Source organism: Lissotriton vulgaris, chromosome 2_1 (genome assembly GCF_964263255.1).
Source record: "Lissotriton vulgaris chromosome 2_1, aLisVul1.2, whole genome shotgun sequence".
Classification (NCBI taxonomy): Eukaryota; Metazoa; Chordata; class Amphibia; order Caudata; family Salamandridae; genus Lissotriton; species Lissotriton vulgaris.
In genome coordinates this window covers 765,051,616-765,529,236 of record NC_141687.1, presented here as the reverse complement: position 1 = coordinate 765,529,236, position 477,621 = coordinate 765,051,616, and the positions used below count along the sequence as shown (strand labels likewise).

The window sequence follows — 477,621 nt, the reverse complement described above, 5'->3', positions numbered from 1 at the left end:
TTCTAGTATCATCTTGGGCTCCTCGCCCCCTCCTGCACAAGACAACGAGAAGACAGGCTCTCTGTCCAAAATGCCATCCCCCACTGTGATGTACAGTACTTACAGGAGATACTCTAAGAGAACTGATTGAACTGATTGTGCTCCATACTTTGTTAATCAGTGTGGGTGCGATTGTGCCATTTCTTAATTTTATTACATTCTACACTGCATGTTTGAAGAACTGAGGTTTGCTTACAATTTAGTGACAGTAATTACGCTCTGTGAAGAGAACCACGTGCTGCCTCGGTGTAATCAGGGGTGTAATCTGGCCGAGTCTAGGATGTTTGGGGCCCTGGGTAGAAATGGAATGTGTGAGCCCCCCTCTAAATAGCAGAGACATTACACATTCAGGGCTGTTTGCATGTGAATAGATGTCGCTGTTCCTGAAGTTGCAGCCCCTCCCTCTTAGTCACCTTCGAAGCACCTCTTAACAGGTCATCAAGGGCTGGAGGTGTGAGGGTTGCCCCCCCTCCCTCTCAGTCACCTTGGAAGCACCTCTTAACAGCCGGTCAACGAGGGCTGAAGGTGTGAGGGTTGCCACCCCGCTGTGCAATGTTGGCTGCAGTCTGATAAATTAGTTGTTTAACTATTATTTCTTATGCTGTGAAGCTAGCAGCTAACGTAAACTCTCTCTTTACTCAAATGATTGTTATTTCTGATATTTATGATTCCCTCTTCTTCACTGCTTTATTTTGTCCGCGAGCAAGTGTCACTCATAGTCGTTGAAATGTCACACATAATTTCAGTGAAATTATCAAAATCCTGGTCACAGTGCACACTCACACATACTAATCTGAAACCTTGGCAGCTATGAGTCAGTCACGTCCACACTGCCACCAGGGCCTGGTGGTCACGTGACGTAGCGCTGGAGAAGCAAGCAGTGCTGCCTGCTTCTTTACTTTCAAGTTTCTCGGGGGGGCCAGGGCCGGGCAGAAATTAAAACTGACTGACTCACTCACCTCGGCGCCGGCAGCCTGCTGTCCAGTGTCTGCTGACTGCTGTTGGTGGTGGGGTCGGTCAGTGTCGGGTCACGGACGGTGGCACAGGCACTGTGGCAGAGGGGGGTCGGGCTAGGCCTAGGCGGCGGCGCTAGTAGCCAGTCCACTGCCAGAAGCCAGCCATTAGAATAAAATTAATTTCTGGGCCTGGCGGGACTCTCCAACTCCGTGCGCGACGGCAGACACCTCACATCAGTCACGCGCAGGCCTGCCAATGCGCATGCGGGAAGGAGGAGAATTACACCAGCCGCACCTAGAGAGGCGCGGCAGAGAGGGGGCAGGCATAATTCTGCACGCTGCGCAAAGGCACCTCCCCCCTCATCCTCCATTTGTTTATTGTTAGGTAATGGCCCGGTTTGCATTCACATACTGAGGCTTGCAGTTGCAGCGCTTGCTTGGGGGGGTTGGGGGGGTTGGGGGGGTTGGGGGGGTAGTGACAGTGTTCATGCACGGTGCAGACGGTGACCTGCATGCATAGAGTGAGTCAGACACAGGATGATGTGCGAGTGCGGCCGTGAACAAAGTGAGTGTCGTGACGCACGCTGCCTGGGGCAAAATCGGCCCCCAGACACAAAACCGGCCCCCTTTTCGGAAACCGGCCCCCAAAACCCTCCAGCCGACCGGGGGATTGCCCGGTGCCCGGACTCACCAGTCCGGGCCTGATGTCTGGAAGGCCAACAACTGTGTCTCATCTCCGTTCCAAATAAATAGAATATCATCTATGTACCGGACCCATAAACCAAGATGGTCGTGGTAGGGGTTCCGGTCATTCAAGGTGATATCCTCTTCGAAGGCTGCCATGAATAATATGGTCAGATCGGGGGCAAATGTGGCCCCCATCGTCACACCTTTTGTTTGCAAATAAAAATGGTCTTGGAACATACATTTTTTCATCATAGTCAACCTCAGAAGAGATATAATAAATTCGGTGGGTACTGGGGTCGGAGCAGTTCTCTGGTCCAAGAAACGTGCCATGACAATCAAGGCCTCCTCCTGCGGGATTCTAGTATACAATGAGGTGATATCACAAGTGACCAAGATTTGTTTGGCAGCATCAAAAGGTAAGCCATCTACAATGTTTATGGTGTGCATTGTGTCACTGAGATATGATGAAGTAGATTCTGCTAAAGGTTTAAGAAAAAAAGTCCATATAGCGGCCCAAGGGTTCCAGCATTGACCCACATCCTGACACAATTGGTCGTCCCGGTGGTTCTTCCAGATTTTTGTGAATCTTCGGGAGTGTGTATATTGTTGGTAATCTCTGGGTTTGCTGGTTAAGGTAACTGAATTCTTGCTCTGTGAGAAAACCTTCATCGAGTCGGACCCGCATATCTTTTCATTCTTAAATCACTGCCACTGCCTTATTCATTATTCTAAGTGACCATTGTATTATATCTGTTGGTCATTTTGGATAATTTGGGAGGTGGCTTCATTTGAAGGTAATGCCCTTTGTTCCTCCTGCAGTCCTCTAAATTTGATGATTTCTATCACATGAGTATCCTCACATTACCTTGGTCTCAACTCCTGTGTCTCCTTGATAATGTCTCCCTCTTCGACCAACAATATTGTATTTTAAAGAGTAAACGGATCATCTTGACCGCAACTAAAATCATTTTTTTTTGTGCAGATCCATTGCCCCTCCTACATTCCTGTCCTGATGAAGACCCTCTAGCAAGGCCCCATTCTACGCCTGCATTAAACTGGGTTGAAACGTCGACATTTTCTTTATTCTCAGCCTTTTCCCCCATATACCATTTGTGGATTTGCTTTTTTAGGCATGAGTTTGCTATATTAAATTATTAATTCTCTGTCCATTAGCCTTTGTTAATTTATTGTCATTAATTTTACATTGAGGTTTAATAGACCATTGCTCTTTTCCCACACTTTCCACATCACTACCCCTTCCCTTCCCTTCTGTTAGGGGCACTATTTATGTTCTAATATTGATATTTCTTATGAAAGGCTTTTTTATTGAATATGTGTACACGTTGTGATTAAAAACAATGTGATATTTTCTTTGTATTTATTTGAGATATTATTGAATTTAAGTTTATCTGGTTTTGTATCTGGGAGCACCCCAAATTAATCAGCAGCATTATTGTACGGCATGCCCCAATCTGCAATCTGCGCTCAGCCCACCTTCAGCTACTGACTACCCCTGCCTTTAAGCTCAAACACCAGGGAGGATGCAGGTTCTCCTATCTTGCCTCTAAATTCTGGAATTCCCAACCACTAGCCATCCCGATGTGTGACAACTTGTGGGAGGGTTCAGAAAGGCGCTTAAGACCCGGCTGTTTAAGCAAACCCATGCGTAATCCGCTTCCGTCTTGACACTGCCCAAGATCAGCGCCATGAAGCCTTCTGGAGACCGTGAGCTTAAGAAATTTTTGCTAACATAACATAACATGGGACCCATATGCGCTCATATTTCTGCGGGACCCCTCGTGCGTTGTAGACCAGCCGCTCAATTGCTGCACAATGGTCCATACCCCTGACCCATTCTTACAAAGGCAGCGCCCGCTTGTCCCTCCAATGCCGTGTTAAATCTCTCTTGGTCACCAAATATGATTTAACTAGAAGTGCACGTGGGGCGTGGCCAAGCAGCATGGCAGACAGGACGTGAGCTCTGCCAGGTCCCGTCCGTCAGATCCCGTAATCCTGTAAGAAGATCCTGCCCAGGCATCTAAGGGATCGAGAAGTGGGTCAGGCGATCCCCTCAGTCTGCAGGGTCGATCAGCGGCTTGGAAAAGTACGGCGCCAGTGGAACCGCCAGCTGTGAAGCCCGGACAGCACTGCCCCGCCCGGCTACGCGAGGCCGGGGAACGGGGCCTGGTCGCTCCTGAGCGCGGACCCTGGTGAGGAGCTCCTGCCGGTGGCCCGCAGGAGCCTCGACGTCAGCGAGGTCCCTTGGCGACGGTCTCCCCGGCTGACGGACTCCAGCTGCTTGGTGGTAAGGAGGGGGGCCGGTGGCGGCTGCTTGTGTGATTGCTGAGCCACGGTCCGGGCCGGAGCTCTACCTGGGCCCCCCCCCCCTGCGCACATGGACATTAAAATTGAGGCGCTGCCCAGCGGAGGCCCCATCTGATCACCGCGGTGGCCTGGTGACCCGGAGCGACCCCCGGCCGAGGTGATTGACGGCGGCTGCCTGCCGCGTGGAGCTTTGATCTACGGCCTGCATCGGTCTGGTGCGGAGGGCTCGGCCTTTGTCGTGGGCGGTCCCCGCACTCCCTGGGACACATCGGCGGCCTGCTCGTGGGCCTGGAGTTTCCGGAGCCCTAGGGGAGAGTTATCCTTGCTCCTGTGGGTCCCCTGGCCCGGAACTTGACGGTGCCGGCTGTGGTTGCCGGGGAGGCTACCCAGACTCTGCCTGCCGCGCTCGGGCCCTGCTCTGCCCGAAGCCCGTGGAACCTACTGTGGGGCGGTCCTGAGGAGACCAATACCGCCTGTGGCGTGTCCCCGGGATTGGCATTGAGGGGCCCTGCAGTGTGGTGTTGACCCCCTCGTTCTGCTGGAGGGTAAACAGTATTGGAAGGAGCCCTGGGAGCGATCGCCTTGGGCGTAATCCATTGCGGGGAGGGCCTGCAGCATAGCAGAGCCACCGCTATTATAGTCCCTCCGGACACTGTATGAGCCTACGTGAGTCCTGAATTCCTTACTGGGCCCTCGTTGGGATTCGGCATTGGAGCTTGCGCCTGGGGCCGTGGGGAGCTGTGGATCTCGCACCTCGCAGCCGCCCTTGGTGGAGTACAAGTGTATGCGGGGACTGAGCCCTGGCCCTTACCGCCCACGGAATTCTGATTGGAGGGGTGCGATTTGGGCTGAACAGTGGAGTGGGGTGCACGACTATTGTGTGATTGCGGGACGTTGGGCCCCAGCTCGGCAAACCTGTTGGCGAGCTCCATTGTGCTGTGGGGACTTTGGCCATGCGTAAAGACAGAAGGTCTTGCTCTACCCAGCCCAACACCATAACGCAATACACCACCCAGAGGCTGCCGTCACAGCGGATCGCTCGCCAATCTGGCCAGGAAGACAGGGCGGAGGCCCCCGGTGAGCCCTCCCGGGCGGAGCTCCTGAAGGCAATTCAGGGCTCCCACGCGGCGCTGGAGAGGCAGATTGAAACTGTGTCCATTGATGTCAACCTATTGCGCACAGACCTCGGGAAGGTGGCGGACAAGGTCTCGGATGCTGAAGGCAACATAGCACAGTCGCAGGGCGAGGTGGCCTCCCTCAAGAAGACGGTGACCCAGCTCACGGCCACCATGGATGCCCTAGAGCGAAGGGCTGAGGACGCGGAGGGACGGGCTTGTCGGAGTAACATCAGGGTCCTTGGCGTGCCGGAGCAGACGGAGGCGGGGAATGCTGAGCGTTTCCTTGAAAACTGGATTCGTACGCAGCTGTGCCCCCACGGCCTGTCTGATGTTTTTTTGATCGAGCAGGCTCATCTGGTGTTGGTTCCACCGCCGCGCCCCGGCGCTCCGCCGCGTGCCATTATCCAAAACATATTGAATTATCGAGACAGGGACTGCATCCTGCGGGCGGCGAGGGAGTCAGCGAATCTTACCATCGAAAATAGCAAGATCTCCATATACCCGGATTATACCCAGCAGGTCCAGGAGCAGCGGAAGTCCTTTCAGGGGGTCAAGCAGAAGCTATGCGAAATGCAACGGCAGTACATGCTACTATATCCGGCTCGGCTCAAGGTGATTGCCAAGGGGAAGGCGCATTTCTTTGACTCCCCAGGGGAGGCCTGGGAGTGGCAGGAGATCCGAGGAGATGACCTCCTGCCAGGTGAACGTGGTGGCCCCCAGAAGAAGTGGGGGACCCGCCCTCCAAGGAAGCGCCACAACAGGCGGCAGTGCCGCTCAGAGACCTCCGGGTATGAAGAGCATCATAGAGTCATGGTGGGAGCCGATGGGGCTCTGCTCTTAGCGCAGTCGGATGCTGAAGACGGCTCGGGGGCCTCAAAACCCCACGGGTCGGACGATATCCTGGTACCAGACACACTGCAGACTACGGCACGGGACGTGGATCTCACCGCTCCGGTGATCCCGGAGACTGGGGGGACTGAGCTGCCTGCAGAGTTGGTACCACCTTGAGGGGACTTTCTGGATGGCATGTGATGTACATTGATCGTTTGGGGCCTTTGGTACTGGGTTAGTGTTACATGATTCAGTAATGCACTTAACACTAGTTCACTCGAGGGGGTGGGGACGGGTAGTCCTTCAATTCCCACTGGGAGCGTTTGTGTGAGGGGAGCGGGGTTGTGTAGATGGCGATAGGCTTCTGTGGAACTTCACCTCTTAGTTCAGCCTGGTGCGTTGTGTTAGGATTGTGGGTCGTGATGGGGGCCCCGGGGGTGAGGGGGGGGGGGGGGAGTTCATTCTATTGCCTGTTTTTGGTGGGTGATTGAAGTGTGGGGTGGGTGGAGTGGATGGAGAGGCTGAGTACCTCCTGGCACCAGCAGGAGGAGGGCAGATTGGCGTGTTTGGTTGTTGCCGATATCATGCTCGTGGGTGGAGGAATATTGCTCGTAGGAGGGGGGGAAGGGGTGTCGTTGGGGGGGGTTTGTTACAGGCATCAAATGTATAACAGTGCGGGCACGAAATGGGAGGACAACAGGATGTGATGATGGGGCCCTAGTGAGGCGTGGCGACTGGGCATGGGTTATAAGTTTTTAACGTGGAATGTGAGGGGGCTGGGCACGTGCGTTAAACGGCATAGAGTCCTTTCATTGCTCCGTAGACACGGAGTCTCCATTGCATGCCTTCAGGAGACTCACTTAGATGATGAGGGTGCCCGTAAATTGGGGAGAAAGTGGCGAGGCCAATTGTTTCACTCTTCCTTCTCTTCCTATGCCAGGGGGGTACTTATTTGGCTAACGCCCGGGGTCCCCTTTGCCATACAGTACATGGAGGCGGATATTCAGGGCAGATACTTTCTGTTGAGGGCGAAACTTGATGGGAGAGACCTCATGCTTTTGAATTCCTTTGCTCCTAACATAGATGACCCTGGTTTCTTCCTAACACTCCAGGAGGTGCAGGTCTCAGATCTGGAGACCCCTCTCTTTTGGGTGGGGGATTTTAACTGCGTCCTGGATCCCATATTGGATCGTCGCCCTCCCCGCGCATGACGAAGCAGCTCAGCGAGGTAATGGGGAACCTAGGGGTGAGGGATATATGGCACCAGCAACACCCGGCCCTGAAGCTTTATACAATTTTCTCTCCCACTCATAACACACACAGCAGGCTGGACAGGATTTTAGTCGCCAATGTTGACGCTTCTATCTCGCTGGCAATCACTCATCAGGCTCGCTTTCTGTCTGACTACTCCCCAGTGACGTGCACAGTGACGTGGGAGGGGGCGGCCCGCCCGCCCTCGAACCTGGCGGATGCCGGGGGATCTCTTACAGGATCCGTTAGCGAGGGTCTCGGTCCAAAATGCACTCAACAGTTACCTAGAGTTGAACTGGCAGGAGGCGTCCATTGCCTATTCCACCAAGTGGGATGCCCTGAAGGCGGTCATATGGGGTGAGTGTATGGGCCTCAATTACATGTTCAGGAAGCAGCTTCTCCGGGAACTGCGGGACGCTGAGGGTGACTTGTTGCACCAGCAAACGTTGCTGGACCCGGATGAGGCACAGCAGGAGGCGGAACGAGCGGCCTGAGCCTGTGTACATGATATCCTAGATCGGCTCGTTAAGTACACCTTAGGCCAATTTAGACAGCGGCTTCATAAGGAGGGCGATAAGGCAGGTCGGATGCTGGCCTGGGTTCTACGGCGGGAATTTGCCCCAGAGAGGATAGTGGCGCTGAGGGATGTAGCATGGTGCACTCTGAAGGGGCCATACTCCGGGTCCTCCAGTCCCATTTGCGAACGGTGTATGCGGCTGACCCCGATGTTTCTGAAAACTCATACCTGCCGTACTTGCAGGATTTAGACTTGCAGTCCCTGCCTAGGGACGCAGTGGAGGACTTAGATGCAGCATTGACATTGGGGGAGGTGCGGGTGGCTATAGCCGGTCTCCCGAGAGCCAATGCTCCGTGGAGTGATGGTTTTCCCCCGGAATTTTATCAAGCGTACGCTTACACCGTTGACCCTAGCCTGTTGCAGGTGTATGTCGAGGCGTTTGAAAGTGGTGTTCTACCGCCCACCATGAACCAGGGCGAGATCTGTATGATTTTAAAACCGGAGGGTGACAAATGTGACCCAGCAGCATACAGACCCATTACTATGATTAATACGGACGTCAAGATTTTGACAAGACTTTTGGCGGCCTGTTTAGCGCCGCACATGGCGCATTTGATACATTCGGATCAATGTGGCTTTATTCCGGAAAGCAATACCGCCATGAACTTGCGGCGGTTGAATCATATCCTGCATGAAGTTCGAGATCGGGAGGAACCATTGGTTATAGTGTCTATCGATATAGCCAAGGCGTTCGATACGGTTGATTGGGGCTACCTACTGGAGGACCTCCGAGCGGTGGGCATGGGCCCCAATTTTTGTTGCTGGGTCCGCCTGATGTATACAGCTCCCTGTGCCAGAGTGCGGCTGGGCGCGGGGCGTTCTGCGGGATTGCGGCTAGGTCAGGGGACGCGGCAGGGGTGTCCCCTCTCGCCGCTCCTCTTTGCGCAGGCTATAGAGTCTTTGGCGGTCAAGGTCCGCGCGGTGATGGCATAATGGGGTATCCTGGTGGGGGACAAGTGTAATGTGGTCTCTTTGTATGCGGATGATGCCCTTTTCTATTTGAGGGCGCCAGAGGAATCGCTACCCGTACTGTTGCACCATCTCAACCGCTTTGGGGAGGCCTCGGGTTTGCGGATCAATCGTAACAAGTCCTTGATATTTCCTCTGGCGGGTTACGGGGATGGACCGGCGGCGGGCGTCCCAGACCTTGGACTGCGCTGGGAACAGGAGGCCTTTCGGTATTTGGGGATTCAGGTGGCCCAGACGGACTCGCAGGCTCTGGCTCGAAACATCGGTTGGATACTTACATCCTTACAGAGTTCGGTGACCTTCTGGAATACATTGCCGCTCTCCCTTATGGGACGGCTCGCTGTCGCAAAGATGGTAATGCTTCCCAGGACACTATATGTCCTCCAGAATTCGCTCTGCCTTATTCCACCGCGAATATTTCGCACCCTTAATACCTTGCTAACGTCTCTGCTTTGGGCGGGACGACGTAGCCGGGTTGCGCCTCACACCCTGGTCCGGAGCTGGGAGGAAGGTGGACTGGAGGCTCCGAGGTTTGATTTATATTATTATGCAGCGCAACTGTTACCTGCAGCGAGGTGATTCGCGGATGCGGACGGGTGGGAGATGCAGCTTTAGGCTGGGAGTGCCACCGAACGGATGTTGCAGGTGGCATTGATGAGGGGAGGGGGGCGGATGCGACCCTACCATATGTGGTGCGCCACACGGCGGCAATCTGGCAGAGGTGTGTGGAACGAGTACTGCGTCGAGCCCCCTTTCATAGGGAGTTGCCGGTTTCGATCTTAGCGCCCATTGTGGCTACGGAGGAGCACATGTCCTTTAGGGACTGGAGAGCAGGAGGCTGCGATACCTTGGCTGACCTCTATTCGGGTGATTCGTTTGTCTCTTACGAGGAGGCTGCGGAGGCGTTTGGGTTGGGGGGGACAATATTTACATTACCGCGGCATTCAGGAGGTAGCGAGGGAGTCGTGGCCCCAATTCCCGGAGGCGCCTCAGACTTCTCATACATTGAACATCATTCTCTCCTGTGGTAGGGGCCGTAGGTTGATTTCCTTGCTTTACTCCGCACTGCGTCAGGACTCGGAACCGCCGGTCCAGCCTGCGTGGAGCGCCTGGGAAACGGATCTGGGGGAGACCCTGGAGGCCGGGCAGTGCAAGCGTATAGGGGGTCTTACACGTAAAGTATAATGTAATGCACGATTTAAGCTCACACACTTTAATTTTATGCACCGCACTTCTATGACACCGGTCTCCTTGCAGCGCTTCTCACCAGACAGGGAGGACACTTGTCCCAGGTGCGGAGCTGAGAGGGTGGGGTTCCTACATCTGGCCTGGGATTGCGCATTGGTGCGAAGTTTCTGGACGGAGGTGGTGGGACGTATAGCTGCCGCTACCGGCCTTAACATAGACTTGGCACCGCTCCATTGTCTACTGGCTCTGGTTCCCCGGCCTAGGAAAAGGAAAATCTCCTATAAACTATTACAGCTTATCTTGGCTCTGGCGCGGCGTAGGGTGGCCATTACCTGGATGGGGAGGAAGGCCCCAGAGATTTCCGCATGGCTGAGGGATGTTCAGGAGTGGTCTCTGGCGGAGGAGACTCATATGCAATGCAGGCGCAGGGATGAAAGGCTGCAGGAAGACCTATTGGCATGCGGAGTAATGTGTACTGCTGGTCTGTCCCTGAGTGATTTTGAGGGTACTAGTGCAGAACTGTTCACACCTGAGGGGTCGGGAACTGACGGGGAGGGTAATGGGGACGGTTAGATCTGGGTTGTCGTTTGCACTCGGCTGCTACCTCATGTTCACTGTTGCTAGGTCCCGATTGTAATGTATGGTTTTTCTTATAGTCCCAATGTCCGATTTTTGCCCAGTGATACTTGTGTCCCTAATGTGCCTTAATGAGGTCCTCGTTCTGTATGCAACAGTTCTTGTATGATGCCGCAATTGGGGGGGAATGTTTAGGTTTCTTTGCATAACTAAAAATAACGTGTTTTTTTTAAAACTAGAAGTGTACGTGTGGCACGAGGCTTTCCCAGAGGGTCCATAATATCCAGCAGTATAACCTTTGGGTCCATGGCCAATGGCCATCCAACCATCCTCCTCAAGTTGGTGACCTTGCAACAGTAACACTGAGCCCCCAGGCAAGCCCAAAGCACATGGTAAAGAGCCCAGGGAGCGGCAACACCGAAGCCACTCAGGCTCTGAAACCTGGCCCATCCACCAGAGCCTCTCCAGGGAGTAATAGAACCAGTGCTGATACTTGAACTGGATCAAGCTAAAACGCATGGAGATAGCCATCAGTCAGGGGGCCATTTTCACCTCTATCCATTCATCATTATCCAGGGGTCCCACATCGTTCTCCCATCTCATCTTGGGTCTAGGGTGTTAACAACCAGGGACTAACAGAGACGCAAGACACTCCCACTACCAAAGTCTTCCATCACCAACTTACATTCCAAAGGATTGAATTCTGTGAGGGTTCCCAGCCGGCTCCTGTGGCCCTCCAAAGCATGGCGCAACCAAAGATACCTAAAGAACTGCAAGGAGAGTAGCTGAAAGACCACTGTATGCGCCCCTCCCTCCAGATGTCTCCAAGTGTAGATATTCCTAAGAGGTCCAAGCCTGAAATCATATTAGGCCTCTGTCTCAGACAAACCCCTCCCTCACTAGAGAGTGGTTGCTCTTGTTAGCTTGCCATACCACTTGGTATAGCTTAAAGTCGCATATCACCACTGAATGGGGAACTCAGAAACGGGGGCAGTGGTCGGGGTAGTTCTACTATAGAGCACAAAAAGTATGCCATGAGGGTGTAATAGATCTATCTCCAATCGTTGTGCCCGGTCACCCAGTCTGTCCTTAGCCAATTGTTGATGCTCACTAGCTGCGAGGCCCAGTAGTACAGTTTAGGTCTACCCAGCCCAGTCCCACGTCGAACCTGGAAAATCAGCACTTTATAAAGGACACCCTAGGTGTTTTACCCTGTAATAGGAAACAAGCAATTTGGAAATACAGTTCGGAGGAAGAACTGTGAGGCAATTGATAGGGCTAATGCCGCAGTATGTACAGGAAGTGGGGAGGGACACCATTTTAAAAAGCACTCCCTGACCTCGACAGTGGCAAGCTAGACCCCATGTCCAGACACACCCTGCCCAGTAGCGGAAGTATGTGGAGTTCCCAGTACCGTTGCTCGGTGAGAGCCACTGTCATGCAGGCAGGCCCAACACTTCAGCCAAGAGCAAAGACATGTAGAACAGATGAACCTCGGGCAGACGTTGTGTCCACCACCGGATCAATGACTGCATTGAAGTCCCTTGAAAGTAATGTGAACCCTGGTGTGGCGTCTACCAGATGTTGGGCCACTGCCTCAAGAATTCTTACTAGGAGCTGCGGTGGAGTGTACACACTACTCAGCGTCCATGTCAAACCATTGAGCATACCATGCAGGATCACAAATCGCCCCAAGGTGTCCGTGATCATCTCACACACCACCAGCTGTAACGTCTTCCGGAGCAATATGGCCACCCCCAGACCTCCTTGTATAGCCAGAATGATATACTCTGGAATACCCATGACGCCCCAAAAATAAACAATTAGTGCCCAGCAAGTGCATTTCTTGAAGTTGAAGAGCGCAGGGTGGTACCACCAGACGCAAGCCAAAATCGCCATATATTTTATCTCATCATTGAGACCATCTACGTTCCAGGTCACTATTGTGTGTTCCTCTGCAGGACCTATGACTACGTCTGTGCCCATCTCAACCTTTAATACCAGTTAGAAATCTCTAATAGACCGAGAGGGGGCCCTGCGCCTCAAACACCCTGAAACACAACACTGCAACAAACCTAAACAACAACCCACTTCGGGCCCCGCAACTGGCAGGAGCCATATGTCCCTCTAACCCACCACCCTACAATTCCCCCTATGAAGAATCCATCATCCAATTATAAAAGTGGCAGGGAGCACAATGATGCTACTACACCACCCCCTCACCCTCCTGCCCAGGGGAGCCCTCTGCAGACCTTCCTCTCAGCTGCTTCGGGAGCAATAGCGTCACCTCCTCTGATCGATGCCATCTGTTCCTTCTGGTATGGCAAGGTAGCTGCCGCCATGACGGTGCAGCAGGGTCAACATGCAGAGTTGTGGGCTCACCTGAACCCCCCAACCGGAGGTTCAAGCGCTCCACCACCCAGGACCAGGCGCTCTTTGGAGTGTCAAAAAACAAGGTGTGGGCATTAAAGATAATCTTAACGACAAGGGTATGCAGTTCCTTCCAGAAAAAAGGAGAGCGAGAATAGGCGGTCAGTCAGAAACTAGGGGAACAAAAGGGGCCCTCACACACCCAAATGGGTGTCATGCTTCATCATAGGGAGTGCTCCTCGTTGGCGGGCACTGCAATGCCAAACAGGCACCCACAAGGGGGTTCTTTATCAGAGATCTTTTGTCCCAATGTCTTATGTGAAATATGGGTGTTGGGTCTCGTGTAGATTGGTGTGTGGGAGTGACTATGTGTATAAAAAAGTGGCTATTAAAATGGACTAATTAGTCCTCTAAATGGGATTTTAATAGAGGAGTCTATTTGAGGGGTTAAAAACGTGGTGACTATCACCAGACGCAATGATCTTTGATAGCTTTAAAAAGTTCAACATGTTTGTCATTTGTGAGTCAATGATGGTCAGTTGTCAATTCGTCATGACCAATTTAACCCTACTCTCAACAATGTTTGGAAACTGGGGTCATATCAAAGAATATACAATCACAATGACATAGATGTGGTAAGTTTTGATACCTTGGTATTGTTTCCTTTTGAAAGGCGAAGCCAACAAAATTAGGGTAGCAATTCTGCCTCCTTGAGTGGGAGCAGAGAGTGCGCAGATTCAGTATCAAAGTCGTAGTGAAGAATCCACCGGACAAACTACCCAACAACCTCTGCTGCCATTGTGCACGTTAACCAACTTATTTTTGAAAAGTGAAGAGGGCCTCCACTACACTGCTGCTGGAGAAACTCTTCCATTGTTTTAGTGAATATCGGGCATAAATGGTTTTATTACAAAATAACTGCACACTAGGAATGCGCACAGCAATACATTCTAGACTGGTAGGATATTTAAGGCTTGGGTTATCTTGAAAATTTGACAATGCCCACAAACTTGTGAGTTTGCTGCCATTACCAAATTCTTAACTGACCTCTTCTCATTCTGGAAACGACTGGAGAGTTACTCCAGCAAAGGGCAGGAGTGAGTAAATCTTCTTCCATGGCAGTAAATGAAACAACACATTCCCAAACTTGGGGGGAGGGGGGGGTGGTGTTTCTTCAACAGGACAATTGTTTCCTGTGGAAAAAATAATTTGCATTTGCTCATCAAGCAAGACAGACAATCCCATAGAAAAAAAAGGTTACACAGTGGTCTAGTGAGGAAACAATATTAACAAAATATTGGTTCATAGCGTCATCATTCCACTGCTGCCCAATGTTTGCGACGGTTGGCACAATGCTCTGGTTGCGCCGACCTGTGCGAGTCCTCTTCGAGGCATCATGTTAACAGTCTGTGGATAGAATGGTGAATTTGTTCATTTTATTTATAGAGTTTTATATAGCGCCAACGTGACCCAAGGGTATCAGAGAGCTTCACAGTTACATGTGTTACAGTTACAGTACAACGGTATACTAGTGTTAATATATATTAGATTCCGGTATATGTCTTACTTAGCAGTTTCAACAACAAAACATTTAGGATCCGTTTAGTGTACAAAGGTGTACTCTAATCCTCTCCAAATGGTCCGATGTGAATTTCCATTAAGTTCTACATCAAGGTCCCTGAGAAGTACTGAGGAAAGTTAAGAGAGGAATTTGTTCATTAGGAAGATCTTCGCTTCCCTCTTGGATGTTGCCGTGTTTGGAATTTTTCTAATGTTTGGAGGAAGTGAGTTCCAGATTCTGGGGGCTGCTCCGGAGAATGCTCCGTCATATGTTTTCTTCTTCCGAAAGATGGGTGGTTTCAGCAACATCTCCTTGGCACTTCTGGCTGGTCTGCTTCCCCCGATATCTCAATTTTCTGGACGAAGTACCATGGTGTTTTGTAGTGGAGCCCTTTGTGGGTAATACATGCAATCTTAAATTGGATTCTGGCTTCGTATGGTAGCCAGTTTAATGCTTTCAAGTGTGGGGAGATATGGTCATATTTTCTAGACCCAGTAACGAGTCTTGCGGCCGCATTGAGACAGGCTTTTAGTGGTGCTGTAGAACTTTTTGGTAGACGTGCTAGTGTTGTACATCCATATTCAATCCTTGAAATAACTAAGGACTGAACTGCCAGTTTGAAGTCCGTCGGAGTGATGAGATGTTTGATTTTTCTGATATAGTTCAGGTGAAACCATGCACTTTTTGCCATTGATTTGATGTGGGCTTTCATGTCTAGGTTATTATCCAGTGTTATACCCAGTGATTTAGCTGAGTCAACTAGGGTAAGGGTGCAGTTTAGCGCTGTGATCAGTTTGGTCCATTCCTTCACATTTGTGGGGTTCTTCGGAGGGGATATCAAAAGGAATTCTGTTTTTTGTGCATTTAGCTTCAGATGATTGCTAGTTAACCATTGCAGTGACACTTTTAAGGCATCATTCATTGTCTTGATGTCTTCCAGTGATGCGATCTTGATGTAGATCTGAGTGTCATCCGTGTACATGTGATGTGATATGTTTGAATCTCTGAGAATTTCTGTAGGGGGTTCAACATATAGGTTGAATAGTGACGGAGATAGTGTTGATCCTTGAGGGACTCCAATCGAATTCGGGCATGAAGGGGACAGCGTCTGGTTGACCAGTAACTTTTGTGTTCTGTTCTGGAGGAAGGATTCAAACCATTTCAGAACATTTCCAGATATGCCCATCCTGCCTTGAAGCCGGGCAAGCAATTTTACATGATTTACCGTGTCAAATGCTGACGACAGGTCAAGAAGGACTAATGTTTGATTGTGATCTAGGGCCTGTAGCCCATCATCCACTATAAGTAAGATTGCGGTTTCCGTACTGTGGCCAGGTCTGAATCCCGATTGGCAGTCGTCCAGTAGGTTGAAATTGGCAATGTGGTCGCTCAGTTGATTTTGCACACATTTCTCAGTAAGTTTTGCAAGGAATGGAATATTGGTTACTGGGCGAAAGCTATTTGGATCTGCTGTAGGTTTTTTGATGATGGGGAAGACTTGACCTGTTTTTAGGCATTCTGGTAGGATCCCTTGAGATAGTGATGCATTGATATTTTTAGTCCATATAGGGACGACGACATGGTTGATTCTTTTTAGGCATTTTGAGGGGAGGGGGTCATTGTAGTGGTTATTTGGTTTGATCTCAGATATAGTTTTGGCAATGGTATTTTGGTCATATAGTTTGAAGGTTGCCCATTGCGCATTGTTTTTCGAACTCTCGAGATAGTTTTTCGTGTTAGCATCGTCCAGCTGTGGTATTTGGCTAGCAAGGTTGTCGGCTGCCATCCTGAGCTCTCTTTCTAGAGTGATGGCCTTGTCCGTGAAGAATGTTGCAAATTCCTCACAGCTCAGTTGCGTTTTAGCCCTCTTTTGGGCGGATTTGGCCAGCTTATTGGATTGTTACTTTAACAACTCAAATAGTTTCCTAGGTCTGTTTTTGGCGTCATCCAGTTGTGATCTAAAAAAATCCTTTTTGGAGTGGAGAACACTTTTGTTGTACTTGTTTCTGATTTTTCTGAGAGTTTTCAGCTGGGGGGATGATGGATGCTGTCTCGATTTGATTTCTGCCAGTCTAAGTTTCCGCCTGTCTTCATTCAGTGTCCCATTGACCCATGGATTGTTATCTTTCTCTGAGATTCTTTTCAGTTTTAGAGGCATGGTGGAGTTACTATATTCGTCATTGACGTAGTGTAGTGATCAGTGAGTTCGTTGACGTTTAGCAAGTTGCTAGGTGGACTTCGGTCCTCCTCACATCTTTCTACTAGTAGCTCAATACTAGGGTCTTTGGTGTCTCAAGTCCATTTTTTAAGTTTGACCTGTTGTGTAGTCCTGATCTTTTTTATGGTGGGTATCCAGAAGGTTATGGTATGATGATCTGACCAATCACACAAAATAAATCGAATGGATTGCGACATCCTTGTTTCTCGAGATTACCCAGTCTAAGGTTGCCCCTTTTGAATGTGTTGGTTGTGTGCAGGCTTGAGTAAGGTTTAGATCTCTTAAAAAATCTTTAAGTGCATTGACCTGTTTGTCATTATTGTCGTCCCAGTGTAAATTAAAGTCTCCTAGGAATATGTTGTTCGTGTGACTGTTACAGTTGGCCGTGATAATCTCCATTAACTGGTCTGTAAAGGTGGCATTATCGCCTGGTGGATGGTAGAGCGCATGCAAGTTACTCCTTTGATTATCTGCAGTTCTTATACCGATACAGAGGTATTCACAGGATTCAAGAGGGTCCGATTGTATTTGGCTAACCTCAATGTCAGATCGGTGTATGCAGGCTATACCGCCTCCAGTCTTTTTTAGTCTGTCTAATCTCACAATGTTACAGTGAGGGGGCACCAGTAGATCCATGACTGGGGAAGAAGCTTCCGTAAGCCATGTTTCTGTTAAGATGGTCACGTCAATTTCCTGGTTAATGACGAGGGCAGCGATGTCTGAGGCACGTTTTGCTGCGGACCGGCAGTTGAGCAGTAGGCATAGCAGTGGTTTCCCTGAGGTACTAGGGTTTATCTCCTGAGTATTTGAGGTTATCTGGACTTGTTTTAGGTTGTTGTTTGGTTTCCTGTTCTTTGGCCAAGACTTTCTATTTGCATTGATCGGGACTGAATTAATTTCCTCACCTCTGTTGTTGGCTTTAGACTCGTATGACTGGAGCAGGGTTTTGGTTTCAACCTCTGATAAATATTTAAGATTTCTGTAGGGTCAATTATGTCTGTTTGATAATGGCATGGTTGTCAATTTACCCTTTCCTAGAGTATCATGCACTGATTTTTGAATGAGCTTGACTTTGGAGTGAGTTCTTGAGGTGATTTCTAGTATTTTTTCCATAACTTGCAGTGCTCTTAGAATGTCCTGTGCCATATTGTTCGCTTGAATTTGAAGAGCTTCGATTTCTTTCTGAGTATGATATTATATATTAGAAGAACGCATCTGCTTATTTTGAGGTTTGTTTGTGTCCCAGTGCTCTAGATCTGTGACTTTTTCAGTGTTCCTTTTTTTGTCATTGATTCGGGTGTCTGCACTTCCTCCATGAGTGATGCGAGATGTGCGCCCTATGTTCTATGTTCTTAGTACCAAGCTAGAGGGATATGATTTTCGTAGGTACGCAGGTGTACTTTGTACTGTTGTAGAGGGGGGTATGGAAGGTATGTTGGCTTCCATATCTTTCATTGTTAGATGGAGGTTTCCATTGAATGCCCTACGTGTGTGAGTAAATAAATCCTGAGGGGGAGGCGCTGATTTTTCCAGATGTACAGGCATCGGGCGGTGTTAGCGTAAATGATAGATTCTTCTCCTATCTCTGCAGCACTCCCGTCCACTGTGCCTTCTGTCAAAGTTGAGTCTCCTGACTGCATTGTAGGTTGTGGTTTTTGAGGGTCTCTATGTATAATGATGTCTGTGTTGGCAATGCTGTTGGTGGCTAGGGTGGTAGCGTGTGTGGTCTGATGATGTTGAGACCTTGTGTTATCTACAACCTTCCTTTAAGGTTAAAAACAGGTTGTCGAACTTTCCTAACTCGTCGTTGGTTGCTTGTATAGGCACAATACCATTCTTGTAGATGGTGATGCATCGTACTGCTCTTAGTCTTGGTGATGGAATAATCAATAGTTTGGTACCATGAGGGATATTGCTTGTATTTTTTATGTTGAGCATTTTCGTAATGACAGTGCGCCATGTAGCCGTTTTTCTGGTGAAAAATTTCAAGTCATTTACAATAGTGCCTTTGGTTAGATCAAAGAATGGGTCAGATATCAGTGTGTCAGGGTTTTTTCTAATTAGACTGTGTTTGAATTTTTTGGCTGCGTTCTTGGATAGGTTAGTTGGGTACTCTATGACGTAAGAGTTGAGGCCTGTTGATTTTAAATTGATTCTTGTCATATTTACTGATGGTGGTAAATAATAAATAATTCACCTGGGAGTTCCTGCAGGTGTGACCTCACTCTGATGTGTCCTCTATACCACTACCAGTCTCACTTTGATTTATCCTCTAGACCACTAGCAGTCTCTGGATGTTTACAGGCTTGCTGTTTTTCATGTTTTTCCTCTTTCTATTGCCTTTCCCAGATTGCTACCCTTTTGGAGATGTTTTGGGAACTTGAGAAGGAGCAATCCCTGTTTAAACTGGATAGGGCAATAAGATCAGAAAGGAAGCAGCACTTGTGCACAATGAAGGGAAATGGAGAAGCAGGTTTGTTGTAGGAGATGCAAGTTTGCTGTACACTGTCTGCATAGGCTAGGTCAGATAGTCGGCGGCGGCCGCCATTTTAAGGTCAGGCAGGCTGCAATTAAACTCTAATTCTACAATTATCTTCATATCCTCACAACACGAGAACCTGGCGAGTTATCCCTCTCATCAGGATTCCTGCGTTGGTGCAGAAATGCCGCCACTTCCCGGACCAGGGTCCCGCTGTGGCATCGTCGTCTCCGGGGACCCACAATGCACTCGTGGGACGACATGGGTCTCTTGGGTGCGGTGGGATCATGGCGAGTCGACCGACAGTGCGGTCAAGAGGGTAGGCCGGCAGAGTCTGTGTGCCGTAGCAATCTGTAGGCTTTGGGAGTGCCTAAAACCCAGTAGGATACAAGTCTATATTGTTTTATGAGTATCTGGCTACTGAGGATAGTCTGTCTCAAGTAACCACACCATACGACGAAAGGTAAGAAAGCAGCAATTTATCTTCTTCAATTTATTAAATGCGCTGGTCTGCTTTGAAGATCATCTCAGATAGCTGCTACAAAACATAGGCCTGAACCACTTCCTGTAGAACAATTCTCCAAATTGTTTACGAGGCTGAAGGAATTGTTTTTCATGAACGGATTTATCTTTAAAACTAGTTCAGTGTTTCTATAATTTCAGAGCCTAATAGCGGAGTATATAATCAAAGGGCGGGTCACTAATCAGAATTTGATGGGAGTGGTATGAGTGAATTGTCACAAACAGGACCTTTACGGGTTCGCCCACGAACCAGCATATGGCTTTTAAAGAAGATTCAGTTTAGTAAGTGTATGAGTACAAGCCCGCTGCATCAATACACATGTTGAAGGCATACAAAGGTCTCAAGTCTAAATCCTGCAGTAGCTATTTTAGGATATGCCTTTTTTTATCATTCTTTCCTTCGTGATGTATTTGCCCCAGAATGTACGTCAAAATATATGCCCATGTTGGACGGCAATGAGGAGAGTTGCCTAAGTCCAGAGCTCCGCTACACCCAGGATAAACACTGAGCCCTAAACACGATTCCAGCTAACCAAACGAAACTCCAAGCAATCCAAGGGAAATCGGAAACCCTGGTGAGCAGGAAAATACCAAACATACTGGGCGATAACTACGGCACAACTTACTAAAATCGGTTGCAAGCAGGAGATCTCCGGCACAGAAAGAAAATAAAGAAAATGGCGGCATCGGAGTAACAGAGAAAAACAATCGGAAGCGCATCCGAGGCGCTGGCACAAGGAGCCTACATCTAAGAACACCCAACAAGAGGTCAGTGCTCATACCCCTCCCTCGCCCCCAGCAAAATACCTTACTGGCCAGATCCCGGCAAGAACCGAACTGCGATCGCCATCAGCGCGCAGAAAGCGAAACGAAACCAAAGGACGCAGCCATATTGGGAGGGAAAAAAAAGAGACACTCCCAAGGGGGGACACAACGCTAACCAGCGGCCCAGCAGACCCCCAACAGAGGCCCAGATAGCATTATTAGACAGATCCTCTGTAGGGAAGAAAGTAAAACAACTACACACAGCGGTGTAGCCCAACCCACAACAGCGGGGGCGAAACCGAAACGATCTAGGGGTGCCGCCATCTTGATTGGTGCGTGAGCAGACAAAAACAAAAGCCTACAATCAAAGCCCAACAAGTCAGCAGTTGAGCTCGGCCACAAAAAACAACCACCTCAGCGACAAAATCAGCCCAATACCAGGGAGGGGGTAGACAAGAGCAAGAAGCAGCAGAACCAACAGCGATCACCCCAGGCGAAACGAAGGGTGAACAACATCGACGAGGTAGCAGACAAAACAAGCAGACAAAACAAAACAAATGCCTACAAAAAACGCCAAATAAGACATCATACAGTCCTGGGCATTGGAAGGCGATATCGAAACCAGCGAGGGACAATGCCACCCTGCCATCTTGTGCAGCCCTAGCCCATGCAGTCGGAGAAAGGGGAATTCCAGAATCAACAAAAGAGGCTGCAGTCGGGATCAGACACGCCCTAGGCGAAACAGAACCAGTACGGCTGCAACAACAAGAGGCCGCAGTCGAGATCAGACTTGCTGCAGGTGATATAGAACCAGCACGCAACAACCATCATGGGGGTGCCAGTAGAATAGCGTAAACCACCCACGGCAATAAAGTACACCCTAAACCGGCTATACCAACACCGGTAGTGAGCGGCTGAGTTAAGACCAAGAGAGAACGACCCAACAGGCGCTAAAGCGCACGAGAAAACCACCACAGGCCATCACTAAGCAACAAGGAGACAATCACAACCAGAATACGCAAAGAAAAGGCCATGACCCACAAAACAAACGGCCTTTTTTGAGCAAGACACAGAGCGCCAAGCAAAAACCACGGAACCTCCGGAAAACGCAGCAGGCAGTGCACACAACAAGATCAAAAAGGCAGGAAATCAAGTGCCAAGAATACCAAAGCGGCTCCCACAACAACAAAACGACCACACAGATAGGAGCAAGCAAACAAGAAGGCAGCGACTCACATAGAGGCAAGAGATTTGACTGCCTACTAACAAAAATAAGCTATAAGTAGGGGGGTTATACCCAGATAAAGTTACGGGGACCTGGGTTATCAAATGAAGTATAGGAAGGGGTCCCAGTAAGCATGAAATAATAACAAGGAATGTGTAAACAATCAAAAAGACAAATCTTAAAGACACATTGTTTAATTCACAATGTGCTAGTATCTTGCATATACTTCACTTTTGAACATTCATTAATCAGTGACTATTTTACAGTGCCCCAAAAGTTGGGAAAAGGGGAGGGGGTGTGATACGTGTGGGTAATAGGTGAAGGAAAAGGGTTTGCAGTGACAGTAAAATCGGCGAATAAGACAAATTGAATGGAGTTACATGTTCATGTACCCAGAACCAGACCAATAGGTTCATACAAATTATTTTACAGAAATCATACTCCAAATGTACAGCAAATGAGAACAATGGGGTGTGGAGTTGACAGCAAAGAACAATGTGTTGTCGACGTTTCGACCCTCGTTTGCAGATATGCGTATTGATCTTGCCGTGGGGTCTTCCTCAGGACTGGGGAGTTGGGGACACGTGACCTAGTTAATGTACAAATATACATGTATTATCTTAAAGGGACAAAAATTCACCGTAAATTACTCGAGCGTAACATGGCACACCAACCATTTAATGATGATGGCTGACAGTTAACAGAGAGTTTCCCGCCGGGTGGGATAGACATAATGCAACAAGTGTGTCGCCCAAAGCGCGACTAATGCAACCAATTAATGTGTTTCTGTAAAATAATTTGTATGAACCTATTGGTCTGAAGTGAAGTATATGCAAGATACTAGCACATTGTGAATTAAACAATGTGTCTTTAAGATTTGTCTTTTTGATTGTTTACACATTCCTTGTTATTATTTCATGCTTACTGGGACCCCTTCCTATACTAACAAAAATAGGCATAGCCAAAATGGCGGGTAACGAGGGGAAACAACTGCCGAAGAAGACGAAACCAGAAGGAGTCCATGAATCGCCAATAAAACAAAAATTAGACATAAGCAGTACTCTGGACAGCATCCTAAAAAAACTTGCGGAGGTACACGACCTAGCAAAGACTACAAAAAGAACACGGACGCGATCCAGCTTGAACTGGCAGCTGTTAGAGCGGACATTCACACAGCTAACAGCAGGCTTTCCTAAGTAGAACAGCGAATCAGTGACATGGAAGACAGAACACAGCTCACTGGAAAGGCAATCGGCAACATAGCCAAAGCTACCACAGACCTTCGGAAGCAAGCAGCAGAGATCGAGGACAGAAGTAGAAAAGGCAACATAAGAATTCTGGGAATACCAGAAGGCGAGGAAGACAAGGCGGGCTCGTGTGTGTCACTCCTGCAAAACCTCATCCCCAAGCTAACTAACCTCAGGTTCGAGAATCCATTCAAACTAGACAAGGCATACAGAGTACCAGCCATAAAACAATCAAACAGAACAGGACCGAGACCAATCATTTGTAAACCGCTACGATCACACCAAACTGAAGCGATCTTTGGAGTTGCAAGAAAGAACCACAACCTGCTGTGGAACGGAAACAAAATCATCATCACACAGGATTACTCAAAAACCACAGTCAAAATACGGGTGGGGTCCCCCACCTCCAGCGGTTTGTAACGGCCATGGGACTGACAGACATCTGGAGACATCTACACCCTGGTACGAAACAATACACTTTTCACTCAGCTGTGCATGGCAGTCTCTCGCATTGACCACTTCCTGACGCTGGGAGAAGGTCTCCAACATGTAGACACAATGGCAATTCACCCTCGAGGGATCTCGGACCACTCGCCACTCACACTAACACTCTCCTCACAGGCACGAGCACGTTAACGCATTTACCCCATTCACGCTACCTACTTTAAGGTTCCCCAGGTTCGCAAGGCTCTTAAGAAAACAACGACGCAGTACTTTCAAGAAAACGTACACTCCGTGCGTTCCCCCGAGACACTCTGGGAAGCTTATAAAACGGTCTTGAGGGGACAAGCCATTAACTCCATCACGGGTCATAAAAGACAGCTGTCCCAGGAGCTAGTTAATCTGGAGGTGGCTTTACAGGAACAGACCGCAGCTCATGAACAACACCCATCTCCATCAACCCTACACGCACTTACCATTCAACAACAACTATACAACGATCACCTGCGCATCCAAGTAAAAGTGTACATAAAATAGAATCTACGAGGTGGGTGAAAAGGCTGGGAGGATGTTGGCATGGCTTGACAAACGAGAGGGTAATTCCAGGGGGGTCCAACGCTTGAAGGACGACCAAGGGGCGGTACACACAGACCCAGGACATATCACTGAACTACTCGCGACCTACTTTGAACGGGTGTACACCCCAGGACGTGTGATCACACCTGAGATGGCCAGAGACATCCTAGCCCCGATCGAGGTCCAAACATTATCACCGGAAGCATCGAATGAGCTGGAAGCGGACATCACAGCCTATGAGATCCAGCTGGCGATTCAGGCACTAAACCCGGGTAAAGCAATGGGACCCAACGGTATACCCATTGAGTGGTATCAAGCAGTGCCTGGAACCCTCAGTGAACATCTACTGGGAATGTTTAAAGAATGTCTAGAGAAAGGTTCCCTTCCACCGGACCAGCGAGTGGCGACCATAGTAACTATTCCTAAACCAGGCAAACCATCTGATGAGTGTTCTTCTTATCGCCCCATATCCTTGCTGAATGCTGAAGTTAAAATTTTGGCGAAACTCCTAGCAACCAGAATCCTGCCCCATCTACCGTCAATTATACACCCGGATCAGTCCGGATTTATGCCACACAGAAATACAGCGTTGAACCTGCGAAGGCTGCACGGCGTGCTGGCTAGAGCAGACTATCGATGCGCAAGCGGTGATATTAGCTCTTGACGCTAAGATGGCATTTGACCTAGTGGAATGGGCGTATCTTTTTGAGGCACTGAAGCGCTTGGGATTCGGGCCCCGCTTTATTATGTGGGTTAAACTATTATACACTGACCCGGTGGCACACGTGGTAGCCAACGGACATATCTCGCGCACGTTCCCGCTGGGGAGGGGCAAGAGGCAGGGTTGTCCCTTATCACCCCTACTGTTCGCTATTTCCTTGGAACCCCTCGCAACTCGCATACGGACCTCGCCTCTCCTCAAGGGCATATCCTGGAGTGAGGGATGGGAGGACCGGCTGTCTCTGTATGCAGACGATATGTTGATTTATCTGACAAACCCCGAAAGCGGGGTTCCAGCTTTATTACATATCTGCGACACGCACGGCAGCATTTCCGGCTATACGTTGAATTGGAATATGTCGGAGCTGTATGTTTTGCAGGGCCAGACCCCGAACCTTGGTGCGGCGTGCCCACTAGCGATAGCAGGCTCGTCGTTTAAATATCTAGGCATTCAGGTCACTAGGGATCCAACGGAGTTTATGGATAAGAACCTGAAGCCTCACCTGGATAGACGTAAACAAGATGTTACGTTCTGGTCGGGTCTTCCATTAACTCTCCTGGGGAGAGCTGCACTTTACAAAATGATGGCGTTGCCACGTTTTCTATAGGTCCTCGAAAATACACCCTACCCGGTGGCCCCTAGGTTTTTCCAGAAAGTGGCAGCGCTGGTTTCTAACCTTTTATGGGGAAACCTCCCTGCACGCATAGCGCAATCCAAGCTGCACAGAGGCTGGAACGACGGTGGTATCACTTTACCTAACTTGAGGTTGTACTACTGGGCAGCACACCTTAAGCCCATCAACCAGTGGATTCATGCACCGCAAACCGAACCAGCGTTCCAGTCCGACAGGGCGCAACTGGGCACGAACAGCCTGCTGAGTCCATTATATGACCACAGTAAAGTTCGTGCCTTGCTGGGGCCCACTAGACTGACGGTAAAGATGTGGCATACGGCAACAGCGGCGCTGGGTTGGAAGGGGAGGATCACCAAGATGACCCCGCTATGGGACTCTCGAATGTTGGGCAATATGAGAAAGAGTAAGGGATTTACACACTGGGACACTATAGGGATTTCCACGGTGGGCGATCTTTGGGAGAGGAACGGGGTGATGCCCTTTGAACGACTAAAAGAACTATATGACCTTGGTGACAGGGAACTTTACAGGTACATCCAGATACAACATGCACTGCTCGCGGCCCTACCCCCAGATAGAGAACTGCCAGAGTCCTCGCCGTTAGAAGACCGCCTCCTTACTGATTTTATGATGGAACGGGTAACATCACTCACATACCGGAAACTGCTCAATAACATCCCAGATCCGACACTCTTATTAAAGGCGAAATGGGAGGGAGACACTAGTGAAATGGACGAACATGAATGGAATGAGGCACTTGGGTCCCCTAAGGAAGTAGGCATCTCGGCCCGACTAGGGCTAGTACAACTGAAGATACTACACAGGGTTTACTACACTAGGACCATGCTACACCGCATCCACAGGATACCACATCCTTATTGCCTTCGTGGGTGTGGGGAGGAAGGCACATTTTTCCACACCGTATGGGAATGCCCCAAGATTCGGGAATACTGGAAACAGATACTCCGCACCATCTCGCAAGCACTAGACCTGTCACTATTGCCCGACCCAAAGAGGTGCGTGTTAAACGTATGGGAGCCGACTGACCTCTCTAGATATGAACAGCTCTGGGTCACAGTAGGATTGATGGTGGCAAAACGAGACATCGCACAGCGCTGGGGTGCGGCAGAACTGCCGACAAAGTCACAATGGTGTCTAAACATGGACAGGGTGATGGTAACGGAAAGGGCAGTATATTCCAACCGGGCCTGCCCGGGGAAATGGAATAAGATATGGATGAAATGGAATGTGTACAGGGGGGAAATTTGTGACCCCTTGCCGGAGGATGACCAAGATGACTCCAACGAGGAAGAGGAAGTGAAATGATGCTATGTTAGAATTGTTGAGCGAGGGAAAGCCGAGGTTATTGTATGGGATTTCCTATTTGAATTGCTAAAGTGCGGAGGCAGGGGATGGATGACGTGGTAAGATTGGTTGGGAGCGATCGAGTAAATGGGTGGGACTAGAGTAGGCCTCCCGCAAGAGGTACTTGTAACTCAGACTGTATTGATTCACGCATGCTCGTAATACTATTCCTAACGTTTGAAGTTGGAGTGTTGTTGTTTTCAAAAAAGTAAAATCAAAAACCTCAACCAGTAAAGATACAGAAATATGTGATGCACCTTACTTTCGCAGCGGCCTTTTCTTGATTTATACAGAGACTGATTGTTCAATGAAGATTTTGAACTGCTACATTTCGAATCACAAACTGTGTTAGCGGCCGGCCCACAGGGTTGTAGGCATTCCGCTGTGTATTATAAAGGTGCAATAAAGGTTTTTAAAAAAATATTTAAAAAATTTTAAAAACCACAGTCAATATCAGAAGGTTTCTTAACCCAAAGAGAGAGACTAAGGAAAGAGAACATCACCTTTCCATTCGCCGGCCCGTCAAAATTCAAAATAACTAACAAAGGAATAACACTGACCTTTGATGATCCCATGGAACTAACCCGCTACCTAGAAGGCCCAAAGACCTAGGTTATGGAGATGTCAACACCAACCAGCAAGAAAAGTGCCTCTCCTAACCTCCCCACTGACTAAGCAGAACCAAAAAATGCAACTTGCCAGTTTCGCAATGTTTAAAGAAGCGCATGTTAGGAACACTTGACTTTTACCAAAAATTTACCTGACTTTTACCAAAAATTTACCTGAAGAGAACACCAGAATCCCGTGCACAGAAGAAACTACCTCACAGACGTGCGATAAGACTTCTTGACCTCAACAGATATCTACCTCATGAAAACACCAAAAACTTTTGCAAAAGCAAATCTACCTCAGGGAATGCTAGAAGCAGGTACAGAATGCGTGAACCTACATACCGAAGCACAAGAAGCGCGACTGAACTTTGGAAAGACGATATCCTTTCACTTGCACGCGGGGGGCTATTGAGGCGGCAAACAATGCCAATTGGTCAGCTACAACAGTCAGGCCTACCCCCAGATGTCGTACGGCCATCTCTGACTAGCCTGGGAAGTAGTAGGTGGGAGGGACCTTGCTGTCGCACGTCTACAGTACGGCAAAGCTGCAGGGTGGGGGAGGGGGGAGTAGGGATGGGGGAGGGAGGGAGAGAAGGGGTTTTTCGATGTATATAGTGTCTGTCCGATATGTATCGTCTTTTTGTCCAGTCTTGTCCTTGTCCTTGTCACCTACAATTGCTCAGTTAGTTCACACCCCCTAACAGACCAACCACACCAAACCACTAATACACACACCAACTTACGCCAAGGCCCCACTAAACAGGACACCAAATAACAACAACGCGCTGCAAACAGACCTGAAGATAGTCTCCCTCAATGTCACAGGCCTAAACCACCTGATCAAGAAGGAAGAAAGTTCTAGACTACCTAGCTAAGACCAAAGGGGACATCATCCTCTTACAAGAGACGAAACTAGCCAGAGAAGATGCAAGCAAGCTCAGAGCGAGATGGATATGTCAGGTAGCCTGCTCCCCAGCGGTAGGGGAAAAAAGAGGGGTCATCACCCTGATAAACAGTAGATCCAAGATAACTATTGAAAAGGAACAGTGTGACGACCAGGGGAGACTACTGATCACCCAACTGAAAAGAGGAGAGGAAACTATACGGATAACCAACACCTACGCTCCTAACACAGACGACACTAGTTACTGGGAAGAGGTAGCGAGGCAAGTAGAAGCCCATCAGCCATGCGATATGAACGTGCTGGCTGGCGACTTCAACCTTGCCCTGGACCACACCCTAGACAGACAATCAAGATCACAAACCCGACCCCCTACGTCCCTCAACAATCTAAAAAAACCTATGCATCAAATTCAACCTAGAGGACCCACGGCGACTTCAGCACCCTGATACCAGAGACTACACCTTTTACTCCAACACACACAACTCATACAGCAGAATAGACTATATCCTGATCTCAGCCTCACACACACACCTGATTGAACACACAGACATTGCGGCCAGAACGATCTCAAATCACTCATGCATCAGCCTACAACTCACGGGCAGTCACAACGAGCACATCACGCGCAGATGGAGGTTTAACAGCATAACCATGGCAATAAAAGAGGACAAAGACAGAATATAGAAAGCCATAGGGGACTACATCGCAGAAAATGATATCCCGGACACAGATCCAAAATGCCTATGGGATGCCCTTAAGGCAAGCATCAGGGGGACGCTGATAGAAATCATAGCCAGGAGAGACAGAAAAACAAAAGCGCAACTAAACCAACTAGAACATGACATCAAAGAACTGGAGAGGAAACACATTAACGATACCTCAAACGCAACCGCACTTGTAGAACTAACAGGGAAAAAATACGAATTCAACAGGATTCTGAGTGAACGGGCAGGTCTGTGGATCAGGAAATACAAACAAATCAACCTATGCGAGGCTAACAAAGCGGGCAAATCGCTTGCATCATACCTCAAATACAAGCAAAGAAAGCAAAGTATTTAAACAATCACAGATACAAACAACAGGCCACACCAGGAATAAGGACATCATACAAACATTCATGGAATTCTACAAAGAACTCTACAAAAAAAGATGACAACCTAGAACAGGGGGGATGCTTGACCTGTCTAGACAGACTCAATCTACCCAAAGTGACAGAAGAAGAGGAAAAGGTGTTAGGTCAGGACATAAAAACCAGCGAGATCACTGCAGCCATCAGGGCTCTAAAAGAAGGCAAAGCCCCGGTACCGGACAGATACACCTCACCCTTTTACAAAACCTTCCAAGACCAACTAAGCCCAGTGCTAGGTAAAGTCTAATCACTGTGGGGAAGTGGGGGCAGTCACAGAATCCATGTCACAAGCCAAGGTAATAGTCCTACCAAAGGAAAACAAAGCCCCACAATGGCCCAAAAACTACCGCCCTATATCGCTCATAAACCTAGACTGCAGGCTATACGCCAAAATCCTGGCAACAAGATTAAATAAAGTGCTCCCACAGCTAATCGGTAATTCACAGGTAGGCTATCTAAAGAAGCGCATGTCCCACGATAACACGAGACTCCTCTGCCAAGTCATAGAACACTCCTCCAAAACAGTCAACCCTACGGTAGCCATCACGTTAGATGCAGAAAAAGCCTTCGACAGGGTATCCTGGCATTTCTTAGAGAAAACCATGCAAGCCCACAACCTGGGTGAGAGCTTCATGCGGAAAGTCATGGCTCTGCACAAATCCACCAAAGTCAAGATAGCAATCAACTGAGCGACCTCAGCCCCCTTTAACCTAGAAAGGGGAACGAGACAGGGATGTCCTCTATCTCCTCTGCTGTTCCTTCTCGCCCTCGAACCCCTGATCAGAGACATCACAGACAACAACAGGATAGTGGGGGTAAACATAAACAACACTACAGCCAAACTAGCTTCATACGCAGACGACCTGCTCATAATAACGGTGGAGCCCGCTCACTCTATACCTGCACTCATGCACACTATCGATCTTTACGCAAAACACTCAGGCTACAAACTCAACAGAGACAAATCAGAATGCATGCCCCTCAATATACACACATCCAGAGAAGTTTTAGGCTTCTCAGGACTAGCTTGGGGACCCAGTTCTTTCAAATACATAGGCATCCACTTCTGTAGGACGCTAAGATCAACCCTGGAACAGAACGAGAAAACCACTCGAGAAAAGATAAAAGGCCTGCTGGATACCTGGTCGTCCAAGTTCATCACCTGGTGGGGCAGAATAGACACTGAAGATGATGATCACCCCCGTAGTTAACTATCTAGCTGGAATGCTCCCCCTGGCTTTCACAAAGGACTAACACAAAAAAATCGACTGGATGCTAAACAAGTTCATATGGCGCGACAAAAAACCTAGAATTCGCCTCCAGAAACTCAGACTAGATAAAAAGCTAGGGGGCCTTAACGTGGCGGACCTGAGAACCTTCCAGACAGCCTTTTATAGCCAGACAAGGAATGCACTGGGTTCTGCCCAAGCAGCCCTACACAACCTGGCTCTCTATAGAGAAAGCCATTTTAAACAATACAAACCCCCTAACTCTCCTCACAGCCTACAAGCAAGCATACAAGAGCAACCCGATCTTCAAGATCACTAGGCAGGCGCTGCTCAAAGTAGACAGGAAACTCGAAGTCAGCATCAGAAACTCACCCTGAGAATCACTCTGGGATAATCCCAAGATCAAATACAGAGGAAAGACCCTTGATATGCACCCATGGAAAAAAGTAGGTCTCTCATACCCAGCCCAGCTGGAAGAGGAAGGATCGCCCCAAACCTTCAACAGTCTGAGAAGTAGAACTTTACAACTTCTTAGTCATCAAGACAGCCCTAACAAAATCTAAACTAACCAAACATAAACCCTCAATCTTCAGATACATGGAGAACATAAATAAGACAGGCGACCAGGTCTCGCACTTACTTATACAAGCTCCTCCGCCCAGATACCTCCAAGCTAAACACAAAAAACAACACTTACTGGATAACGCAACTTGGCTTCAATCTCACAGAACAAGAACTAAAAACATTCTGGGAGGCCCCATCAAAAAACATGATATCCCCAGTACTAGCACAGAGCAAATTCTGGCTTTTACACCAAGCATTCTGGACAACAGCTCGCCTAGCATCATTAGGCCTGAAAGACAACGACGGCTGCTGGAACTGCGATGCTGTAGGAGGACACCTCGCACACCTCATCTTCCAATGTAAGAAGGTTAGCAAATTCTGGGAGAAGGTGCTGGGCTTCATCAGCGAAGCCCTAGGTTGCACTCTACAACACACATTTGCCACAACAACCACCGCTCACATCACAACAGAGCCACACAGCAAGACAGGTACCTACTAGACTTCCTCCTGATGACAGCAGTCAAAACAGTACTAGCCAAGTGGAAAGACACCACCAAAGCCACATTCAAGGGGTGGCTGAATTGGGTCACATTCCTGAGAGGGGCAGACATCACGGCACTAAGACAAACACCCTGGAAAAACCCCGACCGTTTAATGTGGTCAACACTAGACAAATACCTCAGCTCTTACAAGCCCCCATAAATCAACCGTACACGCCGACTAACTGCTAATAACCCAGCGTAGGGAGTGTAATCCAACACTAAACAGCCGCCAAACACATTATGTTTTGTCTTTAAATACGCAGCACGTGTACAAACGCAATTACCTTTACGTTCAATGTTAAATGTTTTAAGGCTGAGTGAAGAAATGTTAGGCAGACTCAAATGTAAACCATGTATCCCTTCTCGCTCGCCCGTATAACTGCCTATTCGTTATATGTCACATCGTTTTATATTTTTGTAATGTGAAAATACCAATAATTTTTTTTTATTATTAAATAAAAAAAATATATATATGCCTATAATTAGTCTTTTTCTTTACATGTCTGGGCGATGACAAATTTAGTGGGGTAAGGGCTAGCGCATTACAACGCCCCATCAGGGGTAATAAGCGCTATATAAATGCAATTACCATGAAAATGTGTTTGCTGCATAGGCGGTAGGTGGGAAGGCTTCACTGTAAAATAAAAGGGGCAGCAGGTCTAGTCAGGACTACAAACAAATATACTTTTCAACCTGTTGCTGGCCTCTCATCTAAATGCTTTTTTGAGCAGCCAGTAATGCGAAGCATTCACCAAAGCAAAAACGATATCCACCCAGGTCTATGTATTAGACCACAGAACTGGTTTCTCGAGTAAAATGGCTGCAAAGGTCTTTGAAAACTCAAAGTAAAAACTATGGATGATCTCTGCTTGCTTATTGTGTTAAAGAAAGTCCAGAAAGTTGGTCCCAGAATAAGCACACTATTTTGAAGTACTTGACCAATACAACATAAGTTTTGCAACATCTCTATTTATATATACTATTTTTTAAAACTTTCACTAACAGATTACTTTTGAAGACAGTAGTATTATGGCGTGAAATGTAAGCAAGTCTCATCTTTGTGCCAAGGAAGTAAAACACAAGTAGATCGGACCAGCACAGCAACCTGTGGAAATAAATATAAACACAATGTTTTTCGAAAGACAATCAATTAATGTAGGTATCAACTCTGCCTGAACCAGAAAACATCTGAGCTGATACCTGCCGCTCTCTTAACGGTCACAAAGCACATGGCAAGAAGCAACGTTGCAAAGATTCAGCGTTTGAGTTTCAGAGCTATATATAGCATCCTGTGTGCTGTCATGCACTTTATTTAAGGCAAAAGAGTCCGCTCAAACAAGCATGGGTTACAGTGTTTTGCTCAACAAACAATTTCTAACAGACACTGGCCTTTTCTGAAATAGCTTGTAGGCCACTATGATCCATTGCCAACAGGGAAATAGACTCCAGTAGCAAACCACATGCATTTCTAAGAACTACCCACAAACAATATCACTTTTCCTGTCCAGCTCTGTGAACCAGCGGGAGCCTAATAACAGGTCTAAAATGCACTCAAGTGCATGATGCTGGCGGTTCATCAGGACAAATATCTACATTTATATTGCTGCTCATCAAAAGTAAACACAACAGTGTCGGTCAGCTAAAAAAGTGCCTCAAAAATCAAAGTTATGTAGAGATGCACACAATGATGTACAGAAAAAGTTTGCTAAAATATATATCTTGAATGAAGGGGTGCGTGCCAAGGAAAGAGGAGGGTCTGCTTAATAGGACTCTAAGGGTGGAGAGTAGCTGAGTGGGCAAGCATTCAAGCAACTACACAGAAAAATGTAGCCGAAATACTTAGGAGAACCAGGCACAACAGTAGGTAAGATCTAGACACGGCACAGAATCAAACGAACTAAGAAGAACAAATGAGGCTTCCCACCCGAGGTAAAACTGTCAGCAAATTCACAGGCTGAGCAGAGGCATTTGACCAGACTCTTAGAGCCGAAATGAGAGCAAAGATTTTTAATTGTCATTTAAATTTCATACTAAATTATTTGCATAACTGCATTGATTGACACTTATTTAAATTAGAAATTTCGTAACAAAAATTCAAGAACGAACACAACTTCCCTTAATGTCCAGATGAAATAAACATGCTAGATCTAAAAACAAATATAAGTGTGATGTGTACTTTAAAATGGCCAGCATTATCATATATAGAGCAAATGCATGTTATTTCAAATGATATACAAAAGGAGGATTGTGTGTCTGTATTTGTTCACATTCTATATAGAATTACCGTATGCTTTTAAATTTGCATTCTAGGAAAATGAGGCTTAAAGAAACAAAGCAATTTTCCTAAGGCCATGCAACGTGTGCAAGGGAGAGTGAGGATTTATAGTCACTAAGGGCCAGATGTAGGTAGGCGTTTACCGGGTGGTAACGGCCGAATTCGGCCGTTACCGACCGGTAAGAGCAATTTGACATGTAGGTCACTGTATTTTACAGACTCGGTAAATTTACCGATAAGTAAATTTACCGAGTATGTAAAATACCGAGTCGGTATCATTACGGATTCCGGTAAATTGGTATGTAGGTGGGACTCTTCTGAGTCCCACAAGCAGTACAAAATCGGTATTTTACCATCAAATACTACTTGATGGTAAAATACCGTTTCTGGTGTGCATGCACATGTGTGCATGCACACCTATGCCATATGACAGGCAGACCTGCCCTTAGGGCAGGTATGCCTGCCACATGGCACCCGAGCCTCTTTTGGGGGTGCCAGAGGGTGTCAAAGTGACACCCCCTGCACCCTTGTGACAGTCGGTATTTTCCGATGTGGTAAATACCGACCGGTAAATGCCCAATCAATCCTATGGGCTTCAAAGCCCATAGGAATAAATGGGCATTAACTGGTCGGTATTTCCCGCATCGGAAAATACCGACTGTTTCCGATTCGGTAATTGCACATCTGCATTTACCTACATCTCGGTACTTTTATTTTCCGACCTCTGAAATACCGAGTCGGTATGACTCGGTATTTAAGAGGTCGGAAAATAAAATTTACCTACATCTGGCCCTAAGTCTGCAACAATCGCAATGGACAATACCCCTTCTTTTCTCCAACTTTACACAAATGAGCCACGCTTTGAGCTTAGTTTCACTCTAAGATCTATAATATTAGTCTACAGTGTTACAAAATATACATATTACATTCTAACTCAATCTGACTATATATTTTTTTTAATCCAGATACAAGCTAGGTAAACCATCTACGATACAGTCTTTCATAGGACAAGACCTCAAAACAGATTGTATATTGTACTGTATAAACTGATCCACCAAACCGTACTAATTTCAAATGCACCTGAGCAGCTTTCCAGAATATAAATGTAATTAAAAGCAAGACAGAGCACTCAAGTTATACCGTAATTAAATAAGTGTCTCCCTGTCACTGAAAGAAAACTATTTCAGAAGAACAAAACTATGCCATACGGTTCCAAGCTTTCAATGGTAGAGATCTGCAAAAATAATCTATAGTCTGGAGATCTACCTACACTTGCTTGCGTATATTTAAGTGCAACTTGATGTGAGAAATTAATGGAAAAGCACTCCACTCCGATTGTATTTATACCCACTTGCAATATACAGGTTAGCCAGCCATCCTTTAACCTGATCTCATATTTTCGCTAAACAATATTAAGCAGCAGAGAACATGGGCAGTACCCAAGATATTGGGCTCAACTCTGAAATTCCTCAGCAGACCCCGAGACATTTGGCGCAAGCCACACAGGAGCTTTTGTGGGTTCATGTACCTACAGTTTTAAAAGAAAAGGTACAACAGGGGAAAAGGTGCAGTTTCCATGTAATGTGCGCCAATGATCCAGTAACTTCACCTTAGCTTAAAGATCAGCAGGGGAAACGCCAGTTGGTCTAGCACAGATGGAAGTTGCCTGACATGCTGCTTCACACGCAGGCTGGCTGACACACAACAGTGATCCGTACATAATGCGGGGGTAGACGGACAGAAACTGGCATGCAGGGAGGCAGGAAGAGAAACAGGCTGGCATGCAATGGCAACGAATACCAAGAATCTAATATAGAAGTTTAGTATTGCAAGGAGAAGAAGATGCCATTCAGAGTGAGAGGTGATGGTACATATTAAAGACGCTTGATTTAGGCTAGCACGGAGTGATACTGGACCACCAATGATGTGGGGTTTTGGTTAAGCCCTGTCTGACCTTTCCCCTGCCATATCAGATCTTTGCTAGGTGCCTTGTTCCCCACAGAGGTGACAGACTATGAAAAGACCATAATGAGCTCATGAAGAATAGCACTTCATCCCTAATGATATGCATGCAAAAACATGCAAAGTAGTCGGGAGACTTTGACCTTAAAATTATTTTTTAACTTTGACCCTTTTTCCTTCATTCTCAAGAAAAGCTAACAGAAAATAAAATTGAAATGCATCTCTTCAAAACTAACCCCTAGGTATTCAAAATATCTGCTGAATATACAATGGAGTCTGTAATGTAAGTGGTCATGCTTCTCCATGTCTACATCACAACGTTACACCACAAAAATAACACAAAACACCAACTCGCTCTCAAACACAGTCTCCACCACCTACGCACCCAGACCCATCAAAATGCCTGCTTAGCCTACTGGACAAAGAACATGATAGAGAAAAGCTACACGATTGCTATCCTCATATACCTAATATCAACACTAAGGACACACCAGCTACAAGCCCACAAAATACTGCTCACTCCTCTTCAAAAAAGTCACACTATCTCGAAAGCAAATTTTCTAAACTGTCTACTAATAAATGCTTGATCGCTCTCCAAGAACAAACATCACTTCCACGACCTTCTCACCAACGCAAAAACTGACATACTATTCATTACTGAATCATGGTTGGGAGATGATATGGCTCCAGTCCTGCATGAAGCCGTTCCTCTAGGCTATCAAACGATCACCCAGAATCGTATAGGCAAAAAAGGAGGTGGCCTAGCTGTTGTGTTCAAGCAAACATTACATATCACTTAAGTTGACGACGTCTCCATAGAAAATGGTGAGGCCCTCTTCACCAGATGCAATCCTACACAGTCTTTCTCCTGTAGCTTTCTGCTCTTTTACAGACCTCCAACCAACAAGGCAACTTTCTCAGATGCACTTCTAGACACAGTTTCAAACCTGCTGACACTACACTCCAACCTATGCTTTCTGGGTGACCTCAATATTTGGTTTGACAAACCTGGTCGGAGAGTACTTGAGTGGTTCCCGAACCAGCCCTTTAATTGTGACCGGGTTTACATTGTCAGCAGGCCCTCCTTGTCCCACAGCTGTGAGAAGTATTGATAAGGTAAATGCACAAGCAGCTTTAGTTTCAGGAACTAAGAACTCCCATCCCCGGGGTCTGAAAACTGACAATAAGATATTAGTTAGTGAGGATATTACAAAATTCTTATCCTGGAATGTAGCAGGAATTAATAGTAAGTTAGATGACCTGAAGTGGAGATCATTTTTTGCAGAACATGATAAATGTATGCTACAGGAAACATGGGCAAGAGGAGAAGTCACTATGCAGAGGTTTGCCTCCTTCAATACTCCGGCAATCTCCGCTGGTGTAGGAAGACCGTCGGGGGGATTAATCGTATGGGTAGGCGTCCACCTAGGCTGCACGGCAGTTCAACTAGATACATCCTCTAGAGATATACTATGTGTACAACTGCAGTTTCCTCTCCTTAGTCCCATCATATTAATGTATATTCAAGACCTACACTTAGAGGAAAGGAGTCTACTACTCTCAAGGAGCTTGATACAGTTTTATCTAGCACTCCTGCAAACTACATGGTTATAATAGGAGTGGATTTCAACTGCCAGTTCGAACCCCTTGGGGCTTGTATTGCGATAGTACTCCCGAGGAGGATCTTCTTCTCGAAATCCCAGAATCTAGTTGCTCATCAGTGACCAAATGGACACCTTTGGTAATACAGATGAATTGCCTTACCCTAAACCATTCTCTTAGAGCGTGCAACGGCAGATCGCCTTCCGAAACATCATGTGCCTTCACGTTCCATAGCAAGGATCGAGGGTTTCTACTGGACTATATCCTCCTAAATACTAATTACTGGGATAGGATGCCTTATTTTAGAATTCTTCCCCGTATTGATAGCGATCATGATGCATTAGTAGTCTACCTCCATACTGTATCCCCTAAGGTATCGCATTGTGTCGATTCCCCTGACGATCATGGGATAACTGTTTCAAATTGTAGGAGGCGAGTACGATGGGTTAATTTTATTCAATCGCAGGAAAACATGAGCACCCTTTATGATGCTCTATTACCGGTGTTTTTAGAAGCTTCTACCCTATATAATTCAAACAGGGATTTTATGGATAAAGAGGCGATCGGGCAAAACCTTGAAAAATTAAAAGAAATTTTACTAGATTATTTTTTCCCCAAGCAAACCAAAAAAACCTGGTAGGTCCGGGCCCCACCCGTGGTACAACACACACAGTCAGAAAGCAAAAAGTGCACTGGTGACCTCAATTAAATCAAAGGATCGCCCCCAAATTAAAAGCCTTAGAAGGGCTTATAAGGAAGCTGTCCAGGGAGCTAAACACAGGTGGGAATTGGAAAACTGGGACCTACTTAAAACTTCTCTTGGGGATAGGGACATGAGAACTTTCTGGGGAGTGGTAAACTCAGGCTCGACGGTACCAAGAAGAGCGTTAGAACCGACTTTAGGAGAAGAGGTCTGGCAGGGATCATTTTGAATCTCTGTATAAGGAAAAGGAGAACTCTGAGATGCCCCCATGCGACCACCATTTTGTTGACACCACAGGACCAACCATAACCCTACACGAAGTAAAGGCTGCAATAGATAAAATAGCCCCAGGCAAAGCCGCTGGTCTGGACAAGATCTCTGGGGATCTTTTTAGGAGTGAGCCAGCCATTTGGGCCCCGTACCTCTGGGTCCTCTTTAATGCAATTTTGAAGGGTATGAAGATCCCTACGAGTTGGGCTGGCGCAGAGATAATTCCAATTTTTAAAAAGGGTTCCCTTTTACTACCAAGTAACTATAGGCCAATCAGTCTAATAGACATCCCACAAAAATGTTTTGCACGAGTCTTATTACTCAGACTTCAATCCTGGATGGTTGAAGAGAGTATTCTTTCTCCGCTCCAGGCAGTGTTTAGGGAGAAACTGTCAACCCTGGATCAAGTATTAAGATTACAACTACTCCACTGGAAGACGGTTTGTCTGGAGGGGGCAGTTTGTACCTAATATTTGTAGATCTAAGGTAAGCCTTCGACTTGGTGCCCAGGGAAAAATTATGGTCCGTCTTACTTGAGCTAGGGGCCCCGGTGTATCTTATACATCTCATCAGATGTCTGCATGATAACAATTTTGCACAAATTAGATTTGGCAGCGATGGTAAATTGTCATCACCCATATCAATCAAATGTGGTGTACGTCAGGGCTGCGTATTCGCTCCTACACTGTTCAGCCTCTCTATTAACGGTCTAATTAACGCTTTGTCGCAAGAAAGAGATCTTGATGCCCCCAAATTAGCTTCACAAAGGATCTCAGCCATGATGTTTGCCGATGACACACTCCTGGTGTCTAAATATCCCATGGGGATACAAAGGGTGTTGGACAGATTTCAGCTGTTCTGTGAAGAAGGAGGGCTTGAGATCAATCTTCAGAAAACAAAATTTATGGTTTTCAACAAACCTAAGAGTACTCGCCCAAACCCCTTACTTAATGGTGACCCCTTGGAAAGAGTAACATCGTTTACGTATCTCGGCATCACAATCACTGAGTCCATGGACTGGGGGACACACATAGCGAAGTCAACCTTAAAATTAGCCCAGTCAACAGGGGGAATTGTAAATGTCTTTAATAAATCAGACATGAGCGCTGTTAGCCTGGCGCTGGAAATCTATAAGGTACAGGCATGTGGGGGTGCATTGTATGGTGCAGAACTCTGGGGCCAATGTAAGCCTAAATCCTTATTGCAGATTGAGAATCAGTATATTAGAAATCTTTTTAGACTGCCACGTAGTACTCCTCTAGTTCCACTCCGTTTAGACCTGGGACTGATGGAATTGTAGGTAGTGTTATGCTTTAGACCCCTTTTATACTGGCGCCGACTATGGCCGATACCTGAACTCCTTTCATACAGAGAGGAATTGTCCGAAGTTTTGGAAATTCGGGGTGCTGCTAGACTTCCCTGGTTTTCCCATATTAAACATCTGTTAATTGACGTGGGTCTGGGGGAATGTTGGTTTGATCCAGAGGTAGCCTGCCCCCAAATTTCCAAAAAACACATGAAGGCCAAATATGAAAACTATAGAATGGCCCTGTTACATTCTAACTCCAATACAGGTAAATTAACCTTAACTTTTTTGGAAATTGAAGACAACTCTGCTTTTAAAAGGGTTCTCGACCTTATTAAACCCCTGGCAGCCAGAAAACTTTATCTGCTATTCAGATTTGGGGTTTTATCCCCTTCGCTGTTTTACATCAAAATGGAAAACGCAAAACGAGGATAGGTGCCCTGCTTGCAACTATCCCGAGGAATCGGAGCTTCTTGTCTTTTTTGGATGCTTGGGTTACAGCAAAATGAGAAAATGATTGTTCGTACAGATCTGCAGGAACCTGGGAAGTAGATGTTGCATTGAAGTGTTTAGGATATTGAAATATGATCTCAACATCCCAATTGTCTATTCGGTTGCGGGGTTTTTGTTTTCCATGTGGTGTGCAAGAAGGGTCTTTCTTAAAACACTAAATGAGCCACCAATTCAGAACTAGTATTGACAGGTCTAAACTAATTGACAAAATCACCCCTTACAATGTAACATATTATTCAATTGAAGGGTTTTTGCTCCCTCACTGTACCTACGTCTTAGCCAGATCTGTTTAATTTTAAAAAGTACTATGGACTTTAAATGAATTCTTCTATGGATTTGTGACATGCCCTTATTGTATACTAGCCACCCACTATTTAAAAAAAAAAAAAAAAAAAAATCTTGATTTTAGCTATTTATACATTGCTTTTTTAAAAGTCCTTTTAATTCTCATAAATGTTGAGAGTTTTTACATAAATGTCTCTGATGTATCTTCGTAAATGAATGCTGTAAATTCTGTACTTTCTAGGCCATGTTGGCCGAAATAAAGTTACTTTGACTTGTTTTGACAAACCAAATATGCTCCATCCAAAAACAATCATCGCTGGCCTGGAAGCAATGAACCTGCACCAGATCGTCCATGAACTCACACACATCGCTGGACACATCCTAGGTATCATTTTTGCTAATACAGAACTAGTTACCTTTCAAATGATGACTCCAGTCACAGGGTCAGACCATCATTTCCTTGCCTTTCAACATAAAACAACACTAAGCGACGCACCTAAAACTACCTTACGCTCATCCACTTAGAAACACAACTAACATCCAGCAGAGATCTAGAAGCAATAAATTCAGTCCAAAAACGATATTAGAGGCTAAAGGAAGCTTTTGATATCATGATACCACTAAAAACTACACAACAGAACAAAAGAAAACAAGCACCTTGGAGAAATACAGAGTTCAAAGAGATAAAACAACAAATTAGAAAACAACAACATGCCTGACTCAAAACAAACGCCAACCAAGACAAACTTCATCTACAGAACATTTACAGCTTGTTCATGTCAGCTATCAAAAAAGCAAAGAAAAAATACTATTCAGACAGAATTCAAAATGCTAAATGTGCAAATAAAGAATTCTATAAAATTCTCAATTTGTAACCCAAATTGACTAGAAGCAGCTCATCCCATTAGTCAAGAGTACACAGGCAAACTGGCAAATCATTACATGGACAAAGCAGACACATTGGACTCATACTTAAAACAAAGAAAGCATCAGCACTAACCCTTTTACAAAGCTACAATCCAAGAATACTCTAGACCAGCCTTTCCATTCCTTCCAACACATTTCATACGATGGATTTATGGACCTGGTCAAAGCAAGCAAGCCTGCTGACAGCTCTTCTGACACGTGTTCATCGCAAACCTTCAAGGCAATTCTTCTAACAACCTCTGCTGCCACTCCAGTAAGGCAACAACTCCCTAACTATCGGAATATTTCCAGAAGAACTCAAAACATAATATATATATATGCCCATTACTGAAGAAAACAAACTTGGACCAGCTGAACCCTGACAACTACACACCGATTTCAAATGGACCCTTCCCGGGCAAACTGATAGAGCAGCATTCACCAACATGTCACAATTCATTGAAGAGAGTGCCATAATTTCAGACTTCCAAACAGGATTACATCCAGTAAGAGGCACATAATCTGCCCTCCTTGCCTGCTATCCCTTCACTATCATTTTCAATCTATAGAACAGACTAACATGTCTACCACTAAAATTAATTTCATATTTCACTATACTAATTCACCACTAATCCTTATGGGTTCCGGAGTAGCGTGCTTCTCGACGAAAAAGCACTTCAACACCTAATCAGGGGTAGCAAGTGCTAAACAAATGCAAACCTTTTTACCTTTTCTACCCTTTCTCCATCCTTCTCAATCCAAATAACTGACTAACATAGCCACCACTCAAATTACTTTCATATTTTTACTATACTAATTCCCCACTAATCCTTTATGGGTTCCGAAGTAGCGTGCTACTCACCAAAAAAGTGCTTCAACACCCATCACAGGTAGCAAGTGATACATAAATTCAAACCATTTTTCCCTCTTCTATCCCTCCACAATCCTTCTCAATCCAAATAACTGACTAACATATCCACCACTCAAATTACTTCCATATTTTGGCTAAACTAATTCACCACTAATCCTTTATGGGTTCTGGAGTAGCGCGCTACTTGCCGAAAAAGCACTTCAACGCCTCGTCAGGGGTAGTAAGCGCTATATAAATACAATACAATAGATAACTTTAATACATGGAAGGAGATTGAAGAGAGAGCTCCAACACAGCAGCTTCAACACGCACACTCACATACTACTGTTTTCTTATTTTTTTTACTTTTTAGCCAGATAACACTAAACAGTATTTGTGCAGTACTGGGCACCTCCCCTTCAGCGCCATAATTTTCAAGAGATCGTCATTTAAAGGGCTTATCTTCATTGTCTGTTATACGCAGTGGTCATACTTGTGCAGCCTTTTCTATTTACTTGCACTGGCCAGATCAGACTGTATGAAAGAGTCCTCAAAACGACTTTGACAAATTAAAACCTGTGTACATTGGTCAACACTGTGGGTGATGTTAGTTCTGCATAGTGTTGTAGTCCGGCATTATATGATCTAAGCACTGTGGGATATTTGTCGTTGGTAGTATAGTAAATTAATTTTGTCCATTGTTGTGAAATGGACAAGCACTGCGCCATACTAGGTCTGCAACGGGTGAGTGAAGCAGAGGAGATGCAGTGATGAGTGTGACCTGTGTTAGTTCATGGTTTGTAAGAGTGATGGAAACCAGTCAATGAAAAATGTTTTTAAATTTTTAAGGGCGATAACAAACATCTCAAATATCCCTCTTTATGAAATCTGTACCTGCCTGCCCAGAAGTGGTGCAGTCAGACACAAAGGCAGATGTGTAGCCATATCTCCCATCCCACCTGGTCTTCTTACATCCTCCTTAGTTGGAATCACCATAAATGTCTTTTTACCTGATCTTGGTTCTGCCTCAAGATGACACCACATTCTTTGAACAGTATTACTAGTCATGCATTCCTGCAGCCACACTATAGATTACATACCATCTACCACTTTCTTCTTGAACCCACCGACCTTCTAGGGTCATGGTTTTAGGTATACTACATAACACATGGAAATATGTTTGAGATCTATCTCAAATAACCAATACTGACTGAGTTGTGCTGTCTCATGCCATGGAAGGAATCTCAGCATACAGCCCACAAAATGCATTTTTTTCAGGTTAATTATTTAACAGGGGTGTGTTGTCCAGAGATCGGACAGCCTAAGAAAAAAACGTATTGGATACAACGGACAGCATCTGCATTCCTCTATCACCTTAACTCAAGACAACAGAAAACAATAATAGCAGCAAGAAATGTCACAGATCTGTCCTTCTTTAGCTCCTTCCTGAAAATGAACCCCAGCTAACCCCTTTTCATTTTTAGGCCTGGTCAGAGACAACTTTAGCTATCTCATGAGCCTTAAGGAATCAAATTACATGTATAAATGAAAATACATACATATGTAGAGGGGCTATTACTCAACCCTCTTCATCCACAGGTCTATTCAACCATCATTCACATTCTGCTTCCACTCACCACAACATAAAGCATTGGTAAAGGGTCAGCTCATGAAAGTCAGTGGTCTATTAGCACTTTGAGAGAGAGCATTTTTTCTGATTACATGGGCAAATTGGCCTTAAAAGTGCACTTCAATGTCAGGCTGGTGGGCCAATACTTTACTCTGGCAATGCTTTTTTTCTTTCCACTTTTTATCAATTTTTTTCCATTTATTGCGCGTGCTTAAAATAGGGCTTCAGGTCACAGTACTGAAGGGTCAATAATAGCTTTTCTTTGTACTAATAAAAATCATACTTATGTGCAGTGTATTAAATATGAAAATTGAGCCTAAAGCAATTCTAAGTCACCTGACTGATAGAGAGCACAGCGACTGTTAAGTTATATGCAAAAGGTAAACCCGTTTTTGTATTTGAAATGTATTATTGCTAGCTTATGATAACCACATATTGGAGGCATGTATCCTTTTTGGTCATATGATTACAATATTCTTTTTTAAATTAACGGTTGCACCAGCTTAGCGAAGGACACACCTAATGGCTTCGCCAATACTTGTTTAATTAGTGCAGCTTCTTGATTCCAAGCTGTTATTTATTTGCATTGGGTGCAATACTCATATTCTCGCATGTCACACACCCATAGAAGTACTAGCACACATGCACCTACAAAGCAACCCACACACTTCCCTCAAAATACCCTATACAAGTTTCCAGATTCTTTCTCTTTCTTATACACACACAAACGCACACAAAAGCAGTTAAACACCCACGAGCAGTCAAACACTCACGCAAAAGGCTCACTCAGGGTAAAATACATTTTAATTAACTCCTTATTTTCCGTGGCGTCCTTAATTCCAGCTGTCAGCGGGTTGCCTTGATTCCAGTGTGTGCACAAAGGCACAGATAGTATAATGTGATTGACAAAGCAGGGCCTGAATGGGAATTGCTCTCTCAAACTCAGCGTGAAGGTGGTATTCTCAACACCTGCATGTCCAAGACATAACGCAAATGAGCTGCTGAATGGTTTAGCAGGCGCTCCGCAAAGGGCTTTAAGGGAGCTTTGGCTGTATGAGTGTCCTGGAGACAGTCTCCACTCCGACAGCCCCAGCAGCAGTAGCAATAATGATACCAGTCATGAGTACCGGTACTCTCCTTGGAGCTGGTGAAGTGCTTGTACTTATAGGCACTAAAATAAGATGAGCAGTACCTGTGAGTAGTGGCTCATTTAAAGCACTGGGTTGAGTGGTATAACGAAGCTAGCCTGGCATGCTGGGTTTGGGTGTCACTGGGTGCAGGGGTGTGGTATTCCCAACTCCTGACCCCCAGGACACATTGTTTGGGGTCAAGGTCACATGTTCACATTTATTTTGTCCACTGGATAACTAGGCCCAACCCATTGCTGTTGGTTTATAGTACCACAGTGTGATCTGCGTAGAGGAATGCAACTGGTGCTCATGTAAAGCGCTCCGATACCTTTGGGTTTAGTTCAAGCTATAGAAAACTCCCCCCCCCAAAAAAAATGCCTGCCACTAAGGGGAGTTGTGTATCCATATGCATAAATTGTTCTAACCTGTATATATGAATCATAAACACAAAACTAACTCAAGGAGATTATGGACGGAGCGCTGAAACTTTTCAGACACGCATCTCGTCACATATCTGGGTTGATTCCATCATCAATCGTTAGCTCACTTTGCCACCCCAGTTCAGACCCAGCTATATGCAAATCAGTCTTGACCCTGTTCTTTATGGGAACAGTCCAGCTCGAAATGCCAAGCCAGGTCTTCCCTGGACCGGAAACAAGCATCCTGGGACCGGTTTTGGGGTAACACCCCTCATCAGTCAGGCTAGCTTGAATCCAGTGGCAAAGTGAGCAAGGGACCCACGTCTGGGCATACACTGCCAACTGGGGGAAAAGAGTCTGAAAAGTTTCAGCGCATCGTCCATCATCTCTTTGTGTTGGCTTTGTTCGCACTAAGTCGGCAGGACTGATTCAGTGCTCACTCCATCTCATTGTGTTTGCTTCATTAATACAACAGCCATTACTATTAAGGTTAGCATTCCAAGGAATTGCGATGATCTCATCTTGCCAGTGGTTCTTGTGCAAAAACATGTATAAATGTTAACAAATTTAACAATTGAAATCTATTTATACGTATAGATTACGCACGGATTATATAAAAAATATGTGCAGAAGCGTGAAAACAAGAACGAGCATTGTTTTGAAGATAAAGTGTTCACAAAATTGCAACTTGAAAAACATGTTTTGCTAAACTACTGTGCAACTTTACCATTTCTCTGGGTCATCATTTAGTAAAACATGTCTGATACGCGAATTTTTTTTTCCAAGCCTTTTAAAAAGCCACTTAAGTATATGTCCTGGCATTAGTGCATATTTAAAACTCAAGAATTCACAAGAGTTTATATACATATATGTAGGCCGAGCAAACGTTTTTGAGAAACATTTTAACATAAGCAAATATGTGCACTTATATCTTCTCATGCGAAACTCTGGTGAGCAATTGCAAACGTACTTTTCTTAACCCCGGATTTTCTAACATGAATAAGTTTAGAAGTAGAATTTCAACCATTTCCATTGTGGAAAGAAATTAGAGAGGAGTTGGTGAGTACCCGTTCACATGTAAGTTTGAGGGTTTGCATACACTCACAAGGCATTCCAACCTTGGAACAACCACTCCCTGCTCCCCTACACACTTGAGATTAAGAGTCGGCACAGATCTAATGTGGTGGTAAATCTGCACCCTTAAAAACCAGAACCAAGTATAACACCCCATCGGTACTGTGCAATTACCTGTTTATCCCTATGGAATGGAGACTAAACCTGCAGGCTTGGTTTTACCTTAATTCATATTCCCTTCTCTTTCAGTGTTATCGTTAACATGTATCCCCTGCTCTAGGTAGTTCATAAACATGGGGGGCTGCAGTGTGGCAAGGAGGAGGACGGCAGGGTTGACAGGAGAGACTGTAGTCAGGCAGGGGGCAGCATTACATGCTTTCAGTTTCACATTTCTGAGGGTTTGGTAGGGCAGGAATAAGGATCCACGTTGTAAAGCAGCCGGTTCCCAAACTGAGTTTACCAGCTGGGTCGTTTTGTCCGGTAAAAATGTATCCGTTATTCTCACACGCAGTATATCTAGGTCTGTGAACAAAGGCTCACTCATGATCGAACAGAACAGAATGCCATATGGGAATTACATTCTGCTCAGCTCATGACCGAGATCTAAACAGATTTGAAGAGAGGTGGCAAAATTAGAACCTTGCTGGAAACCAACCCCTAATAGTACATGAGCCAATAAGAGACGCAGTTACCAAAACTCCTATATAATGGGAATGCTGCCCAAATGTGTCTTCTCTCTGCACGACGGCAAAAGTGGATTTTTTTGTTAACGGGATAAGTAGATTTCGGAAGCAATTAAGTATATATTTCATAAAATTCCACAACCCCTGCGGCAGGAAGCTTGTGGAGTGCAGGTAGATACTATATAGAAGATTATACAAACGCACAGAAAGCAAAGGAATGAAGAACGGGGCACAGGCATGGCAGGCAGTAGCAGGAGGACTGGTGGGTCGTATGGCCGATTGAGTGTTGTCACGATGAGAGAGTAGGCGCACAAGTGTAGGGTGTGCTGGCACTCCCCAGCAGGGAGTTGAGGCGCAGCGGCTGGAATACGGAGAAAGGGGACTATAGGCACGTAGGGATGGCATAGCATTGTAAGAGGTCACTGACAAAAAGGGAGGCTGTCACTAAAGGATATAGGATTGCCAAATAAAGGCAGAAGGTGGTAGTGCAGGTGTGTGTGGAGGACGTGTTGGCCGGCAAGTGAGAAGACTCTAGGCTATTCTGCACAATGCTAGACTGTAGACACTCACCCACTCTCCCGCATGACGTTGCTGTCTCCGCAGTCACAGGCGCCTCCTGCCTGGCTGCGGAACATGTTGAAGTCGTGTCCGGCATGCTCGCCCTGGTGGAAGCACTCCGCGCACAGGGACATGCAGGGAGAGATGCCGCAAGTTCGGCAGCGGTACGCCACAAAGTTGGCGGTCCAGACCAGGCCGCAGAGCGCAGCACTGTCGTAGGCTCTCACGCTCTGGCAGAACACCTCAAAACTATCTCCGCCAGCTAGAAGGCAGCGGCACCACTCCAGCACGTCCTCCTGTCCCGCAGCCGGCGGCCGCCCAGCGCCCAGCAGAGAGTCCAGTAGCTCCCGAAGCCGCCGCGCAGCGGAGCCCGAATCGCCCCGTGTGAGCTCTGCTTTGAGCTGGGCGGCAGTGGCTCTCTTGTCCCCAGGGAGCAGAGCCGCCATGGCAGCGGCGGCTCTGGGGGTCCTGTCCGACCCCTCACTTTCTGCTGTTGCTCCTCTGCTACCAGCTGCCTCTCGCGTCTTCTCGCGATACAGGCACCTGTCACTGGCTGAGGAGGCGGTCTTGAGAAGAGGCGTGGTCAAATGTCGGAGTGACGTCCATGTTAGGATCAGGCAAAATAAGTGTCTCTGAATCGGAACCATATAGGGTAGTTTACCCCAGGGACGGGATTGCCTGACTGTGGTTTGAACGTCACTCAGCAGACGGCCCCGCCCACGCGCAGTCTTCAGGAATAAAATGTTTTGGATACAGGAGCGTCTTACGTAAGAGATGTATTTGTACCAGTTATGTTTTGAGAAAGTTGCGACTTGAACGGGGCAAAAAAAAGTCTAGAATTTTAATATTTTAAGTAGAAAAAAGGGAGCCTCGATTTTGCTTTGATTTTAACATTTCCGCCTACAGAAGCGTGTTCTAATTTGTGGAAACCTTTAGAAATTATGCTGAAGATAGTTTTTCATGGAAATGCAACGCCTTCGCTTTCGTTCCTTAATAGGACTAAATATCTAAGAAAGGTCACGTAAAAAGTTTTTTTAAATGTTCGTAGTATAATGTTGTAATATCTGTTCAAATCTCATTTAAAGTTAACATTTTCATAGCCAACAAATTCAAAATTAGAATTTTATTAAGGACAAGGAGTTAAGTTTTATATGTAATACTCTTTTACGTGATAACTCTCGGTAGCAACCATTATGAAGGAATGCAGTGTGATGTCAGAGTTACAAGGATTCAGTTTCCCTAGATACGGTCAATTGTGTGCTCTCAGGGGGAGAGAACGCTAACGTGTAATCAACAAAACGAAATACAGAAACAAAAACGTTGTAACTATTGACTCACTGGGTAAGGCGATTAATCAATTCAACTAGATGAGTGTTTTCCGAATTGTGTCTCGCGACTCCATTTTTGGAGGATCGAGAAAGTCCAAACAATAAATAAAGATACCTTTAAATTATGTATTTATCTTGTCACATTTGTTGCGCTTCAAGACAGAGGTCAAATGTCAGTGGACATTCGCCGACACCTTGTGCACTAAAACATTCTATCGTGCAGTACCACAGATCAAAATTAGATTGGATCTGAACATTGATTCACTACAGGCTAGATAGAGTACTTCTCAAGGAATACTGGAAAAACAATGAAAAATTCTGAATTTTAAAATACGTTGTGCCAAGAAAACTGGAGAATATTGAAATTATGTAAAGACTGGTCTGCAAGATTGCTGTATGAACTCCCCTGTAAATTCTTTGGAACATTAGGGACAAATGGTACTTTTTAGGATACAATAGACCAATAACATTGGTGCAAGCGTTTTGGGATTGAAATACATGAATGAATACATTTTTATTGTGAGGTTGCAAGTAACTATTGTAATACCCAGGAAAAATATAATAACACATTTTTGGCAATTAAATAAGGAGGCTTAGAGCACTTAACTACTATGAACCTTTTAGACATTTCGAGATAATTCATAAATGTAAAGACTATTATGACAACGACTCCTCACATGGTGGGGGCTGGATTGTGGCCAGACTCGCTGCTGCGCTGTGCTGGGGTGGGACTCGGTCCCCCAGCGTACGCCTCTGCTCAGTGGCGGCTGGTGACATTTGAAATTGGTGAGGCGTAAAATTGGCGGTGGAGAAAAAGTCCATACAGGAACAAACACCAGAGGCTATTAGAATGTTAGAGAAAAGTTGGCCGGTGATTTCATAATATGCACCACACAAGATAACAGTCCTGCAGATTTCCCACACACTCACACATGGAAAAGACAGCACATAATGAGTATGTATGATTATATGAGCGCCTGTGCATGGATATGTGCGCTTATGTATGTGTGTAAATCTTTGTCCATGAGTTGGCGTGTCTGCATGTATTTATGGCTGTGTACGTCTGCGAATGTCCGTATGCCTTTATACTCCAGAGTACATTTATTATACCTTAGTCTGTCTGAAAGTGTTTGTGTGCATTTTAGTATGTTTGTCTGCATCCGTGCGTGTGTGCTTTCATGCATTTGTCTCAGCTTGTATGCGTGCTTATGGCTGAATGTGTGTTTTTAGTGTGCCTGTTTGAGTCTAGGTGTCATTCTGTGAATGTGTGGATATGTGATTGTGCATAAGTCTGTGCGTTGTGTACATCTCTATTACAGTTACACAAGACCTGTGATCCTTTGTGTGTTTGAGTGTCTATCTGTAGGCATACGAGGAGTGCGAGCATGTTGTGTGTCTCTTGGTGCCTTCATATCTTTGTAGTTGTTTTTATAACTTACACAGTAACCTAATGGTTCGGTACACCTTCGAGTGTATCTGTCTGTAAGTGCACTCGAACGCCTGTCGTGTGAGCGTTAGACGCCTGTACAGGCCCACTGTCTACCCCGTGCACACTGTGCGGGTCTGGTGCAGCTTAGCCTGACCCGTGTGTGTACCTCAGGAGGCACGTCATCGACGGTCCATAAATGTTATGTTTCCAGCACACACTTGGCTGGGTTATTTTTAAATACCACTAAAGTTAGTTTATAAGATCACGCATTTCTTTAAACACTGCAACAGCAGATTATAAATCGCCTGCATTCTGTGTATGAGTCTGTCAGCGGGGTACAACATCCCGGCGAGGTCAGCCGTCTTCACGCCGCTGTGTGACGGCTCTACACAGCGAAAGAAGCACTTTAAGTTACTCCTGTAAACTATCAGATTACATTTGAACAATACTCGTTATTAGCAGGGGTACAAGCTTAACAGACTCAGCATAAAGACTGCAGTTGAAACGCCCCTCAGCCATATGATACACATCGCTAAGCACAGAGGTCCTAAGAGAATAATAAAATAAATATGAAAAACTTACCTTGGCTTCCCGCGCTGACTCCTGACTCGAGTCCCGAGACTGCAGACTCCACACATCCTGGATTTTGAATGCCGCCACTGCGTCTGACGTGGTGTGGGCTCTCGTCACTGAAGGCTGCAGGCAGCCTCCCTCCCCTCCATGGCAGCCGGCGCTGATTGGTTCGGCCAGCTGCCCTAACCGCGTCATTTCTCCTAGTCTGCATCCTGCAGAACGGAGAGTGGGGGTGGCTTGGGGGAGCGGCTTGCCCACTGTTGCTAATACTGTCTGTTTGGACAGCCTCTCAGGCTGTCTAAACAGACAGTATTAACAACAGTGGGCAAGCCACTCCCCCAAGCCACTCCCCCCTGCCCTGAGGCTCGAGTAACCAGGAAGTTCTGCTGACTGCTTTCTCGCCGTGCGAGAAGGGCAGGCAGAAACAAATGGTAGTTATAAATAAATAACTACCATTTGTTTCTGCCTTCTTCTCGCACGGCGAGAAAGCAGGGGGGGCGGCGCCCAAACGCCCCCCTGGAAGGACCACCACTGCCTCTGCTTATTGGAGGGTGTAGGAGCCTCCGGGCTGGCGGGACGCACAAAGGTGTTAGCTGATTCCCGCGGGACGCGCACGGGCAAAGCCCGGGCCAAGGGAGGGTCTATTCCCGGCCGCTTGAGGCTGGGCTGGGCATACTCTCTGAGGACCCCGTCATCATGCCTTAATGCCACCAATTTGATTTTGAAGTCGCTAAAGTCACTACTCCTCTGCTTGGAAGTTGAGTCATCAACAATTGAGAGGAACTGTTTCCTGAATATAATTTATATTTTTTAAATAGTGGCCTCCTCCCTGCCTCAGGTCCTCAGTTTATGTAGGCTTGCTGCTGCCTTCTCAGTCTTTGAGCATAAAGGTTACCTGCCAGGATCATGGGCAAAAGAACGCAACTGTGGTATAGTTTCATCTCCACTAGCAAAGCCTGCCGCAATTTATTGGATGATTGAACAAGATGTTAGTGCCATCAGCAATTAAACCGCTCAAACTGAATAGAGGCTCTCCATACATTCGGATGGGATTACTGGGGAACTACTTGGTTTGTCCCCTCGCCCCCCTTCGGACATGCACATGGTTTTACCCCAAAAGAGTGCTGATCCTTTTTCTACCCATGGAACTACAACAAATAGTGTGACCACTCCTCCCTCAGCCACTTTCTCCATTGTTTCTAATGCTGCAAACAATAAATCCCTACTCACTATATTACCAAAGAGATCTAAACGCGGCAAGGCACACAAACAGGCAGCCAGCCCTATTTTATCCTCCCCAAGACCTTACAAGCATCTGAGTCTGATCCTACAACTGGTTTATTACCAAGCCCAGGAGCCACTAGTTTCAGCCTTACTCTCACAGGAAGACAAGTCTTACATCATTAATTCCATCAACGATCTTCTGGCTACTCATCTAAATACTTTTTCAGATAAACTGTGTTCAATAATTAACACTGTACTTTCTTCTCTGGTTTCTCGATTGGATACCATTTAGTTCAGTTTGGCTGCACTTGGTACCGGACTCTCAGGCCCCTCCAAAGGAACTATAATTACCACTCCTACCACTCTTAGTAAAATAACGCCTTTCCTACCTCCTGAAGATATACAGTCAGCAGTCTAATCCCTAGTTATCTCACGATTAGAATATGGTTCGGTGACCCTTTTGCCGGAGATCAGAGTCAACCCCTTGACTGCTTAAAAAAAAAACCCAGCTCAAATGGCTACTCTTGAATGAACTTCATCAGCAATAACCTCTGTGACATTTGCTAGTCACTTCCTTCTCTTGCTTGACAATCATTTTACACTGTGTTTCGAAATGTATTTTGTTGTCATTTTGACATAGTGCTCTGCTAAAACTTCCCGGTGCCTACTAGTAGGGCTGTTACCTGTTGTTCACTTGCTACTTCGTCTTCCCCTTGCACCCCCATTTACTTTTTTTGTACCTCTTATGTCTCCTTATTGTATTGTACTCATGCTGTTTCCTCATGTCAACGTTAGTTATTTTGTACAGCGCTCTGATACCCGTCTGGGTCTTGTTTGCGCTTTATAAAACTTTTCAAATAAATACATTTACTAATCCGATTGCTTGCGGCCTGCTCCGGGCCTGCCATGCAATGAACCTCCCAGAATAATTACTCTCTTCATATACATTTTGCCTACGGTTACTATTAAAAGATTCACATTTAACATATTATTCTTTGCTAAGATCCCGTCTGGCCTGCTCAAGTTTTCGTTGGTTGGGGGCTGAAGGGCTACTAAGAAAGGTATCATAACACCTTTGCACCTTCTATTCTAGGTTTCAAATTTTTTCTTTCTCTTTTCTAGAACTTTCAGCATCTTTCCCTTTAGCTAGTCCTATAGCTAGTGGTTTCTCCCGAGAAATTCCTTTATCTCTGTTTTGCAGAGTAGCACCCAGCTTTCTTCCAATAGATATTGCCTATTTAAAGTCCATCTTTTAGAATGAGCCGAGATTTTACCTGGCTCAAGTTCTAAGATGATCATACCATGATCTGAAAATCCATTCAGAAGGATTTTCTGCAGACTAAAAATCAGGGTCTTAGATATAAGAAAGAAATCAATTTGTGAGGAGGTGCAAAATCTGCCAGAAAAACAAGTAAATGCAATCTTAGTCTGGAATACTGCTCTAGAGGGGTCGATTATATCCAGAGTTTTCCTATAATTTTGAATAATTCTAAAAGTTTTAGGTTTTAATAGTTTTTTAGAAATGATTGAGGAATCAATTTTTGGGTTTGCTAGAAAATTTAAATCTCCCCCTATAATCACTTCACCGGGAATTTGTATTTGGGATTAGAAAAACTCCTCGTATGGTACAGGATTATCCTCTACTGGGGCATAAATACTAGCAAAGGTTAGAAATCTGTTCCCCAGGTTACAGGTCGCCCAACACCACCTTCCTCTCTGATCACTCACAAATTAACCACCTCAGCTTGAAGTTTTTTGCCCAAGAAGATCGCTGTGTCAGGATGTGATGCGGAGGAGGAGGAGTAGCCCCTGTATGCTGACCAGGACCTAAACATGGAAATATCTTCTAGCTTCCCCTCCGATAAATGGTTCTCTTGCATTAAAATGACAGCTGGACTATCTGTCATGTTTTAACCACTTCCAGGCTGATGACGAGCTGGGCTCGTCATGGTGTAGCCTCCTCGCACGCTGATGACGAGCCCAGCTCGTCATGTAACACTGGTATTTGCGTTTTTTCAGCACAGGAGGGGAAAACCATTAGCAGCCATGAGGTTAATGGCCAGCATTTTCTTTTTATTGTTAAGACCGTTGACATTAAAAGAGACTACCTTTAGAATATCCTTTTTATCCATTTGCACACTGCATGGTATAATCCTAAACGGGTTACGAAGTAGGCTAAAGTATGCTGGAGGGACAAAGAATCTATCATTAATCCCCCATACTGTAAGAGGGTATGGATTTGTAAGTAGAATTTGGCTGAATCTAGATTTTACAAATGGATCTCTTTTTTCCCTCTTGCTTCCCATTTCACCCCGTGCCTCCCCCTCCCTGAAATCTGTGGTGAGCAGTCCACTGTCCCTGCTCACGTCTGACATGCCTGCCTAACTCCCCAAAACTGGCACCTTGAATTTGTGCCAGGTGCTACCTGCCAACATACACCCCCTCCCCCCCCACAAGATGAGAAGAAAACACAAGCATTTGCATTGCAATAAGTCTCGCATTTACGCAAGTTTAAGTTATTGCCATTGTAAATGACAATGCCTTTTATTTATGTTTTAAAAACGAAAACAAAAATAAAAGGTATTGTTATTTACAATGTCAATAGCTGAAACTTGCGTAAATGCGAGACCTATTGCATCACAACTGCTTGTTGAAGTAAAGCCGCTAGTTGCACACTGTTTCACTGACTGCTATTGCTGAAAGTTGTCGGGTTCTCAATTTCTAGCCCACAGAACTTCCCTGAGTCTGTCAGCCTTGAGGTTCTCTGCCTCGCTATCATGGGGGTCAAGGTCTTAAAGGGGTAAATGCACTAGGTCGTGCAAAATGGTGTCAGTCGTGCAAAATGGTGGTGGTAAAATGACACATTTTAGGAAGGGCTTCAAGTCCGATCTCACTTGCTTCAGGCCTGCAAAATAATTTTGAGGATAGATGAATCATAACTGAGAAGCAGACTCCTTATAGAATAGACATGTTTCTGATTGCTCTTGGTGTTACTCACATCAAACTCTTAGATAAACATGCATAAGTGAGTAGGATGATTTTATCAGTCTTTCCTGGATATAAATCTAATGAATGAAAACTTGAATAATCTAAGCAGGTTACGGACCTCTCTAGCTAAAAACACAATTCCCTTGCCTAGCTAAAACACAATATCCTTGCACTCAATAGTGGTTTTGTTGGTCTGTGCTCTCTATACAAGGAATTCTTAGAAACAATATGCGGGCTGATGTTAAACAATTCTTACAGGAGGGAGGGGTGGCTGCACCCCAATTTGGGGGCAGCAAGGTCTAACCCCTCTAAAATGTTTAGAATCATTTTAATGATTTGTGCTGTAAATACTCCCTAATCTTTCTGCTGGTCAGTTTGGGTGATTTTTGTATGACAAATAGTTTGGAGGTGAATATCTCAGAAATGTATATCATGGTAGTTGTAAACAGCCAAATCCTTGCATTTAGTATTTTTCTTTATTCGGGGGAGGCTCTTTAGAATTAATTATAGTATTTAATTATCTGCAATAATGTCTTGGCTTTAATCTAGACAGGCCAGGATAGAGACTTGATGAGGGCAACAATTAGGCACTTCGCCTTGTGTATACGGACACGTGTTTGTACAGCCAGTTTAGGACTAAGAAAGCAGTGAACCAAGAATATAGAGCAAATGCAAGGCTATGGTCATGTGTGCGGCAAAAGCCTGAGGTTATAACAACATGTAACAAATGACAATGATTGAGATGTGCTTCTTGATAAAGATTACAGGTGTGGCAGGTTACATTTAGGATCGGCCTTACTTGATAAGGACAATCAAGGACAAACCGGCCCATTGCACACAAAAAATATTCTTTCTGGCATTAAGTGGCAGGGATTTCTGTATCAAGTACGAGGAGAAGTTTTGTTTGCCGTTTCGAGCATTGTATTGCAACACGCGGGATGCTTTTCACTATTGAACCAAACGGGAAGGCACGCAGTTAGAATCTCGTGTTATCGATGATTCCCGTACCCTGGGACTGTATAAATACTATTAATTGATTTTTGTATCTACAAACTGTGTATGTCCATGACCACACTATTACCGCGTGTTTCACTCACATCATCCCTAAACTTTTATTACAGCTATTACTTATGAAGCCATGAAACGGTCTCACGTTCTCTAAAAGTCATTATAGCGAGACGTTTCTGTTTTTATATGCTGAGAAGATAGTTCGCTGGACGAATATCTCCTGCAAGCGAGAAGGAGGCAGAGCACCCTTTTTTTTATATACTGAGTGATATGTATCTGTTGAGAACCATTGGGAAACATTTATTACAATTGTCCTGATGAAGGCGGTCAGATACTAAGTATACCGCCGAAACGCGTCGATGCTTTAAGGAGCGAAACTGGAATAAGAAATTAAGGAAAATTCAAAATAACTGTTTTGTCTGAATTTAGTCCTTTTTCCCATAGCTCTCTTTTTTATTGGAATGTTAAATTTAATTTTTATATAGTGTTTCGTCCTGTATGTGTTTCCCCTTTTTTTAACGAAATATAATGTATGTTAATAAATTGTCTAAGATCTACCTTTATTAGAGTGTTTTCACTCATATTAATATTTTTAAATTGTTTCTATTGCTTCCTTGTTATTATTTGATATTGGTGAGTCTATGTGTTTGTCTGTAAGAACCTATGTGTCTACGATAATTCGCCCACAGGGAATTATATTTTGACTTGTGTCAAGTACGAGGAGATCCATAAAGCATAGATATTTCCAGACATAGTGTTTCAATCTTACTTGGGAGAGATCATGCCCCCTCAAGCTAGCTACCCACATACTAAGTTTAGGATGTATCAATTGCCTCTTAAAATATCAGATGTCCTATTGCATAAAAAGTAACAAATTAATTGCTTATTGCTTGTGCTATTGTGGTCAAGGCGCAGGATTGTCATTGTCCTTTGGAAGGCTGGCTGAGTGTGGGCACTGGTCACAACATTTTAGGTGGCCTTCTTCTGTGGTGCTTGAACAGTGGATTGAGAGGTCTGGTAAGGCCAGAGGAGAGCAGCACAGGATGGTGGTATTACCCGGTCACGTCCTCTTTGAGCAAGGCATTGGCGGAGGCCTGTGCTTCCAGGTGCCTTGCCACATGGAATTCTGGGACTCAAGAAGAGTAGTGAGCCTCGTGCAGTGAGTTTTCTGTTGGGTTGCTGGCATGGGGTCACAGTGGGTGGACAGCCTTAATCCAAGCTTCTTATTTGGGTCGCAATAAGTAAAAGAGCTGAGAATGCTAGGCTGTACTTTATGCTTTGCGCTATGTTTATTTTTCAATGTATGATTGGCTAAAATGCTAACAAAGGAAATGCGATGAGTAAGTGCGACGCAAACATAAAGGGTTGTAAGGTGTTGTCTTTCCTGATTGGCCCATTTGTGCTTCCTGAATTGGTGCTTCTCTACACGGATGGGTTGCATGTTCTAATAGAGGGGACAAGGTCTGCCAAGAGGCAGCGTTTCTCAACTGAGTCGTCTGATATTTTTGACAGAAGGGGTAGGAGTGTGTCTAGGCACTCTTCTTCAGTGGATATCTCCAGCATCCTATCTGCTTCAGATATTCAGAGGATGACTGATGAAGCTATGTCTAAAGCTCTGTCTTCTCAGAAAGAGATAAGGAGTAGGCTCAGTCATAGCTGAGTGTATGGGGTTCAAGAGGTCAGTGATTTCTCTTCTACCTCTTCAATTCCTAAGCCTAGTGCCTCTTCTGGGAATTGTGCCAGGGCAAAAGAGGTCACCCAGGTCTTCGATCATATCATAGACAACCTGGGGTCTCCAGAGCAGTCTGCAGAGGATGATTCTCATGGATTGTTTTCGCAGTATGACAGGCCAACCAAGCAAGCTCTACTACATGACAAAATTAAGAGGTTGATCCTGAGAGAATGGGAGCAATTGGATCATCCGAACGTTTCTGGTCTCCTTCAAAGGATGTGTGTGTTGAAAGAGGCAGCGGAGAAATTACTACATGGTTTCAAAAGATTGAGCCTATACTAGCTATGCCTATTGGCCGTACTGCAGTGAGCCCAGAGTATTGTTCATCATTTGACACAAATATCAAGAAGATTGCATGCACTTAAAAAATATCCAATACCAGCATCACTGGCAATAAAGACTGATACCCATGCAGCTTACACAGAGCATTCACTGCTCACAGATTTTTTAATTTCTAGATGGAGCTACGCAGGAAGGGGAGGACTGTTCAGAAATACTCATTCAGATGGACCAGCAGGCAAGTTTATAGACAGATATCTCATGTAAAGGTATAATAACCTCTGATTTGTCCTTGTGGGTTGGGGTCAGCAATTCTAGTAAAGCCAGACATGCAGATGAGACACTGGGAAGCTGACTCTGCAGCAAAGTTCACACTGCTGAATATTTAATTTTTAGGCACGAAGCCATTTGGGGACCTTTTTGATGCTATAGCTACCAAGGAATTTAAGGACAGAAAACATGCTCTTCTATAAAAGGGAAAGACCATGATGTTTAAAAAATGTTTAAAGTAGGATTCCTACAGACGTTATTCACATTTATTCTTCTGCCACAGACATTTTCAACAAAGAAAGAGAACAACGCAGACCCTACTTCCCAGTTATTGGGGCCTTAACATTTATCATGGGATTAGTTAGCGACTGGATGATGTTTAAAAAATGTATGCAGGTCTGACAGAAACTGACATACCGATATCTTAGATCAGTGGAAGCTGAATAACGTTTAGCACGGCTCTGTAATAGACTTTGTCTGCATACTTCCAGACACAGGTCTTATTTGTACTCCTATTCCATGAAACATGTTGAAAGCAAATGCTCTGTGGGAAACAAATCTGCCTTGTTGATGTAAGGGTGATTATCCCTGTCCCTGCAGAAGATAAGGGGAGGGCACTACTTCCATTGTTTCGGGTCTAGAAAGCAGAGGAGGGCACTACTTCCATTGTTTCGGGTCTAGAAAGCAGAGGAGGGCACTACTTCCATTGTTTCGGGTCTAGAAAGCAGAGGAGGGCACTACTTCCATTGTTTCGGGTCTAGAAAGCAGAGGAGGGCACTACTTCCATTGTTTCGGGTCTAGACAGCATCAAGTGAGTTCTGTCCAGTCTTGGATTTAAAGTATGTGATCTCCTGTGACTGCACATCACTAGATCTCCCGTTTTGGTGATACCATGCTTTGTTAAAGTAGGATCAACAGCATCCATCAGGACCCTGAGTCAGCTGTGTAAGTCAAGGGTCGCGCTCACGTTTGCGGATCTTCACAAGACATATGCCCTCTCGCTGGGACAATTCTTACTACAAGCTGAGCCTGCAGGGCAATAGGCAGTACCTGGGGTGACCGTAATGCTGAACTTGTCACAGACACCGCACTGCACACATTGTTGATGTGGATCTCCAAACAGCACAGAATCAATAACTTATTCCCTGCAGGCCAGCTGGAGTCAGGACTTCCAGATTAAACTTTCTAATACAGATTGGTCCACAATCTTGGGCCCCATCCCTACGAAGTCCAGAAACACAAGCCTAAAGCTACTATAGTTTAATTATGTTCACTGTACCTACCTGACCCCAATTAGGTAGCATCGGGTGTTCGGTACTGCCTCTCATAAATGCCCCAGATACAACTAAGTGTACGCAGATTAAAAAAATATTACATGGCAATACTGTGCTTTGACCCTTTTGGAGCGAGATATGTGAACTCCTTACGCAAGTGACAGGTAGGCGACACGTCAACACAAGCATTGGAAATGCAATAGGGCTCGCATTAGGAAAGTTTGAGCTATTGGTCTTATAAATGACATTTTTTAATGTATGTGTTATTTTTTAAAATAGCTAAATTAATAGCTTTGTCATTTACAATACCAATAGTTATAACTTTTGCAAATGTGACAGCTATAGCATTTGTAATGCAACATGTTTTGTATGTACATGACTTAGATGTATTGATATTACAAATAACAATGGCTTTAAATTTTTTTTAAATTATTAATACTTAAATAATTTATTTAATTTGTAATGGCAATAGCTTAAACTTTTGTAAATAACTTTGTGAAGATTATGTTCAGTATTTTTTATTGTGACGAAAATCCAAGAACAGAAGTGAAATATTAACATCTTTTTTGTGATTTGTAATAAAGCGTGAACGCTTCAAAACAGCTTGAAACACTGAAAGAACATATTTGAACCAGTGATGCTGTGGTTGCGCTGAGTGATGCTGTGGTTGCGCTGAGTGGTGTGTGCATCGGTGGAGCTTAGTGGGTGCATTGGTGGAGCTGTGTGGTGGGTGCATTGGTGGAGCTTAGTTGGAGCATCGGTGGAGCTGTGTGGTGGGTGCATCGGTGGAGCTGTGTGGTGGGTGCCTCCGCAGAGCTGTGTGGTGGGTGCATCGGTGGAGCTGTGTGGTGGGTGCATCGGTGGAGCTGTGTGGTGGGTGCATCGGTGGAGCTGTGTGGTGGGTGCATCGGTGGAGCTGTGTGGTGGGTGCCTCGTGGAGCTGTGTGGTGGGTGCCTCGGTGGAGCTGTGTGGTGGGTGCATCGGTGGAGCTGTGTGGTGGGTGCCTTGGTGGAGCTGTATGGTGGGTGCCTCTGTGGAGCTGTGTGGTGGGTGCATCGGTGGAGCTGTGTGGTGGGTCCATCGGTGGAGCTGTGTCGGTGGAGCTGTGTGGTGGGTGAATCAGTGGAGCTGGGTGGTGGGTGCATCGGTGGAGCTGTGTGTTTGGTGCCTCGGTGGAGCTGTGTGGTGGGTGCATCGGTGGAGCTGTGTGGTGGGTGCATCGGTGGAGCTGTGTGGTGGGTGCATCGGTGGAGCTGTGTGGTGGGTGCATCGGTGGAGCTGTGTGATGGGTGCATCGGTGGAGCTGTGTGGTGGGTGCATCGGTGGAGCTGTGTAGGTGGAGCTGTGTGGTGGGTGCATCGGTGGAGCTGTGTGGTGGGTGCATCAGTGGAGCTGTGTGGTGGGTGCATCGGTGGAGCTGTGTCGGTGGAGCTGTGTGGTGGGTGCATCGGTGGAGCTGTGTGGTGGGTGCATCAGTGGAGCTGTGTGGTGGGTGCATCGGTGGAGCTGTGTGGTGGGTGACTCGGTGGAGCTCTGTGGTGGGTGCATCGGTGAAGCTGTGTGGTGGGTGCATTGGTGGAGCTTAGTTGGAGAATCGGTGGAGCTGTGTGGTGTGTGGTGGGTGCATCGGTGGAGCTTTAAAAATTGTGAGTCTCATGCATGAATTGTGTGTTCGCACGTATGCTCCCCGTGTGCTGCTTGTTCATTTTTTAAACTATTTTTTAACTGCCTGCTTGGGCCTAGCAGCTGCCATTTGCTGCTGTGACACTCCTTTATTAGAACGTACTTTTTCACACCTTATGTTTATGGTTTTTTTCCGGTTTACATCTCCAAGGGTGTTTGCCATTTTGTGGGGGGGTAAATTAAGACAACCAAAATGTCTGCACTAGCACATGCTTATTGAGGCATGCGTAGTGTAAATCAATGCACTTTTATTTATTCATTCGTTTTATTCCCCAATGCTGTTTAACATTGGCAATAACTATTTCCCCCAGAAACAAGTGGCAAAGCTAAAAAGCAAGATCAATTGACTTTAGCAAAGCTTGTAAATTCTTTTGAAAGAGCATCTTGAAAAAGTCTATGAGCAGCTGTGTGCCACTAAGTGGAAACCCTGTGATGCGCAGCCTGGTAATGAGCTGCACACACTCACCCACAAAGAGGTTTGTTAGCAGAGGGTACTTTACATAATGTTCCATGCATTTGATCAAGATCCAGCGAACTAAGTCCTATCCCCCCACCAATAACCAATTACACTCTCAGTCATCCAATGGCAGAAGAAATAGTTCATACACTCACCTCACCCACATGGTTGGGCGGAGTCACACGTGAAATGTATCTGAGCGCAGATCAGTCTTATTTAGATTTCCTGCACGATGGCTGCATAGTGTTTTTGTACTTTCTTATTTTATTTGCAAGAAACCAACATTGAAAGTATGCAAGATGAGAGCCATAGCGTAAAGCAGCCTGGTATGAGAATGTAATTGGCAGAATATTGTCTGAAATAAAAAATTCCATCCTGAATATTGTCTACAAAGATATCGGCGATAGCAGATAATAGAAAATCCAGACCCAGTGCAACACCAGGACAATATGTATAACAGATCATGTATTTCTATACGATATTCTGACATGTGATGGGGAAGATGAGGAGAGATGGGGGAAATGGTGGGAAACAACTTTGGCTGCTGCACAACATGGCTTTCAAACTGCGGGCTGCAGTCCCTAAGGAGCCATGGAGCTATTTAAGGGGGAGTGTGGCGCAAACAGAAAGTAAAATTAATAATAATGAGACAATGAGGATACAGCCACCATCTCCTCCCTCCTGAGGGCCTGCTTCCTGCCCTAAAGCACAGCACACATTAGGGAAGCATAATGCAGAATTCTCTGTCCTGCACTTAAACCATGTTATGTATGTTATGTCATGTCATGTTATGTTGTTGGTGGGGAGGGGGGGGGCGGGGAGAGGCTAGAAGGGAAGAATAGGGGAGAGTAAGGGTGACTAGAGACGCACGGGGAGCAGCAGCCTTTGATGTGCCGGCCGGCCGTGGGCAGTGACTAATTAGGGGAGGAGAAATGCCAGATCGCACGCTGGGGTCAGCTTGTAGGGGGAGGCTGGTGGCTTTGATGCTGTGCACGCGCTTTTTCACGGGCACAGCATCAAATCGCCGGTTTAGTTAAGCTCGGATAAGTCCCCAATATGTTCGACATCTGCAATGCTTGCGCATTGGCAGAGGTCGAGCCCTAATAACAAAAACATGCCCACTAGGCTTGATGCCCTGCCTTATTGTGCACAAGGCCAGGAGTAAATTCATTGACTTGGGGAGATTAATTGATTTGCCAGAATCACAAGATGTGGAGTGTCCCTGTCGAGACTCAAACCCGGTTCCCCAGCTCTGAGGTTGGCTGCTCTAGCCGTTAGGCCACATCCTCTCCCCTTTATTGCATGTCTACTCCGATCATGAATGGGATTTCCCACTGCTGCATCACAGAATATCTACTGTAACATGGAATTTTAAGTTTACATTATGCTACATGCATATACCTAGTCTAGAACCAACTCTATTGGCTTATTTGCAATGGTTATGTTTGTTAAGATTACACATTACCGAATGCTGTTGCTTAGTTTGTGTTTTTTGACTATGGAGATCATTTCAATAAAGAGAAATCAAAAGAAAAGAGATGTGAACTCCTGAGTTAGGACCTTTTACTTCAAAATGGGTTGCATGCAAAAAGTCATAATGATAATTCTTCCATGGGAATCCCTAATCAGACTGGATCGCCAGGATTATCCGCATATCCCTATCCGAGCAAGTCATTGCAGGTTTCTAAGATTTGCTGAAGAGAATTAACATTTTCAATTCGCTGTTCTCACTTTCAACCTTAAGTTAGCTTCCAGGTTTTTCACAAAGGTGATGGCTCTGCTGATGGGAGTATTGCCCAGGAAAGGTACCATGTTCTATCCTTATCTAGAAGACTAAATAATCCATTCTTTATACAAAGCCACGTTTCTTCATAAGGACATTGTGCTGAATCTTTTGTTCCAGGATCATTGGTTTTTGATAAACTGAACAGCACAGAATGTAGCGCATATAGGAGTCCTACATCAGAAAGAAGAATTGAAAGGATTAGAGCCCACATCATCGCATTTTTGAGCAAGAGAACGCCATCTTTAAGATCTCACTTATAGATCCAGGGAGATGTGGCTGCATCCATAATAGTAGTGCCCTGGTCAAGGTTTTATCTGGGGAATATTGTCAGCTTGTAGTCTGCTATCCCTCAATTTCGACCAGAAGTTGGTAGTTCTTCAAACCCTCAGGAAGGAGTTGTCATCTATATACATAAAAACGAATGTATGTCTCTCTGTTTGTCTTTTATGCATTACTACATCATTTATCCGATCGGCATGAAACTTTGGGAAGTTGTTGAGTACACTCCCGCGAGGATTTCTGGCAACAAAAAAAAAATTGTTAAAAGTTGTTGAGTACACTCCCGCGAAGGTTTCTGACAAAAATAAAAATTGTTAAAAGTTGTTGAGTACACTCCCGCGAAGGTTTCTGGCAAAAAAATGGTTAAATATCGGCCCCCTGGACCCTCAGGGCCCTCATAATCTTTCCAATACTGAAGGTTTACAGTTTCCGCTGCGACTCGCTTTTGCAATGACCATCAACAAAGCACAAGGACAATCACTGCAAGTGTGTGGACTAGATTTGGAGAATCCGTGCTTCTCACATGGATAACTGTATGTGACCAGCTCACGCGTCAGAAAACCTGATTTATTTGTGTACGCACCAGACGGAAAAAAAAATACTGTGTATCCACAAGCACTCAAATAAATAAACAGAATTAAAACAACACTTTAAAATGTTTTCCATATTAAAATGAATAAGTTTCAATAAAAATAACACAATGTAAGTTGAATGTTATCATAACAAGTTTCCTTAAATTTCCTTTCTTATGAGATCGCAGCAACGCGCGACGGGTAAGCTAGTTTGACAAAAAGTAGTGTTATTTCTCCGCCAGCCTGAACAATTACAACTACAGATGCCACTATGCTAGGTTGGGGTGCATGGATGATGGACTAGACTTGAGGGCATGTAGTCATCTCTGGCACGCGTTGGAGGCAATTTACCTAGTTTTACTGGTGTTTGCTCCAGCTCTTAAAAGTAAGTCAGTCCTCATAAAAACAGAAAATCTGAATGTCAAATGTCATTTAAAGAGATGGGGCACATCCCCCTCTCTATGCAGGATTGTGAGTCAGATTTTGCAGTTGGCAGAGAGGCCCCTAGTGTGTCCTTTCACTATTCACATTCAGGTGTAAAGTATACATTCTAAGGTCTTTGCAACAGGCTATTAGAAGTGGATTTCTTTAAAGATGGATCTCTTCGCAACCAGGAAAAACGCTGTGCTTACTCTTTTCTGTTTCTGTGAGGATTTGGCTTGTGGAACGAGCGCTCTTTCTTGCTCGTGGCCTCAAGAGCTTCTTTATGCATTGCACCCCCCCTCGCCAATCTGCCTATCTCCTATGGTCTTTTCAAGTCTTTATTATCTGGATACTTTAACCAGCTTACACTCAGTAGCTTAGAACTTGAATAGTTCGGTCTTCCGAGGAAAGCGTTATCCTGAGAGCTTGCGATGGCAGTGAAAGCCTGAAGAAGGCACTCTACCATTACTCAACCTTTACAACACTCTGCCATTGGAATTCATGCAGCCATTGTGTCACTATCTCGCTTTCAGTTGGGCCTGAAGGTAGTTATACTCAGGAGTCAGTTGGTTCATGCTAAGTGTATGCTGTATTTTCATGTGTCTCTGTTGGTTTGGGTATGGCCTAAAATAAGGAAGTAGGAGAATGTGGTAATGTTTAAATTACTTACTAGTAATTTCAAAACTGAGTTGCCCTTCGTATTTTAGTCCTCATTTCTCCCCCTCTCCTCGTTTTAGTCTTCGATTCTCTCTCTCCCTGGAGTTGATCAGTCGGGCTGCCTTGGGCAAGAGATGTAAGAGGGAAATGTTTTTTGATGTTCACTTTTTATTTTCAGGAAGAAGGAGCTTTTTGAGGCCTGCCACAGGACGGATGTGCAATGCATTCTTTAACCAGTTTGGAGTGAAGCTTTTGGGGGCGTGCCCTGTTTGGCTAGGCAGGTCGCTTCACTATGTAAGGAGTAGAAAGAGGAAGAAGGGCACAGAGTAGTGGAATTACTTGCAAGTAATTTGAGCATTCATATTCGTTTTCCTAAAATGCTTGTGGTGACGCAAAGACACCCTCGTTTATTTTGCTTAATAATATGATAACATGTAACATGTTTAACCAGTGCATATATATGTACAAACATTATTTTACACTTTACAGAAACAAATGACTTACTTGATCTTGTTTTATTGCAGTCAGGATGTCTATTTTAAAGTTGGCATGAGCGAGCCTAGATGTACACTCGATTTTGAAATAAATGCTTTATTTTTGCTTGTTGTGCATAATCCGTATTTTGTTTTTAGTCACAAGAGTCAACATGGTCTCATTTCGAAATGTAATATTTTGTTGGCTTACATTTTGAAAGTCGTAGCATAGCATAACTCGTTTGGACGATGATGCTCGGCACCTGCAGGTTGGGAGGAGAGGAGCTGAATACTCTTAAATGAGATATTGCGAAAGTCGCAACAATGGAAGAAGCCGGCGTTGTATTATACGTGAGAAGGAGGCCGAACCTCAATGCAGAAGGAACACTAAGGGGCCCATTAAAGTCCGCCCGCCACCATATCCGGAAACGTGATCGCCCGCCATTGTTGCGACGGTCCCGCAAATGGCATTAAGATGCGCCCGAACTCGCATTTTAAACATTGCGGCGGGCGGCCGCAATGTGTAAAATGCATGTTGTGCATTTGAATGCACAACATGATAGACACCGTGCGGTGCCTGCCACCTTGTGCATGCAAATGCAGGGGGGTACCATAGGTACCCCCCACCCCCACGAACACTCTGGGAGCCCGCAACGGGCCCCAAAGACAAAACCGCATGCCTTTCCATGGCAGAGTCTCTGCCATGGAAAGGCATTTCACCGCCATGATGATAATATGGATGGCGGGGCCTGCAAGGCGGATTGCCTACCGGCAGAAAACCGGCGATGGTCGTCCTGTCCGCCGAAGTCTCCCCGCCATCGTAATGTGGTGGGGGAAAAAGTCATGCGGGCAGTAGATTTTGGTGGGCAGAACACCACCGCCATACGGGCGGTGGCAATCCACCCGCTATCATAATGACCCCCTAAGTTCTGATTGGCATTGTTCGATGGGAACCCAGGGATGTATCAATTGGATATAACTTCATGTTTTAGCTATGCAACATTTGTTAGCTAGCTAGATCTCTTGCCCATGTCCAGCTTTGAAGGTGGACGTCCTTTCTCCTCTCCTGACACGAATGCTCCTTATGTTTCTGCTCAGCGATACTCTCAAGAGCATGGCATTTCTTCTCATTCTAATAGGAACTTTTATCTTGTTCTTCTTTCGACTCTACACTGGCTAACACCTGCTGCTTCTGAATTTCCCTGACTTGCCCACAACCTTAGCTCAGAATTACGAGTTTCCTTCATGTAAACGAGACTTTGCTTTTATTTGCATATGCTATCTTTTAGAATGCAATATCTGAAATACAAATTGAACTGCTTAGATACTATTTATTTATGCTGTATGCAGGTTATTATTGGCTTTATCTAATTGATTTGATTCGAGATTGTAGCTTTTCTAATCTATTAACGAACCTTGATGGTTTTGCAATTCACTCCTCTCTGTTACTGTGAGGCAAAATCTGCTTCACTGTCATTCCAATGTTAATGAATTTGTGATTTCTGCCTCAGTTTGATGAATAGATCCCTGTGGGTGAACTTAGCGGAGTGCTGAGTTTGCACAAAGTTAGTGTGGTGCAAATACCATCTTTTTCTGCTATCACATGTCACAGGGTGTTTTTTGTAGAGATTGAATTTAAAAGTAGCTAACTTTACGAGAGGCCAAAAGTCAGTCTGTAGCGGTGTCAAAAGTCCCGCTGTACCATTAACATACTCACCATAGGTTTTGAGATCCAATTGGAGCAACCAAGCGGGGGATGGGAAGTGACAAAAACGGAGCCAATTTAAAAGAAGGCACTTATGGGTAGCGGGTGGCCTTTTCATTTTCAGCAGACTTCACGTACTGGTTTACTGACATGGCTGTCTGATGCGCATTTGGTTTAAGGTACGTCTGTGGGCTTAGTGAATAAATTAATTCTTATGCCAATATCTGAAACAGGTAGGAACAATTCTATTAGCCCACTTCCCACTTGTTCACTTAATGAAAGAGAACTATCTGTACATTATGCAAGTTACATTGAACAACAAGAAAGTAGATGCTGGCATCTGGGGTTTGGAACTAATGTGTACTGGGAAATAACTTGGTAATAATACCTGGAGGGATTATAGGACTTGTCACAGGTGTTTGCCTAAATGTTAAGAAATCTCATTCAAATGCAGTGACTACTTTTTACATGTCAACCGAAAATGTGTCTTGTTGATATCACATGGAACTTGTAAGCAAATAAAAGGAAAGGCACTTCATAGAAGAAAACTGCGTTCCTCAAAGAATGAGTAAGCAAAGCAAATAAATAAAGCAGAAAAAAATCGAGAAGGTTGGAATTAATAACTTCTGAATGTTGTGCTACCAATGCGATCTGCTTCACGGATTCTATTACAGGACCGGAGGCTTCAGATTATGCTTCTCAATCTTTACTGCATAAAACACAGCAGCCAATGAAAATGTATATTTTCACAAAAAACAGTAAATAAACTTCATTTCCCATGAACACACATGAACATAGGCACGCCCCCATAGTCCATAAGAACCCCTTGTGTGCTCCCATCATCCTCTTTCTTTGCTGCTCACAAGTCAGAGTTAAGTGCACCTCCCCTCGGGTCCCCTCAACCTGCTTGTGGTTTGGGATACTGTTTGGGGTTTATATTGCTGTGATTTGATGTTATTGCGGGATTCCCCGCTTATACTTGGAGTCTTATTGCATTATATTTGTTATTTTTATTAATGCCTTTTGTCCGAAATTATTGCACTCTCTGACTTTAGTTCCTTTATAATCTCGCTTTGGGCCTTTCAGCTTCAGCTGTTATTATTTCCGCTGTGGAGCGTTCGCTTCAAGCATTTATTCAGACGGTCTTTGACCGGCAAGGGGCCGTCGCACTTTTAAGTGGAGCCCGGTACCGGCTGCCTGAGGGCGCGCATGGGCTCCCCTGATACGCCCTGATGTTTAGACCGGGTGGCTCTCGGTCTACGCACGCGTCCGAATCGCGGACCAAATTGGGCTGCTTTTGGTAGGTATTTGTTCACTTTTGGGCTGCGCGCCTCGACGCGATACCCTGGCTTACAGGAACCCGTGCTCACACGTTCCACACACCAACGTGCTCCTTGTTAGATCGCCAAAGATTTGGTTGGAAAATAGTGGTGGCCCAGGGTGTGCACACGCTCAGGAGATCTAAGGGCCGGGGTCACTGACCTACTTGACTACAGCTTTGCTGAGGGGGTTTGGGTAACGTTGCCGGATTGTTTATTTGTCTAGTGTGCTTCGGGCTGACCCCCCCCCATTACCCCCCAAGTGTGAGACATTACAGAGTGTTCTCCCTCGTACCGCAAGGTGTATTCCTGCACCATGGAAGATTGGGTACAGTACCCGGACGAAGTAAACGCCGATGGGGAGGAGAATGTTGAAGGACAGCAGGAAGCTGTCTTGGAGGACAATATTGTGGAAGCGTTGGATGCCTTGGTCCAAGCTTCCATGAACCAAGCCATGGAGACGAAAGTCCCTCAGACAGTGCAACAGGCACTGGCGGTGGTCCTACGCCCTCTACGGAAACAACTAGACTAGAGGGTTTTGAGAAACGCCACGGTTACACCAAAAAGAGAAAAGGGAAGCAGGCAGCCTCTTCTTCTGCCGCCGCAGGTTCGGCCAACCATCAATGGCCGCATACGCAGTCTTTGGCTTCCCTGCCGGCGAAGGGGGCATCGGACCAGCCCCGCGCAAGGGGTAAGGCGAGAACCAAAAGATCGGCACCAATGGACACCGATACCACCACCACTAATACCGATACTGATACAGACACCGACACCTCGATGGAGCAACCTCCCCCTCCTAAAAAGGCTAAGGTTGTACCTAAAACTGTGGAGGACAAAACCTTCAACTTTGACCCTTCGGATATAGTACATCCGCGGTCTTCGGACTGGGTTCCGCCGCAGGAAGTTTCCGAATATCTTCATGAGAACCTCAGGAAAAGCTTTGACAGGGAAGTCCGTAATAGGTTGAGGTCGGAGTGCCCACGCCCTGATATCCCGGATGGTGTGGCTGACACTCCGGAGATAGATGCCAGCATGCTAACTTTCTTGAGGAAATTCTCGAAGGATCCCAAACGGGGATTGGACCGGGCTTGGCGAGGATGCCAAGATAAGATGCTCGATGTGGTGGGGCCTCTGGCAAAAATCTTGGAAATGGCCCTGATGGCCAAGGAAGGGGCGACTCCTGTGGATCTGGACATATTGGCTGGCTGGGCTCAGCTCGCTATTGGCTTGGTGGGCAATGCGAACTGCGCGATCTCTTCCGAGAGGCGCAAGTCCTTGTTACTAAGGATGGAGAGTAATCTGACTGACCTCGCCGAAGCTGAGCTAGGCCCTCTGGCAGGGGGTTTTTTGTTTGGAGACCGCTTTGTCAAGGACGTCACTAAGTACGTAGGGACCTTCACCACCTTGGACAAGGCACAAAGTGGAAATAAGCGAGCCCTAAATCAAGGGGTTTTCAACATGGCCGGGCGAGGCGGGGGTCGCTCGTCAGGCCGTGGTTTCCAACAAGGCTCCCAAAGAGGAGACTTTGGTCGTGGCCGTGGAGAATGGGACTCCACCCGCGGTGGCCCCTTCTACCCATCCAGAAGGAGGTTCAACAAAGGACGTTTCCAGTCGGGAAACAACAGAGCGAGCTTCAAGTCAAGACTAAATACCGGTGAGTGTAACAGATGTCTCTCTCCTTCCATTGGGGGGGGCCCACGCAGCACTGTCTGCCACAGTGGCAAGCCTTGACTCACGACGCTTGGGTGCTGCAGGCCAATCAGGGGTTTCAACTGGAGTTCTACTCTCACCCAGCGCAAGCGTTCCCCTCTCCACCTCTCCATTTTTCCCAACTAGATCACAATTTCATAGACGAAGAGGTGGCAGACTTGCTGAAGAAAGGCGCGATTGCTCGATGTCAGAGAGGCCCTCGCGGTTTCTCCAGCAATGTCTTTATTGTTCAGAAGAAAGAAGGTGGCAACAGGTTAGTGCTCAACCTCAAAGAGTTCAACCAGTACCTGACGTACAACCATTTCAAAATGGAGGGTATTCATTTGTTAGCAGATTTATTACAAGAAAACGATTGGTTGGTCCGTCTGGACCCCAAAGATGCATATCTTTCTACACCGAATTTTCCTCCACACCGCAAGTTCCTGCAGTTTCTCTGGAACGGCCATTGCTACGAATACTTGGCCCTTCCTTTCGGTCTCTCATCGGCTCCCTGGTGCTTCACCAAAGTGATGAAACCGGTGGTAGCCTATCTCCGAGAAAGGGGAGTGCGACTGATCATTTACCTGGACGACATTCTGATCATGGCGCAGGATCAGTTCGTCCTACAGCAGCAGTTGATATTGACTACTTCGCTGCTCCAGGACTTAGGGTTCGTGATAAATCTAAAGAAGTCGGTGATTGTCCCGACACACGTGATAGAATTCCTGGGATTCGCGATCAACTCTCAGACAGCGCAACTGTGTCTGCCCCAAGCAAAATTGAGGGATTTGAAGAAGGAGATTGTGAAACTACTGGACAAGCAAATGGTCACGCTCAGGGAGCTTGCCAGAGTAGTGGGGATATTGGCATCATCTATTCAGGCGATATTCCCGGGCCCCCTGCATTACAGGGCCCTCCAGCATCTGAAGATCAAGCATCTTCAGAGGGGACTCTCATACACGGACTCGATTCCCCTTTCGGAGGAGGTCCGTAACGAACTTCAGTGGTGGCTGGATCGCAACCAGAAGTGGTGATAGAGTCAGACGCCAGCAGGTGGGGCTGGGGCGCGCGTTGTGGAGAGGTTTCCACAGGCGGCAGATGGTCGACGCAAGAGCTCGAACTTCACATAAATTGTTTAGAGTTACTAGCGGGGTCGTTCGCGATTCGCACGTTATCCCCGAGGCAGACATCGTGTTGCATTCTCCTCCGCCTGGACAACGTGTCAGCAGTGAGATATATCAACAAGTTGGGCGGCACGAGATTGTCTCTTCTAGTCCAAATAGCCAAAGACTTTTGGCACTATTGCCTCCAGAATCAAATCTCGGTAATAGCAGAATACATACCAGGTCAAGCCAACCAGGTGGCGGACTGGAATTCCAGACATTTGCGGGATTACAGCGATTGGAAACTGCTTCCCCAGGTCTTTCACTGGCTGCAGGCGATTTGGGGTCCTTTTCAGACGGACCTGTTTGCCTCCAGATTGACTTATCAGATTCCCCGGTTCTTCAGCTGGAGACCGGACCCTTATGGCGGCAGCGACCGATGCCTTTCTGCAGGATTGGTCTCAAGGGATTCATTATGCCTTTCCCCCTTGATTCCCAGAGTGATGACTCAAGTGATCAGACAACGGGCGTAAATAGTAATGGTGACTCCGTGGTGGACGTCGCAGGCATGGTTTCCCATGTTGTTACAGTGGAGTCGCGATTGTCCACGGTTACTACCGGACTCGAAGTGGTTGTTACAGGGCCCTCGTCAGGAGCAACATCCGTTGTTGTTGGAGGGCAGGCTGTCGTTGATGGCATGGAGGCTTTCCGGGAGCAGTGGCAGTTGCCGGGAGTTTCGAGCAAAACTGCAGAGTTCATCAGGCAGGCATGGGCACCTTCCACCAGGAAATGTTATTCCGCAGCCTGGAAGAACTGGGTGGATTGGTGCGTGGGACGACATCTGGATCCCGTGGGGGCAGAGTTGCCCCAAGTTTTGAATTTTCTGTCGGAGAAAGCTGCCGACGGTTTAGCTTACCGTTTGGTCAATAATTTTCGTTCCGCTACATCGGCGGGCATGCTCAGGTAGACGGGAAACCGGTAGGCATGCACCCGGTGATTTGCAAGTTATTGAAAGGAATCATGGTGGCTAATCCTCCCAAACCCAAGTATACCGGGTTATGGGACGTTTCTTTAGTGATCTCGTTATTTAACAGTTGGCCGATCAATGCTCTTCTGTCTAGAAAACAATTGTCGGCGAAATTGGCCATGTTGCTTTGCTTATCGTCTTGCAGAAGGTCTTCAGATGTGAGAACACTCGACGTAACAGGTAGAGTGTTTACCCCGGAAGGGGTTTCTTTCCATATTACAGGTCGTACTAAAACATTGTCACGACATATTTCTTACAATTCTTTCCCTGATAATGAAAAACTATGTGTGGTCCAATGTTTAAAGGTTTACGAGGAATGTACCAAGGCCTTGCGGCCTCAGGGCTGTACTCAGTTGTTGATTGCGATCTAAAAGCCCTTTAAACCGGTGGCATCGGCCACTATTGCCAGATGGCTTCGCTTCATTATGAAGGAAGCCGGTGTTGATACACAGATCTTTGGTGCTCATTCAGTGAGAAGCGCTATGGCGTCAAAATCATATGGTTTGGGTTCTACTATCCAAGATATAATGCGTTGTGCAGATTGGTCTTCTGAATCAACGTTTAAAACGTTTTATTATAAGCCGGTGGGAGATATTACTTCAGTGGTATTTAATCAGCGTTAAACTAGCCTAATCTGAAGCCTCCGGTCCTGTAATAGAATCAAAAATTTGCTAGCATTCCCAACAAGAATTTTCAATTCTATTAAGGACACGGAGGTGAGGATTATCCCACCCGGCTTAATGTACAGTATGTAATAAGCTTACCCACCCTATTATCCAGTGATTACGGTGGTGTTGTTCCTTTCTTTCAGGATCTGATAGGAAGTCGGATTGAATGACGTCGGATGTCAGGATGTTAACCTGCAGATGTTTCTTCCACGTTGGCGTAGTTGTACCTGTTCAAGTTTCGTTGGACTTGTTTCGCCTCAAAGAAAGAGGATGATGGGAGCACGCAAGGGGTTCTTATGGACTATGGGGGCGTACCTATGCTCATGTGTGTTCATGGGAAATGAAGTTTATTTACTGTTTTTTGTGAAAATAAACATTTTCATTGGCTGCTGTGTTTTATGCAGTAAAGATTGAGAAGCATAATCCTTGCCTAGAATTGAAAATTCTTGTTGCGAATGCTAGCAAATTTTTGATTCAGATTTATTTACACTGGGAAACCGCACAGGGTGAGACAAAAACATTATTTTATCGCCACGAATCTCGATTTCCATTTTAAATGTGAAATATTCTCATTTCACAGCAACTGCTAAAACAAGCATTTGCAAAGCAATAGGTCTCGCCTTTGCGAGAGTTTGAGCTCTGACATTTTAAATGACAATGCCTTTTATTTTTGTGTTTTGGAAATCTGCAAGAGGTGCGTAAATATGCAATTTGTAAGTATAGCCATTGCTTATGAGAAGCAAGGCTAGAAGTAACTGCGCCTCTTTTACTGCCCGCCATGCTTCTCGTAAGTAAGGACTATATGTACAAAGTGGGTGTTTACGCACCGCTTGCAGGATTTCAAAACATAAATAAAAGGCATTGTCATTTACAATGCCAATTGCTGAAACTCTCAGACCTATTGCATTGCAAATGCTTGAATAATAAACTTATTGAGCAAAGGCTGACTGGTGGATGCATTACGCTGTGGGTATCAGTTCCTGCTGTCCTTTGTGCAATCAAGACAGTGGCATCCTGACTTTTGATTTTAATACTGTAACTTACTGTTATATGCTGGGTACACAGTATGGATTGTCTATTGTAACTTCAGCACTGGACTATATGAGACAGTTACGAAAATGCTGGCCTCGTCAGTATGGACAGCAGAAAGTAGTTTGGTGATAACGATTTAAGATGTTCTCAAGATGCAAGAACACCTTCATTTTATATTTTTATAGTTACCATGAAAGAGCATCACTTGAACTGGTCTTCATTCGACTCAAAAGCAGTACAAGTGATACTCTTAGGTGCTAACTATTACCATATTTCTTCCAGGTTACTTTTTCACTGGTTAACAAACTTAATCCAAACATTCAAATCCACTCTTCACAGTGCATCATTCACAAGTAAACATACAGATCATCCTCACCAGGAAAAAGAATCACTTCCTCTATTGAGCTGGACAATAGGCCAAGTAGGTTTCACAGAATTAGTATATGGCTGCAAGCAAAGTGTCTGTGAGAACATACACGAATAAGAAGATCACGAAGACACGGGAGCAGAGCACCTCGAAACTCCTCTAAAGAAAGAGCTTTTCTTTTTTAAACATTCAACTATTTTTGTTTTACTTTTCTACAGATTATTATCAGGGCATTGGCAGCAGCTGAGCCACCTACGAAGTCACAAGGGCTCCCATTTTGAGGTTATGTCAAACAAGGGTGTCTGGAGCAAAGTAGCAGCTCCTGAGCGACAGTGACAGTATATGCAGTAGCACCTTTTGTATTGTACCAATGATGCTCTTTGGCTACATAACATTACTAGATAAATGCATATGGTGTAATAAGAGCAACCCAACACCTAGAAGGGGTCACGAGCCAGAAGTCTCTTGATCATCGCCCATCATCACTCTGCCAACTCTCGCCCGCACTAGATAGGCTGACACTGGTGCTTAGTTGTGTAAAGAGGGATCCAATGATGACGCATGCCACCTAAGGGTGGGTAAGGGTTTTCATCCTAAGAACATTAGATTTTCTAATCAAGGGACTCCTGACTTCTGAGCCCCTCTAGGTTTAGGGTTTCTCATATTAGATCCTATGCATGTTTCTGGTATTTTCGGATTGTATTGGGAGTAATGCATCACGGGTCCCTAAATACTCCCTTGTGGCCCTCTATGTGATAGTAATATAAAATTACTACCAAGTGTGCAAAATAAATGGTAAAATGCATATTCCAAAGAGGTCAAAGCAATTAAACTGACGAGCAAATATAAAATGCCTGGTGAAAGAAAAATCAGGGTGAGTTATGCTTCTAACTTTAGAATTGTTGGAATAAAGGAGTTGCACATTACGCATTCTCTAAAAATGTATTTATTTCTATGAACCGCAAGATCTTTAGTCTAATTAGATATGCCGATATGAGTGAAAACTGCTATATGCAGATGTAGTGCACTACAAGGAGCGGAGGCTGAAATGCAGATAAGGTTATCAGATAATGGCACATTCCTAAATAGCAAATGTGCACCTCTGTTCATGGTCCTCCATTAGGAATAACAATGTTGAATTTGTCTCTGATGTTCACAAGGGGAACTACAAAAGGGACTCGGGAGAGATCCATTCACTGCATAAACAGCTGGAGACACTCAGGGTCATTGAATAGGAGGAGGAGACGCCTGCTGTTCGCCTAGCCCCTCTCTTCCTAATAGATGTGCAATTCCTGTGCTCCCCAAGTTGAGTACATAATTACTCCTATGTAATTTTTTGGGGTTGATGCGTGATCACAATATCACTCCGCAAAGAGCCACCAGGCCCCAGCGGTGCAAGAATTTTCCCCACTGAAGACCATATGAAATTCTGGCGATTCCACCCATTCCCACAGATAGAAAAAAGTGCTGTTTTGCTGCTACTAGCTGCAATCTGGCATCTCTTGCTACCTCTGGTTGTGACACCTTATGGGCAGACAAGGCATTCACCAAGACTACTCTACTGTGAGCAGAGTGCAAGGAGATGAAAAGCAGGAAGGTGTGTCAAGATGAAGTGCACAGCTTTCAATCAGAGACCACTAAGAATAATTAGGTAGTGTGAATACTTATGGCTGGGTGCATAATTGTATGATGTACACAAACCTTAACTGTTAATTGTGCCCAACCAAGTATACAACCATTCTGCAAAAAATATATATTACGTTATTGACTGTTTTGCAAGAGCTGATAAGGACTGATGAAAAAGTAACTTAATTACTTTGCTCAAAAACTATACACAGCAAAACCAAAGGGGATGATGGCCAGAGTGTTGATCATTGCAAGCACTCACCCCCAGTCAACTGATCTGGGTTAAATCCATCATCATTCTTTAGCTCACTCCGCCACCCCAGGTCAGACATGGCCATATGCAAATCAGTCTGACCCTGTGCCTCATGGGAACAGTCCTGCCCGACCTGCCAAGCCATGTCTTCCCTGGAGCGGAAACAAGCATCCTGGGACCCGTTTCTGGCTAATCAGCCGTCATCAGCCAGGCTAGCTTGAATTCAGATGCTCACTTTGCCACTGGAATCAAGCTAGCCTGCTTTTTAGCTGTGGAGGCAGACATGTCAGGGAAAATACGACATAGTGGGAAGTCCAAGGAGGTGAACTGTCACTGCTTTATGGCCTTAGACAGTCTGTGTTCCTTAATCTTGTAATCCCCAAAATGAACAAGGATTGTCCACAGGAATTTGGTTTGAAAGTCAAATCTCCATTATATTCCAGGAGGCCATTTTTTTAAATGAAAGAGTCGACCCATTGTAATGTTTGCTGCCCCTCTGGGCCTTCCGAAATACCAAGGATATGAAGAGTACAGCGTCTAGAGTGATTCTCCAATTCCTCCAGTTTGTACTTCAGTGCAGATTTTTGGCTCTGAAAAGCAGCGACTTTTTCATTCATGATTGAAACTTGATCCTCCAATGGTGAGATCATATTCTCCCCCTCATGAAGTTATGACGGGACCCGAGCCATGTTATCTTCGATTTTAGTGAGGCGGGAATGGATGGCAGCAATTCCCGTAGAGGGAGAGACTTTGAGCTCTTTAATTCTAATCCAAGATTAAGCTGGGCAGGCTCTTAGCATCCCATTGCAAAGTGAAGTATCTTTTGAGAATAGGTATAACCTGCACACCTGTTTAGTGAGTAACTAAGATGTAGTAATCAGATTAAGCTATTTTTATCAATGAGTGCTACCTTGTTGTCCTGATCTGCTCCTGTCAGGTTATATTATCCAAAAGTCAATGTGTACAGATCCTGTCACATGTAGCAAGGTGCACCACTCAATCCTTTACCGTGCTATTAATTGAAGAATACTTCTCTTATTTGAACAAAAATGTCCGACTGATTATAATATTTTCAGCATGATCTATACATGCATAAAACTACAGTTTAGATAGCTAATCAACCACAAAATAATCAATGAGCCTACATAAATGCATTGACCTACCCAGTACTAGGTCAACGTGGACCATCAATGCGGGAAAAATTACTGCAAATATAAAATATGTGTGTTACCGTTGTGTGATCTATAACCAAAGTTCTGACTCTGTAATATACAGGTCACACCCACTGAATCACTTATTGATATTGTAATCCCGTAAGCGAATGGCCCATGTTAAAATACCTCTCCCTCCTATTCTTTCACCCGCTCAATCCTTACAAGAAGCTCCATATGACTTACTTAGAGACGCTGCCAACTTTCCGTGCTGCTCTTCTTTGTCCACCAACATTCAAAGTCCTTCCAGACGCGCTACTCGTTATACGTGTGATCTGCGTAATGCATGTTCCCGACGCGCTACCATTACAAGAGAAAATAGACTTCTCGATCACGAGCTATCGAACTTGTGACTATGGTATTTGAGCTTAAATGCAAAAACTCCTCAAACTCATCACAATGCTGTGGTAAAATATCTGCCCATTTTTTACAAACAAAATCGTTAAAATACCAATACCTTTTTTTTTGTTAAATATTTTTATTGGGATTTATCAGTGCATTACAGAGAAACATTAAATTCATTTAATCCGGACATTATAACAAATCTGGGGAATCAGGCACAATAAATACATACAATCAATGGTAAATACATAAATAGGAATTAGGGAAGATTCAGATCATCTTAATCATCAATTCATAATATAAAAAAAACACGTTGTTAGATAAAGAAGCAGATAAAAGCAGCATAGCAGATCAGGCGATTGCAGCTTGGCCTCCCTCCATTTTGTAATCGGAGCCCAGATCCCTCTTTCAAACTCCCGAGTTGTCACAACCTTTTGTTTATAAAGACAGGACTCAATATTATGTGTTCCGAGAAATCTGGAAAGCCACATTTGAAAGGACGGGGCCACAATATCTTTCCACCCCGCAGAAATTAAAATCCTGAGCACAGCCACAGAAATAAAAACCAGGGCTTTCTCTTCTTTAGCCAGCTTAAAGTTTGAATCTGTGCCTAGTATCATCAGGGTAGGGAATAGATCGATCTTGTGACCTAGCAACCCCTCCCAGAATTTCTCTATCTCCATCCTAACTGGGATCAGCAGGCTACAGTTAAAAAACATATGCAGTAGATCTGCTTGCCCAGCCCTACATCTGGGACATCTGTCATCTTCCCTGACCCCCCAGGCAAATAATTTAGCCGGCGTGTAATACAGATTAAAAACCATTTTATAGTGCTGGGCCCGCAGGTTTGAGGCCCGGAAGATCTTTTTATTCAAGAGCAGGGCCAGGTCGACATCCGCATCAGGATTTCCCAATTTCCTAGCCCAGGCTACTTCTGTCTTATCCAAATCATCTGGAATTCCCACAAGAAAAATATTATATATAGTGTTGATCTTCTTGCAGCCCCTGGTCAATACATCCAGCAGGGGGAAATTTACTGGAGGTGGCAGTTGAGGTCTTAATGCCTTCAGGGACCGTATAATTTGGCCATACACAAACCAATGATTAGCTGGAATTCCAAACCTACTTTGCAGGACATCGAAGCTCACTGCCCCTTCTCCCTCCATAATATCCCAGAATGTCTTAATACCCATCCCCCTCCAAACCTTCAAGGTCCTATCTACCCACATCTGTGAGAAGAGGCTAGAGTTGCATATATGTAGATAAAAATTGACCTTGGGTATGTTAAAGGCCTTTACACTAGCATTCCAGACACGCCAAGCCCCGTCCAAAATCTTAAATCTGGCCTTCTTATAAAATCTCTGGTCAACTTTGCACAGCATTAGCTCCAGAGCCTTCCTTCCTAACAACAACTGAAAGATAGATGGAGGCGACTGGACTTCAATGCTTGCTTCACCGGGGCTCGTCTCTGACTGGAAGAGCACCGACATTTGTGTCAAAAGACAAGTCCAATGATATAGTCTTAAATTTGGTAAGGCAAGTCCACCCTTTTCCCTTGGAAGAGACATCAAATTAGTAGAACGCCTGACCTTCCCAAATTGCCAGATAAATCTAATGAAAACAGATTCCAGATTTTTTATTATTTTCTCCTCCAGAAAGAGTGGTATGGCCCGAAAGAGGTACAGCACCTTTGGAAACATTGTCATAAAATACCAATACCTATGGTTCTGTACCCTGCTTTAATATAATGCGTCAAAGTAACAGTAATCACTCGATCTGCACTGTCACTGATCCCAAAACATAAAGTTAGTACCCAAATATGTTATAGTGATTTCCTCCACTACAATATCTAGAAAAGTATATCAAAGATAACGACAAATGAGTCATTGGGTGTTTAAAATAAGGAAAGGGCTCCTACATCCCTAGGGTGCTAAAAATTACATTACAAAAGGAAGAATAACTAAAAATTGGGTAATCAAATAGCAAACCAGCTACTTGTCTTCTGTGGGATATGTGTTTCTACACAGCTTTGGACAGACGCAACTGCTTTTACAGCACGATTGACGTACTGTTTTCTTTTAGAGAAATGGGCAACAATGGGTTTGGTGTATTAGATGAGGGATATGCACTAGTTGTTAGTTACTTGTATACTTAAAGGCAGCATTACCTTACGAGCAACAGCATGACCATATTATGTGTTTTGGAACGAGGGTCTAGTCCTTAAAAGATCTGAAATTTGACTTTGCAATCGAATTATATTTTGAATTCGAATTTTACAATATTTGTACTTGTAGTGTTCCCCTGATGAAGCAGCTCCCGAAATGCATTGGGAACAACAGCACAGAACATGATTTGTGGAATATGATGTAAAAATGAATTATACAATATATGCTACATCAACTAAAATTTGATTTAAAAAGAAGCACTGTTAATCTTGTTATGTAGGCTCATTGTTTATTTTGTGGTTAATTAGCTATCTAAAAGGTAGTTTTATGCATGTATAGATTATGCTGAAAGTATTATAATCAGTGGGACATTTTTGTTCAAACAAGAGAAGTATTCTTCAATTAATAGCACCGTAAGGGCTTGAGTAGTGCACCTTGCTACATGTGACAGGATATGTACACATTGACTTTTAAAGCGAAGAATCTATCATCCTTAGAGGAGCTTTCCTGAATCAATTCAGGCCCAGATTTAGATTGTTCTGCAGATGCTACAGAGGATACAGTGTTATCAGGTACTGCCGGCACAACGTCTTCAGGAGCAGGTAATCCAGATAAGCTCCGTCCGGGAGATGGTAAAGGGTGCACTAGAGGTTGTGAAAGTGCACTACTGCCACCACAGAGAGAGAACCCCTTAATGGAGTCAGGAGGCTGTTCAGCTGTTGATGGAACATTCTCCACCCCTCTGCGCTGGATAATAATCCAGATTTAGCTTTGTAGAATAAAGGGTATTTTTTAAGTGTTTTAAGTTCCTTGGATTTCTCAGCCTCAGCGTCGCCCCCGGGAGTTATCGTCTCTGGATCCATTAAAATGTGTGCAGTTGAGGGCCCTGCCCTAGGAGAAACAACAGAGACGAGGCTAGTACTCGTATCCAGATCAGCAGAGCCCCCCCCGAATAATCTTGCTTGGAGAGCTCTGTGGTGGCCATCTCAGAATTTTCTGTGGGCAGTCCCAGATCTTTCCTCAAGGCTGCAGCGCGAGTTGCCCAGGCTGCTGCTTGTCCTACGCATTTTTTAACCCACTGAACTAGCACTAGGGAATAAAGATGGGTTTCAGCAGTATTTCTGGAGAAATTTCACATATTGCAAGCTCCAAGGCATTTCTTTTGCTGTTCTCATGATAGATTACCAGTAGTTACAAAGAGTGGAAAAAGAAGGCTTTTGCGCATAGAACTTCCCCGGTGACCCTCAACCAAGTAGTACAAAAAGCCCCATGCACAGACTGGCAGCAGAGCTCATGCACTTACCCCTTTGGCGAGAAACCTGGTGGTCCCTGATGATACGGCAAAAGTGAGTCTCAGAAAGTAGCAAACCTTCTCGTATTCTGGGAGGTAGAGCTGCCTGAGCTTAACATTTCTTAATACGTCCTTGGTGTCCTCAGTATTTATTCCAGAGCAGCTCCGATGGGAACAAAGAGCCAGGAACTTGGTTAGTATTAAGCTCCCACAGCTATACTGTGACTTTGGTGACTATAGTCTGTGGAGTTGTGAAAGCGCTGAGGGCTTGTCCCGTCTTGTCTAATCTTTTCAGCTGTATCTTTATGGGGCTAGGACTTCCAACCAGCTTTTCTTCCATCTTCTTGAAATCAAGCATCAGCGGCAGCCTGCCGGCCAGGAAAGTACAATAGAAAATTCCCCCCACAGTGATGCTCTGAGTTGCTGATAAGCCAACTTAAAGCGTAATTTCGGGCATATGACCAATTTTAATCATAGAGATCTGCAGGACGGGTTGTATCGAGCGCCAGAACCTCACCAGCTCCTGCTTGTGAAATCCACCGCAGCCATTCCATAGCATTTCTGCTGCGTCTCTGCGGGCGTCCGGAAGTGGAGGGGGTGTGTGGTTTACGGCGCGTTCAGCCGGTAGCCTGAATCGTCAAGAGCCAGCCTTGGAAAAATTATTTTTATCATTTGTTTACTAAATAAGCTTTCCACTGACTCAATCATCCTTCCAAAGTTTATGCTTGTCTTTTGTCTCCCTTTTATTGCCAAGAGTACTGTTAGGTTAATCAAAGACATGCATTCTCATTATATTGAATTTAAGGGTGTGCTTGATCCTAGAGTGACTGATTTTTGTTTTTCTCATGGAGTAGAGTCTGTTTTAGTGACAGTAACAGGTGATCTTAGGTTGTGCCAAGATGAAGGAGATGCAGCAGCTTTCATTTTACTCATTTGGCAAGTAATGTTTCAATACAGACATTTTTGCCACTTCGGTTGATCTTTCTCAAATAGATCAACATTTTCTTGTGTCATAACACTCTATAGTAACCTAAAAATCATTGGGCTTGTTGTGTTAGTATTACTTAGGCTTCTGGAAGAACCACCTGTATAATAAAATCTTTACAATGTGTTGATGTCATTGAAGCGTGTATGTGACCATTGAAATGCCTTTGTATTCTAAGTCTGTGGGAGAGCTCTGCCAGTCATCTGTTAGTTTCCATGGTGGCTTGTACATCATAATAAATTGATGCTTCTTCTTCACAGACTTATAGCTTGTCATTAAACGTTTTGTTGGCAGCGAGAAATTCAAAGATAAACCACCACTCCACAGAACTAATCCACTGTGCTACTGCTTCATTTCTCCTGGGCAGCCTTGCATATATCACCAGATGACTTACTGTACTGCCCTGTGTGACTGAGCTCGTTGCCAGTGCCGGTTTTCGGCCGATTTTGTTACAGGGCCGATTTTGCAGCTATGCTGCAAAGACGGCCCTGTAACAAAAACGTCCCCCAGGGGCCCCACACCGGCTCCCACCCATGGGGCGCACCAGGGGATTGCCCGGTGCCCGCAACGGCCAGTCCGGGCCGTTTATGGAGAATGGAGAATGGAGATTATGACCGTTCTAAGACGTGGATACCCAACGCGCTGGCTACAGGACGCGTTCCGGACATGACTCCAATTTACTAGAAGGCAAACACCGAAATACAGTACACCGCACTGCCTGAACACAAAGGACCTTTCTCCACCACTGGATTTCATCACGACGTACTGGAACTGTAATAATCTCCATTCTTGATCCAGCCACTGAGGATTTAGTTCATACCACAGTTTTATTGCCCTGAAGAAGCCCATGTTTGGGTGAAACGCGTTGGCTGGTTCTATCAATCGCATATCAAGCACATCTGGAAATAAAAGACCAGAAACAACTCTCTGCTGACGTTTTTATTGATGTGCTTTTCTGTACCAACTGTTTGTGTTTATATATTGCCTCTCATCCAACCAGTTCACATATTAATTTTATGATCTACAAGCGGGAGATCATTTGAGGTGGGTAATATCATCTTCACTTAGTGACTAGTCCAGGTGGTGCAGTCTTTTATGACCCAGTTGCTTTCCTTGTTGTCTTTCCATGAATTACAAGTCATCCTGGCATCAGGTGCTACCACCAGCACATGGAGTCACAGGGTGACACAGTTTGTTAGAGCAAGTGGTTAGATCTATGTTGTGGTCGTACTGCACCACGTCCCACTCTGTAATTAATATGTCACCTTTTGAGTTGTTGAGTCTTTTTTCCAAGTTGTGTATGACAGGAGTAAAAAGGTGGTCTGAGCTGGAAGAGCTGGATGTGCAGATCAGAAGGAAGGTTAAAGCCACTCAATCCAAGCAAAAGGGCAGAATTGACTCCAGGAAAGAGGCGAAAGGGATGATGTTTAGGGTGGGAGTTCTGGTTTGTGTTAAAACTTGTTTTTTACATAAAGGAAGAGTGCACGTTTGGTGAGCCTGGGGTTGTTGAGTAAATTATTGGCAAGTCTGTAAGCGTGTTGAGGCGGCATTGGTGTAATGCTGCTAGAGCGGTTAAGGTTTGTCATGGTGCTGACTTTTTCACCTGAAAGACTAGTCAAGTAGTGAGGAAGTCATTTGGTTGGAGAATTTCTGCTGGATTGCGACGGAGTGCCCGAATACATAGGCTACAGATAAACTGTTAAATGTTTTTGTTTAGTTTAGAATTGCTAAGGTGGATGTAATGTAGTAACCTATAAGTTATTGGGGCTTGTTTTGTCAGTATTCCCTAATCTTTTGGAACAAAAACATGTAATATAGACTCTGACGTAATGTAAGGATGTTGATGACCTTTGAATCTCCAGGGGATTCTGATTAAGTTAATGCTCTGCCAGTCACCTGCTTCTTTCCGTGGTGGCTTGTACATGCTTACCGTAATAAACTTTTGCTCAGTCCTAAGATGCTGTGAGCACCATTAAGGGAAAATAGAGGTTTTACTGTGAACCTTGATATTGCGGATCCAGATTGCCTACTACAGTACTGGCAGGGGATTGGTACAGGGTTTCTTTTAATCATAGAAATTCAGCTTAAGAAACCATAATTACTACATTCAAGCATCCAGCACTGGCAGTCTACAAAATGCTTTTATATTACTCAAGCTCAGTGTTTAAGGGTGCTTGGTGGAGATTGATTAATTTGTTGATTAACTATTTTATTATGTGCTCACTAACCAAAGGTCTCTTGGAACATGTCTTTATGAATGCCTGAAAAAGATTTGTCTGAAGGACTTTGGTTTAAGAAGTTTGAGTGATAAACACTGTTGGATGGCGGAGGAAAGGGACTTCTAAAAATTTGGAAATAGATGGGATAATGCCTTTCCCACTTTAGGTTTGAGTTTAATCCTGGGTATAATCAGTAACAATTGGTTACTGCTCCTTAATGTTCTCTTTGGCTGGTTCTGTGGTTTAAGTAAGATAATAACATTTTATGGATGCATTTAGACATTAAGTAATGCATTTAAAGGGAAGCTAGTGAAGATGTCGCCTGACTTGTGAGACGTGGTTGTTTGCATTTAGTTCCTATACTGACTGGAACATTTTAAGCATGTTGAAGGAAAACTGCTTAGTAAACTGAAATACCTGCACATAGATCTTCTTTCATCTTGTAGAACTGACTGCCACCTCAACCACTAAGGCCCTGGCTTCCTGAGGAAACAACAGCAATAATTGCCAGAGAAATTGGAATTAATGATAGCCATTCCTTATCATGGCGCTGACCTGTTTTTTTAGCTAACAATCATCTGTAATGGTCAGCCTAGATAAGTCAAGTCAAGTCAGAGAATTTATATAGCGCACTACATACCCAGAGGGTCTCAAGGCGCTTAGGGAGGGGAGGAGGATTACTTGTCAAATATCCACGTTTTAAGTTGCTTTCTAAATGCTAGGTGGTTCTGGGTAAGGCGAAGGTAGGTGGGGAGTGAGTTCCATGTTTTAGCTGCCAGGTATGAGAAGGATCTGCCTCCCATGGTGGTCTTGTTGATGCGGGGTACAGTGGCGAGGGCTTGGCTGGAAGAGCGTAGTTGGCGGGAAGGGGTGTAGAAGGACAGTCGTGAGTTGAGGCATTCTGGTCCGATGTCGTAGAGTGATTTGTGTGCGTGGGTTAGCAGTCGGAAAGTGATCCTCTTATTGACGGGTAGCCAGTGGAGGTCTTTCAGGTGGCCAGAGATGTGTTCGTTACGCGGGATGTCTAATATGATCCTGGCTGAGGCGTTTTGGATTCGTTGGAGTTTCTTCTGGAGTTTAGCGGTAGTACCTGCGTGGAGGGTATTTCCGTAGTCCAGTCGGCTCGTGACCAGAGCATGGGTGACTGTTTTTCTGGTTTCGGTGGGGATCCAGCGAAATGTTTTTTTGAGCATGCGAAGAATGTTGAAGCAGGATGAGGATACGGCGTTGACTTGTCTGTTCATTGAGAGTGAAGAATCCAGGATAACGCCTAGGTTCCATGCGTGGTCTGTCGGGATGGGTGCTTTTCCAAGGGCTTCCGGCCACCAGGAGTTGTCCCATGCAGAGGGGGATGTACCTAAGATGAGGACTTCTGTTTTATCTGAGTTCAGTTTCAGACGGCTTTGTTTCATCCATTCGGCAACTTCTTTCATTCCTTCGTGTAGGTTGGTTTTGGCGGTGCTGGGGTCATTGGTGAGGGAAAGGATCAGTTGAGTGTCATCCGCGACGGAGATGATGTTGAGGTTGTGTTGGCGAGCGATGGTCGCAAGGGGGCTCATGTATACGTTGAAGAGGGTGGGACTGAGTGAGGATCCTTGTGGTACGCCACAGATGACTTCAGTGGCCTCGGACTTGAATGGTGGAAGGCGGACTCTCTGGGTTCTTCCGGTGAGGAACGAGGTGATCCATTCAAGTGCTTTTCCTTGTATTCCGATGTTTCTGAGGCGTTGTAAAAGGGTGCTGTGGCAGACTGTGTCGAAGGCTGCAGAGAGGTCGAGGAGGATGAGGGCGACTGTGTCTCCATTGTCCAGTAGAGTTCGAATGTCGTCTGTTGCAGCGATGAGGGCGGTCTCAGTGCTGTGTTTTGCTCGGAAGCCAGATTGTGAGGAGTCGAGGGATTTGTTGGCTTCGAGGAAAGCGGAGAGTTGGTTGTTGACAGCTTTCTCGATGACTTTGGCTGGGAAAGGAAGGAGCGATATGGGGCGATAATTTTTGAGTTCGGTGGGGTCCGCTGTGGGTTTTTTCAGAAGGGCGGTGAGTTCAGCGTGTTTCCAGCTTTCCGGGAAGGTGGCGGAATTGAAGGAGCAGTTGATGACGTCTCGGAGGTGCGGTGCTATGACGGAGTCTGCTTTGTTGAAGATGTGGTGAGGACATGGGTCTGTGGGGGATCCTGAGTGGATGGAGTTCATCAGGCGGATGGTGTCCTCAGTGGAGATTGGGTTCCAGTCGTTAAGGGTGTTCAAGGGGGGAGAGTGTTCGGCATATGGTCGGGTGGGTTGGTCTCCGGGTTGGTTGTCGAAGCTGTTGTAGATGTCTGCAATTTTGTTGTGGAAGAATAAAGCCAGGGAGTCGCAGAGGGCTTGAGAAGGGGTGATGTCGTTGGAGTTGGCCGAGGGGTTGGTAAATTCCTTGACGATGTTGAAAAGTTCCTTGCTGTTGTGGGCGTTGTTGTCTAGTCGATCCTTGAATGCTGTTTTTTTGGCCTTACGGATTACTTGGTGGTGTGTGCGGGTGGCGATTTTGAAGGCGTCCTTGGTGCTAGTGGTTGGGTCTTTTTTCCAGGCCTTTTCAAGGGAGCGGCAGAGTTTCTTGGACTTCTTAAGATCATCGTTGTACCATGAGGCCTTCTTGCTGCCAAGTTTGCGTTGACGTTTTTTCAGTGGTGCTAGGATGTCGGCGGTGTTGGATAACCATAGGGTGAAGTTGGCGGCGGCTTGGTCTGGGTTAGAAGAGTGGGCTGGGGTGTTTAGAAGGAGCAATGAGGAGATCTGGTCGATGGTGATTTTGTTCCAGTTTCTTTGCAGAGTTGGTTGGAGCTGGTTGGTGGGTTTCGGCTTGTTGTAGGTGAAGTGAACGCAGCTGTGGTCAGTCCAGAGGAGATCCGTAGTGTGGCTGAAGGAGACATGATTGCTGGAGGTGAAGATGGGGTCGAGTGTGTGACCTGCGATGTGGGTGGGGGAAGTGACCAGTTGTTTAAGTCCGAGGTTGGCGAGGTTGTCCAAGAGGGTGGTGGTGTTGCGGTCGTTGTTCTTTTCAAGGTGAAAGTTGAGGTCTCCCAGAAGGATGTAATCTTTGGAGGGGAGCGCGTGTGGAGTGATGAAGTCCGTGATGTCTTCACTGAATTTTGAGCGGGGTCCTGGTGGTCTGTAGAGGAGGGTGCCTCTGAGTGTGGTCTTGGGGTCGATGTGGATCTGGAGTGAAGGTGTTCAGAGTTGGCGAGGTTGACGTCAGAGCTGGTTGAGATGTGGATTGATTTTTTATGGACGATAGCGATTCCTCCTCCTGTGTGGCCGGTACGGTCCTTGCGTGTGATCTTATAGTCTTCAGGGATGGCAATGGTGATGTCTGGGGCGGAGGAAGCGTTCATCCATGTTTCTGTAAGGAAGGCGACGTCCGGAGAGATGGTGTCTAGTAGATTCCATAGGTCAATGGCGTGTCTGTGGACCGATCGGGTGTTGAGAAGGATGCATTGTAGGTGGTTGGGGTCGGGAATCTGTGGTGTGGTTGTAGCGGAGATGTTGTCGGTGCCGATAAATTTGCAGGAGTAGCAAGAGAAAGGTCCATGGGTGTGTCCAGGAGCGGCTTGGACGCAGTTGGGGGCGCGACCGGGGTTAAGGGCTAGGAGGGTGGCGGCATCGTAAGTAATGCGGGAGGGGTGGGCATGACGGGGACCAGGGGCTCTGGCGCTGGGCGCGGTCCAGGCGCGGACGGGCGTAGACGGGCTTACCTTTGGCGCACCTTCGGCGCGGATTGGGCGCGGTCGCTGCGCGTGGACGCTGCACGCATGGGCTACTGTCATATATGGATGGTGGGGAGGGGGAGGGGCGAGGGCGGCTCAGCTGGGAGGCGGGGCGGGCTCACGAGCACAACAACAACACCCAAAATGGCAGCGGAGGGGAGGGCAGAGAACAGCGCCGGGAGTTATCGCGCTAAATGTGTAACGTTGTGCGCAGGTAGAGAGGAGCAGCGAGCAGGGTAGCACAGGCTAAAGACTTACTGGCCAATGAAAGTTAAAGTAGAAGCGGGGCAGCGAGCAAGGCAGCGCAAGGATAATAGGCAAATAACAGCAATTGATCAAAGCGGAGCAGCGAGCAGGGCAGCACAAGGATAATAGGTTAATAACAACAATTAATCAGAGCGGAGCAGCGAGCAGGGCAGCACAAGGATAATAGGCAAATAACAATAATTAATCAAAGCGGAGCAGCGAGCAGGGCAGCACAAGGATAATAAGCTAATAACAATTAATCAAACCTTCTGCGCTACTGAAAAGATTTGATTAATAATCAGCTTTGTGCCATAATATGTTGATAGAACGATGATTTTGTTGTTTATATTTCTGCATACAGCTATTGGAACTGCCTAAGGTTACTAGCCAGAGTATTAGCCAAATTGAATAAAAGGTTAATATGGATGAAAAGGTCCATAGTGTTAAACACTGCTGAGACGTCAACTGTTAGCAGCATCCAACCTGTCCTTTCATTTGCAAACACAAGGGCATTGGCCGAAAAGGCGAATATAGCTTGCTGTTGATCTAAACCCAGATTGTAATAGGGATAGACAATTGCAATACTCCAAATCGGTGAGCAGTTGTGCCATTATGCTCTTTTCCAGTAATTTTGCTAAGTAGACCTGTATTGTTGTAATAGGCAGGTAAGGATGGGTCTAAGCACATTGGTTCAGGGCTTTGGGAACATCCCCTCCCAACATAAAGCACTGCCCCCAAAATAAGCTGTAAAAAAGTAGCTCATGTTAATGAATCATGACATACCAATGATTATGTGAGACTACAAGAGAGAATAGTGGATATCCGATCACGCCCATGAGCTGGCTTGAGTTTCCTCACAATTGTGATTAGCCATATTTCACTCGAAATAAGGACTACATAGTATTCCTAAAATCAGAACCGACTTTGTAGTTTTAATTCATAAATCGCCAATAGTTGCGGGAATTGATTATTATTATTTCATGAATATCTGGTTATGATGAAGGTAATTTCTCATTGAAACTCTAAGCTTTTATTTTTCATTTCCCTGATTGGGCTAATTTAGCATTTAAGGAGGCTTACAGAAAAAGTGTGTATTTAAAAAAAATAATGCGAGTAACATGTGGGTTGGAAATACCAGTCAAGGCTCCTTTATAGTGAACAGTTGCTTAGCTGGCATAGAGAAATGTAGATATAAACGGGTGACAGGTAAAATCAAAACTACTTTCATAGAAATCTCTAAAAAGCAATATATCACATTGGGAGGCAATGGTTTTCAAGCTTTTAGCCACCTATTTTCCTAGATACTACTTCTTGATCGTATGTCCTCAGGATATAAGAAGTGGTAATATGAGGACAACAGACAATTTCCAGAAACAAAACATGGGAACAACATATCCAGAGGCGAGAAATGACAATTGCAGCCCAATAAAAAAGAACAACAACTCTATGACGGAAGACAACGAACCATAGCAATGGCATACAGCATATGAAGAACTAGACAGAGACCTCCATAAAGCCATGAAAGTATCACAAAGGGTGAAGGGGTATTAGAGACACCTTCCCTGCGTGCCAAGTAAGAAAATTGACAATAGCTCAATGCATTCGGTAACAAACAAGGATCATGCATAGGACAAACAGTAGGTTTTGCCTTTCACATCTGCCAGGTTGAGGGCTTTAGGCAATCTGCAGCATAGATGGATTTTAAAAAGGTGGCTATGAGTAAGGGTAATTGGGGTTGTACTAACAACTCATAGACAATGGATGCTCAGCAAATTAAACCAGATCTTAATCCATCTACTATGTGTTCACGTGGCAAGAAGAAGCCAGATCTCCGTTACTGATTATGCCTTCAACCTCTTCATCCGGAAAGAGGACAAAGAAATAACTTGAGGAGGATACCTGTCTCATTACATGGACAGGGCTGGTTCCTTACTCACAGTACAGAAGGAGAAGCCTCAACAGTGGAAAACAAATAATTTAGGTGACCTCCACAACATGAGTGCTGATCCAAGTCCTCTCTGAAAGGTGGTTTGCTATCATACATAGCAATCTCAAGGTGGAGTCCAAGCTACGGGTAGAATTGGCCACAGTCTCCAACACCTGCTCCCTTGAAATATGGGACAATGGTCTAAAATGGGAGAGGATATTCAAGGAGAGCTTACTCAGTAGTGGTTTCACAGTTGGACATGGCAAGACATAGAACACCCTTTACCGCCCAATTTATTTTAAAGACTAAGGGGTATATTCACTAAAGATGTTGCGCCATGTTTGGGTCACAAAAGTGACGCAAATCGATGCAAAATCTTTTTTTCACCAATATACTTTCCAGAACAAAACGTATTTTTCACTTGAAAGTAACACAAAGCAGAGCATATAGCTGTTTCATATTACTTAGTGCCAAGGGTCATTCCATGGGTGGTGCTTGGTAGTTCCCAATGCAACCACTCAGGGGTTTTGATGCAAAACCCTGTTTACTAGAAATAGAAGATAGGAATTTGTGACAAAAAACTATGCCCTTTTCAAATAGACGCTATCACAGAAAAAATGCTTTTATTTCTCCTTTCTTTTCCGACTTTGCATTTGTGTTTCACTGTACAACACACATACAAAGTGTGGAAAGTTTTAAAGTTAGTTTAAGCATAGTATGCATGAGTCTAGCATTAGTTTTGTACTGTAAAGATACCCTTCCAATACAACCCCCATGATAGACTCACGCAGACTCCCTTACACTATGGGGCAAAGATGTTTGTGTGTGTGGTGCTGGCTCTTAGGAGGGGGGAGAAGAGTGCCATATTTATGTAGATATTGTGCTCTCCGGCTCTCTCCGTCACACGTTACGCAGCACGGCATTTTTGGCTGCTGCGCTGCAGAGTGTAGGAGTTTTGTAAATCTGGGCCTAAGCATCATGAAGGTGACGGATGGTCCAAGATCGACTCCTATTAGCGAACTTGACATTACCTCCTAAACTCTGTTTGGAGACTCTCAATTCACCTCAATCAAACACATTTTGTGATGAATCTAAATGAATCCTACTTAAAGTATCCCCATTACCTTCGTTTTCTTTTCATATTGCAATGCAGTGGTTGGTAAGAGAATAAATGTCCAAGGAAAGGAAGACTAGAGTGCACAAACAAGGAGCACACATCCGAAAAGAGCACAGTCACACAGGTAGAAAAAGAATTTAGCAGGGTGGGGCACGAGTAGAACAAAAACCCTCACCCAGCATGGCCACATATGTGTGAAAATTCATGCACACACAAGTCAGGTTGCCAAGAGTTGGAAGTGGGTTTGGTTTCAACCGTCAGGCACCAAAGAACCCACGGGAGAAGTGGAAGATAAAAACAGCAAAGAGAACAGTGAAACTAATAGCCCCGATGAATCTGTTAAGAAAAGCTGGCTTCACTCAAAACATAACAGGGATGAAATGTAATGGAACTAAGAAACGGGTGACTTTGAGATTCCAAAAAGAAACAGAGTACTCAGAAAGGGAATAAGTGCCCCAAAGATCTTAAGTCTTATATCAAAACCGAGAGTGAAAAACCTAGAGAGGCAATATTACACCTGTAGGAATAGAGAAAAGCAAAGCAATGCCAGTTATTCCACAGGGATGGTCCCTTTTTTTCTGTCAATAGCAGCAATCAACAAGCATTTGCAATGCAATAGGTCTCGCATTATTAAAGTTAAAGCTATTGGCATTGTAAATGGCAATGCCTTTTATTTATGTTTTTGCTTTTAAAACATAAATAAAAGGCATTGTCATTTACAATACTAATAGCTTAAACTTTCGCAAAAGTGAGACCTATTGCATTGCATTCCCATGAAACGGGCAGGTAAGTTGTCGAGACTGGACGCATCCTTCGGATGCTAACTCCAGCTCGACCTAAAAATGGTTACAACCCACAGGTAATTGGTTTTCTAGAGGCACACTCACTTATTTTAATTAGAGTTTTATAAAGTTACTTTTAGACTGTGAAACCATTTTATGTTTGCTCCTCGCAATAGAAGTTTAAACTTTCCTGAGACTCAGCCGACACAAAAGTGCATGTTTCTATAAACACATGCTTGGAGGCGAGCCATGTGCTTCTTTCACTCACCGCAAAGGGGAAGGTATGTCTGACCCTTGCGATGAACTAAGTGTAGAACATCAAGGTTACTAGTCTCTGGGGGGGGGGGGCGTGGCTGACAGGTCTTTTAGACAGGCTCCGGACCTGAGCCAGTAAAATTCTGTATTACACTTGCACACTGCCGGTAAGCGGCCACCAAATGTGTGTGTGAACTGCGGTGACAAGCGAGGAGGCTCGTTACCGTCTGGGTGTCGCAGACAGCGAATCCGACGGAGATCAGGACGCCGGAGGTTTACAGACGCACTGTCCCGTGATGTGAGAAAGGCTGTGGTGAGACCGGAATCTGCGCTCTGGGGAGTACCCTTGCCGATATGGAGGTAGAAACGGCTCTTTACAGCCTGGTCCCCCGGCTGCCCCATTGCCGTCTGAAATTATGCGAAGTGGAGGCGGCAGGCACTAAAGCGCGGAGCGACGCGGGGAGTGTGGCAGCAAGCTGGGCTGGAATCTACGCGACCTCGGGGATGTGCGGCAGCCTGCTCCCTGACTGCGTAGTGAGACACAGTATGTTGGGTTCTCGTGCGGTGCCCTTACTGGGATATTGTAATTAAAGAGCTGCAACCCGGGGAATACTCTGTGGAGGAGAGAGCGGCGTTGCGGAGGCTGGATAGTGGTGCGGTGCTGGGACGGAACCACCGCTTGCGAGCACCCTAAGTAAGGCCTCTGGGAGGGCGGCGCCTAAAGACGTTGAACAACTGGCATTGCGCCTGCGGAGACAGTGTGGTGGAATTGCCTGAACACTCCTGAGAGAGAAAGAGCTAAAATGTTGTCAGTACCTCGATGGAAGTGGTATTGGGCAGTGTGAGATGGTAATGCTGGCCCCATCTGCTATATCGTTGCAATACTTGAAGTGAGGGCCGTATAGAGAGTCTCCTGGCTCACGTGTCGCATTACACGGGCCTCGGTAACCACAGTGGATAAGATACACACAAACGGTGCTGCTGCTCTGACACTAGTGTGGATGTGCTAATTATCAACACGCAACGGAACCAGACAAGTTGGGGCACATCAAGACCGGTAAACTGCGCAGTGGACTAAAGGTGTGGAGCAGGCGGTTGGATGGAGAGACGCGGTCCGGTGTGGGCCTTGTGTGTGAATCCGGGTACTGTGGTGGGCTACTGGGAAAGATGCTGCAGAGGAGCCTGAGAATACGCGGGAAGCACGCTGCGATCCCACGGTCGCTGTACCCACGCTGACCGCTGCTGAGGAGAGGTACAAGATGGGACGCAAAGGGGTGCGACAATTGGACCACGGCGGGCAAGACTGCGTCCCGGACACGGCAGACCCTGCAAATACTAAGGCTGGACCTGAGAACGCTCGGCCGACTGCAGCGCCTGCATTAGAGGACAAGTTGGATCTCATCCTACAAGAAGTGCGTGAATCCAGAAAAGCGGTTGAATCCCGAATAGGAACCCAGTCTACTGGAGGGAGCCTATCCTTCGTGTGTCCCCCCGCATTGCCGCCGCAGCCTGGTACAAACCGTACATCGCTGCCGGCCTGCGACCAGGAAGTCAGGCAGGCCGGGCGGGACAACCGGAAACCGGAAGTAGGAGGGCGGGAGCCTACCCTGCCTCCCACGGAAGAGCCGCGGCTGTTTTGTGCACCGGAGCAGGGGAGTGAGGGAGAGCCCGTGGTAACCGGCATAGAGGAGCCCTGCAGCTGCCGATGAGAGGAGAGCCGCACCAAGGAAGCCGGTGAGTGGGGCTTCGCCTTGTTGCTGAGCTGCGAGGGCGGAGGGGCATGTGTGTGTGCGCGTGCGGCGGGGGGCTTTGTATGTGTGTGAGCGTGCGTGTGTGTATGTGTTTTGGAGTCTGTGTGTATGCGTGTGTGTTTGCATGTGTGTGTGTTTAAAAGAGGCCGATGACTGTGGTGGGGGGGGGGTGTGAGCGAGTGTCTGTCTGGCTGTGTGTGTATATGCGCGCGCATGTGTGGCAACTTGAAGAAATCGGAGGGTGTGCACTGCACGGCGCGGGACGGAACGTGCGCGTTCGCGCACCCAAATCCTGGAGAAAAGCTTGTAACACCCTCTTGTCCCTCATTCCCCCGAGACAGGCAGCTATAAGTCTCTGCCTGGACGCATCCTTCGGATGCTTATTCCAGGCGAGACCTAAAAACAAGCCAAGGGTAGGGGCCAGACAGCAATGGTAAAGCAGGTGGGGAAATATACATGCCCTTAAGCACCGAGATTAAGGGGTGAGTAATGGAGGAGATGGTGGTTAGGCAGAAAACACAAAAATGGGATAGGGAATAGGTGAGATGCAGCGCAGGAGCTTGGTGTTGTAGGGGATGAAAAAATGTGTTTTTAAACTGAACTGAAAGGGGTGGGGAAGCCACAGATGAGCGGAGAGGTAGAGAGTGCGCAACACGCAAAGGACAGGAATAGTGATCGGAGGAAGAGAAACAGCACATAAGGTACAGAGGAAGCAAAATAAGCAAGCACTAGCACAGTCAGTAGGTCAGGCCTTGGCAAACTGTTGTAATGGTTATTTTTTTGCTTTCATTTCAAGCATCCACCTTATAAATAATAAGAATTAAAAAAAAAACATGCTGCCATATAAGTGTGGCTCCAATGTTCTTTCGATAAATATTTACATTAAACAAAAAACACTGGTGTGGCTCTTTTACTAAACATGTTTTTTAAATAACAAGGTTTTTATCTGTGTTATGCGTTATTTTTAATGGAGAATCAATAATAAATAACCTTCTAGCCAAACAATCAACTTGCAGACAGCTGCAATGTTACTATGTCATTAAAACACTTTATAACTTTGCCTTTAAAAAGGAGGCGGAAAATAAATCACCATCTAACCAGGCACCAAATTTGCAGACAAAGCAAACAACGGGTATTTTAACTTACTTTAAAAAATAACTCAAATTTAAAATGCTCACTTTCGACCACTTTTGTCACTGAAGAGAAAGTAACTATTTTTAGGCACATGTGAACAATGTGCTCAGGCTTTGTTGAGTCACTCGAAATGAGCACAGCCAATGGCAAAAGTGTGCTTACCCATTGTATGGTGTAGCAGATGGAAGCAAAGCGTTGACGACAATTTAGCAGACCAATCGAGGAAGCCCAATTACCAAAATTCTATCTTTTTAATAGTTTTACCCGGCACAGTAAGACCATCTATTTTATTTACATATTTGAGACCTCTTTCACTTCTATTCCACTATTATTATGGCTTCATAGTTTCTAAATAAATTATTTTGTCATCTGCATATATGTTCCACATTTAATCTGGCCCCCTTTATATATTTTCTAACGTACATCTATTTATCTGCTTATGTATCTATTTCTTGACTAATGAGTATGTGTTTATAGAAAAGGAAAGCTGCTTAATGGGAGCTGGAAGGCTGCAGTACCACTATTATTGGTCTTTATGTCCACATAATGATAAATTACAAACAAAAATGCTGTATTTCCATTTTCAAAAGCAAAAAGAACAGATGATAGACGGAATACGAAACAGTGCAAACATTCACCCCCAGTCCACAGATTTGGGATTAATCCTACATTTTTTCCCCACCACGTCACCTCAATCTGGCCCAACCGTATGCAAATCAGTCTTGATTCTGCTCATTGTGGAAACAGTCCAGCCTGAACTGCCATGCCAGTTCCTCCCTGGACCGGAAACAAGAATCCTGGGACCAGCCACCCTAGCTTGAATCCAGTGGCGCAGTGAGCACAGTACCCACATCTGGGCCTACTCTTCCCACTTTGGTCGACAAAAGAATAAAGAACAGATGATGGACGGAATGCTGAACAATGCAATCATTTACCCCCAGTCAAAAGATATGGGTTTAATCTATTGTTATTTTTCCCACCACACCTCCCTTAATTTGGATCCATCCATATGAAAATCAGTCTTTAAGCTGCTCCTCATGGGAACAGTCCAGCCTGAGCTACCAAGACAGCTCCTCCCTAGACCAGAAACAAGCATCCTGGGCCCAGTTTCAGGGTATCAACCTTCATCAGCCAAGCTAGCTTGAACCCAGGGCACAGTCAGCACGGGACCAACATCTGGGCATACTCTTACCACATTGGGCAACAAAAACAGAAATAACAGATGATGGACAGAATGATGAATAATGCAAACATTCACTCCCAATCAACATATTTAGGTTTAATCCATCGTTTGTTTGCCCACCCCGGCACCCCAGTTTGGACCAGGCCATATGCAAGTGAGTCTTGATCCTGGTTCTCATGGGAACAGTCTAGCCCAAACTGCCAAGCCGGGTCCTCCCTGGACCGGAAACAAGCATCCTGTTTTGGGGTAACACCCCTCATCAACCAATCTAGCTTAAATCCAGTGGCACAGTGAGCCTGGGACCCACATCTGGGCATACCTTACTGACTTAGGGTGACAAAAAAAAAGAACAGATGATGGAGGGAATGCTGAACAATGCAAACTTTTAACCCCAATCAACTGATTTGGGTTCAATCCATTGTTTTTTTGCCTAACAGGCCACCCTAATCCATAAATTTTGTTGCTGCAGCACTTTTCGCCCAACGTGGGATGGGTATGCCCAGATGTGGGTCCCTTGCTCACTGCGCCTCTTTATTCAAGTTAGCCTGTCCCAGGATGCTTGTTTCTGGTCCAGGGTAGGCCCGGCTTGGCTTTGCTTGGCTTTTCTGGCTAGACTGTTCCCATGAGGAGCAGGGTGAAGATTCATTTGCATAAGGCTGGGTCCAAACTGGGGTGGTGTAGTGAGCAAAAGAACGATGGATTAAACCCAGATCTCTTGTCTCGGGGGTGAATGTTTGATTCTTTCAGCCTTCCGTCTATCATTTGTTGCTGCAACACTTTTAGCTCTAAGTGGGATGGGTACGCAGACCTGGATCCCTTGCTCACGGTGTAACTGCATTCAAGCTAGCCTGGCTGATGAGGGGTGTCACACCAAAATTGGTCCCAGGATGCTTGTTTCCTATCTAAGGAGGACCCAGTCTGGCAGTTTCGGCTGGACTGTTCCCACGAGGAGCAGAGTCAAGACTGATTTGTATATGGCTGGGTCTGAACTGGGGTGGTGTAGTGAGCAAAAGAACGATGGATTTAACCCAGATCTCTTGGCTGGGGGTGAATGTTTGAGTCTTTCAGCATTCGTCCATCATTTGTTGCCACAGCACTTTTTGCCCTAAGTGGGATGAGTATGATCAGATGTGGGTCCTTATCTTGCTGTGCTGCTGGATTCAAGTTAGCCTGGCTGATGAGGGGTGTTAACCTGAAACTGATCCCAGGATGCTTGTTTCCTGTCCAGGGAAGACCTGGCTTGGTAGTTCGAGCTGGACCGTTCCCATGAGGAGCAGGATCAAAACTGATTTGCACATGGCTGGGTTCAAACTGGGGTTTGTGTAGTGAGCAAAAGAATGATGGATTTAACCAAGATCTCTTGTCTGGGGGTGAATGTTTGATTATTCTGTCCATAATTTGTTGACGCAGCACATTTCATTCGTCAGCAAACAGATCTGGATTACAGCAATAATTTTTTACTTCAAAGATGTCCCTGATGATGTCAATGGTGGTGTGATATGTAATGTTACCAGCGATGTCACTGATGATTTAAAGTTGGAGTGCCTTCTGCGTATATAAATAATGAAGGCAGCTGCAACTCCACACTCAAGCAATACATTATATATTGATTGTATTTGGAAAGCCCAGAAAATGATTTCCACATCTCTTTGCAGGGATTGTAAAACATCTATTTGAGGCAAGGGATCCTACAGTATTCCAACTTTTCCAACTGTTATTAGCAACCTTTACTAGTATAGATTCAGTTGTTATGACACCTGGCATTATAAATGTAATCAATATGTATATATGCAGAGCTCACACTTCTATGACAGAAACCTGGCCATTATACCATGTCATTTAATGTGGGTTATTTCTGATGAGAAAGCAATTGTGCAGAGAAAGCGATGAAAATGGATAAAAAGCAGAAATTGAATGTGGAATATACAGCTACCCAAAAGTTAACAACCAAATGAGCACATACATCTCTGATGCCAATATCCTATCCAAAATGCCCTTCAAAACCTGCAAAAAAAGAATTTTTCACTGGGATTGTGATTTAGTTTTGAAAGTAAGCAAGAAAAAGACCAGTAACAAATGAGTAATAGCAATATGCATATATACCACGATTTTACCACAGTAGCTAGATAGGAATTTAATGTTGTCAAGGCTGCCTTGAATCTGAGGCACATGAAATATGCATTTCTGCACCCTCCTAATTTAAACAGTATCACAACTAATAAAGCAAACGTCTTTACAGGGCCAGGGCTTCTCTTGACTACATTGAAAGAGAGATTCCTGTATTTTGAAAAAAAGCATGAATATCTTCAAATAAATTACAAAAGCGCTTTTGTAACTGTTAAAATACAGATTATGCAGATTACACACTGGGGCTAATTGACAGAGGTATAAACATTTATGCTGGGTACAAAGCTCACCAGACATGCCAGCCCAGAGCCTAAGTTGTAATGATTCAAGCAGAAACTATCATGTAAAGTTATTTTCTACACTGTGTATAACAACTAGGTACCAAGAACTAAAACAAACTCATCTAACACATAATTTACAAAGACGAAATAAGAGGTTACTTCTGGAACCGAAGAGGAGGTCCTGCTTCTATTATGCACATTTAGGGAGTTACAAACAATAATCTCCTTTTAACAATTTACTGTACTCACATAATCTGAAGGATACAACCCTTTAATTACAAATAAAAAACACATCTATTAAAATGTCATTTTGTTATCCTTGGCATAACACAGCATGTAAGCCATTGCCCAAATTTGCATGACTTGCTTAATACGCTTATTTCACTCCCTTGTACAGGAACCCATAACAGTCTCTCTCACCTTCTGTATAGTACTGCTTCACCTTCCAAACTAAGTTGTACTCACCTCGTCCCACAAAGCTCACTCCCAGCCTATATAATAAAACAATGTAATAGGACAACTAAACACTAGAATAAGACATTTTTCCTTGATCCCCTTCAATCACAGACACACAATTAAGAATGAGGATGACAGGGAGGAGGAGCTACGCCGCGAACCAAGATGGCCGCATAAACTCCCGGCTCCGCCATCCTCCGCTGGCGGCTCGTCTATCCTGTTGTTTATCCTCTACCCACGCCCTACGCCTGGATGTATGAAGGTTACCTGATGCCAACGGTGCCATCCCGGACTCTCTACCTTCTTCGGCGACGGAGTTCTGTCGTGTCCCATTTTTGGCCTACTCCTGGGCTGCCGCCGGGACCTCGATTTCTGCACTGTCCATGTGGGAACTGATCAACATCGGCTGTGGGACCGAGATTGTGACCGGTCTTCCGGATTTGGATCATTCCTTTCGCTTTCGACTTGTGACTTCATTGATGGATGGTGCCGAGGGACAAACATCGTGACGTACTGCGATCCTCCTGCACCGTGGCTGGGGGCTGTGTGCCTGACCCTCGTTTCCTGGCCCGGGGGCTGACGGGCTGCACCCACGGCCGGTGACTGTGCTGAGCGTGCCAGTTCGGGGCGCCCCTGTTGTTGAGATCGCTTAAACGTGTGTCCGGAGCCCGGCGACTTGGGCTGGAGATTGTGTTCCCCTCCGTCCCTTTGGGCCCCGGGATGGAGGGGATAGATAGCGCACACTCATTGCGTTCCGTAATGGCAGCGATTGGGGCGCTCCGCTCACAACTTGCCGTCACATGTGTCTCCCTGGCGGCAAAGCTGGATGATGTCTGCTCGCGACCGGCCATTGACGCTGCAACACCTGAACAGCAGTTTGAGGTCCAGCCAAGCGATTTGCTTCGCCATCTTGAGGTTCCCGAGCGGCGGCCCGACCTCGCTCCTTCGGGAGTCGGCCTCACTTCTCCTTTACCCGCTACAGTGCCTGATCTTACATTCACGTTTCCTAGTCGATGGAGTATCGTCGCTGGAGGTTCTGTTCGTCAACGCCGAGTCTCAGGTCCTGTCGAAGGGGACTACCTTTTTTCCTTTTCCCGACCCCCCTGTATAACGGAGGCCGCCATCTTGTGTCCGGACTTTGTTCCATCTTCAGTGCCTCAGACTGCCATGGACGCTTTGTCCGCTTCTGGTCGGCTGTGGCTTGGTTGGCGCATGCTCCGGAACGGATTCGCACTGCACAGGGCTGATTTCGACTTTGAGCTGTTCTGGCTCCTTGCCACTGCTTTGGACCACCTGAGACGTTCCCTTTTACTACGTTTGTTGTGACTTTGGCGATCGATCTCCCTGTGATGCTTATAGGGTTGACTTCTACTTTCCTGGTATAGCTCAGTTCACTTTTGCCGGGACTGCACCGAATATCTCACCGGGCCTGAGGCGGGGTGGGGGGGTTTATTATTGGTGAATGTCCTCCCCGTGATAATGCCGAATGTTTGCTTTGATTACTGATGATTGTGCCTTGGGGAGGTCACTGCCGGCGGGGGGCACCGGGTGTCCGGGAGTGGGTCTGTTTCTCTCCTCCTCCACTTCTTATACTTTTTCCCTACTGTGGGGCAGTTCCGGGGCGACAGGCACGCTGTTAGTGGGTTAGGCCGTAGCCATTACAGGGGTGCAGGGTGGCGGGTGCGGGGGGGGGGGGGGGTTTGTTATTTTAGTTTGTTTTGTTCTATGGTCCCTATCGCTCTTTTCCGGCTTTGGGAGGGTTCTTTCCTCTTTAGTAGGGTTGGCTGTCTCTGGGTCTTGCACCTTTTTTCTTTTCTGGCATCTCAACAAGCCTCTGTTTCTCTGTTCTTGGGGGTGGGCTCTCTGGGGTGATACTTGGGAATGCTGCGTTCTGTAATACTGCTTATTGTCCAGTCTTACCGCTGCGGCTGCTTAGATTATATCGTTGCTGTAGTCATAGCCTATCTCCGATTGTAAATGGGGTACGTCCCCCTTGTTTCTTTTGTGTCCTTTTATGTAAGGTGTGAAGTCCTTGGTGTTGCAGCCCCCTCTCTTCTTCTAAAATTTAAAAATGAAAACCTCATATCCTGTGTTGCGCACCCCACAGTCACGTCTGGTGTACTTTGAAATATCCTGATTGTAGATTGGCCTACGGTTCTCCTGTTTCTATTGATTGTCTTTGCGGCCGGCCATGATGGTTGTGGGCTTGCGCATGTATCTCCTTATTTTTTGAATAAAGGTTTTCAAAAAAAAAAAAAGAATGAGGATTACAGTCTCTTACAAGAACTTTAAGCTCCACTCTAAGCTCTGCTCGACATGCATGTCTCTTTTGACCAGCTTTGTCATTTGTCTTTTTCTGATGAGTAGGCGCTGTTGGTCATCCGCGGCAGACGAATGCTTAAAACAGATGGAGAGAAATGGTATTAGTCACTGTATCTTAACACTACAATAAAATGTAGAGTGTTCAATACCCTCTCAGAAAAGAGTCTATTGACCATTCTCTTTTTTGAATTGTTCAATGTTTGCATGAACGTCACTGCTTTACCATTGGCCAGTGCGTAGTTGGGCATGACTCCAGGGCACGCCCTAACCAATGAGGTAAAGGTTCTCAGGGCCAACGCTACCCACTTTTGGCATTTCCAAGATGACAAAAGTCTTCAGCTCCCCTCAGCTTGGGATCTAAGGGTTGAGGTATGTGTGGAGGAGTGTACTATGGTAACCCTTGTGTCCTTCCACATCCTTTTTTTAAACATATTTCTTTATCGACTTTTTTACGCATCATAAGTATATATGCCATTTGCAATAATGAAACAAATGGCTACACTGCTGTATTCTGAGTGCACTTGTGCGTATCGTACATGTTAACTACAACATCACTCAACTCCTTGTTGGGACATGAAAAAAACGCACTATCCTACCAGTCAAATATAGCTGAACGTAGTTATGGCAGCAGATCAAACTTATGAACGTAGCTGTCAGTCGTCTCAGCATCTTGAGCCCAGAAGGCACAATACACCTTGGAGGTCACTTGTAACAAAAAGGGTGACATGTAATGGTGAGGAGCGGGGGTTCAATGGAGGACCATGGGGACAAAATGCATTAGAGTGCATTGTGACTACAATATAATCACTTTCCAAATATGTTAGCCCACACCTAGCCATCATGGCAGACTGATGCCAATGAGTTAGCTGTAGTGAAGTGTGCCCTGCCCTCACAGTGGCTTTTTTGCCAGATTTTGCTTCGAGAGCTTCTACATAACCATCCCATTGTGTATATCTCTTCTTTCTGCCCCTCATGAGTGCTGGATTATCAAGCATGTCTATTTCCGCATGTACCCATATGGTCATATCCTGCAGCCAGTCTCCTATGCGTGGTGTGGCAGGGGACTTTCAAGCCATAGCCCCCCCTTCACACATGAGTGCAAAGGCCAGGTCTAGGAATGGCCTCCTCTGTTTGCCTTCTTCGAGTGTGGGGCCACACCCAGCAGACACCGGAGAGTTACCTTGGCAGTCAGCTTCCCAACCACCTTGGCTGTACATGACAACACTTATAACAAGCATTTACAATGCAATGGTTTTGCCTTTGTTAAAGTTAGAGCTATTGGCATTGCTCTTGACATTATTTTTATTTATGTTTTTTTAACATAAATAAATGGCATTGTCATTTACAATGCCAATAGCTTAATGTGTCGCAAATGCCACACACAAACACCCACAGAGAGCCCCCCCACACACACACAGAGCCCCCCACACACACCCACACAGAGCCCTCCACACATACACTCCACACAGAGCTCCCCCCACACACACACCCACACAGAGCCCCCCCCCCCCCCACAGAGCCCCCCACACACACCCACACAGAGACGAAGTATGCTACATTTAATGCGAGTCACAGGGCTTTCTACAACATCGTTGATGAGCAATGAGACAGTAGTGACATTATAACACTCTGGCTTTAGATCTTTAGATCTCATCCACAGAGGATACCAGACCCTTCTGGTGTGCCTCAGGGTGAGAGGATAGGGCACTCCTCTCAGGGCTCTCGGTGTGAGGGGCTTGGAAGCCTCAGGGTGAGAGGGGATAGGGCACTCCACGCAGGGCTCTTGGTGTGAGGGGCTCAGAAGCCTCAGGATGAGAGGGGATAGGGTACTCGACTCAGGGCTCTCGTGTGAGGGGCTTGGAAGCCTCAGGGTGAGAGGGGATAGGGCACTCCACGCAGGGCTCTCGGTGTGAGGGGCCCGGAAGCCTCAGGGTGAGAGTGGACAGGGCACTCCACTCAGGGCTCTCGTGTGAGGGGCTTGGAAGCCTCAGGGTGAGAGGGGATAGTGCACTCCACTCAGGGCTCTCATGTGAGGGGCTTGGAAGTCTCAGGGTGAGAGAGGATAGGGCACTCCACTCAGGGCTCTCTGTGTGAGGGGGTCGGATGCCTCAGGGTGGGAGAGGATAGGGCACTCCACGCAGGGCTCTTGTGTGAGGGGCTTGGAAGCCTCAGGGTGAGAGTGGACAGGGCACTCCACGCAGGGCTCTCAGTGTGAGGGGCTTGGAAGCCACAGGATGAGAGGGGATAGGGCCCTCCACGCAGGGCTCTCGGTGTGAGGGGCTTGGAAGCCACGGGGTGAGAGGGGATAGGGCACTCGACGCAGGGCTCTCAGTGTGAGGGTCTTGGAAGCCTCAGGGTGAGAGAGGATAGGGCACTCCACTCAGGGCTCTCAGTGTGAAAGGTTTGGAAGCCACAGCGTGAGAGGGGATAGGGCACTCCACACAGGGCTCTCGGTGTGAGGGGCTTGGAAGCCACAGGGTGAGAGGGGATAGGGCCCTCCACCCAGGGCTCTAAGGGAAAGGGCACTCCACGCAGGGCTCTCGGTGTGAGGGGCTTGGAAGCCACAGGGTGAGAGGGGATAGGGCCCTCCACGCAGGGCTCTAATGGATAAGGCGTTCCACGCAGGGCTCTCGGTGTGAGGGGTTTGGAAGCCTCAGGGTGAGAGGGGATAGGGCCCTCCACGCAGGGCTCTAAGGGATAGGGCACTCCACGCAGGGTTCTCGGTGTGAGGGGTTTGGAAGCCTCAGGGTGAGAGGGGATAGGGCACTCCTCGCAGGGCTCTCGGTGTGAGGGGTTGGATGCCTCAAGGTGAGAGGGGATAGGGCACTCCACTCAGGGCTCTCAGTGTGAGGGTCTTGGAAGCCTCAGGGTGAGAGGGGATAGGGCACTCCACTCAGGGCTCTCGTGTGAGGGGCTTGGAAGCCTCAGGGTGAGAGGGGATAGGGCACTCCACTCAGGGCTCTCAGTGTGAGGGTCTTGGAAGCCTCAGGGTGAGAGGGGATAGGGCACTCCACTCAGGGCTCTCGTGTGAGGGGCTTGGAAGCCTCAGGGTGAGAGGGGATAGGGCACTCCACGCAGGGCTCTCGGTGTGAGGGGCTTGGAAGCCTCAGGGTGAGAGGGGATAGGGCACTCCACTCAGGTCTCTCTGTGTGAGGGGGTTGGATGCCTCAGGGTGAGAGGGGATAGGGCACTCCACTCAGGGCTCTCAGTGTGAGGGTCTTGGAAGCCTCAGGGTGAGCGGGGATAGGGCACTCCACTCAGGGCTCTCGTGTGAGGGGCTTGGAAGCCTCAGGGTGAGAGGGGATGGGGCACTCCACTCAGGGCTCTCAGTGTGAGGGTCCTGGAAGCCTCAGGGTGAGAGGGGATAGGGCACTCCACTCAGGGCTCTCAGTGTGAAAGGTTTGGAAGCTACATACAAAGGCTCGGGGTGAGAGGATAGGGCACTGCACTTCGGTATTTAGTGTGAGGGGGTTGGAAGCCTCAGGGTGAGAGAGAATAGGTCACGCTTCTCAGGGCCGGTAGTGTGAGGGGGAGAAGAAAAAAGTCTTTATTGTACAGTGTGAGGGGTTTGGAAGCCCCAGACACGCCTCCTGGTGAGAGGGGATGGGACACCCTAAGTAGGGCTCTCAGTGTGAGAGGTTTGGTCACCCCGGCAGCGACCATGGGCTTGGGACTCAGGGACTAAGCGCCCCAACACCAACTAGCCATTGGCGCCTCCTGGAGGCAATGGTGTAAACAAATGCACAGACGGCCAGCGTGCGAGGAGGTGTCGGCTGTTACTCCGGTTATGCCACGGGGCTCTAACGTGTCATTCTTAGCCTGAAGGCGGCGTCACATTTTAGGGACCCAGCCAGCGCTGCCCACAACCACGCAGCAACAGGAGCGAGAAAACCTTTGCAATCAGCAGGCGTATTTAAATGCCACAATGAAATAAAAATGGGATTTAAAGAAAAGCCACTGCTGGCGCGCGACCCCCCGCCAGCCCACTATTCCACTCCCTTGCGCAAGTCGCGACTGCCGCAGTGGCCCACCCGAATGCACTCTTGGCCCACCCAAATAAAAATTCCTGGAGCCGGGCCTGGGTGGGGGGTATGGCAACTCTACCCGGGCCTCCCATTCAACCGAAGACCAATGACTATTTGTGAGATAGGGGAGAGTAACCAGTAGCCAGTGTGTCGTGGCCCCACTGCAAGGAAGGAAATGCCCCCGCGCTGCTCTTCGAGTTGTAAAAGACATCACTAAGCATGGTACGGAGCCCGGCTTTTACACAACCCATCACAAACATGACTAACGCTCCCCGCCGTAAGGGGGCGAGTTTTGTTGCACATGAACGAGACTCGAAGGCCAGTCTCCTTACCTGCACGGAGTCTCCCGAGGCCGCCTCCAGGGTTGAGGCGGACACTGGCGAGGGGAGAGAAAACGGAGCCCAAACCAAACGAAAACAAGAGAAAGCTTCCCGCAGGCAGGTGACTCCGTGCACTATCAAGACAGACCACCAGTCAATCCTGGAGCCAAAGGAGAGACGAGGCTAGCGCTGGGAACCGGGAGGCACTGAAAGGCACTGAAAGTTTGATTATACAAAGGTTTCTGAGCCCAAAAGTGTGTCCGGACCTCAGGTGAAACGCAGGTCGCTGACCCCTAACAGCGCAATAGGGAAGGGCTGGCTACGCACACCCACCAATGGTTCGACGGACCTTGTAGTCCACCGCCCCCTTTAGAACTATATATCCCAGCAGGCCTTGTGCTGATGGCTCAAAACTAGTACTGGCTGAAGGCCCCCCCACTCTTCACAATGGAATTGAGCAGTTCATCTGTATGCAGGAGCAGGAAGGCGGGTGCCCTCAATCCCGGACCATATTTGGGGGCGTTGACGAGAAGAGGCTTTCGGCTGACGTAGCCAAAAGCCAAAAATTCTCGGGAACGCCTCCGAATCTGGTCCGAGATTGACGGACAGAGCCCTCTCCCAATGGCTAGCCTCCATTTATGGAGCGAGCCAATGGGAGGAGGGGGCTGTTACCCGACTCCACACACAGATCATAAGATTTTTCCTAGCGCATGCGTACTTCGTACGCATGCATTTGCTAGTCAAAACCTAAAAAACAAGAGAAGGGAGGTAGAGGAAGAAAGACAAAGGGACTCATGCTCCTATCAATTGTACTGTAAAAAAAAGGGCCCATCTGTCGCTTGAGACTTTCTTTCCCCTCTGGATGTATTGGACAACGGAAGGTTTTCCTTAGACAACCCTCCCCCACTAGGGTTTCCCCTTGGTGGCATGCTTCATCAATGAGTTCTTTCCATTCCACTGCAGAATGGGGTGTGCTGCGACCTACAAGTTACATGGGAGCACTTTGGTGATAGTTTATATGGTAAATGAAGGAAAAATAGGAGGGGGGGATTGTTGGGTTGAAAATTAAAAATACCTGGCTAGTAGGATTTTTTTAAATTTTATTTGTACCTAAACAAATTAGTCAAATTGGAAACTCCATGGACTTCATGTTCCTGAGTCTCTAGCCCTACCCCAAACCTATTCATTAGGACCAAGGGTTACAACTCCCTGATACCACTCCTGTTATCACTCATTTGAAATGCCACTGCATGCTGAAAACAAAAGAAAATATATATACACATAGCACCTACTGGTGTTCAAAACAGAAAATTACGTAAATTGCCTCCATTAGGCTTCATGAGTCCATAGAGGGAGAAGGGACGCCTTTAATAACACTTAAGCCAAACCTACTCCCTCACTTGAAGAGAATACCATGATCAAAAATGCCTGCATGATTAGTGGCATGGATCTGTCCTCATTCACATTGGGGACATACTTAAAGTCCTCGTTCCAAACACGTGGTGCCTTTTTGTTTTAAAAAAACAAGGTTACTGTAAGAGCAAGCAGAAACCCAGCTTGATTGACATTAATGATGTATTTAAGGCCAGGTTCAATGGTTGCCCCTTCTCTACACACCTCAAATCTACCGTTGGCATCCACCTTGTTATGAGTCAGCATAAAATAGACCACAGGAGCCACCCAGATAAGGACCCTCCTTGCAAACCCTGAATGCGTAGTTCCAACAAATGAGCCCCACCAGCAAATGCAAAGCCTGAACATTTCTCCACGAGTGAGGTGAGTCTTCTGTAAACAAAGTGGATATGTTGTTGTTTTCGATATGCATGGATACGGTACCTCTTAACATGGTTAGCCAACCCTCAACATTCTAAGTAATGATGTTATATGTAGACAATACAGCTTCTTTACCTCCTGCCATTTGGTAATACCAGTGAGGTCGCCCACACATCGACATCTCCCTTGCTACATCAGCCCTGGCATTACATGGCTAGATTGATAGCAAACCAACACAAGCCAATAACATTTAGAGCCATTGCCAACCAAAACCCCAACTCCCTTTTGCGGGCCAACGTGCTGAACTGCACACGGTTAGTGAATTCTAAACACACTTGAATACAACTTCATTGTTCTTTTCAGACAATGGGAAATTGGGGGGTATAATAACCCCACAATGGCAACTAGTGTAACCCTCTTGATATGACAGTCCAACCCACACGCCTTAAAAGTAGTTTCAAATAATTTGTGCACCTAGTCCCACATATCAATTTAGACAGTGGTGAGTAGCACTATTGCCACTGTGTTAAGTAATACCACACACAAAAGAAAAAATGGATACCCTTGTACTCACTGTCAAATATTTAGGTCTGCAGTTATCGGAGTCAGATCCGGGCCCAGTTGAAGTCAACCCACAAGGTCATTGGTCTCTGAAACATCCAAGTTTCCAACTGCCCAATCTCAGCTAGCACTGGAAGTGACGTTGATCCTGTCATCTGATCAAACTCCACTGCAAACTCCACTGCAGCCTGCAGTCTTTATTTAGCTGCCTGTTCCTTTGAAGGCTTATGCTCACATGCATAATTGAGAATTGCATTCGCAAACGGTGCAAATCGCAATTTTCGGCCGTTTGCGAATGCAATTCTCAAATTTTGGATGCATCATGCTTTTCGCAATTTTAGGAATCGCAACCATGTAGAGATTTCTAAAATTGCGATTGCATTTAAGAAATCGCAATTCGAGATTTTTTAAATGCAATGCATGAACATTTTTAATTTGTGAATTCGCAAATAGGAAGGGGTAAATTAGCATGAAGTTGATTGCTAATTTACGAAAACTTTCAAAAACGCATAAAAATGCATTTTTGAAAGTTTCATGTTACACACACACATGTCCTTGGGACATGTGTGTGTGAAACTTGCACTTAAAGTTACATTTCAGGGGTGCAGGGGGGGTCCTTTGGGCCCCCCTCTGCACCCTTGAAAATGCATTCACAAATTACGATTCGCAAAATGCTAATCGCAATTTGTGAATGCCTTCCCATTCATTCCTATGGGCCTCTTGGCCCATAGGAATCAATTGGAAGGGATTCCTTAATTACGATTCACAAATTGTGAATCGCAATTAAGGAATTTTTAGAAATCGCAAATAAAAATGCGATCTTTTGATGCATAGCAATTTGCGCTTTCTTAATTGCGATTCCTTAATTTTCGCAATTAAGAAATCGCAAATGCTAACTTTAATGCATGTGGCCGTTAGTCTCAAATTCCGGTTAGGGCACCATCTGCGCTGATACGTTCGGCAATATAGTTTCATTGTTTAGAGGCGTGGTTTCTCCTCTTGATTACAGAATTCTCAGCTTAGTTCAGAACACTGTATTTCCTTCAGACATGATTTTCAGTTTAGCGTAGACTGAGAGTGCATAGCAGATATTAGGGTTTCTCAGGTAAGAGTTTACCTCAAGAAACTAGGTCCATTTCTGCAGTATAATCTGACAATCCTTGATAATGTTGTTTTCTAAGTGCCAGGATCCTTTCATTTGTGCTATATGAAGGATATGATTCATGTTTCAATTGCTGAGGAGTCTCCCCACTACCGGTCTGGGAGGTGACCCTTAAGGGTGCAATGCTGTTATGCCCCTTATCAGCCTGCTCCAGGGAAAAAGGTGGACTTCTTACCCTCTAGTACTGTGTTTAACAGTCAGTCTTCAAGGAAATGTTTCATACTCTGGCCTTCAATACGTTCAGGAAGACCTAGTACTCTGATATTGTTTCAACAGGAGCGTCCCTCAGCATCGTTCACTTTAAATTTGATTTAACGCATCTCTTCCTGTAAAGTTTTAATTTGGCAGTGGGCTTCCTTCAGTGAGGGCTGGGCCATTGCTAGCATTCATTCAGTCTCATCCGCTCCCTCTTTCAGCTTTGTGTGATCGTCCCTTAGTAGCCTGACCTCCGTCATTAAGACGTCTAGATTGGGTTCTAAGGATGATTTGCTGTCCAGGATCGCTTTCAGTACTTCATCAAATTTAGTTATGTGTTCCCTCAGCGTTCTCTCCATGGTGCCATGAGCAACCACAGCAGCAGGTTCTGCGATGTTACAAACCCACAGCTGCTGGCTTGCAGGCCCTTTGTATGCTCATTTCAGCACAGGTGGCTTTTCTTTGTGTCCAGTCATGGGAGAACTCAACCTAATTATAGGCAAGAGCATGGTGTGGGTACTGCTAGTGTCGGTAGTTCTTAGGTTGTCGACTCGCATCAAAGGGAAGTGAGTGGCTCCAAGTTAGCCATATGGAGCTGCAAGCTGTATTAGGATGTGCTATAAAGTCTCAGCATATGTCCCTATGGCTGTGGCGGCAACAATGTGCTCAATATGTATCTCAAGCAGGGTATCAAGGAGGCCCCCTGAACTTCTTCTCCACCCACAAGGGGGGACTCGCCCACAGGTGAGATCACCTGCTCTGGCAAATAGGATACATGCAGTGGTGTCAACAAGGGTGGGATACACCTGACAGCCTGTGTGCAAAACCATGGATAAGTAAGTCACTCAGTCAAGGACAGGCAATGCACAGGGTGGGCCCAAATCTGCCCTCCTTGAGTATGACCCTTAATCGGGCTTCCATGTAAGGGGGGCTCACTCCCTCTTGCAAGTACACCCATCGGATGTCTTGACCAGCTTTTTGTTGCCACTGGTGACCCAGGCACTTCACTGGGGCCACAGGAGTCCTGAGTTACTCATTCTGCATGGGACAACAGCTCAGTCACCCTCCATAGGCCAGACCTCAGTGCAGCTGCCATGCAAGGCCTCCAGCATTCGATGTGCAGCATACTTTCTTCACTTGGAGGGTCTCCTATGTATCTGCGGGCATGCTTCATGGCACAGTGGGCAAAACCTACATTTGTTCCACTGCGGCTGTCATGTTGGTGTGGAGAGGTAAGCTGTTTGCTCAGGGCAGTCGTGCGTTCAACCCTCCTACTGCCCTCATTGTCTCTCTCTTGCTAAATATGATATGGCCTGAAGACAGGGTTTTGATGGAGGAACATCATCGGCACGCCTCTGGGTGCCTCAATTAAACATTCTGACTTCACCATTAAATTGGATTACTAGTAACTACTACAAAATAACTGTTTATTTTCTTCTAGCAAGTCCTGTTCTCAAGATACAGCATTAGGATTTTAATCGTTACTCTCTCACTGCATAGGACAGCTACAACTGGCACAGTGAAAAATTGCTGGTCACTGTAAAGACATGTTAAAGTTTAAATTTCTACATGTCCTTTTAAAAATCATGCACTCTACCTTGTGGACTCCAAGGCCAATATATGGGTTACTTATTAATATTTAAAAGGGAGGTTTTGACCTGTTAAAAGGGTTTATTTTGACAGGTTAAATTGCAGTGTTTACGATTCCACAGTCGGGCTACAATGGTAGGCCTGAGGCTATGTTTTACACTGTCACTGTAGCGGATGGCACAATAGGTGCTGCACTTGCAGTAGTAACATTTAACTTATTGGAGTTGGGTGCATTTTGTATTGTATTCTTGTGGAATTATATGTAAGTTGAATGCACCAATTAGGAATATGCTAATTAGACTATGTTTAAAGTGGGAGCACAGGCTCTTCATTACCGGTTCGCAGGGGTAAAGTACACAGAGTTCTAAAACCTGTTCCAGCAAGAGGCGAAAAATACAGGGTGATCACACAGAAAAGGCAGATTTCCTACAACGCTCATAAATGTCACATGTCCTAAATGTCACATGATGTTGCCAGTAGACTATCTGGAGACCTGAAACCTGTTACTGACACAGCTTTTCAAGCCTACTACTATCAATGCTTGTGAATTCCAAAATCTGTAAATCTGCACTGATTAACAGGAGTACATCTAAGGGTGCAGATTTAGTAATTTATTTTGTAAATCAATCCATATATATCTGTAAGGACTCAGATCAAAAAATGTACAAATGTAAACATCTTCTCTAAGTGAAATGAAGAAGGGTGCCCATTTAAATATGAAATGCATCTTTGCATCATATCAGAATAAAAACCAACAGAGACACAGCAGGCCCGCCTCAGGGCCCCAAGACCCAACTACCAAGCCAGTAATGCAATTATGTTTTGTAGTGTCACACCCCAAACCCTCCATCCCCAAAGCAATACCCCTGCAGAAGTTGAGAAATGTATTATGCCATTTCCTTGCGTTGGCATAGAGAGTTTTAAATGGTCTTGCCATATATCGACATTAACATTGATGTTCCACAGCAAATGGTATTAACTGTGCATTAGTCACATTTAGATTTACTATAGCTAATGTAGCACAATCAAAAAATGGGGGGAGGTAGAGGTTAAGGTTAGGTTCACCCTTCTTACTGAATGCAGTTTCACAACAACCGGAATACTGGAATTAGACACTTAACCATAGGAGGAACAGGGATTCCTCTGAACATGTGTGAAAAACCCTCTTTCCAGAATGAAAAATCCTTTTCTACAGTCCACTCACCCACAAGGGTTACCCCTAGGTGGCATGCTTCATCATTGGGGTTCTCTCAATCCGCCGCAGATTGAGGAATGCTGCGACTTGCGAAAAACGTAGGAGCACTTAGTTCTTGGAAAATACGTGTGGTGCAGTGATGTGGAGTGGGAATAATAGGTTAAAAATACCTAGCTAGTGAGCTAATATTTTACTCCTGCTCCTAGTCGGTATGTTTTAAAATCAGGGGTTAATACTAGGAAAATACCTAACTGTTACTGTGTACAACCGCATGTATTAAATATCAGGTGAACACACATTCGGTGTGCATCCCATTGTTTCCTATTCACAGGATTCTTTAGGAGAGTGGGGTGCTCTCTTTGTGGGAGAACTGATTTACTTTACTGTTCCTTTGAGGTGACTTTATGATATTTTTCCCTCCTAGTTATATGACTTTGATTGCCTGGACCCCTCGCAGAATGGTTTCCGACTGCGCCTTAGCACTGAATCTGCCCTACTGGCAGTCACTGAACATCTTCAGAGCTCCCTGGATGAGGGTTTCACTTCAGCTCTGATTCTTCTTGATCTGAGCGCTGCATTTGACACTGTGCCTCATCAGATCCTTCTGCAGCGCCTACAAGATATTGGTATCAGAGAAGCGGACTTGAATTGGCTCTCATCCTTCCTAGCTGAGAGATCCTTCCAAGTGATCCCACCCCCCTTCAGCTCTCGGACATTCTGTGCTTCAAGGTGTGCCACAGGGTTCCGCTTTGAGCCCCACCTTATTCAATATCTACATTCAACCTTTAGCAGCTGTGGTAAAACATAGGGGCCATAACTGTGGTCTCCTATGCTGACGACACGCAGCTTGTGATCGCGGTATCCAATTGCTCCAGCCAATATGTGGCCAAGTTTCAAACAACTTGATGGCCATTGCAGATCGGATTACAACCAACTGCCTAAAACTGTATTCTAATAAATCAGAGCTTTTTCTCTTAGGTAGAAACACACACCTTTGGAGTAAATGCTGGTGGCCTGCCACTCTAGAGGCCCCTCCCTTGCCCAAACAGATTGTAAAAAATCTGGGTGTTTGGGTTGATTCTGTCCTGACTTACCAGGTACAGACAAAGTAAATACCAAGCCGGTGTTTGTGTTAGACTCTTATTATGTGGACTCAAGCCACTGCTTGGATTCTTCAACGCCAACACCTGCCAGGTCATCATCCAGTCCACCATACTTTCGAGACTGGACTATTCCAGTTCTCTGTATCTGGGCACCAATAAAGCAGGGATTCATTGCCTTCGAAGGGCACAAAACGCCGCTGCTCAGATGCTCTTCGGCCTGCCCAAATCTTGTTCAGCTTCCAATCTCCTATGAAGGCTCCATTGGATCCCGGTGGAGAAGAGAATCGATTTCAAAGTTCTGTGTATCTATCACAGAATCCTGAATGCCCAAGCCCTGGACATACTAGCCAATCTCCTCACTCCCTTCATACTGAACCACCTGCTGCGCTCCTCCAACCAACACCTAGCACGTGTACCTCCTGTCAGAAGTGGGTGGGCCGGAGGACGTTCTTTTTGTGCCCTCGCTACCAGAATCTGGAACGCCCTTCCGGCCAACATCAGAAGTATCCAAGATCATGGGTCTTTTCAGAAAGCTATAAAGACATATCTCTTTCCAAGTTAACTTCTTTCCCAAGCCTGCAGCCTTTTGGTCTCTGTTGGTCTTGGGTTCAGCTCTGGGACTCCCCGTTGCTGGGGCAGCCATGCGCTCTACAAATCTCGTAACATAACATAACATAACATAACATAACATTGATGTGAACTTCATACTTACTAATCCATTTAGCATTGATTGACACTCATAAGATGTTTTTGAATCAGCACACATTTTGTAAAAAAAAATGTAATACTTTCTTTTCCCAATTTTTGGATACAGGAATACAAAAAGATCAATACATTGCATCGTAGAATATCAGCAATGGCAAAAAAGAAGCAAACCTGGTCAGAACCGGACACTCCTCCCACTCCTCGCTGTGACTGATTACCTTTTGCCAACATCGCAATTCGATCTGCCTGGACTGCCTGCTTGGTATCGTACCCCTGCATCTGTGCCCAGAGTAGCATTGCATTGTTTAGATTTAATTTGGTATAAGTGTTAATTCCATCCGCCTGTTTCCGCACCCCTGCATCTGCGCTTCGATTTTTATTTGCTGGTATTAATGTTAGTGACCTCCTGACTGTGCCCCGATCTCAGCTGCATTATTGTTGTGCCATTTGTTGTGCCTCTCAGCCCGTCCCTGCCGCTGCTCCCCCGCGGACCAACCCCCGTCCCCTACCGCATCTCCAACTCAATCCCTTCCCCACTCGCCACCCCGCTCCCGCCTCCCAGCTGCTCCTCCCTCCCACTGGTATCCCAAGGTAAGGATCGCGAGAGGAGTTGTGGCCGACCTGACCTGGTCAGAAGCGGACACTCCTCTGCTCCCCCCACTCCCCACCCTGCTCCCGCCTCCCAGCTGCTCCTCCCTCGCTCCGCCCCCCCTCCGCTCTCCACTTATGTCAGATGCACCTACGCGCAGCGGACGCGCCCAATGCGCGCCGAAGGTGCGCCAAAGGTAAGCTCGTCTACGCCCGTCCGCGCCCGGACCGCGCCCAACGCCAAACCCCCTGGCCCCCACAAAAACCTCTCCACCCGCCTAACGTACGATGCCGCAACCCTCTCTGCACTCAACACCGGCCGACTCCCCGACTGCCACCAAGCCGCCCCAGGACGTACCCATGGACCCTTCACCTGCCAATCCTGCAAGTTCTGCTGCATCAGAACCAACACTACAACCACAAACGCCAAACTGAGCTCAAACAACAACCACCTGAAGTGCATCCTGCTCAACACCCGGTCGGTCCACAGACACGCCATTGAACTATGGAACATACTCGACGCCATAGCACCGGACGTCGCCTTTCTTACAGAAACCTGGATGAATGCCTCATCAGCACCCGACATCGCCATAGCCATCCCGGACGGTTACAAGATCATCCGAAAAGATCGCATCAACCAAACTGGAGGAGGCATCGCCATCGTCCACAAGAACACCATCCGCATCTCGACAAGCTTCGACGACACCCTCAAGGCAGCCGAACACCTTCACTTCCAGATACACACCGACCACAAGACCACACTTAGAGGCACCCTCATTTACAGACCCCCAGGACCCGCACACAATTCAGTGAAGACATCACTGACTTTATCAGCCCACACGCCCTCCCCTCTGAGGACTACATTCTCCTAGGAGACCTCAACTTCCACCTGGAAATGGACAACGATAGCAACACCACCACCCTTCTGGACAACCTCGCCAATCTCGGACTCAAACAACTGGTAAACACCCCCACCCACTACGCCGGACACACGCTCGACGCAATCTTCTCCTTTAGCAAGCACGTCTCCTTCAATCACGCCACAGAACTCCACTGGACGGACCACAGCTGCGTCCACTTCAACTTCAGAAAGACCACGACCCACCACCACCCACAACAAGTCTCCCGCAGAAACTGGAACAAAATCACCACCGACCAGCTCACCACACCGCTAAACCAAAATCCTCCCGCCAGATCATCGGACCCAAATCAAGCAGCCATCGATCTCGCACAATGGATCACATACTGCGCTGACGAACTAGCACCCTTTAAAAACCATCACAACAAGCCAGGAAGCAAAAAAGCCCCCTGGTTAAACGACAACCTCAAGAACTCCAAAAAGAACTGCTGATCCCTCGAGAAAGCCTGGCGAAGAAACCCAACCACAGACAACATGACCGCCCTCAAGGACGCCACCCGCAAACACCACCAGCTAATCCGATCCACCAAGAAATCCGCATTCAAGGAGCGACTCGACAACAACGCCCACAACAGCAAGGAACTCTTCAACATCGTCAAAGAGTTTACCAATCCCAGCGCCGGCACCAACGACATCACTCCCTCTCAAGACCTCTGCGACTCTCTAGCATCGTTCTTCCACAGCAAAATCACTGAAATACATAACAGCTTCGGCGACCAGCCCACTCCCCTTACCTCCGAACTGAAGCCCCCCACCACCACCCTCAACGCCTGGAACCCGATCAACACCGAAGACACAGTCCGCTTGATGAACTCCATCCACTCCGGATCGCCAGCCGACCCATGCCCCCACCACATCTTCAACAAGGCCGACTCCATCATCGCACCCCAACTCCGAGATATCATCAACTGCTCCCTAGACACCGCTACCTTCCCGGAAAGCTGGAAACATGCCGAACTCAGCGCCCTCCTGAAAAAACCTACAGCAGACCCCACTGAACTTAAGAACTACCGCCCCATCTCGCTCCTCCCTTTCCCTGCCAAAGTCATAGAGAAAACCGTCAACAGTCAGCTCGCCGCCTTCCTCGAATCTAACGGCTCCCTCGACCCCTCACAGTCCGGCTTCCGAGCCAAACACAGCACCGAGACCGCCCTCATCGCAGCAACAGACGACATCCGAACACTACTCGACAACAGCTACCCATATCCTCCTGGACCTCTCCGCAGCGTTTGACATGGTCTGTCATAGCACCCTTGTACAACGCATCAGCAACGTCGGGATACAAGGAAAAGCATTGGATTGGATCATCTCGTTCCTCGCCGGAAGAACCCAGAGAGTCTGCTTCCCCCCTTTCAGATCAGAGGCCACCGAAGTCATCTGCGGCGTACCACAAGGATCATCACTCAGCCCCACCCTCTTCAACGTCTACATGAGCCCCCTCGCGGACATCGCACGCCAACACAACCTCAACATCATCTCAACATCATCTCATACGCTGATGACACACAGCTGATCCTCTCCCTCACCAAAGACCTAAACACCGCCAAAACCAACTTACACAAAGGGATGAAAGACATAGCCGAGAGGATGAAGAACAGCCGTTTAAAACTGAATTCAGACAAGACGGAAGTCCTCATCCTAGGATCATCTCCCTCTGCATGGGACGACTCATGGTGGCCGCCGGCCCTGGGCAGCGCACCCAAACCAACGGACCATGCTCGCAACCTAGGATTCATCCTAGATTCCTCCCTCTCGATGACCAGACAAGCCAACACCATCTCATCATCATGCTTTAACATCTTACGCATGCTCCGAAAGATCTTCCGATGGATCCCCACCGAAACAAGAAAGACGGTCACCCATGCCCTCGTCACAAGCCGACTGGACTACGGAAACACCCTCTACGCCGGAACCACAGCCAAATTACAGAAAAAACTCCAACGCATTCAAAACGCCTCCGCCCGAATCATCCTAGACATACCCCGCCACAATCACATATCCGGTCACCTGAGAGACCTTCACTGGCTCCCCATCAACAAGAGAATAACGTTCCGTCTCCTCACCCACGCACACAAGGCCCTCTATGACCTAGGACCCAGATACCTCAACACGCGCCTGACCTTTTACACCCCAACCCGCCAACTACGATCGTCCAATCAAGCCCTCGCCGCGATTCCACGCATCCAAAAAGCCACCATGGGAGGAAGATCATTCTCCTACTTAGCGGAAAAGACCTGGAATTCGCTCCCCACCCACCTCCGCCTCACACAGAACCACCTCTCCTTCAGAAAACAACTCAAAACTTGGCTATTTGATAAGTAGCGAACCCCCTCCCTCAAGCGCCTTGAGACCCTCTGGGTGAGTAGTGCGCTATATAAATTTTGACTTGACTTGACTACATTCAGAAGAGCAGGCAAAGAGGTACATGAAGGATGTATAGCAGACAATACTCCATAATGAATCCAACATATGTCAAACACAAATCAGCAATAATTAAATGCCGTATTTCTCGGAGGAGCCCATACTGTGCATTAACCACCGCTACACCAGTGGTGAGCGTCTAAGGATGGACACAAAACCAGAGAATAAAATCAGCACACATTTTAACCTTTAAAGAAACCTTTATGGTTTGAAAATGTACCATTCTCTGTCTTCTGTGTGGAGTCTAATGTGCTACACGTTATTTAAATGTATTAATTTGATGAATAGCCTCAGTTATGGATTTTGATTAATATTTAAGCTTTATGGGCCCCAGATTTGAACAAAGAAAATTGTTAACAGTGTGGATAATGTTTTAAGAGGGAAAACCGGCAAAATATTTTCACTTTTGGTTTAAAAATGGGAGTCACTCGTCCATGGCAGCAGAACTGGCAGCAGTGGTGAGGCAATAGAGTCAAGGACCCAAATGCAAACTAATGAGTCCCTCTTTTCCCAGTTTGGGATTAAAAAGACTGCCATGGTACAGTTGCAGAGGGCCCCTCACCGCCTTGGCCCAGTGCCACTGCACTGCCATATTGATATATATGCCCTTGCCTGGCGCACACATTCATTTTACAGCAACTGTGCCATAGTGTTTGCCATCTTCGAGGTTATCCAGTATAGTTGCCCAAATACGTTCAATTAGGATCTGGCAAGCTTAGCTGCATCTTTTGCTGTGCCTGTTCAGCGTGTGCGCCACATACCTGCCAATAGACCCTATTCAGGCAAGAGACTTCTGTTTTTGTAAGCCAAAATGGCTTTATTTTTGGTGTCCTACTCCTAAATCTCCTCTCTGTAAGTGAATGGTGAACATAAATTCCCCCTCAGTGGTGAAAATAAATTCCCCCAATTTTGTTTTCACAATCTCCCTCTTTCCAGGCTCAAAATGTTGGCATGCACGTCACCAAGGACACAGCGCTCACGCCCTGGACTGTTTTTTAAAATTATCATCATTTTTAGTTGTGTTACTTCAATTGGATCACATGAGGTAAATCAAGGCTACTGATCCCAGAACTTCATAAGTTGACATGAAGTCATCTAATAGTCTTGTAAGACAAGCTTGCACCTATTGCTGCTTTTTAGGTCTCGCCTGTCGATGCGCATGCGCATCGAGCAAGGCGAGAGTATTGGCACTTATCCGCTCTTTATCCACACTGCAAGGAATCGTGGCGATTCCTTGCAGTGCACGATAAATTTAAGCTCAATGCGCATGCGCATTGAGCTTAAATGCGCGTGCACATGCCCCCAGCCGCCTACTCTCTCTCTCAGCCTTCCCACAACTCCGCCCCCTCGATACTTGATTGCACGGCCGCTAGGCCGTGCCCCCCCTACTCTCCTCCCCCCTCCTCCTCTCCTCCCATGCCTGCCTGCCTGCCTCAACTCTCCGCCTCCCGATCTTTTTTAATGTTTTTTTGTAGGTACACATGACACGTGTACATAAGGAACTTCCTCTTAGCCCTACCGACACAGTGCCCGAAGACAGCCACCAGGACTGGTCAGTTTTATAATGCATTGAGCATTGCGGAAAAAATGAATGCGTTTCTGACACGGATCATTAAAAAAAACAAGCTTTTTCCTACATTACCGAGCTGCTACTAATTAAATAGCACACACACAAGTATCTCGGCAAGGGGTCTCTTTAACACTTCCTCCTGCAGACAGGACTGATTTAATGTTTCTTGTTTTAAGCCACTGAGTGGACGGCTACTTACCAATTAACATACCTTCTCCTTTCTCAGCGACATGAGATGCCCTGCAACTGATAGGCACAACTACAAGGGTGGGCTACCTTCAGGGGAGACTTTGCAAACATTTGCATTTGAATGTCTGCACAACGGCAGCTCCTTCCAGGGGTAATCAGTGTGTCCCAGTATCAATGTCTGCTCAGGAAGGGCCAAGCGGAGCCCTTCAGGACATGCACGCAGGGGCATCTCCGCATTCAGCCTGCCTGTTCCCATCCCATCAATCACCGCTGTCTGCGTGCTTGCAGTCTGCTGGGTAAACTCGCAAGCCCCGCCCCTCGGTCGAACTAATCCCCGACACTCAAACTGCTGTTCCTGATAAAGACGACATGGCAGCTCTGAAGTAAGCTGGCACGTCACGCGGCTATGTAAATTTACATTGTCAATCTTTTGAAGCACAAAACGCCACGGGTCTCTCTGTGACAAACAATGGAACAGATGAATCAGTCATGGCGCAGATACTAAATCAGCATGAACAACCCCCAGCCGTTAGGTAAACCCCGTTTATCCTCACAATTTACTAGCAGTTTTAAAACCTGGCGCCCAAAGTATTCGAGATGATGTTTTTATATACATTGTTGACTTTGTGCAAGGAAGCCCACTGGGCTTTATCAATTTATTGGGTGGGCGCATCATTAAAGGTTATGGTGGTTTCCCCATTACAGTGTTCACAATCACAACATGAATACTGCGGAATGTGCATATGTGAGCATGTTGAAATGCAGCTACCATGTCATTTCAAACGGAGGAATTTGATTCTAGCATAGGCCACTTTGTAATCGTCAACACCCAACGTGACATTGAAGAGCGGCTAAAATGGTCGCAAACGCTCCTTCTTAAGTACCAAGAGTTGTGCATATTTGGACACTGCTGTACTAAACTATAGTGGCTCTTCTCTACAGGTTTGCTGTGATGCCTCACTCACCCTCACTCACCTCACTCACCCTCACACTCACCCACCCTCACTCACCCTCACCCACCTTCACCCTCACCCACACTCACCCTCACTCACCCTCACTCGCCCTCACTCACCCTCAACCCCTCACCCTCACTCACCCTCAACCCCTCACCCACCCTCAACCCCTCACCCTCACTCACCCTCAACCCCTCACTCACCCTCACTCTCACTCACCCTCACTCACCCTCAACCCCTCAGCCTCACCCTCAACCCCTCACCCTCACTCACCCTCACTCACCCTCAACGCCTCACCCTCAACACCTCACCCTCAACGCCTCACCCTCACTCACCCTCAACACCTCACCCTCACTCACCCTCACCCTCACTCACCCTCAACACCTCACCCTCACTCACCCTCAACACCTCACCCTCACTCACCCTCAACCCCTCACCCTCACTCACCCTCAACCCCTCACCCCCTCACTCACCCTCACCCTCTCACCCCCTCACCCACCCTCACTCACTCACTCACCCTCACTCACTCACCCTCACTCACTCACCCTCACTCACTCACCCTCACTCACTCACTCACCCTCACTCACCCTCACTCACCCTCACTCACTCACACTCACCCTCACCCTCACTCACCCTCACCCTCACTCACCCTCACTCACCCTCACTCACCCTCACTCACCCTCACTCACCCTCACTCAGCGCAACCACAGCATCTTCACTAAATATATTTAATAAACTTTAAGCTATTGGCAATATAAAATAAAATCCATTTTATTTACGTATTAATTATTAATTGTTTTTTAAAGCCATTGATTTTTTTAATATCAATACATATAAGTCACATATAAGTCCCGTTAATACAAAACATGTTGCTTTACAAATGCTAGAGGTGTCACATTTACAAAAATTATAACTATTGGCTTTGTAAAGAAGAAAGCTATTAATTTAGCTATTTAGAAAAAACAACACATAAATAAAAAACAAAAAAATAAATAACACCTATAGCTCAAACTTTCCTACTGCGAGACCTATTGCATTTCCAATGCAATAGGTCTCGGAGAATTTGAGTTAGAGCTTTTAGAAATGTTTATGGCTTTTTTTTTTTAATTCTTTAGCATTGGCTACAGGAAACAAAAATGCTAAAGATTTACAAAAAACCCATAAACAATTCTAAAAGCACTAACTCTAATGCTGCGAGACCTATTGCATTTCTAATGCTTGTTGCTGTACTGTTTATTTGTTTTGGGAAGCTTGCATTCACTGGCAGCCCTTGTGGGGCAGCATCTGCAGCACATGCTGTACCATTTCAGGGCAGGTCAGAGGCAAACACTCGTTAAGAAGGATACCAGCACATTGTTTTTCCTTTCTTAGTGTCTCTGCTGTTCGCATTGTTCTGGCAAACAATGAATGTTTAGCATGCATTTTTTTCCTCCCATGGAGTGTTAATATTAGTCCATTAGCAATTAGATGTTTCTGTTTACATTCGAAAGGCTATACCTGTCCACTCACTAGCTGGGCTGTTTAAGCCTCCAGAAAAAAGGCAAAAGCAAGGAATTACATTTTATTTGGTATGTCAGTTGTCTGTATTCACTACGACATATCAGACATTCATCACTTTTCAGCCAACAGCATATTGCATTGGTGGGCTTATATTTTTGCCTTTACACTTTCAGACCCCCACAATACAAAGTGACGCTGACTAAAATGACAGAACTTTCCAAAGGTGTTTTACATGACAAGAAGCCACTTGTCAGGTATGGTTTATGAATCAGTTTTGTTTTATTAGCTTTATGAAGGAAGGAAACGAAAAAGCAACACACCCTTCACTGTCCTTTTTAGGTCCCATCACTATCAGTGACACCCATGCTGTCGGGCCAGTAGATCGCTCAATAATATCATGATTTAGGTAAGTCTTAATTTCAACAGCTTCTTATAGATGAAAGGCAATTTAACTATGTCATTGAGCAACAGGACGAATGTCCTCAGTAATATGGAGCAGCACTTTCATTGTCTTAAGTTTTGCCGATTCATTTAACAAGGACGGAAACTGATTCACTATTTTTTTATGAGCATTGATATTATAATATACAGAAAATATTCCCATGTCAGCAGCAGTGCTGATGCTGAGTAGACAGTGTAGGAAAGTAGGGTCTGCTTTTATAGTTATCCCCGACTTTTTGCCTGGTGCTATGCTATTTCTGACTAGTCTGACTGAGATCCTGCTAATCAGGACCTCAGTCTCTGTGCTTTCTCCCCTAAATTGGTATGGTAAGTACTTAGGTACATCCCAGTTTCTACACTGCTGTACCCTAATCAGTCCCTAGTATATGATACTGAGTTACCGAGGGCCTAAAGCATGCATTATGATACACATGGGGGACCACTCAAACTGTAACTATTGGCCTGCCATTGCAGATTGTGTAAGCTGGTACCAGTACCACTTACAAAAGATATAGATTTCCCTATATCTAAGATTACAGCACTTAAAACCTATAAGTCACCCCTAAAGCAGGCCTTTCAATCCTGAAGTCAGGGTGCTCGGTTCTAAGTGTGAGGGCGCCCCTGCATGAGCAGGACTCTCCGACAGCCTTGGGAGTCCATTCTCCTGGGCTGTAAGTGCATCAGCCATTACAGTACATAGAGTGGCCATGATCGTTAAGCGATGACCATCTCTAAGCTGGCTGTAACGAACCCTGTCATGTTTGGTATCAAACATGTTGGAATCATACCTTACACACCGTAAACGGTGTGGGAGGTATGATTCCATACACTGTAAATCTCCTCCGGGAGGCCCTCAGGGCTCCCGGTACCAGTCTTTTACCCAGACAGCACAACATTGCTGCTGCCGACCAGAGACACAATTCTGCCCTCCTGCTGCTGAGCCAAGCTTGAGCAGGGGAAGGCAGAACAATAGGTATCCTGTCACAGGGCGATGTGACCACCTCCAAGACAGGGTTTAGTGTATTGGGTCAGAGTGGGAGAGCTTGCCAGGCCACTCAGTCTGCTTGAAGGGCACATCTGGTGCCCTCCTTGCATAGTCCAGTTCAAACCAGCTCAGGGAGCCATTGGCTCCTGCTCTGGCGCAAAACTAGACAATGTACTTGGGAGTATCCTCCCCACTGCCCGAAGCCTCCCCTGGGAGGGAACCCTGAATTGTCCCAACCCTTTCCTTAGGGTACTTAAAGGCTTACCTGAGGGTGGGTCCCTAGATTTGTAGTGGGACAAGATTCATTTCAAGACACCGCTTCTTCTTCTACCGTCTGGGTAATCTGGACTTCGCTGGACTTGGCTCTGGGCATCAAGGCTGCAACTGGGACGACTTCTGCTGCTCCTGATCTCATCGCCCTGCTTTTCTGCTACAACATCTGTGCCTGTGCTCCATACAGGAACCTTCCAAGGCCTGTAGGCATCCACGACACCTGAAAGAATCTTCCTTGAAGGGAAGGAGTCACTTTGCTGAATCTGCAGGCACCACAACTAAGCTGACTGGGCTGCTGATTCTGTGCCCCCACAGACTCCAAAAGGCTCAGCAACACAGGTGGTAGTTCTTCACATCTCTCGAGGCCTGCCCTGTCCTCTCAGCAAGTTCGATACCAGTATCCCTCATCGGAACTGCAGGAACTGAACCCCTGTGCACTGCATCGACTTGCAGTTGCAAAAGCTTGTTGGCTTCCTTTCACCAAGATCTTCGGGCTCCAAGTAGCCCCCACTTCACGCATCTCGTGTAACCAAGATCTTGTCTTCACCTAATCACTTGCTTCATGGGCCTGCATCTTTGGTGAGCTGCTCGAGGTCCTCTTGCGACTCCAGTGCCTCTAGCCTGTGGGTCCTCCTGAGGGTCTCCATTGATTTATGTGGGCTCCCTCGATTGGTTAGGGCCTGCCCTGACTCCCCTGCTTGTGGTTAGTCACCTGGACCTTGCTATTCCCGACGCTGTACCTTCCTTACTTTCCACGTTGGTTGCAAAGGGTTGTTGGTGCTTCCGACGGACACCGACCCCTCAACCCTCGACATCTAACGTGGGACAGCTTGTGCATGGCTCCTGATCTTCCACAGTGTTACCTGGTCTACACAGCTGCAGTTTCAAGGTCACCGTCAGCTCTCCTGCAACACTCGACTTCGGTGGGCATTCGTCTTCTCGGCCTCCTGGTCACTTCCAAGTGGCAATGACTTCTCATCCTAAATCCAACAGAAACTTTCACCTTCTCCAGCAGCAGCATCTTCCTGAAGTCCTCTATTGAGTTTGACTGCGATTTCCGACTCACTTCACACCTATGCACCCGGCTTCCCTGGTGTAGGTATCCTGGTTCCTAGGGTATCCACTAGTGGGGTGGCTCTCCAACCTTCTGTCTTCCACTGGGTTTCTTCAGGGTACACTGGGAAAGGTCCTTCTTCTTTAAAATTGCAACTGCGACTCACTTATTGACTTGTATTGAGCCGACTGTCGTGTTTCCACTCTGCAAACGGTCTCTGTGGGGTGCCTGGTTACTTACTTTGGGTGGTTCCTTGTGTACCCAGCACTTCTATGACTTCTGGGATTAGTCTTGACTTGATTTGTGGTTCGCATACCACTATTTTAGTATATGGTTTGGTCTCCCCTGTAGACCACTGTGTATTTGTGCTACTTACCTGTTTCAATTGCAAAGTATTATATGCTTTGTGTATTTCTCTGGCTGGGAGATATCTGTATGTGTTAGTGAGTGTCTTATAATAAATACACATTTTTATAAATATAATCAATTAGTATGTACTAATAGGATTATGCTCTGGTAAAACAAGCCGTTTTACACTCCTTCTGGACTAAGCCTGAAGACTGCTCTCCACAACTACCACTTAGAGAGCTTTCTAAGGTTGTCTAAGACCACTAAAATCACCACAAGGGTCTTCTTGATTGGCGCAGGGTGCACATTTACATAAGTATGCACCATATACTGATGTAAATAATTAATTTACTCTCTTAATTTCTATGCAGGTAAGTACTTAATCAATAATAACTCAATCGAAATGAAGGAAAACAGAGTCCGTGGTGTAAGAGTTTCTAAGGGTTTTATTCCTCATAAAGGAATCAGGATATCATGTTCTGACCACCACACAGGGTGTCAGAAGGGATAGATGAGCGCGCTGACGTTTATTGACAATACATAGCTTATATACTTGATTTACATCATAATGTTCAATGTAAGAGGCGTAACAGCTGAGAGAAGACAAGATAACAGTATACACGTGGTGCTAGTACATCATCAAGAGGCGTAAACTAGGCGTGAACTAGGGCGTGTGCTAGAAACGTCACTGATAGGTGACGCAAGTGGGTGGCACCAAGGGGTGGTGCTAACAGAATGTTGCAATGTCAGCAGAAATCGGAAGCTTGGATGCGCGCGCAGCTGCATGACGTGTGATAGACGGGGTGCAGGGGACTTGACATTTACACTGACGGGGAGAGACAGAAGTCTGGCATGTCAGATCAACTTGTGCTTCTATCATATCTGATATCTGGTGTTTAGGAACTAAGCTATCTGGGCAGAAAGGTCTCTAGAGCAGAAGCTATTCTATACTTGCTGTGAGTGCGTGTATAAGCGCCTGAGTGTCTGTATGAGAAGCGTGGGGGCATGGGGCCTTCCATGGAAGCATGGCAACAGAGGCTATGAATTACTTACATAAAGACAGGTCGGCCCTTTAGCCCTGTAGCTGAGGAAGGATGTTTACTGAAGCTAGTAGGCTGGAATGTATCTTCGGGGAGGAAAACAGATAACTCGAAGGTTATAGTCAATCTTGGCAGGCAGCAGGCTGAGCTGAGCACGGAGGACCGCGCTAGAAGTAAGTCAGAGTTCACGGGTACGGGGGCTGCTTGGGCAGAGGCCCTCGCAGTCAGAAGCCAGAAAAGAGGCTCGATGGCAGAGATTCAGGGCCTACTCTCAGCCAGGCTGAAAAACGTAGGAGTACACTTCAAAAAGACGTTGGCATAGCATACTTAGGAACGGACCATCAAACCCATTCATGGTGGGTCTGAAAGAGGACAAGTTAACGTTGGACGCAAATGTATTTGCGTCTTCATAGCTGATACAGGAGGGAAGTTACATGCACTTTTAACTCGTACATGGAGTCGGTGGGGTACTCGCTAGGGAACACAACATGACCATAAAATTTATATTACCTCATTCCCTCCTTGTTCCCTACGGACCCTTCATGATATATCGATCCTCATAAATCGATCGGTTTGTTCTTGTAACATTATATGTTCGTCTTTCTTTCTTTGACTGTTTGAGAGGCAACTGGAATGCTCGATGCAGGATGTGGCACACAGTCCACATATCGCTGGCCCACACTGCAGGCATAGGCAACAACTGAATACTATAACAAGACCAATGCCTAGGAAGGATAAGATCTTCCATCCCCAAGCCGTTAACGTAGTCCAGAACCAACCGGACCAAGTCCAGGTGCCTGGATTCTGATGTATCTGATTTGCAATTTTATGTAAACGGGTGATAGCTTGATAGACAGATGGTGCATTTTGTGGAATGAAAACACAGCAACTTGACCCGATGACCTTACAGGCTCCACCTCTATCTGCCAAGATGACGTCAATCACAAGACGATTTTGAAGGACAACAGTCCGTATAGCAGACTGCTCCTCTGTTAGGTTACCTAGAGCGGAGGCAGTTTCGTTCACTACTGCTTCAAGTGTTCTCGTTAATCTGCGTATTAATTTACTGTTTTGGACAGGTCCTAGGAAGAAAAAGAATCCTTTATTGAAATCAGTGTACTGTTCCCATGCCGTTTCTGTGTAGTCGACAAGGGGAATATCTCTTTTGGGTCTATTCGGTGCTAGATTCGTGTTTCTATGGTAATCAGGAGGAGCTAGGAAAACAGGTGGCAGAAGGAATGCAATGTAACAGGTACCGTCCCAATCTGGAGGCAAACGTATGTATGCGGTATGACCACAAACAAAATAGGAATGACTGGTAGCTTTAAAAGACGATTTACCATGGTCACTGAACTCGACCACAGTAGTGCATTTACTATGACCTAAGTGTACTGAACCTTTCTTGCTAACACATAATTCACCTGTGACTGGTAATACTAACATATGGGGCAAAACTGGAGCAGTTTCAGATTCAACAGTGAGGATCATAAGGCTAATTGTGTAATTACCTAATCCATATACTTCATTTTCTAGATCAGTTCCTATTCGAGTGGGAAGTCCCTCTTTATCAGGATAACAGACGTTGAGCAGGACTAAGTTCAAGTTTCCCCAAACCCAGCCCCCTTCGGAAACAGCGATATCAGGATCTAAAGAGTTAATTATTTTAAACCATGCTCCACAAGAGCCATTGTGAGTGAATGGGTACGGAAAGAGAGGCAGAGCTCCCTTGTAATTCTGGTAGGGAGGGAGTCGGCCACATATCCAACAGTCTGTAGCATTACTTGTCTGATGGGAATGGTGTAACATACTAATGAATGTATTGTTGCGCAGCGCAAGTCTGTAAGAGAGTTCATGTGCAGGAAGTTCACTAAAAGTGTGTTCAGCAGAGGCATTGTAAGCAGATTGTTTACGCCTGAAAATAGGCCAGTACATAGGAAGCAGAATGCTGGCAATAATAATTAGAATACTCAGAATAAACATGATTATTAGTGTCACTATGCAGTGACTACGGAGTGATTTGCAATATGTTCTTCTCTTTTCCTCTCTCTCTCTAACTCGATCTAGGGGATACATGTCAGAAACTATTTAACCGATTCACCTAGGGGAGGACTTAAACAATTAAACTGTCTGACTTGCTAGATCGAAGCTTCATACGGTAAAGTTCTTGAGGAGTCTTTTCTCTTTTAGGCACAGTAACGTCTTGTGCTTCGACACAGTCTTTGGTGGGGGTGGACGAGTCAGAGTCCTGTTTCAGTCCGTTTTTTAGTTCATTGCATAGCTTGATGTGACTCGTGTGGACCCACCCCTTTCTCCCCTCGATTTTCACGGCGGTCCTCGTGGTAAGCAGAACGGTCTTTGGAGACTTCCAGCGGGGCTCCAGCGGACTTTTCCGGTCGAAGTTCCTGACGAGTACCAGGTCCCCTGGACGGACCTCATGCGCCTTTACATCGGTGTTGTCAGGGAAGGCTGCGGCAACCTGTGAACGACATGATTGGAGTGCAGACATCAAGGAGGCAAGGTAATCTGTCAACATGTTACAATCAACATCAGTGATCTTTTTCGGAACGGGCGTCCCCCACATATTTGGTGGTCTGCCAAAGACCACTTCGTACGGGGATAGCCCTGATCTTGAGTGGGCGACCATTCTCATGTAGAATAGTGCCACGGGCAGGGCGACTATCCAGTCGACCCCTTTTTCCTGACAGATCTTGGCAAGACGGATTTTTAGTGTCTGATTATGCCTTTCTACAAGGCCAGCTGCTTCGGGATGTCGGACACAGTGGAACCTCCACTGATATCCTAGCAAGAGGGAAACTTGTTTCATCAACTCGGACGAGAACGGCTGTCCGTTATCTGAGTACACGACACGGGGCAAACCGTACCGTGGGAAGAATTCACGAACCAACTGTCTGGCTGTGGTCGGAGCAGTGTAGTCTGGGACTGGGTATGCTTCGGTCCAGCGGGACAGAGCACAAACGATAACAAGAACATACTTAAATCCTCTACAGCTATTCATCTGGATATAATCCATCTGGAGGACTTCAAAAGGGTGATCGGGAGGATGGAATCCACCTTGCTCAACAGGGACGCTTTTACCTGGATTGAACTGACAACAGATCATGCAAGTACGCACTTTCTGTTTTGCTGCTGCTCGTAAGTGTTTGTTGTACCAGAGATTCTGTAAACTGTCTAACATGGCTTTCTCTCCAAGATGGGCAGGACTATGTGCTGTATTTATCATGACTTGAACCATTGAGTCGGGGAGAAACCATATAGATTTTCCCTTCGTCACCCAACCTTGGTCTGTCTGAATCCCTCCTAGTTCAGTCCATTTCTTTATCTCCTCTGGAGTAGCATGTGTCTGGATGTCAATTACGTCTAGGGCGGGATCTCTAACTGTCATACACTGTGTTTGTACTATTGTCTTTGTCACATCAGTAGTCTGGGTGTGAGTCAATGCTGTATGTTTTGCTGTCTGGTCTGCCAGGTCGTTACCCTGGGAAACAGAATCTGTGACTTTGGTATGTGCCTTACACTTCATGACTGATATGCCCGAGGGCAAATGTATTGCTTCTAACAGTGCTTGAATGAGGGGGCCATGTTGTATCTTGGCCCCATGAGAAGTCAGAAAACCTCGTTCTTGCCAGAGGACTCCGAAGTCGTGTACAACTCCGAAGGCATAGCGGGAATCTGTGTATATGTTAACATTTCTGTTCTTGGCTAGAATACAAGCTCGGGTCAGAGCGATGAGCTCTGCTGCTTGAGCAGACAGGGTGTCAATACGATGTGTTTCTTTAATTTCAGTTTCAGTGGTCACGGCGTACGCGGCCACTAATTCTCCTGTACTTGTTCTCATGCATGAACCATCCACATAAAGTGTCAGGTCTGGATTTGTCAATGGGACATCTGTTAAGTCTCGTCTAGGCTTAGTTACTGCATTAATTATTTCTATACAATCATGCGGAGCTGGATCTGTCGTAACTGTAGGTAACAGTGTTGCTGGGTTCAGGATGCTGCAACGTCTGATTTCTATGTGTGGCTGGAATAGTGTTAATTCATAACCTGTCAGTCGTGCTATAGTTAAGTGTTGAGTCTGGGTTCTGTTTAACAAAACCTCTACAGAATGTGGTACTTGAACTGTTAACTGATGACCTAAAACAATTGAATCACTTTGTCTTATTGCTAACGCTGTTGCTGCTACTGACTTTAAGCACGCAGGGAGTGCTTGAGCTACTGAATCCAATGTACTAGAAAAATAAGCACAAGGCTTATGTGAACCTGCTTGGTCTTGAGTGAGGACAGACAACGCTGTACCATCACGTTCTGTAACAAAAAGTGTAAACGGTTTGTTGTAACATGGTGTCGCTAAAACTGGTGCTTGGCATAAAACTTTCTTTAATTCTTCAAAAGCTTGTGTGTGTTCCTGAGTCCAAGGGAGGACAGTCGAAGTTGCTGCCTCCTGTGTCGTTAACTGGATGAGTGGTTTAGCTAAAAATGCATACTGGGGAATCCATTGTCTGCAGTACGAGGTGAGGCCTATGAAGGCCCGCACTTCCTTTTGTGTCTTGGGTTGCGGCATGTTCACAATTAACTGAATGCGATCGGGAGTGAGCTGTCTCCCCACTTTGGACAGTAAGTGACCCAAGTACACAACTTGCTGAGCACAGAATTGTAGCTTCGAAGGAGACACCTTGTGTCCCTTGTCAGCCAGGAAATGTAAAACTGTCACTGATGCTTTTTCACATTCGGGCTCACTTCGTGCGGTGATCAGCAGATCATCGACGTATTGTAGTAAAGCGGTGTTAACTGGCATTTGAATACAATCTAGTTGTCTTTTCAGTGCTTGACTATAGATGCTGGGGCTTTCTGTAAATCCTTGAGGTGCGCGCGAAAATTTGAAACTGCGTCCATTTAAACAGAATCCGAAGAGATATTGGCTCTCGGGATCAATAGGCACGCTGAAGAAGGCGTTCTTGAGATCAATTACAGTAAAGAACGTTGCTTCTGAATCAATAGCAGTCAATAGAGATGATATATCGGGGACCACAGGATACTGTGGGATAATGCATTTATTCAATTCTCGAAGATCAATCACCAGCCGATATACTGGCGGTGCATTGGGATCAGTACGTTTAAGAATCGGAATTATGGGTGAATTACAGATATTGGAGTCGGTTTCGACGACCACTCCTTGGGCAATGAGCTCTTCAATGATTTTCAGTAAAGCCGCTACAGCATCGGGTGGTAACTTGTATTGTCTGATTCTGGGTAATACAACACCTGCCTTGAGGGTAACGCGGTATGGTGTAATGTGCATACATCCTACATCAGTTGGGCCTTTTGCCCACAAGTAATCAGGTACATTTTTCAATCTGACGTCAAACTCACGAAGAACGTAATGACCCTTGAAATCCCGTAGAAAGAGTCTAACCCCCTCCGGGGAGCAACATATTATAGCTCCTAGAGCCTTCAGTGTTTTAATTCCTAACAGATTTTCCGGACATGATTTTGTTAGTAATAAGTCTGTAACGCGTGATAACGGACCCACAGCCAGGGGAACTGGTTCTGATACTTCATTTACAATAGGCTGTCCTGAAAACCCAAGGGAAACATTTTGTGAGCCTGAGAGGGGTGCCCCTGGAACTTCGTCATGACTTATTGTAGTGCGACTTGCCCCTGTGTCAATTAAAAACTTTCTATCTTTCCCCAATACTTGACTGTGTACATAAGGACCTTCTTGATCTACAGGAATCTCGATAAGAGGCAAGCCACCTTCCCTCTCTAGGCTGTTTCATGTATATCGGGAATATTCGGGGTAAGCAGACTGGGCATACTGGTACATCTGTTGTGAGACTTGCTGAGTTGCAGCAATGGGCTGTGGCTGTGGTACTGCTACGGTTTGTGATGTCTGTGCAGATGCATGCATGGGCTGTGTATTCTGTGTAGACTGATGCTGGTTATGGTCTTGTCTAGGAGGATGCGGTCTCTCTTTAGTTTTTCCTGTCGCTATGTTATGTTTCAGAACTGCGCATTCGTGTACGTAGTGACCTGGCTGCTTGCAATAATTGCATGTCCCTTTCACAGGAGCTGCAGTGTGACTTGTCTGGGTCGTACCTTTTCTGTGACTGTCGGATGGAACCGTCTGGGCTACTAACATTTTCATTTTCGTGTCTTTCATGCGCTTCTGTTCCTGGTCTTGTTCTTCCCTAATTCTATTCTGGTGATATTGTAACATTTGTAACATCTGGGATGGCGTATTTGCTTGCCATGTACTCTCGACTTTATACACTCTATTTTTAACTAACGGTAGGGAATTCTCGACTAACTTTGATACGAAAAGATGTGGGTACGACTCGCTACTTGGCTGGAGGCCACTATTGATAATAAAACATTTCTCGAATCTAGAATAAAAGTCGCTAGTATCTTCATCATGTTTCTGTTTACAGGACGAGATTGCGTCCCAATCCTCCTTTCTAGTTGTCAATAATCTGGGCAGGACCTGTACTATTAAACCTGGTAATGCTTTAGTTTTGTCCCCAAGGCCTAACCCTGGAACCCGTTTCTTTTCTTCATCCTCTATTTCTGCCCAGGCAATCTTTGCGTCTCCCACCTCCCAGTCCTTTTCCTTTAATTTCTCGAATATACCCGTAGGCAATAATACTTTCAACATTTTCATGATATCATCATATGTGTAGTCCCCCATCAGTAACATGTCTTTGAGCTCTCTATGAAAACCTGCAGGGTCTTTATCATGGCACGGTACTAATTTCTTCATTTCTAACAGTTCTAACTTAGTCAGAGGCGTGTGTACATACACGCGTTTCAAAATTTTATCCTCACCCATAACAGGGTGCACTTCTCGCAAGGGGTTCTGACTTTCTATACCACTCCCGCACTGCATATGGTACATTTTCCTTTCTGGGGGTGGGGCGGGAACATATTCAGGACTTACAAAGGTATCATATCTGCGTCGTTGTTCTAGAATTATTTGAACTAATTTAGTGCTTAGGCCTCTCCATCTATCCATCAGTAGTGCTTCTAGTGTCTCATGTAAGGGACCTGGATCGGAATAATGTTTTCTGTATTTGATGAGAAGGTGTTGAATCATATATACCCCTGCTAATTTCTGTTCGTCGGGGGAGAGGTTCAGAAATGTCTGTGCTACAGTGTCATCATTATATATGTTTGCATTTTCGGCCCATGATACCGCTGATCGGGCTAGTTCTTGTTCATCCATAGAATTGAGTACATGGTACCCAACTCGATCTCGAAGCCGTTTATCAGTTTCCTGGAACTGATGCTCAGCAGAATTCGGATTCGTTAAGGCAGAGAAGAAAACTCTCTTGCTTTCTGGACGGATACCCTTCCTAAGATAAGTTCCCTTACCTACATAGGCTATAGTGCTTGTAGTTGGTTCTAGTTCTTCAGATTCTTCTTCCTCCTCGGAGGGAGCCTTTTCTTTCTCTTTGTCGTGTACTGCTATCACTGCCTTCTTAATCTTTTTATACATGGCCTCTATGCAATTTTGTCTGTCATGTTTTCCATCAGCTATATTTTGACCCCACTTACTCAATGCATCTAATTCACTCTGATCTGTTCCGGGCCTGTCTCGTTCTCTTATTAGACAATTTATGAAAAATCGGAGTATCAGTGCTTGCATGTTAACTTTCTGTTTCTCCAGGGCATCCCTAATACTGTCGGGGTCCTTTCCCGTTTGAACGAACTCATATATTCTATCTAGGCGCTCCTTCATTCCTGCATAACATAACAAACTATCAGTAGCAGATCTTAACCGTAATGACGCTAATATCATTAAGTCGTCCTGTCCAGGTTCTGGATCATATCTACAAACTGACATATTTTCTTTTAGTGCTTCAAGGCGGGATGAATTAGAAGAACGGGGGGATCTGTTCGTAAGAGGACTCTGCATACCTCTGAGATTTAATCTGTGAGTCGGTGGCGGGGTCTGGAGACCCGCGATCGCACCTCCTGAAGCGGAAGCTTGGGCATTATCTCTGTGTGTAGTCAGTATCTGAATTTGTCTTTTAGTAGGATCTGATTGAAGTGGTTTCGGCAAATCAGTTTTAGGTGAGGGAAGTGGCGGGGCTGGCGGAACGGAACTAGTCTTTTTCGGTGTCGGCTGAGCGTGATCTTGGGGAGCAGTACCACCCCCGGCCCTGTCAGTAGGCAGGGCACGAACAGGCAGATTGGTGTAAGCTGGCGCTACATCTTCGAGGTATGAATTTAGGAATATGTCTTTAGTAGTCTTATGCATTACTTTAGTTGGAACTAATGGTGACGGCAAATTTTTCGGTATTTCTGAAATGGCGTCAGGGGTACCATCGGCCAAAAGATACATGTTGTTCACTTTGCCATTTTGAATACGATCTATTTGTTCTACTTTTACTCGAATTCCCTCAGTAACTAATTCGTTTTCTTGGGCCTTTTCTGATTCTTTAAGCCTGTCTTCTCTACGGAGTGCTCTATCAGCTCGCTTACGTGATTCCTTACGCCAAAATTCTATGGCGTCTTTCTGAGATTGTCTAGCTTTCTTTTTCCGTAATATTTCTTCTACCTTTATGATGCACTCGGCATCCCATGTTCCGTTAACTGGCCATCGGTATCTTTCCTCTAAGTGCTTGGTATAATCGGTCCATAACTCTAGATACAGGATGGCGTCTATGCCATGTTTATTATACATAAAATTACCTGGAGTGTCCCTAGGGGGGATTGGAATCTCTTCCTCTAACATCCCTTTCCTAGTTCCTATCTGCTTTAATTTGTTGAAAAACGGCATTGTGCCTACTTGATACTGGAATGCTTGATCCTTGATACTTAATGTCAACTGTAACTATTTATACAAAAACACAATAATGCACAAAAACAATCACATTCATACCACGACATTAATCACATGAAACATTTAAAGACATAGTTAACTTCCCCCTACTCTGAATGTACCGCTCAACGATACAGATACACTGCTGTAACAGTGCAGAAATTCGGAATACTTTATATACTGCTAAACAGTACAGATACACTGCCTAAAAACAGTGCAGACCGGACTTGCGTACCCAAACCCGTCTAGATACGACCCAGCAATGGTACTCACCGGGAAGCACGGAAAACAGAAGGCCTCGGAAAACTCGACTGGACTCGACTCGGAACTTCGGAAAACTTCGGAAAACTTCGGAAAACTTCGGAAAACTTCGGAAAACTGGTGGGCCTCTTCACACCTCGGACCTTGCTTCCTTCGGCTGGGCTCTGGTCGGGATCCTCCGCACTCCTCACCGCCTCGTCTGGGCACTGATCGCAGTCTTCGTCACCTCCGTGTGTCAGAGGGGGATGCAGGAAATCCTGCCAGTACACATGTTGTCCGTCTAACTGATGGCAGGGGACACGGATTGCAACGCACCTTCCGGCGCGTGAGGTGGGGGAGGGGTCCCTGTTCGGGCGCCAAAATGATGTAAATAATTAATTTACTCTCTTAATTTCTATGCAGGTAAGTACTTAATCAATAATAACTCAATCGAAATGAAGGAAAACAGAGTCCGTGGTGTAAGAGTTTCTAAGGGTTTTATTCCTCATAAAGGAATCAGGATATCATGTTCTGACCACCACACAGGGTGTCAGAAGGGATAGATGAGCGCGCTGACGTTTATTGACAATACATAGCTTATATACTTGATTTACATCATAATGTTCAATGTAAGAGGCGTAACAGCTGAGAGAAGACAAGATAACAGTATACACGTGGTGCTAGTACATCATCAAGAGGCGTAAACTAGGCGTGAACTAGGGCGTGTGCTAGAAACGTCACTGATAGGTGACGCAAGTGGGTGGCACCAAGGGGTGGTGCTAACAGAATGTTGCAATGTCAGCAGAAATCGGAAGCTTGGATGCGCGCGCAGCTGCATGACGTGTGATAGACGGGGTGCAGGGGACTTGACATTTACACTGACGGGGAGAGACAGAAGTCTGGCATGTCAGATCAACTTGTGCTTCTATCATATCTGATATCTGGTGTTTAGGAACTAAGCTATCTGGGCAGAAAGGTCTCTAGAGCAGAAGCTATTCTATACTTGCTGTGAGTGCGTGTATAAGCGCCTGAGTGTCTGTATGAGAAGCGTGGGGGCATGGGGCCTTCCATGGAAGCATGGCAACAGAGGCTATGAATTACTTACATAAAGACAGGTCGGCCCTTTAGCCCTGTAGCTGAGGAAGGATGTTTACTGAAGCTAGTAGGCTGGAATGTATCTTCGGGGAGGAAAACAGATAACTCGAAGGTTATAGTCAATCTTGGCAGGCAGCAGGCTGAGCTGAGCACGGAGGACCGCGCTAGAAGTAAGTCAGAGTTCACGGGTACGGGGGCTGCTTGGGCAGAGGCCCTCGCAGTCAGAAGCCAGAAAAGAGGCTCGATGGCAGAGATTCAGGGCCTACTCTCAGCCAGGCTGAAAAACGTAGGAGTACACTTCAAAAAGACGTTGGCATAGCATACTTAGGAACGGACCATCAAACCCATTCATGGTGGGTCTGAAAGAGGACAAGTTAACGTTGGACGCAAATGTATTTGCGTCTTCATAGCTGATACAGGAGGGAAGTTACATGCACTTTTAACTCGTACATGGAGTCGGTGGGGTACTCGCTAGGGAACACAACATGACCATAAAATTTATATTACCTCAATACCAAGCCAGCTTCTCACAACCAGTACCTTGACAAAGTGCCCTGAAGGAAATGGATTGGGGTTTGTACCCTTGTCTTTTTATGTTTCATAGTCACCATGAATGAACCTTGGCTTTGTAATGTTGTCTAACTGCCCATGTGTATACTGTGGTTTTCGATGGTGCAAGACAGTTCATGGTACTTTTCGACTGGCATGATGTTTATTGATCCACCACTGTCTATGACAAATAGTATATAGCAACCTTTAACCTTCAGTTTTATTTTGGGACGATGGCCAAATGAATTTTGTGATTTCAATTGTTGATTCTTTTTTGAGTTGTATTGTTCCTTGCAGGAAGCCAAATCTACATGCACACATCAAGTCAAGTCAAGTCAATTAATTTATATAGCGCGCTACATACCCAGAGGGTCTCAAGGCGCTTGAAGAAGGGTGGGGAATTACTTGTCGAATATCCAGGTTTTAAGTTGCTTTCTGAATGCTAGGTGGTTCTGAGTGAGGCGAAGGTGAGTGGGAAGTGCGTTCCAGGTTTTAGCCGCCAGGTAGGAGAAGGATCTTCCTCCCATGGTGGTTTTGTTGATGCGAGGTACAGCAGCAAGGGCTTGGTTGGAAGAGCGGGAGGGGGTGTAGAAGGAAAGTCGTGTGTTGAGGCATTCGGGTCCAAGTTCGTAAAGTGCTTTGTGTGCGTGGGTTAGGAGGCGGAATGTTATCCTCTTATTGACGGGGAGCCAGTGGAGGTCTTTCAGGTGACCAGAAATGTGGTCTTTACGTGGGATGTCTAGTATGAGTCTAGCTGATGCGTTCTGGATGCGTTGGAGTTTTTTCTGAAGTTTTGCGGTGGTACCGGCGTATAGGGTGTTTCCGTAGTCCAGGCGGCTTGTAACCAGTGCGTGGGTGACCGTTTTTCTAGTTTCGGGGGGGATCCAGCAAAATGTTTTTTTGAGCATGCGAAGAATGTTGAAGCAAGATGATGAAACGGCGTTGACTTGTCTGGTCATCGAGAGTGAGGAGTCCAGGATGACGCCCAGGTTCCGTGCGTGGTCCGTCGGGATGGGTGCTTTTTCAAGGGCCTCTGGCCACCAAGAGTCGTCCCAGGCGGAGGGGGAGGTACCTAAGATAAGGACTTCTGTTTTGTCTGAATTCAGTTTCAGACGGCTGTGCTTCATCCACTCGGCAACTTCTTTCATTCCTTCATGTAGATTGGTTTTGGCGGTGTTAGGGTCTTTGGTGAGTGAGAGGATCAGTTGAGTGTCATCAGCGTAGGAGATGATGTTGAGGTTGTGTTGGCGTGCGATGGCCGCGAGGGGGCTCATGTATACGTTGAAGAGGGTGGTGCTGAGTGAAGATCCTTGTGGCACGCCGCAAATGACTTCAGTGGCCTCTGACTTGAATGGTGGGAGGCGGACTCTCTGAGTTCTTCCGGCAAGGAACGAGGTGATCCATTCCAGTGCTTTTCCTTGGATTCCGATGTTTCTGAGGCGTTGTAACAGGGTGCTATGACAGACTGTGTCGAAGGCTGCGGAGAGGTCGAGGAGGATGAGGGCGACTGTGTCTCCATTGTCCAGTAGAGTTCGAATGTCGTCTGTTGCTGTGATGAGTGCGGTCTCAGTGCTGTGTTTGGCTCGGAAGCCGGACTGTGAGAAGTCGAGGGATTTGTTGGTTTCGAGGAAGGCGGCGAGCTGGTTGTTGACAGCTTTCTCGATGACTTTGGCCGGGAATGGAAGGAGCGAGATGGGGCGGTAGTTTTTGAGTTTGGTGGGGTCAGCTGTGGGTTTTTTCAGAAGGGTGCTGAGTTTGGCGTGTTTCCAGCTTTCCGGGAAGGTGGCGGAGTTGAGGGAGCAGTTGATGACGTCTCGGAGGTGTGGTGCTATGATGGAATCTGCTTTGTTGAAGATGTGGTGAGGGCATGGGTCTGTGGGGGATCCTGAGTGGATGGAGTCCATCAGGCGGATGGTGTCCTCAGTGGAGATTAGGTTCCAGTCATTAAGGATGTTCAAGGGGGGTAAAGGTTCGGCAGAAGGTTGGGTGGGTTGGTCTCCGGGTTGGTTGTCGAAGCTGTTGTGGATGTCTGCGATTTTGTCGTGGAAGAACAAAGCTAGGGAGTCGCAAAGGGTTTGAGAGGGAGTGATGTCGTTGGAGTTGGCAGTGGGGTTGGTAAACTCTTTGACGATGTTGAATAATTCCTTGCTGTTGTGGGCGTTGTTGTCTAGTCGGTCTTTGAATGAGGCTTTCTTGGCAGTCCGGATCAGTTGGTGGTGTATGCGGGTGGCGTTTTTGAAGGCGTCCCTGGTGCTGGTGTTTGGGTCTTTTTTCCAGGCCTTCTCAAGGGAGCGACAGAGTTTCTTGGATTTCTTAAGATCATCGTTGAACCAGGGGGCGTTTTTGCTGCCTAGTTTGATTTGACGTTTTTTCAAAGGTGCTAGGTTGTCGGCGCTGTTGGTTAGCCATTGAGTGAGGTTGATGGCTGCTTGGTTGGGGTTCGAAGAGTGGGCAGGGGGGTTTTGAAGAAGCGATGAGGAGATCTGGTCGATGGTGATTTTGTTCCAGTTTCTTCGCAGAGTGGGTTGAGGATGGTTGTGGGTTGTGGTCTTTTTGTAGATAAAGTGAACGCAGCTGTGGTCCGTCCAATGGAGAACTGTGGTGTGACTGAAGGAGATATGTTTGCTGGAGGTGAAGATAGGGTCGAGTGTGTGACCTGCGTAGTGAGTGGGGGTATTAACAAGTTGTTTGAGTCCGAGGTTGGCGAGATTGTCCAGAAGGATGGTGGCGTTGCTGTCGTTGCTCTTTTCCAGGTGAAAATTGAGGTCTCCCAGTAGAATGTAGTCCTCGGAGGGGAGGGCGTGTGGGGTGATAAAGTCAGTGATATCTTCACTGAATTGTGCACGGGGTCCTGGTGGCCTGTAGAGGAGGGTGCCTCTGAGTGTGGTCTCCTTCATTAGTCAGCATTGACATCGCAAACCCATCTTCTGCACTGTCACTCAACAGTGATGTTGAAGAACCTCTCAACAAGGAATTAGATGACAATCAGTCTTTGGGTGTGATGGAACTTTCTGGCTGCCAATTTGTCTTAACAACGTGATGCACTGGCTTTTTGTCTTCACGACAGTGTCGTGGATTGGCCGCAGCGCAAGCATACAAAACGCCACTAACCTTTGCTCAAGATGTCCGGCAGAAACTATGACTGAAGCTATGTTCCCCAGTCCCCACCAGCTACGAATCAGGGGCGTAACGGACACCCCCGCAGACCCTGCAGTGCGGGGGGGCCCCACTCTTCCATATATGAATGGGGGGCCCCTCAGCTTGTTCCTCCAGGGTGTGTGTCACTGTCAGACACAGTGTCTCCTGTAGAGCAGATGGCATTTTCAGCCTGCTTTGAGCTGCTCTGCGCTGCGGGCTGACTCAGAAGTGAAGAGAAAAAAACATAACTTTGTTTCTCTTTCACTCTGAGCGAGCCTGCCAGGCCCCTTACAAGAGCAGATCCCCCCTCCCACTCCTCCTCACAGAAAGCGTCTTCCACTGCTAGTCTGAGAGGGGAAGACAGGGGCGTAACACAGGCCCCCGCAGCCCCAGGGTGGGGGTGGAGGGCGGGGGGCCCTCATGCTGCAGGGGACATGGGAGGCCCCTCACTTCAGCGGAAAGGTGTGCATGCCCGCACGCCCAGCCTCCTCGCCTTGGTAAAATATATTTAATTTATACCAGTGCTGCAAGTGCGTGGAGCACAGAATAAAAAGTCACCCCGTTCATTTTAAAACTCTACCTCCGCAGTCAACAACTTTTCCAGTAATCTAGACTCTAGTCTAGAGACAACTGTAAACAGGAGCAGCTCGGTGCACAAAACCAGCCTGGAGAAACGCGTGACATCACTGCCTTGTGCCTTCGAGCGCTGCTGAAGGGGTCCCGTCCAGAAGAATGTAAGAAACAAACTTTATTGCAATTTGTAAAAGCGGCTGCTGGTAGGCGTAGGTCATGATTTCAGAGTGACGTGATCTGCTGTTAATGGGGTTAAGGGTGCTCCTCAGTGCCTGCCAGCCACAGAACTCGTTCGGATTATTGCCTGTGCCCCTCTCAGTCACACAGTATGTCTGCTTTGTTTTACTGTTGCGTTACTGCTCAGGTCCCTGGCAGCAGTTGAGTGAGACTGCGAGTCACAGCTGAGTATAATAACATGTTGAACCTCTTGGAAGCTGCTTTTCTCATTTCTGCATTTTTAGCTAGAGTCTGATAAATGAAAGTCTTTTATATTTCTTACGTTTTGCAGCAGTTAACTTAGTTTATCGTTCCTCAAATGTGTGCAATTTCTGATATTGTTTCCCTCCTCTTCATTGCTTAATTTTGCTCGTGAGACAGTGTCACTCATAGTCATTGAAATATCACTCATAATTACTCTAAAATTATTAAAATGTCACACATAGCAATCTGAAACCTTAGTAACTATGAGAGAGCTGTTATTATTTGTTTAAATTATGTAGTTGAATGGGGTCAGTCCGCTGCTCCATGTATGCAGCTGCTGGTTTCCAACTGCTGCACTCTGCAATGGCTAATACTTCACGCTGGTTTTCGTCCTTCGGTTGTGGCCTGGGACCCATGTGTGACAGAGAGGCCCTGGAATCTACACTAATTCTCTGCATGCTGACTTGCTTTATTGATTGCCGGTAGTAAGGAGGACCAGTGTGGGCGAGGCTGCTAGGGCATCTGTGTTTTAGCAGTTAAGCTAACTTGCTATGGATGCTCTTGATAAAGAACATTGAAGTTTCAATCAATCTGAGTTACCTTCGCCCCTGTCCTGTGGTGTACTGGGTCTGAAAACTTTGTAGTCATGCAGCCTGACACTGCTCTGGTCAGTTTTCAGCTGCCTGCCATTACTACACTTACTTTCTCGTTGCTCAAATGGGTATAATTTCTGATATTATTTGTATGTCTAAATTGCTTATTACTCTTGTGAAAAAGTGTCACTCATAGTCGTTAAAATGTCACTCATAACTACACTAAAATTGTGAAAATGTCACACTTAGCAATCTGAAACCTTGGCAGCTATGTCTGAGGCTCCTTATTAATTATGATGCACAGTGTGTCCCCTCGTCTGCGCGTGACGTCTTCAGGGTGGGGCATAGGGTGGGGCTGGTGACCAATCCCATACATTCATGCGCATTGCGCAGCAGCGTAATTAAAAGTGCGCATGAGCATGACAAGTGAGATGAGGCATCCCAGGACCCAGCCAGACTACTGAGAAAGACGGTCACCCTATTACTAGCCCCTGCGTGGCTAGCCTTGCCCTTGCCCTCTTTAGCTGCCCGCTCGCGCCTGCCACTGAAGCTGCAAGCCAGTCCTCAGGTGAGTATGTTCGAGCCGAGGCAGGAGTGGTCCGTGGTGGCGAGGAGTCTCAGTGGGTGATCAGACGGTGACTGACGCTGACTTTGAGCTGGGTTAGGTGTCACTACGAACAGTGGATGACCTGTGAGACCGTACTCTGTAAAATTGTTAACTCTGATCCCTAATCTGGCGAGTGAGTCTTGAACACGTTGAAGTGGAGTGTGTGGTGAGAGTAGGGCAACAAGCTGTAGAATTCGGATGAGTATTAAGGCACCGACCTAGGAAATACTCTAGAAAGTTGGACCTAGGAAAATTGGTTCTGACTGCCGAATGTGGCTAGTAAATCATACCCCTTGGGATGGGAATAATAGAGGCAGTGAGTTTGACTGGAGGCAATACTGGAAGGGGGTTGGGGTTGTTAGACATCTGACTGGACATCTGCCTGGAGAGAGGAAGGGGGATCCAAAATGGAGCTTCGGTGTGATACCTGATACATGGGTGGGTCAGATCTCATGGCTTGCTTTGGCGTGTAAATCCTGACACCCTCCTATAATGTAGATGAGCAGAATTATGACCTAGCAGTGACGCTTAATACCACTTTCATATGGATGGTGACTCTAGTGTCAGCATCTGGCAGTCAGCAGAGACAGATAGTGGAGCTAGTTAGGAGGTGACTCCTGATGTCCACCACCAATTTAAGGGGCAGTATCATCAGGCCAGGAGTGCCTCGTAGCGCCACTCTCGAAGGAAGGTTTATCCTAACTGCTCGACTCTTATTGCAGCTCTCGGCAACCATTTACTATGTCAGGGTCCCTGGCCCCTGGTGGGCTTCATGCCATCTATTCTTTGAGGTTTCTCTCAACTTCTTTGCTGCCATGAAGTACAACACTTGCCGCATTTCCATAGATGTGATGGTTGACAAACCTCTTTCATAGATGGTGGCTCGGATACATGACTCGGGGTAGTCTTGGGGGAGTGGATAGATTGAGTGACTTCTTGACTTTGTGAAGAGGATCAGATTGTGGGACACTCTAATCATTAATTCTCTCTGTGTGAAGGGGGAGTGGCAAATTTGGCAACAGAGGGGACACGGAAACATACTTTGTGCTTGTCTTTTCCCCGATCTTTAACTAAAGTATGAGCATAATTGGACTAGTACCCTCCTTCCAAAAGTAGAACATTTCTGGGGTAATGGCCAATACTGCGGACAGCAGGACGTCTGATCTATTTAACATTCCTCGCTGGCTCACTGCCAGCTTCTAGATCTGCCTTTGTTACTTTCTCCTCTAGCTGTGCTTGAGGGGCCATCACAGGTTTTGCCATGAACTAACACTGCAGCAAGTCTGGTATCGATTTTTCAAGTTTTGACCCCAAGTCATAAAATGACTGCAGTTACCGGTGAGAATCTATGGAGCACCTGTCGCATTGTAGTGCTCCGATTGGGTGAATATTTTTCCTGTCAAATCTACAGATAGAAAAGTAATCTACATAAAATACAGGCATTGTTACTCTGCCTGTGGACTCTGGCACAACCTTGTCAGCTGCTCCTTGGGTAATATTATGACAACTAACAGGTTCAACATTCCATGGAATAAGTTAACTAACGTCCTCTAGCCTTTCAAGGTTCTTCATCAAGAGTATTTGATCAAATAAAATATAGTTGCATAAACAAGAGGCTAGTATGATGGTCTTTTAAAACATTAACTCGTGTTCCATATTTGGAATATGGTCTTACAGTGCACTCCCAGCTAAAATGAATATACATGGTTTTGGTGCAATGGATTGGTAAATTGGGTAAGGTTATCTTGGAGCCAGTAGGGATAGAGGTATGGCTCTACCTTTCAGCTTTTGGGTTATATGTATAGACATCAATATCAAAGGTTTCTGTATCTTACTAGTTCTCAGTAGCAAATTCATTGGGTCTTGGAGATTTGTTTGGTGCTCACCATGGAGGATGCATTTTGTGCTTTGTGGGGGGTGGGAGGGCGGGGTTGGTTGTTTAGGAATTCAATGAATCTGAGAAGAGAAAGGTAGCTTATTAGTGGGCCCATTGGAGCCAGGTGGTTTCTGTCTGAAAAGTTTTTGAGATGGGCGTTGTGGCTTTGTTTTGGATACGATGGGTTGAATCTGAAGCTCTGTGTCAGGGTTGACATTTGGTCTAGAGTTTTCAGTGTAGTTCAAGTGGTATGTTGGTTTCCATGATAGACCTAATTTTGTTTGGATATGACCATTGCTGTCAGAGATGGTCTTGTGACTGTGGCTCTACGAAAGCAATTTTTGAGTCTTGCCTCTTTTTCAGAGCTAGAGTTGATGTCTGGGGCTCAGTCTGGAGCTAGTGACTATTGCTCGTCTTTGCAGCCCTTGTTCAGTTTAAGAGTCATGTTTGTGGATCTCCCTTCTGCAGATTTTATAGCCAATTCCCAAAGTCAAGTACGAGTGAGGGAGAAGACACAGGTCTGCTTCAGCCACGTACTCATCACATTCCTCCATCCCAGATAATTGTCACTGAGGTGAATATTCACAGGCAGCGATTTCTGGAAGGAGACTGTAAAGATCCAAAAGTATTCGCCAACCCTGCTAACTTTCTGACTTCTGGGATCTCAGATCACGCCTTTGATGTCCTAACGGGGTGAGGCTGATGTTGGTATTTCTTTTTTGCCAGAAGATCCTCACTCAGTAAGACCGCCCTGGACTATGTGCAATGTTTCATATCTATATGTAGCACCAGCTGATTAGAAAAATATTGTTTGTGATTTTTGCACCACAGAAGTCAACCTTATAGAAACACTTTGTTCACCATTAACATTGCTAATATGCCGCAACATTAGGCCATGTGCTGAGAAATCCTGACCGTGTATTACAGCCTAAAGGTGCACAGGGTTTGACAGTTTGGGTGTCCGTTCTTGTGCCCATTGGCCATGTCCGGAGAACCTCTCAAATAATGTGATGTCATCTGAAAGCTTTTACCTTACCTTTTAGATAGCAGCCTTCTTCATACACTTATGTAAGATTACTCCACATTTCTACTCTTGATTACCAGCACTTTGAATTCAAGGTTGTATCTGCTGACCCTTTCTAGAACAAACAAAAAAAAATATATATATTTTTTTTATTTGATTAAACTACTAAACTTTCTGATAGCAACATGTCTAAATCAGTGGTTCTTCAACTTTTGACTTCTTTGGAACCCCACTGGGCCTGTGTACGCCGCTGTTTGAATGTCTATGTCTGACGACCAGTAGAGAACACAGCAACAGCTGTCCCTGCAGACATTGGGAGCTCTTCAGTGTAGCCAGCCCTGCCTGTATCCATATATACAGACAGAGCAGTTTATATGTATAAGTGTGTCACTGTGTTTCCATGTGTTTGTGTGTCATTGTATGTGTGTATCTGCCGCTGCGTGCAGTGCTTAATTTGTGAAAAGATAAGGGTCCAAAGTTTTTATTAGGAGCCCGATGCTTCTGAATGCTCGGGTTTCCAAATACCAAGGCAGTCTCATCTTGATTCCACATCGTGCTTCTTTCTTTCATCACCCTACACTACCTCTCTCTTTGTGTCACTCTTACAGGTTTTCCTCCTTCCTCTTGGTTGTAGGGAGGCTTTGCTTTCTCCTTTTGTCAGTGTACCTCCATTTTCTCCATTTTCTGCGTTACTTTCTCTGTTTTTGTTCAAAATCTATTAGTCAATAACAAATCACGCTACCCAAAAATGAACGCTAGTGTCGACTAGGGGCCCACATTAAGTAATGCCTGTTTGAATGAATGAATTTAATGCATAATTACTTAAAATCATTGCAAAACTGCGATACTGTATCAAAGTTAATATTTAAAAACATTTCTCACAGGATACTGAGTTATATCTTGTGTACTTCTCATGTATATTGTCAGTCGAGTATTTATGGAACTGCATGTTTGGGGTTGTCTTTCAAGGTTTCAAGTTATTGTCCATAATGTCAATTCTAATTCAGTTCCTTCATAGTTCTTTGTTCTTCCACCAGAGGCAGTTCCTGAGACAATAGGATCGCTCCTTGGCATTGTTCTGATTGCTGCCTCAGTTAAATAATCTGCTTTTGACAGTATTGTTACAAATTGCGTAGCTTATATGTTAAGGGTGTTTCCCACTTTCTCATTAGAACATAGAGAGACAATATAGAGGCATTTCATTTAAATGTTGGCGGTTTCAAATCAAAATATACTAGATTTCTGGGTCGTATCCCAAAGTGGTAGGTGGTGAGCCGGATCGCGGGGCCCCCTCCATGTGCTTTGCAGGGGGGCCCCCTCAAGTTTTGTTACGCCACTGCTACGAATCCCACAGCGAAAGGATCACTCACTGTGTGAGAACGTACCCAGTCGGGAAAGGGTAAGTGGATAAAATAAAAAACAGGCAGTGATGATTCTTTGGGGTCCCTCTGGGTCTGGTCAATATAGGATAGGAAAGAGAATCCCACCTGGGTTGAGGAAGAGTAAAGAATATGGTTACAATCACCCTTGTACAGCTTATCATAAATATTCCAAAAACCCCTATTATACCACTCACCAGAATCACACACCACCCAGGCCGGTAAGGAACAGGCAAAGGAACTCTTGCAGGCCAGACAGCACTATAAATGAACACGGTTTTTTGGCAGCGGGCGAATGGCTGAAGTCCACTCGACACAAGAGTTCCTGGCCGGTGAGTACAGCGGTAAAAGAACAAAAACTGTAGTGGCTGTTAATACACAAGCCTCACACTACCACTGTTCGAGTAATCCTGGGTTTGGATCAAACAAGGAAGTAGAAACAAATGAGTCTCTGTCTCTTTCAGGTTCGCAATCCAGTCAGGGATCACAATGAAAAACAACGTATCCCAGAACGCCTCTCTGGTGAGATGCGTACGGAGTGTCTGCAAACACACGTCTTAAACAGCAGACGCTTTCGCTCACAGGTACCTCCTTTGACAAAACAAAGTCCAAAGAATGTCAATAGCAATTGTACCAATAAATCCCTATCTAACTATGGTACGAACAATAAACACACGACTTTCGCAACGGAGGCGAGCCCGCTCTCCAATTGCCACAGTACTTATCAAAAGTCGTCAGGATTCAGGAGACAGGATTCAAAACGAGTTCCACTCTTCGGCAAGCTTCTTTCTTCCAGCTGAAATCCGGCGGGGATCACCATCCGCCTTTCCAACAACCTCCGGATTGATTGACAAGCACCTTCCTAGTAGGAGGGAGGTGCTTATATGAGATACGCCCTGTGACTCCGCTAGACAGTCCCTTGGCATGCTGGTTAATGTAGTTCTTTCTGCCTGCCCTGCATATACTCCCAGGCACACACAATCGACGGGGCTCTCTAAGATGACAAGGTTCTCGCTTCCTGATCCATGAAATCACTACAGACAGGCCCCACTAATTTTTTCTCTCGCTTTCCAAACCGTTACAAAATCATTATCTTTCCCGCATCCTTTACAGATCTGTCCAAAAGCATAACATTCACGTGGAAAGGAAAATCCACATCGACAACACAACTTCTTCTTCTTCAGAGGCATCACTTCACGGCACGCATAAGCAATTTGCTTGACCTTTTTAAACTCTCTGGGATAGCACTCTTGAATCTTCGGGTTGTGAGGTTTACACATCCCCATCTTTTTACCAGTTGTAGAGTCCTCCCAAGCCCAGAAACATGTAAATGAATTGCACCACACAGACCTCGGTATTACATGTATTTATTTCTTTGTCATTAATTTATTTACCATACTCAATCATTTACGTCACTGTGAACTTGTTTCCCGTTTTTTTATCAAAATCTCCCACTGTTCTAAAAAGTTGGAATGTATGATGCATGTTAATATACATGCCAATAGACCTGATTCAGTCAGGAGAATATGTGGTGACGGTCTAGTGTGCCGGGTAGGCGGAGACCGGAACCGGAAGGGCGGCCATTTTAGGTTAGCGGCCGGACCCCGAGATAGCAGGAGCGTTTCCCCGGCGCTCCGAGGAATAAACAGAATCTGAACAAATACCAAGGCTGTGAGTGCATTAATTAAGGTGTAAGGGCATCTGTACAAATGGCGACGAGGATGGGATACCGGAAAGTAACGAAGACTCACGGACAGCACACAGCCTAGCGGAAAAATTAAGCCAAACTATCGAACGTTGACCTCGTAGCACGGCAGAGGGCGAGAATCAGACAGGGTCACAGGACAGCACGGAGGACCTGAACAGATACTGCACTGCGGCGAAACACCGAGCTGGGCACAAACGGAGCCGGTGAGTGAAAAACAAAAGGCGAGATAATCGGCCCGAGCAGGGAGCACGTGCAGAACGCAAAGGCGGCACAGGTGGCAAGGAATCGCTGCACAAAGCCTAACCCCACGCAGGACGTCCAGAGGGCTAGGAGCACACAGGAATAACGCTATCTTAACGGGACAGGCTTGAGGGCTTAGAGAGTAGACCTCTCAAAAGGGAGAGGACACCTCAGCCCAGGAAAGGAAAAGCAGAGAGCAAAACTGGAACCCAGAGGGGCAGCAGGAGACGACGACGGTGGCCAGAACTAGGGGAGGAGCATGGAAGTAAGGCAAGCACCTGGCAGCCCGCCCAGTGGCAACGGTCAAGCCCAGGCTAATCCAAGGGGCAACGAAAGGATGGCGACACCCTCCACATCGCTCACCAGCATGGTGCCCCTTCTACCAAAAAGAGGAGAACCCACAATGCTGTGGGAGGACTGGAAGAGGTACTTCCTCAATTATTTGTCGGCACTGGAGGAAGAAGGCGACGCAGAATACTCCAGTCCAAGGAGAATACTCCAGTCCAAGGAGGAAGAAGATACTCCTGCACAATCTAGGGCCGGGAGGTATTAGAGTGTACGACAACATAGTGAAGAAAGCAAGGCAAGCGACGGACACTGACGTGTTCCAACACGCGATAGAAGATCTGGACACGCACTATAGACCAGTTGTGTGTGTAGCCATAGATCGGTGCAATTTCTTTCAGAGGAAGCAGGAGAGCGGAGAGACCATAGACAAATTAGTCGCAGCGCTACAAAAATTAGCCTTAACATGCAAGTTCGGTGACCTACATGACGAACTAGTGAGAGATCAAATCATCATGCATACGTCAAACACTACAGTACAAGAAAAGCTGTGGGTAAATGGAAATGCGCCCCTCAAGGAGGTATGAGCCTTGGTGAAAAAAGCTGAGTTGTCCAAAAGGTGTGCGGAAGCAGCTAGGAAGGACACAGGGAGCAAACAGACAGTATGCAGAGTGATGGTGAATAACAAAGGGGACAAATCCAAACAAACAGGACCACCCAGAAACCAATATGGAAAAAGAAACCAACAGAATGTGGGAGCGCTGTAGAAGACCAGTGGGGAAAAGAGGACAAGTTGTTACAGGTGTGGTAGCACATCACACGTGGGCAATGACAAAGTGTGTCCAGCGTTCAGAGCGAAGTGTGTCTTCTGCGGCATATTCGGCCATTACAAAAAAGTTTGTAGACGGAAACCCAGAGGAGCAGCTGTCAAGTACATCGACCAAGGGGGCCCCGACGAAGAAGAGGAGCAAGGAGGTGTGGAGTACCTTGAAGAAGTTCTCTATATAGCGGACCAAGTTCTGGACGTGGACTGCAAAGGGTCCAGCAAATCAGTACTGAATATGAACATAGGAGGAGTAATGATCGACATAGTGGCAGACTCAGGATCTCCCATCACGATTGTGCAGAGAAAGGTATGGGAAGAAGAATTCCTAGAGGTACTAAGGAAGGAGTTACACGCCATGGATTTGAGACCAGTCACCTACACAGGACAGAGAATACCTATGCTGGGCTTTTGTCCTTTAATGTTTGAATTCAAGGGACGACAAGCCTACTGCAAGCTATATGGGTCGGAAAAGGGGCCTTCGGTGCTCGGATGGAAAGATCAAGGTGCCCTGGGCATTCAACTCAATCCAGGAGGAGTGGAGAAGGTGATGCTTACGGACACGGAGCAAGGATACGAGGGAGAGGCATGGAAGAGAGCATATCCTGTAGTGTTCAGCGGGCAGATAGGAAAATTAACAAAATTCACACACATGATACACTTGAAGGTGGGAGAAAAACCCGTGAGCCACAAGGCCCGAAACATACCGTTCCGATGCAGAGAAGCAGTACAAGCAGAACTAGAAAGGTTGGAGAAAGGAGGCATAATAAAGGCCATAGAAAGTGCGGAATGGCTGTCTCCCTTGGTGGTTGCACAAAAACCTAATGGGAAAGTGAGATTGTGCATGGACCCCAGAGAGCTAAACAAGAACATACTGGTTGACAAATTCCCCTTGCCACGCATTAACGAGATGCTCATGAAAACAAAAGGAATAAAGTGGTTTTCCACGGTGGACTTATCATCGGCATACCATCAAGTAGCGTTGCACCCCGCATGCAGCCACCTCACATCCTTCATAACACCGTTTGATTGTTACAAATTCGTGAGGATGCCGTTTGGACTAGCGTCAGCGGCGGCAGTCTTTCAAAAACTGATGCATAAGATGTTCCAAAAGGTGGAGGGAGTACAGTACTTCCAGGACGATATACTCGTAATGGGAAAGTCTAAACCTGAACACAATGACAAGTTACATGCAGTACTCGGGATACTAAAGAACAACGGACTCACGGCGGAGTGGGGAAAATGCAAGTTTGGAGTACCATCTGTGACATACCTGGGACATGAAATCAGTGAGAAAGGTATCGAGCCCAAGAAGGCCAATGTGGCGGCGATAAAAGACGCACCAGCCCCATCAAGAAAGGAAGATGTGAGGTCGTTCCTAGGCATGGCCGAATTCTACAGCAAGTTCATTCCACACTTTGCTACAAAAACACATCATCTACGACAACTACTGAAGGAGAGAAATGGGTTCAAATGGGACACGGAAGAACAAGAAGAGTTTGAGGCATTGAAAAAGGAGATGAGTGAGGCCATACCGCTAAAAGGCTTTGATCAGTCAGCTGCATCCATACTAACCACAGACGCCAGTGCCCGAGGTCTGGGGGCGGTGCTGATGCAAAAATCTAGCACAGGAGAAGTCTCAACGGTCTGCTTCGCATCCAGATCCCTAGCCGCAAATGAAGAAAAGTTCAGTGTAATCGAAAAAGAGATGTTGGCAGTAGTGTGGGCGATGGAACGCTTCAGGCAATTCCTATGGGGAGCTAAGTTCCTGGTACGCACGGACCACAAACCTCTGATAAAGATACTAACCTCGAATGGACACGCACATGCTACACCGCGGATAGCGAAGATGACACTGAGGCTGCTGGACTATGTGTACGAGGTGGAGTACATACCAGGCCCCAGGAATAGAGTCGCTAACTTCTTAAGCCGAGCAGCATCTAAGGAGGGAGCGGACGAACAGGAACCCCCCGGATGGGAAGGGTACATGGTGGCGACCATGCAGGACCTGGAACAAGTCATCAGTGAACAAGAATGGGCAGAAGCATACAGACAAGACAAAACCCTGGAGGCGATCAAAGGTTATGTGATCCATGGATGGCCGGAAAAGAGACATCTAGACAGCCAGATGAGGAAGTACTGGGAGGTGAGAGAAGAACTGTTGATAGGGGAGAATCCCACGTTCTTGCTAAGGGGGGACAAAGTCATTCCGCCTCAGCAGTTGGTGGAACACCTGTTGGCGATTCTGCATGAAGGACACCAAGGTATCACAAAGACCAAGGCGTTGGCGAGGCAGGCATACTGGTGGCCTGCGATTGATACCCAAGTGGAGAAATATGTGAGGATGTGCGATTCATGTTCCAGCAGTTGGGTAAATTTCCGGTACCTAACAGCCCATGGGAAATGGTATCCATTGACATCATAGGGCCTATCCTTAACATTGAGGGAGTACAGAGATACGCCATTGTGATGGTAGACAGGTACTCAAAGTGGCCGGAGGTAGAAGTAACTGAGACGGTGGACACGGAAGCGGTGTTGTCATTCCTGACTGCGATATTTGTGAAGGAAGGGATCCCCAAGGTGATAACCTGCGACAATGGCCCGCAGTTCGTGTCAAACAAATGGGAGGCGTTTATGGCCCGAAACGGAATAGAGGTGAAACACACCCCCATCTACCACCCGGCAGGAAACGGACTGGCCGAGCGGTTTAACAGAGTGATAATGGGAACCATCCAAGCAGCAATCAGTGCAGGTCAAGATTGGGAAAAGGAACTACCCAAAATGCTATGGGCATACCGCATCACTTCGGGAACCATGGGGTACAGTCCGTTCAAAGTGTTGAAGGGAAGAGAACCATTCACTAAGGACAACCTAGCGTGGAAGCACATGGTAGTGCAAAGCAAATGGTCCCCTGCCGTGGTAAAAAGAAACTTGGAGAGAGCACAGGAAGTATACACAGAAGATTACAACAAAAGACGCAATGTACAAGGAGTGACATTAGAGAAAGGAGACTGGGTGAGGGTGAAAGTGGCGACGTTGAAAAAGAAGGGAGAAAGTAAGTTCACGCCACCACTCAAGGTCATTGACCCATACGCCCGATCGGCACTGCTAAGTGATGGCAAGGTATGGTCACAAGATCGGATGGCTAAATGTAACAAGATCCTGAAATGGGAAACGGCTTCAGAAGGAGCACCGGACCAGGGAGAAGATGTGCAAGGACACGGAAGTGAAAGGAGAGAAGAAGAGCAGAGGGAAGAGAGTGAGAATGGCAACATCTGGGACAGAGAAGACAAAGGGACAGGAAAAGAGACTACTCCGAGGGAAAGCAGGAAGGAGACGGACAAGGGTAGTAGTGAATCGGAGCAAGGAAGCAATGGCGAGAGAGAGGTGCTGAACGCCGCCATGAGAATTAATGGTGGTGCGAGAGAGATGGAAGTGGTGAGAACCAGAGCCGGCAGAGTTGTAAGGGTTCCGAAGAAGTTTGAGGACTTTACTATGAGCATCAAGTAAGACTGTTCAGTTGTATTGTTTCTAACTGTTGAGGGTACTAAAGGGGGGAGATATGTGGTGACGGTTTAGTGTGCCGGGTAGGCGGAGACCGGAACTGGAAGGGCGGCCATTTTAGGTTAGTGGCCGGACCCCGAGATAGCAGGAGCGTTGCCCCGGCGCTCCGAGGAATAAACAGAATCTGAACAAATACCAAGGCTGTGAGTGCATTAATTAAGGTGATCTCTACAGACTACCGATTATTTTAGCTGTCTCCCACCTGAAATTGCATTTCTACTATAGAAGTCAATGGGGAATTTTCAGTCTCCCGATATTCTTATTTTATATCTCCCATGTCACTGTCCTAAAATGTTGGCATTTATGACGTTAGTGATACTAAGCAAAATATTTTCACTATGCAAAAGCCAAAAACCTATAGGTTTTGTCAATGTTCGATAATTCTTTACCACAATTATGGTTTGGTTTCTCCACGACAAATTGAGCAAACTATAACTTGAACGGAAAAAATATATATCCACTGAAAGCGGATCCTCGCGAACCCATTCGCTGACATCAGCCTCATCCATTTGAACTCAGCAGCTCTGCGTGCTGCTGCTTCAGCCTGCGGATCCTGCGGTAACTCCGAGTCAACAAGGCTCAAACTGTGATGTCGGACCCGGATACAACACTGTGATGAGCCGATGCTGAGATGAACATGATCAATTGTGCACAGAGATGGTGAAGTTAAAAGATAACATGGGGGAACGCAATGCACAAACAAATGCCATATTATGTTAAGTCATTTGCACAGGTTAAAATTTATATTTTGTAACCCGGTCTTTTTGTTATGTGGGGTGTGTTTTGTTTCTCACCTTTTTTTTGCTAAATAGTGCACTTGTATTTTGGACGTCTTTCTAATGGCATGCTTGTATTTTATGTTTACTACAGTACTGGCAGAACTGACAAAAGGAGAGGTGATGATCCTTGACTTCCCGGAAGGTAAGTCTCGTTGATTTAATAAGCACTCGGGATACACGAGTTTCGTTCGTGGGCTCGTACACGGCAGTACTGTAATTACAGGAGGTTCGGTTGGAGTGTTTTACCATGCTCGTTTTTCCCTGCGTTCGCTTTATTCCCGTTCTTAAGTTTTCTGTTCTATCTCAGTTGCTATTGTATATCCTATTATGCTCGCATACATTTTTTCCTTTTTATTCTAATTATCCCCCACAACCCTCCATATCACCTTCATTTCCATTACTATTCTGTTATTAGTTAATCGACCCTGGGCTTCTTTCTCACCTCTTCCTTTTTGATTATTCTTTAGCTTTCTTTCTTATCTAATCCCTTCTTGTTCGCTTTTAGCCTTTCGATTTGCAAGAGTTCTCAAGTCTGCAATATCCGTGCATAAGTAGCTCATTCAGTCCAAGCTATTTATTGGCATTTATGGAAATACAGTCTTGAATTACCTTCAAAGTCCACAAAATACCTTCGGATCGAGTTCGCGGTATATAACTCTGCATGTAAAAAAAAAAATGCAGAATGGAATGGAATGGAATGGAATGAGGATTTGTAGAGCGCGTTGGCTACCCAGGGGCGTCCCAGCGCTGTAGAGAGCTTGAACTGGTTCAGAGAGGTGGGAGGAGAGAGGCGGAGTGAGGTTTTAAGCCGAAGTTTTGCTGAATAGCCAGGTTTTGAGAGTTTTCCGGAAAGTGAGGAGGTTAGGTTCGGATCTGATGTGGAGAGGGATGGAGTTCCAGATCCTGGCTAGATTGTAGGAGAGCGCTCGACCACCACATCTGGCCTTCCTGATGCGTGGTACTGAGGCGAGGTGGGAGGTCGCAGATCTGAGAGAACGGGTGGGCTGATAGGCTTTCACCAGGGGGGAATTGATTAGGGGGCCTGTAGGAGCGATGTGCAATGCACATGCTCTTAAATTCGATTCTGGCTCTCACCGGGAGCCAGTGAAGGTCTCTCAGCCTGGCTCTTACTGAGGTTCGGCGGGGAACGTTCAGGAGGATTCTTGCCGCACAGTTTTGAATAACCTGGAGTCGGTTGAGTGTGGATTGGGGTGCTCCGAGGTATAGGGCATTTCCACAATCGAGGCGGGAGAGGATCAGTCCTTGAACCATAATTCGTCTCGAATGGAATGGGAGGAGAGGGATAATTTTGCAAAGCAGTCTCATCAACCCAAAGCAAGTGGCAGCTAGCTTGGTAGCCTGATGGTTGAAATAGAGTGTGTTGTCCAGCCAGATGCCTAGGCTCTTGATTTGCTCCTTGGGTTGCGGGGGATTACCTAAACAGAGAGGCCAGATGGAGTCAATGGTTTTTGCGATGTTATTTCCAAGGAGCATTATCTCTGTTTTGTCCCTGTTAAGTTTGAGATAAGAGCCGGACATCCAGGTGGCGACTGCTTCCAGGCATTTGTGTAGGCTGTGATGAGAGTTTAGGGGGAGTCCAATGATACCACTAGCTGCGTGTCGTCCGCGTAAGAGACGATTTTCACACCAAATGAGCGTACGACATCAGCTAGGGGGCGCAGATAGACATTAAAAAGGGTGGGGCTCAGGGAGGAGCCCTGAGGAACTCCACAATTAAGAGGTCTACTGGCAGAGGAGAAGTCCTCAAAAAAAAGAATGTGGACTAGATGAACTGAGTGAAAACTATGAGCTGTGTTGCTATCTTTCTCTCATTCTATTATTCTGTTTCTACATATTGCTCCAAAGTACATTTCCAATATAATTAACTTCATTCAGTATTTCTCGCATTTTGGAATATTCCTCACTCGCGGCAGTGTGTTCGGCGGGGCTTTAGGTGGGCCGGGTTCCTCTGGGTTTAAGACCAGTTATTAACTTAAAACAGGCCTTTAATCTGGTCTCTACCGCGCCCTATCGTCCTTGACTTTTCTGATAAAAGCACTGATTGGTTTCTCAACAATGATCGTAAAACATGTGAAGTTAATCCATGTCATTGATTTAGTGCCTGTTTATATACACCTGGTTTACATTTTGTACATCCCACGACTATCCAGTCATTGACCTTTGTGCAGCTCACACAAAGCAGTGGTCGAGTTTGCCAGTTGCTATTGTGAATCTTTGCAAATGTGTGTGAAAGAGGTAAACGGTTGCCAAAAAATGGACAAGGTAGGGGTATAAGATAATACAGTGCTTATAGGTGAGTGGGTGCGCTTTTTTGGGGGGTAGTGAGCTGAAGGAGTTTCGAATAAGTGCATTCAGCAGAGTGGGAAGAAGGTGTTCAAGAGAAAAAAGTGTTGAGGTGTAAGATATGCAGATGGACGTGGTGTGGAGGACATAAAGGGGGTACACATCTAACATGACAGCAGTGATTGAGATACCCTGAAGAACGCTACTCCTTCAACAGGCGCAATAATGTTTAATTCACAGTCTCCCAATTTCAGAATTGAAACATTTCCAATGTTAATTATTTGCAGTAAAGTAATTGTTGTTACTTATTCGTTTGTCTTACAGAGTAACAACAATTGACAAAGCCAATAATAGTCCTGGCTGGTTTTAGGTGTATGTTAGTTGTTGTGTAATACATCTAGATGCAACAACAGAATGCTCAGACAGACACCAAAATAGTGGTTGGGTGTGATACCCTGGAAATCACAGAAATGTAGTTTTTGTTTAGGCCACGTACCTTGAAGATAACCTCCCTAACTTTTTCATCCCATTGAAAGGCCTGGCATCCAGTTCACAATCCATGCACCCTGGGCCCATGGCACCGCATGTCTAAAGACCTGCAATCCATTTAAAACTCTCTCAATAAATGGCTTATCCCCTCTGGAGGGGCCTTGCAGTTCAGGACGAATGGTTTCTAAGAGGAGCAGGGTCAGTACAGATTTGCATAAAGCGGCTATTGCCTGGAGAGGCATAGTGGGTGAAAAAACGTAGACTGGAATGCGGCCCGGGCAATTGCCAGTGGCTGAGAATAATGTGAGCATTCCATCCATCCTCTTGTTGTTGTATCACACCATGTGTTTACAGCATTCCAATTAGCACCTCAGATACATGTATTCATCTTTGTACAGAAAATATGACATATGGCTAACAGAACCTAACAAAAGATTACATCACCTTCTTGTTACAGTAGACTCACAGTCAGCAGTGGGGAAATCTAGCCTTGAAAATATCTAGGTGTGTAGAAATATGTGTGTTTGTGCGTGTCTGATTTATTTATTTATTTATAGATACTTATATAAATATATATATATATATATATATATATATATATATATATATATATATATATATATATATATATATATATATATATATATATATATATAGTTTATTTTTTACCACTCAAAAAACAAATGTTAAAATAACTTTATAGTTATGAGAAATGTTCAGAAACAACTTAATGTTTAAACTCTAAAGACACAGAAATTCACCGGTTATAGTTATGGTTATCTCAAATAAATATAACTTGTGTCCTTAGGTAACTATAACTCGTGCCCACACCATGGACAGTTTTCTCATCAATAATTTAATTGCAAATGTTGCAGTGATCTCATCAATGATGTCATTGAAGATATCATGAGTGATGCAATATGTTGGTTAATTAGTAGTGCATGGGCAGGACGTAAGTTAAAGTTGCCATAGAGCACAAGTTACAGTTACTTGAGAACTATAACTGGTGAATTTCTGTGGAAAGGATTTTAAAACGTTATGTTGTTGCTCAACATTTCATCGAACCAGAGTGCTACTTTAACCTTTTTTTCAGTGAATTTTTGTGAATTTTTAACGTAAAATATTATTTTATTACCATATGTAAATCAAACCCCCTGCCGCTCACAGCCAAAGGCTGTGCGCGTCAAGGAGTTGGCTTTAGAGCCTGGCATTTTCAAAGCTCCCGCCCTCTGGGAACAGACACAATGCCTGGGGAGGCCGTCACCACCAGGCCTATGTGGCGTCCCTACCAGGTATTCCTACCCTGCCCCTTATGGCTTTTTTGTGTGTGTATTTTTTTAGGACTCTAACTGAGTCCCGAGTCCTAAGATGACTGCCACCACTTCTTGTTGATGTGGTGGCAGCCAATCAGATCTCAGAAGAAGATCTGATCTGTCAGATCCACAGACTTTCCTTGTCTCTAGCTATACAAAGCTTTTGAGCATTAATTGGCCAAAATCTACTTTAAGGATTTACACAAAATTACAAAAAGCACTCTTTCTGGACCAAGATTTACATTTCTGCCGAATTTGGTGTAAATCTGCTCAGGGATTTGGGCTGTAGCGCTGTCTAAAGTTCCTATGGAAAAATGAATAGGGAAAATGTGTTTTGGGACCTCCCTTTTTGTCAGCCCCGGTTTGACGGATCACCCTAAAACTTTCCATTCTGGAACTAGTCAAAATGTTGCACTTCTTTAGAACGTTTTGTAGAAATTTGTCAAATGGGACCAAAGTTATAAGCAACACAAAAAATGCATGTTTTATCGAAGCCCAATATTAACTATAACTACCCAGTGGCAACTGCCACTGGTAAAATGAAAATTATATATATATATATATATATATATATATATATATATATATATATATATATGGAGCAAGGGCGGATGCCCGAAACGCGTCAGATTGCTTGGTTCAGCTTGTAAATAAAATCTGTGCTTTAAACTACTGGATCCGCGTAATTTCCTGGGTCGCTGTGGTCGGAGCCTGGGAGGTTGCACTTGTTCGATATATATATATATATATATATATATCTGAAAAAACCATACGTTTCACACACGTTATAGTTAAAAATTAGCATTTAAAAAACATTTGAAAATCACTGAAAAACCATAGGTTTCACCCATGTTATAGTTAGCTGGACATTTCACTCATACAAAACCATTGAAATTCCCCCGTTATAGTTAACTATAACTTGCGCGCCCGCAATGCACTGCTGATGACGTCACATATTATATCACTCATGACATGGTCAGTGACATCACTCATGACATCATACACACAGTCCCCCACACAGTTTTTTTAATTAAAAATAAAGCCCCGGGGGGTGGCGGGCTGCGGGGGCCGTGTGCCTCCCCGCTACCATAATAACATAATAACCATAATAACTTTGCCCCGGGGGTGGCGGTCCCGGGGCAGTGTTTGTGGGGGATTGTACGTACGCGTACCCCGCGATTTAAAAAAAAAAAACAAATCCAGGATACAGGTCCGATATTGTGGAGAGGCCTAGACGAGCGGCGTGTTTGACCATCCCTGACGACTGGCGAGGAGGAAAAGCAGGGTGATGAGCAATAGGCATAGTGAAAGCGGATAGCGTATCAAAGCCGGAAATCTAATGAATTCCGTCCCAGGCCCAGCACAAGGTTTTAACTGTGTCAATTTCCATGCGTTGGCGTTTCGCCGGGGCGAACAGTGAAGTTGTGAGCAGCCATGGGGCAGTGAGGTCGGGCTCCACCGCAAGATGGAGTTGGAACAGAGTAGGGTGGAGCCAGAAATGGAGAAAGCTGGCCTGAGCGCTAGGAGCATAGAGCCTTAAGTCCGGGGTTCCCAGTCCTCCCCGCGACATCGGAAGAGTCAGGATGTTGTAGGCGATCCTGGGATGCCGTCCGGCCCAAACCAGGGTAATAAGCAAAGAGCGAACCTTTTGAAAAAAATGAGCGGTGAGAGGAATAGGGATGTTAACAAAGAAATATAAGAACTTCGGGAGCACCACCATTTTGGCAATCGCTATGTGCCCGGCCAAAGAGAGCGGCAGCCTTTTCCAAAGAGGGATCTTGGACTCTAACCAATCTACTGCGCGGCCAAAGTTAGCTCTCCAGAGTTCATCCACGTCTCTGCTTAACCAGACACCCAGATACCTAGTGGGCTCCGAAGCCCACACAAAAGGGTAATCAGGATCAAAGGGAGTTGTGGCATCCGTGAGAGGAAATAATACTGATTTATTCCAATTGATCTGGATGCCAGAATAGCCAACAAAACGTATCACCTCACAGACAAGAGGACTGAGATTCTCCTGGGGGTGACGAACATAAAGAGTGATGTCATCCGCATACATGGAAACCAGTAGAGGCCGAGCCGCAAAACCAATGCCTCTCTGGGTATGATGATGCTGCTGGAGACGAGCTGCAAGAGGTTCCATAGCAACAGCGAAGAGCATGGGAGAGAGCGGGCAGCCCTGTCGAGTACCGCGCCTGATAGTAATGGGCTCGGAAATCTGTTGATACGGAGACGGGCGGTGGGAAGAGTATACAGAAGAACACCGTACGTATAAAGAACTGACTGAAGCCCAGGCGGGGAAGGAGATAAAACAAGAAGGGCCATTCCAAGGTGTTGAAAGCCTTGGTGGCATCGAGTAAAGCTGCACTGCCGGAAGCGATGGATTGATTTGATGAAGGACGGAGAAAATGGTCCGGAGGTTGTGAGAAGTGGCGGGACTGGGGATAAAACTGGACTGGTCTGGACGGGCTATGAGGGGCATGAGCGGAAGTAGACGGGAGGCAAGTAGCTTGGCAAAAATGTTGTTGTCCGTGTTGATGAGGGAAAGGGGGCGGGAGGAGTCTCTCTGCTCGGGGGCTTGTCCGCCTTGAGAAGTAGGGTTAAGAGTGCCTTATGCAGTGATGGGGCGAACTGGCCCGTTTTAAAGGACTCGTTGTACATGGAAAAGGCCGGAGACTATCATTGGCTAAAAAAAGAACCAGAACTTTCTGACCTGCAAGCATAGGGAAATTGTTATCTCGAGCCATCTTCCAGTCTAGTATCTGTAATTGGATACTGCTTCTTTTTCCGGCCCAAACCAGGGAGACCTCATCCTGTCCAGTTCTTTAAAGACTTCTTTCTTTATGGGACACATATCATTTAGCAATGTTTATAAAAATCGCAATAGGAGTACCTTTTTGGCTACTGCAATCTTCCTCAGAATCGACCGTGGTAGAGTGTTCTAGATGTGCAATGAATCTCCCAACATCGAAATGACTCTCCTCATGTTATAGATTAGTTGTTTTTTAGGTCTTGCCTGAGCCAGCGCATACGCTACCCTGCAAGACTTTTTAGTAAATGGGGTTTTCAAACTGCTACTCCACGCTTTTGCTGGCCTAGCGCTTGGGGTTACTTGCGCGTGCATGCGCCAGCTTTCACTGTCCGAGGCGCCATCAGGACCGCGATTAGTTTCAGTTCTGTAGCTGATCACTTGCGTGCGCCCATGCAACTCGCATTCGTGGCCGCAAGTCTTATTTAAACAAACTTTACCGGCTTGTTTGATATTCCAGGCTGGTTGCCTACAAACATTAACAATAGAATTCCTCTCCGTGCTTCCTTCAGCGTTTTAAAAAAATTTTTTTTTTTTTTACAAGCCCGCAAGTGAAACTGCCCATCACTATTTTCAAATCCAAAACGTTTTTCTTGTTTCTTGGTTGTCGAAGGGTTACAGCATTTTGATGGTCAAAATCAACCTGACCCAGAAGTGAAAACATACGTTGGATTTGATTTAACAACTTATGGCTGCGGAATCTAGCACTTCCAACCTGACGACCACACACCATGGCTTGATTTGGAATGCGATAGGACGAAAAATGTAAGTGTATCGACTATGGCCTTTTGCTGATGGCCTTTCAACCACTATCTTCAGCGTTAAAGGTTAGCTTTAAGTCAGCGATATCTCAGACTTCTAAAAAACAACGTTACTAATAGCACTCGCATTCGAATTAACTTGGGCAATGTCATTGTTTTTAGTAAGCGTAAACTGCTGTCTTTTGTTAACTAGTTCATCCGCGCTCTGCAGAGAGCGACTACTTCACAAAATGTATGTATGCCATGGGTGTTTCGGAGTTTGTAGCAGCAATTTGGTAAAACATCACTGACATTGTGTAATATCCTACTCTCCAGCGAATCCTTTAAATAGCCGCCACGCTGTTTCCTTTTCTTGAAATAACTTGCTTGATATTCATTATTACTATCACTTGGACAATAACATTTTATAAGTGTAGCTGATCGCTAACCAAAATGGGACCGCGTATGTAGATAATTCACCCAGACAGCTAAACGGCTTATAAGTATTCCTGATTGGCATCTAAATGTGCATTGCGCACGCATCAACTTATTCACATTGGAATAACAAGCACATTGGAGCATTGGGATAGCACGAGGTTCTATTTAAAAGGGTCTCTCCCCTTTTTTCTCTCCTCTAGATAAAGAAGAAAACTGGGACAAAGAAGAGGTGCTCATCCAGACTTTGGGCTTTTCCCCTAAAGTAAGTGTTGTTCTTCACAGAAAGGATTTCTTCTACCTCTATTCAAACTCTATCATACATTCCATTGACCCAAATCCTTTTTCTTTTTTTGACGTCACTTTATCGTAGATTGTGGGTATTGTCGGAAGCTTTATTTGATCTCTTCGATGGTTTTTGGCTGAAAATTGGTGCATCCTTTGCAGGTTAAGGACAGAGGTAACTATATTTGGACTTGGGACGTTGGAGTATGAGTAAATGAGTGTGTGTTGTATCCAGGACTGGGTTCAATTACAGCTCACCCTGTTTTTAATTTTGTTATTAAGAGCAAATAGATGTTAAAATATCGCAATTGTCCCTTTGGTGTTGCAAAGCCAACAGAGTTGGTTGCCTATTGGATTTGCAGAGCGTTCATGTTTCCTGTCGTGGAATTTCCATTTATTTAAAACTTGTTATGAGGTCATCTTGTCTTACTTGGTTCAACTGAAGCAAAGTGAGACTACAAATCCCAGGTATGGCAGGTTTAATAAAGTACAAAAATACAGTGTGCTGGTGTTTTTGTGTTGCTTGGGGTCACTTACCTTGGCACTGCAGCAAACCTTGATGGTTTTGGGAATTGCGTTTTTCTGGGATCCATGTTTTTGATCCTCTTGGATCCTCTGTGACTTTTTGTTGTTTTTTCCATTTATTCGAGACAATAGATTATTAATTAAAATATGTAGTTTGTATTGAAAGCTCTATGGTAAACTTGCTGAGCTGTTAGGATAATGAAACAAGCATTGGCGTAGCCAATAGGTCTCACCTTTGGGACCTTATAAGTGTTTAACCATGCATCCATGCAACAATTAATGTTGTTGCCCCTAGGATATTGTGCTGCATAACTAAATACTTATAAGGTCCCAAAAGAGAGACCTATTGTCTATGCCAATGCTTGTCTGGTGTGTGAGCTATCTGCCTGCCTAGGCATCTAAATTAGTCTAATTCCCAATGTAGGCCCAGGTCTAGGTACAGCTCCACTGGCATCCTTGGACAAACTGAAAAAAAAGGAACAGACTTGATTTTAACAACGGAGGCCGAAACAAATCATTCCAGTTCCTGAGGAAGTACTGGGCTAGAGTTTTGGGGTTGTCATAAGTAGACCAGTATATCGTTTGCGTACATTCATACAATGTGAGTGGTGGTGCCTACCATAATGCTCCAGTCTCTGAATGCTATCCACACTTGGACTCAGGCCTGAACCCCGTGGATGACCACCCCCCGCTTGGTGATCAGTAGGCGTTGCTGTGTTTCTTTTGATTGAAATGAGAAGTTCCTTCACATAAATCAACAGAGCTAGTAATGGCGAGGGCGGCATAGGCAGAGTTATCATGACATGAAGATGGCAAAAGAGGTGGCACCGATAGACTGCTATTATAGTGCAGGTCCACGCCAGGTGTGCAAAATCAGCTTCCGGATGGTGGCTGTGAGCTCATGTCGTGCCTGATCCAAGGACAAAAGAGATGGTATTAGTTTGTGAGCAGTGGTAGTACCATTGATCATCAGTCAAAGCACTTCTCAGATCCCTACTGCTCCTAGTCACCAGTGAGCTTGCCACAGCGTTGGAGATCTGGGATATCATTGCACTTTATATTTTGTTTTTTGTAAGCAAACTTTATTGGGGTTTATAGAATTTCCAAAAGATCATCACTACATCACATTTGGCATGTACTCGAATAAGAAGTTGCTGGGCTCTGATATGTACAGCTCCGCAGTACAACAACATGAAATAGATTCCGGTCCTTGCTGTGCTCATGAAACCTCCCTCAGTTATACAATGGTCAGGGTTCATTTGTGTTCAGTCCTTGGATTATTATATACATCGACACACCCAACTTCAAACTCCCACCCGTCAACTACCCCACCTCCCCTCCCTCCCCCTCGGCGTGTCACTTATATACAGATTGCACATTTGTGATAAGCTTCTGGGTCAGGCTGTGCTTTGCAATTGTCAGAGGTATCCCTTTAGGAACCTTCGGCCTATGAGGACGGCAGTTCACTATGATTGCTAACCACCGCTCCGGGGCTATTTGGTGGTCCGGGGCGTATTGGTCCAAATTCACCCCTACCGGTGGCTCTCCAATCGATTCTTCAGCATCGTCTGGGACCCGGAGTATTGCAACTAGAGTTTCGCATGCTCTTGCTGTTTCCAGCGCCTTCTCGCTTTTCGATCGTTTTGCAATTTGCATCCTAATTATCTCTCGACACTCTGCCCACTTAATAAGTTATTTCTTCCATCTGGTTATATTTGGACCTTGTTTTGCTTTCCAGTGCATGGTTATATCTCTTATGGCTAGTACTAAGCCAATATCTATGAATTTACTCGTGACTTTGTTTTTCGTTGTGTGTGGGAACCAGTGTAACAGGCAGTATCCCTGTGATGCCTCAATGTCCCTGTCAGTGATGTCTGCCAACAGCCTAGTTACCTCTTACCAGAAGCTATCCAGCTGTGGGCAATCCCAGAGCATATGGCTAAATCCAACTCCCACCCTATTGCATTGCGGGCAAGCCACCTCTTGAGAATCAAAATACTGATTGATCTTCTCCAGGGTAAGGTATACCCTGTGTAAGACATAAAAATAAAGCAATTGGAATCTGGCGTTTCTGGTGCTCTTCCAAGCCCTCTCTACTATCTTCCCCCCATGTTTTTTCATAAATAATCTCGCCGATGTTTGCTTCTCATTTTAATCGCAGCAGATCCGTTAAGGGCAGCAATGTTTCCCGGGTTATTCACCTTTCTATACATGTGGCCGCCTTAACCGGCCCTGCCACCTTTACCAGATACTGACATCCTAATGACGTCGGTGGCTCAGTGAGTCCCTCCCCCCAATGCTTTTGCATGGCCGCAGTGAGGGCAGAGTGTAATAGGAAGTCCCACCTTGGTAAGTCATAGCGATCTTGCAGATCGTTGAACGGGTTTATGGGGACATCCTCATATAGATCACCTAAAGTAGCTAGCCCTTGCTCGGACATCATTGCTCTTTGTTGTGGCCTGCTTGACTGGTGAGAATGCCTCAAGTCTTTTTGGTTTCATCAGGAAGTTAGATAATTTACTTTGCGTGGTATGCTGTAATCTAAAATATAGATAGATAGATGTCTAGTGGCAAGACCTCTTAATTTTCTGATCTGCTCTAGTGTCATAAAGGTGCAATTTGTTTGAGTGTCCCTTTAAGTTTGCCAGTCCAGTTTCAGTCAGTTGTGCCTGTGCCAGACCTTCCTATGCAGTGTGAATGAATAAATAGTTATTGTTGGTTACTAAAAACCATTACATAAAACCAGCAATACAAAAGTCATCACGTTACAAAAAGAAATTAAAATCAAGGACATTTCAAAAGTCAAGTTGTATAGTTAATCCAAAAATGCGAAGAAGCCGGAAAAAAGGTTCATCGGCCGGCTGAGGGCTCTGTGGTCTGGCCAGTAGCAGTCATCAGCATTGCCCGTGCTTTAAAGATAAACTTCCCAAAGGCAGCCATATGCATTACTCTGGACAGGGTATAAAGATGAAAAATCCCATCCTTTGCAGAGCTTGACCCAGAATGTCTGAGTAATGGCCTAAGATAAAGGCTGCGGGGCAACCGCAAGGCGGGGCAACAGAAAAGAAGATGTGCCAATGACTCCCGTTTATAGCTGCAGAGCCTGCATACCTGTGCATCTGGGCTCGCCTTGCCACATGGATAAAGTTCTTTTAGGGGCAATGGGTGTAGTCTGTAGGCCAGGATCTTGTGAAGGGCTGCACTTCCCACTGCCTGCGTGAGATGCTGTTTGGGGGAGTTCAGGATGTGCGGGAAACACAGGGTCTCATGCAGGTCTTTTCTTCGCCACAGGGACTCCAGATCCAGTTCCCGTGACCGCGCGCGCACTTGTTTTTTAATCGCGTTTTTGATTGTGGAGTATGTAACATATTCCGGATTCCAGGAATCCATGGCAATGTTAAGATAGGCCTTAGCCACTTCAAGGGAGGCCGACCAAGGATTCCCTGGCTCTCTGAAAATACATTTCAGGACTGCCTTCAGAGTATTCTCTTGTGCCGCCGTCGTTAAAAAGTAGTATTTGCTTAAGGCGGCCAGCTCTTCCAGATTTTGCTGGTTGAGGGAGAACTCCAAGCGAACAAGGGTGTTTCTGGTGCATCTTGGGAGGTGGAAAAGTTTCTTGTATGCCCTGCAATGAATTTTTTCCAGTTCATGGCTCAATTTACCCGGGAATGCCTGGAGGGCGTAGTTGAGTGCCGGCATGAGTTTGGCTTTAAGCACTCTGTTAATGGCCGTAGTAGACGGGCTGTGAAGGGAGGCTTGCAGCTTACAGATGGCATAGGTGATGGATTTACCTTTGGTCTTGATAGACTTGAGATGGGCACTTGGGAGCCCCAACTCCTGATAACAAATGCCCAGGTAATTGTATCGCTGTGTGCTTTCCAGCAAAAGGTCCCCTAGCCTCCATTTCAAAGATTTTTTCCTTGAATGATGCCCAAATATAATTACCTTTGATTTAGATCGATTGGCTACAAGCCTATTTTAGTCATTGTATGCGGCCAGTGCCGTCAACACCTTTTGCAGCCCCATTCTCGTATGATCCAAAAGGACCAGGTCATCGGCATATTGCATGAAGTATATTTTGTGTCTGCCGATCTTTGGAGTGGCCAGGGCTGCACCAGTCAAGGCCCTCTCCATGTCCGCCGTGTATAAGTTGAATAGTAATGGGGCTAGCACGCACCCTTGCTTTAAGCCTCTGTCAGTGTAGATCTTAGCAGAAGCATGGTCCCTTGAGAGTTTGATACGCACCCAAGTTTTTTTGATACAGGGACTGTATCGCTCTTAGCAGTCCCGGATTAATGTTCCATTGGACCAGCTTATGCCACAGGATTGCGCGGTCGACCCCATCAAATGCCGCCGAGTAGTCGATAAAGCAGGCGAAGAGTGGAAGGCTTTTGCCTGTCCGAGCGCGATGCGCCAGATAGGAGAGAGCGATGATGTTATCTACTGTGGCTGACCCAGGTCTAAATCCGGTTTGGCAGAATGGAAGGATGCCAGCTGCACTTGACCAGGCTGCGAGATCCCTCAAGATGGCGCTAGCGTAAGCTTTACCCTCAATATCCAACAAGGCAATCATGCGGTAATTGGCAGGTTCCGATTTTGGGCCTTTTATGTGGATAGGCTGTAAAAGCGAGCCTCTCCACGAATCTGGAACTTTCCCCCGGAGCCTACATTCGGAGTACAGATGGGTCAGGTTTTTGGTCCAAAAGTCGATATTTGCCTTGAATAAATGCCCGGGAAGCCCATTGGGACCTGGAGCGGCATTTTGCCTAATATTTTTTAAGATTTTAGAAACCAACGATTTTTCCGGTGGGACCGTCGTCTCGATGGTAGAATCAAGGTAGTCTTCCGGAATAGATGTTACATTTTGCATGTGTCCTGAACCATCATTGGTATATAATGCCTTAACATGGGCAACCCAGGTGGAGGCTTCGAGGGCATTTTCGCTATGATTTGGGCCTCTTCCCATGTTGCATATGTAGTTCCAAAACTCCTGTGATTTTCCCGGCCTCAGCAACTCAAATATAATTAGCCATTGTGAATCGCAGTGGGCTCGCCTTGCGGCCCATACCTTTTTTGCGTGACGTTTTGTGGCTTCTTGTAATTTCTTCTTATTTTGTTCAGTCCTGTTTTTGTGGAACCGTTTACGTTCCTTATTTAATGCTTTGGCACTTTTTTAAATTTCTATTTTATATCGGTATTTAGGGGGAGGACACCAGTGCGACACACTATTCTGATTCCCACGAAGAAGCACCGCCAGGGTATCTGATATGGCATTCCAGCTTTCTATTGCACCATTTTTCTGTGCACTTGATGGCCAGCCTGACCATTGATTTGCCCAACTAGTAAATCTGGTTATGGTGGTTTGTTCCCATTTGATCCTTCTGGGCAGCTTAATCAGTTCTTCACCATCAGCCGCTCCGATGTATACAAGTTTGTGGCGTTGGTCCGCTGTGAGATTCAAGGTGACATTTAAGGCAGTGTGATCGCTATCACTACGCGGCTGAACTGAAAAGCTTAACATCAATGATTGGAGTTTGCCATTCAATATTATGTAATCGACCGTGGTTTGGTTGTTAAATGTGGGGCCGACCATCTGCCCCGGTCTGTTCTTTAAGAGGACTGAGTGGGCCGTCGCCAGGTTGTAGGATTTTAATAGATCATTTAGGGCGTCAGTAGCCCCTGCCTGATGGCTGCGTTGGGTCAGAACCCCTATATTATGGGTGTTAAAATCGCCAAGAATTATACATTCAAGTACCGCGAATTGTAACAGTAAACACTCTATGTGATGTACCAACAGGCCCGGGTTTGATGATGGCCCATGCGGATTGTGGTAAAGATTAATTAACAATATTGAAAGGTTACTGTTTGCCAAGCGACAGCCTTTCAAAATGCCTGCCTGGAGGAAATCCGGAAGATTAGAGATTTCTGCAAATTCCAAGTTTAGTGCGTGTTTAATATAGACGCATATCCCTCCTGAGGGTCTACCAAAGATGTTAGTCTTTTTTGCTGGTTTTCCGTACTCAGCGTAACCTCTCAAGGAGAGCGGATGGGTTTGCCAAGACTCTTGTATACAGATTATATCTGCTTCCTCCATAAATGACAGCGCGTTTTGGTTGAGAAGCAACCGCCTAAGTCCAGCAACATTCCAAGACATGACTTTCAGTCTCACCGGGGACCATTCCTTCTCAGCGGGTTTTAAGTCTGTGTTTTTCATGCGTCGTGGAGAGTGGCCCCAGGCGTTAAGGCGCGAACCGTTAGGTCCTGGAGTTTAACGCAAGCGAGAGCCAGGACCAGTCTTTATTCGCGGGACCCAGTGTTGCGCATTTACGTGTCCTATGCAGTGTGTGGGTTGACCAGGCAGTGGTATCTATTAGGCATAACGCTGTTTAGGGCAACTGCTTGCTGCCAGTCGATGCCAAACCTAGACCAGCCATGCCACCGTGTTCACAAGGCCTTCACGTTTGGTCACTGAGCTAGCCAGTATAGTGGTGAGTCAGAGCGACACTAGTTCCACATAAGTTGCTACCCCAAAATAATGTTGGGAACCATCCTTTTCTGTACAGAAGTGTTGTATCCAAACTTAAGCATGGCTTTTTACCACCTCAAATCAGTTCAATTAGTTAGGTCCACACTGATTCAAAAAAAGGCCTGTCTAACTGGATTGTAATGTTCTTAAATAAATATAGAACTCTTTGAAGAACGAGCATGTTTATGAGAGCCTCCCACCCGGCCAATGATGGAGCTATCCATCTTTCTATTGTGTTCTGCTGTCCAACTATTGCTGGGCCATAATTCACTCTTTCAATAACCTCTTTAAACTTTGTGTACATTCATGATCATGTATTTAATTGACTCCTCTTGCCATTGTAGTGGGTAGTCTTAATTCTTGCAAGGTAAAGCCGCATATGGGAGTTTGATTTAGTCCAATGAATCTGCAGGCTAGTTAGAGAATGCCATAGTGTATACATTCTCTGATAACAGGTGAAAGATTATATTTGGGGTATCAAATGTATAGTAAGATTTCGGAAGCGTAAAGGGAGAGTATATATGTCTTTTATCACCTAGTCTGAGCCTGCTATTGCAGAGGTGTTCTCTCTGCATACAAGCAAGATGCTCCGATGATAAGACATATAATAGAGGGTATAACAAGCACTCTTGTTTGGTACCTCAAAATGTATTGATACACTGCACTAGTCATCTATTTATTTTTCTGTGGACTCAGGGCTTTCGAGACAGTGTGGTAAGTCACAATTCTCTCTCTCACTCCTGTTATTCTCAACTTTGTAAACTGGAAGGGCCACTGTAGTGATCTGAATGCCTTTTTTTTAACATACTTTATTGAATTTACAGAGAGCCACGTCGCACAGGGGCTTGGATTTAACTAATTCATAGACCGTGCAGCAGAGAACGAGTTAGAAGTGAGATCCCTATTCATATAAGGTACATTCAAAACCCAGGCTACTGCCTGTGCAAGACATTAGTATTTTGGCATCCTCAAGATATTATGGATCTATTATGGGTTGGTTGTTAGTCAATGTCCATCTGCTACATTAAAGTCATAAAACAGCCCCAAACAGCCCTCCCCCTCTCTGCTTTCTGGCTCACCCTGATTAAGTTATAGCAGGCCATAGGCTTGACTCATCACCAATTTATCCCTTGTCAGGGGTCTCATTCGGTAGGGCGCATTCCTTATTGCCAGGTCTTGCGACTAGTGGAGGGTGGGTGCTGACTACAGCTACTTTATAGAGGAAGGAGATGCGTGTGCTATACGCGTTGTGGGATAGAGGGTTCGATTGCTTTAAGTGCCTCCAGCATCAATCAATCAATCAATCATAACATTTGTATAGAGCGCTACTCACCCAGAGGGGTCTCAAGGCGCTGGGGGAGAGGAGTCCGTTACTGCTCGAAAAGCCAGGTCTTGAGTTGCTTCCTGAAGGAGAGATGGTCCTGGGTTAGCCGGAGGTGGATGGGGAGGGAGTTCCATGTCTTGGCTGCCAGGTAGGAGAAGGATCTTCCTCCGGTGGTGGCTCTGCGGATGCGTTGAACGGCGGCGAGAGCGAGGCTGGTCGATAGTAGCTGGCGGGTGAGAGTGTAGCAGGTCAGGTTGTTGTTGAGGTACTTGGGGCCAAGGTCATAGAGAGCCTTGTGTGCATGGGTGAGGAGTCTGAACGTGATCCTCTTGCTGACGGGGAGCCAGTGCAGGTCTCTCAGGTGGCCGGAGATGTGGCTGTGTCGGGGGATGTCCAGGACGAGTCGTGTGGAGGCGTTCTGGATGCGTTGGAGTCTTTTCTGAAGTTTGGCTGTGGTTCCGGCGTAGAGGGTGTTTCCGTAGTCCAGTCGGCTGGTGACGAGTGCCTGGGTGACCGTCTTACTGGTTTCGGTGGGGATCCACCAGAAGATCTTTCGGAGCATGCGCAGGGTGTTGAAGCACGATGATGGGATGGCGTTGACTTGTCTGGTCATCGAGAGGGAGGAGTCCAGGATGAAGCCTAGGTTACGTGCATGGTCCGTTGGCTTGGGAGTGGTGCCCAGGGCAGGGGGCCACCAGGAGTCGTCCCAGGAGAAGGGTGATGATCCCAGGATGAGGACTTCCGTCTTGTCTGAGTTCTGTTTCAGGCGGCTGTTCTTCATCCACTCTGCGACGTCTTTCATCCCTTCGTGTAGGCTGGTTCTGGCGGTGGCGGGGTCGTTGGTGAGGGAGAGGATCAGCTGGGTGTCGTCGGCGTAGGAGATGATGTTGAGGTTGTGTTGGCGTACGATGGCTGCGAGGGGGCTCATGTAGACGTTGAAGAGGGTGGGGCTGAGTGATGATCCTTGTGGTACGCCGCAGATGACTTCGGTAGCCTCGGATCTGAACGGGGGGAGGCGGACTCTCTGGGTTCTTCCGGTGAGGAACGAGATGATCCACTCCAGTGCCTTGTCTTGGATTCCGATGTTGCTGAGGCGCTGCACTAGGGTGCGGTGGCAGACCGTGTCGAACGCTGCGGAGAGGTCCAGGAGGATGAGGGCCGCTGTTTCCCCGTTGTCGAGCAGGGATCTGATGTCGTCAGTGGCTGTGATGAGGGCGGTCTCAGTGCTGTGGTTGGTTCGGAAACCGGACTGCGAGTGGTCGAGGGATCCGTTCGTTTCAAAGAAGGCGGCAAGCTGTCTATTGACTGTCTTCTCGATGACTTTTGCAGGAAAAGGGAGGAGCGAGATGGGGCACAAGTTCTTGAGGTCGGTGGGGTCCGCTGTTTGTTTCTTCAGGAGGGCGCTGAGCTCGGCGTGCTTCCAGCTCTCCGGGAAGGTGGCGGTGTTGAAGGAGGTGTTGATGATGTCCCGGAGTTGGGGTGCGATGATGGAGTCGGCCTGTTGAAGACGTGGTGGGGGCAGGGGTCGTTTGGTGATCCGGAGTGGATGGTGTTCATGGTGCGGGTGGTGTCTTTGGTGCTGACCGGGGTCCAGGCGCAGAGGGTGGTGGGGGGGGGGCGTTGGTTCGGAGGTTGGGTGCGTGGTTGGTGCGCCGAAGCTGTTGTGTATATCGGCGATCTTGCGGTGGAAGAACGAGGCGAGTGAGTCGCAGAGGTCTTGCGAGGGAGTGATGTCGTTGTTTCCGGCGCTGGGGTTGGAGAGCTCTTTGACGATGCTGAAGAGTTCCTTGCTGTTGTGGGCGTTGTTGTCCAGTCCTTCTTTGAATGCTGTCTTCTTGGTGGTGCGGATCAGCTGGTGGTGTTTGCGGGTGGCGTGCTTGAGGGCAGTCATGTTGTCTGTGGTCTGGTCGTTGCGCCAGGCTTTCTCGAGGGTGCGGCAGTTCTTCTTGGAGTTCTTAAGTTCGTCGGTGAACCAAGAGGCTTTCTTGCTGCCGGTTCTGCTGGGAGGGGTCTTCAGTGGTGCAAGGTCGTCTGCGCAGTTGGTGATACACTGTGTGAGTTTGCTGGCTGCTTCGTTGGGGTCCGTTGTGCGGGCGGGAGGGTTCTGGCTGAGGGAGGTGGTGATCTGGTCGGCGGTGATCTTGTTCCAGCTCCTGCGAGGAACCTGTTGCGGGTGTTGGTGAGTCGTGGTTCTTCTGAAGCTGAAGTGGACCAGCTGTGGTCAGTCCAATGAAGTCCGGTGGAGTGGCTGAAGGAGATGTATTTGCTGGAGGAGAAGACTGGGTCAAGCTTGTGGCCGGCGTAGTGGGTGGGGGTGTTCACCAGTTGCTTGAGTCCGAGGTTGGCGAGGTTGTCCAGCAGGGTGGTGGTGTTGCTGTCCTTGTTGGTCTCCAGGTGGAAGTTTAGGTCCCATAGGAGGATGTAGTCGGCGGAGGGGAGGGCGTGCGGGCTGATGAAGTCTGTGATGTCTTCGCTGAATTGTGTGCGTGGTCCCGGGGGTCTGTAGATGAGGGTGCCTCTGAGTGTGGTCTTGGGGTCGGTGTGTATCTGGAAGTGGAGGTGTTCGGCGGCAGTGAGGGTGTCATCGGAGTTGGTCGTGATGCGGATGGTGTTCTTGTGTACGATGGTGATGCCTCCTCCAGTCTGGTTGACGCGGTCCCTCCGGGTGATCTTGTATCCGTCCGGGATGGCGATGTCGGGCGCTGAGGAGGCGTTTCCGTGAGGAAGGCGACGTCTGGTGATGTTGTGTCGAGCAGGTTCCAGAGTTCCACAGCGTGTCTGTAGATGGAGAGGGTGTTAAGCAGGATGCACTTGAGGAGGTTGCTGCTGGTGATCGGCTTGGCGGGTGCAATGCAGGTCCGGAGGCAGGTGAATCGGCAGGCTTGGCAGGTGAAGGGTCCGTGGGTGCGTTTCGGGGTGGCTCGGTAGCAGGCGGGGGTTCAGCCGGCGTTGAGTGCGTGGAGGGTGGAGGCATCGTAGGTCCGGCGGGTGGGCTGACATCGGCGGGGGCCAGGGGTTCTGGCGCTGGGCGCGGACAGGCGCAGACTGGCTTGTCTTTGGCACGCCTTCGGCGCACAATCGGCGCGCCCGCAGCGCGTGATCGCTGCGCATACGCGCGGTCCCCGCCATATATGGCAAAGTGGGAGGGAGGAGCAACTGGGAGGCGGGAGCGGGGCGGCGAATGAGGGTCGGGGAAAAGGAAGGGGGCGGGGCCACAGGGGGCAGCGGCGGGGAAGAGGAGTGGCGGGAAGGAGAGGCGGGAAAAAACGGCGGTAACGGCGAGAGGGGAGGCCTGAGGGCAGAGTCCCTAGTAGGCAGCGGCTAACCACGGGCAGGAAGCAGTGGCAGGAGTAGGCAGCAGTGGTGACCTGGCACACGGGGGCCGTGCGGTAGGTGGAGCGACCTGGAGGGGTCACAGCTCACTGCCACGTGGTCCCCGCCATATATGGCCAAGTGGGAGGGAGGAACAGCTGGGAGGCGGGAGCGGGGCGGCAAATGAGGGTCCGGGAAAAGGAAGGGGGCGGTGCCGTGGCGGGGAAGAGGAGTGGCAGGAAGGAGAGGTGGAGAAAAACAGCGGTAGCGGCGAGGGGGGGAGGCCTGAGGGCAGAGTCCCTAGCAGGCAGCGGCTAACCACAGGCAGGAAGCAGTGGCAGGAGTAGGCAGCAGCGGTGACCTGGCACACGGGGGCCGTGCGGTAGGTGGAGCGACCTGGAGGGTTCACCTCCAGGTCGCATCAGATCCCATTCCATGGAGATCGGTAATTTCCGTAGGCCCCTATATTCTTCTCTCCTGATGGCTGAACTTTCTGCACTGCCCCTACAGACCGCCGCTCCGTGCCATGAAAATATTGTTGGGGGGAGGGAGGGGTGTGGGGAGGGCAGACTTCCACCTCATAGTCATTGAGCACTTTGCTATTAGTAGGGCCAGGTCAGCAAATCCTTTTTTTTTTTTTTTAAATATTTTTATTTGCATTTTATCAAAACTCAACAGTACAGTCGTAAAATCAGCAGTATACATTATTCTACTCCCACACCCACCCACCTCAGAGCCCCCATTTTCTGTCACAGTATATAACATCTCAGTTCAAAGTCCATGGATATACGGTACACTGTTCCCATCACATCCCTCCCTGAGCTCTCTTGTCGGCGCTCTTGCATCCAGATAATCAGATTGTCAATTTCCCACCCTTCACAACCCCCCATCCAATCCGTGATAATGTCGCCATTTGGACCAGACCCGTCGAAATTTATTCGGGCACCTCCTCGCTTTATATGTCACTCTCTCGGCCGACATGTAAAGGTCTAACCCGCTTCTCCATTCTTCTAATCCTAGCGGTTCCGGGGACCCCCAGTACTTTGCAATATCCCTTTTCGCTACCACAAGTGCAAGGACCATGAAGGTGAGGAGTGGGCATGGCAGTCTACCTCATTAGTCATGCCCAGTAGTGCCAGCTTGAGCTCCCGATGGAGCGGGACCCCCAAGACCTCCCCTAGTTCCGTGAATATGTGCATCCAGTAGCTTTGTATCGTGTCACAAGCCCAAATGGTGTGATAAAAGTCTCCGTCGTGCTGACTGCATCTAAGACAGCGTGAGTCGTCTAGTTTCCCCATTCTGTGGAGCCGCACTCTATCATAGTAGGTTCTATGTAGCACTTTAAACTGAATAAGGCGTAGTCGTGATTTAATTGCCACCTCCCGGGGATGCATTAACACAATATCCCAATTCAGATCTTCCATTCCTCCCACCTCCGCCTCCCACGTCTGTCGAAGCCTTGCCAGATCATCTAACATATTGTTAGTTAAGGTTTTGTATGTGAGGGAGACCGTTTTTCCTTGTATCTGTTCTTGGAGGAGCCGTCCCTCCAGTGGTGCATATTCTGGGACATCGTTTAGTTGTAGGTTCTGGGCCTGCCACGCATGTCGTAGTTGTGTGTACTTGAAGAGCTGTGAGTGGTGTAGCCCAAAGTCAGACTTTAGGGCCGTAAAGGATTTCAGCTCCCCTTTGGCGATCACGTCTCCTATAGTGGAGATACCGATGTCGTCCCACCTTCGGAAGACTCGTAATTTCTTGAGCTCCGTTAACCACTGGCAGTGCCATAGCGGCGTCTGCCGGGTGGGCTTCTTCTCCCATCCCATACGCCTCGTGGCCTTAGTCCACGCTGTTAGCGTAAGAGTCGTCGCTGGGAGGAGCGGTGCCCGGCGTGTACCCCCATATAGATAGTATAGTAAGTTCTGTGGCAATAACTTAAGCCTCTCTAGGGCATAGATGGGGTGGTCCGCAGAGGCATGAAGCCAATCGTTAATCGGTGCCATGTGTTCTGCCCAGTAGTAGGCCTCCAGGTTGGGGAGTGAGATCCCCCCACTATATTGGTGTCTTTGAAGCGTAGTCAGGGCCACTCTAGGTTGCTTACCAAGCCAAAGAAATGTCCTCAGGTCCGAGTGGATTTTGGCTATCAATTTCGTCGGAAGTGGGTAGTTCGTTCTGCAGGGCATACAGATATTTAGGTAAAATGATCATCTTGTACATGGCCGCTCGGCCTAGAAGCGTGAGAGGGAGCTGTCTCCAGCGATCCATCTCCTCCACAGAGTTCAGTATGATCCGTTCCAGGTTCTTTTGGAATGAGAGCACCTTATCGAGGGTGATGTATATCCCAAGATATTGGAAACCCTCTTTCGTCGTCAGCAGTTGTCCTGGCAGACTCCCCCAACACTCTCGTCCCCTAGGGTCGTATAAGATCGATTTGTGCCAGTTGATTGTGTATCCCGCTCTTTTACCATAGCGTTCCAATTCCCGGAAGAGCTCCGGGACCGTGGTCTCCGGTTTCGTAATATACAGAAGGACATCATCTGCATAGAGTGATATCTTTTCTTGCGCAGGGTCTGCCATATTTCTTTCAAAACCTGTGATACTCACATTTTGACGGATCTTGGCTGCAAGTACCTCAATGGTAAGGGCAAAGAGGAGGGGGGATAGGGGGCAGCCCTGACGGGTCCCTCTTTGGATCTGGAATTCACGTGATAGCCTACCGTTTACCCTCACTCTGGCCTTTGGTGTCGTGTAGAGGAGCCGAACCCACCTCTGAAACTTAGGGCCAAAACCAAATTTATGCAGCACAGCATAAAGGAATAGCCAGTGGACCGCGTCGTAGGCCTTCTCCGCGTCGAGGGAAAGAAACCAGTGTGGATCGTCCCTACCCTGTACTTCCTGCAGCCAATTATGGGTACGCCTAAGGTTCAATCTGGTGGCCCTGTCTGGCAGAAAGCCTGTTTGGTCCAGATGTATAATGTCTGGGATCACCGACCTCAGACGGAGCGCCAGAATAGTCGCTAGTAGTTTCACTTCCGTGTTCAGGAGGGAGATGGGGCGGTAGGACGCACAATCTTCCCGTGGTTTGCCCTCTTTATATATCGGGACGATCGTGGCCATGGAGAGGTCCGGGGGGAGCCCCCCCCCCCCCCCCTCCTGGTAAACCCCGGCAAAAAGTCCCTGTAAGTGGTGTGCCAATAGGTTTAAAAAACTCAGCTGGGTAACCATTCGGCCCAGGTGTTTTACCCGGTCTCAACCTGGCTACGGCTTCAGAGATGTCGTCCCGTGTGATGTCCGCTTCCAGCACCAACAGGGGGCAGTGCGGGCAGGTCTGTTTGTACCATATAGTGTAGAGCGTCCTCTCGTGTCCCCAAGTCCCTGGCGGCGTAGAAGTGTTTGTAATGTGTTGCGAATGTTTCAGCTATTTGTGCATCAGCACTGACAATCGTCTCGTCTGCATTCCGAACGTGATCTACCCATCTAGCCGCGCGCTCCTTTTTACTCAGCCACGCTAGCAGCTTGCCTGACTTATCCCCCACATCATATAGACGATGAAGGGTGGCCATGGATTGGGTTCTTGCCTCGTTAGTAGCTAGTTCTCTGTATTGCCTCTGGGCATCTAGAAGTCTCCTAAGGATCTCTGTGCGTTTAGAGCTCTGGTAGTCTCTTTCTAAACCCAGTATAGTCTGTTCCAGTGTTGTGACCTCTGCTTGAAGTTTTCGTCGTTCCTCGCCCAGTCTGCTCTGTATTCTATCTCTTAATACCGGCTTCAGGGCTTCCCAGAAGGTGACATTTGACTCTACTGTGCCCTCGTTTTCGGCCACATAGACCTTGATGTCTGCTCTCAGGCCTCGTAGGATAGTCACATTCTGAAGATCCCATGCTGCAAGGTGCCAAGTGGTCTCTGGAGTGCCCTGGGTGCGTCCTATTCTCACAAACAAAGGTGAGTGGTCAGAGAGGCCTCTAGCCTTATAGTCTGCTGTGCCGTCTACCTTCAAGTACTGACTGGACATAAATATATAATCTAGCCTCAAAAACACCTTATGGGCCCCTGAGTTGTAGGAGTTGGCTATCTGGGTAGGGTGCAGCCATCTCCAAATATCGGTAAGCCCTATACTGGCAATCTGCCGGGATAAAGCAGTCTGGCCTCCCTCTCTGCCTGCAGTCCCCGACCGGTCCTGACTCACATTCATCACGTCGTTAAAATCTCCTCCCATGATTTGGATAGTATTGGCAGTTTCTAGGAGGATATGCGCGAGAGCCTTGCGCGTGTGTGACTGCAACCTGGGCGGTGCGTAGACGGATATGACCGTGTAAGTACGCCTATTCCATGTTCCCTGGACCCCCTCATATGTCCCCAGTGGGTCTATCCAGATGCGTGCAGTACAGAATGGGATTGTTTTTTTAATAATGATCGCTACCCCTCTGGAATCGGTCGTATATCCTGCATGTGCCAGAACTTTGTGTCTGCCTCTGGCTATGAAAGCACAGTGTGTTCCTTTAACCCCTTCTGTGCGGCGCCGATTCCCCCCGGTGCTGAGCTCTAGTAAAAACGGGCGTGGGCATGACGGAACGGTTCCGTCATAAGCACAGCTCGACCGAAGCTCATGACGGAACCATTCCGTCATGAGCATAGAAGGGGTTAAGATGAGTTTCCTGCAGTAGGGTTATATCGGGATCTAGCCTCTTAAGGTAGGAGTTCACTAGACCTCTCTTTTAGAGCCCAATCCATTTACATTCCATGTCATGATACTGATCCCCCTCTCACCCACCTGCGATGCCGTCGTGTCAACTGCCATTTAAGACGAGTGTATCGTAAGGAAGGCGATCTCTGGTTTGGATGTATGGCGTGAAGCGCTGAGTTGCACCACTGCGGTTTCCGACTGTTACCCCCTTTCCCCAACTCTCCCTCCCCCAACTCTCCCTCCCCCTTCCCCAACTTAAATGAACTTGGAACTCCCCTACCCCCCCCCCACCCCACCTCCCTCCTCTTCCAGTCTCATCCCTTCACAAGACAGAACTGGTAGTAGGAGAAGGCCTGTCGCCCTCCCTTGTACCCCCCCTGAAGTCTGCTCTAACCACTGCCTCTCAAAACATGCAGCGCTACTTTCCCCAAACACTAGAAAAAATGGTTAGGGGTTCTGCCCACCTCACACTCCCGTACCTGAGCAGGAGACATCCAAAGATGAAAAAGTAGAAACAAATGGTACTGAAGGGATCAATCCACTTTTAATTATCAAACAAGAAACAATTAATTGTCTTTTGATTTGCGAATTATACGCAGCGTAAATATATATTAATTCATATACACATATATGAGCGAACAGCCAGAGAGGCACAATGTAAACAAATAACACAGTCTATATACAACACATCACATGTACATTATATACAAATACACAAAACACTTACACTTCTCTGTACCCTTGAGACAAAAGAAAATATATTTACATATGTACCTCCTCTAAATTTGGGGTGGAGTACAAAACAAAATGGTAGTCCCAAAAACAAAGCACCAGGGGGTTAACTTATCAACCCAGCCTACATTTGTGTTGGTGCACCTAGGAAAAAATCAAATCTTCCTTAAATTTTTACAGGGGACTCCGTTCAAAGCATAAGGTGTCGACGCGGTCGCGTTTCAGCCAGATGATATAGGCTTCATCAGGACATGGGTACTCTAGTAACAACAAATACATATATTATCCCCTTTCTACCTAAACAAGAAAACACATTACAGCTGCTAGAATTAAAACCTCTCCCCCACATGTGGAAATGCAGTGTCAATGGGTGATTCTATCATAGAGAGAAAAGGAATAACGGATAGTCAAGACCCAAACAAAGAAAAATCTAAGGACAAATAAAAATAAAATAAATATTGATAATAAAGGAAACTATCAAAAAGACCCCAACCACACCTCCAAAGGTGAACAAAACAAGCATGTGACAAAATTTAAAAACTAAAGACAATCAATCAAATCACCTTATAACCCAAAGTGTATTAGTGCATATACATGCCAAGTACTACAAAACACATCACGTGTCCAATATAAATACCTATTCATCACGGCCCTGGCTAAACCTCGGGCTGGTATCGCCGGCCCCCCACAACCACCTTAGTGGGTGGGGTAGGAACCACCGTCTCGGCTCTATTCCCGTAGACTCTACATGAAGTAAAAATATTTAAAGAGGCCAATCACTCACAGGGGAAGGTCTTACCGGGGGGAGGGAGCCACACAAAAGCCATCACTGACAACAGGATATCTAACACAGATCCCGGCGCACATACCTTTATATCTTCACAGTGTCCGCCCAGATAGAGAATAATATCTGAAGTGGCTCAAGTCTCGCAGTCTTCCTACAATCATGCCGGACCCCAGGAGAAAGAAGAAGAGAGGAACAACACACCGTCAGTCACTCTCTCCTCTCTCCTCATTCCCCTCCACCAGTGTCCAAACGACGCTAACTAAAGGTACACACATGCTGGATAACGGGGATCTATAACATAAACTACGTGCATACACCCACCTGTACTTACTCTCCAAGTCATTAACTTCACAACTGGTGGCAGAAGGCCGGTCATGTGCGGATTTAAATCAGAGTAAAGCAGGCAGCTCAAAGTACCCATAGTTCACGTGCCCGCCAAACACAGTGGGTTTCTCTCTCAAAGCTACATATCGGCCTAATTAAAACCCTGACAGAAACCCTCGAAGAATGAAAACAGTCGGGGCCATACCTGCTTATCACTCCACTATCGTACCCAACACTCCCCTCAACAATCTGCTCTAATCTAAAGTGACCTCACTGCCCGCGCTGCGCGCTCGCATAAATATGCGGCGAAGGGGGAAGAAATTACCTTCAACATCCAAACAAGGTCGGCGGCACGTTAACTCAGTGCTCGCTACAACGCTTCTCCAGCCAAACCACCAGAGAATCAGGCGTGGCCGACAACGCGCATTCCAAATAAGTGTGTCCTGCGTCAAACGGTGCGTCCATCCCGCAAACAACACTAAAAAAGGACTACACATCCCCAATGTTCCCTATAGCCTTTTACTCTAAACTAATGCACATCCGCCGGCGCTTAAAGGTCACAAGTGCTCAAAATATTCCAGATTAGTGGCGAATCTCACTCAACCACACAAAGAAGAACCAAAAACAATTGTTAATAAAAATAAATCATGAAGGAAAAATAAAAAACAAATAAACCAAAAAACCCATTGTGACATCACCAAATCATCAAGCACCCACTATCACTCCTGCATTTTCACTACTTGGTTCCCATTCTAAAAAAGGCAACATGACCTTACATCCCAAAAAGGAGTAAACCGTATCAAAAAGGATCAATGCCACTCATGCTAAATCTGTGGCAGAGCGCAATAAATAAACATTATACACATTATAATGCCAAATCAAGAAAAAATATATATGTATGGATATAAACAGCATATGTACACATACCTCAGTAATTAGTGCCATACCTTATCACAATCCATACTCACTAGATAAAATCGACAACAGAAATATACATAGTACAGTGATCAAGGAAAAGGATCAAGGGATTCAGATCAAAGCCCAAATTTCATCCCGCTCATTAAGTCCCTTTTCAGAGGTGTGATACCTCTCTATTAGTCTTGCTTCTGTACGGTTCAGCTTGGTCTCTAATTCTGTTTTGTTTTTAGCCGAGATGGTAACTAGAACTGCCCAAGTCAACTCCTCTTCATTATGGTCTGCCTCCATATAGTGCTGCACTAAAGGGGCCCCAATGTACTTACACCTTATGCGCAATTTATGCTGTCCAATACGCATTTTGACTGCTTGCGTGATTTGCCCAATATAGGACAAATCACAAGGACATGTCACTACATAGATAGCATTCTTGGTGTTGCAATTTCCCCAAACAGGCACTGCTATCAACAATCCAGGAAGTCATGTGGCTGAGAACAGAACCAGTGGGAACAGGAAGTATAAAACATAACATAAAGGGGCGTGTCAACTTGCGTGCTCCTCAGCGACGAGCTGCAGTAACCGTGGCCAGTTCCACCAATGTTCATGAGTGGGAGTCTTGAGTGTCAGTTTCAGGGACACTATTTCTCCCCGGCGTGTCATGTTCCAAATCCCGGATCGCCTCTACCAGCGGGTGAATTGAGCGCGACCCCCCCCTCATCTTCTTCACCTCCAGAAGTACGGCTCCCCACCTCGTCCTCATCATCTCCCTCCGAACGAGCATGGCTGCGGGGACAGCTGTACCTTGATCCCGTCGTGGCGCTTCCCTTTGGTGAGGCGATCGTCCATATCTGGTGCCTCCCGAGCCATGTCCTTGGTAAGGTGTAGCCGGGGTTTGTCTCTTCGTCCTTCGGGACTTCAGTCTCTGTGCTTTCGGCTGTTCCCACTGGGGTCTGTGTGACGGCGACCTGTCCATCGCCCTGCGGCCAACAGTCTTTCTGCTATTGAGTATAGGGTGTTGCTCCAGCCATTGCCAGGCGTCCTCCGGGTGGGTAAAGAAAATGTACTTGTCTTTGTATATGACATTTAGTTTCGCAGGAAAGAGGAGCATGTAGGAGATATGTAGGTCCCTCAGTTTCGCCTTGACTGCATCGAAGGAGCGGCGTTGCTTCTGCACCTCCTGGCTGTAATCTGGGAATATCATAATGTTCGTATTTTCCAGTCGGATCTCCCCCAGTTTTCTAGCTTCTCGTAGGATCAAGTCTCGGGCCGCAAAGTTGAGGAAGCGTGCAATAACCGGTCTGGGTCTCGCCCCTCCGGTGGCTTTGCTAGGAGGGCCCTGTGTGCCCTTTCGATGATGAAACAAGTGGAGAACTGCACCGTCAGGAAGGTTTTAGTAAGCCAGGAGTGGAGGAATGTTGCCATGTCCGCCCCTTCAATTCCCTCTCTAAAACCCACAAAGCGTAGATTGTTGCGTCTCGCCCTATTCTCGGCATCATCCACCTTCCACATTAGTTGGCGATGAGAGGCTTTAAGTTCTGCCATGTCTTTTCTCAAGGTGGAGATCGAATCTTCGGCTTCTCCTATCCGCGTCTCAGCTGTAGTAACCCTATCCGATAGTTTGCGGAAGTCTTGCCTTAGTAGTGTCACCTCCGATCCCACCTCGCCGATCTTGACTTCTAGGGCCGCCCTGGATTCCTAGATATCGGCCCGTGATGCCTGAATGGCTCCCATCAGCAGGTCAGTGTCCGAACGCGCACCAGAGACAGCTGGGAGGACGTCTGTTAACTGTCTAGGTGCTGCGAAGTTATCCATAGGCCCCTGTTTAGCAGGCTTAGGAGGTGGGTCTCTCTTCCCAATGGCTTGCGTTTCCGTGGCGTTTAGCCCTCAGGGCAACTTGTTGCACACCGCCTCGGGCTATCTGGCCGCCTTCGGGGACCAGTAATCTCCACAGTCTGTTGCAAGGTAGGGCAGTCCCGCCTCCCCTTGTCACGGTCGCCGTGGGCCACTTGCTTCGCTTTCCCACTCCACGGGGGTCCCGGCTCATATGCTCAGCAGTGTGCCGGACTCGGACAGCGTTCCTACGCCCGCCTCATCTCAGGAGTACACGCCGCGCTGGCTGTCTCACCCAGCGGCCAGGTGTGTTGCGGCGTCCGGGGTTCGTGAACCGCAGATTGTAGCACTTCCTTATCTTTCTCGACACCGACGTTTCCAACTGTCCCTCTCAGATAGGTAGAGGGCTCACCAGCGTGGCCCGGGCCGAAGGGACAACACTAGGAGACCCACTCGCAGGCGGGGGCGATGCAGGGGAGCCCTCTCCCTACCTGGGTGTCAGATTGCTGCTCCAGGCAAGCGGCTGTGGAGGGTGTAGTGGGCCGCAGGGCACAGGCACGGCGGTGAGCCAGGAGCAGGTCCGTAGTACTCTTAAGCCCCACTATACCTGTCGCAGTTCAGGAGCGCGTGTCGTTCCGGCTGGCTCATCCAACGACCATAGGAGCTATCCTCTCTCTGGGTCTGAGGGTCGCGGATTGTGGCACTCCCCTGCGTCTTCTCGACCCCCGATGCTTCTGAAGGTCCCTCCCAGGGAGGGGGAGGCTCCCCAGCAGGTTATGGGGCCTCAAGGACACCCCTAGCGGACCCCCACACCGTCAGGGGCAATGCAGGCCCGGGGGGGCTCGATTGCAGCTCCAGACCGGTGGCCGTGATGTGCCCGGGGGACTGCAGGGCATAGACACGGCGGGGGGGCCAGGAGCATGTTCGTGGTGCTCTCAGGCACTACTTCGCGGCCCCGGCTGCCATCTTGGTAAAGTGCCTGGCGGTTTAGGAGGTCCCTATGTCTCCTTAGGGGGGGGGGCCTTCCCCGCTATCTCCGAACCCCACGGGCCCTCCAAATGCTCCTCACCGCCACTCCTCCCGGTCGGCTGGTCCGCTGCGGGATGGTCTCCGGGGCAGTCTCAGCCACGCAGCACAGCTCCGGCCGCCATGTTTGGAAAGCGCGCTGGTCCCGACGGGGCTCCCAGACACCGCACCAGGGCCCCCAGTCAGCGTGGCACCTCACAGGGGCTCCTTCACTCGGGCTCGTCACCGCTGCCGACCACCAGCGGACCTGGCGGGGACCCGGCCACCCGACTTCAGCGCCGGTCCCGGTTCCCTGTCTCAGCAGCCGCCATCTTGTTGCCGTCGGATCTCCCGATGCTTGGGATCAAAGTCGGCGTTTTGGTGACTACAGTCGTGGAAACTGTGATAGAGTAGTCTCCCTGGGGTCCGGTTGCTCCGCTGCGACTCTTACGTTATTTTGGTGGTACTGGGCTAAGTATTTTGACGGGTTTCGATGCAGCACGCCGGGAGCTCCGGAGAGTCACGTCCTAGCCAGTCATGCTGCTGGCGACACCCCCCCCCAGGTCAGCAAATCTGAGCTGTACTTTCTGTGTCTTTGGGCAGCAGTAGAGGCCCAAAAAGCACTGCTCCGCTGTGTCCCAGTTCGCGATACCTGTTATGTTTCCTATCATATGTGCAATTTCGGACCAGAACCCACCTAGGCGTGGACACTTCCACAACATGTGCATTATGTCCGCATCTTCTGTCTGGCATCTTAGGCAGCAAACCTGGGCAGTGGGATGCATGCAGTTAAGACGGTGTGGAGTGCGGTAGGCCCTATGTAGGATCATGTATTGTATTACCTTGGATTTGGCATTAAGGAATACTCTTTTAGGGTACTCCAAAAGAGCGACCCAGCCTTTGTCCGATAGGTCCCTACTCAGGACCCTCGCCCATTTCTCCCTAAGTGTCGTGAGGGGGTTTCTACATGTGTCCATATACCCCTGTAAAGACATCTAATCAGGTGGCGTCCTTTACCCATAAGGTACACTGCATGTCCCAGCTCATGTGTTGGAGGCTATACACCAGATGGTGCCCAGTGCTTAACATTTCTGACTAGTGCTGCGTGCAACAGAAAGTCGGTACGTGGGACCCCTTGTTCTTGTGGTCCATCATCATCATCCCGTCTGCAAATAGTGCTCCCACCGTGGAGACCCCCTCCTGTATCCAATTGAGTATACTAAGCCTAGGCACCAAACCAGTGGGTGTAGGGATTGCCAACACGGGGGTTTAAGGGGCATAGGTGAGTGTTTGGTTTGTGAATTGTGGTGCCCGCTTCCAATAGGTGAGTGCTGTGAGCTGCAATAGGCTAGTCTAAGAGGGGATTTTACTCTGCGGCAATAATAAAGTTTGAAGAGTACTGTAGGGTAGGAGCCGTTGTGTGTAGCCCAGTTCATGTAGATTGAGCCCCACCAGCCAGTACGATAACCATTGCAGTTGACTGGCATAGCAATAGGCTCTAAAATCTGGCACCCCCAATCTTCCTTTGTCCGCCTCCAACTGTAATTTGGCCAGGCCCACCGTTCAGTGATCCCTCCCCCAAATGAGTTCGGTAAGCAGTGTGACCAATGTTTTAAAAAGGGAGGTAGAGATCAATACTGGTAAGTTTGTGAAAAAGTATAAGAGGCGCGGAAGCATGACCATTTTGGATATGGCTATTCTGCCCATAACCGAAAGGGGCAGTGAAACCCAAAAGGAAATCTGGGATCGAAGCTCAGTAATCGCCTTCATCAGGTCGCCCTCTAACCTGTGTTGTGGGGACCTATGTATTTGAATACCAAGACATTTGAAGGTGTTTGGTGCTACTGTAAGGGTTAGGTCATCTGAATGCCTTTTCTGCATCCAGAAACATTGCTACTGCCAGTAAGTCAGGGTCACATTGGTGCAGGATAGCGAAAAGAGTTCTTAAATTGTGAACCATGGATCGACCAGGTATGAACTTGGCATTTTCAGAAAGAATCATACCCTCAGATACAAAATGAGTCTTCTGGCTATAATTTTAGCCAAAATGCTTGTGTCTGTGTTCAGAATTGAAAGTGACCTGCATGATGAACATAAGGAGAATTGTTTCCCAGATGTTAGTAGCACCATTATGGCCCCCGTGTATAACATCAGGGAGAGGACCTCAGCTTTTTGTTCTTCTTCAGACAAATCAAGAAGGTGCAGGCCATAATGTCGGTGCATTCTTTGAAAAATTCTGCTTTTAGGCCATTACTCCCAGGAGCTTTGCGATCCGCTAAGGACTATATGTCCTTTTATATCTCTTGGCTCGATATGTGTTGCATATTCAACCTTACTAGTGCAATACCTCCTAAAGTACTGAGTGAGGCTCAGCTCAGAACCATAAAAGTGAGACTTAAACAGCTGTTTATAGAATTTAGTAAAAATGTTCAGCCATGTTTTTGTGTTCCTCTCATCTCCCCCCAAGCATTTCCTGTGCAGCTCTGTACTGTTTCAGTAGCTTGAGTGTCGATTCTGGATGGTAGTCTTTCCCCCATATTGTCTATCTGTGGAGTATTTATGCAGGTGTTTTAATCTCTTGATATTCTGCTTCTCTAAAATCTGATGCACACAAAGGCAACCTCAGTTTTGATAAGTCTCACTGAGTATTCATCCTCCAGTTCACTAAGGTACCTCGCTAGCTGTGTCAAAGTGCTTCTGATCAATGTCGACACCCCTGCTGCTTGCTGATACATACACCTCTGATAAAGGTTCATTCAGTAAAAATATTCTGTTACTGCTTGCATCACCTCATTGAATACTGGATCTAGAGCTTCTGATGGAAACCTTGAGGTTTTGCATCTGTTGAGTCTGTCAGGCAGATGAATCAAGAGTACCACAGGGGAAAGAATTGAATGAATAACCTTATTGTTCAGTTAATTAAAACGTACAATTAAAACACTTTAAAAGGAAGGAAGCACATAATCAATACATTGTTAAACAAACCACGATAAAAGTGACCATATTCCCTTCTACTTTTGTCTTGTGAGGCCGGGGCCCCACCAGCAGCATTTGCCTTAGGATTTCCTCATATTTGTTACATAAAAGTGCCTAGTGCATGTCTAGCAGAAGTAAAAGGATACAATTCAGGATAGGGAGCAACAACTAACCCGTGCCTAGCCCCCATCAACGTCATGTAACTTAAACACGGACTCACATTTGTTACATACACTTGCCCGATCTATGGACGAGCAACGGTAGAAAGACAAATGTGGGCGAGGAGTTAGCAACAAACAATGTGCTTTTACACTCACTGTATTCGAGGCTAACTAAATAAGTTACTAATTGCACATGCATACATTGAAAGGGATAGTTGAAGTAGATGCTGTCCGTATGGATGTGGTACGAAAAGGTGCTAATTTGTTATTGCAGTTTGCGAAGTAGATGGACGAAAATGTGAAAAGTGCTTTCAGTGCATTTGCTTAAAAAGGTTAAAGCCTGTCCCTATAGCAAAGTGCTATCAGTGCTTTGACTATAAAGTGCTAATTGTTTTCCCAAATTTCAAGAGAAATGACAAAAGTGAGCATGGGACAGGCAGTTCATTAGCAAAAGAAAGTATATATCCTGACACTGTAAGGCTTGCTTTGTCAGTATTCTTTATGCCATTGACATAAACCTCAGAGATTTCTTGCAGAGCACTAAGGGCCATATGTATCAAGATACCAATTAGCGATTCTGTAATAGCGATTTTTAAGAAATCGCTATTTCAGAATCGCTAATTGGTATGTATCAAGAAAATCGCAATTTTTTAGCGATTTCTTGATCTTCCTTAATTGCGAATTCGCAAATTGCGAATTCGCAATGAAGGAATACTTTCCCATTCATTTCTATGGGCCTCCTGGCCCATAGGAAGGAATGGAAATGTATTCACAATTTGCGATTCGCAATTTGCTAATCGCAAATTGAGAATAATTTCAAGGGTGCAGGGGTGTCCAAAGGACACCCTGTTGCACCCCTGACATAAGTATGGGTGCACATGTGGTGTACATACATGCCCTAAGGGCATGTATGTGCGTCACATGGCACTTTGAAAAATGCTGAAATGTGCATTTTTCAAGGAAATCGCAACTTACCACCAACTAGAAGTTGGTGGTAATTTGTGATTCCTTCAGGGTATTTTGGATTTTTTTTTGCTTAATACATTGCATTTAAGGAATCGCAAAATTTGCGATTCCTTAAATGCAATCGCAAAATAAGGAATAGCAAATTTTGCGATTCCTTATTTTGCACCCAAATTCTTTCATACATACCATTTTGAGAAAATGAGTTCTCAAACGCCGAAATTCGCAGAATTTTGGCGTTTGCGAACCCATTTGGCCTTGATACATATGGCCCTAAATCCTTTCCTTGTAAGCAGGCAATCCCTGCCAATAGATAAGTACGGATTCAGATCCTCAGAAAGTGTGGTTTCAGAAGTGTCTTTCGCTCTGCCATCAGTACTGAGCAGAGACCGACTATATGACAGATGTCTTCATTTGGATATTGGCATAATCAGCATGCGGTCTCTTCGTGGTTTGTCTCCGCCATGCAGGAGAGTAGCATAAGGTGGTAAAGCAGCCCAATCTTGTATAGGATCACCCAATACCTTTGTCCAAAAATCTATGTGACTGGCTTTGGTCTTGGGGCAGATGTCAAGCAGATGGGCGTAGAGAAAAGAGATAGAACTCTTCATTACTCCTGCACTTTGAGCACATTTTTCAATGTGGGAGAGTTCTCTGGTAGCTGCAAGGCGCATGTCTGGATGAAGGACCCGGTGTTTTAATTGAGTGTAATGCAGTGCTTAATTTATGCTGGTGGTTTCCAGTGTTTAGCACCAGCACTTAATCGCCAACACTCGTGCTTTTCATGAGCACTAGTTAAGGACACATTTATTTATGGGGAGATTAAGTGATTTGCCCAGAATCACAGGATGTTGAGCCGACACAGAGACTTGAACCTGATTCCCCAACTCCAAAGTTTGCAGCTCCGGCCATTACACCACTTCCTCTCCCCACTTTCATGGTTTGTAATTTGTTCTGTTTTAGGTTGTGCTAACAGGAGAAATGGGCTGGTGCAAGCTGCCTCCGCACAAGAGCCCCAGCACTTACTTTTTTTTTTTTTTTTTTACAAATTAACCACTGGTATAATGGTATCTCTTGGAGGCTGGTAAGCTAAAATCCTGCTGGCAGTGCTCCAAAAAAAGAATGTCCCACCCATGGGATCGGTCTGAAATGGGCAAGCATCCCGCTTCTCTCCACAGATCAAAGGGTCCTGGTGTAAGGGCCGGCGGAAAGGCACCTTTTAGGCCCATAGATTGCATTGCTTTTTAAGTGCTTTGGAGAAGCTGCCTGTGCCAGCTCTTTGTGTGTGAGTGCTATCCGCTTCTGGATCCCAAGTAAGGTCAAAGTCTCCCATTAATATAATTTCACCCTCTGCAAATTCCCCCAAAGAGAGTAAGGAAGAAGTGGATAAAGGTAGCTTGTGCAGTATTAGGGGCATAGATTGAGGCTATTGTGCACATCGTGCCCAGTAGTGTCCCCTTCCCCATTATTACCCTCCCTTCTTTGTCTGATTTGCCATCTAGTGGTTGGAACCTGAGAGAGTAGTGGAAGAGAAGGGCCACTCCATTGTGTTTGGTAGAAGCTGAAGATCAATAATTATCATGGTGCACTTTGTCATAGTCTGTGATATTCGCTGCCTTAGTTTGAGGTGGGTCTCCTGCCACACCATTATTGCATGTCTTCTATCTATTAGGTATTTACATTTTTTGAGGCTCTTAGATAGCAAATTGAGCTCTTTAATGTTCCATGTTAGTGTAGTTGACACCATAATAGCGTTGGATGGTCAATGGCAGTACTCTTCTTCCCTAGTTTCCCAGTATGTCCTCCCTAGGCACCCCATACATTGACTTGGACTCACTCATGGAATAAAAAGTAAATAACCGAACAAAAACATTTGGGAACACCGTTCCCCAACAGTTGTGTAACAATAAGGTAAATTATGTTTGTGTAAGCTTGTTAGTCATGAACCATTTTAAGCATTCACGATAAGATAACATTTGATGAGGGTAACAGCATGTAACTTAGAAGCTGAAACAAATCTCCCAATATCCCTGGGCGTAAAGAACCGTATAGGTTCCTCCAGTGGAGGCAGAATTTGGTGGAAACTGGTTAATAATTTCCCCCCATAGTGGGATATACTGTACAGATGCATAGCAGATAATGAGAAAGAAATCCTTTCCAGTATACAAGCGTTAGCCTCTGTGTCTGATTTGCCTAATAATCTGAAGCCAGAGTAGGCTTGTCAACTTGGGGCTCCACTCTTCCCCTGCTGTGATCGTCATTGTGAGAGCCATTGTGCTCCAGTATCAGTCGTGTTACTCATGGATTCTCTTTCTGTTTGATCTTCTGGGTGGTCCGGTTCAGATATTTTAATCTCGAGCAGAGCTGCTGCCTCCTGAAGGTCTGAGAAAAGGTATGACTTGTTCTGGTAGTTGAATGCGAGACCAAAAGGAGAAGTCCATCTGTATTTTGATCTTCTCATGCTGCAGTTTGTCAATAACTGGCTTGAGCTGTAGATATTGCGATAGAGTGATTGGGGCAATATCTTGGAACACGGAGCAGGATGCTCCTTGAAAGGATACCTCTTCAGCATTTCTTGCTGCTTGCAGAATTGCATCTTTCACTTTGAAAGATTGGTGCTTCACAAAGACTTCTATGGGACGCTTTCCCTCATGGTTGATCAAGACAAACCCGGTGGACCAGTTCAAGCTTAATATTTGGACCATTCTTCCCCAAGAGTTCATAGAACAGGCCAATCATGAAAGTCTCCAAGTCTGATCCCTCCTCACCCTCCTCTAGGTGTCGAAGTCTGATATTGTCACACCGTGAGCGATTTTCTGGTCTGCACATTTTGCTAGTGTAACCTTTAAGTGGGTTTTAAGGTGAGTGGAGGAGCTTTCTAGCTGGCTCACTAGTTGTTCTTGTAGTGTTCAGCTCAATAGTCCATGTTCCAATGGAGTCTGCATCTTGTTGAAGAGTGGATAACATCCAGTTGAGATTTGATCGAAGAGCTTCCAGTGAGGTAGCAAGGTCAGCACTAAGTTCTTCTCGCAGCTCTTTTTTAAAGTTCTGAAGGGAAGATAGGAGATCGTTCTTAGTTAGTGTCATTTTGCCATCAGGAGTTGCAGGTAGGTGTGAGTCTCTTGTTTTGGCTGGTTGAAATGAGCTCAACACCCTATTCGTTGGCGATTTCTTCTGAGGTATGCAGAGGTTGACTGCCTACGCGAGAAGAAGATTGGCTACTAAGCTTTTTTTAGGACTCCTTTAGGTGGGTCCATGAAAGCCCATCGCTATGTCTCAGCCCTCATTAGATAACTTGGACTATCTTTGGGGCTTCTGAGAAGGGACAATCTGAGAAGCTCTGTTTCAGTACTCCGATGTGGCAGAGTACTGTATTAATACCCGCCAATGGTGGAAGGGAGCTTGTCCAAGTCAGGGAAGTGAGTGCCTAACGCACTAGCGTTTCGCCACTGAGGTTTTTGATGCACCTTGTTCGGTCTGGCTCTGTCTGCTCTAGGGCCAAATGTAGGGTGTGTAGCATACTCAGGTGCTATTTGATGTAGCGCTGTGGGTCAACTTCTACCCTAACACTTGCTACAGGAATCAGTCAGGCCTTTAGGAAGGGAACCCCCAGTGCCCATTTCCTCATTTGTTATTACTTTGCCCCATTTCCTAATGGGGGGGGGGGGCTGGGTCTCGGGTCCTTGGCTCGTTGGGAGGCTCCAGATATGCAGTTCTGCCAAAGGAGTGGTGGACTTGGAGCAGCTGGGGCTACATTGACTGGCAGCAGCTTGGGACATCCAGGGCTGGCTTCTCCAATAATCTCCCCCCTCCCCGCTGTCGTACCTGGAGAGTTTTTTCTGTGATTGTGAGAGGAGTAGCAATGCAGCAAGATTGGCTTCGAATCATCTGCATCTGCCACACTATGACAGCGGGGTTAAACACTGGTGTGGCTGATCTCCTTGCAGCGCATCTGCCATTTTAAAGTCTGGCATTGTAGAATCTGGCCTCCCCCTGCGCCATGAGGCCGTCACCAAGTACAGTGCAGTTCTAACTCAAATGTAACCTCCGGTGTACCCGCAGCTCCGGCACATAGTGAAGTGTGGTTAGAGTAAAGTTGTCTCCTCCGGGGCCTCTGAGTCCTCTTAACTGGCATGGGGGCTGCTGTTTACATCGCCTCCTCTCGGTACTGCATTGCCGCCCTATCTTAACGGTGAGGTGATCTCATGGGGGCAGGATATTTGTCTATGTGCTCCTTGTTCGCTCCACCGTCAACAACTCAACGAGGGGCGATGTCGAGGTATCTGGTCATTTTGTGCTGGCAGCTGCTCCTCCCATGGTTCCAGCTGCTGTCTGCAGCCTCTGTCCGGAGAGACTGTGGGGAGTCTCTCGCCTGCGCTGTGGGGAAGGGGGGTGGGGGGGGTGTCAAACCCCATCTCGTTCTGCACCTCTCGTTCTCCACTGCTTCAGCGGCACAATGGTGGTTGATTAGTTCCTAATGGGTACTTGGAACCTTGAGTTTACTGGCAAATGCAGCGGAGCTCGCAAGGATCATGTCTGTACAACCATGATGGTTGGCTTACAACCCGGTGTAAACAATTTTAACATGAGGAGGGCACATGGACTGTGAGACTGAATTGCATTTTCAGTGTGGCTGTATACATAGACTACACATATCCTGTAATATCTGCAGAGGCTAGATCACTAAACGACTTTGCCAATTAGCCACAATAATTTGCTCTGCAATGCAATGGGTAGTGGAAAACACTATATTTACACAGAGATTACTTTTTAATTCTGATTATGTTTGTCAGCTGAGCATATTTTTTTCAATATCTGCATGTAACTAGGCCATAGGCATTGAGAGTATATGTTATCTTCTTGCTCATTAACATCTGTGATCCCACATAAGTATGCAAACTTAAAGCAACATATCGTTTTATTTTTCTTGTTTTTGCCTTTTTTAAAAATTTGTAATAGCCTTTGAAAATCTCCATGGCCTGTTTAGTCAGAGGAAAATCATGTGACTGCGTAATACACCCTCACTTGTCAACTTGGAGTCAGGTGATATAAATGCTTGTATCATTGACCTAAAAACAACTAACAAACATCAAGATCTTCGCATATTTTTCTTAGTGACCATGGAAGAGTGCTTTCTTTTGTTCGGCAGTATTCAGTACAGCTGAACACAGGGGTCTAGCCCAGCAGAGTAAAAGCACCTATGGCACAATGACTAACTTTCCCCCACACATCGGACAAATATCTGAGCCCACCTCTATCGAGCGCGGTACCAGGCAGGGGTGCCCACTGTCACCCATGCTTTTTGCCATCCCAATGGAACCTCTTGCAGCTAGACTTTGACAGCAACACACCCAGAGAGGCCTCGGCTTTGCGGCTAGCGCTCTTGTAGTCTCCATGTACACGGACAACGTTACTCTTTATGTCTGCAATCCTCAGAAGAACCTCAGCCCACTGCTTCGTGAGGTGATGCGGTTTGGGGGCTACTCCGGCATCCAGGTTAACTGGAATAAGTCTGTGCTTTTCCCTCTCACTGATGCCATGGTGCCTTTCACTCCGGATTACCCCTTCATGTGGGCCCACTAGAAAAGTAAGCATCTGGCTGAGTAGGGACGTGGACGAACTTTGGAGAGCTAACTTTGGCTGCGCAGTGGACTGGCGTGCGTCCAAGATTCCCCTCTGGAGCTGGTTGCCCTTGTCTCTGGCCGGACGCATGGCATTGCCAAGATGGTGTGCTGCCGAAGTTTTTACACTTATTCGTCAATATTTCCATCCCCCTCACTGCCCACTTTTTTCGCAAAGTCCGCTCTCTGCTCATTATCTGGTCTGGGTCGGTCGACAGCCCAGGATCGCATATAATATTCTCACCCTCCCTATGTCGTGTGGCGGCCTTGGTGCCCCCGATTTTAAACAGTATGCCCTTAGTGCCCAGGCCAGTTTTCTTCATTTCTGGCTCCACCCCACTCTTTTTCAGCTGCATGTCAAGGTGGAGGCTGACCTCGCTGCCCCGTGGCCACTCACGACCGCCTTGTTCGCGCTGACGAAACTTCCACGCACTGAGATTGATTCGGTGGAGACCTTGCGCTGGACCTGGGATGGGCTCTGTAAATTTTCCTGCTCCGATATGCTTTCTGCGAATACTATGCCTATTGCTTATCAACCGGCTTTCCATCCCCTTCAGACTTCTGGGATGGTTACACATGCCACTCGCTTAGGGCTATTCACAGTGTCTGACCTCTACCCTGGGGACACATTCTTCTTACTCGCTGCCCACTCCGGCCCCATGGACACTTTGCTTTACTATCAACTTAGGGCTATCTGCAGGGAGCTTCACTCCTCGTTCCCCCAGCCTCCTCACTCGATGGCCACTCTTGACTTCCTTTACCTGTCCCCCTCCCCCCGGAAACTAGCCACTGAAATTTACGCCCTCACACTGGCGGCATCTCCCATTTCCACCGACCGGGCGTGTGTGGAGTGGGGTGAGGACCTGTGTGCCGAAATCTCTCAAGTCGACTGGCTCTATTGTTGCAATCAAATTAAACGCCTATCCCCAATCTACCGTCTGCGCCTTATCCACTTCAAGTATTTACATAGGCTCTGGACTTCTGCCCAGTTGCATAAGATGGGACTCCTCCCCGATGATAGATTCCTGCGCTGCTCTGCTCCTGTGGCAGATTTATCCCATCTCAGCTAGCTGTGCCCTCAGGTCTTCGCATATTGGCACGAGGTCTGCGCCGCTATTTCTGAGATCACCTCTTCGCTGGTCCAGCCTGATCCCTTGCTCTACCTCTTAGGCTTTGTTAAATTTTGCCTAGATGCCTCCAGCCGCTTGACTGCCATGCTTCTTGTCCTCGCGCGGCGTAGGGTCTCCATGTGCTGGGGTCGCAGGCTTGCACCTAAGGTCGCTCTTTGGCTCGAGGATGCATCGCGCTGTCAGACACTCCTGTCTGAATTTTGGGACCTCATGTCAGCTAAATCCCGCCCAATTGTCATATGGGGTCCACTTGTGTCTTACTTCCTAAGTCTCAACTCTCAGCGCTCTGCGACCTCCCCCGCACTCCCCGCCAGTGATGGTCAGTGAGTAGCTTGCTCCCCGCTCACACTCCCTTCTGCTCCATTAGCCTCTCTCCCCTACACTGGATGCCTTTTTTCGAGGTTCACTTTAATACCCTTGTGCTCCCACGATAGATCTCCTCATTATTGATTCCATGTGTAACGTGTTCCATGTAACCTTTGCTCCAATATACTGTCTGCCTCTTTTGATGTCTTGATGCTGTGCAATTTTGTTCAATAAAGGTTTTAATTTTTTTCTAAAAATAAATAAATAAATAAACTTTCCCCCACACATAATTAGCAGTCTGGCTTACTCAACGGATATAGAACCTCTCTGCTACCAGTAAGAAGTAGGAAATAAGTTTAATAGAGTGTGGATGTGGCTGTGATAGAGAGTTACATATGCATAGAGATGGCATATGGTGGCATCTTTATTGTAGTTTGGTCTCTACCGGCATTCATCTTACATTAGGAACACACTGGCAAAGCCACTGTCTGCAGAACTTTGGGGCATACCTCTTTTCCAATGTCCACCCATAGCAGGCAGCAGGAAACTGGAGCCATCGCTGTGAAAGGTCAGGCAACTTTATGGTTCTCTTTCTGACAATGTAGTTCAGTGACACTACCATGACTGTACAGGTAAGGTGGGAGAAAGTGGGCTCAGAGACACATGGTAAAGTCTGGTTGGATGTAGGATAAACAGACCAGGGTTTAAAACTGATGCTCTTACGACCCTTATCAATTTTTCTTACGTTATGCAAGTTAATGACAAAGCTACCTGTACGTCCCAGCCCCTTCTAGTTGTGGAATATACTTGGGTTTTAGAGCGTTTTGCATGTTTCTATAACTTGTAAGCTGTGTGTAAACATAAATAGAGCTCCTTTTTTATTTTCTTCTTCCTTCTCTCTTTCCAGTCCAAAAGCATCCATGAAAAAGATGAAGCTAAAGGAGCTTGAAAGCCGACTGCAGCAAGTAGATGTATTTGACAATCCCAAAATCGTTCTGGAGCAGTATCCAACAAGGCCACACATTGCAGGTAAAGGGATAAATAGTACATTGGGAAATTAAATAAATGAAATCTGTATCATTCTGAACAGTAAAATGGAGGTGTGAGAGAAGTGCCTTTTGACTGCACAATAATGAATACTACATTCATGGGCAACATATCAAATGTATCTAGACTTTAGGGTTTTGCATTGTTTATGGGGTTACTTGTTTACTTTGGGCTGTGCAACACCGGGCATTCTTCTTTTGTTTGTAAATAGGTAGGGAGGGAACCCAGTAGAGTGTAAATCATGTTATTGCATAGCATACTCTTTCCACTGCTCCTCTGTTTCCTAGCCACTACGTGTGACAACAGCTTTACCTTTCCACTTGAAGACTGGTAAGCAGAACTGTGAGTGGCACAAGAACCTTGTCCATCTTGAGTATGAGCAGGTCACTTGATTTCAACTTTGATTTTGGCAGTGATTTATCTCACACTGCTCTTGTAAGCATGGCCCTAAGGTTGTATGCAATTGTGTCCATCTCCGGAATGGGTATGGTGTATTTTACCAGATTACAAAGGGTTGTCCATAGGGCCTTGCAGAAGGTATCTTTTCAGTGGCAAATGCATACCTGTCAACCTTTTGACTTAAAATTGCAGGTAATATCAAGTTTTTAAGAGACATTCCAATTAAGGTGAAAAGAAAACATGCCCAAGGACACTGCCAAATGCCTGGATGATGTAATCAGTGATTTTATATGAGATGTCAACAATGATGTTGTTTAACACGTCATAAGGGATGTGATATGTCAATGAGGTCATAAGTAGTAAATGGCGGGGCGAAAGTTATAGTTAGCGCAGTAAACTATAATTGGTGAATTTCATTTATTAGGTTTCGCCTGGCCGCGCGCAGGCGAAATCTTTTGATCTACAGTATGGGGCTTTAACCCGCCTCTCTCTTCCATTGGCTAGCTCCATAAATGGAGGCTAACCATTGGAAGAGATGGTTGTCAATCACTCTTTCCCCCGTCACAACGCGATTCGTGGGCGTTTCCGTGTCTTTTTGTAAGTCCCGCCTCTTTTGTCGTCATGCCTTTCTGGGCGTTTTTTGTTGCCGGATTGATTTTTTCTGTTTGTATCTTTTATGTAATCCTAAGTACTTATGTATCGCAACCGGTTATTTTGTAAAGCGCTCGGACACCTTCGGGTAATGTTCGCGCTATATAAAATCGCATTAAATAAATAAAATGAATATTCCATGATTTATTGAAGTTGGGCTAGATTTGGTAGAAGTTTAGGGCTAGTTTGGGCTTCTTTCATAGAGGCAAGTGCTCGTTTTCAAATTTGAGTTTAGAAACACAATTGGGGGGACACCTGTCCGTTTGCGGACGGAAATTCCACATATCCTCGCTAACTTAACTATTACTGGCGAGTGCAATAGTTTCCGAGGCAAGTATGCCCTTTCCTCCGATCCGATCCGCCTGGCAGCCAGTGTGGCTCTAGACACTGCCCAGAGCCACCCGGGCTATACCATGGTCGGACGACGTCACTTCCTGCGCCCAGCCTTCTGTTGCTTGCTGCTGCTGGCCTCAGCGTCTCCCCGCCAGGTCCTGTAGTCTCACCCCTCCCTAACGGTACCGGTAATGTGAGTGTTCTGTGCGGGGAGGGCGAACTCTGCCAGCCCCCGTTTCTTTGCCACAGGCCCCAGGTCACGCTTCATCTTGTGCCCGCGCTGCTGAAAGTGCTCCAGTGTGCATGGCCATCTCCCAGCTTGGCCAGACAATCACCACCTCTGGGCTGCCTGGAGCAGCGGTGAGTATTACTTTCGGTTATAGAATGGGTCTGCCCCTTCATCCCCGCATCTATCCCAGATAAGGGTGCGTGTGCCTGCTAGATGCATAGGATCGCTAAGGATCCAGGCGGCTATACCATGGTCGGGACGACGTCACTTCCACATGCATAGTGTTGTTTGCCTGTGGTTTAAATCGGGAACTAGTAGTTAAGCCTTGTTGCTGCTCCCTATAACTAGACCTGGAAATGAGTTAGAAGGCATCACGCAGGTGATAGAGCAGTCACCCGACTAACCGGATAAGCACACTCTGGCCCATAAACGTTTTGTCAATACATTAATCAGGTAACCTACACACTGCTACCAGCAGTTCAGTTTCCTTCTGTTTATTTCCGTGTACCTGACTTACCAATCCTTGTTCCAGGTACCTAAGATCACCATGGATCTAGGAGCCAGCTGTGGAGAAGGTAGACCACACAAAATACCATATACCATTTCACTTTCTTGGTACTATTTATAATAACCACAAACGCAAGAAGTTTCCAAAACCTTTATCTAATTATCGTTTTCTTCAGTTTCAATGAGCCACAGGTTAACACAAATCAAGCTATCTATCACTAAGATTAAGAAAATAGTATAACAATGAATTAAAGTAAGAAACATTTAGGTTTGTGAAAATAAAGGGCAAGGGAAAATAAGGAACATGCTAAATTTAGGTCAACAGACTTTCGTAACTTCACTAAAAGCGGGTAAGAAAAGGGAACATACTAGTCAAAACAGACTTACAGTTATCACTAACTGTCTACAAGAAACAAAACTTTATTTGGTTCGTCTTGACGTTTTAATCACTAACGGGAGGGAAAAAATGGAACAACTATATGCATATGATTTAGAAACTTTCTAAAGGTGGGGAGAGAATGGAACATGCTAATACACCAATTTGCACGGAAAACCTTAATTCTAGAGGAAACAAGGTTAGGGTCATAGGCAATTTGCTTTATTCAAGAGAAGTTTGGGAAAGACAGACACCCACGCAGATTATATTTACCTAGGACAGAATGAAGACCAACCCTGGCCACGGGTCGGTTGGAAAAGGCGGGAAAGGACCCTCAAGGACTTAGGCTGCTAGTAGACGAGCAGGCTCAGCTCATAGACAGTTAGGACAGGATAACCCCAGAATATGGCTCGGGACCGGGCTCACCAAAGGGAACGACCAACACCTGCAGCTTCGGATGCAACGCCTGCGCTACCCCCTCTCTGCAAGGAATCTGCCAATAACCCCAATTGGGTTTTTCGAATCTCCCAGCAAAGTGCTTTGCCAGCACTTAAGGTTTTCTCCACCCCAGACTGAGTTTATGGAATTTACGGACAGAGTGCTCCGCAGCTCTCTGTATTAATCACCTATAGATGTTCGTTGGGTCAGTGACAGGTCAGCTATTCGGACAAGTCGGACAATTTCTCTAGCTAAACCTAGGCCAATTATACTATTTTTGGGTCAGTGTACCTCCCACAAATGTTGCAAGTGTAAGGTTCCCTAATTTCTGATTGGTCCACAAGTAGGATAGGTTAACACACCAACCAGGACAAGACTCTCTAAAGCCCCAATTTACATCTTTTGGGACCGCCTATTGAATTTCGGGTTCCCATGACATGTTTTTAAAAAAAAAAATTTTTTTTAATTTTTTGAAAACCTTTATTGTGCACAAACAGAACAAATACGGGCCCACAACCATGCGGCTGGCCACGAACTCTCATGTAGCACTAGTGCATGCAATACGGCGACAAGGTAATACAGCATAACAATAGTTACTATGCGAAAAGCAGACTGGAAGGCGCCGCAGTACCTTGACACAGGAGCAATGCAGGTTAATTTTAAATTTTTGTGCGACTATTAGGATCAGGTCGTGTTGTTCCGTACTCATAAAGATAGGAAAGAAAACGAGGTCCATGTAGGTGGGACTTGACAAAAACTACCATTACCGATCAATTCGAATCGCAACAAGCAAGTCCCCACCAGAGGATGGCCACAAGATATGCATACCACAAGAAAGTAGTCTCAACAACCCATCCACGTCTTCGCTGCCACCCATCCCCCAGTATGCCTAGTCATGGGCCAAATAAAGAAGAAAAATTATAAAAGAAGCAAAAAAGGCACCATAGAAATGAACACGAACTAAAATATAACCCCCCACCCTACACACATGCAGAGGCTATGGCCTACCCCCCCCCCCCCCCCCCCCTAGCAGAGTGTCTGTCGCCCCATAAACCCGAAATACAGCAAGAGAAGAAAAGAAGGAAGGAGAAGAGAAAGAAAAAGTAAAAGAAGTATAATCCAGTGATATAGGGAGTAAGAACAGAATCTATCCTTGGACTCCCACAAAAGAAAGACCGGGAGGAGGGCCAGTTACACATATACGCGGACTCCGCCGGCCCAATAAACATTCTCCACCCCAATAGCAACATCGAGTAAAATCAGCAGCAATCTATCAATTAGGGAGAGTCAATGCACAGTCCGTGGTAAAACAGGCCAAATTCAAGGTCCACACACCCTCCACCCACCCGCCCGGCTTTTAAACAAAAGGAGATCTCCTAGCCCTGGCCCGATCTGGGGCTCGGCCTCTCACCCATTCTACTTGGTAGTCCAGTGCAGTCCAAGGGGACGAGAGAAAATGGCCGCCCGGAGGAGGGGGGAGGTGCATAAGCACAGAGAGAACGGCGTCTGGCCCCAAGAAATGAATCTCCCTCAGTCACAGGCTTCTCCGGCGTATCCAAGTCACAAAAGTCACAAAACAGGGCGATCAGAGTCCGTGAGAAGTAAGCTGATGAAGGAGCATGAGGGCAGGCAGCTGATATCCAAAGCTGTGACGCCATGAAGCGATGCACACAGTCAGGCATGGAGCAAGGGGGAAACAGTGTAGCAACGACTGAACTGGTAGTTGGCAACAAGTCGCTACCCGCCACAGCGATGGTTACTGTAGCATCCACTGTATCACTCCGAGGCAACGGTGTGGCGGTAGACTGTAGCAGCTCCAAGCCGAAATTTTGTTGGGAACGATTCCCCTGCTCCTGGCTGAGAGCGTGGGCGCATGCATCGAGTCTCACCCCCAGTACGCTGTAACTGTGTAGCATCGCCGATCTCAGCTCGCCCAGGGTCGCCAACACGTCTTTAATAGTACAATCAGGCTGTAGTTTCCCCAATTCTACACGTTCGGGGGAAGAGTGTGCTCCGGCCCCCTGCACGTAAGCGAGCCCGCTGCTTCGTGGAGAGGATGCGTAGTCGTCCTCACAGTGGCGAACCACAGGCATCGCCATCTTGTCCTCTATCCAACGAAGTACTGTGGGGGGGGAAGGGGGGTCGCAGGACGCGACCGGACAGCAGCTGGCGTTCCCCGGGCTAGCAATATTCCGCCCGATCTGCAGCGGAGCCTGAAAGCCGGCAGCTGTGTGGTGAGGCAGGCGGAACCAAGTGGGGCTCGCCGTTACCGGCCAGAGGGACAAGTAGGGATGAGCAGGAACATGGCGGCCAAGAACAAAGGACTCGCAGATCAGGCACTTCTCCCCTCCACCTCCGTGCAACCCAGCGCATGCACGATAGTCCCTGGCGGCAGGCGGTGCTCATTCCATGCGCTAAGGAGGGAGACTCCGTTCTGTCGCACCACCTCCGCAGCGGATCGGCTGAGTCAAGGGACGCGAGGTCCGCAGTGCGCAGCGGAGCAGGCAGGGTCCCGGGCCAGGGCGAGCCGGTCAATAGCTTCCGACTCCGGGCGGGTGGAGAGGTCGGAGGAACACCAGTAGCATCAGCTCCGCTTCCCGCACGTTCCAAGTCGAAAAGAATTCAGGAGAATACACAGGATTGCGGTGCGGGATTCCGGGGCCGGCGGAGCCGAAAGGCTGTACGTCCGCTCAGGTCGCCATCTTGGCTCCTCCCCTCCCATGACATGTTTGATTCATTACAATAGCGCATCTATTCAAGTTATACATTATGATACATTTAGCACATTTCAGCTTCTTCTGCTAGGCGAAGGTGCATCTTCCCAGGCACATCTTGGCTGGGACCCCTTGTTGGCACATGTTCAATGTCATGGAGCTCATCCTCTGGCAGAAGACTGTCATGCGCAGAAAGGTTTTCCAATATGGAGTATTCCCATCCCGCATGCCCAAGGATTACGATACATGAAAAGTAAAGGAAAACAATTTAGAACACAGAAATAAATGAGTACACTGTATGCCAGGAATCCCTATATGACTCCCCTTACTTTATACTAATTATAGCATTAATAGTTAAGCAGGACAAACGGCTTTGCCAAAGCAGCAGTGCAAGCACGGAGCATGTGAAAAACAAAGCGGCCATATTTAGCAATACTGCGCATGAGCGACAAGTTCCCTCCAGAACTGCGAGTGCGTCTCATCACGTGGGTATGACCGACACATGCGCAGACTGAATTCCCGCAAAGCAGCGACCATATTAGAAGCAAGCTTCATTACTTTTAGTAAACACATATGCAAGCATCGCTGGGACACCCTTGTGTAGTGTAAAAGTGCAATTATTAGTAAGACAAACATTTGAATTAGTTTCATTACTGTTATTCGAGGTTCTTGATGCAAGCAAGTCGCGTCACATGCGAATACTTGCTCCATCACAGGTGTTAACAAAAACCTGGCCAAAAACGTCAGTGTCACTATATACTTTATCATTACTAACCGTTATATACTATACCCTCTGGGGCCCGCTGCAATGACACTAAATAAAACCAAAAACAGGGAGAGGGAAAGAAATCGTTTTATTATTAAATGTTAATTTGTTCTTCTGTTTTTCTGGACAAGTTTTATACAATGTTATTTTAGCCTCCGCTTTGATGAATATCTATCTGTCTGTCTATCCTTGCCTACTCACTTCTTTTCCTCACTGTTTACCTCTTACCAACTGCTACCATTTATCCCTGCAACCATCCACCCACTCATCATCCATCCATTCATCCGTCCGTCCATGCAGTCATTCAGTCATCCGCACATCCATCTCTCTTTTGGTCGTTCTTTCCTGCCTACCTTCCTCTTTCCCTACACCCCTCATTGCATTCACATGTCCATCAATCAGTCCAATCACCCACCTATCATTATATTCGTCATAACTCCCACGCATGTTAAGCTACCATATTCATTCACTTTTAACTCACTTTTAATATCAGTATTCATTGAGGGCTCTATTCTTATCTACATTAAAATAAACTTGAAAATAACTTGTGGCTTCCGAGGGGACTAATCTTCATAAGCATGCTCGCCCCTTCCGAGTGCTGGATGCTGACTTGAAAAAGAATTACACACCAGGTGCTCGCCAATAGTGATTTCTCTAACAGAGCCTAGTTATGATGGTTGTTTTGAGATCTGGCCTTTCAGGCAGATTTAGCCGCATCACCAGTCTACTGTTTTTTTTGGCCTTTAAGACATTTGTTTTCTCTAAACACTTCCCTCATAATCTATCCACTTAGAGGGGCTTTGGTCAGAAAATCTTCTTCCGTAAATCTGTTAAAAAAAAAAAAAAACAGCCATCAAGTCCAGATCTATTGGTTTTGCCAAAGCTTGTTTGCTGGTGGTTGTCTAGTTTCTGTCTAGTGTTTGTCTGTCGAGCAGTCTTTTCTCCTCCGCCTTTATTCCCTCCCTTCCCCTTCAGTCTTCAGAGCTTGTTGCTTCCATTCCCTCTTGAAGCCGGCTTCTCTCCTTAACTCCTCGCTGCTGACATCAGCCATTCGTACCTCCGCTCTCGGCTCATGCTGTCTCTTCTCCTCTGCCCTTCTTCCCTCTCTCCCTTTCAGTCTTCAGAGCTTGTTGCTTCCATTTCCTCTTGAAGCCGGCTTCTCTCCTTAACCTCTCGCTGCTGTCATCAGCCTCTCATACCTCCACTCTCGTCTCATGCTGTCACTACAGCAGTCTCTACTCCTCCGCCCTTCTTACCTCTCTCCTCTTCAGTCTTCAGAGCTTGTTGCATCCATTCCCTCTTGAAGCCGGCTTCTCTCTTTAACTCTTTGCTGCTGATATCAGCCATTCGTACCTCCGCTCTCGTCTCATGCTATCACTCCAGCAGTCTCTTCTTCTCCGCCCTCCTTCCCTCTCTCAAAGCTGCCAACTTTATAGCTGAAGAAGCAGGTTCAAGTCTTGTTATTATAGTCCAATTTTCATTTTTTTTGAAGAATGCAGTTCTACCGCTTGTATTTGTCCATCGGCCTCCCATTTAGTTGTTCCCCAAATCCTTTTTGTCTCGAGAAAGTGAGGTCATGTGGTCGTGGTTAGAGACGTAGTACAGTGACAACTTGAAACCTGCGTTGAATGTGTGTGGGGTTCTGTCTGTGTGTGTGTGGGGTTCTGTCTGTGTGTGTGTGGGGTTCTGTCTGTGTGTGTGTGGGGTTCTGTCTGTGTGTGTGGGGTTCTGTCTGTGTGTGTGTGGGGTTCTGTCTGTGTGTGTGGGGTTCTGTCTGTGTGTGTGGGGTTCTGTCTGTGTGTGTGGGGTTCTGTCTCTGTGTGTGTGTGGGGGGGGGTTCTGTCTGTGTGTGTGTGGGGTTCTGTCTGTGTGTGTGGGGTTCTGTCTGTGTGTGTGGGGTTCTGTCTGTATGTGTGGGGTTCTGTCTGTATGTGTGTGTGGGGTTCTGTGTGTGTGTGGTTCTGTCTGAGTGTATGGTTCTGTCGGTGTGTATGGTTCTGTCTGTGTGTGTGGTTCTGTCTGTGTGTGTGGTTCTGTCTGTGTGTGTGGTTCTGTCTGTGTGTGTGGTTCTGTCTGTGTGTGGGTGCATGTGGCTCTGTGTGTTGCTCTGTGTGGGTGCAAATGCAATAGGTCTCGCATTTGCGAGAGATTAAGCTATTGGCATTGTAAATGACAATGCCATTTATTTATCTATTTTCAAAATCAACACATAATCTAACTTTTGCAAAGGCAAGGCTGTTGCATTGTAAATGCTTGTTTAAAATTCTTCGTAAGATTAGTGTTTGACTCATTTCAACATCTAACTATAATGTCACTTAGTTTTTTGCAGTGAATGTATCACCCAGCGTTTCCACCCATAAAAGAATACAAGGGTCTAATCAGGACTGAAAGGACCTGGGGTTGGCTGGTTATGTTATATTGATGAGAGCCTACCACAGCTGCTTTTCACATTTCAAGGAACTAATCGGGGGACGCCCCTTGCAGGTCCGCAGTAGAAGCTGCCCTTACCAACCAGGCACAATTACTGTTTGCAAATCTTGAGGGGATACCCATGATGCGGATCTGACTTTCTATATAACCAGCCAACACCAGGCCATTTTATCCTGAGACCCTTGTATTCTTTTAAGGGTCAAAACGCAGTCGACACATGTACAACAACAGACTGGTTTCTATAACTGTGATACAATGATTAATTCCTTGTGTTGTTGATTGTACTGAATATAAACTGCTGTCTTTTGATATAAAGAAACCAATATACTGTGGATGTTCACATTCTCCCTCACTGATGTTCCTTGATTTGTTTTTCCTTTACACCTAGCGTCTATTCATTCTTTTCTTTTTGAGAAACACTTACAAGTTGTTTTTTGATTTTTTTTAAATTTATTTTAATTTTTTTAATTTTTTGAAAACCTTTATTGTGCATAAAAAGGAGAACAAATACGGGCCTACAACCGTCAGGCCGGCCACGATACTTTAAGCACAGGTGCAAGCAATGCGGTTCCCCAGCGGCATCAGGCAAGATAGCAACAATTAGTAGCAGTTACACTGGATAGAGTCATGTTGCCAAGGAGAAGGAGCATTGAAGGTTAAATTTTTAAATTTTTTAAATTTTTGATCGAAATATAAATCAGTGAAGAATAGAAGCAAGGAGAACTGAGTCCGTACATTAGCTTCACAGCATGAGCAGGCAGCATAAATAAGAACAACAGTAGTGAGAACACCCCGTCAATATGGCAGTACAATGCAAAACAACAGGGGCTTCAGTCCACATTTACGTACCACCCACAGCGCCACCCACTCCCAACTAACCCCTATCTCAGACCCAGAACAGAAAACAGGACAAGAAAGCGCAGAAGTTTAGAAAAATAAGGCCCATAGAAACTAAATAAGGAAAACTAAATCTACCCCCCCACCCTACATCAATCCGGAGGCTACGGCCTATCCCCCCCGGCAAAGTGCCTGTCGCCCATTAAAGAACCCGAAATACAGACCAAGAATAGAAGAGAAAAGAAAGAAACGATAAAAAGAAAAAATTTTCACTCTTGAAATATCGGGAGGAAGAAAAGAACAAGCTATTCTACCACTCCCAAAAAAGAAAGGAGACGGGGAGGAGCCCTAACAATAACAGAACTCTCGGTCCCCCAGCCATGTGTAGCCCCTACACCGAGTGAAACAGTAATATCAAGAAGTACAATACCAGAAGGAGGATTGAATCAAGTGTACCCGGGTCCCCGAGTCAGTACTTGAATGACCACCCCGTCCATAAGGGTAAATAGCAGGATATGCACAGCCCCACCCCACGTGCGAAAGTACCAGGATAGACATCAGTAGCAGAACAAATGTGGGGAGCTACGACTACTACATTCGCCAGAGAGGCGGCACAATCCAAAATCGCACCAGCCAGTCCAACAAGAGTTAACCCCCGGAGACCTCCAGCTCAAATCAGGTCTCTAGCGACCACTACACCATGACGCCCAACAGAAGCCCGCCCCAGTCGGAACAAAGGAACAAGATGGCCGCCTTAAGGAGCACCTAGACAAAGGAGAGCAAAATGGACGCTACCCTAAACAAATAGTCCCCTTGTCACAATAAACTTCCATGACAAGCAGACAGGCACCAAAAAGAATGTGGCGGAGCCGATAGCTCACAATTTATCAGGATAGCCAGTATATGGTGCCGACTGTGCCACTGACAAAGGTCGCAATACACGAAGGATGCCTAGAATGTAAAGCAAAGCAATCACTAGCAATAACAGAGACAGACGGGGGAAAACAATCCACACTAAACATGTAATCCGTGCAGCCACTACATACAGCGTTCTAAACCCAATCCCCACCAGGCAAGAAAACAATACAACCATGAACCCGCCTAACCCTGTCCCGATCTCAGGCGCCCCCCTGATCCCAGCCCTCGATGAATGCCACCCCTCTCCTCAGCGGAGAAACAAAATGGGCGCAAGGAAGGAAGAGGAGATTCGTACATACAAAATGGTCGGTGCCAAATACCCAACAGTGCAGCAAACACAGCCAAAAGCGTCTCCAAGTTAAAAGATGGAGACTTCAACGAGAGAGTCTTGAAGGGAGCCTGAAGCCGCCGAGCCGGCAGCCTCATAGTCAATAGTAAAGGCGAATACAATGAATCAGTCCCCGAGTGCGGAGACAATGTAGCACTGGCAGAATCTGTAAGCGGTCTTCCACAGGCACCAGTCCAGGCATCACGGGTCTCTCCACCGCTGAAATCGCTCGGCAACACAGTAGCAGCCTCAGGCACCAGCAGGGGACAGTTCAACTGTTGCTGGGAGCAGTCTCTCCGCATCAGCTCCAGATCCAAGGCCACGTCGTCGAGTTTCTTGCTCAGCCTGTGGGAGTTGTGGAGCAGCTCTGATCTCAGTTCACCAAGGGCAGACAAGAGATCTCCGTAGGACAGGGCAGGCTGCGGTCCGTCTGCGGCTGGGACAGATGTGGGTGAAGTCAGTGCAGACCCCGGCCCGGCCACGGTGCCGCAGGCACGGGGCGAGGGTGGGCAGTCCTCTCCATCCCATGGAACAACGGGGACATCCAACGCTCCCCCAAGCCGATCGCCAGAACGTGGGGGGGTGCAACAGGAGTCAGCAGTTGCCCCTTCTTCCATTGCGACCAGTAGTAGCCCAGCGTCTCCAGCAAGGGGCCCCCGCCGGCCCGAACAGGCAGTCAGGGCAAACGGGCGGTCCACCGAATCAGGGGACATCCCGCAATGGAGTCCAGGCAGCCCTCACCCAGTACGTAACAAAGGAGCCGGTCGTGCAGTATCGTCCGCCTTCCAAGCCAACGCAGTCTCAGCGTCCAGCAGTTCTCAACAGGCGATGTACGCGGGCCGCGATCGAGAAGAAGCAGCTCCGCACAGACTGTGGGTGTCCTGCAGGCAGGCCGGCCGTCTCCGCTCCGTCTAAGTCCGGCATCCGGCGGCGATGCACGCCTGAGTCATGGCGTAGGGCCGGGCAACGGTCTATCTCCGCAATCCGACCGGGCTGAGGCGTCGGAGGAACACGGTCGAAGTCCGCGCGCAGTCCCCATTCCAGCAGCCGGTAAAGTGAGCAGGATGGCAGGCAGGATAAGAACAAAGGGCTCAAGGGCTGGCGGAGCCGGGAGCTCACACGTCTGCTCCGGTCGCCATCTTGGCTCCTCCCCTTGATTTTTTTTTTAAAATGCATAAATAATTTTCTAATAAAACTCTGTTCGGCTCAACCATAGTTTTTTTTTTTTTTTTTAAATTCAAAAGATCTTTATTGACAGCAAAGCCATTGACACCACCAATTGTAACACATGAACACAGTGTACCCCCGGATGCCATACCAATTTCTCGTAAACAGCCAATAGCAATTCGTACACAGCCTTTGTGCCGGCATCCCGGAGGCCCGGCGGCGAGGTAATGTATAAGCAGTACTACTGTGCCAATTTGGAGAACATATCGCAAGCAACATGCTGGTGTGGTGCGGCAACTGGCAATCAACTTGTGCAAGTGCAATACAGCGATCTAACGTCGAGGCGACAACAAGAAAATAAACAGTTCCCACCAAACTCCCCCCCCCACCCGCTAGTGTGTGTCTGTGTGTCCGCCTATCCTGTCCCAACTAACAAGTTCCCGAGTGTACCTACCCTGTGACCCGCGCCCATCCCCCCTTAAAGAACAGCCCTTCCTCAGTAGCCCCCCACCAAAGCATCCCCGGATTCTCACAGCCGCCCCCAGTTAACCAGGAACGTCCCCACTCCTTCCCTCCCCCGTGCCACAGTGAACAGTGTCAGCGTCGAGCTCCTCTATTCTATCCTGCAGTTCCACCGCCTCTGTGGTGTCAGAGCTGTCCTCCTCTCCCTTCTGTATATGCTCTTTGTAAAGATCCCAGAAGTTCTTGGGCCTACTTCTGGGCGGGAGCAGGTCGCTGTACAGCTCTGTCTGGGTGCAGCAGTACTGTAGATCCCTCAACCATTTGGCTTTCGTGGGGAGGGGTCCTCGCATCCAGCACGCCGCAACCACCCGCCTTGCCAAAAGTAGCGCCATGTCCACCAGGCGACGTAGTCCCGGGGCTAGTGGCTTTGAATAACCGAGAAGCGCCAGGGCAGGAGTGCGAGGTAGGGGTTCCCCTAGTATTTGATCGAGTTCCGCAAAGACTTCTCCCCAGAACGCCTGCACTCCAGGACACTGCCATGCCAAATGGAAAAAGTCTGCTACCATTGTCCGGCAGCGTTCGCAGTCAGCCGAGGTACGGAGACCATAGCGATGAAGGCGCTCAGGAGTATAGTACACTCGCTGTAAATATTTGAAATGCACCAAGCGGTGCCTGCCGTTCAGGGATATCTTACGCGTGCTGGAGCAGCAGTATCGCCACATCCCGTCATCTATGGGGGATTGGAGGTCTGCTTGCCAGGCCTCCCTGGCCTTTGACGGCTGCAGTCGCTGCTGCGTCACACCCAGCTTGCTAAGCTGTGAGATGAGCTTCGCCGAAGAGGTGGACTTGAGTATATAGGTCAATTCCGGGATCTCCTCAGGTTCCTCCAGGTCTGGGCCCAGTATTTCACGAAATGCCGAGCGGAGCCTGTGATATTGGAATTTTTGTAGCAGGGTGTGGTCTGCCTCAGCGACAGTCAACTGGTCCCATGATTTAAGTATGCCGCCCTCGAACAAGTCTTCCATTTTCACTATACCAAGAGAACGCAAGGCCTTAATCACTCCTTTCTCACCTAGTGGATCAAGCCAAAGGGCCCACTCCACAGGCAGCAGTGGGGAGTACAGCAATGTGCAGCCACGAGAGCGCACCAAGCAGTTCCAGGCATGATTGGTCGCCTTCAGCGAGTCCATCCGGCCAATCGCGCGGTCTGCGGGCAGGCAAACAGTTGCGGGGAGAGGAAGCGGGTCTGCAAACAACCGCTCCAATAGGAGGTGCGGGGTCCGAGTTTCACCGTGCACCCACGAGTGTAAATGCGACGCTTGAGCTACCCTATAATAGCGTTCTAGGTCTGGTGCTCCCAGTCCCCCCATCTCGCAAGGGAGTATCAGAGTCGTCCAACTGATTCTGGGCTGCTTGCCCCCCCAGGACAGTCTCACCAACACCGAGGTGAGCTGCCGAAAGAAGGCCCTCGATAACACCACAGGCAAATTCAGGAAGAGAAACAGGAAACGGGGGAGTACCACCATTTTCATTAGAGCGATTCGACCTGAAAGGGAGAGGGGGAGTCTGATCCACTTATCCACATCATCGACCAAGTTGCTATAAGCCACCCCGTAATTGTCTCGGACTAGGACCTCCGGGTCCGTATGAAGGCGGATGCCCAGGTAGCGAACCGAGTCGGTGGACCATTGCAATGGGTACTCATAGCGAACGGTCGTGTCACCGGGGTGAGCGGGAACGCAATCGATTTATCCCAGTTCACCTTCAGGCCCGACAACGAGCCGAAGCGGACCACCTCGCGGAGTACCGCGGGCAAGTTGGCTTCCGGGTCTCTAACGTACAGCAACGTATCATCTGCATAAGTCGATATCCCAATTTTATAAGTGGGGAAGCTAATACCCTCCAGGCTGTGGTACTCCCGCATGGCACACGCCAAGGGCTCCGCCACCAGTGCATAAAGCAACGGCGACAGGGGGCAGCCCTGTCGCGTGCCCCTTCCAATGCTTATCGGGTCCGTCACCCTATCACCCAGACGCAGCCTGGCAGAGGGTCGATGGTACAGTGCCCCAATCTGCTGCAGGAACTGTTCGCCCAGGCCCAGTTTACGCAACACGCGGACCATGAAGGGCCACTCGACCGAGTCGAACGCCATTTCCATGTCAAGGAAGATAGCCAGCGCGCTGTTCTCCTGCTTGACATGTTGCATCGCGCCTAACACTGTGCGGATATTGTAAGTTAGATTCCTGCACGGGACAAATCCAGATTGCTCCGGAGCGACCAACCCAGGAACCAATAGGGCCAGACGAGTGGCCAGAACCTTAGCGTAAATTTTGGCATCGACATTGAGCAGGCTGAGCGGCCTGTACGAGCCACAAAGATCGGGCGGTTTACCCGGTTTAGGTATAGTGATGAGCAGCGCCTCACGCATGGTAGTCGGCATTTCACCGTTCTCGCAGATGGCATCGAACAGGGTGACCAAGTGTGGCAACAGCAAGTCCTTAAAGGCCTTATAGAAACCAACCGTGAGGCCATCCGAGCCCGGCGCGCTTCCCGAGCGCATACCTGCCAGCGCCTCTAGTATTTCATCTTGGTGGAAGGGGGCCATCAAGAATTCCCTATCCGAGTTCTTGAGGAACGGCATGGCTATATGATCTAAGTAGTCATCCATCTCGCTCTCCACTCCCTGTGTTTTGGACTGGTATAAATCTGCGTAATATCTCCTGAACGTCTTTAGTATCTGTTCCTCGTCCGTCACTGTGTCTCCCTCCGGAGTCCTCAGCTCCTCAATGACTAGTGGGCGTCTTGTGTTGCGGACCATGCGTGCAAGCAACGCTCCAGGCCTTTCCCCCTCCCCATACTGTCTAGCTGTGGCGTATTTGCCCATATAGAGGACCTCCCTGTCCGCCAGCGCCTGAAACTCAGACAGAAGGTGGGAGATCTCCTGTCCCTCCGCATCGCCGCCCAGCTGCAGTCGCCTAGCCTCAAGCTCCGCTATCTTAGTCTCCAGAGTGGCGAGGTCCCGCCGAATGGATCTTAACACACTAGAATGTTTCGACATCGCCACCCCCCTGATGTAGACCTTAAACGCCTCCCAGACCGTAAAAAAGTCGTCCACAGTGCCTATGTTTGTCGCGAAATACTGTTCCACTTCTTCAGCAAGCTCCCCCCTGAAAGCCTCATCAAGCAACGCAAAAGGCGGGAACCGCCACGTGAAGGCTGGGATCCCCTTCCTGGTCGTAGCGAGGCAGAGAAGAATAGGGGAGTGGTCCGAAAGCGTGCGTGGGAGGACTGCGCATGCACTAATGTTGCTAAGTACCAGGGGAGGCGCCAACCAGTAGTCTATCCTAGTATGAACATCGTGAAATGCAGAGTAATGTGTAAACCCACCCTTCTTGGGATGTTTCTCCCTCCAGACATCTACTAAGTCAGATTTGACCATTTCAGCTGCCATGTACGAGGCCGAGGCACAGGTCGCCGATTAGGGCCCGCAGAGCGGTCCAGAGCTGGGTCGAACACAAAGTTAAAGTCCCCGCCCCACAACATCCAAGGCTGTGCATATGTTCTAGCAAGAGCGGACAGAGTCGCATAAAATTCAGGGTGATCATAGTTAGGGCCATAAACGTTCACTATCAGCAAGTCCATCCCCTTACCCACACATCTCGCTAGGACGTATCTACCTTCCGGGTCAGAGTGCACAGGAATGAGCCGCAGCTGTGACAATGGATTGGCCCAAATTAACACCCCACGGGCATGTGTAGTGAATCCCGCAGCAACTATGTTCCCGGCCAGACCCCTGGACTTTAGCATTCTGCTGGAGAGTGGCAGGTGTGTCTCCTGCAGCAGAGCTATGTCTACATGGTGTCTACTGAGATAGTTAAGGACCTTCCTCACTTTACGGAAGTCATTCAGGCCCCGTACATTCCAAGTCATTAGATTCAGTTCACTCAGGGCACGTGCATGCAAATTTGGCGTAGTATCAGCCATTACCAAGGTTCTTCAGAGCATAGTCATTGAGGATAGGTAAATCAGGACGCAGCAGGTCACATAATCTCAAAGTCGCCAGTCGGCGCTTCCGAGCAGGGACAGCATTACACTGCAGTTCACACACTTCGCAGTCGAACCCCACAAACAACCCCAAGCAATCACACTCCCCAACCGTCCAGATTCTAGTTCCCACCCCTAGGACAACAACCCACCCACAGCCGACCTCCCCCAACCTGGTCAGACAGACCCCACTCACCCCCCCCATGTACCCTCAACAGGTGTAGTGTTCAACAGTCCGACACTAACCCCTCAGAGAGTAAGACAACCAAAGGCACCAGGGCAGAGCGCACCAATATAGTACACCACGAACTGTACCGAGAGAATGTCTGTACAGCGCCCCCTCCAGCCCCATTCGAGTGTCAGTGCTCAAAGCATGTCAAGAGGTATGACCCTTTCCCACCCAAACTGGCCCCCCCCGGGCTTGCCCCGCTTGTCCAAGGTATTCTCCCCTGATGCTCTCATCACCTTACCAGCAGTGCACGAGTCCATTGTTCAACCAAGGTGTCCATCCCCAAACAATAAGGCAAACGCCTCTGCAAAGCTGGAGCGCACGTGTTGTCAGGGCCCATGAACCATCTGCAGTGTAGAGCGCCAATCCTCACCCCAACCGCCTTTAGTCCTGTTCCTCCAGGTTCGATGTCGAGCCGGCTTCGTCTTCTTGGCCACGTCGGGTCTCCTTCCGTTCCCGTGTCCAGGTCTTGAGGGACTTATGAAGTTCTTTCGGGTCCGTGAAATAATATGACTTCCCACCAGTATTGATCCGGAGTTTGGCGGGATACAGCATCGCATAGTCCAGGCCCAGAGTACGGAGTTGCTTCTTGTATGGCGCAAACTGTCGTCTTTCTTCCTGCACCCTGGCTGTAAAGTCCGGATAGAGGGAAATGTCCATGCCCTCATGCTGGAGTTTGCCCTTCTCCCTCGCCACTCTCAATGCAGTGTCCCTGTCGCGATAGTTGAGCAGTTTCGCGATTATGGGGCGAGGTGGTGCGCCAGGTTGAGGCTGTGGGCCCAATGTGCGGTGTGCGCGTTCCACAATGAACATGGGGGAAAAGACCTCTTCACCCAGTAGGAGTTTCAGCAGTTTCTCCACGTACAATTCCATCTTCCCCGTTTGCGTGGATTCCGCCACTCCTGTGATACGGAGGTTGGATCTGCGGGAACGCGCCTCCAAGTCCTCCGTTTTGTCCCTGATAACAGTCAGGAGTCTATCGAACTGCTTTCGTTCTTTGTCCCACTCCATTTGGGCTTCCTCAGCCTCAGTGAGCCGGCGCTCCGCCATGTCTAGGCGCTCCGCGTGCTTGTCCACTCGCTCCGCCATTCGATCCATGCGGTAGGACAGAGCGTCTATCTTGGTGCCCACCGCTGCAATGCTATCCTGAATGCCTTTCTCCATTGCGGCCAACATGTCCCGGATCTCCGTGGGCGCCGGGGTCGACGCCGCAGCAGCTCCCTTCGGCGACGTGTCTGGTGCTGTCACCTCCGATCCTTTCAGACGGCGCCGTTCAAAGGAGATCTTCCCCTGGGTTGCATCGTTCTTCCCCATTGTAGTCTCCGACGTGTGATAGTACCGAACAAGAAGGCTGACCGATCAGGCAGTGACAGGTTCTTCGCTGGCTCTCGATACACTGCTGCCAGTAGTCGAGTGTCTGATGCGCCGAAAATGGCGACAGCCATGGCGGACAGAACCCTTCCGTCCACAAGTCTCAAATCCTCCCAGTTCCAAAGGTGGCCAGGTCCACACTGCCTGCCCCAAGCAACCTAGCCCTCAACAGGATAGTTGCGGTCGGTAGAGCCGTATGGGGCCGCTGAGTAACGATCAGGCTGCGGCACCGAGCCAGTGACCGCCCCACCTCGTGGCGCAGGGCTCCGGAGTTGTTTGCTTCACCGCTCCGCCGTGTCTCCAGGCCCCTCTCTAACGGGGTCTATGTCGAATAGTAAGCAGAGGACGATTCGATCCGAGAGATGACCCAATTGCGAGACAGTTCGCACGTAGCCCGACAACTACCAGTGCTGAGGCCGCACGCCCAGTGACGTCGCCCGGCCTCTGTTCCAGGATAGTGCGCTGCTTTCGGCCTAGTCCGCCACTGCCGCGCCTCCGGGCACAATACCCCGAAATGATCGGGAAAGCTCGCCCGCAGTCGGCCAAAGAGGTCCTCAATCGCAGCCGGGGGTGCCAGCAGGTGTTCTGGAGCCAGCTACGGCTTTTTCGAGCACATCAAGGATAGGTAAGCAGGATAATTCTGGGGCTTTGCGAGGAGCCGAAGGCTCACGCGTCCGCCATCGACGCTGGCTAGCTCCGCCCCCCCCGGCTCAACCATAGTTATTTATAAATACTGGATATGAGCTTCAATATTTTCAACTATTCTTTACTAAATATCATTGTGGATTGGATTAAGAATATTGATTTAAAGATTGATTCTACACAGAAAGGTCTGTGCCACTTTAACTTTTTTTTCAGAAATGAGTTCTATGTGAACGCTGGTTCCAAAGATCACTTGATACCCATGTTCACTTGGACATAAGGGTTCCTCTTGTTCTTGTTTAAACTGGTTGCCATAAGACACATTTTTCTCTTGTGGCAGCCAGTTAAATTCTCTGCTCCGTGGTTCATCCTATCTGACTTCTTTGTTTTTTACATTTCTGAACTTGCGGAAGATCTGTATATCCTAAACGGCAGAGATATAAAAAAGTGTTAACCCTTGAAAGCTAGCTCTGCAACTTTTTAGAATGCTTTCATCTCCAAAACAAATCTTCAAATTTACACCAAACCAACAAAAGCATTTATTGCTTTCTGAGTAAGTTCTTGTTTAAACCCAAGGTACAGCATGTTTCTCCCAGCGTGTACTATAACTGGACACTCTTACGGTTTGACAGGAAAACAAAGCCTCTCCCTCATTCCTTATTGCCATTTTTCTAAGAACTGTACTTTTTAGGTTTTGCCTAGCCAATGCGTACGAAGTACGCATGCGCTAGGAAAAACTGATGATTTCTGTGTGTGGGGACTGGACCGTCCCCACTCTCTCATTGGCTAGCTCCATATATGGAGGCTAGCCATTGGGAGAAGGTTCTGTCCGTCAATCTCGGACTAGTTTCGGGGGCGTTCCCGAGAATTTTTGGCTTTTGGCTACGTCAGCTGAAACCAGTTCTCGGAAACGCCCCCGAGTATGTTCTGGCACCTGCCTTCCTGCTTGTGACGCGCTGCTCACTTATTCAGGTAAGTGCGACACGTTTTAGTTAGTTTTGAATGTATATATATTTTTTTTACGTTCCATGTTAATCACTCTTTTTTTCCAGCTGTCCTCTCTCTCCCCTGTGAGCCCGTTCTCGCCCCCCCCTCCCGCTGCCGAGCTCCGACCTAGGAGGGGTGGCAGCAGAAAGGAAGGAGGGCTGCAGGCAGAGCAGGAGAACAACCATGGCGGGCGCTCTGCCGGGCTCCCGTGAGCTGAGCGAGCCCGGCGGCATCAGAGGCGGGAGAGCCCTGCTGCACCATCCTTGGTGAGTGGTGCTTGCTGTCCTGTCTTCCCCCGCCCCCCCCCCCCTCTGTCCGTGTGCCCGTTCCCGACCGTCCCCCTCCAGCTGTCCTCTCTCTCCCCCTGTCTGTGAGCCCGTTCTCGCCCCCCCCCTCCCGCGCTCCGACCGAGCAGGGATGGCGGCAGAAAGGAAGGAGGGCTGCAGGCAGAGCAGGGGGAGGCGCCCTGCGCCGACAGGCTTTCGCGGTCCTTCCTTTTCACAGCCGCTTTCTTGGCCGTAGGCGCCGGCGACGGGCCCAACCAGCCCCTCAGACCCACGCCCAGTCAGAGCCGCTTCCAGGTGGACCCGGTGACGGAGGGGGGAGCCCCGAAGGCCCGAGACGACGAGGCCAAGGGCCGGTTTCATGTCCAGCGTCTGCACAGTCAAATGCTGCGGCTGCGCTGCCAAACTGGGTCTAACAAAGTTCTATGTAGCTGTCTTCGAGCAATGCCTGGCAATCGAGGTTAAAAAGAAAGTAATAGGCGGCGCCATGCATTTTTTAAAAAATGTATTTCCTCTGGCTTATTTGCCTCGCAGTTTGTTCCACTCCGTACTGCAGTTTTAGTTTCACTTTGAACTCGGCTCGGTGGGCGTCTTCCCAATGCCTGCTGCTGCCATACGAACACATTACTGCCTGGCTGCTCGCTTTAACCCTTTCCAAAGCGTTTGGTTGCTGTTGAGCACAGTGGTGCTTTGGTTGATTGAGCCGTGAACTCGCTCGGTCGCTTCCACTGTGCAGTGTGTCAGATGGTCGCTCTCCTCTCCGCACCTGCCTTTGTTGGCCTTTGTTTGCCTTTGTTCGGTGACTCCTGTGACAGGAATGATCACGCCCTCCGGAATGGCTTGAACTCGTCGGCTGCAGGAAGCTGCGGCCTCCGTGAAGTCTGGTTTTCCCTGCTGACTCTGGGCTGTCATCACACCTTCGGAAGCAGTCTTGTGAAACACACATTCCGCCTTGTGACCCTAGGTGTTTGCTTCCCTGCTCCCTGCAGCTCTGAATCTGGCGTGCTACTTTTTCCACAGTACATTTTGACTTTGTGAGTTTCAATTCTGCTTGAGGTGTGCGCTTTTTTTTCCCCAGCGAATTATACTAACTTTTTAGGTTTTGCCCTATATTCGGCCTGCTGCCTCTATTGTGGAGGGCTCTGTGTGTGTGTGGGAGGCTCTGTGTGGGTGTGTGGGGGGGGCTCTGTGTGGGTGTGTGGGGGGGGGCTCTGTGTGGGTGTGTGGGGGGGGCTCTGTGTGGGTGTGTGGGGGGCTCTGTGTGGGTGTGTGGGGGTGCTCTGTGTGGGTGTGTGGAGGGCTCTGTTTGGGTGTGTGGAGGGCTCTGTTTGGGTGTGTGGGGGGGCTCGCAGTGTGTGTGAGGGCTCTGTGTGGGTGTGTGGGGGGGGCTCTGTGTGGGTGTGTGTGTGTTCGGGTGGCTCTGTGTGTGTGTGTGCGGGGGGGCTCTGTGGGTGTTTGTGTGTGTCATTTGCGAGAGATAAAGCTAGTGGCATTGGAAATGACAATGCCATTTATTTATGTTAAAAAAAACCATAAATAAAAATAATGTCAAGAGCAATGCCAATAGCTCTAACTTTACCAAAGGCAAAACCATTGCATTGTAAATGCTTGTTTGATGGTTTTATGGGATAAGTACGTATAATGTACTTTCTTGCAAATCATTGATTATGTCTTGTTTCCTGTCCATACACCTGAAAATGAGGACCATGCAGAAATTCCTGCTTAATAATTATGACTTGTTTGGATTTCTATCTTTTGGATTTGTAGTAAATTTAGAATTGTCTAAAGATGTACAAAATGAAACCTGAAATTTGAATTTAGATAATGGGGAGCAAGGAGAATTTGTCAGAGTGGTCCAATATCTATGTATTAACTCATTTTCGACAGTATTCTGATCCAACTACCCACGTTTCTGTCTTTACCAAGCTTATAAGCTTAGATACGAGCGATCTGGCCCCACCGGATAACCTTTCACTGCCTACTATTTTTCATTCCGTCGATTAGAGCCTCTCTATTTTAGTCCACAGTAGGCACATCCTTTTTGCCAGTGTTCTGTAAACCCGTGGAAAGTGTGGGACAGTCACAATCTGCACTGTAGATGTAGAGACTATTTACTTCAATAGATGGCTGGAACATGAGTCCTGTTTTAAAAAAAAAAAAGATTTTAATTCATTTCCATACCATCAAAACAATAAAACAGTCTTATACATAGAAAGGCAGTGTAGCACAACACTTCATCACCGTAAATTCCGTCAATTATTACAAAGTCACAATTTTGCAAGCTTCCATCATTAGAAACCGGGTCCCATCTGCACACCCTCGGGTCTTCATAATTCATCCAAATCTGAGTCATCATCTTCTCGGTCCTGTGACAGATCACATATATCACCCCTATACTTATTCCATGCCCCCCAAATTTTACTCCACTTTTTAGGGCATCCCTTACTTCTGAATACCGTCCTCTCGGCTATCATGGCCGCATCTATGTCCCTTCCCCATGCTGCAATAGATGGCACCTCCATCCCTCTCCACTTTTGTGCGGCGTTCCTTTTGGCAATCATAATTCCTTGTGTTACCCAAGTCTGCCCAGAACACGTGAGGTCATTTGGCTCCCATATATTTAATAAAAATCGTCTGGGCTCCGGCAGAAGTGGCAGCACCTCTGATTGAGATATAGTTCTCATCACGTGTCCAGTATTCCATTATTCTAGGACAATCTCATATGGTGTGAAAAAGGTTCCCTCGTCCCCGCAACCACGCAGGCAGAAGGGGTGCGCTATCCTCCTTATCTTGTGTAGGGTGTGTCTGGTGTAGTATGACCGGTGTAGGATTCGGAGCTGCACTAGCCTGAGGCGTGAGGGTATGCCTACCTCCCTTGGGGAAGTCAACGCTTCCTGCCATTCCGAGTCATCAAAATCACCTATGTCTTGAGACCATTTACCTCTCAGGGGTCCCGTCGGGTCGGGCAGGTTATTAACTAATTTACGGTACGTAAGAGAGGTGACCTTCTTTGGCATGTAATGAGCCAGTAACCTATCCTTCATAGGAGATGCCTCCGGGACCTCGGAGCCGGGTGGCAGTGCTGTCATCAGGGCATGTCTTATCTGTGTGTACCGAAACAGTTCAGAGGGCGCCAATTTCTTATTGTTGTTGAAGACGCTCAAAGGAGACTATCTCGCCACCCTGCCACATATCACCCACAGTTGATATTCCAATATTATCCCATTTGTCAAAGCCCTTACTATTTCTAAATCTGCCTAGTCTTTTCGTGTCCCACAGTGGAGTAAGCTGGGTCAGCACCCCTTGCCATCCCAGTTTGGCCTAGCAGTATGCCATAGAACAAGTGTATGACGCAGTAGTCCAAACATTGCTAAGGTCAGTTTCTTGTCATAGAGGAGAGAAAGCATATCCCCCGTGCCAAGCTGTGTTCTGTTTGCCTTGAATGCCGGATCCGACTGTGGGACATGTAACCATTGATTAATCACCTTCAGTTGCGCCGCCCAGTAATAAAGTTGTATATTTGGGAGCGCTATTCCTCCGTCGTACCATCCGCGCACTAGCTTGGCTTGCGCAATGCGTGCTGGTTTGTTACCCCACAGGAGGCTGGAGACCTGTGCCGAGATAGCCTTAAAATAATTTGGCAACACTGGGTATGGCGTATTCTCTAAAAGCGGGGCAGGCCATCATTATGAAAAGCGCTGCCTTCCCTGATAATGTCAGTGGCAATGTCCCCCAGTGTCGTACATCTCTTTTGAGACGATCTAGCGGTGGCTGCAGATTCTTGTTGAAAAATTCCCCAGAGTCAGCGGTGACGTAGATACCCAAGTACTTAAATGCACTTCCCGCAATCTTAAGCAGGCAACTCTCAGGAAAAGGTGGCGGGGGGCCGTGCAGCACATACATTATTGATTTAGACCAATTTATGGTATACCCAGACGCCCTACCATAAATCGTACAGACATTTAGAAGGGTCAATATGGAGCGCTTAGGCGAGGTCAGATATAACAGGATATCGTCGGCGTACAGGGATACTGGTCTTCCCAACTATCTGTCCACTTGAGTCCCCGTATTATTGGCTCCCATCTTATCCACGCCGCCAGAGGCTCTAGTACCAGAGCGAAAAATAGCGGTGACAGTGGGCAGCCCTGGCGCGTGCCCCTCGCCAAAGAAAAATCATCAGAAATGTGACCATTAGCTGTGCCATGAGCCATTTGTTTGATGTATAAAAGTTCAACCCACGAACAGAAATTTGGTCCAAACCCCAGGTGATGGAGCACTGCAAAAAGAAAGGGCCATTTGATCATGTCAAATGCGCGTCCAGAGAGAGCACCACCGCCGGCTCCTGTACGTAAACCGTGCGAGCAAGCACTCCATGTAGTCTCCTCAGGTTGAGGGCCATGTTCCTGCCTGGCATGAAGCCTGATTGGTCTGGGTGTATGAGTGCTGTTAAGTGCGGTGTGAGCCGATTTGCCAACAGTTTTGCGAGGATTTTAGCCTCCGCATTTATCAAGGAGATAGGTCGGTACGAGGTACATTTATCCGCAGGCTTCCCTGGTTTCAGAATAGCCACTTTGGTGGCCGTGCGTTGGTCCGGCGGGAGTTCGCCCACCTTCAGACTATCAGTGAACATATTTAACAAGTGAGGTGCAATGGATTCTGTCGTCCTCCAATAGAGTTCGACAGGTATGCCGTTCGGTCCTACAGCTTTGCCCGACTGCAGCGCTCCAATGGCTGCCTGCAGCCTGTCCACTGTGAGATCAGCTTCCAGCTCCTGTGCTGCCTCCGGGGTTAGTTTGGGCATGGCAAGATCTTGTACGTAAGTCAGCGCCTCCTCTACTGACATCTCAGAGTCTGACGAATGGATTGTCTGAAAGTGTCCCACCCGTGTTCGTACTATTGTTCATGGGTTGGTTGTTGCCTGTCCCTCCTCAATGCAAAATTCTGCAATCCATCTATCACTTATGTCCCTTCTATCTAGCCACGCCAATAACTTCCCGGCCTTATCGCCGATGTCATATACTTTGTGTTGAGTGGCCTCCAGCTGCTGTCTGGTCAATTCTGTAAGGTGTTCTCTATGTTGCCGCTGTTTGAGGTGCAGGTTGTGGGATGTGTCAGAGGTTGGGTCATTGGCGTGTTGGGTCTTTGCTGTGTGTAATTCGGACTCTAGATTCTGCAGTTCCAGCCGCCCCTCCCGTTTATGTGCTGTGATGGAAGCTATGGCCTGCCCTCGATGACTGTTTTAAACGCTTCCCAGAGGATGATCGGAGAGGCAACCGATCCTGCATTGTCCTGAAAGTAGTGGCCCGTTACTTTTTTGAGCGCCCTCCTAGTCTTGGGAACTTGCAAATAACCAGGGCTTATCGGGTAGATACGGCGTCGCTTCTGGTGGTAGTAAGTGTATTTAAGCGGCAATGGGTAATGGTCAGAGATGCCCCGGGGCCTGACCTCTGTAGTACCTATATTTTTAAAGCTACCCACTGATCCCAGGAAATAATCTATTCTTGTTAGGCTATTATGGACACCCTAGTGGTAGGTGAATTGACGTTCTGTTGGATGGTGTCGTCTCATCACATCTGTAAGACCCAGTGAGTCCATAAAACTCCCCAGGCGCGACACTCCCGAGGTACCTGTCCTCAAAGGAAACCTATCCAGGGTTTCATTCATAATATCGTTAAAGTCCCCTCCAATAAGTAGCTCTCCCTCCGGTAGCCCAAGCAAGAACTCACTGAGATCCGGAAGGGCCACTGCGTGCAGCGCTGGGGGGATGTAAACGGCACTATATTTAGGGGCTGCCCCTCCCACTGCGTAACTATGGCTGCGAATCTCCCCGATCTATCAGATTTAACATCATGTATTATCAATGGGAACTGCTTCCTCACCAATATACCCACGCCCCTGGATCAGGATGTGAATTCTGAATGTGCCACCATTTTGTATCCCCATCTGTCCATCGCCTTGCTCGACGTGCCCGTAAGATGCGTCTCCTGCAATAACACCACCGCCGGGCCGCCCCTCTTGATGCATTGCAAAACCAGGCCATGTTTTATTTTATCTCCTAGGCCTCGCACATTCCATGTAACTAAGGAAAGAGGTGGCACCGGGGTTAGGGGGCCTTCGGCTGACTCAAGCTGTGCTGCGCCACCCATTTCCATGCCCTACGGGCCCGTTAAAGCATATGATTTTTTCCAGGATATAACTTGAGTGCTTCACAGTGTGCGCTATTACTGCATAACCAACTTTGTACATAAAGACGATATAACCATTATAAGAAAAACCTTGAAACGATCCCCATCCCCCCCCTCCCTGCCTCCCTGCCATGCGGACCCAAAACTGCCCGCCGACCCAACTCAGCAGAGTGCTTGGAACCCAGTCCCCTAAACATTACTTGCGTGCATGGGAGCGGGAAGTCAGAGGAAAACGGCATCTTCCCCCTGCCCCAGAGTCCTTATCCACTGATAAGCTCATTGCTGACATACTGCCGAGGAGGGCCTGAGCATATGTCAGCCCATACCTTCTCTAGGTGGTGGTGGGTCGCACAGTGTCTCACTCTCCGGAATCCTTACGCATTGTTCAAACTCTTCCTCTCCTTGTTCATGTTCCTCAAGCTCGTCCTCCCTCCCAAGACGCCGTCGCCTCCTGTTCGCCCGTACAGGTCTCTCCGCCTGCCGCCATCCCTCAAGCCAGTCGTGAGCCTCCTCCAGCGTCTCGAAAAATCAGGTCTTGCCATCTGCCACCACTCAGAGTTTCACCGGAAAGAGCATGGAGTATGGTAGCTCGCGGACCCTCCGCGCCTTTTTGACCTCCCAAAAACTCCTGCGGCGTGCCGAGATCGCCGCAGTGTAGTCCAGGAAAAAGGAGAGCACGGAGTTTTGCACTTGGATGGGCGGCGCCACCCGGGCCGTTTGCAGAATGGCATCTCTGTCCCGGAGGTTGAAGATACGAGTCAGTACCGGTCTTGGGAGGGTCCCAGGTTTAGATTAGCCACCTGGCACCCTATACGCTCGCTCTACTGAAAAGAAGGTGGAGAGACCCTTCGGCTGCAGTCTTGTCTTTATTAGTTCCTCAATGTAGAGGTCCATGGCGGGGCCCCCTTCTCTCTCGGGAATCCCCGTAATTCCAACATTATTGCAGCGGGAGCGCCCTTCCTGGTCAATCAGCTTCGTCGCCATACGTTTGTTTTCAGCCTCTAATTGCGCTACCTTCTTGATCAATATAGTAGTGTCTTTAGTGAGGGACGTTGTCGCTTGTTCCACCTCTGTGACTCTGGCCTACATTTTCGGAAAGTCCGCCCGTAGGAATGTGACATCCGCAGAAATGTAGCCTACCGTGATCTGCACATTGTGGAGGGCCGCCATGACGTCTTCTAGTGTCACTTTGGGGGTTCCCTCCTCCTCTGTTCCTCTGTTCCTTTATCTGCTTGTCCTTTACGTTTCGGCAATGGAGGAAAATCTTTAGTGTAGGCAAACTTGTCCAGCTTCCCCTGCTGGGTCGTACCCCGCCACTCATTGTCTGCTTCGCGGCTGCACCCTTTTACTGCCGCTCGCCTGTGCGGAGAGTGTGACTGTTCTTTAGGGGGCAACCAACAGGTATCGACTTAAAGGCCTTACACTTGACACATAGCTATGGTGTCTGTTATATCCTCGACATGCTTCACATCGGTACTGCCCCGGGGGGGGATCGTGGTTCAGTATCCGCAGTTTTTATCCGCTGCCTTCTCATTTCACACTGAACCAATGCCTCCGATCTGACGCGCAGGGCTCTGGCCCTCAACAGTCATACATTTCGAGCCATCAAACAGAGTCCTTGTAGTTTGTAGCTGGCATTATGTGCCCTTTAAGCCTGCCACTGGTACCAATGCCTCGTACCTGTCCCCCCCCCACTGCCTCCTGATACAGCATCTTGACTCTCAAATGTGTACCTCCAGTATCAGGGCCTCGGGCCCGGCCAGGCCAATTGTCTCAGTGTTCTTCCAGCGCACCACTGCAGGTGCGCCACGTGTGTCCAGGCCCGGTCCTCGGTATCCTTTCTCAGGCCTATGCTGCAATGCCAGATCGAGTCCCCGGTGTAAGCCTTCCTTTCTAGCACCCGACAGGCCTCCGCACCTGACTCAGGCCGCGGTCTTCTTCTCCCCGGGGGGCCTCCACTGCACTCCAGCTCTGGATTGGGTAGCAGCCGTCAGCGCCACTGCAGCCTCCGCTTGCGTCCGCCCTTACAGCATGTACGCGCCGTCACTTCTCCAGCCTCCGCAACAGGCCGCGCGTCAGGCGCTTGGGCTGTCTACCAAAATTTAGCCCCCGGCTTCAATCACTCATGTAGGCCTCGATCTGCCGTTCCCTGTATCCTACGTTGCAGGCAACGGAGAGACACCAATGTCAGATCGATCCGTTCCGCTCCACCTCGGCTACTCGAATTCGTTCTCTGGGTACAATTTACACTGCGGATAAGTGAACGGATTACATGGGAGACCGCCAAACCCCTGGTGCTCAGTTAGACTGCAGCCATCTTGCTCGGCAGCAAGCCCCCCCGTGAGTCTTTTTTTTAAATTAGGGTAACACTTGTGGCCCCTTGCGGTTACAGGCTGTTCCAGCAGAGCAGATCTAAAATGTGACATAAATCCCCAGTCCTCCTAGATTGGCAAATGAACTGCTTTCTTGCTATACTTTGTTTCTTATGCCTTTCCCAATCCTAACCACCTTTGTTTGAGAGTTGGGTGCATCTTGATGGATTGCCAATCTCAGAAAAAAATTTAACTAAATCTTCAGTTACAGAACATTTAGAATAGTATTTTCACTACAATGTTGCCATACCTCTGGCAAAACAGACCAAGTTTATGCATTAGATCTTAAATCTGCAGATATTGCGTCCGACAGAAGGTCTTGGAATAGGTTTTGGAAACCCAATTTATTGTTGTATTTTTTTAATGTTCTTTTTGCATAAACCCTTTAAGAACAGGGTGTTGTTTTTTGTTTATTTCTTAGTGCTGAACGCCTACAAAAGGTTAGCAGCAAGGCACTACATGTAATAATACACCACCCATACATAATTATAAATGGGCCACTGCAATTATGTCGCAGTACAGGACCAAATCATGAGGCATTTAAAGGCGTATATCAATGTAGGCAGGCACTTCAGCACCCGACATAGGGGTAGTAAGCACTCTGTAAATAGCGTAGTACTATACTATTTAAAATGTTATTTACCAACAATGACTGCACTTATGGAAATTCAGTGATGCCATATTATTAATTCTCTTCCATTTGTTCCTAAAGTGCAATTGCTTGTATAACACATAATCTGTTTTGTACTAGTCAGAACTCCAACCTACCTGTACATATCTTTTGTAGGAAAATGTGTACCTCTTTATTTCTGCATGTGCCAGCTGCGTTTTTAAAATAAGAAATGTGGCATCCAGAGCTTTATGATGTGTTTATTTCACATTCATCATGGTGTTGCTGCAAGTATGCCTTTTCAGCAACAAAAACTATTGTGCATTCCTTATTTATTATTTAAGTAACTCGCTAGACAGCACTTTAGGATTCACAATAGTAGTCCCTAAAAATAGAAGTTTCTAAATTCTGGGTGTCCTCTTGAAATAACTAACGTTTTTAGAACACTGAAGGGTGAACAATAAAACCAAATATTTTAATTATTTTCCTTCTGAAATATGTGAAAAGGATTGATTTTGTATAGCAGACTATTGGGGGAGGTGACCACTTTACTCTTGCAACGTGGTAGAAGATGCATTGCACTCTATATTGGAAGTTCTCTTTAACTTTCAGTCATTTTCAGGTTGAAACAACCATTTTGTTGAAATCTGAAGATTATACAGCATATAGTAGACTATGTGGACGATTCCTAATCATACAGAAAACATTGAAATTGCAGATTGGTGTGTTTCTAGTGACCCAGATTGTAATATGCAATATGAAAAAAACTGTTAAAAATACAAGTAAGAGACAGAGCAGAACACAATGCCTACCAGCACTAAATAATTGTTAACTTGGAAGAGATGAAACATTTTGAATTTAAGAAATGTTTTCAAATCCATGAATCCTTGAGGCAATTAATTTCTAAGATCAGGCCTCAGGATCTTGATTGATTATTTTACCCCAGCATTTCTTCTTGTGCTTGAACAACACAAATGTAAGCCTCAAGATGAAAATGTGTACCTCCATGGTTTGTAGAACTGTATCTGGTTTCTTATATAAACCAGTCCACTGGTCAAATTCCAGATCATTTAAAGTATTCTTAATGTATTTCCTTTATCTGGACTGCTGTATAAATGCTAGGTTGTACTTGTTCCACTCACATTGTTACACAAAGTACGCGATTGAGACCGCTGAAAAGACGCATGCACTCTCAAAGAGTGCTTAACCAAAAAGAAAGATTAGCGTCTGAAAGGGGAGCAGTGGAAGGGCTCAAATATTAGGTCTATGATTTAGTGACCAATGCCAAAAGAGGAATGAAAGCCCCCTGACGCTAACCAATAAGAATCAAGTAAATAAGTGACAATAAATCCAACCAATGGTAAGCAATGAGCAAGCTCTAAGCCCAGTGTAAGCTAAAATATATCTCCCATCAGTCAGAGCATGGGCTTTTTTAGTCAAACCTAAAAAGTCACGATGATTGTCCCACAAACTCCACAATTCTACTTCTTTATTCCTGCTTACTGGTACAACTTCATATACAGAGGCAGACAAATAAATCCCTAAAAGGTAGCATCCTCTAGAATTGACGGCCTTGCCTCCTCACTACAAGGACATTTTTCAAATTCACTTCAAATGGCTCTCCGTGCACTAACAGCAAAACTCATGATTCTGCCACATCAACTTACTATCAATGCGTTCCTTCTCCTGGTTCATACCCTTGAAAAGTTCCACATTTATCCTCACCTCATAAAATTATCAGTTTCAGTACTTATACTTTTGCTATTTAAGCTACCTATCGCCTGCAACTTTCAACTGTCACCAAATAGGGTGACTGGATGCCAACCATAGGGTGCAATGACAGTTCCTTTTTATAGTTTCAAAGCTTTTAATGGAATTAACCCACTCTGTCTATCAGGACGTCACCCACCATAACCCATCCTGCTCTCAACTACTGCCAACCTCCCCCGCCTGACTACCTAGTTGCCCCCTTTATGTCAGTCTTTAAAGTTTCTCACCCCCCCAAATACTGCTGTGTTTCAACTCTGAACTTTTCTATCTGCAGAGATTAAAATGAGGATTAAAAAAAAACTCCTTACTTTGGAAAACACAAACAAATGTCAAACTTATACTCCCTTGTTCAGAACTCCCCTCTTAATCATGCACTTGCCCTAACAGACACTGTACTGTAAATATGTATGTTCCGGTCTTTTTTCTGTTCATAAGGTGTTGGCAACAGACACCCCTTTTTATATTTGTCTATGTCACACAATTATATCACGCTACTTATTTGTAATGTTGTTCTCAAGTACTGACGTTGCTGTGTGCAGCACGTTTGTTAGAAGGGCCATGGACTCACTAAGTAACCTAGATAAACTCGATCCGTATGTAATGTGACAATTTGCACCTAGGTCATGCATGAGTGTTCGACTACCATTCTTTTTATGCTAGATATTTACATTACAAAGTCAATATGCTAGAATCTGCCTGCTGCCAACTTGTACGTTCTACAGCAGTGCCGCCTTTCAGAAGTGGCAGCGTATATGCGCTTCTATGTGTTATTTTCCTATATAACTATACATTGCCTGAAGCCTCTGTAAATTAGAAAAAAGGCATTTGAAAAAGTAGCTACAGACAAAGGGGTATTGTTGTAATTTTAGTTTTAAATTTATTTGCAGTTCTCCCGTTGTCTTGAATTTTCATTCATGTTTAACTTAAATATAATTTTATTCTGCTCTTTTTAGCCTGCATCTTAAATACAATTCATAATACATATGATGATATTGAAGACAAAGTGGTTGCTGATCTAGGCTGTGGCTGTGGTGTCCTCAGCATTGGAGCTGCAATGTTAGGTGCTGGGTAGGTGATTTTTCTCCTCGTTTTTTATTCTGATTCACAAAGCATGATGTTTGTTACTGCGCACACTCAGTCCTTGACAAAGGGTAAGAGGTGTTTTACTTCCATTTTGTGTTTTGTTCATTATTAAAGGGAAACACTAAATTCGTGCTATGCCACACCTGTGCTTTGTTAGTTGTGATAATAAGATGTTTATGCGAGTGCTAGCTATGCTGTAGCTGGTCTTTGCATTAATGGTTCTCTTGAATTATTGGCTCTATGAGTCTAGTAGTTGGTAGTAAATTAAAACATAGACATGGAATTCTCAAAATATTCATTGAGGGATACTTTTATACTGCAGTGTTAAGTTTTTCTCAATTGGTAATTTGTGGTTATGAAAATGTTGTAGGTTGCTACAGGGTCCTGATGTTTTTGTCAGTGAAGAATAAAGAGGTCTTATCATGACCCCCAATTGGGATAAACTCAGGCAGATGTGATGCAAATTTGTTAAAGCCCAGTAGTCGGTGGGTGCGCTCACGATTTGGGGAAGGCAACTAAAGAGAGCTGGCAACGATGGGTGGCAAGAGAGGAGATAAAATGACAAATGGTTGAGTACATTTGCAGACTTGAGGCCAGATATACAACCATTTTTGCATGCGCAAACGGGGTTGCGACCCATTTACGCATGCAAAAACAGCATGGGCCATGTACAAAGTCTATTTTGCGGGTTACAATTTTTTTGCGACTCTCAAAATAGTGTTTTGCGACTCACTATTAGGAAAGGGCATTCCCTTCCTAATAGCGAGCGCAACTCCGTGTATGAATGTTTTACCTCCGCAATTGCGGGTGCAAAACACTTGCAAATTACCACCCTCTTCAAGAGTGTGGTAATGCACTCGCAAAAAGGAAGGGGTCCCCATGAGACCCCTTTCTCTTTGCAAATGCAGGGGGCATTTTTTTACGAGCAGGCAGTGGTCCCAGGGACCACTACTTGCCCTTAAAAAATTAAACGAAAACGTTTCAAATTTGTTTTTTTAAATGCATCCTGTTTTCCTTTAAGGAAAATGGGAAGCATTAAAAAAAACTGCTTTATTTATTAGCACACCCAGACATGGTGGTCTGCTGAGCTCAGCATGCCACCATACCTGGGAGGTCCTGCCATTCCCAGTGGGGTCGCAAATTGTGAGAGGCTCATTAATATTCATGAGCCTCTCAATTTGCGACCCCATTTGGAATCATAAACAGTGTGAAATACACTGTTGTGCATAGGAAATAGCACCTCTCAAATTGTGAGTCGCAAAAAACTCGCAATTTGCGATGCGCTATTTTCTTTGTCATACATCTGGTCCTTAATATCATAAATAGAGATTGAATGAGTAGAGTCATTTTTCCCTGTGACAGATGATTAATCACACATAGACTCTCAAGTAATGTCTTAAGTGCAACAAGGACTAGATAGCAAATTTTGTTTGAATTATGACTTTTTTAGATGCACCTCTATGAGCAATATTAACCAGTAGAAATAGTTCCTATTATACTCATCAGAAATAAAGGTCTATGAAGGGGTGCTCAATTTTGGGCTGAGTTTACCAAACTAATAGAGAAAGCTGGAAGTTGTATCTTTACAGATCTATACATTTCCGAAATGACCTTCAAAAATTTCAAAGGAATGTTAACTTTTGAGACCTGAAACACACTAACTGTGCTTACTTATGTAATGGTCTGTTAATGCCTCATCTTGAGATCTTGCCTAGAGACACCTTTAGTTGCCTGCTGTTAAAAACCTATTGCCTGATTTTAGTGTTGGGAGAGGAGGAAACTCCATCGCAACAGTGACAAAGTTCACTTCCTACCAACATTATGGCTGGCCCGGCCTTCTTATTTGCAATCGGGCAGAACTTGGGTTTGACGACGTCTGAGACTAATCCATCTCCACCGTTGTTAACCCCCACTGGTTGAGTAAGGGGGCAGTTGAAGGTTTGGCTGTATGTCCACCCACTTAATTTAGATGGGTAGACATTCAGCTGATTTTCAGCGTCTGCTACAGCCAAGTGTTCAATGTCCTCCTCGCCGGTTCGGGATTTTCTTTTTGAAAATAAAAAAAATATTGTACGTTTGCTGTACAGCTCTGTCAAACTTACAATGCATTGACAGGAACCACCATGACCGTGGTTCCTGCCAATGCTGGAAGTGTCTGCTGGACTAGTAAACTTTTCTAGATTTGACAGGCGGCACCTCAGTCAGGGTGATAGTCGTTTACTTTGTCACCCAGGCGGAGAAACGGGCTGCCCTCCAAGAATTAAATTGGGACCCTAGTGTCTACAATATAATAAATGTAGAGTGGACTTGAGTTAGCCCCTTACCTATTACTTAATGACTTTGCTTTGTGCCCAGGTTTGTGCTCCTTGTTCCATGGCTTTCCCCTCTATCCTTGTGTTTGTTCTTTACATTGTTTGGGATTAGATGACTGACTTGTCAGACTTTTTCACATCCCAACTTTGTTCTTTATTTTATCTTAAATGTTCTTTTTTGTGAGGGCCCAAAGCGTTTCACTAATGCAAGGCTGCTCGCCTCTGGCCATATGTTCCTGCACCATCAAAATCATTCCAAGATTGCCACCGACGCATGTGCGTGCATGCACAGTAGACCATGTGCAATATTTTCTTATTTTAAAAATAAATCAAAGATGTCTGCCTGGGCCTCCACATGGATCTCCATGCATGGAGAAGCCATCTCAGAAATAATTTGGCATTGAACTTGGCAAAAACAAACAAGAAGCCCTCTCCCCTTATCACAGCTCCAGCTCATCTGCAGTATATTAGAGACTGTTCAGTGGCTAACAGTGAGACCTTTGGTGGGATCTCCCATCCTCTGAACTGAACAGCTCTAATTGTTGTTGAAGGGTACCATTGGCACATGGTGAGCTGGAACAGGTCCCTTCTTCCTACCTTTTCCCTGGTGACACAGTCATTCCATGTGTAGAGAATCCTTAGTTTTTATGGCTCCTGTTGTACCATACTCTAATTTGTGGGGGTACCAGGGAGGTCCTTAGCCTCAATATTTAAAATTCAGGAAAAGGACAACGTTTTCTGTTTCAGTTTATTCTTTTTATTGTTTCTCGAATGATCGCTTCTTCAGGGCCACACGTTTTATTAGACAAAACTTTGCTAACACATATAAATCGTAACAAATATCATCTTTTACATTGAAATATATATTGTAAAACTTCCCGCTCATTTATTACACACTTTTATATAGGAACGTTATAGTAGATCATCAGGACATGTTAGACATATAGCCAACATACATGTATCTCAGAATCCACACTTAAATCGCTTTACTTATCGATGTTCAATGTTTTAAATTAGTTTCTAATATTTCTCACAAATGTTTCCTTCTAGTGTAGTTACAGGTGATAAATAATGCCACCCGCCATCATTGAAGTAAAGAGAGTCAATAACATTGTTTTGATACACTTTCTACTTCATTTCTTAGTCCATAATTCTACCATCGTTTTACTGATATAGTTTCAATCACTTATTCCTCAAAAACGATTTCTTAAGCTTTATTACAAGTACATAAGTAACTATTCAATTTAATTCATTACATATTAATTCTTTTATTCACTTAGTTTGCAGTTAAACAATCCAATTTTTTTTATGCATACACCGACCCAAGTAGAAGTAGTAAAAGACTTTAAATACTTAGTTGTTCGAGATATAGACAGCACATTATCTAACAAGATGTCATCTTTTGTCTCAAGTGCGAGTGCTTATTTGTAGTTTGCATTCTTCAGCTGAGCAGTTACTCGTGCTTAATAGTTCAAAGGAGTGCTCAACTCTTTAACCATCTAAAGATTGTTTTTTTTGTGTCTTATAACTTCCCCATTTTTAGGTCTCGCTCAGCCAGCTCATGCGCTGCTTTGCGAGACATTTAGTAAGGGCTTCACAAAATGCTACCATGCCCGGCCTAGAGCTTGCGGTTAAGCACTCACGAGCAGAGGCTCCATATGGCTTTCCTCTTCATGCTCATTAAGCGCATAGCTCGCCGCGCGGGAACACTTTCACGGCCGCATTGCCAATGCTTGTTTGTCAGCATAAAATAAAATAATCAGGCTGCACAACCGGAAGTTGGTTGAAGCTTCTCAGCCGCTACCAATGGGAAATGCCATCGCTAGACAAGTTAGTTGAATTTAACGTGCAGGCTTTTAAAACCTCATATACAAGATAGAGGACAGACACTAAAAGGTACATATTTAAATAAGGAAAGCGCACTACAGCTGTGATGAGCAACGTGAATTTATAATAGTCACTTATCACTTTAACAACAACTTGGCAGTAAACGCAGCCCAACATCAAGGTAATGAGCGCACTGCTTTCCCCGACTACCCCCAGCAGGAATTTCCTATAGAGAATAAAATACAAGCCTTCATTTTTTCTCGCTCTTTAAATGCAAAGCACCTTGAAGAGATCTTGTTTACACAACCGCACATTCTGCAACCTTTCATTGGTAAATTCCTACAAGAAAGCAGCTGTCTACACAAAGCATTGCCCAAGACCTTATCAATGGAAGTGGATCGACATGCCCGTGAACTCTTTCTATTTCCCAGTCGGCTATCAGACCACAGAATCGATTTAATTTCCAACTCGTTCTTTAATCTTGAAAACCACGGTCCTATTATGTGCCCGTCTCCGCGTGTATAGGCGCATCAAGTGTATGTGTGTGTGTGTGCGCGCTTGCTTGCGCAATTCCTGTAGGCATTTGTCTGTGCTACACGTTTAGGTGCGTGTGCAAGGTTTATATTTACAGAAAAAAGTGTACCTGTGCATGTCCCTACACTGTGTGTATGTGCAGTGTGAGCTGCACGAGTATGCATGTCGGTGAAGCCTGTGCATTATGTGTGTGTCCCCTCCTCAATATTGTATGTGCAATTGATGTTCTAGGCATGTACACAATGCAAATGTGTTCCTGGTGAGATCTAAATTTCTTGGACAGTCTGCAGGGCAAGGTGTGTGGCTATGCGATGTATGTGCAGAGACACAAGTGCGCCCGATCTAGTGGCTGCACGTTGATGATTTATAAACGGCAGGACCTCGCCTCCTCCCCCACACTCAACACTCTCCCTTTCCCCGGTCTCTACCTCCATGGTCTTTCAGTAAGACCGTGTTGGCCGCTTCAAATTCACGGAAGGGGGTGGGGAGGCATCACAGGGCAGGCGATACAAAGTCAAGCAGGGGCAGAGTAACAACTTTCCTCAGCATACCACGACTTTTGTCTCTGGATACACCTATCAGCTTTGCGGGTTCTGTCTTGTAGTAAATATACTATAAAAAAATATATTAAATAAAATTACCAATTAGGCATGTGCCACTGGCGTTCCATTAAAGAGCTTACCCAGGCATGTGTCATAAAGTGAGCAAGAACGTGAGCAAAGCCCCACAAAGTCCCTCCTCTCCACATAGCAAACACTTCATGTTGACATGTGTCTATCTTGCCCCAACAATAATGCGTCAGGTGTAAGGTGCGTACTGCTTTCTTTCGGCCCCATTAACAGCGTTACTGTGACGTATATGAAGAGTAAACGTGAGTGGCACCTTCACAGGAGCTCCTCGTTACTTTTCTACAGTGCGATGCGGTAATACGGGATCAGAGATGGAGGATTTCCTCTTTACATTGTGGCCGGGTATTGAGAGCCCAGGGCTGGTGGGAACCAAACGGAAATACACAAAATATGATATGATGTTATTCCTCATTCATTAGCCCACACTTAAAAGGCAATGAGGTCAAAAAAGTCTGCAAATTTATAGATAAATATGCAGCTGGGTATTAACCGTACCGGCAACTATTGCCACAACATTTCGAAAATGTCTGGACATTTTAGGGAATAACTTGGTGGAAACCTTGTTTCTGGTGGATTTTACTGCAGGTTGCCCCTGGCAGTACAAGATTGTCAGAATTTGTTCAGATAAATTGAAAGGTGAGAGATATTAATTGGACACCTCCTGTTATTCGGTAGCTCCTGGCAATTCTCAGAAATTGTTTCAATGCTCTAATTTAAAGCGTTTTCAGAAACTGATTAGGGCAGAAATATCAATCTCCAGAGCATTACTTGGAAGCAGTACTGATACACGTTTTTATTCAAGTCAGTCACGTGCATCATTTATTCATAATTAGCATGTGACACTCATCCACATTCTCCCACCTTCATCTTAACTTGCCACTGGCGTATGGCCTCCAGCTAGCGGCAACTAACCCACACCAAACACTTCTAAAAATATATGTATATATACATTAAAAAAAAAATTGATTTGTGAATGCTTCCTACGCTTAATGCTAGCTCAGAAGTTCCAGAAATCTCTGAAATGTGTATTTGGATTGCTCCTAAATACTCCTATTTTTTATCAGATAAATACACTCATTCGTGCGCAGGGAATAGTGTCTTTCTAAGATCACATAATGTGATCTAGTGGAGAACCCAGGATTCAATTTCTTGTTACCTGGTTCTTGAGTGAGAAAGGCGTGTAATGAAACCTGAACACCCTCCTACACACCCAAGACTTATTTGGAGGGACCCCTTCACACCTGAACCCACTTTCAAGACAAAGATGACAGGTGACTTAGGGGTCTCAAGCATCAGGCACCCTTGGGTCTCCCTGCGGTCTCCCTGCACCGATCCACGTGGGGATTACACCCAGAGTCTACAAGGTAGACACTGCAGTGTATTTAGCAAAGTTTGACTAATCCAATAGGGGTCTTTTTAAAGGGGGTGCATTAACCCTTTGTATTTTTTCCTTGGGCCAAGTTTGGGAACTCATGAAGGTAATCACGAACATTGAGCTACCTCAATTGCCAGAAATAACACCTTTGGACCACCTGTCTTGAGCGGAGGGAAAATAAGTAGCTCCACTCTTACTAGCAGCCCATTTAGTGAGAAATGGCGGAACACTTTTTTTTTAACAACGATAAACCAGTGGTGGGTGAAGGTATGGACAATAAAGGCGGTAGAGCAACTCACAGCCAACCTGCGAGATTCATTGCCCAAACTCGACAAGATATGGGTCCCGTTCCAAAACTACATAAACAAGCATTGGCACAGCCAATAGGTCTCGCCTTTGGGACCTTATAAGTGTTTAGCCATGCAACAGTTCATGTTGTTGCATCAAGGATATTGTACTACCTAACTAAATACTTACAAGGTCCCAAAAGCGAGACCTATTGGCTATGCAAAAGCTTGTTCAATTAGTACTCCGATAAATTCAAATCCCAGCGGAGTGCTCAAACCGTTGTGGTTACCACCAAACAAAGACATCTTTATATAGTAGCATTATTTAGCAGTCCCTTCATGGAGATAAAGGAAACATTTCCTTTTTCATTTTTCTACCCATATTTCTATTAACTGTGACATCTGAGCCCTTGAATTAAATACCAGTGAGAACATTATAGGTCTGGATTTAGTACATGAGACTAAATGAGAACATAGGTTTTTATGTGTGCTTATATATCTGCACTGTTCATACTTGGCTGTATGTGAATGTGATAACTGTGCCTTGGCATTTGAAGTTGTGCGGTAGACCGGATGCTCCAATTTCTGTTTGAAAAGGTCTGTTACAACTGAATGTTTAGTGACCATTAGCTACCTGTAATTAGTTTTATTGAGATGTACGTACAGTTTAGACTCTCTCTTTATTATTGCAAACTTGAGGCATGTTAAAGTGTATTCATTTGGGCTCCAATACTTAAAATACACTTGATATAAATTCCATCCAACCTGCAGTGTGAATCACGTTTACCGAAGTCCTTCAGTGTTCTATTTTGAACACTTTGCGATTAGATCTGAGGAAAAAAAAATGAACTGAAGCTTAGCAATATTTTTTTTATTGGAGTATTTTGAGAGGTGTGAGAAGGTGGTGGTTCATTTACTAAGTGATCCAGTAGCCGGAGGAAAGAAAATCCTACCCCATTCTGAATAGTCCAACTCCTTGCACCGAATAAAGTGAAGCAGTTCAAGACCATCATTTGCACTGGCATCCTCGCTGATGGCAACATCAAGTGTTGTGAAGTCTGTGTCTGGTCGGAATGATGCTGACTCTTGATACTTACAGCCACAAAGTAGGAACGCCAATTGGTGGTGGTAAAGGTTGGTGGAAGGACGTCTGGGGATAACTTGCTTTAAAGGGTGTTGGAGACTGAATGAAAACTATTTGCTCTGCAAAGACGACCATGAGTATTTGCCCACCGAATCCTCCTGTATTTTGTCAATAAATTGCAACTTTACGAGTGTTCATTTTCGTACCTTTTTTCTCTGTCTTGCAGGCTGTGTCTGGGGATTGACATAGATGAAGACGCTTTGGAAATATTCAGAACAAATATTGATGAGTTTGAGCTGACAAATATTGACCTGGTGCAGTTAGATGTATGCTGTTTACCAACTGATAAAATGTTAAACGTGGTTGATACAGTCATCATGAACCCACCATTTGGAACGAAAAACAATAAAGGTATTTTGAATCTAATTGAAGATTTGGAAGGCATAAAGGGGTCAATGAGAACCTGATGGAAGTGTAACCCAATTGCTAATGCAACAATCGCATTATTTTATCATTTATTACAGTTGAAGCTTGTATAGTGACGCATTTATATGGTCACTCACCATACTGAGAGTGACAGAAGTTGTTGCCATGGTGTTTTTGCAGCAATCATTGCTTTTTCAGTATGGACAGGGACAAAGGGGTGTTTATTTGCTACAGCTGATCAGAAAGAGATGTCTTGTACAATTAAGCATTGAAAATGATGGTGATTACTGTTTTGTTTTTTTGGTCCACATTTACCGCCCATCTCACTTTGAGTGTGCATTCAGAACGTTCGTAACCACACTCCGCGAACTGAGAGGCATAGACGGCTAGGAATTTATCCTCGTCCACCTACCGGCACTAAGACTTGCTGATATGAGCACCCACAAGTCCACTGAGATAGCTCTATTTTGCAAGCTTCCAGAGCTAGATGACCTTGTCTTAGAAGCTCCCCGCTAATACTGGGAGTAGTTCCAACCTGGCATAGCGTCTTCAGGCAGCATAATCACTGGACCCAAGAGGGGAGAAAAAAACCTCTCTGGGTCTCATCGTGATTTCAAGATATTCCAGAAGCTTCTCTTCTTTTGTTTTGGCTGCCTGTTCTTGATAAGTCCAACTTGGAAGTCGCCAGGACCAAAGATTGCCATTCTAAAAAGGAAGGAGGGATAGGATCTGTCCTTTTTATGCAAATTTGCCTCCTAGCCTGGAGCACAGCGTAAAAGAGTAAGGATCTTGCTTGTCCTTTGACATTCTCCTGAAGGCCAAAGAAGACTAAGGAAAAATCAATAATAACTGGGATTCTAATTAAGTCCGACATAAATTTGCCAAAGCTGTCCCAAAAAGAGGCCAGAGCTGGGCATTCTTTAAACATATGCATGTCAGAAGCTAGGGCCTGACCACATTTCTTGCAACATACGGGCAGCTCTTTGTTAATTTTAGAGAGCTTTAGCGGGGTGAAATAGGCCCTGTGGATAGTATACAAATGATTCTTTTTTAGCCATGCAGGCTTTGCTATATAGTATAAAAGATTTCACAAAGCTTGCCACAGGGTATCGCACTCTTGGTCTGGCAAGACACTCCCCCATAGATCTTGGGCAAGTTTAAACTCTCCATCCACTGCCTCCAACACTGCCTGGTACTAGAAGGAGACTTCTTTCTTCCCTCATGGTCTGGACAGGAGATTAAGCTCTAAGTCGATGCCTACCCCCAATAAACCGCCTTTGGTAGTTTGTAGCTGAGCTTGAACCCAGCTAGCCAGCTGGAGGTATTTGAACCTAGATAGACCTGTCCCAACCCTCTCACTAAGTTGTTCCCATGTTAACAGTGTGCCTTCTAAGAACAGGTCCCCCCAGACTGCCAGGCCCGATTCCCTTAACGGGGCTGCCAAACTATCCCTCAAACATTCTGGACCCCCGGGTGAATCCTACAATGGGGCCTTGCTTGAAAAATAACCCAAAGAGACCGCCCTCCTTAAGTCTGCCCATGTTTTTGCAAAGCCCTGTAACACCTTAAGCCTGACTTGCTTGAAGAACTTAACATCCTCAAACTTAAACAAAAAACCCTCCACCAGTAAGTGCGCACCCTGGAGTATTGCTAAGATCATCCATCCTATCCCAGTATTAACCGGCATTTTTAAAAGCATACAGGCGTGAGAGAGTTGGAAGGCCCAAGCATAAAGTTTAATGTCAGGCAAAGCCAGGCCCCCCTACGGGCTCCCAGCTTTTTCCAGGCTAATTTCGTATATTTATACCACCAAACAAAGGAGTTAACCTCCCTCTGGATTTTATCAATTTGTATTTTATCAAAGTACAAAGGGATGCAGTTGAAAAGAAAAGAGATTTTAGGGAGTATCAACATTTTAGCCAAGTTGGCCCTACCGATGATTGAGAGAGGCTGCGAAGTCCAGGTCTTCATCAACTTCACACACTCTCTCGACACTGCCGCCAAATGTGTATCCGCATTCTTGGCTATGTCGTGAACTATTTTAACCCCCAAATATCATATAGTGGAACTTATTTGATACTGTGCTGACTTGCCACCTGGTTCCAAACCATTACCTCTGTTTTAGCCGCATTGATTTCGTACCCCAAAACCAAACCGAAATCTTGGGCTTGACTGATGACAGCTGGGAAGGCCCTGTCGAGGTCAGCCGTAAAAAATTAAAATATAGTCGGCATACAGGGCTACCTTCCTCTCCCACTCTCCATATCTAAAAGGCTGAATGTTAATATCCTCCCTTAACCGTTGAGCAAATGGCTCAATGTATAAATCGAAAAGGAGAGGGGGAGAGTGGGCAGCCCTGTCTAGTGCCCCTAGATATAATAAAGGGTGCCGTAAGACCACCGTTTACCAACAGCCTAGCCGAAGGGCTCCTGTAAATGGATTGTACGGTGCCACAGAACTAGAAGGGTCATCTTGGTTGGGGCCATAGTATCCGGTTAAGATTAACAGGGTATCCATAATTAAGGTTTTAACGATCACCCACCTGCCATTTGGATCTTTTATAAAAGAGCAGACAAGGGCCCTAGCTGACTTCTTAAAGATAATAGATACCCCTGTTTGCTGTTTGATTAGTGCCGACAATAGAGCCCACCCAAGTATGGGGCGTTAACAGGGCAGTCATTTCATTTTCCAATAGATGTGTTTCCTGGAAGACAATGACCTGTTCCGTGGAATCTCGTAAATATTGTAAAGTCTTGTCTCTCCTTGGCCTAGTGCGCAGGCCATTGACATTCCAGGAAAGAATCTGCAGAGAAGTCATGGTGGCTCTCCCTTCTCTACCCTAACCAACTGCAAAATGTTGGTTATTATCGCCCTCAGCACCTTGCCTACACCTTTTACTTTAATTCCAAGACTGGACATATCCAAAATAGCTGAAATTAGGATTCTATTAAAGATTTTAACCCTCCCTCCTCCTCCCTCCACCCCCTCTGCCCCCCGCCCCTGGAGAATCCAACCCCCAGTCCAGATAGTGCAACCTAAAATTTCCACCCAGTACCCCCACCATAAAGAAATGAAATAAGAAAGAACCCACCCAGGAGTGCAAAACAAGAAACCCCCACCTAGGAGAACCGGCCTACCCTCACCCATCTATAATGTGCCTCTTAATACCCTAACCCTTTAATACAAATATAGGTATAAGCCTATTATTCTCGAAGAGGGGGTGAAAATAGAACGAGAAATAGGTAAGCGGAAGGTAGGAAAGAGGAAGACCTGATCAATAACTATCTTGATCTCACTTCTCATCTCCCTCCCCCCATTTCCCCTGTTTTCTAAAGAAACCCTACCGATCCTCCCCCAACCCTTTCCTACATGAACAAGTACTTAATTATATGTAAATGTAAATCTGGGAGCAAATCTAAAAGCTGATATCGCAGACGGCTTGTGTATGTTTAACTCGACTGTAAATTTACAAGTAGGTCCTCCGCCTCCTGTACTGATCTTACATTGTACATCAAACATAATCCTCCGGGAGGCCGGAAATTTGAGTTTGGCCACTGCTCCCAGTTTTTTAAATTCTTCCAACTTCCTCCCCAATTCCCATTGTCGATCTAGAATGGCTCTAGCCAAATCTGATCGGATCTGAAAAGGAAAATCCTTACCCCTCAGCGATTTCAGTTTGAGAGAAAGATTAAAAATCTTTTCTTTTACTGAGTAGGTATGAAAATTAATAAGGATTTTCCTTGGCTTGGGATGGTTCGGGTTGCGTCTGAAGGGGTCCCAATGAATTCTTTGGATATCCCTATCCAACTCCTCAGCTGAAATCTCTAAATCCAATGATTCTTTTAGGAGGTTTATCATAAATGGTTTAAGATCACTCCCCTCGCTGCCCTCTGGGACATTCAATACCCGTAAGTTGTTCATGCAGGAGCTGTTTTCTATCATTTCCAGCCTGTCTCTTAGTGCTCTCTCCTCTTTCTTCAAGGCTGCAAAGTCCCCCTTCATGACATTCAGCTGACCAGTTAGTGCCCCCACTTCAGATTTTAAAGTTTATGTCCTTACATTCAAAAGATCCACTATTTTGTCTAATGACTCACAGAAGATTCTAATCTCCCCATGATTTGAAGCTGAAACCTCAAAGCCCTTCGTTATATCCACCGTCAGTGATGCCACGAGAAGTTCTAAAGAGAAGATGGGTGTACCTCTGTAGCAGGAGCAGGAGCTTGAACCAGGGCCAGAGCCGGAGCTGGAGTACAAACCTTTGAACTTTTGACCATTACTCCTCCATCTGAACATTCTCCCACAGCAGTAGCAACAGGACTGTGACCCTTCAGTATATCCTGAAGGTTTCCAAAGGTGACTTCATGAGGGATCTGACCTGTGGATTCCTCTCCCCCCTCCATCCTGCCACCGCTCACTGCTGGCCCAGAGCTGTCTATATCTACTATAGCACGATCTCCCACAGGCCTGTAGATCCCTGACTGAAGACCGACCTCTCCTATCATTCTACCAGCTTCCCCAGACACAGTACTTCTTCAAGACCTTAAAAGAAGACCTGAGGGAGGGTGTAATTTTAGGCTTAAAATCTGAGAAGGAACCCTTAGCCTTGGCTTTAGAAAGAAAGTTTGGGGTTCTTCTTTTTAACCTCCCCTGATAAGAAGGTAGAGATGCACTTTTTACCGACCTTCCCGCCTTTTCTGGTCTTAGCCTTCACCATCCAGCCAGCTCCATCTTTACCACCCCCCCTACCGCCACTGCCACTGCCCAGCTCGTCGCAGTCACTGCCACTCAAGATGTCCCCGGGGGTAAAATTGCTGGTATCTGGTCTGGTATCTGAGCCCCCCCCTCGACTTGCTCAACTGCAACTGGTCAGCTGCTTTTTTAACGGGCTTAGACCTGCGCTTCCTATCCCTCCCGTAGCTCTTGCTATTACTCAAAGGAGAGGCAGGAAAAAAGACAGGCAGGAGCAGGGACAAAATCGCTGCCCCCAGCTATGCCCATGACAGGAGCACGACCCACCTGGCTAGAGGGCTCCCTGCTGACCCCTTCAGCCTGCAAACCTTCATGAAACTGGGTGTCCTGGATGAGCTGAGCTTGAGTCTTCGCCGGCCCCGACTCCGCTTCATCAGAATTTTGTACATCCAGAAGCTTAGCCTCCTCGATCCGCTCCAGGATGACCGCTACCGCTGCTCCTTTAATGCCCCCCCTGAGGAGACCGCGGGCCACCACTCTGCGACGACTCCTCAGCTCCAGTCCGCTACCGCTGCTCCTTTAATGCCCCCCCTGAGGAGACCGCGGGCCACCACTCTGCGACGACTCCTCAGCTCCAGTCCGCTACCGCTGCTCCTTTAATGCCCCCTCTGAGGAGACCGCGGGCCACCACTCTGCAACGACTCCTCAGCTCCAGTGCTGCAGTCTCCCAGCGCGTGGAGCTGACAGAGTAGAAAGAAGTACAAGTCCCGGTATCCACGCTGGGGAAGCCGGGGAAGCTGACCTTGTCTCCCTCGTCCCCACACTCTCCGTCCCCTCCAATACACATCCGTATGAGGTGGCCTGGCTGGCTAAAAAAAAAAAGGGGAAAGGAGCCGGATCGGGTCCGGAGACCAGGACTGAGCCCAAGCAAAAATCCGGCCCGCAGGAGAGCACTGCCTCCGCCTCGACCACAGCTGCCACTCACGGCCGCAGCCACCGCCGCTCTGCCGCAGAGAAAAGGTCTCCGGTTTCCAGCACCAAAACCCCAAACTCCGAACTGGATTTTCGCGGACCGCACAGCCTCTGCAGCCCCACTGCTGTGCACGCCGCCCGCCGTACCATATACAAGGTAAAAGAGAGAAGGACAGACCCGGGAATGCACCGGGGAGCATCAACAGTAGGTGGGTTACCTCACGTTTTCTTTACCAAACATGGTACTCCATTAAGCGGTTAAATATGCGATGGAGGATCGGGTAGAAATCTCAGGTGGAGCGGCTGTTCAGCGTGCAGCCGCCATGTTCTCCGGAAGTACCACCTCTGAATCATGCTTACCACCAACACTAAATTTGTGGTAAATACTTGAATGTGGAGACTACAAAAACCGTTCATTTGACTATAAACATCAGAGATATGGCATTGTACATCTTACTCTCAGCAAACAGGATTAAGATTTTTTTTTGTTTTAAATTTATAAATGTTTTTAGTTTTAGGTCACGTGCAAGAAAGAAAACAGACTTGGAATGCACAAGTGATTCGGTGAATACAAAAATGAGTAAACATACTATATATACTTTTTTCAACAATGCCATTATTACATTGAACGTTTTGACTCAGTGAGGTGAGTCCTGCCATGAGGAACATGATATTACAATTTTGTGGTTATGGTTAAGATGGATAAAATGGTGTTTCCAAGAGGGTGTTATGAGTTATTTTTTACTCATCCATGGACCTAAAATCTCCCTATCCTTGTATACAGTTTTTTGAGGGTACAGCAGTGATCCACACCCGATCTCATTTCCTGTAAAGTGGGGGGTGCTTTGCTCACCACTTCTTGGCTATTACTCTTGTTTGACCATTGAACAACCAAGACCAACGAGTGTGTGGTATGCTAGGGTACCTCCTATTTCTTCCATAAGTCCTAGTAGGGCCACCTTGGGTGTAAGATCAGTGGGTTGTCCCCGTGCAAACCCAGCATTTTTTGGAATTTCCTCCAGTAAGGCTGGATGTTGGGGCAGTCCCAAGTCATTTGTATTAATGTACCTCTTAAAGGATTGACCACTTATAAAGGTCAGTGTGTTGGCAGCTTTCATCCTGTGCAGCTGCTCCACAGTGTAATGTATCCTGTGTAAATAATCTAATTGGACTAGTTTTAGTCTTAGACTGATATTGCAAACATATGGGAATCCATTTTGCCTTCCCTCCACTAATCCTGGTTCACTGCTTGGAGTCCACTTCTCCAGGCTTTAAGTAACTGGTTCATTGGATCTGGGGTATTTAAATTAGTGAACATTGGAGTTTGATATATTTCCTCTCCCGGGGCCTCTAGCATCAGTTTTGCCTCAAACGGGATGAACTCCGGTCGGTGCAGTAGCCTTAACTGTCTTAACTGGAGGAATCTGAAGTCTTGCAACTGTGTAGTTGGTACTTTTCTTGTAACTGTTCATAGGATTTGAGGTAGTCACCCTTAATACATCTCCTAGCCTGGACATCCTAGTAATGTCCTATCCCCTAACGTCCGATGCCCTGATACCAGACGGAAGCCAATTTCTTATTCAGAGTGGGGTTTCCTGCATGTGTCTGCTATCCCAGCCCATTACTTTTAAGGATCTATGTCAGGCAAATAATGTTGATGTCATGACTGCAGGAAGGTGGGTTGGGGTTTTGGTGTAGAGTGTGTAGAAGGCCTTTATTGTGGAAGAGGTACAACTTCAGCTAATATGCTGGTTCATCCCTATTCTTAATCAACTGGCTCTTAATGACTGCAAGTTGTGTAGCTTAATAGTAAAACTGGATGCCCATCCATCCTTTGTCCCCCCTGTATGTTGACTGCCTATATATGGCAATTGATACTAGTGGTTCTGTTGATAGATACGTCCTATGTTTAGTTTACATGGTGTCGAAAAAGGATTGTGGGATTATCTGTGAAAATTCTGCAGCGCATGTAAAATTTTAAGAAGTACAATCCTTTTTAGCAACGTATTCTTCCCATTATTGACAGAGGAAAGGGCATCTATTTGTGTTGGTGAGTGACTTTATTTGCATTGGTGAGTAGTAATTTTAGCCATAAGGGTTGGGAGGTTGACGGACCCCATGACAACTGTGGGGATCTGTATGTAGTCCCAAATATTTAAATTGAGTTGTCTGACTTTGCAATTTTGGTTGCCATGGTGCTTCTTTGGTGCCAGTGAGAGGTCGGATTTCCTCTATTTCACTAGGATTAAGATTGTTCGTAGTTGTGTGTAGTGAATTTTTCTGGTGAAAGACTTCTGTCAAAAATTCCCAGCCAGCCCACCCTCCTATACCTGCAACAGTCATGCTCATTGCTTTGAACTAAGCAAACAAATGATGGACAGAATGCTGAATAAATCATACATGTCCCCCCAGTCAAGAGATCTGGGTTAAATCCATTGTTCATTTGCTCACCATGCCACCCCGTTTAGACCCAGCCATATGCAAATCAGTCTTAAATCTGTTCCTTATGGGAACAGACAGCCCAAACTGCCAAGCCAGGTCCTCCCTGGACCGGAAATAAGCATCCTGGGACCGGTTTCGGAGAATTACCCCTCATCAGCCAGGCTAGCTTCAATCCAGTGACACAGTGAGCAAGGGACCCACGTCTGGGCATACCGATCCCATTTAGGACTAGTTACGTTTACTGGAACTTACACTGTTCATTGAGTGCTGCAGGCAGGGCACATAACAACATACTGCTGTGGTGTGCAAAGATTACTTTTATATTTCTGGTCTTTGACCACATATCACTATTTTTCTAATAGTGCCTGTGTTCATGTGAGCAGTAAAAAGAATACTTTGTATACCAGTGTCTGCTGCTGTGTGCCTTGTTTATAGGATGCAAAAACTACAGTTGATGGACAGAATGCATAACAATGTCATACATTCACCCCAGTAAAGAGATCTGGGCCTAAATCCATCGTTTTTTTGCTCACCATGCCATTCCAGTTTGAACCCAACCATATGCAAATCAGTCTTGACCCTGTGCTTCATGGGAACAGTCCAGCCCGAATTGCCAGGCCAGGTTCTCCCTGGACTGGAAACAAGCATTATAGGACCGGTTTCAGGATTTCAAGCCTCTTCAGCCAGGATAGCTTGATTAAAGTGGCATGGAGAGCACGGGACCCACGTCTGGGCATACCCGTCCCACTCGGGGTGACAAATGCAAAAATAGGCTTGGGTCCTGGGCTCACTGTGCCACTGGAATCAAGCTATCCTGAAGAGGGCTGGACTGTTCCCATGAAGCACAGGGTCAAGACTGATTTGCATATGGCCAGGTCTAAACTGGGGTGGCATGGTGAGCAAAAGAATGATGTATTTAACCCAGATCTCTTGACTGGGGGTGAATGTTGGATTTGTTCTGCATCCCGACCATCAATTGTGTGTCTTTTGCTTTCGTGCCCTAAGTGTGCCAGGTATGCCCAGACGTGGGTCCTGGGCTCACTGTGCCACTAGAATCAATTTATCCTGGCTGAAGAGGGGTGGAACCCCGAAACCGGTCCTAGGATGCTTGTTTCTGGTCCATAGAGGACCTTGCTTGGCAGTTCGGCTGGACTGTTCCCATGAGGCACAAGGTCAAGACTGATTTGAATATGGCCAGGTCTAAACTGAGGTGGCATGGTGAGGAAAAGAATGATGGATTTAACCCAGATCTCTTGACTGGGGGTGAATGTTATGATTTGTTCTGCATTCCGTCCATCAAATGTGTGTCTTGTTTATAGGATAGGCAGCCCTGGAAAATATTTGCATGGTTATTGTTCATGATGATGGTTACTCAAATGCTGTTTAGCTAATGGGATTTTCCCTCGTGATTGAGCTTCAGAATTGTTCAGTAGACCTGTATGACTTCCTTCAGTGCCACTTGATTGTCATAGAAAAATCTCATCATTGGTATAAACTCACCTTTTCTTATACCACTGTATGTATCCTTACTACTACCACCACTCAAATTACTTTCATATTTCACTATACTAATTCACTACTAATTCACCACTAATACTTTATGGGTTCCGGAGTAGCGTGCTATTCACCGAAAAGCCCCATCAGGGGTAACACGCGCCATATAAATGCAAACCTTTGTCCCTCTTCTATCCCTCTGCAACCATTCTCAATCTGTTCCTACACAAGTCTAAATATTTTTCTTTCATTTGTTCTTTGCCAGCTCCCACAATTCAGTAACAGAGCTACAACTCTGCCCACTGACTTGAATGTTGGCAAGAATAGTCATGGCAACTTTGAAGCTCTGGCCATTTCATTGACTGTGCAAAGTTGGCTTTGGTGTTTAGAAGTCCAGAAAAGAATATGGTGCCCGAACCAACTGGCATTTATTTTATTGCCAAAGTGATTACAGAGGGATCTTTGTGTAATGTTTTAATGTCCGATATTATTTTTACTAGTGTCTGAAGTACTTTAAACAAAACAAGAGAAACTCCTTTCCACTCTACCCTTACTGTGCCCGAAGATAATTGAAGATATTCACAAATGGCCAAAGCACATGATCTGGAAGCAGACCCAATATCCATCTGCCCATGGTAGGTGTACCCATACATTCAAACATCATGCTGAGCATATTAAATGTAATACTTGCATTTACAGGCAGCAATGTACCCATTCTACATCAATGCCTCTACATTGATGTAGCAAGTATAGAAACTGATACTAAACAGATAATAAATACACCGATTTAGATACGTAAAATAATATTTACTATAATGTAGTTAATGTAAGAATAAAAGTTAATTTCACATCAATAAAATAAAAATATTAAGGGCTGCTTTTATCATTTTAAAACTACTTTAATTAAGGGTTAAGGTTAATTTAATTTTGTTTATTTAAGGGTTAAGGTTAGTATTTGGGCTATGTATTGATAACTGGGATAGAGTATTGATACCCTACAAGGAAGAGATTTGCAACACCTTTAGGGTCTAGTAGCAAATGGTATGGCTAAGAAAGAGTCCATCAATCTGGCGCAAAATTGGTTGTGTGCGCTCAGTCAGGATAAAGTTTAGAAGACCTTGCTGGCGGTACATCAAGGGATGTCTATAAAAGGCATTTGTCTAGAGCATGGCGGCAACTTTGATCTTCAGGCACTCCACACGTTTTTCTGATGGGTACTTCCACCTGTGCATTCCTCACTGCTTTAATTTCTTCCATGTACCTTCTGCGCCATTCAACGTGGATCCAGAGTTGATCTCCACTGTGATTTTCTCTTCAAATTCTATTTACTTTTTTACTTTCAAATTATTTTTATTGGGTTTTCAAGGAAAAGAACATTATTAATGATAATAACAATAATGATAACAATTATACTGACAATTATAACGAAATAGAAAGCAAGGAAGAACTACAAAAGAACAAGAAAATGCCAATAGGTTACCAATTACGTGGCAGTAGGAATTGCGGTTATGTTAGAGATACAGGTTGATATATATATATTTATATATATATATATAATCACATTCTTCAGTCGGTGTATGATAAAGTTGCGTTGTAGGCGTACAATTGAGGACATAAAAGTTTGTATATGATGCACTATAAGGATATCATGTTAGAACATCAAATACAGTAGTATAGTAATCACATTCCCTTATCCTAAGTGCAAACCTAATGTCAAAAGATCAATTAACAAGAAACTCTCACATAACTGCCCAAGTCTAATCCGACTGTATGACATAAATACATAATGGGGTACCGTGAGGCAATTCCTATGTGGGGCGATCCTTATGTGGAGAGACAGGCAAGAGGACTCATGATCGTGGCCGAAATCCATAGTGATGGTGTTTGTGCAATGGTAGTCATCAAGAGGTTCTGGAGATTGTATGTGTTAGTTTGTTGGGACATAGAAGTTTCACGGAGGGTCATATTTAAAGGAAAAGGCATCAAGGGACCTCCATAACTTCCTATGTGGGGGGCGCTAGGGCGAAGAGTGTAGAGAGATATTATCAACCCCTCTGAGAAAGGACAACCATTCTTGCCACATTCTGAAAGAGACTTCTTTGGAGTTCTTCCATTTATTAAGTACTATTTTGCAGGCAAGTGTAAGCATTAGATCTAACAGATAGCGGTCATTCTATTCCGGAAGCCTTGGGTCTAGAAATCCCGGAAGGATACAGGAGAATTACCTGGGGGGGGGGGGTCGATATTGAATGTTTTGTTTATACACTTGTATATTTTGTCCCAATATGTTTGTAGGATGGGTCATTGGAAGAGCATGTGAGGTAGATCACCAACATGTGCATTACAATTCCAGCATATTGGGCTCTGGCTGAGGTTAAGATTAAAGATCCTTTCAGGGGTCCAATATGGTCTGTTTATTAGCATACGTTTCATTTGGGACAGTACTGGAGAGATTTTATTTGAGAAGGGAGTTTTATGTATCTTGTCCCAGTCGAAGGGGATGTTTCAAGTGTTAGATTCAGATCCCCATTTTATATCACTTTTCAAGTATGATAAGCGTCGTTTGGGGGATAAAAGCTTGTAGATTTTAGATACAGTGTGCCCTGACTTTTGTAGCTGGAGTATCCTTGGGAGGATCGACGGGTCGGCGAGTCTTATTGAATGTAGGGTGAGCTGTGCCTTTAGTTTCAGAAATTTATAAAAATCTAAGGAGTCTAAACCAAACCATGATTGTAGTTCGGAGAAAGGAGAAGGGCCTTTTCCTGTAAGGAGGACTTTGACTAGGTTTCTGACGTTTTTTGACCATTTTTCCCAGAATACCATTTCTCTATCCACCTTATGGTAAGGGTTGCGCCATTGAGAGGCTAAGTTGGATTTGTTGATTTTTACTGCTGACATTTGATCCAGGCGTAATAGGGTTCTTTTAGTATTTTGAATGATATATTTAGAATGAGGAATGGAAGAGATATCCATGGTTAGGAGAGCAGGTAAAGGGATTTCATTGAGTATTGACCTTTCTATGCCCACCCATACTGGGATGTAGTCAGGGTCAGTTAATAGACAGTTAGATCCTTGCTTGCAAAGATACGCAGTTTGATAGTTCCTAAAGTTTGGGAGGCCCAACCCCCCTTTTTCTTTGGATAGTTGCAATTTCTTTTTTTCCCTTATGTATTTGTTTTGTGATTCAAAATATACAATGTCTTTCATGAAAAATGTCAACAGCAAAACGTTTAGGATCTAAATGATCTCACTCCTACCACACTTGGAGATCAATTTCGGATCCCCATGATGTGTCTTATTGTAACATAAATCTTGCACATCTTTAAGCCTGACTGTAGATTAGCTTCATGGATCTGATGACTATCAAAGAATAGGAGAGGCTTTTTTAATGACTTAAGCCCATGAAGAGCAACAGAGTCGTCGCCTCTTCAGGTCCTACTCCCAATTCTGTTCTCAGGGAAGGCTGTGTCCCTGGGTAAATGCTCCTACTCCAAATATACAAAATACTGAAGAAATGACTCTTCTTCTTTGCAACATCCCTCCTGTTCGTGGAGTAGATTCAGCCCCTGTGGGAGCCTGTTCCCCTAACTCTGACCTTGGTGATTTCTTCGGATTAATTTCCTGTTCTGGAGTCCAGCTCTATTTTGTCTCTGCACCCGGTACTACTGGATCTACTTCTGGCTTTTTGGGCTTCGGTTGCCATTTCTGTTTAGTGTCCCCATTTAGCTAGGGTATGTGTACTATGTTCAGATCTCATTACCCTCATCCCTCTGATGCACCTTTGGGCTGTAGGGCATTTTTGGTATCTTCAACATCGCCCTGGCAGCTGCTTGGTTGTTGCTGCTAATGGCTTCATGCTCTGGCAGCCCCTATCTTGCTGGTATTTTGACAGTGGCATCAGTGTTGACATGATCCTTGGGCTATGACAAGTTTGGTGAAGACAGAGCACACAGTAAAGGGTAGCTTTTGATACCCTGCCGACTTCATGCAAGTGTCATAAAAGGGCTTTCATGGTGAATTGCACCCTTGTTCATACTCTGATGGATGTCTCAGTTTGGATCTCGAGAATTGCAGTGGCTTACATTGTTCTACAGAAGTTTATTTTTACTGCCCCTTGAGGCCCGTTCAGAGGACATTCTTTTAATGTGGACCTTCTAGATTAAGCTAAAGTAATTTCTCCTCACCAAAACCCTTGATACCTTTCAGTGAGTTCCTTCCCAGACATTTATTTTGTCCACTTGGAATAAGTTGGACTCCTTCCTGGCTGTCCATTTCCAGGTTGCTTACCGGCATCAGCCACTCCAGGCAGTCCAAATTTGTAATCCTCTCATCCTTTTTAAAAAAAAATGTTTTTATTTTATTTATTAATTTTCACAAAGAAACAATAGTATCCTTATCATCCACTGTCACATTTTACACATTGCAAAACAAATGTTCAAGGAAGTACAAGTATGTCATGGATATTGATATCAAAGAGTTTCGTCTGATAATGAAGTGCAATGACCCATAATCACATTCAACCCCACAATGTATGAGAACCCACCATCCACTCTGTAATCCTCTCATCCTTTGCCTGTGGATCTATTACGTCTAACAACTTCTTGCTTCAAGCTTAAACCCAGTTCTTTTCCCTTGTCTGGAATAGATAGTTAAATGGATTGAGAGTGTGAGAAAGAAAGTGTTCTCCTTAGGGAGCCTAGATTTTCTTCGTGGCGATGATGACTCACTTCTCCTATGCCATTTTGGGACACATCAAAGGTGGAGGTTCTGCTTTTACAGACTCCTTTAAGCATGCACTTCGCTGTAATGGTTTGTAATGAATTTGGGGCCTTTAAGCCAATTTGTAGATTCAGTCTTGACACCGTACATTCTGCGGCGAGACCTGTTGGTTCCTTTGTGACCATTCATAGAAGTGCTTGAACGTGTTTTAATGGTTTCTTTAGAGACCTACAGGCAAATTTGATGATTACTCCGTTTGACAACACCTTCCTCTTTGACAAGAAGGTCGATTTGATCTTGGACCAAATTAAACAAGGGAGTGAAACCGCACACTCTTAGGGCTTGGCTTCTGCTTGACCGTCCCAATAGGCAATATAAAAAATTCAAAGGATACTTGAAAGTTCAGCCTTCCTAGCAACACCGTCCTTCTTATCCCCACAGACAGATCGGTACATTTTACTGTGGCTATTGGGGGTGTTACGGCTTAAGAGGCACCTAGACCAGGAGTAGAAATTCTTTTGTTCTCTTCCCTGGCTTCACCTGCCAGGCTGTTTTAGTGTATCCTTGAATGTGTGCTTGCACCCTGTACGAACGAGGTAAATTCCTGTCTGCTGCTGAGGCATGGATTTGACATGGGGAAGCATCCTTCCTTCTCAGGACTCATTACCTGTATTTCCTATTTTTCTGCCCCCTCAGCAGCAATAACTTATTCTCTTGTAAGTAGGTCTTGCCTTCTCTGCAAAGTGCAATAGAGGGAGTGGGTTTCTAAGTATGACATTTTGCAGGGTTTTTACCATCAGTTTTCCTAGTTCCCAAATTGAATGATGTCCCCGTTCAGCCTGTTATTCATATGCTAAATCCCTGTTTCTGAAGGAGTTTCTTATGATGTTACTCCCGACACAATTTTTTGTTTCTGAAGTTTGGATACTGGATCACTAATTCTACATGATGCATGTACCTTATATTGGTCCAGTAGTCTCACAAATGTTTTGTGCACATAGAGGGTGTCACTTGTGTTCATCTTATAGTTTACCATTTGACATGGCATGCGCACCTCATATCCTCACCCAGGTCATTTTTGTGATTATGTTGCATTTTCACATATATAGAGATATGTGGATTTCCATGTTTCGATGACTAGATGCGGAGGGTGGGATTGCTGCAGTTCTGGTCAGTCCATCCCCAGAGCATGCTGTTAACGGTTTGTCTGGAGGTTTTTATCTTCACATATTCGTCATGCTTACCTTCAGCTTATCAAATACTTCGTAATAGTGGCAGAAAGACCACAAATGTCCTTGGGGCTTCTACCCTCCACCTCCGTACATTTAGGGCATGATGCCCATGTTTGAGGTGATGGTTCCAACAAGCAGGGTGATGTGGGTTAACGTTCCCAGTCCCTGGCTGTGGCGTTGGGCCAGGATTGTGACGTTTGTTGCCTGTCCATCTTGCCAATTAGTGACGCGAAGGCGGACAACTTCAATTGGCATCTTGCAAGTGAGGAATGGTGTATTCAGCTGGAGGTGGTTCAGTCTATCCTTGCCCACTGGAGTACCCTACTGAAGGTTTTCTTGCCACTTCATTCAACCGGTCGCACTGCTGTAGTGTCCCTTGTGTTCCCACTGATAGGAATACTGGCAAATGCATTCCTCTTGTAGTGGAATTTTAAGTTTCATTATGTGCTTTCTCTGTTCTCTTGATTTGTCGTGTTTTGAGGCAGTCTCGTAGGGACAGAGTGCAGATGGTTGTGATGGGGCTAGTTCATCAAGGGTTCAGGTTAGCATGCAGCACGACTATGAGTTTCTCTACGTCCTCATTAGACTGCTATCTCCTGCCTGGGTATGGCTGGAGGTAATCTGAGCTCCTTTGTTCTACCTCCTTGGACAGTGAAAGTGCTGCATTTCTGTAAAGATTGTGTATGGTAGTTACCAGATATGTTTTCTTGTTTGGTGTGCCAATGAGGAGGTGGTTCTTCTTCGGATAGGTTTTCCAGTTGTTATGCTTTGCGTTCTCTTTGACCTCATAAGGTTTTCTTAGTTTGCCTCCGTTATACCTGTTTTCTTTGAAAGGTCATGTTACGTGCTTGCTCTCTTCTTCGCTATTTATCATGCCCCAGTGGGACCTTATCTTGAAACTTACCTCCTCGAAGAGTTCAGTATTTAAGGCAATGCAGATGCCTTTGAAAGTGTTTTTCTTTATGAACGTATTTTTGCTGTTCATTGTGTCTGTTTGACACGTTTAAGAGCTGTGAAGTTGGCGATGCAGCTGCCCTGGATCATATTTTTCTGGCAAGTTAGTGTTCCTAATGTTTACCTCCTTTCTTACGGTACTGTTATCCACTCCTCATTTTATCATCTTTACATCCGTCTTTGGGTCCTGTCTAGGAGGGAGATGAGGCCTCACCACCTGAATCTTTATGGGTTTTCAGACTTTTACATTACTGAATATTGGTACTGTTCTGGCTGGCAGGACCATGTTCGATATCGTGATTGCAAAGAGGTCAGGGAGAACCATTAACTGACTGTTTTCCTGCTGCCTTGTTTTATGCATGAAGTTTTGGTATGGCAAAAAAGGGTCCCTGTGGTGCTGGGGTCATTTTACCAGGGGAGACAATATTTCTTTTGCACTGTCCATGGTTGTTCTGCCTGGGACATTGTTGGGCTGCAAAATGGTTTCCGTCCACACCTTTCCCAGGATTTTCTGCCTCGACCCAGGAGGAGGCAGAGGCAGAAACTTTCAGGAGTACTTATGGGAAGACTTCTTGGTGAAATCATCTCCCCAGACCCACATCCTAGGGAGTACTGCTTTTATATTGAATCGAGTGGAAAGAAATCTGCAGGGAGAAGAATCCATCTGAAGCATAAAATGTTTATCTTTTTAAAGTTTTTTTACTGGTGGGTACCTGCAGATTCCACACTGACCTGTCCATCTCCCTATCCTATGGAATAGCCTGGCATGTTTAGTAAACTTCCAAACTAGTTTTGCCACAACATCCTTTTTTAGGTCTCGCGACCTATCAATGCGCGCAAGCGCATTGAGCGGAGCGAGAATTCATGTCGGCAAAATCCTGTTCAAACCAAGGGCTTTCAGCCCCGCGGTTTTCTTGCAGTTCACGTGAATCACGTGAGCAAACATGCACGCGCATTCACGGCCAGGGCTTCTCCTCCCCTAGCAGCACTTCTCCCCCACCAGCAACTCCCCCCTCCCACACCAGCACCTCCCCTCTCTCTCCCCGCAAACACAGCCTTGCCGTAGCAGCACTCCTCCCACACCAGCACCTCCCCCCTCCCACACCAGCACCTCCCCTCTCTCTCCCCCCCTCTCTCCCCCCCCCCACACCAGCACCTCCCCTCTCTCTCCCCGCAAACACAGCCTTGCCGTAGCAGCACTCCTCGCACACCAGCACCTCCCCTCTCTCTCCCCGCAAACACAGCCTTTCCTTTCATTTCTCCTTCCCCTCCCCAGCCCGTAGCAGCACTCCTCCTTTTACCTTTTCCCATCACCTCACCTATTTTATTTAAAACGCTTCCACCTCAGTCTCGTGGTTTCTATGACGTTGTATGTTTATCTGTCTCTTGCCATGTTCCTCCTCAGCGTCTGTCTGTCTTTCACTGCCTCTGTTGCTTTGTCTCTGTCTATATGTCCACCCCTCACTGTCTCTGTTCGCTTATCTGTATAGCCTGTCTCGCTGCCCTTGTCTCGCTCTGTCTCTGTCTATCCCTGTCTATGCTTGCATACCTATCTATGCCTGTCCCTGTCTTACTGTCCGTGTCTCGCTCTCTCTGTCACTATACATGACTTTCTATGTCAATCACCCTCCCACGGGCTTCCCCAGCGCTGCACCGCCCCCTGCTTCACGGCCAGGCCATCTGTTCCCTGCCAGACACGCGCATCGGCAGCATTTCTCCAGCACAAGGGGCTGAAAAATAAAATATCTTTCACGGCAGCAAAGGCTTCAGGCCTCCCCAAAGACTGCAGTCTCCTGACAGACCTAGAAATATCACAATGGCGCTAACTGAAAATAATTAAAGGTTTTGTGAGCATTTAATGCAACAGCACGGGCAAAACGAAGCCTTACATAACTAAAAACGTACAGCAAACCAATGAACTAATAAAAACGAAGAAGTCAAATTTCGAATGCATCACTGAGAAAATTATTTTCTTTAGTGGCTCAGAAATGTATACTAGCATGAACACGAGTGAGGAACGTAACAATACCTATCAACAACAATGTAACAATATCGCATTAGTGAAATATTTAGAGATCATGAAACACATTAAAAACCATACCGAAAGGTTTTGTTGACGCCATAATAATTCTGACAACTACCTCATCTCATAGAGCCCTTTTTATCAATTAAATGCTAGGACAGGAAAATAAACATAATATCTACTTAGAGTTTGATGAAGAAATCTATGCCCACTGTATTGCTAGTCAGATCTCATTTTTAAATTAAATAGTGCTGGATCTTTTGTTGTCTTCTATTTTATACACAACAAAAAGATGTTTTTTAAGAGTGGGGCTTGATAAATCTTTAGTGCATTTAAAATGCTTTTTTAGACTCTACTTCAAATAGGCTGTGTGTTGGGTGTAAAAGGATAAGAAGCCGAAGAGTTTCTTGCCAAAAATGTGATGCTCCTACTAATAGCAATGCACTGCAAAGAAAGCACTCCCTCGCAGGTGGAGTTGTACACTAAACATCTAGTAATAGCATGAGGACGGGATCGAAATAAGCCCCTGAAACATTCTACAAGTAGTTACAAAAGGTGCACCAGGCAGCATTTCTACAGCACAAGGCTCGCAAAAGGCTCTCCTCCCTCCCCACATCGAATGCATCAATCACCCTCCCACAGGCTTCCCCAGCGCTGCCCCGCCCCCTGCTTCACGGCCAGGCCATCTGTTCCCTGCCAGACCTCTCACACCTCCGTCACAGCATGTCGCCTTCTCTTCTCTCTGCTCTCCCCTCAGGCGCCATGACATACTTCAAAGGCTTATCACTTCACACGGCCGCAGGCCGTGCAACCAGAGCACTTCAGTTGGTGTGCAGCCCCCCTCCCAGCACTCCCTAAACACTTTTTATTTATATTTAATTAGCAGCAGCAGCATTTCATATAATGTGTTTCCAGCCTGAGATATTCGTCGCAGCCGTGACTCCCTAAACACTTTTTATATTTAATTAGCAGCAGCAGCATTTCATATAATGTGTTTCCAGCATGAGATATTTGTCGCTTTTTGATCCTCGCGCCTTTTCCCTTTCAGTTTGAAGGCTCGAGGTCTCCTTCACGCTTCACTACTCACAGCGTATTTATTTTACATTAGAGACTCGTGCTGCTCTTCGTGCTGCCCTTCGCGCTCCACTGCACGCAGAATATTTACGTTTGGTTGGCTTAGCTGATGCACACACACGCAACACCACACACACGCAACACCACACACACGCAACACCACTCACCCACGCAACGCCACTCACCCAAGCAACACCACTCACACACGCAACGCAACTCACTCACGCAACGCCACTCATCCACGCAACGCCACTCATCCACGCAACGCCACTCATCCACGCAACGCCACTCATCCACGCAATGCCACTCATCCACGCAATGCCACTCATCCACGCAACGCCACTCACACATGCAACGCCACTCACACATGCAACGCCACTCACCCACGCAACACCACTCACACATGCAACGCCACTCACCCACGCAATGCCACTCACTCACGCAAAGCCACTCACACCCACGCAGTGCCACTTTCACCCACACAGCACCACTTTCAGACACGCAACGCCACTCACACCCACGCAACGCCACTCACACCCACGCAAGCCCACTATCACCCACGCAACGCCACACTCACCCACGCAACGCCACACTCACCCACGCAACGCCACACTCACCCACGCAACGCCACACTCACCCACGCAACGCCACTCACCCACGCAACGCCACTCATCCACGCAACACCACTCATCCACGCAACGCCACTCATCCATGCAACGCCACTCATCCATGCAACGCCACTCATCCATGCAACGCCACTCATCCATGCAACGCCACTCATCCATGCAACGCCACTCATCCATGCAACGCCACTCAACCACGCAACGCCACTCAACCACGCAACGTCACTCAACCACGCAACGTCACTCACCCACGCAACGTCACTCACCCACGCAACGTCACTCACCCACGCAACGTCACTCACCCACGCAACAACACTCACCCACGCAACAACACTCACACACGCAACGCCACTCACACATGCAACGCCACTCACCCACGCAACGCCACTCACCCACGCAACGCCACTCACCCACGCAACGCCACTCACCCACGCAACGCCACTCACCCACGCAACGCCACTCACCCACGCAACGCCACTCACCCCCAAGCAGTGCCACTTTTACCCACGCAGCGCCACTTTTACCCACGCAGCGCCACTTTTACCCACACAGCGCCACTTTTACCCACACAGCGCCACTTTCAGACACACAACGCCACTCACACCCACGCAAGCCCACTCTCACACACGCAACGCCACACTCACCCACGCAACGCCACTCACCCACGCAACGCCACTCACTCAAAGCCACTCACACCCAGGCAGTGCCACTTTCACCCACACTGTGCAGTGCACAATAGGTCTCGCAGTAGGAAAGTTGGAGCTATTGGTTTTGTAAATGACAAAGCCCTTTATGTTTTTAAAATGAAAACAAAAATAAAAGGCATTGTTATTTACAATTGTAATAGCTCCAACTTTCCTACTGCGAGACCTATTGGCAACGCCAGTGCTTGTTTTTAACAGATTTTATTTGTCAGAGTAGCACATACAATGTAGATCTCTGAGTCCCAGAGACAACTGCCGCATATAAGATACAAAAATTTGACTGACGATTTTACACATTTATGAACAGGAGAATATGAAAGGCAATACAAATAAAATCAATCCCTGCAAAACAACCAACACCCCCCTCCCTCGCCACTACATTCTTGACCGTTTTTTCAGTCACTCTTGTGGGGGGGGATTGTAACTGAAGTCAGGAATGCAAACCCAGGGATGGTGGTCAGCTCTTCCTTGCAGACTGCCATCCCTGTGTTTGTAACCAGTCATAGGGGGGTCTCAAATAGCAATTGACCTAATATTAATTAGGCAGGTTGTGCGACACCCTATAGAATGGACGTTTTGTGATGTAACCTGTTAGCATAAAGGTTGTATTGCAAAATCAGACTGGTATCAAAAGTCAGTGTGCAGTTTGCATCCTGTCTCTTAGTCTATCTGCATCTTGGTTGCTGTCGAAGTATTGATTCATCTGTGGTGTGCCCAGGGTGTAGTTACAAACAACCGCTGGCAAACAGTGGAAGGGATTAAACATAACGCCATTCCGTGCGATTCCATAAGACCAATGACGAATCCGCTAATGTTGTTCCCCACGTCTTGGAGACATATTACTGTATACCTTGGTAGACCTTCATATTTCAGTTTGCATAATAAAGTTAAGCATTGAGTAGTGCACCAACAGGGCAAATGCAATCTTTAATCACTCAATTTTTGCTTCTCCTGTTAGAAGTGTCTGCCTTTAAGTCCCAACATGCAAAGAGCTGTTCGTTAACAAGCCATATATGGACCTTTTTGCTGCCATGAGCCACCCGCAGTGCACTGGGTGAAGAGGAATCTGATTTTTGCATTGAACTGATATTTGAATGTTTCAGCAGATTCTGCGTAAGGGTATTTGCTGTTTGTGTGTTTGGTAAAGAGTGACAATTCATTCTTTAGGGGTATTTGGTTTACATGTCTATGGGTACAGAATGTGGGATATGCCATGCGCATACTAGATATGAAGTGTTTCAGTCCAAGTGTGTAGTAGTACACTATGCTACAGGAGCTACACTTACATGGTGACTGCTTCATTTGTGCTGTGGTTGACAGTTACTTTTTGATGAAGGCTACTGTTTTTAAGAATACTAGGTTTAAATACTTGGCTTGGGATGAATCGCAAATAGTTGATTTTCAGGTAGAGATTTTAAAGAGTGTACAGTCGTAAGATAGAAGATGCTCAGAAGTTTCAAATGTCCAGAATAAATTGCAGTACCCTTTAAGCAAATACAGCTCCTGCAAAATGTAGCAGACACATTGTAGAAAACACGTTGCATGCTATAAAAAGTACTTGGATTTGCTGCAGAAAGTTTTTTATTTTTTGTCACTTGATTTTCGACAGTATACAAAACGAATCCGTGCTCTACTTTACCATGACATACCACTGACTGCCACTTGTAATCTTACTGTTGTTTGTACTAATGCTGTGATCATTAATTTCAGAGACCCTGCTAATTACAGTGTTTAGCATATACTTGTCTTGTACACTTCTTGTCTCCTTTTCAATCTTCATAGTAGATTTGACTAAAAATTATGTGGCCAGTTAAAGATATGTTGGGAAATGCGTAGCAGAGAGAGTTTATGTTAATCATGATTGAATATACTTTTTGTCAGCCAGACACTAGCAGAGCAACAAGAAAACAAAAACGTATTAGATTGAGTCCCTTTGTGTATTATGCTGTGACTGTGCTCAGTAATCCCACCATTTAAATATTTGTATCATGTTATACTGCTTTATATCTCCTATTAAATATCTTTAAGATTTTCTAGTATTCATATTGTTGAAATCTTATTTTAAGAGAATTGTTTTCACTTTCTAGGTATGGATATAACGTTCCTCAAAAGTGCATTGCAGATAGCAAGGACAGCAGTATATTCTCTTCACAAAACCTCAACTCGAGATGTAAGTTTTGAGCTTGTAGCAACATTAGTCAAGACCTGTTGTTTTTATTTAAGCATTAGATTACTTTACTTGAATTTATGTTTTTATTCTAGTAACAAGTCTAGTTAAAAAGTAAAAAACAGAGGCAATACATCAGACACAATTAATTCCCATGCACCACACACAGGACACCATGCTAAAACTATTTGAAACCCATTAAAAGCGTATATTTTGGGTAGTTTGGATGGGATTCATTATGTTGGTGCCTGTTCTGGGGGGGAGGGAGATGTACCGAGTGGTATGGGGTTGTTTGGGGATGGACTTGGTTCTGTTAGGGGAAACTGGCTGCTGATGAACTTGTTCGAGAACATAGAACTGTCGAGTGTTGTGTGTTTGTGGGTCGATGCCGCCACCTTGCAATCGGAGGGTGGGGGTTGGTCTGAGTGGATCGTACTTTGTAGGCATGGGTCCATCACCTGACATGAAATGCATAACCTGGAATGTTCGGGGATTACACTCCATGCATCGTAGGTATAAAGTTCACTCCTATTTGGTCCGTAGGGGAGTGCATGTGGCTTTGTTGCAAGAGACACATTTGACTAGGGGCTGAGGGGCATGCGTTACAGCGCAGGTGGCGAGGGCAGCTTTATTACATCACTTACTCGGCATTTGCACTGGGAGTTTTGATCTGGATTAGGGCTGGGGTCCCCTTCCAAATGTTGGATCAACTGATTGACCCTGATGGCCGCTATGTTGCAGTTAGGGGACGCCTTTATGGGCATGAAGTGACCTTTTGTTCTGTTTATGCTCCCAATGTAGAGCAGGTGTCCTTCCTGGAGACTCTATCCTCTACTTTGGCGGACTATTTTACAACACCAGTGTTGATGGGGGGAGATTTTAACTCGGACAGATCCCATCCTCCACTGCCCACGGCCCCGATTAACAAATTGGCTAGAATTCGTGCCCATTGGCAAGACAATTGGGGATTCATTGATATTTGGCGCAAACATCACCGGACCGATAGGGATTACTCATATTACTCGGCTCTACGTGATTTACATGTTCAGCTGGATGCCGTTTTGTGTAGCGCTGGTCTAGCGTCATTAGCGGTCAGTAGTGAATACCTGACACGCACCATATCGGATCATAATCCATTATTAGTACATTTTTGCTGGGAGTTGGAACGCCCTAAGATCCCGCTTTGGAGGTTGCTTCCGGAGATGCTGGAGGATCAGGCCTTTTGTGCGGAACCGGAGGAAGGGGTAGAACACTACTTTGCCGAAAATGCCGGTTCTGCTACGACGGTGGCCCTAGAGTGGGACGCTATTAAAGTGGGGGTCCGCTGGATCTGTATCGCCAAGTGGGTGGGAGTTCGAAAGCTGCTAATACGGGACATTGAAGGGGACGAGCTAGCTCTTCGTGAGGCTGAAAGGGCGCATTCGGATGGCACTGGCACACGTGAGGAGGTGGTGACTCGGAGGGAGGCGGTGGGGGTGGAGCGCCTCAGATGCTTTGATCATAGAGCCTAATTGAATCGTGCGCATGCGGAGCGGGACAAGGTGGGCACATTGCTCGCTTGGCTGGCTGACCCCGTTCCTAGATGTATGCCCATTCTGGCGCTGGCCTCCCCTTCGGGACAGTTAATATATGAGCAAAAGTTCATAAACTACCAATTTTGTTCCTTCTATGCGGCTCTCTATACCAGCCAGTTGCGGTCTGGCGAGGAGGAAACTAGGGCGTTCCTGGAGGGGTTGGAGTTGACTGTACTGGAGGAGAGGAGGCCAAGGAACTTGGGCAGGATATTACTTTGGCTGAGATTCGCTTTGCCATTAGGCAATAGGCACGCAACAAAACACCGGGTAGCGATGGCTTGCCTATTGAATTCTATCTGACGTATATTGACCTCCTGGCCCCCAGATTATTGGTGATATACCAGGAGGCCAGACGGACGGGTTATTTGCCGGCTTCTACTAGAGAGGCCATCATTGTTCCGCTCCTCAAGTCGGGGAAGCAGTCGACTGACCCGGCCGCGTACAGGCCTCTCTCCATGCTCACTACGGATGACAAAATTCTTAGTCGAGTGCTAGCCACGAGACTCCTTCCTTTTATGACTCGATTGGTGCATCCAGATCAGGCGGGCTTTATCCCGACGCGTAATACCGCTAGTAGCGTACGTATATTAATTGGAATATTAGATGGAGGCCGTGACATGGAGAGACAGGCGCTTGTCCTTTCTGTTGACATCGCCAAAGCGTTTGACAGCCTAGAATGGCCCTATCTGTTTTCAGTTATGACGGCTTTTAGGCTTGGCGCTGTAGCATCGTGCTACCAATGATGACGCTACACAGAATTATATGTTCACGAGCTCTTTATTAGGCTTCCTCTAGGTTCCCCGTCCCTACTCTAACTGCCCTGAGTTCCTACCCCCAACTCCTCCTGTTCCGGTTCTTACCCCTAGCTCCACCCCAAACGCTAGACGGCATCACAATATTAGATCTCCCCCTTTAACAAAATAAGCTTAGCGTCCAACATGTTTATAGTTCCTCAATCAGCCACATGGGTCTGCTGGCCGCCTGTTTAAGCTATGGAGATGCATCTCCATTTCCTTTGTGTGGCTTTCTGTCGCTTTGACGAGAACAGCTTTTATTACAGGAGTGCATCTTTGAAATTGCGAGACGTCTCGTGTGGTCTTCTGGTGCTCAGGTTCGTGGTGGTTTCCAATCAGCTTCTGGGTGATCCACTCATCTTCAGTTTCTGAGGTGACTGTGAAAGGCTCAGCATGATGTCGGCAGTCTGTCTTCCTTTGTGGCTCTTGTTTGATTGACGCTCGATCTCCTTCATGAGGGGATGTTGTTCGGGTTCTCTTCCGAGCACCCGCATATGATTTTATTTCTTTTTGTCTTGTCCGGTCGAGGGCAACACTGCCCTCCTGTTCAAAGTCATGTATACCAGACGGTAAGGCGCTATCTGGAGAGACCATCTTGGTTTGGTTCGGGGACTCATTCACTGCCTCTGGTTGTCTCGCCCACTCCCACTCACGTTTGGGACTGATGAACCCTTTGACTGTCTGGGCATGTGCATTTTTCTCTCTCATCTGATGATGATCTGTCTCTGTTGACACGTCTGGCTTTCCTTGCAGAATGACTGGATGATCCTTTCCCATCCGGTGGGTAATGTCCACTATATCTATTTCTTCTGTAGGCCCTTTTTGGTCAGCCTCGCTGACCTCATCAGGGGTGAAGGTATATTATTTATGTCTTGATGTACCCGCAGCTGACATGACAGGTTGTCTTGTGGAGTGATTGAGTATTCAGAGACATTGGTGTGAGATATAGTGCTCTTGATGAGAAGAATGTCCTTTGGTTCTAGGGAGTGTTCAGGTGGTTGACGCCATGGCCGTCATCGGGACCATGACTCGGTCGACTCGAGGGATCGAACAGACGTGCTTTCTAAATCAGAGGAGTCTTTTGTCGATTTTTCTGTGATAACGTTCCTTTGAGTGTGTCTTGAATGGAGGATTTCTGGAATAGGTAGGCCGTGACGAGCTGCTCCTAGAGTCGGAGTTCTCTTTGGGATATTTCTCCGGGTACCTTTCTCGAAGTGACTCCGGTGTCATCTCACTGAAGCGGTTGTTTGATAGCCACATATTTATTTCTTATGTTTGATCCCAGGGTATTTTGTCTCTGCCTCTCACGTGTGATGATGATAGTCTCCTCTCAGTTTCTTCATTGTCTCGGATGTCGTAGATGCGTTTGTCTTCCCATTTCCGGTGTCTGAGTGGATCAGTCCGTCTTATGCGGTTTGCTTCTTCTTCCCGCTTCTCTTGTGCACTGACATATGTGTTACGGGTGTGATCGTGTACCGATTTACAGTGTTGACGTGACTGGTCCAGTCTTCTATAGTTTGCCTTTTTTGCACATTTGTTGGACAGGCTGTCATCTGGTCCATTGGTGCGATCTGTCCCACTTGACACTTCATCTGCTTCAGAGTCGTTTGCACCATATGTTGAATGACTCCTTGAGGTTGTATCAGTGAAGCTGTCGCAGTCCTGGATCATCCCGGTCTTTTGTGTTGTTGACTCAGAGTATTTCATGTCACTTTGTCTCTCCCGTTGTCTTATCTCTGATCTGTCTTCACCCTCCTTGTTTCTGGTTTTGTTTATTTATTGCGCTTTATTCACAGACATGAGAGATGTCTCTTTTCTGGTATCTTTGTGTCTTGCACTCAGGTACAATTATTTTGATATTTATCTTGCTTTGACCCGCTCTCCAACTTCGGCCTACCTGATAATTTCCTTTAGCGACCAATGCCCTCGAAGGATCTTGCGCTTTGTATTAGAACTTGAACAGCCTTCGATCACCCGGAGTCGAACTGCGTCCTCATTTGTAAATGTGTTGAAATGGCAGCATTGTACCAGACTTTGTAACCGGGTGATGAAGTTTGGCAATCATTCTCCTGGTTCCTGCCGTGCTGTGTTGAAGGTGATGCGTTCATGATCCACATCCTCCTTTGCGTTGAAATGGGCGCGTAGCGTTTCTTAAAGTCTTTCATAGGTCTCTGTGTCCTTTTCAGAAAATGTTCTGATTAAGCGTCGGCCCTCATGACCCACCAGCTGGAGGAGTAGTATCAGACATTTTCCATCTCTTCGGTCACCGGTGGCGTCAAGAAAATCATCCAGTGATTCCAGCCACCGGTTCCATTTAGGACCCAAACTCTGAATGTCAGTCTGTGTCACTGGGGGCGGCACTTCAATGCAGGGATTGGACCGTTGTGTTGCTTTTCCCACCGCCCTGATCTGATATGGTCACAGGACTGTTCACTTTGCTACCTGTCTTCTTTGCTGACTCTCTTCGGCCGAGATCCTTGATCTGGTCGTTTCCTTTGAGGTTGGTAAGCTTCGCAACTATCTCGGTATGCTTCTGTGAGTGAGACTTGGATTTCTTGAGTTCAGAATGGCCACCACTCAGCTACACTGTGCGTGACTCGTGGCTCAGCGAACTCCCGATTCCTTTAGAGTTGCATGCTAGCTGCAGGTGGTTTGTGGCTCTTCCGCGATGAGGCATGGCAAATTTGACATCATGTTCGTTCGTCTCTTTCTGGACTAGTGCAGGTTATCCAATCACTTCGTTGATGAGAGAAGGCTTCCGTGATATTCATTTACTCATGCTTCTGGATCATTTATTTACTTATCTTCTGTTACTTTTAATTGTTTATCTTCACATGGTGCTAAACCTTTCCTTTGGTACTTGCCTTTTGCTCGTGCTCGTTACATTCGGGATCTGTATTCGTCCGTGCTTGGTATGTTTGGGTTTGTATTGGTTCGTGCTTGTGGCGTCGTGGATTTGCATTTGCTTGAGTTTGTCGCATTCGAGATTTGTGCGGGGTTGTGCTTGCTTACGTCGAGGCTTGCATTCGCTCAGGCTTGCTTATACTTGAAGCGTGTGTTTGCTTGTGCTTGTTTTCAGTGTATCTCTTGCACTTGCCAGTGCTTGTTGTGTTTATTGACACTTTTGTTCCTTCTACTTCTTGTTGCTTGTATCAGTGCTTGTTTGTATTTGGGCACCTCTCGCATTTGCTCGTGCTTATTTGTGTCCACTTGTTACTTCTATCTACCTCTTGCATTTGTCTGTGCTTGTTTTCTTTTATACTTCTTGCATTTGCGAATGCTTGTTGTACTATTTCTCTTCTTGTCTTTACCAGTGCTTGTTTTTTCTCTTACATTTACCAATGTTTGTTTCATTTCAGGTGCCACTGCTTGTTTTTCACAGTTGCCAATGCTTGTTTATCAAACTGGAGGTTGCCTGACTCCAAAATGATTCAGAAAAGGGGGTGGTGATGAACAGAGTGTCTGAATTAAGCAGACCACTCTTACCCAGTCCAAAGATCAGGGCTTGATCCATCACCGTTATTTATCTCACTGCCCCATCCCAGCTCAGAACCTGGCTCTATGCAAATCAGTCTGTCCCTGGCCCAGTGCATCATGGGAACAGGGCAGACTAAACTACCAAGCCAATTCTTCACCAGAAAGGAGACAAGCTTCCGGGGACCGGTTTCTGGCATTTCAGCCGTCTTCGGCCCGGCTTGCTTGAATCCTGATGGAGCAGTGAGAAAGGGACTCATGTCTGAGTATACCCTGCCACACCTATAGTGGCCAAAATCGATTCAGAAAAGGGGGTGGTGATGAACAGAGTGTCTGAATTAAGCAGACCACTCTTACCCAGTCCAAAGATCAGGGCTTGATCCATCACCGTTATTTATCTCACTGCCCCATCCCAGCTCAGAACCTGGCTCTATGCAAATCAGTCTGTCCCTGGCCCAGTGCATCATGGGAACAGGGCAGACTAAACTACCAAGCCAATTCTTCACCAGAAAGGAGACAGGCTTCCGGGGACCGGTTTCTGGCATTTCAGCCGTCTTCGGCCCGGCTTGCTTGAATCCTGATGGAGCAGTGAGAAAGGGACTCATGTCTGAGTATACCCTGCCACACCTATAGTGGCCAAAAACGATTCAGAAAAGGGGGTGGTGATGAACAGAGTGTCTGAATTAAGCAGACCACTCTTACCCAGTCCAAAGATCAGGGCTTGATCCATCACCGTTATTTATCTCACTGCCCCATCCCAGCTCAGAACCTGGCTCTATGCAAATCAGTCTGTCCCTGGCCCAGTGCATCATGGGAACAGGGCAGACTAAACTACCAAGCCAATTCTTCACCAGAAAGGAGACAAGCTTCCGGGGACCGGTTTCTGGCATTTCAGCCGTCTTCGGCCCGGCTTGCTTGAATCCTGATGGAGCAGTGAGAAAGGGACTCATGTCTGAGTATACCCTGCCACACCTATAGTGGCCAAAAACGATTCAGAAAAGGGGGTGGTGATGAACAGAGTGTCTGAATTAAGCAGACCACTCTTACCCAGTCCAAAGATCAGGGCTTGATCCATCACCGTTATTTATCTCACTGCCCCATCCCAGCTCAGAACCTGGCTCTATGCAAATCAGTCTGTCCCTGGCCCAGTGCATCATGGGAACAGGGCAGACTAAACTACCAAGCCAATTCTTCACCAGAAAGGAGACAAGCTTCCGGGGACCGGTTTCTGGCATTTCAGCCGTCTTCGGCCCGGCTTGCTTGAATCCTGATGGAGCAGTGAGTCCCTTGCTCATTGCACCATCAGGATTCAAGCAAGCCGGGCCGAAGAGGCTGAAATGCCAGAAACCGGTCCCCGGTAGCTTGTTTCCTTCCCAGTGTAAGAATTGGCTTTTGTAGTTTGGTTTGCCCTGTTCCCATCATGCACTGGGACAGGAACAGACTAATTTGCATACAGCCAGGTTCTGAAACTGGGATGGCGCAGTGAGCTAAAAAACGGTGTTGGATCTAGCCCTGATCTCTTGACTGGGTGAGAGTATTCTGTTTAATTCAGAGACTCTGTCCCTCACCACCCCTTGTTGTAAATATTTTTGTCCACCCTAAGCGTGGAAGGGTATACTCAGATGTGAGTCCCTTGCTCATTGCACCATCAGGATTCAAGCAAGCCGGGCCGAAGAGGCTGAAATGCCAGAAACCGGTCCCCGGTAGCTTGTTTCCTTCCCAGTGTAAGAATTGGCTTTTGTAGTTTGGTTTGCCCTGTTCCCATCATGCACTGGGACAGGAACAGACTAATTTGCATACAGCCAGGTTCTGAAACTGGGATGGTGCAGTGAGCTAAAAAACGGTGTTGGATCTAGCCCTGATCTCTTGACTGGGTGAGAGTATTCTGTTTAATTCAGAGACTCTGTCCCTCACCACCCCTTGTTGTAAATATTTTTGTCCACCCTAAGCGTGGAAGGGTATACTCAGATGTGAGTCCCTTGCTCATTGCACCATCAGGATTCAAGCAAGCCGGGCCGAAGAGGCTGAAATGCCAGAAACCGGTCCCCGGTAGCTTGTTTCCTTCCCAGTGTAAGAATTGGCTTTTGTAGTTTGGTTTGCCCTGTTCCCATCATGCACTGGGACAGGAACAGACTAATTTGCATACAGCCAGGTTCTGAAACTGGGATGGTGCAGTGAGCTAAAAAACGGTGTTGGATCTAGCCCTGATCTCTTGACTGGGTGAGAGTATTCTGTTTAATTCAGAGACTCTGTCCCTCACCACCCCTTGTTGTAAATATTTTTGTCCACCCTAAGCGTGGAAGGGTATACTCAGATGTGAGTCCCTTGCTCATTGCACCATCAGGATTCAAGCAAGCCGGGCCGAAGAGGCTGAAATGCCAGAAACCGGTCCCCGGTAGCTTGTTTCCTTCCCAGTGTAAGAATTGGCTTTTGTAGTTTGGTTTGCCCTGTTCCCATCATGCACTGGGACAGGAACAGACTAATTTGCATACAGCCAGGTTCTGAAACTGGGATGGTGCAGTGAGCTAAAAAACGGTGTTGGATCTAGCCCTGATCTCTTGACTGGGTGAGAGTATTCTGTTTAATTCAGAGACTCTGTCCCTCACCACCCCTTGTTGTAAATATTTTTGTCCACCCTAAGCGTGGAAGGGTATACTCAGATGTGAGTCCCTTGCTCATTGCACCATCAGGATTCAAGCAAGCCGGGCCGAAGAGGCTGAAATGCCAGAAACCGGTCCCCGGTAGCTTGTTTCCTTCCCAGTGTAAGAATTGGCTTTTGTAGTTTGGTTTGCCCTGTTCCCATCATGCACTGGGACAGGAACAGACTAATTTGCATACAGCCAGGTTCTGAAACTGGGATGGTGCAGTGAGCTAAAAAACGGTGTTGGATCTAGCCCTGATCTCTTGACTGGGTGAGAGTATTCTGTTTAATTCAGAGACTCTGTCCCTCACCACCCCTTGTTGTAAATATTTTTGTCCACCCTAAGCGTGGAAGGGTATACTCAGATGTGAGTCCCTTGCTCATTGCACCATCAGGATTCAAGCAAGCCGGGCCGAAGAGGCTGAAATGCCAGAAACCGGTCCCCGGTAGCTTGTTTCCTTCCCAGTGTAAGAATTGGCTTTTGTAGTTTGGTTTGCCCTGTTCCCATCATGCACTGGGACAGGAACAGACTAATTTGCATACAGCCAGGTTCTGAAACTGGGATGGTGCAGTGAGCTAAAAAACGGTGTTGGATCTAGCCCTGATCTCTTGACTGGGTGAGAGTATTCTGTTTAATTCAGAGACTCTGTCCCTCACCACCCCTTGTTGTAAATAGTTTTGTCCACCCTAAGCGTGGAAGGGTATACTCAGATGTGAGTCCCTTGCTCATTGCACCATCAGGATTCAAGCAAGCCGGGCCGAAGAGGCTGAAATGCCAGAAACCGGTCCCCGGTAGCTTGTTTCCTTCCCAGTGTAAGAATTGGCTTTTGTAGTTTGGTTTGCCCTGTTCCCATCATGCACTGGGACAGGAACAGACTAATTTGCATACAGCCAGGTTCTGAAACTGGGATGGTGCAGTGAGCTAAAAAACGGTGTTGGATCTAGCCCTGATCTCTTGACTGGGTGAGAGTATTCTGTTTAATTCAGAGACTCTGTCCCTCACCACCCCTTGTTGTAAATATTTTTGTCCACCCTAAGCGTGGAAGGGTATACTCAGATGTGAGTCCCTTGCTCATTGCACCATCAGGATTCAAGCAAGCCGGGCCGAAGAGGCTGAAATGCCAGAAACCGGTCCCCGGTAGCTTGTTTCCTTCCCAGTGTAAGAATTGGCTTTTGTAGTTTGGTTTGCCCTGTTCCCATCATGCACTGGGACAGGAACAGACTAATTTGCATACAGCCAGGTTCTGAAACTGGGATGGTGCAGTGAGCTAAAAAACGGTGTTGGATCTAGCCCTGATCTCTTGACTGGGTGAGAATATTCTGTTTAATTCAGAGACTCTGTCCCTCACCACCCCTTGTTGTAAATATTTTTGTCCACCCTAAGCGCGGAAGGGTATACTCAGATGTGAGTCCCTTGCTCATTGCACCATCAGGATTCAAGCAAGCCGGGCCGAAGAGGCTGAAATGCCAGAAACCGGTCCCCGGTAGCTTGTTTCCTTCCCAGTGTAAGAATTGGCTTTTGTAGTTTGGTTTGCCCTGTTCCCATCATGCACTGGGACAGGAACAGACTAATTTGCATACAGCCAGGTTCTGAAACTGGGATGGTGCAGTGAGCTAAAAAACGGTGTTGGATCTAGCCCTGATCTCTTGACTGGGTGAGAGTATTCTGTTTAATTCAGAGACTCTGTCCCTCACCACCCCTTGTTGTAAATATTTTTGTCCACCCTAAGCGTGGAAGGGTATACTCAGATGTGAGTCCCTTGCTCATTGCACCATCAGGATTCAAGCAAGCCGGGCCGAAGAAGCTGAAATGCCAGAAACCGGTCCCCGGTAGCTTGTTTCCTTCCCAGTGTAAGAATTGGCTTTTGTAGTTTGGTTTGCCCTGTTCCCATCATGCACTGGGACAGGAACAGACTAATTTGCATACAGCCAGGTTCTGAAACTGGGATGGTGCAGTGAGCTAAAAAACGGTGTTGGATCTAGCCCTGATCTCTTGACTGGGTGAGAGTATTCTGTTTAATTCAGAGACTCTGTCCCTCACCACCCCTTGTTGTAAATATTTTTGACTCCAAAATGGCCGCTTCTAGGCCTCGATAGAGGATTGGTGGGGACAGCCTGACTCCAAAATGGCCGCCGTACTTGAAATCTCGTTTCCCACGAGATTTTGGCTCCCTCCACTGCACTTCAGTCATCGGCCGGTTCTAGACACTCACCGGGCAAATGACTCACGCGGGGTGCTGGGGCCTTCACTCTCCACCGCTTCCTTTCACGCAGGATCTCCTTCGCACCGGTAGGACCAGGGTGGGCTCCCGACGTCGCTACCTCTCCCGCAATTAGTCACGCATCTGGGGTGAGCACCCGATGCTGGCACTCTGCAGCGCTTCCTCCGCTGGATCACCTCAGCGCTCGACCGCGCTTCGCTTGCTGGGCTTTGACGACTGGCTGATTACGTTGCAAAATGTGGCGCTTTCACCTCACCGCTGGCCTCTTCCTTTTTGGTGGCGGTTTTCTTCCAGGCACACGTGTCGCGACTTCTTCAGTGTGCTGCTTGGTACAGGTACTTGTCTCCAGGGGTTCAGGGTGGCGGGCTTCACCATCCCACCCTCGTCGCCAGCTGTAGCATCGTGCTACCAATGATGACGCTACACAGAATTATATGTTCACGAGCTCTTTATTAGGCTTCCTCTAGGTTCCCCGTCCCTACTCCAACTGCTCTGAGTTCCTACCCCCAACTCCTCCCGTTCCGGTTCTTACCCCTAGCTCCACCCCAAACACTAGACTGCATCACAATATTACAGGCGCAGCTTATGTACATTGGACAGCAATACTGTATTCGTCGTCAGCGGCTAGAGTTCGAGTAGGTAAGGTTATATCTTCCTCCTATCTGGTTGGACGGGGCACCAGACAGGGCTGCCTGCTGTCCCCGTTGTTGTTTTCCCTCGCAATAGAGCCGTTGGAGGCACGTGCCAGAATGGGGAGGGAATATAGTGGTCTCCAGCTTCGAGGTCATAAACACTATATTTCGCTTTATGCGGATGACCTCCTGATGTTTTTGGGGGATGCAGAGGAGGCCCTGTTGGGGGCACGCTCCCTCTTAGCCCGCTTCGGGGATATATTGGGACTACGGGTTAACTGGGCTAAGATCTGCGTTTTCCCGGTGACTGCCACATGTAACCCGCCTATATTACCGCCTGATTTGGTGTGGAAACCGAGGTGCCTGCCCTATTTGGGTACACAGGTATATCATGGTCAGGGGGAACTTCTCGAGGGCAATATTGGCAGAGCGTTGAGGGGTCTGAGAGGCAGCATGAAGTTTTGGGCTACCTTACCATTGTCGGTGGCAGGTCGTGTGGTGCTTTTGAAGATGGTCGTGCTTCCCCGCTTATTATACTTCTTCTGAACTCTGCCGATACGGGTGCCAGTTGCTTTCTTTTGACGCCTTCGATCCGAGGTGAGCAGTTTCATTTGGGGTGCGGGATGGCGTAGGGTCGCGCTAGATACTCTGATGCGCCCGAGAGCTGAGGGTGGCCTTGCAGCCCCTGATTTTGAATTGTACTATTTGGCAGCGCAGTTTCAATTTCTTACTCAGGCGGTGGCACTGGAATTTCGAGGACCGGTACCGGGTGTGTCGAGGCATGTATTGTCTTTTGTGATCCTGCAGCAACGACTGAGGGTTGGTGATTTATCTATGGTGGAGAGCACTTTGAGGCATTGCTTGAAACGGCTCCACAAAAGAATCGGGGTGCAGCGTCCTTACGCGCCTGAGATCCCGCTGGGCATGTGTACAGCATTGCCACACAGCGGAGATTGGTCTGTTCTGGCGGAATGGGAGGACCTAGGTTTACAGATGGTGGGAGACCACTATGCGGATGGAATATTGTTGCCCTTTGGTACGTTGCAAGATATCTTTGGGCTCCCGCGTGGTCATTACCTGATGCATGCGGCGTTGATCGCGGCCATACAGAAGCATTTGGGTGCTGGCCTCTCTGAACCGTCGACGAGCGAAGCGTGTCAGTATGTGGTGATCGGGCTTGGTAAGTGCAATATCACTGTCATGTCCTCCTGCAAACCTTTGCATAGTTCCCTTAGACACCATATGTGCAACATTTTACTTTTCTAGCAGGACACAAATTTGTAAATGCTCAGCATTTCCGTGCCTATAAAACTTGGGCGCTTCTATATATGTCTTCATACACCTAGAAGTACTCCCTGCATTTTTCTGCTTCATGTTTGCTTTAATCTTTGCTACAGTCTCTGATTGATCTTTTACTTCTGTCCTCAATGCACTCGCACATATATTAGAAGTTTAAGTCTTGCGTACAATTGCCAGTATATCATCCAAACATGCATCCCCATTAATCCACAGCCATTCTTCAGTTGCAGGATTTGACACATGCATAACCAGCTGATCACAGATTAAATCCTCTAGCAATCCATTAAACGCATAGTCTATCGCTAACTTTCTTAATTCGCTCATGTAGTCATCAATGGACACAGACTTCAGTTGTTTCCTTTGGAAAAACGAGACCCTTGTTATCCCAATGCAAACTTTTGCAAATTACACAACACAACAATGAAAGCATTCCTATTCTCAACCCTCCCCTCGCAAGATTTGTTCATTCTGTAATACGTTTTTAGTATCTGTGATCATAAAGCATGTAACAAAACATATATTTTGTTTTTGCTCTAGAGACATTCTACCATCCAAATTTACAGTTTGAATATAAATCTGGAAATTCTCTTTCCATTTGCTCTATCTCAACCCTGGTTCCGATCCTGCCGTCTAAAACGCTTGTGGTGGACTTCATGAAAAGGTCTGCTGGTTCACTGTAGTAACATTCCAGTACACACAGTAAAATAAATGTATAGAATGTGGAAATGTTCAGTGTGAAGCAATATACAGAAACACACTATCCATTCTTCACCACAAATATTGATGTACCTTTCTACAGAGCCATGTGTGATCATCCAAGTAACGTGTAGGCTCAATGCACTTGAAAGCAGGAATAGTAAATTCAAACACTTCCTGAAAAAAAAAAACTGGCAGTGATGAAAACAATGTTTAATTATCCACAGTGTTTGCAACTTGTGTGAACCGATTTGACAACTAGCACCGTAAATGCCAAAATGCTGTACTGCTTCCTCCTTCAAGCCGATCTTCATATAGAAATAGAAACGCTAAACTGCTAACGTCCTTGAAAGGACAAAAACTTGTAAACTTTGTCCTCCAAAATGACCGCCAGGCACGTAACGACAGTATTGAGCTAACGTTGTTTGCCGCCAAATTTAAAATTGCCCTGCACAACGGGTGTGATTACATGCCCAGCCGCTCCTCACTGCTTCAGTCTTGCTCATGTGCTCCCCTGCATTTGAAACAGCAACGGATCATCCTTACTCCCCCCACTGGCTCAAAGCATAAGCCACGACACACGACCACAGCCTTAAGGTACCATATATAGTAAGAACAATAGTTACTTACCTGTAATCTGTGGTTCTCCAGTATTGGTGTCTTTCATAGATTCACATGCCTGAATCATTCCCCGTCGTCGGAGTGGGAGTCCACGGTACATAAAAAAGCAGTAAAATATACCATTTGTACATAACAAATAACAGTATACCCAACCAGGAAGTAAAGTAGCCCCAGCTACAGCATATAAAACTTCCACATTAGTGACTATCCAAGTCATTATGTATAGACCAAACTGCAGCCAATCAGGCCACAGCTCCCACTAGAATGCTCTCCCCAGAGACCCAGGCTCTCAGATTTTGTAGCACCGGAGTGTACCAGAGTAAAAGTATAGATATAAATAGCCTGAGTGAGACTCTGAGGGGAGGTGGGTGGGTGCATGTGAATCTATGAAAGACACCAATACTGGAGAACCACAGATTACAGGTAAGTAACTATTGTTCTTCTCCAGTATTAGGGGTGTCTTTCATAGATTCACATGCCTGAATCAGAGTAGTTAGCAGTAATACAATGCATAGCTCTTGGACACCAAGGTACACTGTTTCTATTCAAGAATATAAAGAAAAGCAATATCATAATAGGCGTCAAAAGAGCAAGAGGAGGTGGGAGAAAATAGCAGAGGCTCACCTTATTGAAAAAGATTACGCAGGACTGCTCTTCCCACCGAGGCATCGGTATCGCTTGAAGAATCCAGACAGTAATGCCTCGTGAATGTGTGCCTGCTGGACCATGTTGCAGCTCTGCAGATTTGCAGGAGAGGCACCCCAGCAAACAAAGCAGTTGAAGAAGAGACTGCTCTTGTAGAATGAGCTCTGGGCAAGGTCTGTAAGGGTTTACCTGCTTGTAGATGGCAGAGCCCTATCGCTGAAGAGACCCACCTAGCGATTGTCTGTTTTGTCACTGCACAGCCTTGTCTCGGTCTGCCATGCGCAACAAATAGCTGATCGGTTTTTCTGATGGCAGCTGTCCTTGAAAGATAAAACTTAAGACATCGTTTGACTAACGAATGTAAAGTCCGTTCAGCTGGAGTCTGCGGATTTGGAAAGAACGTCTTAAGTATTACTGGCTCATTCAAATGAAAATCCGATGGTACTTTGGGCATGTACTTCGGGTTGGTGCGCAGTATCACAGAGTCATTTGTAAATTGTAAGAAGGGTGGTTTAGAAGTGAACGCCTGCATGTCACTAACCCGTCTGGTTGATGTTAACGCCAGCAGTAATGCGACTTTCCAAGTAATGAACTTCAGATCAACTTTATGAATCGGCTCAAACGGATGGCGCATGAGTTGAGCTAGTACTATATTCAAATGCCAGGAAGGAGGTGGCCGACGTACTGGTGGAAACATACGAAATAAACCCTTAAAGAATTGCTGGATTATTCTTGAGGAGTATAGCGAATTTGTACCATCTTGACGGTATCGGGATATAGCCGCTAGAAACACCTTAAGTGTTGAGTGTGCCAATCCAGATTTAGCTAAGTGTAAAAAGAAGGGCAAAATCCTGTCCGGTTCAGCATACATGGGATGTAGATTCATAGTTTTGCACCAAGCACAAAAACGTTTCCATTTAAGCTTGTAAGTTCTGTTCGTTGAAGGTGCTCTAGCATTGGCCAGGACCTCTTGACAGTCTTGTGGAATGTTCAAGTGTGCAAACTCATGGTGTTGAGGAGCCAAGCTGATAATTTCAGAGAATGAGGGTCCGGATGATATATCCTGCCTTCTTGAAGTGTCAGAAGATCCGGAATTAGAGGCAGTTGAATTGGTTCGCATTCTGAGAGGAGTAGGAGCTGTGTGAACCAATACTGTCGGGGCCACCGTGGAGCGATTAAAATCAGTCGACACGGTTGCCTTCTCATTTTCTTGACGACCTTGGGAATTAGTGGAATTGGAGGGAAGGCGTAGGCAAATAGCCGTTCCCAGTTCATTGACAGAGCGTCCCCGCAAGATTCTCTTTGGGGACTCCAGCTCGCAAAATGAGCACATTTCTTGTTGTGGTAGGTCGCGAAAAGATCTAGATCGGGGTGACCCCATCTCTGGAAGATTCGATCCAGTGCTGGTTGATGCAGTACCCATTCGTGAGTGCTGCTCTTGGATCTGCTCAGGGAATCTGCTAGCACATTGGCTACTCCTGGAACATGTACTGCTGTTAAGTTGATGTTGTGATCCAGAGCCCAATTCCAGATCTCCTGAGCCTGCTGGGACAACCGGGCTGATCTTGTGCCCCCCTGTTTGTTCAGGTAATGCATGCTCGTCGTGTTGTCTGTGCGGATTAACACAGACGAGTTTTCCAGTGTCGTCTGAAAAGATTTGAGGGCGAGGAAAATGGCCCGTAATTCCAACAAATTGATGTGCCATTTCTTTTGCTGTCTGTCCCACTTGCCACTGATCGTCATCCCTTGAAGGTGAGCGCCCCAACCTTCTAGCGAGGCATCCGTGGTCACGATGTAACTGGGGACTTCTGCGAGGAAAGCACAGCCCATCTGCAGGTTGCGTTCTTGACTCCACCACAGGATTGCATTCTTCATTCGAGGCGTTAAGACGATGACATCCTCGAAAGAACCTGACACCTGCACCCATTGGTGACTGAGTTCCTCCTGTAAGGGCCTCATCCTCAGACGACAGTTCGGAGTGAGGAGGATGCACGATGAGATCATTCCTAGGAAAGATTTGAATCTCCGAACTGAAACGCACTCTCTTCTGAGGAGTGCAATTGCCATCTTCTGAATCTTCTGTTGCCTTTCGTTTGAAATGAAGACGTGAGCGAGCTTGGAATCCAGCGTTGCTCCTAGGAAAGACTTCCTTTGCGATGGTAACAGATCCGATTTTTTGTAGTTTATTGAGAAACCTAGACTTTGAAGTAGGCAAAGGCATTTTTGGACATGTTTGCTTGCCGTGGCGTAGGAATTGGCCTTGATAAGGCAGTCGCCCAGATATGGGTATATCTGAATACCCTGTAACCGTAAGTGGGCCGCTACAGGTGCCAACACTTTTGTGAATACCCTCGGGGCTGAGCGTAGCCCAAAGGGAAGGACCTTGAACTGGAAATCCCTGCCAGCCACTCTGAACCTTAGGAACTTCCTGTGCCTGGGGAAGATGGGTACGTGGAAGTAAGCATCCTGAAGGTCGAGTGTTGCCATGTGGTCCCCTTCCGTCAGAAACTGGAGGATCTCTTGGAGTGACAACATTCTGAACGTTAACTTTTCGATATATTTGTTGAGGGCACGCAAATCGAGGATGGGGCGCCATTCCCCCGATTTTTTGCGTATCAAGAAAAAACGAGAGTAAAATCCTTTTTCTCTCTGATGTTGAGGTACTTTCTCGATTGCCCCTTTTCGAATCATTGCATTGCTTTGGATGAACAGCTCTCTGAGATGTGCTGGGGGCGGTCCTTTTGGGGGTGAATTTGGAGGGGTTTTTATAAATTCCAAAATGTGGCCCTTGGAAACCACATCCAAGACCCATCTGTCTGTGGTAATTTTTGACCATTGTGAGCAATGTAGGGATATTCTTCCTCCAATTTGTTTCTGGCTGGGGCAAGGTGGTGGCAGGATGCGTTTCTCACTTCTTGTTAGCGTTGTCTCTGCCCCGATATGTTGTTTTTCCCCAGGGCTGTGAATAATTATTTCGTTTTTGGCCGTAAGGTTGTTGTTTATAAGGCTGGTACCTTTGGTTGCTTTGGTTGTTTGTATATGGGCGTTGCTGGTAATATCCTCCTCTATTTGAGAAGTTACCCCTTCCTTTAGCACCACGAAAGGAAGATTTACGGTACTGCAGAGTACCTAATGACCGTGCAGTTTCCGTATCTTTTTTAATGGCTTGCAAAGCTTCGTCCACATGTGAGCCAAAGAGAAACTCGCCATCATAAGCCATATTAAGTACCTTGGCTTGTACCTCTTGTCTAAGGATGTAGATTTCAACCACCCCTCTCTTCTAAGTACTGCAGCTCCCGCCAATTGCCTGAATCCTGTGGCAGCCACGTCCACTACCTCATCGATGATTTCCGACGAAGCACACTCCCCTTCTTGCAAAATTTTCGTGGCCTCGGAGCGGTCCGGTTCAGGCAGTTTCTGAATGTACGGCGATATGTCGGACCACATTTGCCTATCATACCTGCCGAGAATCGCCAAAGAATTAGCAGCTCTAACTGTGGTCGCTGCAATAGTAGATACCTTTTTGCCAATGGTATCGAGTCACCTCCCGTCCCTCTCCGTAGGAGTCGAGATCTGAGATGACGGGTTCCTTGCTCTCTTCTGAGCTGCTTGCCCAATAACTGAGTCCGTCTTTACCTGACCGATCAGGCAAGCAGGTGAAGAGGCGGGCGCCCTATATTTCTTATCTACTCGCGGTAATACCGCAGGCGAAGAATTTGGCGTGGCCATGATCTTGAGACCTTCTTTCCAAATAAAGTCTATAATAGGAATAGACCAACTTTGCCTCTGAGACAGACTCTTAAAATCGTACAGAAAACAATCATCCTGTTTAGCCTCCATGGAAATGAGAAACCTCTTAGTAGCCTTGTCCATAATCCTATGGAAATTCGCAATATCCACCGGTGGTGACTCAGCCTTTGGTTGTTCATCAGGGGAAGGTGTGTCCGCTTGATAATCTTCATACTCCGACGAGTCCGATTTATCCAATTCCCCTTCTTCATGAGTTTCCTCATCAGTATTGTCATCCTCCTGTTGGTGGTAGGAGACCGGTGTTGAAGGCCGGGTATGTTCTGCCCCTTCCGTCATCGTAGCTCATGAAGTTTGAGTTACCTGAAGCTGTGGAGAAGCGATTCGAGAGTCACCTGACTCCGAAGGCGGGAAACGGCGATAATAATTGCTCAACATATACTGCAAATTTTGGAAAAGTTCCGTTGGCATTTGCATCCCTGGCGCTGGTGTATTCACCAATGTAGGCGCTTGTATCTGCTGTTCCTCATCCTCCTGATCCTTTACCCGTATAAGTAAGTCAGATGGGCTCTCAGCTGCTTGAAATAGCTCATCACCAGATCCCTCTTCCTCAGAATCTAAGAGCCTGTCAGGCATTTTTAGTGGCGACATAGATGTGGACTGTGATGAACGTTTTTGCAATAGAGCCGCAGTTGTGGCTGGAGATGGAAGTGGTATGGCAGTGCTCCTTGCTGACCATACCTGAAGATCTGTGCAAGACGACAGCTTTGGTGTTGTTGGATTCTCTTGTTCTATGGTTAAATCCGAGTCTTGTGGTGTTTTCTTCGTCGTCGAGGATAATAGCTCCGTCGACGTCAGAGGCTGTTTGATTTTCGTCGACGTGGCAGATTTCGTCGTCGACGAGGGAACCGTCGACGGGGTTACCTTCCTCGTCGACGGGGCCGTCGACAAGACAATCTTCTTCGTCGACGAGGCCGTCGACGGGGTCTCCTTCGCCGTCGATGAGATCGTCGACGGCAGCTTCGTCGACGACGATGTCGACGTCGACAAGGTCTTCTCGTCGACGGTAAGGCTGCCGTCGAAGCCAGGGGTTTTGTCGACGCTGGTTTCATTTTCGTCGACGTCTGATCGTCGACGAGAGGTGTGACAATCTTCGTCGACGAGATGGGACGAATTTGGACATGAACATAAGTTGGAGACGAGGCTGAGGACATCACCATAGACGGTTTTGGTGAGTAGAAAGTCATAGTAGAAGTCATCGCAGAGGCTGCCTGACTGGAAATCGGCAGAGCAGTTGGTGCCTTAGTCACAGGTCTCTGAGGAGACACTAAAGACGCAGTCTTTTTAGAGTCTGTAGGCTTCACAGATTTCTCAGAGGATTTCTTACTTTTAGAAGTAGAAGGCTCACCAGCATCTGAAGCGAGCTGGGCCTGCTTCGCCACCTTAGCTTTAGGAGTAAGCACCTTACTCTCAGCCATCCTCTTTCTTGATCCCATAGAAGACCCTGAGGCAAAACTTCCTACCTCAGAAAGTGGCGCATCTTTATCCTTAATTCGCTGAAGCCACAGCAGCAGGCGAGCCTCTCTATCCCTGAGGGTCTTAGGAGGAAAAGTGCGACAGATCTTGCACTCCTTAGCCTGATGATCAGGGTACAAGCAGTAGATGCAGCGAGTATGCGGATCCTCCTTAAACAGCCTTGCTTTTCCGCAAGAGTCACAGGCCCTGAACAGGGACTTTGATTTAGACATGTTTAAAGCAAATCCTTCACAAGTAGAGAAAGAACTGAGCAGAGCTCAGAGGGACTCCCTATCACACGACGTGCGGTAAAAAATCTGAGAGCCTGGGTCTCTGGGGAGAGCATTCTGGTGGGAGCTGTGGCCTGATTGGCTGCAGTTTGGTCTATACATAATGACTTGGGTAGTCACTAATGTGGAAGTTTTATATGCTGTAGCTGGGGTTACTTTACTTCCTGGTTGGGTATACTGTTATTTGTTATGTACAAATGGTATATTTTACTGCTTTTTTATGTACCATGGACTCCCACTCCGACGGGGAATGATTCAGGCATGTGAATCTATGAAAGACACCCCTAATACTGGAGAAGTTACACTCACTGTTTCGCCTGCGGCACCTGAAATAAATGCTCAGTGTCGCTGCAAGACTTCTCTGCTGGCTCCCTTCCTCTGCAATGTTATCCCAACTCATCGCCGCCTTTGCTAAGAAAGATCCGACCAAACAGGTTGAAGTTATGCAGGTTTATTCATTATTAAGGAGCAAGCAGGTACAGACCGGTATGACCTTACGCAGGTCCCATTGCAACCGTCCCTGTACAATCCTCCCCACATCATCCCACAATCTATTCTGTTATAGAGTATTATAACCATGACATAATGACCTAACACGCCTTGTACTCCTCGGTTACAGAGTACCACCACTAGTCCTTCCGCACAAGAAAATGCTATGTGGGTGACTGAACGGACAACCTTTCAGAATTGCCCTCACTGCTATCCCCTGACCTCAATAAGACCTCCTGACCTTTGTGCCTCCCCTGCTGATCCTAGAAGACCCTCCGGTATCTAAGGGATTACCTCTGGTCACACAGGAAGGATGTATCAGCAGGACACCTTGCACATCTTCAGTGAAGAGTCCCTTGATGCAGAAGAGCAGGAGGAGGATAGCTCGTCTGGTCGCCAGACCACCCAACTGGCACACAGTCTGGAGCTATTGTGATCTAGTGAGTCTGAGCACCAGAAGATGGAGGACATTAAACTTGTGTTGTAGACTGGCCCACCTCTCATAAAGACCACGCGCAGGGGCCATGAGTACACCTGAGACCCATATCACCAAGGTCAGGCCCCACAAGAAGTCCCAAGATGAGGTAGAGCACTGCTTTCGTAGGGAGTCTGGCATCAAGCCCCAAGCACAAACATCGAGTACAGGCAAGGTAAGTGCCCAAGCTGCCTTCAGAATCTAGTCAGCAATGCCAAAAGTTTTCAGAGGCGGGCATGCATCCACCCAAAGTGCATTCTCCCCTATCCTGTTCCATTCAGAAAATCCAAATCCAACTCCAAAGGCTCCATTGACGCTAGTACACCAGACCCTGTTAATGCTGAAACCTTCCTTGATACCAAAACGGATGTATGTCGTTACAACGCATACTTTTACTCCGCGTACCATTACAACGCGGTTTTTACAACGCATACCGCTACAACGCATAGCGCTTTGGGGTGCTGGATAGTGGTAAGTATAATTTACTATTCTAACTCCAGTCCCCGTGGACCCTAGGGAAGGTGTTGGATAGTAAATTAAACTTACCTCTTATCCTAGAGCGCCCCCCAGCGCAATGCGTTGTAACGGTATGCGTTGTAATGCCCGCGTTGTAGTGGTAGTGCGGAGTAAAAAATGCGTTGTAACAGGTGAATACCTACCAAAACCCTCCTTGACTCCAAAGCAGACCTCAAGACATTTAGATGCCTTACAATGAGTACCTTCCACCCCCATCCTGGAGAGGCTTCAACAAAAACTGGGTGCCTGACAAAAGTGCCTGTTTATCACCCGGTCATAGAGGAAATCACAGCGAAATCGCCTCCACCACTGCTTCCTGAACCTCTTCCTTCAAAGAAGAGACTTTCCTTAGAGGGGGAAGCTTCTTTAAGGCTTTTCTTCAGAGCAGGCACCGAAGAAACACAAGGACAGAACCACTTGTCATCTTGCTCTGCCACACAGCCCACGTCCAACACAACTACAACTTCCTCTTCCCCTACCACCAGTCACCCGAACGGTCCCCTATTTTCTAATCAGACCCAGGTATCCCCTTGGGCCCTTTTAATCTTTATGACCAGCTGTCGGGACCAGACCCCATGGACGATCCCTGGATTGACTACAACGTGAAAGGTCTGTGTCCTGTCACAAGGCACTCCATTGTTGAAAATAAAAAAAATTCTTCTCCAAGTGACCCAACATATATCAAGGGGCAGGTTCCACCCAACTGCCTGGTGGTGCACGCCACCCTCAAGTGTGCCAATGTCCAGGCCACTGGCAATGCTTCTTCTCCAGACAAAAAGAGCAAGAAGTTAGACGCAGTGAGCGAGAGAGCTGGAGTGGTAGCTCATTGGTGGATAACCAATTTGTTGGCACTGCTGTCATGCTAAGATGGAGCACAGTGAGATAGCAGCAGGAAGGCTACTGCTAGCAAGCTGGGAGAGGGTACAGTAGAGCAGAAGTCTTCAAACTGGGAGGCGCACTCCCCTGTAGGTCCGTGGCAGCATTTCCAGGGGGGGGGCAAATGCCTCAGTAAGTGCTTGTAAAGGAAGATGGCCTGTAAGGGACTTTGTTTGGTTTTCCTTTTCCAGTCAGTTTTGAATTACCTGAAACTTGAAGTGCATAAAAAAGTAAGGGAACTGTGATCCTGAGCCCTGTGGGGGCAGGATCAAATACACAGCTAAAAACAACAAATTATTCTATAAGTATTTTGTTCTAGTTTCACCTTCACACAACTGCATTAAAAAAAATTCATACACCTTAAGTATAAAATAACTGCACCTTTCACCAACTTCAGTACCACCGACGGAGGGACATGTCTGTCTTGCAGCAGGAAGTATGGACCCTTAAGGCCAAAGGGACCATGGCGATGGTCCTGGCCTTGGAAGTAGGAACTGGGTGTCACTCCAGCTACTTCCATGTGCATAAGGACGGAGGCTTTGTCCTTATTTAGATCTTCGCTCTCTCAATCCGTTCCTGCGGACACACAAAATGTCATGTCTGTCCTAGATCCTGGACAGTGGATTTGGACCTACAGGGCGTGCATTTTTAGATCTGTCCTGAAGGCCCACAGGCACTACCTGCGGTTCACAGTGGGTCAGGAGCATTTTCATTTTGCAGTGCTCCCTTTTGACATCACCGGTGCCCTTCGGTTGTTCACAAAAGTGATGGTCGCAGCACACCTTTGGAGCTCTGAGGTAGCATTCTTCCCTTACCTCGATGACTACCTGTTGAATATGGGCTCGCCCCAGGCAGTTTTCCACCACCTCCAGTTAACGTCGAAATTACTCAGAACGTTTGGGTCCACCATCATTGTTCCAAAGTGACACCTGACTTCTTCGCAGATACTCCTGTTCATCTGAGCCATTCGGTTTACAGCACTTTCATGCGTTACCCTCGAAGTGGAAGTCCAGGACATTTGGGCTTTGATCCCAATGTTTCAAACTCTGTCCTAGATCTCAATGTGGATGACACTGATTCTTCTGAGTTAGTTGGCCTCCTGTATCCTGCTAGTCAAATATACCAGATGGCACATGCAGGCTCTGCAGTGGGACCTGAAATCACAGTGGGCATAGCATCAGGAGAAATTATGAGACTGCAAAAGATCTGAAGTGGTGGCTACTGAACTGCAATTGGGTTAGTGGCCGACCCCACTTCCTATCCCCCAGATTTGACAGTTGTGACATGCACAATTTTCTTTTCCATGTGACGAGTTTTATTCCACCGTTTTTTTCCAGTTTTTACTGTTCCTCCATTAAAAGCTCTGTTAAATCACTGTACAAGTTCTTGCTATTTTTTGATTGTTCCACTGCTCGCAGGTCAAGTCAAACTTAGTAGAGTTAAAGGGAAGAACTTTTAATGTGTCCCTTTTCACAAAAAAACAATTCATCTCAATGTATTTCCAGTCCAGCTTCTTATTAGCAGATCAATGGCATACTGCCTTGTCTGACTTCCGTGCTCTGACAAATCTATTCACTCTGGGGACTGCTCAGGATCTTAATGCGGTAGTAACTTATGCCAGATATCTGTCCTAATAGTGCACATTTAGAGCCTCTGACAGCTCGTATGTGCTAGATAGCCAATGAAAAGTGTGTATGTTCCCAGGGACCGTTATATAGACATGGTTAATTGCTTTATGTTCGTATACAGGTTGAATTCTGCTCTAGTATGCAAAAACCTTTACTAAATTTCTAATGCTACTTTTACGTTCTTCCACAGCTGTCTGTTAAGGTTTTGTGCCAAACTACAACCACTTTTTCAGAGTATAGCTTAGCCCATCATTAATGCTAGTACGAAAAATACTGAACTGCATACCTTCTGTTGTTAAATACATTTTTGTAAATTGCATCACCAATGTACTAGTTTGTCATTGGTCTGGTGAAATTTGATTTCCCATATGACTTTCAAATATAAGACGTTCATACTATGTTACTCTGCTTTATATAACCGCCTAATGGACAGGATGCCACTCTTGTACCTTTGCCACCTGACCCTCTGTGATAGCCCATGGTTACAAACTATTGTAAAAGTAGTGCCTTCTGGTAACAAGAAATACAAATCTGAATTCTGAGGGGGTGCTTACAAATGTATGTCCTTTCATGACAAAGGACCGAAGCCTAGACTTGAAGGAGCATTTCTGAGTTAAAGTAACTATAGTACAGCAAATCTTTTCCTCTGTAATTGTTCTAATTGCAACGAGCTACATACCTTTGCTAACTTTGAAGGTTATATTTTCTTTTTCAGTATGTTAAAAAGAAAGCAGAAGAGTGGAAAGTGAAGATGGAGGTAATAGCAGGTAAGAAATTGTATGTCTAAGTACATATTGATCTAAAATGTGAAAATTTACTGAAATGAAGCTGAACCTAAGAGACTGAGGGGGTCATTTAGAGTGAGGCGGAGCGGGAGCATCAATGCAAATTCAGCGATACTCCCACCCTGCAAGAAAACTTATGGTTCCCGTGACCCATTCCTGGAGGTGGTGGAAGGAAGGGAGCACAGTTTACTACAATGGAAACCTTTAACTTTGCACCTGCCCACCACAAGGCTGGCAGGTCACAGTGGTGGCCACCATGGAACCACAAGGCATGGCGGTTCCAGCAAGGTAAATTGCTTAGAGAGAAACATTTCTTGTGCTTTAATTCTATTGATTGCTTTGTTTCTTCAATAACTAAAAATGTTTTGCTGAGCAGGCAAAACAAAGGCCCAGTAGGCTACCTCTTCAGCATTCGGAGCAACCGCCACACCAGTGGTTGCTCTAATGGGTCAATAATCTAACAGAAATGCAGGGAATTCTAAATGCAGCCAGCGGGCCTCCACCAGGGGAACACCAAAATCTGGCGGGATCATGGGCCTCCCAATAGGGTATATATGACCATGAGAGTTTGCAAAGAAGCCATCATGTGAACTGCTAAAATCGATGCTTTGGTTGAATGGAAAAGGGCTATCTTGGTGGACTTGTAGATTGTCTTGTAACTCTCAGGACTATGCAATATTATTTTAAACTGTACACCAAACAGCTCATCAGAATACTACAAATCAACCCGAGCTCAGCAATTTCAAACTCCTGATAACCCCACTTTCAAGACGCTACGCCCGACCTTCCTGAACAGTCGTATCTCCTTCCACCAACATCCAGACGCCTCCGCTCTGCAGGACTTCTGATCACATACATCTCAGGGACACAGAGGCCACATCAGGAAGATGGGTGTCCTCTTACATCACTCCTGAAGTGTGAAATGACACTCCCACTTCACATCAGATCCTCTTTGTAAGAAATGGGGGTTACCCAAATCTCCAAGGGGTTAGCATGGCATCAAGCGGGCAGGCCAAACTTCGAGGACATGTGAAGCATTCACGCAGTACCCACAGACGACACACCAGGCACACTACAAAAGAGACGCAACTCCACCTTTGGTTGGAAAAGAAGAAATTTAGTGATATCTCCAACCTGTAAGTTAAAAGGAAAAATACACTGGTAATCACTTCAAGGCGCCAACTGGCACCCAAGCCAAGTATTTCAGTGGGGGATTATTTACATGGGACAAAAAGGGTTGAGTCCATAGCTGAAATATCAAAAGGTTAGCATTTGGCACGTAACATCAGTGACACCTATATAAGGGAAAAATGCACTTGGCGTATTCGCCCATTAAACATGCAACCAAACATTAGGGATAAGAACCCAAAATAGCTGGCATTGGCAACTCCTGCAAAAAGAATAGGAATCACCTGGCATTAACATTAGGCAGGAACACCTGTAATAAAACATCAGGTTTCTTCCCCCCTCCACCTAGGGAACTACGCATCAGGCAGGGCCTACTCAGGCCTTCATCCTTGGGAGGTTGGCTGAAATTGTAAATTGCATATTAGCGTAATTACACCTCGTGCGTGACAATGCCAACCCAACCCCTGTAAGGGGAAAAACATCATATAATAATAGACAGGAGCACCTGTAATGAAACACAGCAAGGTTTCCTCTATCATAAACCTAGGGGTACCAAAGCATACAAACTCCCAGCATGTATAAACAACAGAATACCTGGACCTCAATAACTTTAGTGTAGGCATAACATTAGCATCCTCACATTAGCAGGGTAATCAGCCTACAATACAACTAGGCACAGAAGTGCACCACACCTTTAGTATTTGCGAGTACCAGGCTTCGGGCAACCTTTCTTTAAACCAGGACATCCACTTCCTCATGACAGGATACACATTCCCCTAATCAAGAAGAACATGTCCTTGGGCACTAACTCATGGGTGGATAGAAGGTGAACCCGGGCGTATGACCACTAAGCCTAACTCAGAGCATCTAATCTGAAGACATGCCCATTCCGTCCCAGTTCAAAGGGGAGGGGGGGGGGCCAGTTCCTTCTCTCCAGGCCCTTACAGTTTCGCTTAGTCCCACCACAGGGTTAGTCCGGGCCACCACCATGGCGTCTGGGGCCAACGGGGCCCAACTACAACTGTCCAAACTAAGGGGAGGGGGGGCGAGCACCGACCCTGTGCCCCGTTGCCCTCTTCACCCCACTCCCACACAGTTTGCCCAAGGCCCCACTCACCGGGCTCCTGATGCCTCTCCGGCGTCAGTAGGGCTCTGGCTTCTCTTCCTCTGAGGCTCCTCTACGAAATGGCAGAGCTCCACCGGCACTCCAGGGCCCTGCAGCGTCACCTCCCCGCTCCCCTCCGGGCTTCGCCACACCATCCCCTGTCTCGTGTTCCTTGGGGGCTCACTACTTCAATGCCGGCCCCTCTTCTGAGGGGGGGGGGGCGATCAGGGGGAGGCCTGCGCAGCTCTGGCGCTCTTCTCGTGCCTCCCTGCTGTCCTCCCTCACTCACTCTGGTGTTGTGGGGCTCACTTCTCCTCCACGTCACCCGGGTCCCGCTCCCAGGGGTCCGGGGCTCCACTAGTCAGCAGGGCTGGTCGTCGCAAAGGGACGGGCACCGACAGCGTGCCTCAGTGCCCCTTCCTCACTCACAGCGGCCTCTGCGGGCTCTGACCGGCGCTTCCCTTGCTTCACCCGGGCCCCTCCTACCTCATGGGGACCCGGGGCTCCAAGATTGGCTGTAGGGCTCGCCTCCCAACGGGAGCCCTGCAGATGCGGGCAGCTCTCTAGGGGCCTCCGTACCTCGAGGCCCCTCCTCACCGGTTCTCCCGCGATGACCTCGATGGTTTCACCCGGGTTCCCTCTTCCTCACGGGAACCCGAGGCTTTGCGGCGGCTTCCGCAGGCTTTAGAGGCCTCTTCCTGCTGCCCGGTGGGGCAGCCAATCCGTGCGCGGCCCTTCAGGGGTGCGGCTGCGAGGGCCAATGGCTGCGCGACAAGGGCGGGGGCGCGACCAATGACGCGGTCGGGCGCCCCCGTCACGTGGGCAGGTCGAGGCTGGCTTCCCGGGCCTGGCGCGGCCCCTTCTTCACTTTGGCGACCCTCTCCTCACTCCGGGGGCCGCCGGCGCTATTCCCACAGCGGGGGTCTCCTCACCGGCTAGCGCGAAGCGGCGCTAGCACTCCCCAGGCTGCGGCGGTGATTTCGGCATTAACATGGGGTAGGCTCCCTCTTATTAATTAATTACTCACGCATAGGCGCGTCAACACGCGGCGCTATTCTCCTCAGAAAGAGGGTGCTTTTCACGGAGCACAGCTCCTCCTTCGGCCCCCTCAGCTTCCAGGGCCAACAGCACTCCGGGGGCCACACCAGCCCCAGCGCTTCTCCACACAGCGCTATGCAGGCAGTCCCTCACAGCGTCAGAGCTTCCACAGGGGGCCACAACTTCACAAGAGGGGGGGGAGACAGTCCCACTCCTCACCTCCTGGGCGCTTCTCCCGCGCAGCGCTGGCGTGGTTCCTGGGTCAAACAGCGTCAGTGACCTGGATAGGGACCCTCCTTTGTCAGGGGCCTGGGGGGGGGGGGACAGTAGAAGGGGGGAAGTTCTAGGGGTGCAGGGCCCAGCTCACAGGCCCATGTGGTGGTAGCACCTCGCAGCAGGTCCCCTCTCTTTCTTGTCCCCAGCGCTGACTGACTCTCTGGTGACACTTCTCCCTATTTATACCCTCCTCCCAGGCAGTGCCAGGACCTTCTAGAATGTTGGCACATCTAGCCTAAACTGGTTCTAGGGGAGGGGGTGAGCACCCTGGGTGCCAGGCTTTCCCTCCAAAAGCTAGGGGTAGCTGGGTAATATTAACTAGACCGCCAACCTAACGCAGTCAGGTGGCACTACCCAGGGCCATGGCATCCATTTTAAGTCTCAGTACATTTCAGTCAGGTGCAGTTTTAAAATGGGGATATTTTCTGTACACCATTTAACATCATGTAATTTTACATTTTCAACAAGGTGTCTCACACCACTCATGGCCTATACAGGTCTAATCCCATGGGGGAGACATCCTAGGTAAGGGGGTCAAAAGCGAAAAATTTTGGGGGAAAAAGGCCAAGTCCAACACTCTTCCTCTTCAATTCAGCAAAAAGCGAAAATATGGCTTTTCAATTACCCAACCTAACGTAGGGAGGGCTAGGCACACACACACCTGCCCAGCAACAGGATACTCTTGCGGATTTGTGCTTCACAAATTCAAGTAACATAATATAACCTAAGGACTCCAGGATTTGGCTATTCACATCGTAACTGGTGATTCCTTGGAGGAACTTACTACCATTTCCAGTGTCAGTTTGAGGGTAGATATTAACCCTTTCCAAGAAAAATCTGTTTCTTTTCCCACCCGTTGCTTCAAGTCCTAGTGAATTTTTTTGATTCGCTGAAGCAAATAATGCATATGTTTCTTACCATTGGCCCCGTCGGCACCACCTGCATACTCCTGGTGCTAACTTCCTGCTTCTTGCATACATTCATTGACTCAACCTCTGCGTACGTATTGGGCCAACTTCTGCCACTTCCTGCTGCTATTTTTTCAGCAAGCAGCTGCTGCACCATCAAGGCACTCTACTTCTGTTACTGCTTCTCTGCAGCCACCTGGTCTCTGCGTGTAAACATCTACCTTATGAGGCACAACAGGTTCCAGTGACATCAGTAATGATTATATCAACGCCAACCACTATAAGGGTAAAACATTGTCTGGCGATAAGCCATCATAGCACTTTTACATAGGTTGAGAAGATAACAAAATAAAGTTTAATGGTCTCTTTTTTAAAATTTCAAACTTTTGCTTTATTATTCAAGAGTAAAAGAAAATGAACAGAGAACAATTTGTGTATACAATTCTCATAACCGCTGTCTCATCTATCATAGTTCGGACAAGTATAGTTTGCCACAAGAGTTTTCAATAATATATAACCGTTTGCAAAAGGCAAACTTATCATTGTGAAATAATAAGTAAAGAAAGAGGGGAGTGGGGGAACGGAAAAGGCAAAGCAAATGGTGTAAGAAGCAGACAAGTGATTGAGTGGATACTGTTTAGCTGAGTCAGTATTGTTATTGAAGCTGGCGTATTACGTAGGAGTATGTAAGTGCTCTCATTAGGGGTGATGCTGTAGTGTGGGTGAACAGCGTACATTGTGTGTATATTTGATCTGATCGGTAGAATAGGTCCTACTTGTTTCAAAGACTTCAGTGTTTTTTTTATGCTTACAGTTGTTAGAAATTACATTGCCAGCAGTTCTTGTAAAACCTACTCAGACCCACCAAGTATGGAAATGGAGAGATTTTGTGGTCTTCAACTGTGACAAGAACGTTTTCAGATTCATTGCTAGCAGAAGGCCTTTGTAATTCACTTGAGTCAGTAAATGCACAGCAAAAAGAACAGAGCAGCCATTGAGAAGTTAAATGGTAGCTTAATGTGGAAGATCTTTTCAATGTAGATTTGGTATTCCTCCCAAGGGGTATTTGCAGATGTAGGTCCTATTTCAGAAATCTCCTAGCCCTTCCGCACAGTTCCTGCTTTGGTTTGAACTCAAACCTCAGTTTGTGCAGAGTCCAAAAAGCTTTATGTAGCAACCTGAATCTTCATTGAATCAAGGGCGGAATGATTGAGAGAAGTGGGGGCAGCTTCAAATGCTGCCTCGTACATCCCTATGAATCAGGGTTAGGTTAGAAGAAAAATGTAGCATATTCCATTTTTTTTATGACTAAGCTTTGAATTAGACCAGGAGAGAAGCTTGGAAATCATTGCAACTAATTGCCACCCATCCTTTGTTTCTAAGTAGATTGAGCTTAGGTGGTTTACATGGACTACCTAAATAAATATACTTATTGCAACTTGTAAACTTAAAAATGTAAAAGGTTTTAGGGTGAACTTGTTTCCTTCTTCATCCCTTTGTCCGCTTTCCTTTGACAATGGGATAAAGTACAAAACTCTTACATTATGATCTAGTGGGTATTAATCAATCTCCTTGATTATGTGGCTTTGATCGAACTGAATTTTCTCTATATATTAAACACATATGTTCTCATTCACGTTCATTCCAATCAGTTCCTCATCTGATGTCTGTCTGATCGGATGTACCGTTCCTAATTTCATATTGTACTTTGATTAAAGTTGCATAAAGTTATTCCACAGTCACTCTTTTTACATGTTTCAAAACTGGGTCCATTGCAATATAATCCTCGGATTTTGCAATCATTTTCAAGATTCATGTATAGATGTAATCTTATCTTCCGATTGCTCTTAGGTGTTCAGTTTTCCTTTTCTTCAAAGGACAGAACTACTAACATGCTTTAGGCCATATTGGTATTAGGAGTATATGTCACAAACATTTCACACAGGCTATTATCTATGCTAAACTCTGACTATAAAAGATATCGATATTAGCAAAGCAGTTTAAAATTTACTGCTAGGCTTAACACACACTGATCAAAATGTGTTAATACTAGGCCGTACTACTGCAATTCTTGTTTGGAGATTACGTAGAACACTAGATGAAACTCCCAGTGACTTTGATCTGTGGATCTCAAAAGAATCTTTGCTACATTAGAATGGTGCTACATTTGGGCAGCCCTAAACAAATGGGCTTAGGAGGCCACTTAATTACAGCTAAAGTCGTACCCCAGGCATTTAACATTCACAGGGTTATGCGCCCTAGCAATATAGCTTTTAGCAGCATCAGCGAATTAAACGATAAAAGGCAGATATGACACACAACATTTTGTTTTATGCAGACTATTATTTTTTGTCCAAATGGTAACATTTAGATTGTAAATATATCACACTAAAAATTACTCGAGAGAGCGCAACCTTGGAAAGTCAGTGGTCACATTTAGGTGATGTCTTGGATTTTGACTGTTATGGGATGGTAGCTATAGCCAGATCGGTCATGCTGCCCTACCTCATATATTACTGTAGTACCTTGCCAGTGTGGGTCCATCGGACATACTTTAGGTACTTTGACTTGCTTCTAACCATCTTAATGTTGAGACCTCATAGATATAGAGTGACACTAGCTCTTCCAAAAGATGGTGGAGTAGGGGCCCAAGATATCAATTTATACTACCTAGCTGCAGCGATACAATGGATAGCCAAATAGTTGACAGGCTTATGCACCACAGACACTGGGCTCACCAAGGCACGAATTAGGAATGGGAAGTTAACATACACACACTTGTGCAAACACCAGCCTGCCAAGGGGCCAACGTAGACTAGTATCCGTAACCATGATATGTTGGAAAAGGTGTGCCCAAGATAGATCCTATGCTACAACCAGGCATTTAAATGTTTGGACAAAAGCAGGACTAACTAAGACAGGGTTCTGCTATGAAGCAGGAACACTGAAAATCCTACAAACCTTAACAGAAAACAATGGCTTGCTGGGTGGTTGGTTCCTTATATATAGAACATATTCCACATGAAATGGAACAGGTAAGATGACAAACCTGAAAACCACAAGATATATATATATAAACGCATTTATGCTGCTATATTTTGTTTGTTGTAAATAGAATGTGATTAAATAACATACTTTGTTGTGCAATAGAAAATATGCTGACATAAGTCTAAGGACACCCTCAGAAAGCTACCAAGTGTTTGTTTTCTATCACTTTACACGAATAATCTATTTTCTATGTCTATGGTTAGAACACGTGGTGGTATCACGATAAGAAAAAAATTGAGTGGGTGCTCTATTTAAAGTATTTAAAGTGACCACAACTGCATTTCCGTTATGTGATCAAGGGCAGTCCCTGCCCGAAACGCGTCATGCCTGCTGAAACTGCGAGAAATGGATAATAAAAGCCCGTTTTAACACTCACGAAGTTGTATGGTGGTCCTTCCTGTCTGTGGTCTCAACCGACGAACAGATTTTGCTCTGCATATATATATATATATATATATATATATATATATATATATATATATATATATATATATATATATATAGTTATGGGATAAGATCAGTAACATGAATTTATAAAGGACTTGTAAACATGACAAACGCCAATTTAAATGACCCAATAACAAAATGGCAATTAGACCTCAACCAAAATATAGACGATACAGAAAAGGGATACATATTTATAGTATACACAATGTATCAAGAAATGCTTGACTTTCGTATACACAACTGAATAATCTGCCTTCCACCATTTAACACACCTAAAGCTGCACAACAGATCAGACTATTCTGTCAAATTACCCAAGGTGCTTACAAGAACAATCTTGATTCTACGATCCAGTATGGCGCTGCCTGAAACTTTAGGACTACTGAGAAGGCATAACGAGTTCACAAATGGAAGAAATAAATTGGGAATGTCTAAAGAATGCTAACTGGCACGCTTTGCACACCCAGCAGGCATCAGAATCAAAGGTGTATTTGTTAAACTAGCCAAAGGATCCCCATAGCCGTCACGCTGATGCAGTGGCGACAATGGGTAGAAGTAGAAAGCATGATACTGCACAGAGAAGAAGCCCGAGCGCTAAGGAAAAAAACAACAAGAACGTGGATGAATGGCAACTGAATTTTTAATCATTAGTGAACTCCTTTGCCGTGCCACCAGACAGTGAATTAGATTAAAAAAGAAAGGAATCACCGAGCTGGTAGAATTAAACACACTAGCAACACATATAGCCTTTCATTCAGTTAACAGGCAAGTGGTACAATCACTGGAGAAACCAAACTTGAACTGCCCTGGGGTGTATGAGTTAGAACCCTCCTTAAAGTGCAAATAATTACTGGAGAGAATAGCCCTCTGAAAAGTTTCCTGTATTTTTTGGTTCCGGCTGTAGTTTGTCTTTAAATACAAAGTTGATCGATTTCATTCTTTACTTTAGAACATGTCGGCCCAGTGGACAGTGTGACTTGTAGTTTACTGCTCAGCTTATTTTATTTATTTATTAAATTGCAAATTTTATATTGGAATAGTTAGCATCTTCAAACATACATTAATGTTTTTATTTTACAATGTTTCACCACTCATTTTTTTTTAAATATACTTAACACCATATATCTCCTTTCTCAAATGGAGATCTTTCAATCTCGGTCCTCCAGTGGGCTTGAAATAAAACCTCCTGTTCTCTTTTTTTTATATTATAGATACTCAACACCCTCCAGTGGGTTGGCAGCAATATTTTTCTCTCAGGATCTCGTTGTTTCTTATTTTCCCTTTATTATAAATCGAATCTGTGGTGGAAGCTTTATGTGCCATTTCTTTCTTCTTTATTCCAGTGTGCCTAAACTTGCAAATTTCTTATACAGGAAGTCCAAAGTAGTATATTCAGTTAGATCAAAATATACTTCTTAAACTGAGTTTCACAAGTATTTTTCAACATTATTCGCTTTCGTTTTTTTTTTCCAAACAAAACGGATACACTGGCCATACCGACCAATAATTTAGTCATCTATATATATATATATAGAGCTCTTCATCAGGGTTATGACCTAGCAGTAATTTAATTTTACTTTACTTAGACTCCAGTTCTCTTAATTTCCTTATCCTGTCACCTCTTCTTTCAGGTTTGTACCAATTTTACCTCCATGGTGTCTTCTCACAGAATAATTTTGATTCTTGTTGGTTATTGCTTGCGTGTTTCAATAGCAAACAAGTAATACTGCAAAAGCACTTTTGCATTTAGTTTAATTAATAATTCTGTAGGATTTATCTGTGTGGTATTCTTTCACTTTTTGTTTTCCCTAAACTTGAAAGCATTACACTTAATCAACTTCCACAAACCAGTTTGTGTCATACACGTCAAGTTCTGAATAATCCTCTTGGATAGCTTTTTCCGATTAGGGAAAGTTGTTTTTTCTCCTATGATTTTTCCAGTATCCGGTTCATCTCGCGCTATATTCCAATTTCTTCTGAAGATTTTCAAAATGTTTCGAATTTCCTTATTATATGTTGCCATTGTTTTCACTTTCTTCCCATTATCTTTAGCAAGAAGCTTGCGTTTATAAGGAGATATAGTGTTTCCGTTATTTTTTTTTTTATCCTTCCGTTTGATATCAAGTCTATGCTGGGTTGAAATTATTTTCGGTCTCAATTTAGGTTGAATAATTTATTTCTAGCATTTCCCATTTTTAGCTTTTATCATACCTCTGTGGGCAGAATATTGTTGGCAAGTTTCCTTTCTAAACAAAGTGGAGAAGTGTGGCTCACTGGTTAGAGAAGGCAGACCTGGAAGCAGAGGTCAGCCTGGGACCAGGGTTCAATTCCCGGCTCGGCGGGGTCTTGAGTCCTAAAATGTCCATGGACTTGACAATTCTCGCTCCGGTGCCTACTCGATTCACGGGTTCACACTCTGCGTCTCTGGGCAATAGTTGCTTAATCTCCACTACGGCCCCTCGCGGCGGGATGCCTGGCTTTCACCTTGCGGATACCCTGCTGGGGTTATCTCACAGGGGAATACCAGGACGGGTTCCCTAAGCAAGCGCTTAGAGACCGGTTGGTGATTTGCGCTATATAAATTCCTGTACATTTACATTTACAAAGATGATGTTATATTTCCATCTTCCGCATATATTTTTTTCTTCTAACTAAAAGATTTACTTTACTTTTACTTACAGTGCATGTTAGGCGGATGTTGTGTTTGTCTTTGTTCAGACTTTCAAAGTATTGCACACATTCTTTCTTTGTTCCATCCCAGATTAGAATTACAACAAAGCCAAGGAACTACTTTGTCCAAGAACAGATCTTGTAGCTCATCCTAAGCAAGCTCATTCTTCGATTTGCATGGCTGGGAGCAAAAAGGTTCACCATCCCAGGCCTCCAGATTTGTATGTATGGTTTATGCCAAGCTGTTTTTTCATGGGTGGTACCTATAAACAAGCTGGTTAACCATAACCAAAGCACAAGGAGTTAAATCTGTGCAGTAAGATATCACAGTAACTTGTCTTTTTAGATAAGGTCTCCTTATGGTCTGAAAAGTGATTCGAGAATGAAACTGAGGCATTAATGAATGTTTTCTGAAGTCAATTAGGTTTGTCTAGCTGGGAAGATTCTTGTCATAAGTCCCGATCATTCCATAATACTATTGTTTTCACAATCTTTTCTATTCTTATCTTATATTTTACCTATTGTTCATGCCTTTTTAGTTTTTTTCATAGCTGGCGTATTATAATTATTTGATCCTAACTCATGTTTTGACATTTGTTTCTTAATTGGAAAGTAATTTTCATTTTGAATTTCCTATGCTAATGTGCATTTTCATGCTTCGAACTAAATTCAAACGTATGTATTTAAAATATAGTTTTCACAATCTATTTTCTGTTTTTGTTTGCACCACGGTCATTATTGTCATCACACTATTCTTGTTGTGCCTTAATGTCTGTCAGATCACAACTGCTTGGGTGTAGTTTTGTTTCATTGCAATTTAAGTCTGTTAGGCTGTTGCCATAGCACCTATCATTCTAGCTGCTGGGAAAAAACTCAGGTGCTATATAATGGCTTCCAGGGTCACAGTCCACAAATTAAATTCTACAGATTACACAGTAAGCCCTATATCTTTAATGGAGGGGTTTACTGTTAGTGAGGTGAATTTGGAATGGAATGCCTAACCGGGAGCAGCTACAAATTATGCCTACCTTAGGTGTAGGGAGTATAATGCAGCCATTGGGAGATGATACGGTACGACAGATAAGTATGACGGGGAATGCAAGTGCCAGGTTCTGGATTCAAAAGGTAGGTGGGGGATGCCAATTGAATGTATTGACAGTTAATTACCCGTTTGAGGTAGGCGGTACCAGCCTCAGAGAGATGGGAGGGCAATATATGAGAAGTTGGTGATGACTGCTGCACAGAGGTGCTAAGAGAGAATACAAGTCTTAAGGAGGCACTGGTATTGTGTGGCAGTATCTGCTAGGTAGAAGTATATCTATCTCTTTGGGTCAAAAGGCAGTCCTGTCATACGGAGTACTGGGCGACTTACGCAATATCGGTCTGGGAGAAACTGTGGCGGGGAGGAACTACCTTCATTGAAGTGTTGAGGAAAAGATGGGTGATCCATGCTTGTAGGAAGCACTAAATGAGAGAGATGGAGTAGTTTCTGTCCTGTAACTCCAGTTCTGTAGTAGGGGTATCTCTGTTATAGTCATAATCTAGTGAATAGTCCCACCCATGTATGTGGACCCTGGCAATCAAAAATAATCTCTTAAGTTATCAAAAAATTGCAGAACTGCAAAGACACTTAAGAGAGAATTTAAAGACAAATAATGCAGCCTATATCCACAGGCTACAATGTCCAGTACTTCAACTAGAAATTCCAACGAAAACACCACACATACAACACAGCCTGCCCAGTTTCTTCACAGAGAAACTTGCCTCTACCAGTAAAAGACTCTGGAATGATAGAGAGGAAGGCCTGGACAGACAAGCCCCATAGGCTGTCATTATGTGGCTTAAACAGGATACTGTGCCTTTAAGATAACTTTCCAGAACTTCTCCCAGTATCCCAGAATGCACAGCAGGTCCCTTTTACTTTCAGTTCTTTTTGACGGCGTAACACGCCAGACCTGTAGCATTCCTTACATGAATAACTTTCTCCACCGGGGAGGCAGGAGGGCGCTTATGACTATAACAGAGATACCCCTACTACAGAACTGGAGTTACAGGACAGAAACTACTCCTTCTGTAGTAGGGGATCTTTGTGTATAGTCATAATCTAGTGAATAGAATGGCAAGCCCATCCCCACAACTAAGTGGCGGTGGAGAGAAGAAAATTAACACCACTACTGAGCGAACAGATTTCGCAGCGAAGCCTGCCCAACCTGAGCGTCTGTCCTGGCATCAGTGTCCAGACAGTAATGCTTAGCAAAGGTATGAACCGACTTCCAAGTGGCTGCCTTGCAGATTTCTGCAATCGGCACGTTACGGAGCAAGGCTGTCGTGGCACCTTTGCCCCTGGTGGAATGAGCCTTAGGCTTACCTCCTAAGGTCTTATTAGCTTTTTGGTAACACAACTGTATGCAGGACACAATCCACCTAGAAATGGACTGCTTAGAGGTAGCAAGACCCGTCCTGACCGATCCATAATTGATAAACAATTGGTCTGGCCTACGAATATCCTTGGTTTTATCCAGATAACATTTCAACACCCTCCTAACATCCAGGGAATGTAGAGCCCTTTTCGCTGGAGATGAAGGATTCTGAAAAAAAGTAGGAAAAGTTATGGTCTGGTTGACATGAAAATCAGAAATAACCTTGGGAAGAAATTTAGGGTGAGTACGCATAACAACCGTAGCAGCATGAAATACAGTATAAGGTTCTTGGCAACACAACGCCTGAATTTCACTCACCCTGCGGGCTGATGTAATGGCCACGAGGAACGCCGCCTTCCAGGACAGGTGCTGCAAAGAAGCCTTATGAATAGGTTCAAAAGGCTCCTTCATCATTCTGGACAGCACCACATTCAATTCCCATGAAGGCGAAGGAAGCCGTACAGGATGGAATACTTTCTTCAACTCTTCCAGAAAATCTTTGATCACAGGGATCTGGAAAAAGGAAGTCTGTGAAGGGCATTTCCTGTAGCCAGTCAATGCAGCGAGATGAACCTTAATGGAATGAACATTAAGTCCAGACTGCGCCAAATGCAGAAGGCAAGGAAGGATGACAACAGTTACAGAACCTCTTCCACTTGTAAGCATAGGAAGTCAGAGTGGAAAGCCTTTTAGACTCCTTCAGTATGTCCATGCAATCTTCAGGTAGATTCGAATGGCCATATTGCACTATCTCAGGAGCCATGCCGCCAAACTCAAAGACGAGAGGTTGGGGTGCAACATCTACCCCCCGAACTTCCTGAGACGGTCCGGCCAGCACGGCAACCATATGTGAGGCAGGAGAGACCGTTGAAGCAGGCCCGTGAACCTCCACTGCCTGGGCCATTCCGGGGCAATGAGTATCCTCCGCGCCATGGACCGGGCCAACTTGATGAGTACCGCCGGAATCAGGGGAATGGGTGGAAAAGCGTACAGAAAGCTGTTCGACCAGTGATCCACAGCGCATTCCCCAGCGTCCCCTGCTGGTAGTACCTGGAGGCGAAGTCTCTGCATTTGCTGTTTTCGGCGGTGGCGAACAGATCTACGTCTGGAGTCCCCCACCTTGCGAAGACTTCTCCTAGTACTTCGTCGTTTATGACCCATTCGTGGTTTTCCTGAATCGGTCTGCTCAGGGCGTCCGCCTGAACATTCTGCACACCTGGTAGATGGGTAGCCGTTATAGTCAGTCCTCTGGCCAAAAGCCAGTGCCAGATCGCCTGCGCCTCCTGCGACAGAGTGCGTGATCTCGAACCCCCCTGCTTGTTGAGGTAATACATCGTGGTCATATTGTCCGTCCGTACAAGCAGAGAGTTGGTCTGGAAGGACGGATGAAAGGCCTTCAGTGCCAAGTGAACAGCTCTGAGTTCCAGGAAATTGATGTGATACGTGGACTCCGTCGGGGACCACGTTCCTTGAATCTGTAAGTCCTCGGAGTGCGCCCCCCAGCCGTGGAGGGAAGCATCCGTCACGACGGTCTGCGTGGGAATGTCCTTGTGGAAGGGAACCCCTCTGAGGAGATTCTCCGCAGGAACACCACCACTTCAGAGACTGAAGAGCATGCAGAGACAGTCGTATCTCGTCGTCCCAAGATCATCTCCTCTGATCCCACTGGTCCTCCAGCACTCCTGCAGCGGTCTCATGTGCAGCCGTGCGTGTGGCGTTAGGAAGATACAAGAGGCCATCGATCTCAGTAGAGAAGACACAGTCCTCACTGTTGTAGATGGAGTGGTCATAAGAGCCTGAGCCTTCCGAAGGAGTGATAAGCGTCGCTCCTCCGAAGGAGACACGCTTGCTGACAGCGTATTGATGGAGGCTCCCAAGTACTGTATGCATTGGACCAGAGTTGGGACAGACTTGGACATGTTGATGTGCAACCTAGGCTTGTTCAAGAGAACGCACGTCTTCTGGAAGTGTGCTCGCGCTTCCGAGAAGGAGGAGGCCTTGATCAACCAATCGTCCAGGTACAGGTAGACAAACACCTTGTTCTTCCTCAGGTGTGCTGCTACCACCGCCATGCACTTCGAGAATGTTCTCGGCGCGGACTTCAGTCCGAATGGGAGTACTGTGTATTGATAATGATTGGCGCCGACTTGGAATCGCAGGAACTTCCAGTGTTTGTGTGCAATGGGCACATGGAAGTACGCATCCTGTAGGTCTATAGCACATAGCCAGTCTCCCTGTTGCAACTGAGGATAAATCTGATGCAACGCCAGCATGCAAAACCTTTTTCTGCGAATCCACTTGTTTGCCTGCCTTAAGTCTAGAATGAGCCTGAACGCGTTATTGTCCTTCTTGCGAACGAGGAAGAACCGGGAGTACAGACCTCTTCCTCTCTGAGACAGAGGAACGTCTTCTATCACCCTTTTCCTTAACAGGATATCCGCCTCCGCCTGAAGCTCGCGCAGTTGAAACTGCGATCTGACCGACGGAATTGCTGGAGGCGGGCTGGTGAACCGAAGACTGTATCCATTGCAAACAATATTCAGCACCCACTTGTCCCGAGTAATTTTTCTCCACTCTGCCAGAAAAAATTGAACGCTTCCCCCCACCGGAGTGGGTAACAGATGTAGGGGAAGTAAGCGCTCAGGGCCTAGACCCGGCCGGGCCTTTGGTCGCTGTTGCCGACTGTTGTCCTCCTCTGCCTTTCTGGAGCAGCCTTCGGAACTGCTGTTGTTGTTGTTGCTGCTGTCCCGAAGGTTGGCCACGCCCTCTGCCCTGTCCGCCGAACCGCCTCTGGAACAGTCGGTATGACTTCTTCGTCTCTTTGGGCTTCTCCAGGCCCACAGCCGTGAGCGTCTCAGCCTTCATGCGGGCCATTTCGTCATCCGCATGTTTCCCGAACAGAGTCTCGCCAGAGAATGGCAAATTGGCAACCCTCTGTTGGGCGTCAGGTTTTAGCGACGTGAGGCGGAGCCAAGCGTGTCGCCTCTGGTTAATCCCATGGCAGAAGCCATGTGCCGCCAGGAGGGAAGAATCGGCCGCAGCACTAATGACCTGATTCGCCACTAACATCCCCTCATTTAACACCTCCTGGAAATCTTCCCTTTTGTCGCAAGGCAGGAGTTCCACAAACTGCTGGAGGGATTCCCAGAGTGCGCGGTCGTAGCGCCCCAACAGGGCCGTAGCACTTGCCGTCTTCATAGACGTAGCAGACGTCCCACAAACCTTCCTCCCAGCAGAATCTATCCATTGGCTAATTTCTTTTACCAAAAAATAAACAAAATATACTCATCATTTGCAGCCCCCAACCCAGAGGAGGTTACACCACAACCCACAAACGCTATAGAATACCACGCGCAAGTCCATTTGAATGAATTTCCATTATTAGACCTGGAAGTACTCAAATCTCTCGCATCTCAGGTAAAATCTGGCTCCCCCCTTGACCCAGTACCCCCTAAAATAATGAACATAGCCGACCAGACCATCTTTCCCACCCTTTTGGACATTCTCAACTGCTCTATATCAACAGGAGTGGTCCCCCCGTATGGAAACAAGCAATGGTGAGAGCATTGTTAAAAAAAAACAGCCTCAACCCCTCAGACCCTAATAACTATCGCCCAATCTCCCTGTTACCATGGGCAAGTAAAATTTTGGAGAAGTATATTAACCTCCATCTTACTAAATATCTTGAGGAGAACCTTCTATTGGACGCAACCCAAACTGGGTTTCGCCCCAAACACGGCACAGAAACGGCGCTGTTAGCCGTTACGGAAGAGGCCAGGAGGATCTTGGATCGAGGGGGATCAGTGGCAGTGGTCCTTCTCGATCTAAGCGCAGCATTCGACACAGTATGCCATAAAACTCTGCTGTCCCGACTGCTCGATCTTGGCATCTCAGGAAACGCCCTCGGCTGGCTGAGTTCTTTTCTCAGCAAAAGAACCTTCCAGGTCTTTGACGGCGACTCGTATTCTGAAAGCCAACCCCTGAACTGCGGCGTGCCCCAGGGATCATCATTGAGCCCCACGCTGTTTAATGTGTACATGAGGCCGCTGGCTGAGGTTGTTCGAAAATACGGTATCAAAATCATATCGTATGCGGACGACACTCAGCTGGTGGTCTCTCTGGCACAAAAAAACAGCGAGCTCCCCCAATCCAACCTGGCAGCCTGCATGGAGGATGCCAGAAGTTGGATGACAATGTCATCCTTAAAACTCAACGGCGATAAGACCGAGATAATGACCCTCGGCCCCCCCCCCCTCCTTCACCTATGACCTGCCATGGCCCGCAAGTTTAGGGCCACCGCCAACTCCGAAGGAAGACATCAAAAGCCTAGGAGTATGGCTAGATAAGAAGCTCACCTTTAACACTCAGGCAACAAAAACAGCGGCAACCTGCTTTGGGATCATCCGAATGATGAAAAAAATCTTACCGATACTACCCTTTGAAGCCAAGCAGGTTGTCATACAGGGCCTCGTACAATCCAGGCTAGACTTTAATAACGCGCTATATCTAGGAGCCCCTGAGTATGTGCTGGAGAAACTACAACGAACACAGAACTGCGCTGCCCGCATTCTTCTCCAGATCCCGCGCAGACAGTCAGTCAAGGCAGGCATCAGATCTCTGCACTGGCTCCCTGTCAGACAGAGAATAAAATTCAAAACACTCTGCCTAGCGCACCAAGCATTCCACAGAGCGAGCCCCGAAATCAATCACTCACTTCTCTCCCCTTACTGTCCCGGCAAAACCCTTCGTTCCACTAATGCATTTCTCGCTGCAGTTCCACGAATCAAAAGGGCTAGAGCAGGAGGCAGGTCTTTCTCACTCAACGCTGCCAAGCTCTGGAACTCTCTGCCACTTTCATTAAGATCTAACCCTACCCTCCCGCTTTTCTGCAAAGAACTGAAAACATTCTTATTTCAAAATTAAATCTTCTTCTTATCCTCCCTCTTCCTTCCCCCCCCACTCCCCCCCCCCCCCCCTCTAAACCCCTTTTTCCTCTACCAGCGCTTGGACGCCTTCGGGCAGCAGTCGCGCTTTATAAAACTCCTTCACTTCACTTCACCTACATTCTTTATCTGGTGGGACCGTGGATGACGGAGTGGTGGCATGTTGTTTACAAGCCGCCGTCACTATCACTGAGTCTGGAGGGGGTTCCACACTTAGAAAGGCCGGATCCGAGTCGGTACTTTTTCTGTAGTCTCGAGGGGGCCGCCTTAGTCACCGCCAGGGTGAGGAAAAGGTCCATGGCCGGATCCTCCAGGCCCGGCACCAGTGGCAGTAATGGTCGAGACAGATGTTTTTGGTGCAGCGTCTCGAAAATTACTGACGTCTTGGGAGTGGGCACCGTCAACGAGATGCCCAACTTAGCTGCACCCCTTAACATGACGTCGTGAAAGGACACCAGATCATCCACCGGTGACACTCTTGTCTCTGGTGACTCCGACAGAGTCGGGGAGTAGTCCCTGGTCTCTGAGGACCTTGTCAGGGAACGAGACCTGTGCCTCCTGTGGCGTCGTCTCGATCTCGTGGATGACCTGTTGCGAGATCGTTCCCTCCTCCTGGAACGAGAACACGATCTCCCAGTCCGTGGACGTTCCGCAGGTTTCCGTGGAGGTGTTATCCGTGGCTTATCCTGAGGTTTCGGCGTCCCCTTAGGTGGTGTTGGAAGGGGAGGCAGTGACGCCGATCTTGGCTGAGGAACGGGGGTATCTCCGACCGAGGGACGGGCCCACGAGGCGGAAGTGGTGGTGGTTGTCCTGAGGGAGGGAGTGGTGGAAGTGGAGGGTTGATGGGAGGATCCTCCTTAGGAACAGGGGGAAGCGGGGCCTTTGGCCGAGGTGGTGTATAAAACACTGAGTACACCGAGCCCGGTGACTTCTTCGGGGGAGGGGACTGTGAACCAGCCCCTCCAGTAGGCGATCGCCGTCCCGGGCGCCTTCCACCAGAACCAGCGTGACGTCTAGCGCCAGAACTCCTTCTGCGCCGCTTAGGAGAGTTGGAACAACTCCTAGACACCGATCTCTTCCTCCTTGACGCCGAGCGTCGTGTCTCTGGCATGGAATGTCGTCTCGACTCCGGCGACTATCGCCGCCTCCGGCGCCGAACGCTTCTTCCTCGACGCCGAACGCCGCGTCGTCGAACGTTCAGTCCTAGACGACGAACGTCGGCTCTTCCTTGACGCCGACCGCTTCTTTGAGGACCTAGACATCGAGGATCCCTTCGACGCCGAACGGCGGTGTCGCCTCGACGGCGAGCACCGACGCCGGTCATACCTTCTTCGACGGCGATGGCTCAACGCTGACGTCGACAAAGCCGTCGAATGGATTTCGACGGAGGCCTATCCCGGCCCTTCGACGTCGATCTTTCGTCGTCTCGACCCGGAGCCCCGGGAAGATGGTGAACACACAGTCGTCATCCCTCTCGACGTCGTTGCAATCGACGTCGACGGAGACCGGGACCGTTTGCCTCTGCTGAGGCCTCTGGGGGGGCTCCCCAGAGGCAGGAAGAGCAGCAGAGAGTAAAAGGGACCTGCTGTGCATTCTGGGATAAGTTCTGGAAAGTTCTCTTAAAGGCACAGTATCCTATTTAAGCCACATAATGACAGCCTATGGGGCTTGTCTGTCCAGGCCTTCCTCTCTATCATTCCAGAGGCTTTTACTGGTAGAGGCAAGTTTCTCTGTGAAGAAACTGGGCAGGCTGTGTTGTATGTGTGGTGTTTTTGGTGGAATTTCTAGTTGAAGTACTGGACAGTGTAGCCTGTGGATACAGGCTGCATTATTTGTCTTTTAATTCTCTCTTGTCTTCGCAGTTTTGCAATTTTTTGACAACTTAAGAGATTATTTTTGATTGCCGGGGTCCACGCACATGGGTGGGACTATTCACTAGATTATGACTATACACAGAGATCCCCTACTACAGAAGCGAATTGCACCGGGAGGTGGTAACGTTGACACTATGGAAAGGAGAGTTACTTGCCAGGAGAGGGTGGAAATACCAGCTGGCTGCAGGATAATGGGTCGGATGAATATCTGCCAGGTGTTTGCTAGGCTAAGAAGGGAAGCACTACCTGCTGGGTGAAGAAGTGGCAGAGCAGAACAATACTTACCGTGTGTGGACTCTCAGAAAAAAGTACTGATTCGATGGAGGAGTGGGTGCAGGGATGAGTGACCTACTTAGCAGATTATGTGGAAAGCTCATTATAGGGCCATTTAAATCTGAGTAGAAGGTTTACCTTGTGCACTTAAGTTATTGTTATTCCACAAGGAGGCCTCTGCCTGCACTATATAATAACAATTCAAGGGACATTTCACTTGAAGGAGGGGGGGTTATCTGCGGGATTTGTATTTGTTTTACTGGTGAACATCAGATGCATGCCTTTATATAAGTTAAGACACCTGTGCTAGGTACCTAAAAAAAGTCAAATGTATTTCTGTGGGTGTGCACAAAGTAGTAATGTACTTGCTTCTATGGATGTCAAGTATGTTAATTAAAACTCTTTTACCCCAAAAATATGCAATTCTGAGATTTGTGCAGGGTGGATAGAGGAAGATGCAACATTTCTTTGTGTAACATGTGGCTGCAATAACACGGGCAAATACTGATCTGATGCGGTGCACAGCTTTTCAACAAGATTTTAAACTAAGCTTGGGTATGTCAAATATAAATTAACTTGAAATAACTTTTCATTACAGAACTCAGATATGATTTACCAGCTTCATACAAGTTTCACAGAAAGAAATCGGTAAGTCTATGAGCTAAACTATTTGCATCGCACATAATGCTCTTCCCTTGAATCAGTATTTTCTTCTGTCTCGGAGGATGCTATGCATAGGACGACTTTAATTGAGGGACAATTGCAAGGCCATGTGCAGGGTGAGGATTAGCAATATAAGAGCTCGAGTTACTACAGTAACTTCTCATTAAATTCACCTTTAATGATTACTAAGCCTATGATCTAAGATGGCTGGCAGCTACTGTAACCAGGAGTAATTCTGCCAAATATATTGTCAGCTGTCCTGATAAAATCAGGTTTTTGATATAGGGTGGACATGCATAGTAAAAGGCTTAAAAAACCTTTTATAGTATCTTAAATGCCTCCATATCAGGTCAGAAGAGATACCTTTGTAAAATAAATCAATAAAAAAAAAAATGATGCTGCCCGATTTGTACTTCAGAGGGTGTGGAACACAAAGGCTACATAGGATAATATTTTCAGACGAAACTAGGGCCGAGTTTAGAGACAACCTGATGTAAATGAATAACTCTTGGTGCTTTAGTTGAGAAAATCTAAAGCACATTCATTCTGCAAGTGTACATAAAAGTCTAACTTTCAGGCCAACCATTTAAAGTTACTGGAGTCTCTGGTTTGAAAGAGCTTGTAGGAGAAGTTACTTGTAAACCCAGATCTCCATCATGGGAATCTTTACTGAATTCATTCATACTGAATATCTTGGTCTATGGGCAAATTCTAAAACATTTATTAACAGACTTTTTCCTGCATGTCAATCTAATAACCTTCTCTTCTATTTTAAACTGCCAAACAAAAATGTACAGATAGCAGTTTAGAAACTATAAAAACATACACAGATGTAACAATTACTTAGCTTCAACCTTTTTTCCCCCCAGTGAAACATTTTAATACTTCTAAATTGTTTTAGGGATTTTTTTATGCTTTTTTTCTGGTGTGATCATCTCCCACTGCTGTAACAAACAAGCTTCATTGACGGGATTGTCTACATGCGATTGTTTGGACTTTCTAAGTAGTACAACGAAGGGTGAAGATTTGAATCCTGGATTGCAGGCACTTCTTTAAAGAGTCAATACTCTTGTCTTGTTATGCATTGTTACTCTACCAGAGCAGGGATGGGCAAGGAAGTAGTCGTTTAGTTGTCGCAGGGTGCTTCTCATCTGATGCTGGTGGTGGTCATCCATCATTCTCTACAATAGGTTTGAGTGTTCTGGTGCCGCATAAGGGTGTCAAATTTGCTGCTGGTGATGCTATCCACGTATAAAATGAAAGACAATGCATACAAATACCAAAGCATTAACAATAGACCACCTAGACAGATACTATTAGTCTTTCACTGAGCAGGTCCCTGAACTCTTGCCTTCGGTCCATGAGATGATCATCATTTACTGTCCTGACCCCCACAACAACTGAGCATATTTTCAAAAAGCATGGTGGAGCTAGCTATCGTGGAAGATGCATCCAAGTATTCCTTCTCACTATACATGATGGGTACCTTTTCCATACCCAAGACACCTTCCCTATATACACTTGGGATGGTTTATACCACAAGTTGCTGATTTTATTCGGGCCGAGTAAGGTATATTTCCATTTTGGCTTCCATTAAGACTAGAATGAAGGCAGCCGAGGTTTGGGCTAAGGTATCACCTTTGTAGCTTTCCTTGTCAACTCATTAAAAGTAGGGGTGTTCACTGCTGAAATTCTGCATTGGTATAATTTCAGAAAACCTGGGGAAATCAGATGTTTGTTTTCTGGGTAAGTTGTTATTTTAAGAGGAAAGCTATGCAGTGTAGACTTTGAAAGAATTTCATATGAGGCAAGCTTTTTTTGAATGGTATGGGAGGCAATTTCAGTAGGTGTCTGAAAGGAAGCAGACCAGTAGTGGTGATTTGGAGGACTTGTCTTTTCGAGGAACTCACTTCTACTGATAGTGTCTTGATGTTAAAAGATTCCTCATGTTGGAGTGCTTGAACACAGTAGTCTTTGATACCTGTTAAGTAGAGACCTGACATAATCCTAAACATTAACCTCAAATAGTGAGAACACTTTTCATGCCTCACATTTCCTATACCCTTGTGAGCGGAGCAGGCAGCAGCACCCCAGTTGTTGACAAGATTCCTCCTCAGCAGATTCTTTCTCAATCTTTAAAGAATAGAGTGTTTACCAGAAAAAGTCCAAGGAAACCTTTTAACGGGGGATGTAGCCTTACAGCTAGAGCAGTCAAACCAGGTTTGAGTCTCGACAACGACACTCAACATCCTGTAATTCTGGGCAAATCACTTCATCCCCCTGTGCCTAACAAATATGAATGTGTCCATCTATAACAAAACGTGTGCTCATGTAAAGCGCTCTGATATCTTCAGGTCTAGTTAGTGCTATATAAAACTTTTTCTTTTTTTTTTTAAATGACTGAGATTAAACAGTTTTAAGATTATTACAGTCCATGTAACTAATATTTAAAACAGTAAAGCCTTAAGTGAATCCGGTCAGGAACACTGAATCCTAAAATGCAAAGGTCAAAAGAAAATTCAAATTAGCATAACATTCTAAAACTGTTGAAATGTTTGCTCTTTGATCAGTGTCCTCTCACAGATGCCAACCTGACAGGTTTAAAGCAATAGGGATAGTAATCACGGAAAGGGTTTTTTGAAAAATTCAGGGGAAATACTGGGCACTCAGCTGGCTATTTTCGCAAGAGGTGTTATGGATGAGTATTTAGGCGAAGGTGCAATAGATGGCGAGGGGATAAGCCCTATAACCCCTCAATGTGTGAGTTGCAAAACAACCAAGAAAATGACAAACGGAACATGCCCTATGCACACTACAATATGTTTCCACTACCAGGAACACAATCGACCACCCGTCAAACTGCAGCACTGAGTAGACAGCAAGTACCGGCTACCCGGGCTTCCCAGGACATGGGAACACTCGTTTCACGTGTCTCACACAAAAAGAATCAGCCTGCTACAGATCCTTACGAAACCATAAAGGACCGCCGTGGAGTACCTATTTTATCCCTACCACATATCACAGGATCTTACTATTGTGGCGGATCGCTACCATAAGATTAAATATACACCAGGTCGTTACACCCGAAACTTACGGATCTCAGACGGGAACAGTCAACCTATACACCCAGGCCTGAGCGAAGCCGGGTCGGAATTATCACCGGCTTTGCAACCTTCAACGATACCCATCATATCCGAAAGCCCTGAAGAATCGCGGAAATCATTCAGTTTGCAACGACACAAGTGTAGGCTGTTGCACGAAGAACCATTAAACGAAGAGTTCTTCAATCTGCACGAACTGTATTTTCTTGGCAATTGTATTAAGAATGCACTGTGATCATATAGTACACAAACTCATGTTCTGACTCATATTGTAGTGTGCATAGGGCATGTTCCATTTGAGGTTTAAAGCAATAGTTAATAGTTCACAAATATTCGTGAGAAGACCATGATGGAGAACATTTGATAAAAAGTTAATGGAAGACTCAGAATTAAAGTAAGTGCAGGCACATAGTACAAAACCTTTAAACAAGTTTGGTCAGCAGGAGTGTGGGGAGGGGGGGGGGGGGGCAACTGTCGAGTTTCATCTAAGAATGTATGATGCGAAGTAGACTGGAGGAAATATGAGTATGTGCAGTAAGAGTTGATCCAATTAAGGAGTATACCCTGCATCCCAATAACTCAATATTTGGATTACTTGTTGATGAACAGTTTTGAAGACTGATCAGATTAAGGAGGAGGAAGGCAGGGACTCCATTGACTGAATTCTTCAGTGGGTCGCAGATATGAACCATTGGTGATATGGTCGGAATTTGATCTGTTTGTGAGAACCGGAATTGGTTTAAGAAGGGCAGATCAAAGTAGAACCTGCTTTTTACGGAGGAACGGTCTGTTGTATACAAGTTTGTAGTTTGCTTGGTCCCCTCCTTAATTTTTTATCTACTTGATGTTTCTAGATAGCTGGGGAAAATTTGGTGTAAATGAACGATTGCTCTGGCTGGTATAACATGAGAAGATGCAGAATTGAAGGGCCTGGGTGAATGCTTACAGAAATTTATAAACCATTTTAAGGAACAGAATTTTTACTGTGGTGGTTGGAACACATTGGAGAGAATGGCAAAGGGAAGCTGGCTGCTGCCTATTTTCAAGGAGTCAAGATTAGCTTTTTTCAATAAAATGTTCTAGCAAAGCTGGGCATAGCAGCTGGAGTAGGCCACGTGGGAGAGTAAAAAAAAAAACAATTCACTTTCCTGAATTGTTGCATCAGACTTACAGAGTGGGATCTTTCCTTTCTTTATGGCTGCTGTCTAGATTCAGGACAGTGATAGAACTGATTGCTCATTCTACCTGTGCCTTTTTCTCCAGGCTCTTTCAAGGCAGCTAGTTTCTCTCTTATTTTACAACTAGAAGTGAACCGGAGTGTTTCAATGATACTGCTGGCACCAAGAGGCTTGGAGGGGAATCACTAGATCAAAGACCTTGGTCAGCTATTGGCTTTAGAGAGAGCTATGGGTCAAAGAGAACAGTAAAAATATGTTTGGGCTGATGAGAGCCTTGGTCAAAATTAGAGTTTTCTTACTGCACTTCATTGGAGACAGTTGTTGACTGATTAGCAAAAGGCAAGTCCAGATTGTACTTTATAATGCGGCTTCCTTCAACTGAGAAGTCCAGCCATGATAAATATTGCATTGAGAGTGCCAGAAAGTAGGTTAAGTGACTAGCTAATAAAGTGCTTCATTGTGTGGCGGGATGAGGTCTTGTTAAACTCTCAAGATGAATAGGTGGCTGTCAGCACACCCGGAGAGGTGGATATCTCCCCAGTTGTATTGTAGGCACATTTATTAGCACTCAATAACCAACTGTGCAATAAAGTACATGTTCGAGGCATATGAGCTGCAGATCCTACATTTAGCAATAGATCACCACCTGGTGTTGGGCTCTGATGATTGCAGGTTGTTGTTGTCTTCTTGGAAGAAGTCTTTTGTAGTCCCGAGATAGGTGACTCCTCCCTTGGACAATCTTCTTGGAAGAAGTAGTTTGTAGTCCCGAGATCGGTGACTCCTCCCTTGGACAATACTGCGCATGGTCATAGACTCCATCCTCAGATAGTTTTTTCCACCACTGGGTACGGATGAAAGTTTTCCACTCCGGCTAGAAAAGGACTTTTTCTGCTTATTTGAAGCGATAAACTTCAAACAAACTGCTTTCGACATCAAACACGTTTAACATCACCAGCTACATTCCAGTGCGTCGACGCGAGCCGTTGGGGCCATCGGCGCCATACGGCCTACGCCTCATGGAAAGAACTCCATTCAAGAGATGCCCAGTATGTCGAGCAAAAGTCCCTCATAGCGACCATCACAAGGTTTGCAACCTCTGTCTCTCACCAGAACACGAGTCGACCTGCACAGCCTGTGCCTCCTTCCGATCGCAGAAAACAATTCAAAATTGGAAGGCCCGTCGACACGAAATGAGAAGATCAGCACCAGAGGCCATCTTTGAAGAGGAGATCGTCGAAGAAATCTCCGAGGACGAATATCCAAACGAAGATATCTCAGAGGACGAGGCTCGACTCGCCTGATCTCCAGATAATATCAGGGGCAGAGGATTCGGACGACTCGACAACCCGTGAGTACATCTGCCCCTATACAAAAGACATTACCAAAACAGAAGACAACGGTCAGCACTCCGCCCATGGGGCCCAGTCGAGACCGATATTTACCCTCTAACGCCCTGCCTTCGGGCCCGGCTCAGAAGAAAGACAATACGCCTTCCGGTGCCTCGGCACCAAAGAAACACAATGTGCCAGTTACACCTCCTCCATTGGCACCAAAACATCCTTCGACACCGAAGGATTCGTCGGCACCGAACATAAAAAACCCTTCGGCGCTCAAATACAAAGACAGTTCGGCGCTAAAGACAAAAACTGTACCAAACCCGAAAGCTTCGACTCTGAAACCTTCCGGTTCAAAAAACAAAGAGGGGAAGCCTGTTTCCAGCGCCACAGGCCCAGCAAAACCTGTCTCCAGGCCGAAAATTCTAATAACGGTACCAAAGACCCCAGATAAGGCTAAACATTCGGCACCGAAAACATTTCCAAAACACTCGACTACTCCTCATAAGGCAAAAAGTACTAAACCTCCATCGGCTCCGAAAAGATAGACACCGAAGAAGGTTATAGAATAGGAAGAACTGTTTAAACCAGATCCTTGACAGAAAACAGTCCATATTAATCTAAAAACTGGACATGTGGAAGCAATCCCTTATAAGAAGAGACCAGCAGAGACACCACTTACACCTGTGGTCCCTGCCAAAAAGGACTGTGCAACTTCTCCAATGCACCCTTCCTCTCCTTCACCTTCTTCCTCTCCGGTTACTCCATATGTAGAACCTACAACTTCTCCTATTCACTCTCCTGCATCATCACACCACACTGATGGAGTATGATTTGGGTGGAGGTGATGTTCCAGCAATACATACCCTTTAGATGAGGATGTATATAATTTTTCACCAAATAATGCACCAGACATCCCTGATCCTCAGTACTACCCAACAAAACCTTCCCCTACAGAGGATAGTATTGGTTTTAATCACTTGTTAAACAGAGCTGCACTTCACCATGGTATTCCCATGCACTCTGATGCCATTGAGGAGGATTTCTTGCTAGACACTTTCGAACAGTCACAAAGGTCTACTCCAATATTACCAATGATTAAGGGAGTCCTAAAACATGCTCCAGAAATTTTTAAAGATCCAGTAAGGTGTAGGGTGTTCAATCCTAGAATAGAGAAAAAGTATAGGCCAGCACCAGCTGATTCAGTATACATTAGGGTCATCTGCCACTAGACTCCTTGGTAGCGTCTAATGCGCGCAAAAAGGGCCAATTCTCAGACTTCTGGGGACACCCCCCCCCCCCCTGACAAAGAGTCCAAGATCATTGATGCGTCAGGAAAACTAATTGCTGCACAAGCAACAAACATATGGCACATAGCAAACACACAGGCTTTACTCTCACGCTACAACAGAGCTCATTACGATCAATTAGAAAAGTTAATGGAACACCTACCAGATCAACACAAGGATCTGGCAGCAGAACTTTTACAAGAAGGCAAATTAATTTCAAATGCCTCAATTAAATGTGCACTAGATGTAGCTGACACAGCATCCAGAGCAGTGAACACTAGTGTTATTCTCAGGCGTCACGCATCTCAGGTTTTAAACCAGAGGTACAAACTACCATCCTAAACCAGCCCTTTAACCAGAACTAATTGCTCGGGCCGGAAGTAGATAATACATTAGAAAAGATGAAGAAAGACACAGGCACCGCTAAGTCTATGGGGGCATTACAATACACCCAAGCTAGAGGTTCCTATCGCCGCTCTTCTTATAGAGGAGGCTCCAAGCAGACCGGCGCAGACACATCATCATCTTTTAAAACACTCACACGCAGACCTCCTCTAATAGAGGATTCTTTAGAGGAGGATATAGAGGCAATAACAACAGAGGTAGTAACACCAACCGCTCCTCTTCCGCTCCTAAACAATGACTTCCCTCTGCCTCCCCTACAGCACTCAAGTCCTGTGGGGGGCAGACTCAGTTTCTACCGGTCTGGAACTCCATCACAACAGACAGGTGGGTAAGATAAATTATCCAACAAGGCTACTGCCTAGAACTCACAGCAACCCCCCCAAAACATACCACCCAGGCAGCGTCCAATGTCTGCAGAACACAACTCTGATTCAACAGGAAGTTCTAGCACTCCTACAAAAAGATGCTATTCAAGTAGTTCCATTAGAAGGAAAAGGAGTCTACTCCCTGTACTTCCTAATTCCAAAGAAAGACGGGACATTAAGACCAATTCTCGATCTCAGGCCACTCAATCACTACATTCAATCAGATCATTTTCACATGATCACTTTACAACAGGTACTCCCATTACTACAACAGGGAGATTTTCTGTCCACACTAGACTTAAAGGACGCATATTTTCACATTCCAATACATCCTGCGGATAAGAAGTATTTAAGGTTTGTCATACAAGGACAACACTATCAGTTCAAAGTCCTTCCATTCGGGGTTACAACAGCACCACAAGTGTTTACCAAGTGCTTAGCAGTAGTGGCAGCACATCTCAGAAGACAACAAATACAAGTCTTCCCCTACCTAGACGACTGGCTCATAAAGGCAAGATCGTACAACCAGTGTGCACAACACACAAAGCAAACCATTCAAACACTGCACAACTTAGGGTTTACGATAAACTACACCAAGTCGCACCTAGAGCCTTCGCACGTTCAGCAAGATCTAGGAGCTACTATAAACACATCAGTAGCTCAAGCCAATCCCAGTCAAGCAAAGGATTCAAAATATTCAGAACTTAGTCTCCCTTTTTCAATGCCAGCACTCTCTACAAGCCAGAGTGTTCATGAAACTAATAGGGATGATGTCATCTTGCATCTTCATAGTTCCCCAAGCAAGACTGCAAATGCGTCCACTACAGGAATGTCTAGCACAACAGTGGAATCAGGCTCAAGGTCAGCTCACAGACCTGGTGTTGGTGGACAGCCATACATATCATTCTCTGCAATGGTGGAACACCAAAAATTTGACAAAAGGACAGCCGTTCCTAGAACCTGTTCCACGAGTAGTGCTCACGACAGACGCATCCCTCACAGGATGGGGAGCCCATCTCCTGCATTATACCACACAAGGTCAGTGGAATAATCAACAGAAATAGTTCCACATCAACCACTTAGAGCTGCTAGCAATATTTCTAGCACTCAAAACTTTAAGTACAAAAACAAAGCGGTCTTAGTCCGAACGGACAATATGACAGCCATGTACTACATACAAAAACAGAGGGGGACACACTCTCTGCAACTGTCCCAACTTGCACAGAACATTTGGAGATATGCCATTCCTCAAAACATACATCTGACAGTAGAACACCTTCCAGGTATCCACAACCAGATAGCGGATCTGTTAAGTCGTCAATCACAACAGATTCACGAACGGGAGTTGCACCCACAAGTACTTCAACCATTATTTCAAATGTGGGGGCATCCACAAATAGACCTGTTTGCCACCCACAAGAACTCAAAATGCCCAACCTTCGCCACCAGGTTTCCACACCCACGGTCAGAGGGGGAATGCAATATGGATGAATTGGTCAGGCAGATTTGCGTACGCTTTTCCGCCTCTCCTACTCATTCCGCTAGTAGTACGCAAGCGGAGACAACAGTCCCTCAAACTGATCCTAGTGGCCCCTACATGGGCATGTCACCCGTGGTTCACCACGCTACTAGATCTCTGTGGTTCCACATCAGAAATTACGGCTCAAGCCATCCCTGTTAACACAACCATGGAGAAATAAGACACCCAGAACCAAGCCAACTGAATTTGACGATCTGGCTCCTGAAGTCCTAGAGTTTGGTTACTTAAACCTACCACCAGACTGTATGGATATAAATAAAGAAGCTAGAAGACCCACTACCAGAGCATGCTATGCTGCTAAGTGGAAACGATTTGCAATATACTGTAACAATCACATTGATCCTTTGTAAATGTAGAAGGTAGCAAATGATATTTTGGATGGAAACGTCCAAAGACCCAATTTGGCTTACTCTTCCATACACTTGCACCTAGCAGCTATTGCAGCGTATTTACAAAATAGACATTATATATCTCTATTTAGAGTACCTGCAATAAAAGCATTTATGGAGGGATTAAAAAGAATAATCCCACCCAGGTTACCACCTGCTCCAGTATGGAACCTAAATGTGTTCCTTACAAGACTCATGGGACCCCCTTTTGAACCGTTACATAAATGTGAACTACAATTTCTAACATGGAAAACTGCTTTCCTTGTTGCCATTACCTCTCTTAGAAGAGCTAGTGAAATCCAAGCATTCACAACAGAAGAACCATTTTTCCAAATACACCCTAACAAAGTGGTTCTTCGACCCAATCCAAAATTCCTCCAAAAGTGATTACTCCTTTTCACCTAAACCAATCAGTAGAGTTACCAGTGTTTTTTCAAAAACCGGACTCTGTTGCAGAAAGAGCTTTACACACCCTAGATGTTAGAAGAGCTCTACTATATTACACAGACAGGACTAAATCATTCATAAAAACAAAACAACTATTTGTATCCTTCTGCCCCCCACACAAAGGCAATCCTATCTCTAAAGGAGGTATTGGTAGATGGTTTGTTAGGTGTATTCAAATATGCTATCACAAGGCTAAACGTACACCAACAGTTCCTCCTAGAGCACACTCCACTCGCAAACTAGGAGCCTCTATGGCTTTCTTAGGAAACATTCCATTAGAGGATATATGCAAGGCAGCAACATGGTCTACAATACACACATTCACTAAACACTATTGTGTTGATGTGCAAGCCAAGCAACAAGCTGCAGTAGGCCAAGCTGTCCTTAAAACACTCTTTCAGTATGCTGCAACGGATACAAGCGATCACCGCTTGGGGAGACACTGCTGCACAATAGTTGCTGCAGCTCATATGCCTCGAACGGAAAATGCTACTTACCAGTATGAATCTGTTCTTGGCATGTAGAGCTGCAGAATCCTACATGCCCTCCCGCCTCCCCGGGACTTGTATCCATTCCAGTACTCATCTTACTTAGATGCACACGCATGGACATCCTTTTCTCTATACTTCTACTAACTCCATAATTTCCCATCTTGGCGAAAAACAATCTGAGGATGAAGTCGATGACCATGCGCAGTATTGTCCAAGGGAAGAGTCACCTATCTCGTGACTACAAAAGACTTCTTCCAAGAAGACAACAACCTGCAATCATCAGAGCCCAACACCAGGTGGCGATCTTTTGCTAAATGTAGGATTCTGCAGCTCTACATGCCAAGAACAGATGCATACTGGTAAGTAGCATTTTCCTATTTAACAAGTAGCATGCTAATCCATGGTTGTGGTTCTTGATTGGAAAGAGGCTCTGCAATAGAGGTCTATGTGGAAAGTTGTGCTTATATTCCATTTTGGGTTGAAGTGCTTAATATGCTAAAGTACCGATGAGTGAGCTAGAGTAGGCACGGTTTACAATATTCAGCTGCCACGAGGTATTCTTCAGTCTCCCTTAGTATTTTTTTTTTGATTGCCCAGAATTTACCCCATGTCCTGGCTCAATACAGCAATTACAACATCCACTATGTAAATCTAAAGCGTCAGAGGGGGCACTTGTCTGCATTACTGTCATCCTAGGTACAGAGAAATCATTTAATATGCTTTAGAATGTTCTATCTTGGTGCAGTGGATAAAATCAGTACCTGCAGCAATATAGAATATTAATTCACCCAAGGTGCCAGCCGTTACTTGGAAGTTGTTTGTGCACTGGGTGCATATCCTCTTTGGTATGGAGTGGTTTGGTGTAGGCGAGCCAATGGTGGCTGCATGAAATGGTAGACTTGCTTTAATGTTTTGAGAGCAGACAGCCCGAGTATATTTGTTATGCAGATCCAAACCAGGCTAGGGAAACAAACACCAGTCTTTTGTAGTTCCAGGCAACAGGGATAGAATTTATCATCAGGACCACCAGAACTGACGATCACTGAGAGACAAGACTTTGAAAGGATGGGTTGAAGAGGCCCAAGAGTTTAAGGGGGTTAGATACATATGCTGCTGATTCATGTGTCAACCAAGTGATTAACATTGTCAGAGTCGAGGGTGGCTGCAAAAATGAGGGTCCTTCATAGGTAAAGAAGCAGTTAACCAGTTTGCTGATCACAATGGCAGTAGCAGTTTAGCAGGTATCTTGTGTGGAGAGAGGATTGGAGAGAGTTTTAAGTTGCTAGTGAGTGATCAGTAAGTCTGTAGGAGATAAATGGCAGGCAGGCCTAACAATTTTTAGAATTGCTGTGGCAGGGACTTTAGGATGCACAACAACAAAAAAACTGCATGTAAGGCATACGGATAGGTAAGAGGCTGGGTGGACTTTGACTGTCAGGGGCATAGGTAAGATGGTGGAGGGGAGTGTGGTACGAGTAAATTGCAGTGAGGGTAGGTATGAAGATAGATGGATGTGTGAAAGGGTGTGTTAGATGGAGAGGCAGAGAAATATTGACAGGGATATGGAACAGTTACAGAGTAGAGGGTACATTTGCTGTTGGGGAGTTAGAAGACCAAGAGTTCATTCAGGGAGGAGTTGAGTGAGAAGGGTGGTGGTATCAGTGGAACTAGGTGAGATATGATAGTGAGAAGAGGCCAATAGTAAAGCAGGAGGTGCATAGCAAGAGTAGTTCACTAACAGTCTTTATGGACTAACCCCAGGGTTGATTCGATAAAGCCTTTCACTTTAGTGGGTTGTTCTCTTACTGATCCTGGATGAAGATTAAGCATGCCAGTTAGTATATGTGGGTTCAAGGTTCTTCTGCTTTGGGCACATTGAAAATCCAAACCAGGATGTTGAAGAAACCTCAGTGTGAAGAACCCTCCGATCGGGAGAAGAACTGCAGAACCTACAATATTGGTGCTCTACTCACAAATAAACTAAATTCACTAATGTGCTGATTTACAATGCGCCTTGAAAGTCTCTTCTGCTTCAGACATCCAACATATCAAACACCTGATCAACCAGACCTGAATGTCCATTGCCTACCTGAAGCTCAACTAAACAGAACACTAGGGTTTTTTGCCCCCCCCACAAAAAAAAACAGTGCAAACTTGGCTCAACAACGTGAATTGTGGCTGCCTCAAACCTCTAATTCCATCAAATGTCAAGTCACTTAGATTAACCATGTACACCAACCTTACCGCATAAAAAGCCAAAACCTCTAATTCCATCAAATGTCAAGTCACTTAGATTAACCATGTACACCAACCTTACCGCATAAAAAGCCAAAACACTGCCTGGTACTAGGTCCCTTCTAAGGAAAGTAAAAACTACTTAAGAACTGCTGTTTAAGTCCACATACTCCCACCTGGATGGTGGTAGTGCCTTGCTCCATGGCCTTCCTAACTTCACACTGGCACCCTTTAAGGGCATCCTACACACTGCAGCAGGTCTCACCCCACGGCCTGAAAAAGATAGGACCACATACTCCTTTGGATGGCACACTATGGATTCCCCTTACCGGGCCACACAGTTTTCAAAACCAGCTGGACCATTTACAAGGCCATCACAAGATCCCTACCTATCTTTAAGACAAGCTCATCATGCCTGGTAGTTCTCTGCCCTCCTGCAGCCAGAAAACCATCAAACTGGGGTCTAAGAATTGTAAACAGAAAAAAGGGCAGGCCTTTCCAATCTGTGCACCCAGGAACAATATACCTGTATCCTGCAGGACCACTGCTTCAATTTAGGAACGAGTTGAAGAATTAGCTCTTTAAAGAACACTACATCACAATATATTAACTGTCCACAGCTACCTCTCCTATCACTTGCTGACCTTGCTAGTCTTTAACCCTGTGCAGTGCTATGCTGCCTTTTGGATCGGTTTAAGCTATAGAAACATCATATATATAGTGAGTCGATGCGCTACGGGCTATTTGATGGAATATGTTAGTGAGGATTAACTTTCATTTGGGTTTAGACGGGCTGGAGGAGGATCGTGTGTTTTGGAGGGGCTCTGGTTGTATGCTGTATCGTGTTCAAAAAGATAAGGTGCCACAGGAAGATACCCTTAACACCTCTGCCTAGGTAGGTGGGGGGGGGGGGGGGGGGGGAGGTCGAAGATGATCATGTGACTCTCCCCCACCCAAGCAGAAATGGTGTGCGTTAGCCCACAAGAAATAAATACCAAGGCCCTAGAACAGAGCCAAGACCTACATCAGTTATAAAAATAAAAACGTTCAATTGCTCTGAAAAGCAAAACCGTTACAAGTACCGTACGGAAATCTAGATCATTGGCATGCATCTGGGGACATTTACCCTTCATTTTATTCAACTGGAGGGATGGAGAGAGACGAGTCTTCTCTGTGCTAATGTCCAATGGAGGACGAGGAGAGGAAGTGGAATGCATACAGGTAAGGGTCCCGATAACATGTCCATGAGAACTAATAGTGACCTTCGGTTTGCAAACATTGGGGAGTGAGTTAGTGAGCCGGAGATGAACACTAATCAAATCACTTTTCCAGCCAGTCCTCACCCCATTTCACAGCAGTAACAAGCCAAAGTAGTTTCTCCAAACTTGGGATGAGGCAGTCAATCTGGCAGGTGCCGATAGGCGGTGTTAGATTCTACGCTGGTGTGCAGGCCTGCTCAGCATCTTTTTCAGTCTACACAGCAGAAATGTTTGGCTTCTGCAACGACCAAAGCAGTACACTGGTATAGGTAATCAACCTGGCTGGTCTAATGAGTGCAATTCATACTAGAGCGGGCTGCTTATTTTACTTTATTTAAATTAATTAAAATGTGTCTTTCAGAGGCAAAAAAAAAAAATCCCACGATCAAAAATAAGAGTGGGGTGGAGGTGGTGGTACAGCTCAATGCTTTGTGAGAAAGCAGAGGACAGATGAGGCCCAGTGGTTATGCAAGCAGTGCTCTAAATCTGGCTGCATGAATACTAAAGATTCCTTAGGGTCATACCAAATCATCATTGTCCTGGCTATTTGTATGACAGATTCATTAGTGTTTAATTAAGAAGCTCCCATGAAATGGAACATTTTATTATATTCGAAATGTGTTCATGATTTTGTCTGGTTCAGTGCTTGAGGGTCCTCTCCCAAAAAAACTGGAAGCTTAAAAACAACTCAAATGTTACAGTATAACTAAAATATAAAATGCCCTGATTGGTTATAAAAAGGGGACAGTGTGTCTACACGTTAAACAAAATTTTCTTTTCCTTATTTGCAGGTCGATATTGAAGTGGACTTCATCAGATTTTCTTTCAAATGATTTCCAAACAGGAATGGCCATAAAACACTTGAAAAAACAAAAACGATTAAAAAAAGTCCAGGAGTTTGATTTGGATACTACTGATCTCCGCCTCCATTCTCATTTTTGGGTTGTTTTGAAGCAGGTTCCTCAGAAGCATTAGACTCCTCCAGGCTCCTCTTTTTGGGGCTCGGTGGTTCGTTACCAGTTTTGACCATGGATACCTTTTCATCTGTATTCATTTCTTTCTTGGGACTAGGTGGACCTTTGAATTGAAAGGTAAACATAAATGAGACTACTACCGTTATAATAATGAACATGTCTATCAACTCCATGTAAAAACCGGTTTAATGTTAACAATTGCAAAGGGATAGGCCCATCCATTGATCATTTATGCCAAATCTTAGCAAGGAGTAAAAATGTAAAATGCATCCCATTTTTTAAGCTGCCATTATACAGTCATAAGCATTTTCTCAGGCACTCATCTTGCCTCTGTTCTGAGAGTGCTAATCAGCAGGTGTATTTTTTTTGTCTGTTTACTTTTTCCTAATAAAGTTATTTGCATTTGTTACCTTTTGAATCGCCATCATCATCTTCATCACCATCATCATCACTTTCAAACTTCGTTTTCTTGCCTTGAAACTGCACTTTCCTCTTTTGGGAGGAGCCTTGTGTACGTGTACCTTTACCACCACCTCCACCACCTCTGCCTTTACCTTTAAATTTCCGACCTAAGAACATAAAGTAAATTGCATTAGTAGTAGAAACCTCTTTATTGTTAACACATTACAACTCGAACATGTGTATTTGATATGTGCAAACAATCTTTGATATCATCTATACTTAATTGTGGAAATAGTTTTTGCAGTTCATGTGCAATATATACCTGCCAACTAGTGTAGTAAGAATTCACTGTTTACATCCCAAAAAACTCCAAGAAAGAAAGCAATATTTTGAACCTCCCCTTCTGGAGCTCATAGGCGAAAGTAGGGGGAGAGGAGGGGGTAAAGTAAGGGGGGGAAATATGGGGGGGGGGGGTGCGGGGGGAGGGGCATTGTCTGTCACAAATGTCAGTGAGGCGAAAAATTGAAAGTGTGCACATCCGGCCACATGTCATGCCGTAAATGTGGCTACAACAGTATTTAAATTATGTTATGTTAAAAATCATTTCTATAGCGCAACATACACCGGATAGGTTTCTTGGCGCTTAGAAACAGGGCGCTACACAGAAGTGAGTTATACGCTGACGTAAATAGCCAGGTTTTGAGCAGCTTCCTAAATTGAAGGTGGTTGTCAGTTAGTCGTAGGGAGATAGGGAGAGAGTTCCAGAACTGGGGAGCCATCGTTGAAAAGCACAGCCCGCCATGTTTATTTAGTTTGTATTTTGGGGTGCTCAGGAGGCAGTGGCAGGATGATCGAAGGGTGCGGGGGGGGGAGGAGACTATTTCTTGATCTTACTGGATATGAAAGCCGGGCCGGTGTCAGTCAAAGCTTTATGGACGATACAGCTTAATTTAAATGCACAACGTTGGCTCACAGGGAGCCAATGCAATTGTTGCAGCAGGGGTCTGACATGGTGGCGAGAGGAAAGTTGGAAGATAAGCCTAGCTGCATGGTTCTGTATCAGTTGTAAACGTTGCAGTTGATAGGCTGGAATGCCGGCATGCAGTGAGTTTGCGTAATCTTATCTGGAAATAATTAGCGCCTAGACTACCAAAGTGGCGGCTTCTTTCGAGAGGAATCTATCTTCTTTATTTTCCGCAGCATAAAGAAGCAAGCTGAAACCACTGAGTTGATTTGAGGGTACATAGATAGATCCTTGCCAATCGTGATCCCCAGGCTCTTCGGCGTTACTACCGGGGAGGACCCAAGTGGATAGGCCAAAAGTTGGAGTTCCAAGGGCTGTTGTTACCGCCAGTCAAGGTCAACTCAGTTTTGTTCAGGTTTAACTTATATTAGCAACTGGATGAACCTGAACCAACTTAAGTCATAGTATCCTGCAAGTGGGATTCCAATGAACTGGAGGAATGAAGATTAAAAATTAGTTGCAGATCATCTGCATAGTTGTAGACCAGCACGTTTCTCTCCCTCAAGGCAGTGATCAGAGGTTGCATATAGAGGTTAAACAGGGGAGATAAAGAAGAGCCCAGCGGGACTCCATAAGGGAGTCTGCCTATTGTGGAGGAGTAATGGCCCAAGCGGACAGATTGAAACCAGTCTGACAGAAACGATTGGAGTCATTTCAGTGCTTGACCTCCGACCCCTGCACTTCGGACACGGTCGACCAAGATGTTGGTCGACCGTGTCAAATGCTGCAGAGAGATCAAGAAGAATTAAGGCCTGTGAGATGTGTTGATCTGCTCCTCTGCGAAGATCATCCAGGATGACTGTTTCGGTCGAATGGGCGGGACGAAATCCGGCCTGGTTGGAATCTAGGAAAGAGGATGCTTCTACAAAGGAGCTCAGACAACCTACTACATGGGACTCTAAGATTTTGCCAAGGTAGGGTAAGAGGGAGATCGGGCAGTAGTTGCTCATGACCAGGTGGTTTGCACCCGGTTTCTTCAAGATGGCAATGATCTCTGCCACTTTAAAGGACTCCGGGACCTGTCCACTGCTAAGAGAAGAATTGAGGAGAGAAATAGGGGGTTCAGGGCAGGCCATGAAAGCTTCCCGCAAGATGTGAGGAGGGCCGCTGTCGAGAGGGGAGCCTGACTTGAATCATTAGTTCAGAAAAAGAATCAAAAGTAATAGGTGAAAACTGATTAAAAGCAACGGGGGTTGGCAGCTGGGAGTGGAGGGACTGTTAGAATGGGGAATACTTGATTTTATTGCAGTAAAATTATCAAAGGAATAATGGTTTAGTGAGTCACAGCTGCTGAAATTGCTCGGGCTGTGCCATTACTCTGGCCGGGCAAGTTAATTCCTCTACAATAGCGAAGATTTCCTTTGCCTTATTAGTTGAGTTCGCAATTTTTACGGAGAAATACTCCTTTTTGCACACAAGAACAGAGGATTTGTATGCTCGGAGGAGTAAATAAGTTTGTTTAAGCTCGGGGTTGTAGTGGCGTCTCCACTTCCGTTCAGCTTGAAGTTTTAATTTTGCTTCTTTAAGCTCAGGGGAAAACCACTTTTGGAAGTCATGGGGTTTCCGCGATTTATGCAAGGCCAGGGATCCCTAGTTGGAAAGCATTGTGTGCTTAAACATCACACCATAATCAGGGCAACTTTTAGAGAGGTGGGCATGACATTCGACTAGACTCTTGCCCGCAAATTTCCACTTGTGACTCAGAAGCTGGTATTATGGGTCAGTGACACACACATTGCGTGTGTTTGAGAGGCGACCACTTCTAATTTTACCAGCTCAGAGGTGAATGGCATAGGACCAGTACTACACTTCATGCCAATCAAGTCTACTCCCACCATACATACTTTGATAGTCTTAGAGCCTTTATCCAATGTCCACACAAATACAATGACAAGCCCAAAGGTGTCGAAGGTAATCTTTTAAAATTTGCGTGGCCAAGATGGCGACCTGAGCAGACGCAGGATCGCATGGATCCCCGGCCCGGATCCCCATTGTAGCCCATAATTCGCACATAAACCCCTGAACGCACGAGCACCCGCCTCTCTGAGCTGTAGAGACAATTGCCCAACCTTCGGCGACGAAGCAACTGCGGCGCAGACCCTCGAGGAAACTTCTGTCGCACTGTAGAGACCCAACTGCAACCGAGACAACATGGCGGCCTAAACCAGAGATCGGGGACCCAGGCAGCAGAAGCGGGAGAACCCCAGAGACTGGCAGCCCAGCAATAGTGGCGGAGACTGGGACCGGGCTACGGCGCCGGGAGGCCCAGCTTTTGCTGCGGTGAGTGCGGAGGACACCGCAGAGATCAATCCCCGCCTTGGCTGCATGCTCAAAAATTGAGGCCCAGGCCCTGGGGCCTACCCCGAGCGGCTGCGTCTTGACTCACCGGAGCTCCTGCGCAGTAGACGGGACAACACGAGGGCACCTTCCAGCACCCCCAGCCACAGGGTACTACAGACTACCACAGGTCCGCACCAGCGAAATACCTGTGAGGGCGGGCCCCAGAGGGGGAGAAGCACCAGGACCAGACGGTTGCCGCAACGAGGGAAACAGACATCGCGCCCCTGGTTGGGGGCCTCTACAGACCGCTTAGCACGCCTGGGAGAGAAGACCACGGTACGTCCCCTGGCACCGGCGGGGTGCGTCCACGCCGGGCCCAACTCCCCCCAGACGACAAAAAGTAAAGGCAGAGGCGGGAATTGACAGGGGTCCTGGGCCCCGGACATGGCTTCTCCCACTAGCGCGTGGCCCCGGGCATAAAGGGGCCCAACAGCCAAACTAGTGCCAGCACCGGAGCTGGACCGGTCTCCACTCAGCACCTCGGGCGACGAGTGCCCGTTACAGGAAGTGGACCGCACGATTGGAGGTAGCTGGGGCGCAGATCTTTGACCAGGGGCCTGCGTGAACGGGGCCAACGCGGTGCAGATGCAGGGCCTGCCTGCCTGACCCATAGAAGCGGAGGAGGACTGGAGCTGCACTGGGCCACGGGAAAACAAGGCACTTGAGGTGAGGGGCAGCAAGTCAGGCAAGCTGTGGGGTGTCGTCACTAAGGCAGCACGCAAGCAAGCCCCCGGCCTAGGGCCTAGAGCATCCCGCTTGACAGCGGCGGCGACCCTGGTGCGGAGCTGAAACACAGGACGGGAGTCCAGCACCACTATCTGCCCATTCAATCCCAAGCCAGGGCACACAGAGGGAGATGAGTGAGGCCGGGCTGGCGAAAAGAATACACAGCGAGCAGCGATCTACCACCAGCATCGCCTCAGGGGAGCGAGGGACACGATTCATGCCGCCAGGCTAGGGGATAGTGCAGCGGCAGACTTAAGACATAACACTCTACCCCTTAGCATACACAGGGTGACACGCACCGGGACCACCATCCACCAAATCGCCGTCTGGATCCGGGGGTGGGGGCCTGGTCCCCGACCAGTGTAGCTAGAATAACGTGCGAGGATTCTCCTGCCCGGAGGTCTTCTGCCCGGGTGGGCACCAAAAAACTGGCCGGTAGGCACGTCATGGCTAATACGAACAGAAGGGGCTGCCACACCATCACCGAAATGCTAGCCAAGGGTGCACCCAAGAGAAGAGCCCGTCTCACCCGGCAACAACAAAAGACCTGCCCAGGGCAGGATGATTGAGGGGCTCCCATCACTAAAGCCTTCTTGGAGTCTTTATTCAATTCCCTGAGGGAAGACTTTCAGACCCTCAAGCAAGACATGGCAGGGGAACACAGAATTAAGGCGTGATGTGGACGGCCCAGGGGAACGAGTAGCAGCTGTAGAGCAAGCGGACCAAGCGAGGAAGTGGAGCAACTGCAGCAGGAAGTGGTTCGCCTTCGTGAGCAGCAAGTAGACTTACAGGCACACGCGCAGGACCTCGAAAACCGCTCTCGGCGAAATAACTTTCAGGTTCGAGGAGTGCCATCCAAATTGGAGGGGACCAACGTAGCCGGCCTCCTACAGAGGCTGCTCCGCGAGATCTTGGGAGAACCCGAGTACTTAGAGACCCGCATTGACAGAGCGCACAGGGTGGGCCTGGCACGTCAGGCACCGGCTCCCCCGCCTGATATCCTAGCCTTCCTACCAGACTACTCTGAAAGAAAGAATCCTGCGAGAGGCCCGCCAGAAACAGCCCCTAGAGTTTCAAGGCCACTCGGTGGCATTATATCAGGACCTCTCCGAGATCACCCTGCAAAAACGGAAGGCTTTTAGGGTGGCAACGAAATTCCTATGGGATAACAGGACTCCCTACTCGTGGGGCACCCCTTTAGTCTCATCTTCAAATGGAAGGGAGCCCTGCACCAACTACGCTCCCTGCGGGACACGTGTGCTCTTCTGGGCATCGACCCAGAGGATAACACGCACACGGAGGGGGCTTCGCCACACCATCCCAGGACAAGTCCCCAAACACCTCCCGACAGGGATGGCAAAGTGTGGGTCACCAACGCTCACACAAAACTGCCCCGGGACCGGACCCAGCTACGATGGCTCTAGAACAAGCTGCGGCTGTCCAGGAAGTGTCTAAGGACACAACACCCCTGAACTGACGTAACACAGACAGAAGGGGGTTTCATCAACGCATTGCTTCTTAGCGGGCGCAATGGGAGACTGGCGGGGGGCCAGCCAGGTCGCCATTGACACACATTCCTCTACTTAACGGACAGTAACAACCCGAGAGACTACATTCCCGATCACCCCAGAGGGTGATGGACTATGGGCCACAGGTTCCCCCCCCCCCCCCCCCCCCCCCCCCCCCCCCAGAAGAGGAGTTTTGGGGGAGGGTTCGGGATGGGAGGGTTAAGTTGTCCAGTACTTATGTTCGCTCAAACCACATCTGCTACGCTTACACAGCTCAGTGCAGACCCCCAGCACCTTGCTCATGATCCTGCGTTTGCCCCGGCTTGCCGGGCTCCAGATACCAGCTTTTATCACTACACTGTAGGGGATGCTGCCCTCCACCCTTAAGATCCTGACCCTCAATGTCAAGGGTCTAAATAGTCCAGTTAAAAGAAGAAAGATCTTATCCTCTCTCGAAAATGCACAGGCGGACATATGTCTGTTACAAGAGACCTACCTGTTAGCCAGAGACTGCCACCAGCTACGCTCCCACAAATTTCCAACACAGCTCTTCTCTTCGAACACTACCAAGACTGCAGGGGTAGCAATACTTGTAGCCCGACATTTCAAAGGGGAGGTCCTCCAAAAAAGCGCAGAACTTAAGGGGAGGCTGCTAGCCTATCGCTTCTCCTTGAACGGTCTCAAATTCACTCTTGGGTCCATATACGACAAACAAGATCGCTTCATGCACTCTGCCCACACCGGACAGACATATTGTGGGGGGAGACTTAAACCTGGTCTTCGACAATGTCCTAGATAGGTCCACTCAAGGCACGCACCAGAAGGGGCCACTCACCACCAGTTGCTTAGACCGACTGAAAGAACTAGACCTGCATGATTTATGGCGCAGACATCACCCACAGGACAGGGAATATTCATACTACTCTAATGCCCATAACACATATGCCAGATTGGACCATCTCTTAGCCTCTGGCCGGGTGTGTACACAATCTACATCCTCCGAGATAGGGGTTCTCGCTTTCGGACCATGCACCGGTCATTGCCACACTCACCTTACCACCCACATCATATCCCCCTAGAGTTGGGCGCCTCAGAGATGCGTTATTACACAGGACAGACGTAGCGGAACATATTCAAACGACCAATCGAGATTACCTATCACAAAATGGCAACACCGACAACCCCAGCGATGCAGTGGGCCGCCCTGAAAGCGGTCATTCGGGGGGGAATTCATGGCACTCCTCAGCGGAAACCAAGGACAGAGTTAACACGACGAGCTTACGAAACACGTCCGGGAACTGGAACAAATCCACCAGCGAACCTGGGCCCCTAGTATCTGGAGGTAACTCGAGGCCGCACGAGCGCAGTTATCAGCCCTGGATCAAGATTGCACAGAATTCGCTGCACTGAGACTGCGCCATGCCGATTATACTGGTGGCGACAGATGTGGCCGCCTGTTAGCAAACAGGTTGCGAGCAGTATGCCAACAACAGAAGGTTAAGGAGATGGTGAGACCTTACGGGGTTTCCGTCTCAGACAACGCCGCGATAGCAGACGTTTTTTGCACTTTTTACGCCACTCTATATATACGGGCAGCTCCCCGAACATCCTAGACGCCGGAGTACCTGGAGTCGGTATCACTTCCTCCATCTCAGGCAGAATTTAGAGGGAGAGATCCACATTGAAGAGGTGATCAGTGCCATCGCCCGTCGTAAGCTAGGGAAAGCGCCAGGACCAGATGGCTCTTCAGCCATCTTCTCTAAGAAATTCTGCACTACGCTCGTCCCGATACTAACGCGGCTTTTCAACACATTTGCTGAACCCGGTGCAATACCGACTGATTTACTCAGAAGCCTCCATATCCGTTATACCCAAGCAGGGTATAGACAGAACTAAATGCAGAGCTTACAGACAGATATCTCTTAAACCTGGTCCTCAAACTATATACAGGGATTCTAGCAGCCCGACTAGCCCCTCCCTTAACTGGGCTTATAGACCCCGACCAGGCGGGCTTTATACCGGAGCGACAAACGGTGGACAATACCAAACGCATAGTCCACCTGATAGAAAAGGCCTCGCGACTGCCAGGAGAGAGCATGATGTTGGCCATCGACGCAGAAAAGGCGTTCAACCAGGCCCACTGGCCTTACCTGGAACTAGTGTTACCTAAAGCGGGGATTGGGGAGAAATTCCGCAACTTCATCTTTAACTGTTACAAATCCCCAACCGCAGTGGTACGGGTAAATGGTTATAACTCGGCCAGCTTTGACATAGAGCGGGGCACGAGACAAGGCTGTCCCCTCTCACCACTCTTATTTGCCTTGTACATGGAGCCACTGGCCCAGAGAATTTGTCAGAATACGTTAGCTACAGGGATCAAATTCGGAGGCTACACACGTCATCAGCCTTTACGCTGATGACGTACTGATCTCCTTAGATAACCCGTGCACTCTTCCAGCTTGTTTAGCTGAGCTGGACGCCTTTGCTAGAGTGGCTGGGTTCAAAATGAACACAGATCACTCCATTGCACTGGACTTGTCGCTCTCACCAGTTTCGAGAAGTTACCTGCAGAATCTTCTCCCCTTTCAATGGGCAACGGACACAGTTCCATACCTTGGAATTCGGCTAGCATCCACACTCCCCGCTATGGTGGATGCCAACTACAAGATACTGCGTGGGAAAGTCAGAGAAGGGCTTGGACGGTGGAGACACTTCCCGCTCTCCTGGCTGGGCAGGATTGCAGCGGTCAAAATGACCATCTTACCCCAGATTCTATACCCCTTTCGGGCCCTGCCACTGCGTCCACCTGCAGGCTGGATCCAACAAACCCAGACCGACATAGCCCACTTAATTTGGCAGGGCCGTAGACCCAGACTGCGGAGGGCACTGGCTGTGCTTCCCCCGGAATCCGGGGGTCTGGGAATGCCAGACTTGCACAAATACTACCAGGCGGCTCAGTTGCGTTACCTGGTGGAGTGGAGCAAATGGGAGTCAGAAACACTGGCTCCTTCAAGACCAGGCGGTAGCGGGTCGCCCGCTGCAGAAAATCCCTTTCCTCCGAAGGGGCCACAGACCGGCCAACCTATATGCTTCATACATCACCAGAATCCCCTGGGAGGTGTGGGACTCACTGGTCACCCGAGAATTCACCACTTTTCCATCCCCACTCATGCCGCTTGTGGACAATCCAGATTTCACGCCAGGAACAGAGAGGGGAGCCTTCTCCCACTGGCGATCAGCCGGTTGCCGCTTCCTAAGCCAAGTTTATGGTCCGGAAGGGGTCCTACCTTTCCCCCTTTTCAAGCAGGAATACAGCTTCTCCGAAACGTAGCGATTACAATATCTCCAAGTCAGGCACTGGGCACTTCAACCTCAATGCGGACGAGCGCAGATAGGCGACTCCTGCTGTATGAGCGCTGGCTCATAACACGATTTTCGGATGCCAAACTCATATCCGACCTGTATAAAATGCTGCAGACACACATCTATAATCCTGGTAGGGAACGTTGGGAAAGTGAATTAGGTAGATCCCTCAGCCATAAGGAATGGGACAAGATTTCATACAGAGCACGTCACTGCATACAACACTGGACTTACAGAGACACTAACAAAGATAACCACATACTGGTACTACACTCCGGAAAGAATACACGAAATGGATCTTAGCAAAGGGAATCTGTGTTGGAGGGGCTGTGGGCAGGTGGGCAACCGGACACATTTATTGTGGGACTGTGACCATCTCCGACCCTATTGGAATCAGGTCCTTGACTATGTTGATACGCACTTCCAAACGGAGCTTCTTCGATTACCGGCATACGTTATCTTGGGGCTCCCCAACGCACTTACATACCCCTTACGTTCCCGCAGAGAACGACAAATTGCTATTGCCTTGAGCTCAGCGCTCCAAAACATCCTAACCCATTGGCGCACCGCCACCACTCCCACGATTATTGGCTAGTTACACAGAATGTGGCACGTCCTGGGCATGGAAAAGTTGTCGCTCACCATGGCAGAGGAAGGGGAGAATTACGAAGAACTGTGGCAACCATTCCGATCACTGCTGGTCACTGAATTTAGAGAAATCACCTGCCCTGCTGAGACTCACACAGACAAAGGAGACTGACACTTAAGGCAGCCGCAGATTGGCAGATCATGAGGGCAGAGAGCTACGGAACACTGGGAGGGACCTGAGCACTGGAGGGAGGGGGTGGGGGGGGGGGGGGAGATTTGTATTCTTGTTTACAGTTGGGGGAGGGACCTTCATAAGGTTACATAATTGTCAGCCTTAAGGGGGTGAATAGTACTAGTTGTAATAGGTTCACATGGACCATGCTTATTTTGAGGGAGTTTTACGATAGAAAGGACAATCACCACATGTACAGTTGTAGCTATGTGCTGACTTTAATAAAAAAAGAGTTAAACTATAAATTAGCCAACCTCTCCCCCTAGTGTGTGCTGAACATGTGTTCTACAGAAAACCTTTTAAAACATGTATAATATGCATTAAATAGGGAAAAAAAATGTCCACTTTATAGGTTACATCCTAAAAGGAAAATATATGTATATTTTTTTATTTCGGTGTACCCTTGTGCGCAGGTTGCTGCCATAGATTAAAAAGTCAGACTGCAACGTGGCACATTAAAATCTGGCTGGCTGCCTGCCAAGAATTATTCACCATAAACGAAAGGAATCTGAGTGCAATTGAAACCATCATACACAACCTTCCAAAAGTCTGATGAGCCTCATTTATACACAGCCTGATTAAATGACATGGTCACAATGCCATCAACTATTGAGGATATAAATATAATATCAATACTTCATGGTTGGTCACCAAACCAGTTTGTTCTATTCAGATGTCACCATGCAAAGTGTTAGCACTTACCCTTGTTGCGAAACTTGTTTAAAGATTCTTGCTGGTTCTCCACAATTTTCTTCAAGGCTTCCTTCTCTGCTTCCCCTTCAAGAACTTCCCATTTGACATCTTTGTTGCGTAGCTGCAAATTTCCATCATTTGCTGCCTTTGCTTTCTCTAGTGCTTCCAATGCCTTCTCTTTGAACAAAATAATCCCCTGTATCGAAATAAATGTTCGTTTTTCAGCAGATTCAGCACCACACTACACAATGTGCTAAGTACGGGGGGAAATGCACCCAAAAGTAGTTTCTGCATTATTGCAGATGTACAGGTAAACCATGTGAAAAACCCACACAACGTTTAAACCTGATTTTTGCTTGTTTTACTATTCTCGTAAACCCGTTACAGGTTAATTACAAACAGGAATACATACATTTATTTACCGAAAGTATTAAGCATCCAAACACCATTCATAATGAAAATGTAAGCGGAGTCAGAAAAAAAAAATGGAAGTGGCAAACTAAAGACTGTTTAGTTAACCTGTCAGGTTACAAAATACCCACAAATTAATTATTTCCTAAACCACAGCTTTCTAGAGTGCCGGATGTTATTTGGACAGTTTCCATGACTGAATATGCAGGGGGCTTGAGGTCACCCAATGGGGTGGAAGAGTGGTGTTCTAGGAGCTAATGGCTACAAATGTGCACGTTTCCAGTGTGCAGGTAGCACCTCTGTAGTTGCATGCTGCCAGCTCTAACAATCTGTATTTCGCTGCAACCTTTGGTGCTTTCCTTCGGTCAGCAGCAGTTCAGCCTGCTGGGCTCAATCTGTCATAACGATGGGAAAAGAACACGGGGTGTCATGTGCTTTTGACAGCAGGCAGTCTTTAGGCGAACAATCTTTGAAGAAAATCCTTTAGAAAAGTGGGGACCAGGGTATTGCTTCTGAAAGCAAGTAATCTAAAGGAGTAATACAATCTCCCCAAATCATGGAGTAACAACTAAGGGATTTTGGGGGTACTTTACTTCTGCGAAGGGCTCGCTCTACAGTACAAAACAGGAATCCTGGCAAGAAAATACACAAACCCCAGCCAAAATTGGCAGACCTGAGAAGATCTAAAGCAATAGATGTAACACATGGACCCAGAGAAGACTGCAATGTCCTGCAGTCTTGAGCATGTGTTTTTTTTTTTTGGTTTTTTTTTTTTTTTTTTACTAGTGACCCTTGTGGATGCTCCCCCTCCCTGGTAATTTTTTCATTTCAGGTTTTACCCAATCCGGATGGGACTGGAAGGAGTAGGTTTCATTCATGCTCATAGACTTCCACACTGGTGTTCCTGCAGCTTTCTTGCCCTGCCCTTGCTACGTTCAGGGAAAGAGAACGCTCCTTTTTTTGGGCAAAAATAGGGACATAATGGCCCAAACCTCTGCTCTTCTGGCCTGTGAATGATACCACTGTTGGACCTCGGCAGTGACCGTTTCTAGTTTTTAGGGAAGTCTCTTTGAATGCATCTGAGCCTTTGTGTTTTTTCTTGGCTCTAGATGCCTCTCCTCCCCGGCACCCTGGGGTTCAGAGGCCTCTCCTGACCTTGATGGTACTCCATGCCCCAAAGTTTGACATAAGTGACCAGTACACTCTCCCACCACCTCACTGGAAGATTGTGGACTATAACTCACTTCAAAGTCAGATTAACTTTGTGACAACACCCCCCCCCCCCCCCAAAAAAAACCACAATACGGTGGCAAGACATTTTTCCTTATCTGTGTACTCCAAAAAGGATCTAGCCTTCTATAGCTCAAGGCTTCTAACATTATGCCAGTGGATTCTACAATGGACTCAAGAAGTACCTAATCACCTAACTTCAATCAATTTGGATATGCCAGGCTGATAAGAGCATATCAACTTCTGCCCTTGGGTCAGGGCATGGACTACCCACCACAATAAGAATCTTTCAAAGTTCTCTGCATTGCCCCACCAGACAATTCATCATACTGGTTCAATCTTTACAACATTTCCCCTTTTACATCCCAGATCTACTCTAACACACAAAGGAGTACCCTTAGCTTATAAATGACACTGCTCCCAATCATTCCTCCTTCAGAAGAACCCACTTAGGAGAGTGCTGCTTTTCTTTACAAATCTGAAAACCCTGTACCCAAGAAATGTTAAAGATTCTGCTATTCCCCAAACCACTAACTCCTAACCTACAAGAACACAGATCTGTATAGAATGGAATCCTATGCCCCAGCGTTGGTCATTTCACTCCTTGGTCGACTCCCTACAGACACCAGCGACTTAGCACGGCCTCCAGTGATCTGGGGCACCTACTCTCCTGGGTCAACTTAATTTAGTGCTTTTATATTTTCAAGTGGGTTAGGCTGCTCTGCCACCACTAGGCAGTCCCCGTATACTGGAGATTGTTGCCAGGGGCACTCCATATAATATACAACCTGTGGACCTAATCAATGCTCACTAATGGTGGTTTCTACATACAGTTCACACTAGATTTGACAAATACCTACATGTGAAGCTTGGTGTAGTCTAACAGTTAGTAATACCATTACAAATGAACAGTGAAATATGTACCAGTGCCTTTACACATTCAATCATCATGCATCTTACTCACCTATTCACGTAGCTATATACAGATCAAACTACAACCAACCCTGTGTTAACCATGCAGGTGGCAAGGAACTCAAATGTAAATTGTTGCACATCGCAACCTCGACAGGGGATGAATAATATGTAAATTATGTGTTACTTGGGTGTCAACCCAGAAAGCACTTGGGCCTCACAAGGAGGAAAGTGCTAATGAAACCGCCATGAAACATTACCATAAAAAGACTGGATTAATACAGTGCTCCTGTGATAAAGTACAATCACCTAGCCTGTTAGTCAAACAGAACATGGTTCAACATATTAAAAATTAAAAATCACTTCTAATCTTGGTTCTAATACATTGGACGTTCATTAAAATCCATAAAAGTGAATGGCTTCACCCATGTTTAGGCCAAGAGCATGCACAATAGTATTTAAATATATATTTTTTAAAGCCTCCAAAGATAGCAAAATGTAGCTGAAGACATTTGGTTTTCAAATGTCATATTAATACAAATTAAAGACAAAAAACAAACCTTGTGCTTGTGTTGCTGCCCAACCTTTTATTCAGGGGAGAAAATAAGCGGCATGCCTGTGGGAGCGTTTCATGCAAAGACATTTTTTTATTTTACTTGAGTTTTATATAGCTCTGGCTAGACCAGGAGGTATCAGAGCGCTTTACAAGAGTAACAGCGGTACAATAAATTATATAAAATTACACATGAAAAAGTCAGGGGGTAAGGAAATGAGAATACTAGAGGATGGGAAAAACGAAGACGCTGGGTGAGGTAACGAAAAGCAGTGGGATAGCTTTAAAAGCAGCGGGATAGCTTTAAAAGCAGCATATAGGAGACAAGAACAATCTGGGGCAGGGGAAGGAAGGGGGGGACAGAAAGGGAAAGGAAGGCAGATCAGGACCTACTACCATTTGCAATTGAAGAGCTATCACATTTGCAAGAGTTTAAGCTATTGGCATTGGTAAACAACAATGTCTTTTATGTATCGGTCTTGATAATTAACACAAATAAAATGCATGGTCATCTACAATGCTAATAGCTCAAACACTTGTAAATGCAAGACCTATTCAAAGAAACAACTGCCATTGTCCCAGGCTGCTTAGAAAGCGAAAGCGTACATGGCGCGCTGAATGTTGAAGGAAAGCATGCTGTGCCTGCAGTAGGAGAAACTATTTAAAGAAATTAGTGCTTACAGACTAAGAGAGACTCAGTGTAGCAATCTAAGTAAAAGGGCCAGTCCTCATGGGAGGTTATGGATGAAGACAAGGCGGGACTAACAAACCTATTAATGGACCAGTAGTCAGCATTTACGTCGAACAAGGACACAAGCCAATGACAAATAAGGGCAGAGAGTGGACGGGGCTTCTATTCTATACTCCAATACAGCATGGCTCGCGCTGCCCAGGTTGAACTTAAAACGTCACTGCAGCAAAGTAACAAACCACCTTCCTCCCACTCAAGAGTGCCAGTTTATATCTATTTTTTTGTGAAATGTGTTTCCGTTTTACATTCTTGCTGGTAGCAGCTTTTATGCACTTTATTAGAAAAGGTAAGTAACTGATTTGTTTGTCAGGGTGCCAAAAGCTGTCCGGCTGTCTCGCCACTTATTCTCCTGATAGAGACTTACAACCGCAGATTCCTCTATTTGTGAATGGATACCAAAGTAGTGCATCTCCGTCAGATGGCGGTTCTATGGAATGTCTCCAACCAGGAACTCCTGTTGGACTGATTGAGCAAATGTCCTGACATTCCAAGGACCACACTCTCCTTCCCAGTCTGGAGCCACTAGGATGATTTGGGCCTAATCTTTTTCAGTAATCAGAGCAGAAGAGGGAGGGGTGGAAAAGTGTAAAGGAGTCTCCACCCTACCTCCCCTACCCCCAAAAGCTGGCAGAAAGAATCTGAGAAAGGACTGCCTTGAGAACTCAGTCATGCAAAAGTATTGACACTGTGTTCTCTGCGGTGTCAAATAGATCAGTGCTGAAGAGGTCTATTGCCACCTCCAAGTGTAACTGCCGTTCGTGATCCACTAGGCAATGTTGTCGGAGTTAGTCGGGCCCGGCATTTAAAGTTCCTCCCCAGTGCTGGACAGTCAGATGCCTTTCAGCCACTTGTAGAGACGCAAGCCTTTCAGGTACAGAACCCACGCTACCCTGTTTGACAACATGACTGCATCCATACACCCCTTGATGAGAGTGAGAAAAGCATTCAGTGCCAAGTCACTCACAACTCCAACAACCTGATGTGGAGGAAGGTCTGGTAAGATCAGTAAGATCAGCCTGTTGTAGATGCCACCCCCCCCCCCCCCTTCCCCAAACCTTATATGAAGCGTCTGTTACAACTGTTCGCTCCAGCCGAAATAGGTAGAGGTCTGTCACTGGCCCAATCATTGTCGAGCAGCTACCACTGCTGCACGTCGTTTGGGGGGTGGCTTATGACTGAGGTAAGCCTGCCTTCAGCATCCAGTTGTCTAGGTATGGGAGAAATGATATTCCCATCCTCTGCAGATGGGCAGCAACCACCACCTTTGTGAACACCCATGGTGCACTAGTAACACCAATGGCGAGCATAGTGAACTTTTAAATGAATGGACAACGAAACTCTGGAGGTGAATGCAGGAATGGAGTCAGAATCTGTAGGAGCAGGCCTGTGCCACCTAGAGCAAGATCCTGGTTTTGACCAAGGCCCACCAGTACATCAATTAAAGCCTTGCTAAAGGGGAGAAGAGGGGTCTGTGCGATTTGTGAATGGTTAAGGACCTCCGTCAGTACAGTAGTATTGACTTGAACTAGTTTGCCAACATTAAGTGTCTCAGCAGCTCTCTGGATTACTATGGCGAAAGAGGCAAATTCTTCAGTAGCCATAGCAGGATTAGATGAGATGCTAATGTCTTGGGGAGGTGACACCACTGGTATCCTAGAGATCAAAAATATTGCCCTCATTGTAAATGTCATGAGTCTCTAACCTTTTCTGCAATAAGATCTACTTGTGTTCAGGGTCACTGGAATCATGTAACCGGAGAGAGCCAAAAATTGCGGTAGAGTGGAGTAAATTATGCAGCAAGAAAACACAAATTATGCGGCACATTTGCAATAGTAATATTTTGTCATGTTTAAACTTCGTAACACTATCTGGCCTTTGGTTGCACATTAGTATCAGTTCCCCACAATATATAGCAATAAGCTACAAAAAATGTGCAGTCCAACTTTGCAAAGGGTCTTTCACTGCGTTGCAAAACGTTGCTGCATTTTTAGTAACTTTTAAACCATTTGAGCAAGAAACAAAACGTCTTTTTGTTCAAATCTGCAGAGTATGTGGCAAATGCAGAAACTTTTTAACTGCGAAAATTGCTGCAGCTGCAAAATCGCATAATTCTAGTGGCCCTTCTAATGTTCAAGCAAAATGATACCGGGCTACTAATATAGGTGTGATAACAGTGCTCATATCAGGCAAGATAGGCACCCACTCCTGATACTCTTGCATGGATCACTTCAGAGAGGGTAGCCAGCATTCTCAAAAAGGCTTTGTCAATTTGAAAACCCTCAACAGTGCATAAACATAGCAGCCATTACTGCAATGCCTTGGTTACCAAGTTAATTATCATTGTAAAAAATTGCCCCAATTCCTTTTGATTTGTCACTATCAGTTTTTAAATAAGTTTTGGAAATTCAACAGTTGGCTTCCCAAATATCCGCTAGAGTTCTGAAAAAAACCATTTTGTCTCAAACGACAATTTTGGAATGCATACAACAATTCAACCCAGCAAAAGCTTCTACTTTAGGGTTGCACACAGGAAAGCTACCACTAGAGAGGCCTGGTATAGCTGATCATCATTAGAAGTGCTGACTTCATGTGTGGTGGGGAGCAGGGAGAAGAAGTGGCTCAGCGGTCTAAAAGTGCCAGTGGCATCGTACAACCTTGGGTGGCGGGACAAAGAAGACCCATGATTTGGAATTAGATTTTTTTTAATGCTTTTTTGGTACTTCCTTGACTTACTTAACCCTTCATAGAAGGCTATTCACTGGAGCAGCAGTGTGTTGTGTCCTTGACCAGGACCGTCGTAACTGACTTAGTGCATGCTTTTTCAACCGCATGAGTTGGCCTTGTGGTTGCAGATGGCCTTCTTGTTCATATTTGTGCAGCACGGACACAATGCAGAGTTGTGTTTTGAGGCAAGGCATCATTAACCAGCATTGTAGGTGCTTACGCCCTGTAGTTTTAACATCTGCACCATTAAAACTGAAAAATCTATTGGGATGTGACCGGATTCAAGAAATGCTGCATCCACATCGACAGACACGGAAAGAAAGGAACAGACGTAAGGACTGTGCTGTGGGGGGCAGATATAGTGTCCCAGATGTCATGCCGGGGGCAGTACAGACCAAACCCTGAGCTGCACGATGCCTCCTGTTGATGTGAGGAAATTGCTGCTAAGTTTTCGGATCCAGTCTGGCGCCTGCATAAATGCACATGGTGAGGAATCTGCAGTTTGAAGTTTCAGAATTATTTGCGTTAGGTTGTTTCTAAAATGCTACTTTACCTTCCTAAAGTACTGTGCATCAAGACCCTCACGAATGGCAGAAAAATGTTCAACTTTGAAAACAACTGTGCTTATAAGTTTCTACACTGGCTTTTTAGATTTTACAATTTTTTCCTCAGTTTTTATGTATGAAAAAAAAAATATATTCACAGAAGTTTAAAAAACCAAAAAAAAACCGCTTGTGGGTCAGGACAGTAGAGGGGCTATGCTTCCGTGCCAACCAATACTTTAATTGCCTCTGAGAATAATTTAGTCATCAATATATGCCCCTTAATGTAGAGTAGAGGTATATAGCAAGAATGAACTCCATGAGGAGCCCTACGAGAATGTCACGGATGACTCATCCTCAAATTATAGCAACCATAATCGGGCAGGGCAGATGGAGACAAGCAATGCTGCATGTAGCCAGGCCTTGATTCTATTTCTCAGTACTGGCTACGGAACGCGCAGTCAGGAGGTCCCTGCACATTCAACCATGCTACTGTCTGCTAAACACAAGTGTGCACCACATATTTACACACTACCTTGAACCAAAATACCACAGAATTAGACTGAAATACGCAACTGGCAGGCTTATAGGGTGGGTTTGATTAGGAGGCTCTGCAGCCAAGCCAGACCATCCTGTAGAAAAAAAGTCTCACTCACTGATTAAGTACTACATAGTAACTTCAAATCCAATATCTTGACCAATCGCCTTCAATCTGGTTCCCATGCACTCCACTCAAACCAATGTTGTATATAACCAACACTATCACTGCCACTTTTTCACACATGCTTCATTTGTCTTCAGCCTTTGAGTGGATAATAAGGGCAGTCTGATAAATGATGCCAATGGCCTTCGACATCACTGGTTCAGGGATCAATTGGTTCTCTTCCTACCCGAGATGTTTCATCTGGTACTCAAATCATTCCCCACCTACCCAATTACCAGTTGGAGTACCTCAATCCTCTATTAGACTGATGGGTACAATATACAAAGAGCAGAAGACGACCCATAACATTCTCTTGACACCCTGGACTTTATGATCCTCTGCCAGAAACTTTGGTGTTCTCTTAAGCAGATGTGTGACTGAATCTCTAAACCACTTTTGTTTATCACCACACACAGCCAAAACACTAACGCCCTAGGATTAGTGGATTGAACAACATTTTCCCAGTTGGCTTTCCATATTTCTCCCCACTGGTGAAATCCTTAACATTGCAATCATAACCCCATTCGGTCACCCTAGACATACACCTACATTTCACCATCAAGCCATCCTGGCTTGTTTCCTACCAAAAACTAGACTACATAACTTTGGTCTACAAAGTTAATGGTACACCCCAGGATACATACGATATCCAACAAAACACTTCCTACCTAGAACAAATCAGCAAATCAGACTGGACTTAATCGAAACGGCCATACACAGCTTCCTTCTAACTGTTATGGTAAGTGTTATGAACTCCCTATACTGACTTCCCATCTAATCATCAACGGAGCCAACGCCTATTTCCAACAGTCCAAGGGAACTTTGAAAAACATCTCCTGGCACTTGTAACAATGGTTAACACCACACCATTTAATACTAGTGTAACTGATACTTGTACTTCAAAATGTGTAGTATGTTGGTTTACTCTGTTACACAAATACACTTAGATGAACGTGGAGATTAAAAATGTAACAAATATGAACCTGGGGGATGAAAAAAATACATATGTAAACAATCATTCCATGGTCCTGAAAAGTGTTGTCTTGTACAACATTTCTGATCAAAATATTATGTGCTGCTACCAGAAGAGTCTGCATCACAGATGTTCCTGTTCTATTGATACAGCTCCTTCACTTTCATGCTTACAGCTCGTCCACTGCCTTTAAAATACTTTTTCAGTTTGCTTATTAAGATCCCATGGCACCGAAAGGTTAGGATGCTTTTGAGTAAACACAAGATATGGTCAATGAAAATCAGTAAACAAACCTCCCTCCTCCACAGTGGAGCCATAAGAAATAAGGCAGCAGTGTGAATGCAAGATCCCATGTTGTTCAGGACAGTTAAAATGAAGCTTGGGTCAAGCCCTCACCGTTCTGCATGATGGAAGTCTAGCCTTTCGGCAGCTCTAATGTCACAACGTTGTGTTTTCCCCATCTCTGGCTGCATAAGGAGGACACCAGTTCACTTTAGTTTTTACAGTTTACAGGGGATTGGACATAAAACGGATTTAGTAGCAATATACGCACCTAAGCCCATTACCACCCCCCCTTAAAAACGAAAAATCTTTCTATTAAAAAATTAAACTGAAGCCAAACTTATGAGTGAGAAAAGTGTCGAGTCTACAGTAGATTCCATTTGTAAATGACCTGATTGTGCTGCTGAGGAAACAGTGGGAGGCTGATGTTGGGAGAACGAATAGTTTACCTGTCGGTATATTTTCGCAGCTTGATGATCTTTCTGGATTCACTATGCTGTGCATTATTCTGCAGTCTTGTGGTTGGGTCCGGATTCGTAGTCTTATCTTTCTTTTTTTTGTAGCCCAGGTGGGCGTTGACGTCCCACCTTTGGTGTATTTCCGGTGACGTTGGCACGCTTCCCGCGGAAGCTCCCACTCCTGGGCGCCATCTTCAGATTCTTTTTCTCGGGTTAGTTTTGTTACCGAAGTTATGGCAATGTTCAACTAAAGTTTTCACCGCTTTAACCTTTAAGGCTTCTTTTCCAAGTATTGTCTCGGTTTCAACCACCTTATCTCTCCAGCCTCATCTTTCTGGCGGAGGTGGGTTCGCTAGAGAATCCAGAAAGATCATCAAGCTGCAAAACTACACAGACAGGTAAGAAACCATTCGTTTTGCAGCGTGAATCTTTCTGAATTCACTATGCTGTGCATAGACTTTGTAGCGGTTTCTCATGTTTGTGGCAAATGGGTGGAAGATGAGCGTTGGTTATTGAATATGTGTTGAAGCACCCTTTGCCCGACTTGTGCTTCCTTGTTCATCTGTATATCCACACAGTAGTGCTTCGTGAACATGTGCACTGAAGCCCATGTTGCCGCCAGGCATAGGTTCTGAATTGGTGCGTTAGCTGGGAAAGCTATTGTAGCTCCTTTCTTCCTGGTAGAGTGGGCACATGTCCCCTCTGTTAGTTCCTGCCCTGCCTGCTTGTGGCAGAACTGTATTGTTTGGGGGATCCATCGTACAATTGTTCCTTTAGTTACTGGTTTCCCCATGAAACTGTTAGCGAAGAACAAAAAAAGAACTGCTTTGTTTTCGTGTGTTCCTTCGTTTTCTCAATGTAGTGCAGGACTGCCCTTCTGGCGTCCAGAGTGTGCAGAGCCCTTTCAGCTCTTGTTGCCAGTTTTTGGAAGAAACTATCTGTATAGTCTGATTCAAGTGGAACCTTGACACCACCTTTGGCATGAAGTGTGGGTCCGTTCTCATCACCACCCTATCGCTGTGTATCTGTATGTAGGGTTCCTGTAGTGTTAGTGCCTGCAGTTCGCTCACTCAGTGAAGTGATTGCTACCAGGAAAGCTCTTTTCATGGTCAGCATTTCTAGGGAGGCCTTGTGAATGGGTTCGAAAGGTTCCTTCATGAGTTCTGTTAGGACTAGGTTAAGGTTCCATGCAGGTGGTGGCACCCTCTTTGGCGGTGCAATCCTCTTTGCTCCCTCCAGGAATCTCTTAACGACCTGTGATGTGCAGAAACTCTTGCACGTTTCTCCTCTCATGTAAGCGACTATCGCTGCCAAGTGAACCCTCAGTGAGGATGAGCTCAGATTTTTGTCGAGCAGGTGCGTGAGGTACTTCAGCACTGTGGAGTCCTTTTTCATCTTATGGTGTAGCTTTTCCCTCCTGCACCACAGTGCAAATCTTCCATTTCGCTACGTAGCACTTCCGTGTGCTGGGTCTTCGTGACTACCGAAGTACCCTTAGGGTGCTTTCTGGCAGTTTCAAATGCGCAAACTATGTCCTCAGGAGCCATGCTAGAAGGCTCAGGCTCTCTGGCTCCGGGTGCAGCACTTCTCCGTTTTGCATGGAGAGTAGGTCTTTTCTTCTCCCGAATCTGTGGGGTCCACTCTGTCATCTCCATGATCTGAGAGTACCAGGTCTGCCTGGCCCACTGTGGTGCGACCAGTATCAGGGTCATGTTGCTCGCTCTGCACTTGCTGAGTGCCTTGTGTATCAGCAGTATCGGGGGAAAAGCGTAAGCAAATGTCCTGGACCAGTCTATCCATAGGGCATTCCCCAGGGAGCCCTCTCCGGGCTGCCTGTATGCAAAGTTTTGGCATTCTGGCGTGTTGCAAATAAGTCTACAGACTGTGTTCCCCACCTGTCGAAGAGCCTTGACGTCTCTTGTGCATGGAGTTACCACTCGTGGGATGCCGATGTCTGTCTGCTGAGCCAGTCTGCTTCTACATTGTCCTTTCCTGGTAGATGTATGGCTAGCAGGTCTATCTTGAGTGGGATGGCCCATCTCCATATCTCCTGCGCTAGTTTAGAAAGCGGGGCTGATTGTGTCCAACCCCTGCTTGTTGATGTAAAGCATTGCTGTTGTGTTGTCTGGATCAACACTCTGGTTGTACATTTTTGTTTGGAAGGCCTTTATGGCTAGGAAAACTGTCTTCAACTCCAGGTAATTGATGTATCTGACCGCATCTGCTGGTGTCCACAGGCCCCTTACTTTGAGTTTCTCCATGTCCGCGCCCCCTCTGGGACGCGTCTGTGGTAATGGTCACTGTTGGCGCTGGTTACGTCAGAGGCTTCCCCCTTGTTATGTTCCCCATGTTCCACCATGCCATCTCTTTCTGCACTGCGTGCGTTACAACCACTAGATCCTCCCAACGACCTGTAGCTTGTGACCATTGCTCCTGTAGCCATTCTTGTAAAGGTATCATGTGGAGCAGTACGTTCAGCACTAGGTGTATGCATGCTGCAATCATGCCCATGATTTTGCTCGCTGTCCTCACTGTCAGAGCTTGCCCCTTCTGGTAGAGCTGCGTCTCCCTCACGAGCGCTACCATTCTCTTCTCGCAGGAATATTTTTATTTGTTCTGGTTCAAAGGAGGATTTTCCCCAGTGGATGGAGAATCCTAGGTTCATCAGTGTGCTGTTCATTCTGTGCGTGCTGCTTGCATGTTTCGTATGAGCTTGCTTTGATCAGCCAGTCGTCCAGGTAAGGGTACACGTGTATCCCTTCCTTCATAGGTGTGCTGAGACTGTTGCGAGGCACTTTGTGAAAACCCTTGGTGCCGATTTGCGATCCGAACGCCATGGTTGTGAACTGGTAGTGGTCTTCTCCGATGATGAATCTCAGGAGGCGCTTGTGGCCCCCGTTCATTGGGATGTGCAGGTAGGCATCTTTTAGGTCTATAGTGACCATGAAGTCCTCGTCTTGCAATTGAGGAAGTACCTCCTGTAGGGAGGTCATCTTGAACCTTTGCATTCTTACGAACTGGTTTAAGAATCTTAGGTCCAGGATGGGTCGCATAGTTTCGTCCACCTTTGGTACCAGGAAGTATGTGGAGTATACGCCCTTGTTCCTTTCCCTGTAAGGTACTGGTTCTATGGCTTGTTTTTGCAGGAGCTCCTTTGCTTCCTCCCAAAGGAGCTCTAGGTCTTTCCTTGCTAGTGGCCTTTTTGGTTTCCAGTCCGTTGGCTTTCCTTCCAACTCTATACAGTACCTGTACTGTATGATGTGGAGTACATATTTGTCTGATGTTCTACTCTTCCACTCCCTGAAGAAGTGTTTCAGTCTTCCTCCCACTGGTCTTACATGTACGGAGGTGTCTAGCTCGCGTAACTCCTGTCTGATGTGATTGTGCTACACCCTGGGAGTTTTTGCTCGGGTGGACACATGTAGTTTTATTGAGTCACTTAGAGACGGGCTGCTGTCTCCCTCTCTTATGTCCACGTCCATTCCCTCTCTCGCGAAAGGACTGGCCTCTTGGTTGGTACTGCCAGGACTGTTTTTGCTGCCCCTGCTGTGTCTGGGTGTCTGCTTGGTGGGCTTGATGGAACGCCTGGTGTGATGTTCCGGGCTGGTTTCCTCCCCTCCATTTAGGTCTTCGTGACGGGGTGCCTCTTTTAGTACCTCTGAACTGCAATGCCCCCATGGATCTTGCAGTCTAGTTATCCTTCTTCAGTTGGCTGAGTTTCTCATCAACTGGGGACCTGAACAGCGTTTCTCCGTTGAACGGTGTGTTGAGGATGCTGCGCTGCACTTCTGGCTTGAAGCCCGAAATTCTGAGCCAGGCTTGTCTTCTCTCCGTGATGCCCATCATCATGAGCCTGCTGGAGGTGTCTGCTCCGTCCAGGGCAGTCTATGAGGCAAGAATTGGCTACATTCTTCCCCTCTTCGACAAGGTTCAGCTCTTTGCTTGAATTCCTGTGGCATGTTCTTTACTAACTCCCCAGCTCTTCCAGGATCTGGTATTGGTGCCCGTTGAGCAGTGCATTGGATTTCGCCATGCGCCAGTGCATTGCGGCATTCCGTTCAATTCTTCTCCCTACCAGGTCCATCCTCTTGCTTTCTTTGTCTGGAGGTGGCCCAGAAGTGGTAGGCACATTGGCCCGCTTTCTTGCTGTGGCTGCGATGGAGTCTGCTGAGACCGATCCCTGAATGTAGTGTGGGTCCTTGGAGGAATGTTTATACTTTTTCTCCGTCCTGGGAGTGACGGCTTTGCATGTAGCTGGTTCTTTGAAAGCCTCTTTTCCCTGTGCCATGACACTGTCTAGCATGGGCAGGAACTGACTCCTTGTTTGTGTAGGGAGCAGTGTCTCGAGAAGGAAGTCTGCTTTCTGCTTTTGGTTGTAGAGTTTTACTTGAAAACGGCAGCTGCATTCCTGCTGACTGTTGTAGACCCCGATGTCATCTGGCGGCGAGTGCCTCGAGGGATACGTGTCGACGGCTTCCTCTGGGCTCTCTGTGTCGACGTCCTGCCAATCTATTTCCTGAGTCTGAGGATGCAGGCCCAAGGAGTGTCCTGCGGTCGTCGTCTCGTTCATCCTCGTAGTAGGAGGCCTCCTCCTCTTCTTGGTCGTCGAAGGTCTCGAAGCCCACAGACTGTCCTTCGACGTCGTAGTCCTCCTCCTCAGTTTCCTCCACCACCTGTAGCCTAGGTTTCGTCGGGTTGTGTATTTCTTCATCCTGGCGTCTGAATCTTTTTTCCGCTGCAGGATTTTTTCCATCTCGGCCATGAGGCGTCTTTTTCTTTTTCTCCATTTCGGCCGCGTGGTCCGAGTCTAATGGATCGGCCGCTCTTTTCAGCGCCGAGCCGACTTTCGTCGTCGAAGGTTTCGGTGCAGAGCTGGCTCTCGGGTCCTTCGTTGGCACGGAAGCGCCCTTCGGGTCCTTTTCCCTTGGCGTCGAACGCTCCTTTTCGGGGACGATTTTCGACGTCTTCTGCTGTTCTTCAGCTTTCAGCGCCTGGGAGTCCTTCTCAGAGGATCTGCCGGTGCCTTGGTGTAGCCGCGGACGCCGAAGTTTTCGGCGTCGGCACTGTCGAGGTTTTGCCCTCAATTTTTCGAGACTCGGGGTCTCTTGGTGCCGTAGAGTCTCCTACCTTCTTTGGAGTCTTCGGAATATCGGTCTCTACGACTGTGTAGCCGTCGTGTTCGGCGGTGGCGTTGTCCTCGTCTGATGATAGCCCCAGGTCTCGAAGGGACGGTGGCTGTCCCTTGCCCTGCATGGTGGCGTTGGCTATCCTCCGTCTCTCTCTCTCTCATTCTAAGAGTCTTCAGCGTGAAGGCGGAGCAGGTGTTGCAGTCCTCGCTCTCGTGGTCGACCGGTAGGCAAAGGTTGCAGACCGGTTACTGGTCCTTCTGCGCGTACTTGTGGTGGCAGTTACAGCAGAATTTGAAAGGAGTGTTGTCCATCTCATGCGTTCAGGGGGCCCACTGAGCTTGCATTCTCCGATGGACGTCGAAGTTCTTCTTCTCCTTCGTCTTCGATGATGTAGTCTCCTGTAGTCTTCTCAATCTCTTTTCTTGCAATAAGAGCGAATTTTTCTTCTTTCTCCAAAAATGTCTGGAGCCCTTTCGGGAACGATCCAGACCGAATCGCGGAAAAAAGAATCTGAAGATGGCTCCCAGGAGTCGGAGCTTCCGCGGGAAGCGTGCCGACGTCACTGGAAACACACCAAAGGTGGGACGTCGACGTCCACCTAGGCTACAAAAAAAAGAAAGACGACTACAAATCCAGACCCAACCACAAGACCGCGGAATAATGCACAGCATAGTGAATCCAGAAAGATTCACGCTGCAAAACTTGATGAGGAATGGGTGGAAGAAAAAATGGCAGCAAGAGTATCGATCTCGGCCAGATTGCAGGGTATCTAATTCAGATACTTCTAAAGGGTCCATATGTCACAGATCTCAGCTATCGAAGAGAATATGGCACATGGCTTCTTACAATTTGGAGTGTCCAATCATAGCTGCCTATTGGTCGAGGGTTTTTTACGCACTGGAAGATGTGTGGGTGTCCCGTTGGGGGCGAGACCCCACAATGGCTCTCCTGGAGATCTTTCCAGGGTGGGATGGGAATCTGGGCCATCACACATTGGCGGGTGTTGGCTTTGTACTAGTAAAACGGGACATAGCAAGACACTGGTTTTCAAGCGACCCTCCACCATTCAGACAGTGGCTCAGCAGGATGAATTACTTCTCAAAGTGCTCTATTACGGGGGTAGTGTCAGTGTGGCCAAACAGCCTTTGACTTAACACAATAGGAGTGTAAGACATTCATAAAATGCACACTATTGTCAAAAATTGATAACAAGACTCAAGATGAGTCAGGACCTTTTAGTTTTCTTCTCCAAGGGAGAGGAGTGACTTGTGCAGGTGTCTTTAGGTGTCTGGTTTTTCTTTAACAAAGCAGTCGCAGTAGAGGGGGGGGGGGCCTGCGTGCAGAGGCTGCAGGCAACACTGGGGAGTCCAGAAGGGATGAAACCACGATGGACTGTAGCTCCGGAGGGCTGGGAAACCTGGTTGGCCCATGTCAACTCGGGCCGGAGGAGTCTGGTGAAGTGGTTGCTTCAGGTGTCTGGTTTTGGCGGTTCAGGAGGCCTCAGTCTTTTGTTTGGAGTTACTTCAGAACAGGTCTGCTGTTCACAGGAGGTCTTGAGTCTTTCGAAGGCAGGCAGTCCTCCCAAGTTTCTGGACTTAACAGCTGCAGGAAATGTTGACTTCGGCAGAGATTGACCAGAGCTGGAGATGGGCCTAGGGCCAAGTCAGGTGCTCTCAGTCTTCTCTGCTTTTGCAGCTTTTTGGGGTCCTCTCTTCCTAGGTTGGCAGGATCTGCCACTCTGGTGCCAGGGGCTCCGCTAAATTCAGAATTTATGAGTGTTTGAGAGTGCCAGGAAGTAGCAAATGGGCTACTTACACTTGGGGTGACTACATCTTCATGACTAAGACTACTTCCATTGGGGAGCGGGCATAACCGTGACCCTGGATGACAAGCTTGAGGAATCTGAAGAGGAGTCCACATCACCTGCCCCCCACCCAAGGGGTGGTGCAGGCTGAATTTGGGCACCCCTTCTAATCCAACTAATTTTCCCACCTGCCCTCCTGCCAAGAGTGACGCAGGAGGGATGGATGGCTTCCTCTGGGAAAAACCAGAGAAGTCACATACCAAAGGCGGAGAGGCGGCTTTGAAGGTCCCCTGCTTGGACAGGCTAATCTGCAGGTTCTCATGGGAGGGAGTGGAAGACACCCCCTTTCAGAGATGGCCTGGTTTCTGCCCTCCCGAAAGTGAAGGTCCTCACCCTTCGGTGTCACAAAATTAGTCTCTGGTCTCAGGCTGGCTAAAACCAGTCCATCCACCAGCAGTTGGTAGTTTCAGGGGGCACCTGAGGAGCCCTTTGGGTGTACATATTGATAAATTTAACACTGGCATCAGTGTGGGTTCATCAATATGGAGGTGCGATACCAAACATCTCTATTTTCAACAAAGCCATCAAGTAGCTGGGGACCTAGTTTTTACCACTGTCCAGCAGGTTTTTAAATGGCTTCTCTGTTCAATTGCACTGGCGGTAATGAAACTGACCAGCACAGCAGCATAGCTGGTACTGCAGGTAGGCCCTCACATATAATATTAAGCACCCTGCCTTAGGGCAGTCATGCCTGCTGTGGGGTGCCTTGCAAATAACCTATGCAGTGGAAGGGAACCTGGCACACAGGGATGGAGGACATGTTGCGTTTTTACTTTAGTCTGCACCAAGACACTTAGCCTACAATGGCAGTCATGCATGTGCTTGGTGAGGGGTCTGTTAGGTTGGCACAATTTGTGCTGCAGCCTCAAGGACCCTCTTTAGCACATCAGCCCTTCGGTACCAGGGTACCCTTTACTAGGGACACAGAGGGTGCTAAAGTTTTTCCAATTGGGGGTACAACTGTACTGTTTTGAGAAAGCTCTGGCACTGGGGACCTGGTTAGCAGGAACACTGCCCGATCCCCCCTCCCTCCCCCTCCCCTCCTCAATGCTTCGATCTCCTCTGGCCTAGTACCAAAATCTTTCAAATCGGCCATAGTCTTCCCTATCCTAAAAAAGCCCGGCTTAGACCCCTCCCTCCCATCCAACTTTAGACCCATTTCCCTTCTTCCGTACCTCGGGAAGATCCTAGAGAGCTATATCACTACATGCGTCTCCACCTTCATTGAGGAAAACCATCTCTTGGCCTCACACCAAGCGGGATTCCGCCCGGCCCACTCCACTGAATCAGTGGTCCTGTCCGTTCTAGACGAACTTAAGAGCAAGGCTGACTCAAATCTACCCCAAGCCTTGGTACTCCTCGACCTGTCCGCTGCGTTTGACACGGTTGACCACTCCATTCTCCTTGACAGTGTCCACGCAGCGGGCGTTCGGTGAGAAAGGAGGCGAGCCAAGAGAGGGCAGTGCCCCGAACGGACTAAGGCGGTCCATCTTTCCGGTTTCTCTGCCCTCTCCCGTCCAGTCCCCTGCGGGGTCCCCCAAGGCTCTTCCTTGTCCCCCCTCTTCAATCTTTACATTCACCCCCTCATCCTCTCTCCTTGATGTGGGGGTCTCAGTATATAACTATGCGGACGACCTCCAGTTGGTTTTTTATCTTTCTTCTCCCTCAGACTCCCTTCCTAAATTCCACTCTACCCTAGCTTTCATCTCTGAGTGGATGAACTTCAACCAACTCAAACTTAATCTGGACAAGACGGAGCTGGTCCTGACTGGCCCTACCACCTCTCCTTGGTCTGCTGCCTTTTTGCCCTCCACCTTTGGCCCCCCCGCCCACGCCAGCGGCCTCTGCTAAGACCTTGGGCATTAAAGTCAGTCGGGACCTCTCAATGCTCGCCCAGATCAGTTCAGTTGTATCCTCTGGTTTCCTCTCCCTCCGGATCATTCGGAAAGTGTCCCGTTTCTTTTCCCCTGAGGCCCTTAAACTTATTATTTTGGCAATGATTCGGTCTCGTGTCCACTACGGGAACAGCCTCTACGTAGGCTGGAATCTTCAGTCTATTCAGAATCAGGCCGCCCGCCTTATCTTGCACCTTTCCAAGTCCCTCCACATCACTCCTGCTTTGAAATCCCTCCACTGGCTCCCCATCCGCCAGAGAGCTCTATTCAAGATGAGTTGTCTGGCCTTCATGGCCCGTGCCCGCACTGCCCCGGCTTTCATTAACTCCCTCATTAGCCCCTACACCCCCAACCACACCCTCCGCTCCTCCAATCAAGCCCTCCTCAGTGTTCCGCGTTTCCGCAGATCCAAGACTGGAGGCACTCTATTCTCTGTACTAGCCCCCTGTTTCTGGAACAGTCTCCCACTGTCCATCAGATCAATCCCAGTCTACCTTCAATTCCGCAAGGCCCTCAAGACCTTCCTGTTTTCTCAAGCGTACTCCTGCGGATTTCCTCTCAGTAGAATTCCACTCCTCTCAGCCTTCTACTTCAGCGCCAGGAAGCCGCTAGGTCGCAGTGCGCTCTATTAAGAAATTTTAACTTCAACTTCAGCCTACCCAGGGCACGGTCAGTCGAAATCACATGATGTACCAGAGCAGACCAGAATATAGGCACTTCATTCTATAATGCACCCACAATTTCCTTGTGGTGCTTTTTATCATGAATGTCTTCATGAGTTGTGGGTTGCGAATCAGCTAGGTGTATGCTGATTAAATTGTGGATATAAGCCTTAACCAGAATGTAGGGGTGAAGGGAGGGAACAATCCAAGGTGAATCTATGTCCTGGTGCACTGTGGGTTTCAGGGAGTTATCACGAATCTCCTGCAAACCTCTGCTTCAAAGAAAATAAGTTGCAAAGCCTGTTCCCAACAGTAGATGAAAAAATGTGTGCACAGCATGTGATGTACAACAGCAAATGCTACAAACCAACATTTTCAAAAGCTTATATTTAAGTAAACACCATTCTGGCACATCACTCACCAGGACCAATTTTGTACGTTCTGGCTTGTCTAGAGAAGGTAAAAAGCATTCCAACTAAACTACTTTACCTAGAACAATTACTGAGAGCAAATATGTTTTGTATGGTTAATTGAATACAACACGTTTCATTTGAACAAAAGGTAAGACCTGTTCGCTTACAAAAGCAGTTCTCTGAAGTAATTTAAAACCTATCTTCACAACCGATCCCAAAACGGTTTTAACTATTTAAGACATTAAAGAGGGCTTGTTGCACAGCTTTCATTTACTCATTTGAGTTACGATTCAACCACAGTAAACTGATATAGGTTATGTCTAAGAGGAAGCAGCTTGTAAACAAAAAAGTATTTAATATAAAATTGCCTTACCTCCTTTGCACCCCTGCTGAAGTCTATCCATTTAATCTCACCAAAAGTTGCAAAGACTGAATGAAGATCTTCTCTAGACGTTGTCTCATCCAGATCACCAGAAAAGGTTAGCAAACATCCAATCTTTTCATCTAAAGATTTCTTCAAACAAAACATTGACAATGTTTACAATTGTATGAAGGATTACGCAAAACTTATTGTGCTGTCAGAGTGACGGACCTTTTGGTTAGCATGGGTTTGACATCCCTTTCTAAACTGCATGTTGTAAAAATATTTTCCCTTTACATCCAGTCACAAAAGAAAGGCTACTGCATACTGTAATCCTCTTGCAAGTAAGCTTCATGAATAAAAGTTATACAAGAAGATTGTTGGTGTAATGCTCTGTACCGCATGGTTTCCAAATAACTTCCAACGGATCAGTGCTGTACTCTAAACATAGGTGTTCATATGAGGACGTTCTTACATGTTTAAGCAACTGCAATACAGTGGCCGGCTTGGGACCGCCCAGTCTACTATTCTTGAGGGAAGTCTCCAAGGGTACTGCATTAAGTTTGTATTGATCCCCATGGGTTCAGGCTACAACCACAAAAACTCCTATATTTTAAGAGAGTTGTATAAAGAATAAACTAATCAAATGCATATTGAAGCAAGCACAGGAAGGGGTAACAGATTTTAAAACCCAACTGTAAAGCTCCAGCAAAATGTAGCCAACTGGCCCCAGCAAAAAAATACAAACACAAAACTCGTTTTTCTTCACCCCACACTACTGCAAATGTTCAGGTCCATTCATGTGTTACACAGATCCTCTCCATAAACACAACACCATTGCTTTATTCACACTTAAGTAGGCTCCCAATCATAACATTGTGTTGGTTATGTTGCAAATGTTTTTTTTATCTGAAGGTCTTTAATTTGTCTCTAAAAATATGTACATTCTAGTGCAGATTCAGCTTCCAAAGCTCACGTTCTTAATCCATGATGCTTTAAAAGAATCCCTTGATGGTTTAGAAACGTCCAACATAGGTTATGAGCACCTGCTCTGTGGATAGTTATGATAAGTGGCCAGTGCATTTATGTACAGGGTGAAGTCTTTGTTTTTAAGACTATTCTAAAACTTTACAAACCATCCACTAAGTTGTGAACTGGATGGCCTTTGGATACCAGATGGAAAAGGAGCTTAGCTGCACTGAAAAAAAAATGCATGTTCCGCAATATGCTTTCTGGAAGAGTGAGTAATATACTTTCTAAGATGCACCATTTAAGGTTGGAATGCTTCTCAGTACGACATTTGAAAATGCTTGTGGTTTTAGTTATTGAACAAGACGGATTTCAACTCTTTCCCAGTAGTAAAAGGAATATTTGTTTGCAGGATCATACCCAATACATAGACCGGAACTGGGAGAAGTTTAACAGATGGCACCCAGGGAACAGATATTATGAAGGTACTTCATATGGAGACTGCTAATCCTGTTGAAAGGGTAGATGCGATGTAACAAAAAAAACACAGAAATAAAACACCTCTGATTGGATTTCCTGGAGAGTCAATCATTAGTCCTGTTCAGGGAAGCTTTGATGTATTTGACTGCTGGCGAACTGGTTTTGAAACACTTAAGAGTGCTAGCTCACCAGAAATCTTTGAGTTGTTCAACTCCAGAACAGAATGCAAACAAACTAGACAAATGTGGTAGCGCTCGACCACCATCATGCGACTCTTAAGCATCGTTCGGCGACCAGCTTCAGCCACAATCACATCAGCAGGTAACGTGGGTAGACAGAACTCCAAAGCAACTGCCAACGCAGTATCTTCCTTTTAGTCCTGTGGCATTTAACCAACTGTGAAGGGATAAGTGACAGATGTTGCCATCTGAATTTTTTTAAATTTAAGATATGACCGAGCCAGGCATAGTTCCACTTATCAGTGTGTCATCTTGGACCCCTACCACCTCCCATCCCCTTCATCAGGCATCCTCGATGCATAACCCACTTAAGAAACTATCGAAAAAGTCAACTTGGCTCAAGGCAGAATAGCTTTCCACTGCTGAAGTGTGTTGCCAAATCACGTTGATGTAATTACATTGGATGCAGGAGTCTCTCCATCTGGTCTAAACATGTGGTTTAGAGCACTCCCAAACAATTATCAGTTCTTTTAATGTGGAGACATCAGACCCCATTTTACTATTGGAGGACTCAGGCCGATTAAAAAGCACTTTGAGAAATGGGCTACATTGCAGCATGGACCAGTTTCCCAGCCCTTGCCTACTATAAAATATTTGTCGAAAAAATAAAAATACAGTGAGGGGGTGGGAACCCACAATGCTACCTTCTGCCATGCCACATCCTACCTTAACTTCCTTCGTCCACTCTTAACTTCTCCCCCCCCCCTCCCCACATCAGCCCAATACACACTAGCCACCTGCTTAGATTACGTGTGAATGCATTACCCTCTCCAGACTTTAGGAGGCTTTTTACTTAATTTATATTGGTTGTCCAGAACCAGGTTCCAATATAGTGGTGGAATGTAGCACAAGGTTGTATCCACTTACCGAGTGAGCTCAGAACTTAACTTCCATCCGATCTAGTAAGGCTTCCCTCAAAACACAAAATAAATCTGAACTCTTGTGCTGGCAGTGAATGCAGAGTACAGAAATAGCGAGTACTTTTATTCCAAAATTCTCCCAACCCATTCTTGTTTTACTGTAGGTCTTAGCAACTGGGAATTTTGCCCTACCTCAAAAGGACACGATCAGGAAGAGACCGAAGGGTTAGTTACATTTTCATCAATTGCTGTTTGTTACAATGTACCTACCATTTCATCCTCTTCTGCTTTTTTCTGTGTTTCTTCCTTTGCTCTGTAAAAGGATGCATACCGACTTCAGTAAGTATTCAAGATTAACAAAGGTGGTTACAAGTTATCAGTGATGCAATCTCTTACTGTTTCGACTTTGTTTTAGCTTCTGCTCGATGTTGCTTCCTTTCTTCATTCTTCTTAGTGAAGTAATTGTCCCTTAAAAGACAAAAAAAAGCACATTTGAAAAAGCACACGTGATAATTCAGCAGCGACAGGCCAAGAAAAGCATTTGTTTAAAACAAATTGAACATACTATGATCACCAGTCCTGCTGTCATATAAAGCTAACTTGTTTGAGGAAAGTAATCTCTCTCTAATTTATGTTGGACGGAGGACTGTACCTATTCAAATTGTTTTTAAGCTTACTGTTGCTTTTGACCTTTTTTCCTTGGTCCCTTCTGTTAGACCCAGATGCGCCAGGTCTCCTCTTCATGCTCCTGAAAGTTGAGCTTTGAGAAAATTCCTTTCCTTCAGATGGACTGGAGGAAGGCAGTAGTACATGCATTGACCACGTCCCGGCCAGACTATTCGAACAGTCTATATCTAAGACTACCAACCTATCTGGTTCACAGGCTGCAAATAATACAAAAACGCTGCAGCCAGATTAATTGGGAATGTGCCACTCCGCCATCACATCTCACCCCCCACTTGCAGAGCCTCCGTTGGCTGCCAGTCAATAGGAGGATAGAATTCAAGGCGCTCACTCTGGCCTACAAAGCCAACAGAGATTGGGACCCGGGCTATATGAGGCATAGATTGCAAAGTTACCATTAAGACTGGGACCTGAGATCAAACCATCTCAAACTGCTTAGGGTTCCTAGTTTCCTAAAGGCCTGGAAAGATAGCAGAGCATTCTCTGTGAGAGCTGCGAAACCCTGGAATGCTACGCCCCAACACCTCCACATGACAGAGCCAGAACTAGCCTTCAGGAGAGCACTGAATACTTGTTTCTTTAAACTTGTTGTTTCCGCACTGTGAATCTGCAACCCAGCACCGGGACACCTCTGTTGGAGGTAGCCAGGCACTTGACAAGCCACAAAAAAAACAAAACACATTTTTCTTCTACTTCCCTGTAAGCAGCACGGTTTCTCCACTCTGAGTAACTACATTACTATGCCAACATCCTTTCTAGAATTCCTTGGGCCTGTGTACCCCATTCACTAGTCTGAGCTCTGGGGCTACCTGCCAGTCAAGTTTCACTACAAACCCTTTCTCCATCTCTTCCGGAAGCCAAACCAGTCTCAGCTGCCTTAATGCAAATGGTCTATTTATTCTATATTCTCAGGTTTCACAAACTGCAACAGAACCAACCCATAACCCTGGATGCTACCAAATCCACCAGATGAGCTGCATTTAGGCCTGTAGATCTTTCTAACATCTGCAACCAGTTTTTTTTTTTAGTTGTAGCTCCACCTTTTGTATCCAATTTGTCAGGCCTTCCAACTGCCCTTACCACAGCTGCAGAGTTCTACGTTTATTGTAAAAATCTGCATGAATGGCATGAAGGGCTAAGAAATGTCTGCACCTGCACCATCTCGGACCCACTTGTCAAGCCACTCCAGTCTTAAAAATTACTCTGTCAATTGCTTTTTCGACTTGATGGTACACCACACCAGAATGGCCTTCACAACTCCGAGGAAGGGTCAGCTCAAGGTTCTTTACCGTGTTGGACAGCACACTGACCAATTTACCAACATCCCCATCCTTTCCATGCACCTCTTCCGACAGCGCTTTCCAGGTGAAATCAGTAAATGGTAATGCCACCTCTTGACATAGCTGGGCTCTGAACTCAAGGTATGCACTGGCTGTATGCTAGTGCAGTTGGGATGGGTTACTGATAGTTCATCTGTTAGTACCAGACCTCAACATCTACATCAGGTGCACCGCTGCTTTTCTCACCAGTAATGATGATTCAACAGGTCTGCTCCACAGGGCGTGCAGAGACCAGAGCGGATCATGGACCTAGACTGCTTCAAGTATTTGGCAAATAGTTTCGAAAAGTTATAATAACAAAGTCCAAAGAGTAAAAGGGTACAGCCCCAACTATCATTTTGTATACCGAAGTCCCCACTAAGATCATATGTCATAATGAGCTTATTAGGACCACATCTAACCACCTCTTTAGTATCCCCAAACTTAATTTTGTATAGGTTGGGTTCATATCAAGAAAGCTTAGAATAATCACGGAGATCCAAACTTACATTTACTTAAGAAGCACCGTGGACATATTTTTTCAAGACTTAAAGCAGCATATAAAATTGTGTTCATGCAGCTGTTTGCAAATGTCCCCATTTTAATTTGAGCAATAACAGTTACATTCCATGCAGTATCACTGCGATAACTAACTTACTTTGTTAATACGATCAGGTCCATATCTTTGTACTTCTGGTCTGGTGTTTCAACAAACGTTTTAGCTGCTTCATTAGAGTCAAACACAGCAAATACAGAACCCTAATTGGAATATAAAGATGTGGTCAGAAATGTCTGTTAATGCATAGCATGTTACATGATAAGTAATCAAGGAAAACCTACCTTAAACGCCCTCTGGATTGTTCTCCTCATTTGAATGTTTTCTACTTGACCTTTACCATCAAACCAGGTTTTGATTTCATCAAATGTTGCATCCGTCGGGAATCCTTTCTGCAAAGACACACATGTAAAGAGTAGGAATTCATCATCATCATCAAATAACTTTATTCGGATATTCAAGTATCCACAAAAGTATAAATACATAAAAACTGCGAAAATAAAAAACTATCATAAAATCTGAAAGTACATACAAAAATGGACCAAATTTACAGGTCAAGCATGGTCTGTCTTGCTCGAACAGCTATTCGCAGAAAAGTGCCAGTACGAAAGATAAGTTCAACATCATCCAGGGTTAATATCATTAGATAAGCAAAGTTAAAAACCATTTGATATATTTCATATAAAATTTGCAAAAGAATCAAAAATGCAGAACAGATTATCCACTCAGGCCATCATACGGGCAAGGCAAAAAATAAATTTCATTGTGGTGGCCGAGGGGAAAACAAAGTGCAAATTTAATTGTGCCTGCCCTTAGGCGGAATAAGCCCCGCTCCCATGGACTCATCGGAATTGTCAAATAGCGAAGCATGGGTAGGATCAAAAAATCGTGGGCCAAATAAATAGAGACAGTTGTCTTCAAGGATTCCCTGCATAATCTCTCGGCCGTACAGTGTGTATAAAGCATGTCGTTGATCATTTTTATGTGGGAGATCATTTGCAGTATGATTGGTAAAGACACTCCCTTGATTAATACTTCAAAGGCTAATACACACCAGAGAGCAAAGGGATATCCATACATGTATCACAATTCAAACAGTCCGTGATAATATCTCTTGTGAGTGATGCCACAGGGTTCTTCCAGATAGAAAGCCAGAAGAGAGCAGGGCGGGCACAGACAAAATCTTCAATAAAATTCACACCCAATTCCATCATGACAAACATCGTGGGATGGAAATAGGAACGCAGAGCATCTTCCTGAGAAATCTGTTTCCTTCAGATTGAATAGGTCGGCTCTGAGCGATACCCCAGACCTCCGCGCCATACGTGGCGATGGGAATGCATCGGGCTTTATACATTTTTAAAATTGACAATATGGTGCCAATATTTTTAGAACGGGGTAAGCTGAGGATTGAGTTGATGGCCTTAGAGAACCTATCCCTGGAGTGAGCAATATGCTCAGTCCAGGAGTTGTTCGCAGCAACGACCACCCCTAAATAGGGAAAATGTTAGTAGACCACAGCTCATCAGCGCCCACCGAGATACAACCTAGCTGTCGTTTCTTAGGGCCACAGGACATAATAAAAGATTCCTTAAAATTAGTTTTTAGGTCGAGGGACTTCATGTAATCAACAAACCCCTTGACCAAGGCAGGTAAAGCATTCGGAGTGTGGCCCATAAGGACCGCATCATCCGCGTAAAGTAGAACAGGGAGAGATTTGCCCATAATTTTGGGGACGTCATAGGAAAGAGGGGTTAGGTTTTTGTGCAGCCCATTAATATAAATAATAAAAAGGGGGGCTAACATGCACCCCTGTTTTACCCCTCTATGAACTTTTATAGCTTTGGTCACTTCGCCCCCTGACCGATCCGGACACAAGCATTAAGGTCCTTGTGCAATTAGGCCAAAAAATGCACAAGGGATTCATCCAGACCATAATTCAAAAGAGCAGTCCAAAGTTTCGATCTATTAACGCGATAGAAAGCAGAGGACACCTCCATAAAGGCAAGATAAACTGCTGATCTACGTGCAATATTATATTTACCTAGGATTAGGTTTAGATTGTGGCACTGCTCAATGGTTCCTACCTTATTGCGGAAACCTAGTTGGCAGTGCTCCAAAATACCATTGTCCTCGGTCCAGCTCAAAATCTTATTATATAAAATCCTGCCAAAGATTTTTAAAGTATTGTCAATAAGAGAGGGGCAAGGGTAAGATTTTTAAAAACATTTAAGAGGAGCGGTGCCCAGACTTCCAAGTTTGATTTAATAATATCGATGGGTAAGCAATCAGGGCCAGGTGCCTTATTCCCTGCGCTCTGAGTAATGCCATCTTCTACCTCAGATAAAGTTATGTCAACCCTCGGTGGGTGGCAGGACCGTGGAGCCGACCCCGAATGTGGTGCGGCATAAATGGTGGCAACATTTTTCACCCATGCTTCGCCTGAAATGGTACAGCTAATCGGGGTCAGGAACTGGTCTGAACATCGCAGGTCCTTAACAGCGGCCCAAAAGGCATCTCCCTTCCCTAGGTCAGCTGCTCTTGCTCATCCCAGCGGTCTTCAAGGATCTCGGTTTTCCTTTTGTTTATCGTCACTCTATACCTACGTCTAGCTTCTCTCACTTCAATAGGACAATTAGGTTTGGAAGACAATGCCCTGCGCAATTCCCTGTTTGCCGCTGAACACTCACGATTGAACCATCTGGGACCTGATTCAATTTCCCTGCGAGGTGCTGATAATAAAGATTTAGAGGCTGAACAAATCTTAACAAAGTCACAGACAGCCTTGGGATAAGGGACAGTCTCTGACAGACAGGAGTTAGACATAAATTCTCTTATTATCTCTAAGACACGGAACACTTCCTTAGTATTAATACCCCGCCATCTGAGTCTAAGTTTACCTGTCGTGGGGGACGAGTTCCTAGCACCACATTCCCTTTTAAAAATGGGCCATAATTCCAAACTCATGACAACCCTAATGGGGTTGTGGTCCCCTTGACTCATTGGGATGACAACACCCTCTGATAGACAGTCAGCGAGGCGAGGTGAAACAGAAATAAATCGATAGTTGAAGAACACCCCCTAACTCTAAAAGTTGGCACAAACTGGGCATTCGGTAAACAATTGATAGTAATATCCATGACATTTTGCAAATTGTGAGAGCTCAAAAAAGAACGCAATTCAGCACTCCTTTGGTAAGAAGTACCGTGCTCATTCGTCCTAATATGCGAAAGGGCATCGTTGAGCCTAGCATTAAAATAGCCGTCCAACAAGATGCCGCCAACTATATCGAAATCTTGCTTGGACTCTAAATTGGTAATAGGAATTTTTATTTGGAATCGTATTAAAATTATTATTATAAAAATTGATCAAAAAGAAAAACTTTCCTTTTAAATAAAAGAGCTTGGAAATGTAAATTATCAGTTGGTATATCCTTAACACTCCCACCGGCAACAATATTAATCCAGATAGAAAGGCCCCCAGATGGGCAGCCCAATTTGGGTTTGGCAGCTAAAATGTTAAGGCACTGAAACCCATTAAGATGCAGCTCCTTGGTGGCCCAAGTCTCCTGAAACATTACAATATCCTGCTGGTTTATTAAGCTAAGCCACTCAGGGTCTTCTAGCCTTGACTGAAGGCCTGCTATATTCCAGGACAAAACATTTAGATCATTGGCTGCCACTGTTCTGGTTGATCTGGGTGAGTTATCATAAACAGTGGAAGTGGATAAGGGAAGAGGATCTCTTACATTCTCTGACAATTGAGCATAACACATTCATAAGTGTGATCGTCAGTCAGGAATATCCAGAACTGACAAGAGAGAAGCGGTTTGCTAAAGGTAAAGCTACAGGTGCATTAGGGTAAGGGCGAGTGAGGGGGTTTATAAAAATAACCCAAGGGGAGAGCACAAATATCAGTACGTGGTGCAAGTGTTTGCTCTCGTGAGCATGAAACATTACGGACCATCTGAGACCTACGAAAGTTAATGACAATGCAGTCTCCCATGATGTTTTTTGGGGATTGGCCAACCCATCCCACTTTACGCACCATTAAAATTTCATGTAGGTTGGAGGGGTTGAAACCTTTATGTTTAAGCCAATCCACACACTTGCTCCGCAAATCAACCCACGACTCCCTCCCAGTGCCTGTTAAACAAGGAACACCCGCCAGGATTAAAACATAGGGACAAGAAGCTGGGGGAGATTCAAGACAGTGTTGGAATAATTACTAGGCAGCACCAGTTTTACATTAGCCAATCTATCCTTCTGCCCAGTAGCGTTGGGGAGATGGGTGCCCAGTTGCAAAAGCTTATGATGTCTAGGTGAGGGCTGCTCAGTGCAATCCCAAAGCCCAGGACCAGGGACAACAATAGGCTTTGGAGCAATAAGATCCTGAATTTTAGAACATGTTTGGCAGGGGTTAGCCACCATAGTGTGATCGGTGGTTAGGGGAGGAAAACAGCCTCCCAAGTCTCTGTGGCAGACTCAGATGTAACCAAGCGTTCCAATTGATCAAGTCTATCTTGCAGAGAACTAAAGTTCTTTCAGAGTGCCTTTGTGTAACTCATCATGGTTCTCATGCTGGACTCCAAGGCATCCATAGTGTTATTCATTCTAAATATAGATGGAACGTCATCTGAGTACCCGTGGAAAAAGTGGTCACTGCATGTATAGGGAGGTCCACGCTTCTTACAATTTTAGATGGGTTTTTGGGTTTTAATTTAGGGGGGGCAACCAGTTTCCGTTATGCTGCAGGCTCCAGTAGTTTATTTGGGGCCATGGTTTTAGAAGCAAGTGCCCGGGTTGCAATTCTGGGGCCATAAGGTGTGGCGATGGGGAGTATCCATTATCAGCAGCGTTGGCGATGAGGGCATTACTTCAGGTACTGTTTAAGTTCAGCGTTAGGGAAAGACGAGATCACCCTGGTTTAGCGCATCCAGGGATGTGAGTCTTTCGGCAGTTAGGAGATCCAGGGACAGGCTTCGTTTGGTAAGCTCAATTTCATGCGCGAGTAAACTTTCAGCCCCAACGATGAAGGCATCCAGAGTTCCCGCTGCTCCCTTGGACTTTGTCATGATAGATTAGTACTGGTTGCGCATCCCACAAATGACGACAATTATTGACAAATGCACTTAGTAGACGTTTTAAAATAAACACACCAAGTATGTGTCAACAGTACCTTCTAGACGATAGCCCCCAGCCCAAGCTCCTCGGGCTATGCCCGCGCGCGTCCCGTTCTCGGTAGTCCCCGTCGATTTTTAAATGACCGGGGTCACGTGTGGCAGCTCCTCTCTTCCTGCGAGACCGCGCTGCCCTCTGAGTCTTTAGGTCCGGGCAGCGCGCGGTCCGTTTCCAGAGAGGAGCAAGGAGCGAGGCAACACCCGGGCAAAACATGACTCCCCCCGCAAGCAAGGCTCCACAGATGCTCCCACCAAACTGCCTCCAAAAGTCAGGGTAAGTGAAGTCCAAAGGCACGTAGAAATTAGTAAATAGACAGCATTGAAGAAAGAAGAGTTAACGTCCAAGAGTTGGATGATGGAAATCTCACGATGGGGAGGTTTAAGTTATATTGTATGTAAATAAGTGTACAATGCTGTGACAGGAAGTTAAACATAGTAAATTGAGCTAGCATTTGATCAACAGAACCTTATGCTTAAGCAAAGCATTAAGATCTGAGGAACGGAGGAGAATTTTGACTTTGATAATACACTAACTGGAGATTCAAGTGGGCGATTTGCCCATTTTGCAGTAAGACAGCATGGGAGAGGGTGGCTTGCCCTGGCAGGAAAACAAAAACAAACAAAAAAACACGATGCCTTGCTTAGAGCAAGATCTTTGTTGGCTGCAAAATAAGACTGATGCTTGAAATCCAATGGACTGGTAAGTATTAAGTCTCCAAAACCAGCATGTGCTGAAACATCAAGAGTACTAAAAGGGTTGCATGAGAGAGCGAGAATTCCACCTACTTACCAAGCTGTGGTACCTAACAGTAAGAGGCACCCTCAGGAGTTCAGCTACTGATCTGCTAGTTATCTTTGATCATTACCTTTCGTACCCACCAGGCAAGTCAAGATCTGTGTGGAGCACAAGCTAAACTAAACAGGAAAAGAAGCCAGACTTAGCACATGCTAATCAGTTGACCTTTATACAGTTAAGTTCCTGCCCATGTAACCTTGTGACATTAAACTGTACAACTACATGGCCGGATGACTCTGCCCTACCAGAAACTCATTCTCCAAGATCAATGCCATTGTTCAACCTAAAGATCTGCACTTTCCTCATGGGCGCCCTTCCACCCAACTAAACTACTGAGACAAGTTGACCTGGTAACAAAGCTCCGCTTCTCCCAAATTAGTCTAGACAGGATATAAACTAAAGGCCCTTCTTCCAATCACCTTCCTTTTTTGCCTCCTGTTCATTTAATGGCCATCCCTGTTCTTTAAACTACTGCATTCCAGATGGAATCAGAACAGAAATACTGAGGTTAAAACTTAGAGAGCAGAAATAGGATTTGTTGTAACTACCTTAAAACAAAAAAACAAAAAAGAAAAAGTCTCTGGATGCCTGTGTAAGCTGTACAAACTGAAGAAATCATGGACTTTACATTGATCTGTGAGTAGTCCAGAATTACTATATCTGCGCACACGAGGAGCAAAGCACTTTCTCCAGACAAACCATTGAAGTGTTAAATTGCAACAATGGAATTTTGGGGAGAGAATCTGCCACCTTACGATATGCAGTTATATCAACCTTTAAAGTCTATGAATTCCAAGACTTGAGCATCAGGGTCTAAATTCAGATTGAAAAGCAACACTGCCTTTTACCAAATTCCTCCACTATCTGCCATCTACTAGCTTGTGCATAGGATTGTATATGGTTCAGTTAATACAAGTGTTGTCCCTCTGCACACCATGTTGCCTTTGGTACATAACCTTTGCCCCAATATGTTGCATAAGCTTGTTCTGCAGCCTTATGAATAAAGAACAAAAAAGTGGCTTTATCCAAGACTGAAGTAAGGGCAGACCAATGAAGATCCATATTTACCAGAAGGAACAAATTATTCACGAAAGGAAGACTAGCTGCTGCCCACATAGCCAGAAAGTTTAAAACCAAATAACCTTTAATGAAGTTAATGCAAGCAATAGCAGAAATTCCACGTTAAGATGTAGGAGAAAGAGGAAAACCTTAAAGCAGCAAACCACGGGTACATAACTACTATCCAAAAATAAGTGGTAAACAAACAATCCATTTTAAAAGCCATAAGAATTCAGTACGCTGCTTAAAATGTCAAAAGAAGCACATGCCGTTGCTACCACCTTGATTAGCTTATAAATATGAAATTTAAACTGTATTATTTTTCAATTCGTTAAAATTACAATGAAAAAAACAAGTAGCACCTCCCTGGCCACGTAAAGTACTGCTGGCAGAATCAATTTCTCTGCCTCTGTAGATGGCCTTTATAAGTTGCGATATGGACCACTCGAATGATACAGAGAGAAAAATCTTCCTAATTGTCCTCCGAAATCATGCCATGCAACTTGCATGCAGATAAACGTACCCTTTGCTGCCGGATCCCAAGGTTTACTTTCCTAACGACAATATTTTGTTAATTTCAAGCTATCATTTGCCAAGGTCAATTGAACAAAAAAAAAAAACCCACGCCGGGCACGCTTCTCTCCTGTGTGAAACTGAAGTCCATGGGGAGAGGTATGTTTTTGTTTATGCTTCAATTAGTGGTTTGCAAACATTCTTTAGTCACCAAGAAGCTATCCAGATACCCAATACACAGGGCCAAATTACTCTGGATTTAAGAGACCTCAGGAGAAAAAAATAAACACAATCCACACACCTTCATCAGCCCCTTCTCACATACCAACTGCAATGCCATTGACATATCCTGTAGTTGTTGGAGGTCTTTCTGGTACACATGCAATTTGAATCAAAGGCTACTGTGGCTTTCCACGGCACAGAATGAAATGACTAACGACAGCCCTGCCAAGTACCATGCATCAGGAGTTAGACTAAGGCATTTTAGTGTGGTGGTCCGCATAACTGCACTTAAATACAAAGTCACATTTAGAACGCCTCTTAAAGTTGACGAAACGCAGGAGACGGGAGTGCTGCTATTAGCATTCTGAACAAAGAGTGACTGACCACATGCTGCGGTGCCAGCCGCAGAGCAGGGCATTAAGTGGGCCGGGTCGGTCCGGGTCTGAGCTCCAGCAGTTTTTTTTGGGGCTCTTGAAACGGGTCTCTATCGGGCTCTATTTTCGCAGCTGGCAAAGGTGGTCCTTTCTTCATTTTTTTTTGTCTCGTTGGAGGGTCCCAACATAAAACTGCTGGTGCTCAGAGCTGGCCCACTTAAAGCCCTGGCGATTGCTGCTGCGATGTTTTCTACTGCAGTGAGAGCTCAGTTTCCTCACTGAGTAGTGAAGGTCACGGCATGACGTCCACGGCACAACGTCATGACATCATGCCGGGTGAGCTTTGTTGGAGGAAGGGAAATCCTTTGAGAGCCATTTTCTCTCAAGATTTCCCTTTTCTCTTTCCAGCGCAGCAGCAACGTCGTCGTAGGGCCAGCGTGGGACCTTCACTTTTTCAAACGCAGGAGCAACGCCATGGTGGTGCCAGCGTGGGATGATGAAAAACTGAAGAGGCAGAGGACCCCAGGCAGCCTGCTCCAGCACGACCTACACGACATTCACTTAATAAATTTGACGCCGTGTTTTGAATTGGAGAGGTCGGGGAAATTAGTTTCAGCATTTTTCACCTGTAGAGCCCCATCCTTGATCGGTAAGTGCATTGGGTTATTCCCCACAGTTTGATTACAATCGTCCTTCATTGTTATCTTGCTGAGAGGGCACAGATTATGGCCCTGTTTTGTGGGGGTACTCCCCTTATCCGTTTGTCTACCATTTTAGTAATGTTTTTTCTGTTGAGCTTTTGACAACATAAATCAAATAGGCAAATAAGAAAAAAACAATATTGAGGCACACTTTAAGGCGTTCCTTTGCTGCCCATGCTACGAAAATGACCTAGATGTCAACCCTCTGCAAACTCGCCTTCAACTTGAAAGATTCTGGGGCTACAGCCTCACATCTTTTATGGTTTTTACTACTCTCCGACAAGTGGTTCCACTCTTATGCCATCCAGATCATTGCTTCCAGTAACTGATCAGCCTTAAAACACTCTTGTTCCACAAGCACCTTAAAGGCCTATCATCTTGAACATTTCAGTTGCTAGCAAACAAAATCACTCCAGCGAGTGAGAAAACTTGTGTTAATTGTATAAGAAAATGTCCTCATAGGAGGTGTGTGGCCAGGACTTTAAGCGGGTCGGGTCCCTCTAAATCTCAGACCTAGTAATATTTAAAAACAGACATGAAACGGGTTCCTATCGGGCCCTAGATTAATTTCCTCAACTGTTCTGGCAAATAACACTGATGGAGTTTTGAACAATTTGTGTGAAAAAAATGTTAAAGTAATCCCTGTCACCGATTTACTTCCTGTTTAAATTTTACAAGTTGTGCGTAATCTTGCACTCCCTAAGAGTGTCAGCTATTTTCAGGACACTTCAGTTTTTTCTATGGGTTGCTTCGAATTCTTGTATAGAACAACAGTCGCTTCAAAGAGTTTATAACGAGCACTGATTGAGACCCCTAAAGTGGAGGCTGAAAGCCTGTTTCTCCGTTTCTGACAGTGCCAGTCAGTGTGTCAGAAAGATGTTCAGAATACATGGTCATCCAATCCTTGGCCTCTGATCGTGCATAGAGCAGAGATTGCATATTACAGTTGCAATTGTGCGTGAAGGAGGTACACAGATGTCAAAGTATTGACAAGGTGAAAGTAAATGAAAATTTGTGATTACATTGGCAGTCGGATTGCCCTGTAGTTTTTCAAATTTGATGTCCTCCCTGAGCCATGTCAGGTGGCGAGCTGTAGTGCACATTATCTTTCCAAGATCGTGCTTGTACTTGTACAAATGCAGTTTTGCAGCGTGAATCTTTCTGGATTCACTATGCTGTGCATATTCCGCCATCTTGTGGTTGGAGTCGGAAAGTGCTTTGTATTTTTTTTTGTTTTTTTGTGGGAGGTTGCAAACCTAATCTCCCTGGTGAGGCTACAACCCCCATTGTGTGTGTGCAGGCTCTCAGATTATTTTTTCCGCCATGGAGATCGAAGGTGCGCTGAAGACGTCTCAGATGGGACAGCAGCAGAGGCTGGCAAGAAAGGAGAGCCCACCAGAAAACCCTTGAGAGGGTGGGTACCAGAGCAAGTACTGTGTTCGCTGCCAGAATGCAGTCTCCAGGTATTGGGTGGGGGAGGGGGGGGGGGGGGGGGGATTCTCCACAGGGAGCTGATTGTTCATCCGGCCAGGAGGTAAAAATGTGCTCCTTTTATTAATTAGACTAGGAGCAAAACACGGATGATTTGCTCCACGTACCAGCAGAGAGCCTTAAATAAAGAAGCACGGCCACTCCTTTTATTTTCAAGGTTGGTTTTTCCAACACAGCTACTGTGTAGTGCCTAAGGCAGTGTGCCCTTGTGCTGTTTAATTGTACGATTCATTACTGAACCATACTTCTCAGTTGTGCTAGGTTGGAGACGCACAACACACATGCAGCAACCTCTGGTAATGGGACAGGGGCTGTTTGCACATTACGTGCGTGTCTTTAACTACTTTACCATATTAATTCCAATCGTGGGAAAGGGGTGGAAACGCACAACTGTGCCGCTTCCACACAGCACAACCACTCTGGGTGCCATTCATTTAAAAATTAAAAGCCCTGTTCAGAGCATTGCGACCGTGTAAAATTAGCGCGCAATGCCTACAGGCACGGAACCGAACAGAGCCCCTGGGGTAGGGGCCAAAGGTGTATCTTAGAATGTTCAACATCTAATTTTTAAGGTGTGATACTTAACGTTTTTTCAGTAACAGGGCTAGGGCGTAAATGTAACGCTCTATGCTTATAGTAAAATAAATAAATAAATAAATAAATAAATAAATAAATAAAGGGAAAAACTGAGCCAGGGGGTTTTTCTCACTTGGCACAATCCTTAACAGATATCCCAGATGATTCTCAGGCCTGCATCATAAGGGGGCCTATACCTAAAAGTTCTCCTGCACAAACAGGGTGAAACTATAGGAGGCTTCTTTACAGAAAAACAAATATCTGTCCAGAGCACTTAGAGAGGGGCGCCATATGCTGCTCACGTATCGGCAGAAGGAGGGAAGGGCCATAAAACCCCCCCACTCCACTTCAAAGTGGGCGCAAGGGATTCTTCAGTGTTAGTCAATCCTCCGTCCATAAATCATCAGCTTATCTCCAAAAAGCGCATTCCTGTAATGCTCTCTGAAGAGCAGGCAGAGGCCCTGGAATTTGGAACAGGGGCCCCAGCAAAAAAAATAAAAAAATAATAAAAATAAAAAAGGAAGGATGTTCGTTACATAGTACCAGGGTTATCAAATATAGTGCATAGCCCCTCTGTAACATAACGCAAGGGCCCAAAAGACGCGCTACAATCCTTGCCCCTATTTGTAGACGCTCAAGGCAATTAAAGAAATAGTAAGCAGCAGGTCTCAATATAACCAATGCTGCTGCCTCCAACAAGCATTAACACGTGTACCAGGGCACATTTTATCTCAGCTGCAAGATGAAACAGCTGCCTCACATTTATGGGGCAAAGTGATTCAGATCACGTACACGCAAAATGCCCTGGATTACTCCCAAGAACTGCGAGGTTTTTAACTGCGAGGAAAAAATGTAACAGTTCACGAGTAACCTATGCTGGCGCATCAGGCACGCATTAACACGTGGGCCAGGGAAGAATCTATCGCATAATATGCATACAGATTACCAGTGACTACGGCCCCTTTCAAAGTATTATTGTCCTGCTGCAGGGCACAGCAGCCGTCAGAATCACAAGGGTGTTCACACCACAAGGTAGCGCACAAAATTGCAGCTTACCTATGGTGCCCCTGCAACCTCTAGCGTGGCAAGGCGATTTAAGATTCCTGCTACAGGGGACCGAATAAATAGCATTAATCTTGCACACATAAATACAGAGGCTGGGGGTACATGTGGACAAGTACATACAGCCATGTACCTTTCACTTACAAGTGTTGAACCCATAAAGGGCAGAGTTAAAAATAAATACGTACATCTGGGTTGCATTTGTATGCACCCAAGACATATACAGTCAGCCCTTATTGCAGCTCAAACATTGGAACACATCCCCACATAATAATACCCACATAAAAGGTGGGTTATGCATATCATATGTATGGGTATATATATCTTGGACAATATATTATATATATATGTAGCAAGGGTTTTTTCAAAGTAGAGGATACATATATAAATATATCCATGAAAAAAATATAACATAAATAAAAAATTTATAAGCATGTGTATATAGGGTTGTATGTACACATTTATATATTCGTACAAGGGTATGTAGAGGTGTAGGGATGTGTACAATTTTCGAATAGCACTATATATATATATATATATATATATATATATATATATATATATATATATATATATATATATATATATATATATATATATATATATATATATGTGTGTGTGTATATCTACAGAGGTGCATATGTATATATACTCATATTGGTGTCTAAAGGTATACGTAGGCATAGGGGTAGGTATGCGGACATATACGCTTCACTTACCAGTAACACTCAGCGCATGGCGCCTGTGTGTGCTACAGATAGGACACTATGCATACCATAAGCACACTGTTACTTCTAAGGGGCAGTGGGGTCTCACTGAGCAAGACTGCAACCCAGAAATGCATGCTCATACCTACGCACGCTACACAGCATTCTTTCACTTGCAGCACAACAATATGTTTGCGTCATTGAACAAGGGTGATTCAACTTCGCTACATGGGCTGATCACCATGAGATGGGAGAGTTTACCAATAGAGATATCAATATAGGACTAGCTAGGTTGTGTTAGTGAGACTCAGGAGGTACATCTGCAGGCAAACCATTAGGTTTGGTCATGAAGCCCTCACACACCAACCTAGTTGGTGTCATGCTTCATCATCGGGCCCACCACAGTGACACCGAATGTGTCCCGGGTGTGCTGCGACTCCAGATTACTGAGGAGCTGGTATGCTTACTGAGTGTGCAGTGATAGTGAGAATGAACGTGAGAAGTTAAAAGCTATACAGGTGGTCCCAGTTCCCGAGGGTGAAAGGTAAATTTTAATATCTGGGCCCCTGTTAGCAAGATAAAAAGGCTTGCGGACGATATGGAGTGCATTAAGAGCTCCTACGTCCTTTGTGGTCTACATGTTTCAGCCAGGCCTTTTGGTTAAAACTGGCTTTCCTCAGGACCAAAGAGTATGTGTGGGTGACAATAAACTATATTAAGTGACAGTGTGTGGTAAAAAGTGTCGCACTCGCTAAGGTGCTGTACGTGTTAGAGGGGGATTCCCTCTGCTTTACTGTACATAGAACATAGAGACAATACAGACATACAAGGGAGAACCAATGAGAATGGTATTTTAGAAAACACAACTTTTGGCCGACTTCTAGTGTGCGTGTGCGACCTAGAGCGGCAGATAACGTGGCCATGAGCTTTTCACATGGCTGCAGTGAAATATGGCGGTAAAGTTTTAAAACGCAGTGGCAGTGGTGGGCTACACAGCGGAAAAAGCATAGCGTGAGGTACAGGTAAGAATGGTACATAATTCCTCACACTTGCTACTTGCTGTTAAAGCCTCATGGGTCACTTGGCAGGGAGGGGAAGAAGACCCTAAACATTGTAAAAAAGGCCAGAGTTTAGGATAGTACCTGTGGAGAGAAATTGCTGCTTACCCAGAGTGTCGTGAAGATATCATTTTTTACCCCCCATGGGCCATTATTAATCGGTCCCACGGCATTTGCCATAATTTTCCCATAACACCTCTAATGCGCATGCGCAGTGTGTAGATGCCTGTAGTACGCGCATGCGCGGCGCTGCCCTCCGCGCATGCGCGGCGCTGCCCTCCGCGCACGCGCGGCGCGAGTGACACTGTCTCCTTACACACGCGCACTCAGAGCCAGCGCGACCGCACCCTCCTCTCATTTTCAGGTGCAATCAATTGAACCAGCTATTTAAGCCCGTGCCCGAGCCATGCAATCTCACTCGGGACACTGGAGCAGGACGATAGGTCGAAGGAGCACGCTGATCGGAAATACCGTGAGTAAACAAGTGATCTCTTCACGACGCTCTGGGTAAGCAGCAATTTCTCTCCACAGGTACTATCCTAAACTCTGGCCTTTTTTACAATGTTTAGGGTCTTCTTCCCCTCCCTGCCAAGTGACCCATGAGGCTTTAACAGCAAGTAGCAAGTGTGAGGAATTATGTACCATTCTTACCTGTACCTCACGCTATGCTTGTTCCGCTGTGTAGCCCACCACTGCCACTGCGTTTTAAAACTTTACCGCCATATTTCACTGCAGCCATGTGAAAAGCTCATGGCCACGTTATCTGCCGCTCTAGGTCGCTCACGCACACTAGAAGTCGGCCAAAAGTTGTGTTTTCTAAAATACCATTCTCATTGGTTCTCCCTTGTATGTCTGTATTGTCTCTATGTTCTATGTACAGTAAAGCAGAGGGAATCCCCCTCTAACACGTACAGCACCTTAGCGAGTGCGACACTTTTTACCACACACTGTCACTTAATATAGTTTATTGTCACCCACACATACTCTTTGGTCCTGAGGAAAGCCAGTTTTAACCAAAAGGCCTGGCTGAAACATGTAGACCACAAAGGACGTAGGAGCTCTTAATACACTCCATATCGTCCGCAAGCCTTTTTATCTTGCTAACAGGGGCCCAGATATTAAAATTTACCTTTCACCCTCGGGAACTGGGACCACCTGTATAGCTTTTAACTTCTCACGTTCATTCTCACTATCACTGCACACTCAGTAAGCATACCAGCTCCTCAGTAATCTGGAGTCGCAGCACACCCGGGACACATTCGGTGTCACTGTGGTGGGCCCGATGATGAAGCATGACACCAACTAGGTTGGTGTGTGAGGGCTTCATGACCAAACCTAATGGTTTGCCTGCAGATGTACCTCCTGAGTCTCACTAACACAACCTAGCTAGTCCTATATTGATATCTCTACATATAATCAGGGGACCCGGACTAGCTTACCTAGTCCTCTCTCTCCCTTTTGATTTGCTGAGAGTTTACCAATAACAGTCACCTCACACAAAACCATGATGGTACAACATTATGGTTGCTTCAATAACAAAGGTGATTCGATCTTTACTAAAGGGACTGATCGCCATGAGAGGGGTGGGTTTACCACAACCACACTCACCTCACACAAGACTTGGCTGTACAACACTATGGTCGCTTCAACAACAAGGGTGATTCTACTTCACTAATTGGGCGGACCACCATGAGAGGAGCGGGTTTACCACAACCACACTCACCTCACGCAAAGCGTTGGCAGTACAACGTTATGGTTGCTTTAGTAGCAAGGGTGACTCAACTTCACTAGATGGGCCGATCACCATGAGAGGGGTGGGCTTACCGCAACCACACTTACCTCACACACACTATGGGCGTGGCGAGCCCAAAAGGTGGAAGTCTTCTACCACAGCGACTGATCTTCACACCATAAGGGAGCCGGCAGCTCTCCGCGGGGAGTTGGCCACCGATTACTATCAGAAAGCCGGCAACTGAGGTTCACCGCGGCCTTTCTGAACACCTAAGGAAGCTGGGGGGGGGGCTCTTCCATGGAGTTCACAGACACTTCGAAAGGCATCCCATATGGCCGGCCTACTGCGGTTCGCCGAGACCATAAAAATTCGCCAACTACAGTGGGAGGGCGCACACCCTACCACCACGTACTGCACATATACACAGTCACACAAACGCAATCGGAGCAATACCTCAAACATTGCATATGCCTACCCTACAACAAGTAGGTTGACTGGGATTATGTAGGAAGACATACCCCGCATGTAGCCCAACATGGGGGGGGGGGGGGGGGGGGGGGGGGAAAGAGGCGGACCTCCTACGCATCACAAGGTAGAAGGGCAAACGCAGCACGCACCTAACGACGGCGTGTTGCCGTTACAGCTACCATTACCATCCATAAGGCCAGAATGAACACAAGCAAGGGGCAGTTCTTAAGGTTAGAAACTACACATGGTCTGCACACAACACAGTGAAAAGTTACGGTATTCCTCCTTGCACAGAATCACAAGGGAGCGCAATACCAAATAACACTGGGCAAATAGCCTAATTAAAATTACGAGACCATTCGCAAGTAGTTAGCCAGAAGGCCCACTGTGCGCAACACACTAAAAGGGTTGTCACCTTACTTAAACCCAGTGGCCAAACTAAGTCCAGGACAACTTCTCCTGTACAAATCAATATTTGGATAGACCACATGGGTGGAGTATACTTCGTAAGGAAAGGATAAGTGCCCACATGTGTGGGCCTCGGCATCAAAATATATATATTAGATATATAGCTGATATAGCAGTGGGTATGTTTATATCTACAAGCAAAGGCAGATATAGGGTAAGGCCGTTCTTTCCTCTACCCTCTTTTTCTCTCCTAACATTAACTGGACGCATAAGCAGGCAATAGCGCCCATGTTCTACAATACCATAAAAAATTGAAGGGTGGTAACAAATTTCAACAGGCATCAGCATAACCCTGCAGTGGTCTGAGCTACCAAGGTGAGCATCAGACAGGAAATACGTACTCCCGTAAATAAGCCGGGCACCCCAAAAACCATTAAGCATTCTCTACTTATGGTGGTAAAAACCGGCCCATTGCATCAAAAAAAATTATATATATATATATATATATATATATATATATATATATATATATATATATATATATATATACACATATACATATATATATATATACAACCAGTGATCAAGACTACTGTGTAGTCGAAACGCGTCTGGCAGCGGCAATAAAGAAATTTTGAAAATCTCACCTGGCGTGGTCGTTTGTGGAACGAAGCGAGGGGCTCAATCCAAGGAGTCCTATTAAGACGACGCAACTCTCGGTCTGGTGGAGGCAGTTAATGCTTGGATATTCGTTGGATATATATATATATATATGCACAAAATATAACAAGGAAATCAAGTGGTAGCCTAGACAAGGATGAATGGGCCTGGGACGTTTAACCTTTTGAATAAAACATCCAAGGGGGTTGTTCCTGGTCGCAGGTAACATTACTAAAACAAATACAAATTAATACCCAAAGTAGTACGTATATGGGTACTTTCCCTCGAAGGAAAGCCGTATGGATACCTACTATGTAAACAGGTAGAGCAATAACTAGCAGGAGGGGCACTGCCCCAGTCTGCCAGAAAGAAGGGCGCAACAATAACCTTCCTGGCTAACACACCCTTCAAAGAATTATGCCTGGCGGCAACATGGGCGTCAGTGCACACGTTCACAAAGCGCCACGTTGTGGATATACAAGTAAACAAGGAAGCACAAGTCAAACACAAGGTGCTTCAACATATATTCAACTATCAACGCTCATCTTCCACCCAGGCGCCACAAACGTAACTAAACCGCTACAAAGTCCATGCACAGCATAGTGAATCCAGAAAGATTCACGCTGCAAAACGAATAGTTTTCTTACCTGTCGGTGTAGTTTTGCAGCTTGAAGATCTTTCTGGATTCACTAGCGAACCCACCTCCGCCAGAAAGATGAGGCTGGAGGAGCAGGTGGCAAGACAAGGATAGATTATATATATATATATATATATATATATATATATATATATATATATATATATATATATATATATATATATATATATAGGCATACGCATGTAGGCACATACATGCAAGAGAAAAAAACAGGTGTACATGTCAATATGTATATTATATTAAGAGAGATAGTCACCTTTTAAAAATCACCAAGTGTCCCTGCACTCTCAGTCCCTTAGGGTATATATATTTAAAATTTATTAAGCAATACAACAAAATTGCAAGGCAGAAGGGGAAAAAATAATCTGAGAGCCTGCACACACACGATGGGGGTTGTAGCCTCACCAGGGAGATCAGGTTCGCAACCTCCCACAAAAAAAATAAAAAAATAAAAATACAAAGCACTTTCCGACTCCAACCACAAGATGGCGGAATATGCACAGCATAGTGAATCCAGAAAGATCTTCAAGCTGCAAAACTACACCGACAGGTAAGAAAACTATTCGTTACTAATGCCTTTGTTTTGTCTACATTGGAACACGTGACTTTTGGGATTTCGCGAATTTTCCTGCAGTAAAAGGGGGATTTAGCATTGTACAAACTTCAGCCAAACTCAGAACTTAGATCAAGGTTTATGTTGAGCCAGAGATCCCCTCTATTTCCCAAAGATTCCTTAATGCTTACATTTAATGGAGCACCTTCCTGCGTGCCCATTCCTGGCAAACCAGATGGTAATTAGGACGTTTTTGCGTTCCTGTCTGCCATTGGTATAGTTAGTTGGTCTGCCTGTCAAACAGACATGCTTGTTGAGTAGCATGTTTGGTATGTTTATGGCTTATACTTAATAAATATACCTTTTTGCCTATTTTATTATCCTTTGCTGGATGCGAATTCATGATTTTCTTAAGCACACAATGCTAGTTATCTTGATTTAGACCATGCCCCCACTTGGATAGGCCACACCTCTTTAAGAGATTTATCACGCCCCTTTTAGAGCACCCCCTGCTTTTTTTCCCACTTAAAGATCTGCCGCAGAGCATGTGACTACTGTGCAGCGCACTGCCCTCATGGTGTTCAATTTGTACTTAATTTGACATCATCTGCCTGTGTCCAGTTGCGCCAGCCAGGCTGGGCTCCGCTGTGCTCAGTACTGCGGCAGCATTCACGTCACGTGACTGCAACATTGTCCATTTATTTGCAGAGAGAGGACTTAAGCCACTAGTGGGTGAGGCCTGAACACTAACAGCGAGCAGACAGCAGTTCTGTTTTAAAGTAGTTCTGCAGCCCGCAGCTGCTTGCATCGCTGTCTGTGCCACTCATGATGCCACAGTAACTCAGGTTTGTAATCAGACTGGATTATTGAAATATATTGAATTTTAGAGCGTCAGCCTAAGTTTGCAGCTCTTCATAGGCTACACTGGTGCCGAGGTTGGATGATGCAGCTGCGCCCTGCTCTCAGCGGACCGTTGGAGACCGGTTGCTAGAGTAAAACTAGTTGCAGCCGTGGCCCAAAGTCAGGTCTCTCATCCTAAAATATATTTAATTTACACAGACATCCAGAGCCTGTAGCTTCGTGCTCTCCTCCGGCTGTGCTGGAGTGGTGATACAAGAGGGGGTGGTAATGGACGGAGCATCTGAACCAATCAAACACTCACACCCACTCAAAAGATCTGGGTTTAATCAATCACCGTTCTTTAGCCCACTCTGCCACCGAAGTTCAGACATGGCTATATGCAAATCAGTCTGACCCTGTGCCTCATGGGAACAGTCCAGCCCGAACTGCCAAGCCATGTCTTCCCTGGCCCGGAAACAAGCTTCCGAGGACCGGTTTCTGGCATTCCAGCCGTCTTCACGGGAGTGGTGATACGGCAGACTGGGCAGCGCTCTGCTCAGCTACAGCATTTCAGTGACTTAAACAATGATTAATTATAGCAGCTTCGATACGCGCTGCCGCATATCAGCCTGGTTGGTCAGATCCCACGTGGGACAGAAGCCCAGCACTGACTGGCAATTTCTGGGGGGTGCACATGAGGTAAGTATTACTTATAATTACCATGGAGGCCTAAGTACCGCCACTGCTCTCCATCCACATTAATTGAAGCCTGGGCTTGACCACACTTTACAAAGGACATGTACAGAAGGTTTTACTGCCGCTCAGTGTGGACAGCATGGCACCTGAAGGTCTTTGCTGCTTCAGACAAGTGAGCACTACCTCAGTGCAAGTACAGTTGAGCTAAAATTAGCACTTACTTCTAAGCTTCATACAGCACCAACTGGAGTAATTTTTTATATTTACATTTCCTTCATCTTCATTGCACGATTTTACTCACCCGACCTTTGCCCCCACGGACCTTTGGTCCAGAAGACTAGAATTATAAGGGTATTATTTAGCCATTTAACCACAATATTGTTTTCCCAGTAGGATAACACTACTGTTCTGAAAAGTGTGTGCCGATTTTTCAAAGTGAAAAGTATTTTTATTTAAAAAAACATACTTACCCGATTGCAAAGATCTTGGTGTTAAAATAAAGTTTTTTTCTAAAATTAGTCTGGATCTCGAGTCAGGTCCCCATTATTGGTCATGGTTGTGCAATAAATATCTTACATTGCTGTGTTGGGCCTAAGGCTGCTTGCCCACACTACTACAAATAGAGCACTTTAAGTTTTACATTGAGCCCTGTACACTTTAGGGAAACCCCTGGACTCTACACATAGTATAACCATCTAGTGACAACATACACGGAGCAAGCTTCCTACAGTCGTTGAACGCCAATCGTAATCAAACTGGAATTATGAAAATGTCACATAAGCACTCTGAAACCATGGCAGTTATGTAACACTGAGGAGGAACAGCACAGAAAGTGAGGTGTGCTGGGTTTAACCATGGTGCGCATAAGCTCTAACTTTCTATGCAAATGGCTTTCCTCAAGAAGGAAGGGTGGTACCAGACAGCATGCCTTTACTATATGCACTGCAAACTTTTTTTTAAAACTAGGATTCCTGCAAATTAGTCTTCAAGTGTCAGCGCCTCAAGAATCTCTAAACGTGAACTAATCAGTGGCATTTTTAATTGGAGTAATGGCTCAACCGATGGGGAAGTAAAAAGCAGACCAGGCACTGTTGCTATAAGAAATCTATATTATGGGAGATCTCTTCAGCCAGTTCAGGTTTTTAAGTCATCATTTGCAGGCAGAGAGTGTTGAGCTGATGTAATGTTAAATTGCAAGTCCAAAAAGCAGCTCCCTGTCCAGTTAAGGCCACTTGGAAGCTAGAAAAGCATAAGGCAGCCAGCCCTTTTGCAACATACTGTATATATGGATTGGGAGGGTGGGGGCGCAGAAGCAAAAGAAAGAAAGCAGATCTCAAAGCAGTTTCCTTAATGCTCTCCATCTCAGGACAAGTGGAAACAATGGTGGCCTTCAGACATGTCACCTCCCCTAGCCTCGGTAAACACAGTCAAGAACTTGGGTGTTAAGTTGGATGATGCCCTGTCCAGGACAGCCCAAATCCAGCCAGTCACAGGATCTTGTTTTTGCCTCCTGCAGATGATCAAAAAAAGGTCACCCCCTACTGCCTCTCACCCACAGGAAGACAGATTCAAGCCCTCATTGTCCCTAGGTTGGACTATGTAAATGTCCTATACCAGGCGGTCGTCATGCTTGGACCGAGAGTTCTGAAATAGAATCTGCTTTAAAGCCTTGGTCTTGGCTTTTAAGGCACGGGTGCTCACTATCTTAGTAGAATCTCACACTATGCCCCCGGCAGAACTCTTTGGTCATCTTCTTGGCATTAGGCGGTTGTTCCCAAATTTACCCGTACTGTTGGCCGCTTCTAAGTTCAGGCTGCCCAAGTCTGCAACCTTCAGCCTGTGAAACTTAGACAGGTGCTGGACTTCCTTACCTTCAGGAAGCTGCTGAAAACTTGGCTATTCCAGCAACAACCTTAATGCCCCCCCACCCTCGTTGACAGCAACAGTCCAGTCCTAAGATTCATTAGCGCAGGGACACTGAGTAATTTACGCTTCCTGATTTTTACAAGTATTGTTATCTGCCCCTAACCTGTCCTACGGGGTAACGGGCCTTCCAAGCCCAACCCAAGATTTTCAAGACACCCGCTTTAAATGGAATGTTCATTATTGGCAAACCAGTTATCAGAATGTCCTTCAGACAAAAGGCTCCCAAACTCCTTAATGTGTCAAGGGAAAAAGTCTGCATTTATGCACAACATTCTCCTTAGAATATCTGCAGGTCAGAGGCTTTAAGTAGAACATAAATTTCGCTAAACATTACTGTACGGGCACCCCAAACAAAACAGAAAACCGGTGAGAAAAATAAAAAAAAAAAAATCAAAAAAAAATCACATCTATTACTGCTGAAACACATTTTAATTTGAACTAACAGAATTATGCTGCAAAACAGGATTGTCACTTACAGTAACTAACAAACATGTACGAAATTGAACTGGTGCATTTTCAAACTAGCCCATTTCCACTACTGCTGATTGAAGCCCTACTTGTTCACGGACTTCCAAAAATGTATGAAAATACAGCCTGAAGGTGGTGCTAACAAGCTATTGTGGTGGCACTAGAAGACACCACAATTTGCCTCCCAACAAACACCATGTATCTACTTCAATAAAGGAATAACTTTAAAATGTCAAACGTGTGGCACTTAAAGATCCAAGATGAAGCTCAACACTGCACAAACTGGAACTACCAAAAAGTTCTCCTGCTATTCACGTTCTTGGTCCTCCTATGTAAGCATGGGCGGAAAATCCGTTACGCTCGCGGATTTTCAGGAAATCCGCAATCCGCGAGATTTGCGAATTTCCCGCAAAATCCGCGAGCAGCGGATTTTGCTCGCGCTGCTCGCACTGTTCGCGTGAGTTCGCGCCCCGCGAATAAGTGCAAAATTGCAGAAATACGATCTTAGCAAAACTGAAAGTAACTACTTACCAGGTTCAAAAGTTCAGGCACATCATTAGTAGCCATTTCCTGTAGTGCTTCCTGAGGGGCCCCTCCAGAGTTCAGTTGCCAGTTGAAACTATTATGTTACCCTGCTCTGAACCTCAGAATAGTTACACATATGCCACAAAGGTCCTGAATTACAGCTAAGGGAGACAAGCAGGAGCCAGGCTGGAAGTTAAAATCCATTAATCAGCCCCTAATTCATTATTGTCAGTTGGGGCAGGGCAGGTGTTGTAACTAATTTTGCAACAATGAAAGCACTTAGCAAGTGCAAAAGATCACTAATCAGGGCGCACTAAGGAAGCAGGTGCCAGCTAAAAAAATATTCTGTGACACATTAATCAGCCCCAAATTAATTCAGGTCACTTGAGGCAGGGAAGGTGTGCTTTGCTTTGCCGAAAATAATGTACACTGGACAACCAGAGGGTGTGGTGATGAAACAGAGGGTGGCATGGGTGGGCCAGAGGGTGGCATGAGTAGTTAGAGAGTGGCAGTGGTGACAGAGAGTGGCAGTGATGAAGAAGAGTGTCCCAAACAGGCTGGACACGTAGAAACAACAAGTTCGCAAAACTTGCGACCCGACAGGTAAGTTCGCAAATTGCGAAATTGTAAAAACCCTCGCGAACTGGCAGAAACACGGGCGAACACAAAAAAAAATCCGCAAATTCGCGGGAATTCGCGGATTTTGCGGATTGCGAATCCGCAAAATTCGCGGATTGCCAATCCGCAAAATCCGCTCATGCTTACTCCTATGCCAGGTGATAGGGTATCAATTTAGCCATGCAAATTTACTGGATCACTGATACATTTCAAGTACTACCCTACTGAAACAACCATTTGCAATGCAATAGGTCTCGCATTAGGAAAGTTTGAGCGATTGGTATTGTAAATAAAAAAAATTTAGGTTTTGTTTTTTAAAATAGGGAAATTAATATCTTTGTCATTTACAATGCCAATAGTTATAACTTTTGCAAATGTGACACCTATAGCATTTGTAATGCAATAAGTGTTGTATTTACCCGACTTACATGTATGGATATTACAAATAACAATGGCTTTAATTTTTTTTCAATAATACTTAAATAAAAGTGATTGTAATTTATAATGGCAATAGCTTAAAGTTTTGTAAATAATCTTCACAAAAGTTATGTTCAGTGTATTTTATTGGGACGAAAATCCAATAACAGAAGTGAAATATTAACATCTTTTTGTTACATTTGTAATAAAGCTTGAAACATTGAGAGAACATTTGAACCAGGTGTTGAATGGTTGCACAGCGTGATGCTGTATGCTATGCTTTGAATTGTTTTGCTTTGCTATGCTATGAATTGTTTTGCTATGCTATGCTATGAATTGTTTGGCTATGCTTTGAATTGTTTGGCTATGCTTTGAATTGGTTTGCTATGCTTTGAATTGGTTTGCTATGCTTTGAATTGGTTTGCTATGCTTTGCTTTTAATTGTTTTGCTATGCTATGCGGGTGAGAGGGTGGGTGAGGGTGAGAGGGTGCGAGGGTCCGAAGTAAATTGTGCCAGGGCAAACATAATGAGACAGAGAGAAGAGACTGCGTGGTGACTGCGTTGGTCTGAGAGTGATCAACGTGACTAGAGGCAAAGCATAGCGGATGTAGCATTGCAGCTAGCAAGTGGAGTGTTTTCAAGCTGAGTGTCCCTAGAGAGATGGCAACACTGCAACAGCATTTGAGGAGCAAGGCTACTGTAAACGAGCACGGTAGGCTTTCACTTTAGTCCAGAAAAAAAATCCCCCCCCCCCCCAAAAAAAAGAGAAAGGTGCGTAGAACGCCGAACAAAACACTGCTTCCCCGCGAAATGGATGCAGACAAATGGTGGTGTGCGAGCGGCTTCCTTCGAAGTCTGATGCCGAGGCCGAGGGTGTTTGATGTGCACACGCCTGCCTCACATGAACTGTACGCGATCCGCAAGCTAGGTAGACTTTTCAGACTGCCTACTATAATCTCGCCTATTCAATCCCTAACAGGGTAGAATAGTAGAGACCTAAAAACCATTGATATAAAGAACAAGGGAACCCAAAGTAGCAATAGGTCTGGGACGTTTGGGAGTGTATAATGTTTCTAAAGACAATGGTCTTATAATTATATATGCTATTAAAACCTGTCCGGCTGGACAGCAAATTTAGATTTCAATCTTGGTCTACATTCATTTTTGCTTCTTTCATTCCTGTTAATGTTTGGGACCATTGTCTTCAGAAACACTAAAAACCATTGAAGCGCACTACAGAGCAGCTGGAAGTCACAGCCAGCAACTGGGCTGGAATTTGCAAGCACAGATTTACTCCATTTCAACATTTTTATCTCCACAGCCCTATGGTTCACACCAAGACACACAATTTTCACGGCAATGTTTTCTTCAATATTCAGACCTAACAGATGATACTTACAACATACACTGAACGGTTTTTAACAGCGTTTTTGTATTCTTCAGTTACTTCCGGTAGAGGTTTAGCAGGAGACCTTCGGACCTTTCTTCTATCTTCACTTAATTCTAGCATTCCAGTACTTGATTTGACAAGAGCATCTGCTATTACATCAAAGTCAGTACTAAGGAGGCTTAATCTAAAAATAAAACAGTTTCACATAAAAGTTATAAATCTGCAGAGCAGCATGTATTTACTAAACAAGCATTAATTGTCAGTGCAATATTTTTAAAGCACATTACAATCCTCCATTAAATAACTACTTTTAATAAAACCATTGTCAAGACAAGTTGGTTAAAAACAGCTAGCTGATCAAAAAACTGAATTTTGTTCTAGTGGCAATGTTTTAATACAGCAACTGAACTCCATTTTGAGACATTAAAACTTAGAAAACAACCCTAGATAAACACATTCAAATGTCATGCTCGGTTTGGGGCTCCGAGATTATAGATTCAGACGCTTCCTTAGTAATATAAACAGTGTTGACGCTGCAAGCTCACGCATCACAAATCGTACTTTAGAGAGCATTAACATCAAGCAGAAAAGTATACCAAAAGGATTACTACTTTAGCACAAAGAAATCCTGCAGTGGCAATACAAGGACATGAAGGGAGGCTATAAAATGACCATGGGCGTGAAACACAGGTGGTTTTATGAGGTCTATAACATAGGTGGAAAATCTACAGGATGCAGTAAGTGAAACTGGTTCTTTCCAAGATATCTGAAAGGAGGAAAGCCTTTGACAGTCAATTGTTTCACCCTGCCACATGTGAGCGTCCCTTAATTACTTGCAATTTTTGCATTCCCGATCTGCTGTGACTGGAGCTGCCCATGACAAAGGACAAGAACAAGCCCAGCTGAAGGAGGGAGGAATAAGCCTAGAGCCACAAAAAACAGCAGCTAGAATCTACAAAAACGTTCATTTTTCATGAGAAAGCTTGAGCAGTGACTGCCTAAAAATCAGATAAATAAGAACCCCCGTAAGGAAATACAGCAGTACAGCCACAGTCAAACCCTCAAGTAATATATGTACCTCAATACCACCGCAAAATGTGCAAACAGTAACACCTCAAGCACAAGTACCGCCACAGCAAAGTTACCAAGAACCCCCAGTGGTGGCTATACTTCAAAGTGGACAGGGAAGTGTAATTGAGAGGAGGAAATTCTTTCCAGATTAATTATGTGGGAGGATATACGCAATGAAGGTGCCCATATTTCCATGTAACCAGTATGGTCAGTGATGCACAGACCAAATGAGGAACCACAGTGACATAGCAAACAGTATGCATTCCCCAGATACAGGAGCAACCTGATCTATTAGAGAGGGAGACCTTTAAATCGCTAATAGATCAATGGACATACAAGAAATATCTGGGGAAGTAATGACGGTTCCATTTACTAAACCAGTAGAGATGAAAATAGGAGGGAGACACATTGATGGCCATAACATCTCGCCAACCTGTTAAGTGGCGCAGATGAAAACAGAAAGCAGCCAAGTTAAATGGTACCATTCATTTTGAGTCCGATTAAACCACGATTTGTTCTACCCTCCAAGATTATGGCATTAACAGTAGATTCCTCTAATGGAGATGAAAATCAGAGCACAGCCTGCTGATGTGATAGCATTTACCAAATTTACCAGATCAGTGTTTATCATACTAGCAGAGACACCAGAGTTACTGGGAAGGGAGGCCCAGTTACCCAAAGAATTCCTTTTCAGCGACAAGGGCAAGATTCTTGGCTACCCGAAACCAAGTTAATATTGCAAACAGATGCCTTAGGAGGCAACACCAACCTATGGCGCGCTGATAGTCAGTGACCATAACCATGTTTTATGAACAGGTTTATATTCACTGAGCCACAAAAGGTGGTTAGGGAAATATTGGTGCCATCCAGAAAGACAAACAGTGTTCTTAGAATTGTCATTCTACTGTTAAGGTCATTATTGGAAGAAAGGACCCCCACATCAGCTAAAGCTTTTGATTCGGTTAGGGAAGCAGATCTTTCCCAAGTACCAAACACCTTGTGGACTAAAGGTCCACATGATGTAGGCCTTATTCATACTGCTAGACTATTTACGATTATATTACAGGAAGGTGCTTTCTTACCTAGAGTGAGGTAGTATCCTCTTTCTACAGCAGATGAGGGCATCACCCTTACTATATAGGCATTGCTGGAGCATGGAGCAATTTACCCTCGAGTATCTCCTTGTAGCACCCAGATTCACCTGATTAAGAAGTCTAAGGTTAATCCTTGGTAAATGGTTCAAGACCTACATCACCTGAACGATGTAGTGGTCTGGGAATTTCTAATTGTTCCTGACCACCTCCATTATTTTGACACATTTTTCAGAATACTAAATTTTTCTCTTGGAGATCGGAGAAATGCATTTTTCGGCATCCTCCTTCATTCAAACAGCCATTATTTGCAGCATTCTCCTATCGTGGATCTCTAGTTGCATCCTCTTATACCTCAAGGGTTATTGCGAGACCTAGCATTTTCAAAAGAGTGGCGAAAAATGATCTGACAAACCTTTTAGTGACAGTACATTGTTGCAGCATTTGAATGACATACTAGTTTGTGGTCTTACAGAATAGCAGTGTAGGAACGATACTACATCTATTCTGGTTATACTTGCGCAGAGAGGATACAAGGGAGAAAGTCCAGTACCGTCAAGTCCATTATTTCGGGCAATTACTGCCAGCTTCTGGTTGACTAATAACCAGAGAGCAGCATCTTCAAATCACTGTGGCACAAACCGTTAAAAGGAATGCAGAATTTATCTATACAATTATGTGATACACGGGTTTTTGATTTCAGCACTTTAAAAGCGCATTTGCTGGCTTCAATTAAACAAGCAAAAGACAAAATGACAAGATAACGTGGACATCAGAGATTAGGGAAACTTTTCAGAAATTGAAGACACAACAAATGCCAGTTTTCGGAACTTCTGATTATACCAAGGAGTTCTGCAATGATCAAATGAGGACAGCTGTACCTACGCAGAAACATTCTTTAGGATACAAACCCATTTCATATTGAAGTGGACTGTTGGATTCAGTGATTAGAGGACATTATCATTGTGCGCAAGCTCTTGTCATTGCAGCCTTTGCTATGCAGAAGAGACCCCCACCTTATCACTAGGTCACCTTTTACATTCTATGCCGAGTATGCATGGTTTACTATCATTCAGAAGGCTAAGACTACTCTAACTACACAGAGAGCATTAGAGTATATTTGTCCGAAAGGGTTTAAAAAAAATAAAAATCGAATGGCCATCCTACCAGGATCATAATGCAATCGTGACAACCTTTAGGTAGCACATACATTTGAGTTGCAAATACACAAAGAAAGGAAAATAATGAGACTCCATCTGTTAAGGATATGTTCACATTGAGAATCTGGTGTGAAGTCACCCAGTACTGTAGTTGGATATAAACAGTTGTAACTCCCGTCAACAAATCCCAACAATGTAAACTTTATTTCAGCCCTCCCTCCACCCCTCCAGAGACACACCCTAGAAACATCTCTTCATATCTTATATCATAGGTCAACTGATGTCACACTCTGGGCTTCCTAATATGTTTTATGACCAGAGGTTGGGCCCAGTCTACCCCCTCGCTTCTGATCCACCTCTATTAGCCTGCGTTCCCTCAATTGCTTGTGAGGCGGGGGTCTCTCTGCTAAAGATTCCGTGGTCATGATATGCCACGACCTCACATCTTCCTCTCTTTTCGTCTCTTCGAACTCACCGCATTCGAATCAACTCTGCTGTGGCCCACTCTCTCAAGTCGTTGGCCTAGTTTCCCACTGTGGGGGGAGGTGAGCTCATCCAATAATTGCAATCCTCCTTTTGGCCAACACCAGTCCCAACTGGGGGAACCGTCAAGTGAGATTACCGCTCCATATGGGCCCAACTACTGGCAATTGGGGGAGGGGGGGGGGGAGGAACCAATCAAAAGACCCTCACAAGGCACATGCCCTCCCTATACCATTTTTGGGGTGGGGGCGGGAAGTTAGGTTATCACACATAATTTGAGTGATAGTTTGGGTAGCCTCTACAGTTAGTGGAGGCCACTTTTGGCATTCTTGTGTTAGCATGTTCACACAAGTTACTGTAAGGTTACACAGAGTTAGTCATGCACACTACTAGCTATTTTTCGCCTATGTATTCTTTAGGTGCTTATATGAATAAGCGGACCCTGGGGATACTGCCCTTCATTATGCAGATACATCATGACTGAGCAACAAACCTTCCTTAGAACGTGCATGGTCTGCACACCTTTCCGGAAATACGCAGCATATGCTTACCTTAAACACTACAAGACCCAAATCTCACTCCTACAGGAGACGCATTTTACGCTTTAGGAAACTTCTAAGCTACAGCGGCAGAGGAGGGGCAGAGTTTGCCACAAATTTCTCCTACTACGTGCAAGGAGTAACTATCTGGATTGGCCAGGCACACCCTTCTCGGTTGAGGAGGTAGATACAGACATGGGGGTAGATATATTTTTATAAAAGGTAGACTGGATAGCAGACATGTACTGGTGGGTAGCATATAGGCAGACAGGACCAGTTTGTGCGGTCTTTAACAGGGGTGTCACTAAGTGGTGTAGCTTACCTTGGCTGAGGCTTGGCGGGGACTTTTAACAACGTCATGAACAGAGGCCTGGGTCGCTTCTCCCCTGCCTCTTTACTACACAACTGCCTCCACTAATGCGCTCAAACTAAGGGGAGTGGGCTCAGCAGTGAGGACTAGTAGATATATGACACTGCCCACATTGACACCAGATCAATGCATGGCGTTGGACATCCCCATCAAACTCATTGAGATACAAGGAATGATCTGCGCTTTAGCCATCCGAATACTACAATACATACATAGGTATCCTAGCCCCACAGCTGCTAAGGATTTATGAGACTGCAGTTAGCATATACCAGACTCTTAATGAGGCTACAGTAGTAACATTACTCAAACCTGAGATCCCACACAACTAGGCTCGTCCCGCTCACCAGCATTACTTAATGCGGAATATAAGATACTGGCTGGGATGGATATTGTCCTCCTTGACCCACTGGCTGATACATGGAGACCAGAATGTCTGTTACTGTGCGTCTTCCTTTCACCAGATCCGGCCCTCACTGTAGGTGACACTAGTCATATTAGAGCCGACCGTGTTCCGATAATTAGGAATTCAATTTTTTTCACACCAACCAGGACCAGGTGGATGGCAATATTGTCAGGGTACTTACCTCCCCGACATCACAAATTCAATCACAGGAAGAGCGGCACTTATCAAAATGGTGGTGCTTCTGAACTGTTGTATCTCTTTGCTAATCTATCACCATCTACTCCAGTCCTTTTGTCCCCTAGAAAGTACACTTCGCAATTTCATAAGGAACACATCACAATGAAGAGTGCCTCTAGCCAAACTATACTTACCCTCGGCTCAAGGTGGCCGGTCATTGCCCAACCTAGAACCCCATTCCTCAGCATCCCAGTTTCAGTGGTTGCCCAATGGGTAGCAGAACATCTATCAAATATGGCTGAGAATGGTCCCCAAACACCTTAGACACAGTGCTCCATATCTTCCACCCATGTGTAAAACCACCCAAGTCACTCCCATTACTAGTACAGGTTGCCAGCAGCTCCTTCCATCGATGCCTGGTTCCAACTAAACATATCACACCATACACATCTGCGTTGACACTACTGGGAATGCCGAAGGGCAGCAGGAGAACGACAACAGCAGAAACGGCACCTTAGTATGAGCTCGGGCCACATTCTAGGTGACTTCTACCGTGATGGCATACTCATGACGTAAGCCATAAGAGGAGGAGGAAGGATACAGCGGAGCTCATTTCTCAGTTACACATCCTGGATGTGTACGATGCAACACTGGGGAGTCGTCACACAGGAGCGGAGCTACAAACACATTTCCTAATGCAATATGTACATGTCATGGGAGTGGGTAAACATCTTACTAGATTTGCTCAGCCACCTTGCACACAGACAGTAATAGATCTGGCTCCACTGCACACTCACTGATAAACAGATCTAACCTGTCCATGTACATCCAAAGAGTGGGACAATTTTAGCAAGCTCTATATTAATCCCCGTAATGAAAGGTTCCGGCTGATCCAGTATTACATACTACACAGGGAACATCTCACACCTGACTGAATTGGTACTTTCACAGAGCAGATGCTAGTTGTACATGATGTAACCTTGACGCGGATATTCTACACATGCTATGGTCGTGTCCCCAGTTACATGAATACAGAGAGGTAGTAACGAGATACCTGTCCGAGTGCACTGACAGAACACCGCCAAACACACAGGAGATCTGCATACTGGGCATGTTCACAAGGGACAAAAAGCTACCTCCAGGTTTCGGAACGTTGGCCTGGTGGTGGCTTAGTGCCTCATCACACAACGTTGGAAATCCAGCATAGCTACAGGTCTGGTCCCACTCTATACTTAAAGTGGCTAGGGCGGAGGAATATCTCTTCGTAGAGAAGACACTCTAGGCTTGCGTAAATATCCTATATCCTCCAACTGGGACGCAATACTAATGGCACTACAATTGGCATTGTGCCCTCAAGGGAATGATGGCAGGGAAGTTTTAAAACTAAAATAACACACCCGCATACCAGGGTTCATATAGCTTAATAGTTTTTGAACATGAGTACGGTACAAGAAGTGGAGCATCCTGAAGAAATAAGAGAACTGTTTGGATCATGCTATGTCTGGAAATTGCATGGAGCAAAAGTGATCTCTTTTCCCCACCCGGTTGGTTATAATTTAGTTGTGAACTCTGAATTATAAAGATTGATCTACAATGTTATGATCCAAGGCAAATCTGACTCCTGAAATGCTGGTGGCTCCATGTATCACAAGTGAGTAGTAAGATGCTAGCGAGTGTTACGTGCCAATCTCAGTCACTGTAATGACTCAGCTCAAATGTTGGGACTCCTCACAAACAATTTATAAATGTGATGTTATGTTAGCACTATAGTATATTCACAGAAAGGATCGACTGCTTACGCAGAAAATACTAACTTTAACAAATGTCAATTTTATGTAAACCCCTGTACTGCCTCAATGCTAAACAACAAGATGATAACGTCATATGTAAAACTGCCAACAAAAGACCCAAAAAAAAAAAATAGTGAAGTGCGATACCCTCGGCTACCAACATATGGAAGCTAGTAGGAGGCCTCTATATCCTGAACAAACTGCATTATCCAGGACATAGTGTAACATCACAAAAATTAAATATTTGCGGTGTTAGCAGGAACTTATAAACCTTTGACAAAAGGGCCATTTTAGTGAATGATTAGTTTCATGAATGCCTAGGCCTCTTAGCGCTGAAAATTGCCAGTGTGGTCATACCGTGAGGGCAGGCCCTGGCCTAAGACCTGGCTAAGAATAACCAAGTTTTAAGGGGTTTTCTGAAAGTCTATTAGTTTGGGTCCTCAGGGTGAGTGGTAATGTGTTCCATAATTTACAGGTAAGGTAGAAGAAGCTTCTACCACCCCACTTTACAGTCTGTACCCTGGGAATGTCCAGAAGGGAGGTCGATGACAATCTAAGATTAAATCGTGGGGTGTACTGTATGATTAATTTAAGTAAACCGGGCCAACATTGTAAAGTGTCTGGTGAACAATGCACAATGATTTGAATTGAACCCTCTCCATAACAGGCATCCAGTGCAGATCACAAATAGCTTTGGAGACTGGACTAAACTTTGGGATTTTAAGTAGTAGACTTGCTGCTGCATTTTGAAGTGACTAGCTTCCATACAATCTGTTTATTTTCCCCCATATAGAGAGCATTACAGTAGTCTATCCTTGATAATATCAAGGCAACGATTTCTGTAGAGCCATCGGAATGAAGGGGGAAAACTTTCCTTAGAATTTTCAGCATAAGAAAGTAAGATGTGGTAAGGTTGACCTGGTCCAAGAAAGTTATTTGATCATCTAACATAACTCCCAGGTTCTTTACCTTTCTCACTGGAGATGTACATCGACTTGCCACAACTTGCCGCCAGGTGCCGTTTCAAAACAAGGTATTTTTACCAAATAGCAGTACCTCAGTTTTTTCCCTGTTTAAGCTTTGAACAGTTATCGTGCATCCATTTGATGTGGGCCATGCACACATTGAACTTATTTGCTCCTTTATCTGGCTCCAATGTTAATGACACCACTAGTTGTGTATCATCCGCTTAACAGATCGCATTGTACGCGTAGGAACGGATAAGTTTAGTCAGTGGGGTAGCGTAAATGTTTAATAAAGTTGGGGATAATGAAGACCCCTGGGGCACCCCACACGGCAAAGCAAAAGTGTGTGATGCATGTCCTCCCAACTTTAGGGTTTGCTCTCTATTAAGTAAAAACTAGCTGATTAATTTGGAGGACATACCTGTAATCCTCATTTTAGTTAATTGCTGAATGAGTATTTGATGGAAAATGTACCAGGTATTTTATTAGGGCGTTTTCCAGGACTTTAGGTGGAAAGGGAAGACATAAGACTGGCTGGTAATTTGTGACCTCAGTGGGGTCGTGAGGGTTTACTTCAAGATAGCGGGGGGAAAAAAAGTTTTAAAAAAAAAATCACTATTACGCCCTATCAAGGAAAGACCCTGAATCGAGAATATTATTTACAAGTGGTGCGAAGTAGGAACCATGTGGAGTACTGATGCTGGACAGGGGTCCGATGGAGATCCGGATGTGGAGTTAGTATAAACCTTTCTACTCTTTCCAGGGTCAACTGATTAAACCTTTGTAAACAGGCCTGTGTGGTTGCGAAGTTGCTCTCAGAACACGCCTGCTCATCTGGACTAGGGTCCTTATAATGGTTACGAGAACTCTCTGTATACAGTATTTAGTATCTGCCAGTTTATTACAAAAGGATAAGTCAAGAGTGAATGGTTTTCTTTCATCGAAGTTGGATATGATCCAACTGGTTAAAAATAAATCACTGCATCTTAAAGGCTTATGAATGCACTTTTTTTCATCCCAATTGAAGAAAAGAAAGAAGAAAAACTTTAAACCCTACTTGTTAGATTAGCAAACAAGTATAACAAATGAAGTTAAAGGGTGATTACTTAACAGCACTCTATGTCTGAATCCACCATGACACTTATAATGCAAAGTACCCTTCCTGTAAAGAGGCTGCATTGTCCACTCCATCATTGACTTTTGTTGGTAGGTTCCCACTTCAGTAGGGTGTAAATGTTGAACTAGAATACTTCCCCCTGCCGGTCTGCTTTACTCCATCTGCTTTCACCTCCCCTGTTCCCCCCCCCCCCCCCCCCTACCTATCATTCCCTATAAGATGCGCGTCTTGGCTATTCTACGCGATATTAACCTATTTTATTGTGTTATCGCATGGTTTTCTCCTATGCCTATACTAGATTCCTGCAACAGATGCAACTTTTTGCATCATGTAACGAGCTCTGATACCTTCGGGTCTAGCCAGCGCTATTTAAAACTCTGCAAGGAGAGGCGGGAGAGAATTCTAGTAAGTTCGCCATGTAGTCCTCCTGAAGTGGGAACCTACCAACAAAAGTTAATAATGGAGTGGACAATGCAGCCTCTGTACAGAAAGGGTACTTTGCATTATAACTGTCAACTGGACATTGACAATCGATTTGTTAAATCACCTGGGATTGAGTCAACGACTACCAACTGCCCTGGAACCTTCTAAAAACTTTGAGATTGAGATTAGAGCCTGCAAGAAAAGCTTTCACGTTCAAGCCAATTAAAGGAAACCATCCGGTCAGGCTTCATTCCCTAGAAGATTGTGAATTGCATGCATCCATTTTGCATACAACCAATGAAAGTAATGGTAAGACAGTACAACAATTGGACCTTCTTGTGATAGTGGCAAGGGATGCATTCAATATGTACGGTGTTTCACAGGGAAAGGAATTCACAAAATCACATTTATTACATAAGCTGAGAACTGATCAAACAGGCTAAAGCCACCAACGAAGACAAAAGCAAAGCCAGGTTTTTAGTGGACAATTAAGACCGACATCCCCGTCAGGATGGACAGTCCACGTGCAAACTGATAGCACAGACCACAGTGCAGTGCTCCAAATCATGGCAGACAACACTAACAACGCTGTATTTTGAGAAGAAAGAAATGAAACTAACGTCAACTGTCCAGGACTCTCTCACCCTTTAGAGGACATAAAATTGGTTTATCAATAAGACACGGTGGCAGAGAAAACAAAATGAACGTCAGGACTAGGATTATTAGATATCCAGTAGGAAACCATGCTACCAGAGTACAGAGTTTAGTCCTCACTAGTTAAGGCTTTTTTTGTGGTTTGCATTAAGTGACTTAGCAATCCATCTGAATCACGTGTGGAGTTTGCGATTCTTCAACCAGACTACAGCAGCTGTATCTGAAAGCCCCAAGCCACACCTGTTCCTGTACTGATGTTTCACACATTGAGGCAGCATTTTATGAAGCAGTCTGAAAACACAAAGTCTCATGGAAAAGACTAATAATTTGCAGGGGTGGGTCAGTGAAAAAGACCACCATTTGAACCTTGACACTACTGGTAAGAAGTCTCACCTCCTTTGGAAAATAGAAAGAAGTATGACGGGAAAGAAAAGGGATACAAATCAAGAAGAGGCCTGAAGGCCAAAGGAAACGCACAGAAGGATTGCTTTCACCAGTACATATGCAGAATAGAAACGGTAGGTGGCAGAATAAGTTTGTGTGAAGAATCCGGTCTTATTTTGCTAATAATGCAATAATTTTGACAAGCGGCACCAATTGACACCACTCCAAAAAATAAGATCCATGTATGGTCAGGGAAATGCTTGAGCATATTGGTTTTGAGAGAGCCAAAAGTGTTCTACAAGAACAGTTTCATTATACAGTGGTGACCAATGCAAGAGTGACCATACGGGGGGTTACTCCACAGTACATGTGAACATTTAAATAGCACTAGAATTTCACGTGCAAGCATGAAATGGAACTATTACTACAACGAAAACAGATTTTAGTCTCTCACCTGTTAAATGTTATCATTGTTTGCAGTGGAACCCAACCTTCATCCTGTTTGATCTGTTCCTTTAGGAATTTGTCTCTTGGCAAATTGTGATCGCCGAAGTAATACTGTAAAACAAACCATGAGTGTTCTGACCAAAGGTATAAATGCAAGCATTTATATGAAGCTATTTAGGACAAGTTTAACAAAAGGACAAATGACATATCTACAACATATGAACATTTGGTCCCAAAATATAACAATTTCGGATCTAAGAATAGTCACTTGTCTGGGACTTCAGAGGAGACCCTTTAACCAGGCAGTCAAGACGAATGCCAGCTCTACGCAAGTGTTTGGTGAGATCTTACAATAAACAGATGTAGATCACAATCAGGCAATTAAAGCATTTTAACTAGAGGTAAGGTACTAGACATTCACAGTAAAGCTTTACAAAGACAAACACCCACTGTATAAGAGTGGATAGCATTGCATACATTTAAATATCAAAATAAGTGACGGCTGGAATGCTGAACATTGTAATTCACCCCCAGTCACAGATCTGGGTTAAATCTGTTGGTTTTTGCTCACCATGCCACCCCAGCTTGGCCCAAGCCATATATATGCAAATCAGCCTTGACCTTGCTTCCAATGATGACAGTCAAAATATGGATTATGATATGTTGTTACTTCTAAAATGCAACTGTTACCCGAAGGTGTCCTGGCGCTGACTGAAGTCCTACTGAGACCCTACATGGTGGACCGATACCTAGATCGGTGTGACTGGGGGTGAATGTTTGTATTGTTTAGCATTCCGTCCATCATTTGTTCATTCTGCTTTTGTGGCCCTACGTGGGAAAGGTATGCCCAGACGTAGGACCGGACCTCACTGTTCAAACTTGCCTGGCTGAGGGGGTGATGCCCGAAATCAGTCCTAGAGTGGCAGTTTCTGGTCCAGGAAGGGCCTGGCATATCGGGATGGTCTGGTCCAATGGGGAACAGGGTCAAAACTAATTTGCATATGGCTGGGTAACAAAAATGGGGTGGCGTGGTTAGCAAAAAAATAGATTAAAATAACTATAGGATTAAACCCAGATCTGTAACTGGGGTGAATATTGGATTTGTTCAGCGTTCCATCCATCATTTGTTCCTTTTACATTTAAATAGCAGCTGGAAAAAAAAAAGCTAAAAAACACTGGACTTAGATTGTTCTTCACGTTTTACCCACTATATTGCTGAGATCTTGTTCCACTGGCATAGTAAAAAAACAGTATGAAGTTCATATTGCCAAGGCGGGTGAGGGAAAGGCTTGTTGAAATCAGTATGAGTGACCCCTTTAAAAACAGAAGACAACCAAGGTACTGCTCCGAGCCTGTCAGAATAACGAAGGGAGATGAGGAGAGGACCCTCGTAAAGTAAAATCACAGCCATCACAGAGTTGTTTCACCAACATACACTATAAACCAAGACAACGTAGCCTTTAAAAAGTTGGTCAAATATAAGAAACCCAACCCAGAAAACATAAAAGGATTTTCAAGTTTAACAATTTAATATAGATTACTAATTTGTCACATGCACACACTGCAGTGAATATTAGGAGGATTCATTGGACCGTGAACAAGCAATATGACTTCACACAAAAACACCAAGTCCAACATCATACCTCCATTTGTTCACATATTTTGATTTCCAGATCAGAGATTTGTTCCTTGGCGCCATTTTCTGCCATTTCTCAAAATCCTGCAAATGTTCATAAAAAATGAATATATTGTGAACAGACACCAACACTCCATACATCTTAAATGTACTTATTTAGTTGCATTTACTCCAAACGAATTAGAAACCACACTAGATGACAAAGCTCTGTGAATAAACCCTCAGGGCCCCATAGTGAGTCGAATTTCTGCTTTTTGTGCTTTATTGACAAAGATATTTCTGACATTCCAATAATAATGGAAAGGTAATGAAACCATTTAAAGACAATGAGACGTCTTAATGAACTCTGCCATGCAATGATAGTTTGTGTTGTGGTGACAAGACGCACAGTATTGGTCATGTCTCAGTGAGTGGAGGTGGGAATGCAAGCATGTTGGGAAGTCCTAGTATTACATAAGCAGGGAATCTGGGCATGCTAGTGTGGAATATCTTCTCTAAGGTCTACAATACATTTGGAATTTAGGGCACTCCCATAATAAATGCAGCAGCTTTCTGGCTTCCCCACAACCCCACCAGCATCTGCCACCATGTTAAATATCATGTAAGCATTATGTTCACATTCGGATACCAATAGCAAGCATTTTTGACGGCGACTTCCCTCAAAGCAGATGTCAAACGTAATCTAGTATGCATTTGTTCCCACTCCTCTTTCAGACTCATGCCTTGCTCTGCTGCCCATCAGGGTTGGCAGCCCTTATTTAGACTCCACGAGTTATCTGCAAACATCTGCTAGCAGTTCTGGGTCTTCTTTCAGCACCAGTCATCTCACAAATTACATAATTTGGCAGCTGGCATTCAGTTTGATGGCGTGCTGCAAGACGTAATGTCAGGCCTTCCTTTCTGGTAGCCCTTTTTTCTTCCAAGCCATTCAAACTCGTCAATACCCAGCTCAGTTAATAGGTCACCTTCTCTTGTGCATCTCTCTGTGTCCAAGCTTAAAACTGGAGAGTTTCTAATGTTGTGGTAAACAGCGGGTTCCAGGTTATTGTGATAAACGACCAGGGAAAACCTCTGGGCAGATGTTACCGAAGCACAGTGTCTCCTATTCAACAATGGCTCTTGCCATATTTGCGTGGCAGCAATCATCTAACCAGTGAAGCACCACTATTTAAAAAATATATATATATATATATACACACATTCTTACAGGGAAGTGAAATTCCTAAAGCCCAACAGATTGTTTGGTTCCAAGTGCAACATTTTCATGTGTATTTTCACCCTGGAACACGTAGGCCCAACCCCCTTGGCTACCAGATTACAGGACAACATTATGGATCAGAGAAAGGCATAGTCTGCAGTTAAAGTAATATTTATGTCCATGCGTCCACCGTGAATCATATCTGTTCATGGCCAGACCTGGAGAAGAGAGGGGGAATTGACACCCATCAACTTTCCTTTTTCTATCCCCCCACATTCAATTATCATCACCCAATACCACCACCAAATCGGGTTATACCCACTGAACATCCCTGGAATTTTGGAGGCCCATGGCTGACCCAGAAGAACAGGAGTAGGGAGTGGGTACCTCGCCCCTGGTACTCCAACAGAGGACAACCTGTGGGTGATGGGTGGCGAGGCATTCACACCAATAATAGATTTGATTGCCTCGAGATGGTTGATTGACATTAACATTTACCATCATTAAATCAGTCTGACAATAGGCAGTTAGGGATGGATCCACGTATGCAACATGTCCACGTCACACATACTAATGATTGCGTACCTTTTAGTGGACATGCTGTCATACGAAAGATCTCTGCACAGGAAGGTAGCCCCTCACAAACTACCCCTTTCAAATCTTATCCCAATATCATCCAGACTCCCACTTGTAGTCCTGTAGTTTGGCACCTTCAAAGCGATGTTTTATGCATCATCAATGAAGCGTGCGTGGATCCCAGTGTCGTGAAGATTGTTCCAAGTGAGAGCGCCAAGGCAGATACTCTGCTTATAGCCCAGGACTCCCAGTCAGAGTTTATTGCTAATGGTTCAACCAAGCGCGCTGGCCTTACCCTTATCTCCTGGAACATTGCCGGAATTGCAAGGAAACTGGACACCCCCTTCTGGCCTAGGTTTATAGGGGGAAGGATTTGATATAATCCTCCTCCAAGAAACTTGGTGCCAAGAGCAAGTATATATAGAGGGGTATTCATCTTATTGCCTTAATGCCACTAAATCCAGTTCAGGTAGGGCCAAGGGGGGCCTTCTGATACTACTGTCCAACAAGTTGTGTAATTACAAAGTCAAAAGCAGCACAATTGTGGATACTCACAGCCAGGTAGTAAGGGTCGAATGTGGTAAGGGAAACGATTTGGTCCTTGTCAACTTTTATAATAATATCTTTGATGTAACCAGAGGGAATATTTTATTCCCTTTGGAAAAGGAAATCGTAAAGGTTTTGGGCATCTCAAACAGAAGGGCTGATATCCTATAGGCAGGGGATTTTAATTTACAGCCTTGCCACTTATCAAAAGGGAATCCATGCGGTTTTGGTACAGAGATGGTTAATCCCAGGGGGTGTGTGGATGGAAGTAAGGATTTTCTTCATTTCCCACATTGCCATTATGGCTCTATTCTAAATAAACTGTTAATTAAACTAGATTTATGTCTGTTAAATTGTAATAAAAACAGGTTGAATGTTATTTGCCCCACCTTCACAGGGAGGGATGCTGGGACTTTTATTGATCACATTTTGTATTCCAGCAACGGAGACTTCCTAAATCTATGTATTAGAGAGGAAAGTCTAAGTGATCATAATAGCATCTGTGTTACCCTACCGGGACGGGGTGCAAATATAGTGTCTGGAGTAACCTGTTCCACTGACATAGCTCCGATTAGACCAAACGGTCCGAGGATTAAATGGACAGGAACCAACTCCATGGCTAAACAAAGGGAGGTTATAGACCGTTGCAAAACTGAAATCAGTTATTGCCTAAAAAATGTTATTGATCCTGATTTCCTGTTATCACAATTTATCAGGCTCAATACTATTATCGATGCTATTTTTACTAGGAAATCCTCATCTAAAAGAGTTGTAAAACTAGGCTGGTTTGACAAATCCTGTACAGTTGCTCTACGGGAATTGAAGAAAGCCCTAGGTATTAAACCCCGAGACAGTAATAGAATTAAACAATTAAGGGTTATTTATAAATTGGCAACTTCTAACAGAAAAAAGGGTTTACAAAGTGAATCATGGGATAAGTTGAAGGAAGAAGCAGAGACCAAAAACTGCAAACTTTACTGGGAAACAATTAATAGTTCCTTTTTGAACACTGATGGAATCCCGGAAATAACTTCTTATGTTGCCTGTGAGGAGTGGATTACCCATTTTACTAATATTTTTAACCCTGAAGGGATACCCCTAACTTCACCAGCTACTGAGCCCTCCTCTTGGATACCCTTACCCCTGGAAATAACCCTGGAAGAGGGACATGAAGGACTTTCTAATAGTAAGGGGGGTAAGGCCCCGGGCCCCGTCGGGGTCCCCATTGATCTAAAAGCTGAACCTAATTTGTGGGTTCCTATCCTGGTGAGGACTTTTAACTGTGCAGTAGAAGGTAATATCCCTCCCTCCTGGGGTCAATCAGTTATTATCCCCCTATTTAAAAAAGGGAGTAAATCGGAGGGTTCAAATTATCGTCCGATTTCTTTGTTGGACGCCTCAGTAAAGGTCATGAGCAGAATTCTGCTCAAAAGATTAGAAACTTGGGCTACAGATATGAATATTTTAACAAAAGTGCAATATGGCTTCAGGAAAGGTATGGGCACCCTGGAGCAATGTGTAAATTTGGACCTTATTTTAAAGAAATATACTGTAGCCAAAAAGGGCAATCTTTTTTATGTTTTGCTGACCTGAGCAGCGCGTTTGATTTAGTTGATCATGCCATTCTTTGGAAGGTTTTACTTGAGTCAGGGGCACCTAAGGAAATAGTTCATTTTTTAGCCAGGCTCTACGAGAGACTCTTGTAAAGTTAGTTATGGCACCCTAGGCGAATGTACGCCGTTCTTCAAAGTCTCACGGGGCATTCGCCAGGGATGCGTGTTGGCCCCCCTTTTATTTTCCCTTTTTATTAATTGTATTGATCGCATCTTGGTTGATACCCCAGCAGATGCCCCTCTGATCGGAGGCAAACCCGTCCCAATATTACTATATGCGGACGACGCCGTTCTTTTATCTCGTACCCAGATTGGTTTACAGCGACTAATTGACAGATTTATGCTGTTTATTCAAAACAGAAGGCTTCGCGTGAACAAATCTAAGACATATGTAATGCAGTGTGGGCAGTCCACTAACAAACTGAAGTCCAGCTTTTTCTTAGATAGCAAAATGATTTTACCTGTATCATCTTGTCGCTATCTGGGAATCACCTACGCCAATGACGGGTCATGGATACCCGAGTTTGATAATATCAGGATGAAAATGTTGCGAACCACCAGTAGTATTTTCCGGTTTGCATCCAAGCTCGGATCGAGAAGTATTTTAGATATGATTAACATATACAACATACGTTGTGTTTCCTCTGCATTGTACGGGGCGGGTGTGTGGGGACATACTGAGGGCCCATCGCTCCAAAAGGATGAAAATAAGTTTCTAAAAAGATTGTTATGTCTCCCCCCCTCCGCCTCTGTCCAACTAACCCATGATGAGGTGGGGATCGAGTTCATTTCCGACTTAGCAGCCGTTCGGCCACTCTTATTGTGGCGTTCTATTTGGGCTAAGTCAGAAACTCGATTCACTCAAGAAATTATTCTTGATTGTATAGGCCTGGATTATTCACTTCGTATTGAGTGGCTGAAATCCATTCATTACTGGTACAAAACCCTATTTGAAATTGATATTCTCCTTGACCCCGAATTGGCGGTTGCGATCCCCAAAAAAGAAATCAAACAAACATTTTTAAACTTTAATAAGAAAGGGCGAGATATGGTGTATGGCAAGTTAGCCACCGTGAAGTTCTATAAAGAATTAAATTTAACTCCGGGGTTTCAAGCCTACCTTTCGAATGTCTCTCGACCCTCTCATCAGTTTGTACTAACCCGCGTTAGGTTGGGTATTGCACATCACCTTGTCGCCTTCCCAGTACAGAAATTAAGATCTGAGACTCTCTGTCCATGCGACAACACTTCACGCCAAAGCTGCTGTCATTTTTTACTTTTCTGTCAATTCTATCATTTTTTAAGAATAAGGTACCTAAAACCTATCTTTATAAAATACAATATTCGTTCTTTTAAGAGTGCTCTAGAGTTACTATCCTCCGTAGAGAATGTGGATATATGTTTTTTTGTTGCCACTTTTATCTTGAAATGTACAGCTGCCAGGAAGTGTAGTGCTGCCATAATTTTATACACTCCTGTCTGTACACATTTTCTTTAACAGCATATTGTATTTAATCTCGCATTACGCCCTTTGTCTGTAAATGTATGGTCCCTCTAACTTTCCCTTTTGTACTGTATTTTGTTCTAGCTCTATTGAAATACTGCTCAAATGTACAGCTGCCAAGAAAAGTATGTGTGATAATTATCTTTATTCCTGTACGTACATGCATGACCCTTTTTTAGCTTTTTAATTCTATATCATATTTTTAAACATGTTTTGTTCCCCAGTGTATCCTATTATATGTTTCCCCCTTTTATGAAATATCTGAGATCATCTGAGTTACCATGTTTTTAGATTAATCGTGTATACAATGAACTGTTTATATGTCTATGCTTGTGTGATTTGTATTTTCAAATCGAATAAAAGCTTTATGACTTGACTTGTGTCCATGTGTTAACGCTGTTCAAACTTGTATTTACAGTTAATTAATGCAAAGCCTTTATTCTTAGGGTGAGTGCTCTAAGTAAATGTTGTAAGCTCAGACTGCACAACTGACTGACTCCAGTATAAAACGTAAAAACGTACTGGTGAGGGAGTTGCTGGGCCCTCACCTTTAAACGTGAGGTGGTGGGGGGGGTTTACAGAAGCAGACCAAGAAATAGCAATCATAGAAAATATTTGTGAACTACATTTTAGCATGAGCATGCGGAAATCTGAGTGTTTGAAAGTTCACTTCCCCCTCCAACCACTTTTTCCAACCCTGGAAGAAGTTTTTTGTCTCCCATGGTCAGGAGTGTATTTTCAACCTTTCTCAGTATGGCAAAAAAATTAGAGAAGAGTTGGTGGAAACCCACAAAATCATGCAAGTTAGTAGGTTTGCACAGACTTAAAAGGGCATTCCAACCCTGGAACTATTGCTTACCCTTACCTTCAGCCTCAGTATGTAGATCTGCAGCCACCTGCAACATAACAGAATTGCTAGTATTCAAATCCTACTATGGAAAGAGCCCATACCCAATTAGAGAGGCCATTTCAGAGCTCTTATATAATGAGATTGCTGCAATAATTTGTTGCTGCATTACGTAGCACAAAAGGGACAAGTGGATTTTGTTACAGGACAAGTAGGTTTATGAAGCAACACCCCATGGACAAAAGATATTTTATTAAATTCTACATGCCTGAATTCTTCCTGGTCCCACTCTGAGGAAACTGGCCTGTGCAGCTTGGTAATAGCCAACACCAATCCCCTTTTGACATTGGTTTGCTCAATAGTCTTGAAATTTTGGGACATTTCCCAGCCCAGATAGAGTGTCTGATTATGAGTTTTAATTGTGGGACAATGGCGACATGGAGAAGGAGGGGAATGGTTTGCATAAGCAAGTACTTTAAGGAACAGTTATCTTGATAGCCGCCACCCGGCCTAACCATGCAGGCAGCCTCCCTCTTTAGCAAAAGATTTTAACTCCTATAAGACATCCTGCAAAAGGGGTACATAGTTGGCCTCCAAGTGTTCCAGAAACAGAATATATATGGATATAAGTCACTGTGTGGAGCAGAGGATTTTACTGTGTTCATTTGAACTGGCAAAGTAAGGAGATTCAGCGCTTTTTGGAGTGATTACTGGAGGTTGGCCTTTAATGCAGAGCCTATACTGTAGTCCTGCAGTTGTTGGGTCTTACTGCTAGTAACCCCTTAAGACTTCTCTGATACACAACGATCTATAGCAGGTGCCTCAACTAGGCAAGATATTAAAATGCAGCTCGTGACCAAATAAGTAAGCCACAAAATAACTTATGGGACGGTTACGTTAGCTGCTGTCTTGACATTTTCCAGGGTGATCGGTCAAGCGAAAGCCAAGAAAAAGGGGGGTCCCAAAATGTTTTTTCTCTGTGTTAATTTCAATATGAGTCTTTTGACGCAGCTACAGCCCGACCTGCTAAACGGAATTACACCAAATAAGTAGCTCTTGGTCCAGAAAGCACTCTGTTAAATTGTGTAAATCCGTTGAGTAGTTGAGAAATTTTAAGAGTTCTCAGATAAACAAATGTGGCCGCAGTGGAAGCCAGAATATCCCGATCTCGGGCCTGAGATCCGATTAGCTGCCAACACTTTAAACCAGGAAGTGTTGGCAGCCATCTTGATACTTGGTTGAAGAGAGCCACAAGCAAAAAGGTTGAAAAAAAAAAAAAAAAAAAGGAAAATGGGCAGGGTAGAAACACCCTGTACCAGAGAGCCCCCAAAAAAGCTTTAATAAAAATTTTAAATAATGTAAAAAATTCTGCGAGATTCACGAATCCAACAGATAGATAAATTAAAAACCCACGCAGCGCTTGCTTTAGGCCCCCGGGTGGGTCATGTCCCAGGGGCAAAAACAACAAATGGAGATACAGGGGCTGCATGGACCCCCCACATGCCGGGGGAACCCCCCACAGGGCAATTTTTAATTAGAATGCATGGGGGGGGGGGGGGAATCCAGCCACCTCCCTGGGGACTGCTTCCTCCCCAGGGCTAGTATAGTAAAAAGCAGCACCAACGCCCCGGTGCGATTTTAAAAACGACCCCCCTCCTGGAGCCATTAATGGCCCTGGGATGCCACCTACCACAGGGCTGGCTCCAGCAATGTACCAGAGTGCCCTCCAACGGGACACTGCAGTTTGCTATGAAATGACGGGAGCGGTGCTCTTGCTTGGTCAAAACGAGCACACTTCTTTTTACCCCCAGCAAGCTGCATCTTAGCAGCTCCCTGGGTGTGAAAAGCATGCCGGCTCGGCAGGAGCAGGCTGGGACCGTAGGGGCTTTAAGGCTCACTCCCGAAGGAGATGGCTATGCCCCGGGGTAAGGGGTCCCCAGCGCAGAAAGTAGCACAGGAGGGGGCCACTAGGCCTCCTACCTTGAAGAAATAAAAATTGTCATTGGCTGGGGGATGGGGTCCCCTGGGCCGTAATCAGCCATGAGAGGTGGGCCGCACTGCTAAAGACAGAAGTAAAGTCTTTGACCAGGATAAACCTGGTTGGTGTATCTTATGTTGTATACGTTCCCCTCTTACAAAATCAGTTGTACCTACTTCAGACATATGTAGGATTAGAAGAAGAGTACTGAGAAACCATAAAGAACTTTGATTTAATAAATTTTTTTTTAACGAAGTTAAAAAAAATCTATATATTGTATATAAACTTGCCACTCATGTCCACCACACCCTGAGCAGTCCCACACCTCGAATCCCAAAGAAGCACTCCCTGCTCTCACATGGTGTAGATAGTCAGCATCACACTGACAATAATTGTGGGAGTCGCTTGTCAGCGTGGTTTCATTTCTCCTCAGCATGCGCCTCTGCAGACCAGAGCTGAAAGGGGAGAAACCAGTAAGTGCAGGAACAGCACAATCCACCATCTCCCTCGGGTCTCAGACTCCCATGTAACCATCGCGATGGGATCTCTGGATACCCAGGAGAGACAGCAGGTGCAAATGGTTAATGAGTGCTCCCCCCTGCGTGACATCACAATAGCGATAACTAGATTCAAATCTAGTTACTCACCCAAAAGGCTCCCAATGGAAGCCATACAGGGCCTAACACTTCGCCTTGTGCTGCTGTCTTCTCCAACCCATTCAAAGTTAATAGAAATATCATGTTCATCACAAGCAAACCTGGATGTGGTTCTGCCCTATAGTTTGAATTCAGACCTAATCCACGACAGAAACAACGGTGGTCAAACTGCCTTAAAGGGAGGGGGGGGGGGGGGGGTCTCTAACCTTTTCTGTAATAAGAGCTACTTTTGCTCAATGAAAAGTCATTGAGAGCCATTATTAATTACATCCCATGAAGGTAGACGGTTGGTTTCAAGAAATACTAGAGGCCTATGAGATAACACAAGCTACTTTCCCAGAATGCTTAACTGCTAAGGACACCCAGTTGGGAAACTTTCTGGGAACCAAAAACTTCTTCTGTCTAAATGGGAGATCCCCCTTAGACTGCCCAACTAAGAAAACGTTTGAGCTAGGCACCCAAAACTGTCCAATTGATTATGTGTTCACGACACCCTGTAGTTTCCAACTAATCAGAGGGTTTAGGGTTTTAAATAGAGAAGGGAGCGACTATAACATTTTATCTTTGGAAATCCCTGACGCACAGCAAATGACCCGTACCCAAGTCATGGAACAGATGGAATACCCCAGGCGACACACAACAAGGCTCACAGAAGACAATGTGGCTAGACTAGTAAAGTTACAACAGAATCTAGATCTGGACACAGTAAGCGGCAAGGGGTTAGATTGGTACGAGAGAAAAATCAAGGATGTGGTCCAAACCCTTAGTGAAGGGCTGAGAAATGATAAAAAAAAAAAAAGGCTAAAAAGATCCACTCAAAGCCGGAGTTACAAGGACGGTGGTTTACAAAGGAATGCCTGGAAAAGAAAAGTGAGAAGAATGGCGCGCCGCCAACTTTCAAAGGGCAGGCAGGGTAGTGGAAACGACCTTGTAAGTTTAAAAAGAGTTGATATTACGTTAATTAGGAGGGCAAAAAGAGAACATAAAGAAGCTTGTTGGTTAAGATTACTTGAGGCAAGGAACTTGCGGCAGTTCTGGAGACTAGTTCATGTGGCTGCGGACCGCCAAATAGCCACAATGAACTGTGTAGTAGCAGAAGCAGCCTGGGAGATTATTTGCAGGACCTATATAGCCCTGGGAGTAACCGGGAAGAGAATCAGCACACAGACTGGAGCGGTCTGGTAGCAGATATAAAACTCGATTTAAGTTAAAAGCACGATAAAGAGTCTGAATTTAACAAGAGCAGCAGGCCCAGATAACCTCCCGGCCCTGATAATTAAAACCCAGACAGATTGGTGGGCTGAATTTTTTGCCAAAATGTTCCGAGTTGTTTTGGACACTGGGAGGTTCCCAGATAACTGGAAAGGGGCAATAATAAGGCCCATAGGTAAGAAAGGGGATATGCACACCCCAAAAAAATTACAGATCAACCTGTTAGATATTGGGGAGAAAATATTTGCAAAAATAGTGCTAGGAAAACTAAACAAGCATTTACAATGCAATGGTTTCGCCTTTTGAAAAGTTTGAGCTATTGGCATTGTAAATGACAATTTTTATATCTGTTGGTTTTGAAAATAAATGGCATTGTCATTTACAATGCCAATAGCTCAATCTCTCGCAAATGTGAGACCTATAGCATTTGTAATGCAATAGGTCGCGTATTTACGCAAGTTTGAGCTAATGATATTGCAGATAACAATGAGTTTTATTTATGTTTCAAAAACCAAAACATAAATAAAAAGTCTCACACCATGCTCTCCCAAACACCATGCTCTCCCACACACCATGCTCTCCCACACACCATGCTCTCCCACACACCATGCTCTCCCACACACCATGCTCTCCCTAGAAGACTCACACTGCTTTGTGCTGGATAGTGCGAGTTGATAGCGTGTAGCTATAGGAACTGGTTACTTCTAGATAGGGAGCAGATGTAGCGATCTGAGTGGGTGGAGATGGTATGGCCAGAGCGTATAATCATGGCACTTAAAGTACTGGACAAACTGTGATTGAGTTAGTGTCGACGGGAAGCATGAATCGGGCAGAGCAATTATTTTTGTGCTGAGTGGGACAACACGCAACCCACCCCTGCAAACGACACCATGCACAATTAAGCTATTTTACGTTTCGGCTACAAAAAAAAAAAAAAGAGGGCCCTGCCATCTACATGCAACAGCTGTTTTGTATGTAATAGGAGCATGTAGGAAACACGTAGTTTATTTTGTTAGTCTCCTGAAAAAAATGCCTTGTATCCCAAAGACATGATCACCAGTGTCACAATTTTGAGAAAGGCATAACCTTTTACAGCCATAACCAACAAACTTATAAAACATCATCAGCAACAAAACACCAACTATCCATACACTTCTTTTACTTACCATAATACAAAAAGAATAGGATCTTGTAAACCAGGGAGACGAGGTGTAAAACCTGATTTGTACTGGGAGGCCAAACTAGCTGCAGAAAACCCAACATACGGCTATACATCACGTAATACAGATATTCTAAATCTAACAGGCATATTTCGAAAAAAATACCATTTTAATGCAGATGACTACTACTTATATCTGGTGCATGTGGCGTTAACTTTTCAACTAGGAAGGAAATACGAAGTAGCACAGGCCTGTACAGTTTAATCGGATGCTTTTCAGTTTGGAGCACGCTCATTGTACAAATCTGGACCGTTAACCTGTCCCTATTTGGTCAAGCAAAATAAATTCAGTAGGTGATCTAGCCCTGGCCTGGTGTTCGGTTATAGGTTGGGGCATAGGCCATGTCGGGTTCTATAGAAACCGTTGGTCCTTACCTAAGTGAGGAACAGGAGGCCCCAAGGGCTTCAATGAGCAGTCTTCTCTTGTGCTCCATTATAAGAGCCATGTATTTGGTATGACAACTATCCAGATGGTCGTGGTTGCACGCATAGATTGAATGAACGTGACGAGTAGCCAATAAGAAAGCTTATCAAAGTCGTTGGTGTCCGGGGACTCACACTTGTTCGTGTGAATGTAGGTCACGATAGGTACTCACCCAGCAGATTACGAGCCTTCATGGGGAGGGTGAGCTCTGTACACATCTTCCCCTCCACGCGGACAGCGGGAGGAGGGGGGCGGGAACACGAACAGCTGGAGGGGGGGGGCGGGAACGGGAACACGGACAGTGGGAGGGGGCAGGAAAGGGCACACGGACAGTGGGAGGGGAGCGGGAACGGACAGCGGGACATCACGCAACCCACCCCTGCAAACGACACATTAAAAATGGCCAACACAAATATTTTAAAAAAACATCCGCCCACCGCCGCATGATGTGCTAAAAGGGGCAGGATGAGAAAAACACTGTCGGAACGCCCACGAATCGCCTCGGACCATGACGGACAGATCTCACTTCCAATGGCTAGCCTCCAATTGTGGAGCTAGCCAATGGAAGTGAGAGGCTTGACAAAGGCACCATACTCTTCTCAAAAGTTTTCGCCTGCGGGAACGCTGCTGCGCAGCGGACGCCAGGCGAAACCTAAAAAGTATGGATACTGCAATGGGAACGGGTCAGTGACTGCGGAGGCGGAATCAAAGGCGTGGCAACTATTCAATGAACTTTTCCACAACAAGTTTATTGATAAAGATGAGCACATGTGATAGAGTGGCGCCCTACAATCAGGATGGCACCACCAAACATACCGAGACAATCATGAAGATAGGACTAAGCGTCCAGTCAAGAAATCAATGTAATACAAGGATACAGGAAACATTAACCCCGTCTTTATCTTTTCATCTACCCATCAACCCAACTCCCAGAACCCTCCCCTGGATCCCACCCTAACCCCAGGCATGTGCGCATATACAGTATCGACGTAAGTTCCTAGTGCGGCAAGTGTAGGTGTGGGGGAGCGGGGTCACCAGGCCACATGGGGCTAAAGATCTTCCTCCGGTTCAGCAGGGGGGTCCAGTTGCAAGCCCCTGTGGTCTGCCCACCTTTTCCATATTTTAAAGTGTTTACGGGGGCATCCCCGAGCCTCGAAGATCGGGCGTTCCAAACCCATACAGAAGTCAATGCCAGCCTTCCACGCACTCAGGGGGGGGGGCCTCACATCCTTCCATGCTCGGGCCAGATCCCTCTTGGCCACCACCAGCCCCAGGAGGAGCAGGTGCCTCTTGTAGATATTTCCACACACCCCCTCTAGGATGTGCAGCAGGCCCAAACGGTGGGTACGGGGGAGGGTCCAGCCCAATACCTCTGACAAACAGCCCCATACACCTCTCCAGAAGCCAATCAGTCTGGGGCACGACCATACTGTGTGGAGTAACGTACCTATCTCCGACCCACACCGCAGGCAGTCCGGGGTCTCAATCAGTCCCGCCTTCCACAGACGCTCACGCGTATAGTAGGCCCTATGGAGAATTTTGAATTGTATGAGTCGAAAACGCATCGCAATAGCCGCACCCCTCGGGGACTCCAGGGCCTCTCGCCAATCATCCTCATCCAACTGACCGACGTCGGCCTCCCAGGCCGCCTTCAGCGGGAGGAGGGTGGAGGAGCAATGGATGACCATAGTCTGGTAGATGCGCGAAAGTTTTCTATCTCCAAGGTCGCCCATGAAGACTTTCGCTTCGATCGGGCTGAAATCAGGGAGTGAGTCAAGGTTGGTAAGACTGGGCAGCAGCGCATGCCGGAGTTGTAGATATCGAAAGAATTGAGTTTGGGGCATATCAAATTCGGTGCGAAGGGCCTGGAAGGATTTGAGCGTCGTGCCGGACAGCACATGGCCTAATTGCGAGATACCAATCGCGTCCCAGCCGTCGAAGCCCGATAGCTTAGACAGTTCCGGCAGCATACCGTTATGCCACAGGGGCGTCTCCGCGGTCAGTCTGCCCCACCAGCCCATGCGACGCAAGGCCTGTCGCCACACCGCAAAAACAAGTCGCGTAACCCTCGGCAACGAGCGACGCAGTCTGGGTGAATAGAGGATGGTGTGAAGCGAGTTGTCACCCATCAAGGCACGCTCCAGGGCATAAGCTGGGTCTCCACCATCGCCATACCACCAGTCATTCAGGATGAGAAGATGTGCGGCTTGATAGTATGACAGTAAATCTGAAGTGGCCAAACCCCCACAGTAGGTGGACAAAAAACAAGTACGCAACGCAACTCTGGCAGCACCTCCAGCCCACAGAAAGCGGCCCAGCACCGAGTTGACCTGCCTAAACCACTGAGGCGGGATGGGATACGGATGGTTCTGTAATTGGTATAATAGGCGCGGTAGCGCCACCATTTTAAATATAGCGGAGCGGCCAAAGATTGATAGGGGCATCCGAGACCAGGTTTTAACATCTGACTGTACCCGCTCCCAGACTGGTATGAGATTACGGTCCCATGCAATGTCCGCCGAGTCCGAGAGAAACACGCCCAGGTATTTCAGCCCGGTCGTGGCCACTCGCAGCCCCGAAGCCCAGGGGTCCGTCACCTCGCCCCCTTCCAACACCCACAGCGTGGATTTATGGAGGTTCAGAAACAGGCCTGAAGCCTCCCCAAACAGTTGCATAACCTCTAGGACACGCGGGCCTGAGCGCCGCAGGTCGGTAAGGAAGAAGAGGACGTCATCGGCGTACAGTGCGATTTTGTCGGACAGGGTGGCAGTCCACTGGAAGCCCCGTATCAGCGCGTCCTGGCGCACCCTGGCAGCCAAAGGCTCCATGGCGAGTGCAAATAAATAAGGGGAAAGAGGGCACCCCTGTCTGGTCCCGCGGCCGATACGGAACATCCCCGATACTGCCCCGGCGACCCGCACCGAGGCCGTGATATCTGTATAGAGGAGCCGGACATACAACAGAAAGACCGGGCCCAGGTTGAGACAGCGCAGCAAGGCAAATAGGAACGACCAGCTGACGGAGTCAAACGCCTTATCAATGTCGGCCAGTAACAGTGCCGCCTGGTCCCCTAAGGTCCCAATGGCGTTGATCGCCGCCTGTGCGCGACGGATATTTTGCCGCGTCGCCCTGCGAGGCATGAAGCCTGCCTGGTCAGGATGAACCAAGTCTGTGATATGCGGAGCGAGCCTGTTCGCCAGGGCCTTGGCCAAGACCTTGGCCTCAACATTAATCAACGAGATGGGCCTATAAGAGTCATGGCGATCCGGGGGTCTGCCCGGTTTCAAGAAGACCACTATTTCGGCGTGGCGCCAGTCCGGGGGCAACACCCCTCGCTCACGCGCCACCTCAAGCGCCCGACGATACGGAGAACCAAGCTGTACATGAAATTTCTTGAAAAATTCACTCGGGTAGCCGTTAGGGCCAGGGGCCTTGCCAGTGCTGAGTTGCCCCAGTGCATCACCCAACTCCTCTGCTGTGAGGGGCGCCTCTAGGGCCGTCTTGGTCTCATCCGATAACGGCACCGGTGGCAGCTCTGCGAGAAAGCGAGCCAGCTCACTGTCAGACAGGTGGTCGCGCGGGGCGTACTGGGTTGAATAGTACGTAGCAAAGCTCGTCGCCAGTTCGTGCGGGTCGGTCAAGACCTCTCCCTCACCATTTGTAAGGCCTGGCAGCAGGAGGGGTTGGAAAGTTTGGTGGCACAGTCGATGGAGCATGGAACACGACTTGTCCCCCCCATTGATACACCCTACTTCTGGTGGCCAGCCATGCCTGTTTGGCTTCATCCATCAGGAGGGACCCGTATGTTTGCTGTGCCTGTAACAGCAGACGTATCCCGACTTCATCGTCACCTTCGCGGCTTTCCTGTTCCAGGGTCACCACTCGTGCGGCCGCTTCGGTAGTTTGCTCCTGACGCTTCCGCCGAGCTGCCGAGCACCATGCAATATCTATTCCCCGTATGGTAGGCTTCATGGCTTCCCATACCGTTCCTACATCGGCATCCCCAACTAGGTTTTCCCGCCAGTAGTGGTCAATGGATTCGCGCAGGTGATTAGCATACTCCGGTTGCAGGAGATGCCAAGAGGACATCCTCCAACGGAACGGCTGCCTCTTCCGGGTGAGTTCCACATCAACAGAGACAGGGGAGTGGTCGGACAGGCCCCTAGGCAGGATGTCAGCGCCCTTTACTCTACACAAACATTCCCCAGGCACAAACACACAGTCAAGCCTCGAGAACGAGCCGTGCACAGCTGAGACATAAGTATATTCCCGGGCTGCGGGGTGCATATGTCGCCAAGCATCCACCCAGCCCAAACCCTCACTCATTGCACGCAGTCTGGTGGGTGAAGGGGACGGGGGCTGAACCTCGATCCCCTCTCGGCGCCTATGGCGATCCACGCATATATTCATCACATCGTTCCAATCTCCCCCAATCACAGCCAACGACCCGGCAATGTCCTCCCATACTGCAAACAACCTCTCAGCCAGGGCCCATTGGAGGGGGGGAGGGGCGTAAACGCTGCCAAACACCACTGAGTCCGTGCCCACCATGCCTTTAACAAACAAGTAGCGACCCTGGGGATCAGCCCACTGCTTCTCATGGGTGTACGCCACTCTACGGTGGATCAAAATGGCCACACCCCTGGATCCCCTGGAGAAACCCGCATGGAAAACTTGTTGATAACCAAATCTCTGTAGGCCCAGAGCCTTTGTGCCCATCATGTGGGTTTCTTGTAGCAATAGAACATCTGCAACCTCTTTTTTCCCCCAGCGTAGCACAGCCCCGCGTTTAATTTTGTCTAATAAGCCCCTGACATTCCACGTAATCACCCGCATAGAGTCTTCCGGGAGTCTATGAGTCAGTTCAGCCATGGTCCATGAAGATCCACCACACAAGCCCTCCACACCCGCGCCACCCACCACACGCCATAAGGAACATTTCTGCGACACACACATGCACACTACCGCCCACCCCAAGGAAAACAAACCCCAACTCTACAGTCCCACAGCCCCAAACAGTCCCAATCCCCAACTCAGCGGTCCCAACCCCGACCGCCCACATCCCACATCCCACCTCCCCCCACCCTATACCTCAATGAACTATGAAGTACCTGTCGTGGCATGGGTGGTCCTGAGACCAAAACGCAGGGCCCGGGCCCACCCATACCAATGGATCCCAACATCCCCAAAGAGAACAGCAAGCTCACCCCCCTTCCCTCAGTTTCTCTCTCTCGAGAGGGAGAGTGGTAGCCACCATCACGTAGTCCCCGACCCCCCACCCCACAACCCTATTTTCGATCAGGAGTCGGATGCAATACAGTCTCAGGGCAGTAGCCGTGCCGGGCAGCCATTAAGGTCCAGACGACACAGTGAGCCCGACCAGGGGGCACAGCAGTGACCGCAGAAACGGAGAGTGAAGGCCCCGGAGTCTTCAGTGGTCCGTCCCAGAATGTTCCGAATCCTCAGTCCTACCACTGGTCTGAGTCCCATCAGCCGAAGCCGCGCGTCTGCGCGATTTGGAGCGCTTGGTACGACCCTTCTTCGCCGTCTGATCTCTCTGTGCTCGCGGCGATCCTTCAGGAGAGCCCGAATGGAGCCCTGGTTGAGAATTCGGTCTGAGCCGCACCGTTTCATCCGTCCACTTGAAAAGGTCCTCCGGCGTATCAAAAAACAGTGTCCGTGATTGGAAGATCACCCTCAGGCGCGCCGGGTACAACAGGGAATATTGGAGCTTGAGACCTCTTAATTTCGCCTTTGCGGCCATGAAAGAGTGACGCTGCTGTTGCACAAGTTTGGTATAGTCAGGGAAGATCATGATCTTACAGTTTTCATATAGGAGGGCTTCCTTGATTCGAGCTTCCCTCAGCACGGCATCCCTGTCGTGATAATTCAGCAGTCTAGCGATCACCGCCCTAGGCCGCTCGCCCTCAGGCGGCCTCTGCGCCAGGGCGCGGTGCGCCCTCTCGATAACGAAGCAAGTGTAAAGTGTCCCCGGCGGCATCCACGACTCCAGCCACTGTGTGAGGAAGCGTTCCATGTTGCCCTTTTCACAGCGCTCCGGAAAGCCGATAAAGCGGAGGTTGTTGCGGCGCGCCCGCCCTTCGGCATCCTCCACACGGAGCGCTGTGATCCGCTGCGCAGATTCCATCGCCGCCATTCTTTTCTTAAGGGAGGTGACGTCTTCCTCCACCACCGTTACCCTGGATTCAGCTTCGGTGATCCGCGCCACAGCATTCCTCAGGTCTTGGCGCAGTAGGGTCACATCCGCTCCCACTGCCCCTATCTTGGCGTCTAGCACATCCCTCGACTGGGTGATGGCCGCCATAAGGGCTGCATTGTCTGGCCCCCCTCCGGGCGGAGCACCCCCGGACTGTCCAGAGCCCCCACTGGGCCCCGTGAATTTATCAATTGTCACCTGTTTGGCGGGGCCACCGCCCCCTCTGGTCATGGCCGCCGAGAGTAAATGGGCTTCAAGATGGAATGGAGGCGCGGGACCCCGACCGCCCTCGTTGAGGTCTATGGAAGGCAGTGAGGAGGGGAGGGAAGACCGCGACCGGTCGCCAGCCCTCGGGCAAGTCCTGACTGACCCGGCCCAGCGCGACTCAGTGTCCAGATCAGAGCGTGGCCGGCCCCAGCGGCCGCCAAGAATCAGGGTCCCCTCCGGTCAGCGAACCCCCCCCCGGGGGAAGAGGTGGACAGGCCTGGTGGATCTTGCGTCAAAGCGCTGGTGTCCCCTCCGGTCCGGGTGGGGGGGGGGGGGGGGGGGGGGGGGTTTAGCCACTACTCACAGTTGCTGCCAATCGTCTGCGCCGTGGGTTGAGCACCGCTGGGCGGGAATACCAGGGCCACCGACACTGGGCCGTGAAAATCGAGGTCCGGGCTGCACCCAGTCCGCCAGGCCGCTCCGGCCGCTCCCGGTCATCCGCAGCCTCCGCGCCCCCTCAGAATACAGCTGGGCTCTGGAAGAGGGATCACACACCTTCCCCAGCGTCCTCGATGCCTCGGGTGTCCAGGTGTTGCGGCCGCCACCAGGCCAAGCGGGTTAGTGCGCAGCTTCCCGGCCGGGGAGCGCCAAAATCGAGGCCCCGGCTGCACCACTGTCCTCCAGGCCGCACCTCGCGCCTCGTTGCAGCGTCCGGTCACGGGACTCCGGACCACCGCTGGGCACACCGGAGGGTTCCTGGCACACCCGGCGGCCCTCGCCCCGTTGTTGTTGTGGGTTTCGGGGTCAGGGACCAGGATAATTAGGAGGATAAACGGCGGGCCGGCGGGAGCTCTAGCAAGCTGCGACCGCCATCTCCGCTTGCGTAGCCACGCCCCCTATTCAATGAACTTTTACCATCCAATAACTACATATAAAATAATTCACACCTCACCTCAAGTGAAAATTAAATAAAGTTGAACTAATCCATGGGAAATGCACAATTTTATGTTATGAAACCTCTATTGGTTAATGCGAACCACCACCAGCAGCCCATAGAACTGAATCCGGTCTGGTGCAGCAGAGAAAAGTGACTTCTGTATATTCAGTGCTCTGAGGTCCCCACTGCGAATGAGTAACTCATTTTAAACGTGCATTACACCGAGTATAATCAAGGGTGCCATGAATTGCACATCTGAATTAATGATAAAGATGAAAAGTGCCTCTAAAGTATAGATTTCAAGAATGCGAAAATTACACCTAGCGTAAATTTTGTCAACAGTGTGAACATTACGGACACGTGGTCGCAATAACACGTAGCACCGACCAGATTGGGCTTGGAGGCGCCATGACTGAGTTTGGGAGGCACGCCACAAGCAGCATGCGATCCATAAACTGACGGAGTCTCGCCGTGAAAACCAAACAAGCACTGGCTAACCACAGAGGTCTGGCTTTAATGTGCTGAGGTATGCAAACACAGATATGCACCACTGTGCACACACTATACGTGCCACGTTACTGCTCAACCAGCCTATTAAGTCTTAACATTTGTTACTTCCCCAAACTTCCGGTTTGCTCAGTGGCACTGGAAAAATAATCTGTGCATGCCCGTGTTTACATTAAAGTCAGACCTCCACATTTTGCCAAAACTTGCTTGTATAGGTGTCCAGTCTGAGCAGAGCCGGCCTTTGCTCCAAGAGCGCCGTGGGCAAAATCAAATTTGGCACCAGCACCCTTCAGAACAGAGTTTAAACACACTTTCATTGGCCCCACGTGGTAGGCAGACTCCTGCGCCCTGGGCGGGAGCCCTGCTCGCACATGCCGGAGGCCGGCCCTCCTGAGCACAGCTCAGCTGGCATGCACAAGAGAGCCTGAAGATGTGCGGCAGATTAATTTCAGCCTGAAACAATACTTATCTGTACACACCGGAAGCTACAGAAGGGGCCACGGAGGCAGGGCCGACACCTGAACTTAGTCTGCGGTTCCCTAACTTAACCGCAGGGACGGGTGTATGTTGTTAGAAAAAACAATAAAGATATTTCGTCTGTTAACATGGCAATCATGGTTACCTTGTAACACGAGGTACACGTCATAGTGCAAGAAGATTAGAATGATACTATTGCAATACCGATTTCAATTGTGATTTTATAGTACCAAAGGTTTCTGCTTTATTATGGATTGTAAAGGATTGCTTCGTTGTGGCCAGATTAATTTTATACTAAAAATGTCTCAAGATGGCTTCACAAGGTAAATGCCCGTTCCTGATATCTGCCAACACTAGCACAGCCTTTCATCCTTCTACGGTCGAAATATAAAGGATATTAAATTGTATCCTCCAGTTTAGTATCCCTCGTTATTTACAGTCATAGCAAAAAAAAAAAAAAAAGGGGGGGGGGCAGGAACACGAACAGCGGGAGGGGGGGCAGGAACGGGCACAAGCCACAGAAGGGGCCACGGAGGCAGGGCTGACACCTGAACTTAGTCTGCGGTTCCCTAACTTAACCGCAGGGACGGGTGTATGTTAGAAAAAACATTAAAGACATTTAGTCTGTTAACAGGGCAATCATGGTTACCTTGTAACACGAGGTACACGTCATAGTGCAAGAAGATTATGCTGGCAGGCACACGGACAGCGGGACGGGGCGGGCAGGCACACGGACAGCGGGAGGGGGCGGGAAAGGCACTCACCTGCACTTCCTCCGGCGGCGGTCGTCCGCAGAATGACCAAATGAAACCTCGACGAGCGAAAAAATAAACCCCGCCCACCGCCGCACTGACGTAGGCAAAAGGGAAAAATTCTACTGAACGCCCACGAGTCGCCTCGCAGAATGACGGACGCCTCTCTCTTCCAATGGCTAGCCTCCATTTATGGAGCTAGCCAATGGAAGACAGACGGAACTGAGGCCACACTGTTTCCAACATTAGATTTCGCCTGCGCCGAAAAGCTGCGCAGTTTTCGACGAGGCGAAACCTAAAAATTGGGTAGAAGCAAATTCAATCGTCCCAGTAGAACAGGGGGAATTTAAAGAAGGGCACTCTACAATGGACCACTGCTAAGCTCTTTGGGCACTTGCCCGGAAGTCGATAGAACAAAAGGGGAAAATGTTCTGCTGTTTCGTCGACTTCCGGGCGGCCTTTGATTTGGTGGATCGTATGAGTTTATGGGAGTGCCTGACTAAATACGAGATCCCAGCCAGCCTACTTGCAATTCTAAAAGAATTGCATAGAGGAAATTGGGCCCAAGTGATTAAAGACACTCAAGGGGGATTGACAAAGAAAATAGCCATAGGGAACAGGCTAAGACAGGGCTGCGTCCTGGCCACTCTTCAATTTTTTTAGCTGACCTACCAGCAGCACTGGAAGTTGAAAGAAGTGCGAGCCCCAGAATGAGTGGTAGGAAGGTAGCAAGCCTGCTATACGCAGATAATCTTGTGATAATTGATCAGACGGAGCTAGGGCTACAGAGAAAACTAAATGCTTTTAGTGAATACTGTAAGGCCAAACTTTTAGTGGTAAACGTGGATAAAACGAATATTTTGACTTTTGGTAAAAAGTCAAAAAGCTTTAGCTGGTACCTAGGGCAAACGAAACTGGAATCTGTAAAGGAATATAAATACCTAGGTGTTGGACCTGGGGTCACCAGACCACATAGGGTAGCCTGGCACAGAGTAGGTAGGTCTAACCCAAAGGCAAAAGTGTTAAGCTTGCGTCACACCCTTACAGTAACTCAGCGTCCATCCACAAGAAAAGAATGACTACACCAATTTAGAAAAATACGGTCTGCTTTATAAAACTCTTCGTTAGATTTACGGCTTCGAGCAGATGTCAGTGTCAGTACTCTTGATAACTTCACATTTAATTATTAGATTGTGTCAAGTTCAATTCGACATTAACAATACCTCCTTCTCTTTTCTCAAATGAAGGGAACTGAGTGATAATTCCTGCAATTTAAGTAAACATTACATACATTTTACAATCTTAGAAAAGGTTTCAGCAATTGTCAAGCTTCTTTACAGAAAGGCAAAGCTGTACATTACCCCTAAGGTCTCAAGAACATTACAATCAGGATGGTACAGGCTCTCAGTACAGGCCCAGTAATGGCACACCTATGTCACGGTGCGGGCAGCTAGGGATCTGAATGAAGACAGACAGGTTGTTACTTCATTTAATCAAACTATGTAACTTGCTCTGGGTTCTCATTAGAGTCGTAGGATCCCTCACTTTCTCCTATCGGGCACACAATGCTCGGTGTCAAATCAAATACAGCCCCACACTTTCTTATCCCAGGAACAGCCCTGATTTCGTGGTTCTGTTTATGGCAAATTAACCTTACTCAACCAGGGTAGTACTGAAAACAGGAGGACACGTTCCTATGGGGAGATATACATGTCACAGTTCATCCATTGGGACCCATCCTGTAGTCGGGTTGTGAGATCACGGCCAGTACAGTTGTCCCGATGAAGTCCCAACTTCGCTCCTCACCTCCCTCCAGCCAAGAGCCCCGAGCTTACTTTTTCCTTGAGTAACTCAGTCAGCCCCGTTTTGCCACGATTCAGTACTGCTGTCCGGGGAAGGCCACACCTCCAGCCGATCTGGTTAGTTTGCCCGTCCTCCGCTGAATCTCACCGCTTCCACTCCGTTGGTTCTCGCGGCGTCAGTCAGCTCTCCCGGCAGTCTCCTCACACAGGAAGTTCTCCGCCTACGTCCGGCCTTTCCAGCGCTGGCCCGCCTCTACCGAGTAGCGGGGGACTTTTGGGAAATTAAATGTGGTCTGCCCTGGCAGGGTTTGATCAACACAAGAGGGGTCAGGTCAGTACAGGAGAACAGCCGGCCCACAGGTCGATCCAACTCCATATAGTGCGCTGTCCTCCTCCTCAAAGCCGCCTCTCTCCTCACCAGTTCCACCCCATGCACTCATTGGTCACTCTAAAATGGCCGCCCTGATACTGGCCTTATATAGCCTGGCCTCAGGCTACCAGAACTAGCTGGAAGGTTCTGGAGCTTCCCTATGTTGTCCTATGGGTCCATTCCCTGAGGTAATCAGTTGTGGCAGTTACTAGCCACCATTTTGTGTGACTACATTTCCACCACTATAAGGGACACCTAGGCCTAAAAAAATATAGGGACAAGGAAGCACCCATCCCTTGGAGAACACCCAAAAAGTCAAGTGGACATAAAAATGAAAGGCAAAAAGGGGACAAAAAATAAATAAATAATAGGAGGGACCACCCAAAGGGCTGACAGGTCTAACACTAGGTATATGGTTCGAAAGTCCCTTAAAATGGGGGACACATTTGGATGCCCATAAAGCAAAAGCATTGTCCTCCATCTGTGGCCTGAAAAAATTCAATAAAGATTATGGGGCCATGTCACACAAACCTTTGCTAAAAGCTTATGAAGCTATGATCCCGCCCCAAGTACTGTATGGAGCAGAAGTTCTACATCTCAGTGGTAAAGGAGGGTGGGATCGGGAGGAAGGCAAGGCCCTAGAAATGCTACTGTCCCTACCCAAGGCAGCCATGATACAAGCAATTAGAATAGAGACAGGAACAATAGCATGGAATATCCAGGCCTAAATGTCCCTGGCAAGGTTCTGGAAATGCCAATCCCAAGGGGGCGCACAGAAGGTTTCATATTGGTGCAGTGAGGAAATCAGGCATAGCAGCCTAAAATGGGCAATAGAAGCGAGAAGGAAAATTGAGATTACTGGGATTCTAAATGTGAGAGCAAACCAGAATCCTTTGACGTTGCCTTTTCCAAGAATCTACTTAGAGCACACGGTAGGGAGCAATCAAGGAACCAGGACCTAGATTACCTAAGAAATAAAAGGTCTGTGCAATGCATGATAAAAGCGTGGGAAAATGATGCATGGTATCCGTATCTAGAAACCTTGCCTAACCATGGACTTAGATACGAAGTTTTGAACTACGAATAGGCACTAACCCATGGCTAATGGAGGGGAGATTAAAGGCAGAAATGGTATACCCCGATGGGCTATGCAAATACAGACTGGGGACAAAGTGTGAAATATAGCATATATTGGTAGATTGCCTTATGACGGTAGAAGCGAGAAAACTATTTTTACGGCCACTATTTATAAAATATGTAATAAGGTCTTGGGAACAAGCCATTGCATTATTGATAGAAATGGAAAACCTGGACACTGCAATTGCACTAGGAAATTACATGAGGGGTAAATCGTTTTGCTAGGGAAAAACTTAAGCAATGTCAGCAATGAATTTAATTTTAAACGCCCCGCACTCAGTAGCTAAAGGCTTAATACCGAAGAAATTTTACTCCAAATTATGTAATCTATTGCTGCTAATTAAGATCGATAAATGTAAAGAATTTTTTTAACATAGATTTGTTATTTATATCTTATTAATTGATTTTATAAAAATTGGAAATTTAGAGATTGCAAAGGGGCGACGGCAGCCACTTTATTATAGATGTACTAAGCAGAGCGGCCTGGAAAGTAACAGTGTGATTTTAAAACGTTATTTGTGTATTCTTTTGTTACCAGCAAGTATGTACAGTGTTGTATTTTATAAGATCTCGGTGTTGAAAGACAATGGTCTAAATAAACAGGAGGTCTCTCTCTCTATTATTAGTGACCACACTAGACAAGATTACTTAAGTGACCACTTTATGCAATATTACACCAGCAGTGATCACTGCAGTCCATCGGGAGAGTTGCCAGCAGTAAGGTGTAAAAAAAAAAAAAAAAAAAAAACACACACAACACACACACACACACACACACACGTTTGTTATTCTGGAATGCCTTTAAATGGATAATTTATAATAGCCGTAGCTGCAATACATGTGCATCAAGGTAATACGGTGAACAATAAGTCTTCTGATTGCCACGTGATTTATCATTCAAATACCGGCTTTAAATATATTTTGGAAATTCAGACATTCTTCGCCAAACATCAGCTGTTTAAGTTCTGAAATTACATACATTTTTGTACGAAATAGCTAATTTTTTAATTTAACCAAGCAAAACCTTCAAATTTAATAGGTTGGACTGCACACAGGACAACTACTTACAGGTCGCCAGGGAGCTACCAATAGCTCACGAGCTACTCCTTTGGAGATGAGAGCCTGGTCTAGATCATTAAAACTTACATTATCATCAACACCACAGAATTAGGGTCTATTTTAACACCGCCGCCCCACTCAAAAAAAAAAGCTTAACTTAGTTACAAGCGGGACAATATCAATACAGAGAATTATAGGTACGTAGGGTATAACTGGTTATGTCACAAACATATATATGTACTGATCATGTGCCGTCTCTAGAGCATGCTTTATTCAACTAAACTAGGAAAGGTGTACACGCTATATCACGTGGTCAGTCTGTTTCAGTAAGTTCCTAAAAGCGCGCTGTACATGGTACAGGTTGCACATGAACTTAACTGGTGAACTGATACAAACAATACAGACCGGAAAAGCCCCCCACCCCCCTTCCACAATCAATGACTGGGGGGTAGAAACTTAAGCAGTTAAGTGCTGGCTCAAACTTTTTCATCGCCAACTAATGATTTCCAAGTAGTTCCCTTTCAATACAGTTACGTAATGTTCTTCCAGACACCACGCTTAATTTGGAAAGTTAAGATGCAAGTTCTAGAGCGCACACATTTCCATGAATGGCCGAGCGCCACTGCGAAGAATCGACAAAACAGGGATGCAATTTAGCAACAGAAAAGCAGCAATATGTGGGGGAGGGGGGGGGGCTACTGGAATATAAAAGGACTCTATACCGATCAGTCAGCTGGAGGAAGTACTGGCAACGGTGGTGGAAAAAGGGGTTTATATTTCCCCCTAACAAACCAAACTAAATTATAAGAGTGTTGTTGCGTCACTAATACATTGAATTCGACTCTATGCCGTTCGGTTTTTCAGGAGCGCGGCTGGGGCCGAGAGCGCAAGCCATGCATGCAGAATCAGATGTTTGGCATCCACGCTTAGACTCCCCGCCTCCACGACAGAAAAAGAAGGAGGGAGAGAATGCAAAAAAGCAGCGAAATATATGCCTTGTTCTTGCGGGCCCGCGATACCCTCCGCCCTATGCAAAAAACTGTTTAGCGCATAAAGATTTTTAATCGCCAATTAAACTTATGCTAACCCCAAACCCACTGCACTCACCCTCAGTCCGTCACCCGCAGCAGGAAAGCGCCGCTGATTCACACGCGCAACACTAACCTTACGGTGAGGACGTCACCGCCACACTGTATCCTTATAGGCTGTCTGTCTCTGGCACCCAGCAGGCTCTGCGGTGTACGCGGAAGTACAACTAGCGGCACTGCAGCGTGAGTGGCTTTTACGGCACGTGGTGCGGGGAGGTAAGGCTGCACCACCTCTTAACTTGCATATCCATGTGTGGGTCTGGAGGTCAGCCAGACCGTGACTTTTTGTGGCATCTATCTGCCTGATTCTAACATAACCACACGAATATCGGTTGTACGACGTCCGTGGTGGGCAAATTCTTAACTCTCTGCCTGACTCAAACATGACAAACCTATAGGCTGCCAGCTGGAGCTCGTTGCCTTGGAAGGAAACCGTCAGGCTGTTTATTTTGCGTCGCTGCTGTAGGCGCCATGTTGCTGGGAAAACATACAGCAGTCGTTGACCGTTCCAGTGGTTCCCGTTTTGTGAAATGTAAAATAGCTATAGAGAAGGAACATTTTTAGTCCATTAAGGACCCTGAGGCGAAACATGTGTTTTTATCTTTCCTCACTTTATTATATTAGCAGTCGTCACCTTTTATTCCTTTAAGAGTAAAACCTAACAAATTTCCCAGTGAACACCAGACAAGTCCACCAATCACATAGTCCGATCTCCAGTATAGGTACCAAGTGTCCGAGGTCCATGCGTAATGTGATAATGTAGTCCAGTTTTTTAGATCTCTCCTGGTTTTGTGGTGGACTCCACTGTTTTTGTTGTGCTTGGTCAATCAATCAATCAATCAAAGCATTTGTATAGCGCGCTACTCACCCGGAGGGTCTCAAGGCGCTTGGGGGGAGGGGGGTCCGCTACTGCTCGACCAGCCAGCAGGCCCGGACTGGCCGTTGAGGGCACCGGGCAATTCCCCGGTGGGCCGCATGGTTGGGGGCCGGTTTTGGGCCCCTGGGGCCGTTTTTGTTACAGGGCCGTTATGCTGCAAAAACGGCCCTGTAACAAAAACGGCCGAAAACCGGCCCTGTCACAGAGCGCGGTCGCACCTCTCCCCCCTCCCTCTCCTCCCGGAGGGGGGAGGGGGGCCGGCCGAGCACTTTGCCAGGGCCGGTTCTGGTTCCCAGTCCGGCCCTGCCAGCCAGGTCTTGAATTGCTTCGTGAAGGCGAGGTGGTCTTGGGTCAGGCGGAGGTGGATGGGGAGGGAGTTCCACGTCTTGGCAGCCAGGTAGGAGAAGGATCTTCCTCCCGTTGTGGCTCTTCGGATGCGAGGGACGGCGGCGCCGGCGTGGCTGGTCGATCGAAGCTGGCGGGTGGGAGAGTAGAAGGTCAGGCGGTCGTTGAGGTATCTTGGGCCTTGGTTGTGAAGAGCTTTGTGTGCGTGGGTGAGGAGCCGGAACGTGATTCTCCTGCTGACGGGGAGCCAGTGTAGGTTTCTCAGGTGTGCGGAGATGTGGCTGTGTCGGGGAATGTCCAGGATGAGGTGTGCTGAGGCGTTCTGTATGCGCTGGAGTCTTTTCTGGAGTGTTGCTGTGGTTCCAGCGTAGAGGGAGTTGCCGTAGTCTAGTCGGCTGGTGACGAGGGCCTGGGTGACCGTCTTCCTGGTTTCGGTGGGGATCCACCGGAGGATCTTGCGAAGCATGCGCAGGATGTTGAAGCATGCTGAGGAGACGGCGTTGACTTGTCTGGTCATGGAGAGGGAGGAGTCCAGGATGAAGCCCAGGTTGCGTGTGGGGTCTGTTGGTTTGGGTGCGCTGCCCAGGGCAGGTGGCTACCAGGAGTCGTCCCAGGCGGAGGGCGAGGATCCCAGGATGAGGACTTCCGTCTTATCTCAGTTCAGTTTCATGCGGCTGTTCATCATCCACTCGGCTACGTCTTTCATTCCCTCGTGTAGGGTGGTTCTGGCGGTGGCGGGGTCGTTGGAGAGGGAGAGGATCAGCTGGGTGTCATCGGCGTAGGAGATGATGTTGAGGTTGTGTTGGCGTGCGATGGCCGCAAGGGGACTCATGTAGATGTTGAACAGTGTGGGGCTGAGTGATGATCCTTGTGGTACACCGCAGATGACTTCGGTGGCCTCTGATCTGAACGGTGGGAGGCGGACTCTCTGTGTTCTTCCGGCGAGGAAGGAGATGATCCAGTGCAGTGCCTTCTCCTCGATTCCGATGTTGTTGAGGCGCTGCACTAGGGTGCGGTGGCAGACCGTGTCGAACGCCGCGGAGAGGTCCTGGAGGATGAGGGCCTCTGTTTCTCCGTTGTCGAGCAGGGTTCGGTAGCTGCGATGAGGGTAGCTGCGATGAGGGCGGTTTCGGTGCTGTGGTTGGCCCGGAAGCCGGACTGCGAGGGGTCGAGGGAACCATTCGTTTCGAGGAAGGTGGCCAGCTGTTTGTTGGTGGTCTTCTCAATGACTTTGGCAGGAAAAGGAAGAAGCGAGATGGGGCGGAAGTTTTTGAGGTCAGTGGGGTCTCCTGATGGTTTCTTCAGTAGGGCGCTGAGTTTGGCGTGCTTCCAGCTCTCTGGGAAGGTGGCGGTGTCGAAGGAGGCGTTTATGATGTCCCGTAGATGGGGTGCGATGACGGAGTCGGCCTTGTTGAAGACGTGGTGAGGGCAGGGGTCTGTTGGAGATCCAGAGTGGATGGAGTTCATCGTGCGGATGGTGTCTTCGGTGTTGATCGGTGTCCAGGCGCGGAGGGTGGTGGTGCGGGGCGTTGGTACAGTCGTAGGGTGCGTCGGCTGTGTGTTTCAACTGTTGTGTATGTCTGCGATCTTGCTGTGGAAGAATGAGGCGAGCGAGTTGCAGAGGTCTTGCGAGGGAGTGATGTTGTTGTTTCCGGCGCTAGGGTTCGAGAGCTCTTTGACGATGTTGAAGAGTTCCTTGCTGTTGTGGGCGTTGTTGTCCAGTCGTTCCTTGAATGCGGTTTTCTTGGTGGCGTGGATCAGTTGGTGATGTTTTCGAGTGGCGAGCTTGAGGGTGGTCATGTTGTCTGTAGTTAGGTCTCTGCGCCAGGCTTTCTCGAGGGCCCGGTAGTTCTTCTTGGAGCTCTTGAGTTCGTCGGTGATCCAGGATGCTTTCTTGGTGCCGGGTCTGGCGGGGGGGGGGGGGTCTTCAGTGGAGCGAGGTCGTCTGCGCAGTTGCTGATCCACCTCGTGAGGTTGTTGGCGGCTAGGTTGGGGTTCGTTGAGCTTTCGGGTGGGTTCTGGCTCAGTGAAGTGGTGAGCTGGTCGGCTGTGAACTTGTTCCAGCTTCTGCGGGGGACCTGTTGCGGGTGGTGGTGGAGCGTGGTCCTTCTGAAGCTGAAGTGGACGCAGCTGTGGTCTGTCCAGTGGAGTCCGGTGGCGTGGCTGAAGGAGATGTCCTTGCTGGAGGAGAAGACGGGGTCAAGCGTGTGGCCAGCGTAGTGGGTGGGGGTGGTCACCAGTTGCTTGAGTCCGAGGTTGGCGAGGCTGTCCAGCAGGGTGGCGGTGTTGCGGTCGTTGTTGTTCTCCAGGTGGAAGTTGAGGTCCCCGAGGAGGATGTAGTCAGCGGAGGGCAGGGCGTGCGGGCTGATGAAGTCTGCGATGTCTTCGCTGAATTGTGTTCGTGGTCCCGGGGGTCTGTAGATGAGGGTGCCTCTGAGGGTGGTCTTGGGTTCGGTGTGGATCTGGAAGTGCAGGTGTTCGGTGGCTGTGAGGGTGTCGTCGGAGTTGGTCGTGATGCGGATGGTGTTCTTGTGGACGATAGCGATGCCTCCTCCAGTCTGGTTGACGCGGTCCCTCCGGGTGATCTTGTATCCGTCCGGGATGGCGATGGCGATGTCAGGAGCTGAGGAGGCGTTCATCCAGGTTTCCGTGAGGAAGGCGACGTCTGGGGATGTGGTGTCGAGCAGGTTCCAGAGTTCCACGGCGTGTCTGTGGACGGAGCGGGTGTTGAGCAGGATGCACTTGAGGTGGTTGCTGCTGGTGTTCGTCTTGGCGGGTGCGGTGCAGGTCCGGATGCAGAAGAACTTGCAGGATTGGCAGGTGAAGGGTCCGTGGGTGCGTCTTGGGGTGGCTCGGTAGCAGCTGGGGCTTCGGCCAGTGTTGAGTGCGTTGAGGGAGGCGGTGTTGTAGGTACGGCGGGTGGGATGGAATCTGCGGGGGCCAGGGGTTCTGGTGCTGGGCACGGTCCAGGCGCGGACGGGCGCAGACGGGCTTGCCTTTGGCGCGCCTTCGGCGCTCCCGCTGCTGGCGTCCGCTGCGCGTTAGCCGGGCGGCCTCTTTATGAGGGGCTGAGGGAGGGAGGAGCAGCTGGGAGGCGGGAGCGGGGAGCGAATGGGAACGGCGGGGGGGTGGGGCCGCAGGGAGCAGCGGCGGGAAGCAAGGGCGAAGCGGGGGGGGTACAGAAGGAAAAGGGGGAGCGAGGGGGCAACAATCACAGGGTCACCAGGGTAACAGAAGGCAAAGGACACAATGGGAACCAGACAGAGGGTACAGACGGCGAAGGGGAGAGCAGGCACAGATGTACACAAGGTAAATGAGGGGAAAAAACAACAGAAAACGGCACAAGTTACAATAATGGATACAGAAGGCAAATGCAGGGAAATAGACAATAAGGCAGAACGGCACAAGTTACCAGGAGGAGCAGTCGCGGTCTGAGCGAGTAGCGGACAGAGCGTCTCAACAGCGCACAGCACGGGGAGGACCGCGTGGTGGCTAGGGGGGCGACCTACCTGCAGGCAGGGTCAATGGTCTTGGTAATGGGGGACGCCCTTGATCTGGTGCCTGCGATAAAAAAGACGTGGTTGATGGTGTGGGTATTTGAGAGTTCCCTGTTGCAATCAATATTGTGGATGGCCCTGGAATTTCCAAACTTGACTTTGCCACTGGTGGTCTATTAATTGCGGTATCTTGGTCTGTTGCCACACTTTCCTCCGAAGATTTGGTTGTTTTTTTCTCTTTAAACCGCCTACGTGCGTAGATTTCCACCCATGTATACACCTCATTTAATTTATAATCGATGTTGTCCCTTCGGTACTTCCGGATCTTGCCTTCATGTAATTCCTTACTGTATCTGTCAAGTTTTTGATCAAGGTCTTCCAGAGTGATTGTCCAAGTTTCTATTTCCATTCTTTTTTAAATTGAATTTTCTTGATCCAATTCGTATATCGTTTTAGAAAGTTCTTCAGTTATTAATAATATTAAATCCAAAGAGCTCTTGTTGAGGATAGAAAACCACTTGTCCATGAATGCTGGATTTAGGTGGAATCTGAATAACATCGGTCCGATGGATAACCAAAGTTCTTGTGGTATTCTTTTGCTCTATGATATTGCACCAAGGTGGACGCATGGAGCCTCTGGTTAAGTTATCGTCGTGTTAAGTATTCCAATTATTTTAATTGTTGAGTGATGGACCCTCCATGAGAGTCAGATAATTTAACCTCTTGAATGAAAGCATAAATGAATGATGCTTGTCCGCTGGTGTAAGCTAAGGTGGTGGCTCGATTCTCAGTGATACTAGTTATAGAGTCAAACGACATGTTTACTCCTTGGGTGCTACTTCCATATAGGGTTAGGATTTCTTTTAGATTTTTCACAATGGACACTACAGAACTTTATTGACAGTGGCTCTGAACATTTACCATGCTAGTTTGATCACTTTAAACTTCTCTGTTTGCGCGTGTTTTGTTTATTCTGTCATTTTGCATTATTTCTCGTTTTTGTGTTTATTTCACATCACAAATAAGCATGTGATTGTATTACCTAATTGTAGGGCCACAGGATTTTTTCCATGTAAACATGTGAACAATCTCATAATTCATAAATTAGTTTAATTGCAGACATGCCCCTTAGGAAGGGACCGCAGAGTCCCGAAATACATCGTGCTTCACATTAATGTGATGATACAAGTTGTTTTTGCAAATATTGCAATATTTGTATACATTTTGGTTTGGATTGTAAAATATCACCTCAATTTATATGGAATTTCATTGTTATTCATTGAACACAGCAGATTGAATGATGTGTTTAATATGATTTGTTAAACAATAATAATTTGAATAAGACACAACAAAATGGATGTGTTCTTATTTATTGGATTTTATTAGGTTTGGATTACATACATGTAAATTGTTCATAAGATACCAAAGAACGGTTAGTTCTAAGTGAACAGTGCTCACTACATTCAGGGTTCGGGTCCTGTTAGATTTTCAATATAACAGATGAACACAATACGGAATATCAATATGATATTCCATACATCAAGTACCATTACATAGCCTTTTCTTGTGAAATATATCCAGCAAACTATATCAAATCCCTAAAATGACCCTCCCCCTGCCCAACCATAAACCTGAGGCACCATGTAGCATGCCAAGCATAGAACATGCACAAAATAATCTGATATACTGATGGCACTACTTCTAGTGCTTATTTGCCTGAAATGTGCATCTCCCAGCTGCTTTGAAACAAAAAGTAGATGACCCTCAACTGGTGCAGGGAGTTTCTTGGCATAGTCATGGTGCAAAAGGGGTGAATGGCTGAGTTGACTGCGACTAAGATTTGTCTGATACAGGTCTCCCAGATCCCTTCCTCAAAACTTCTTGCATGCTCTTTTTGCCCCTAAACCAAATATGTTTTATGGCATTACTCTTCCACTGAATGCTGAGCACATTGGCTGCAATAAGTTGTGATCCTTTGCTGATCTTCTTCACAAGCTCTTCAAGTTCAGGGCAAAACAAATTTGGAACCAGAGAATGGTAGGGGCCTCAGTAGAGCCTTCTGGGGAGTCTCCTCCTTCTAAGACCGTAACCATAAGTGTCTCCTGGCTGTGATCGCTGCCCTTGAAATGATGCTGCTGCACCTAGCAAGTCTGAAGAAAGAACAATTGTTACTTACCTGTAAACAGGTGGTTCTCCAGTATTGGTGTCTTTCATAGATTGACATGCTTGAATATTCCCCGTCGTCGAAGTGGGAGTCCCACGGTAAATAAAATAGCAATAATGCTAAATATATATAAATATATATAATATATATATGTACACATAATACATGATAAAGAATAGGAAACATAATAGAAACCTCAAAAAACTATTCCTACATAGGAATACATAGTAAAGAGAAAAAACTACTTGTAACACATTAGTGTCATTATGTTAGTCCAAATTACAGCCAATCAGGCGTCAGCACCCTCTAGAACCTTCTCCTCAGAAGCTCAAGCCCTCAGATTTTCGTAGCACAAGTAACAAAGAGCGCTTGAGGAGAAGAGAGCCTCTGAGGGGAGGAGGGTGGGTCGCATGTGAATCTATGAAAGACACCAATACTAGAGAACAACCTGTTTACAGGTAAGTAACAATTGTTCTTCTCCAGTATTAGGGGTGTCTTTCGTAGATTCACATGCTTGAATAGAATAGAAAGCAGTAACCTCCGAGAACTGAGATTGCTAGGTAAATATATGGAAGAAAACCAAGACAGTACCAGAATAATACAGCCATGTTACACATCATAGCAATCACAGTAAAACATCAAGGAGGGGGGAAACAGAGGCTCACCTTATTGAAACAGATGGCGAAGCACTGCCTGTCCCACAGCGGTATCCGCTTCATTGATGGCCTCCAAAAAGTAATGCTTGGTGAAAGTGTGCCTGCTGGACCATGTCGCAGCACAGCAAATCTGATGAAGAGGCACACCAGGAAACAAGGCAGTGGATGAAGGCATAGCCCTCATAGAATGAGCCCTCACTGAAGACTGCAATGATTTACCAGCTTGTTGGTGGCAGAAGGCAATGGCTGAGGAAAGCCATCGAGCAATAGTTGGCTTGGAAACTGGATGTCCCTTACACAGTCGTCCGTAAGCAATGAACAGCTGGTCGGACTTGCGGAAGGAGGCAGTTCTGGCAATGTAAAATTTGAGGCATTGTTTGATGTCCAAAGAGTGTAAGCGCTGCTCCGCCGGAGACTTAGGGTCCGCAAAGAAAGTTCTCAGGAGCACAGGCTCATTCAAATGAAAGTCTGTCGGTACTTTAGGTAGGAAAAAGGGGTTGGTGCGGAGCGCCACTCCGTTAGGCCCAAGCTGAAGATAAGGAGGCTTGATAGTGAAAGCGTGAAGGTCGCTCACGCGACGAGATGAGGTCAAAGCCAAAAGAAGCGCAACCTTCCAGGTGAGGAATTTGATATCCGTTTTATGGATAGGCTCAAATGGTGACTTCATAAGTTGGGATAGTACAACATTGAGGTGCCAAGATGGAGGAGGGTGCCAAATAGGTGGGAACTTGCGGAAAAGTCCTTTGAAGAATTGACGTATGATTCTGGACGAACAGAGGGAAGAAGAGCCATTGTGTCGGAAACAAGATATTGCAGCTAAGAAAACTCTCAGGGTAGAATGAGAGAGTCCTGACTGAGCAAGGCTTTAGAAGAATGGAAGAAGCTGCTCTGGAGTGGAATGGATGGGATGGACATTGGCTGCAACACACCAATGGCAGAATCTCTTCCACTTGAGTTTATAAGTTTTGATGGTAGACGGAGCCCTAGCTTGAGCCAGGATGTCTCTGCATTCCTGAGATAAGTTCAAATCTGCGAATTCAAGGTGCTCAGGTTCCATGCCCACAAATGCAGCGTGGAGGGGTCCGGATGGCACCCTAGGCCTCTGTCCATTGATAGTAGGTCTGGACGAGGGCGCAGAGGAATGGGATCGCATTGGGACAACAGAAGCAGTTCTGAAAACCATGCCTGTCTGGGCCAACGAGGTGCGATCAACAGGATGTGGCAAGGTTGTCTCCGCATCTTCCACAGCACCCGCGGTGTCAATGGAATCGGCGGAAAAGCGTAAGCAAAAAGATCGCACCAGTCTATCAAAAGGGCATTCCCGCATAACCCGGGGTGGGGATGCCAACTTGCATAAGACGGGCATTTCCGATTCTCCGGTGTTGCAAAGAGGTCTAGATCTGGGTGACCCCACTGGCGAAAGACAAGACCTAGAGTCGGCTGGTGCAGTTCCCATTCGTGTGTTGAGGAAGTGGACCTGCTCAGAGAGTCCGCCAAAATGTTGGACACGCCCGGAAGGTGGACGGCTGTCAAGGAGATCTGGTGGCGGAGAGCCCAATCCCAGATCGACTGGGCCAAGTGAAACAGATGAGGAGAATTGGTTCCTCCCTGTTTGTTCATGTAGTGCATACTGGTGGTATTGTCCGTTTGGATCAGCACTGACTCCCCGTGAACTACAGGGAGGAATGACTTGAGCGCTAGGAAGATTGCCATCAACTCCAGCCTGTTGATATGGCACTTGCGCTGGGGCGGAGTCCACTTGCCCTTGATGGATAGGCCCTGGAGATGAGCGCCCCACCCCTCCAGGGAGGCGTCTGTCGTCAGCGTGAGATCTGGTGCGTGAACGAGAAAGGACGTTCCCATTTCCAGGTTTGTAGGTTGTGCCCACCAAAGTAAGCTCTTTCTCATGCGGGTGGTGACTGCGACAAGGTCGTTGAAGGACCCGGAGGCCTGACGCCACTGTAAGTCCAGTTCTTCTTGAATGGGACGGGCGCGCAACCTGCAATTTGGGATCAGTGCGATACAAGATGAAGCCATTCCCAAGAATGATTTTAACGTTCGAACAGAAACGGACTGTTTTCTTCGAATGAGGGAGACCAGACGAAGGATCTTGTGACGTCGCTCGTTGGAGACGAACGCTTTTGAGAGCTTCGTGTCTAGGATCGCTCCCAAGAAGGATCTGGTCTGCAGAGGTGCAAACTGTGACTTTTCGACGTTGATAGTCAACCCCAGGGACTGAAATACCTGCTGGCAAAGGCGAGTATCCTGACATAGTTGATGGTGAGATTGAGACTTTAGAAGGCAATCGTCCAAATATGGAAAGATTTGAACGCCTTGTAGACGCAGGTGAGCCACCACAGGGGCCAGTACCTTCGTGAACACACGAGGAGCTGATCGCAGCCCGAAGGGCAGAACTTTGAACTGAAAATGCATTGGCCCCACCTTGAAATGCAGGTACTGGCGATGTTGTTGAATGATAGGGACATGAAAGTATGCGTCTTGAAGGTCTATGGTGGTCATGAAATCCTCGCTGGATAGAAGACGCAGGATTTCCTATAATGTTAGCATGCGGAACGATTGGGACTTTAGGAACTGGTTGAGAGCCCTCAGATCCAGAATGGGTCGCCAATCTCCGGTCTTCTTGAGTATGAGGAAGAATCGAGAGTAAAACCCCTCTCCTCTTTGATGTTTCGGGACCACTTCGACTGCACCTTTTAACACAAGAAGACGAACCTGATGGAAAAGCTCCTCGAGGTGTGGAGGAGGCGGGCCACGAGGTGGAGTACACAGAGGAATCTCTACAAACTCTAGGGTATGACCCCGTCGTACAATGTCCAAAACCCTGCGGTCCGAGGTGATCGAGGACCACTGAGAATAAAACAGAGAGATTCGACCTCCAACACTTTGATGGTGAGAAGAGTCATTGGCGCTTAGAGTTGGATCCCCGGTAAGAGGACTTTCCTCTGTAAGGCCTGGATGACTGCTGGCGAGATTGCTGATTGGGCGTGTAACGTTGGCCGCTCTGATTGTACGAGCGGTATTGCTGCCCACCTCGAACGTTGGAAGAAGTGCCGCGTCCGCGCGCACCTCGAAAGGACTGCTTCCGAAATTGTAATGTGCCCAAAGACTTTGCCGTATCGTTGTCTTTCTTAATGGACTTCAGGGCGTCATCAATATGGGATCCGAATAGCGATTCCCCATCATAGGGCATGTCCAGTATTTTAAATTGGACTTCCTGCCGGAAGGATGTGAACTTTAGCCAACCTTGTCGTCGAAGTGCAGCCGCGCTTGCAAGTAGACGGAATCCTGTGTTAGCAACATCGACTGCGCAGTCGATCATTTCTTCTGACGTTCGCTGTCCATCGTGAAGGATCTGTAGAGCGTCAGCCTTGGAATCATTCGGTATGAGTTCTATCTGAAATGTCTGACCACATCTGTCGGTCATAACGTCCCAAGATGGCTAAGGCATTGGCTGCCCGGACAGATGTGGAAGCCATCGTTGAGAACTTGCGGCCAATAGCATCCAGGCGTCGATCCTCTCTATCCCGAGGGGCTGTGATAGGAGCCGCTGGGTTCCGGGCTCGACGCTGAGCGGCCTGAGCCACTACCGAGTCCGGCTTGGGGTGAAAAAGCAGGCAAGCCGGAGAGCCAATCGGGGCCTTGTACTTTTTCTCAAGGCGCGGTATCTGTGCAGGTAAGGAGTTCGGAGCAGTCAAGAGTTTAATTCCTTCCTTCCAAACAAAATCGATGATAGGAATTGTGTGGGTCTGTTTATAAGGTTTGTCTTTAAAACCATAAAGGAAACAGTCCTCCTCACGTTGTGATCTTGGCAATTTAAAGCGCAGAGCTGCTTTATCCATTAAAAGATGGAAACTGGCGATATCTACATGAGGCGAATCTCCAGAGTTCCCTGGCTGAGGTGAGGGCGTCTGTGCCCGATAATCATCCCGTTCCGCCAGATCCTGGTGCCTGCTTCATCCGAATTGTCTGGGACCTCTCCGTCCTTGCGCTCCGGGACCGCCTCATCATCCGCATCCTGCGGATAAACCGTTGTATCGATCCTAATAGACGTCTGAACCTGAGACGAAGTTGTAGGTGGTAACACAGACGGCCGAGAAGGTGGAGGCAGTGCTATGGCAGCCGGAGATGGTGCCGGTGTACTCTGTGGTGTAGCTGGGAAACGGCGGTTGTAGTCATCCAGCATATGCTGGATATTTGAGATCAGAGGTAAAGGAATGGTAGCCATAGGGACTTGGACCAGCTGATCCTCAGATTGAAACTGTTGATCACCGTCACCTTCGTCAGAATCTGAGTCCTGACACTTAATTATTAAGTCAGATGGACTTTGTGCCGCTCCAAAGGTATCCCCTTCTTGTTCTGAGTCATTCTCAGGCTCAGATGTAGTGGCAAACATTGGAGAAGGTGGTTGCAGCTCTGGATCAGAGAACTGGTGACACGGAGCCTTGTCGCGACGATGAGAAGTTTCCGAAGTCTTCAAAGGCACTAACGGCAACGAGGCAAAGGAAAGTGGTGCCACCGTTGACGGTGCCGTCGTCGTTAACGTCGACGATACTGACTTGCTCGTCGACAAAGATGGTTTTGGAGAAATCATCGTCGACAGTACAGCCGTCGACGGAATCGTCGTCGTGGCCACTGTCTACGGTCGATCAGCTGTAGACGAGGTCGTCGATGTCAGTGGAACCTTCGTAGACGGAGTCTTCGCCGACGAGGCTTTGGTCGACGGAGTCTTCGCCGACTAGGCTTTGGTCGACGATGTCTTCGTCGACGAGTCCTTGGTCGACGGTATCTTCGTCGACGAGATCTTGGTCGACGGAGTCGCCGTCGTCGACGACGAGGATTTCTTGGAGACTTGTCTTTTAGACGTTGAAGCCAAAGGAGAAGGCGGCCTTCTCTGTCCTTCAGAGTCTTTGTAGAAAAAGTTCTACAGAACTTGCAGCTGCTAGCCTCATGATCAGGGTATAAACAGTATATACACTTCTGGTGGGGGTCCTTTTCAAAAAGGTGCAGCTTCCCACAAGAAGAGCAAGGTCTAAATAAAGACTTCTTACTTGACATGTTGTGAAAAAAACACTGGAACTAGATGAGTAGAGGTGAAAACTGAGCAGAGCTCAGGGAGACTCCCTTCACACGACGTGCAGTAGAAAATCTGAGGGCTTGAGCTTCTGAGGAGAAGGTTCTAGAGGGTGCTGACGCCTGATTGGCTGTAATTTGGACTAACATAATGACACTAATGTGTTACAAGTCGTTTTTTCTCTTTACCATGCATTCCTATGTAGGAATAGTTTTTTGAGGTTTCTATTATGTTTCCTATTCTTTATCATGTATTATGTGTACATATATGTATTATATATATTTATATATATTTAGCATTATTGCTATTTTATTTACAGTGGGACTCCCACTTCGACGACGGGGAATATTCAAGCATGTGAATCTATGAAAGACACCCCTAATACTGGAGAACATAAGATAGAAAACACACCTGCTGTTCCATGATGGAAAGGGTAGGAGTTAAATCTGAACAATTCTGGATCTGTTCCCCTAATGACTGAAAGTCTTTCAAGGAAGAGTGAATTGTAAATTTTGCATATGAGCATGCTCTTATTGCGAAGTTGGAAGTGGTATAAGAGCAATCAATAATATGTTTATATCAAGTATAGCACTTAAAACACACTAATGATAAAAAATACATAAATCAAAAAATCATTGTGACTGAATATTAAAAAATAAACCCATGCTCCTGCCGTTGTAGCCATACTGAATATACAAAATTACTAAGGCCAAAGACAATGTGCTCACCCACTGCAGTATGAAGCACTCTAGAGGTCATGGCATACTGTCAGGTCCCAGTTGCAAACAGAGTGGTCTTATCCACTTCCTTCTAGCGTAATCAAATGCCAGACAAAAAAACAACACATGGTCAACATTTTCTAGAACATTAGTGTAAGTCAAACAATTTCCGGTAGAATCACAGCTACCTTTCGACTTGTATGTGAAGCTTTTGGTTAACAAGGTACCAAATCTAAACTTAACATTAAATATTTTGGCCTGTTGTGGAAAGATGTCAACCATACAGTTTTCAAAACAGGGGGTTGGTTTATAGACTAAAAATGTATCCATTAAAGTTCTGTTTCTCATAAAACTGAGCGGTACGAAAGGGGGTCGTGATGGACGGAGCATCTGAACCAATCAAACACTCACACCCAGTCAACAGATCTGGGTTTAATCCATCACCGTTCTTTAGCCCACTCTGCCACCCCAGTTCAGACATGGCTATATGCAAATCAGTCTGACCCTGTGCCTCATGGGAACAGTCCAGCCCGAACTCTCAAGCCAAGCTTCCTAGGACCGGTTTCTGGCATTGCAGCCGTCTACAGCCAGGCTTGCTTTAATCCAGTGGCAAAGTGAGCAAGGGACTCACGTCTGAGCATACCCTGCCAACTTATGGCAAACAAAGCGAAGCTTGTTTCCGGTCCAGGGAAGGCATGGCTTGGCAGTTCGGGCTGGAATGCTATAGGTGTCACATTTGCGAAAGTTATAACTATTGGCATTGTAAATGACAAAGCTATTAATTTTGCTATTTTAAAAAACAAAACATAAATAAATAATGTGTAATTTACAATACAAATAGCTCATACTTTCCTAATGCGAGACCTATTGCATTGCAAATGCTTGTTTGATTTGGAATACATTCAACAAATTAAGGTAAACCTAAAGACATGGTCAATAGCACTGGTTTTACTCCTGAATCTCCCTTGATAAGGTGACAAAACCTGTATCTTGTCCATTCACTCTAATGGCTTATCAAGTAAGCTGTCTGGCAATTGTTTTATTTTATAGATGATCTATTAAACTAATTTGTCTATAATACGCTGGTGCAGTCCTCTCGCCTTTCTTAAAAATAGGTAAACTTTCCAGTCCATACCAGGTCTCAAGGATATTTGCTTGAGAAATTATTACATTTGACAATAAATTTATATATGTGCCTAAGAATTTTAACTCTGATCAAGAAAGGTCCACTGTGATTTTGTCTGGGCCTGGAGCCTTTCCCGGTTTCCCAGCCTCTACTCCTTACAGTGTATCAGTCAATGAAAAATAAAGGAATGTTAATTGGTGGGGTCAAAACTGAAGGGCGGGATGCTGGGTCAATATGAAATAAGGTAACTTCTAAATATTTTACTAGCATTTAAGGCTCTATAAAATGTTTGTTGGCAGTAATGCCATTCTTACTTCCATCTGTTTGCTTAATCCCAATTTCGCCTACTGACATCTAAAAACCTCTATGATTAGCTCTTGCTTCTCTAAAAGCAGAAGGCTTGCACAATTTTATTTTAATTTTAACAAGGGCAGTTTTAGCCTTTCTACAATTACTAGAATACCATAGAATGAACCTGTATGGGGAGAGATAAGAAATTCTTATAACCTTTGTAAATAGTTCCTTCAAAATAACAAATATGGAATTATGAATCTCATTGACTGGAATCGCACACATACGGAAATCAATATAAGGATGAAAAAATAGTATTGGAAAAAAATATCAATTTGCAAGAAAACGTCTGGCTTGCTTTTTAATGTGTTCCCTTTTACTGTCCACCTATTATTTCCAATAGTTTGAAGTGTAGCAGTCAGACTATTCATTGGTGATGTCACAAAATCATATTTGCAGTCGAAATAAATTGTAGAGCATTATGAGCATTCATTCAATTATTAGGACAGTAAATCAACGATATATTGCCAGAGTTGAAATGTCCAAGACAAAATAATCTAATCTACTTCTATAGGATCCTCTAGTAAATGTAAATGGGTCCTCCTAATGTGATAAATATCAACCATTACAGGCACAAAGGTCATATGTAAGATTTAAGGAGGGGAGTTGAAAAGCAAGGATGGAGGAGCTTTGATAGGATCACATCAATGATTCAGAACCCCAAGGCTTTATCTTCTTGGTCTGTTACATTGTTTAAGCATTCTAGGGGTTCATAAGTCACAGTAAAGTTCCTAACAAGAACAATAAAATGTCTATTATCAATACAAATAAAGGCCGGGGGAGCGGTCACTGTTCCTAATAGAGAGGTGTGCACAGATCAGGAGGGACAATCAACAAGACTGTTTCTTGTTGCTCTCACACATCCCTAGGGATGTCATGCTTCATCATCGGCCAGGTGCTCCTTGACCAGCAAGCGCTGCAGTGCTCTACAGGTCCCCCGAAGGGTCACTTTATCAGAGATCTTTTGATTTGGTTGCGGTCAGATATGTACGAGGGTGTCCAAAGTGGGGTGATGATAGTTAGTTAAAACTGGCTAGGAGATGTCAAATCCACCATTATTTTGTAGACTCCCCTGTCAGATTAAAACACAACTGTTAATGCTACTTACAGGGTCAGTAATGTACCCAAGTGGCTTGTGAAGTTGAGTGCAGGTCGACATGTTTAGTGCCTCTCTGGTCATTGGAAGATCCGCAGCGCTTCATCAGGACCAAAGACAAGGGTGGATAAACGACCCCACTCGATGTTAAAATACTAGTCTCCCCCTAAATGTGTGGTACCTGTTTGATGTGGTAAAAGAGATCGTCCCACCTAAAAAAATGTTTGAGAAAGGGGATAGTAGTAATCATAATCAGCGCATTCCATTCATGGCTTTTATTTCTAGCATAGGAATCCTTGCATACCGGAAGAGGTCCCTCATGTTGAAGCATGACATCCCTAGGGATGTGTGAAGGCAACAAGAAGCAAGTCTTGTTGATTGTCACTCCTGATCTGTCTACACCTCACTATTAGGAACAGTGGCCCCCTCTGCCTTGATTTGACTACAGTTTTGGAGCACAGGCACTGGACCTTTATCTGCTCCTAGTCCCCTCTCTCCCTTTTTGATGCTATTACCAATACAATACAGATGTAGATCCAAAAAAGCTAAGGTTGGAGACACTTCTTGATGATAAGTGATTATATGTATTCAGACACACACATATTAAATATATATTAATAGACAACCTGCTTTTTACCCGGATGTTCAATGCTAGACTATCCAAGGTGTTGATCTCCACTTTAATATCTCCACTTTTCAGCATTTTAGGGATACCTTTGCACAAATGCGTGGTATAAGATCTCTTAATGACTACTTCCACCTTTTTATCCACCGTTTCTGTAAGTACAGCCTACTCCAAATTTAGTATCCTTTGATAGAGAAACCCATCATGAGAGGATCTACATTGACTGTGGGTAGGAGCTCCTCTGAAAAATTCAGCAAGAGATATCTGTGCACAATCTACGTCCTTGCACTCGTTCATCAACGCCTTTCTTTTTATTGGATGTAAGGGAAGAGATTGAGGTTCTTTGCCCTAGTAGAGACTGAAGAAATCCTCTTCAGTAGACACCCTTGGAGCTTCTGGCAGTGAGAGGTTTTTTCTTAAGTGCACTAGTAAATCTGACAAACCCTGTCCTTGCACGTACCACCCCTTTATGGTCTTTTTTTAAAACTCTTTTTATTAAACAAAACAACAAATAGATCCGCAATACAGTCAGCGGTATAGGTATATCACACTTGCTTATTACATTTGGTGCTTCAATCCACAATATTCCCAGATTTATTGTATCTCTCCCCTGTATCTATGGGGTCTTACGGCCACCCTCCCTACTGCGCACTTCAACTGTGGAGACAAGCATATTTCAGTCTGATGTGTGTTGCAAACCGCCAATTTGCGGTCCCACTTTTTAGGGCATCCTCTGTTTTTGAAGACCTCTTTCTCTGCTATCATGGCTCTATTCATGTCGGCCTCCCACCTTCTTATTGATGGCAGTTCCTCGACTCCCCATTTTTGTGCAATGTTTTGTGTGGCAAGGGCCCATCCCAAAGAGACCCAGGATTACTCCGTATGAGTTAGGTCGGTGGCTCCACGTATTTTTATTAAACAGAGCTTAGAGGAGGAATTACATTTCTCCCCTCCCCCCCCATGCTTTCCATTTTAGCTGTGATAGCTGTCCAGTAAGTCTGGACAGCGGGACAATTCCCCCACATCTGCTTTCCATTACTGCTTAAGGCATGTTAACAAATCTGGTCGTTTATTAATTAGCTTCCTATAAGTCAGAGATATGGCTTTCTTGGGCATAGGCCTAGCAGCAGTCTGTCTTCTAAAGGGGACGCCTCAGGGAGAGACCCCCCTCAGGGATTGTAGCTTTAAGGGCATGGCTAATCTGTAGGTACCTGAAGGTTTTTTTTTTTTTTTAAACACATTTTCATTGATAGATCACATAGGTGAAAAACAAAAAGAAGTTGCAGACCCCTGTACCCCAGAGGTATCTGCAGCAAACCATAGAGAATCCATCATTTTGTTCATAATCATGGCATCGGGATCAATGTACACAACTCAACCTGTCCCTTCCCAACTCCCATCCCCCCACCCCCACCATCCCAGACTGCAACCCACCCGGATCCCTCCCCCCCCCCCTGCACGGTACTCAACCTGTCCTATCCTATACACACACATAGTCTAGACCAGAGCCGACTCAAGCCTCAAGATCAGGGTCTGGTTCCGCTGGTGGCTCCAACCAGATACCCCTATAGTCCGCCCATCTTTTTCAAATCTTGAAGTGCTTGCTAGGGCAGCCTCGAGCCAGGAATATGGGTTTCTCCATCCCCATACAGAAATCTAGGCCTCTCTTCCAGGCTACTAGCGATGGGGCCTGTGGGTTCTTCCAGGCCCTTGCAATATCTCTCTTGGCCACTGTGAGGCCTTGCAGGAGCAGGTGTCTCTTGTATATGTTGCCTCCCACCCCCTCTAGCACATGTAGCAACCCCAACCGCGGTGTGCGCGGGAGCACCCAACTCAACGCTTCGTCCAATCCATTCCATACGCCATTCCAGAATCTACGCAGCCGTTCACAACTCCATACTGTATGAAAGAAGGTGCCCTCTTCGTGCCCACACCTAGTACAGTCTGGGGAGCCAATCAGGCCCGCCCTCCAAAGCCTCTGTCTGGTATAGTATACCCTGTGAAAGTATTTGAATTGTATCAGGTGAAGACGGACCGATATGGCCGCCCCTCTGGGACACCCCATCGCCTCATTCCAATCCTCCTCCTCCAGCGGCCCCACCTCTGCCTCCCAGGTATCCTTAAGTGTCTGGAGATCTGAGGAACAGTGTATGATCAGGGACTGGTAAATGCGTGAGATCTTCTTTGTGTCTATGTGTCCCAAAAAGACTCGGGCCTCTAATGGACTAAACTCTGGAAGAGACGTCAAGCCCTCCAGATCTGGGGCTAGGGCATGGCGCAACTGTAAATACCTAAAGAACTGCGTGCGGGGCATGTGAAATGCAGTGCTGAGCTCCTGGAATGACTTAAGCGTTGTTCCTGACATAACATCCCCCAACCGGGAGAAACCAATTGCGTCCTAGCCTGAAAAGCCGGAGAGGGCCGCCAAACCTGATAAGCGGCCGTTGCCCCACAAGGGGGTTTCCTCAGTTAAGGTCTGCCACCACTCCATCCTCCGCAGCGCTCGTTTCCAGACCTCAAAGACCACTTGTGTCGCTGGCGGCAGGGACTTGGGTCCCCTCGTCTCATACAGCCAAGTGTGAAGTGTACGCGGTTCTATCAGTAGCCTTTCTAGTGCATATGCCGGGTCGTTCCTCTCCCCGTACCACCAATCATTTAATACTTATAAATGGGACGCCTGGTAGTAAGAAAGCACATCCGAGGTCGCCAGCCCACCACAAAAGTGGAGCAGAAACATTTGCGCAACGCCACCCTAATCGATCCTCCCACCCAGAGGAATTGCCCAAGGGCGGAGTCCACCTGTTTAAACCAAGAGGGCTGGATCGGGTACTGGTGATTTTGCAGCTGATATAATAGTCTGGGTAGGACCACCATTTTAAATATAGCCGATCTGCCATATATGGTCAGCGGCATCCGGGACCATAATTTAATGTCCGCTTGGGTCCGTTCCCAGACCAGCGCCACATTGCGCTCCCACGCGACCGCCGGCAGCTCTGTCAAAAGCACGCCCAGATACTTAAGGCCTCCGGCTGCATTCGGCAATTCCGACGCCCATTCTCCCAGTGTCGGGCCACCCCCCAGTACCCAGAGTGTAGTTTTGCGGGGATTCATATAAAGGCCCGAAGTTTCGCCAAAGATTTGCAATATACGCAGCAGGCGGGGCCCTGATCTGTTGAGGTCCATCAAGAAAAACAGGACGTCATCCGCATACAATGCGATGCGGTCTGACACTTCCCGCGACCACTCAAGCCCCCGCAGCTGCGCATCGATCCGGACCCAGGCCCCAAGGGGCTCCATGGCCTGGGCAAATAAGTATGGAAGGAGGGGACAGCCCTGCCTGGTACCCCTCTGAATGGCAAATTTTGATGACACCGCCCCCGCCACTCTGACTGATGCCGTAAGTTCGGTATACAGTAATCTCACATAGGACACAAATACCGGTCCTAGGTTCAGGCGCGGCAAAAGCGAGAACAGATACGTCCAACTGAGGGAATCAAACGCCCTGTCCATATCAGCCAAAAATAACGCCGCCTGTATCCCAGAGGGCCGAACTGCCGCAATTGCGACATGGGCTCTCCTGATGTTGTGCCGCGTGGCCCGCCGGGGCATGACCCCGCCTGATCAGGGTGGACAAGATCGGAAATATACGGTAGCAATCGGTTGGCCAGCGCTTTGGCCAAAACCTTGGCCTCCACATTCAGTAGAGAAATCAGGTGGTAGGATGCGTACTGCTCAGGGGGTCGACCCGGTTTATGAAACACCACCACCTCGGCATGTCTCCAGTCCGGGGGTAGACTGCCCTGTTCCCTAGCCTCCTCCACCACTGCCCTGTAGTGGGCTCCCAGTTGCAGATGGAATTTCTTAAAAAATTCGCTGGAGAAGCCGTTGGGGCCGGGCGCCTTCCCAGTATTCAGTTCCCCGAGAGCCGCCCCCAACTCATCCTCTGTCTGAGGCCTGTCTAGGCGTTCGCAGATTTCATCGGTGATCGCTTTGGGCGGCAAGTCGTCTATAAATTTGGCGACCAGGTCCGCGTCTATGCTTTCATGTGGGGAGTATAGATCCGCATAGTACGACGCAAATCCCTCCGCAATCAGCTCGGGATCTGTCATCAAGGAGCCTGTGTCATCCAGAATCCTCTGCGGAGCCTGAGCATGGAACTGTCCCTGACACAGTCGATGAAGCATCATCCCCGATTTATCTCCCCATTGATACACTATGCTGCGGGTAGCGAGCCACATCTGTTGTGCCTCGTCCATCAATAATGAGGCATGGGACTGCTGCGCAAGTAGTAACTGCTCCACCTGTCGATCCTCCCCAAGTCCACTACGTCGCTCCAGTTCCCTGATATCTAACTCGGCCTGAATCAGGGTCTCCCTACGTCTTCTTTTAGCCGCCGCGCACCAGGCCATGTCCACACCCCGTAACGTGGGCTTCATAGCTTCCCAAAGCGTCCCCTTGGTCGCCACTGTCCCCACATTGTCCGCTAGATCGTGCGCGATTGCCTTTCTCATGTGTGCTTCATAGTCCCCCAACTGCAGATGCCAGACCGAAAGACGCCAGCGAAACGGCTGCCGCCGTTGGTTCAGGCCTATAGTGACAGTCGTAGGGGAGTGATCCGACAGCCCACGCTGCAGAATATCCGCTGCCTCCACCCTATTCTGAGCCGCCTGGGGAACAAATATATAATCGAGCCTGGAAAACGATTTGTGGACCGCCGAGAGGAACGTGTACTCCCGCCGCGCCCCCATGCATCAGTCTCCACCCATCCAAGATTTCTAATCAGATCGTGCAATTTGGTGTGTCCTGTCGCCTCCCTGCTCCCTCCCGGCCTGGGCCTATCACTTGCGTGGTCTAACACATCGTTCCAATCTCCCCCAATGACCGCCAGTCCATTCGGGATTTCTGCCCAAACCGCCAGAATTTTTTCCACCTGGGACCACTGCAGAGGAGGCGGAGCGTATACACTACCAAATACCACCTGTTCCCCCCCTGGCGTGCCCTGTACAAAGATGTAGCGACCCTGTGTGTCAAGCCAGTGTGTGGAGTGGACATATGGGACCCTACGATGTATCAGAATGGCCACCCCTCGGGAACCTCTGGAAAATCCAGCGTGGAAGACCTGCGTATAGCCAAACCTCTGAAGGCACAATGTTTTAGACCCCAATAGGTGTGTCTCTTGTAGTAGGACAATATCCGCCCCCACTCTCTTGGCCTGTTTAAAAACTGCCCCCGCTTGATCTTATCCAGCACGCCCCTCACATTCCAACTGAGGACACGAAGTGTGTCCCTGGTTTCTACAGCCCCATTCATCCGGGCTCAACATCCAGCACCTTTTGCAGCCATTGAGCCCCGCTCCCGCCCGCCGTGTGCGTTCTCACCCACCACCAGAACATTGTCCAGACCGTGCCAACCCCCCTGAAACAACAACAAACTGTTCCCCAAAGACTTCCCCCCAACCCCATCCCTCAAGAAACAATGAAGTACCTGTCGCGGTGATGCAGGGCCTCCACTCCAAACGCGGAGGCGACAACCCTCTCCACCAATGGATCCCATCCCCTTATACAACTACTCTAGAACCTACACCCACCCACCTACCCAGAAGGACCCCCCCCCCCCCACCGCTAAAATCCCCCCCACTCCCCCCTCCAGGCATACCCCGGAACCTTCATTAAGACATCAAAATTGAACACTCTTCCCCAGATAGAGGAGACCCCCCAGTATACCCCTCGACGGGGTCTCAAGAAAGCCGAGGGCTGAAAGAGTAAGTCCACGAAGTGTCTCTCAGTTCAATTCACGTGCCCTTCTTCTGCCTCTCGGTCGTCCCAAATACAGTCTCGGAAGCCACATCCGACGCAAACCGCTGCCTTGATCTGGATCTCCAATTGCCTTTGCGCCGCCCTTCCCGTGGAGGATCCGCCTGTGCCTCGTCCTGTTGGGAGTCGGTGTCTCGCTGCTGTGAGGTGCGAGCCTTTGCCGGTCTGACTTCATCTGTCCACTGAAACACCTCTTCAGGAGAGTCAAAGAAATGCGTGCGGGAGTGATACACCACTCTCAACCGGACCGGATATAGCAGGGCATACTGTAGTTTCAGGTCCCGCAACTGGGCCTTAGCTGCTGCAAATGACTGGCGCTGCTGTTGGACCATACAAGTGTAGTCCGGGAAGACCATGATAATGTGATTCTCGTACCGCAGTGCTTCTTTCATTCTGGCCTGTTTCAGAATCACGTCCCTGTCGTGATAATTTAGGAGCATAGCAATTACTGGCCGCGGTCGTGCTCCCTCCAGCGGTCTTTGCATCAGGGCCCTGTGCGCTCGTTCGATTATGAAGCATCGAGAAAGAGTATCCGGCAACATCCAACTCTCTAACCACTTCGTTAGGAAGCCCTCCATATCTCCCTTCTCACATCCCTCGGGCAATCCAACAAAGCGGAGGTTGTAGCGCCGGGCGCGCCCTTCTGCATCCTCCACCTGGTGCGCCAATCCTTTCTGGACGGATTCGAGAGTTGCCACTCTACGTTTAAGGGTCACTATATCATCTTCTGCCCCCGAGATGCGCGTCTCGACCTCCGTGATACGGGATACCGCGTTGCGCAGGTCCTGGCGTAACAGCGCAACATCCGACCCCACCGCTCCGATCTTCGCATCAAGCACATCTCTGGACTGAGTGATGGCATTCAGCGCAGCGTTGTCCGGTCCCGCCACCTGGGATCCACCGGAGGCTCCAGCGTTGCCCCCTGGCCCTGCAAATTTGTCCATCGGGCCTTGCTTGAGGCCTCCCCCACCACCACCTGCTCCGCTTGTCATGGCCGTCAAACCGCGACGCTGGTCAGCCCACTCCGCAGATCCTCCGGGCGCCGCAAGCACTTCCAGTTTGGGGGCCCGCTGCGGTCCGATCCCACCGCCGGAATGCTGAATGGGGCGCCCCCCGCAGGCTCCGCCGACCCGGGCCGTCGCTATCTTACGTCTGCCGCAGCTGCTCCCCTCTTCAGGGCTCTACACCACCACCTCCAGGCTCTACGGCGCCTCAAGCCCCGGCCGGGCAAGCTGACCACTGTTTCGACCACGTGCCTCCCTCTGGGCACCAGAATGTAGGGGGCGCCCCTCTCGTCACACGCCACACGCTCCAAGAGGGCCCTCAGGTGTAGGAGAGTCGGCCGCACTAAGCACCGTACATGTCCGACAAAGCCAGGGCCCCCTGCTTCTGCTCGGGCGTCGGGCGGGGTATATGAAAATCGAGCACCCCGGCTGCGGCCGCCCGTGCAGGCCACACCTGTCTGTCCCGTGTACAAAAGGGCCGGCCGGGCCCCCAGCCTTCCGCTCTCTCCTCAGGATTGTGTCCCCCAGTGAGGTACAGCCCGGGCGCACCCTGCAGAGCCGTCTCCTACCTACGTTCCGGTGTCTTGTCGTGCTGGCGCGACCCGCAAACCGGGCCCCCCCGCTCCTCTCCTCTGCTTGGGCACACTACGTTATCTGTTCCTCCTGGTCGGGGGCTGGGGGGGTCCCTCAGTCGCTCAAAGTCAGCCGCACCTCCGCCTGCCCTGGCCAGGCGGCCGCCCTCCTGACCGCTGCCGCCCTCACGTTGCCGCCGCTGGGATCGCCAAACTCGAGCTCCCCGGCTGGCGCAGTCCCCACAGGCCGCACTTCCACGGATCCGATTTGCCCAGCCTGCAGGGCTCGCAGCCGGGTCAAACTGCACCGATGGCTGCCCGCTGGTCTCCGGTTCTGGCCTGGACCCTCGGGGTCCGTGGTAGACGGGGTGTACAGGATAATTCGGCGGATCAATAGCTGGCGGGGACGGAGCGCACCTAGGCTGCGTCCGCCATACTTGCAGTCCAAGCCACGCCCCCAGGTACCTGAAGGTTTTGAACTGTGCTAATGGCTACTCTTTCTGTAGGTCGGCAAATGTCATCCACATATCTCCCACTACTGAGATGCCAATTAGGTCCTATTTATGAAACCCAGGGCAGGAGCTCAGTCTGCCTAGCCACTCCGGCTCCCAGAGTGGAGTTACTTATGTGATTTTCTTGTGCCACCCTGGTTTTTTAGTGACCAGGAGCCATATTTCTATAGTGCGGGCTGTAGGGCCAGTGAGCTGTAGGTGCTTGGGGTTTGTATAAAAGGCTCTACGGTATCCACCCTGCCCCATTAGCCATCTATCTGTCTGAAGGCTTGGTTCAGTTTGTGGGCTGTGGACCCAACGATTGATTACAGTCAGCTGGGATGCCCAGTAGTATAGCTTGAAATCAGGTAAGGCGATCCCGCCATCATATCAACCTGCTGTCAGTTTCCGCATTGCGATACGCAGTGTCCCCCCGTCCCACAGCAGAGTCCGCACTGCACTCTGAATGTTGGTAAAATTCTAGTCTGGAACCTTGAAGGGGGTGTTTTCCAGAGCATACAAAAATCGAGGCAGTGCCAGCAATTTAAAAAAGAGCTCCTCGTCCGAGGAGAGTCAATGGGAGGGCTTGCCAGTGTCGCACATCGGAATGTAAGCAGGTTATTGACCCCTGCAGATCAGTGTCATGAAAGAGAGTTGGGTCGGGGGTTACATAGATCGCGAAGTAACGAAATCCCTCTGTTGCCACAGGGATTTTTCAGTCCTTCTGTAATTTTGGCCTAGGGTCGTGGATCAGGAATAGTAGGTATTTAGCCCAGTTTAGTGTAACCCGGGTGGTTGCCAAAGATTCGGATTATGTGAAGGATGTGATGGATTGATGCCGCCAGGGCTGCTATGTATAATAAATTATCGTCCGCATAGAGGGAGATTCTGTCTTCATGGTGCTCTGTACATTTTAGTCCCCTTATCAAGGGGTCTCCCCTTACCCATATCGTCAGTGGTTCTAATACCAGCGTGAAAATTAACGGTGACATGGGACATCCCTGTGTAGTTCCCCATCTCAATTGGATCTGTCAGAACGTGTGGCAGTTGACTACTATTTGCGCTTTGGGATCTGTGTAGAGGAGCATAATCCACTTCATATAGTTGGGTCCAAAGCCCATTCGCTCAAAAACTGCAAATATGAGGGGCCATTCGATAGTGTTGAATGCCACCTTGGCATTGAGTGAAAGCAGGACAGCATCTTCCCGTATCGTGTCCACCCTACCCAACACACCATGGAGATGACGGAGATTGAGGGCAGTGATATCACTTGCGGAGGCCTACTCAGATTTTCCCCTCCGTCCTGGGGTTTTTGTTTCTGGGTGCCGGAGATCTATTTTGCTCGTCCCAGAAAGTCACTGGGGGGGGTCGTTGAGTACCGGGTTTCTTTGATTCAGTTCTCTGCACCGGATTATCCTGCAGATGGTTGAGATGCCGGGCATGAGTGCCGGAGCTGCTTCAATGTGCGTCCATCTTCCTCGGCTGTTGGCCACCCCTCTTCACCATCTTGAGTGCCGTCATCAATGTCTGAGGGCAGTCTAGGCAATTTAGGCAGGGGAGCCTCTTCCCAGGCTACAAAAGCTACCTTGCGCAAGCCCTAGCATCTGCTACCACCTACTGTGTAACAAGGGTCAAACGCTAAGCAGAAACATAAAGGTGACACGTGAGAACAGGACCGCCAAATATTAAAGAATTAGCAAATAATGTATCTTTCCTACTGTTCGCATTTAATGTCTAAAAAAAGAACAGGAAGCAATTTTGCCCCAACACAATATTAACTGACGTAAACAGGAAGGTGCGGTCAGATATTTTTGTATTGTATTTACTATTACTAATATTGTTCATTACCGGAAGGTGAACTTCACCTGTAAGGACTGGGACGAGGAAGACAGATGGGGAAGTAATGTATTGTTATCACCCAAAGGGTGATAAATGACTTTTATGGAACCTATGGCTTGAGATATTACCAGGAGCAATCACTTGAATGAAGGATACTGATCAATATGAATCATTATGGATTGAATCAACTTTTAAATAAATAACAAGTTTCCATTTCATGCCTATCTTCATGGTCACATTTAACAGTGGCATACTCTGGAGGAAGAAGGGGGTTCATTATGTTCTGAGAGGTTATCAATGAACCCTCTATACGTTAAGATGAAGTGTTTATCATACAGAGTATTTTCTTCTGCTTGTGTAATTTTGGAGCACAATATCCCTAAATAGCCACACCATATGTTAGTATGGGTATATATTTGTGTCTATACGTTTCCAGCAGAGTCTGGATTGGTTTGCTTCCAACTCTCTTGGCAAAATTAAAAAGCACCCCAATCAAGCAATTGAATCTAACAGACCTATTGGAAAAGCAGAGTGAATCATGAGCCAAGTGAATCAAGGTAATCCCTACATATGGGAAGCAGTATAGTCTCTCAATATTCCTGCTTTTGATATAGATTGGGCTGATCTTGGACAGTCTGAGACCACAAGCCGTATAGTGCATTTAATTAAAGTGTGTCTCAAGATCTTAGCAGTCCATATATTTTACAAAGTTGTTGATGAATCCTTTAAGGCCCAGTGGGGACGGGATACTTTTTTACTGAGAGCATATCCCCACCTAGGGATGATAGGTCACTGTTGAGATCATTACTGTATAACAAAAACAGAATTGGCGCCAGCATACATCTTGTTGGACCCCCTTTACAGTGGATTTTCCTTCACACCCAAACCTCATTGAGGCCTTAAACCTGAGTGTAAATCACAGAGGGTCAATTAGGTCTTGCTCAAGACCCATCTTAGCCAGAATAACCCAGAGCCTCGATCAGTTAACCTGATCGAACATGCAACTCAGGCCCATAAGACACGATGCCACCTTCTTAGCTACAGAATATTTATTTATGAGCAGCATACGATTTAAACACTGTTCCTACGTGCCAAGCTCCTCTGTAAAACCATACTGGACAGGGGACATACTCCCTGAACCTTCAGTCCAGGCCACAATCTTCTGCAGGACCATACTACCAAATATTTTGGCCACAGAGTACTGCAGATAATTGGGTCGATAACTGGGATCGCGTGCACGTGCACTGATTAGGATACTTATGTTTAGTTTCTAATTGCCTTCTTCCTCTCCTTGATAGTTTGTTTATATTCAGTTTTCAGTTTACTGACGTCTGCCCTAACCCTGAGTTTGTTATTAATGGCTAGTCTTAGGCACCGATTAGGTTCCTTACAAGACCTATCAAACCAACTAGGCTGAGTGTCCTTCTTGCGGTTTATGGGTGTCATAAGTGAGAATCTGTTGTTTTTGCTAAAAGTGATAAAGCTATCTATAATCTGCGAGTTAACAGGGGGTTTACCAGTAAATGTTTATTTATCAAAGCTGAATAAGCTTTGATTGTATTGCAAAGTTATAATTGGATATCTGCATTCTGCCATTTACGTGCAGTCCTTATCCTTATTAGAAAGATTTGTTGGGCCCAGCAGGTGAAGATCGATACTACGTGCAGCAGGTACACTAAGGACCAAGTTATTGGGATTGTGGTCCCTATAACAGTTTTCCAGGGTTTCCCCTGATTCAACATTCCTATGCAGTGAACATGAAACGAAAATGTGATCACTTATGATGCCCTGTCCCCATCCAATGAACGTTTCAATTTGTTTGTCCTCCACATCCAGGATTTCAATACAATCGCAGATATCGAATTTCAGTACGTTCTTTTAGTGTTTGGACCCCCTCACATCCATATTGTGCTAAGAAGAAACCGTATCATTAATACAGAAAGGATCTGAAAAGGTTGTCCTGGATCCAATATGCGTATTAACGTTACTTCCTATAGTTATATTAAAACAATTTAATATAGAATAGACCCTTTGCTTCACAATATTCCTATTACAATAAACAATGTATAAATATTACAGCTTTTATCTCTTTGGTTTACAGCATTATACATTTTTTGCATGAACACATAAAAACTCAGAGATATATAGACACAAACAATTTGAATGCCCAGGTGTGGAAAGTGGACCAACATAGACTTAAATGCTAAAGATGTCCAGAAGAGAGTTACTAAGCCCTCGGTCTACTCAGAGCTGAAGGAATAGCCGGTGTACAGTGGCTATAATAGCCACACTACACAATAGCGCTAGTGACCCAAGTTTTTTGCAGCATGATGATGTCTTATATCTTAATGTAATTCAGCCAATCGATCAATCAATAAATCAAATCAACTTTATTCGGTTTCACAGAAGTAAACCATAAAAATTACAGAAGGATCCAAAATACATTAAAACATGATTTCATTAAATAGTGTACCATTTAAAATATTTAAAAACCCAAAGCTTCCCCTCCTAATTTAGTCAAAAACAGTAAAATGCCTAAAAAACGGACAGACCGCATCCCCCTTGGATTAATGTTACCCTATTAAGGGTGGGCTGGTACTCCTCTGCCTGAAAAGTCCTTAAAGGATCCTCAGCTATGCTTAAGAATCTAGACAAGCTCTCGTTCTTACAGTGGATTTTAAGTAGCCAACAATAAAAAATATACAGTCCTCCTTCAACAATTGTCAATACAGTAGAGCAGGGCGAGCCTGGGTAAAATTCAACCTCTTTAGAATAGGAACCAAAAAATGCCTACGAGGTATCACAAAAAAGGTACAGAAGAGCACAAAGTGTAGCAAGTCCTGTGGAGACTGTCCGTCGCAGTCACAGGGTGCCAATGATTGTCCTCTACTGCTCCCTCTTGGCCTGGCAAGCAGGAGGTGGAAAAGAATCATTCGAAACCTAGTCAATAAGAACTGCTTGTATGTGGATAAAGACCCCAAAAGATACGGTTCGGTAGATGGAGTGGTTTTGAGCATTAAATTAAATCGAACACTAGGTTTCTGCAGTTCCCGCTCATCTCTTTCCAATTTTCTTAAGAAGAGAAAGGAATCCCTGATTGTCTCCACATCCTTCTTTACAATAGTTTTAGGATTAGAGTATAAATCACCACATCCTAACCCTTCAAGGCTATTTTTAATATATTTGAGCCACGGATCTCGGGACACAATATCAAGAGACATACACTCTTTTAAAATCACATGGTTAAGAGTTAATGCCTCATTCAGCCAACACTTCAACCAAAACACAAATGGGCGTAATGCCAGGATGTCACTTAAATAGGGGTCCCCCAGTTCCTCATGGGCCGCCAGGTTAGACAAACCATGCGAACGCACAGCAGGCGCTTAAAAAAAGTATTTTCAGCCACCTGAAGAGAATCCGCTGTGATATGTCCCCAAATGTCGCTACCATAGCTGCTGTAGTCACACTTTTTGCTTGATAAATTTTCAGCGTAACTGCAATTCCCTAGTTTGGAAGCAAAATTAAATATGGCCGCATTCATCTGGGCCAGATCCCACTTTTTCCTGCATAATTGTGGACCCCATTTTAACTGGTCATCCATGAGGACCCCAAGGTAAGAAAAAACCTTGGTGCGGGGGACTTTTGCGGGGCCAACTCTAAATTAAAAGCTTATTTTTGGACGAGTCCCCACCTGCATTACATAAGATTGAGAATTATTGACCGGTAGGTCCCTGTCCAACATAAATTTAGAAAAAGCATCTAACAAGGATTGCAGACCTCTAGCAGTCCTTGAGAGAAGGACTGCGTCATTTGCATATAGGAGGACGGCAAGACCACGTCGTCCTACATACGGATAATCTACCCCAGTGGCTCTTAATGCTCTGTTAAGGTAATTGATGTAGAGATTGAACAAGAATGGGGCCAGAATACATCCTTGCCGTACTCCCCTACTAATACTAAAGTCCTGAGAGACACGGAGGTCCTGGGAAAATCTGACATTGGCCTTAGTATTCCTATGCAGGTCCTCGAAAAAGTTAACAATGTTAGTCTCTACCCCCATGGCTTAAATGGACTGCCACAGGTTAACCCTGTTCATGTAATCAAAATGCGGAGGACAGATCCATGAAAGCTAGGTAGACAGTACCTTGGTGCGCCACAGTATATTTGCTTGGAACCATGGTTAAATTAAGGGATTGGGCCACGGTAGACGGCCCAAGACGAAATCCAAACTGAACACCTGACAAGATCTTATGACCTTCCACCCAATTGGAAAGTCTTTCTAAAAGTACACAACCCACCACCTTAACCACTGAATCAAGGAGTGAGATTGGCATATAGCAATTGGTGCTATTCTGATCACCCTTCTTGAAAACGGTGACTGTAGTAGAAGTTGCCCAGGACTCAGGGCAACCACTCCGAGCTGCTGCATTGAGCACAGCCACAAGGACCGGAGCCCAAAAGAGTGGATCAGACTTAAAAAGATCAGGAGGAATACCATCTGGTCCTGGAACTTTGTTGACAGTTAGTCCTTCAATGCTAGCCTCGACCTCTCCCTGCTCGAAAACCATTACAGAGGCGTCCATATCATGGCCTGCCAGACAGGTTTGCTCTGTTGGGCTTCCAAACATTGTTTTAAAATGGAACACCCATTCCTCCTCAGTAATATGCGAGTCTAAAGCCCCCCCCTCCCCCCACATCATGCTCGAAGAGTGGTCTATTAACAATGCACCAAAACCTGGAGCTATTCCTAAGGGTACTTGACTCAACCAACTCCCCCCAGGCCTTCTCCTTCAAAACTCCCTTCCATTTGGCTAACATTGTTTTATACTCTTGCGGCACACAAGCACCAGAGATTGATTTCTCGGATTAGCTAGCAAGGCTTCCTTCAGCTTTTTCGCCGCCTGGGAGCAAGAAGAATCGACCCATCAGGGGTAGAAGTCGTAACTCTACGAACCGGCACACTTACAAGTTCTCCAATTTTAATGGAGATAAGATTATAAGCACTGATAACCTCCCCCGGGGTAATACCCTGAGAGGTACACAGTGCAAGCTCGGAAGCATAGGATTCTCTAACTGCATAATAAAACTCATTTGGAGAGATCTGGGACCATTTAAACCGTTGTTGTCCATCTGTTGGTCTTAGCGTACCCTTAGATGCCACGCTACTATTTTGTGTTAAAAACGACCACACAGTTGGGCACAGAGCGGATTATGGTCACTAAAAACACTTTCCACAATAGTGAAACCGCAAAATAAAGCTTGCAAAAAAGATGAAATTAAAATGTGATCTATAAAAGAACCACTACCTCTCCCTTTAAAAGTGGAAACAAGAGCAATGCTATGCGGGTCATTTAATAATTCCCCCTGGGCAAGATGTTCAAAATGAATCCCCCTCGTCCGGGGGCACCCTAACTCAGAAATAGCTGTTATCCTTAGGTCTCCACAAGGATGGATGTTAAAATCTCCCAAGACCACTAGGTTATGTAAGTTAGAACCAAAGGACTGCCTTATAAACAAACCCAGAGATGTAATATAACCGACACCTGATGGGCATGCCACGGAGTTATACAAATTATTAAGACTCAATCCTGTAGCACCCCTTTTTAGTATCAGCGCCTGTATCCCTGGATCTGGCAATCGACTGCCAGAGATATATAAGTAACAAGGCCACCCTTCGCTCTTCCGCCCAAAGAGGGGGAGGCTGGCACAAAAAAAGCCTTATATCCCTCCAAGAATAAACCACAGCAACACACCAACTACGTTTCTTGTAAACAATTCACAGAAAATTGATTCACATTTTGCAACCATAATGGGTCTTGAATCTTGTTGGCCAAACCACGATAAGATATTATTAGCAGATAAGCAAGGGGCTTCCTCAACTATCACTGGAGAATGCTGTTTATTAGAACCAGGCTCACAAGCAGCTACGCTTGAAGTCACTGCAGCTACCACTGGGGGTTGCTGTGTATTAGGACGGGCTCAATACCAGTAGGCAATTGCGCAGGTACAGATGGAAATCTTTTTGACCACCCAACTTGGTGAGCTTCCATAGAAAAGTTTCTAGGGATATCCATGGGTGAATCAGGTTTATAAACGAAACCCAGTGGTAGAGCCCTTATAACCGATCCAGCCCTTGGAAAGGCAGGGTATGTGTCCCTAGACAAAATCCTACCAGCAAGATGTGGGCCATCAAAATTAATAATAACACAGTTGCCAGTACCCAATTTACCAGAGCTGCCAATCCAGCTGACTCTGCTCACCATGATGATATTCTTGGTCACCCGTGCACCCAAAACAGTATTAATAGATATCCAGTGCAATACTTTATTTTTTACCGGCCATAATCCTCATTGATCCCACGGGGGAGAGATGGAATATTCCACAGGACAACTAAATACGGGGTGGATTCGGGAGGTAAGTCAATAACTGGAAGTCTCGATGTCTGGGCCACTTCATTGCCCATCATCTGGGACCTTGAGCAATGACTTTCACCCGTAACATTAGCCTGTACAGGGATATCCCTTCTCTCGCTAGTGCCCATACTCTAACTTCAAGCCCCCCCTGTACTACAGACTGCATCTGAGGTTGATTATATTCCTGATCCCCAGTAGTGTTGGTCCGTACTCTGGGGACTCTTGCAGTAATCTGGCTCTGATTAGCCTTTAACCCTTCTGACAAGGGAGGTAAAACATTAGTGTTCCAGGTTACTACGGTTTTTCGATCTGAGTCAGCCTCTCCACAATGGGGCTCAGTTTTGAGTCCAGTAAGCTGGTCATTACTGCCTGGAAGGCTTCCAGCGCCCCAGGAAGATCCAAGATAGTGGTAGGCGTAGTGGGGACCAGGGCGGGCTCCGGGGTTTTAGGGACCAGATTAGGTTTTAATTTCTTCGCATTTCCCCCGATCGGTTGACATTTACGTTTAAAACCACCACCTAACCGTGAATTCCCTTTATCTGCCAGGATAGCATCTTCACTGCTAGAAGCTGGGATTAAATCCAGTGGCTTGCTGGTCGCCGGAACACCAACTTCCGGGGGAAGTATAGATTCCTTGACCCCTTTGTTACATATTGTAATAATTGGCAGAAGAGGCGTAGGTGCTTGCTCAGTGGAGTCTGTCAACACATTAGTTGGCCCCTCGCTGACCTGTGAGATCTCGATGATCCCCGAGCTATTGGCTATGCTCGATGGTTCATCATTGCCCTCTATCCGGGGTGCAAGAATGTCTATTAGAGGATGTTGCACAGTACTGGTTGGAGACCTGGAGAGGCGCCTATTGACCAACTCGATATCTTTATCTATCACTGCTGCAGCCCGCTGCAAAAACGAGTCCATGGTATAGTTACTGACGCAGTGGAGACAGTCTTTCCCTTCACCTAGGCAGTAGCAGGTACAACTTTACGCCTGACCATTACTGAGTGATCAAGACTCAAAAACTAAAAAGTAAGCAAACAAGATAAGCTATGCCAACAAATAATGGTGACAGGGAAGGGGGCAATACATACAGGCATACCTATATTTCCAGACAAGGGATCACTTCAATTATTGCAGTCACAATATTCAACAGGGCCAAACTACAACAAGGACCAGTCCTACCTTCTTACTGCTGCTTGTAATATTAAAGGAAGGCAGATACTAAGGCAAGGCTCCACTTACTTTAGCGGTTTAAGTCTCATGGTTGCCGTAGACAGATCCAGGCAGGAGCCCAGGTTACAATCCCGAAGAGGGGGACCCCAGCCCAGCCTCGACCGTCTGCGGACTGGTGCAGACGGATGTGCCCACGCGCGACCCGCACTGCGGGAGCCTGCAGCCGCTTTTGAAGCACCTCCTGGCGCTTCCTGGTGACGTTCGCGTACAAGCACCACTTGGGAAGTGCTGGAAGTTGCAGTCCCCCTCAGACTGATATGGCGGTGATGGCAGGCGGAAGCAGAAAGCCAAGCGTTGTGGTCCCCTCGGACTCAGAAATAACAGCCGGTGAGCGGAGCACTGAGCTGCAAAGGAAGAGCGGGTCCCACGCTGCGGGAGCCAGCAGCCGCTTTTGAAGCAACTCCTGGTAACGTTTGCGGCCAACCACTGCGTGGTGAGTGCTGGAAGTTGCATTCCCCCTCAGACCAATATGGCGGTGATGGCAAGTGGAAACAGAAAGCCAAGCGTTACGGTCTCCTCGGACCGGGAAATAATAGCTGGTGAGCAGAGCACTGAGCGGCAAAGGAAGAGCCAATCTTTGCTGGCGATTTTGGTAGATATGCAAGCAGTGTTCCAGCATGTCATGCTGAAACGCTGCTACATACAACTGGGATACGATGAAACCAAAGTGGCAGGAGGGGATGTTCCTATCGGCATAGATGACACATCCTCAGGCTTTGCGATACACATATTTTTCAGTCCATCTTATTAAATTTGAAAGTGGGAAGAAACAATCTCCCGACCATGCAACTTCTACTAAGGCTGATGGAACCGGAACTGGAAGTAATGCAGCACTTTGAGTGCCTGTGTCCCCGCAGAGGAGTTTACAGGAGAAACCTAAGGGCAGAATACCAAGGCGCTTTTCAGCATGGGGATCACCAACAGATTGTGAGATGTTGTGCCAAGGCTGGAAATTATTAACAACACAATCCCCGCTGATATTTTACATCAGGAGACTAATACAGCTCACCCTTCTTATGTATAGGATATTCGCATAATCTGAGATATTGAAATTGTCATATCTGGAAAGCCAGTAGCACACCGGTTTTAAGCAGGACAGATGTATCTGTGGCTGTGCTTATTAGGTTGCTCTCACTGAGTATGGCCTGCATAGAGGACAATGGGAGATTTGTGCTATGCAGCCTACGGCCACCGTGAGCGGCAAGCCCCTGAACGATATGCTCAATATTGCTATGTTGGGTAGGGCTGCAGACCCAGGGCCAGGATCTGTGGAGGACAACACAGGTAGGGCCGTTGTATTCCCTTTTCCACCCTCAGCCTCCTTAGCCACCTTCTGTAGTGCTCCGGTATGATCCACTTAGGGGCTTGCACAAGACTCAATCATGGACTTTAACTTCTCAAAAACGCAGTCTTATTTGAGGCTAGGATCCTGGGGTCATCTAAAGTGTCAGCTGGCTATGAATTTATGGGGAGGTTGGCTAACTGAGTCAACTGGCTTTCTAGACATCTTGTTCTTTTTTTCCCCTTTTAGTGGTAGGGGTGACATTGGTAAGATTGGAACAGTCAAAGGTTATTGTGTCAGGCCATATTAGGTGAAGGAGTAGCTGGATGGGCAGCTCCCAGTGTAAAATCAGTTGACCCTGTCTCTGGGAGTACCACCATGATAAAGTACAAAGATAGGCACATTTCTGCTAGAGCGATCTCTTTGGAGATTACATGCAGGGCCTGAGCTAAAAATGAATCCAGGGTGTGACTTTTGGGCTCAACAGTCGGTCTGCTGCTAGCTATTTTCCTTTTGCCCATTTTAGAGATTATTGCAATGAAAAAAGCTAATTAAATATATCACTGTTTAGCCAACTGGAGATCCACCACGCGATTACAGGAGGAGGGTACAACCGTTGGCAATGATACATGTACATTTAACAAGGAGGAAGGAGAGTAGATTCTAGAGGGTTCATGAGAAGGAGAAGAGAGAGAAGAAGAGGATAAAGAGGGGTGAAGCATGGGGAGGGAAGAAGATGAAGTTTGGAACGCAGATGGGTATCCAGAGCAGGCAGTGCCAGCGGACAGGGTAGCAAAGTGGGGAACATCTAGCAAGGAAATGGAGAGGGCAATGGGGAAGGAAGGAGAGGGGCGGGGAATTAAAGGGTTGGGTCAGAGGAGGAGGTCAGTCCTCCCACAAGAAGGGGGACCAGATAGGAAGAGAGAGGTCAGCTTTGTCCATCAAGTTATAGATTATCTTCTAATAGGAGGCAGCTTTGTACATGGCTCCTGCAGACCTATGGGCAATGAGCATCCTTATGGCCAGACGAAGCCTCGATAGCGCCCAGATGTAGGCTTTGATGGGCTTTTCTAGTTGTTGCAGCACTAATAGAGGCGTCAGCTGTAAAGGCATGCCCAGGACATAGGTGAACAGTGAGAGGGTGACCATTTTCACCCCTTGTGTGCGACCCCAAAGTGATAGGTTTAGTTGGGACCACTTTGCTAAGTCTAAGTGCATGCGATCTATGAGTGGGTCCATCACCATGCACTCTAGGCCTCTATGACCTCCAGGACTGCGGGGATGGAGGAGGGGAAGGCCAATAGGGTGGGAAAAATGTCATATGCATATAGGTACAGTGTTGAGGGACCTCCAGGTGTGGGTATGCCCACAATCCAATCAGACTGGTGCAACAATTCTCCTAGGGGCTCCATGGTAAGGAGAAATAGGGGAGGTGGGCATCCCTGATGTGTGCCATGGCAAACCGGTATGGGGTCGGAGAGAAAGCCTCCGTAATTAACCTACGCCGAGGGAGAATCATAGAGCCAGTGCACTCTAGAAATGAAATCCTCGCCCAGGACAAATTTCTGGAGCTTGGCAAACATGTAGCCCCACTCTTATCCTGTTGAAGGCCTTCTTAGCGTCCAATGACAGTACCAAGGCCTCCTTTGGTAAGGCCACCGCCATCCATACAGCATGCGCCGGCGTTTGCAGGTGGTTGCATGACGAGAGCCCTGGGATGAACCCCTCTTGAGTGTGGTGGATACGTGATGGGAGGACCTGCTTGAGGTGGGTCGCCAGTATGCTGGTCAGTATCTAAACATCCCAGTTGAACAGGGGGATGAGGTGGCAACTGCTGCAGAGGAGGTTTGGGGAGAACTGATATTAGGGCTATTAAGTAGTGCGAATTGACCAGGTATTATCTCCTTCCCACTAGCAAGAGTAAATCCAGGGCACTTGACGGGCCCGCCTTTGGTCTGGACTTAGCCCTTGAGTGCGTCCTGCAATGGAGGCTGCTTGTGGGCAATTTGTAGCGCTAACGACCCTCCTACAAGCCATTGATAGCAGTGCTGCAGGGCTAGTGGTCCTTGCAGCCTGGGGCTCCCAGTAGCAAGTTCTCCTCTCCGTGTGATACGTGATGGGTCATGTGGGCACTTTGTACTGCTCATGCCTCTCCTCCACTCCTAGAACAGCAGGGAGGCATGGCTTCTGGTCCTTGTAGTCCAGGGGCTCCCAGCGATGAGTTCTCCTCTCCCTTTTAAGTTATCCTCCAGAAGGGTCTGAGAACGCTTCAACCGGTAGCTGCCCAGATGGAGTCCGTTTTAACAACAAATTTGGCATGCTCGTATGGAAAGTGAACCATTCTTAACCCCTTCCACGCTGATGACGAGCTGGGCTCGTCATGGCGTAGCCTCCTCGCACGCTGATGACGAGCCCAGCTCGTCACGTAACATGCGCTTTTAAAAATCTCAGCGTACGAGAGGAATTCCGCTAGCGCGCATGAGGTTAACCTGGTGGTCCACCCAGCAACATTGACCCTCCCCCGGTAAAAAGTAACTTCTCAATATTCAAATGAGCCCTAATATTCGGAGTGCTTTGTTACCTTTGGGCCTAAACATTATAGACATTCTTTAACTTCCTGATGAAGAAATCTGTAATTAAAAAATGCTCTCTTGTAAATGGCTACTTAATATAAATGAATGTGAAATAATACTTGTTACAATTTATTTTTCACATAAGTAAACATTTGGGCTATTTAAATATATGAGTACTGGCAATCATGTCTACATCCAGACATACCAGACTAGCTTGTTATGATAGTGTTCCTAGCATGTGTATAGTATTATAGTGCGTAATAATCCAGGAGGACCCATATATTTGGTTGAGAGGGTTCTTGGTTGTGCAGTGTTTCATGTTTTGAGAGTTGGGTGTGATGTGTGTGATCCTGATACCTGGTCTAGTTGTCTTGTGTTACACCTCTCACTGCCAGTACGAGTGGCACTGTTGGAGAGGTATGTGAGATTTGTAATTTCATGTTCCCTGCAGCATTCCTTCTGTGGTGTGGCTCACTGGTTAGAGGCGGCAGACCCGGAAGCAGAGAACGGCCCGGGACCAGGGTTCAATTCCCGACGCGGCAGGGTCGTGGACCAGGGTCAGCGGACTCGATAATTCTCGCCTCGGTGCCTACTCTAACCAGGGATCACACTCGGCAACTTTGGGCATTAGCTTGCCTCATCTCTACAACGGCCCCCCACATTCGCCGGGGTTGCCTGGTTTCACCTTGGAGATACCCAGTAGGGACCATCTCACAGGGATAGCCAGAACGGGTTTCCCAGCGGTCTACAGCACCACGACGCCTCAGGGCAGCAGTGCGCTTTACAAGACACATACATACATACTTACCTGAACAATTAATGATAACATGGTGGGTGTGTTACCCTACTGATTTGATCTGAGTTCTTGTTCTGCATGCTTTTTTGTATTTAGAGGAAATAGAGAGGGAGTCTTTGCTGGTATAAAGCTATGGTTGTCTGGTATGACTTACTGTGAGATAATGAGCTGGCTGTGTTTTAGGGGTTAGTCATTGTTTTGTACAGAGTTAAGGATCACACTGAAGTCTGAAGCTTGTAGAGATAACTTTTCATGGCCTTTTTGAGGCAAGGCAGTTGTGTATTCCATATCGGCAGGGGAGAGACGTGGCTTAGCCTGATAAGATTGACCTCCTAGACTTGACCTGCAAAACTTGGCATTTTCCGTTTTAAAGCAGAGGCTGCATTGAGGATGTTGAGTGTGAGAATTTTACTGTAATGTCTTGGTCCAATTCATTGGGTTACTCAGGGCATTATGCACAGTGCCTTGAAAGCAATCTAGCTTAACACTGGAAACCAGTGAAGTAGTAAGAGGGCTGGAATAATGTGATCCCAGGATTTAAGATGCAGGAGATGCCCAACAGCTCAGTTTCAGACACTCTACAATTAGTTTACGAGGGTGCTGCAGAAGGATCTACAAGGAATATAGGTAAAGATATCAGCTATATAGGATGGAGCTAAGTCATACAAACAATTGAAGGTGAGACTTGCAACCTTAAAAAGAATCCATTCGGCCAAACAGTGGCATTGTGTACTACCTGTAGTTGATGCGAGAGGTAGTTAGAGAGACTGGCATATACAGCATTCACTTACTCAAGCTGCGCCTTAGCTATCTGTGTGGTGTGTACTATGATGTATCTGTGCTGAAAAGGCAGAGTTTTCTACAAGAGAAACAGTTGAAGAACCAGTTATGGGCAACTGTTGTGATTCGCCTTTCATAGCACATATTGCCATGAAAAATAAAGACCGACATTTTAAATTTGATGGCTGTGGGATGATTTGGTCAAGCAAGAGGGGAAGATGCATGTCCTTTCAGGTTGAGTTATGGTTATGTCTAAAAAAGGAAAATCTCTTAACGATGTCTCTATTAATATGATGGAAATTATCTCTCATCCATTTCTTGATCTGAAATAGACAAGATTGGAGAGGGGGAAAATGTTCTGATGATCTGGACACTTTAATATAGAGTTGGCTGCCATCTAGGTTTAGCACCCTGTGGATTACTTGCTAATAATGTTGAAATGAAGGGCAGGGTTGAAAAGCCCTGAGGATAAAGGAGGTCCTTGGAAAACCCTGCATGAAATATCCTCTGGGTCAGAGGTGAAAGGTACAACGTTCATGAGTTGTGATCTCTCTTTCAAGTAGGAAGTAATCTATTTCAAGGACTTTACTGTCAGCACTTGACACCTAGGACAGTCTGTTAAGAACAATATTATGTTTCACAGTCTCAAAGCCTCCGGAGGTATCTAACATAACCAACAAACCAGCGTGCCCCAAATCAACCACCCTAAGCATGCCAAGAAACCTAGGGATACCACCCCAGAAACGGAGTAAAATGGTCCAGTGCCATGTCTGGAGCTAAAACCCGATTGTAAAGAAGAAAGACACCCATTTCTATCCAGATGCCCTTGGAGTTGGCTCACTACAATGTTCTTAGTTACTTTTGAAGGGCAGGCTGACAATAGGGTCAAAATGACTAGAGAAGATTTGAAATCCAAGTGGAGTTTCTTTTAAGAGAAGGGTGACTGAACCTTCTTTCCGAGAGATGGATAGGTAAATCAAAGAGGTAACAGATGACTGAGAAGATCAGTACAATTTGTTAAAATCCAGGTGGGGGAAGTTCCAGCATAACTGAGATCAGTAAGGAGCTCAGAGACTCCATAATTAGAAATTGCTGACAGAAAAAAATCAATGGTACTTTCAGGTTCAGAAAGGTGGCTTACGGTTCTGGGGAACTGTGGTAGAGTACACATATGCTTTTTCTATTCATGTCAACTTTGTTGTAAAGTTTTTCTAATGATCACAAAAACTATTGAAGGCTCAGAACTTGAGCTTGAAGAGGGAGTGGTAAGCATATTGACCAATATGAAAAAAGGTCGTAGGTCAGGTGTACAAAGCTTTTTTGCGGTTGCAAAATAGGCCAAATCGCAGAATCGTCATGATGCAAAGGCAAAATAGCATTTTGGTTTGTATGAATCTCAATTTGAGAATCAGTAAAGCATTAAACTTAAACGTTTCGTTTTTTTTTTTTTAAATGCTTCCCATTTTCCAATAATAAAAATAGGTTGCATTTTATTTCCAAAAAAAAGATTGTTTTATTGAAAAACAATCACAGACATGGTGATTTGCTAACCCCAGCAGACCTCTTTCCATGTGATGCCCATCATTCCTAATGGGTCACAAACTGCAAGGTACTTCATTAATATTCATGAGGTAGGTCGATTTGCAACTCACTTGAAGTTGCTATTTAATATTTGTACGTTTTCTTAAGTTAGGAATTGTGATTTACTAATTGCGATTTGGTAAGAATCGCAATAGGGAAATCGTAATCTCCACTTTCTAGGTCTCGCCTAGGCAGTGCATGCGCTGCCTCAGAAACACATGTAGTATGTAGGATATAGGCTTAAAAAACCCCATCTTTTTCATTGGTTCCTCCTACTGTCCTTTAGAAATGTTGGCTTATCATTGGCGAATACACTTATTAGTCCTTTCTTTTGTTCCGCCCTAGAGACTGGCCCTGCTACATGAAACCTTTCAATATGAGCAATATGTTTTCCTTCAGTGCACTACTTTGTTTTTCGTTCTGTCCTCACTGCTGCTCCCACTTCACTTAATCCCCCTTCCGTTCCCAGAACAAAGCCTCACACCCCTTGCAGCTTTCTGAACAGCTGCTATTCCCTCCCTCTCATGGGATGCATCTGCCTCCTCCTCCTCCCTACATCCCCAGCCCCCCTTAACGTGACAAGGAAGCTGAATCTGTTTTAATAAATCAAATACTGCCTTGTTTGTACTGTGTATTCGAGTGTAGTCCAGGCTATCCCCGGACAGATTTCTGCCTGGATGTCGAATACCCAAAATGCCAGAATTAACAAAAGTGACGTCATGTGTCCTTTGATTTGACACTGAAAGGTTTACTTCCTATCTCACATGTCCCTTACCCTCCCTAGAGTCTCCCATGTACTGCTGAGGGTCTGAGGGCGGACAAAGGATGAACACTACAGGAAGTAAACAGGACTACTAGCACGGTTTACTTCCGGTTTCCTTTGCCGCCTTCTGGAACCGGTGGAGCAAGGACCGAGCACTAGCCTAGTTGCTATCCATGGGCCTTTGTAGGTGAGAGTTCTTGTGGGAAGTGTGAATTACAGCAGCAGCCCGTGGAGGCTTTCGACCCCAGTTTTGAGCTGCCAGAAGCGCCAACATGGACCCCAGGGTACGCTGTCAGGAGGTCTCATGTCCTCTCTGGCACCACCAAAGCCCTGCTCTTCTAACCACTGTGTATTCTAAAACTTGAGGTCTTGCTTTCACTAATGGGGTTGACGAGGGATGTTGTAAAGTCACCCTTCTGTAAAACTTTTGCAATAACTATAAATCTTTCGCACCACTTCTGAACCTTTTCGTCGCTCCAATGAAGCTTTGGTGCATTGTATATACAGTTGTGCATTGCTGATTTCTTCCCAGAGCGGCTCCCTTCCTCGATCTGTCTCACACAGCCGTCCACTGGTGAGGCAGCAGTGCAGTGGAGAAATGTGCTGGGAGGGATTCAACTGTAATATGTTTTACAGTTTTATATAGCGCAAACTCAACCCGAAGGCACTGGAGTGCTTTACATGAGCACCAGTTACATTAAACAAAGACACATTCATTTTTGTTGGGCACAGGGAGATTAATTGATTTGCCCAGAATCACAGGAGGATGAGCTAGCACAGAGACTCGTTTCGCAGTAACTAGGTCAGCAGTTTTGGTGGTTATGCCATATCCTAGTAAACTACAGCTCCCAGAATACAGTATTTGAGGCTAACACACTAAAGTGGACGCAGAGCTAGGTAGCCTAGAATTGATATGTGAAAAAATGCAGTGTGCTGTTGACTACCAGGGATGCCTGAAGGTTCCAGACCTGACATGAGGCCACTTGGCCTGGGGGTCTGAAGTAATCCAGACGCCCCGGGTAAACATAGGCCTGTGCAGCAGCGGAAGCCCTTCTGATTAGAAGCTGTTAACCAGTTTGTTCACATCCCGCTGGAGGTAGTTTCACAAAATAATGCCATTCAGAGGCGCTTGCTATGATCAGGATGTTGAACCAAGCAAGGTTGGACTGTAACATGGTTATCCATTTCCAAAGTCAGCAGCTCTGAACGTCAGTCCACAGCCTGCCCTACCTTCCCTAGTGATGACATCATTGGAGTCACAAAATCAAATATGTGTGATGTCATATGTGAGGTCATACGCACTGTACTGGTTAGGTTGTTAGGAGTGGGTATTTAATTGTAAATAGGTACTTTTTCATTGTAGGATCGAATGAACACTTACCGTTCTCCAGCTGAAGTTAACTAAAGTAGCTGGTACCTTATGTCAATGGAAGGGATTTTTTCTTTTAACGGAAATCATAAACTGCAGCTTATTCCAGTGAATGGTATGGAATTTGAATGAAATACACTTACGTCATTACCTATGCTCCACTTACTGGCCAAGATTGTGGCCTCAGGTCCTGTGCTGAGTGCACAGGGCACAGCATCTAGTGTGCATTCAGGGCTCTCTCTGCCTTCACCTTCTGCGCATTAAATAAAGGTCGAAGCTTGCAAGCTTGTCGAGCGCAGCATTCTGCTCTTTGGCACAGAACCCCCTCTTCCCCTCTGGGTGTGCTATGTACTCACTGTATGCAGCCCTCTCTCTTTGTGCATCACAGCACACACCATTACCTGTGCTTCTCTACTGGACTCTAGGCACACATAAAATGGCCTACGAGGACTCATTACAAAGTCTGCGGTAATGCCCGATGCTGATAATGTCCTGTGTGCAGTACAGACCGGGCACAGTCGAAGTGGGTAGGCGCAGGGCATGGCTTGGGACCATGCAGCATACATGCATGCAGTCTCCTACACATGCGCTCCTCCCTCCCTACATACACTCGGCGATCACGCTTCCCAGGTTGCCCCTTATAGCCACCTTTTACCGCACTTCCCTTGTTTTGTTTAACATGTTTTTAGTGTTGGTGCCCCTTTTATCAGCCTGTACCAAAACCCTTGCACCCGCCTGTGTGCTCATTTTTTACACAAAGACGCTTTCTCGTTAACTCCATCCATGCTGCTGACGAGCTCAGCTCGTCATGGAGTACAGTGGAGCTGCACTCATGACGAGCTGAGCTCGTCATGGCCGCTGGAACGTTCGCACGCGGGGCTAATTTCCCCGCTGTGCTGAACGTTCCAAAAACGGGTGCGGCCATGACTAGCTCAGCTCGTCATGAGGACAGCTCCGCTGTACTCCAGGACGAGCTGAGCTCGTCACCAGCATTTGGGCGCTGCGCGCGGCCCCCCTCCCCCTCCGCACAGGAGGTGAAAAACCCCCGCAGCGAAGGGGTTAATATACACTTGTAGAATTAAATTTTGTTTTCTATTCGTGATTTTAGCTCACACATATAGTCCAGTCCATAAAAATAGTCTTCCACGAGCACCCGTAGACAATAATATTTTTTTCAAATCTTGTATATTCAGTGATATGACCACCGAAGGCCCTGATTTTATATTAAAAACAGAGCTTTGGACTATGCCATTTCCCGTTAAAAGGCAATATTTCGCTCCATGTGTTCCCATACCTGGCGTGTAACGTAGTTTTGTGCTTACTTTCCCTTCATGTTAAAGAACAGTAGATATTTCAGCATCCAGGCTAATGTGTTGCATAGCTAAATACATATAAGATCCCAAAGGCGAGACAGATTGCATGACAAATGCTTGTTATTGAAGGGGTTTCAAAATGTGGGCACTCCTCAATCCTCTGCTTCACAGGAGACTCTTTCGCTCTCCTGAGAAAAAAACACCTCCAGCACAGACACGCGGTTGTCAGGCGCAGCCATCCATCTTATTTAAATGCTACATAACTTCTCTGACCTCCAGGAAATTATAACCCTGGCAGTTTAATCAATTCCCAACACTGATTGGTTTAATATAAACATGTTTGCGGTATTTCTCTGTATTAAAATTTTATTTTGCTTGTTTTCCGTTTTCACCCATAATACCAGTGCACTTTGTACTGTTAATTAATGTTGATTTTGGATTACTGCTAACAGAAGGTTTGCATGACGTCCCATCTGACTAACTGGTGCTTTAGTTGAGCATTTTAAAAGTATCAGTAGGCTTGTGTGTATGTATTTTTATTGATCTGCATGTTTGTCTGTTTCTGTTCACGTGTGTCTGTGTGCTTACCTGGATGGCTGTTTGTCTAATTTATGGCCTTTGTCAACATGGCAATCGGCTATTCTGCCCAACACGTATGGATACATGCATCAAAGTGAAGGTGTTGCATATGGAATTGGTGGTTTGTGCTGGCGTACTTTGCTTCCGGGCAGCACAGGCCATGGTGCTGCAGAGCCAGCAGTGTCATGCCCTCCTTTATGAACATCCCGCCTCAATCAGTCCCTTCATCCTGCATGCATGGTCTCGTGAGTAGCATATTGCAATAGTGCCTAAAAGCAGCACAGGATTGATTATTGAATACATTATATCAATATGCCCTCTCTCAGTTACATTACAATGAACCGATACACCCCCAACTGATACTGACAAATTTATTTTACAAATAGTCTCTGCTTCTTTGGTTTACTTTTGGCCAATCAGTCTCTAAGAGAGCATTTTGGCAGTCAGCCCCCAGCTGCTCCCTCACTCCTCCATTGGTAGGTAAACTACATTCCCATTTACAATGCCAATAGCTCTAACTTAAAACAAATGCGAGACCTATTGCATTTCCAGTGCTTGTTGCACATATGGCCCCTTGACTGATAAGAGGCTCTATAAACAGAGGATGCTTAGTATTTTTCTAAACTTCCTTAATAGCTTGCTTATAGTGTTTCAAACAGGCTAAATAGCTCCTCTGGTTCTGTGGGTTATGGGGTTTGGCCAATTTCACTTGCAGTCTCCATTTGGGCTGTTTTAACTGTTCTAATTCATAAGAGCACCTTGATGCTTTATTGGTTTGGTTTCTTTTAACCAACCTGGGGTGCATTTACTCATAGTGTTAGTCAGTCATAAAACTTTATTTGATTATATAAAATAATCATAAAAGTAATCAAGAAAATACAATCTTTAAAATATCACAGTAAATTCATAAGTAGACATAGATTTACAACAATAAACAATTGTTATAAGAAATTACCCTACTGCAAAACAAATCTCATGATCCTGTAATACCTGTAAAGTGCAGTTCTGCAAGTTTTAAACTTTTTAGATTTGAAACAGGGTAATAAAAACCTCTTAGTATATTTTACATAAAATGTAGAATGGAAAGTAAATTGTAAGAATGTCTGCTTAGAGCATGGCCGGACTGGCCAGCTGTGCATGTGGGCAATCCCCCAGGAGACTGGAGCCCCAGGAGTCCGGTTTCAACACTGGAGGCCAGTTTCGGCCTCCGTGAGCAGTGGCACGTTACTGGTTTTAGCGCGCATTAGCCCGTCTGCACAGAGGGAATAAATGTATTATTTTTGATAGGGCTGTTTTAAATTCCCAGTCCGGCCCTGGCTTAGAGTGACCATCAAAAAGATAATAGTAATACAATGATATCCAATCTGGCCCAATGGAAAACAAAGTAATTAGTGTAAATGGCGAGATATAAACCCAAATAATAAGGTCCATTCCGAATGACCTACCTGAAGCAATGGGTAGAGTTCGATGCCAAGGGTGGTCTGTAATTATAATTGTAAGTTTAATCATATCTTTGCTCTCTCTCTCACGGTTTTGTGTCTCAACAAAAGGTGCACTTTAGCCAGACTGTATCTAGTTTATTCATCGAACAAGGAGCCTCAAAGAGGGATGGTCAGTTTAATGGTACCAAGAAATGCTTGCCATATGATAGCAACAGAACATTCACACCCTGGTCACAATTGAGGCAATGCTTAATTACTTGCTGATTAAAAGTAGCATAAAGTCACACCATGTGAAGAAACATAAACCAAATAGGGCAGGGCACATACTAATGTGGCACTAGGGTACCCAACCTGACATAGATCAAAATTCAGAAACTTTATACCTGAAAATAATGAACAGTAACCACTAGAGATTCTAGTGGCTTCATTGATCTATAAGTGCCAAAACAAGAAATCTCAAAAATGATCAGCCAATAAATGTAATCTAGTCATCTTAGAAGATATAGGTGAAATATCATTTTTCATTCATGATCAACACATGATATACATCAGAACAACTAGAAAGTAAGGGAAAATAGAAAAGTTACTTGTCCTTTTCCCTGGGTAATAGTCGAATAAACAAAGTGGACAAGTCCTTGGTAGTTATTAAGGTCGTAGTTCTTGACCCGTACCTACGCAGAAGGAGCGCAAACAACAGATAGTTGTTTAAGGAAACCCCTCACCCACCTACCTAGTAGGTGGCATGCGTAATCATCGGGGCCCAGCTGGATTCCTGAGTGCAATCCAGCTGTGCTTCAACGCTTGAACTACAGCAGAGCGGGTTGTCATGTGAAAAGTGCAAAGTGCTATGTGAAGTGAAATGATGTGCTACAAAATGTCTCTAGGAAGTACCCTTATGAAAGTTTTAATGGAACGGTCCTAGGACATGGGTAAAAAACATTGTCGGGATACACTTGAGGTTTTAAAATGAACCTCTGTATCTCTTTAAAAATTATTATTTATTATAGGTCTACTGTTCAAGAGTCTTTCGTCAGGACCAACTGAACGTGCGTGACCAGGGGAAAAGGGGCCACTGTGGTGTGAATATCAGCACACACCCTAAAGTGTGCTGTGAGTGTGGTGGAATCTTGTTACTTACAGATCCTATGCAGCGAGTACTTTGACTCTGTTAGCAAACTGCCTCATGGATCCGATCTTAAAATGTTACACCCATTTCCGACCTAATGTCTTGGGCTAAAAACCATTGTAACCTACGTAGTAGACCGGATCCCGCCGTTTCCTTCAACAACTATCTGTTGTTTGCGCTCCTTCTGCGTAGGTACGGGTCAAGAACTACGACAGTAATACCTACCAAGGACTTGTCCACTTTGTTTATTCCAACACATGATATATACAATGTACGTTTTTTTATATTGTATTTATTGTGTGTTAATAGTGAATTTAAATATTTCATCTATATCTTCTGAGATGACTAGATTACGTTTATTAACACATGATATATATACAATACACATTCACCTTCCATTTGTTTCTTGCTGTAAAAAGTTAACACTCTTACCAAAAAGCAAGTGTGATCGTTTTCCTCTTAGTTTGCAATTAATCTGGGATGTTGAACATGGTATATTAGACACAACTAACAACAGAAATTAGTTTAGATTTCTTCTGACACGTTGAAGCAATTAGACACTTAATATAAGTCATCAGCAGGTTATAGATATCATAATATAACAGACACTAAGTAGGTAGCTGACTTCAGGTGGACTTTGGAGTAGTATTTCATTACATAATTAATTGTAGTCTTTGAAGTGTCATAGATTTACCTCCTTTTACTCTCAGAATTCCCCCACTCTATGGACTAGTGATCTGCTGTGCCTCAGGCTGTGTTCCGGGTCCTCACATTAGTCAGTGGCTCAACACAATAGAATGAATGCAACCAGTCAAAAGCCTCAACACAATTTGAACACAATATTATCAAGCTTTTGAGTGTTACCTTTCCGTGAGTTGTGCCCGGGGTTATGCTTTTCCCAGCACCTTCTAAGTAGGATATTTCACAACCAAAACATGCTACTGGCATTAGGTCAATGGTTCAACGTGCAGGAACAGCGGCTCTTGACCTCACGGGTGAATAGCAGCGCTATACAAACTCCTGATTGATATAAAGGGAATCAGACAAGGTTCTGACCCTCATGGTGAATAGAGGAGTGAGCGATCCAGGGGCAAGGCACCACACAAGAACAACTCACGATCTTCCGGGAGCTCAGCATCTGGCAATTAAGCCAGTCAGGCAGCGGAAAGGTATATCACTGTTTAACCGTCATGTGTCCCACTTGCCTTAGCATTATACTCACCAGGCCATTTGACAGACTTTTAGGATAACCACCATGAAAATGAGTTCCATTTAGATTGAATATATGTAGGCTGTGGGGTTTTAGGTTTAAACCTATAATAACTGATAAAACCCCACTGAAAGAAAAATAGCCCTCACCGGTGAAAACATATAAACACTGAAAAAACACTTGCACAACCACAAACTAAATGCCATTCAAAGAAAGGAAAAAGAAAGTGAAAGTCATTTTGTTCTTACTGAAGGGGTCAATAAAATGTATCTTTGTTATACAAGCTAGCAGTAAGAAAGACTGGCCAACATTATTCTGCCTGAGTTTTGTTCTTTAGGGATGCCACTAAAATATTGTTTCTTCTTCCTTTTACTTTTTTCAGTTTTATGGCCTTTGGTCTAAAGATGCAGGGTTTAGTTTCACGTTTTAGGTTTAGTTTAATTATTTTATAAACTGTAGAGAATCAGGACATATCAAACTCACATTTGATATTTTGGCTGCATTTGATTGTTTCACTGATAGGTAAAATGGCTAGTTTCATAAAAATCTTCATTAATATGTGTCATCACATTTGCCCACAGAGAATGGGTAAAACCCCTTAATAGATTAGACCATAGTTTCTAGTGGGTCTGTATTGATAGTAGGTGAATTGCCAACACCTCAAGCTTTAAACATTAAATCTAAGGTATAGTGACAAGTATATATATCACCAAGCATCTGAAATAGTGGTGAAAACGTGACACCAGACTTTTGGAAAACATGGAACGCAGTGTCACTTATTATGCTCTGCAAAAAAGGTTCTCTCCAAGTTCAACAAAGATTGGAGTGATATTGTTTGTATTTGTAGTGATTCAGCTACGTATATAAAAAATTTGTGTGATGACCTGTCAAAATTGATACCCGAGCTGTAGTGATTCCCTGTAGGAGATCCTGGCCACTTGTAAGATGGTATTCTGAAAGCAACTTTACAATCTTCAGAGGTAATGAGGGATGCTATTGACTTTTTAGTCCATTCTGGTGCACTGTTTTCTGATGCCCAGGAACTAAAACGCAAATGTTTATAATTTCGTGCTTTATGTGGCATCAAAGAAAGAGTCATCCAAACTGTGCTCCTTAGCTGACGGTTCAAAGCCCAAGGGGCTATGAATGCTGAGAGGGCCTTTTCACAGACGTTTACATGGGTAGGAAAGCGCGAGCGTACATGACCAAAGACTCACTGAAGAAGTATTGTATGGTGTACTACAATAAGATTAATTTGCAAAAATCTCTTTGGACCTCATATACAGTATACGTACACTGTCTATATACCATGTTCTTTCAGTGCAGAAAGCAAGCAATGATAAAAGCAAAACGTTCCATAAACACCGGAAAAACACTTTTTCTGTTGTTTTTAGTGGCGTGAAAATGTGTAACCACTGATAACAACTGTTTATTAAGATATTAAAAACACTGAAAAAACCCCACCAGAATTTACCAAAAATAGAAACTGAAAACGGGACAGCCTAAATATATGTTATGGGCAGATCCTGAAAATCCGGCATGGCTCCAGCCCTCCCGACGTAGACCCATTCCATGAGGCTTAAAAAGTTTCATGAAATGTGGTGTCACTATTTATATCTGTGATGCTCTTCAATAGTTTGCCTTTAATTTTAATTCTCAAATCAAAGTTGTTAGCAATGTGCAAACCTACGAACTCACAAGCTGCCAACGTGTGTGTCTCATTATATTGGCTGCCTATTCCCAGTCACGGTCAGTGAGGAGCTGATATCACACGGTGGCAGGGAAGGCGAGCTGGAAACCCACGTAGAGTGGGTTTCCAGATCGCCTTCGGAGGCTCTAAGCAGCCAGTTGTCATTAAGAGCTGTGAAAATACCTAGGACATTAGCAGCAGCCTCAGCTAACTATTTTGAAGGGGTGGGAGCAGAAGTGCCTGCCATGCAGTTCTTGTTATGAAGCCACATCCCTCGAAAGCCCCTTTCCCCCCAAATGAAAACATTTTTTTTTGTAATGCCATGTGCATGTCTGAAGGTGGGTGATCCGGTGCTAGAGTGGCCTGTTTCTGAAATAGAGACAGAAGCTGAGGTGAAACTGCCTGAATCCGGAGAGGCAGCTGTTCTGTAGGAGAAATGCAAATAGGATTCAAAATACTTTCGGATGAATGCTTAATTTGTTTGCATAAACTCTACTCGAAAACGCTTCAAACCCACTGTGTGTGCTTTTACTGTGTACATGTTAGTGCTGGGGAGGGCACACGATTCCGGTAGAGAAGTCTGAATACAAACGTCCTCTTCAGTGGACAAGTTGCAGTTCGTTCCTACTCACACTTACACATTGTCAGATTTAAAGTGTCTTAGGTCACCACCACCACAGCCTGCTGGGAATCCGGAGTTAGCAGGACAGATAGCCTTAGTGTCATGCATGCTGATCACACCCTTGCTTGAGACCCCTGCATACCCTGCATTGGAATTTTCTCTGTGCAAAACGATAACTTTTTGGCTTGTCCTGACTCTGGGGCGGCTCCTTTTACCCTTTCTACCTTGTGACTGCCTCTGCGTTTAGGGATTTTGTGTACGTTTGCGAGAAAATGTTATTAAATGTATATATGTGTAATCAGGAGCATTGGGGGTATCCTGTTTGTTACAACTCATGCAGACTCTTTCCATTCTGACTGAAAGCTGCCTCCACATTGAGACTACCTCCCTAAATCTGACAGCAGTCCCATGAGAGAGATTATAATGCAAAATAATACGAGGGAACACCCTCTCAACTAGGTTTAATGCATTTTTAAAGCACAATTACCACCTGCAAAGTGCGAGTAATTATCTCGAAAACCCCAGCAACAGGAGCCCCTGAGGCAATTCTGTCACACCACACTTTCTTCACTGGGCCTGGTTACCACAGCTCTGCGAATGAGCTCGAAGGAATTTGATTGACCGATCAATCATACCATTCCGCCATCAAAAACACCAGTTATAGTGACCCTCTCTCACTGTCTGGATGGACACCGTGACCGCAGTGCGTTATGTAAGAGGTCCGCAATGAACACGTAGAACATTAGCTTTTATTGCACAATTCAAGTTAAATAGCTCACATTGTTGGTGGAAAACATTCATAAAATTCACAGTAGTTTTGTAAAGCTGTTCAGAACTGCAAGGTTATTTTTTTACATTTATATGACAATTTACAATATAAAGAACACATTCAGAAATGAGGATTCTCCTTGTTTTTACAATATATCCCTGTGCGATCCATAAAAAGTTCTTGCAACTGTACACATGGCAGCATGACTAATCCCTGTAAAGGCGTGAAACAATCGGACAGAGCCATAACACAGACGTGTTTCACAGAAGTATAAATCGAGCATTTAAACAATGTTCTGCACAGGTGCACCTCAATTAGGCAGCTTCTGACATAGCATTCTGGACCTGACTATATATCTTGGGTATCGACATTTTCAGATTACGGTCGCAAGACCTGCCTCCCCCACTTTGAAACATATCCATAAGGTTAACATACACCATTCGCCCACCCTCACATCAATTTATCTGTGATTCAAGAAGCCATCCAGCAGTGGAGAATCCTATTGATGACCAACGTCAGCAGATCGAAGCACCAAGAAGAAAAGTAATTGGCAGACGCTATGCAAATACAAAGTTGCATAATATATCATATTAACATTATAACAGGTAGACTGTAAATAGACTGCAATGGTGCAGGTTTGCACCAACATATACCCCATGGACATTTGCAGTGACTGGCCAGTGCAAAAATTACATTTTGCATGCCTGTTCAGAATGTTGAAAAATTCTACTAACACCAGAGCAGGCCATGTGCTCTGGAAAGGTTGGCGCAAAATTGCACTGGCACAAGCATAATCTTGTCTTAGGAAAATGTCAGTAAAAAAGACACCACCACCAGTGTGATCAGATGTAATTTGAAAACTTAAATGCAGAAATGCTGCGGTACCAGTGGAATCATTGGTGTTGTGACAGTGCTATAGGCTCTGATGCAATGAGAACATGGATCCCGCGCTCCCATTTGGGTTGTAAAAAACAGCAAGAACAACGATGCGTTGGGCTTCTCAGACCCCTGGGCCCCAGTGCCACTGCATCTGCTACACCGATGATAGCTCTGCTCATGACTGGAATCATGTAATCCAGAAATGTCAGTGCAAATATGCTCGTACAGAGATGCAGTCCTCATAATCCGGTGCGCTGTTGTTTTAAGTTTCGAATGACAGCAACATGTTTTTTGACAAATGGCCTACATTTAGCAGCAAAATAAGCAGCTCGATCCACAAATATACAGACTGGTAAGGAATTCCAGTCCTATTTTATAGCTCCTAGGCCGTGGCCATACATCATGTTGTCTAGTATGATCCTTGTGAGCAATAGTCATACAATTTTTAAATGACAGAGCACTCATTTAAACTTCAATCACATGAGAAATCAGAACTCCAATTGTAAACTGATATTCTGATTCATTTGTTAAATATATTTTAAACTATATATAATTTAGACGGTGCTGGATAATCTGAGATCAGAATATAATACATCTATAACATATACCTACAATGAGCACATCTAAATAAATGATGCATTTTTTATCAAGTGTCTTTGAACACAAAGCCTGTGTTTAAATTCTTCAATACGATTTTTTTTAAAGTACCTGTCTGACCATCAGTGGTGTCTTTAGCATCTGAGGATGCTAGGCAGCTGTTTTATGACACATAATTGAGCTGGCCTCACTGTCTTGGTTATGTACCGAGATGGGTGATGCAGAAGTTGCTGTCAAGACGTTGCTGGATTGTGCTGCATGTGATAATATCCCATAGGAACTGGTTTCTTCTCTTTCACATCTGCTCCTACAGTCACATACTTGAGCCAGACTCAATGTACACCGGTTGCTGGGGTGTTTAGCTGCCTACAACGCTATGCTAAAGCGACAGGATTAACCGCATCATTGCTACAGCACATTCCCGTGCTGTGCTGCAATTTTAAAAATCTCTTGTTATGTGACAAGGTCAATTCGTCATAAGCACAGCGCAGGTAACACCCATGACGAGTTGACCTTGTCACAAGCATCGAAGGGGTTAAGAAGGGATCCGCGTACAAATCTGGAAAACACACAGTGGTAAACACTACCTAAGCCTTTTATGATAAAGTGGTCACCTTGACCAACTAAATAAATAAATTAAAGAAAAAGAAATTCATAGGGTACCTCTGTGAGATCTCTTGGCGTCGGCCATCAGGATGGCGTTGAAGTGATGCGTTTTCAGAGTTCCCTTATAGCTGAAGAACCTGGGTGATTCTCTGAGCTGTGGTAGAAGAGAATTCCACTGGATGGGCCATGCAGTAGAGAAGGCTGTACCTCCCCTGGAGTTGAGCTGATGCCTCGGTACAGCTAACAGAATGTGCTTCTGGCTTCTTAGCATACACCCCAGAGTGAAGTGTGAAATTCATTGACTGAGAGAAACTGGGCCCAGCTGATGGTAACACTTGTACAACCAATAGCCCATCTTGCTACAAAGTCAGTCCTTGGCTGGCAGCGAATGTAGAACCTCTCGCCTGCCTGGGGGACTGCATTTTTAAAGATAACAGCAACTGGACATTGCACAGGCAATGGCCTTTTCTGTGCATTTAAGGCAATGGGACAGATTCAGCCAGAAAAAAAACATCCCAGTTGGAAATCTGTATATGAACCAAATACGACACACACTCCAAAATAGTATAAATGCGCATAGCTGAGCAATTCTTTACTAGAACAAAGACACATCAGTCGGTGAACACTTTTGTGCTACAACACAGGAGCTAGGCAGTCCTAAATGAGGACCTTAAGACTTCAAGACACATTTGGCATTGGCTGGGAGAAACAGTCTATTAGGTTTTTCTTTTCATTTTATTTGTGGCACTAGACACATATGCATTCTTGTTGCCCCAGAGGACAATGCAGATATGTGGTGTACTATTGAATCAACATGATACCCATCTTTTGCTGGTACCAAACCATCCGACTATAAGCAAAATAACTTAGTTCACCATCCTTCCGCTTTGGTCTTACCGTTGTTGGTGAGATCCTCTTTCTTATTCACAAGGTCACTGCAAATATGTCTAACGTCACAAATCTCAACTGCTGAACTCTATACAGATGTTGTGGCATATTCTGTGAGGACCTTAGCTAGAGGAGCATGTTACTAGAACTACTATGGGCCTAACCCCAAAAAAATGTCCTTGAGTAAGCACTATTCACATGTGAAAAAACTGAAAGATGTGTATACACCAAGAACTCTACATCTTTTGAACTCTTTTATTGCATCAATTGGTCGACTTACTTAAGTCTTGATGTGCTCAGTTTACTTTTCTCATTGAAACTGTAAATCACCCAGACATTACTGTTTTTCTCCAGTGCAGGGGCTTTGTTGTTACTGTGCAATTAGTGTGGATCCTTTGGGTCCCACCTAGAGCGGTTACGAGGGATTACCGCCCGCCCTTTTTTGCCTGGACTGCTGTACTCTGTAGTAGCATACACCTTGCGGTTACTCAGGTGTGCGCCTGGTCATTTCTGGAATTACCCCAAACCCTCCCAGTTGAATTCTATCCTCTGATATCATGACTGAGAAAAATCTGTAGCAAGCGTATTATTCTGATTCCACGAGTCACACAAAGCAATGGGCAAGTGGCTGTTCCTAAGAGAATGTCAGGAGAGTGGGTCATGCCCATCACGCAGGCCCTTGTCACCAGCCATTTCGACTACGGCAACGCTCTCTATGCCGGAATT

At 46.3% G+C, this 477,621-nt stretch overlaps 3 protein-coding genes across 19 annotated transcripts in view; 1 reads left to right on the top strand and 2 right to left on the bottom strand.

Moving 5' to 3' along the window:
• Nucleotides 1–48,317, bottom strand: part of UBR3 (ubiquitin protein ligase E3 component n-recognin 3) — a 2,118,328-nt gene extending 2,070,011 nt beyond the window's left edge. For all 7 annotated transcript variants that reach the window (XM_086956098.1, XM_086956102.1, XM_086956099.1 and 4 more), the window contains exon 1: nucleotides 47,799–48,317. In XM_086956098.1, coding sequence (XP_086812224.1) covers nucleotides 47,799–48,232 — 434 coding nt within the window. In that variant the 5' untranslated portion in view covers nucleotides 48,233–48,317. The remainder of the gene's footprint in view (nucleotides 1–47,798) is intronic.
• Nucleotides 48,318–154,933: 106,616 nt separating this feature from the next.
• METTL5 (methyltransferase 5, N6-adenosine) lies at nucleotides 154,934–322,549 on the top strand. 9 transcript variants are annotated; one of them, XM_086956096.1, is made up of 11 exons: nucleotides 154,934–155,067; nucleotides 155,278–155,328; nucleotides 163,480–163,541; nucleotides 163,650–163,736; nucleotides 197,585–197,706; nucleotides 229,727–229,841; nucleotides 238,131–238,315; nucleotides 261,344–261,426; nucleotides 286,273–286,324; nucleotides 307,069–307,118; nucleotides 321,958–322,549. In XM_086956096.1, the coding sequence occupies exons 5-11, from the start codon at nucleotides 197,598–197,600 to the stop codon at nucleotides 321,997–321,999; spliced, it is 636 nt and encodes a 211-aa protein (XP_086812222.1). In that variant the 5' UTR covers nucleotides 154,934–155,067; nucleotides 155,278–155,328; nucleotides 163,480–163,541; nucleotides 163,650–163,736; nucleotides 197,585–197,597; the 3' UTR covers nucleotides 322,000–322,549. The 9 variants fall into 9 exon arrangements, with proteins under 9 accessions (XP_086812222.1, XP_086812217.1, XP_086812216.1 ...); XM_086956091.1 differs by lacking the exon at nucleotides 163,650–163,736; XM_086956092.1 differs by lacking the exon at nucleotides 163,650–163,736 and having other exon boundaries at nucleotides 155,057–155,140.
• SSB (small RNA binding exonuclease protection factor La) lies at nucleotides 321,755–422,330 on the bottom strand. 3 transcript variants are annotated; one of them, XM_086956087.1, is made up of 12 exons: nucleotides 422,197–422,330; nucleotides 395,802–395,878; nucleotides 394,166–394,269; nucleotides 383,094–383,268; nucleotides 358,271–358,378; nucleotides 358,089–358,189; nucleotides 355,824–355,895; nucleotides 355,698–355,740; nucleotides 352,892–353,032; nucleotides 333,026–333,212; nucleotides 322,551–322,709; nucleotides 321,755–322,243 (listed from the first exon to the last, which is right to left on the bottom strand). In XM_086956087.1, exons 2-12 carry the CDS (start codon nucleotides 395,865–395,867, stop codon nucleotides 322,077–322,079), a joined length of 1,323 nt encoding a protein of 440 aa, XP_086812213.1. In that variant the 5' UTR covers nucleotides 395,868–395,878; nucleotides 422,197–422,330; the 3' UTR covers nucleotides 321,755–322,076. The 3 variants fall into 3 exon arrangements, with proteins under 3 accessions (XP_086812213.1, XP_086812212.1, XP_086812214.1); XM_086956086.1 differs by having other exon boundaries at nucleotides 422,140–422,224; XM_086956088.1 differs by lacking the exon at nucleotides 422,197–422,330 and adding an exon at nucleotides 402,097–402,122.
• Nucleotides 422,331–477,621: the final 55,291 nt, after the last annotated feature.

What these genes read in the sequence shown, in the direction of transcription:
- METTL5 (XM_086956090.1), top strand. Translation starts at nt 197,598, where the DNA reads ATGAAAAAGATGAAGCTAAAGGAGCTTGAAAGCCGACTGCAGCAAGTA. An exon ending in ACAAAACCTCAACTCGAGAT is followed by an intron (nt 261,427 to 286,272) that starts GTAAGTTTTGAG and finishes TTTCTTTTTCAG; the next exon opens with TATGTTAAAAAGAAAGCAGA. An exon ending in AGTTTCACAGAAAGAAATCG is followed by an intron (nt 307,119 to 321,957) that starts GTAAGTCTATGA and finishes CCTTATTTGCAG; the next exon opens with GTCGATATTGAAGTGGACTT.
- SSB (XM_086956087.1), bottom strand. Translation starts at nt 395,867, where the DNA reads ATGGCAGAAAATGGCGCCAAGGAACAAATCTCTGATCTGGAAATCAAA. An exon ending in GCTAAAACAAAGTCGAAACA is followed by an intron (nt 355,741 to 355,823) that starts GTAAGAGATTGC and finishes ATCCTTTTACAG; the next exon opens with AGCAAAGGAAGAAACACAGA. An exon ending in TGATGATGGCGATTCAAAAG is followed by an intron (nt 322,244 to 322,550) that starts GTAACAAATGCA and finishes TTCAATTCAAAG; the next exon opens with GTCCACCTAGTCCCAAGAAA.